Source organism: Balaenoptera acutorostrata, chromosome 9 (genome assembly GCF_949987535.1).
Source record: "Balaenoptera acutorostrata chromosome 9, mBalAcu1.1, whole genome shotgun sequence".
NCBI classification, from domain to species: domain Eukaryota; kingdom Metazoa; phylum Chordata; class Mammalia; order Artiodactyla; family Balaenopteridae; genus Balaenoptera; species Balaenoptera acutorostrata.
The window spans coordinates 112257142-112822598 of NC_080072.1; the positions used below are offsets into that span (position 1 = coordinate 112257142).

Consider the following 565457-nt stretch of genomic DNA (forward strand, 5'->3'; position numbering starts at 1 on the left):
ATTACATCCGAGAAAAACTGGGCCCAGCCTCATCCCAAGACTGTTGACTGACCAGGGATTCTAGTATAGTGTGGAAGCTTCTACAGAGGCACATGGAGCCATGGATTGGAGCTCCTGGCATCATTGAAATTGGCAAAAGATTGATGTCAGCGGAGGATCAGGAATTTATGGGGAATCTGCCAGAGAACAAGTCATGCCAGCACGCAGGAAGTGGAGAGATCAAGGAGCAGGGCTCAAGGAGCATCAGAGGAAGGAATTCTCCAACTGACGGGCAGCCTCGGAACCAGCTTGCAGTCAGCACTGTGCCAGGCACCGAGGAGGAGGACAGAAGAGTGACAAGCCAGCGTCCCTGTCCCCCGGGAGCTTAGCATCCATTTGGAAGGATGAGGCTGAGCGCTTGAGCAACACTTATTACTCTGTCAGCGGGGGCTGGGGAGAGACTGTGGTCCAGGCTCGAGCCTTCAGAAGGTGGAGACGGGTGAGAGCTGAGTGGAGGGCGTGAGGAATGAGCTAAACCTTCGGGGAAGGAGCAAAGGAGGCAGGATGGGGAACAGATGCTGCTGCCAGGGAACCTGCTGGTCTGGGAGCCCCGAGGGCAGAGCTGGCCTGCCTCACTCTCTGCTCTCCGTACCCTGGTGCCTGCCAGGCGGCGGCGTTCAGTGGGTGTGCGTGGGGATGGACCTACAGGTGGGGTGGTACGGTGACACGGGGACAGCAGAGACTGCTCTGGAGGACTGAGGAACCAGGTGGGCCAGGAAAGGTGAGGAGGAGGAGCGGCAGATAGGAGAGAGGGAGGGAGGGGGAGGCGAGAAACAGGCTGAAGAGAAGCATCCCTATCGGCTCAAGTGAAACCAAGGGGCAAAGGGGGGTGGGGACGAGGGGCCCAGGCAGTGAAAGGGGAGGGGCTGCGCTTCTGCTTTGGACCCACAGATGGAGGGCGGGGGTGGGGTGCAGCCACAGCTGGAGGGCTCGAGCGGGTCTATTTCTGGCACACATTCGGCCCCCAGCCCTCTCTTTCTCGGGCCCCTCCACACTTGGTTCTCAGCCCCCGCACAAAAGGGCCTTGTGCGGGAGCACTAGGACATGCCCAGGGCATCTTTATTCTGTGCCTCCCCTCCCCCAGAGCCTTGGCATGAGCATCGCTCTACCAGGTGCAGGAAACAGGACGGGGGGCTGGGGACCAGACAGGAGCCAGAGGTCAGGTGCAGATGCAGCCCCACCCTCCCGTCCCCAGGCTCCTCTGCCCCCAGCGGCTCAACCCTCACCCCCCGCCCCTTTGTCCCTGCCCCCCTCCTTCTTTCACTGCCCCCTCTATCATGAGCCCTCACTGCCCAATTTTCTCTCCTTCTCTTGCTCTCTGTTCCTCCCCTCGTTGGGTTTCAGAGTCGTATGGGGAGCCTGGAGACAGAACCGGATTTATTCTTGGAAAAAGCATCCATGGCAGAGGGTACCACAGCAACAAGTTGCCATGGTGCTTGGACACAAGGTAAATATGGTGTAAAGAACCAGTTGCTGGACCCAGAGTCAGGAGACCTGAGTCCCCTCCCTGCCTTGTCTCACCAACAGTGCGTCCTTAAGAAAGTTGTGCGACTTCCCTAAGCCTCGCTGGGAATTCCAGAAACGTCCAACCATGTAATCAGCAGCTGGCACTCACAAATGCGTACTGAGCACCTACTGTGAGCCAAACACCCCGCGAGGTGCAGGATGAGCAAGGCAGACACACCCTTGTTGTCACAGAACTTACAGCTAACAGCCGATAGGGTTGTTCAGAAGAATACAGAGAGCTAAAGGGTCAGTGCAGTGGCCAGTCCATAGCCGGAGAAGGAGGTGTACCAGAAGCCCCTGTGGGACGCAGCTGCTTTGGCGCCGGTTAAAATTAGAAGACGGTGCTGAACCTCTAACCTTGCTTGCAGCCCCGTGTCTGTGTCTAGGTGGTTAGAAAATAGGAAACAACGTGACAGGGTGAAGATTTATCTGCACAGGAGACAGGATTGCCGACCCAACCTGGGAAGAACCAGCTATAGGGAGATTCTGGCGTGTGTTCTGAGAAGGGTGTGTTCCCTGGGGTAGGGTGGGAGAAAGACGTAAACAATGATGGGCACCATTTTGGAAAGGAGGAGAATTCTTCCAGAGCCCCAACTTCTGAGGGCTTCGAAGCTAAGCTCCCTCCCCCCTCCTTTTCTAGGAAACCCACTTGGAAAAGCCCATGGCCTTGCGGGGTGTGGGGGAGTCGTGGCTGTCAGGGAAGCCCGGGGCAGGAGGGTTTGTGGGAGAGGCCAGTTGAGGCGCTGAGAAGATCCCATGGGAGACCCAGGACAATGAGCCCATAGAAGGAGGGCTGTGCAGAGAGAGGGCGGGGGGCAGGCTGCCATGACAGCTGCTCTCCTGGCCGCCTCCCAAGGTTAATTGAGGGGCACCAAGACGACCCTGCTCCATTCCAACAGGAGGGGGGCTGGTTTGAAAAGAGCATTTGCTGTGGGAGAAAGGGCCTTTCTCTGCCCGGGGCTGCTGTCCTCTGTGGAGGCTCTTTGAGGCATGAGCCCTGCAAAAAGGCGCGGGGCGCGGGGCCGGGTGGAGGGTCTGCGGCCTCAGCAGCAAACGGTCGTCCCTGGGGGACGAGAAGGGGGTCAATGGCTGATTCCACTGCCTTCAGTCCCCTGAGAGGTTGTTCTCTCTATGCAGAATTCCAGCGTGTGACTGACCCCCATGAACGACGGGTATTTACAGGGGGGCAGAAAGGGAGAGAAGGGAAGAAGCAGCTGGAAATCGGGCAGCACGTTTAGAGGGTGGGGTCAGGGGTTCACAGCCCAGGAAAATATGTGGTGGACCCGTCCCAGGTCCTTGCATAGGTTGAAGCCTTTGGCATGATAACGCCAAGGCTTTACCATGTGGCGTGTTTGTACCACTGGAACCCACCTCTCTCCACAAACACACACAGTGCACACACCTTTGCAGGGACTCACACATGAAAAATCACACACGTGATGCGGAACACGCCTGTGCCCACCTCCATAGGCAGGATCTCTTCTGACAGCCACGCGCGTGTCATGTCCACCTCTGTACACGCCTGCAGCGTGCATATCCTCCCGAGCTCTCACACGGCAGGTGGGGGCCTCAGCCTCCCGGCCCCGAGCGTGCCACGTGCACGGACCTCCTGCCTTCCCGGCCAGGACGCCCAGCAGGGCAGCCGGTCCTCTTGCCTAAGTCAGGCCCCAAGGAGCCTTGTCCAGTGACGTCCACCTTCCTCAGACTCGCCCTGAGCCCCGCGTCCAGGCGGCTCTGGGGCTTCGCCCCAATTCTTGTCTCCGGGGGCCCAGCTCCCCACCCCGACCTGTGCAGACGCTGGGGAGTGGCCACCAGCAGGTGGCGCCAGCAGGAGCCGCCTGTAACCCCGTCTGGAGGAAAAGCGGCGGTGCAGGTGCATAATCCCCTCTCTGTGTCGGCCGAGCCCCGTGAGTGGATCCGAGCACCAGGCCAAGGAGCGCCGCTGCCGAGGGGCCGGAGGGGAGCACGGGAGCAGGGGCTGCGGAGAAGAGGAGCCGAAGGTCAGGATGGGGAGGCGCAGGGCGGCAGCCGTGTGGACGTGTGCGCTCACGTCTGTGTGCGTGTGCCCTGCACCACTGCTGGGCTGCCTGTGCCCGTGGATGTGGAAGACGCAGGTGTGGACAGGCTTGAGGGTGCAGGTGCGTGTGTGTGCGCATGTGCACCTGCGTGAGCGGCTCGGGGCGGGGGCGGAGATGAAGCCCGGCTCGCGGGGCTCCTCCCCACGCCGCACCGCCAGCACCACACGCCGCAGTCGTTCACCCCCGTCCACACTCTCCACACCACACACTCCAGGGACACACGCTCTCACCGCCCACGCGGACAGGTGCTGTGGCATCACGTTCGGACCTGCCCGCCCACGCACTTTCACACATATATGTGGCCTTGCGCAGAACCACGGGGATGCAGATAGATGCCTCCAAGACGCTCGCCGGTGCCCAGCACCCGCGTCACGTGTGTGCACACTTGCACATTCCGTGCCGTATCCGTGAGCTCTCGGTGCCACCGCTCCCAGGAGAGACGGCTCTCCCAGCCACACAGCATCCCAATTTCTGAGCCACCAGAGCCCCTGGTCTGAGGAGTGTGAGAGCAGAGTCAGCACTGCGGACAGCGCCTCCGCCTGCAGGGGACCCCTGGGTCGTTCTGGGTGGGGGGACCCTGGGGCTCCCTGATCTGCACCCAGAACAGCGCTGGAGTCAGAGACGTTCAGGTCCCAATCCGTGGACTTTGGGGTCTTATAAACGGGGGCTGTTGTGAGGATCACATGAGCTGAAGACCACAAGGGCCCCAGCACCGTGCCTGGCAGGGTGGCAAGGACGGCAGCTCTGGGTTCCAGGCCATGACCCTCTAGCCCGGGAGCTGACTAGTCTGTGCAGAGAATATTGATTTGATTGGTAAGAGGGACTGAGAGCTGGTGATCTGCGTTTGAGCTCCAGCCTTGCCAAATTTTACCTCTGAAACCGGGCAGCTCGCTTACCCCGCTAAGTCTTGGGCTCTCCTTTTATTGACCCGAAGCAGCTAACACTAACCGAGCCTCCTACGCACCGGCCCTGTTCCCAGCACTTTACAAAGAGCAGATCACTGAATCCTCGTGACGCTAGGTGGGACGCTCTGCTACATCCCCATTCTACAGAAGAGGAAATGAAATCCCTTGCCTAAGATCCCACCAGCGGTAGGAGCTGAGGCAGGGCTGGGACCCAGGCAGCTGCCTCCAGAACGCGTGCTCGTAACCCTGATGCTGCACCATCTCCTCTTCAGTGTCCTGCGCACCAGTGACGTCATGGGCACAGTTTGTAGTTTGCCGACCACGAGGCCCGTCACAAACGTGAGGGCCGTTTGTTATGCCTCCCGGCCTGGCTCGTGCTCCGAGTAACTTCACGGGAGCGAGAACAGGGATGAGTGCCGGAAACAGGACGGGCTCGGTGCCACCTGGGCCTGGCACGTCACTCCAAGAAGAGAGGGGGCCACGCCCCAGCCGTGAGCATCCTTCACTGGGGCTACACTCGTCTCAGGCCATGATGGCCTGGCGCTCAAACGACTTTGTGGAGCATTAAGATCGTTCTCAAGTCTCCTGGGAAGTGCCTCTCAATTCTAACTGCGGTCTCCCCAGCTCCCTTCCTGTCAGCACCCTCAGCCACAGCCCTAGTGTAGACCGTGTCACCTGCGGTGGCGTATTTGGGAGTTGCTGTGATGGGACAGCCGCTGCTGTAGCCCAGAGCGTCCTAGGAGGGTCTCAGAGCAGAGCCAGGGTGAGCGTGCATCAGGCCCCCCTGCCGCCTCAAAAAGCAGGACGTGGAGACCAGGAACTCTGTTTGCAGCTCGCTTCGGGGAAAGGAGACCCCTGAACAGTCCTTGAACCCCAACCTGACTCATCCTGGAGAAGATTCTCTGATTCTCAGAAAAGAATTGCTCCACAGACGTGGGGAAAAGCCCCATCTTTTTGGAAGCTCCCTGCCCCCCGACCTCACTCGGCTCCACATAAGACAGACTAGTCACTGGCCGGGGACGGAGGGTCCCTTAAACCCCTCAGACCACCCCAACTCCTGCTTTTCCCAATGCTCCTTTCCAGAATCTTCCCCAGCCTGGTCCTTCCTGCCTTCCTCTCCTGGCTGATGACCCATCAGGACAGAGTCCTTTTCTTCTGCCCCTCAAGCTGGCAGCGTGAACCCAGGCGTTCACTAGGAATGGCTGTGAGCCTGATGCTATTAGCAGAGCCACGAAGGCGCACAAGCCTCCCAGCTGTCTTGTTCCCGCCCCTTTTCCATCTCCTATCGTGTCCCCCTCAACTCAGTCTGGATCCCCCTCCTGCGTAAGAAAGACACAGCATCTCACCCTCTAAATTCCAAAGAATGAGGGTCTTCAGGAGCACGCACTGAACTGGGGAGGCTGGAAACCCTGTGAAGGGGTTACCGTGAACCCCAGACATCCTGGCTCTAAAGGGTCGTCGTCCCGCCCCCTCTTTATTCGTGGCTTGGACCGTACCCCCCCAGCACCTTCCCTTCTCTTTCCACCTACCGCAGGCCCACACGGTGCCCATCACTCACATCCTCTCGCAACCGTCCTCGCCCTGAGCTGGAACAAGCTTTTCCTGATGTCCTCCTTCTCCTCTTCTCAGACCGTAGTGCTGTGCTTCTCCACAAACGGCTCCTGGTCCACCTGCGTCAGGAGCACCTGGAGCATCGGTGAAAATCTCAGGTCTGGGCCCAGCCCTCCTGAGAAGCAGGAAAGGCCTGAGGACTCGCCCTGCAGAGCCCCTTGTGGCTCAGGCCCACACTTTGAGGACCTGCTGCCCTAATGTGCAGGAACCAGCCTCCAAAGCCATCCTTACTCACAAGCCTTCACCCCAGACACTTGCATGTCTGTGCTGCACTGGAGAATCGCTGGTGCAGCCCCAGGCTGGGCTGGGACGGTGCACAGCTCCACCCCGACTGTCCGCGGTGACTCGACTGTCCCCGTGCCCCTGGCCTATGCCTCCTCATCTGTAAGATGGGGTGATGCTTGTTCTCTCACCTTAGAACTATGCTCTAAGGTTCAAACGAGAAAAGAAAAGTGAAACCTTGTGGAGAAGCTAGGAGCCTTGACTAAATCACATGTGTTCTTATCATTATGTAAGCGATGCATGGGAGGGGGCGACGGAGCATCTGTCAAGGGATCCCGTGCTCGTGCCCCGGCAGCAAGGCCAAAGCCAGGAAGCTTGGCCCCCAGTCCTCACGCTGAGCCCGTCCCAAGCCCAGCGAGGCAGGAAGGCTCGTTGGCAGGAGGGCTCGTGGCAGAGTCGCTCAGACCCCCTTGAATAAGCCTCCCTTCCCCGGCGCCCCGGCTGCCCCCAGGCCACCAGCCGGTGAGGCGCAGGGCCCGGCCTCTGCGTCTGCTCCTCCTCTCTAATCACCCTGGCGCTAGCCCTGCAACCAAGTTACCATTGATCCTTCACTCCTCCTGGGTCAACGCCATCGACCCGGAACAGGGGGGCGAACGCAAACTCCCCTCGAGGAAAGCAACGGCCCGAGGTCAAGCCCAGCGCAGACCTGCCCACCCACACTGTGCACGTGAGCACGTGGGCACACAAACGCACACGTGCACTCGGGCACACACAAACATGCACGTGCTCTCGGGCACATAGCACACACGCGCGCGCACGTGCCCAGGAAGGCACACGGGTGAGTATGTGCACGAAGGGCACCGGCCACACGTGGGTGTTCGCGTGGAGACACATAGTCTGATGCCATTCCTGGATACTCTCGTGCGTGTGTACACAAGTGTCCACAGACACGCGCGCACACGTGGGGGCACGCACCTTCGGAGGCACAGAAAGAGCGTCCCGGCCAAGCGGAGAGCGGACTTCTAGTCCTCCGCAGCCCCTCCCGCCCGCTCCCCGGCTGCACACTCAGGGCCCGAAGGCTTGATTCACACCCATGTGCTCCTGACACGCCTCGGGCGGAAGCCCACACCTCTGGGACGTGCCCTGTCCGCTAATCTCCGCGGGGGCTGGAGCAACGCCCAGCGACTTCCTCAGCCGGCAACGCCCACTGCAGCTCAGCCGGGCTCCTGCTGCACCGCCGTCCGAAGAGAAGCCTGGCGCGCGTCCGCACCGGGGCCCCGAACAGCGCGCGGTGAGGTGCCCAGCCATCCAGAAGCCAAAGCAACGGAAAGCCACCAGCGCGCTCCCGTCGGCTGCGGCGTGGGGACCAAGAGAGAACGTCAAGTGTAGAGCAGAGAGAAGGCAGAATGGGACCCCCGCTCGGTACGGCCCACGCTGAAGCCCAAGGCCTCAGGCTGCGCGGCCCCCTGCCCTCGAGGTCAAGTTCATCTGTTCAGCCTCACACACACACACCCAGGCCGCTGGCCTCACGCCAGGTCCCCCTCTGGGTCGAGTCACAGAAGCACAGAATGTCAGAAATAGAAAAGGCCCGGGTATTATCGGGGACCCCGCCCCATCCTCTCAATGCCCACCTTTCCTTGAGGACTTTCTGGATAAGTGACCGTCCGTTATGTAAACATGTTCATTGGACACTTGGGAAATGCAGACCCTTCATCCAGTCCCAGGATGAACAGCTCTCAAGTTCTCTCCAGATAGAGTCAGAACCTTCCTCCCGACAGCATGCACCACGTGGCATGAAGCAGAAGGAAAGCCATTGTGATCATAAATGGCCAGTTCTGCTACTGCGGCTACTTCCGGAAAGGGTCACTGTTTCACAGCGTTTCTGCTCACAGCTCCCAACAGGAGGCGCTGTGCAGAGGCGGACGACCGGGCCCCGGGCGGTCTGCCCCTCGGAAGACATGCAGGTGACTTTGACCTCCATCGTGCAAGAGGAGACGTTGGAAAAGTCCAAGATGCTTTCAGCCTTTGCAGGAAGCCTGACTTGGGTTCCGGCTCTCATTCTGTACACTGATCTTCCTAAGTGACAGTGGGGGTCCTCTGGGTTCACAGGATCGTAGCAGATGCCACGTCCAAGGTCTGAGACGAGCATGTGGGCTGCCGGGCACACCTGCACATGGACGCCCAGCCTCGGCCCAGCTGTAGACTCTGGCCCTCAGCCCAGGAAGCTGGGTCCCTGAAGTCACGTTCTCCACTTTGTTTGAACCTTCTCTGCATGACCCAGCACCCCTCACTCACGCAGAGCCTTCCCAGCCCCTCCCTCTAGGGCCTGAGGACCCTCAGCCACGCCCCTGCCCCCCCCCCAAGGCTGTAACTGCTACTCATCCCTCCGTCACTCCAGGCAAAACAAGAGAGGGTCCGTTTGGAGGAGAGAAGCCTGTGGGGGACCCCGGGGCGGCTCTGCCACCCCATGTCGCTCCCCCGCCCCACCATCTCTATGGAGAGGTTGGAAGCCGCCCCCCACCCCACTTGATGCTGTGATTCCAGGTGTGAGTCAGGCCCCGTCCTCGACACGCACCCACACAGGATCTGGACGCCGAGCAGGCGGAGGTGATGTGTCCGCAGCCTTGGCTGCTGGGGGCCTCCGGGTTGCCTGCCGGAGCTTCCGTGTTCATTCTTCACTTTCTGCATTTGGTAAACAGCAGCCTCTCCATCCGACTGTCTGATCCCCGGAGTCTACGGTCTGGGGCCAGTGGCAGCTCCAACCTCACCGGGCTCGGTCCCCCGGCAGCCACGGTGCATCAGTGGCCCGGATTCTGCACTGGTCTGGGAGGTTCTAGTCGTCCCAACAGTGAACCTGCCTCTCCCGCCCTCCAAGCGTGCAAGCCCCTGCGACCCTGTAGCACACCCCTCTCTGCCTGGAATCTCTAGAGGGGAGACGTCGTCCTTCTCTGGACCTGGACAAACAAGGTGGCGCTGGGTCAAGGGCAGTTTGGGAGTCAACTCAGTGTAGCAGGATCTTGATGAGCACAGACTGTTTACCCTGGCCCGGTGCCCACGCAGACAGGTACACATCGAGGGCAGGGGGAGCAGAGTCTCACCCACCCAGCCGGCGAAGCTCAAGGGAGAGAGGCGTGTGGAAGAAAGGGGGCCTTGGCAGGCGGGCAGACGGGCTCGGGCCTGGCTCCAGGGCTCACCGCTGTTGAGCGTTGGCACGCTGCCTACGCTCTGTCTAGGGCTCGGCTCCTTTGCTTTGCCCCTGCTGCCCCTCCTCTCCTTTGTCTCCATCATTCATCTGCCCAGACGCAGGGCGGTGTCCTCTCCCTGAGGTCCCCTGGATCTCCTCCATCAGTGCCTCTGTTCTACACTAACCTCTCCCATGACCTCTCTGCATGGTCCATACAAAGTGCTCAGTAGACTGAGGGCTTCCCTGATGGCTCAGTGGTTAAGAATCCACCTGTCAATGCAGGGGACACGGGTTCGAGCCCTGGTCCGGGAAGATCCCACATGCCGCAGAGCAACTAAGCCCATGCGCCACAACTACTGAGCCCACAAGTCTCAGCTACTGAAGCCCGTGCACCTAGAGCCCGTGCTCCGCAACAAGCGAAGCCACTGCAATGAGAAGCCCACGCATCACAACCAAGAGTAGACCCAGCTCACCACAACTAGAGAAAGCCCACACACAGCAACAAAGACCCAACGCAGCCAAAAATAAATACGTTTTAAAAATTTTTTAAAAAACCAAAGTGCTCAGTAGATTGAATCCATCTGATTCCCATTCCAATATTTCTTCTTTCACACACACACACACACACACACACACACACACACACACACACAGAGGAAGAAGCTATCTGTCTTAGGTCGGGTTCCCTAGACACAGAACCTGAGATGGGGATTCTTGTGAAGGGATTTATTGGGGTGGGAGCTCCCAGGAGGAAGCTAAGAGGCTAGGGAGGAAGCCAGGAAAGATGGGGTTTCGTGTGAAGTCGCGCTCTCCCCTGGAGTCCCCAAGCCCCCGCCTTGAGGAGAGGCCTTTGTAACCTGCAGGTCGCCCAGGCGGGGACACGACCTCCCCAGTGTTTCCCTGCAGGGCAGCTGCTGCAGGTACGGCAGCCAGATAAAGGGCCTGGGAGCAGCGCCGCCTGTGAGAGGAATGGAACAGCAAGTGCACTGCAGGATGCCTGGCGAGTAACACCTGGACCGACGGGGTCAGGTTCCGAGTCCAGCTGCCTTCCTCCCCCACCAGCTGAGCCAGAGTGGGTGGAGCAGATTCCGGCCAGGACGGCAAGATGGTCACAGCAAAGACCTGGCTGTGCTTGCAGGTATGTGGGGATTAATTAGGCACCATAAAGCTGCAGGCCGTGACTCTTCTCACCCGCCACAAGCAGGCCTGTTGTCTGGGTTGCAGTGAATTCTGAACAGTCTGGTGGGACCCGTGGGCCACCAAAGGGCACAGCAGGTGGAAGAGGCCTTACCTTCCAAGGCCACCTCATCTTAGCATCTTCCCAGGAGGCAAGGGGGTGTCTGGCACCCCCTCTTTCCGAGCAGCCTGTAAGCCGGGGAGGGACAGGAAAACTTAGTGCTGGGAAAGCAAGGGCAGCCTGCAAAGACACAGCAAGCAGGGGCTGTGTGGCCTGAGTCCGTCCTTAGTATTCCCTTAGCCCAGAAAGAGAAAGAGCAGAGCTGGCCAGAGCTGGCCTTTCCCAGAGAGAAGGCACAGCCCAGGAACCCGCGGGTGCCCTGGGCCCTTGGGCTTTGGCCAGGAGGGACAATGCCAGAGTGACCTGATGTCTGGGCTTCCCCTTCCAGGGGACTGACGTCAGAGCTGCTTGCTGCCTGCCTTAAGGAATCTCCGATCTTGGCTTGTTTGGTTTCTCACCTCTAAGCCAGGAATCTTGAGTCCCACATGCCCTACAACAGACTCCCAGGAGGCCAGAGTCACCAGAGCCGGAAGAGCAGCGCTCTGGGGGCCTCTGGTCCCTCTGGCCTCAGCCCCACTGCCTTCCCTTCTCCCACTTCCCCCTGCCTGAAAGAAGCAGGTGGTGATTCCTCTCGGAGCAAATTTGCCCCAAGGGCTACCTGCTCTGGCCGAGAAGAGACAGTGACAGCAGCAGGTCCCGGAGAATCCATCTGGAGACTGTGGATGCCGGAGCAGCGACGCCCGCACGTGCCCCTCCGGCCGCGGGTCCCCGGCAGGCGCCCGCTCTGCCTCCCAAGGATACACGGCGAACGGTGGCTCCCTGCTCCCGGGGCCACGTCGTACGGGCAACAACAAGGTCGGCTCTGGTCTACGGGGCGGCGCGGTGCCGAGCGTTGAACACAGGGTCGCACTTTACAATAGTTAGAGTCTTTCCCACGTGGTGAGAAACTGCTGGGCATTCAGGTGTAGCCAAGAAGATGGGACTCAGGCTCCAGGGGAGGTGGGGAGGTGGGTGACACAGGTGGGGCGAGGAGGGGCCTGGGGGACAGAGCAGGTGCACACGTACGGTCTGCCTGGGTCAGCGCGGCCTTGGCCGGTCTCCAGGCTAGAGCCTGCCCTCGCTCCCTCTTGTAACCCCCAAGCCCTCCGGCAAGCGTCACCCACTCACCTCTCCAACCTCTGGATGCCACTTCTGGTGGAAACGCTGCACTGGCTCCGCTCCGGAAATTCTTCCTTCTCACTTGAGCCCTTGTCTTAAGCAGCAGCCGGAGCTGGGAATGCAGAAGACTGGGGGGATTCTGAGGTCATGCAGAGGTCAAGCCGCCCATCCCGCTTCCTCCTGTCACGCTCCACAAACCACAGTAACTTAGAAGACAATGCTCAGCCGGGCCACAGAGCCCGCACTCCTAAATGCCTCCCCAGCCCCGCGGTGCCACTGCGTGGGGGACAAAGCCGGCCTGGCGTGGTCTTGAGGTCTGGGCCGCAACCCCCCGTGGAGGAAGCAACACCCAGAGCGGCCGGGGTCTCCTCCACTTCACCAGCGAGGACAGGGAAGCAGAGGTCAGAGCGTTTCTCCCTAAGGCCCCTGCCAGGAGCCCCCAGGTCAGGACAGGTCACCAGTGGGAGAGAAAGAAAGTCCGGGGCAGAGACCACACCTGCAGCACCTGGGCCCCAAACCATCCTCGCCCTTGGCGCATGGAAAGCCACCTCCTTCCCGCTTGTGCATGAAACAAGCAGGGCAGCGCTGGAGCCTCCCCGACAGCCAGCGGGTCCCGTTAGGAAGCCAGATGCACTTCCTGCCCTCAGGGTCCTCTTACCCTCACCTGAGCTAACAGAGCGAGAAGCCAAATCGCTGATGCAGTGGAAGACGTCAAATGGTGTTTCCTGTAGGTATCGTCTCCAGCCTAATGTTGTATTAGCATAGCTCTGCCTGGTGATCACCATAGTATTATATATTAATTACAGGAGAACGAGGCACACACCTGCTTCTCTCCACAGTCCAGGACAAGATGCCTAGAGCCTGAGCTCCACACCTGCCCTCCCGTATCTGTGCCTCCACCCCCCGTGGGGGCCGGCCGTGCGCTCAGCACCCCTTCCTGCAGGTGAAGACAGGGGGTCATCTTCCGTCCGTCTTCCAAGCTAACAATGTCCGAAGCCAGAGCTTGGAGCCCACACATCCCTGCCACCCACTGGCCTGTCTTTCATACCCTCACGTGGAAAAAGCTAGCAGGCAAACGAAGATCCGAAAGAGAAGAAAGAAAGTTCTGACGGTTTGCTGGGATCCAGAAGAAGGCAGGAGAGGCTGGAAACGTGCTTACCCGGGCCTGGGCCCCTCGTCCACGGCTGACTCGGCTCTGCTTTGTCAGGCACTCACTCGTTCCCTTAGCAAGTATCTGTTAAGCCTCTGCTCGGCAGGCACTGCTCCTACCCTGGAACTTCACTCCTGACGGAGGGACCATGTCAGGCTGTGGGGACGCAGCATGAGAGGTCTTGGTCCCTGACCCCTCGCGAGGACACTGACCGACAACGCAGGATACCGGGTGGCGTTGTGACCTCATGAGCAGAAGAGCCAGGGCGGGCAGTGCGGGAAGAGACAGGACACAGGAGCAGCTCCCAGCCCTCCAGGGACGGCTGACTCCCACCAAAGGGCCCCACACGCGGGAGGGACCCGCGCTTCTCGTCATGGGACTGCCACTTGCCAGCGGTGACGGACACAGCGACTCTGGGGCAACGAGAGCTGTCAGGACACAGAGGCAGTGCAGCTGCAGCAGCACAGGCGAGAAGAGGAGAGTAAGAGCTGAAATCTCTTAGCAGCAGGAAACCCATAACCGGATCTGAGGCCAGGAAAGGGACCTGCAAAGAAAAGTCTATTGATGGTGTATTTCCTTCTTGTCGCAGTAAATGGTGGGCCAAAGAGGCCTTGCTCTGTGTTAAAACCCTGCTGTCCTTTCAAAAGTGCACGCAGACACCCTGCATCGCAGCTGCCGTGTGTACGTGGGGGCGGGGGGGACGCACCCCTCCCACTCACAAGCACAGGGCCTGTGGTGTCTGAGGATTCACACTCCAGTGACGGGCAATCCTAGGACTTGTGCCTCGGGATAAACGCCACCCTTTCCTATTTTAAAGATATTTTTATTTATCATATAATTATTATACAGCAGCAAACGTGGCTCTTTTTTCCTTTGGTGAAGAGTTCTAATGAATTCCTACCCACATATAGGTCCGTATAACCACGATCCTGAGCAGGTCACATGACAGCGCCATCACCTCCCCCAAAACTCCCTCCACCACCCCTTAGTACGCAAGCCCTCACCCACCCCGCTGATCTGCTCCCCGTCACCACCGCGTGTGTCTAACAGACGGAAGCACGCGGTCCGTAGCCTTTCCCACCGGCTTTCCCAGCAGCGCGTCTGGGCGAGTCGCTGGCCTGTTTCCTGCACCAGCGGCTCATGCTGTCTGCTGAGTGTGTCCCCGGGGGATGGACCCGAGTTTGCGCCCCTGCCCTTTAGGCCCGCCTCATGAATCCTCCGTCCCTTCCTCACATCGCGGGCAGAGGAAGGAAGGGAAGACACCTTGCCCTTCCACGTCTCTCCCTGAGTGGGTGTGGGCTGGGTCCCCCACGGGTGCGCATGCCCTGTGACTGGGGGTGCACACAACCGAACTGTAACCCTGCCGAGCGGACAGTGTGGGGTGTCAGGAGGTGCTGGGTGCTTTGGAGCAGAACAGAGGAGGGCAAGGGGAGTCAGCGGTGTGGGCAGGGGGCGGGCTTAGGGACGGAGGAGGAGACATCTGGGCCAAGCCTTGAAGGAGAGAGTGGAGCCCCTTGATTCCTGAAGCTGAGCAGCCTGGCGAGGAGACCCTTCGAGGAGGGGGGGTCCCGCCGGAGCACAGCTCGTGACGCACGACGGCTCGGGGGAGGGGCAGGTACTGCAGGCCTGGGGCTCAGCCTCCCCCTGGGACCGTGACATCCCGGAAGATCCTGGGGAGCCAAGCATGGGAGGGCACCGAAGCCCACTGGAGCACGTACCCACGGAGCGGGCGGCCTCCCTAACCCGCCACAGCTACACCCAGTCCCCCAAGCAGCCCCAAACCAGAGACCCTCGGGTCCTGACCAAGAGTCTATTCTGCTCCCAGGAAAGTGGCATTCTGGTCACACTCTGCCCGCACATCAGCAGGGCGACGCCGGGGCCAGATGCAGCCCGAGTCCTGGGGGCTCAGGCCTCGCCAGGCTGAGGTCACAGGGCCGGAGTCCACAGGCCTCTGCGAGAGAGCCTGTTAAGCCCTCTGAGAGCCCAGCAGAAGGGCGCTAATCCTTGCCTTCGTCGCTGGCTAGCGCTCCAGATCTCATTAGCATTTATAGAAGTTGAATTAATCCTCCCTTGATAATCTGGTGGTTATTGATTTTTATTTTTAACCCTTGTTTGATGAAGACAAATAAAGTGCCTTCCACAGCGCAGATGTTCCCAGGGGTGCCAAGGAAGGGGAGAGACAGGACCCGGGCATTCAGACAGGACCAAAGAATCTCTTGTGGCTGAGTCAGCTGGTCCTGGGAGCAGGACAGGACATCAGAGTGGCCAGAGTCAATTCAACTGGACGGGGACAGAGGAGAGCCCCAGAGGGGACCTAGAGGCCCAAACCCCTAACTCCCCAGTTAGGACCACCTGCAGCTGGTGGGGGCAGTTCTGACTCAACCTTCATCGCAAGCAAGTTAAAAATAAGCGTCAATAACCAACAGCTGGCAGAGAGGAGGGGCCGTTTTGAGAAGCAGGCGAAGTGGGACGTCCCAAAGCCAGGCAACGAGGTGCAGTCCCTGACCCCACAGCAGGCTTGGCCCAGGACCCTTGGGGGGCTGTCCCTTGCCCACACCTCTCAGGACCCAGCCCAGAATGGAGCTGCTGCTTCTCCAGGCTGGAGCCGTGGTGGCCACCGCACCAGTGCCTTCACAGTCACGACGGTGCAGTGGCCAGGCCTGGTGCCGGATGACGAGGCTGCAGCCTGAGCTCGGGCTCCTCCCAGCGGAGGGAGCTGGACGCTTTGCAGGCCACGGGGCCTTGGTTAAGGTGTGTCACAGGTATAGCGGGAGGCAAGGGCCTGCAGGGGGCAGGTCTCAACAAGCCTCACCCATTCCTTCATGTTCTGTTTCCCTCAGAAGACAAGATCCACTGGGTATAGAAGATAAAACACTTGATTAGACATCTCATCTAAACCAGGGGCCAAGGATTCTGCAGGAATATACGGGGTCCTTGGAATATATATTAAATTCCCAACTCTTACCCACACAGAGCTTAAAAATCAAGCTGGGCTGTTACAGACACGGAGGAAGCAGAAGACAGACTCTCCTCCACGTCCACACAGACATCGGTGCACGGCTCAGACTCCGTTCTGCCAGGAGCAGGGGCAGGACGACGGGAGGGTGGAGGCTGCCGTCTTGCATCTTCTGCCCACGACGCCGTGTTCAGTCCTCACAGGTCTGCAGATGAGGAAACCGGAACTCAGATGAGCCACGTGACTTAGAACCCGGCTGGGGTTCTAAGCGTGTCTGTCACTGTCGGCCCAGGGCCCCGGCAGCTGCCCCTCCGCCCGGATGCAGAGCGGGGAGACTTCAGTCCAGCAAAGAGTCTGGACCAGGGGACTCACCAAGTCACCCGGAGCCTGGGCCCGTCCCGACCGTGCTCTTGGCTCCAGCGTCCCCGAGTGCATCGGAGGCCCCTAACTGGCCCGTTAGCACAGACTCCAGCCCCCTCCTCACCTGCCCCCCTCAGCCTTCAGCCCCAGGCCGGGCAAGCTCCAGGGAGGGCAGGGCCCGGGTCATCACCGGGCACAGAGACCTTTCTCCACGGAGAAATCGTCACCTCTCGCTCCTGGCGTGGAGACCAGCTGACTGGGAAGGCTGCATTAACCTCCAGTCAAAACCGCTCTGTAATACGAGCTGTGACAAAATTGTCACGTTAGATGGAGCTGAATAAAGTCAGCCGGGCGGCCGGCAGAGCACAATTTCACATCATTTTGACAGCCTGCATTAAGCAGCTGCAGGCGCCACCGGGAAATTACCTCCAAGCTCAGCCCAAATTACAGCCACTGCAGCACACGCAGCCTTCGCGGGGTGGGAGGCTGCCCGGGGGGGCTCTTCCTCTCCTGTCCTCCCACAGCCGGGAGGGGAAGAAAACGGCCTTTAGTGCAGTTCGGGGTGTTTAAAACGCAAAGTTCTACCGAGAAGGTGTCAAAGCTCTTACTGGCTTCATTCAAACGTCCATGAATCGGGCTGCGTCCATCCAGCAGACAGAAAGGGGCTCCAAGGAGCAAAATGAAGGACTTCTACAGGCAGGGCGGGGGGAGGAAGTTACCAGCAGCACGCCGGTAAGGCTGGCCGTGGCAAAGCCACCCTCCCTCAGGGGCCGGGTGGCAGGGGTCTGCCCGGCAGACCACCCCCCTAGTGCGGACCGGGTCATTCCACATGGACTGGTTCAAGAGTCCACTCCGGAGAGGCTGAAGCTGTGATTAAGTGAGGTATGAAGTCTCGGTTTGGTGACGGGGCTTAAGCACACGTGACTCCACTTTAGGCCTGCTGTCCTCTTTCTAACGGGGAGACCGGCTTCCTTCCATCTGACCAGGAGCCCCTGGGCTTGCACTTCTGTACGGTCTCCCAGGTGAGCCGTCCGGGAAACACACTGGATGAGGGAGGGAAGGGAGGTGGGAAGGAGAGAAGGAAAGAAGGGAGGGAGGGAGGGAGGGAGGGAGGGAGGGAGGGAAGGAAGGAAGGAAGGACGGAAGGAAGGCAGGCGAGAGGGAGGGAGGAAACCACCAACAGCCAGGAGCAACCAGGTACATTAATTATTCGAACAGCCTGTGCTTAAAGGTCCAGGGTGGCCTTCTGCAGAAGTAACCATCCTCACAGGCTTCGTGGCAAGTAAGGAAATCTGTACATTTAGCATTTTCCCAGTGGGGAGCTTGGATGGCCAGAGGCTTCCTGCCCCTGGAAGGGGGAGGTAGTGAGAACTAGGACCTCAGGGGTCCTGCGGACGCCCAGCCTTGCAGAGGCAGAGGAGGCCTGAGCTCTGCGGGTCTCCCCCTCCCAGCCCAGGTGTCCCAAGTACAGTTTGATGGAGCAGGCTGGGCTGGGGGAGATTGAGGGGGGAGGACGCAAAAGGGCGTGAGGCTCTGAATATTCACGACGCTAATTAAGCAACAGCTAATTGGAAAATGCTGGATTTTATTAAGACCTCACACTTATATCGCTGCAACATAATAACAGTCATCTAATGGGCACTTTGGGTTCCTTCCAGAGTTTCTTTCCTCTCTCCCTGGCTGTTAGTGTGCAGGAGAGAGCGTGGCAGTGAGCAGACCAGGCCGAGGGAGCCGGCTTTACAGCTTGGCTTGGGGCCCCGGAGCAGAACGTTAGACCGGAGGACCTGGGGGCACTGCCCACGTCATCAGGGGCGGGGCTGCAGAGAAGGCTGGTCTTCCCCCTCCCCTCTCCGGCGGTCCTGAGATGGGGGAGGCAGGGAGATACACGGAAGGAAGAGGGTGGGGGGAGGAGTACAGACCTAGTGTAATGCTTTGCACTCAGCAGACAGCTGGTGCTGATGGCCGGACAAAATGGCCTTGGGGTGGAGTCATGCTGGCACTCTCCCAAGAGCTGGGACCCGGCCACTTCCGTGCCCCCGGGAGGACGCTTCTCACAGCCTGTGCCAGCCTGAGGCACAGAAAACAGCTCGGAAGGAATTTGGGGCAAACTCCCGTCTACTGGTTTAATTTCCCTACCCTGCAGACAGAAAGAGACACCACTCGGAAGGAAACTGCGTAAACAGGGAGGAGTGCCCTGGAGCCTCTGGGTGGTGCGATGCTGGGGACAAGGTGCAGGCCCACCTGCTCTGCTTGAGACTTGCGGGGACGGGGACGGGGCAGCGTATGGAGCGGACCAGAGGGCGCGGTCCCGGAAGCCCCTTGCCGGTCGTTTATGAGGGCAGCACGGCTCAAACACGCTCCGAGGTCATATCCCACTTGACCATGGAAAGGGTGGAGAGGGAGGAGCAACAAATGTCTAGTTAGACAATCAAAACTGAACATCAGAATTAGGGGAAACGGCCACAAACACCCTGGTGAACGCTGCTGGATTAATCCTCCGCAGGACAGCCTTGGTCACCAGCGGCCGGCAGCCCCTTCCCTGGCACCGAAGACGCAGTGAGCCGCCCACGGACCCTGTGATGGGGAGCAGGGAGCGGAGCCGTTCCTGAGGCGATCCTGCCAGGGACCCCATCCACCACCCTGCCCAGCCAGCCCAGCCCACAGGCCCCTTGGTGACCCTCTTGGGGTGGGAGTTCTCCCCCAGGCAGGGGGGCAGGCCCGCTGAGGAGGAGGTGGCCCCCGGCCCCCCTCTCAGGCAAGGTGCTCCTGACCCAGGGACGGAAGTCAGGCAGGGCAATGAGCGTCTCAGGGAGGGGTCACTCTCTGGGGACTTGTTCACAGGAAAAGGAAGACCAGAGGCCTGAGCTCTGATAATAGCCCAGTGGTTTGCCTTTTTTAAAAACTGGTAAGAAAGGTATTTTTATTGACAAGAAAAAAATGTTTGTTCTGTTTAATCAAAAAAGGCAAGTTGGAGAGCAGCATTTTTTGTGCAGATTAAAAGCAAACAATATGTTCATTTAAGTTTTCTCCCATCGGTTTGCTACTAGGAAGCTCTTCCTTCCCCGTTTTGGGGGAGCGCATTACATCTGTCCTGGGAACCTAGATTCAGGCGCACTGTCATCTTTGGCCACGGCTCACCCACCCTCTAGCACCAAAATGAGCTTGCTGGCGAGGGTGTGGAGGAAGGGAGCCCTCGTGCACTGCTGGTGGGGATGTAAGCTGGTGCAGCCACTGGGGAGAACAGCGTGGAGGCGCCTCAGAAAACTGAAAATAAAACTGCCATCCGATCCAGCAATTCCGCTTCTGGGCAGAGAAAACAGAAACACTGATTTGAAAAAATATCTGCACTCCCATGTTCACTGCAGCACTATTTACAATAGCCAAGACATAGAAGCAATCTGAATGTCCATCTATGGATGAATGGATAAAGAAGATGTGGTACATATATAAATAAAGAGAAGTAAATCTTGCCATCTGCAGCAACATGGGTGGTCCTTGAGGTCATTATGCTCAGTGAAATAAGTCAGACAGAGAAAGACAAATACTGTATGATCTCACTTATATGCGGAATCTAAAAACCAAACAAAACAAGCTCATACCTACAGGGAACAGATTGGTGGCCACACAAGTCAGGGGAGGGGGAGGGGGTGTGTAATGGGTGAAGGGGGTCAAAAGGTACAAACTTCAGTTATAAAATAAATAAGTTATGGGGATGTACAGCATGGCAACTATAGTTACTAATACTATTTTACATATTTGAAAGTTGCTCAAAGAGTAAAGCTTTAAAGTTCTCATCACAAGAAAGAAGTTTTTTTGTAGCAATGCATGGTGACAGCTGTTAACTAGACTCATTTTGCAGTGTACACAAATATCAAATCGCTGTGTTGTACACCTGAAACTAATATAATGTTATAGGTCAATCATACCTGGATAAAATCACTTTAAAAAAGGAAAACAGGTGATGGCTAGATGCGTTGATGGATGGATGGGTGTAGGACAGCTGTGAACAGAGGTGATGGATGCGGATACACACAGCAAGGCAAAGCTCGGGCATTGACAGCACTGTGCTGTGTGACGGAAAAGGCGGGCCTGGCTCCAGTGAGAACTCGGGGTGTGCAGCCGGCAGCGGGGTGGGTGACGCTGGCCCAGAAATGAGGGGCCTTCCGTGCCTGTGAGCACAGGGCCAGAAAGATGGGCGGGGCAGAGGTCCCAGCAGCCTGGACCTCGCACGGAGGGAGGGACCAGCCCCGGCCCCCGGCCCCCGGCAGGGCCTGTGTGGGTCCAGCTCCAGGGGGCACCAGGTCCACGTCCACGCTGTCCTTCCTCCAGGCCACGACCCAAAGCCGGTGCCTCCACCCACCAGGCCGCCTCCGAGGACTCTGCGCGGAGAAAAGCCATTGTTTTCCAGACTTCCAGGTCTTCTCCCCTCTGTTCTCCACGTGACCGCGCTTCTCTGGGGGTCCAGGACCCCCATGGCCCAGCCTCCCCGCAGCCTCGCTCCCGGCCTGCCTGCCCAGACTCTGCTGTGGCCGTGAACCTGCTCCTGAGACACAGGAAGCCCTGCCCACGGGACAGCTCACTGTGGTCCCCGGGTGGCTAGGGCCTGTGAGTCAGCCATCCTTCCCGACGCGGTGAGGAGACCCCCAGGACAGGCTCCTGCCTCCTCTCCCCAACCCCCGCCCTCTCCCTGCGGCAGGCAGGTACCGCGCACGGTGTCCACACCGGGCTCCAACTTGGAACAGCTCACAGAAGATGCCGGGGGGTGGGTGGGAGCGCGCGAGGCCTCGGCTTGCCCGCTTCTCTACGCCCTCGCCATCGACACCGAAAGGCCCGGGCAGCCTCCTCCAGACCTTCCCGAGCCCCAGCCCTCCGGGGAGGAAAGCAGGGCGGGCAGCAGCCCCAGCTCATCTCCAGGAAGGGGCAGCCCACATCCCCCCTCCCCCCGCGCTGTCTTCCGTCTCCCCGGCCTCTCCCTCTGAGGCTTCAGGTGACAGGTTTGGCCGTTCCTCACCCCACCGTCTGGCCACCTCCCCGCCAGCCCCGGTTTCTGCTCCCTGAGTCACCCTGACCCCGGCTGCCACGGCCGGCAGCCTCCGTGCCCACAGCCGTCTCTCCCTGTGAGTGACAGCTCTGCTACATCACCCTGTGTGGCTCGGGCAGCGCTCCGCGTCCTCGAAGACCTTCTCCTGCCTGCAGCGCGCGCGTGGCTGCCCCCCGCCCTCTGCAGCTCCCTCCAGACGCCGCGGCCACCCTGTTCTCCCACCTCGGCCTCCCCAGCGCCGGGAGACAGTGTCCCCCCAGCCCCGATGCACCACGTGTACAACCTCGGCAAACTCCTGACCCTTTCTGAGGCTGTTCTCTCTGTGAAACAGCAATGACAGTGCATCTTCCTTAGCCAGCCTCACGAGACGACCGGGAGGTGAAATGAGATCCTGTGTGTGGGTTCGCTGAGCACCGTTAAAAGCGGCTCTTACTATTCTTATTCGTACAAGACAACACACCCCAAACCTGATCACCACCAGGCGGGGCCGGGGCAGTTTTAGTGCCTCGGGACTGTCACCTCCCACTTTCCCCATGACTTACCCCAGCAAGCTCACTCCACCCGGGTCTTAACACACGGGAAGACTATCAGGGCCCTACATGACTGTGATGCTTAATTTTGTGTCAACTTGACTGGGCACGGGATGCCCAGGTATTCGGACAACGTTATTTTGGGTGTGCCCATGAGACTTTCGGATGAGATGAACGTGTGAATCTGCAGACTGAGAAAAGCAGATTGCCCTCTCCCGTGTGGGTGGGCCTCACCCAATCAGCTGAGGGTCCGAGTAGAACAAAAGGGCTGACACTCCCGCGAGTCAGAGGCAGCTCCTCCTGCCTGACAGCCTTGAGCTGGGACAGCAGTCTCTTCCTGTCTTCGGACTCAAACTGAAACATCAGCTCTTCCTGGGTCTTGAAACTGCCGGCCTTCAGACTGGACCTCACACCGTCTTCTCTCCCGGGTCCAACTTGCTGACTGCAGCTCTTGGGACTTGTCAGCCTCCATAATTGCGTAAGCCAGTTCCTTATGATAAATATCTTCCTATACACGTGTCCTGTGTAGAGTGGCCCCTGTTAGGCAGTGTGTAGGAATGGAAATGCACTGGGGGATTTTTGGTTGTCGGAACGACTTGGGAGATGAGGTGCTATTAACAATTAGCGGGCTAAACACCACCTAACACCCACGCCCGTCTCACCCCAAATGCCGCAGCGCTCCTTTCAGAAACTCTGGATCGATGCCCGCCGGCCTCTCCAAGTTCGTGCCCTCTGCCAAAGCCACACTGGCCTCCTTTCTGCATCCCAGACACAGCCAGCTCCCTGCTGCCCAGGGGTTTTGCCCTCGGCCTGGAGCCGCCTCCCCACCCCCAGACGGTGGCGTGCCTGCTTCTTTCTCGTCCTTCAGGTACCACCACCCAATGCAAGGCGGTCCCTCCGCCCAGACACGCTCCAGTCCCCCATTCTACTCACCAGAGCCCTCAGAGGTGACCGTGGCTGTCGCGTCCCGCTTCACCACTGTCCGTCTACTCGCATGGGGACCGGATCATCCCGTCACTCAGCCCCACAGTCCCAGAACAGTGGGAGCTCAGTGAGTGTTGATTAGACCTAGGTTGCGCATTCATAGTGAGCCAGACGCTGTGCTGGGCACGGAAAGTGCAAAGTAGGGCAAGCCCTCTCCCCTGACGCGGCGGTCCTGGGGGAAGGCCCAGCTCCTACGTGTTCACCAAGGTGTTGGTACGACCAGGTCTTGGCCCCGGTCCACGGGAGTGCTGGCGCTACTTCACCTCTACCTGCTTGACCGCAGATACCCCTCTACTTCCTCCAGCTCCACCAGCCTTGCCCCCAGGCCCTCCAGAAGCTGACTCGCGCGGTGCCGACCACCCACCAGGGCCCGCTTGCCCCAGGGGCCCCCTCACACCTGCCAGTCCAGAGCTGCCCCTCGGAAAAGCCCCCGAGGGCCAGCTGTTGGCCCAGGAAGCAGCCTCGGCACAGGGTTCCCACAGCCCCTGCTCTGTCCAGACCTGATTTCTCTCAGTCCTCCTCCAACTCGGGTTTCCAGAACCCCGGCCTGCCTTGTGCATAAACCCGCTCAGGTCCAGACCAGCAGACCACCTGCCCAGGACCGGGTGCCGACTGACCTTTGACCTGGTCCTTGCTGGCCCCCTGCACTCGGGGTTGATGGAGTCCCATCGCGATGGCGCGTTGGCAAACCTCTTACCTGACAGCACCTCTAGAAGCCACGTTCCAGGGCTGTGCGCAGACAACAGCGGCGGAAACAGGACAGATGTTGTAAGAGTCCTCAGCACTGCCAGCGATGCTGACCAGATCCTCAGCCAGACGCCCCCCTCCCTGCCGCCCCCCTGCCTGTAGTTCAGCGCTGTCTCCGGAAGCTTTTTGTTAAAAATGTAAATGTTATTCTTAATATACAACCCGGGAGACGTGGAACAGCAGTATTACCAGGTTCTCATTGTATCATAAGAACAGATCAGACACGAGCTGGGAGCCAGAAAAGCAAAGCGCACCGGAAAGGAAGGGGGAGGACACGCCGAGACAGAGGCTTTTGTTTCAGAATTTCGCCTCGGGTCACACCTTGGAGCCAGTCTCCCGGGAAGGGAGCGCCCCAGGCAGGTGGGGATCACCAGGTGTCACCGTGGCACAGTCTGCTCTCCAGTGGCAGCAGCCCTGCATCCCCACCCCAGGGGTGCTGATCTGATCTCTGCCCTGTCCCTGCAGTGGGAACAATCACCTGTTTGCCTGAGGTTGGTTGATACAAGGTTGAAATTATTCTGGAAATGTAAGAGGAGAAAAGCAAAAGGGGAAATCAGGAAACACAGCCACTGCTTTCTCCCAGGGCACCTGTTTGTGCAGGTGGGAATGACCTTCTTAGAGACAGAGTTTCCAAGTGTCCTCAGGATTTGAGATTTCTGTTCATTCAAAATAACATCAAATCTATAAATGTCCCATTTTCCTTCAAACTGAATAAGTTACGATATAACAGCAGCGCACTCTAATAAATAACATAATTTGCAATATAGATTGTAGTCAAACTTTCTAATATTATGTCTTTTCATTGGATCTATAGATTTGTATCAAACATATCTAACATAGCTGTTGAAACCACCTGGCAGCTGGGAACTGAGGCCTCACCTGGGCCTCCAGCCGGAAGGAGCTCCTGGCTGAGTCCTGCGGGACAGCCCTGGGCACCTGGTCTAGGCAGGGCTGGCCCTCTGCCCACAGCCCAGCTGCCATCCCCACGCCTTGCTCTTCACCCCGGAACTGAGGGAGGGATTCTTCCCACAGGCATTTGAGTCCCCAATTTAACCGTGAGGATTCTTCGGCCTTCTCTCGGTCACTAGCCAGCTGTGTCGGGGACGTTTGTATCTGGGGCCAGTCTCCCCACTTCAGTGCTGTCTGATAGGACTTGGTGCAGTGGTGGACACGGTCAACATGGTGACCTCTTGCCAGCCACAGGTGGCCTTTCCTCAGGGTAACACAACTGGGGAACTGAGGCTTTAATTCTATTTAATCATAGTTCATTTTAAAAATAATTTTTACTGGAGTATAGTTGATTTACAACGTTGTATGATTTTCTGCTGTACAACAACGTGAATCCGTCATACAAATACATATATCCACTCCTCTTTTAGATTCTTTTCCCATATAGGTCATTACAGAGTATTGAGTAGAGCTCCCTGTGCAATACAGTAAGTTCTTAGTAGTTATCTATTGGGTTGGCCAAAAGGTTAGTTTGTTTTTTTCCGTAAGATGGCTCTAGTAGCGCTTTGCTGTCTTTAACTTCGTTCAAAACAATTTTGCTAGATTGTATTGTGACAGCTGTCATATCAGTGTGCATTTAAAAAAGACTTATCAAAATTAGTGAATTTTTGTGTAGCCATTTTAATATTGAACATGGAAGAAAAGCAACATTTTTGGCATATTATGCTTTATTATTTCAAGAAAGGTAAAAACGCAACTGAAACACACAAAAAAGATTTGTGCAGTGTATGCAGAAGGTACTGTGACTGATCAAACATGTCAAAAGTGGTTTGCAAAGTTTCGTGTTGGAGATTTCTTGCTGGACAACGCTCCGCGGTCGGGTAGACCAGTTGAAGTTTATAGCGATCAAATCGAGACAGTAATTGAGAACAATCAATGTTATACCATGCGGGAGATAGCCAACACACTCAAAATATCCAAATCAAGTGTTGAAAATCATTTGCACCAGCTTGGTTATGTGAATCGTTCTGATGTTTGGCTTCCACGTAAGTTAAGCAAAAAAAACCTTCTTGACCATATTTCCACATACGATTCTCTACTTAAACGTAACAAAAACGTTCTGTTTTCAAAACAAATTGTGACGGGCGATGAAAAGTGGATACTGTACAATAATGTGGAACGGAAGAGATCGTGGGGCAAGTGAAATGAACCACCACCAACCACACCAAAGGCCGGTCTTCATCCAGAGAAGGTGATGTTGTGTATATGGTGGGATTGGAAGGGAGTCCTCTATTATAAGCTCCTTACGGAAAACCAAACAATTAATTCCAACAAGCACTAACTTGTTGGAACAGTTAGACCAACTGAAAGCAACGCTCAACGAAAAGCGTCCGGAATTAGTTAACAGAATACACATAATCTTCCATCAGGATAACGCAAGACCACATGTTTCTTTGATGACCAGGCAAAAAGTGCTACAGCTTGGCTGGGAAGTTCTGATTCATCTGCCAGGATGAATATATTCACCAGACATTGCACCTTCGGATTTCCATTTATTTCAGTCTTTACAAAATTCTCTTAATGGAAAAAATTTCAATTCCCTGGAAGACTGTAAAAGGCACCTGGAACAGTTCTTTGCTCAAAAAGATAAAAAGTTTTGGGAAGATGGAATTATGAAGTTGCCTGGAAAATGGCAGAAGGTAGTGGAACAAAACAGTGAATGTGTTGTTCAATGAAGTTCTTGGTGAAAATGAAAAATGTGTCTTTTATTTTTACTTAAAAACCGAAGGCACTTTTTGGCCAGCCCAATATTTTATATACAGTAGTGTGTATATGTCAATCCCAATCTCCCAATTTATCCCTCCCCCGCATCATAGTTAGTTTAAATTTAAAGAGCCAGATGTGGCTTGTGGGCCCCGTATCAGTTGGTGACCACATGGCCCCCAGACACCACTGTCACCCTGGGGTTGTCTGGCTCCGATCAATGGCCAGCCCATCCTTCCCTGTCGGTTACAAGATCACTGACATTGGAACTTATGTTTCAACCCCTATTTAGTCCAAGAAGAGATGCCTTACTTTCATCATATTTGCAAAGCAGATTTATATCTTTAGCTTTTCATTATACCTTTAACCTGCTGGATGACCCGTGTCTCTTCAGTTTAGGGTATAAATTCCGCCGCTTCCCCAGGAGTTGCTCCCCCATGGGTGCCTGAGAAGCTGAGACAAACTGCCTGACAGGAAGGGAGAAAATAAAGTTATGTCATGAAGACCCTCAACATCAAGGAGTTTAGACACAATGCCCTAAGACGTGAAAAACTGTTGACAATTTCAGAGCCGAAAGGGACAAAGGGGGCAGGCATTTAAGGAAAACCTGGTAGATTTAAAGCCTAGCAGAGCTGAATTCGAGTCCTTGAACCAGCTATGAATAAGCGACTTAACCTTTCTGAGCCTCAATTTCTTTGTCTGTAAAAAGGGGATAATTCTCACCTGTATTTGTCAGGGCTCTCCAGAGAAACAGAACCAACAGGATGTGTATAGAGAGAAGTTTATTTTAGGGAATTGGCTCACATGATCATGTAGGCTGGAAGTTCCAACACCTGCAGGGTGGAGGCCCAGGGGAGCAATGTTGCAGCTCAAGTCCAAAGTCTGTCTGCTGCAGAATTCCTTTGCTCAGGGGACGTCAGGCTTTTGTTGCATTCGGGCCTTCAACTGATTGGACGAGGCCCACCCACATCATGCAGGACACTCTGCTTTATTCTAAGTCCACCGATTTAAATGTTAATCTCGTCCAAAAATACCCTCGTGGAACTATCAGACACACTGCAGAACCACGCCTGACTTGCATCTGCTCACCTTGGCCCAGCCAGGTGGACACACAAAGTTGCCCATCACTGCCCTGTAGTGAGGGTCACAGTCACTCATGTATTTGGCAGTGTTTTGTCAACGCTGGAAGAACGTCGTCATGGGGGAAAGAGTGTCCATGGTCTGGAGGCCGCCTGTGGAACTGAGTGAGAGGGTGAATGGGGTCCTCGCTGGTAGAAGGCAGGTCAGTGCAGAGACAGCTGGGATCTCGGGGCCCTAGATGCGTGTGGAGCGGGGGAGAAGTGAGCGTGGGTGGCGCCTTAGGACACGAGAGGACGCAGAAGACAGATCCCAGAGGTGGTCTGGTGGCTGGGTCCCGGGGGCCGCGGACACTAAAGCAAGGACTTCCGTTTACTCACAGGGGCAGGAAGCCCACCCCAGGCCAGCCTCCTCGCCTAAGCAAGTCACTGTGGCTGGCTCTGCACGTGCTGTGTTCACTGAAACCTCCTCCCTCAGCTTCCACGCAGCCCCTGCCTCGCTCTGCCTCCTCCCTCAGCGTCCACGCGGCCCCTGCCTCACTCTGCCTCCTCCCTCAGCGTCCACGCGGCCCCTGCCTCACTCTGCCTCCTCCCTCAGCGTCCACGCAGCCCCTGCCTCACTCCGCCTCCTCCCTCAGCTTCCACGCGGCCCCTGCCTCACTCTGCCTCCTCCCTCAGCTTCCACGCGGCCCCTGCCTCACTCTGCCTCCTCCCTCAGCGTCCACGCGGCCCCTGCCTCACTCTGCTCAGGTATCTGCTAAACATGAATAAGCGTCTGGGGAAACCTTCCCTGATCACTCTGCATGTAATCTCCGTGCCTGAGGCCCGACCTCGGTCTTTCTTTGTCAAGCAAGTGCCTGACAGGTTCTGACTGCAAGGCATCCACTGCTGGGCAGCAGGGCTAGGGGGCATCTCGCATAACCACGCGGCCGGACCCCCAGCCAGGCCCCTTTGCTTTAGAGACCCTGGTTGATTTCAGAGACTGACGGCTGGGGCCACTTGTTTTCTCTCTTTGCGCTTTAAATTCCTGCTCTTCTGTTTTAAAGTCACCAGTAAAGCCTGAGCCTGTGAAACCCCAGGCCCCCACCCTCGACCCCAGTGAAAGCAGAGCCCCAGGCCCTGCTCGCTCGCTCACCCCCCACCCCGCAGCCCTTCACAACTCGCTGCGTGGCCCCAGGTGTGCCGTGTAATTTCCAGGACGCGATGGTGGTTGCTGGGGGCATCTTGCAATCAACGAGAACAACAGGGCCTGTCCTGCCACAGCGCTGGTTACGGGTAGGCCGAGACCAGCGGGCAACAACCACACACGCAACAACCACACACGCGGCAACCACACGTGCAGCAACCACACGCACAGCAACCACACGCGCAACAACCACACGCGCGGCAACCACACGCGCGGCAACCACACGCGCAACAACCACACGCGCGGCAACCACACGCGCGGCAACCACACGCGCGGCAACCACACGCGCAACAACCACACGCGTGGCAACCACACGCGCGGCAACCACACGCGCAACAACCACACGCGCGGCAACCACACGCGCAACAACCACACGCGCGGCAACCACACGTGCAACAACCACACACGCAATAATCACACACAATAATCACACACAACAACCACCCACACACAACCACACACAACAACCACACATGCAACAACCATACACAACCACACACATAATCACACAACCACACACAATCACACAACCACACACTATGATCACACGCACAACCACCACACACACCCCATCTCTAACCACCCCCCCAGCCTTGCCCGCCCCCTGGTTTCCCTCGTCACTTCCAGGCAGTTTGTGTACCTGCTCCCTGTCTGGCTTGCCCACTAGCAGGACGGCTCCGAGAGGGGAGATCACGTCCTTCGTCTCCACCGTGTCTCTGATGCCCAGAGCCGCAGCCGGCATGTATCAGAGACACAGATAACTTGCTGAGTGAACAAGTTAGTGAACAGATGAGCCTGTGAGGAGGACGGGAGAGGCCAGAGCCGATGCTCCGGCCCATCTTTCCCCCCCTCCCCCGCCCAGGCTGCGGTGGACCCTCCCAGTGTCACTCGAGGCCCCGAGGCCCTGGGCGAGCCCGGGCTGCCCAGCACCGCGGGGCCTCCTGGCAGAGCAGACGTGGCCATTAGGAGCTTCGTCTCCAGGAGCGAAGCGGGAGCTGCTCTCACGTCTTGGCCTCCAGACGGCGGGTCCTGACCCAGAAGGAGTGGCAGGGACGCCCCCTGGTGCCCGGCTCCCTCGGAACTCCCTTCAGGGACAGTCATTGCCCTCCTTCTCCCAGCAGCCCCATCCCCACGACCCCATGGAAGGAAGGGGCCTGTGAGACGGGCTAGGGGGGCCTCCACCTCCCTCCTTTCTCCCGTCCGAAGGGAAGTAGCTGCCCACAGGAGTGATTTTAAAGAAAAAAAAACTTACTTCATGAGTAATATTTCCAGGTAAAAAGTGCCAGGCACGTAGGAGGAACTTATTATACATGTTTGACAGGAAAGAATAAGGAAACTTTGCCAGCCTCCAGGTGGGGTGGGGAGCTTGGTGACCACGCCGGACCACAGCCGAGAGCCACGGCCGGCTGTCAACGTGGCATCGCGTCGCCTCCCTCAGCGTGCTCCTTCCCGCCCACCTGTGAGGACAGAGATGCTGTCTGTACACGGGGACCTTAAACAGGAAACAGGTGCAGCGCCCCTGGGGCTGAGAAGGTGTAATTACAGCTTTTCCAGACCATTCGCCGCCGACAGCGTGATCTCTGGGCACTGGCTGGGAGGACTCTCTTCCAAAGTGGGGAGCCCGCCGCGGTGCCGGCCGAGGCAAGGCCACGGGACAGCCGTGGGGGGCAGGCCAGTCATCCCGCCCCTCTGGGCAGGACCGAGGTGGACCGTGGCCACCTCTAGACCCCTGCACGGTGCACACTCGCCGCGGAAACAGAGGACTCCACGGAGGCCCCTGGGGATCGAGGGCCTGGGCCAGAGTCAGAAGACCTGCTTCTGGTTTCAGTTCTGCCTCGACCTCGGCGTGTGCCCTGAGCCCGGGTTTTCATCTGTCTTCTGGAAGGGGGCGGCGACACGTCCTGAGGCTTGGGAGGATTTCACGAGGTGCTACATGCGAAGGCTGAGCACAGGGCCGGGCCAGTCCACGGCCCCCTCTGGCCCTGCCCAGAAGGCCCTGCCTCACTGAGCGACGTGCCTCTGTGACCTGGTGGAGGAGACTGGCCCCTGGATGTCCACCCCCAGCTCTGTCCCTGAGTCTCTGGCCGTGACTCTCACCCTTAATCCGTCACCTGATGAAAACAAGAGGCCTTGGGCAGAAGGAGCCCAGGAAACTGCGTCTGCTGTGGGCAGACGAAGTGCCTGTCCTCTGGAGGGAGCAGGACGGGGCGGGGCGGGCACGCACTGGGGGAGGAGGCCAGGGGTCTCCAGATTCTCTCCAGGTCTGCAGTTTGTTTGCTTGCTTGGTGAGTGGTCGAAGCAGGGGCTAAGGGGACACGGGGACACTGGTGGCAACGTCCCACGACACCACGCTTGCACTTAACATCTCCTCTTGTCCCAGAGCCCAGAAAATCCTGGTCGGATGTGACACCTCTACCAGGAAAGGCTTTGCGACAAGGCCGGTCTGCTGGCTGGAGGCCTGTGGCGGCATCATTAGTACCGTCCTGGGGTGACCAGCCATCTGGGGACCGAAGTGTTCCCAGGACGTGGGACCTGGGTGAGTGTGACAACCAAGACAGCCCTGAGCACCGCAGTGGGCGGGTCCCCATCCTCCCCGTGCCAGCGAGCCCCTCCCAGTCATTCCAAACCAGCCTTCCTGCTCGAAGCCCTCCAGCCCGTACCTCCCTCCGTCCCTGCTTGCAGGAGAGAGACAGGTGGGCAGGGCTGGGCCCGTCTGTGTCTTGGGCACTTTCAGGGCAGGACTAGTCCTTCTAGAAGCTGAGCTGGGTTAAGGACTGAAGGTGGACTCCAGAGGTGGGTGAGAAACCAGAGCCCTGAGCCATTTTATTAATGAAAAACCAGCCACTTTGTTTACAAAGCTGGGCCCAGCCCCTCAAAGTCTCCCCCTCGGGACTGCGGATTCCTACTTCCTGGCTGTACTTGAGAAGGCGGTGACATGCTGCTAACAGATCTGACGAAAACGTGTAATTTAGACACAGCAGCAAGGCGGTGGTCTCCCTGGGCCTGCGTCCCGGGGGTCTCCTCTGCCCCTTCACCAAAGGAGCTGAGGGCCAGGACCAGGGCTTAGCGGCCTGGGTCAGAACCTTGGGTCTCAGGATCTAAGATGTTTCCTACTTTCAGAGCATTTATGCCTTTCTAACTGCGATAGTCCTTACCTCACCTCATTTTTTTCCAGAAGAGTTTTATTTATTTATTTTTCCAGCTTTACTGAGATGTGATTGACACAGAACATCGTGTAAGTCAGCTCATCACTTTGTACACCTCGAACACGTCACCCCTTGACCCCGCGCAGCCTCCTGAGCTCCAGCCCCCTTGTGAGCTGCACCAGGTCCAGCCTGTCTGTTTGCCGCTCAACAGCAGTATCCAACAAGCCCGCCAGGCCCTGCGGCGGCCCGGGCAGGCGAGGAGAGAGTCACGGCCACATCCTGATGGGTAAAGCCACAGGCTCCAGTGGCCTGAGACGTGGCCCAGATGTCCCCGCCCCCAGGGGCCCCACTTTATTCATCTCAGCCGGGCCTGAAGCCAGAGGAAATACCTTTCAGGACAGACTGTACCTGCAGAGCTGTCGGCGAGAACTCTGTGGGTCTCTAAATGCTGCGCTCGTTCAGACAGATACCAAAATATAACAGAGGTGTCAGCTTTTAAAAACTGCATCTTCTATAGTTTTCTCAAGTTAAAGGAGCTTACAGCAACATCACGTCCTCTGGGTGACTGCCTGCAAAGACCACACGTGCACACACACACGTGCGCACACACACCAGTGCTAAGGATGGGTGGGCTGAGGTTCTTCCCACGGTCCTTCGGAGTTATCAGCACTGACGGAGAGACAGATGTCAGAGAGGCCGGTGCAAAGGACAACGACCCCCCCCCCCCAATCAATAGCTGTGACCTTCTTTGCATCATCGTGACAGAACAATTCTTATTCCAAACAGGAAGCGTAACTCTTGATGGCAAACCGGAGGACCTGGTCTGTGGGACTCGAGCCACAATCCCGAGCAACGTCCGTTACAATTCCTCTGTGCGGAGGCCACCGAGAAGCGTGCTCACGGGAACCTGACATGTGTCACTTTGTCACTTACTTTTTTAAAAAGCCTGGAAACACACAGGTATTAACACCTGTTTTAACAGATGTTTTAACAGGTATTAACACCTGTTTTACAGATGACGGGGTAGTGGCTTAGAGAGGATGTGGGGAGATTGGGGGTGTAGGCCCTGCGAAAAGGCTGAAGATGGAGGTTCCTTTCAAAAATACAAACCCTGCTTGAAGCTTCTACAGCTTCTCACGCACTGAGACCGAGTCCCGCGGCCGCGTGTGGCTGGCGAGGCCCCGCCCCAAGCCCACCCACGCCGCCCTCCGGTCACCCTGCCGCACCTGGCTGGCACCTCCTCGGGGCCACCCCCGCAAAGGTGACTGAGAATGAGGAAGAGGCGTCCACCCTGGGCGGCGCCGGCCGTGCAGGCCCTCAGCCCGGAGAACAGGCTGGACTCGGCTGCCATCCCTCCCACAACAATCCCCAGAACCGAACAGAGCAGCCCCCAAGCTCAAATATTCCTCACTGAGGCCCCCGGCCCCTAGTACTTGCTAAGTCATGACTGTATTTTTTACGTGTTTATTGGTTCATATTTGTCATCACCCTCTTGGCTCAATGAGAACAGGAACTGTACCTGACTGAGGTCCATGGTACATACTAGGTACTAAATAAATATGAATTACATAAATAATTGAATGAGTGGATGAAACAGCAAGGTATGCTCAGATTAACTAGGTCACCTATCGGATTCCAAGAGCATCTCCGATTAGGGTAAAAGACTCTCTGATGAGATGGATGGAACGGCCCCAACCAGACGATCTGGACCTCCCCCTTGCGCTCAGCGTCATATTCTGAATTTCCAGAATAGCTCTACTTGCTCACAATTATTTCCCCGGTGGGGACCACAGTCCCTGACACACGGTAGGTACTTAATACATTTTTGTTAAATGAACAAATGTTTCTGGCAAGTGTGGTTTCAAAGCAGTCACATTTCTGCGTTTAAGCCAGAGTCCTATTTCCTTGATCAAATATTAACAGAAAATCATACTTTCTGGAAATTATCAGAACGATCCCTAGAAAATTCAGGGTCTGAGCATTCAAACATCAGGATGTTAAATGAGTAGATCTTGCTGTCCTGGTCTCTTTACAAATAACAATAATACAATGCACACAGTAAATGCAAATAACCTCCAACCAAATCCAGTCTCCACCATTTTCCATCATATGCCCTTCGGAAAAGCATCTTCCCTGAGCCTCAGTTTACGTGCCTAAAATGCAGGTAATAAGGATGCCTTCCACCTAGGGGAGCTGTGAGGATTAGGCTAGGTTTCTCCCGGTACGTGTAAGCAGCTACTATTATAATTGCTTGAACAGAAGGCACCACTTCAGAAGGAAGCTGTATTTGGCTCTGAGAAAATATCGTAGAAAAGTTTTCCTGACATCATTCTATATACAGAAAAAAGTCAGGCAATTCCTTGAAATGTGCTGCCCTAATGAGAGTATTCCCTCCTGATGCCACTTCTCTGGCAATCAACAATCCAGTTTGAGGTGGATTCTGATTGAAATCAAAAAAAAAAAAAAAATTGGCAACAAGAATGTATATTGCAAAACAAAATGTGTTGCTTTTAAAGTGATTTTGGAGCCTCAGTAATTAGTCTAGCAAGTTCCAAAGATACATTCCGTAGCTGTCATTCAGTATTTGTTTCCTCTGGTTATCTGCCTTTCTGTTAAAGTAAATACATAAATAAAAATAAGCTGGGGAAACATGTGTTCTGAAGCTGCCTGGGACAGCAGGGCCCCGGCCCTGGTGGGCTCTGTTTTAGGAGGAGCCCCCTCGGATCCCACACTCTGTCTTCCTGGCAGGCTGCTCTTGGGTCACCTCTCAGCTCTGGTGACTCTGCTGAAACAAGACAGATGCTGCCTGTACAAAATAGCTTGAGCACATACCAGAGCCTGTCGCTTCCAGCACTTGGAAAATCTTGACATTCAAATATGCAAATATTTTATGGCAGGAAGCGAAAAAAAGGAGAGAGAAGGAGCTGGAAAGTCACATTTGAAATGAAACATACTCGAGATGTAAGCAAACTCGAGCTTACACTCTGGATTATAATTAAACTGGTGCTATTATCAGAGAAGACCTCGGAATCAGCCGCGATCCGCCCAGGGGGTCCCCTGCATCTGCGAAGCCACCCACTGGGCCCTCAGCCCCTCCGGGATGGCCGGCGCGGCACACGTGGGGCCGGTGCACCTCCTGCTCTGCCGGCCCCCAGCCCCGCTGGCTCAAAGGGCAGCCGGCAAGTGAGACCACTGTCTTCCCCCATTTTCAACAGCGTGATATGTACATTGATTTTAAAAAGCAGGATGTCTTCAAGGATGTGGATTAAAACTCTGTCACGCATCCAAGTCCTCATAAACTCTGAGTGCTCTTCTAGGAGCGGTGCCGATGCACACGGTGGATCTTACCCTCAAACGGTGGCGTGAAAAGAAAACCAAACCGGAAGTCCCAAACCAATCTGGTCACACCGTTAACAGCTGAGCTAATTCGATCAGTCTCGTGACTTTTTAGTCTCCGTCTCCTCAGGTGTGTTAGAGGAGCTCGTCTAGAAGATTCCAATGCTGCCTTCCCGATCTTGGGTTCTGCGAACAATGGTAGTGGGAATGTAACCGAGCAGGACCGTGTGGGGCCTTCCCGGGACAGGCCCTCGCCCGTATCCTCCGCTGGGCTCCTCTCTGAAGTAGCCAGATCGTAGTATCCGATGCACACGTCCTGAGCTGCTTTACAGATGCTAAAACCACCACCAAATGGAAGGTGTTAAGTACCTGATGACCGTGAGCACACAGTCCCCGGGCCTCCTGGAGCCTCAGGATTGATCATGTTAGCCCTGTGACCTCACCATCAACCAACCAGAGAACTGTGCACGAGCTGCTCGCAGGCCCTGCGACCCGCCCCCCTCACCTGGCCTCTAAAAATGCTCTGCTGAAAGCCTTTGGGAGTTTGGGGGGTTTTGGGGGCATGAGCCACCCGTCTCCTTGCTGAGTTCTGCAATGAACCTTTTTCTGCTCCAGACTCTGATGTGTCGGTATTGTTTGGCCTCATTCTGTGTTGGGCACATGAACTTGTGTCTGGTAACAGGAAGACTGGAACCAGACAGATTCTGGTCTGAATGATGGTCTCATGATTTCCTCATTTATGTGAAGTTGACATGTTGCTTAAGAGAATGGACCCTGGTTCTCATCTGTAAACAGGGATAACAGCTCCCATATCACAAGGTCACCATAAAGTTGAAATGTAACTTTGTAAGTAATGCATTTGCCATAGAGTAAATTCTGGGTTTGAGACAGGCTGGGCCCTGGGCCCTTTGCTGCAGGACCTGCACCTGGACAAACATCTCCTTGAGCAACAGATACAAAGAAACTATAAGGGACTAAAAATAACTGCAGGCCTGGCAGGGGGCCAAATTATCAACAAGAAGATACAAAAAGGTCACAAACCAACAGCCACTTCTGAGGTGCCCGGGGCAAGAGCAGGGTCCTGTGCACGATCCCTGCACACACATCACCAAGGGGGCGGGCAGACCACCTAAGCCCCACCTCCGGCCGGACCCCCTGGACCTGCCTCCACCCTCACCCCATTTAAGGGAGCAGCCCACCCTCCTTGGGGAGCAGCAAGGGCACCTGTTACTTGCCTACACTCCCTGTGCTGCAGGGGCCCCAGTAAAGCCTTGCCTGAATTTCTCCTCTGGCCTCTGATCAATTTCTATTGATTAATGAGTCCAAGGACCCAGGTCATTCACAGTTTCATTCCCTCTTTCTTAGAATTTCTTCTCCTTTGTCACAGAAGCCACAGAATTCAGCTAGATGAGAGAAGTGAGAGTTTGTGGCTGGGAACCTGCAAGGGTGACCCCATGGGTGCCGTGTTCCAGACACCCGAGGTAACTGTGAAGGTCTGGGCTCAGATCCAGTCATCCATGGGACTAGTCACTTAACTGAAAGACCAGTCTCGGCACTTTTTATATATAATTTGCCATCCTCTGATGCCAGATGCGCTTCCGGTGCCCCACCATCATCAGGTGGTGTGTATTTAGCGAACAGCAGTAATTTTTATTATCAATCTAGCAATAAGAGGTAAACTTTACCACCTGACTTCCCCTCCCCCATAAATCACATGAAGATATCCAGAAATGAGTTTCACTGTGGGTTTTTTTGAAGTGTTAAAATTTTTATTTTATATGCAAAGAGTTAGTATTGTTTCTGAGGAAGATATGCTTGATGACCCATTCAAGAAGTTCACACCTAGTCCAACCCAATGAAGCCGATGTCCTTCGCGTACCGGCAGAAACACTGGCGGTGTATATTGAGGCCGTATTTCCGGATCACACCGTGCCAGTTTGAGCGAGAACCCTGGCCGGATTTTCCCAGATGGCTCCAGTAGAGCTGCTGGTGACCCATGTTGCTTTCTCAGCTGCAATGAGGCAAAAGCTCACTGCGGTTTTTCCGTTTCTGTTTCTTTAATAAATTTATTTATTTATTTTTGGCTGCGTTGGGTCCTCATTGCTGCCCATGGGCTTTCTCTAGTTGCAGCGAGCGGGGGCTACTCTTCATTGTGGTGCACGGGCCTCTCATTGCGGTGTCTTCTCTTGTTGCGGATCACGGGCTCTAGGCGTGTGGGCTTCAGTAGTTGTGGCACACGGGCTCAGTAGTTGTGGCTCGCGGGCTCTAGAGTGCAGGCTCAGTAGTTGTGGCACATGGGCTTAGTTGCTCCACGGCATGTGGGATCTGCCCGGACCGGGGCTTGAACCCTTGCCCCCTGCATTGGCAGGCAGATTCTTAACCACTGTGCCACCAGGGAAGCCCCTCACTGTGTTTTAACTTTATCAGTAACACTTATTTGACAGATACTGAAATTCATTGATTTAATTAATTCACCTGATTCCTCTGGCATTTGCTCCATATTTTTTAATACTGAGACAAGCTATTTACCAGGCACTATGCTAAGCCCACAAAATAAATGAGAGGAACATTCTTCAGTTTGATTGGATAAAGGAAGGCTGATTTATCAACAGGCTCGGCTCCAGTAAAAGACATTATTGGGAAGGGCATGGTGAAAGAAACCCCATCATAGAGAAACACACTGTATCAATAATCTACTGCTGTTTAACAAACCACTCCGAGAAAGAAACAGTGGCTGAAAACAATAAACATTAATCGTTCCGCACGGTTTGTGGAACCCAGGAGGAAGCTGACAGCAGCTCTGCTGGATGGTCCCGGCTCAGGGTTTCTCTCCTGAGGCTGCAGGCAGGTGTCAGCCAGGGCTGCGTCACCTACAGGCTTGACTGGGGCTGGAGGACCCACCTCCCGGCGGCTCAGTCACACGCCGGGAAGTTCCCCTGGCTTTTGGCAGGAGCTCGTCCCTGGTAGGCCCCTCCACGGGGCTGCTGGGCTACCTCCTGACGAGGCAGCCGGCTTCCCACGGCTTCCCCCTTCTGTGCCTCTACAGCTTCCGACTGGACACCCAGGTGTGGACGGGGACCTCGAAGGGTGTGGGTCCCAGCAGGTGAGGGTCATCGGGGGCCATGCTGGAGACTGGCCACCACATGGATGATTGGAGAAAGAGAATGGACTTTAGGCCACGGAGGGGGGCAGGGGACAACAATTCTAGCCAAAGGCAAGGAGAGGAAGGAACAAAGGCATCCACTGGGATAGAGGTCAGAGAGCACACAGAAGCCACCGGTGTTCCTCCCCTGTTAGGATGGTGGGTGGTGGTCCGGCCACCAGGAGCCTAACCCCGCCGCAGGGAGTGAAGGCAAGACAGAGACCGGGGAGGGGTCAGAGGCAGTGGGAGGGCTGATGCCGCCTTGGGGGAGGGGTGGCTAGCAGAGAGAAGGGGTGCTGGCAGGGGGGAGCGCGTGAGCAATGCAGTCAAAGCTCTGGGACACAAAGGGGAGGCGGGCAGGCCTGGGGAGGGACACGCCATCCTCCTGGACGCTCAGCTGCCATGCTCTTCCCATCGAAGGAAACCATCCAACTGGTGCTTGAAGCCCACCCCCGGCTGGGGCTCCGGTCTTCCCTCGTTCCACAGTCCAAGCCTCACAAGTTTTCTTTCCTCATGTGGTCCTAGGACAATCCCAAGAAAGAAGCATTTATAAAGACCTCGAACTAGGAGTTTTCACCAGGATATCAGCCTCCATGAGGCCCATCAGCTTGGACGCTGAAACTGGGTCTGGCTGGGATTTTTTTCCCTTTAGCGATTTATGTGGTCGGTGTTGTAACCGAGAAATTACCATGAGTTACATTTAAAAGCTTTACCCTGTGAGGCTCCGGGTTTCCCACGAAGCAGATAAGTGTGTTTCCTGAGGCTCTGTGTCCTTGCCTGGAGCGCATCCCTCGGGAGTGCTTCCAGACCGCAGGCCGGGTCCGGAAGGCTGGGCACAGGACTAGCCAGGCGGCCTGCAGGCACTGAGTGGCCCTGTGGCCTCTGCCCAGAGTTATGCCCCTGGAGGCTGCACCCAAGCCCGCGAGCAGAGATGGCAGCGTCTCGGCTGCACCTTTGAGAGGCTGACAGCCACTAAGCTGGCCTCCCAAATGGAAGGAAGGCGAGGAAGGTGCGGGGAAACTGTCCAGCAGTGCTCCACTCTCTGTCTGGGCCACCGCACAGAGTGGCTGTGACCCCGGTCCCCAGCTCCATGGGGGCAGTGAGTCTGAACTCAGAGATCACGGGTTGTGATGACCCCACCTACCCTGGTGAGTAATAAAATCAGGGCCCATCTGCTCAGATGCTTTGTCCCTCGAGGGAGGACCAGGGGCAGGACAGGCCGACGGAGAGACGGAAGGGCCGCCAGGACCTTGTCGCCCACGAAATGACGCCATCTGACAGGAGAAGCCGGCAGAGGCCGACCTCAGACCCCCTGGGGGAGAGCTTCTCCACCAGCTCCCACGCCCTTCAGGGCTCGAGGTAGGTGAAGTAGGTGTTGGGATCCCTGCCAGGGTGCAGCAAATCCGGCCCAGATCACATTATGCAAACGGGACTGCCAGAGGAAGGGCTGGGACGCAGATCCCCAGATCCCGGGGGCAGAGAAAACAGCATCTTCCCGAGAACCTCGGCTCAGCGCAAGGACGTTCCCCGTCCCTGTCTTAGTCGCCTGGGAAAGCGCCGCACCCCACCCACACGGTCATGGCAGACTCCCCGGGAGGGGCTTAGCCTCTGGGTCCTTCCCCTCCAGTAACGCCCCACGGCGGAGCCCCGGCTCCGCTTCCTCCAAGAGGCTGCCGTGGTCAGGCCCGCAGGTGGGGACTTTGCAGGGCTCTGCTCTCAATCCAACTCCTATACGAGGCGCTCTGGTACTTACAGGAATTTCCCAAAGAACGACCCTTTGGGAAGGAGCGGGGATGCCTGGAGGGACCGGCACGTCCTTCCTCACCTGCTCACTGCCTCCCGGGCGTCCACCGCGTGTTGAGCAGCCCACAGGCCACACGGGGATCTTGGCTCCGGGAAAAGCAGAGCTGCTTCAGCATCTCCGGGCTCCAGCCCGTAAGGAACTTACCATTTCTCCATTCACAAAATGCAAAGCCCTTCAGAGTTCCTAGGTAAAGCAGAACCTACCAACCCCCAAGGTAAGCTTGTTGACTTGTAAGTAAGACCACACATACTGTGTGCACGGGCTATTTCCATACGGCGCTCAAAAGCAAAGTTTTACCAAGGGGTCAAGTCTGAACAAATGAAAACAGGTATTTTACATTTTTGAAAACCTGCCCAAAAGTTCATCACTAGCACTCAGCTCTCTTGAGTCACCCCGTGACCTCTTGCTCAATCCATCTCTCACAGGTGACAAGACAGCAGCAAGATGCTACAGCCAGAAGGTTACCCGTATCTGCGCCTCTGTCCTCTAAGTCTTTGAAAATAATTTAGGATCCAAGGGAGGGAGCGTTTCCTGAGGGAACAGCCAGGAACAGATTAACCAAATTATATCAGAGTGCAAACCCACTTACCTTAATGTACGCATGATATAAATGCTTGATGTCTCGTGTTACTTTTTTAAAGTTTGCTCTTTTTGTCCTGTGGATGGCTGCCCATATCAGGACGTCTGTCTTTAGACTTCTGATTCCTCAAAGACAAGTCTTTGTCTCAAATAACAATTGCTATTTTAAAACATGAAAAAGTACATGATTCTGAGTGGTTTTCACCAACATGGAGAACAGGACCCTCAGGAAGAAAGCAAGACTGTCCCCCTACTCACCATTCCTCCCCCCCCACCCCCTGCTCCTCAAGTTAAGAGAACCTTGAGGGGAGGCCCTTTGCTATTCGACAATGTCTCGAGCAGAAAGGTTGAGGGGAGTGGGTCCTGCTGCCCAGAGACCATTAAGCTGCTGATGGAACCCCTGGAGGTTAGGAGTGGGAGGATGTGACAATGGTGAAATGTTCCCCATAATCAGGAACAGACGGTTCGTAAAAGCAGACTAGAGAAGATATCTGTCAGGGACACATGATTAAGTGTTAGAAGAAGTACGATCCTGAAAGTGGGGTGGACAGAGAGCCAGAAGCCACGGAAGCCAAGTCACACTTGTCACCAAGGGCGAGGGGAGCAGCAACAGGTTTCACAGTCACGTTCCCGAGGAGCGGTGTGTCCTCCCCCTGTTAGTTCCAGGCACGTGGTCGGTGCTCATGAGACACTTGTGCACAACTGGACTGGAGGATTCACAAATAAAAGGGTCTAAAGCCAGAAACATTCACTCTTTGCACCCGTGTCAGACTGACTCGGGGTTCAGCCCGAGGTGTGCACGGCAGGCTGGCCCCCGTGCCCGGGTCTCACACCTTCCAGGTGGAGCTCACGCCCAGCTCTGCATTTCTCCTTGATTGCGCTGTTCCCTGGTATTTTTAGCTTGGCTTCTTAGCAGTTCCTCAGATGCTTCAAGATGCTCACGGGTACGTCTCGAGAACTACATAGTACAAAACTGGGGAGCTCTCCCAAGACCCGCCCACTGCATCTTTATTCCACAGTCCCACCTACGAAGGTCTCTGTCTTGTTCTCCTGCCAGTTTTCCTCTCTGACGGGCTTGGGTGCCAGAAGCCCAGGCTGGATCGACCCTGTAAATCAACCTGAACTTTGGCATGAAATAAAAGAGAAAGCTTTTAAAGATATTACTTTTCTGTCATTAGGCAAAGAGTCAGTTCTCCAATGGACTGACAACCTTCATTTGACTTTCAGGGGCTAAGCAGATGGCTTATGAGCAAGGAAGTTCTCATATGTCAACTTCAACAAGGGAAGCAAGGCCACAGGGAGATCAGATTTGCCTATTTGACACCCAGTGAAAAATACATAAGGGTACGTATAAGGTGGGACCCCCTTTCTCTCTTTACTGCAAAGGTTTAGGAAAGATGGCAGCAAAACCAATGAAAGTTAGATGGAAAGACTTCACTGATGTTAGGATGGTACATCCTGTCTTAGAGACTTAGAAGCGTCTGGATCATCTTCTGCATACCAAGCTTAAAAACACTTTCCCTTATAAGAAGTTTAGGAAGAGGAGAGATGACTTTAAAGCAATTACATCTAAAGGTGAGGGCAGGGTGAACTACAGGTGAGTTGGGGTAGGGGGAGAACCTTGAGGAAGCCCTTGGTCACCTCTGGATTTCAGGTTCCTCTTCTCGTAAAGGAGTCAAGGTGAAAATCGCGAAGACCTCTTCAGCCTCTAACACTGCGTCATTCTGGAGATCTCACCCAGCTTGAGAAGAATTTGATTCTAAATGGTGAGTCCTGGGGTTTATAAGTTTCCACCACTGGTAACTGCCAAGTCAGTTTCTCAGTCATTCGTAGTGGAGTCTTGGACGCCTCTGATGTCACAAAGAAGAGGGAATCGTGGCCAGGCAGAATCCAGCTCTCAGAAAACCCGCGCTGACAGGGGCTGCGGGGCCAGTAGTCTTCTAATTAAATGAAGACCTTTTCACTTGGCGGGGGTTAGTGAGGAGGATGGGGGCTGGGGAGACAGAGGCAAGAAACTAGGGGAGGAGAACCAAGACCTTCTTTTGAGAAAGCTGACCCCTTTGGGGACTTGGAGGGGAGGGGAGGGGACCAAGGAAGAGAAAAGATTATGTCAGAGGAGAACATGCAATATTTATTCCTGCTCCTGGACAAATCACAGGTGCCCTATCATGATACTCCTGCCCGGATCTTCACCGTGCATTTAGACACGGGGCAGGTGGCAGAGAGGGCGGACCCACTCAGCAGCAGTCACTCGGGCTAGAAGCGTGGCAGGGTCTTAAGACAGCTGTTCTCTGTTCAAGTCTCTGTGCCAAGTGCCTGTTCTGCGTTGCCCTCATCATCTGGAAAACCCATCTCTGTGTTCTTGGAGCAGATCCATCGGTCCTGGCTGAGTGGACAGCCTGGTCAGAGAGCACGGTGGTTGGCTTCTACACAGGCGTCTGCCCTTACTTACGAGGACTCCCGCTCTTTCCCTCTGTGAAATCATAGGCGTCCAACAGGCAAATGTGCCCCCCCTGTGGCCCCTTCTCCTTCCTCTGGTCAAGCCTTCTCTTGCTGAAGTTAAGGAAGAAGAACTGCTAAGCTCGTAAGCCATCTGGTTGGCCCCCGAGGTCACGTGATGGGCTAAGTACCTCGCGATGAGATGCCCCCTGTTGACGGAGGCTGCTGTCACCACACGCTCTTTGAGCATCTTCGTCATCTTGGACTAAGTTGCCACAGAAAAGACATCCCCGCCTCTCGCCACCTGGAACAGACATCTTGCTTCTGTCTGTTTTATTGGTTGCTGTCTTATTCCCTTCCTTGCTTCAAAAAAATCTTTCCTCCTTTGCCGGTGTCTTAATTCCCCTCTCCTTTGACTGTAATTTCGGCAGCTCTGCTATTTAGCTCCGTGGTGTCATAGCAGACAGTTGGTGGGGAAGGAACTGTGCTAAGTGACAGAGCGTCAAAACCCAGGACTGGCTCTGGGTGGTTAGAAAGCCTTCTTCAAAGCTCGCTGCCATTTCATAGCTGTGCAGGGACTTCCCTTTGGCGAGAGAAGAGAAAGCAGCCTTAATCCACTACCTTCCACTCCTACACGTCTAACACACCCCCCCCAGGCGGTGTCCAGTGGGCCTTTACTGCCCGCAGGACATGGCCGTGACCATATTCCTCCCCCGGTGGAAGGGGACATGGCAGCGGGGTCGGGGGTGCAGTATGGGGGGGGGGGGGTTGGTGTGGCCATCCTGCTACAGAGCCCAGAGGGCCCAGCACTGCACTTTGGAACTTGGAGAGGCTGCCTTCTCCTCTGTAACCTCAGCCTTCTGACCCATAGCTAAGTTCACAGAACCATCCAGAAACCACTGCCTTGGTCCACACACCAAAAAGACTCAGGATGTGGCAGGAAAAAAATGAGCCTGGAGTCAGTGTTCCAGCCCGACTCTGTCGCTGCTGACGGACCGTGGGCAAGATGCAAAGTGAGAGCCAAATGATGAGAAGTGTCGGCCTGCCAGTCTCACACACCTGTTAGAGGATTTTAAAGAGAAATATCACAGCTTATGCTGTGCAGGTCTGTGAGGAAGTTGGCCTGGGACTTTAAGACCCCTATGTTTTGACAGTTCACAATTCTAATTCTTTAATAAACTCATAAACCCTGAATCTGGGGTTATAATCATCAGCAATTAGAAAACCAGCCATTTATTGAACACCTACTGTGTGTATCACTCTGCTCTTTCCCTTGAAAGGCTTGAAATGCAGACGGGCTATATTTTTTTAAAAGTCACTGAAATACATGCTAGCGTATGCTGAGTGACAAACGACAGCATTGTGAAAGCAGAACGTCCCCCTGGGTCCTGAGGAGGAAGCAGTTACCCAGAATGCCCCAGTGACACGTCTGCCCAGCCCAGCCCCCTACACAACCTTCACCGGTTTCCCCCTCGGCCAGGAGAAGCCAAGCACAGTGGATTATTGGGCGGATGTTTTAAACTCCAGGTTTTTCGTCTCAAGGACACAGCGGGTGGTCCCAGGCCCTGCCGTCCATGACAGCATATCTCTGCCCAGCCCTGTGGTTTGGGAGCAGAGCTAACAGGAGGTGCCCGTGGTGGCCCCTGGAGAAGGGGCACTGCTGTGAGCTGTGTTCATCCTTCTCAGATGCGGAGCACCAGGCAACAGGAGACACGGCACTGTTTGGATCTAATCCGTCCCCCGGCCGGGACCCAAGTCTTTGCATTCCCCTGGGTTCGTAAACTGTCAAGAATTTTCCTCCGCGTTTCAGAGGTGAGGAAACTACAGCTCGGAGTGCAGAATGCCGTTCAGCCAGGTTTCAAATCCATGAGAGCAGTGCCTCGCTGACAGGACTGCTCGGTAAGGCCCAGTGTCCGGCGGACTCTGAGATGAAGCCTCCCTGGCCAGCCCTGCTGTCATCCCCCGCCCACTGCCGCCCAAGAGTGGGGCTGAGCCCAAGCACAGCAGGCACACTGAGCTGGGGCGGCGGCTTGCAGGGGGGAGACCTCTCCCTCGGGAGCCAGTTACTCTTTTGCTGCTGGGTTTATGTTTTTGGAATAAATCACTGGTGTAATAATAGAAGTGAAGGCGCTGGAGTGAAACATCGTGACAGAAGAGCTCCCACTGGCATCTTGATCAGTTGTGGGTTTCTTGCCCTGATGTCCTCCTGCCCAGCGGTAGAGGGATCCTGCCCAGCAAAGGGGGGCAAGCTCCCTTCTTCCCCTCCAGCCCCATCTCCCACCAGGGAGAGGTGGGCTCTCTCCCCGCCCCTAACCTGCCTTCTTGGGAGGAGGCCTTGGTGCCCACGAACCGTATTTGTTTCTGTTTGGGTTTCTAGAGTGGTCTAGGGGGACAGGGCGGTTCTGGGGCAGGAAGGCACTTGAGAGACCATCGTGTCCAATTTTCTCATTTTCCATGAGTTCAGGGTCAGTGACTTGCCCCGGGTCCACACCTGTATCTGACTTTCCTGCTGGGGGGAAATTTCCACCATGACACCCTCCCCTCGGTGAGGAGAGGAGAGATTTCCAGTGAGTTCCAGGCAGCTGGACACCCGCCTGGCGCTGTCCCTTTTGCGTTTTCCCTTCCCTCACGCCCTTCCCCTAGTTGACCCCCAGTGGTCCAGCCAAGCACCACCTTCTCCGGGAGCTTCCTGCTCCCCAGGTTGACTTGACTATCCCTCTTTTTTCTTTTTAAACTCCTTTTGCCTGTGTCCATTATGGCCAAACATGGGTCATCACGCTGCAGTGAAGCCATGGATTTACCTGGCGGCTTCCTCACTCACCTGAGCACTGCTCGAGGGCAGAGACCCAGTTGTAGCATGGTGCCCAGCACATAGCAAGGGTGCAAAAGACGTTTGCTGAGTGTGTGCAGAAGAGCTCACGTGGCCAGCAGGAGTCTGGTCTGCAGAGAGGTGGGCGCCCCTCCCCGGGCAGGAGCGAGGCTTGGAGAGCGCGTCTGGTGGGGACAGAGCAGCTGCACCCGGAGCAGCGCGTGGAGAGGAGGAGGAGGTGGGGGGCGCGCTCGGGATCAGCTGTGGGAGTGAGACGATGACGAGTCCAAGTGTAAGGAAGTGACGGCATCGCCGGGAAGGCCACGAGCCCCCCTGGAGGCAGGAGAGATCAAGGAGGTGGGAGGCACAGAGGCTGCAGCAGAGACCGGGGGACTTGCTCCGAGCGTTGGTTCCTGCAGAGTCAGGAGGCTTCTCCAGGCTGAAACCCCAGAGGGTCCAGCGCCCCCCGCGCTCCACTGCCGAGGCGGTCAGGCCAGGCGGACCTCAGGACTCCCGCGACACTTAGTGCCAGGCACGGGATGCCTGAAAGGGGTCGAGGTTACACGGGGTTGCCACTCCGCCCCCAGAGCTGTGCCGCCACGTCATGCTGGACGGGACAGCCTCTGCGGTGGCAGGAAGGCCCAGGCCTCTGATGACCTGAGCGTAGTCGTGCAGGAGCCGACGAGCAGGAGCTCCTAAACAAACCCATTCGTCTCGCCAGGTGTCAGCTGCCTCACCTGGACTCCCAAGTGTGTACCCTGAAGCTACCTGCCCCTCTGGCTCCCCACGGAGCGCCATCCTGGGCCCCAACCCTCTGTCCTGTCCCCTCCCCCCACCCCGCGGGGACAGACTCTGCATCTTAAATGCCTTGTGGTCACAGACTCAGCAAAGTTCTGCTTGTGGCAGAAATTCACAGGAGGACCAAGACCCAACATCCCACTAGAGGATGGACAGGGGAAATCCTTCTAGCATGGGGGACGTGTGCGGAGTGACGGCCTGGGACTGACAGCTGGAGGGACTGACAGCTGGAGGGGACAGAGACAAGCCAGCTTGTCTTCCTGCCCCTTCCTGCTGCTCCTGTGGAGGGCGGGCACTGGGATAGCCCCCCATTCAGGCCCCTCCCCTTCTTGGCACAGTGGCAGGAGCGGTTGGTTGACCCCTCGTCTGAGAAGCCACCTTCCCCCAGAAGAGCCCACCCAGCTCTGTAACCCCCCCTTTTCACTCTGCTCCTCCCGTGTTAGCAGCTCAGTCTACACACTGATGGTTGTTGGCCTGGCCTTCAATGGCAAGAGGCTGCAGCCCACACGTGCCAAGTGAGGAGGAAGTTTCCCAGGAACATTTTCTGCTGCTCTGAGGCCAGGGGAGGCCGGGGCGTGTGTGAGGAGCTGGACTTTGGGAGAAGCACTGGGCTTCTGGGGGCAGAGAACGATGCTTCAAGGGCATCAGGCCCCTCCCACCGGCAGGTGCAAGAACCAGGATCTTTGTGACTTGGCTCCCAATCTGATGGTTAAGTCGTCCTGATTGTAGAGCTCTTGTGTCTGTGGGGCTGTTCTGGATGCATTCTGCATCCAGAATTCAGACAGGCCCGAAGCCCAGACCTGCCAAGGAAAAATGGCCTTTGCTCTTCCCAAGGTCATAATAAACACTGGGAAACAGAAGGAAAGCTGTGTGTGAGTGGCTCACACTGGCTGAACAGGCCGGCTCATGGCAACGGTGCCCAGAACGGTCAGGCAGTCGGGGTGGTCAGGGCAGGAGGGGGCCCACGGACACCAGGATGGAGGCAGCATCTTGGCGGCAGCCCCAGCACAGCCCTGGCCCCCTCGGGTGGGTGTCCTCAGCTGTGATCTTACAGGGGCTCTGGGGCTGCCGGGTGGTCCGCTGGTCTGGGATCGCCCTGCAGGCTCTGGCCGGTGCCTCCTAGAGGTTAACATGGTGACATCCCTAACTTTGTACCTTTGCACCTCATGTCAACCATCCCGTGTTTGCATTCTGGCAGCCACTTGAAGTCCCATCCTTGTTCTTCTCACCGGTCAAGGATTCTTGCTTCTCCTTTGGGATAAAGAAAAGTTGGAGGGACTTCCCTGGTGGCACAGTGGATAAGACTCTGCGCTCCCAATGCAGGGGGCCTGGGTTCGATTCCTGGTCAGGGAACTAGATCCCACATGCATGCGGCAACTAAGAGTTCATGTGCCGCATCTAAGGAGCCTGCAAACCACAACTAAGGAGCCTGCAAGCCGCAACTAAGACCCGGTACAACCATAAATAAATAAATAAATATAAAAAGCTTATTAAAAGAAAAGAAAAGTTGGAAAAGAATTAGACTCTCTTTCAAGGCATATGTTTGGTGTCTCCCTGGCCTGAGATGGATTATTTGATGAACCCTCCAAGGTCTAGTATCTTGATTATTTATGAAAATGGTATCTTGATCATTCTACACTGAATGTTCACACTTTCCCAACTTCTAGTTTCTAAGACTCCGAACCCAAGACAGAAGGGGTACCATCTAGGTCTCCTCAGAAGCCAATCAGGCATTTTCAAGATACATGCACATTTGGTACCTTCCCAAAGGCAGTTGCCAATAATAAAACGGCCTCTTTCGTTAAATATTTATTGTGTTTTTTGGGGCAATTTGCATCATTGTGTCACCCAACTTACTGTTCCACTGTGACCACAGTGTACTGTAAACCTGGTCCCCTTGGTCAGGATTTCTTCCTTGTCTTTGGAGCAGAGGCGAGAAACTGATGAAAAGTTACCTTCTTCATTTAGGGCAGATGCTCAGTGCTGCCCTGCCCGCCTCTGCTGCTACAGTCTGGTCCCCACAATCCCTATGAGCAGGAATTCTATTCTCTTCTTACGGGTGAGGAAACAGCCTCAGAGAGGTGGGGTCACCTGAGTAGAGCTAGGGAGTCCAAACTGGGTTCATGGCCAGGTCCCTTAACTGGACAGCCTGCCAGCCTCTCCCATCAGGGCCGTCCCCAAGCCCCTCACTTTGCTGGTGTGGGCATATCACTGCTTCGCCTGTCCAGGGCCCTGGCAGTGTCCACCCTGGGCTCCGCCCCTAATTCTCAGAAAAGACCCCAACCTCCTCACATTACCACTGGAAAACTAAAGAAAAAAAAAAAACCCTTTGATTCAGAATCAGAAGCTCATCAGCTTAAGAAACGCTGCTTTTTAAAGTGCCTCTGAATCACTCACCTTTTCAGCAAGCCTCCCCCTCCAGCCTGCGAGCGGGGCAGGCGAGGCGGGGAACAGAGCAGCCACGAGGAAGCGGTGGCCCCGAGTCGGCGATGACGCCCAGGCGTTCTCCTCCGGGGATTAATCACCTCCGATTACGGCTGCTGACTGAGAGCGAGTCACTCACGGCGTCACCTCCTTTGTCTGACCCTCGCCTCCCTGCCATCCGGCTGCTTGTTTGTCCAAGATGCTGGAGCGTGCTGTGCTTGCTGGCAGCCCCGAAAGGAAGCCCGGCAGACAAGTGACTCAGGAATCAGGACCCACTAGCCTCCCCCTCACCATCTGCTCTCAACACCGTGCGCCTCTGGGGCAAGAAGAGGGGCCGTGAGATTGCTCCCCCAGAGCCCGCAGATGACTGACCCCTCTGCTCGCGGATCGGATGGTACCCTGTGCTTCTCCCCAGCAGTGGCAAATAAAGCCATCATTTCCCCATCACCCTCTGCGAGGATGCCAACAGCCCACCCGGCCTGGGGGCGTTCCAGGGCTCACCCGCAGCTCCCCTCACCTGCCTCTCCAGCCCCCCTACCACCTGCCAGCGAAGCCCGGGGCAGCTGGGCCCCTGCTGCCTTCCTGCTCCCTCGGAATCGCCGAGCTTCCTCGCTCTGGCCGCTGATGCAGGCGCATGGCGCCCAGAGGCACCGTGCCACCTGCCTGCCCAGGGGCACCCGCCCAGGGACCCCAGCCCGGGCTCTCTGCCCTGAGCCACAGGCATGGGCGCATCTCTGTAGCACAGTCTACAAGGACTCCCTGAGGTCGCTTCCTTTGACCGGCGCATAGCCAACAGTGACTCTACACAGTGTCCCCCAAGAAAATAGGGTACACTGTGACCCCTGCTCCTGGGAGACAGGGAAACCCAGCTCCAGGAGCCCATGCACCTGTCCCACCTCGGTGACGTGGTACCAAGTGTGGAGCAGTGACTCCGCGTGTCGTGGTCCGGCCCCGGCGAGATGACATGGAACACCCCGAACACCTTCTCGGGGCGCCTGAGCGCCAGAACCGGACGGAATGTGGCTGGACCCTGCTCTGCCTCTGCTTCGTTTGGTGGTAGGGGCTGCTCTAAGCGCTTTTCAAATGTCGTGCTGCCTCTTTTAACTCCTTTGGGGCGGGACTCGTCAGGATCCTCGGTGTGTGGCTGGGAGAGCAGAGACCGGGCCCCAAGCTCACAGGCTGGGGTCAGGCCGGGGCGCCCTGGTCCACGGCCCCTCGCTCCTCCGACGCCTAACTGCATCGACTTGGCAGATGGCTTACTTCTTTGTTGCTTCAATATTCTCCTCTCTAAACAGCAGTGGTGAGGGAACGTCCTCCCCCGGTGTGAGGGTTGATGGGACCCTGTGGAGAGGGTGTGTAAGACGCGGAGCTCAGGGCCTGGGCGCAGCAAACACGTGTGGTTTACACGGCTGACCTCGGGGCAGAGCTGCGAGGCAGAGGAGGGCGGGAAGGACGGAACGTTCAGGATGGTCAGGAGAGACACCCCACCCCCTATTCCCAGAGGTGCCCAGTGGGGCAGATGGGAGGTTTCAGGCCCTGTGGGGGTCCCCGGGTAGCATGCCGTCTGTCCCTACCCTGCCGCGCTCAGCCCTTCCTCTGCGCGCACCTCCCAAGTCTGTGGATCAACCAGGCCCTGAGATAATTCTGGTTCTGAAAGCAAAAGGCTCCGTAATTGCGGCTCTTACCTACTGGGGATCTTAGTCTTCTTTGAGAGTTGGATAAAAACTATAAACTCTTTCTCAGAAAACTCCACATACACAGAGATACACAAACGTGTTCTTAGAAATCAGGGGTGATCATCTGACCCCAAGATTTCGAGCTGCTTTTCCATGTAGTCAGGAAGGATCCCGGGGCCGTGGCAGCAAAGCTGGCCCAGGCTTTCCCCTCCCAACCTCATAAGCACCTCGGCTCTGCCGGCCATGCACTCCCCCCGAGAGCATCCCTGGACAGTGCCCCACCCCCACGCCCAGCCGCCAGTGCAGAAGCTGCAGCGGTGGTTGCGATGGCGCTGGTGACGGCAGTTGCTAAGGAGCCAGGAGGCTGGGTGGGGGAGGTGAGTGGGCAGCAGCCCAGCAGAGCTGCCCCTTATGCAGGTCTGAGCGCCTCGGGCCCTGGAAACGGTGCTCCCGGCTGGCTGCCATGGCAACTGGCAGGCTTGGGAAGCTATTCATCGGGGTCTGGACAGATTTCTCCAGCTCCCCCTGTTCTTTCTTCTCCCTAAGTGGCTGACTGCGGTGTGAACGGGTCTGCCGGATGCGGGCCAGGGGCACAGAGGGCAAAGGGCTGGTCACACACCCCACACGGCAGGCTCCCCGGGAGCCTGAGCGACCGGTGACGGGCCTGAGCCAGCTCCCAAGCAGAGGCCCAACCCCAGAAGCAGGATGCTCATCCCTCTTCCAGGGGCCCCGGCCCCCTCCTGCCGGGGACCGCTGGCTCCTGGCCCAAGGAGTCACCCTTGGCAGGAGGGAGACCTACCTGCTGTGCCCCAGGTGAGCCAGCGACCAGGTGGGATGGATCTCTTCCAGCAGGGCCACTCAGAAGATGCGGGGACCACGGAGGGTCAGGCTGACAGGAGGCGTCAAGAGATCGGGACTTGATGGCACTGGGTCTGATTTAAGCGAGACAAAGGGACAGATGAGGTCAGAGGTTAGTGAAGTACCGTGTCAGGCCACCAGTCACTGGTCTGGTTGTCGGGCCCCTTAACACCACCATCACCTGAAGCACCGTCCAGTCATCCCCACTGGGTGGTGATTAAATGGTATGCCTCTCGCAGCTTGCTCTTGGAGGCTGCCTTCCGAGTGAGCCATCGTCCTCCTTTTGAGACAAGAGAGCTGGCCTTAGGGAGGTCAAGCCACCTGCCCACGTCGTGCAGCCAGAAGGTAATAAAGCTGAGATTGGAACTGACGTCTGTCTGCCTGCAGATCCATCTCTTACCGATGTACCAGCAGGTGGCAGAGGGACCAAGGCTGCGAGGCTATGACCTGTTCCCCTCTGCAGACAAGGGCAGGCCCCCCCGAGCTGGTCTGGGGTTCAGGGCCCTCGCGGCCAAAGTGCCCCCTCGCTGTGCACTGGTGACGTGTGGCTTTATTTTTATTTTTTATTTTTTTTAACAGAAAGAAACAGGTCCTCTTTTATAATTTTTTTAAATTAATTGATTTATATATTTATTTTATTTTGGCTGTGTTGGGTCTTCGTTTCTGTGCAAGGGCTCTCTCCAGTTGCGGCATGCGGGGGCCGCTCTTCATCGCGGTGCGCGGGCCTCTCACTATCGTGGCCTCTCTTGTTGCGGAGCACAGGGTCCAGATGCGCAGGCTCAGTAGCTGTGGCTCACGGGCCCAGTTGCTCCGCGGCATGTGGGATCTTCCCAGACCAGGGCTCGAACCCGTGTCCCCTGCATTGACAGGCAGATTCTCAACCACTGTGCCACCAGGGAAGCCCTGATGTGTGGCTTTAGACCAACAGTTACATTTCTCCTGAACCCCGGGATCTGCTGTGCGATCACTTGGCATCATTGTCTTTAAGACACGTGTCCGAGAGTCTGTGACCAGGTCTCTGGTGCCTGGCGGTGACTCCAGGAAGCTCCACAGGAAGAAGACCCTGGACAGGAGTCACTGGACCCCCCGCTGCCAGAACAACTGGGGCACCTGGAGGATGTCACCTGGTCTCTGCTCTCAGAAGCTTGGAGGGCAAAGAGAGGACGCTGGGCTGGCTGGGATCATGAGAGGAAGGGAACTAGCAGTTAGAAGCACCTACTACGCTCCAGGGATTCTAGTACATTTATTGTTGAATCTTTTTTTTTTTCCTGCAGGTATGATTAAAGCTTTCCTGGGGTTCAGACAGGGCTGGGCCAGAACCACACCGGGAAGCAGGGCCTGCACACCAGGCCAGTTCCGGTCTTCAGGGCAGGGCTGGGAGCTCAGAGCGAGCTCTGTGGGCCAGGGTTCTGGCTGGGCTCCTCATAACAGAAGCAACCATGGAAGGGAAGGGTTGTCTGGTTGTCTTTAGTGCAGGAGGGACAATGTGGGGTGGGGAGGAACTTTGCTGAAGAAAAGTGGGGACTGAAGCTTTAAAGGACAGATGAAAAGGAAGTTGGGAGGGAGATAAGGGGGCCAAGAAGGCATCTAGAGTGAATAGAAGGAGAAAGAAAAAGACAGATGGTTCTGGGTGCAGGGAGATCCAGCTGTTTTCCAGGGCACCGTCTCCTGGTTACAGGGCACTACTTGTTGCCCCACATAGCAATCTTCAGAAACAGAGGGCCTGGAAGCAAGTGAGTGGACTTCATGTAGGCAGAGGTCTTCTCCAGGCCCTCAAAAGGGGAAATGAAGTCTTTCAGGTTTGGGAATTCATCCAGGCACTCGGGCTCGCGTGTGCAGCGCACATCAGGATGTTATAGCCAGGACAGCCACATAGGTGAGCTTGTTCCCTGCAAACCAAGGCCTCTTCCCCAGAAAACCTGAGAAGAGCCTCATCTTTTCAGGGGTCTCCTTCAGGTATGCAGGCTTCAGTTTCTCAAAGTCAGAGCTGTAGCAGATCCTGGCCATGTACAAGCGGACATCCATAACCTGGTTCTCCAATACGTCCACGCGAATCTTCTCTTGCTCTGTCTTGCCGCAGGTTGTGCTTGCGAAGGACGGCGTTGCTCTGGGTGAGCTCAGGAGCCGCGTCAATTGAGTTGGGCAGATTGGGGAAGTCCAGGCCCAGCTTGGATTTTTCTCTCAGCCACTGGCTTCTGTCACAGTCGGGAGCGTCCCCCATCGTGTACTTCTTCTCCTCATGGTTCGAACCTGTGTACTCTGGGAGCAGGCGGGCAGCGTGCACCAGCCCGCGGATGTCCCAGGAACCCAGGATCATGGGCGTGGTGCTGGTTTCTGTGCTCTGAGTGGAGGTACTTCACAGGAACTGGGCTGGAACTGTATTGCTGAATCTTCACTCGAACCCTTTAAGGTTGGTAGCGCTGCCCGTGTTATGGAGCGAGCTCAGAGAGGACGGCGGTGTGACCCAGGGCAGCAGGACCTCAGCCCGGATTTAACTGCCTCCAAGTCTGTCAGCTTTCCGTTCTATTCTCTGACCTCCCACAAGCAGGGACTGCTCCTCGGGCCTGTGGACGCCAGGGAGCCCCGATTCAGCCTCTTAGCTGGGAGCCTACGTAGCCTTCTTCCTCCTCAGGCCCCATCACCACACGGCAGATGGGCATCCTTCATCCTCCAGCTACTTTTATTTCTCTTTCCGTTCTTCTTACCCTCCTGGCTCCATCCAAGCAGGAGACCAGGAGGCACAGCCAACAAGCAGAAGCCAGAGCAAGGCTCTCACCCCATCCCCCTCTCCGACCACAGCAGAGGTGGAGACTGGGGTCCTCACCAAGCCTGAGTACAAAGGAGGGTCATCGGGGAAGCCTGGAGACGGGGTCTCTGCCCCAAGCTGCAGGCTGTGCATCTCCAAACTTTCCTCCGTATCTCTGCTTCCTTGGGAAGCCCTCACATCTGCAGGCCACGGCAGGATCTCAGGGTGTCCTCAGTATCCCTCTCTCGGGGATGGACGCCTTCTGTGCCAGAAGCTGACCAAGCTCAGCCTGTCTCTGGAGTCATGTCCCCTTTTGGAGTTATTTCTTAGGCAGCAGCTTGCAATCCTGGGAAGAGCTCAAGATTGGGGGTCAGAAGATCTTTGTGCCATTCCCACTTCTGCCACCAACAAGCTGGGTGATCCTGAGCGTCTGGGCCTCGGCTTCCTCTCCTGCAGTCTCTGGACTCGCTGGCCCGTCCTAACACTCTGCACTGTCCTCCGAGCTCTGCAGCTCCTCAGCGCCCCCCCAACCCAGCGATGCCTCCGCCCCCAGCAGCCAGGTGCCCCTGTCCTATGCAAACCTGCCAAAATGCAAAGCGTGCAAGGCATTTGGTTTGTTGGTGCTATGATTTCTTTTGAGGCAGGAAGTCGTATTTAAATTGTGCCCCAGTCAGCACAAAAGCCGGGAAGCTCGGGCCTTCTGCACAACGGATTATATAAAGCAGCTCAGCTCTCTTCCCTTTATTCCCCTCTTTGTCCCTGCTCTTTCCCAGTCACTCAGTCAAGTAACCTGTATTAAGTGGACGTGTCCGCGAGGCTGGGTGCAGACGTGTGATGCAAGCCGACAAGGGCTCTCGGGAGGACTTGTGGTTCCCCAAGAATACGGCACAGACCGCGGAAGGACAAAGAGTTCCTCAGTGCCTCTGCTGTTTCCCGCACCAACGGTATTTGTCAGTTTTACAGTGAGATCATGTTTCCTGTGCCCGCCTCCTGCCTTCTCATCCAGGCAGGAGATCAGGCTTCTCTCTTGCCGGGGCCTCGCCTCCGGCCTGGATGGGCTGACCTAGTTCCCGCGTCTCTGGCATCAGAGGCGAGGGTCTGAAGATGGTGATGTGCTGGCCGTGCCCGTCCAGGCAGATGACGGGACGCTGACGGAGCTGGCGTAGGCAGTGAGGTCGCCGGCCTCTCCGGAGGCCCCGGGCATCGGTGCTCCTCGCTGAGCCTCCCCGAGGGCAGGGGCTGCCCGTCTTCCCCGTGCGGTGCTGACGCCTCGGCACTCCATGCCTGCTTCTCCAGAGCTCTGTGCATGCACCCAATGCTTGCACTCCTGCTTCTTCATTTAATCTTCTCGGCAACGCGGCGACGCAGGATTATTACTGCTGCTTCCTCACAGATAAGGACCTGAGCTCAGAGAGGCTCATGAGCGCCCCAGGCCTCACGGCTGGACCGGCCGGGCCGAGCTGGGCTCACTGGACTCTCCCGGCACCAGCTGCGCCCCGGGGAATCTCCCAGGGGAATCCGAGGGGCCCCAGATCACTGCTCTCCTAAAACCGACACCACCTGCAGCCCCAGGGCAGGGGGCCCGGAGACCCCGAGCCCAAGCTCTCCCTGCACCTCCTCACACTGCACGGGAGACCAGGGCTCGGGGCACGAGAGCCGGGGGGTCAGCAGGGAAGGAGGTGTGATGAAAGGGTGCCGCAGGGCGTGGCTTCCCTCCCCACCTGAGGACCACACCGACGGAACCTCTTCGGTGGGACAGAGTGTTTGAAACAGAGTGGGTGTTGAAGGGTTTGTTAGATTTGTTTTTCTTTTCCAGACAGAAATAAAAGAAAGTTTAAGAAAACATTAGGACATTGGCCCCGGAGTCCCATGTAAAACCGAGGTAGGCGTCTCGGGGCGGAACCGTCCTCTTTGGGTGTCGGAGGCTGGCTGTGTGGGCAGGAGCGGGTGGCGGGAGCCTTCCCTGGAGAAAAGGAGGTCTGCTTGCACCACAGCTGCCCGAGGCCCCACGACCGGCCTCAAGGCGGGTCCATGTGGCCGGGTGCCCGTCAGCTGGGTGCCGGGGCTCATAAAGAAGGGGTGCACGGGGCCCACCCTGGGAGTTTAGCCCACAGTCAGGAGCTGTGGAGGAGGGATGTGGTCCACTCCGACTGCCCACGGGGTTCATAAAGGAGGGTCGGTCCAGCCACCTTGGGGCTGCACTGGCCACGTTGTCACTGAGAGACGAAGGCCAGGCAGCTCACGAGGAGGTGGTGAGGAATGGGAAAGGCGGAAAAGAAAGGGAGCAGAGGTGGGGGCCGGACCCCAAGGATGGGGGAAGACGGGCAGGTGCCATGAAGGTTGGGCAGAGAAAGGAGCCGGAAACCGGGGGGCTGGGGGACCGTGAGCCCCGCCCCGCCTCCCGCGCTTGTGGCCCCGCCGGGCCTGCTTCCCCCTCCTCCCCGCCCTCCCCCCGGGGGCCGGGGTGCAGCGTCTCAGGCCCTCCTCCCTGTCCTCCCCTCCCCTCCCTCCCCCCGGGGGTCGGGGTGCAGTGTCTCAGGCCCTCCTCCCTCAACGGCCACTCCCCACATCTTCCCGGAGCTCTCTGTTCATTCAGTGGCCGCGGCCGAGGGCTGGAATCCCAAGCCCAGCTGTTGGTCCAGCGCTGCAGGTGCTGGTGGAGCAACTCCCTGCCCAGAGCCACAGTTCCTCCGTTTCTGAACCTCCCACACGAGTTGTAAGGGGGGTGCAATAGGGCAGGTGTAAAAGGATTGTCAATCACCAAAGGGTCAGATGCTTGGAGCCTACGTGAATTTCTAGGACTGAGCTCCTCAAATCCTTTCCACGGGAACCTGTCCCCGAGGCGTGGGGCTTCGTGTCCCCTGACCTCGTGTCCTGCTGGTCCTCGCCGTGCAGCACAGGCCTCACGCTGGAGGAGGCACCGAGAGGGTAGGCGGCCTCGCCAGCACTTGCCAGGCAGTTAACGCAGGCCGGGGTCGGAGACAGGGACGCAGAATTACAGCGTGAGAAGTGTTATTCTTTATTCCTGAAGCAGATCCAGGCTGTTAGCACTGAGAATAATCTAGGTGGATTTTCAAGGAGCCGCTGAATATGTATGATGGAGAGAATCTGAACACGGGAGAAACAGCAGAGACGCGAGAAGAAACTGGATGGATGAAGGCCGAGGGGGGGAAGGCTGGGACTGTGGCACGGGTGGACGTGGCTGGACAGGGATGGGGGAGAGGCAGGAACAAGGAGGCTCAGGAGGAAGGAAGGGGGAGAGGAATGGAGGCCGAGGGAGGGGGCCAGGAGCCGGCGGAGCGGGCAGACGCAGCAGCACAGGGCAAGGCCTGGCCGCCACGCCCCACGGCTCCCGAGGGGAGCAGATGCCTCCAGGGAGCCTGCGGAGGGTCCTTGCTGACTCGGGCCCCGCGCAGCCCGGAGCAGCGGCCCAGTGCCTGCCCTGTGGGGCTCCGTCTCCTCCTCTCCACCCTCCTTCAGGCTCCGCCAGCCCCTCATGGGTCCCGGTGGAGCCAGAAGCCGCCACATCTCACCCGGGAGATGCGCTCTGGGGGTGAGTGTGTGCAATGTGTGTGTGGGTGTGCAAGCAGGCAGGAGGCCAGGGGAGAGGCAATGACTCGGGGGCGATGGGCCAGGGAGGGACTGATCTGCTGGCCGAGGGGAGGCTTCTCGCTGCCACCGATTTTCCTTTTACCCAAACCACCAGACTGCCACGGCCCCGCTCAGCAGGAAGTGCTGGGGTCCACCCCAGGCGCTGGGTCAGAAGAACCGTGGGGCTTCCCTGGCCTCATGCTCTCCTGATGCTACTCACGGTCACTTTCCTACCCCTGCTTCGGGACGAGGGCAGTATCTACATGGCGTTCCACCCACAGCCCGGCCCCTCCGCAGCCCAGCAAAGCCCTTGATGGGAAAGACGCTCAGAATGACCGGGGAAGGCGGGGTTCCCACCAGCCCCAGCCCCCTCCCCCGTCCAGGCCCCTCCCATGCTACCCCCCACCACCCACCTCAACCTCCCTCCCCAAGGGCGGCCTGAACACTGCAGGGACACCGATGCCCCTCGCTGCCCCCACACCCAAGGTCAAGGGCTCCCTCAGTGGCCCAGAGGGGAGAGCCAGGCCCTGGGAGGGAAGCGGTGGAGGAGGACAGCGGGGCAGGGGGGCACCCGCGGGAAAGACAGGTCCCAGGGAGCCAGATGGGCCTGGCGGGAACAGAAGTTAAGTGGGAAGAGACGAATAAACAGCAGACACCAAGCAACCAGCCAAGCATATGCTCCGCAAGCAGGCGCCACCAGCACCCAGTGGGCTGGGGAGGTGTGGCCCCACAGCAGGGGGACGGTGGATTTGCCGCGGCTGACTGTCGCCTGGCCGGAGCCGGGGGTCGAGTCCCCCTCCGTGGAGCCTCAGAACCACGGGGCAGCCTGTGCGGGCCGGGTGGGGAGGAACGCCCGGCCGCCTGCCCCAGGGATGGTCTCTGGTGCAAGAACCGAGCCCCAGACTTGGACGTCTGAATACTCAGGTGCTGGCTCCAGGACCCCAAAGCAGAGACCCAGGGGCCCCGAGCAGGATTCAGGAGATGAGCGGAGAAGCAGGCCTGGCCTACCCAGGAAGTCCTGGAGCCCCGCAGTGCCAGCTTCCAGACAGCAGCCCATGCAGGCCGGAGCCCTCACTCGGGTGATGTCATCCCTTTGGTCTGCGGGAGGGAAGGGGCGGAGCCAGGCTGGAGCTCTGCGGACTTCACAGGCTCCACCCCCAGACCAGCTCAGCTCCAGGACCTGTCTGTCTGCCCAGCTCCAACCAGGCCTCCAGGCCAGCCTGCCTTCCGGAAACTGCAGAGCCGGAGGCGGGAGAAGGGAGGAGGGTCCCCGCACACTCACCCCTGCAGAAGGCTTACCTGGGGCCCTCGTCCACCCCATCCCCGTCCACCTAGGGGAGCCCGGAGCTTCCAAGGCCCTGAGCCTGCTGGCAGGAGGCCCTTTTCCTGACATCCCAGCCTCAGCCTCCCTCTCCCCCCAGAAAGTCCAGAAATGTTCGTCTGCTCTGCAAAGTACCAGGTGTCCCAGTGGAATGTCTTCTCTAAATAGTGCTGCGGGAGGACTACCAGGGAGACAGGCCCTATCCTGGGCTCATTAGCGCTGAGCTAAAGGAATAAAAGCTCTGAGCTGACTCTGAGACTGTTCTGAGCCCCAGAGCCAGACAGCCCTCCTACAGAATGGCCCCATCACCTCTCACATGCTCCCGTGGACAAAAGCCAGCCAGAGGCCAGCTGCTGGCCTCCTTCCATAGCTGGCACTGGCCCCAGCGTGCTGCCCGCCCTCCTTGTGCTACCCCAGCCTGTACCAGCCACCGTGGCACAGCTCACTGAGGACTCGGGCTGGGCAACACCTGGCCTTCCCACGCCCGGCTCAGGGTGCTAGTGGGGGTTGCCTCGGGGCAGTGGAGCTGGGGTATCGCAGATTCAGGAACAGCCCATCCACACCACAGGGCCTCCCGTTCTGGCAGCTGCTTGGCACGGCTCCAGGGCCCAGGAGCAGAGAGGAGCTCTCCCAGGCACAAGCCCACAGGAGCCTGGGAACCAGGCCCACGTGAGCCCACACGCCCAGGGCGGATGCTGGACCCCATGCCAGCACTCCTGGCTCTTCCTAAGCCCTTGGCTCTGTAGCCAGGACGTGTTTGGGGCAGACGAGAGTGAAGATGAGGGTGAAACCAGCGGGAAGGAAGGGTGACTGGGAGTGAAATTTCTGCTTTGGTTCACTGAGCCCTGGACCAGGAACCCTGGCAAGACCAGCTCTGGGACCCACTCACACCGGGAAAATGCTGTCCTTACCTTTGCTGGCTCTCAGACTGGACATCACACACGGGACCAATGGCCCTAACAGCCCATGTGTCATGCGTGTTACACTTCCCAGGCTGCTTCCTTATATATCAGGGTTGGTTCCCATAACATTGCCATGATGGAGATAAAGCGATGGTATTTTCATTTACTCTATGGATGAGGGAAGTGAGGCCGGATTTGAGTATCTGTTCATTGATGGCCTCACAAGGCAAGTGAGGTTATGCAAGGATAAATGAGCCAAGGAACTTATTATGAGCCGGGCTGAGCAGACAGCCCAGGCTCCCAGCCTCCTTCCCCACATGACATTGCTGCCCATACTCAGCTCTGAGGGAAGAGGCGCGGCTGGGAAGATGTGTCCCCCCAGGGATGCTGCTTGAGGAAGGAGGGGGTGTGGGACGGGTGGATTGTCACCCTGTACGGGGCCTGGAACAGAGGGGCTCGGGGCGTGTGAGCACGCACTGCACTGCGCGTTTTCAAGGTGAGCTGGGAAAGGCACGGGAGCGTGCTGGGGGTCACCGTGCAGCGTGCACGTCGGCCCCCGAGCCATGACAAACGCGGGACGGGAAGATGCCCAGGCAAGGGAGGGATGTCTTCCTGCGGAGGTGTGAGCAGGGTCTGCGTGTGTTTGTCTGGGTGACGGTAAGAAGGAAGTTCTGCAGACAGGTTCACACATGTGTTCGTGATCGTGGTCTTTGTGTCGGGTGTGCACACGTGTACCTGTGTGTGGGTGAGCAAGTGTGTAAAGGAAACTAGCACACCTGGGCCAGGCGCTTCCTGGTGCTGCCGCTAAGATGCTGAGTCAGGCGCCTCTGCTCTCCTCTCCCAGGGCCCTCAGGGGGTCTTCCTCCCCGAACAAAAAGGTGAGTGAGCCTGGTCCCCCTGCAGCAGCACCTCCACTCGCTGCCCTCCACATCTGCAGTCTACAGAGGACCTGAGTGGTCAGTTAGAGACATTTAAATTCCAGGAGTGCCGAGGAGGCCCAGGAAGAGGGAGGAAAAGGCGGCATGGATTCTGAAGGAGGGCCTGGAGTTTGCAGATCTTATCACTCGGCACCTGGAGCCCCTGAGTCCTGGGGAAGCCACGCTGGCCCAGAAGGGCAAAGGCCAGGTGGTGCCAGGACCTGCCCCCTTCCACGCCCAGAGCCGCAGCCCGCAGGCCCTGGAGCAGAGGGGCTGCATCTCCTCCGCCCACCCCGTCCGCTCCCAGCAGGTGCCCCAGGCTGAGGACGCGGGGCCTCCCCCGTGCAGGGCGCCCAGCTGCCCAGGAAGCCAACCCTGTCGCCACGGAGAAGCCCACCCCCCTCCATCTCCAGGTGTCTGGGCTGCGCTGATCTGTGAGGCTGTTACCTCTGTCAGAGCAGGCGACCTCGGCCTCAGGCCCAAAGTGGGGGCTAAACCCTAATTCCAGCAGCAGGGCGGGGTGGGGGGGGGGGAAGGGGGTGTGACTGATGAAGGAGGCGGGCGTGCGGGGGGCCGGGTGGCCGGGAGCACAGCGTGGGTGGACCGGCTGCTGGAGACTCCTCCCCAGCGCTGGGGTCTGGGCCCAGGTCCCGGCCCCCCTGAGGTGTCGGCACGTGGAGGCTCTTCTCCCCGTCCCCTCAGTGGAGGACGCACCTGTAGGGACCACGGCGGAGGTTCTGGGCACATCCGTGCTGGGAGGAACCTCAGCTCTACTTCAGTGTCCAGCCCCCTCATTCCACAGATGAGAAAGCTGAGACCCCCAAAGCGGGGGGGCTTGGCCAAGGTCACAGAGCTTGTTAGGCCACACCAAGATGTTAATGTGTTAGGATTTTTGCAAATGGGTTTTCTATAGTTTGGTAGGACTTAGAAACGTTTCCATAGCCTGGGCTGTCTGGGCCCTAATCCGCACTGTGATTAAAATTCAGCCGCAACCTGTCGCCGGGGACGCAGTGACGGAGCCCTCAGCACAGGCCAGGCAGCGGCTTCCCGCTCTTCAAACAGGGCCTCTAAGCACAGGCCCTTGCGTCAGCTTCCCGGGCTTGTGAGCCCTTCCAGTCCGAGGCAGACTTCTGAGCGTCTGTGCTCTGGACATTTTTCTGGAGAGAAGCGTACAGCCTTAATTGATTTACAAAGAGATGCAGGATGTGAAAGGTTGAGAATTGTTGCCTGAAAGCATCAGGAATCCAGACTCCAGAGAAATCAGATCTTCACAACCAGTTGCTAAGCGCCTTTGCAGCATTTACAGACATAAAAGCATTGGGCTCCTGTTCCCTGGGTTTATGCATGTATGTTTTTCAATATGAAAGAGCTTCTAAGCTCTAGGATATAAGTTCCTCAAGGGTAAGTTTCTGGCCCACTTGTTCACTCTCTAAGCCATCCTTAGAGCCTGGGTCAGGGCCTGGGCAGATGAAAATGTGGTTAACGTATTGATCTAGGCACTTCTCTTCCATGCCCACCACTACCTGGTCTGCAGTGATGACAAGAATCACAGTCATACGGAGGCTGTGACTCAAGAATTGCAAGAATCATTTTATGATTCAATGCTGATTTTTCAGCACCCTTTTCATCTCCTGTGAAAGACTGGTCACCTTGGGGAGATCAAGGCAAACCCAGACCTCCTGACGCATCTTGGGAGGCATTCCACCACTGCCCAAGACCCTTTGGTGGGGTAGGGGGGTAGGTGCTCGTGCAGACAGGAGGGCAGAGCTTCCAGAAGCAGGGCAGCTGTGCCTGGCATGTCTCAGACCCTGGACCTGGGGAGCCTGAGTCCTCAGCTGCAAAGAGAGAGGAATTCTGAGTCCACCGAGGACCAGTGTGCCCAGCCTCAGGACACAGGCTGCAACCCCCGGCCTCTCCACCTTGCCTCTGACCCTACTTTCCTGTCCCACTTTGCAGCCTCTGCAGCTCAGCCACTAAGCCCCCCGGGGGTTAAGACACTGGGGGAGGGGGCCGGAGGGCAGCTCATCTGGGGGCCGGGCCGCCTTCCCAGGAGGGAGGACAAGGAGCTGGGGTCCCAGGCCCCCTGGACCGGCCCTCCTCTCCTTCCTCAGGCTTGCCTGGGGGCTGGACCCTCCCTTGGAGAGCGGAGCTCTGTGCACTGGCTGCACCGCTGCTGCTTCTGTCTGGGGCTAAAAATAGCCTCCTCTCTGCCCTTGTTCAGCTCAGGCTGGGAAAGAGGGGACACAGGTGGGCAACACTCAAGTGCTGCCGAACGGGCACAGACTAGGGGACACAGGGGACCCCCAGGGGGGACAGAGACCCCCGGGAGAGAAGGGGGACCCCCGGGGGGAACGGGAGACCCCCTGGGGGAGACAGGAGACTCAGGTCCTGCATCTTGACTCTGACGCCCCAGAAGCTCCCCCAGGGAAGGGATGGGGTTCCTCGGGGCGGTGCTTCTGAGGGGAAGGAAACGTGGAAAGACTCAGCCAGCTGACCTGGCCCTTGTGAGGTACGTGCCAGGTGCCTGCTTTCACTGTTTGAAGCACCACAGACATAAAAGGACCCTATGATGTAGGTGGTGGTATTATTATTCCCTTTGGCAGTTGAAGAAACAAAGGCCCAGAGACGCGAACTCGCCAAAGCCACAGAGCCATCAGGTGGAGGCCGCAGCCCGAATGCAGAGCCCACCCCAAGCACGGCGAGGCCCAGCTGGCCTGGGTACAACGGTCTGGGAAGAGGACACAGGGTCCCAGAGCTGCCCCGAGGAGACGGGCGTGTGGCCCCAGCACCACCCTCCAAAGGGCTTGTCGTAATCCTGGACACAGGACACGTCCCAAGGCCCAGAGCCACTTCCTCAGACTTGCTCCACATTTTCAGGTAAATCCTCTCTGGCCACCACATCCCCGTTTCCTGAAAAGGCCCAGGGACGTGATGTCCAGCTAAGTCCTGGTGAGGCTCAGAGGGACGAAGGGTCACCAGGGGTTCATGCTCCTGGGAGCAGGTGGGAGGGGCCGCTCAGGACCTGAGTTCTTTAAAGGCCTGGAATGAAGCTGACTTGGGCTTCACACACAGGGGTGGCGGTGGAGGGAGGACGGAGGGAAGGATGTGAGGGAAAGAGAGAGAGAAAAGGAAGGCGAGGAGGAGGGGGAAGAGGGGAGAGAAAGAATGACAGAGGCAGTGGGGTCTGGAGGACAGGCTGCCGTCCGGGCTGCTGTCGGCACCAGAGGAGCCTGGAGGAGTGCAGGAGGGCAGGGCTGGTCCTGCCCAGCTCAGGACAGTAGCTGTGCAGAGACACCCCTCGTGTCTGCAGGAGGCTGGGGAAGGCAGGGAGGGGCCGCGGTGGCCCAGGATCGCAGCGAGCCCTGTCTCCGCTAGGATGCCTCTGCTGGCCTCGCCTCGTGGAAGGCCACCACGCCACCGTGCCCCCCCGAAGCCACCGATGCAATTCCCGGAGCACGCTCACAGATCCTGCCTGGCCGAGAGGGCCTGGAGGGGGTGGGGGGGCCTGTCTGCCCGCTCCAGCCTCGGATGCTCCCGCCTGACCACCCTTTCCTGCGGGTGCCCCGCTGCGGGGGGGACCAGGAAATGCAGAGCAGTCGAAGAAGCTGAGCGCAGGGGGCCAGGGGCAGGGGACAGGGTGGGGACTTTGCCTGCCAAGCTCCCCAAAGCCCACAGGACCCCCCTTGGAGGGTAATTTTACCTCTGAGGACAGAGCGTGAGACCGAGGGTCTGTGCAAGGACTTGGAGGCAGGATTGTGTACGTGTGTGTGCGTGTGTGCATGTGTGCTCAGTCTGGAAAACTGGTGACTCACTGAAAAGGGGAGCTTTCTGACCCAAAGAGCTTATTTTCAGCTATTTTTATCTCCTCTTGTATCTTGGCCCTTTTTCCCCTTGTCTTTTTCAGAAGTGGAGGAATTTGGGGGCAGTGAAAGCTGTGTGTACGCATGTGAGGCAAAGTCTGGGCTGAGCGGGGACCCCTGGGGGTGCAGGGACGGTGCACACAGGGGTCCGCGGGTGCACAGTGGTCCCCTGCTCTGGTGCGTGCACGTGTGGGCGTACAAGCAAGGTCCCTGCCCTTCCCCCACCTGCAGGAACGCTCTGACGGGCCTGGGCTGTATCTCTGCGTTTTCCCGTTGGCCTCTGCCCCCTCCCAGGCCACAGCCCCTCACACCCGCCCAGGTGGGCGCCCTCACGTGAATATGTGGCAACAGACACAGTCCTGGGCCCCTGTCTCGGGAGTGGCCCTGGCCCCTGAATTTTCTCGATTCTCTGCCCGCCATCCTCACCCCAAAACACTGACATGTTCTCAGGAAGGCCCTTCTCTGCTCTGATTGTCACTAGGGAACAAGAACTGGGCTTCTCTGGAGACTCACCCAGCCCAGCCCACCCCCCTCCCTTGGCCCTGAGAGCCCCCTCCCCAGCCCAGCAGTGGTCCGGCTAGCTGGGGCCACCTTGTGCAGGGGTTTGGGGGCCTGGCCGCTGCTCAGAGAGGCGGCTCAGAAAGAGGGACAGGAGGAGGGAAGGTGGTCCCTGATTTCTCCGCCTCGGCACCTGCCCCTGCACAGGCCAGAGTGGCCTCCTCTCCCCCCGCTCCACAGGGACAGTGCAGGGCGCAGACTGCGTCCTTCGGGGATCTAGAAGGCCTGTGTGTCCCTTACCCAGGGTCTACGTTGACGTGACCATATATGAGCATGTGTCCTGGTGTCACAAGGCACACGTGCACACGTGCAGATTCTGCACAGTGTGTGACAGACACTCTCGGTGTCCCTGCGCATGGGCGTGGCCACCTCCGCTGGGGGGGCGTGCAGGTGTGTGCCCACTGCGTGCATGCGTGGGCAGACAAACAAGACACATGGCAGTGCCCTGCGCTGCTCCCTGGGGAGCGGAGGGAGACGAGGACGCTCTGGAAGGCCTTCACCGGAAGCCGCTCTGGCCTCTGCAGGGGCGGGATGGAGGGGGGGACAGATGGCCAGCCCCTCCGAGGGCCCATGCCCAGTGTCCATAACACACCAGGAGCTACAGAGCCTCTGGGCATCCTGAGCTCCACTACGTCCCGCTGAGCTGGGCTGTAGTTCACGTCCGGCTCAAAGGCCCCGGCCAACGGAGGGGCCCGAACCCAGCCCATGTGCCCGGAGGGGGCATGTGTCCGGTTTGTCCGCCCAGAGGCTCTGTAGCTCCTGGTGTCCAATGGACACTGGGCATCGGCCCTCGGAGGGTTTGACCATCTGTCCTCACACTCCATTCCCACTCCACAAGCATCTGGGGAGCGTGCACCCCTTCACTGCAACGGAGAGCAGAGCAGATCCCCGGACCATCACAGCCCTGTGCAATCACCCAACACCAAGGCTGTGTCCCAGCCTGCATCGCCCCGGGGTGGGGTGGGTTACTGCCCCTTCCTGCAGAGAAGAGGGCAGAGGGTCTGCCTGGGCCTGAGTGATGCGGAGACCTCCCTGGGAAGGTGTGGGCTTGGGGAGGGCAGACAGTGCCTGGGGGTGGCGGGGAGGAGCAGGCCGCATGGGGCGGGGGTGGGGAGAGGTGGGGTGGGAGGGGGAGGGGGAGGGGTGGGGTTGGTGGGGGTGGGGGTGGAGGCAGACCCCGCCAGCAGGCAGCCCAGTTTCAGATCCTGCCTTGACTCTGGCTTAGCAGCCTGGCCTCAAGAAGAGGTTTTGAATTATAATCCTCTCTTCTCACCCCACATGGAAGGGAAAATCTTTGGCTCTCTGGAAAGATCTGAATCCCTTCCAAGGGGTGCCTTCTAAGCATCTATAAAGTGGAGATCCTGATAGGGCTGCCCCACAGGGAGGTTCTGAAGATTCACTCAGGGGAAGGGTGAAAAACGCACTAACTTATCAGTCATTTTTTTTTAACAATTTTTTTTTTAATAGCTACTTTATTTATTTATTTTATTTTTTTGACTGTGTTGGGTCTTCGGTTCGTGCGAGGGCTTTCTCTAGTTGCGGCAAGTGGGGGCCACTCTTCATCGCGGTGCGGGGACCGCTCTTCATCGCGGTGCGCGGGCCTTTCACTATCGCGGCCCCTCCCGTTGCGGGGCACAGGCTCCAGACGCGCAGGCTCAGTAGCTGTGGCTCACGGGCCCAGTTGCCCCGCGGCACGTGGGATCTTCCCAGACCAGGGCTCGAACCCGCGTCCCCTGCATTAGCAGGCAGATTCTCAACCACTGCGCCACCAGGGAAGCCCCTTATCAGTCATTATTATCGGCCTGATCTGTGAGCGAAGACAGTGGTTCTCAATCGATGGTGTCCCAGAGGACATTTGCAGTGTCTGGACACATGTTGGTGGGTGAAAGCTGCCGGGCTGGGGGAACGGGCCTCTAGCTGACAGAGACCAGGGATGGTGCTGACGTCCTGCAGAGCACAGCGGAGCACGCGATCCGAGAGGCAAAGAGTGCAGAGGCTGGGAACCGGGGCAAGGAGCTTGCCTTCCTCCTGAAGGCGGTGCGCTGATGGCGAGCTGCGGCAGAGAACGGCACGAGGAAATCTAGGTTCTGGAGAGAAAAGTCCAGCAAAGCTGTGACATGACTACGGAGCTCAACTAGGGGCCCTGCAGACCTGCAGATCAGCAAGGTGCCATGAGAGGGGCCCAGGGTGGCAGGGAGACCAGGAGGGGGACCCGGAGAACTGGCCAGGGCCGGGGGTATGCTGAGGCTTCTAGCTTGGGGCACTGGGCAGGGAAAGACTCTGTCTGGCCTCCAGGAGTCGTAGTTGGGGCGAAAGCACCTCCAGCAACCTGGACGTCAGCCATGTCCCCTCCACTGCCCCCACCCTTCCCCCAGGACACAGGACCCCCTTCAGGAGACCTTTCCGCACGCCCTTGGGGCCCCGAGAGGTGGGCATCAGATTTCCTCCTCCTCTCCCTTGGATGGGTGAAGATAGAGGCCCCTCAGCAGACCAGCCGCAGACAGAAGAGGACACTCTGGCCCCGAGGCCAGCACCCTCTGCAGCTTCCCAGGGACCGGAGCTGCTGGGGGCAAAGGGGAGGATGTGGAGCCGGGTGGGCTTGACCAGCACTCAGACTGAGCCTCCTTTAGCCCCGGTTGCCCTGCCCCTTCACACGGGTTCTGAAGACAAGTTACAGGACATGGGGAGAAACCCCAGGCGGCCACGCCATCAGCAGGTGAACAGGTGGAGTCCTGACCTGATGCCAGAGCAGTTTAAGACATCGCCTCATGGGGAGGGCAGAGGACAACCAGAAGACAGAGAGGCCCCGGCGTGGTCCAAGGAGCACTGGGTAAGGACTAGACCAGAGCTCCAGCCCGCACTGTGCGGCCCGAAGCGGGTTCCCCACCTGTGCAGGTGACCTCCGACTGTCTAGGTTAAGGACGGCGGTAGCGCTTCTGCCTGGAGCGCTGGGTTGAGAAGGACTCTGAGGCTGTGGTTGATTTGTGACACCGGTGGGGAATGCCCGAGGGTGCCAGTCAATATATTGCTACTTCTCCACCATCCTGATTAAGAGCAACGGACAGGGGTCATTTGTCAGGGCCCTTCCTGCCCGCAAACTCTATCATTCTATGATTTCGATGTTAAATTTCCAGGCACTGGCTGGAAACACAGTAAGTCAGAGGAGGAAGGAATTGAGTGGGTTAGAACCCTCAGCGGGGGCTTTGGGAAAGTGGCGGCTCTCCAAGAAGCCGTGCGGGTGACTAGCGTGTTTTCTGTGCTGGAGGTGGGAGGACATTTATGGGCAAGAAAAGGGGGCTGAGCAGGGGCTGTTCCGGGTGCAGGAGGAGGAGGCCGGCATCACAGGAACACGTGGTCTCCGTCTGGGACAAACAGGATCACGTGTGTGAGGTCGGTGGTCCGTGAAAACCAGAGCCAACTCCGTGGGAAGCCAAGAGGCAGATGTCTCTGCGCACGTCGTCCCAGGGGTCCCAGGGGTCCTCGTCCGCGCCCCCAGGTGAGACCCGTCAGCAGCCTCCCCTTGAGAAGGGGACCCAGGTCAGGGCCGGGGGTGACTGGCTCAGGGAGAGCCTGGGGGTCAGCCAGGCTCGGGTTCCGATGTGCAGGCGTGACCTCTGCTCTGTGGCCCCTCCTCTTCAGAGCAGTGGAGATTCCCTGAGGTCCAGAAGGAGCGCAGGGACAGCTGTATCCCAGGAAGGAAGACCTGCCCGAGGAAGTGGACTGCCCGACGGATCCCAGCCAGGGACGCCCCTGTGGGCGCTGGCCACAGTGAGCGCCTCAGGCTTGGGTCAGGGCTCCTGGACGCTTTCCCCAGGCCCTACCTAACCAGTTGGATTATGTCCCCAAGCTGCAGATAAGGCAGGAGGGCCTGAAATTCCAGGGCCTCGGGGCTCAGCCTGTGAGGGTGAAACAGATCCTGCCCCCGGCTCCACCGCAGCCCGAAATGAAATTAGAGCTCACTTCAGAAATCCTGGCTCAGCTTGGCCCCCGCCCAGGGCCGCAGCTCCCTCCCCTGCACTGTCACCCGCCCCTCCGCCGCCAGCCCTGCTGGTTGCTGGGCACTTCTGTCCTTTCTCCCTCTTCTCTGCCTCTCCTGTTCCTGCCTCCCCTCCCAGGTCTCCCCAGCTTTTGCTCAATGGGACCCAGGAAGGTCTGCTGTGCTTCTCCTGCCGCCAGGTGCCCGGGCAGAGGGAAGGCTGGTGTCCTCTCCTCTGGGACTTGTCCGCATCCACCTGGGCCATCCGGGCCCAGCTCACCGCCTGCCTCCCTCCCTGCTGCCCACCCGGCTCTTTCTCAGCTGGTCCCGCTCATCTCAGGGCCCCTTGAGGTCCTTCCTCTAGCTCCCCCGTCTGGGCTCAGGGACGCCTGGGCCCCCATGAAACGTCCTTGCATTGAGGAAGGGGCAGAGGGTCGCGATGGGCTGGAGGCTCCCGCGGACCACCAGCTGCTCCGACTGCCACCCTAAGCTCTCCTTCTTGTCTACAACATGCTCCCTCCCAGGCCACTGGGCCCGCGTGGCCATCCTCACCGTCCGGAAGTTCATCCACAGCTCCCAGCCTGGTGTCACTCCCTCTCGTTCTGGGGAGTAGCCGGCAGGATGCTGCAATGGGTTGCCCCCCAAAACACACCTCTTTACTTTCCCTGCTTTTCCAGAGCTTCCAGCCCCAGCCCCCTGAACCTGAGGCATGAGAAAAAGCGCTTTCCTTCCAGCAAGTCGTAAAGGGCAGCAACGCTGGGCATCCCCAGGGGCCTCCGGCTGTCTCGCAGAAGCCTGTGGAAGCCCCTCGACTCTCCACGGACTCCCGAGCCCTGCTTTCTCCCGGGGCCCCAGGGCCTGCGTCCCTTGGCCAAGCCTCTCCCCACCAGTCTGTCTACAAAGTCACTCTGGGCCTTATCTGGGCTCCCTGACAGAACCATGTTGTGACAGGCAAATGGGCTCTGGTGTCAGAGACAGGAAGCCCAAAGCTGCATCTCCCTCTGCCTGGAGAGTGAGGTGATAAGAGAGCAGAGAGAGGGCGGCCCTGCAGCAGCCAGGGACCTGGGAGCCGGCCCTGACCCCACCTGCCGCTGGGGCTCGGGCGGATGCAGGAGTCACCGGGCGCTCTGGGCGCCCCGTCTTCCCATCAGCCCCGCCTGACGCGGGACCAACAGGAGGGAAAGGAAGGCATCCCTACGGGGCCTGTGAAGATGACCTAAACCCCCTTCCAGTGGGAATAAACGTCAAAGTGCTACTTCCTAAGGGGGCCACCACCTGGCGGGGCAGGTAGCAGGGGCTGCAGCAGGCAGGTCCTGCTGGGGGTGCAGCAGCCATCCCGGCCCATCAGGTCCTGTCATCTTTAGAACAGAGGGCCCGTTACATAAGCTCCAGCTGACTTGGGAGAAGCTGTGACTCAGAAAACTTTCCAAAGACAGTTGGTGGCCCTCCACCCCCTCTGAGTGGTGAGAACCCCCCACGGAGAGGGGGGCAGAGATTAGGGCTCCGAGGCCCTGACTCACCACACACACAAACACTCCCCAACACTCTTTCCCAAAACGGTTCCCGCCCACCCATCCGCCCTCCTACCCGGGCTGGTGACAAAAAGAACACCCCAGAGATCTTGCCAAGTTCTGGGCCAGGCTGAGCCCAGGGAACACGAAATTCCCCATGGAGTGGGAGGCCAGATCCCCACAGAAGCAAACAACGTCCCTTCAGGGGACAACAACGTCTGCAGCCCACCAAGATCACCCTGTGGTTTCGCAAATAGCTGGGGCTACTCTCCCTCAAAGAAGAACTCCCAGCTCTGTAATCATAAATATTAGCTTGTAAAGGGGTCTTAAAGACCACCCTTAGCCCGTCCGCAGCCTCCCCATTTCCAGGCACCTACCCATCCACGCACGTATCCACCTACTCCGTCACCAGATAGTTACTGAGCTCCTACCATGTGTCATGAAGAGTCCAGGCAATGGTGACCCAAAGACTAGTCTTTCCTCAAGGAGCTAATCGCCGCATTAGGTGAGAAAGGCAAGGAGGCAGCTGCAGGCCAGTGCGCGAAGCAGGAGGACAGGAGGAAGGCTCGTTCTAGAAGCAGCAGGAGTGGGGTGGGGTGGGAGGTTCATGGAGACTTACTGGGAGCAATGACACCTAAGCTGAGCTATGAGAAAAAGGACATTCCCCTTTATTCACTAAGGGGTCTGCTCAGCACACGGCGTGGCCAGAGCAGTGCCAGGCAGGCTCCGCAAAGACGAGCTAGGATGGTATCCACTGGTGGAGCTGGCCACCCGGCGAGGGTGTAAGACAAAGGCCCAGACCACCGGGATGTACTGTGAAGCATCACCCAGGAGAAGGGTCCATGAGTCCCCGGGTGGGTCCAGGAGAGGACGAGGCGATGGATATGCAGTTGGGAAGATCAGGAGAAGCTCCAGGGAAGCAGTGGAATTTGGGTTCACTGTGGGGATGGATGGAATTTAGAGGCACAGATGAAGTGGGGTGGGCACCCCAAGCAAACGGAATGACACCAGCAGACTTTAAGAGCCAGCGATGTCTGTTTGGGAGGAGGAGAATAGACCGGTGTGACTGCAGCACGAAAGAGGACGTGATGGCGGCTGCGGCTTGAACACAGACCGAGGCCTTACAGCGGGAGGTTCTGAAATTTAAGGCGAGGCCCAGAGAGGCTAAGCAGTTCTCTCAAGGTCACAGAGTGAGTAGAGAAGCAGCGTTCACCTCCAGCGCTCCTTCTGCTGGCCCTAGGCCGCGGATTCCCCTCCCAGGCTTGGGGCCCCTCCCTGTGGCCCACTCCCCTCTCCCCCGCCGCCAGAGGGGTCTCGCCCTCACGGCTGGTAGACCCCAGGCCGCCAGTGCAGGCTGCCCGGCTCCCAATCCTGCATTTTTAGATGAATACGGAAATGCTCTTAAAGAGGGTAGAAAAGTCATCTCACAGCCTGGGTTAGGGGCTCGCCCCGGCCCAGCCCAGACTGAAACACCTGGAATTTCCCTAGCTGGCCCCTCTCCTCTTCCTCATCCCACCCAGGTCGCTGACCCGTGGGTTTCAGGGCTATAACCCTTTCTGGTCTGTGCCCCGTCCACGTCAGTCCACAGAAGTCCCTCTGAACAGTGGACACAGAACAAACAGCTGGGGTTGGAAGCCAGCACGGCCTGCGTTAGGGCTGGGTCGGCGGGGAAGGAGCTGTGGCGGCAGGAGTGGCCGCCAGGTGGCGCCATGAGCCTGGCGCCCGGCCAGCCCGCTGGTGGCCGACACCTGCTGTCCGGGCGGCCGGGTGGCTGTCCCGAGGGGCCGCGGTGGGCGCTGCAGCGGGATCGGAGCGCGGGGGAGGCCCAGACCAGGGCTGCTCTCTGCCCCCTCCTCTCCTTTGTCAGCCGTTGGGGACCACGCGGTTGGATCCTGCTCAGGTGGGAGGGCCAGCGTCAGGGGTGGGGGGAGCTGGAGGAGGGGGATGTGTGTGTGTGTGTGTGTGTGTGTGTGTGTCTTTGGAGTTGTTTTGGGGTTTTTTTTTGGATGCATTGGGTCTTCGTTGCTGTGTGCGTGGGCTTTCTCTAGTTGCCGCGAGCGAGGGCTACTCTTCGTTGTGGTGCGCGGGCTTCTCATTGCGGTGGCTTCTCTTGTTGTGGAGCACGGGCTCTAGGCGTGTGCGCTTCAGTAGTTGTGGCGCGTGGGCTCAGTAGTTGTGGCTCACGGGCTCTAGAGCGCAGGATCAGTAGTTGTGGCGCAGAGGCTTAGTGGCTCCGCAGCATGTGGGATCTTCCCGGACCAGGGCTCGAGCCCGTGTTCCCTGCATTGGTGGGCGGATTCTTACCACTGCGCCACCAGGGAAGCCCCTGTCCTTGGAGTTTGAGAGTGGGGGTGGGACAAGGTCAAAGATGCTTTTTTCTTAGTCTAACAAGCTTCTTGGAAACAAAGCCAGTTCTTGGAGGGAAGCCAAACCCTGGATGTTTGCTGCTGCCCCAGAATCGGACATTTTAAGGGGCTTATCCATGAGATAACCATAAAAGGTAGTCAACTTCCGTTTGGATGCTTCTAAGAAGCTTCCTCTCTGTTTTTCATCCAAAACCCAACCTTCCCAAAGTCCACACAATCAAACACTTTTCCCACCTCAGTTCATTTCTGTGGTTAAATATGCATTTCTACAAATGTCATTTTCCACACACACACACACACACCCCAACAGCTTTCTGCAACACACAGCTCAGACACGCTTCTGCGCACATGGGTTCCTCCCCTCGCCAGCCCCCGTCCGCCCCACTCCACCTCCCCACGCTTCTCACACGGGGGCTCCACACAGAGTTCGTGCATATTATCTCATAGGCACTGCTCCACGCAGACAGGTAGATGCACGCCCCTGTGCACACACATGCACGCACACGCACACACACACACACACACACAGACACCGAGACAGCAGACACAGGGTGATGCAGAGACAATAACAACCCCAAGCAGGGTGAGGCCTGATCACCGTCTGACCTTGGGTGGGAAGTTTGTTTCCCTCTCAGCACAGGCTGGCTCTGAGCTCAGCTGGAGGAGGTAGACGTGGAGGCGGAGGAGGAGAAACAGGACAGTCTGTCCTCGGCAATGAGGAGAGGGAGCCCCGGCTTTGGAATCTTCTGTGAGGTCAGGGATGAGGGAGAAGCGCCCGGCTCCGCAGGAGCCAGGAAGGGTTGCCTTTGAACTTGGCCTTCGCAGGTCAACCAAGGGTCAGGGAGTTTGTTGATGTAAGAACAGAAGTTACAAGAGCGTGGGGCTGTGTGTGTTCAAAACAAGGGGGAACCTGCAGGAGAAGGGAAGGACCACACCACAGAGATGGGAGCAGCGGCTGGGACGGTGAAGACCAATGAGCCAGTGGGAGAAAAAAAAAAATCCCAGACGCGGGAGAGGGGATGGAAGCTGAGAGGCCGGGGGAAGACCAGCCTGGGACTGGGGCGATGGGAGTGCGGGAGCGGGGAGCCCAGGCGGCCGGTTGGCAGCTCAGCTGCTACTTAGGAGCACACAGACCCCTCAATCCTGATTAACAGGAATTAAGCGGCGTGTGGCTAATCCTCCCGCACTCCGTTAGCGCTCCCAGGCCTGCGGAGGGACCTGGCGGCCCTCCCCACCCGGACCCGGCCTCCCTGCATCCACCGACCAGGACGTCCAGCCGTGGGGGGAGGAGGACGTGGTGGCTGGAAAACTTTCTCCACCGACCTGCACAGAACACCCATCCTCTGTACGTGGGCCCTTTCCTTTTCCTTCTTCCGAAGTTCGTGTCCCTTGTTTCCCGTAGATCATCACAGGACGGGAGACCACGCGATCCGTCCCCGTGAAAGACTTAGGAAAACAAACCCAGAGAATTGGGAGAATTTAACCCAGGACTGCCTGCTCAGTGGACGACCCTGGGCATCCTTGCTCCCCGCCCGGCCCAGCCCGAGAAGACGGTGGCTGATTTGCTCCTGGAGGAAGGAAAAGAGGAGATGGGGTGGGGGGAGGTGGGGGAGTTGGGGGGAGGTAGGAGGAGGAGGGGGAGGAGGGGGAGGAGGGGGGAGGCGGGGGAGGTGAGGGAGGAGGGGGAGGGGGAGGGGGAGGGGGAGGGGAGGAAAGAAAAGAGCTGGAGAGACTTGAACTTGTGACAGTGGCTAGGTCAGAGCCAGCATGCCCTGAGCCCAGACCCAGTGCTTTGTGACTGAGGACCCTGGCCTCCTTCCGGGTAGCGTGGGAAGCAGACCCAAGGTGATGAGGATTTGTGTGGAAGAGAGTGCCCCCCCGGGGGGGACAGTCAGAGGGTGGGGAGCGGGTCAGGGAGGGGAGAGAAAGGGTGCCTTTCAGGCAAAGCCTCAGCCCCAGCCCATCCTTAGAGGAGCCTGGAGGGAAAGCCAGGGAGCTGGGCCTCATCCTAGCAGAAGAAGCCCCTCCCCACCTGCGACATTGACTCCCAGGCACTGGGCTCCCTGAGCAGGTGCAGGGTGCCCCGGGGGCCCCAGGCAGTGCCCCGAAGAGGGGTGGGCCAGCCACCCAAGGGAGGGGACAGAAGCTGGGAGAGCATAGAGCCGGCACCCTCTGCTACTCACAGAAAGGTCGCTGGTGTCAGACCCTCACCATTCCCATAAAAGGTAGCTGACTTAGATTTCTGAAATGTTTCTTCCCTTTAGGAGTTCACAGACCAGAAGAAAGACAGTTGCATGCTATATACACGTGTACATAAATAACGACATACTGTGATAGATGCTATTTCAGAGATACCCTCCAAGAGGCTTTGGAACATGGAGTAAGTGCTTAATTCTGCCCGGGGTGTGTCGGGAGTGTAAGGTGGGGCTCGATCCCCTGTTAGAAAGCCTTCCGTAATTCCCGTCTCCTGTGGGATGTGGTACAAAGCTCAGCCTGGCATCCAAGGACCTTTGCTGGAGACCCCTTCACCTGCTCCACTGATCTGGATGTTGAGCACTTCTTTCCTTTTAAGGAGCACCCCCTAAATGTTCCAACTCCATGCTCTAATTTTAAAAGTCTAATTTAAACATTAACTGTCCTCCCTATGCTCTAAGTGTCTTCCAACCCTAGTTTTTTATGTTATTAGTGTCTAGTAGTTTGGCTTTATTTTTCAAAATTCACAGAATAGGTTATTATTATTATTATATTATTATTATGTGTTTGTAGAGCCAGTGCTTACTTGCAGATGCCCACCTGCTTACCAAAGTTTTTGCTCATCTTTGCTTCTTTCATCCCATTGCTTCCTTCTGGATTGTGTCCTCCTTTTCTTTTTATGCTTTTCTTTTAGAGCATCCTTGAGTATCTCTTTCAACACCTAAACAACTGATCTGCTCTCACATTTTTTTACCCTAACTCTTGAGCCCTACTTTACCGGGAGATAGAATCCTGGACTGACTTCTCATTTCCCTCAGCTCTTTGGGGCAGTTATTTCCTTTTGTTTCAGCCTCTACTATTACTGCTGTTATTCCCTTGTACATAGACCATCTTTTCAACGTAACTAACTTTGGGATGTTTCTTCTAGTTTTGGGTTCTGATACTTCACCCTGTTATGTCTAGGGATGGTCCATGTGGCTGGGTGACTAAACAAAAAGGAGACATTTCTTTATCCTGGGCTATCATGTGGGATACCTCCTCAAACTAAGGATTCATGTCTTTCATCAATTCTGGAATTTCTGAGCCGTTATCTCTTCAGTTACTGCTTTTTCCTTGTTCTTATTTTATTCCTCTACAATTCTTATCCTCTATTGCACATCTTAACATCTTTTTCACATTTTCATGTCTTTACTTCTCTGTGCCTCAACCTGAGTAATTTCCTAAGATCTCTCACTTTGCTAATTTTCTTTCAGTCAACTGTCAATTCATCCACTGAGTTCTTTTTTTCCCTCCTAAATGTTTCATTCCTAGAAATGTGAGCAGGACCCCATGGGGGCCTTCCCGGGACAGGCCCTCCCCCATATCCTCTGCTTTGCTCCTCTCTGAAGTACCTAGATAATAGTGTTTGATGCACATTTCCTGAGTTGTTTTGTGGATGTAAAAAACCCCCTCTCCAACAAATGGAGGATGTTAACAACTTGAGGACCATGAGCACAGAGCCCCAGGCCTCCTGATGATGTGAACCCCTGTGACACCACCCAGCTACCTCACCGTCAGACAACCAGAGAATTGTGCACAAGCTGATCATATACCCTGCGTCACCTCCCCCTGCACCCCCCACCCCCCCCCCAACCCCAGCTTTTAAAAGTGCTTTGCCAAAACCCTTCAGGGAGCTTGGGGCTTTGTAGGGCATGAGCTGCCTTGTCTCCTTGCCTGGCCTTGCAATAAACCTTTCTCTGCTCCAAACTCTGACGTTTCAGTTTGTTTTGGCCTCACTGTACGTAATCGGGCACACGAACTTGCGTTAACAGAAACTCTCTGTGGCTCTTTTTCTTGTCTTCCTAGTCCTTCTGATGCCCTTTTATTCCTCCATGTTTTCTAGCCCTCTTATCTCTGTGTACTTTGTAGGGCAACTGATTTTGTTGTCTCTTTTGGATTATTTCATTATCTCAAGATTTGGGGGGTGAGTCTCCCGCTGGTCATGGGCTGCCTCTGAGGCGGTCTATCTTCTCCGGAGCTTGTAAATCATGCTTAGCATCCTTGCGGGGTTGTTTCTTCTGTGGGGCCTTTACGCCCTCAGGACACGTCAGGAAGAGTTGTTGGTTTGCTTCAGCTGGTTGCCCCGAGGTTTCCCCACTGTGAGAACAAGTTTTACATTAATTTGGGGGTTTGGGGATTCCCACACCCTGAGAGATGGTGTAAGTTCACATCCCACACCTGGAAATTTTAGTTTCTCACAGGAAACTGTTTTCTTTTTCTTACCCAGAGCCTAGGGCAGAAAATGATGGATGGAGGTTTTTCCTAGCCAAATTCCCCTGAGGGAGCCGGGATTTCCCTCCGAAGCCCTGCTTCACATGGGCCCTAAGGCCTGTCCCTTCCCGGTGGGGTGATGAACTGCTCCCCTGGTTCTGCACAGCCCCCTCCTCCAGTTAGCTTTGCCGTGGCTTCAGTTTGCAGACTTACTACTTTGGCTTTAAATTCCTTCCTTGTTTCTGTTGCTTATGGATTTCTTTATTTCAAACTCAATATGCATTTAAATTTTTCTGTCCCTATTTTATTGAGAATCTCCCTGTGTGATGCAACAGAGCAGTGGAGATCCACATTAGCTCATTCTGTGAGTTACTTGATGCCTAGGGCATGATTATTTTTCCCCCTCTCTCTCCTACCGGACTGTGGGCTCCTTGAAGAAGGAAACTGTGCCCATATTATTTCTGGTTCTTCGCTTGGTACCAGGCACAAACACAATACGCATGGCGTTTACCGGGTGGATAGTTAAATGATGGAAGGTGATTATCAAAGGTTATACAGCTCTCTCCACATCTGCAGGAAGAAGATTTCCTCAATCATTCCAAACACAAAGATATTCCTTTATTCTGAAAGATCTTTTACAGGAGATTCTGTAGCATATGTCATTATTATGACATCTATGTGCATGTGTTTCTCAACATTTTAATGCGGTCATCAAGCAAGCGCCGCGCAGCAGGCCCTCAGAAGACGTGACACAAGGCCAGCACTGACCCGTGGTCCTCCAGCTGGAGGCCGTGACTTGGAAAGCATGGCTATCACATGATCGTTTGCCGTGATTTCACTTATGGAGAGAACTATGTCTGTTTGGAGGAAAATGTTCACCAGGCCCGCTTGGGAGAGCAGCTAAGGCTTCAGGGAACTTGACAGGGAGAGGCTGCTGAGGCCTGAGGCTGGCAAGGGCAGCCTTTTCCTGGTTGAGGCCTAGGCAGGGGGGAGGGGAGGAGCGGAGGCCAGGAGGGTGAAAGCCACAAGCTTGCCCCATGGTGTCCTCGGGATGGCACGGTGCTCCCAAACCTGTGCATGTGTAGCAAAGATAGAAACGCAATGATGAGACATCCATAATCACAGCCTGATATTTAACCAAACTTTCCCAGATATTAATAACTAAAGTAAAAAAGGAAGGCAAAGATATTGACCTTTTAATTGGCACAATAAATAAATTTAACTGAATGTATATGCAGAAGTCTGTACCTAACTGAGGCAGGAGACAGACGGGCCCCAGGCTGAGCAGCTGTGGCCCCTGGGGTTTGGGAATGTTGGACAGAGACCCCAAGATGAACATAATAGCAGGAGCAGGGAGGAGCTCCTTCCCCTAACCCCAAACCCTGGAGGAGGGGCTGACCCCCGGAGGGACTCCAAGGCAGACAGGCCTCCTGCAGCAGAAGAGGACACCCTGGTCTCTCTCCGGTGCCTCCAGGAAGTAAACACTCCGTAGTACCATTTGTGTGAAGAGAAAATTAGCTCTCATTGGAGGGTTGGGATAAAAATATCTCCAGTCTGTAAACACATCGGTTGGGGCGTCCTGGAGGCACACGACTGGGGCACCACGGGCTGCAGGTACCTGTCTGCCCTGCGTCTTCTCACCCTCACAGGCGCTCCTGGCTTTGCTCCAGGACAACCGGGTCGCACACGTGTCCCCAGCCCCGGAGCAGAGATTAGGAAAAGTTTCTCACTTTTCTCCAGGTCAGTGGAAATGTTCTTGAGGCCAAGTGGAGAGAAAGAAAGAGCTGGTCTGTTTTATCTCTCAGCAGATGTCCTTCCGGAAGGCGACGGGCAGTGCTGTTTATCAGCGTCCCTGACCCTCGTCCCTGGCGTCTTGGCACTCAGCCAAGCCCTGTTTCTCTGCTTCCTCAGAGAAGGTGCTGAGGCTGACGCCCTGACAGGGAGCTTAGGGCTGTCAGCCCGGGAGAAGCAGCTCCTACGTCAGGCTTCCTCGTGGCCGTGTCACTGCCCGCCCCTGTTGGTGGTGACATAGCTGCCTGTACGCTGGGGAATAAAGAGGTCCTGGCTGGTGCTGACCCTGGGCAGAGGGGAGGGGCTCTTTCTTTCGCCCACAGCACGTATGATATCTTTACTTAAACACACACGCACACTGACGCACTCTAGCACACGACACCGAGCCTCCTTCGGGTGAAACGTGTAAGGCCTGCTCAGTCGCTTCTTACGAAAGTTCCTCTCTAGGAAGCCACTGTAAGCCCAAACTTTAGCATTAATATGACCTTTTTCGAGTGAACCCCTACAAAGGAGAGGAACGTGCAAATAAGTCAAAGTGCAGACTTTGCTTCTTAATCCAGCATAAGCAGCATGTCTGGTTGTTACCCCAGAAAAACTGGGTTCACCTCTTGGTGGGTGTGGAGCCAAAAGACACAACCAAGCCAAAGAGTGGGAGAAGGAAGGATTTATTACTTGCAGCAAGTGAGGAGAACACAGGGGATCTTTGCCGAAGCAGGGTCTCCCCGAAGAGCAAAACTGGGGAAGTTTTACCCTAAGGGTCACGTGCATCTTCATGAAGGGGCTTGAGCAGAGGCAAATAATTGGGGCAAAGGTCAACAGAGTCCACACTTGAGGGTCCACATCATTGCTCCGTCCTCCTCCTGGGTGGGGGCCTTAGTTCCTGCAGAGCTCAGAGACTGGATCACATGTTATATGTAGCCCTTGAAGAGGAAATGGGACTCTGTTCTACTTCTGAGCTGTTGTTTCTTGACTGCTTTTCCTGTGTTCCCACATTCCCTTACTTCCCTGAGAGCACGGATTACTGAGACCTGTTCAAGGGCAAGCACTGTGGCCAAGATTCGATCACAAAATGGCTTAGGCCAAAAATGCCTTCCCTTATGTCTAGAAAGCTATGCCTGGTTCTCTGTCTCCGGGGACCCCCTACCCTATTGCTAAAGGGGATGTCTGCTACTTGCGCACAAAAAAATTGTTGCCTGCCATTTCATTAAACAAAGAATGTCGCCTGCCATTCTGGTAAACAATGAATGCTGCCCACCAGCAAGCCATCAGAACTGCAGCCCACCCTGCTGTGAGCCCTGGGAGGAACTCAGGATGGAGGAAAAAAGGATACAGGCCCTAGATAGTTAAGGTGCACATCAAAGGACTGATTTCAATGAGCCCAGACTCTTGCATCCTCCCATACATAGAAAAGCACTGAAATCATTAATTTGAGATGTCTGGTTTTTTTGTGATTAGCAGTCATCTTTTGATGTTTGACTACATGTGATTTTTTTTCAGCAGAAACTTCTATACATCCTGGCTCTCCCCTACCTCTTTGGAGCAGTCCCTCAGAGCTATCTGCGAGGCTGTCTCCCCAGCTGCTGACCTCAGTAAGGTCCCGAATTAAACATAACTTTCAACTTCCAGGTTGTGTGTTTTTTTTTCAGTCCACATACTGTTTCCTTAGGTTATGGAGAGGTGTCCTCCTATTCACAAAAACCCGAAGGAAAGACACTGAAGAGAAAGAGAAGATGATAGACGAGACAAACGTGTGAGAACAGAGTTGGAAATATTGCAAGAAGTTGGGACTTGAAGAGAGGGGACCTGGAGGCACAGAACCTTGGATCAACCCAGCGGGGGCGCTTTACTGGGAGGCTCTGGGGTCAGTGACTTCCCTGTCGGTGGATCCCACTCTCTCCTGCCGGGAGGCTGACTTCAGGTCATCGCCCTGGCGTAGAATGCACAGCAAAGGAACAGAAGCACAGTCCTGTTACTTTTTCAGAAGTGAGTCACACTGAATCTGAGCAGGACCCTATGGGGCTAAAGGGCACAAAAGTCTTTCTGTGTCCCCCATTTCTTGTTTGCAGGAAATAGGCTTCATTCAGCCTCCAAGACCTTCCCAGAGTTCCAAAGGGCAGGTTCAAACAGTTGCTAATCAGGGAAGGGAGGGGCTGCAGAGACAAGGGAGGAGCAGTGGAGAAACCACAGTGCAGCCGTGAGGCAGGTCCTGGTGCCCCCTCAGGGGATGCACATCACAATGTCTTTGAGCTGTTTTGCAGATACTGAAACTCCCACCAGGTGGGAGAGGTTAACTGTATGCTGCCCACGAGCACGTAGACCCCAGACCAGTTGGAACCAGGTTGATGATGTTGACCCCTGATTACCTCACCACCAATTCTTCTGATTGCAGAACAACGTCCACCAGCTGGTCACACCCTCCTGCCTGAACCGTCACTATAAAACTCCTCACTACCCACTCCAGGGAGGGACACACAGTTTTGAGGGCATTAGCCCACTGTGGCCCCCTTTGCCTGGCAAAGCAATAAAGCCATTCTTTTCTGCTTCACCAAAACTCTGTGTCTGAGATTTAATTCAGTGTTGGGGTACAGAGGCTGGATTCGGCATCAACACCAAGAGAATAAACACACTTTGATGTAAAACTCCCTCTCTGCTTCTCATTCCTTCTGACCCATCTGCAGGCTTAAGTTTCTTTTCTTTATCAAGACTTTCCAGGAATGTTATACCATTTTGCCCAATCTGAACCAAAATAGTAGGAAAGGGAAGGGGTCCAGGCAACAAACATGTATTGAGCACCTGGTATGCTCCAAATCTTTCTCTCACATGATCTTCAAAATGACCATTTGAGGTGGGTATTGTTATCCCTGTTTTACAGACAAGGAATCCAAGGCTTAGAGAAGTTAAGCAACTTTCCCAAGTTTACAAAAACCAAGAATTTGAATCATTGTCCTTCAGACTCCAGAGCCCATGTCCCCCCATGTTGCTTCCAGCATCTCTCCAGTCTGTTTGGAGGTGAGTTTGTTTTTGAACCCAAGTTCGTGTGCTCGACGCACAGTGAGGCCAAACAAACCGCAACATTGAAGTTTGGAGCAGAGAAAGGTTTATTGCAGGGCCATGCGAGGAGAATGGGTGAGGGCGCATGCTCAAAACCCCCATAGTCCCAGGTGGTTTTTGGGGAACAGTTTTTAAAGGCCAAATTGGGGGTGAGGGCTTCAAGGTGTGTGACTTCCTTCTGTTTGGTTGGTGGGGACGTAACAGGGCAGTGCCCCAGGAATCTTGTGCTCAGCCTGAAATTACCATCCTCCACCTGGGTGGGGGCCCTGGTTCCTGCTGAAGAACTCAAAGACATATTGTTATGTAAATCCCTTAAGGAGGAAACAGGACCCCTCTTTATGGAAGCACTATGGTTTCTCAACTGCTCCTCTCTTGTCTCTGCAGCCCCTCTCTTCTCTAATTAGTAACCATTTGCATCTGCCCTTTGGAACTCAGGGAAGGTCTAGGAGGCTGAAGCCTTTTCCCTGCTGTGGACGAAGAATGTCTGCCTGCCATATCAGTAAACAAAGGATGTTTCGGCCATCAAGCCCTCAGGCACTGGAGCCGCCCCCAACTGTATACCCTGAAGGGACTCAGGAGGGTGAAAAACAGGATACTGGCCCTAGATAGTTAAGGAGCATATCAAAGGAATGATTTCAGTAAGTCCAGACTATTGCATCTTCCTATATGTAGAAAAGCACTTAATTCATTAATTTGAGATGTCTGGTTTTTCTTTAATTAACAGTAATCTCTTGCTGTTCTGACCACCTGGTTTTTGTTGCAAAAATTCCTATATATCCTGGCTCTTCCCTCACCTCTTTGGAGCAGTGTCTCAGAGCTATAGGAGAGACTGCCACCCAGGCTTAAGTCCTCAGCAAATCCGCCAAATGAAACCCAATTCTCAACTTTTAGGTTGTGCATTTTTTTTTCAGTCAACACTACAAATGAGAAACGGGGGACACAGAAAGGCTTTTGTACCTGGGGGTACCCCACAGGGTCCTGCTTGATTTCAAGTCTCGAAGGAAAATTCCACTCCTCGTTTGCTACTCGATTTGCACTTTGTGTTGGTTTGAAAAGCATTGCAAATGTTTTTGTTCAAGTTTAGCACAAATACATTTAGTTCCCTGAGCTCTTTTAAGACATGTATCTCTCCTTAGTAAGCCACCATTAGAAACAAGCATAGTTAGTTGGATAATGTGGTGAAAGAAGCACAGACTCCACAGCCTTGCTCACTGAATGCGTCCGGGGCTCTGCTGCCTTTCTGCACAGGGCCAGAGCTCTCCAGAGAACAGTGAAATCATAAGCAGGAGCAGATCACTTGACAGTCAAGTGCCTCCTACCATGTCACTAGTTAGGCTCCATTCCAGGATCCTGTCTCAGCCACTGGTCATGACATGTGTACTCCATCTGTGGAGGAAAATCAATGTTTTACAACGAAGCACCTGCGTTCAGTCTCATAGGAACCTCTGCTCCATATAGAATTTTCACGGAGCCTTTCTCTGTGATCTCGTTCTGAGTTTCAAATGATTCCCTAGCAGAAAAGACCCTTTAACAGACAGGACAATTTCATAATGCAAACACAGGAAATTCAGCAGGAGAAAAGAGGCACTGCTTCTGAAAACTGCTCTTTCCACAATCAGACACCACCTCGTATTTCCCAGGTCACCACAATGGCAAACATGCCTGAGCATATAACCAGGAGCTGAAGGGAATGGCAGAGCAGAGAGAGAGCAGAAGGAAAAGAAGTCAGTGAGCCTAAGTAGAATTCTACTGTTTTTAATTTCTCTATTGTGTTTAGTGATGGGACAGACCATCACCATAAAATAATTTTTACTTGTGACTTGGGAACATGGTAAACTAGAGCAGAAAGAATGTTTAGTAAAGGAAAGACAGTAGAAACACAAGAGGTGATGGAGTTATTTCAATATTTTTATTCTGTCTTTATGAGATGGAGGAATGTAATTAATTCACACTTACAAAAGTGTGAGCAGTTACAAAGACTTAGAAAGAAGATCATATAGTGATGGCAGTTGAAGCATATCCTTGTCAACAACTTCAATCTATTTCATGTTTCTTGGCATTCATAATTTAGTATAGTAAATTATATATGTGTATACATACTTATTTTTTTTAATTAATTAATTAATTAATTTTTGGCTGCATTGGGTCTTCATTGCTGTGCACAGGCTTTCTCTAGTTGTGTCCAGCGGGGACTACTCTTCATTGAAGTGCGCGGGCTTCTCACTGTAGTGGCTTCTCTTGTTGCAGATCATGGGCTCTAGAGCGACGGCTCAGTAGTTGTGGCGTACAGGCTTAGTTGCTCCGTGGCATGTGGGATCTTCCCGAGCCAGGGCTTGAACCTGTGTCCCCTGCATTGGCAGGTGGATTCTTAACCACTGTGCCACCAGGGAAGTCCCTGTATATACATACATATATACACACTTACAAAATTCTACTTTGTAAAAGCTAAAAATACTAAAATACTAAAAAAACAAAAAACAAAACAAAAAAATCCTAGGGTGACTGTATGAAAAATGAAGTCCCTAAGTTAAACATTAAAAAATATTAGTCATTGGAAAGAAACTCTGTCATATTTTACTAATAACTATACTGAGAATTCTGTTTTGACTCTGTTGCTTCCTGGAGCATTAAGGATGTACTTTCCACGTTGGATGTAAAACAAGCTATTTCAAGAATTTCCCACGGTGGGACTTCCCTGGTGGTCCAGTGGTTAAGACTCAGCGCTCTCAATGCAGGGGGCCTGGGTTCGATTCCTGGTCAGGGAACTAGATCCCACATGCCGCAACTAAAGATCCCATACGCCACAACAAAGATCCTGTGTGCTGTTACTAAGACCCCACGCCAAATAAATAAATAAATAAATAATAATAAAATAATTTCCCACAGTATTAAACGTATCAAGATCTCCTGCATCCTTGAGTCCAATTTCCAGTATGTTTAATCCTTCTCTTCATCTTGTGTGCTGGTCCTCATAAGATTCTGTTCCATTTTTCCTCCCTAACCTTAACATTTCCCAATATTCAGAAATCAGAGCAAAGAATTATCTTGCTTTTCTGCATAACAAACTATTTGGTATACCATCATGCTTTTGATCTAACACAGAAACGAAGGATTATGTTTATTTTAGAAATACATCACTTTTATGTACTGTATAATGCACGTCTTGCTTATGTTTTATACAGATTTCAGTGCTTTTCCCTGTCATCACATTTAGAATCTGGGCCCCAAAAGAGGCGCAGGCAATAATGCTTCCACGGTAACTGGGCTCCATCCTTATTTGTAAAATAAGAAGCACTTCATTTCTCAAATTTTAATGGAGCGTTCCTTCCCGGATCTGTAGTGACGGATTCATTTTATAGATGTGGAAATTAACCCCGCCCACTCTTGAACGCGTTCCTTCACCTCCTTCCACCAAATTCTTTGAAAGAGACCCCGGGGTCCCGGTCCAGAGCATCCCTGCCTCCATAGCAACCAGACTCGTCTCGGGCTTCCCGTGCACCATGGCGACGGCGCGCCGCCGTGGTCGCTATGGTGACCGGGGCGGGCGCAGGGCCGCGGGCAGGGCGCCTGCGCCGGGAGCGGGCCCTCGGCCCCTCAGCTGCTCTCGACATGGCGCTGAGGCGGCGGCCCGCGCTCGCCCTGCTGCTGCTCCTGCGGGGTGAGTCCGCGGGCCTCTGCCGGGCGCGGCCGGAGGGGCCCGGGCGGAGCGGGGGGCGGGCGCGGGGGCGCGGGGGCCCGGGGGTGGGCGGTGCGGGGGGGGTCCTGGGTTCAGGGAGGGGAATCCCGGGGATGCGGGGGTCCGGTCCATGTATGGGGTCAGGGATGCGGGGGTCCCGGGGTCCGGGAGGGGCGGGGAGCGGCCCCGAAGGTGCGGGGGGCGCAGAGGTGCGGGTCCCGGGTCGGGGTAGGGGGTGCGGGCCGGGGAAGAGGTGCGGGCGTCGGGGGTCCCGGAGGTACGGAGTCCCGGGCGTCTGGGGGTCTGGGTGCAGGGCGTCCCGGGGTGCGGGGTCCGGCCCGGGGCCCGTGGCCCTGCGCTCCATCACTCCGCGAACAAAGCCGACCCGTTCCCGGTCCCCTTTGTCCCGCCGGCGCCCAGCCCTGCAGCCCGCCCTGGAGTGGCCCGGGGGCCGCCCGGACGGAGCCTTGGTCTGTCCTTCCTCCCCCCAGCCCCCCCCCCCGCCCCAGTCCCTGGCTGGAGGCCTCGGGCAGCCGGACGGCGGGACCACACGCTGGGGGCCGTGGGCGCGCGCTGGACGCTCGAGACCGCGGTCCCACGTAGTCCTCAGAGCAGAGTCCAGAGAGAACACTGAGCCCGAAGTCTGCCCCCAGGACCAAGGGACACTCAGACCCGGGGTCCCGAGCGCCGCACCAGCCTCGCCTGGGGCATCAGCAGTTCCCCCCCGTTCTCGGGTCGGTCTGTGGTCTGCTTAGTTGCCATCGTCATCCCATGATGTTTGCCAGAGTATATACAGCGAAGCCCCAAGTGACTGTTTGGGGGTGGGGTGGGCGTACTAGGAAAACAAAGGCTCCTGTGTTGGAGGCTCACTGGGGGGTGGTCCTCAGGGGTGGCGTGAACAGTGAGGGTCCGGGCAGAAGCCGGGGAGCAGGGCTCTGTGATGAGGGCGAAGTTCAGGGAGTCGATGTTGTCCCTGTGCTGTGCTTGAAAGTGGTTTCCATAAACGTGTGGTTGGGAGAGATGAATGATCAAAGGCTAGCCAGGGGACAGGGGTGTCAGGAATGTCCCCTCCCGGCTTTGTTGGTCACACTGACACTGTCCTATTCACAGACTGGAACAACTCCCTATTGTTGAGAAGATCTGTTCACATGAGAGTTTGCAGTTTTTATTGCAGAAACATTTGGCAGTTTAGTTCAGGAATGAGTTTCAAGTTGGTGGTTTGTTAGTGAAACTAGTGGATGCTAAGGCCTTCACATCCCCTTAACTTCTTATTTAAAAAACATTTTTTTTAATATAATTTAAATTTTTTTTTTTTTTGGCCACACCGTGTGGCATACGAGATCTTAGTTCTCCCACTAGGGATGGAACCCTTCCCCCCTGCATTGGGAGCGGGGGTCTTGACCACTGGACCGCCAGGAAAGCCCCCATTAACTTCTTCCTTTGGTCTCCTGGAGGGGCTACTTGTGTGCCTTTCTTAATGTTAAGGACTGGGATTCACCTGTAGAACATAGGAGGAATAATCACAGTTTTGCAAAATGGCACTAATGACAAAGAATAGAGGTGGTAGGATGTATTAATACACTTTGAAGGGATGTAGCTATCATTTTTAGTAGGGAGCTCTTTTCTATTATTTGCTTATGCTCTAAATATACAGTAATATCTTGAAAACTATTCCTTCACAGGGCATCACAGCTGTGTCTCTTTTATTTTCATGATTACACTTTTCAATTGCTATTATTTTTGCGTGTTCTCATTTTAAAAAAATCTGGTTCCTGATATAATAAAAACATTCTTTATTAGCTACCCTTTGCCAGGTTCTGTTATAAAAATTTAATATGTATTCATTTAATATGGATAACTCTAAGAGGTTATTAGTATCATTTTGCCCATTTTGTGGACTAAGAAACAAGTACGGAGAGATTCAGTAACTTGCTCCGGGTGACATCCCATGTGTTTCAGATGCGGAAATCAACCATTTGTGTTAATCCATTTTTTTGGTTACTTGTATTATTCCGTTTGACATGGAGTTCTTGTTATGGATCATTTTAACCAGATTATTAAATGTTCAACGCTGCGTGGTTTGTAGATAAAGTATTCTTTTGTTGAATTGGTGACAGGTGCAACTCCTCTTTGCAAATGTTATATACCACATGTCTTTTTTGAATGATTATGTGGTAATTATCGTTGGGTTTCCAAATCTTTTGATGTCCTAGAGAAGTGCTTCATTTAGAGTTAAAACAGTTACAGTTTGTATTCTTGGGATAAGACAGTTTGTGTGTGAAAGTTTAGCAAAATCTGAAAATCATAATTTCCGGGAAATTTTTTGAAAAAAATTATAAATTTTCCATTTGCATATGTTTGGACCTCTGAAACATTTTTAAATGACCTATTTTGTGTTGTTTTCAGTCTTTTGAATTAATTATATCTGACTGATATAAGCGTTATCAGACATGCGTGTGCATGTGTGTGTTCAGAAAAACAAGGACCACCTGCCCAGAAGCATGCACTGCTTCAGATCAGCTGTTCATTCCTGAAAGGCCTGTTGAAGGCATTTGTTCTGAGTGCTTCAGGCTGGGGAGACTGAATGGGCAGCTATTAGAGATTCTTAATCACAAGTAATTGCAGCGTTACATACAGACAAAATGCTCACACACCCAACCCCAAGCTCTGGGAAACTAGCTCTTAAGGCAGCCTGGCTGGGTAGGCTTAAATCAATTCTTTTGAAAGAAACCAGATTTGTATTAATAGCCCACTTTTTGAGTTGGCCATATAATGTGACTGAAGAGGCTGTGGATTTAGTACAATCCAACCAGCAGCTGTTAGCGATGTAATATTAGCAAATTCCTTCTCCATAAATTCTTTGCATTTTTTCGCAAGCACAAGTGGAGTAAAACAAAGGAAAATTTGTGTGTGGATGAAGTTAGGGTGTATGGAGTCTGCTGAGTGATACCCTAGTCATGAAGCTGGATTCTCTTTAAGACAAGTTTATAATCAGGTGGTGAATGTGATGCTGTTAGGGCTGAAACAGATTTCAGATTTCCTGTGTTTACCCTCTGGATGCTCACAGTATATGCAGATAGCTTCAGTGGAGTCTAAAGGGTTCCTGAAAGAAAGTTTTGGTAAGCACATTCTTTTACACCTAGTTTAGTAAGGACAGTATCCACTGTGGTTCTCTATATGGAGATCTAAGGCCTTAATCAAGTTCTGCCATGTTCACGTTGTCTGCTTTGCCCAACTTAACCTCATCTCACAGTGATCTTTACTGTCTCTAAAGCATGGCTTGTAGTTTGTAGTTCTGTTCAGTACAACAGACATTTACTGAGTATCTGTAATATGTCCTTCATGCTAGGGGTGCAGAAAGGAATAAGGCATCCCAAGCCCTTGAAGAGCTAGGATTATTGCATGCCGAATTATGTTGCACTTTAGTTGTTGGGTGTAAATGCATTTTATCTTCTCAGTGTTATTAAAAATTCATTGGGAACAGAGGCTGAATTTAATTTCTTTTGTATCTTTTCAGGGGCTATAGTAAATATTGTCTTTGTCACTTGAAAGTCAGTTAACATTTCTTAAACACTTCCTATGCGTCCAAGCATCTTTTTATGTATCTTATCTCCAATGACCCCAGAAACTTTTGGAAATTCTTGGTTTTTACTACAGTAAAAACAGTTTTTGTGGAAGAACGAGAATGGTATTTCTTGACTTGGCTTACTTTAAACATCTTCTTTCTCTCATCTACTCTATGTAGTTTTATGAGGTTAAGAAGAAGAAAAAAACATGGGGAAATGCTTGTGAAGTCATTTAAGTAACACAGTCGTATACCATAGGATTCCAATTACACAAAACATCTTATCCTTAGAGGAAAAACATCTGGAAGATAGTGAACCAAAATGTTGATAGGTGCTGTCTTTGAGTAGCAGGTCTTATGGCTCATTTTTTTAAAAAAATTTATTATTTATTTATTTTGGCTGTGCTGTGCAGCGCTTAGTTCCCCGAACAGGGATCGAACCCGTGCCCCCCCGGCAGTGGAAGCGCAGAGTCCTAACCACTGGACCACCAGGTCTTATGGCTGATTGTTTTCTACTTTTCTCTTGTTTTTCTGGCTGATTCTTTTGGTTTTTTTCCCCCAAGTTTTCTTTGATAAGGATTTTTTTTAATATAATGAAAACAATTGCATTTTTGGGGGCCTCCTAGACAAAATAGTGGAATTTTAGAATTGACACTTAGTAAGGATTTTCTTTTAAAGTGGGAAAGCTTAGTTAAAAGGGATAGCCTGTGATTGTGGCGTTTTCTAGCTCCTGAATTAATGTCAGCTGCAGTGCAAGAAGGACGGGCAGCCTCGAAGTTGGGTTTGATCACGCGTCCTTTGTGGCTCATTTGAGAGATTTGCTGTTACTGGCTCTTGGGTGGCACAGCCAGGTGGGCACCCTCAGCAAGTGCTTAGCTGGCAAACTGAAAGAGAGCTGACGAGGATACCTGCCTCTTCCTTTTTTTTGAACAAACAAACGGAATCATCTGAGCAGCTGCTTTGGTCTGCCTTTTCGGCATCAGCCCGTGTTTACTGGACCCCTCGTTCGTGCCAGCCGGGCAGCTCCCGGGGGGACTCTTTTCTTTGTCTTGGGTGATACAAATACCAGGTCAAATTGACTTCCTTGGGAAACAGACTCTGAAAGATGTTTCCTGAAGTAAGCCGACAGCTGAAGTTCCCTTATCACTTCTTCCTGCCCACCAGGACTTCCTCGTGGGATGTCTTTCTCTAAGGAAAATATTTGACGTCTTTAGAATGAAGTGCAGCTGTCTGGAGAATTACAAGGAATGCAGCACATCCTAAGACAACTGCCTTTTCTTTCCTTTTTTCTTTTTTTTAAATTTGGTGCCTTGTTTTTCCTCTAAAGTGTCTCTACCAGGGTGCTGGAGCTCAATCAGCCAATCCATCATTATTAGGCAAAAATCTCCGTTTTCATGGCAGTAGAGCTTTCCACAGGCGGAACAGGGACAGCTAGGATAAGCGCTTCCCCAGACCAGAAACATCGCACAGTTTAGGCAGTTAATGAACAGAGTAGCACTTTGGGTAAATGTTTTACGTGTTTAGAAGCGAGAGCACTTACTTTGGGCTGGCCTGGTAGAGGAAAATTTCAAGAAGCAGCTGGACTTTTGACAATAATTTGGTTGACTTAGTGCAGATTTTTGGGGAATGGACGTGTTAGGGACCAGTGAAGTGGAGGAAATACTGTGAGCAAAGGCGTGGCATTGGGAATGCATATGTTGTATTTTGGGACCAATGAGTTATCATAATGATAACTAATAACAGCTGCCAGTTATTGAAAGTCTGCGCCAGGCACTGCGGAGAGCGCTACATTATGGGGGTCTTACCCATGTCAGCGGTCAGTCCCTATAGGGCTCACTTTGCAGGTGCTGAACCTGAGGCTCAGGCAGGTTAGTTACCTGGCCCAGGTCACAGCTGGTAAATTGAGGAGCCAGATAGATGGTCATGGAACTTATTATGTAGGTTCTAGAAATTCATGTGGCAGTTTGAAGCAGGAAGTGATCTGATCAAATGATTTTAGATGTGTTGGACTGATAATATATTCAAGATGGTGGGAGAGGGAAGGTCAGTTAGGAAGCTTCTAGAATAGTTCACAGTCACTCCCTTTAGGGTAGGTCTCTCGATGTTGAATTCATTTTTGTTTATATCTGAAAATATATTTATTTTCATCTTGTTCTTGAAGTATAGATTTACTGGGTATGTAATTTTAGGTTGACAGTTATTTTGACTTGGAGCCTGGGCTCCATTACACGGATGCTTCTGGTTTCCATTGTTCCTGTTGTGAAACCTGCAGTCACGTCATCAGCCTGTCTTTCTCCAGCTACTTTAAAGATCTTGTCTTCTCTTTGGCATTCTGAAATGTTACTATGTGTGTCTAGGGTGCATTTCTTTTTAATCTACTTGTTAGTTTGTTATACTTTGTGTATCTGTGACTTTATATCTTTCTGGAGAATTCTCAGGTAGTGTGAGTTCAAATACTGCCCAGCTTCTATTTTCGTAACTCTTTCCTTTTGGAACTCTGATTAGATATATTCAGTCTTCCATCTTCCAAGACTGTTAACCTTTCTGTTGTAATTTCATGGTCTTCTTTCTTTGTGCTGTTCTGGGTTATTTATTTAGTTTTGTTTTACAACTGTTTCTTTTGCCAGCCATGTCTAATCTGTTATTTAACCAATGTATGAAGTTTTTTTTTTTTTTTTAACCCATTATATTCATTTCTAAAAGTTTACTTGGTTCCTTTTATAATCTGGTTTCTTTTGCCTGCTCATTTTTCACTCCTTTTTTATTTTATTTATTTATTTTTTAAAAATTAATTTATTTTATTTATTTATTTTTGGCTGCATTGGATCTTCGTTGCTTCATGCAGGCTTTCTCTAGTTGTGGCAAGCGGGGGCTACTCTTCGTTGTGGTGCGCAGGCTTCTCCTTGCGGTGGCTTCTCTTGTGGAGCACGGGCTCTAGGCGCATGGGCTTCAGTAGTTGTGGCTCGCGGGCTTCAGTAGTTGTGGCTCACAGGCTCTAGAGCACAGGCTCAGTAGTTGTGGTGCACAGGCTTAGTTGTTCCGCGGCATGAGGGATCTTCCCGGACCAGGGCTCGGACCCATGTCCCCTGCATTGGCAGGTGGGTTCTCCACTGCGCCACCAGGGAAGCCCTTACTTTTTTATTTTTAAACATTTCACGCACAGCTGTTTTGTATTCTGCATGTGAGACTTCAAATATCTGAAGTTCTTGGGGGTCTGAATCTAATGTTTGTTGTTTCTTATGACTCTTACTTGCAGTGACTTGTTTTTCTTTACTTGTAAATGGCGTTTGGTTGATCGCAATCTGTGCGGATCTGGGGACGCTTTTTGTGAGAGACGATGGTCATCTGGGATGGCTTTCAGGGCCTGGCAGTGTTTGGAAATCTCAGGCTCAGCTCTGCCTTCCTGCTGGCCCATTGGCACAGTCTCCCTAATGACCCTCAGGGTCATGCCCCACCCATCCTATTATTTTCTGGGTTCAGACTACAGCTATTTCACTTGCTGCGTTAAAGATCGCCCACTTCCCAAGAGCCCAGAGGTGCAGTAAAAACTACAGTTTGCTTGCGTGGGCTTTCCAAAGTTGGAGTGCCGAGGCCTTTTGGAGAAGCTAAGCCACGGCTGGAGCTGGAAACAAGAACCTCGGCTGTACCTAACGTAGGCCCCCTTCTATATAACTTAAGGGTCACACACCTTCCTTTAAAAGTTTATATTCTGAAGGTAATGCTTTTGTTTTCATTTTTCAAGTATAAAACGAAATTAAAATATTGGCTCTGTTTTTTCGGAGCGCATATGCACCCACGAAGGTCTGATAGGGTTGAGGGAAGGGGTTGAATGAGTCTTGCTAAGCATCACTGCTGTCAGGATGGGGCTGTCCTGTTATAAAGACATATATATACCCAACTGCACAGCCGTCATCCCTGTCCTTGGGTGGGTTTATCTGAAGAGCAGTGAGCATTGATCATTTGAGACACAGCAACTTAAAATTTGGAGAATTACTGCTGTCCCACACTCGACAGGTGTCTGGGACAGCAGCTCCCCACTCTGCTGGTAACAGGACAGGTGAAGAATTCTCCAGATTTTCAGATTCAGATTCCTACAGGGTGAGGCGAGAGGGACCACCCATCCCAGGCTCCGCTGTCCGCTGCCTCTCAGATACTTTTCTGGGTGGAGGGGGGAGCACACGTGGGTGTCAGGAATTCTGGACCCACTTCCCAGCTTTGCACGTGATTCATTTTGGGACCTTGGGGAAATAATATTGGTTTTAATCCAAGTGGCTTGAAAGTAATTTAAGCAGCATTCCTCTTCCCCTACCACCAACACATTCACATTTCTTTCCCCTGTTAGATAACTCACAGTGTGAGTTTCAGATCCAAAGAAGTGGTTTTATGGGAATACAAGAGAATTTTTAACTGATTCGTTGAATTACTTTATTTGTTAATAAAAAGTGCATTTGAAGGTTTTGAAAGCCCAGTTATAGAAATGTCTTCCTCTTCTGAAAGTTTGGAAGTTTTTAGAGCCGGGTAACCTTGGTTTGAAGCCCTCTTCTACTCCAAGAGGTTAGGAAATTACATCTTTCAGAACCTCAGGTTTTGTGTTTGTTTTGTTTTTTTAATCTGCTACAACCGTACTTACTATATCTAGTGTTTTAAGAGTTCCTGTGTTTGTTTACCAGGAAGAAAAAAATAGACCACTATTTGGTTGGGTTGGTAATCTGTTGTTTGATATCTAGTGTCAGATATGGAGTTTTCACTCTGACCATATTTGGTCTCGCTTTTAAGTCCACTGCCGGTAGAGAACGTTAGCGGTGAATCTCTAGAGCAGTGGTTTAGTAAGAACAAATGTTTGTGTCTTTAATTCACCAGGCCCTGTTTCAGACCTTCATCTGTGGAGTAGTTTATGTCAGGAACACCGTGTAGATGATGGAAGTTATGGCCCTTTTTTCCAAATAGTACTTCCATGTACATATGTGGAAGTTTTATATACTACTTTGGGGGTTACAACCCCCAGAAGATCATTTATGACCTCAGGTTGAGAGGCCTTCTCAGGGGCCCAGGGGCCCTGGAGTGCGTGCCTCCTGAGGTAGATGCTGACTTCATGCAGAGCTCAGGACTGGTATACAAGCGTGTTATTTTATTATTCTGTTACTTCTTCTTTCCCTTAACTCCGTCCCAGCCTGACGCTTCTGTGAGGCTGTGTTATGGATGGTGAATGTCCGTGTGAAGCATCTGGTCATAATTTGCGTACATTTCCAGTTTAGCTCGCTCTGCGGGTAGGTCAGAGGGAAGACTTTGATTTAAATGGAAAACAAAGTATGCATGTGGCTTCAGAGGTACTTAATTCTGTGATTTCTGCAGTGCTCTGTCGCGTTAGCACAGCTCCAGCGGGTGTGCAGGGTGAAGCCCCAGGAAAAGCAGAGAAACCCTTGCTGGAGCTGCCTTTCCATCTCCCTCGGTGTGCGTGTCTGTCTGTCTGTCTCTACCCTAGGCAATGGTGATGAGAGAACAGACCTAAAGGACGTCTCGTGACGTTGGATGAGGGATCTGGCCCTTGCTGAAGCCAGAACAGATACCCTCCCGGCGGCCCCATGGCTGACCCTGCTCCCCTGTCCCCCACGTGTGGTTTCTGCTCCCCCGGGCATCCTCAGGCTGGTGACGTTCTCTGGGACGAGTTTGTTTTCGTGTTTTGTTCCCTCTTCCACTAACAGATCTGCTTTCTGTGCTGTCCTCGGCAGGTACGTTTTCTAGGTGCAGAGTAAATAAAACGTGTTAGGACTTTGGTGCTTCTGTCCTTGTGCGAGCAGCGCCTTTCAGCTCCCAGTTTTGAAGCTACTTCTCACAAAACTTGGAGGAAGACTCTTTAACTGGCGCTCAGAGGCTCCTGTTTGGAGGTCCTGTCTCGGCTCTCCTGCCCTGCCCCTCAGGGCTGGGTTGTGCAGTCCTGGGCTGCAGCAGGGGCGCTGCCTTCACGGGAGAATCGCCAGGTTTGGGCTTCGGGTGGCGGAGACGAGGCACTTTGGCGTCCACACCAGCCCTCTCCGTAGAGGAGTTGGGTTCTAGAGAAACGTAGCCTTTTCCTTTTCCTTTACAAGATAATGGCTATGTCATAAAGAGAAAATTGACCCTAAGAGTGTATTCACTTACTTCAGTTTTGTCGGGGAAATCACACGATTTGGAGCATGGTCTTGGGCTCTGTAGAAGTGTTCCATCACTGTCTCCTGACTCACCCTTGTGCGTTGCCATTTCTGTTTTATTGTCATCGCCCATCTACCCCCGTGCAGATCACCCTCTCTGTTCAGTTCCGCTCATTCCCCAGTATCCAGCTCAACACACTTCTCTGTAAAGGCTTTTTTAGGTCTCTGGCCTGTAGCGATCTCTTCCTTTCTGAATTCCTGTTCATCAGGAAGAACGTAAGCTAGACCAAGGTTTGAATCTCAGCTCCACTGTAGGACTTGTCCAAGTCAATCTCCTTATCTATAAAAGAGTAGAAAAACGTATAACTCTGTAGGATTGTTTTGCAAACCAGTGACTATATTATAGTGTTCCTATCACAGTTATCTATATGAGTGATAACAAAAATTACACTAATCGATATAGTAAAATTAAAATTAATTACATAAGTGCTTAGCAGAGGGCCTGGTATAGTAACAAGCTCTCAGTGCTGGGTTTTTGGGATTTACTGTCACTGCTAACTGTTGATGCTGCTGTTACTACTTTACTACAATTCATTGAATCCTCAGTTAATCAGAGGCAAATTGAAAATGAACCTCATCAAGCGTAGGCTTTTGGACTCCTCCATTACAAGGAGGCCCCTTCCAAGGCCCCAGGTTTCATCCTAGCAGTGTCCTCAGATTTGCAGAACTTAGGCGCCTTAGCTATAATCAGGTAAGACTGTGCTCTTCTTCCCCTCTGCTGCCTTCGTGGCCTTGCACTGGCCCAGCACAGGGAGGTGAGTGTCTGTTCTTAGTTGTGGTTTGGGAAAGGGGCAGGGGCTTCACTAGACATTTAGATGGGGGCTGACATGTATTTCTATTCAAACAAATTACAACCTGGACAGATGAGAAACCAAGGCCTAATTTGTGTGTTTCTTAATTGTTATTTTAAAATAATTTTGAGTCAGAAGACCTGGTTTCTCCTTTGGTCTCTGATACTTTCAAGTTTTGAGGCTGTAATTGTCTCCTAATATATCCAAGCCCCCTTCTCTTTATCTATAGATAAATACCCAGTTTACAGGACTCTTATGTGCATCAAGTGAGACTGTACGTGAAAGTGGTCCTGTACATTATAAAGTGCTGTGCGGATGTAAACAGTATCATTCTTGGCTTTAGTCCCCTTGGGTTCTAGAATTTCATTAGTCCTCTGTTTCTTTTTTTTTTTTTTTTAATTTTTATTGGAGTATAGTTGATTAACAATGTTGTGTTAGTTTCTGCTGTACAGCAAAGTGAATCAGTTATACATATACATATATCCGTTCTTTTTTAGATTCTTATATAGGCCATTGCAGAGTATTGAGTAGAGCTCCCTGTGCTATACAGCAGGTCCTTATGAGTTATCTATTTTATATATAGTCCTCTGGTTGTTTAGGTTACAAACCTAATTTAGAGAACTTTCTCATATTAAAGCTTCCCTGATGGCCTATTTTGATGGGATAGAAAGTTTTTACATTTATTTTTTCTGTGTAGGAAAGACATTTCATCTAACGTACAGATTGGTGTCCTGATTTTTTCTTAGAAAAACAAAAATCCAGTTTTAAGTTTCAAGAGTAAAGAAGAAGAAATTATCTGACATTCTTGGATTTAAAAAGTGGTTCAGTGATATTTGTAGAAAAGATTAGACCTCTTTTGCTTGGGGACATTTTTAGGCCTGCACTAGCAAACTTTGAATAATAAAAAGTTTCAGTGGAAATTCCAGCATATCTTTAAGTAGAGGAGCTGCCAATATAAATCAGTGTGTTTACATTAAAAATAAGCATCTTTTTAGATAAGTAGCTATGAAGAACGGATGAGTTCAGGACAAGAAAATGTCACGTGAGTATATAGGCCTCAGTATCCACAGGAATCCCGTGTCCTGGGACCAGGGTGCCACATGATGGTGGGTGCCCTCAGCTGCGAGCGTGTCCAGAGAAAGTAGGGGAGAGGATGAAGGAAAGCCCTCAGGAACTCAGCAAGTCACATGCCTCTGTTTAGACCCAAGGGGCGTGTAGTTTCCAAAAAGTGCTAAAACAGACCATGCATTAGGCGTGGAGTCTGGCCTCCCAGCTCTCCTGGGTTACGTTCATGCTCAGTTCAGGGCGTCAGCTGAAGAGTCGAGTCCTGCAATCCGCCTTGTTCCAGACCCGCGAGATAAGATGCGAAAAACCATTCCCTCTTCCTACGAGGGATGTTGGTGTTGGACTTCTGTGGAGGAGGGAACCGTCTTACAGGCCTGATTTCTCACTACCTGTCTGGTTACAGGAGACCTGGGTTTACCCTGGTTTACAGTTGGTCTCAGCAAGTCCTTCAATCCTCTTTGTTAGCTTTATACCCAAAGAAGTAGTATCTACCCCTCAACTCAACAGACATGTAGGTTATAGAGCTTTAGAGCTGAAAGAGACTGTGAGACAGGGTTTCTCAAGCTCGGCGCTGTTGACGTTTTGGGCCGGTTAATCCTTTGTTTTGGGGGCGCGGCCCTGTGTGTTGTGGATGTTTAGCAGCACCCCGGCCTCTCAGTGCCACTAGCAGCGCCCCCAGCTGTGACACCCAGAGACGACTCCAGGGGATTCTGGGTGACCCGGGTGGCAGGGTCTCTGCAGTGGAGACCCTCTGCTGTGACAGGCCCAGAGACGCGCAGTGCCCAGCTTGGGTCATGACTCCCGCCTGAGTGGGAGTGTGGAGCTACACCCACTTCCCAGTTTCCCCTACATTAACGCGGAGTGGAAATACCTCCTAAAAACTATCTGCAGTTGCTGCTCTGCATTTCAGGGCGTTTTTGCACGTTGGATGGAGTCCTGGCTGGTCACCTGCTCCCTACCTCGTGTGTGGGAAACAGGGTCCTTAGCGACACCTTCACCTTAGATTAGTGACATTCTCAACTCACACTGCTGGGGTCTCTTTCGGGCGTCAGTGACAAGCTCAGTGTCTGTTGCAGAGACACCTCCTGGCCTGCGCTGGCCTTGAGCGGGGAGCAGGCTGACTTGTGGTTGTGAGTCAGCTCTGCAGGTTTTTTTCTACTAGCGGAGAAGGAAGCATTGTTAGGAACGCAGAATCCAAACTACAAAGAATTAAAAACAATTTAAAACTGTATTTTACTTTAAATAATATTTGTTATATTTCTGACCAAAGAATGATTACTTCGGGTTTATGTTTTCTTGCTTTCTTTTTCTATTACAAGATGCCACTTTAAAAATCCCCCAAATCATGGACAGTCATTTTAAGGTGTGATCTTCAGGTTTTTAAATTTAAAACCTATTCTTAATTTTCCTCTTCCAGATCTGTGCCCTTCTTGGTGCTGTAAGATGGATACTGAGTTCATGCCATTATTAAGGGCTCTAGCCCTTGAGTTCTTGAATATTTCATGCTTTCGCAATTGCGAGCACGGTTCGTCTTTTCCGGTCATTTCCAGTACGTGACAAACCTGTCCACTTTGTAGGGTGCACGGGAAACATCCCCCTTGAGCTTCGCCACTTCATTCCCCAAACCTCAGGGTCCCCCACCCCCAGCCCCTGGGTCCAGTCCGTATTTATTGAGTGACTGCTGTATGCACAGGGCATCGCGATGAGGTGTGGCCAAGGCCGTGCCCCTACCCCCCCCCCCCCCGGGAGGAGACCGCGCTGGCCGCTCCTTCCTCGCCCTGTGGGCCTCTGCCTGCCTGCGAACACGCGGAGGCTGCAGTGTAGACTGCGGTGTAGACGGCTGTTGTCTAAGGAGAGAGCCAGAAAGTTCACCTTCAGAGAGGAAGGCTCAGCGCTTCCAAGCTAACAAAAGCTTCCGTTGGAAAGAGGTGTGTTAGTGAAGCGAGCTAGTTCTTACAAAAAGCACAATAACCGAAGCCAGATAAAACCCATTAGAAGGTTCACGTGAGATATTCGGAATTTGCAAAATTAGCTTTAATGAGCCGGGAAAGGTGCGAACTGTTTCTTCCAGGGCAAGATCTGCTTTTCCCGGGCATGTAAAGCCAGAACCAGTGGTCCCCGAGCCGAAAGGCTCCCAGGCCGCGTTCCCTGTGCAGTGGGTCAGTGTCACCTATCACCGGTGGGAAGCCTTCCGCTGCATCCATCACCCCAGGGCGCCGTCAGGGCCCTCAGCTGACGACTGGCTGTGAATTAGACCAACAGCACTGCCTTCTCTTGTGTTTTCAGGCCTGATTTTTATGGTCTTCTGAAGAGCCAGCGCCGGCCCCCTCCTCTGACCTCCTGCAGAGTCTGCTTGGGGCTGGGGGGCCGGTTACAGCAGCACGGGCCTGGCGGGCGCCGAGGCCGCTCCTGGTCTAGAGGTTCTTTTCCTCACCCCCGCCCTCTACAGGGTGGAGGGTCCGGTGCACGCGGTGAAACATGATGCAACCGGCCGGGTGAACTGTCCGCAAGCTTCTGCTTCCATTAGGAGAGGGCTTTGAGGTGACCCCCTGTCCCCCTTTTTAGTGCCTTTCTCTGGACCTTCCGTGGAATGACCACTTCTCTGATCCAGACGAGTTTCTGGGACTTAATTGCAAGACCCCGCGTTTCCGGAGGCATGGCTGCCCCCCCCCCCCCACCGCCCCTGCCCCAGCCCCACCAGGGCCCAGGGTCCACCCACACAGCCTTTCCTGATGGGAGGGGGGGCGCGACGCAGGGGAAGCACCGTGCTTTTCAGGCCCAGATGACGAGGAAAATCCCTCAGGAAGCTGCACGTTGAACGGGGTCGGGGGGGGCGGGTAGCAGGATGAAGAAACCTGTCATCAGGCTCCCGTGAGCTCTGAGACCACCTTGCGGGCCCGCTCTTCGCTGACGTGTCCCAGCTGGCGGTGAGCTGGTACTCCTCGGCGGCAGCATGCGTGGAACCGCACGCGGCAGGACCGCAGCCCGGGCGAGAGCGCACGTCTGGGGCCGCGCCGACCCTCTCCCCGCGGGGCCTCTCCGCGGGCCCGCCTCTCTGTTTGGGGGTGCGGTCATCACAGTGCTGCCTCGCCGGGCTGCCGGGAGGACCGTGAGAGCCCAGAGCCTGCAGGGGCCGGTGCTTGGCACGCAGGCGTGCTCCTGCGGACGTCGGTGCGCGTGCGTGTGTGCGAGACGGTGCACAGCCCTGTATCTGTGTGAACATCTGTAATTCATGTCATGTGCACACACACGCTGCATTCTTGTTTAGCGTATGGCTGTGGTTTGCCTTGGAACCTGCATGTCATTCCTGTTCCCGAGTGTACAGCTCCTTTTAAATTGCTTCCTGTGTTAAATGTTGCCACGTGAGAGGGCTGCTTGTCACGTACAAGCTATTTTCTGTTTTTAGAGACCTGCTGTCTTCCTTGGTTCTGAAACCGCCTTCGCCTTCGTGTGATAAGGAGGCTGGGGAGGAGGGAGGAGAGGCTGGACCCCGATCGCTGAGTTGCTTGGCTCAGGGAATACGCTGGGCCTGAGTTACAACAGTGGGAGATTGGGCATGTGGGAATCCTGTTAATTTATGGATCTACAGAAACGAAAAAGTGAAACACTTCTCTGCTGAGACAAATTATCTAAAAAGAAGACAGAGATTCCTGCTTTATTATTTATCTGGAATGAGAACAACACATTTTTTTCGAAGCTCCAGTTTGCTTTTTCCATTTCATTTTGCAAATTATTTATTTATTTTTGAGAAATGAAAATCAAATACATTTAAGGTGCATGTATATGTGCCACGTAATTTTTTTTAATTGGAGTATAGTTGTTTCACAGTGTTGTGTTAGTTTCAGGTGTACAGCACAGTGATTGTTATATTTTTTTTCAGATATTTTTCCCTTATAGGTTATTACAAAATATTGAGTATAATTCCCCATGCTATACAGTAGGACCTTGTTTATTTTATATAGTTTGCTTTTTTTAAAATTTTATTTATTTTTTTGGCTGCATTGGGTCTTCGTTGCTGCACGTGGTCTTTCTCTAGTTGCGGTGAGCAGGGGCTACTCTTTCGTTGCAGTGCGTGGGCTTCTCATTGTGGTGGCTTCTCTTTGTTGTGGAGCACAGGCTCTAGGCATGCGGGCTTCAGTAGTTACGGCACTTGGGCTCAGTATTTGTGGCTCATGGGCTCTAGAGTGCAGGCTCAGTAGTTGTGGCACACGGGCTTTTAGTTGCTCCACGGCGTGTGGGATCTTCCCAGACCAGGGCTCAAACCCGTGTCCCCTGCATTGGCAGGTGGATTCTTAACCACTGCGCCACCAGGGAAGTCCTTACAGTTTGCTTTTAACTTGTGATTTTTAACCATTTCTGCACTTCCCCATTCTTTGCTTTATTCCTTGGCACATTGTAGGGTCCCATTTTAAAGTTCAAAAACAGGGCCAAAAACTTAATTCTGGATGTGTGGGGAAGATTGTTACGTGGTCTGAGAAAAATTAGGAGCTCCTTCCTTTTGAAAACTATGATTTTACTCACCCATAGGATCATGCAGAAGGACAGAAATGAAGGTGCTTGAATTGTCACTGGTGTCTTTCTGTAGCTGAGTTAAACAATGGATGTGTGGGGTGCAGGCAGGCGTGCAGCCCCAGCGTAGGAAAGGTGTAGTGAGGACAAAGCGGCATCTTCAAGGAACCGTGTTAGTCCTGTATCCTTATGCCCTAAGCTCCTCAGAAAGGAAGAAGTTCGGGTACCTCTGTACCTGTGTCTAGTCTTGGGAGCGAGGGCTCTGGCTTAGAGCTGCTGCATCCTTATTCTGCAGGTCACCATGTCACAGGGCCACCCATCTGCACCTGTTTTTCAGTTTTGGAAACTTTTAGAAAACAGTTGAGATATAATTGACATGATAAACCACACATATGTAGTGTAGTTTGATAAGTTTGGCCTGTACATGAACTCCTGTGACTTCTGCCACAGTCAAGATTTTGGTCCTGTCCACCGCTACCAAGTTTCCTAGTGCCCCTTCCTCTCTGCCCACCATCCGCATCCCACCCCATCCTGCCCTGGCCCCAGGCAACCACTTACTATTTTCTGTCACTGCATGCTGGTTTGGATTCCACAGAACTTTGTGTAAATGGGATCATACCACAGGTACTCTTTCTCATCTGGCTTAGTTCACTCAGTATAATTATTTTGAGATTCATCCATGTTGCAGCAGCGTCAGAAATTCACTTCTTTTTACTGGTGAATGGAAATAACTGCAGCTTGTGCATCTATTCATTGTTTATGGTGGTTTGTGTTGTTTCCAGTTTTTAGCTATTACAAATAAAGTTGCTGTGAATATTTGTGTACAAGTATTTCTTTGAACATCATTCTTTTTGGTAGGTATCTGGGAATAGAATGGTATATAGATAAATAAAATGAATCAAATGATAGGTATGTGTTTAAATTTTAAAGAAACTGCCAAACTCACTTCCAAAGTGATTGTGCCATTTTACACTCCCACCTACAGTGGATGATAAATCCAGTTTTTCGCATCCTTGTTGCGAAAAGACTTGACCTAGTCAGTCTTTTTAGTTTTAACCATCCTAATAGGTGTGTAGTGGTGTCTCATTACTTTAACTTACATTTCAATAATGGCTAAAGATGGGGAGCATCTTTTCTTGTGTTTCCTTTCCATAATGCCTCTGTCTCAGTTACTCTACTCTGCCGCTTTGGGGTGAGAGCAGTAAGTAGATGAATGGGTGGAGCTGTGTTCCAGTGAAACTTTATTTATCCAAATAAACAAACAACAGCAAGAGAAAACAGGGAGCAAGATGTATATGGCCTTTGCATCGTAGTTTGCTGACTCCTGACATAGATGATCCTGATGTCTGCAAATAAAGATAGATTTACTTCTTTTCCAATCTGGATGCATTTTAAAATTCTTTTCATGCCTGACTGCACTGGCTAAACTGTCCAATACAATGTTGACTGGAAATGGTGAGAGCAGATATCCTTGTCCTGTTCCTGATCTTAGGGGGAAAGCAGTCTTTTATCATTAATTATAATCAATTTTAGCTGTAGATTTGTTGTGGATACTGTTTATCAAGATTAGGAAATTCTCTCAAGCTGGTTTGTTGATTTTTTTTTTTCTGTTATCTATCTCAGGAAGTTCTTTTCTATTCCAAAAATTTTTATCAGGAATGGTAGATAATGGTTAGATGGTTAATGGATAATGGTTAGATTTTGTCAGATTATTTTTGGATTTATTGAGAATGTCATATAGTTTTTCTTTTTTAGTTTGATAGTATGATGAATTATATTAATTGGTTTTCAAATGTTTAGGCAAGCATCTATGTTCATGAGATATATTGGTCTATTTTTTTTTCTTATAATGTGTCTAGTTTTGATATTGGGGTAATGCTGGCCTCATAGAATGAATAAGTTGGGAAATATTTCCTTTTCTTCACATTTCTGGAGCAGTTTGTTCAGAATTGGTATTATTTTTCCTTAAGATGTTTTGTAGAATTTACCAGTGAAGCCGTCTAGGCCTGGAGTTCGTTTTTTGTGGGGAGGTTTTTAACCTATAAATTATTCTTTTTAAAAAAAAAAATTAACTTATTTATTTTTGGCTGTGTTGGGTCTTCGTTGCTGCGCACGGGCTTTCTCTAGTTGCGGTGAGCGGGAGCTACTCTTCATTGTGGTGCGCGGGCTTCTTCCTGTGGTGGCTTCTCTTTGTTGTGGAGCACGGGCTCTAGGCGCACAGGCTTCAGTAGTTGCAGCAGGTGGGCTCAGTAGTTGTGGCTCGCGGGCTCTAGAGCACACGCTCAGTAGTTGTGGTGCGCAGGCTTAGTTGCTCCGCGGCATGTGGGATCTTCCCAGACCAGAGCTCGAACCCGTGTCTCCTGCATTGGCAGGTGGATTCTTAACCACTGCGCCACCAGGAAAGTCCCTAAGTTCCTTTTTTAAAAAAATAGACATATAGATATTCATCTCTTTATTAAAGAGTAAAGGAAAGTAAAAGTACTCATAAAGTAAAACTCTGAGTGAAAGTTACTCATTTTTTCAAGTAAGCTTTGGTGGTTTGCATCATTCAAGGAATTTATTTACTCCAGGTTGTCAGATTTATAAGCATAAACTTGCTCATAATGTTGTCTCAATGTCCTTTTAATATCTGTGCAGTTGTAGTCACCCCTCTCAATTCTGACGGTGTTACTCTGTGTCTTCTATTTTTCCTGACCAGTCTAGGTAGAAGCTTATTAATTTTGTGATCTTTCCAAAGAGACACCTTTTGGTTTTATTAGTTTTTCTCTATTTGTCTGTTTTCTCTCTTGTGACTTCTGCTTTGATCTCTGTTATTTACTTTATTCTGCTTATTTTGGATACATTTTGCTTCTCTCTTTCTGCTGTCATAATGTAGAAGCTGAGATCGTTGATTTGAGACCTTCTTTTCTAATATAGGCCTTTACTGGTATAAATTTCACTCTAATTACTGCTTTAGTGGCCTACCACAAATTCTTATGTCATGTTCTCATCTTCATTCAGTTTAAAATACTTTCTAATTTTCTTTTGATTTCTTCTTTGATCTATGGGTTACTGAAAATTATGTTATTCAGTCTACAAATATTAGGGATTTTTCAGATACTTTTCTGTAATTGATTTCTAGTTTAATTTTGTGGCTAGAGCACAGACTTTGTATGCCTTGAATTTTTAAAAATTTATTGTGATTTGTTTTATCTCCCAGAATATGATCTACTTTGGTAAATATTCCATGTGCACTTGAGAAGAATGTGTATTCTACTGTCTTTGGGTAAAATGTTCTATAAATGTCAACTAAGTCACATTGACAGTGCTTTTTAAAATCTTCTATATCCTTATTGATTTTCTTTCTACTTGTTCTGTTAATTACTGAGAAGTGTATTGAAATGTACCCAATAATAACTGGATTTATATATCATATATTTTGTAGCTTTGTTATTAGGTGCATACTTGTTTAACATTGTTATATCCTATTAACAAATTGAAGAATAAAATCATATGGTAATCTCAATATATGCAGAAAAAGCTTTTGACAACATTCAACATCCACTTATGATAAAAACTCTCAAAACAGTGGGTATAGAGGGAACATACCTCAACATAATAAAGGCCATATATGACAAGCCCACAACTAACATCATATTCAGTGGTGGAGAGCCAAAAGCATTTTCTCTAAGATCAAGAACAAGACAAGGATGCCGACTCTCACCACTTTTATTCAACATGGTATTGGAAATCCTAGCCACATCAGACAAGAAAAAGAAAAGGAATCCAAACTGGCAAGGAAGAAGTAAAACTGTCACTGTTTGCAGATGACATGATACTATACATAGAAAGTCCTCAAGATGCCACCAAAAAGCTACTAGAGCTCATCAATGAATTTGGTAAAGTTGCAGGATACAGAATTAATATAGACAAATCTGTTGCACTTTTGTATACGAACAGTAATCAATCAGAAAGAGAAAGTAAGAAAAAAATCCCATTTACAATCGCACCAGAAAAGAATAAACTACCTAGGAATAAATCTATGGAGGTAAATGACTAGTACTCAGAAAACTATAAGATACTGATTAAAGAAATTAAAGATGGGGCTTCCCTGGTGGCGCAGTGGTTGAGAATCTGCCTGCTAATGCAGGAAGCACGGGTTCGAGCCCTGGTCTGGGAAGATCCCACATGCCACGGAGCAACTAGGCCCGTGAGCCACAACTACTGAGCCTGCGCGTCTGGAGCCTGTGCTCCGCAACAAGAGAGGCCACAATAGTGAGAGGCCCGCGCACCACGATGAAGAGTGGCCCCCACTTGCCACAACTGGAGAAAGCCATAGCACAAAAACGAAGACCCAACATAGCAATCAATCAATCAATCAATAAAGAAATCTTAAAAAAAAAAAAAAAAAAGAAATTAAAGATGACACAAACAGATGGAAAGATATACCAACTTCATGGATTGGAAGAATTAATGTTGTTAAAATGACTATACTACCCAAGACAATCTCCAGATTCATTGCAATCCCTATCAAAATACCAGTGGCATTTTCCACAGAACTAGAACAAATAATCTTAAAACTTGTTTGGAAACACAAAAGATCCCAAAGAGCCAAAACAGTCTTGAGACAGAAGAACAAAGCTGGAGGTATCATGCTTCCTGATTTCAAACTATACTGCAAAGCTACAGTAATCAAGACAGTATGGTGCTGGCACAAAAACAGATGCACAGATCAGTGGATCAGAATAGAGAGCCCAGAAATGAACCCACATATATATGGGCAGTTAGTCTATGACAAAGGAGGCCAGAATATACCTCATCAATAAATGGTGTTGGGAAAACTGGACAGCTACACACAACAGAATCAAACTGGACTACTTTCTCACCATATACAAAAATAAACTCAAAATGGATTAAAGACTTAAATGTAAGACCTGAAACCATAAAACTTCTAGAAGAAAACATAGGCAGTACACTCTTTGACATCAGTCTTAGCAACATTTTTTTTTGATCTGTCTCTTCAGGCAAAGGAAACCAAAGCAAAAATAAACATATGGGACTACATCAAACTAAAAAGCTTTTACACAGCGAAACTTATCAACAAAGTGAAAAGGCCACCTAGTGGGTGGGAGGAGATATTTGCAAACGATATATCTGATAAAAGGTTACTATCCAAAATGTAGAAAGAACTCATACAACTCAACCTCAAAAAAAACCCAAACAACATGATTAAAAAATGGGCAGAGGAGCTGAACAGACATTTTCCCAAAGAAGACATACTAATGGTCAACATGAAAGGTGATCACCATCACTAGTCATCAGGGAAATGCAAACCAAAACCACAATGAGATGTCACCTCACAACCGTCAGAATGGCTGTTATCAAAAAGACAACAAATAACAATGTTGGTGAGGATGTGGAGAAAAGGGAGCCCTTATGCACTTTTGGTGGAATGTAAATTGGTGCAGCCACTGTGGAAAACAGTATGGAGATTCCTCAAAAAATTAAGAATGGAACTACCATGTGATCAGCAATTCCACTCCTGGATATTTATTTGAAGAAAACAATAATACTAATCAGAAAAGGTATATGCACTTCTGTGTCCATTGCAGCACTGTTTACAGTAGCGAAGACATAGAAGCAACCTAAATGCCCATCAATAGGTGAATGGGTAAAGAAGATGTGATATATATATATATATATATATATATATACACACACACATATATATACATACACACACACACACATACATACATACATACACACACATACATATATATATACACACATACACACACACACATACATACATACACACATTGTGGAATATTACTTGGCTATTAAAAAAAAGAATTAAATCTTACCATTGGCAACAACATGCATGGACCTAGAGAGTATTATGCTAAGTGAAATGATTCAAAGAAAGACAAACATTGCATGATTTCACTTATGTTTGAAATCTAAAACACAAAACAAATGAAGAAACATAACAGAGACAAGGTCATAGATACAGAAAACAAATAGGTGGTTGCCAGATGCAAGGGGGTGGGGGGGAGGAAAGAAATAGGTGTATGGGTATGAAATGTGAAGTGTAGGGAATGTAGTTAATAACTATGTAGTATCTTTGTATGGTGACGTATCGTAACTAGACTTATGGTGATCATTTTGAAATGTATAGAAATATCAAATCACTATGTTGTGTAACAGGAACTAACATAGTATTGTAGGTCAATTACACTTCAGTAAACAAACAAACTCATAGAAAAAGACATCAGATTTGTGGTTACCAGAGGTGGGGGCTAGGGGGAGGGGGAATTGGATGAAGGCAGACAAAAGGTACAGACTTCCAGTTATAAGATAAATAAGTCCTAGGCATGGAATGTACAACATGATAAGTGTAATTAACACTCGTATGCTATATATGAATGATGTCAAGAGAGTAAATCCTAAGAGCTCTCATCACATGAAAAAAAATTTTCCATTTCTTTAATTTTGTATCTGTATGAGGTAATAGATGTTTACTAAACTTACTGTGATAATCACTTCATGACATATGTAAATCAAATTATTATGCTATACACCTTAAACATACAGTGCTGTATGTCAGTAATATCTCAAGAAGACTGGAAGAAAAATAAAAATAAATAAATTGTAATTATGTCCTCTTGATAAATCGACCCCTTTAACATGAATGACATTTCTAAAAATCCCTGTTAATATTTTTTGCTCTAAAGTTTACTTTGATATTAATATAGGTACCCCACTTTTCTCTTGACTAGTGTTAGCATAGTATTAGGTGAGCCAAAAAGTGCCTTTGGTTTTTTTAAGTAAAAATAAAAGACACATTTTTCATTTTCACCAAGAACTTTATTGAACAGCATATTTACTGTTTTGTTCCACTGCCTTCTGCCAATTTTTTCAGGCAACTTCATAATTCCGTCTTCCCAAAACTTTTTATCTTTTTGAGCAAAGAACTGTTCCAGGTGTCTTTTCAATTCCAGGGAATTGAAATTTTTTCCACTAAGAGAATTTTGTAAAGACCGAAATAAATGGAAATCGGAAGGTATAATGTCTGGTGAATATGGCAGGTGAATCAGAACTTCGCAGCCAAGCTGTAACAGTTTTTGCCTGGTCATCAAAGAAACATGCGATCTTGCGTTATCCTGATGGAAGATTATGCGTTTTCTTTTGTCTAATTCTGGATGCTTTTTGTGGAGTGCTGCTTTCATTTGGTCTAACTGGGTGCAGTACTTGCTGGAATTAATGGTTTGGTTTTCCATAAGGAGCTCATAATAGAGGACTCCCTTTCCAATCCCACCATATACACAACATCACCTTCTTTGGATGAAGACCGGCCTTTGGTGTGGTTGGTGGTGGTTCATTTCACTTGCCCCATGATCTCTTCTGTCCCACATTATTGTATGGTATTCACTTTTCATTGCTCGTCACAATTTGTTTTAAAAACGGAACGTTTTTGTTCCATTTAAGTAGAGAATCGCATGCAGAAATATGGTCAAGAAGGTTTTTTTTGCTTAACTTATGTGGAAGCCAAACATCAAAGTGATTCACATAACCAAGCTGGTGCAAATGATTTTCAGTGCTTAATTTGGATACTTTGAGTATGTTGGCTGTCTCCTGTGTGGTTTGATGTTGGTTGTTCTCAATTATTCTCTCGATTTGATCGCTATCAACTTCAACTGGTCTACCCGACTGTGGAGCATTGTCCAGCGAGAAATCTCCAGCATGAGACTTAGCAAATCACTTTTGACATATTCGATCAGTCACAGAACCTTCTCCATATGCTGAACAAATCTTTTTGTGCGTTTCAGTTGCGTTTTTACCTTTCTTGAAATAATAAAGCATAATATGCTGAAAATGTTGCTTTTTTCTTCCATCTTCAGTGTTAAAATGGCTACACAAAAATTCACCAATTTTGATGTCTTTTTTTAAATGCATGCTGATATGACAGCTGTCACATACAATCTAACAAAATTGTTTTGAATGAAGTTAAAGACAACTAAGTGCTACTAGAGCCATCTTATGGAAAAAAATGAATGAAACTTTTGGCCCACCCAGTATATCCTCTTATTTCTAATCTTTTTGTATCTTTATATTTAAAGATGTCTTGCATTTTAAAGAACTCTGACAATCTCTGCCTTTTAATTGGGATGTTTAGACCATTTACATTTAATGTGATTATTCTTATAGTTAGGTTTACATCTATTATTTTGCTGTTTGTTTTCTACATGTCTCATCTGTTCTTTGTTCTTCTTTTCCTCTTTTCTCACTTCTTTCAGATAATTTATTATTTTATTTTATCTCCTCTGTTAGTTTCTTAGCTATTACTCATGAGCTTGACACATTTAAAGAGTAGTGGTTGGGTATTTTGTAGAATGTCCCTCAATTTGAGTTTTTTTGGTGTCTTCTCATGATTGGCCTTGGGTTATAGATTTTGAGGGGGTAGGTGGGAGAATTCCATAGAGGTGTAGTACCCTTCTTATCATCATATTACCATGACATTTCACTGATGATGTTGCCTTGATCTCTGGGTTTAGGTCGTGGCTTCTGGGTTTCTCCCCTGTGAAGTTACTGTTTTTCCTTTTTTGAACACTATTAGAGGTTCAGCCAGCCTACCTCAAGGGGAGGGCAGAGTATCAAATAATTTGTGGACATATGAGAAACCACCACAATAGCTAATAAATATTTGGTGGGATCAGATATTCTGAAGCTGTCCAAATATTCTGTTTCTCTTTAAAGTTTTTCAACTAAGTTTGTCAGTCATCAGTGGATCTTGCCTGAAGCAACTATTACTTTGTTGTTCTAAAGGTGGTTTTCTGTTTCCCTCATTCATTCTACATTATTAATTGGGATTCTTCCATAAAGAAAGTTCTCTGTCTCCCTTCCATTTGCTTATTCATTTGCTTATTCATATCTTATGGACTCATAGATATTTATTTTATTCTTTGTGTTATAACAGTCTGTCATTTATTTTTTGCTCAGATCTTCCAGCTTTAGCCTTTGGAAGCTCTTTCATTTGGGCTTCTGGTCCTTTGATATTTTTGTTTGTTTTAACACTTCCTCACTTTCTGGCACTACAAGATGCTCCAGGCTTATCTTGTATTTTCACTGCCCCAGCCTTTGAATTACCATTTTTCCAAGTACCCCTAGTTCCCTTTACTAGAGAATGGTATTTAGAAATTAGGATCCGGGCACTGAGTGTGCTCTTTGTTATGGAGGTGTCAATACTTCTAGGCTCTTGGTAGACAGGGCTAGGAGATGTATGTATTTATACTAACCCATGTATGCACACATGTCTGTACTTATTTCTCTATTTGTGTATATTTGAAATAAACATTGATTTGTACTAGTGTCTCTGACTGGTCCAGCACTACAGGGCTACTTCTAGCTTCCCTCTTTCATATTCATAACTTCTTTCTTTGACAGTGAGAAACGTGACTCTCATTATTGATGACATCTTTATAGTTCTTATTTACTCAACTCTGTTATACATGTAAAGTATTTTCAGAGTTGCTAACCCATGCTGCTATGAGAAGTAAATTTATCAGCTAGAGTGCAGTGTTTGTGCAAAATTCTTCTCTTGGTAGCCTTGTTATATCCAGTCAAAACGCTGTTTCCCAAAGTCATTTATGTCAACTCCTTTCTTCCCCATCTCCTTAAGTGAGGTTATTTTACTTGTAATACAGTTAGTTTCATTTCTCAGAGTACACATTCCATCCCGGTTCCCTGGACATTTTGTATGATACATATTTTTAAAATGTTCATGCAGTATAAAGTTCACTCTTTGTGGTGCAGAGTTCTGAAGGGTTTGGTGAATGCTTGGCCATGGATTCACCATCACAGTACTGCACCCTAATATGTCTATCAGGCAGCCCCTTGCCTCTTTTTAAAAATGAAGTTATTTATTAAAATAAGTTATTACATGGATCCTTACAGTGTATTTTGATATTAAAATAAACCATATAATGCTAAAGTCATTTCTTCAGAGCAGCTTTTGACATGAAATACTGTGCAGGTCAGCCAGAGCTGGAGTTCTTGTTAGGTTGAAATCAGCAGAGAAACAAGCGAAGACAACCATGGCTTTGCTCGCTTTTTGTCCCAGAGTGGTAGAGTCTTTGATGTGGCTTCCCAGGGAAGAATTTCAGAAAATCAGGCATCTCTGATTTTCCTGTCCATAGTGGAGCTGGTAAAGACCAGGTTAAAAAAATCAGACTGAAGCTGCCACGGCAGATGTTTGAGCAATCTCTAGTGCCGACTGTTGGTCTGTATTCCATTTCCTCTTCTATCTCCTTTCTTACACTTCTGCACTTTCTCCCTTTTCCTATGTTCGTTTTTTAATGCTATTTCTTTTCTTCTTCTTCTTTTTTTTTTTTTTTGCCGTGCTGCTTGTGGGATCTTAGTTCCCCGACCAGGGATCAAAACCATGCCCTTGGCAGTGAATGTGTGGAGTCCTAACCACTGGACTGCCAGGGATTCCCTTCCTGAATTCATTTATATGTGCATTTATTCAGTAAACTTTATGTATTTAGTCGTGACTGTGCCTGTGTCACTAAACTCTAGATTTTTCTCTCATATTTCCTTGTTTCTTTCTGTCTCCTTACAACTAGCTTTAATGTAAAATTAAAATATTTATTTTTTAGCGTTAGTTATATTTTTGAATATGTATGTTTAATTTGGTCTGAATTTAAAATATAAGTGGATTGAATGCTTCACTCTTTCTTGAGACAAGAAAAAGCAAATTAAATTGCTTTATAATGATTTGTTTAGTCTGTGTATGACTCAGAGGCCATCCCCCATGTTAGAGAAGAAATAGAATCTATTCTTTCACCTCAGGTGGGACGGCGCTAAAACCAGTGTGTATAGACCCCCTCCACCTCCCCACCCCAGCACCTCGGTCCCCACTGGAGTATTTCATAGCTTTTCCAACATGCTGACCCTAAAACCCACTTACTGTAGCTTGAATTTGTTTCCTCTTGTTGGTGAATCAGTGGAATAAAACAGGAACAGAAACAGCACCATCAGGGGACTTCCCTGGGGGTCCAGTGGTTAAGAATCTGCCTTGCAATGCAGGGGACATGGGTTCGATCCCTGGTAGGGGAACTAAGATCCCACATGCCACAGGGCAACTAAGCCTGCACGCCACAACTACTGAGCCCGTGCGCTCTAGAGCCCAAGTGCCAGAAGTAGAGAGCCTGCACGCCACAACTACTGAGCCCGTGCGCTCTAGAGCCCAAGTGCCACAAGTAGAGAGCCCACGTGCTGCAACTACTGGGCCTGCGCACTCTAGAGCCCAAGCGCCACAGCTAGAGAGAAGCCTGCATGCCACAAGGACGATCCCGCATGCGGCAGCTAAGACCCGACACGGCCAAAAGAAACAGCACCATCGGGAGCCCTGCCTCCGCTGTGGTCCTCGGCAGTGACACACCCCTCGGGCCTTTGACCCAAGCGGCAGGCAACCCCCAGCGCCTCTGGGATGGGCTGCGCAGACGCACTTGGAGGGTTTCTCTGCGGCTGCGAGCATTCGTCCTCTCACCTTTGGCATTCTCTGACCCCAGAATCTGTAACAGCAGAACGGGGCTCACGCTCAGGGCCAGGTTTGGGGGACTTATTTCCCGGGGAGGCGTTTTACAGAATGACGTGCTTGACACATGGTCTGCGACGGTCACACATACTTGTCAGACCCCAGTGCCTCTGAGGCTTTTGTACGTTGATCTGGGCTTTAGAGCCAGGGCTGGCGTATGGTTGGTCCGACTGGTCTGCGGTGCTGGGTTCATGTGACGATGGTGCCCGCCGTCCGCCAGGCCCACTGGAGCCCGTGCAGCTGGTACCCGTTTCAGCACAAGCCCAGCTCACGGGGAGAACAGGGCCCTGCAGCGGCTCTGTCCCTGCACAGATGCGCCTGGAGCTGCTACAGACACCGAGGACCACTGCACTGGCGCCGCAGGCGTGCTGCCTGTCTGGGTGCCCTTTCCCTTTCCCTTCCTCTGCCAGGCCCTCTGCCTCCACCCCACTCTGCTCGGCTGCACCCCCCTTCCTCTGCCCTTCTGGGCCGACTCCCCAAGCTCTGGTTTACTGAGTGGTTTGATGCCGACGGGCGTGTAGGACCCAGCCCTTCCCCCTTTCCCCCCCGGTTGTCCCCTTCGGCTTCCTTTAGTGACGGGGACTCCTCCCTCGGTAACCCTGGACGGTCTCCCTGGACCGTGCCTGAGATGAAAGAAGGAGGGGGGTCCCTCCAGAGCGTTAGCTCTTCAGACACTCTGTCCAGGTGACCGCTTGATGGACTTTTATCTGCTTTGACCTGGCCTGGTTAGTCGGACTCGTGGTCAGAAATCTTCCACGGCTTTGGCTTGGAGACAGAATTAAGTGAACTGACGTCAGTAGTGCCTCAGCTGACGTCCTGCTGCTGAGCCGACCCCTGAAGCAGGATGTGACCGTGCTGAGACTGTCTAGTGTCGCCACTGAGCATTCTTCATGGGGCACATGAGCAGTTTCCGATAAACTCGGGATTCAGAGCAAGACACGCCGTGGCCAGGGTATGAGTCAGGCTCTCCAGAGAAACAACAAACAGGATGTGTGTGTGAATAGAACACAGTAGAATTTATTTACCTTATGTATATATCTTCTGTACAGATAAAGAGATTGATTATAAAGAACTGGCTTGTGTGATTACGGAGGCTGGTGAGTTGACACTCTGCAGGGCAGGCTTGCCGGCTGGAGACCCAGGCGGTCTGAGGGTGCCGTCTGGTGGAGAAACACCCTCCAGCCTGGGGAGACTGGTCTTTTTGATTTGTTCATGCCCCTCAACTGATTGGATGAGGCCCCCCACATTACAGAGGGCAGTGCATTAAAAGTTCACAATTTAATGTTAATCGCATCCCAAAACACCCTCCAAGCTGACACTTGGACCATCACAGCCAGATTTATTTGGAATTCCATGATGTTTGGTTGGGTCTCTTTATACTTTAGTATGTATGTATGTATGTATGTATGTATTTATTTTTGGCTGCACTGGGTCTTCGTTGCTGTGCACGGGCTTTCTCTAGTTGTGGTGAGAGGGGGCTACTCTTTGTTGCAGTGCGTGGGCTTCTCATTGTGGTGGCTTCTCTTGTTGCGGAGCACGGGCTCTAGGCGCGCGGGCTTCAGTAGTTGTGGCATGCGGGCTCAGTAGTTGTGGCTCATGGGCTCTAGAGCGCAGGCTCAGTAGTTGTGGCGCACGGGCTTAGTTGGTCCGCGGCACGTGGGATCTTCCCGGACCAGGGATCAAACTTGTGTCCCCTGCATTGGCAGGCGGATTCTTAACCATTGCGCCACCAGGGAAGCCCTATACTTTAGTTTTAAGGGTCTCTTTGGATAACAATGTAGTTTAGCCAGAGTAACAGCGGGCCATCTTTAACCAGAGCTTCAGCTGCCTGTGTTCTCGTCAGAGCCCATACTTGATGGGTTTACTGTGGATTCTTTGCTGTGTGTCTGGAAAATCTCACGGACATGGACTTCTCCCCCTGCTCTTAAATTCCTCTAAAAATTGGTTAAGGAACCAGAACAGTGTTGAAAACATGCTGTGATGGGGTATTTTCTTCTCCAGGACGGGTTCTGCTAAGCAAGCACACAGAAGCTGTCTTGAGGGTGGCCGTGCAGCGTCCTCGCTGCAGCGCCTGCGCTGCCGTTTATATTTAGCCTGGAGCCCGGGGAGCGGCGAGGCCCGCAGCGGAGCCACCGTGCGCCCGCGCTGCTCCAGGCCTGGTCGAGAGCGGGGGACATGCTGGATGGAATGTCAGGGGCTAAATATAACTCTTTACAGAGCCAGACGCACATCTGACTTGGAGTGGGAACATTTTCTAAAAGAGCTGCTTTTCCCTCTCGGTTTACAGTAATGAAGAGAAACCCAAATCAGTCTGACTTCTTGTTGAGAGCTGTCTCTGCAGTTAAATGATCACAGGTGCTGTTGAAGGTAGAAGGAAGGCCCCCACCCTGTGCCCATCCAGGAGCCAGCAGGCCTGTCTTGCTGTATTCAGAGTGGTGTTGCTTCCACAGGAGGAAAAGACGGGTAGTTTCCACTTCACAGCCTTGACGTGTCTGGATGTGGGTTGAGAGGTCGACAGCGGCGTTTCGTTTTCCCTTGGTCTCACTCCGCGCCAGGACGCGAGCTCCAGTGTGGGCTCCTCGGAGAGCTGACCACAGCAAGGCAGGCTCTGCTGGGTCAGGGAGCCTGGGGCCGGGACTGCCTTACCTCCACAGCTGTTCCGGCTTATATGTACTTTTTTATGATAATATTTTCTGTTGTTATTAGCTCCTTTGCCTGAGGATTCACAAGCACTTTGTGGTTAGTAATTTCTTGAGAAAGTAAAGGGGAGCAGGCAGCATGCTGAAGCCCAGCCACAGGGCTGTGCCTCTGTGGACCCGGCGCTCGAGTTGGGGTGGCCCTGACTTCATGAAGGGCTCAGTGGGGTTGCCAGATGGGCCGCACATGAGAATCACGTGAGAGGCTTGGAGAGACACAGATCCGGGCCTTGCCTGAGCTGCTGAGTTAGAATCTGGGGCGTGTGCTCTCGGGCCGAGGAGGGGGTTGGGAAGCGGGCTTTTAGACGGGCCCCCTGAGGTGATCCCGCTACAGCCTGCCTGGCACCAGGCCCCCAGGCCCTGGCAGGATTTCTGAAAGGTCTCCCGCAACCGAAGTAAGAAACTGTACTTGTGGCTAAGAGCTGCTGGGATGGTTCCAGACCGGGAGAGAGACGGGCAGACGAGGGGCCAGGAGCCGCCGGACCCAGCATGGCCTCCTCCGCGTCTGCCTGCTCCCTGACCCCCCGGCTTCCTGGAGGGAAAGGGGGCTGCTGGAGATGCCGTCTGCCCGTGGTTCCCGAGGCTTTCTCAAGGCCGCTTCCCTTGCGCCTGGGCTGAGGGAGGTCCGGAAGAACAGTGGGATATGAGCCGGGCTTCCTCAGGCTCCGGCTCCTCCTCACACGCCCTTGTTGCTGTCTCTTCTGGTTCTGGGCATGTTTCTTCTTGTAAGAGACTGTGAGCTAGAGCAGGGAAGCAGGGACTGGGCGTCGGCACTCCTGGCTTCTGGTTTTCGCTCTCTGCTCACAGACGTGAACCAGCTGGGCTCGAGTGGTCCCCCTGCCCCGCGACGGGAGCTGGGGGGCTGGAGCCGACGCACAGGATGAGGCCCCCGCGGCACCCGGGCCTTCCCACCCCCTCCTGCTTGGTTCCTCTCTCTGTGTTAGGTCGTCCTGCAAGCTGGGCATCGGTCCTGTTCCGAGAAAAGGCCCCAGCGGTTCAGTTCTCCTTTTCAGCATCATCGTGGTTGAGCCACAGGCAGCGGCGGACCCGCACTCTCCCACCCAACTCCTTGTGCGCATCGAGGCCTCGTGTCCCCCGTCCGTCAGCTCCTCTCCCGGAGCCCTGCCGATGGTGAAGTTCGTTCTCCATCCGGCACCCCTGCCCCAGCCCACCCTGGTAGTCTCAGGAAGAGCATGTTTCCCTTGCAGACCACTGTCCAGAGGGGTGGGGTCCTTGACATCCTGGAGCCCAGTTGCTTAGCCAGATGATACTGGAACTTAGAAACGGACCCCGGTCCTCTGGCTCTTACTCTGCGTCTGCCGTGCCGGGCACCCCAGCCGAGGGGCAAAGGCTGGTGTCCAGGGCTGTGACTTATGCAGACGATGCTTCCGTGTGCCTGCCCTGCCGCCATCTCTCTGTTTCTTCCAGCTGAGCCCGCGCTGTAGGGCCCTTTGGGTCCTTTTTTGTGCATGACTCTGTCGTCTGTGTCTGAGTGCAGGCCTCCTGACCCGGGGGGCCTGTCTCTGAGTCCTCCAGGCGGGATTCCCATCTGGGGCCCTCCCTCACAGTAGTGCCTTGTCCCTCAGGCTTGGCAGACAGATACAGGAAGGGGCACTACTGGGTGGTCTGGAGACGAGCGGTGGAGATGGCTCAGGACATCTTTGACGAGCCAGGACAGCAGTCAGCCTTGGTCAGGTCTTCCTACTAGAAAACTTGTGCCAGACGCTGCTGTTCGTGGCCTGGGCGTGTCCCACATGTCACCTTCCTGAATCTTGGCTTTGCCTCTTCCTCCCCAAGTCTGCTGCTTGTACCACTGCTGGGCCCCGAGGAGAGCGGGTGGGTCCTCCGCTGCTTGCACCGCTGCTGGGCCCCGAGGAGAGCGGGTGGGTCCTCCGCTGCTTGCACTGCTGCTGGGCCCCGAGGAGAGCAGGTGGGTCCTCCGCTGCTTGCACCGCTGCTGGGCCCCGAGGAGAGCGGGTCGGTCCTCCGCTGCTTGTACCGCTGCTGGGCCCCGAGGAGAGCGGGTGGGTCCTCCGCTGCTTGTACCGCTGCTGGGCCCCGAGGAGAGCGGGTGGGTCCTCCGTGGCCTCTCTAGGAGCTTGGTGTGGTTGGCATCCATAGAGCAGAGGTGACCTGGCCCTGACGTGTCGTGGAATAGCCTTGCCTTTGGGCCATTTTAGTGTCATTTAGCATTGGGGAAATAAGTGGTTGGATTGTAGAGGAAGAGTTCTCAGACTTCTGTCATCTGCCACATTTCTTGTCACGTGGGCATCACATATAAAACGAACCGCGTGTTTTTCTTTTTTTGGCTGAGTTGGGTCTGTGTTGCCGTGCACGGGCTTCTCACCGCGGTGGCTTCTCCTGTTGCGGAGCATGGGCTCTAGGCCCGTGGGCTCAGTAGTTGTGGCTCACAGGCTCCAAAGCGCAGGCTCAGTAGTTGTGGCACGCGGGCTTAGTTGCTCCACACGGCATGTGGGATCTTCCCGGACCGGGGCTCGAACCCGTGTCCCCTGCACTGGCAGGCGGATTCCTAACCACTGCGCCACCAGGGGAGCCCCCTCAACCGCATTTTAATGAATTCTTTCATGGAGCCACGGGGAAAGAAGGAACTGTAGACAATACAGTGAAATGGGAAGAGTGTGGACTGAGTCTGAGGACGAGCTAGAGGACAAGCTGCATCCTCCGCTGAGGCCAGTCGCTTAGCTGCTGCTTCGTAACCTGGAAATGCCACTCACCCTCACCATCTTGAAGCGTGAGCTGAGGAAGGAGTCGGAATCATCTCACCTCTGTCCCCAGCCCTGGACTGTGCCACCTCTGATGGACGTGGTTTCAAGAATAAAGAACGCCATTGTAATAAGCCACTTCACAGCATGATGCCTCTGGAGATACAACTTAGTTTAATGTTTTTCAAACAAGTAGTCCCAGTGGAGAATAGAGTGACCACTGCTGCTCCTAGAATAACATGAAGAAGGGCACAGAGGACAACAACAGGGAGAGAGACCCACGAGGCTGGCCGTCCCGTCCCCGCATGCGTCCTCAGCTCCTGACCCCGCCCTCCCTGCCCCGGTGTGTGGCAGCGTGGCTCTTCGGTTGGTATGAGGTACCTCCACGCAGAAAGCACATATCAGTTCTCACAGTGAGCCAAGTGGTGGTATTTTTTGCTTGTAACAATAAAGTCAGAGCCTTTTGGGTGTTATTTACAAGAAAAGAATAAAGAAAGGAAAAAAAAGATTTCCCTCCCGGATTTAAACCTTGGCTCAGCACTGAGCTGGTATATTTTTGTAATTATCAGCTGGAGAACACACCAGCTTGAGGTCAGGTTTTCTCCTTAACATAGTTGGAAATGCCATTCTGTGTGGTGTCATTAATCCTTTGTCATCTCTGCTCACTTGCAGAGATGGGCCTCCCAGGAGTGGACCCCAGTGTCTGCATCCTCAGAACTGATCTGTACCCCAGCTGGGATTAAACACCATCGAGCCAGAAGACCAACAGCCTTTGCCAGCTATGAATTCAAGCATATATTGATGCTCAAAAGATTTAGAATTTCTGGATTTGGTGTAAAGTCAGGAATCATCACTTTGATGTTTTCATTTATTTTTTTTTCTTTTTCACTGCCTTTCAGTCCTCTCCTTTTCAGTTCCTCTTGCTCCCCTTCTTTCTTTCCTTTTTCTTTTTTAGCCTGTCTCTCCTTCTCATGTCTTAGACATTGTATTGAATTTTCTTGGAATTCTCATTCGTATTATTCCACTCATGGTATCCAGGGTTAATATATTTTCTGGCCTCAGGCCTAAAGCCATTAAGTATGAAACTTACTGTTCCTTGGGCCACTAGAAGAATGTTGGTTCCTATAAAGCAACTATAATAATAACAATGATAATAAATGACCCCTCTTCTAAATGTTTATTTATCATCAATTACTGGTGAAAGAAGGGTAAAGAATTTCTAATAATATTTTATAGTTGGAAGAAATGAGGGGTACAAAATCACACTGAAAGTCGATAGGAGTATTAAAAATAGGGCCCAGATTCTTGATAGTAGTTCATAGCTTCAACATATAGAAGAGCTGGGCTTTCCTGGTGGCGCAGTGGTTGAGAATCTGCCTGCCGATGAAGGGGACACGGGTTCGCGCCCTGGTCTGGGAAGATCCCACATGCCGCGGAGCAACTGGGCCCGTGAGCCACAACTACTGAGCCTGCGCGTCTGGAGCCTGTGCTCCGCAACAAGAGAGGCCACGATAGTGAGAGGCCCGCGCACCGCGATGAAGTGTGGCCCCCGCTTGCCGCAACTAGAGAAAGCCCTAGCACAGAAACGAAGACCCAAGATAGCAATCAATCAATCAATCAATAAATCTTTAAAAAAAACGTATAGAAGAGCTTTGAAAATGAAATTACAAGCCCAAGACTGATTGGATCAGTCCTCTGTCCTGGACTGGACCACCTATAGTTCTTCTGTGTTGGAAACACATTTGTCAGTCCTACTTGAAGCAGTGAATCCCGGGAAATCATGGAAACCAAACCTGCCAGTTTCCCAACTTACAGTGAGAGGTGCACTGTCAGAAGTGACACCAAAAGGGCAAAGATGGTGAGTTGGACAGTCCTGGGCTTGGATCCTGGTTCTCCGGCTAGCTTCATTGTGCTCTGCAGGCTTCTTTTGTGACATTTGTCATATTCTATTGAAATCGTGTCTCTCTTCCTCACAGTCAATAACATTTCCAGAAACTCTTGCATCTCAGGTATGGTGGTAGGGAATTGGAGATGCATAAGAATGGCTGAAATAAAAAAGAAAAAAAGCAGCAATTTTCACCTGCAGTGACATCAGGAAGAGGTAGAATAGGAAACTCCAAGCTCTTGTTCCCCGACAGAAACATTGGAGAAACAAACAGGAGCTGAACCAACTGTGTAGGAGATCTGGAAACAGTCGAAGGTTTATAGCAACCACGTAAATGCCTGATCAAGAAAAAAAGATCTTCAGAGTGGTAGGAAAGTTTCATGAGACATTTTCTCACCCTTGCCCCACCCTCTACCCAGCACAGCCTCCTCCCCTCCTCCCACCAAATTGGAGGGAGCAGAACAAACCCTATTTGCAGATTATTGTGTCCATCGTTCTCACCTGCCTGGGGATACCTGAAGGAACTAGACGAGGGGCTTGTCTTTGTCTCCATGACTCGGGATGTAGGTGGAAGGGCAGCAGGCACTGCTTGTAAGAGCTACAAGGGGATGACAAACCCACAACTGCCTGAAGAGATTCTGGTGGAGGCACACAATAGGCCCTCTGAGGCTCAGGAGAGAAACTGTGGTGAGACGGGGAAGGTAGGACAAAAGCAACCACGTCGCATCTCAAGGTGACCCCTACACTCCAAGCAAGCCTAGCTGAAAGGTGAAGGAGTACCTGCAGAGCCAGTTGGCAAAGACTTGGGAGAGGGGGCTCCTCCCTGCCTCCCTCTCTCTCTCCCTCCTGGTGTTTTTGTTTGTTTTAGCACTTGGCATTCAAGGGAATCTTAATCAGAACATTATTTGAAGATGAGGTAAAGGAACCTCCGTGATCATGCTTGAAAGGAAATAGTGTTTGAGAAAAAAGTTTGGAACTCAAAATAAATGGACTCCTACAGCCTTCAACAATAATAATTTTGAATACACACACACACACACACAGGGCAAACCCTGTGTAGGGAGGATCTGATTTCCAGAGAAACTGCTTTATAATAGTCAGATGCCCAGTTTTCAACAACAAAAAAAATCACAAAGCATACAAAGAAACAGGAAAACGTGGCTCATTCAAAAGAGCAAAATGAATGAACAGAAACTGTCCCAGAGGAGGCCCAGATATTGGACTTACTAGACAAAGACAAATTGTCTTAAATATGCTCAGACTAAGGGAAAACATTATATGAGCAACAAAGTATCAATAAAGAGAGAAGTTATAAAAAGGAATCAAAAAGAAATTTTGGAGCTGAAAAGTGTAGTAACTGAAATGAAAAATTTACTGGAGGGGATAAACAGCTTATTTGAGCAGGCAAAAGAATCAGTGAACTAGAAGATAAGAAAATTGAAATTATCATGTCTGGCAGCAGAGAGGAAAAATAATGGAGGAATGTGAACAGAGCCTGTATCAGTTTGCTAGGCTGCCATAAAAATATCACAGACTGAGTGGCTTAAACAACAGAAATTTATTTTCTTATAGTTCTGGAGGGTAGATGTTCAAGATCAAGATATTGGCAGAGTTGATTTCTTCTGAGGCTTCTCTTTGGCTTGCATATGGCCACCTTCTTGCTGTGCCCTCACATGGTCTTTCCTCTGCACACACATCATTCTATGTGTCCTAATCTCCTATTTTTATAAGAGCACTAGTCAGATTGGATTAGGGCCCCTAACAGCCTCATTTTAACTTATTACCTCTTTAAGGACCCTATCTCCACATATAGTCACATTCTGGGTTGCTGGGGGTGAAGCCTTCAATATATGAATTTGGGTGGCAGGGGGACACAATTCACAATTCATCCCATATGTTTTATGGGAGTCCCAGGAGAAGAGGGAGAGAGAGAGGCAGAAAGATTATCTGAAGAAATAATGGCTGAAAACTCCCCCAGTTTGACATATGGCATTTATCTACAAATCCAAGAAGCTCGGTGAACTCTAAGTAGGATAAACCCAAGAGGACCCACCCTGAGACACATTATAATCAAACAGTCAAAAGCTAAAGACAAAGAGAGAATCTTGAAAACAGCAAGGGAGAAGTGTCTCATTACATACAGGGGATACTCAACAAGATCTTTAGCTGATTTCTCATCAGAAATGTTGGATGCCAGAAGACAGTGCGATGAAAGATTTAATGTGTTGAAAGAAAAAAAAAAAACCAACAACAACACTGTAAACAGAAGATTTTATATCTGGCAACACTGACTTTCAAAAATGAGGGGAAAATTAAGACATTCCCAGAAGAACAAAAGCTGAGGGAGTCCATGACCACTAGCCCTGCTCTACAAAAAGTGCTAAAGGAAATCCTTCAAGTTGAAATGAAGCAACACTAGACAGTAACTTAAAGCTGTATGAAGATCTAAAGGTTTCCAGTAGAGGTAATTAATGGACAAATATAAATGCTAGTCTTATTATAATTTTGCTTTGTAACTGCACTTTTTATTTCTGTAGAATTTAAAAGATAAATCCGTTATTGATAAGGCACACAATGTATAAAGATGTAATTTGTGTCTTCAGTAACATAAAGGGAAGGACAGTAGAGTTTTTGTATACAATTAAAGTTAAATTGGTATCAATTCAAGTTATAATTTTAGGATGTTATGATAATCCTCATGATAACCACAAAGTTTGGTTATCATGAGTATACACTAAAGGATATGAGAAGGGAATCAAAATGTGCCAGTACAAAAAAAATCAACAAAATACAAAAGAAGGCAGTAATGGATGAAATGAGGGACAAAAGAATAATACACACAGAAGACAAGTAGCAAAATAGCAAAAGTAAGTCCTTTATCAGTTAATTAAATGAAAATGGATCAAACTGTCCAGTCAAAAGGCAGAGATTGGCAGAATGGATAAAATAATGTGATCCAACTTAATGCTATCTACAAGACACTCACTTTAGACCTAAACACAAATAGGTTGGTAAAGTGAAAGGATGGAAAAAGACATTCTATGCAAATAATAATCAAAAGAGAGCTGAGGTAGCTATACTCATATCAGACAAAATAGACTTTAAGTCAGAAAACTGTTACAGGAGACAAAGAATGACAATGTATATTGATTCACCAAGAAAACATAACAATTATAAACATGCATGAAATATCTAAGCCCCATAATATATGAAGCAAACATTGAGAGGATTGAAGCGAGAAACAGATTGTTTTACAATAATAATCGGACATTTCAGTGCCCTATTTTCAATAACAGATAGACAAAATAGAAGATCAATAAGGAATTATAGGACTTGAAGAACAATATGGACCAGTCAGACCTAACATATACAGAACACTACACCCCAAAACAGCAGAATACACATTTTCCACATGTGCAGATGGAACATTCTCTAGGATAGATCATATGTTAGGTCAAAACACAAGTCTTAATTAAAAAAAATTTTTAAGCATATAAAGTATCTTTTCTAATCACAGTGGAATGAAGTTAGAAGTAAATAACTGAAGGAAACTAGAATATTTACAGATATGTGGAAATCAACATGCTCCTAACCAGTGGGTCAAAGAAGTTAAAAAGGAAGTTAGAAAATACCTGGAGAAAATGAAAATGAAAACAAAACATACCAAAACTTAATGGGATTCAGCAAAAGCAGTACTAAGACATGTAAATTTCAAAATAAAAAAAAATCTCCAATCAATAACAATCTTACACCTTAAGGAACTGGACAAAGGAGAACAAACTAAACCCAAAACTAGCAGAAGGAAGGAATTAATAAAGATTAGAGTAGAGGTTAATGAAAAAGAGAAAAGAAAAACAGTAGGGAAAAATCAATGAAAACAAAAGTTGCTTTTTTGAAAAGAACAGCAAAGTTGACAAACATTTAACTAGATTCAGTAAGGAAAAAAGAAGACTTGAATTAGTAAAATCAGCAAAGAAAGTGGGGCTATAACTACTGATTTTATGGAAATAGGATTATAAGACAGTGCTATGAACAAATATATCAACAAGTTGGATAACCTAGATGAAATGGGCAAATTCCTAAAAACATAAAATCTAGCAAAATGTAGTCATTAAGAAGTAGAACATCTGAATAGAACTACAGTAATTAAAAACAGAAAAGCTTGGACCTGGTGGTTTCACTGATGGATTCTACCAAACATTTAAAGAATTAATACCAGTCCTTCTCAAACTCTTCCCAAAGATTGAAGAGAATACTTCCTAACTCATTCTATAAGGCCAGCATTACCCTGATACTAACACCAGGCAAAGCCACTACAAGAAAGCTATAGACCAATATTCCTTAACATTTATGCAAAATTCTTCCAAAACATAGTAGCGGATGGAATTCCACAACACACTAAAAGGATTATACACTGTGAATGAATGGGATTTGTTCCCAGAATGCAAGAATGGTTTAACATATGAAAATTACGGTAATACACCGCATTAATAGAATATAGGAAAAGAACCACATGATTATCTCAATTGGTGCAGAAAAATATTTGACAAATTCAACACCCTTTCATAATAAAAACACTCAATAAACTAGGAGTAGATGAGATCTCCTTCAACATAATAAAAGATATATGAAAAACCTTATAGCCAGTGTCATAATTAGTGGTGAAAGACTGAAAGGTTTTTCCCTAAGATCAGGAAGAAGAGTAGGATACCAGAGCTCACCACTTTTATTCTACATAACATTGGAATTTCTAGCCAGAGCAATTAGGCAACAAAAAGAAATTTAAAAGTTATCCAAATTGGAAAGGAAAACATAAAATTATCCCTATTCATGGATGATTTAATCTTATACATGGAAAACCCTAAAGTTTACACCAAAAACAAAACAAAAACAAACAAAAAACCTTGTTAGAGCTAATAACAGGAAAACAGAAAACAAAACCAACATACAAATATCAGTTGCATTTCTATACACTAACAAAGAACAATCAGAAAAGGAAATTAAAACAATCCCATTTACAGTAGTATCTAAATGAATAAAATACTTAGGAATAAATTTAATCAAGGAGGTAAAAGACATAGTACACTGAAATCTACAAAACACTGCTGAAAGAAATTAAAGGAGATACAAATAAATGGAAGATACTCCATGTTTATGGATTAGAAAACCTAATATTGTTAAAACTATGGAAAACCATCTACAGATTCAATACATTCTCTATCAAAATCCCAATGGTTTTTCTTCAGAAATAGAAAATCCCATCCTAAAGTTTTATATGGAATCTCAAGGGAACCCGAATAGCTGAAGTCATCTTGAAAAAAAAAAAAAAAAAACAAAGTTGGAGGACTCACACTTGCTGATTACAAAACTTACTATAAAGCTACAGTAATCAAAACAGTATGGTACTGGCATAAAGAGAGACGTATGGACCAATGGAACAGAACAGGGAGCCCTGAAATAAACTCTTGTGTATATAGTCAAATAATTTCTGATAAGGGTGCCAAGACCATTGAATGGAGAAGCACAGTCTTTTCAACAAATGATGTAAGAAAAACTGGATATACACATTCTAAATAATGAAGTTGGATCCTTGCCTTATAAAAAATTAAAATGGACCAAAGACCTAAACATATGATTTAAAACTATAAAATTCTTAGAAGAAAACAGTGGAAGATATTCATGACATTGGATTTGGCAATGATTTCTTGGATATGACATCAAAAGCACAGGCAGGCAACAAAAGAAAAAAATAGTTAAATTGGACTTCATTGAAGTTAAAAACTTTTGTACATCAAAGGATACTATCAAGAGAGTAAAAATACAACTTAGAGTGGGAGGAGGTATTTGCAAAGCACATATATAACAAGGGATTGATATCCAGAATATATCAAGAGCTCCTACAACTCAACAACATAAACCCCAAACAATCCAATTTAAAAAATGGCAAAAGGGCTTTCCTGGTGGCGCAGTGGTTGAGAATCTGCCTGCCAATGCAGGGGACACGGGTTCAAGCCCTGGTCTGGGAAGATCCCACATACCGCAGAGCAACTGGGTCCGTGAGCCACAATTGTTGAGCCTGCGCATCTGGAGCCTGTGCTCCGCAACAAGAGAGGCCGTGATAATGAGAGGCCCGCGCACCACGATGAAGAGTGGCCCCCACTTGTCGCAACTAGAGAAAGCCCTCGCACAGAAACGAAGACCAACACAGACATAAAAATAAATAAATAATAAATAAATTTTTTTAAAAATGGCAAAGGATTTGAATAAACATTTCTCCAAAGAAGATATGCAAATGGTCAATAAACACATGAAAAGATGTGTATTATTAGCCTTTATGGAAATGCAAATAAAAACCACAATGAGATACCACTTCACACCCATTAAGATGGATATTACTGAAAAAAAAAAAAAGAAAATTATGAATGTTGGTGAGGATGTGGAGAAATTAGAATCTGTCTGCATTGCTGATGGGATCATAAAATGGTGCAGCCACTGTGGAAAAGTTTGGGAGTTCTTCAAACAGTTACACATAGGATTGCAATATGATCCAGTAATTAAGCTTCTAGGTGCATACCGCAAATAGTTGAAAGCGGGGACTCAGATATTTGTACACCACTGTTCACAGCAGCATTATTCACAATGGCCAAAAGGTAGAAACAACCTAATGTCCATCAACAGATGAATGGATAAACAAGACATGGTATACAGTCAGCACTCTGTATCTATGGGTTCCATATCCATGGATTTAACAAATGCAGATCCAAAATATTTGAAAAAAGATTCCAGAAAGTTACAAAAAGCCACACTTGAATTTGCCTCGCCCTGGCAACTTTTTATATAGCATTGGCATTGTATTAGGCATTATAGGTAACCTAGAGATGATTTAAAGTACCTGAGAGGTTGCGTAGGTTATATGCAAACACTAGGCCCCTTCATGTGAAGGACTTGAGCATTCATGGATTTTGCTAGCCGAGGGGTGTCCTGGAACCAATCCACTGCAGATACTGAGGGATGATTGTATACGTACAGTGGCATATCATTCAGCCTTGAAAGGAATGGGACGCTGCTGCATGTTACATGGATGTACCTTGGAAACCTCATCCTGCATGAAAGAAGCGAGACATAAAAGGACAAATATTGTGTGATTCCACTTGTGAGGTCTGTCAAGTAGGCAAGTCCAGAGACAATGGCCTGGAAGTTGCCAGGGGCCAGGGTTCCAAAGAAGTGGGGAGCTGCTGTTTAATGGGGATGCAGTTTCTGTTTGGTACGATGAGCAAGTTGTGGAGACAGGTGGTGGTGCTGGCTGCACACATTGTGTATGTACCTAATGCCGCTGAGGTTTTACACGTAAGAGTGGTTAAAATGGTAAATTTTATGTTGTGTATGTTGTACCAGAATAAAAAACATTGTTAAATAGTGATGATGGTGAGACAGTGGGAAAAGTGGGAAACACAGTGAGCATACAAAGGGCGGAGCCCCACGTCTCACATTCAGTTGTAAGAATCTCCTGAGATAAAAATACCACATTTGATAAAAGGGGAATCTTGATGTCACCCTGACTCCTGTTTTCTCTGTTCACTAACCTTCAGCTGGGTAGGAACAGCAGACTTTCTACCTGCTGCTGCTGTTTTTTAGAGACTCCAAAAGCAAAACCTCAGACATTACTGTTCAGTGAAATGCACTGCAGATTATTCATGACCACACGAGTATTCCTTTTATATACTTTGGTCATGAATATGGTTACGCCAGTTGATTTTTTTTTTTTTTTTTTTTTTTGGCTGTGTTGGGTCTTCGTTTCTGTACGAGGGCTTTCTCTAGTTGTGGCGAGCGGGGGTCACTCTTCATCACGGTGTGCGGGCCTCTCACTATCGCGGCCTCTCTTGTTGCGGAGCACAGGCTCCAGACGCGCAGGCTCAGTAGCTGTGGCTCATGGGCCCAGCTGCTCCGCGGCATGTGGGATCTTCCCAGACCAGGGCTCGAACCCATGTCCCCTGCATTAGCAGGCAGATTCTCAACCACTGCGCCACCAGGGAAGCCCCAGTTGATTTTTTTTAATTTAAAAAAATATTTATTTATTTGGCTGTGTCAGGTCTTAGTTGCAGCACACGGGCTCTTTGTTGCGGTGCATGGGCTTCTCTCTAGTTGTGGCGCGTGAGGTGCGTGAGCTCAGTAGTCGTGGTGTGCAGGCTTAGTTGCCCTGCGGCATTCGGGATCTTAGCTCCCTGACCAGTGATCGAACCCGCATCCCCTGCATTGGAAGGCGGATTCTTAACCACTGGACCACCAGGGAAGTCCCATGCCAGTTGATTTTTTAACTGATGTACTCACTGAAAGAATTCAGGAGACCTTACGTAAAAATTTATATCTAAGTTTAAATAGTTGTTAAGTATATGATTTCTGGTGTATTGTGAATATCAATGCTTTAAAACTGTTACTTAAGTTTTTGCATACCCAACCGATTCCAAATGCCATACTGATTTCACTATCATCATTTTAGAAATAGAGAAGTGTTCTACGATTTAATGTTGAAATAATTATAGATTCATAGGAAGTTGCAAAGGTAGTACAGAGTGGTCCAGTGTACCCTGCTAAGTTTAAAAACCAAAATTTAGAAAGAAAACTTTCCTACAATGAATTTTTGGTCCAGCCCAACTCTGGAAAACAGTTATTAGTTTCTTTAAAAAACTGACCATGCCACAACATATGACAAGGGTTTGTGCTCTTGGGCATTTGTCCCAGAGAAAAGGAAACTTACGTTCATATGAAAGTCTGTGCGCAAATGTCACAGCAGTTTTATTCATCATAGCCCCAAACTGGAAACAACCCAGATGCCTTTCCATGGGTGAGTGGTTAAACAAAGTGTGGTGCATCCCCGGTGCGGGGCGCTGCTTGGCTGTAGAAAGAAGCAAACTGTCATTACACACAAGGTGGATGGATCCAAAGGGCTTTATTCTGAACGAAAAAGTCAGCCTCAAAAGGCCACCGACTGTGTATTTCCTGTTATATAGCATTCTCCAAATGACAGAATTATGGCCATGGGGGACAGATGAACAGTTGCCAGTGCTGAGGGATGGTGAGGGCCTGCAGGAGGGAGGTCTTCGGTGATGGAAGAGGTCTGTGTCTTGACTGCAGTGGTGGTTACAGGAATCTTCATGTGTGATAAATGATGTACAACCATCCACATACACTACACGCGCCAGTTTTCTGGTTTTGATATTGTGCTGTAATGATGTAACCATTGGGGGAGGCTGGGTCAAGGTCACATTAAGTGAACACAATATACTTGGAACTTACCACGCCTGCCTCCAGAGGACAGTCTTACATTTCTTTCGGAGGATTTGAATAGAAACAGACAACTACACGTCTTAGATTCCTTCTGAGTCCAAGATTTAATAATGGGTTCCTGGGCAAGATGAAAAAGAGAGTACCCACATTACAGCTCTGTGAGCAAACTGAATTCAACTAAATGATGTTCTGGAAAACTCAAGGAGATCCAATCTAGAACATAAAAAATGCACATTGATTTATTCGGTAAACACTCTTGGAGTCCCTGCTAAATACCATTCCACGCTAGATTTGAAGATATCAAGATGAGTGCGTATGATACTTGTTTCTTTGTACCGTTGATAGAATGTAAGCTCCATGAGGGCATAGATTTTTATCTTTTATTCATGTATCATCCCTCATGTTTAGGCCAGTATCTGGCTTATAAAAGGCAATAAATAAAAAATTGCTGAATGACTGGATTGTCCCAAAGAGCTTAGAGTCTGGCAGGCAAGCCAAGGTTGGCACGAAACTAAAGAGGCACAGCTGCATGTGATGGGTGCTGTACGGATTTCCCCCTTTTTTCTCCTTCCTTCCCAAAACCCTTTGCTCACTCTTACATAATGTAGCCTCAGTGTATTCCGGCAGCACCAGGTTGGCTTATGTCAGAACCTCGTGCCCAGGCACTGGCTTATATCCGGAGGAGTCGCCTACGATGTCTTCGAGCGTTCGGTCTGGGGCTTCCGATCCCCACGACACCGTTCTGATACACAAGTTACTTCTGTAGTTTAAAGTGGGACCCTGGGCTGTTGGAGGTGGGCAAAGTAAGGAGCGTAACCGTTTCTGCATTTAAGAACAGTTTGGGAGCAGAAGGGAACGCTGAGGAGAGACTCAGCGTGGGGCCTCGGCAGCACCAGGGCCCGGCTGCTGTGAGCCATCACTTCGTCTAGCTCTGCCCTCGCTCATGTGGTTGGGCAGGAGAGAGTCAGGCCTTGGGGTGCATTCACCTTGGCCACAATGCAGGGGGAGAAAAGAGGTGATCATCTCTATCATCTGGGGCTGTGTTACCTTAGCTTCTTTTAGGTTATAAGAAACAAGTGGTCTTGGTTTCCCTAAGAGGTTTATTGTGAAGAGTCGGCCCCCGTGAGAGTCTGACCTTTGTGGACACTAGAGTAACCTCAGTGTCCCCTGGCTCATCTGTCGCCAGCTCTGCGTCCTCAGGCTCTACTTCAGCTGTTTCTCTCGTGACTGTACACTCTCTAGTTTATTCTCTTATTTCTCTCAGCTTCATACTTCTCAAGAGAAAGCCTCAGATTGGGTTGTCCTGTCATTATCCAGTCAGGCAAAGCTCTCGTGACTTACCTCTAAGGCCCCTTAGATGGCCTTTGGGTCAGAAGCTGATCCCTGGTCATAGTCATTTGGGACCACAGTTTTGGTGTCTCATCACCTAAATTACAGTGATCGCACTGAAAGGACTGTCTGAGGTCACTTTCCTTAGAGGGAACCTGTGTGGCCTTGGTAGATACTCAGAGCGTCTCGTGTTCCTCTCTGTTAGTGGGTCCCTGGGGGCTTCTGGATGGAAGGAACAGTGGAAAGGGCTGCATTAGTGTGGGTGGGTTTCCCCAAAAGGAGTAGCACGTGGTTATAAAACAAAACAGAGCAGGTGCCACTTGTCCTGGATCTGCAATCTGAAGTAGAAGTGACTGTTGTAGCAACTAATGACAGTTCAGGTATATTATACTACTTTTTTTTTTTAATTTTAAATTTTATTTATTTATTTAGGCTCTTTTGGGTCTTTGTTGCTGCACGCGGGCTTTCTCTAGTTGCGGCGAGCGGGGGCTACTCTTCGTTGCGGTGCACAGGCTTCTCATTGCGGTGACTTCTCTTGTGGAGCACAGGCTGTAGAGCGCAGGCTCAGTAGTTGTGGCTCGTGGGCTCAGTAGTTGTGGCTTGCGGGCTCTACAGCGCAGGCTCAGCAGTTGTGGCGCACGGGCTTAGTTGCTCCGCGGCATGTGGGATCCTCCCAGACCAGGGCTTGAACCTGTGTCCCCTGCATTGGCAGGCGGATTCTCAACTGCTGCGCCACCAGGGAAGCCCCTATACTTCTGATTTTCATCCCTATTATTACATTCTTTAAGGCTTCTGCTGTAGTTAATGAAGTCTTACTAAATAAGACAGAAAGCATCAAAACATATGCTTGGAATGTATACATGTAGCCGAACCATTAAGTAAGATTTAAAAATAAAAGAATGGATTGTTGTGACCTGCAGCTCAGAGTACAAGTTTTCACATTTTCTTACCTGGTGTGGTAAGCTGAGGTCCAGGGACCTTAATGAGGGTTAATGTAGGAAGGCCTTCTCTGGGGATGGCATATTCTCCTAGAGGCCAAGTAGCTGAAGAATGACATTTTGTAGGTGGTCAATGTACCTAGTTGATCTTGTCTCCAAGAAAATCAGCTAAGACATTTTGAGACCATGATAACTGATTTCAACGTTGTTTAAACACGTGGATAGTCAGGTGCTAATTTTGAAAGAGATCACCATGCAAATAGCATATTTTGATTTCATCGATAGCTTCATTCAGCTAAGCTTCATGAAAATCACCATGTTGTTATTTTTCTTATTTTACCAAAGACTGGTGCAAACTTTTTAATGGATGGAAATCACAGGTTAGATAAACAGCTAATCCAGCAAGGTGGTCTCTCACCTGGTTGGTAACTGTACCCAGAATGTCCATGCCATCCTGCAGGGGAAGGTACCAGGCAGGAGGGAGGAATGACGAGAAGGCCCATGTGGGTCTGGGAGGTGATGAAAAGATTAACAGTGACTCTAAGCAAGAGAAAATTCTTAAAAAAAATTTTTTTTATTGAGGTAACATTGATTTATAACATTATATAAGCTTCGTGTGTACAACATTATACTTCTGTATCCACTACAGCAGCTTACCACCAAGAGTTTACTTTCCACGCATCACCATATTGACCCCCTTTCCCCATCCCCACCCCCTCTGGTAACCATTACTTTGTTCTCTGAATCTACATGTTTGTTATAGTTTGGTTTGGTTCATTTATTTTGTCATTTTGTTTTTTTATATTCCACGTATGAGTGAAATCATATGGTATTTGTCTTTCTTCACCTGATATTTCACTTAGCATAATAACCTCAGGGTTCATCCATGTTGTTGCAAATGGCAAGATTCCATCCTTTTTTATGGCTGAGTAATATTCCATTCCACACACACATATACATACACACACATGCCACATCTTTATCCATTTTTCCATTGATAGTCACTTAGGTTGCTTCCATATCTTGGCTACTATAAATAATGCTGCAGTGAACATAGGGGTGCATATATCTTTTATAATTAGTGTTTTAGTTTTCTTCCGATAAATACCCAGGAGTGGAATTGCTCAGTCATATGGTAGTTCTAGTGTTAGTTTTTTGAGGACCTCCATACTGTTTTCCACAGTGGCTGCACCAGTTTACATTATCCACGTGCACCGTGGTTTCCTTTTCTCCACATCCTTGCCAACACTTGTTATTTCTTGCCTTTTGGATAACAGCCATTCTGATAGATATAATGTGATATCTCATTGTGGTTTTGATTTGCGTTTCCCTTATAATTAGTGACGTTGAACATCTTTTCATGTCTGTTGGCCATCTGTGTGTCTTCTTTGGAAAAATGTATGTTCAGTTCGTCTGCCCATTTTTTAATTAGGTTATTTGGGGTTTTTTTTTTGTTGTTCTTTATATATTTTGAGCATTAATGCCTTATTGGATATATGATTTGCAAATATCTTCTCCTATTTGGTAGCTTGTGTTTTCATTTTGTTGTTTTCTCTGCTGTGCAAAAGGTTTTTAGTTTGATATGGTGCCATTTGTTTTGTTTTGCTTTTGTTTCCCTTGCTGAGGAGGCATATCTAGAAAGATATTGCTAAGACTGATGTCAAAGGAGTACTGCCTATGCTTTCTTTTAGTGTTTTATGGTTTCATGGCTTACATTCAATCTTTAATCCGTTTGGGGTTGATTTTTGTGTATGGCGTATGATAGTCATCTAGTTTCAATTTTTTTTTTTTTTGCATGTGGTTGTGCAGTTTTCCCAACACCATTTATTGAAGACTATCCTTTCTCCATTGTATGCTGTTTGCTCCTTTGTCATAAATTAATTGTCCATATATGTGTGGGTTTATTTCTGGACTTTCAATTCTGTTCCATTGAGCTATATCTGTTTTTCTGCCAATATCATGCTGTTTTGAGTTCTAAAGCTTTATAATATAGTTTGAAATCAGGGAGTGTGATATCTCCAGCTTTGTTCTTTTTTCCTCAGGATTGCTTTGGTTATTCAGGGTCTTTTGTGGTTGTATATAAATTTTAGAATTTTTTGTTCTATTTCTGTGAAAAATGCCCTTGGGATGTTGATAGGGATTGCATTGAATCTGTGGTTGCTTTAGGTAATATGGACATTTTAACAGTGTTAAGTCTTTCAGTCCATGAGCACAGAATGTCTTTCCTTTTCTTTGTGTCTTCTTCAGTTTCTTTGAACAATGTCTTATAGTTTTCTGTGTACAGGTCTTTCACCTCTTTGGTTAAATTTATTCTTAGGTTATTTTATTCTTTTTGTTGCAGTTGTAAATGGGATTGTTTTCTTAATTTCTCTTTCTGCTAGCTTGTTGTTAATGTTTAGAAATAGAACAGATTTCTGTATGTTGATTTTGTACCCTTCAACTTTACTGAATTCATTTATTATATCTAATAGTTTTTTGGTGGAGTCTTTAGGATTTTCTGTATATAAAATCATGTCATCTACAAATAGTGATAATTTCACTTCTTCCTTTCCAATTTGGATTTTTTTTTTTTTATAAATTTTTTTTCTTTTTAAAAATATTTATTTATTTTTTGGCTGTGTTGGGTCTTCGTTGCTGCACACGGGCTTTCTCTAGTTGCGGCGAGGGGGGCTACTCTTTGTTGTGGTGCGCGGGCTTCTCATCGCAGTGGCTTCTCTTGTTGCACAGCACAGGCCCTAGAGCATGTGGGCTCCAGCAGTTGTGGTGCGTGGGCTCAGTAGTTGTGACTCATGGGCTCTAGAGCGCAGGCTTGGCAGTTGTGGCGCACGGGCTTAGTTGCTCCGTGGCATGTGGATCTTCCTGGACCAGGGATCAAACCTGTGTCCCCTGCATTGGCAGGCAGATTCTTAACCACTGGGCCACCAGGGAAGTCCCCGGATGTTTTAATTTTCTTTTCATGGTTAATTGCTCTGGCTAGGACTTCCTGTGTTGAATAGGAGTGGTGAGAGTGGGCATCCTTACCTTGTTCCCGATTTTAAAGGAAAGCTTTTAGTTTTTCACTGTAGAGCAGTGGTCCCCAACCTTTTTGGCACCAGGGACCGGTTTCATGGAAGACAGTTTTTCCTCGGACTGGAGGGGGGGTGGTGGTTTAGGCGGTAATGTGAGCGACAGGGAGTGGAAGATGAAGCTTCGGTCGCTTGCCCACCGTTTACCTCCTGCTATGTGGCCTGGCTCCTAACAGGCCTACTGGTCCACGGCCCAGAGGCTAGGGACCCTTGCTGTAGAGTGTGATGTTAGCTGTGGGTTTGTCATTTGTGGCCTTTATTATGTTGAGCTTCCTTCTATACCCATTTTTTGAGAGTTTTGTCATAAATAGGTGTTGAATCTTGTGAAATGTTCTTTCTGCATCTACTGCGATGCTCATATGGTTTTTATCCTCCATTTTGTTAATGTGGTGTATCATGTTCATTGATTTGTGGATATTGAACCATCCTTGCATCCCTGGGATAAGTCTCACTTGTTCATGGTGTATGATCTTTTTAATGTATTGTTGTATTCAGTTTGCTAATATTTTGTTGAGAATTTTTGCATCTATGTTCATCAGCGATATTGGCCTGTAATTTTCTTTTTGTGTGTTATCTTTGTCTGGTTTTGGTATCAGGGTAATGTTGGCCTTGAAAAATGAGTTAGGAAGTGTTATCTCCTCTTCAATTTTTGGGGCTAGTTTGAGGACAGGTATCAAATCTTTGAATGTTTGGTAGGATTTACCAGTGAAGCTGACTGGTCCTGGACTTTTGTTTTGGGGGAGCTTTTGATTACTGTTTCAGTCTCCTTACTAGTGATCTATTTAGATTTTCTTTCTTCATGACTTAAGTCTTAGAAAGTTGTATGAGTCTAAGAATTTGTCCATTTCTTCTAGGTTGTCCAATCTGTTGTTGTGTAACTCTCTTACAATCCTTTTTAAAAAGTACATTCTTGGAGGAAGGTCTTGAAAGTTGTAGGGGCTTTGTTCGGGGACCAAGAAGGAAAGTGCACTCTGAGAATTCTCTTTCTCCTGGGTTCCTTCCAGTGAAGGTCAGACTGAGAGAAAGCAGTCACCCTGCTGTATCTAAGAGACTCTGTTTTGGAATATGACATTTTACATCCTCTGTGGTTAGTGATTGAAGCCTCCATGAAGGGAAAGTCTGATCTCAAGTGCGGGTTCTCTGCTCTTTTAGTGTTGCGTTGTCTCTGATTTCACTTTTCTTTTTTCCTTCAGGCTGCTTGATAGGGGCTGTGAATCTCAAATCCAGCAACCGAAACCCAGTGGTACAGGAATATGAAAGTAAGTACAAGGGAGGGTTTAGGCAAAGGGGCACCACTTGGTGGTCTGGCAGCCGGCGCAGGATAGACACACACCGGTGTGCCCTGCCCAAGAGGCTTGGGGGTGGCTGGCTCCCCAGCAGTCGTCTGATGTGCACGTGTGAGTGAAGCACTGCTTCAGGAGCCCACGGGCAACTCTGCAGGCTTTCTGTTGGCTGAAACCGGATTCCTGGCCTGGCTTTGCGTTTACACAACCAAGAATGTTCTTATGTACAAGCAGAGTATTAGGGGGAACGTGTACTCTCTTTAATAAAAGTCTTTGCTAATCATCTTTATTGTTTTTCTGGCTAAAACTAAAGTCTCTTGAAGCCTGGAGCTAGCTAGATTTTTAATCTACATGACAGACCTAAATATACATATAGCTTGCAGGGTCTGGGTATACAAGTGAACCTAGAATTGTTCCACATTCACTGACAGTTCTCTTTTCTCCTTTGCTCATTAGGTGTGGAACTATCTTGTATCATTACGGATTCACAGACAAATGACCCCAGGATTGAGTGGAAGAAAATCCAAGATGAACAAACCACATATGTGTTTTTTGACAACAAAATTCAGGGTATGATCCTGTGGTCCTCTCGTTTGTACAGAAGGCCCAGGCATGCACTTGTGGCCAAGACTTTGCTCTAACTGGACCTGCGTCTGTAGCCAGGATTGGCGTCCTGTCTTGTTTTACGTATGGAAAAGTCAACATGCAGAAGTAGTGAGAATAGTGTATGGAACGTCCCTGCACTTGTGACCCTGCTTCAGTAACTATCACTTCAGTTAGGATTTTAGTCCACACGCAGCCGTCGCTTTGAGGTATCTCAGTGAACATTCTCCGAGGCCACCTCCCTATCGTGACCCACGACTTTATTTATAAGTGACTTCACTAGCAGGACAGTATGGAACAGCAGGGGGACAGTGCCCACTGTACACACCTGGGTGCCGAGCGCACCGCGTGGGAGGGCAGGGTCGGGGCTGCAGGGAGGTGCTGGGCCAGGAGCACGCGGGGCAGAAAGACATGGAAGCACAGGGAGCTTCTCGGAGGGACCGCCGGCTCTCGGCCCAGCAGGGGAGGGTGGACACGAGGTGGATGGCGCTTGGAAGGCCTCAGGAGGGGTGTGATATGGTCCCACTGATGCTTTAGAGACGGGGGTGGTTGCTTTGCAGACAGGGGGCTGGTGGTGGGCACAGCTGAGAGCAGGGCCCAGTTCGGGATTCTTCTGCAGAGGCCAGGAGGGGGTCAGGGTAGTGTGGACGGGGCGAGGGGTCGCGATGGGGGGAGGGGACCACCCTGGGGGACAGCAGGCGGATGGAAGAGTCAGCGCAGCTGCAGAGGCGGGCGCCCCGAGCCCTCTGAGAACGTGACAGTGTGGGTTTCAGGGAAGGGGTGGAGGCTTTGCAGATCAACCTGAAGTCACGGCCTTTCTGCCTCAGGTCCTCCACATCATCAGGGGTCATGGGCTCTTAAAAACAGTTGTTTCCCCTCCAGTATCCTCCCACCTCTGATTTACGAAGAGATGGCAATGTTATTCTCAGGAAACAAATCGGTTTTCTCTGGCAGCTTCATCAGGCTGTTCTTGATAAGCCCTGACTGAGCGGGAATGTTCTTAAGCAACTTTGTTTCTTCCCAGAAACTGCCACACAAAATAGAGGCCTGGAGGGAGACCTTGCCTTAGGGCAGGGCTGTGCCAACAGCGCCTGATGGGTTTGCATTTACTTGTTTCCCACACGGTGGACGTTCTGACCCCTGCTGATGCCTGGATGACGAACCTTCCCACTAGAAAACGCCTTCGGAAATGTTCGTTCTCTTACCAAAAGCATTTTGCTGTTTCCATCACGTGTGGTAAATCCTTTCTAGACTTGTCACCAATTGGCAGGTTTAGTAAATTCGTTTCTAATTTTTGTGTCATTTTCTCTTCTAACTCTTTCCCTATTTGTCAGTGCCCGGGTTCTTTGTGCTTCTTTGAAAGAGTTACTGTGTCCTTTATACTTTAAAAATGTTTTAATTGAGACACAGTAATTCACATAGCATGAAACTCACTGTTTTGAAGCGTGTACTTGGTGGTTAGTACATTCAGCAAAGATGTGTGGCCGTCACTGTCAGATTGCAGCACATCCCCACCCCAAAAAGAAACTGTGTCCATCCCTTCTTCCCCGACCTGGCAGCCACTAATCCACTTTGTCTCTGTGGATTTGCCTGTTCTGGACGCTTCCTATAAATGCAATCATACAGTATTTGGTCCTGGCTTCTTTCACTTAGTGTATCGTTTTCAAGGTTCATCCATGTTGTAGCAAGTGTCTGTACTTTGTTCTTCTTTTTAAAAAAAAAAAAAAATTATTTATTTGGCTTTGTCAGGTCTGAGCTGCAGCACGCGGGACATTCATTGCGGCATGTGGGATCTTTAGTTGTGGCGCACGGGCTCTAGAGCGCGCAGGCTTAATTGCCCCACGGCATGTGGGATCTTAGTTCCCTGACCAGAGATTGAACCCGTGTCCCCTGCATTGGAAGGTGGATTCTTAACCACTGGACCACCAGGGAAGTCCCTGTTCTTCTTTATATCAATGAATAATATTGCATTATAGATATGCCACATTTTTAATGCATTTCATCAACTGCTCTACATTTGGGTTGTTTCCATTTTTTGGCTATTATCAATAATGTTCATAAACATTGTACAGGTTTTTGTGCAAACGTGATTTTTCACTTCTTGGGGATAATGAGCAGGAGTACAGTTGTGGGGTCATATGGTATCACATGTTTAGTTTTTTAAGAAACTGCCAAACTCTTTTCCACAGTGGCTGGACAATTTTACGTTCCCCTTGGCTGTGTGTTTCCCCACATCCTCAGTAACGCTTGCAATTATCCATTGTTTTGATTCCAGTCATCCTAGGGGGTGTGAAGTGGTATCTCATTGTGGTTCTGATTTGCATTTCCCTGACAGCTAATGATGTTGAGAATCTTTTCACGTGCTTATTGGCTCTTTGTGTATCTTTCTGGAGAAATGTCTATTCAAATCCTTTGTCCATTTTTAATTAGGTTGTTTATTTGTTGAATTGCAAATTTTCATACATTCTGTATACTAGTCCTTTGTCAGATATATGATTTTTCTCCCAGTCAGCAGATTGTCTTACTTGCTTCTGTCCTTTGAAGCACAAAAGTTTTTAATTTTTTATGAAAGACTCGTGAAGGCTGATATAACTTTGTGTGTGTGTGGGCTTGTGCTTTTGGTGACCTAAGAGATCACTGTCTAATCCAAGGTCACGGTTATTCATGTCTCTGTTTTTTCCTAAGGTTTCACAGTTTCAGCTTGTGCAGTAAGGTTTGTGTTGTGTGTGGTGTGAGGTAGGGGTCCACGTCATTCTCTTGCCTGTGGGTACCCAGCTGTCCCAGCACCGTTTGTGGAATGCTGCTTGTCTTTTAATGTTGTTTGACTTGTTTTCTCTTTTAATGGGGAACCCTTCCTGGGAATGATGAAAAAAAAAGGAGGCCCTTGCCTTAACAACAGAGACACACGGCCAAGTCCTCTTACAGCCCAGGCGCTCCCTCGGTGCTCGGCGTTCTCACAGGAACGGAGACGAGCCAGTTGCAGTTTTCCTGCCGAGGCACCAGAGATGGCCCCGGAACCTCCTCCTTCAAGCAGCAGAGCTGTCTGTAAAGAGCCCCTCAGTGCCCTGTCTTCTCCTATACAGGAGACCTGGCCGGCCGTGCAGAACTGCTGGGGAAAACCTCTCTGAAGATCTGGAACGTGACCCGGACGGACTCAGCCCTTTACCGCTGTGAGGTGGTTGCTCGGCACGACCGCAAGGAGATTGATGAGATCGTCATCGAGTTAACCGTGCAAGGTGCGGGTGCACGTGGGGTGGCGGCCCCTGCCCTCGGCTCACGCGCCTGCCTGTGGGGAGAAGACCGGCTTCCTTCCTTCCTTTGCTTCTACGGTCACGTCCCCGGGGGTGTGGCGCTTGGCGGGGCAGGGCGGGGAAGGGGGAGTGCAGGCTGCCTGCGTTGGGTTGGAGGTGAGAAGGGGAGCTTCTGCCTCTTCTGTCCACCTGCTGGAGGGGGTGGAGGCACTGGGAACGCTGGGGGGGGGTCACCTACGGGGGCAACCACAGGCGGCACGAGCCGCGGGGGAGCGGGCCTGCCCGTGATGCGGTGTCTGGAGCCCGGCTGGCTCTCTCGTTTTTGGAGCAGGTTCATCGTGGGCTGTGGTGAGAACAGGGCCCTGTTGCTGACCGTAACCCCCTGCCGTGCTTCTCCTGCAGTGAAGCCGGTGCCCCCAGTGTGCAGGGTGCCGAGGGCTGTGCCTGTGGGCAAGGCGGCCACGCTGACCTGCCAGGAGGGCGAGGGCTACCCCCGGCCGCACTACAGCTGGTACCGCAACGACGTGCCGCTGCCCACAGATTCCAGGGCCAACCCCCGGTTCCGAAACTCCTCTTTCCTCTTCAACCCTGACACGGGCACTCTGGTAAGGTCTCTCCGAAGAGGGGCGGGTGCGCACGTCTGTGTCGTGGGAAGAGCGGTTATTAAGAGACAGTAAACTTTACGAGACGGCAGCTTCGAACCCCACACGTCGGGGACCCTGCCCTCCCTTTACAGACAGAAAAGTTTTAAGGGGGCCAAGGAAAGGGGGCAGTGAGTGAGGAGGGTGTAGGTGGCCTGGCCGGTGCTGTCCTTGGGGCAGAGTCGGGAGGCAGCTGGGACTTGCTCCCCGGCCGCACGTCTGATGTTGAGGAACTGCTGGCTGCGTGCAGCACGGTCGTGGCGTCGTGGGCACGACTTTAAAAAGTCCTTCCAGAGACACACAGATGTTGGTGGACGACCCTGTGGTGGGGAGTGAGGAGGCAGCGGGCTGGAGTTGCGCGCAGCGAAGCCCGGCTGCGCCGGCTCTGGTGCCCCTGGCACGGAGGGGGCTCGCTGTGCACCGAGCCCTGTCGTCGGGTCCCCGTTCACTCCCAGTCCCCAAACAGGTGTTCAGCGCCATCCACAAGGAGGACTCGGGCCAGTACTACTGCATCGCGTCCAACGACGCGGGCTCAGCCCGCTGCGAGGAGCAGGACATGGAAGTGTGTGAGTGTCTCTGCCGAGCCTCGCCCTGCAGGCCGGCGGGTGGGTGGGACGGTCACGCTCGCTGGTGCCCCTCAGCTGTGACCCCTCTGCGCGGGCACACGGGCTCCAGCCGGGTCCGGTGGGAGGAGGCGAGGACGCACCAACGAGCAGCTGTAGGACTGACACGCGGGTCCTCTCCTCATCATGTAACTTTTAACGAAGCTTCATGAACTCCATTTCTTTGGTAACTGATAGAATTATCGAGACACAAGGTTCTCCAGAAATGTATCAAGTTTAACCGTTTTGCAGTTAAGCTGAAAGCCAGGGTTTAGCCCCAGTAATTCTACCCTGTTCGGGTGCTTCTTTCTCTGGGCGTGTTGGCTCTAGGGGGGGTTGAGGGCAGGACAGGGTTAGATTCCAGGGCCCACCCTCGCCTGTGGAGTCAGCCTCCAGGGGACTCTCCTGGCTGCTGTCAGGTTTGGGAAGCTGCTCTCGGCAGGAGGGAGATTCCTGGGCTTTGCCCCAGACCTCTGGACTCTACGGACAGAGCTTGGGAACTGACATTATGAAATCAAAATTTCAAATGGACTTATTTTTAAGTTAACAGTGCACCCACATTCAAGAACACTGTACTAGAGGGAGAATTTCAGCAGCTTCCGAGTTAGATGGCTTTGGTCGCTACACCCCGTGTAGTTTCTGTTGCATTTTTAGGGCCCCATACTGAAACGAGAGAACGCAGCTGAGGGTCTCCTGTGGGATGGCTGGTGGCCGCGAGGCCACGTTTGCACCTCCTATTTGCCCCTTTAAAAACAATCCGCAGCAAAGGGCAGCCCTAGAAATTTCGGAGTTTTTTCTTCCTTAGGACTCTGGCTCCTAGCTCTGTCTTTGTAGTGTAACCATGTCGTCCAGTAATAATGCCCCCAGAGGACTGTGATGCCCCCACAGGCAATGCCACGTGGCTTTGGTGCAGCGGGTGGGTGTCATGGCCTGTGGGCGGAGGTGCTCCGGGCCGGGGGGGGGCAGGGGCAGCAGGCCGCGTCTTCTGACCCCCCCTCTTCTCCAGATGACCTCAACGTCGGCGGGATTATTGGGGGAGTCCTGGTTGTCCTGACTGTACTGGCCCTGATCACAGTGGGCATCTGCTGTGCCTACAGGCGTGGTTACTTCGTCAACAAGCAGCAGAGCGGGGACAGGTGAGCCTGTCCTACACGAACGAGGTTCCAGTGGGCACGTCTGTGGTCCCCCGGGGTCACTCGGCTCCCCCTCCTCTGTTTCAGCTACAAGAACCCAGGGAAGCCGGATGGAGTTAACTACATCAGGACGGACGAGGAGGTAAGGCAGCCTAGAGGCTGCAGTGTCCCGAGCAGGGAAGATGATGACATTCCCGAGAACCAAGCAGGTCCGTAGAAGAGATTTCTGAGTCACGTCCGAAGCGCGAGCCCTCAGCCCTGCCCCTGGCTGTGCGCTCGCGGGGCACTCAGGCCTCGCGGCCTCTCCTCAGAGCACGCTGTGGGGAAGCGGTGTCAGGCTCCCTTCCCACCGCACGCTGGGCCCTGCGTGGCCGCGGGCCGCCCTCTAACCCGGCGTTGGCCTTGCAGGGTGACTTCAGACACAAGTCCTCGTTCGTGATCTAGACGGCAGCACGGCCGCATGCACACGTGGATACCTCCACGGGGGACCCTGCTGGGAGCAGCCCCGCGAGGGGAGCCAGACGGGGCTGGACATGCACACGAAAGCTTTTTGTTTTGGCCAAAGTTGACTGCTACTCCTTTCTTACTTTTTAACAAGCCACACGAATAAAAGAGTATTCCTCAAGATGGGCACAGTCACAAGGCCAAAAAGTGACCGGGTTCTCAAGGCCGACCCCATCGGGGTCTGGGTGGCCTCAGGGCAGGCGCCAAGGGCCCGGGAGGCGTGGTGATCTGCCCCGTGGCAGGTGGTGTTGGCATCGGTATCCAAGGGCTGGCAGAGGGGGTCAAGGCGTGAGCCTCAGCTGCAGTGACCTGGCTTCACGGTGGCCCGTGAGCCGGGGGCCAAGTGGTCAGGCCACTTCGTCCTGAGGCTTTGCTGTCACTGCCCTAGCGTCCATCTTGGGGAATCTTTTGGGTCAGCGTTTTATAACAACAGTCCAAATCAGGAAGGTAAATTGCTTGTTAGAAGGAGGGAATCTTCTTACCTGTGGGAACCCTGCTCATCCATGGAGGGTCCCAGTGTTGAAGAAAGACCTTCATCTTACGCTAAATCTGAAATGGTACTGATACAATGTTCTGCTTTTCTATGGGTGTTTATTTTATAAAATTTTACATTCTAAATTTTTGCTAAAGATGTATTTTGACTATTGAAAATTTCTATTTAAACTGTAAATAAGTTGTCATACAATGTTAAATAACCTCTTTTTTTAAAAGTTCAACTTAAGGCAGGAGCCCAAGCTGCTCCTGTTCAATTGGAAACACCACTGTTTCTTGTGCTTAGGAAACCTTTAAGAAAATTCCAGTTGAGTATTGTCTTGGTCTGTTGGCATCTCTCCAGAAGGGACACGAGGGGCTCTCGGGTTAGCGTCACACTGCCTCTTCCTCGGGCTACTCAGACCACCTCTGCCCCAGACCCAGACGCAGTGCGCAGACCGTGCTGGTTGGTACCCGGGGTCGGGCCGCACGCCTGCTCGGAGTGGTGTTGGCTCCTGGCTCCAGGCCAGCCCGCCCGCCCACCCACCCTCGTCCGATGCCCCGACGCTGACCGTGCGTGGATCAGCCCTACCTAAGGGTGCCATTCACCTACCACGTGGGTCAACCCAGGACGGCGGCAAGGGCGGGGTCCTCGGTGTGGCTCCCCAGCCTAGCTTCCCTGGGACAGAGGTTTTTGGCTGAAGATGGCTCAGGAAACAGCAGCCCTGCTGTCTGGCTTTTAAATTCATTTTACTTACTTGTGTAGTTCATACGACGGTCCAGGGCCAAAGGCAGTTTTGAAATCAAATCTGTTACCTACATTTATATTTTTTTAAAGACAACGAACCCCACTGTCCCTCTCTGCCATAAAGACAGCGCCGGTTCTGTCTCGCCTCACAGGAAGCTGTTCTGCAGGGCCGCAAGGCCAGCCTCTGAAGAACAGCAGGAAGGGCGGCCGGGCGACGGCCCGACTGACGATGGGCAAAGTGTGTGCCTGAGTCAAAGGCAACTTCCTGATCGTGCCCCACATGCTGCCTGCTTTGTGGGGGCGTCAGGAACAGCACCCTTTGTTCTTAGCCTCAGACACGCTGCTGTGTTAACTCAGTGTGAAGCCCTTGGGAGCAAGGAGCTTCTCAGAAGGATGCCTCCGACTGTGTTACAGGATGGTTTTTATGTAGAACAGAGTCGTCTTGGGATGAAGCTTTCAGTGTCTTCTTACTTGAATACTCGAGACTTCCGTTGCCCTTTCTTTTCTGAGTCGTGTGAACGCTCTGTCGTGGAGTATTTATTTGCAGCAGCAGAGGGCAGCACCTCGTCACGCTGGGGTGCCTGACTTCTTCCGTCTGGGTCTTGAGAGCGTAGACCTAAGACCATCCCTTCATCCTCAGCTCCTCTGGGTGGAGAAGGGTAGGGCCCTTCCGCCTGTGGGGGCAGCTCCAGCCTCCTCCTCGGCTGTCATAGTGATGGGGTAGTCTTCTTGCACCCTAAAACCTCCGCCCTGCTGCCACGTGACCTGGCTCTGACGGAGGAGAGAGGAGTGAGTGTGGGGTCTGGGAGGTTGCTGCGCGTCGCTGTAAAAACGCAGACAGAAAAGGAGCATCGAGTGATTTTAAGATGTAAACGTTGCTGGAGACGAGGCCACGTGGGCTGCCGGGGCCTTTGTGTGGCTGCAGCTGTACACAGTGCCACAGACCTGTGCTACTAACAAACACACCTGTGAGTTGGTATTTCTTAAACCTCATTTATAAAAGCTTCTAAAAAAAAAAAGCAGCTCAGCCTCTTCATTCCTCTCCTTCCTGGGGCGTGTCCGGCGCGGCCCTAGGTTTGAAGCGCTGGACGGAGGTGAGGGTGTTCGCTTAGGGGCAGCCCTGTGACTGACTCCGTGCACGCGTGTCAGCTCACACACGGGAGCTGGGGGGTCACGACATCCACCCTCTTATCCAACCGCCCCGTCACGTGCAGGACACGCAAGCAGCAACCCTGTGCTTTTACTTCTGTAGAACTGGGATTAAGACGTGAACCAAACAGATTTCTTTCTGGTCATTCTTGGACAAAACACACACATACAAGTGCTTTAAGGTTACCTGACGGCGCCGACAGAGGAACCTAAGGCCACTCTCCCACAGGAACAGCCCTTAGCGGACTGCGTGCGTATTAGCGCCGCTCTTGCTCCGGGTGGGGAACACACAGGGTTTTCTTAAGCAGAGACGTGTGGTCTGTGCTAAGATGTCTGCTGTGAGGAGACAGACAGAGGCAGGGACAGAGGACCTGGACGTTAAAGACAGATTGAGTCCTTTTTTCCTAACGGGGAAGATTTGGGTTCTTAAACACTTCATGTCAATTAAATGACTACCGATAAAAGTCCTGCGCTAAAAATTCTCAAAGGCTGTACTTTTATTCATTTGAAAAAGCTTTAAAAGTCTGCAATTTATAAATAAGAATAGAAAAAATATTACAATCAAGATTTTGACATCAGATACGGGAAACTATGTACTTAGTATAACGAACTGAAATCAGCTAACAGAAGCTTGACTTACAGAAGAGAAAGCTCAAGGATTGTGTTCTTTAACGACCAGAACAGCGCTTATGAGAAGGGACTGGATATTTTCAAAGCTTTTTTTTTAAATTCACAAATCTCTCGGTTTATTGCACACAATTAGCACATGACACAGGCTGGCTGAAGTGGGGAAAAGAGGGTCACAAACCACGGTGGGGAGAAGCCGGGGAAAGAGGCCCTTCTGCAAGAGCAGGACCTCCAGTCCAGCAAGGGTCCCTGGAGAAGCAGCGTGGGAAGCCGCCCTCTGACAGCCTCCTTCCCTCTGGAGTAAAGTTACAGTATTAAATGCCTAAGGCATTTCTCTAGTATTTTACACTTTTTAACCAGGTATTTCATAAGGAGAAATTGAAAAGGTTGACCAACCACACAGGTGAAAAGCTAGGCGGCGCTGGACTCACTAGGCGAGCCCTTTGCTCACGGTGGAAGCGTCTGGGGCCAGGAGCACAGTGGTCAGTTGGCTGTTTTCAGGGGGGCCTTGCGGCGTGACCTCCTGGGGGCTGTGCTGTCCTTTCCTCTGGCGGGAGATGTCACTTTCCACTGTGGAGGCTGCGGGGGCCTGGGGGGAATAGGCGTGTCACCTGGGGTGTCACCTGGGGTGGGACGGCCCCCCGCCCCCCAACGGGAACACGTCTGGGCGGGGGCTGGGGAACTTACGGCATGTCGGGCAGCGACAGACAAAGAAGGTTGTCCCCCTGGCCCGGGGCCTCCGACACGCCCAGACTTCCTGAGGTGCCGGCACGGCTCGTGGACCTGGCCGGGGGGGAGTGGCCTCTGACGGGAAAGGGTGTCCGGGGTGAGCTGATGTAGCTGAGTCCCGCTCCAAACGTGACATTCTGGATGGTCCCTGGGTGGCGGGAAGAGTCAGGGGAGGGTTAGTGAAGGCCTTCAGGGAGAGGAACTGAACGAGGTCAGATGCGGGTCCACTCAGGCCCACGCGGTGCCCGAGCCCGGCCTCCGTCATCGGGCCACCCTGCAGCACCAGACCGCTGGCCTGACCACCCTCCGAGAACCGGCGCCCACAGCCTTGGCTTCTCGCCGGCCACTTGTCGTGCCTGAGGCCCCACCGCAGCTCAGATCCCCCTGCAGAGTCCCCCGCTCTTCCTGTCACTGCTCCAGAGTCCCCTGAAGATGCTGCCCTGCTCCCTCCCTCCCTCTGGTCACTGCAGCCCTGCTGCTACCCCAGATGTCCCCTCGCCTGCCACCTCCCCTCCCACCTTGGTCAGACTCGGGCTCTGCGTCCCACAGGTTGTGTGAGCTACTGTGGGAACCTCGAGTTTCTTAATCTCTAAAGGGGAGACACATGCACCTCCCTCAGGAGAACTGCCAGGTTTGAATGAGATCACTTGTGTTAAGTCCTTAACACAGTACTTGGTACAAGGTAAGTGCTGAAAACACTGAACCATGACTGTCGTTTACTACCTGGGTCCCCCCATCCCCCGAGGCAAATCTGCGCCCAGATCCGCGCGTGCACCCCGGTGGCTCTGTGCTCAGGGGGCCTGGCCCCCACTGCCCCCGAGATGCCCCCACCTTGTAGCCGGCAGGCGTGCTGTCACTGCACGCACCAGGACGGCCGGGCTCTGGGCATCCCCTGCGCCGTGGCTGGCTAGCGTCTGTCGGTGCATCCGTGGTGCCGTGGGCCCAGGAGCCTCTCGCGCCCCCTGAACAGGCAGCAGCAGGGCATGTTTCCACCGCTGCTGTCCAGACCCTGGGCCCCCGGGGGCTCCGAGCCCCCTCCCCGCACAGCCTGGCGCGTCCAGGCGGCAGCACCTTCGCCACCGACTTACAGCGTTAAGAGGGACTTGCTACCCCCCACCTCCCCCCATTTTCAGTTAAAATCTGGCTCTGAAAATCCCTCATTTCCACTCGGCAGAAATGCCGTGTCCACACCGAGTGCAGCTGAGACCACTTCCCCATGGTCACTCCACCTGAGAAGTGGTGACAGAACCGGTATATAAACCAGAGAAGGCAGAACGTGGGCTTCTTAAGTTATCTGATAATTCTCAGAGGAGGGAGAGCTAGGAGGAAATCTTCCAGCATTTCTTTCTGGTTCAGTGTGAGGAGAGAGCCCCAGGAATTTTACATTCAAGAGACTTGAGAAAGTAGTCTCACTTCCAGTGCAAATCCAAGTGGCAGCAGCCGGGCCTCCTGTGAGGGGCTCGTGCAGTCAGGACAGAGCAGGGACTGGGGGACAAGCAGAGGACGGGAACTGCACTCCCTCCCACAGCGTCTGGCACCAAACCGCCAGGACAGGAGCACAGAACATACACCGCACTCTTCTGCTTGAAAAAGGGTGACTTTTTACATACATAACATTCGACCCGTTCGACATACAGGAGCCCAAATTACCCCTGCTCTTCATGACAAAAGCTGTCACGATTCAGGCGTCATCTGGGGAGGGGTGGGGTAGGAGTTCTGTTCATCCATTAATCTCCCTTAAAAGGACGACTTGGATGAAAATCATCTCTAACCGGTTAAGGATTCTAAGAGCTCACAGGTAACAGAGCCACCAGGCAAGGCGCACGAACACAGCATGTGCCCAGTAAGTGCTCGCTGACGGGGCAGACTGCGCGACGGCCCAATGCCCTGAGGCCTCAGCATCACGGGGAACGGCTCATTCCGCTCCTCCTGTAACAACGCCTACGACCAGCTCTGAGAGCGCAGTGGGGCCGGAGCAGGAGCACCCAAGTTCTTGCCCAGCTCGGCCACCCACCTGACCTCTTACCACGCCGACTCGCAGCCCTCAGCGTCCAGGCCCGGACAGCCCCCGGACATGGTGAAGAGCAAACAGTTACAAACCAAAGCCAGATGGGCGGTGAAGGACTTGCAAGTGTGGTGCCAGGGGCACCTCATCCACTCTGAGGGTCAAACGGGGCTTCTTCTGGAAGTGAAGGGGTGACGGCCAGGGGAGGGGCCCCAGGACGCGGATGACAGGAGAGCGGGGCTCCTGCACCCTTGGGAGGACTGCCCACCCTGGGATGCAGAGCCAGGGGCAGGTGGCGGGATATGGGCAGAGGCCCATGGGCCACGCCAGGCGGGGCCTTGCAAACATCCTACAGACTCTGGACAGGCAGAGTTTCTTCATACTGCAGTACTTTGCTCAAAATAATGGTTTTTATGGGTTTTGAGATAATAGGCTATATAAAACGAGTAATAGGAATAAACACACTTCTAACTCACCTCTGTTTTTAAATAGAAGGAAAGCACGGGACGTTAGAAAAACCTCCCGGTGGGAGAGAGAGGACACAGGCTGTCCTCACGGCCAGCAGGGGAGGCTTCAGCCCGCTCGGTCAGCCCGCAGTGACGCGCGGTGCCGCAAGCGCTGACGCCTGGCCCCTGAAGCGGGTGGCCTGAGGTGCTGGCCACCTGAGGAGTCACAGGTGTAAAAGCACCTGGAAGAGGGCGGCAGCCAGCTGTGCCCAGTCTGACCTGATGCCCCGCGACGCGGCTGAAGCAGCTCTGCTGCGACCCCCGCACACGCGGTACCTGCCGCAGAGCCAGGAGAGCGGCTCGTCCCCGCGAACCACTTACGGTCAGGGGTGCTGATCGCCCGCTTCGTTATGAGGTCAAGAGCTCCGCTGGACTCCTGCTCCAAGCCCTGCGAGGACACTGGGATGAAATGGGAGAGCGTTACCTCTCTGAAAACCCAAACAGACCCAGGGACAAAACATTCCAATGAGAAAAAACACTTGCAACTACACAATACACTTAATGTCCCAAATAAAGTGTTCTTTTAAAGAGGTAATTCAGAAAGATACAAATAAATGACAAACACAAGAAACAACGGCCTTTCTCACTGGGATTCAAACAAGTGGAAATGAAAATGAAAATGTTTGGTCTATAAAGCTCAGCAGAGAAAGTGGAAAATTATGAAACCAGTGTTTCTCTGTAGGACCTGGGCTCTCATGGGCCACGGCAGGGGTGTCACTGAGGGGAACTGGAGACGACAGTTTGACCATCAAAAGGTTAAAGACATTCAGGGGGGTTAATCCTAAAGCTCACACACATACAAGACTGTATGTTCCAGGATGTTCTTTGCGATGTGCTTTGTTTCAAAACGTTGAGAAAACCTACATTTCCAGGAATGGGCAGGTGAGGAACATGTCATGGCCGCCAAGGCACTGCAGAGGGGCGACAGGAAGCCCTCCCCGTGTTGCTGTGGTCGTGGGACTGTGTGCAGGACAGTTACGAAGCCACACAACCTCCACCACAACTGCATACACAAAACCACACACACACCTCACAGCTAGGGCTGGGTCTCCACGTCACCCCATTTTCCAGATCCTCCATCATAAACAGGATTGTTTTACTCCCTGTGACCCCAAGTCCCCAAAGTCCCTTGTTTAAAGACAACAAACAGAAATGCTTTGATGGGGAAGGAGAAGGGGGCCCGGGTCTCCGAGAGCCCTGGAGCCGCCCGGTGGACTCACCGCGCTCAGGGGGCTCGCCTGGGCTCTCGGGACACATGGTGAAGGGTGGCAGCCCCACTCTCCGGCCGCGATGCCGGCCGCTTGACTCCACGGCCTTCTTGACGGAATTCAGGATGGCGATGGTGCTCGGCGACATGGGCCTGTTGTCGCAAAGACACCAGTGAAGCAGAGGTGAGACGCGCCCTCACCCTCCCTCGGGCCCAATCTGCGCCAACACACGAACAATGCTCAGGGTGACCTGGGAGGTGCCTCTGGGGACGTGGTGACTCGGCCCTGCACACCTGGCTTTGGGCACCAGCCTCTTCAGTGGCCCGGTGTCCAGGGACAGAGGTGCAGGCATGTGGGCAGCGTGGGGCCTGGACGTGGACGGCTGGCTGGCGGCGGTGCCCACGGTGCCATTTTCTCGGCCGGCAGGAGCTGGCGATTCCAAACTTGGAACAACCTGTCGCAGAAGAGAAATTAAGACTATGTATCTTCCAACACTTAACGTCAAGAAATGTTTACACCCTCTGAGCAGTTCCGTGTCAGACCGGTGCCCCGGGCAGCTGCCTGGCACGGCACTCACAGGGCTGTCAGGGATTCTGGGAGAGCAGCGCACCCCGAGGGGGGCTGCGGGGGAGACCAGGTTCTCTGCCATCAAAGAGCAAGGACCCTCAGCAGGGTCCTCGCTCTCCGGGAACTTGCACGCTCCCCCCGCTGGGACTCAGTGACTTTCCAGATGGGCGGGGGCGACGGAGAGAAGGCCCTTGGCGATGTTGTCCGCGGGACACAGGAACACTGAGCCACCCTCAGGCCTCCAGCCACCCCAGGGCCTCGCTCGGACGATGGCGCTCACACGTGCATGCTGGGCCATGCCGGGGAGGCGGGCGGCAGGGAGCGGACTGGAGAGGGGCCGTCCACCCACCTGCCCGGCCCGCGCCCCCTCGGCGCTCGCGGCCGCCCCGTCCGCCTCGGCCCGCCGCGCCAGCTCCTGCTCCTGGGCCAGCTGCTCCTGGTACCGCTTCATGTCATACTCGAGCTCTGAGGCCAACTGCTTGTCAACCGCGAAGAAATCCTTGATTTCATCTCGGTAATCCTGCATCACCTCCTAAAACAGACCCAAGGCATCCGTGAGCATTCTCTTGAATAAGGGAATGAGCTCTCCCACATGACGTCATCAATAACAGGAACAGCACTGAGGACACGTGCTGAGAGCAGGCGGTTTCCACTACGTCGACCGACGAGTGAACCTGACGGTATTTCCCCAGAAAGTGCCGGCTGCACTGTACTGACCACACGGGCAGGGGCCTGAGCCCCTGGACGCTTCCCGCGTATCTGCCAGGTAACCCAGAATCCCACTGTCTTAGCCTAAAGCAGCCCGTCACAGGGCACAGAACTGCCCTGACAGCTAGATGGGGGTGGAGGTGTATCTGGGCAGCCTGGCTCGGCTCTGGGTCACCACCAGTGCAAAGGCTCTTGCGGTGCCACGAGGCAGCCCCTCAGGAATCCCAGCCAGAGGCTGGGGAGCGGGCAACACACAGTGTCCTGGCTGGAGCCGGCCACGGGGAGCTGCCCACACCGGCCTTCTCAGGGGATGCAGCTGCGGCTTGGAGCCACCTGCACGTCCTGACGGAGGCTGCGAGCACGTCAGGGCGCGGATGCTCTCAGGTCTTAAGGGCGGATGCTAGGACCCAGCCTCTCTGCCATGAGGAAGACACCATTTTCCCTAACATGTTGGAGGAAGAAAAGATCTACCGTGGCCCCAACCACTAGGGGATGAGACCCACCCAGTCCTCCAGCCGCCCCAGGGCTCCCAGGTGGAGGAGAGGACTGCGGGAGCTGCTCCGACGGGGTCCACATGAAGCCGTGCCACCCTCCTCGGTTAAAGCCGTGTGGCCGTGCTCGGTGTGTGCTCAGAAACGGGGACTTACTTTCCTCACGTGTTTAAGGAGTCTACCTAGGACCTAAGCTCTTTTTATTCCTCTCTGAGGTTTAGCAGGGCAAGAAAAACATGAGTGACCTGAAGTCCTCATTTTCTCCACAGTCAGCCTGTCTTTCCCACCTTCACTTCTGTATGATAAAGAGATATTTGAAAAATTATTATTCAATCTAATTCTTTCAGAGCCCTTTGTGGAAAAAAATGATTCTTAGCATTTTCTGAGGAAGAAAATAGCCTAGTGTAAACAAAAAGGAAAAAAATGCTGCATTTCTTTCTAATTGAAAGATTCTGCAGAGAGGCCTGAGGCCTCATTTATGTCCGCTCTGCATGTACGCGTGCCCCACTGCGCAGACCAGGGTCAGGACGCCCCGAAGCCACTGCTCTGGACAGCGTCTCCCGACTGGGAACCCAGAGACAGCGTTGGAGGCAAGAGTCCTGAATTAAACGATGAGCATTTCCACTTTATCCCACACGAGTAAACTAAGACGAGGGCTCTGCTTGTGGCCGCAGCTGAGAAGCTTCAAAACTGAATGTAATTGTCAGCAAGGACAGACTCAACTGCCCGAAAAAGGCAGGACCAGCTTCCGAGGAACCTGCGGAGTCAATCTGTCTTCCCCGCAGTCAAAGGCCGGTCTGGGGCACAGCTCCGAGCCCAGATGCACCCATGGTCAGGACTGCGGGACATCCTGAGTAACCAACGGGGGCGTGGCACCAACCACAAATCCCGAGGCCGTCTTTACCCTGAGATAGTGCATGAGTTCCCGCAGAGCTGGGATCTTATTCTTCTCTAGTACAGACTTCAGGGAGATGATAATTGGAATAATATTTTCTATGAAATTCCTCTTCTGAACCTGTGGTAACACAAACAAAGACTGTGTGAGATGCACAAAGTTCTGAAAGACAAAGACTTTCCCTCAGCCTAGTTCTGCCTGCGTGGCCGATCTCGTACACGACCTAAGTTTACTTTTTATTTTTGATATGATTCTGGGGATTGGAGAGGAACGCCACCTCAGCTGGGGAGACTGTAAAACCATTACCTCAAAATGCTCAGAGGGCTTTGTAAAGCAGGATGCAGACAAGTACTATTCTTATTTCTAAACAAGAAAAAGAAACTAGAAATACAGTTAACCCTTGAACAACCCCAGTCTGTAAGTTACAGAGATTTTCAACTGCGTGGGAAGAGGTGCCCCAGCCCCTGCACTGCTCAAGGGACAACTGAGTGAAGAACTTGACACAAGCTCCAAACCTCCCCACAACCCACCACGGACCTCTGGCTCCTCGCCGGACCCCTCCTTTCAACATCCTCCCTGGGACTGGGGACATCCGCGTCCCTGCAGGTGGGAGGGCGACACGGGAGGGGCCAGGCCTGGAGACGGTTTGCGTGTCCCCCTCTGTAACTCTGCACACATTTAGAATGTGCTGGGTAAATTTACACAGTGCCTTCGCAGTCTTCACCAAGAACAATCACTAACCACAAAGGTCTGCACTAAATCTCTTAGAATTAAAAATAACTCATTACAGTAGCCCACATATGCAAGACTATCATTCTGAATCTGAAAATTATTCTTTTCCTCATTTACAGTCACTAGTATATGTTCCTTACTTGTAATCCACTCATTTCTAAAAAGTCTTATCAGAGTTCTTGAAACAGGAGGGCAAAGACTAAAGGAATAAATAATTTAATAAAGATGAGTCTGAGCAGAGGCTAAGTATAGGGAAAGCCTTAAAAAATGGCTTAAATGCATTCACTCCACAAATATCATCCAACACCTTCTCCCTACCAGACACAAGGCTAAGCCCCAGGGCTACAGAAATGAGGCCAAGAACTCTTGCCTTCAAGTTACTTCTAGGCCAGGCTGTGCGTTACAGTGTGTGGCCAGGTGACGAGTGGCAGGTGTTAAGGGACTTTGGAAGGGGGATGCCTAAGAGGGAAGGAGCAGGGCGGGATGTGTATCAGGGAAGACCTTTGGGATGTGCAGGGATTAGGTGGCAGCAGGCGAGGACGGGGTGGGACAGGGCACCTTGGGCAGAAACGGCAGCGCGCAAAGGCACAGAGCAGGAGAGCACATCTCCACGGAGGCCGAGAGTCAGCAGGCTGGAGGGATGGGAGGAGGAGTGGAGGGAAGGGCACGCTGTGCACACAGGAGTTCTGTGTGCCTTGAAGAACTGGGATTTTATCCAGAAGGTGACAGGAAGCCACCAACCCACTTATTAAAGATATCATTGATGAGGTGTAACTTACATACCATAACATTTACCCATGTTAGGTGAACAGATGAACAAGTTTTGGCACAAGTATATGCTGAGTAACCAACACCGCATCTAGATAATCACCCACGATCCATGGCCCCAAAAGTCCCCTGCTCCCCCTCTGCCTCAGTCTATTTTAAGCAGGAGAATAAAATGATCAAATTTGCACTTAAGAAAGACTGCCCTGGTAGAAACCAGAAGATGGCGGAGTAGAAGGACGTGCTCTCACTCCCTCTTGTGAGAGCACCAGAATCACAACTGGCTGCTGGACAATCATCGACAGGAAGACACTGGAACTCACCAGGGAGGATACCCCACGTCCAAAGACAGAGGAGAAGCCACAGTGAGACGGTAGGAGGGGCACAATCAGAGTAAAATCAAATCCCATAACTGCTGGGTGGGTGACTCACAGACTGGAGAACACTTATACCACCAAATTCCACCCACTGGAGTGAAGCTTCTGAGCCCCACGTCAGGCTTCCCAACCTGGGGGTCCGGCAACGGGAGGAGGAATTCCTAGAGAATCAGACTTTGAAGACTAGGGGGAATTGATTGCAGGACTTCGACAGGACTGGGGGAAACAGAGACCCCACTCTTGGAGGGCACCCACAAAGTAGTGTGCGCATCGGGACCCAGGGGAAGGAGTAGTGACCCTGGCGGAGGCTGAACCAGACCTACCTGCTGGTGTTGGGGGGTCTCCTGCAGAGGCAGGGGGTGGCTCTGTTTCACCGTGGGGACAAGGACACTGGCAGCGGAGGTTCTGGGAAGTGCTCCTTGGCGTGAGCCCTCCCAGAGTCTGCCATTAACCCCATCAAAGAGCCCAGGTAGGCTCCAGTGTTGGGTTGCCTCAGGCAAAACAACCAACAGGGAGGGAACCCAGCCCCACCCATCAACAGTCAAGTGGATTAAAGTGTTAAGGAGCACTGTCCGCCACAGCAACAGTCAGCTCTACCCACCACCAGAGCCTCCCATCAAGCCTCTTAGATAGCCTCAACCACCAGAGGACAGACAGCAGAAGCAAGAAAAACTACAATCCTGCAGCCTGTGGACCAAAACCCACAGTTACAGAAAGATAGACAAGATGAAAAGGCAGAGGGCTATATACCAGATGAAGGAACAAGAAAAAACCCCAGAAAAACAACTAAATGAAGTGGAGATAGGCAACCTTCCAGAAAAAGAATTCAGAATAATGATAGTGAAGATGATCCAGGACCTTGGAATAAGAATGGAGGCAAAGATTGAGAAGATGCAAGAAATGATTAACAAAGAACTAGAAGAATTAAAGAACAAACAAACAGAGATGACCAATACAATAACTGAAATGAAAACTACACTAGAAGGAATCAATAGCAGAATAACTGAGGCAGAAGAACGGATAAGTGACCTGGAAGACAGAATGGTGGAATTCACTGCTGCAGAACAGACTAAAGAAAAAAGAATGAAAAGAAATGAAGACAGCCTAAGAGACCTCTGGGACAACATTAAACGCAACAACATTCGCATTATAGGGGTCCCAGAAGGAGAAGAGAGACAGAAAGGGCCAGAGAAAATATTTGAAGAGATTATAGTTGAAAACTTCCCTAACATGGGAAAGGAAATAGGCACCCAAGTCCAGGAAGCCCAGAGAGTCCCATACAGGATAAACCCAAGGAGAAACACGCCAAGACACATAGTAATCAAAATGGCAAAAATTAAAGACAAAGAAAAATTATTGAAAGCAGCAAGGGGAAAACGACAAATAACATACAAGGGAACTCCCATAAGGATAACAGCTGATTTCTCAGCAGAAACTCTACAAGCCAGAAGGGAGTGGCATGATATACTTAAAGTGCTGAAAGGGAAGAACCTACAACCAAGATTACTCTACCCGGCAAGGATCTCATTTAGATTTGATGGAGAAATCAAAAGCTTTACAGACAAGCAAAAGCTAAGAGAATTCAGCACCACCAAACCAGCTCTACAACAAATGCTAAAGGAACTTCTCTAAGTGGGAAACACAAGAGAAGAAAAGGACCTACAAAAACAAACCCAAAACAATTAAGAAAATGGTCATAGGAACATACATATCGATAATTACCTTAAACGTGAATGGATTAAATGCTCCAACCAAAAGACACAGGCTTGCTGAATGGATACAAAAACAAGACCCATATATATGCTGTCTACAAGAGACCCACTTTAGACCTAGGGACACATACAGACTGAAAGTGAGGGGATGGAAAAAGATATTCCATGCAAATGGAAATCAAAAGAAAGCTGGAGTAGCTATACTCATATCAGATAAAATAGACTTTAAAGTAAAGAAGGTTACAAGAGACAAAGAAGGACACTACATAATGATCAAGGGATCAATCCAAGAAGAAGATATAACAATTATAAATATATATGCACCCAACATAGGAGCACCTCAATACATAAGGCAACTGCTAACAGCCATAAAAGAGGAAATTAACAGTAACACAATAATAGTGGGGGACTTTAACACCTCACTTACACCAATGGACAGATCATCCAAAATGAAAATAAATAAGGAAACAGAAGCTTTAAATGACACAATAGACCAGATAGATTTAATTGATATTTATAGGACATTCCATCCCAAAACAGCAGATTACACGTTCTTCTCAAGTGCGCACGGAACATTCTCCAGGATAGATCACATCTTGGGTCACAAATCAAGCCTCAGTAAATTTAAGAAAATTGAAATCAGATCAAGCATCTTTTCTGACCACAATGCTATGAGATTAGAAATGAATTACAGGGAAAAAAACGTAAAAAAGACAAACACATGGAGGCTAAACAATACGTTACTAAATAACCAAGAGATCACTGAAGAAATCAAAGAGGAAATCAAAAAATACCTAGAGACAAATGACAATGAAAACACGACGACCCAAAACCTATGGGATGCAGCAAAAGCAGTTCTAAGAGGGAAGTTTATAGCTATACTAGCCTACCTAAAGAAACAAGAAAAATCTCAAGTAAACAATCTAACCTTACACCTAAAGAAACTAGAGAAAGAAGAACAAACAAAACTCAAAGTTAGCAGAAGGAAAGAAATCATAAAGATCAGAGCAGAAATAAATGAAATAGAAACAAAGAAAACAATAGCAAAGATCAATAAAACTAACAGCTGGTTCTTTGAGAAGATAAACAAAATTGATAAGCCATTAGCCAGACTCATCAAGAAAAAGAGGGAGAGGACTCAAATCAATAAAATCAGAAATGAAAAAGGAGAAGTTACAACAGGCACTGCAGAAATACAAAGCATCCTAAGAGACTACTACAAGCAACTTTATGCCAATAAAATGGACAACCTGGAAGAAATGGACAAATTCTTAGAAAGGTATAACCTTCCAAGACTGAACCAGGAAGAAACAGAAAATATGAACAGACCAATCACAAGCAATGAAATTGAAACTGTGATTAAAAATCTTCCAACAAACAAAAGTCCAGGACCAGATGGCTTCACAGGTGAATTCTACCAAACATTTAGTGAAGAGCTAACACCCATCCTTCTCAAACTCTTCCACAAAATTGCAGAGGAAGGAACACTCCCAAACTCATTCTATGAGGCCACCATCACCCTGATACCAAAACCAGACAAAGATACTACAAAGAAAGAAAACTACAGGCCAATATCACTGATGAATATAGATGCAAAAATCCTCAACAAAATACTAGCAAACAGAATCCAACAACACATTAAAAGGATCATACACCACGATCAAGTGGGATTTATCCCAGGGATGCAAGGATTCTTCAATATACGCAAATCAATCAATGTGATACACCATATTAACAAATTGAAGAAGAAAAACCATATGATAATCTCAATCGATGCAGAAAAAGCTTTTGACAAAATTCAACACCCATTTATGATAAAAACTCTCCAGAAAGTGGGCATAGAGGGAACCTACCTCAACATAATAAAGGCCATATATGACAAACCCACAGGAAACATCATTCTCAATGGTGAAAAACTGAAAGCATTTCCTCTAAGATCAGGAACAAGACAAGGATGTCCACTCTCACCACTGTTATTCAACATAGTTCTCGAAGTCCTAGCCATGGCAATCAGAGAAGAAAAAGAAATAAAAGGAATACAAATTGGAAAAGAAGAAGTAAAACTGTCACTGTTTGCGGATGACATGATATTATACATAGAGAATCCTAAAACTGCCACCAGAAAACTGCTAGAGCTAATTAATGAATATGGTAAAGTTGCAGGATACAAAATTAATGCACAGAAATCTCTTGCATTCCTATACACTAATGATGAAAAATCTGAAAGAGAATTTATGGAAACACTCCCATTTACCATTGCAACAAAAAGAATAAAATACCTAGGAATAAACCTACCTAGGGAGACAAAAGACCTGTATGCAGAAAACTATAAGACACTGATGAAAGAAATTAAAGATGATACCAACAGATGGAGAGATATACCATGTTCTTGGATTGGAAGAATCAACATTGTGAAAATGAGTATACTACCCAAAGCAATCTACAGATTCAATGCAATCCCTATCAAATTGCCAATGGCATTTTTTACGGAGCTAGAACAAATCATCTTAAAATTTGTATGGAGACACAAAAGACCCCGAATAGCCAAAGCAGTCTTGAGGCAAAAAAATGGAGCTGGAGGAATCAGACTCCCTGACTTCAGACTATACTACAAAGCTACAGTAATCAAGACAATATGGTACTGGCACAAAAACAGAAACATAGATCAATGGAACAAGATAGAAAGCCCAGAGATTAACCCACGCACCTATGGTCAACTAATCTATGACAAAGGAGGCAAAGATATACAATGGAGAAAAGACAGTCTCTTCAATAAGTGGTGCTGGGAAAACTGGACAGCTACATGTAAAAGAATGAAATTAGAATACTCCCTAACACCATACACAAAAATAAACTCAAAATGGATTAGAGACCTAAATATAAGACTGGACACTACAAAACTCTTAGAGGAAAACATAGGAAGAACACTCTTTGACATAAATCACAGCAAGATGTTTTTTGATCCACCTCCTAGAGTAATGGAAATAAAAACAAAAATAAACAAGTGGGACCTAATGAAACTTCAAAGCTTTTGCACAGCAAAGGAAACCATAAACAAGACGAAAAGACAACCCTCAGAATGGGAGAAAATATTTGCAAATGAATCAACGGACAAAGGATTAATCTCCAAAATATATAAACAGCTCATTCAGCTCAATATCAACAAAACAAACACCCCAATCCAAAAATGGGCAGAAGACCTAAATAGACATTTCTCCAAAGAAGACATACAGACGGCCACGAAGCACATGAAAAGATGCTCAACATCACTAATTATTAGAGAAATGCAAATCAAAACTACAATGAGGTATCTCCTCACTCCTGTTAGAATGGGCATCATCAGAAAATCTACAAACAACAAATGCTGGAGAGGGTGTGGAGAAAAGGGAACCCTCTTGCACTGTTGGTGGGAATGTAAATTGATACAGCCACTATGGAGAACAATATGGAGGTTCCTTAAAAAACTAAAAATAGAATTACCATATGACCCAACAATCCCACTACTGGGCATATACCCAGAGAAAACCGTAATTCAAAAAGACACATGCACCCGAATGTTCATTGCAGCACTATTTACAATAGCCAGGTCATGGAAGCAACCTAAATGCCCATCAACAGATGAATGGATAAAGAAGTTGTGGTACATATATACAATGGAATATTACTCAGCCATAAAAAGGAACGAAATTGAGCCATTTGTTGAGATGTGGATGGATCTAGAGACTGTCATACAGAGTGAAGTAAGTCAGAAAGAGAAAAACAAATATCGTATATTAACGCATGTATGTGGAACCTAGAAAAATGGTACAGATGAGCCAGTTTGCAGGGCAGAAGTTGAGACACAGATGTAGAGAACGGACATATGGACACCAAGGGGGGAAAACTGCGGTGGGGTGGGGATGGTTTTGTGCTGAATTACGCAGCAAGGCGGTGCACAGCCCAGAACAAAAAGAAACAAGAGATGGAAGTGGTACAGGTTAAATAAATGCGGAGCTAGTGGGAACGTGAGACAGATGGATTTGTGGGATGAATGGACAGGACCTGGGGACACATTGGATGTGACCAAAGTCCACTCCTTTGGGCTCAGAAGCCTTCAGGGCTCAGGTGGCAATGCAGGCTCGGTACCAGAACCTGGGCCTGGTGAGGACCACAGCTGTTGCTCAAATCCCAATCCTCGCACGCACTGGCCAAGCAGTGCTCTGTGCCTGGCCTGCCAGACTCGGGCTCCCTTTAGGGTAACTTGGCAGATAAAGGTGCCCTTCTCCACAACAGAGCCCCTGGGAACCACAATGAGAGAGACACGTAGGAGGAAGGAGAGACGAGCGATTCTGCCTGAGATGCCCGCAGCACAGCCAGGCCACAGGCTCGCAGGTCCAGGCTCGCGGGAGCCGCTGGAGCCACGGGCGCAGGTGGAGGACAGCCCCCCCAGGTGAGCGTGGAGGCCGCTGGGAAGAGTGAGGCGGGGCCTTGGCAGACAGCCGGGACTCGGGGCAGGGGGCGCACAGGCCCCTTTCGGGAGCAGCACACTCACCTGGGAGATGAGCTTCTTCTGCGCCTCCTGCATGACCACGTTGGCCAGGGCCAGGTCCTCCTCCTCCACGAGCTGGTCCTTGTCTGGTTTGGCCCTCATCGCCAGCAGCTTGATCTCCTTTGAGCTGAGCACCTCAAACGCGTCCGAGAGCAGCTCGCTGGCTTCCATGTCCAGGGGCAGGACGCCGTCGGCAAAGCACGCTGGAGGAAGCAGAGATGGGCTTCTGAGAGACGCTGCCGGGGGCGGGGCAAGGGGGGATGCGCAGCCGGTGGTCCGTCAGCCTGAACGGCACAGCTGACGGCCAAGGACATAAGGGCCCCCCGGCTGCAGGGCAGCTGGGTCCTTCACACACGTCTCATCCGCCACACCGGCCGGTCCTGCCTACCCAGGATGCTCAGGCAGATTTTGGAAGTGATGTTGAACCGCTGCTCGTCTGTGAAGTGCTCCAGGAGGAACTTGTAGATTTTCATCCGCTTCTCCTTGTTTGTCTTGCCCTTCAGTGAGAACAGCCGCTTCTCTCTAGGGCAGAACAGGACCCTCTGAGCACTGCCCGTGGGCGAGGCCGAGAGGAATTCACTTCCAGTGGCAGCTGGAGCCACCCGCACGCCCAGGAGGCAACGCTGCCCGTCTCCCCGCACCCTGCCCCAGCGGCGCTGACCTCTCCGACTGGGGGAACCTGTTGTACTTCTCATGCTTCTCGTAGCTGCTGAAGTGGAAGATGCACTCGATGAAGTGCTGGAAAAACATGGCAGGGTTCCTCTTCAGCAGGAGGTGGGCCAGGCAGAACTTCCCAGTGCTGCGGAGAAGGGGACAGGGGACCGTGTGCTACCGGGAGACAGCCTCTAAGTCACACCAAGACCCTGCAACAGAGGGGACCGTGGAGAGGGTGGGCGACAGCTGCACTCCCGTCACTCGGCTCCTCGGCCTGTCCTGCCCTGTGAACCCAGGTCTCACCACCAGCTCTCCTTGCAAAACTCACAGGCCGCTGTCACTGAGCTACACCTCACGTGCAGGACTCCCCTCCCCAGCCAAAACGGCTCCTTCAGGCGGACCCGCTGGCCACGACCACCCGGAGTGAACCTCACCCTCCCACCCCAACTTGAACTCTGAACCTTCTCGAGCACCGGGATTAAGCACAAGAGCAGGTTAGTTCGGGTCAGCAGGACAAGGACCCGCCACAGGCAGCAACTGCTCGACCCAGGCTGCACAGGGACACATAGGGCCCAGCGCCCACGACCCCAAAGCAGGCACACGCGGACAGGCGAGGGAACGCCCAGGCCTGGCCTCCGCTCGGGGGTCAACCCAAGGCAGTGGAGCCTGGCTCTGATCGGTCACACCTGCCAGACCAACCTGTTCAAGCTCAATGGAACTTCCACCCGACAGGAGCCCCGCCACTCTTGGGGGAGGAGCAGCAACAAGCACAGTCTGAGCACTTTGCTCTTGGCCTTGGGATGCGCGGGACCCCAGGAGAGTCCCTTCCCCCGATGCTCTCCTTCAGGCTAAGGGCGAAATCAGTCTGTTCACAGCACACACACCCACTACGAGCCAGAGGAGGCAGGTCAGAGATCTCGACAGCGAAGTGACCTGCTGCCAACAGCAACCCTCCGACTGTTCACCCTGACGCACCCGCAACCACAGCACCGCGAAAACTCTACCTACCGAAGGGAATTCCCTGGGGAGGAGGCCCGAGCGCCGTAAGCGCCCTCGGTCCACTCCACACAAACCTGCTCAGGCTCTTAAAGCAGGCTGGGGGCGGAGGCCACAGGATCAGAGGAGGGGCTTTCCTGACAAGGTTACTCTGCTAGACCAGCAGTGACCACGAATGGAGAAAACCGCTAAATAAACAAACACATCCCCAAGAAACAACCTGACTTCACCCGAGGTATCTGATGACAGTTAACCCTTCACGGGTTAACTTCAAGGGTTTTCACAGCTGCCAGACTTGGAAGTCATTCCTATGAATACATACAACCAGAGAGAATCCAGCGATGCTTCTGCAAGATGGGCTGCTTTAGGCTTCCATTTGATGTCAAATGCTCATCTACTCACTTTAGGTCAAGAACACGTACAGGTGGTGACTGATGGGCAAGCACACTGGTGAATAACCAGCTTAACTAACTGTACAAATAAATTCCACAGTTTAGGGACTTCCCTGGTAGCGCAGTGGTTAAGAATCCATCTGCCAATGCAGGGGACACGGGTTCAAGCCCTGGTCGGGGAAGATCCCACATGCCGTGGAGCAACTAAGCCCGTGTGCCACAACTACTGAGCCTGCACTCTAGAGCCCACGTGCCACAACTACTGAAGCCCATGTGCCTAGAGCCTGTGCTCCACAACAAGAGAAGCCACCGCAATGAGAAGCCTGCGCATGGCAACAAAGAGAAGCCCCTGCTCGCCACAACTAGAGAAAGCCAGCGGGCAGCAACGAAGACCCAACGCAGCCATTAGAAGAAAAAAAAAAAATCCACAGTTTAACATAAATTATGCAAAGGAGGATTTGGATGCTGGGGCTGAAATCAAGTCCAGGGGCTCGGCGTCACCAGAACAGGTGCACAGTCAGTGGTAAAACCCAGCACTAATCCTGCTGGCTGCATAATGACTGGGACCCACAGGACAAGATTCAGCCTTGACTGGATTAAGACTCACAGGTCCCCCACCAGCTTGACCAACTGGGCAAGAGGGACGGTTTTTTTAGTTTGTCAGCTGACAAGTTAAAAGAAACCAGCATCCTAATGATGCCTCTTAGGGCCGGCACCCTTTCTCACTCTCCTCACCCCACAGGACAGTTAACGGGGACCACACACAACAAACCACCAGGTCAGGGACACTGCAGATTTCACACGGCAGGAACTGTCTCATACGTAAAACAGAAGGAAGGCTAGCTAATCCCGAGTAATACTAAGAATCCAATTCTCGGTTTCAATCAGCCCAATGAGGCCACAAGAGAAGAGCCGTCTGGTCACTTTCTTTTTTAGATTTTTTTAAAAAAAATATTTATTTATTTATTTATTTGGCTGCGCTGGGTCTTAGTTGCAGCACGCGGGATCTTTTAGTTGTGGCATGCGAGCTCATAGTTTCGACATGCATGTGGGATCTGGTTCTCTGACCAGGGATCAAACCCGGGACCCCTGCATTGGGAGCTCGGAGTATTAACCACTGGACCACCAGGGAAGTCCCTCCTCTTTTAGATTTAGCAAGAATCATAAAAACCCCACTTCTTTCAGATGTCTTCCCAAGCAAATGCTACTCTAAAGCAGCTATCTGCTCAGCGAAGGCCGCTGTGGATGGACTCAGAGTCCTGATTTGGCCGTTCTCAGACCGGGATGGGGGCTCAGACCCATCCACACCAGGATCAATTCCCTGCATCCACACTGACTTTGACCCAAGCCCCCTCGCTCTCCGGCCCTCCTCGCTGTCACCCTGGGCTCGCTTCCCAGGTCCTTTCCCGCCTGCCATCTTCCCGTTGTATGCTTTGTGGTCCTGGTTCCACGACGTGTCGGCTGCTTCCCACTCTGTCCCTCCTCTTCATAAACAAGCAGGCTGTCCTCCAAGGACCCACAGTCCAGGCATGAGGACCACACTCCCCCCATACTTTCATTCATTCACGCACAAAATGTCCACTGAGTGTCTCCTCAGTTTCAGATACGAGGGATACAGCAGTAAACAAAACAACCCCTGCCTCTCGGGGAAGCCTGTGTTCTACCAGGTGCACAGATGTTATGGAAACCGTACAGAATGTGTTGCCAAAGGTGGTGTGAAGCAGAAGCTGGCTGGGGGAGGGCGTGCGGGATGGGAGAGGGCGGGCTGCTGCTGAGAAGCCACACCCTCCACCAGGCTCCCGCGGGGCTCGGCCTTTCCTCTGGACGCTCCTGCCACGTGCCTGTTTTGACCACTCGGTAAGTGCTTCCTGGTTTTCTCCATTCCAAACCCCAACGTCGCTGCTATGGTCTGAATCCCAGTTTGTATCCCCCCGAATTCTTATGTTGGAAACCGAGCCCCGAGGGGGTGGTATTAGGAGGAGGGCCTGTGGGAGGTGACTGGGTCACGAGGGCAGAGCTCTCACCAACGGGGTGAGCATCTTATAAACGAAGCCCGAGTCCCTCCTCCCCTTCCGCAGCGTGAGGACACGGTGCCGTGAGGACAGGGTGAGAGGTCTGCTCTCTGGAAGCGCCTCCCCTCACACTCTCCACCTCCAAACGGGGAGGGGCAGTTCCTGCTGTTTATCGGCTGCCCAGTCTGTGGGACTTGTTCCAACAGCCCAGAAGGCCTGGGACAATCTCTCAGAGCCCTTTCAGTGTCCACACAGCCTCCTGGTCCCCCGGCTTCATCGACTCAGGGACCGCCCCCCACCAGGACTGTGTGTCACGACACCGAAGCCCCCACTTCTGAGGTCGGACAACCCACCCTCACCTGCCAACCCATGCAGCTTTCTGACTCCTTCATCCCCTCACGTGTCCTGCACGGAGCCCTCTGGATCCTCAGTTCCTCCCTTTTCTCCCAAACCAAGCCATCTCTGCCTCACGTCCTTCTCTATCTCCATGCCCCATCACTGTGGTCACCATCTTGCCCTGGACCCCTCCGGCCCCTGCCTTCTTGCACGCCCAGAGCATCTGCCCGGCTCCCCTGAAACAGCCCACCTGCCACCTGGCCGTCACCCTGCCTGCTGTGCTACACGGGCACCACCTAGTGGATAGACGAGGAAACAGGTCATACAATTTTGTAGCCCTCATATTGGGGGTTTATAGGACCAATTAAAAATGCTGTGCAAGAAAACCATAATTCGAAAAGATACATGCACCCCAATGTTCATTGCAGCACTAGTCACAATAGCCAAGACATGGAAGCAACCTAAATGTCCATGGACAGAGCAATGGACGAAGAAGATGTGGTACATATATACAATGGAATATTACTCAGCCATGAAAAAGAATGAAATAACGCTATTTGCAGCAACATGGGTGGACCTAGAGATTGTCATACTGATTGAAGCAAGCCAGATAGAGAAAGACAAATATCATGATATCACTTACAGGTGGAACCAAAAAAAAAAAAGGGCACAAATGAATTTATTTACAAAACAGAAAGATTCACAGATGTAGAAAACAAACTTATGGTTACCAAGGGGGAAAACGAGGCGAGGAGTAAACTGGGAGATTGGGCTTGACATACACGTACTAATATATATAAAATAGATAACTATTAAGGATCTGTATAGCACAGGAACTCTACTCAATACTCTCTAATGACCTATAGGGGAAAAGAATCTAAAGAAGAGTGGATATATGTGTATGTATAACAGATTTGCTTTGCTGTACAGCAGAAACTAACACAACATTGTAAATCAACTATACTCCAATAAAAATTAATTAAAAAAAATGTCATGCATCTTTGTTCATGCCAGAATTGCCAGGAAATCCACCACCTGGACCAAAAATAAATTCACAGGGCTCTGCCGCTATAGTCTCTTGGGAAGATCTGTCTTACCAGATACATATGGAAAAATTAAGATGTTTAAAGTAAGCAGATAGGCCTGACCTTTGGCCTAAAAATAGAGGACAGATTAATTTAGTTTTTCAAAGCTTTTCAAATCATGCTCCACATTTTTACCATGGTTCAAACAAATCCAGAACGCAGGGATAAAATGGAAAGGTTTAAGGGGGAGGGAGAAAATGCTACCAGAAGTACTGGTTTTCTCACTACAGTGGAGATTTCTGCCTGTCCTTCTAGTTTCCTTCTGACTCATGCTCTCATCACCTGTGGCACAGGCCCTGCAAGTGGTCTACGGAGCGAACAAGGCCGTAACATACACGTGGAGGAGCTGATGCAAGTGGGGAAGACACCGACAGGCAGGTTAAACACCCACCCTCCCCTCCCGGGCGTGTCCTCCCCAAGCCCCCCAGCACTGGCGCTCCTGCCTGCCCCTGGGCCGCACGTGGCACACGGGCTGCAGGGCCAGCCTGGGGCAGACAGGGAAGGTGAGAGGGCACGGCATAGCTGCCCCATCCCTTTCCCAATTATACACAGAAAAAGAAAGCATAGCAGCCTTAGCTTTCCTCTCTGACTCTAGACGTGCTAATTAGGATGTTAACCTTCTACCAGTTTACTATGTAAAATGTTTCTCCTTGGAAAAATATACCTAAAGGAAACCGAACAGAAATCCTTCCACGGAACTAGAGTAAACCACTGGTGACCATATTTGGAACCAGAGGGACCCATTACTATATGCTATTTATAGTTAATGAATCTGTAAAGACCTCTTCCCAACTGTGGTAGCTTCTGCCATGCATTCAACATTCTATTTTCCAACTGCAGACTTGCTTTAAAAAGAATTACTCATATAATATAATCAAGGTTAGCAAATTCTGTGAGATCATTTCTAAACCCCTTGAAAATACATCTTTAATTATAGAAGGATAAGAATTAACAGTGGCAAGGCAGTCCCCCTGCCTTCCAATTCTTGGGAAATACCCATTTCCAAGGAACCTTGTAAACCATACCCTATGATTTCACACTGAGCAATTCTGTGTTAATCCCTAGAATTTCTTCCTTGCAGCTTCTGCACTCAGGAGAAAGTCTGAACTCTTCCTACACCGGCCTAGAAGCCAACACTTACTGGCTTCTGCTCTCGACAGCTGACCACGGCAGAGGCCCACACTGCTCTTCCCTCCTCCGTTTGGGAGAACAAAGTGTCAGCAAATGTGGTCAGGGCTGGGATTATTCGATGGTCAATCTGGACAAGGGCTTCTTTGTTTTTTGTTTTTAAACTTACGTGAAAACTAAAGCTTTGTTACACAGCTTAGTATTTTAAAAATCAGCTAATTTTCTGGCAACTGCCAAAAGCTCACTAAATCCTAAATAACGCAACTCTAAACCAGTTTTAAAGAAAAAGAGATCTTTTCCAGAAACTAGGCCAATCACTCGGCCGGCTGGCTGGCACGAGGAAAGACTCACCTGGCGATGTCTGGGTGCGGGTCCACCAGCGTGCTGACGAACCGGAAGAACAGGGAGCCCTTCCACTTCACGAAGTCCTCCTGCTTGAGAGAACGAAGGCTCACGCTTACAAGGGCCTCAGCACACAGCCCTCTGTCCCTGGGGCCGTGGGCGCTCACATGGGAGAGTGTGGGCAGGAGAGCCCGACCGTGACTCAGCGCCCCTGCCTGCGGGGAGGCGGCTGCACCCCGCACAAGACAGTGAGGGCATGGACACATCAGAACAGACACACAACACACTTAGAGATCAAACAGCATTTTCCCCTCACATCAGGCTACACATGCGCGCTCGAGCTCTGTCCACGCAGACGTGTCTCTGCGGGATCTCGGAGCATGTCTGCGAGGTCACCCGGGCAAGCGCGAGGGTCCTCGTTGTACAAACGATGAAGGTCCGTCTGGGAACACCGACCGTTCACAGAATCGGAACCAGACCTACTCGTCTATACGTGCTTTTCTCTACGTGCTGTTTACTTGTGAAAACAAACTTCACCCTGCACAAGGGGGTCTCTGAACAAACACCCAGAAGGAATATTAGGAAGTAACAATCTGTTTAAACGTCTGTCCAGAACGTCAGAAGAGTGGTATGTGAAACTGCACGTGAGCAAATACCTGTGCCTCTACTACAGTGCCGCCCGACCCCTACGCTGCTCAGACCCCCGAACAGGAGCGGCTGGCCCGGCGAGCCCTCATGCGCACCTGCAGGAGGTTAGTGAGCAAGAAGAGTGTCTGCTTGCGGATGAAGGGGTCCGAGTCCTTCAGACACACAGAGATGCTGGGGATGTACTTGTCCACCATGACCGTGTACCGGATGCAGAGGTCGCACAGGACGATGATGGCGTTGTTGCGGACGGCCACATCCCCGCACACCTCCAGCTCCCGCACCAGGGCCGGGATGCTATTCTTCGCCAGATCCTCGTGCTGCAGGCACAGCTTCCCTGCCGCCGAGAAAGACAGACACCCTGACTCGACTCTCATTCTCTGCCTCACATTTTCTCCAGCTGTATCCTGCTATGGATTTTATTTAATCAAAGTTAAAACATCACATCAACAATCACAAACAAAAAATCCAAGGCAGACAGGCCCATACTAAATATTAAGAAGTGCCAAATAACCCCGGGTTTCATGAGACAGACACTCCGAGATGTTCCTTCACTTCCTTTCAAAGTCAACATCTGAATTTTGGAGTTATCAACTTACCTGGAAAATGACCAATAAAATGTAACCGATGATACTTTTTACTTTTGATTATACACATAATTGATAGAAGCTAAAAAGTTTAATAATGAACTTGAAATCTGAGCTAGGTGAATACATAATCGTGTCATTTATTTCATTTCTTGTTCATAGTTAGGAGAAGGAAGGCTGTTGTTGAGTTTTATGTTTGTATGTGTTTTTTTTTTTGGCCTGGGGAACATTTTGCTCTTATTTACACTTCTGAGATTTTTGAAAAATAACCATTATTACCAAAAAATTCGTAACACGTGTTGAGCATACACAATCACAAAAAAAATTCAAATTTTTTTGTGAATACTGATAGAAGTCAGTCTTCTTAAGATAAACAACTGTGTGAGGTCATGCAAAGTATCAAACTATCTCTTTGTGTGTGTCTGTGTGTGTTAGTTTCTGCTTTATAACAAAGTGAATCAGCTATACGTATACATATGTCCCCATATCCCTTCCCTCTTGCGTCTCCCTCCCACCCTCCCTATCGCAACTCTCTAGGTCATCGCAAAGCACCAAGCTGATCTCCCTGTGCTATGCAGCTGCTTCCCACTAGCTATTTTACATTTGGTAGTGTATATATGTCCATACCACTCTCTCACTTCATCCCAGCTTACCCTTCCCCATCCCTGTGTCCTCAAGTCCATTCTCTACGCCTGTGTCTTTATCCCTGTCCTGCTCCTAGGTTCTTCAGAACCTTTTTTTTTTTTTTAGATTCCATATATATGTGCTAGCATATGCTATTTGTTTTTCTCTTGCTGACTTACTTCACTCTGTATGACAGACTCTAGGTCCATCCACCTCACTACAAATAACTCAATTTTGTTTCTTTTTATGGCTGAGTAATATTCCATTGTATGTATGTGTCACATCTTCTTTATCCATTCATCTGTCAATGGACACTTAAATTGCTTCCATGTCCTGGCTATTGTAAAGAGCTGCAATGAACATTCTGGTACATGACTCTTTTTGAATTATGGTTTTCTCAGGGTATATGCCCAGTAGTGGGATTGCTGGGTCGTATGGTAGTTCTATTTTTAGTTTTTTGAGGAACCTCCATACTGTTCTCCATAGTGGCTGTATCAATTTACATTCCCACCAACAGTGCAAGAGGGTTCCCTTTTCTCCACACCCTCTGCAGTATTTATTGTTTGTAGATTTTTTGATGATGGCCATTCTGACTGGTGTGAGGTGATACCTCATTGTAGTTTTGATTTGCATTTCTCTCATGATTAGTGATGTTGAGCATCCTTTCATGTGTTTGTTGGCAATCTGTATATCTTCTTTGGAGAAATGTCTGTTTAGGTCTTCTGCCCATTTTTGGATTGGGTTGTTTGTTTTTTTGATATTGAGCTGCATGAGCTGCTTGTAAAGTTTGGAGATTAATCCTTTGTCAGTTGCTTCATTTGCAAACATTTTCTCCCATTCTGAGGGTTGTCTTTTTGTCTTATTTATGGTTTCCTTTGCTGTGCAAAAGCTTTTAAGTTTCATTAGGTCCCATTTGTTTATTTTTGCTTTTATTTCCATTTCTCTAGAAGGTGGGTCAAAAAGAATCTTACTGTGATTTATGTCACAGAGAGTTCTGCCTATGCCCTCTATCTCTTTATAATGTGAACTGCAAACTTATTTCTTCATTCCCAGAACTCAGTGCAGTGTCTGGCATACAGCTCTTGAAGAACAGACTTCATGGTGCTACATTATGAGTATAAAACAATCACAGGTTTGATGGTAATAAATTAAACAGGGAGTGTCCTGCACAGCTGGGCGCTCCTACAGTTACCCCCCGAGCTTACAAGCTTATAAATCACAAAGCACAGGTGGAGAGGCTGCCCCGTGTCTCCTCACTCACCCAAGGTGATGACAGCATGTGCTCTGATCACGGAGGGCATGACAGAGCCCTGGAACTGGGAGATGGGCTGGGAGGATGTGGCCTCACTGCCGCCTGGGTCCGACGTGGTCACTACGGGAGGGAAGGGAAGGGAGGAGAGGTCTTGCTGCACTGCCACAGGGCAAACCCACCCCGAGGCAGCAGGCGCGGAAGGCACGCCAAGGGCCTTACAATGCTCCGCGCTGGCGGAAGCAGCCAGGATGGATTGCATCAGCAGGAAGGCTCTCTTGTCCACTCTGGCTGGGCAGAGCTGGGCGATGTCTCCTAAGGTGAAAATGTACTTCACCTGCCAAGAGAATGGGTTTTGCAGTAAGAATAAGGCAAAAGAAAACGAACTCTATCTAGGTTAAGGCCATGTCAGTGGAGTACTTTTTCTGTCCCCCAAATTAAATGGCTGGTTTTTTCCCCCACAACAACACACAGCCATTGTAAAAATCCAGTCACTGCTTCAACTAGGGTGACTGTATAGGTTTATCATCTATATCTAGATACTCCTGCAAGTCAAAGGGGTGCTGTGACAACAGAGTGGACCTCGGTGCTTCCAGGTAAGTGGGGACACGGAACAGCTGACTGACAATCCCACCACCCACAGACACCATCCTTGTTTTTCTGTATGACTTTCTTTTTATAGTCACACGGCTTCATGTTGGCTTTTCTCACACACTTGCCAACCACACTAGGTTGAAGTTTGTGATTCTAAATTTCAGTATCAGGCATCCTTTCATGTCAATATATACAATCAATATGTTTAATGACTACGTAAGTATGTTAAAAACTCTGAATGTCATCAAGGTTGACCGCACTATTACTATACATTTATGTTGACCTAATCCCTTCCTGTTTGCATCAGCTCTGATGGACACCTTTGTGCCCTGGGACAGTGTTCTGCCTCCTCAGAGGGGACGTGCGAGGTGAGAGGGCGTATAGCCTGTTGCACGCTTTAAACTCACTTCCACACTGTCCTCCTGCTTAGCTTACTAGTAAGACTCCTACCAGAACTTGTGAGAACGTGCTTCCTCAAGCCACCACTACTGTGTCTTTATTAAGGACCTTCAGCTTAACAGTTAAGTAATACTTATTTTTTTCAATCGCAAAAATACAAGGGTGATGTTAAATAAACAGCAAAATGTTGAATAAAGGCTTTTTAGAGTAAAAAAGCTAATAATAAGGATGTGTGTGTTTAAAGAGAACTGAACACACTGTATCTCAGTGGATTAGCGGCACATTTGAATTATATTTAAAGAAGAGTGAAGTGAACAATATATATAGGGCAAACTTCTCCATATATTTTGACCAAAGGGTAAATTTTGGTGACATATTTAACAGAAAAAAAAAAATCTTAGCGGGGAAAACTCACTGGTCATAGTAAGCATTTTTCTTAGATTGGGTCGGGAATCCCAGACAAATGAGTGGAGCAAGACCTTCCAGAGAAACCCCGGGTCGGGACCACTCTAAACATTGTGGCCTCTGACCCAAAACATCTGGGTTCTCGTTGATCAGGATATTTTTATTACCAAACTGGGTGTGTATTAATGCCCTGGCACAAAGGGTCTTCTCCTCCAACAAATCTAAACATGGCCATCAATCCCCAGGTCCAAGTGTGAGGGGGCAAAGAAGGAATTGAACACAGAAGGGAAGTGCTCTACTTATTTTCAAACAGACAAGGAAAATGACCAGTTTTGGCGAAATGATGGCCTAGTCTGAAGGGCATCAAAAAGCAGCTCATTTTTGCCCTTATGGGACAGTGTCAGATGCTGGAATCAGAATCACGTTTTGCTGACAGTCAGCTACTTGAACCAGAAAACGGGCCCCGCGTTCACTGGCTCAAAGGCACCTCTTCACGGCACAACTTCTAAAGCAGGGTGCATGCCACACAATCTCACTGCTCCCAGGGCAGCAGCTTCTCCGGCTTTCAAATATCTCATTTGTTTTAGACATGACCTGGGAGCTGTTCTATAGTCTGATATTCAAACAGCTTGCCAGACACATTAGACAATTTAAAAAAAAACATCAAACCAACAAGCCGACAGAACAAAGAGGATGCTCACTTTACTCTTTTCTCACCTATTACTTCTGAGCTCACAACACACACTGTGTTTTCCCTGTCGGATCAGGAATCTCACAGGACCCACCTGGGAGAAGGATTTACCATCATTTTCCCCCAGATGATAAGTATGGGAGAGAAAAATGAATAGGTCACCAGTAAAAAGTTCTTCTGAAACAAGAGTAAGCCCCAGGCTAGGAAAATCCCTTTCTTGCTAAGAGTACTGAAGACGCCCCTCACACCGCCGTCCACAGGCCCGGCCGATGCAAGGAGGGGAGGAGGACGCTAAGAGCGGCAGCTACTCACCGCCAGGTCTTCGTTCATCCTCCCGGTCCCGTCCTCCTTCAGAACGATGTCGGAGAGGCAGCGCACACAGGCAGAGAGCACGTCTTCGCACGCCTGCACCAGTAATCCCTGCGGCAAGGCAAAGGCCATCTCTGAAGGGCACCGCGCATCCATCACACTGCCCGCGACACCCAACTTGCTCACCAGAAACTCTACGGCCTTCAAATGCATAACCCGCAAGCCACGGAAACCCCAGCCATCTTGCTTTTGCACCTTTGCTCTTTCAGCAATCTGGCAATGCGAACGGGCTAAGTGGAATTCACAAAGAACACTTATGTATGCTCTTTGTAATATGCTATATTTACTACAAACATATATATTTATGTATTATCTTTCTTTCTATTGTTACATTTGCCCTATAAGAGGGAAAGACATCTATTTAGGAAGATCTACTGCCCTAATTTATAAGAGATCTGTAATAGCAGTGCTCCTCCAATAGAGAAAAACATTGCAATTCTTCTGGCATATGTAGATGGTGAATTAACTACTGTAATAAAGAGTATATTTCAAAAAGACAGAATAAAAAAGAACAGTTTTTACCCTTCTGAAATGTATTCATTAGAGACAAGTTTTCAGAGGCTCTTATTAGCTAAAGTGACCTCAAGGGGGTCCCACCTCCAGCCCACACATCTCACCACGCTTATGGGCCGAGGAGCTCGGTCACACCCTATAACCCGGAAGTCACTTTCCCTGGGAGGCCGTCCCTACACACCCAGGCTGAGCTGAGTGGCTCCGCCCCAGGACCGCCACGTTACCAGACACTCGCTTCCGTTTCAGGAATTATTCTAAGATGTTGGGATTACAGGTTAACGTGTAGGTCTCCCACACTATGCGGCAGGTGCCTTAGGAAGGGGCAGTCTGAACCACACCCCAGGGAGTGCCCAGCAGCAATACCACAAGACGGTACTCTAAGTTTGCCAAATTGCTGGCAAACCATCATCACGATCCAGACATTCGTAGCCTGACTCGGCCTAAAATGTGTCAAAGCTATTGTCTTTATTAACGTTTTACAAAATGAGTGCACTTAAGATGTTAACAGACTGCACAACCTGGAGCTTCTGAAATGCATGCGCTCTGTCCCAGCTTGGCTGAGTCCTTAGGCCCAGCACCCGGCTGCTAGTGAGAGGAAGACCTCAGAGTCTGGGCGGGGCCCGTGGTGCAGGCCTGGCTCCGCACTAACTGAGTGACATGCCGCAGACACTTGGGGGACGGCGCCCTCACATTCTGCCACAGAACCTCCATTTTTTCCTACAGCATTCGTTCCTCATCATCAGCCTTTTGTTTTGTTTTTACCTGTTTTCTGCTATTCAAATATGCTCCCTACTTAGGTAATGTTCCTTATTTAAAAGTTTTTCACACACTTTCTTGGATCAGAGATAAACAGAAAATCAAATAAAGCAAGTATCCCCTTCACCAAAAAGTGCCAAAAGGTTTATGCCAGGAAAACACCAGACACAGAAAGAGCTGGGCATTTTTAATTAACTAAATTTCAAACTGTTTTAAGTCCTAAGCAAAAAAGTTACAGTATATTGTCTTACTACAATGGTTAACTTATCAGGAAAGGACTTTTTAAAAGGAACCTATACAAGAAAATGAAGCTTAGGAAGGTGGCAGGTAGCTCAGATGAAGCAATAATGTTTTTATTCTGGGAGATTTAAATATATTTCAGCAATTATTTAAATTAATTTTTGACTTCTAAAATCATTATTAATAACCCCCAGTCCTAAAATTTTTCATTATGATTAGCACTGTCTAGGAGTATATTTCATGATAAAAACTGAATACATGGTAGTAAGATAATTTATCATTAGAGATACTTAAATGGATAGCTTTTGGGGAGTCAAAGTAACCCTCTGTGTCACACAGAACGCTGGTTTGGGGTTGTGATGATGAATCCATAGGGAATGTCAGCAGGAGGCTCTGGGAACTCTGGGGACAAGAGATACTACGGTGACAGGATGATGACTAATCAGAAATCTTCTGGTCTGGAGGGAAGCCGTGACTAGGAGGAAACCACTTACACATCCTTGGAGTGAGGGAGGAGGGTCTAACAAGCTATTGTGAGCACCGAGGTTACGATGATTAAAAGACAACCTTGTAGATTCGATCTTGGGAACAGGTGTCCGGCTGGTGTGCTTCCTAGAAGACACTGGTACCCAGAACCAAGGAGGTGACCTCCTAAAGGAGCTGTGTGTCTTCAGCAGCCAAGATCTTCTTGGGGAATGTCAACTGCTTGTCATGTAGGTGCTTCCTTGGAGAACTAACTGATGGGGACCACCCGCCCTTCCAGGTCTCCGCGGAGAACACGTCCCCAGCTTCAAGGCAGAGCATTACGTCTACGTACAGACAAATGACAGACACACCCAGGAGAGTCTGTAGCGTACCTGCTCCTCCGCTGGCGTCTCTGCAGATGCTCTACAGAGTCTTTGCAAAGTATCAACAGCTGGGCTGATCAACTTTGGTGACCAACAGAATCCATTCAGCTTACTTTTGATAACATCTAAAAAAGAGAGTCAATTCCCTTGAAGTTTAACTCTTAAAAATATATATAAAGTGAGAGGCAAAGCCTTTTCATGATTCTCCAGTAGACACGCACCTGTCACCTTGTTCCGGGTGCTCTGAGGAAGATGCTTTGCAATATGCCCGATAACACACAGGATGTGCCCTGAGGTGTCTGCATTGGGGTCCTGCTGCCTGTGGGAAGGGCAGGAGAATATCAGTGTAGAACCAAAGTAAAAATTGCTGCCAACAAAATACTTTTCTTCTGGATTATCAGTACTGGAGGAAGTAGGGTAGCATGGTTTAGGAGTCGAGTTGGGGAGCATTAAGGCACTTAATGTACTTGGACAATGAAAGCCTAAAAGTGATTCTTGTTTTCCTGTTTGTTTTTATGCCAGAATTTAAAGAAAAGATCTGGGTATATTAGCAGCTACGAAAGAGCCCACTTCCTTAAGACATGAGCTTTGTTTCCAAGACTCTCTCGTGTCTGGTGGCAGCTACATTACAAGCACGCGAACCTGCTTATCTTCTCCCAGGACTTTATGACGTGGGTGTAGTCCAGCGTGGGTGACGAGCCAGCAACCTTGGAGAGCAGCATCCAGGCCGGGGCAGCGTGCTCCTTGCCAGTGTGGGAGAGCACATTGCTTACAAAAGTGGAGGAGAACTTATCTTTCTTGGACCAGACATGAAAAGCCTTATTTAAATAGCGGCTGGAAAAAAGATGAGAAAGCAGAATTGTAACCGTAAATACACAAAACTGTTCAGACCTGCCCCTCGGTGAAGGGTATCAACTTCTGCTCCAGGATTCTGGCACATAAAACATGCAAACAGAGGTTCCTGGCTAGTGGCTCATCTGATAGCAAACTACGTATCTTTCTAATTATTATTACACTGAATAAGGTATATTTACCCCTCCCCTGCCCATAAAGTATTTATTTTTAAAGAAAATAATAAAATTTCATAATTCACTTGAGACCCTCTAAAATTTCTATGTAAACGTATGGGGTAAGTTACCAATAACAGGTACATCCAGAGTCTACAGGGTTTTAGTAACAAAAAAATGTAGACATTGTCCTTTTTTCAATGGAAGGATTGGAGAGAAATGACATCCTAGCATTTAAATATGGTGATATTAAATGAGCTCGACTTTGCTATGACCTGCCAATACCACTCAGAAATACATGTATCAAACTTTTCTAAAATAAAAAATGCTTCTGATGTGTTAAAGTGTTTGTGTGATGTCATTGCTATTTTTAAACCATTTCTTATTTTACTTTTTCCTATAGCACTGAATGACATCATATGACTCATGAGACAAATGCAGTATTATATATTTAAGTGGAGAGAAAAATACATTTCTTCCCCCAATTAATTTCTTCTACTGCTAGGCACACACACACACTCAGATTAGCAAGACTTTCTCATTAAATGAAAAAAAGAATTCTCAAAGCACGCAGAAGGCAACTATAAGAAAATAAACACATCTACACACAATAAGCATATGCATATAAATGAATGGTTTTATTAATAAATTAGCTTTTGGTTAAAAATCTATCTAGAGTTTTACTGCAAATGACTAACATAATTTATATCTGACTGCTATCCAAAAGCAAGATACATGAAATCAACAAATATTTAAAAGTTTACGTACAAGCATCACACAGAATATTAACTGAAGTTTACTGCAGGAAGCAAACAGAACGACAAAACGTCCTCTGAACTTCCAGCTTTGAGATCTCAAATCTGGCTCCTCTCTGACCACGCACACCCTCCACATGGGCTGAGCCGTCCCCAAAGCCTCCCAACTGGACCCTCCATTAGCCACACTGCCCATCACAAGCAGGGGATGCCGCACCACTCAGAATGCGGTTCAGCAAACACCACCTGGTTTCCTGAAAAGCACTGCCGACCTCTATCCTAATATCAAACCAAAGCAACCCCCCTCAGTGCCCATCTCAGTGCCCCCTGCTGGACAGAACTGACCACGCTCTCCCTTACACTCCAGTCGACTTGTTTGACCTTTTCACTAATTCCTTTTCTTCTAATCACACCAACGGCTGATTTTGAAGAGGTCTGTTCTTAGTCATCTTCTCTAACCTACAACCTAACTCTGGGCGATGTCCTCCATCACCAGGATCGTCGCAAGCTCACACTGAAAATGGGACTCCATCCCCAGCCCTCCCTCCACCCCCCATCCCGCCCCACCTCTGCTTTCCGGGCCTTGTTCAACAGCAACCCCACCCAGAAGCCCTTTCAGTTAGGATTCCTGGAGCGGCGGGCCTCTAAGCCTTTGCGTTGCTATTTCCTGCCTGGAGACCCTCACCATTAGGCCTGCCTGGTTACTCTCAACTCTTTCCACCTCTAGGGATGATTGAGGTCACACCACCATCAAAAGGAAGCTACCCTAAGCTGACAAAAGAAAAAAAGGTAAAAACCCATGCTGCTCCACGTGCTCCCTCCTGGCTGCCGTGACTCCCTTTCCACTGGCCTGTGGGCAAGCAGAGTGGAGGGCGCAGGGCGTCCTCAGCCCTCAGACCCGGTCCCCCCTCCCCAGCTTCCCACTGCTGGACAGCTCCTCTGCAGCCAGCTGCTTCCCCTGGACCTGGTCGCCACGCCTTGAGCTCGAGTCATTCACCGGTGGCCTGTGTCCTCAGACTCTGGTCACAGACACAGCCGATCCGTGATACCTCCTGTGCTATGAACTCCTGGAGCCCCTGCAGCACACACCACGCATGCGCCCGCGGCCCTGCACTGGCTGCGTCCTCCACCAGAGCACCTCCCGCCCCTTGTTAACCGCTAAGGTCCAAACTCGAAGCTCGCCTGCTCTGCGGAGTCTCCTGTCTCGAGCAGACCCTGGAATCCCAGTTACCTTCTGCTTATTAAAGAACTTGTGATCACAAGAGTTTATTTATACAACTCTGTTCCACTAGCCCAACTGTTCTCAATCCTTTTTTAAAGTTGATTCCCTTGTTCAGTGGCTCTCACACTTTTTCTGCTCAGGGCTCTTTTAAACTCTTTAAAAATTACTGACCACCTCGAAGACCATTTTTGTTCATGCGGGTTATACCTATCAATATTTGCCATACTAGAAGTAAAAACAGAAATTTAAAAATACTTATCTGTTAATTTGTCAGAAATAACAATAAGCTAATTACATGTTAACATAAATAATGCAATTCTTTCCCCCCCAAAACCTGGTATCTTTCTCAAAACAAAAAAAAACTTGGTAAGAACAGTGACGTTGCTTTGTACTTTTGTAAATCTCCTTATGGCCTGGCTTAAACAAAAGACGTGCATTCTTACATCTGATTCTCCATTCAATTTGTTTCAATATCATCACATGGCTTCTAGAAACTCTAGTACTGTCAAAGAGTAAAAGTGGCAATGGCACATGACATCTTAATATTACGATAAAGGCTGCCAACTAAAAACTGCCACTTGCCATCCGCCTCTACAAGGATAAGGTCACTGGCCATTGCAGTCCCTTGACCTTCTACACCTCCTGAGAGGAGTTCAGGGCCAAGACCAGGAATGAGGCCCACTGTGCTCTGGGAAAACTGGCAGAACAGGCCTTCAGATACGTAGGTATTTTCAGGAAGATTTTATGAGCCCAACTTCTTGCATCTTCTCATACCTAGAAAAGCACTAAAATCATTAACAGAGACATCCGCTCCTCATGACCAGCAGCAACCTTCTACCGAGATGTGTGCTTGATTGCCCGTACGCCCCTCACCAAAATCACGTATATACTGACCCCCCCCCCCCCAACCCGGCTACCTCTCTGGAGCAGTTCCTCAGAGCTACTGAGAGGCTGTCTCCCAAGCTATAGTCCTCAGTAAGCCCCAAATAAAACTGAACTCACAGCTGTTTACACTGTGGTTTTTTTTGTTGTTGACAGTTTTGGCGACCACAAAGGGATCCAGAGCAGGGGACTTCCCTGGTGGTCCAGTGGTTAAGACCTCGCCTTCCAATGCAGGGGGTACGGGTTCAATCCCTGGTGGGGGAGCTAAGATCCCACATGCCTTGAGGCCAAAAAACCAAAACATAAAATGGAAGCAATATTGTAACAAATTCAATAGACTTTAAAATTGGACCACATCAAAAAAAAAAAACCTTTGGAAAAAAAAAAACAAGGACCCAGAGCAGACTTCTCTCTGTCTGAACTCTACAAGAACCAGAGCCTGGTACCAGCAGAGGCCTCTTGCACCCGTCCACCTCCTCAGAGAGTCCAGACGAATTTGGGTGAGTCTCTCCTGGTTCTCAGATCTGCCATATTAGTTGATAACCTTGAGCTTTATTTCAAAGTATAAAACAGGTACCTGGCCCCCTTGCTCAGTTGAGACACTGGGCAGTCTGAGCTGAGTGTTTAGGTAGGAGACTGACCTGAAACCTTTCCCCAATTCGGCTGCCTGAACAGAAATTGTCAGGATAAAAGTGAAGATATTACGTGAGAGCGCTGCTCTGAAGAAAAGGGCCAAGAGTCCCCGCGGTCAGTCACGGCCTTCTCAGGCAACTGAGAAACTTACAGGAATGGAAGAGGCAAAGCCCTCACACTGCGCAGTGGTCCCAGAGGGAAACCCACTCATTAATTAGAACACTTGCTCATCCAGGGGTCACATGTAAGAACTGGCCATTCAGTGATCCGAGCAGCCATGATGGTCTTACACTGTAATACCTGATTCATGACTAAGTTTTAAAACGAAGCTATGAGATCTCTGGTTGTGTCTGCCTATATGTGCATTTTTTATATATATAAATTTTTTTATCTTTGGATGGTATTATCAAAATTAATTTGTAAATGAGCTCTACTTAATTGGCTTAAAGGAAATTAAGCACTTATATAAACTCTCAGAAATATAAAAGAAACTAACCCAAATGAATTTCAGGCTCATGTGAATTGGGAAATATTCAGTATTAACGCCTGGTGTTAAAGTCTGTTGGTTTAATAAATACAGACATGTCTTTAGAGCCAACAACATGAAGTTTAATACAGTGCAGCCAGGTTTAACAGAGGTCAAGTAAGATCTTATTATGTCTGTTGCAAATCTGTCAGCAAGAAAAATAACTTGGTATTCTGAAATTCTTTAAAGTAAATTAAATGTAAATGAAATAAGAACTTTTGAGTGAACTCTTGAGGACTAATTATGTTTTAAGAATGTCTACTTAAAAATAATCTCTCCAGATATTTGGTAACTTGAAATTTTAGAATTATAAAAGGAGCTCAGGGTAGAGATCAGGAATGACGCACTCTGTGCTCTGGGAAAACTGGCAGAACAGGCCTTCAGATAGGTAGGTATTTTCAGAAGATTTCATGAGCCCAACTTCTTGCATCTTCTCATAACTAGAAAAGCACTAAAATCCATTAACAGAGACATCCGCTCCTCGTGACCAGCAGCAACCTTCTACCGAGATGTGTGCTTGATTGCCCGTACACCCCTCACCAAAATCACGTATATACGGACCCGCCCCCCCCCCACCTCTTCAGAGCAGTTCCTCAGTTACAGAGAGGCTGTCTCTTGGACTACAGTCCTCAGTAAACCCCAAATAAGACTGAACTCACAGCTCTCTCTGTGTATGTGTGTTTTTAAGACGACAAGAGTCTAAGCTCCTGAATCCACCACACTTTGAGAACTGTTGCCCCTAATTCTACCCTCTCGTTCCTAACTTGGGCAAATACATTGTTTTCTAAATTGTGGTAATGTACATAACAAAACTTATCTTTTTAACCATTTTAAAGTACAGAGATCAGTGGCATTAAGCCCATTTGCACCGTTGTGCAACCACCCCCCTCCAGAGCTTTTTCTCACCCCACACTGAGACTCCGTACCGTACCCCTTAAGCAGTTCCTCCCCACCGCCCCTTTCTGCCTCCCAGAGTCTAACTATTCTAGGGACCTCACATAAGAGGAACCATCCAATATTTGTCCTTTCATGTCTGGCTTATTTCACTTAGCATGTTTTCAAGGTTCATCCATGTTATAGCATCTGTCAGAATTTTGTGACTTCTTAAGGCTGAGTAATATTTCATTGCGTGTATAGACCACATCTTATTTATCTCTTCACCAGTGCATGGACACCTGGATTGTTTCCACCTTTTAGCTGCTGTGGATCACGCTGCTGTGAACATGCTGTACTGGGCAAACAATGAGCATCACTTTACGGAGAAGAAAAAGGCTGAAAGCTCTAGTGCTTATATTATGTCCTCTTTTGTGTTTCTCTCTTCCTGTTCTCTGTGTTTCCTTTTATTTCTGGAGCTCTCTCCTCCTACTTTATAAAGTGTATCCTTTCACATATTGTTCTTTTTCAGAAACTTTATCCCTTTCGATCATCCTCGATATTTTCTACATACTGGTTTTCTGACTTCAAATATGCACAGGTGTTTCCCCCATCTTAAAATGAAAACAGAGAGCCTATGAAGGAAGCTATGACACATCTTAATTGCAGGTAAGTTAAAGACCTAACAATAAAGGGGAAAGAAAAAAATCAAACTTCTAGGAGATTATATGGGAAAATACGTATATGATTCTGAGGTAGGAAAAGATTTCTTTAAAAATACATTAACTATAAAGAAAACCACTGACAAACTGAACTCATCAAAAGACATCATTAAGAGAGTAAAGAGGCAAATCATGGGATGGGAGAGATATCTGTAATACATATAACAATGCTTGTACATAAGTATATAATGAACACTTCTGCCTGAACAAGCAAAAGAGTGACAGCCTAATTAAAAAAAAAAAAAAAAGGGCCCGAGACCTGGGCAGGTAATTCACAATGTGAATATCTAAATGCTACTCCACCTATGAAAAGAGGCTCAACTGCATTAGTCAACATGGCAGTGCAAATTAAAACCACCAAGAAATACCAGTATTGGTCCAAAATGGACCAAAAAGGCTAAAAAGGAAGACTGACAACACGAAACACAGGCCAAGATATGGAGCAACTGGAACTCTCATTAAGTGCTGCAAGGAAATGTAACTTGGTCCCACCACTCTGGAAAGCTGTCTGGCAGTAACCATGAAAGACGAATAAAAGCATACTCAACAGCACTGCTCCTAGGTGTACATCCAAGAGAAATGTGTGCCAAAGATACGCATGGGAATATTCACAACAGCATTATACCTCGTAATAAAAAACTGGAAACGACCCATAATCTATCAACAGTTGACTGGATAAATAAACTGTAGCTTATTCACAAATGTCATACACACACACACAGAGCAATGAACGTGAATGAGCTATAGCTGCACACAGTAACTTGAATGAAATCTTGTATTCCTTTGAGTAAAAGGAGTCAGACACACAAAGAATACATACCACATAATTCCACTTACATGAAGATGAAGAGTAGAGAAAACTCACACATGGTGTTAAAATCACAGTGGTTGTTCCCTTTGAGGAGGGAAGGAGAGCGACGGGAAGGAAGAGTTTTCTCAGGCCGAGCAATGTTCTATTTCTGGACCTGGGTGGTGGTTACATGGCTATATTTTCTTTTTGATATTTATTGATCTTACAGTTTGTACGTTTTTCTATACATGTTATATTTTAACATAAAAGTTAAAAAAAAGAAATAAACCTCCCTACAGTTTCTCATGAGCTAGTATACACTGGGTGTGCACAGTAAGATATCCCTAAGAAAAGCAAAAAAAGTAGTTGATTCTACTGCTGGCTAAATTCCTCTCCCTTCCAGGAATTTCAGCAAAGCATATAGTTGGTACTGAGAAAATATTTAATGAGTGAATGCATTTTCAGTCAGATTTTTAACAACAAAAGGGACCTTAAGAGATCATGTAGTGTAACCGACTCTTCTTACAAATGAGAAAACTAAGGCCCACAGAGATGGGGTGATTTGCCAGGGCCACAGACGGTACACTAAATCTATTATTATCTATCAGTATCTTTTTTTTTTTTTAATTTTTATTTTATATTGGAGCATGGTTAACAATTATTAGTATCGATTATGATACTACATCTATTATTCTTTCTATTGTATGGTAATTCCTCCGTAAGTACATGGAAACAAGCAGGGAGGTGTTTCTTGTATGATAAAGAAAAAAAGGAAAGGAAAAGACAGTCAAGGGAGCACAAACACAAACCAGCCGCAAGATTACTGCAGTAGAGATTAAAATTGATCAGTGCAGGTGCTAACTCTTCACTGCATTGCTCACTGCACAGTGAACACCCAGCAAATGTTATCAACTGGAAAAAATGCTGCAGTGTGATTAAGTCAACCAACCCGATACGATGTCAGAAAAAGTCTAACTTGTCATACCCAGGAAGTCATCTACCATAGTAACTAGTACTGTGGAAAGTTAACGTTAATATAGCAAATCCATTAATGCTTTCTACTACATATTAAGACATCAATTCGAAGCTGGAAAACACTCAGAGAAAAGCAAAGGAAGGCTTCACAAAAACCGTCACCACAAAAATGCTAAGAGATTTGAACTAGGTCAAGGGAAAAAGATCAAGATTAAGTCTTCGTATATTAAGCAATGTGGAGAGCTGATTTTCCGAGATCGACACAGGAACTGGTAACGAAAGCCCTTCCTAAGGACAACCAGTTGCACGCGAACGTACCCCAGCTCCTGGCACTCTGTGCTCAGCAGTGTCAGCAGCGTCCAGGCGAGCACCTGGCTGTTGTCCCCGCAGTGGAACTGACCATGATGCCTGATGTTCTGCAGCAGGAGCTGGTCCAGACACTCCAGGGCCTTGTCCTGCACGGTGCTCTCACCGTCCATCACGGCCGGGACAACGCCCCCCAGCCAGGCCTTCTGCACCTGGACACACTGAGGCTGTGCCTGAGGAGTTGAAAGTCAGGAAGTCATAAAGACGCCTACGCTATCACAGGTCTGAACACAAATCGGGGAAGCTGTGATCGATGTTTTAGGATATGTTACAAGTAGTTGCTCACATAATTACAAATAAAACATACAGTGGGAAAAAAACCAACATTCCAAATATATGTGAAAACCAAATTCAAGCTCCAGTAACTGTAAATCAGTGCATACTGAAATTTTAAATTTATTTATTTATTTATTTTTGGCTGCATTGGGTCTTCGTTGCTGCACACGGGCTTCTCACTGCTGTGGCTTCCCTTGTTGCGAAGCATGGGCTCTAGAGCACAGGTCCAGTAGTTGTGACACACGGGCCTAGCTGCTCCGTGGCATGTGGGATCTTCCCGGACCAGGGATTGAACCTGTGTACCCTGCATCGGCAGGTAGATTCTTAACCACTGCGCCACCAGGGAAATCCCATACTGGAATTTTAGACTTACACAGTGATTATCTTATTATTGGTAGTGAAGCAGCACTTTTTCGTAATTCACGATCGAGAGCAAATAATAAATTTTTATCCTAAGGAGTAATTAGAATAGATGCTAACAGAGAAAGTCAAAACATGCATTGCTTAATGCCTTCTATCATGAAATAAAGAAAAAAACTCACTTTTAAAATTCTTCAAAAACTAATTATTTGGCAAAAGTAAATTATATATAGGATTAGTGGATCTGCTCTTTTGGCAATATCACCTATATAGGTTTTAATGGACAAAAATTAATCTAGGCCTCTTGCCTAACCAAATTAATTTTAAAATTCACATTTCTATATGAGATTTAACCTGAAGTCAAGAGAATGCTAACCATTAGCATTCTCTAGCATTAGTCATATTATATTTAATATGAAATGCAATCTACCAGAGGTAATGGACAGATTCCTTTCTCTTACACTGTAGAGTCCTACAGCGGACTTAGGAGAGTTTCTAACAGGTACTTCATCAAGCTGAATTATTTGTAACGTAAAATACCACCCATCAGACACACGGTGGCTGCGTCTCACCGTAAGAAGCTCGGTGAGAGACTGCAAGGCCTGCTTGCGGACAGACACAGCAAGGTCCCGACACCGGTCCTGCAGGATGGACAGCTCTTCTTTCATACCCGAGATGTCACAGTGCTTCAAAATGCTCACTAAGACCTAGAAGGTCATGTGTAACATGAAGGGGTGACTTAGGCATAATGTCAATACAAAAAGCAAAACTGCAGACAAAACACTGCCTTTTAAGTTTGTGATTCTTTCATTTTTGAGATCATAGATCCATCCCCCTTCCCAGTAACATCCCACCTTTTAGAATCTGATGAAATTTAACACCTTTCTGGAGAAAACTTGACATACATTTTATACAAACTAGTACTCTGAAACAATTTCAGGGGTTTCATGAACCCTATCAAAATCCATCCATGGTCCCCAGGTTAAGAATCCTTATTCTAAAAAATGAAATTAAGGATATAAAATTGTGATTCCTAAAAAGCCAGTAACCCAGTAGGAACACTTAAGAACAGATGATCCTTCAGTTCATCTATGTAATTTACATTTAACAGGAACAAGGTGAACTAACATTAGGAGAAAAGTGAGTAATGAATATGGCCAAAGGGTTTTTAAAATAGTCTCTTGCATCTTCAAGTTGTTAGTGCTTAAAAAGAGTACATGAAAAGAATGTCCAGAAAAACTCACACCTGGAGTGCAGACTTCCTGACGTTGGTCTTCTCGTCTCCGACCCTGCTCCTCAACATCATCATGAGACCTCTTCCTGTTGAGGAAACATCACAGTCATTACAGCCTGAGAACACCACACAATCCTGAGAACATGCTGTAATCCAAGACTGACTCATTAGCTGGTTTTAAATCATAAGAAATCAGAGCATGAAATGACATAGAAAAAGAAGAAAATTCAAATAATTAGCTATTCACAATAATGCAAAAGGCAGAGTAGTAAAATTTTAAAAGGGCATAAATTCTGGAAAATTTAGTTTTAAACCCAGGCTCCTAAGTCTAAAATTCTGAATGAATTATTTAGATCTCTATTCTGTTTACTACAAATGGTAAGATCTAAACCATCGGGTTTTTTAAAGACTAAGTAAAACAATACATAACAGTAGCTTTAAAACCTTTCCATTAATGGTCCCTTTACACTATTAGAAATTACTGAAGACTCCTAAGAGCTTTTTTTAACGTGGATTATATCTTTTAATATGAATTAGAAATTTAAACTGAGAATTGTAAAAAAATTTAATAATTCATTTTAAAATAGCAAGGCACGTCACTTATAAATGGTATATCTTTTAACTAAAAAATAACTATTGTCCAAAACAAAAAAAATTTAGTGAAAAGAATGCCACTGATTTACATTTTTGCAAACTCTTTAATGTCTGGCTTAATAAAAGACAACTGATGGATTCTCATCTCTGCTTCTATCTGCTTCTGCCTGTCTGGGACCTCTGCAATACTTCAAGTTACACTTGTGAGAAAATCAGAGTGTAGAAGGTAAATGACATCTAGATATTATTATGAAAACTGTATTCACTTCAAGGACCCACTGAAGGAGGCTTAGGGACCCCAAACCACACTTAAGAACTGCTGAGGTACAAGAAAGAACATTAAAAAATGAAACAGAATACAGAAAGCAATAAAGAAAATCAATGAAATCAAAGTAGGTTCCTTGAAAAATATCAACAAAATTAACAACATTTTCCTAGACTAAGAAAATAAGAGAGAAGAGTCAAATTGCTAAAATCAGGAATGAACGAGGGAACATTACTACTGACTTTACAGAAATAAGAAGGTTACACTACGAACACTACAAACAATTTTATGCTAACAAAGTAAGTAACCTAGATGAAATTTCTACAAAGATAAGAATTAGGGAAACTGACTCAAGAAGAAACAAAGACACACTTCCCCCCATACACAAAGGGCCAGGACCAGACAGCTTTACTGGAAAAGTCTGCCAAATGTTAACAAAATCGCCAATTAACAAAAATTAATACCAATGCTTCATAAACTCTTTCAAAAAACAGAATCTCTTCTGTTTCACTTTCCACCTCCCTCTGTGAAGCCAGTATTATCCTGAGAGCAAAACCAGACAAAACAGCTCAAGAGTACAACAGACCCAAATCCCTCCTGAATATAGACATAAAAGCCTCAGCAAAATATTAGCAAATTAAACCTAGCAAGATACAAAAAGGATTATACGCCATGCTTGGGATTTTTCTTTTTTTTTTTTTTTTAGAAAGTTTTTTTAAAAAATTAATTCATTTATTTATTTTTGGCTGTGTTGGGTCTTCGTTTCTGTGCAAGGGCTTTCTCTAGTTGAGGCAAGCGGGGGCCACTCTTCATTGCGGTGCGCGGGCCTCTCACTATCCACGGCTTCTCTTGTTGCGGAGCACGGGCTCCAGATGCGCAGGCTCAGTAGCTGTGGCTCACGGGCTTAGTTGCTCCGCGGTATGTGGGATCTTCCCAGACCAGGGCTCGAACCCGTGTCCCCTGCATTGGCAGGCAGATTCTCAACCACTGCGCCACCAGGGAAGCCCCATGCTTGGGATTTATCCCAGGACATGGGAAAATCACTCACTGTGATATATACCACCATAGAACAAAGGACAAAGGCCACGTGATCATCTCCATAGATGCAGAAAAAGTATTTGCAAAATCCTACACCTATTCACGATAAAAACACTCAACAAACTCAGAACAGAAGGAAACTCCTGCACACCGATAAAGGCCATCCTGAAAAAACTCACAGCTAACCACTCAATGGTGAAAGACGAAAAGCTTTCCCTCTAAGAACAGAAGAAAGGCAAGGACCTCTGCTTTCCCCACTTCTTTTCAACACCACTAGAGGTCCTAGCCGGGGAAAATAGGAAAGAAAAAGAAATAAAGGCATTCAGGCTGGATAAAACAAATAACTCTATTCACAGATGGCATGATCTGATATGTAGAAAATCCTAAGGAATCTCACACACACACACACACACACACACACACACACACACACAAAACCTTTTAAGGCTAGTAACAAATTTAACAGTGTCACAGGACACAAGATCAATCATCAAAAATCAGTTGTAAAACCTAGCAATAAACAATTCAAAAATGAAATTAAGAAAGCAATTTCATTTACAATAGTATCAGAATTCAGATTGCCTCTCATTTCTAATGTAGTTTTTCCCCTACTACATTATGCTAAGTCATAGTATAAGTGAAGGAGAAGCCCAGAAAAGGAAAGTGACTTTCTCAAGACCATACAGCTAGACAGAAACAGAATCTGAGAGTAGCTCCAGGTCTATCTACTACCTAGCCCAGGTGTGTTTCTTCCCTCCTGAATCACACTGACACTTTACCATCCCAGATTATTCTGGCTTCAATAAGTCACTGAAAGAGAACAGGCATCATTTGTGTTCAGAATCCTGTGCTGGGATCCATGGGAGAGAGCACCCTATAACCACGCCACACGATGTGTACGACCCATTAAAGAACGGTTCATACTGCTGGTGAAGAGAAATTATCTAAATTCTGAACTTTTTCAATGGAAGCTTGGGCTCACATTTCCCTACCATGTATTAAAAATGGATTCTGGAAAAAAAAAAAAAAAAATGGATTCTGGGATGGCTTAATCAGAGTCAAGATGCCAGGTGGAAAAAGTAATAAGGAATAAAAAACAGACACAAGGGTGAGTACCATAGTATTGTTTATCTTTTCCCCTCTTCCGTGATGACTTTTCTCCAAACACAAATTTAATTTCTATTGCACCTTTCCTAGTAACTGGTCCTTTCTGGCCAGCAAACCCAAGTGTTCAGAACAACGGACTTCACTAAGGAAATAAAATATTTGCTAACATTCTCTTAAGTGTGACAGAAATACTGGGTTTCAGTACACGACAAGTGAAATGTAGCTTATTCTTTATCTTAAAATGAAATACAGTATAGTGCAAAGACATTAATTAAAGATATAAAATAAAAATTAATCTACTTTTAAGGGAAAAAAGAGTTCCAATTCTTGAGGGTGAATTAGTTAGAAAAAAATTCCAAGGTTTTGAGGCTCTACTTACAGTTGTCTGAAATCCAACAGTTATTACTCATCTGATAGGGATAAAATCTGACGTACCCCTATATCCAGCTGTTTCACCACTGTTGTCTATATTGATCACCTCTGAGCCTCCAGAAGGGTTAAATGTCTGCCTCTGATAGGAAAAAGCTTAAAAATAAATTTTAAAAAGGCCCAGTCAGTACAGTAAAAACTTGTTATACCTTTAAGTAATATAAGCATGGCATATTCCACGTTTAAGTTACTACACACCATTACTGAAATGAATTTCAATTTCTTTGATGAAGAAAAAAAGTGCAGTATTAAAACAGGTAATATGGAGATAGAAAAAAACATGCAAATAGTCAGCAAGCCCTTTAATTAAAAGGACAATTATTCAATATCTGATAATATATTGACCCATTTCATTACCTGATGAATTTTTCAGTGAAGTGTCATGGTGGCTCTCTATTCCTGAAACTGCAGGAGCTAAAAGTAAGCCGGTAGATAAGAGAGAAAAGTCTTAGTATCAAAAACCATACATAAATATTTACAGAGGAATCAAAACCCAGATAATTAGGCCTGAAGACAAGACAGAGTCTAAATGCTGACAGTTCAGTGTTCTCCTTGGCTGTGCATTAAACTGGTCATCAGACCCGATACAGCCAATACCAACGACGCAAAGGAATAGTGAGAGCGGCCAACAACCTCAGCCTGAGGTCAAGAACACGTGAACTGCTTAAAAAGGCTCGTCCAAGAAGTCATTCGACAGTAAAACCTACTGAAAGGGTCTCCGAGGGTCCCAGTCTATCACAGCACACCTATCATCCCTGCCGCCGCAGCTTCTGGACCAGCAGGAGCCAGACCCGGTCTCGTGGTGCTCGGCACACTCACCGTTAGCCAGAAGTTCCAGGACGCTCTCTGACGCGGCTGTAGCAGAGGACTCCAGGCAGTGCGCAAAACTGGACAGTGCCTTGCTGCGCACAGTCGGGGCCTTGTCTACACAGCGGGCAAACATGATTTCCTGCACCAAGAACTTATGCTTCAGGAACTTCTGATGCTCCGGGGGCAGCATGCCGTCCACCTCTCGTTCAGGCAGTTCCAGCAGAGCCAAGGCAACATCAAGAGTGAACACCCGGTACGGGATCTGGTAAAGCAAAACCACACGCATCTCCGTCAGAGACAAAGAAAACTAATCTTCAGAAACAGATCTTCAGATCTGGCCGTCACTAGAAGGTTGCAGAGCCAGGAGCCACGATTTCAGGCAGATGTAGCTCCTACCTTGGCATTTCGTGAATATCCATAAAGCCAGGCCACGAAAGAAGCATATTCCGCACAAGGAAGCTTGCTGAGCAGCTGGACCAGGGACTGAGCTGCACAGGTCCGGTACTCGGATTTATCGACCACCTGAAACACAGACCCTGAGAAGCTGCCCAGCCAGTACCCACAGCAGGACGACGGAGACGCATGTGGTAGTGCGATCGATGATCGCTGAGTGCGCCTGGCTCCGCGACAGTGCCGAGCGTTTACATGTTACAGAAATGACTAACCAGTTCTAGGTCTCAGACCCCTTGGGAAACTAGCCTATAAGAAACCTGTAAGCCCACTCCTCAGAGCCTAATTTCAGAGAATTTACGGACCCCTAGGGTCCATAGAGTTCAGGTAAAGAATCATCTGTCCAAACTGTTATAAAAATTTATGAGACAATAGTAGAAATGCAAACACTGACCGGATACTGGACAATATTAAGGAATTACTGTGAATTTTTTAGGTGTGTTAATATTTTGTGGTTATGTTTTTAACGAGTTCCTATCCTTTAGAGAGAGACATGAAATATTTATGTCTGAAAGGATATGATGAAATCTGCTTCAGAAGAAAAATCCAGTGTGCATATGTGCTGGAGGAGTTACAGCTTATACAAAATCACTGAAGACAGTGTTCGTCACACTACTCTATTTCTATTTGAAGTTTTCCAAAATAAAAAGTTGTTTTCCCCCGAAAACCACACTAGAGGGGAACACCTAGTGAATATACTAAATAAAACAACGTTCAGTAATGATGTAGACTCATTTCCAAGAACACACGCGCACGTTTACCTTCATGTGTGTTTATACACCCTCATTAAAGCAAACAGTACCTTGACACAGATGTGCTGGAGTAAGACACGAAGGACTGGAAACATACTTTCTTTTAGCTCATCCACAAGTGAGCTACAAAAGGAAAGAAACACAGCCACGGTTTGTAATACACCTATAGTGACAATAAAGTAGCAATTTTCCTTGAATCTGTTCTCAAAAACAGAAAAATTTCTACCTTTTTGAAAGCCTAACTGTTAAAAACCACCCACCCCTGTACTGCAGGCACTGCGAGTGCCTGGAGCCTGAAGATGAAGTGTCGCAGCAGAGCACCCACCACCACGGCCCGGGCGCTCTCCCAGCTGCTGCGAGCAGCCAGCCAGCCAGCGAGGGGCAGGGGTGCCGTCCTCACAGGGCCCTTGGACTGCCTACGACGTTTCAGATTAAGGCTGAAATACATCCTTTTGCGGTAGAGGATAGATGGAGACACAGTGCCACCCGGTGGTAGCCCAGTGAAATGCATTTCTAACAGTACCTCTCCAAACTGTAACCCCAATAGAAATTATTATAATGCCCAGATTGGGTCCTGAGGAGTGGGGTTCCAAGCAGTGTTTTCCAGAACTTGAGGTGCAGCAAAATGGTGGTAGAAGCTTGTTTAAAAATTCAGACTTAGGGCTCATCTTTGTGACCTCTATTCACGAAATCTCAGATGAAGCGCAGAAATAAGCGACCCGGCGTGGAATCTGAGGAGCTGAATAAAATGGTGGCCTGAGCAGAGACTCTTAAGCAAGTAACGTTGAAGTCAACATGGAGAAGAAATGAGACAAAGCAGGGAATGAGACAACACTTAAGGGCCTATTGAAACAGTTCAGCCGTGTGGACGAAAGGCTCTTGGTGCTCCAGCCAGGCATCAGGGCCGTGCCTCTGAGGTGGGAGAGCCAACTTCAGAACACTGGTCCACAAGAGACCTCCCAGCTCCACGTAATACCAAACGGCAAAAATCTCCCAGAGATCTCCATCTCAACATCAAGACCCAGCTTCACTCAACGACCAGCAAGCTACAGTGCTGGACATCCTATGCCAAACAACTAGCTAGACAGGAACACAACCCCATCCATTGGCAGAGAGGCTGCCTAAAATCATAATAAGGCCACAGACACCACAAAATACACCACCAGACGTGGACGTGCCCACCAGAAAGACAAGATCTAGCCTCATCCACCAGAACTCAGGCACTAGTTCCCTCCACCAGGAAGCCTACACAACCCACTGAACCAACCTTAGCCGCTGGGGACAGATACCAAAAACAACGGGAACTACGAACCTGCAGCCTGTGAAAAGGAGACCCCAAACACAGTAAGATAGGCAAAATGAGACGACAGAAAAACACACAGCAGATGAAGGAGCAGGCTCAAAACACACTGGACTTAACAAATGAAGAGGAAATAGGTAGTCTACCTGAAAAAGAATTCAGAATAATGATAGTAAGGATGATCCAAAATCTTGGAAATAGAATAGACAAAATGCAAGAAACATTTAACAAGGATGTAGAAGAACTAAAGAGGAACCAAGCAATGATGAAAAACACAATAAATGAAATTAAAAATACTCTAGATGGGATCAATAGTAGAATAACTGAGGCAGAAGAAAGGATAAGTGACCTGGAAGATAAAATGGTGGAAATAACTACTACAGAGCAGGATAAAGAAAAAAGAATGAAAAGAACTGAGGACAGTCTCAGGGACCTCTGGGACAACATTAAACCTGCCAACATTCGAATTATAGGGGTACCAGAAGAAGAAGAGAAAAAGAAAGGGACTGAGAAAATTTTTGAAGAGATTATAGTTGAAAACTTCCCAAATATGGGAAAGGAAATAGTTAATCAAGTCCTGGAAGCACAGAGAGTCCCATACAGGATAAACCCAAGGAGGAACACGCCAAGACACATATTAATCAAACTGTCAAAAATTAAATATAAGGAAAACATATTAAAGGCAGCAAGGGAAAAAAAACAAATAACACACAAGGGAATCCCCATAAGGTTAACATCTGATCTCTCAGCAGAAACTCTGCAAGCCAGAAGGGAGTGGCAGGATATACTTAAAGTCATGAAGGAGAAAAACCTACAACCAAGATTACTCTACCCAGCAAGGATCTCATTCAGATTCGATGGAGAAATTAAAACCTTTACAGACAAGCAAAAGCTGAGAGAGTTCAGCACCACCAAACCAGCTTTACAACAAATGCTAAAGGAACTTCTCTAGGCAAGAAACACAAGAGAAGGAAAACACCTACAATAACAAACCCAATACATTTAAGAAAATGGGAATAGGAACATACATATCGATAATTACCTTGAATGTAAATGGATTAAATGCTCCCACCAAAAGACACAGGCTGGCTGAATGGATACAAAAACAAGACCCATACATATGCTGTCTACAAGAGACCCACTTCAGACCTAGGGACACATACAGACTGAAAGTGAGGGGATGGAAAAAGATATTCCATGCAAATGGAAATCAAAAGAAAGCTGGAGTAGCAATTCTCATATCAGACAAAATAGACTTTAAAATAAAGACTATTACAAGAGACAAAGAAGGACACTATATAATGATCAAGGGATCGATCCAAGAGGAAGGTATAACAATTGTAAATATTTATGCACCCAACATAGGAGCACCTCAATACATAAGGCAAATACTAACAGCCACGAAAGGGGAAATTGACAGCAACACAATCATAGTAGGGGACTTTAACACCCCACTTTCACCAATGGACAGATCATCCAAAATGAAAATAAATAAGGAAACACAAGCTTTAAATGATACATTAAACAATATGGACTTAATTGATATTTATAGGACATTCCACCCAAAAACAACAGAATACACATTTTTCTCAAGTGCTCATGGAACATTCTCCAGGATAGATCATATCTTGGGTCACAAATCAAGCCTTGGTAAATTTAAGAAAATTGAAATCGTATCAAGTATCTTTTCCGACCACAACGCTATGAGACTAGATATCAATTACAGGAAAAGATCTGTAAAAAATACAAACACATGGAGGCTACACAATACATTACTTAATAACGAAGTGATTACTGAAGAAATCAAAGGGGAAATCAAAAAATACCTAGAAACAAATGACAATGGAGACACGACGACCCAAAACCTATGGGACACAGCAAAAGCAGTGCTAAGAGGGAAGTTTATAGCAATACAAGCCTACCTCAAGAAACAGGCAACATCTCGAATAAACAACCTAACCTTGCACCTAAAGCAATTAGAGAAAGAAGAACAAAAAAACCCCAAAGCCAGCAGAAGGAAAGAAATTATAAAGATCAGGTCAGAAATAAATGAAAAAGAAATGAAGGAAACAATAGCAAAAATCAATGAAACTAAAAGCTGGTTCTTTGAGAAGATAAACAAAATTGATAAACCATTAGCCAGACTCATCAAGAGAAAAAGGGAGAAGACTCAGATCAATAGAATTAGAAATGAAAAAGGAGAAGTAACCACTGACACTGCAGAAATACAAAAGATCATGAGAGATTACTACAAGCAACTCTATGCCAATAAAATGGACAACCTGGAAGAAATGGACAGATTCTTAGAAATGCACAAACTGCCGAGACTGAACCAGGAAGAAATAGAAAATATGAACAGACCAATCACAAGCACTGAAATTGAAACTGTGATTAAAAACCTTCCAACAAACAAAAGCCCAGGACCAGATGGCTTCACAGGCGAATTCTATCAAACATTTAGAGAAGAGCTAACACCTATCCTTCTCAAACTCTTCCAAAATATTGCAGAGGGAGGAACACTCCCAAACTCATTCTACGAGGCCACCATCACCCTGATACCAAAACCAGACAAAGATGTCACAAAGAAAGAAAACTACAGGCCAATATCACTGATGAACATAGATGCAAAAATCCTCAACAAAATACTAGCAAACAGAATCCAACAGCACATTAAAAGGATCATACACCATGATCAAGTGGGGTTTATCCCAGGAATGCAAGGATTCTTCAATATACGCAAATCAATCAATGTGATACACCATATTAACAAATTGAAGGAGAAAAACCATATGATCATCTCAATAGATGCAGAGAAAGCTTTTGACAAAATTCAACACCCATTTATGATAAAAGCCCTGCAGAAAGTAGGCATAGAGGGAACTTTCCTCAACATAATAAAGGCCATATATGACAAACCCACAGCCAACATTGTCCTCAATGGTGAAAAACTGAAACCATTTCCACTAAGATCAGGAACAAGACAAGGTTGCCCACTCTCACCACTATTATTCAACATAGTTCTGGAAGTCCTAGCCACAGCAATCAGAGAAGACAAAGAAATAAAAGGAATCCAAATCGGAAAAGAAGAAGTAAAGCTGTCACTATTTGCAGATGACATGATACTATACATAGAGAATCCTAAAGATGCTACCAGAAAACTCCTAGAGCTAATCAATGAATTTGGTAAAGTAGCAGGATACAAAATTAATGCACAGAAATCTCTTGCATTTCTATACACTAATGACGAAAAATCTGAAAGTGAAATTAAGAAAACACTCCCATTTACCATTGCAACAAAAAGAATAAAATATCTAGGAATAAACCTACCTAAGGAGACAAAAGACCTGTATGCAGAAAATTATAAGACACTGATGAAAGAAATTAAAGATGATACAAATAGATGGAGAGATATACCATGTTCCTGGATTGGAAGAATCAACATTGTGAAAATGTCTCTACTACCCAAAGCAATCTACAGATTCAATGCAATCCCTATCAAACTACCACTGGCATTTTTCACAGAACTAGAACAAAAAATTTCACAATTTGTATGGAAACACAAAAGACCCCGAATAGCCAAAGCAATCTTGAGAACGAAAAATGGAGCTGGGGGAATCAGGCTCCCTGACTTCAGACTATATTACAAAGCTTCAGTAATCAAGACAGTTTGGTATTGGCACAAAAACAGAAATATAGATCAATGGAACAGGATAGAAAGCCCAGAGATAAACCCACACACATATGGTCAACTTATCTTTGATAAAGGAGGCAAGCATATACAGTGGAGAAAAGACAGCCTCTTCAATAAGTGGTGCTGGGAAAATTGGACAGGAACCTGTAAAAGTATGAAATTAGAACACTCCCTGACACCATGCACAAAAATAAACTCAAAATGGATTAAAGACCTAAGTGTAAGGGCAGACACTATCAAACTCTTAGAGGAAAACATAGGCAGAACACTCTATGACATACATCACAGCAAGATTCTTTCTGACCCAGCTCCCAGAGAAATGGAAATAAGAACACAAATAAACAAATGGGACCTAATGAAACTGAAAAGCTTTTGCACAGCAAAGGAAACCATAAACAAGACCAAAAGACAACCCTCAGAATGGGAGAAAATATTTGCAAATGAAGCAACTGACAAAGGATTAATCTCCAAGATTTACAAGCAGCTCATGCAGCTCAATAACAAAAAAACAAACAACCCAATCCAAAAATGGGCAGAAGATCTAAATAGACATTTCTCCAAAGAAGATATACAGATGGCCTACAGACACATGAAAGAATGCTCAACATCATTAATCATTAGAGAAATGCAAATCAAAACTACAATGAGATATCATCTCACACCGGTCAGAATGGCCATCATCAAAAAATCTAGAAACAATAAATGCTGGAGAGGGTGTGGAGGAAAGGGAACACTCTTGCACTGTTGGTGGGAATGTAAATTGATACAGCCACTATGGAGAACAGTATGGAGGTTCCTTAAAAAACTACAAATAGAACTACCATACGACCCAGCAATCCCACTACTGGGCATATACCCTGAGAAAACCATAGGTCAAAAAGAGTCATATACCAAAATGTTCATTGCAGCTCTATTTACAATAGCCAGGACATGGAAGCAACCTAAATGTCCATCGACAGATGAATGGATAAAGAAGATGTGGCACATATATACAATGGAATATTACTCAGCCATAAAAAGAAATGAAATGGAGGTATTTGTAATGAGGTGGATGGAGTTAGAGTCTGTCATACAGAGTGAAGTAAGTCAGAAAGAGAAAAACAAATACAGTATGCTAACACATATATATGGAATCTAAGGGAAAAAAAAAAAAAAGGCCATGAAGAACCTAGTGGCAAGACGGGAATAAAGACACAGACCTACTAGAGAATGGACTTGAGGATATGGGGAGGGGGTGGGGTGAGATGTGACAGGGTAAGAGAGTGTCATGGGCATATATACACTACCAAATGTAAAATAGATAGCTAGTGGGAAGCAGCCGCATAGCACAGGGAGATCAGCTCGGTGCTTTGTGACCACCTAGAGGGGTGGGATGGGGAGGGTGGGAGGGAGGGAGATGCAAGAGGGAAGAGAAATGGGAACATATTGTATATGTATAACAGATTCACTTTGTTATAAAGCAGATGCTAACACACTATTGTAAGGCAATTATACTTCAATAAAGATGTTTGAAAAAAAAAAAAAATTTAAACACTATAATGCCCAGATTGGACCCATTTTCAGTGTTAAGTTTCCTTGTACCATTATAGGAATATTACTGCAATCGGTGACATCATGAACTCATGGAAGAACTAAAATGAGTGTTTCTACTTAAAACATCTTAGTTACTTAATGTTTAAAAAAGTCCGTAACGAGACACTCGCTCAAGGATCAGACAGCAGCCTGCACCTGGATTCCAGCATCCACACCCCATGGCTGCACCCACAGCATGCACCGCGGCTGCTTCCAGGTATGTACACACTCTCACATACACACCTTCCCCTTCGTCCCACCACCTCCATGCTGCTGCCGAGTAGCCAGTAACAGAAAGAAAAGCTGAGGACACAGCAAACATGTCTTCCCCAGTAAAGGCCAGACACAGGACTTCACAGGTGAAGCTAAGAGACTCTTGAGGGGAGAATTAGTCTATCAATTATTGCTAAGGAAGTTAAAAAAAAAAAAAAAAAGTGGCAAGGAACAAAAAGAAGGAGACTAAGAGGAGAGAGAAAAAGCAAAGGCGGAGGCAGACTTGGAGCGGCTAATACTAAGGCCGCTGCCAGAACTCAGAGCTGACTTCACGGGCTTGTCCACAAACTGCAGACCCCTCATCCCCGCAACACCCCAGACCACACAAACCAGATGAGCTACCAAGTGCTTTACTTTGAACCCTGAACCACAAACAGCCCAGACACTTGTTAGTTGCTAAAGGTGTCAGAAATCCTGGTTAGTACAGGCTCCAGAAGACTGGGAGAGCGACAGACAGTAAAGATCCGAGCTGTGTTTCACCTGACAAACTGGACTGCCTGGTTTTTACCACTGATGGCCGGAGAAGTGATGGCAAGGGGGGCGTGATGGGAGCCTTTGCCCACTTCTAACATTAATATTACATAGAGCATTCGATGGAAAACACATCTGATAACCTGGAAGAGAAAAGAAAATTCAATTTAAGGCATGACAGAGAATCCCAGGGCCTTGGAGACCGTGATGCAGACCACAGTGAACCACTTCAAGGACCTGAAGTTAACTGAGGCTGATACAGGTTTTGGTTCAACACTAAGGATGCACTTCCCGGCCGATGACCAGGTATCAATACATGCGCAACGCAGCAGTGTGAAAGTGCTGCCTACGGATAATGATAGGAACTCCAGCTGGCTTCTCTGCTCGCCCTCTCACACTCCAGCCCAGAAATTAGGGACTATAGAGAATTAGTTGTAACTTACGAAGGGCAAAGGATGCTACTGATTACCCCTTACAGAAAAGAGGAAAGTGATGATTCTTTACACCTGTATTACACCTGAAGCTTACAGAGCACCTTCCAATATACCATCACACATCATTTACTCAGCTACTTAATTCATTCATCCAGTAGATAAAACAATTTACTGGAAACCAAATATGTGGCAGGTATTGCATTAAGCACGTCCATGTGTTACTAGATCTGACCACACTTTCTCTGAAACCTCTCAACTCCACGAGGTCGGCAAGGCTTTTCCATTTTGTTCTTAATACTTTTACTATTATCTCTACTTTATACATAATAAAAGACTCCCAAGCTGAGTTGTCCGAAGTCAAGTAATTAAAGGTCAGGCCACAACCAATGTCGCCCAACATCAGGGCAACACTTTCACAATGAAAAACACCATGTCCTTAGAGACACTGTTGCCTGAAAGGATAATTTCCCAACCTCCTTATCTTCTAAAATGTTAAAAAGGGCACAGGAATTAAGTTTTACTGTGAATGCTATCACATCCATATTTCAAACAGAGAAGTGACAAAGACATAATAAATTAACGAAACATGGGACGCTTTCTAAACAGCAGGCATTGTGCAGAGGCATTCTTCCCTGTAATCCTCCTGAGAAATCCACGAGGAAGGGAAGCCTTTCACCCTCTTTGTCCAGATGAGGAAACTGAGGCCTCACAGGAGGACACACAGGCAGTGAGGGGGGAGGCCCAAGTCTGGACAAAGTGCAGAGCCCCGAGTGCCCAGGGCCTTCTCATTCACACATCGTTCCCCTGGAAACTAGGTGTATCGTAGGCACCAAAGGCACAAGACCTTGGTCCGTCACGTTTTTTGCAAACTCCTGTTTCATTAACAACATCCAGGTTTAGTAACACCCTACTGCTTAAAAAGCTGTTAACTCCAGTGTCTAGAGCTGCGGGGCTTCGAAGGTCACTGGGGGCAAATCTATATATGAATGCTAACCAGGAGCGTGTTTGCACAATCATCCACTAAAACACAAACACTAACAGAAATACAGGGGCACACAGGAACTGCTGAGGGAAACTGGGAAGTCTGTGACTGTCTACTCTTCTCAGAAGAGTTTGGTAAATACTTCTGTAAAACTAATGCTCAGTAGCTTATCTTTTCCTCTACCCAGGTCACACTGGAACCATTCTTTATGCCTTAACCCAACAAGAACTCCCTGTGGCCACCAGGTCCTTGGATATAAGCCTGGAATGAACAGTGGGCACCACGTAGTGACGGGGATGATTTTCATTATACAAACGTCCTCAAGTCATGACAATGACCTAGTGAGTTCACACGGCATCACATCGAATGCTTCCAGCGTTTTCCATCCCACGACCCACATGCTTTCACTTCAACCAGTAACTCAGTGGGGTCCTGTCTCCTTTACCTTATCTCCTTCTCTGTGAATTGGGGAGCACAGCAAATACAATCCATGATAGGCCAGTTCTGGTATGTATTTTGCTTGGTTAAGGTTTCTAAAAAAAAAAAAAAAAAAAAAAAAAGCAAAAGATTAGTTAATGGATGTGATTTCACTTGGAATAGCTCCTAACCCTATAAGCTATATTTAAATGAATAAATTCTACCTGTGTGCCAATTAGGGTAAAATGGCAGTAAGGCTTCTGATGGAGCAAAACTCATTGTACCATAATTAAACGTTAGCACTGGAAGATTTAATGGCTCACCTGGCTTGTGTAACATGAAATTCATGTAGAACTGGTTCGAAATTAGTCAATGCAACGAAGACCTGGAAAACAGAGACCAAGAAAAGGCCTGGTTTTTCCCACTCTTTAAGTATTAGCCCTTGTCCTCGCTCTTTGAACTTGCCCAAGGTTCCTGGAATTCTCACTTACCTCTACACAATTCTGTATACACTGTGGCTTTTCTTTCAGGGAAAACTTGGGCAGAAGCCTTAAAAAATTCTTCAAGACGTGAAAGATGGCATTTCGAATTTGACAAAGGTCTCGGGAAGAAAAAAAAATATTCTCTTCATCCTCTTCTTCAATCACTTCATCCATCTAGATTATGAAGAAATGTACAGCTGACTGTGTAGTACTGCCTAATAGTTTGTCCCATGGTTTCCATGTACCCAGTCAAGGGCAGTGAAACTCCAGGTGGGCGCTGGGTCGCTGACCAGGCACCTCGACTGCTCGGGGTCTCCACCGCTGCAGCCGCTAGCCGCTGGACCAGATGGAAGCTACCACAGTTTCCAGTTCCATACTTTCACGTCAGTGAGATCTCTTGGGTTTCTTAGAAGTTCTGGTGTCAATGAACCTCTACCACCCTACCCAGTCACACAAAAATTAGGAATTAACGTTATTCTATTATGTTCTATGGGCGAGAGTCCTCAGGATACTTCGACCACCGTCTCTAATGACAATAAGATAATGTGGCAAACACACTTGTTGGCCTGTGGTGAGCACACCTGGGAACAAGGTGGGAGAGAGATGATGGGGAGGCTGGGAAGATGGTGAGGGGAACGTATGCTCAGCGGTACACGAGGCGACCGCAAGTCCTACGGGAAGGATGGCGGACAGCACGCTAGGGCTTTGGTATAATCGTGACCCCTGAAACTCTACCTTAATATAAATTCTTAAATAAATCAGATATGCTTCATGACTCCACTCCCTCTTACCTCCATCTCCTCTTTCCTGGGGGGCCTTCCTCTCTTCCTACTCTCCCTTGGGTTGGCCTGAGAATTCTTCGGTTGTTCTTTCTTTCTTTTCTGATTCAAGCTGGATTCCTGAGGCCAGCTCTTCTTTAGAATCTGAATACATTTGTCAAACATCACTGGGTGGAAAACTTGGTTGGCTATACTGCCTATTCGTAAAGAATAAAGAGTAAGCAGGGTAGGTTTAAATTGTCTTGAAATAAGTCTGTAACAACAACGAAAAATTAAAAAGCAAAACCAGACTTTTCCTTAACTTTGAATAACAGTGAACCTTTAGCAAAAAAGTTCCATTCAACTTCAGCCCTAGGCAGTGAGCAACAGGCCTCATCATAAATAAATAATGAGATTTCCACAGCTGGCCGTAGCAGAGTAACTGGTTTTACACTTTTCTTCCTGCCATAAACAACTATACAACTGGATAGAAATTTATAAAGTGACCATCTAAGACCCAGAGCAAGAGGTAGCCTAGCCACACAACCCCTGAGAAAAGGGAAACCAGTGAGATAAACCCTAAAATTGACCCGATTCTGTGTCTGGAGGCAATGTCTGGACAACAGCAGAAAAACGGTGACCCCAAGCACATTCTGATGGACTTACTACGTCAGGAATACAAGGATCAGTGTCAGGAAGGCCGGGTAGCTGGAATGCACGGAGCAGAGCACTGGAAACGAGGAAGCCACATGGAGACAGTGCTGAGAGGTCTGCACAGGGTTGACCTTAGCTAGGACGCGTGGGGCGAAATCCATGACGGTGGGCAAAGAAAACCTCCAAGCAGGTGGGAGATGGACAGTTTTCGGAACGCACACAGGGGAGAGATACGTCGGAGCCCCAGCCAGCCACAGTGACCTGGAACATTCACGACACACTCGGAGAGAAACACACCTTAACAGCAGGGCTAAACTAACTCCAGAGTAAAGGCTACTTTACAGCTGCCCCAACAAAGCTTTCAAACAAGCCTCAAAAAGACCAAGTTAATGCACCAATAGCTGCCTATCAAAACATACTTAAAGGAAAACAACAAAATCAAGACACTCAAAAACTTCACATTCAAAATGTCCAGCATCCAATAAAAATGTACTGGGCATCCAGAGAGAGGAAAACGTGCCCTGTGGTGAGAAGGGAATCGTCACTAGAAACAGTCCAAGAAATGACAGAGCAAGCAGAGAAGAACCTTAGGGCAGATATTATAAATAAGCTCAAGAATTAAACAGTAGCAAACAAAGCAAGAAATGAAAATATTTTAAAGAATCAAATGGAACTTCTGGATCTGAAAAAGAAAACTTCACTGGATGATCTCAACAGTTGATGAGATGCTACAGGAACAAAGGCAGGTGAACTTTAAGAAACAGAAGCACAGAAACAAAAAAAAGTTAATAAAGGCCCTGGGACCCATGGGAGGATATCAAGCAATCTAACATACGAGTAATTGGAATCCCATAAAAAAGAGAGGGAAGAAAATACCTGAAGGAATAATAACTGGAAAATTTCCAAATTTGTTAAAAACTACAAATTCACAGACCCAAGAAGCTCAATGAACCAAACTATGATAAACACCAAGGAAATCACACCAAAGGGTAGATAATCTAATCAAATCGGAACTAATAATAATCTAATCAAATCAAAACAAACTAATAGAGAAAATCTTCAAGGTAACCACGCCAAAAAAAAGACACAAACCTACAGAACAGCAATGATAAGAGTCACGCAGACTTCTCATCAGGAGTGAAGTAAACCAGAAGACAATGCAATAACACCCAAAAAGCACTGAAAGAAAAAAATCTGTCAACCTATAATTCTATACTCAGCAAAAACATTCTTGAAGGTGAAAGATACTTTCATGGAATCAAAATCCAAGACGGTGGACGGCTAACAGATGCACAGCATGAGAAGAGTCAAAGAGAGTTCTTCAGGCCAAAAGAAAATTACATGCGATGAAATCTTTTAAAAAGAAAAGACATTTATTTTTTCATTTTCTAAAAAAATTATTTAAAAGATAATTCAGAGAAAAATGTTATGAATAAATTGTGTGGTTTACGACACACAGAAATTCAACGTATAACTACAACAGCACAAACAGGAAGGGAGAAAGGAAAGCACACTGTCTTAAGGTTTAACATTATCTATAAATAAGTAGAATATTATTGGAAGATAGACTATTTAAGTACTTATTGTACACCCAAAGCAAGCACTTAAAACATACACACACAAGTAAGTATAGACAGACAGGAAAGGAATAAGGAAAATTATGTCTATTCACAGATGACATGATCTTATATATACAAAATCCTATTGGAACCAGTAAATGAGTTCCGCAAGGTTTCAGGGTACAAGATCAATAACAAAAATCAGCCAAGGGACTTCCCCGGTGCTCCAGTGAGTAAGATGCCATGCTCCCAATGTAGGGGGCCTGGGTTCAATCCCTGGTCGGGGAACTAGATCCCACATGCATGCCACAACTAAGAGTTCGCATGCCACAACTAAGAAGTCCACATGCCGCAACTAAAGACCCTGCATGCCCCAACAAAGATCCCACGTGCCACTACGAAGACCCAGTGCAGCCAAAATAAATGAATATTAAAAAAAATAAAAACCACAGCCAAGACATGGAAACAACCTAAGTGTCCATCGACAGATAAATGGATAAAGAAGATGTTGTATATATACACAATGGAATACTACTCAGCCATAAAAAAGAATGAAATGAGGCCATTTGCAGCAACACAGATGGACCTAAAGATTATCATACTAAGCAAAGTAAGTCAGAAAGAGAAAGACAAATATCATATGATATTACTTATAGGTGGAATCTAAGAGATGGCACAAATGTACATACCTATGAAACAGAAACAGACTCACAGACATAGAGAACAAACTTGTGGTTGCCGAGGAGGAGGGGGTGGGGGAGGGATGGATTGGGAGTTTGGGGTTAGGAAATGCAAACTATTATATACAGGATGGATAAACAACGAGGTCCTAGTGTACAGCACAGGGAACTATATTCAATATCCTGTGATAAACCATAATGGAAAAGAAAATAAAAAAGAACAGGTGTGTGTGTGTGTGTGTGTGTGTATGTATATATATAAAACGAAATAACTTTACAGTACAGAAGAAATTAACACAAAATTGGAAATCAACTATACTTCAATAAAAAAGATAAACTGTACTTCTATACACCACCAGTAAACAATTCGAAAATTAAATTAAGAAAACAAGTTCATCTACTATAGCACAGAAAAGAATAAAATACTTAGGAATAAATTTAACCAAGGACGTGCAAGAGTTGTACCCTGAAAACTACAAAACATCATCAAAACCAATGAAAGCTCTAAATAAATGGAAAGACGTCCATGTTCACGTTGGAAGACTGAACACTGCTAAGACAGTAACACTCCCCACACTGATCTACAGAGTGAATGCAACCCCTGTCAAAACCCCAGCTGCCTTTTTGGAAAGAAGTTGACGCGCAAATCCTAAAATTCATATGGAAATGCAAGGGATCTTGAAAAAGAACAAACCGTGATCAAATATTAAGTATCAACAGTACCCCAACCATAATCCAGAAACATTTAAACACAGAAGGTAACTGGCAGAAGTACGACTTGCTGGAAAGCTGCAAGTGGCCCTACGAGTAACAGCCAGCCCTCAGCTCTGGGCTGAATCTCAACCTTAATCAGAAGGCGCTGCGCCCAGCAAGGAAGAGAAGAGTGAAACTGGGTTTCCAAGGCCACCACTTTGCTAAGAGCCCAGTTACACCTGAGATATCGCTCAGCAAGTGAGTTCTTTGGGAGCTTATTTCATTATTTCAAGTCATGATGGGAGCATTAGCAGTAAAACAAATCAGTGTTCCAGGCTTTACATATCTCTTCACTAATTCCCAAGTCATATGGAATAGGCCCTTAACGTCTGCTATGAACGCGCTGACACGAGCAACGACGAGCTGCAAGCCGGCTGACCCTGATTTTCTCTTCCACGTGAACTCAAGGTCCCACAGCTGCAGCTCCCTCTGCGCCCCACCCTCTCCTGCCCTGGGCTGGGGTGAGTGGGGAGGAGGGACTCCTTCATGGCTCCCACCCGAAGCAAGTGGGGGAGTATCACAGACAGACCCCTCCCCCGGGCTTCCTTCCTCAGCCCTACTAGCTGTGCTCCGGCCTCTACTGGATGAGAACGGTCCCAACTACTGTCCACAGCCACGCGGGGGAGACAACACTTCCCCCTCCCCCCCAGCACTTTTCTCAGCCTGGACAGGGTGTCAGAAGGCAGGGCGGTATCAGGATGGTAGGCTGGGTGGGGTGGGTGGGAGCGGAGCTCTGAAACACCCCCTCCAGCCTTACCCCTCTCGGACTGTTTGTATTAGGTTACAAACCCAGCATAACAACATCAGAAAACACATTTACAGGAAAACAGGAGAGCTTTCTGGAACACCTGTAACATGACATGTGCTTCACAGATTTCCTCTCACCTAGCCTCCGAGTGAGGAGACAAAGTACAAAACAATGTAGACAAATTAAAAACTAAAAGCCTTGTCCTATCACACCAAACACACATACTGTACCTGGTACTTCCAACAGCAGAAAATAAAGCCCAGCAGCATGAAGGCCAAATTCCCGCTGCTGGGCACTGACGTTTTTCTTAAGGACCATCTGAACGAAGTGATGGAACAAGGCCATCAGCGCGTTGTGGGAAATGCTGTTCTCCATGAAGAAGGTCCAAATGCTCTGGGGGAGGGGCGAACCATAAGAGCCAATAATTAGAGAAATGGGAAAATCTCCTATTACCTGATTTTTCTGAGTACTTTTAGTGCCTTATAAAAAAAAGGAACAGACCATTCTGGCTCCTAATTGTAAATGTTTGTCATCTTCACAGAGACTAAAACAAAATTTAAAAGTGTATTATTCAAAATTACAAGGGGAATTCCCTGGCGGTCCAGGGCTGAGGACTCCACGCTTTCACTGCTGAGTGCCTGGGTTTGATCCCTGGTTGGGGAACTAAGATCCCACAAGCTGCATGGCGTGACCAAAACAAAACAAAACAAATTACAAAGATAAATAACTATACAAGAAACTTAATTAACCTTTCAAAATAACTTTGGCTAAGAAGCACATATATTTGGGTAACCTTTCAAAATAACTTTGGGTAAGAAGCACATATATTTCTGAAATTACTATACCTAAAAACTACACCAAGACTATGGGGACACCCTACATCAGTAATTATGCAAACAAGTTACTCTCCATCTATGTCAAATGTACCCCAATTCATTTATCACTCAAATTACTAACTGAAGAAATCAGAGCAATTTATTTAAATTGAAATGTTCTATGGGCAATGGGAGCAGGAGAGGAAATACCGGAAAGTGTCTCCCTCAAGAGATTTCAGAAATAGCCTAGGTAAGACAGGAAATAAACCCTAGAGCATAAACCACAATCTTATTAATTTTATCACGGTTCTATGCTTTCTCCTATTAAACATGTGAACAGGAAATAGGTTATTTGTATAAACCAAACATAGCAGGAACTAAATATGGTTTATTCTGGGCTACTTTAAAAAAACATAAGCTCACAAAAGTTCAAGAAATCAGACCTTGTATATCCTGCTTCCCTGAAAAGACAGGGAAAACTCTCCTCTTTCCTTCACCACGAAGCTTCTGGAAGAAATCAGTTACATCCTCATTCCTAAGGCCACCTCAGCTCCACTCCACTCGCCTCTAACTGTGACCCTGGGGGACCCAATCACCTCTGCAGCATTTCATACCTGATAAAAGCTAAGTTCACAAAACTCTATTAACTCCATCTGAAAAAAAGTCCCTAGTTGTTAGCCCTCCTCCCCAGTTTCCACAACCGTAACTCCAGACCACGCCGTAACACACATTAAAAAAAACAGATGAGCAATACACAGTTGAACAGTTGGCTGTTGAACAACACAGGGCAAGTCGAAAGTCCTCGTGGAATTCAGAGCCGGCCCTCTGCAGACACAGTTCCTCCACATCCATGGTTCTGCATCCACAGACTCAAACAACTGGAATCGTGGAGTCCTGTAGTTACTACCGGAAAACTCTGCATGTAAGTGGACCTGTGCAGTTCAAACCCGTGTTGTTCAAGGGTCAGCTGTACTGTCCCCAGGGACCTCTCTGCGTATAGCGTTTCCCACTTCAGTCCATCTTCCGTCAAGAACATCCGTCTGAAACAGATCTCTTCAAGTTCCTTAGTCTACGGCTCACTAGCACCTCTTCCTCCGAGAGCTGGATGTGAGGATGAGTGGGTTAATCTACGTATGATGCTTAGACCTGAACCTTGTATACCACAAACACCTCAGCCTCGAACCCCACTGTGGACCCCACTTACAGCTCAGTCCTGGGTGCCCCGCCCTGCCCCCATCCCCTCGGCACTCGCTGCACATCCGCACCGTGATGATCCCTCCGTAGGCTGCCCTAGGACCCGCATTACTGCAGTCAACATTCTATCCATTTGTGAAGACTTGCCTCCAGCTAGCTATTTTCTTTCTGGGACCTTCCCAATCTCACCATGCTCCCTTTTCCATACCCCTATGAGATGGCATCTAACCTGTCCTAGAGCAGTTTCTACAATGCAGACTTCGGTGGCCTGGTGCTTCTCCACGCCTGCGGATGTGGTCGCTGGACATGCCTGGCCAGTGCAATGCCAGTGGGCACCCCAAGAGCCAGTGCTTAATTCTCCCCTCTCCCCCAGGTAGGGGGAGGCTCTGTATCTTACCCATCATGTTATCTGCCGAGGTACTTTATGCGGTACTCAGCATTACGCTTAATGAATGTTTAACAGGATGATTTAATTTTTGAACAGCTACATGAAACCTCTAACTGAAATATTTTTGGTAATTTAGATCTTTCAGAGATGTTAATATCTAAGTATTCTTTGTTCTGCTTTTGAGTCCCTCAGTTTTTGAAAAGCAGTTAATGATCTAAATAGTAATAGGTAGAACTCAGTATTTAAAGGAACTCTTTTTTCCATTTTTAATTCAACTCATCACTTTTCAGTTTAATATCCAATTTTCCTAAAGTTAAGGCATGCCCGAATTGTTACTGCATTGTCCTTGGCCATCTTTTCCTATTTCGCTTATCTGGTTTCCCTCCTTGCCTTGGCCTTTATTCTTTTCCTTTAATTTGCTGTTGTAAACAGTGGTCATGTCTTGAAAAAGAATCACAAATTAATACCTTGAACCTCTGGGAGGAAAGCTATGAGGCTACCCCAATAAATGAACCACATTCTTTATGCCACTCTTTATCATACTCCTTCTGAACTATACACTAAAAAGACTAAGCTTTAGATGATAATAGGGATTTTTATCTTCCACTTCTGACAACTAAATGGCTAGCTTGATTTTTTGTTTGTTTGTTTTTACCTCTGTAGCTCCAAGCTCTCCAGCAGCAAAAGTTAAAAGACTGTCATAGAGATTTGTGAATGCGCTCAGTCCGGTCTGCACGATCTCTGCTTCTATGGTGGGATCCAGAGGCTCAGTTTCCGTGAATTCCAGTTCCCATACTGTGGCCACCCATTCTAGTGGGAAAATGCAATGAAGTCAACAAATGTTCTATAATAAGGAAAGCCAATAAGCTTTAGACTCTGAGTACATTCATGAAGAGAAAAGTTTACTAGTCACAACTCACATTTAACTATACCATACAGGTGAGGCAGAATTAGAAGGAAGCAGAAAAGATTAAAAAATCTTTTTTTAATCATTAACTGACAGCTGGCTATTAGGTTGGTCATCACCTAAAAATATCAAGAAGGAAAACACTTTTTAGATGTAACAGTTTTGGGGACGATCCAGCCTTCCCGTATGTTCAATCTGGAGAAGAGGAGGTTAATAAAAGGTTGCCTCAGCTGTCCCTTTGTGAAAATCTTATAATCAAGTTAATAAACCCAAATAAAGTGTACAGCACAAAGGGACAGCTGAGGCAAATGAGTATTTAACATGCTTTAATTATTCTTTCACCCTTCCCTAACTGATCTCCTAACAAATACAATCAGCTTCCTAAAAATGTTCTTGCATCTTTTCTTGCCTTTTTCTTTCATACATTCTCCCACTTACTTTATATGCATATTTTTAAATGCACACCCATATTTCTGACCTCGTTTCTGAATCGAAACTACGAAGTCCCAGTGATAAAATATCTGGAATCAGGAAACCAATATATTCAACAAATGACAGCTATTACCCCGTCTACAATGGATAGGTGTTAAAGCAGTAGTAGACACGTACAACAGTAGAGAGCAGCTGGAGACTATTCCAGGGGGAGGCAGGGGGCGGAGGGGGGAAGGAAGACATCCTTCAGCTGCTCCAACACGTGCGGGTTACCGGGGAAAGAGACACCGAGAAGGGCATCCCAGGCAGAGACAACCCCATAACAAAGCACAGAAGGAAACAAAGTATCACCTGTTTAGAAACCAACACCACCGTCACGGCACTGAGCTCAGCTGTGAAGGGTGAGTTATCTATCAGCACTTACTCAGCAGGTGGTGTAATGCCGCGGGACCCTAGGGGCCTTCCCAGACCAGCCCCTCCCCCCACGTGCTCGGCCTGCCTCTGTCTGCAGAACAATTCGAGTCAAAGGATAAATTTAATGAGAAAAGTGAGAAAATGCAGAGAGAAAAACAGTCAAGCAGAGCAAAATAATAATAAATTAGCCAATCAACAAAGTCAAGGACCTTTAGCTCCTCCTCAAGGACTACAGATACTAGCCTGAGCCATGTCCTTTGAGCTGTTTTGCAGACACTGAAACCACCCCGCCCTCCACGGGTGGGAGAAGTTAACTGCTGCCCACAAGCGCGGTAGACTGGTTGGAACCAGGCTGATACTGCTGACCCCTGACTACCTCACCACCAACCAATCAGAAGAATGTTCACCAGCTGATCACACACCCCTCAACTCTCCTCCCTCACCCTGTCTTTAAACTCTTCCCCTGAAAGCCTTTGGGGAGTTGGGGTCTTTTAAGCACAAGCTGCCTGGACGCCTTGTCAGTTCCTGCAATGAAGGCTGCACTTTGCTTCACCACAACCGGGGGTCAGTAGACTGGCCTTGCCGCGCACGGGCAAGTGGACCCAAGTTTGTTTTGTTAACAGCAGGTGCAGGTGTTAAATCAATCTTCACGAACGCCCGCGAAGTAATCTTAGAACCCCCATGTGACACAAGCGACCGAGGCCCGCGAGGCTCGGGTGCTCAGCGGCGGACCAAGCCACCGGCCCCAGGTCCGACTCCAGAGCTCAGCTCTGGGAAAAGAGCACCCGCAGGGACAGGTGAAGCCTCTCGCCGCAAACAGAGGCTGTGGTAACTCTTAGGAAGCCGGGGGAACCACTGAAGGGTCAGAGACCCGGCGGGTCACGCTGGCCTTTTCAAGGTGGTTCCGGAAGGGGTGTGGGGCCGGGTCGGGATGGAAGTGCTGGCACCAGAGGGGCAGGAGGTGCCCCAAGCGCCGAGGCGGGCCACAGCGAGGGCGCGGGTTGGACCGCAGCCTCGGGAAGCGGCGGACGAGGCTGGGACGAGGGGCCGCCGCCACCAGAGGCTGGAGGTGGGGGAGGGGGGCACCTCCTGCCCTTCAGGGAGGATGGGCGCCCGGGGACGCCAGCCGCACCCCTGGGCCTCAAGTTCAGGAGGTCGGCCCGGCCCAACAAACAGACGCGCTGCCGAAGCCTCGGCACCAGCGGGGCTGTCCGCGCAGACCCGGAGGCAAGGCCGAGAAGCAGGAGCACAGAGCGGAAGGAGCCCGCGGAGGAGCGCCAACGCCGCTGCCCGGCGCGGCCCCTCCCCAGCACCCCCGGCAGCCCCCAGGCCCCGGCCGCGTCCTCACCTGGACTGAGGTCCAGCGGGCACCAGGGATGCAAGGCGCTCGCCAGGTCCCGCCAAGCCGCCATGACCGCTGCTCGCCTCAACTTTCAAAGCTGCTCCGGCGCGCGCGCCGAGAAGGCCCAGCGGGCTCAGGGGGACACGGGGTTCGCACCAACCAATTACCGCGCCCCGCCGGCCCGTCCGCTGGCCAATCAGCAGGGCCTTCCGCCGCATGCGCAAAGGGTGAGGCGGGTCCAAACCCACCCACGCAGTCGAGGTGGGGGGTGGTTTTCAGCTTTTCTCGGAACTGGGGGTCAAGAAGAGAGCTAAATCTAATGTCCTTCCCACCCCGTCTCCCTAAATGGGGACACTCTGAAGAGAATCTGAGGCAGGATTTTTTTTGTTGTAATTGTCACCTCTGCCCCCGTCAAGCGGCATTTCGCGTCCGTGTCAAAGGGCCGCGTTTACCCATCAGACAGCATCGAAGGTGTACACATTCGAGTGTGGGTGACGGCCTACCGTTTACCGAACTAAATAAAGGAAAAGTAAAACAGGGCATTCAGAAAGGACATCTTTAGTTCTGAATTTTACGGGACATCTGGCCGGAGCTCCAGAAGGAAGCCCTGGTCGCCATGTCAACTGTGGGAAAGCCAGGCGGCCCTCTCCCGGCGCGCATGCGCAGCACGCGCTCCGCCGGAGGCTCGGCGGCCGAGCAGGAGGGGCGGGGGCGTGCGCATGCGCGCGGCGAGTCCGGCGCGTCCGGCTGAGCAGCGGAAGCGGCGGGTGCTGCTCCCGGGCCGGGCGGCTGGCTGGCTGGTCGGCGCTGCAAGCACCGGCGGGCGGGTGCCTCGCGCCTGCTCTGCGCTGCCCCCGGAACCGCGCCGGCCCGGCGAGCGCGGGCGTCGGCGCCGCGTCCAGCCCTCCGGCCTTCCCAGGCCCGGCCGGCCCGGCGGGGACATGAGCTTCTTCGGCTTCGGGCAGAGTGTGGATGTGGACATCCTGCTGAACGATGCGGACAGCAGGAAGAGGGCCGAGCACAAGACGGAGGATGGGAAGAAGGATAAGTACTTCCTCTTCTACGACGGGGAGACGGTGTCCGGGAAGGTGAGCCTGGCGCTCAAGAACCCCAACAAGCGGCTGGAGCACCAGGGCATCAAGGTCGAGTTCATCGGGCAGATTGGTGAGTGCGGGATCCACCCCACCCGGCCCCGCCCCTTGCCCCGTGCCCCGGCCCCCGACCCTGCCCTCCACCCCCAACCCTGACCCCGACCCCTGACCCCTGACCTCGCCTTTGACCCCCCCCACTCCCGCTCACTAATCCCTGGTCCCTGACACGACCCCCGACCTTTGACTTTGATCCTGCTCCCTAACCCTTGCCTCCTAACCCCCGCCCCCATTACTTGGACTCCGTATCCCCTTTCCCCCGCCCCAGGCCGCGCGGCCTTGTTGCCCACCGGGGGTCCGGGCTCCTTGTTCCTGCCCGGCCTTCGGTGCTGCTGGGCCCGCCCGCAGGTCGTGGCCACCGAGTCCTGCGGCCAGTCCACCCCTTTCTAGTACCTGTGTCCCCCCCGCCTCTCACATCCCACCTTCACCGGGAGCTGTTTGAGAAAGCAGCCCCGCGGGCTCCAGCGTCAGCCCTCTGTCCAACCAGCTGGCGTAAGACTTCTTGATTAGAACCTAGCCTTTGGCAGACTCATTTTCTTAAAGAAATGATGCTTCTGAGACCCAAATTAAGTGGTCACAATTTCTCAAGGCTCTAACACTCTTCTAACATGAGTGTTAGCAATTACAACTAGACAATAAAAGGCAGTAGCAGTACCGAAGATCTGAGAGCTGCCAGTCAGCACGGGGTTGTTTCCAGTTCTCTTTGGACACTGTGTTTATTAAAACTCGCAGGTGCTTCTGAAATAAATTGCCATTGTCATTCGTTCAGGAGTAGATTCACAGTAAATACCCATGTGGCCTGAAAAGACCTCTGGCGGAGAATTCATACCCCATACCAGGCGCTGCACATCTGGCCCTGGGGCGGTGGATTTCCTGCGAAAGCTCGTTGAATGCTCACTGTCATTCCCTGAGAGCCCCGCGCAGAACCTTGCTCCCCTTTTACAGAGGCAGGAAGCGCTGGAGCCCTGGGGAAGGCCGTGTGGCCTGCCTCTGCAGCCCAGCGCTCAGCCTGGAGTATTGGCTGCTGCTGTTTGAGGAAAGGGAATCAGGTTGAAGGCTGGCTGATCCTATAGGAACCTGTTTGTTGTGACTTTAAACCCAGAATACGAGTGGCCTGAAAGGGAGCTGAAGAGTGAGTTTCAGACCCTCTGCTCTCTTGCTACCGGCTTGGATAGGGTTTTTCAGCAGCAGTGCTGTCGACATTGTGGGCCTGATCATTCTTTGTTGTGGGTGAGTGTTTAACAGCCTCCTTGGCCTCTACCCGCCAGATACCAGAACCACAGAAATGTCTTATGTCCGTGGAAGGTAAACTCACTCCTAGCAAAGAGCCACTGGGTAGACAGGATGAACCCACAGCGTTCTGTGCTAGGCGTAAGATGTAAGAAGTGGAGAAGTCCTTGCCTCCTTAGAATTACTGTTTTCACGTCGTAGCTTTAAGGTTATTGCTGGATTCTTTGGCTCTGCAATGCGAGTGCAGACAGGCACGTCTAGCCAGTGTCTGTACCTTCATTCCAGGGGGTGACACCTCGCCAATACATGAAAGGTAACCAGAGCGTCCCCTGCCCCCCTGTGCCCCAGCAGTTGTGAAATGAGCTGTTCAGGGGGACGCTGGCAAGGCCTCCCTGCAGTCTGAATGAAAGGGAGTTGAGGAGGCGCCGTCCCTGCCTGGCTTCTTGTCTGTCTCCTGGCATCCCAGGACAGCAGCCCTGCTCAGATTTCTCAGGACCTTTTGTTGCTTCCATTGATAACTCTTCCTGGGCCCCTGAGCACTCTGGGCTGAGTCCACCCTTGGCTTTGGGGAAGCTGTACCCCTCTCTGGGCCTCAGCTTTCTCACCTGTAAGGCAAGGATAATAACAGAAGCACCTTGTTGAGATGTCTAGGGACCAGGCTTTGGGCAGAGTGTGGTGTATTTGTGTCCTGTACCTGAGAGGCTCTATGAACTGACCTCAGGGCACTGGAGCGAGGCTGGTGAGTAAGTTCCCCGTGGTTGTGGTCGTGTGGTTTTCTCCTTCATTGCTTTCTTGATGCTGCATGAAGTGGGTGGAACTTCGGTCGGGTTCTAAGGTCTGGCTGTACGGATGACGCACAGGATGGTCCTACTGCTGGACGGGGGTGAGAACGGCGATGTCATTGTGCTCTGGACACCTTCCTCATTGGTTTCACTCAGAACTTTTCTTCTTACAAACCATAGTCTCTTGGATTTGGTTCTTTTTTCCTTCTTTCTTTCCTTCCTTCCCTGCTTCCTGGGAAGAGTTGGACAGCTTGAAAATGAAGTGGTTTATGTAATTAACCTTCCTATCCTTATGATTAATTTCTTTTGCCTGCAGATGAAAGCATATGTGTCTTGCCTGTGCCTCCTGTAGAAAGACAGCCCAGTGCGTGATTGAGGGTCAAGCAGAGGGTTACTTAGCTTAGATAAGGCTCCGTTTATAAGATACAGACTTCGCAAGGGTCTCGTGAGGACTAGAGATCATCAACGTACGTGAAGTGCAGAGTTTGGCACTCATCGCAAATACTCATAATCCCTGTTAAGCTGGATCCATCCAGAAGTTTCCAGGGGCTGGACCTTTAAAACGTCAGCCCTGATTCCTCTGCCGACCACCCACGGGACCGTTCACGCCAGGCCCGCCTCCCTGCACCTCCTGCCCGGTGTGTTCTCCCAGCAGGCGCGCTCGCCCGAGGGAAAACCTGTGGAAGGGTCTCCCTAGAGTCCAGGCAGAGACAGCTGTCTGGTGATCTTTGCATCGGTCCTCTTCAGACCCCATGCCTCACAGCGGCCCAGCCCTTGCTCGGAAAAGCTCCTGTCTCGGTCTTGGTTTGGGAGGTGGGCAGGAAGGGGGGCCCTTCTGTCTGCTGGCCCTTCTCACACTCTCAGCTACTCTGGCAGCCTCATCTGCACCCATCACTGCAGTGTCCTCTTAGAGACCATTTTTTAGGTGGAATCGTTGGGGGAACACTTGTGGAGGGTGTCAGGCCACCTTGGAGACTGATGGGGTTAAATAAACCAAAGGTAATTAGACAGTCACACTTGGCGAGGAGGGAGGACCTGAATACCCCTGCACTCCAAAGCCAGAGAGAGAACTTCTGGATTTTTTTTTTTTCTTTTAAATAATGCCACTGGGTGAATCTAAACTCCCAATCCTTTGTCCTTACCTGAACTCTCCTCTGAGTTCCATGCTTGGGTTTCTAACCGTCTTCTAGAGTCTCCCGCTGGATACCCCTCAGGTCCCTCAAAAACACATCCAAACCAGAAACCTTTTTCTCTTCCTGCTCCAGCCCCAGCCCTGCTGCTTCTCCTGTTTTCTCCACTCTGGCCTGTCACCTGGGTCCATTCAGCCTCAGAAATCCGGGAGTCCTCGAGACCCCTCCCTCCCCCTCCTACGCATCCAACTGGCGTCTCAGTTTGGGTCCTCTCCAGCGGCTCTGTAGGGTATCTCGAGTCTGTGCTTCCTCTCCGCTCTCGATGCTGCTAACTTTGATGCTTCTGTGTGTAGCGGCCTGACTGGCCTGCCTGCCTTTGTTTGCCTTTTCTTTCAGTTCATCTTTTGTAAGAGTGAACTTTCTAAACGTCAGTGCTGACATGGTCAGTCACCTCCTTAAAATTCTCCTTGTTGACTCCCTGCTGGTTGAAGGGGAGAAGTCATCCAGCTCTTTCCCGAGCTGCCTCGGCCTTTCTCCGGCCGAGTCTCTGCGACCCTTTACTCCTTCCACGTGTGCTTTCCTCAGAGTATCATGTTCCTTCTAGAGGGGTCTTGGTCTCTTCCCTTTGTATATGAACATCTTTCTGCAAGGAATGGCCTACCACCCAAGCTCTCACTCATTCGTAAAGCCCAGCAGGCATGACACCCGTCAGAAAGCCTTCCCTGACCTCCCCTGGCCGACGGAAGCCTTTCTTCCACCGTTATTCTAGAGGCCTTGTGATTTCTCCCTTAACATAAGGAGATGAGAGTTGTCAGGCCCCCATTCAGTTCTGCACCGACAGCTCAGGTGTTGCCTCTGATTCATCCACCTGTTGTGTGCATTTTTCTGTCCTCCTCCTCAAGTTTTTGAGCCACTTTGGGATTCTTCCTGCGTCTACTGTGCACTTCCCAGCGGCTTGGTCTGTGCTCCAACAATGCCAGCGAATGTGTGCTGAGGGCACCCCCGTGTCACTAGATGGCCCATGTTTTTAGAAGAACACAGTGTGGCACGTAAGGAGTATCAAGGGAAGTTCTGTAATTAGAAGATGGAGAGACCATTTTTTAGGTGGAATCGTTGGGGGAACACTTGTGGAGGGTGTCAGGCCACCTTGGAGACTGATGGGGTTAAATAAACCAAAGGTAATTAGACAGTCACACTTGGCGAGGAGGGAGGACCTGAATACCCCTGCACTCCAAAGCCAGAGAGAGAACTTCTGGATTTTTTTTTTTTCTTTTAAATAATGCCACTGGGTGAATCTAAACCCATCAGCCCCAGTCGAGCCTGTGCTGTTAAGATTCTGGAGGCTTTCTGTATTTTAATTCATTAAGCCGTGAGTGCCAAGTGAGAGGCACACTGATTCTCACCCGCTAATAGTCTGCTGCAGGGCTTGGAGCAGAGCGGCGGCTGGCTGTGCACGGGCAGCCCGGAGACGGCACTGCTCCCGCAGGTTTACCAGGCCCAGGAGGTCCAAGTGGCCGTGGCGAGCGTGAATCGTGACCAGGTTGCCCATCAGCAGACAGCAGCTGGGAAAGTCAGGGTGAAGAGCGGGCTGTTTGAAAGAGCTCTTTCTGCCCTGGTTGGCTTAGGGTTCTTCCAAGGCCGGCGGGAAGCCTGGCCCAGCAGCGAGTCTCCGGGCGCCTTTCACGGGATGACCCCGTGGGGCAGAGCTGGCTCAATTTCCTTCCACAGTGGCAAATTCACTCCTCAGCCATTGGTGGCAAGTTTCATGGTGAAAACATCCTGACTACAGAAGTCATTTCCTCCTGGTGGACTGAGTCGGGGAAGTTACCTTAAGAAAGAACTGGTCAGTTCCTCCTTCTGGCTTGAAATGGCTGGTCCCTGTGGGCTTTGGAGGCTGGGGAGAACTCGGGGTGACTTGGGAAGAAAGAGGCAGTTGACAGTCTCTTTAGGGCAGACCTCCTGCTAGAACAGTCTTGGGTTTTCTGTTTTAATTTATGCGAGAGGAAACCAAACTTTCTGGCACATAGTGAAGTACGGCTGCTATTTCTGCCCCTTTGCCCCACAGTGTTTCCAGAAGCCTTGCAAATGGCTTATAAAGTGTACGCTAAAAAGCCCAATCAAGCCCCACTCGGACTACGCAGTGGCCACTCTTTCATGATGTTTGGGGGGAGGCGGGGAAGCCCTGGGAGGACGTGCCGCCAGGCAGGAAGGCCCTGTCCCCCCGGGGGTCCCAGCCCAGCCAGGCTTCTCTGCTGGGACCCCTGGTGCCGGCGCTCTCTTCTCTGTGAACACTGTGGATCCTTCTCTGGTTTGTTTCTCATGTTGCCTCTGAGGCTGTGTGAGCACATTTGTGTGTTTTTCCATCCTTCTCTTCCCATCTTTCTCTTGACTCCGGGATTTCCCACTTAAAGTTCACAGACGTTGGGGCTTTGTTCCGCCTGCTTCTGTCCCCTGAAACTATGGCAGAATCCAGTGCTTGGGAACAGAGGCACCACTTTCCCCAGTTAAGGGGTCAGTGCCCATCAACAGAGACTCCGGTAGCAAAGAACCAGCAAGAGTTAGTGGACGGGCCCTTGTCACAGGCTGGCCACTGGCTCTGTTCCTGCCTGGTCACTGAACTTCCTTACCTTGGTTGGGGGCACAGTTGTTGGATTTCAAAATGAGGGATGGCTGTTCACCTTTCCCCAGCACCCCCTGCCCGGAAGGTTTGAAGTGCCCTCCCCCTTTGGCGGCTTTGTGGGTCATCACTCCCTACCCAGAGCGCTGCCTGCTGCTGATTCCACTTGGTGTTTGGAAGAGAAGGTGGATTGTTTGTAACGTCAGGTGGATCCAAGCGTAACTGTGTAGGAGATCAGCACAAAGTGTGCTCACAGGGTGCACTGGGTGTGCGTACAGAAGCAGCACACTGGCTGGGGACTGACCGCACCGCTGCTTCCTTCTCGAGCTGGACACACCTTAGGACAGAGCCCACTGTGCTTTCCGATGCCTCGCTGCCTGGGGAGAACAGGCTGCGGGGGTGGTGGTGTCAGGGCCAGCGGCCAGGGCAGCAAGGCCGAAAGCACCCCTGGAACCACGTTCCCTTCCCGAGCGTCCCCAGGGCAGGCCTGGACACTGTGTCGGCTCTGGGGGGCAAGAGCTCTGGTTTCTTGAGCCCAAGAAGGCTTTGATCCTGGGGGGCTCAGACCTTTGCTGTCTGGGGTCTGCCCTAGCCCAGGCTGCTCTGGCTGTCCCTGAGAGAGCTGGCGCGCTGCGCTCCAGAGAGGCGGGCCAGGCCTGGCGGGCGGCTGTCCCAGGCACGCCTCCCTGTGGTCCTGTCTCTCCCCAGGCAGCCGACGGCAGAAGCGACAAGAGTACACTGCCTGCTGCCTGTCCTGCTGCAGGGTGCCCACGGGTGGTCCCTTGACTGTAACGTGGCCACGTAGAGTCGCAGTCGGTATTAAGTGTCCCTGCTGCACAGCCGGGGACTGGGGGTGCCAGGAAGCTGGGGACGTAGGCCTTATCTCTAACGACCATGCCTGGAGCAAAAGTTAACACATAGCAGAGGACAAACAGGCATATATAATCTAGGACAAATAGGTGGCCTGACTCATAATAAACAGCAGAACTGTTTCCAGAGGAGGATGGGTGAAGAGCAGTGCTCCTCAGCCTGTGGTCCCTGGACCAGCAGGAAGCATCTCTGGGGGTCTGTTAACAATGTCCATTCTCAGGCCCCACCCCAGACCCCCAGAATCAAAAACACTAGGGGTGGGGCCCAGCCGTCTGTGTGTTAACACAGCCCCCGGTGATTCTGATGTTCACAGAAGTCTGGGGACCCTGAGCTTAGACGTGGGGCGTCATTACAGCCCCTCTGTCCCGTCGGCCCTGTGGGCTCCTCTCTGAAGGGTAGAGGCAGCTGATACTTCCGGAGCATCTGCCGTCTCTGAAGTGCCGCTCCAGGTCCTCTACCTGCTTCGCCTCGTCCCGTGCTCACAACACCTGCAGTGTGTTATGTCGCTGCCCCCATTTCGCCAGGTCCAGAAGTAGACGCAGTCCAGCGGGAGACCTGGGACCCTAGGCCAGTCACCGACCCCGCTGTGCCTCAGCTTCCTTGGCAGTTAAATGGGTGATAGGGCCGTCCTAGCTGTCTCACAAGGTGGTTATGAGGATGATGTGACTGAAGAACTGCGAATATGCTTTCCAAAGTTAGTAGTTTTAAGTATGTTTAAGGAGCTGTGGCATTTTGATCGTGGCCCCCTGGTGTGTCCCCCACGGGTGCTGCCCGGTGCCCTGGAGCAGGAGCGTGTCGGGTTCTGGGCTGCAGCGCAGGGGCAGGGCAGGAAGCGAGGGAGCCATAGGCCAGACTGGGGGCTCTGTGTGTTGGCGGGAGGCTCCTGCAGCTGGGAGCCCCCTCGCCGGGCCGCGTAGCTCAGGGTCTGGTAGAGGTGGCCGACGCTCTCCCTGCAGAACTCTACTACGACCGCGGGAACCACCACGAGTTCGTGTCCCTGGTGAAGGACCTGGCCCGGCCCGGAGAGGTCACCCAGTCGCAGGCGTTCGACTTTGAGTTCACGCACGTGGAGAAGCCCTATGAGTCCTACACTGGGCAGAACGTGAAGCTGCGGTAAGTGGCGCCCCCAGGGTGCCCCGTGTGGACGGGCCCTGATGCCGTCCCGTTTCTGAGGCTCTGTGTGGCCGTAGGGAAGGTGTGCTGCGGGGGGGGTGCGGTGTGCAGTGGGCCTCCCTCCAGGAGGAGTGCTCCTGGCTTGTCTGTCCGTTTCTGGAATGTCAGTATCCCCACCGTGGCCCCTTTCGAGCCACTGACCCAGCGCCCCTGGGTGCAGAGTTGAGAGGTATGCACCTGCCCCTCGACAGCACGCTGCTGCACAGACACCAGATGTCACCCCCCCTGCCCCAGGAGCAGAGAGGACCGTGACACCCCAGAATAGCTAGGATATTACCTTTGTTCTTAATATAATTCATTTGATTGCAAGTGTCTATCATTTAATTTTAAATGTTGTGATTAACAGCTGATTCTGAAAGTTCCCGAAAGTTGGACGCTCGGCTTTCACACACCCCTGGCTGGGCCTCAGGCCACTGATCCTCATCCAGCTCTGCATGAGACTGCGGCGGGGTCCTGAGCTCTGTCACTTGAGAAGCGGGTCATAGATTTGGATTCTAATCCTAGACCCGTCCTCTCCATATTTTGGAACAATGAGGGAATAAAACGTAACACAGTAGGACAAGTTTTAAAACATTAATACACACCTTTTAAGTATATGGGATTGTTTTCCTTGTTCCAGTCTTGGATGCTCTGCGGGTGGGGACTGATTCCAGGGCCTCCGGGGTATGTGATGTCACTCTGGCTGCCTGGCTCCAGGTCTTGGGTGTCACCTGAGGCCTGCACGTGGCATGGTGTGGGCTACTGCAAGCTCTCCTCTCTCCCGTCAGAAAAGGGGCTGCAGGCTCTCCTTTCCAGCCTGTGCAGAGAGGTCTAAGCACTGGTGCTGCCCCGCTTCAGCAGCGTTGCGTGACTGCGCTCAGAAGGCAGCAACGGCGAGGAGTATCTAGTCATCACTTAAGCTGGGCTGGGGGCTTATTGGTATTTAATTGGATGTTTTGCAGTGGACTTCTCATAAATGTTCTTATGTCAGAAAGAAAGGTGTTGAAAACAGCATGGCGGTTCTTCAAAATAGAATTACCATATGATTCATCAATTCCACTTCTGTGTATAAATCCCAAAGAAGTGAAAGCAAGGACTCAGACAGATTTATGTGTACTCACATTTGTAGCAGCATTATTCACAATAGCCAAAAAGTGGATACAACCCAAGTGTCTATGAGTAGATGAGTGGATGAACAACATGTGTATCCACACAGTGGAATAGTATTCAGCCTTGAAAAGGGGGGAGATCCGACACCTGCTACGGCATGGATGAGCCTTGAGAACGTTGTTCCCAGTGACATAAGCCAGATACAAAGAGACAAATACTGATTCCACGTTTTTAAGCAGTTAGATAGTCAAAATCATAGAAGTAGAAAGTAGAATGGTGGTTGCCAGGGGCTGGGGAAGGGGGCTGGGGAGGTAGTGGTTGATGGGGCAGAGTTTCAGTTGGGGAAGGTGAACACGTGGAGATGGACAGTGGTGACCGTTGCCCAGCACCGTGAGTGCACTTAATGCCACTGAACTGTGCACGTAAAAATGGTTAAAGCAGTACATTGTGTTACATATATTGGAGGAGAGGAAAAAACTTTTCCCTCCACCATGTTAGGTTCATTGGCAGGGGCTCTGCAAATCGGATGGACGGAAGACGGATTGGCCAGAGGCAAGCAAGCAGGTGTATTCCCGTGTGCATTTCGCCCACCTGAGCTCTGCCCGGTGACTGAGGGGCAGTTGAACTTGGGCTTATGCAGCATCTTAACAGAGAAGTGAGGAGGCAGAGAAGGGGCCCTGCACTTCCAGGGGCTCGAGTTGTGGGAAGCACGGGGAGAGGCTTGCTTTGGTGAGGAACGCTCTGCGGGCAGCACCGCCAGCAGCTCCCAGGCCGTGCAGCCTCTCCTGGTGGAGAGGGCCCCGGAGTCTGTCTCGTGTGCACTGTTTCTCTGTTGCTTTCAGCTCAATAGAATTCTCGTGCCAGAGTGGCATGTTCTGGGGTGCATGCTCAGCACCCTGTATTTTGTATTTTATCACAATGAAAGAAAAGTGTTACTGTCTAAATTACACAAAGACTTTTGGATTCATGCTGAGAAAGGGGGTAAAATCGGGAACATTAGTTAATGGAAGATGTACATTCCAGATTAAGGGCTTGTGTCTTATTACAGGCAGAGGGGAAACATGAAAAGATTATTTTGGACTCCTTTTCCTTTGTTTTTAGGCAGGGCGATGGTTCTGTTAGAAGATTGAAGTCACTATGTCGTATTTGATGGGTGGGTGGAGTGTTGGTCCTGAGTTTTCCTTTAGTGGACACCATGGGAACAGGCAGAAAACAAGGAATTTAATAGACGCCAGCAGAACTGACCATTGAGTGGAGATGCAGACATAGGGCCATCAGGAGGAGGAGATGACCTGTAGATGAGACGATTCATCCAGTTCCAGGGAGGAGTCTGAAGCACTGGCAGAACAGACAATTGGAAATGCAAGCCTGTCGCTCAGTATAGAGAAATGCACTGTCAGAAATCACCCGCTCGGAGCTGGTAACTGATAGGTTTTTCCAGGAGGGGAGCTCTGGGAGAGGAGAGCCCGGGACCTACTGGGACTCTTGGGGACCCTACTGGGCCTCTTGGGGACGGAGGAGGAGCGGGGTGATGCGTGAAGGAGGAGGGAGTGTTTTACGCTCTAATGCAGAGCTGATGCCAAAAAAAAAAGCCCCTGGACTTGGCAGCTGGGAGGCCTGTGCTGCCTTTGGGAGGGCAGCTCCTGTTGGGTGGTAGAGACGGAAGCCGGGGCGAGGCATAGGGGCTGGGGACGAAGCTGCAGGGTTAGAACAGGACCCCCGGACAGCTGTCTCTGAGGAAAGGTAGAGTGTGGGCCTGGGGAGTGTCCTGGGGATTGATGGCTTTGGGACTTTTTATAAACTCAGGAAGACGCTTTAGCTGGAGAGAGATTGGATGTGTTGAGAAAGTTGGGAAGTTGAAGCATCAAGATGCCAGACAGTAGTTCTCTACCAAGAGTCCTGTGTTAGAATCATGGTGGGGGGGTGGAGGGGGCTTTAAAAAATATAGATGCCCGTGTCCCTCTCCAGAGCAGTCACGTGGCAGACGCGCCCCGGGGTGAGTCCCTTGGGCCTCCAGAGTGCTGGCGCGGGAGAGGCGCTCGAGCCGCTGGAAGCTTCGTGGAGCCTTCCCTTCTACACCGCTGCCAGGCCCCTCTCCCCAGGGCGTGGGGGCTTGAGGGCCTGAGCCTCAGGGCCGGCTGGGGCCACGTCTGGGGCTGCGTGGAGGGAGCAGGCGGCAGGGGAGGGCAGCCGGGGGGTGGTGAGGCCGCAGAGGAGGGCCACCAAGGTCTCCACCAAGGCCTCCCGTCCCAGCTTTGTTAGAGGGCCGCACAGGGTTAAGTCCAGGGGACGAGGGGTGCGGCGGGCGCCACACTGAAGGGCTGGCTGGCGGTCAGGCGTGGCTCACTGCCCTTCAGCGCTGTGTTTCTCCCTCTTTCTGATGTGTCCCAGGACCCTAGGCTCAGCCGGAGACCATCCTAGTTCAGACCTGGGGCTCTCCCACCTCTGTTGCTTTAGTTCTAAGGCCTGCTCCTCCTGAAGGTGCCCCTCTCTCCCCACAGCACTTGATTCCTGCCTCTGAATGGACACTTTGCATGTGTTCTAATTGTTCTGTTGATTTGCCCGTCTCCCCCAGGGGACGATGAGTCCCTGCGAGACTCCACCTTATCCGTCCTAGGCCCGGCAGTAAACGTGCGCAATGCATCACTGACCTGATTCTCCATTATCTTATTCCTGTTGTTTAACTGTGAGGGACTTGAAAAATGCTCATTGGTCAAGTATTGTTAAATAGCGTGCAAACATAAGAGCATACGATCCCTGTGTCCACAGAGCCGGGAGTTAGCTGAAGAAATAGAAGCTGTGCACAGTGCCTGGCAGGTGGCAGCAAGGCTGCTCTTGAGGTGCAGAGAGAGGCGTCACCTCTTACCTCGGAGCTCAGGCTCAGAGGAGGGTTGGGGCAAGGCCTTTGATCGCCCTGGAATTGTAATTGCAGGATTTTGTGTCTGAGTGCCTTTTCCTGGGAAGGGGGTGCCCGGCGGTGAACGCTCAGGGCAGTCGGAGGCCCCTGGGGGTGACCTCTACCAGGGGTCCTCTGCGGGGTGGGCCCCGGAGGCTGGGAGCGGCCCTTCACCGCACGCCTGCGTCCCTCAGGTATTTCCTTCGCGCCACCATCAGCCGCCGCCTCAATGACGTCGTCAAGGAGATGGACATCGTGGTCCACACGCTGAGCACGTACCCGGAGCTGAACTCCTCCATCAAGATGGAGGTTGGGATCGAGGACTGTCTGCACATCGAGTTTGAGTACAACAAATCCAAGTGAGTGTCGGGCCCGGCTGGCTGGTGGTGACCTGCGGGGGCGGCCACAGAAATAACGCGGTGGATGTGCGCGCAGGCCGGCCGAGGTTGCGGGTCAGGAAAGAGCTGCATCTAACTGCAGCTGAACTGTACTAACTTAAGAGGGCAAACTTCAGTTAAACATCCTATGAGGTCTTTCAAAGTCAAGCGAAACTAACTTTAAAGTATTTGTTTTGGATTCCAGGTACATCTGTTTCCTTCTACTGATGAGATTAACCTCAGAATACCATTCTATTATCATTTGTATCCTGTATACAGTGTGTCTTTAGAAACCGAAGTGAGGAAAGCCAAGTTGACTGCTTCCTCCTTAAATTAAAATGAATTGTAACAAAGAATATCTGATGCCTTTTTATAAAGGTCTTTAAATAATTTTATTTTAACTGGCTACATATGTTTTAAACTGTGCCTGCTATTACAACATCCAAATACGTAAGTGCTTGTAAATCATAAAACTTACTGACAGTTCAAAAATGTACTGCAAGCAGCTTTCTTTTTAAAATGATACATTCCTGAAAATGTTCAAAAATCAAATATGCAAAAGTAAACGTGTATTCTCTTCACAGAGAACTAACCCTTCCCGCCGCGAGTCTCTAATGAGGGTTCTCCCCGTGGGGAGGCCTCACCTCAGACCCGCTGGCCTCCAGAGGCTCGGGGGGTGGAGGCCTGAGCGGCGGCTCTCCTGTGAAGGGCTGGGAACACACGTGCTTCCCAGGACGGGGAGGGAAGGCCGTTTCCCGCCGCCGCCTGGCCTGGTGCTGAGCGTGGCCCCGATGGGCCCCTACAGGACAGGCAGGGCGAGTCTGGAGCAGGCCCCTGCCCTTCCTCCTCATGGTCTTGGGGCTCTCGGGCCCTCCTGGGACAGAGCCCCCCAAAGTGCCTGCCCGCCAGCGCCCCAGCCTCCTAGTGAAGGGGGTGCCACCTCGAAGGCGCTCAAGCGCCGCAGCCAGCAGTGCAGTCAAGACCAAGGTGAGCGTGAGACAGGCGTGTCACAGACAGGCGGGCTGGACCGGGTGCTGCCCTTGCAGAGCAGGCTGCCCTGTGAGTGCCAGGCCGTCCGACCAGACAGGAAGAGCCCGGAGCTTAGGACAGCGTCCCGTTCTGCCACTAAGGACTTGCAGACAGGAAGAGCCCGGAGCTTAGGACAGCGTCCCGTTCTGCCACTAAGGACTTGCAGACAGGAAGAGCCCGGAGCTTAGGACAGCGGCCCGTTCTGCCACTAAGGACTTGCAGACAGGAAGAGCCCGGAGCTTAGGACAGCGTCCCGTTCTGCCACTAAGGACTTGCAGACAGGAAGAGCCCGGAGCTTAGGACAGCGTCCCGTTCTGCCACTAAGGACTTGCAGACAGGAAGAGCCCGGAGCTTAGGACAGCGTCCCGTTCTGCTACTAAGGACTTGGGCTCAGGTTAGCAGGTACTAAGACTTCGGTAGCTGGGGTTTCTCATCTGAAAAATGAGGGGTTTGGTCAGGTCAGTGGAAAGGTGCCGTGAAGGAGGAGCGGGGCCCGGGCGCCACGTGTGGCTCCTTTGTGTTTCTTGTGTGTAAGATTTCATTTAGAACAAAGGAGCGTTCGCCCTTTAAACGTTTGAACGCCCAGAGAATCTGTGCTCTGAGCATTCCTTCTAACGCGCTGCAAGCAGCAGAGTTCTGCTCTCCTCGGTCCTTGTGCGTCCGCCATCTCCCCAGGCAGGCTGGAGGCAGAAAGGTGGCGTGGAGTGGTGGGGAGACCCCAGGCCTGCAGGTTGGGAACCTGGGTCCACACCCGTGTCTGCCCCTCCTCGGATCCCACCACGTCATCTGTCTTCTTTGCACTCCCTAGGGCTCCTGCCCTGTGATCTGGGAGCTCGAATCCTCAGGTCCCCTGTCCTGAGCTTCAGGTTGAAGGTTTGCTTTCTGTGGCCACACCTGGTACAGAGCAGCCCTGCTGCCGGCTGGCCCCGGGGGGAAGGCCCAGTTCCTGGAAGCGGGAGGAAGAGCGGGACCCGGTCCCCGCACTTGCGGGTCAGCCTCTCACACCAGAGCCTCTAAAACACATGCACTCATTAAAGCGCTGAGCAGAGGGTGACGGAACCGCGCTCTGAGGTGCAGGCGGGACAGCAGAGGAAGTGACGCAGGTTCAAGTGTAGAAGGTCGTTGGGACTCGCCCTGCGGGGCAGCGCCCTCTCCTGGAACCAGGAGGCCTGTCACGTGCGGGGGCCGCACCTCTCGCCTTCCTCTCCGCAGGTACCACTTGAAAGATGTCATTGTGGGGAAGATCTACTTCCTGCTGGTGAGGATCAAGATCAAGCACATGGAGATAGACATCATCAAGCGGGAAACGACAGGCACGGGCCCCAACGTGTACCACGAGAACGACACCATTGCCAAGTACGAGATCATGGACGGTGCGCCCGTGAGAGGTGAGCTCCGGCCCCATGGCTTTGGCCCGGCCCCAGTGTTGGAGGGGCTTCAGGGATCATCCTGTCAAAGTTAGGTGGCCTGGGAGCCTGTAATTTCTTAATCTCTAACTGTGCACTGTGGGTCCCGAGAAGGAGGAAAAGGAGGTCGGGGGTGTGGAGCTCAGGCCCCGCTCACCTTCACCCAGAAGACGTCCATGTGGACCTCGTTTATAGACTGAGCTTGTACTGGAGTTTAAATCTCAAGAGTTATGTCTGTTAAAAAAACAAAAGACGTTTGAAAAGCACCAGTTTAGCAGATACAGTTTGAATGCTCTGTTTACACTTTCCTATCGACATTCTGAATTTCTTTGCTGCTGGGGGGCAAGAGATGAAAGCAGAATCCTCATTTCTGTTACTTAGTTCCAGCTCAGGTAAAACGAGTCGTGCTCTGAATTCATTCGCCAAGTACAGACACCCTGACCGACACTTCCCAGTGCTGCACACGGTGCCGGCGTGACCTCCAGGACGAGTGGAGCTGAGAGCTGGGTGGGAAGTTGTGTGATTATTGGGAGGAGCAGTCATGTACGTTCTTCGTTGGCTCTGCAGCAGCTGATGATGAAGTGTTTTCACGTAGCAGTGCTTGGTGCTGCTGAGGTTTCATTCAGTTTTTTCCCAGTCTGCTCCCCGTGGAAGGAGGGGTGTCATAGCTTTCTCAGGCCCTCGGGCGTCACGAGCGGGGTCCTCGGGGCAGGGCTGAGCCATCCTGCCTGCTGGTTCCGTGTTTCCCAGGCCGAGCAGCTGGGCTGAGCTCACCCTCCCTGTGGCACTGACAGGACACCGAGAGAAGCACAGAACAGTGCGAAGTGAAACAGGGTTCGTGTTTGGCTTTAGGCCGCACTGTAGGTTTGGACTTTCTCAGCAGAATTCTGCCCTGATTTTGTTCCACTTATCTTAGGAGAGGCACAGTGTTAGAGCTGGAAGGGATCTAAAATATTATGTAGCCTGATATCATAATTTTCCCCATGAGAAAATGAAAGTCCACGGAAAGCACCAGACTTACTCAGAGTCATACCTCGGGTCAGTGGAGAGAACTGGGTCCAGAGAGAAGCTTTTCTGTTTTCCAGACCACCACACCCTGCCAACTCGTCTTAGAGGGGAGGGGTACGGGGTGGGGGCTATGCTAATTGGGATGGAGGGACCTGACGGTGGCATCAGAATTGCTGGGTGACATGGTGGGTTAGCTGGGGTTTGACAGTGGCTCTTAAACTCAACAACTGTACACATTGAATGAGTCAGAAGATGCTTACCTAGCATTCTTGTGCTGTTCACACTCACCGGGCAGCGGCAGGCGCCTCCCCGAAGGCAGAAGCGTTGGCTTGGGTGTCCAACGCCCCCCCGCCGCAGGCGGCCCCTCCACCGCGGTGTAAGGTGGGGCCCCCTGCCCCCGCCCTGACTCCCTCCCGGCCCTTGCAGGAGAGTCCATCCCCATCCGCCTCTTCCTGGCGGGCTACGAGCTCACGCCCACCATGCGGGACATCAACAAGAAGTTCTCTGTGCGCTACTACCTCAACCTGGTGCTGATTGACGAGGAGGAGCGGCGCTACTTCAAGCAGCAGGTGAGCCAGCCGCCCCCAGGGCCCCGGCCGCCCAGACAGAATCTGAGGGCATCGTTCCCGCCAAGGTCAAGCAGACGGGACGGGGATGGGGGGCGAGCTGCTTAGTCTCTGTGCCACTTAGTTTACCCGGAGCCCCACAGCAAGGACAGGGGTTCCCAGCTGACACCCAGAGTCTGCTTTCTCGGGCCCAGCCCCTGCAGCTGCTCTGCCCTCCCGGCCACACCGTCAGCAGGCACCCGGGGCCCAGAGGTGTGGACGGCTGCTGTCATTGGTGACATATGAGCGGAGGCTTTTGCCTAAGATTCCCGGGAGAAGGCAGAGCCTCTGGGACCCTCCCCAGGCCTCCCTCTCATGTGTCGCCTAACCACCACCACCACCCCCCCCCGCCCATCCTGCAGGAGGTGGTGCTGTGGCGGAAGGGCGACATCGTTCGGAAGAGCATGTCCCACCAGGCAGCCATCGCCTCGCAGCGCTTCGAGGGCACGGCCCCCCTGGGGGAGGCGCGGACCCCCGGCCAGCTGTCCGACGGCAGCAGCAGACAGTAGGCCTGGGGCCAGGAAGCTGCTGGGCTCGCACCCCGGCTCCAGGCCCCCGGGCACCAGCGGCCGGAGCAGCAAGATGCTCAGCTGACCCGCTACTCGCAACCTGAAAACAAATCATGTTCTTGATGTAAATTCTTTTTCCTGAAGAACCTAAGGGGTTGGGGTTGGGAGGGAGTGTCTCTGGGATGCTGTGGCTGATGGGAGCATAGGGAGAGGGGGCGTCCCGGGGAGAGCCGTCTGCGGGGCTGCCTGGGCCGCAGGAGCACAGCGCGGCCCGGGCTCCGAGCCTCCCGGGACAGGAGCTGGGAGGGGGGGGCGTCCCACGGGTGGTCCTGTCTCACACTCCCCTCCCCCGTCCCTTAGCGAGTGGCAGGGGGTGTGGCGCCCGCCCCACTGTAACTGGTGGTGAGGGTTCAAGCCCAGGAAGCCGCCTCCTTGGGAGCCTCGGATGTGGTGCTTTGGAGCCTCCACAGGCCACCCTCCTTCTGGCCCTTCTCTCACCGCTGGGACCGGGCACCTCCCCGGGACTCTGGTCAGTCACGTCCTGGATGGAACGGGAGCTTGTGGTAGGGCCTTTGGCTGATGTCCCTGGACACAGAGACATCTGTGTCACCGGTGGATGGCAAGCAGGTGGACCTCGGCGGCTGTGCGTGGTGCGGGCAGCCCTGAGGGCCGGAGGTCCTTGGCCCCGGCCTCTGAACGAGGACATCTTTCCCCCGAGAAGAGGTCCGGGAAGGGCCCGTTCTCCCTGCCTCCCCGGGAGTGGAGCCTCTTGGCTCCCGGCTGCCCATCTCACTCCTGGGAACCGGGGCTTGGTCTCAAGACATGTAGAAGCTTTGTGCTCACCCTGCGAGCTGGGGGGAAGGGGAGGGCCTCCTGAGCCGCCATCCTCCCCACCAGCCGGCTGCCCAGAGCTTAGGACCATTGGTGGTGTGTGTGTGTGGATGCTCTGGTCATGCTAGAGAGGGTCTCCCGCTGTCGCACTGCACCGTGCCTGTCCTGTTAAGGGTGTGGAGGTCCTTCCTGTCTCCTGTTGGCCTCTCTTCCCTTCTGGAAAGACCAAGCAGACCCCCATGGCCAGCAGGTACAATAGTTGGTGGTCTGAGTTCTCTGTCGTTTGGGAAGCAGAGGGGTTGGTTCTTGTGTCATCTTTCAGTTAGTGTGGAAAACGGGGACCCGTCTTTTCCTCAGAAATTGGTGCAGCGGTAGGCCTCGGACTGGGCAGGGCTCACGGATCAGAGCTGAGATGGGAGGGAAAGGCGTTCGGGGTGACGCTCGAGGTGGGCTGGGGGCAGCAGAACCGAGCAAGGGAAGCTGGTTCCCCCAGGCTGGACCCCGGGTTCAGGTGTGAAGGACAGTCCCCGTGGGGACAGGACCACCTGTGCAGCTGCCCCTGGATTATCAGGGCCGGGGGCCTAAGCGTGGGAGAGGCAGCTCCTGTGTCCCTCGCCTTCTCCGGAGCGTGAGCTGGGGCTCTGGCGCCTCCCACGACAGCTGGCCCCTTAACTACTAGGTACCCGCCGATCCCTCTGCCTTCCAGCCGACCACAGATTCACTTCCCAACCTTCCCGACCCCTGAAGCCTGTCTCCTGAGAGAACTAGAGGTAGAATTTGCTTCTGTCCTCTCGGGAGCTTCTGTTCTTTCCCCTGCCCCATTCTCTGCCTCTTTGTGCGTCGGGGAAGGGGAGGCCCATCCCTGGGACCCTGGCAGAGCATAGGGACTGAGCCAAGCAGTGTGGCCTGGGGCTGAGCAGCTGCGGTGTTTACAAGTTTCTCAACGTGTGTCTTTTCAATGGCTGTTTTAAACAAAGCAGTCTGTTTCAGCCGTCTCCCTGATTAAAGCAAGCCCCTGGGCTCCGAGGCATCATGCCCACGGTCCACCAGACTCTGTGGTCTCTTCTTACTGCCCCGCCGCACACAAGGGGAGACGCCCCGCCCTGACCCACGACACCTGCCCTCCTGGTGTCTGTGGCCCCTGGTGAACAATGACACCCACTTTATTAATGCCTGTTTTAGACAAGCACGTGGCTGAGGAAGGAATTCTGGTTTTACTCCAGTCTGGCAACCTGTCCTGAAACTGCTGGTTTTACCCACTCTGGGACCAGACACTTCAGGGGTGGGCAAGGAAGGCTGGTGTAGAGACAATCCATGTTAGTGGGTGTCACCAGACTGGGCCCTGCATCTGGCCGAGAGGATGTAAAAACGTGCAGTGGAGTATTCTACCTCCGATGCTGATTTAAAAGAAATGCCTCCAACTCAGACATTCATGTTTTATTAAAAAGGACCCAAACCCGACGTCTACACACAACCCCGGGTGAACACAACCAGCATGTTCCCCACGCCGCCTTTTGTCTTGTGGAAGCTTGACTTTGGGGCAACATCTTGCCCACTTCAGCAGCCGTGTCTCCGTTAACTCGGTTCCTTTTCCTCCAGGCTCAAAATAAAATCAAACTCCTCTGCCGAAAAGGGCAAGAAGAAGAGGAAGAATTAGGTCTGTGTCTCCTCCTGAACAGGGCAGTCATGGCAGGCATTTCTCAAGTCGCAAGGCAGGTAGTCGTTCACTCGGAACCCTCAGGGGCGTTTCGACAGGTGCCGAGCACGGCTGCCCTGGGCAGCTCAGGGGGGCTCCTCCCTCGTGGGAGTTACAGGTGGGGAGACAGACTCAGACCTTGACCGCCGTGCTCGGGGCTCACCAGCTAGTACGTGTGGATTCACCGTCCCTCTGGCGTGTGATCAAAAGGCAAGGGCCGTTCTTACCTCGGCTCAGGGGCTGGACCGAGAGTCTCTGGCGGGTGAAGAGAGCCATGTTTTGTAAGGGCCCGCCAGTGGCTCTGTGCGCTTGGTGGTGGGTCTTGAGCTCAGCCAGTGGGATGAAACGCTTCATCATCCGAACAAACTGCACGTCCACCTGCATGGCAACAGTGTGTGGGACAGAAAGCCATGTCCACTGGACTCTGCCTGCTGTGTTTTAGCTGCTTGCAGGGGGTCCTAGGGCCTGGCTGCCAGTGTTTGTCCTTCTCTCCAAAAGCAGGGTAACCTCACCGGACTGACAGCGGGGCTCTGTGCCCCGATCTAAAGATACCCCAGACCTTCTTCCTCCCTCTCTGTCCATCCTTTCTCTTTTGTGAAATAGGAAGAATAGTAGTATCTTTACCATGGACCATTTGGGGTTGTCTTCTTTGCTGGATGGATCATAATGGGGATTGTTTTTCTCAAACTGTGTGTGGTCTGGGTATGCCTCCTTCACAATCTGAAATTAAAGCCGAGTCTCCAATCATTTGTCTGTCCAGTCAGCTCCATGGCCAGGCTTTAGTCCAAGTCCAACTATCATTTCCTACTCTACGTATTCTTACCCCATCTGTCTCACTGGTGAGCCACTGAGGGCTCAGGTATCTGGAAGTAATACACAGTCTAAGGCAAGCAGAGGAAATCAACCCTATTCTGACAAAAATCTTAAAAGTATGTCCTAAACCAAACATTAAAGGTTATTACTGGTGCCACTGTTTCTCCACCTGCAGTTAATTCTATCCTGGTAACTCCTGGCCTGGAAGAGCTACCATCAGGCCTGTTTTTGAGTGAAAGACCAAGGTGCAGAAATGGAGAGAGGTGTCTGCCAGCGGGGCCGGAAATGAAGGCCTGCCTTGTTGCAGTCCTGTCACATGTTCCCGAGACAGCAGGGATAGGGAGGAGGGTTACCTACCTAAGCTGTTTCCCTAACCTGCAATGAAAGGAGATGGACTCAGACCTAAGCCTGTACAACCGACCTTCATAAGCCCCACAATGCCTGGCTCTCTGCAGTTGCTGTGGTAGAAGAAGGCTTCTTCCTCCAGCTTCATGGCTCTCAGGAAGTTCCGGGCCTGTTCCAGCAGAGAAGAAACAAGAACTATCCTCCCACCGGCCAGAAAACACTAGCCCCCGGAAATCAAGTCTGCTTTTATTAGATGAGATTTTGTTTCTTGCAGCTTCCCCCCACCCACCGCCTGTTCAATTCAATTCTTGCCTTTTACCCAGAGTTGTATCAGGACATTGGCTGGAACACAGGCCATTTGAAAACTGCATGCAGTCAAAGCAATCAAGGCATTTGTTAATATATTTTCAGGTTTGGGTTCTGGGAAAAAACAACCTTGGCCAAGAGATTTTGCTACTGAATAAGTCAGAAGGAAGCAGGCTTTTATCCCCCACCCTGGGTCTCGAGGGCCTGTCTAACCCGCTTACCTGGTAGTTGCGAACACCATCCCAGCATGCTGTCTGCTTGGGCTGTGCTTTGAGATCCTCAATGCTGAACTAAGCAAGAAATAGGTCATTCAGTAAACAATCCTGGGCCAATCGGTAAGAATATATGGAAGCGGACAAGTTCCTTCCCCTATAGGGTGTTGCCAGCTGGCGTGGCATATGAGCTTACTGGGAAGCTCTTCACAGAGCCACTCAAACTGCGCAAGTAGAAGTTAGCTTTGTGTTACCTTGTTAGCCTTGCTAATTAAGAGGATTAGCTGAGTGGATAATTAATCGGGTAATTGCTGATTATCTGTATTTCATTTATTAAAATATTATATATCCCTTCTATAGTATCTCTAATTTTATTTTCTCCAGGATACTATGAAATTTGATTTACATTCGCCTCCTGTGTACCAACTGTTGGCAGGGAGATACCTAGGAGCATGGCAGGTGGCGAGAGAAAGGCAACCTAAGACTGAATGTTGCCTAGTTCGGGGGTTGGAAAACTATAGCCTTCAGGCCAAATCTAGCCCATGCCTGATTTTGCAGATAGTTTTATTGGAACTCAGCCACACTACTTGTCTATAGCCACTTTCTTGTGATGCCAGCAGAACTGCAACAGCACCACCTGGCCCTTTAGAGAAAATGTTTGCCAACCCCTGCCCTAAGTAGAAGATTCACAAAACAGATAGTGGATGGCAATAAATCCTGTTGATTCTATTCTTTATCACCTTTTCCCTACCCTTCGAAGGTAAGAAGTGGGTGATGGGACCCTGTGGTGTCCCCCATGCACTTTGGAGACAGGTGCGGGACCTCACCTTCACATCTACACCTTTCTCCAGTCGGCTTTCTGGCTCTGACTTCATCAGCCAGTAGCTGCTTAGATTCTTCCCACAGTCTTTAGAGGCTGAAGTCTCCTGGAAGCTGGAGTTCTCCACCTTAGCTGATGTGTCCCCTGGGTTCTCAGTTTTGGTACGTTTTCCTTCTGGCCCCTTCTTGTCTGCAATAGGAGAAGAAAAAAGAAGAGAACTTTCTTGCTTGCTGAGATAAAGTTCTGTTGCAGGAAAAGCACATGCTTTGGAGTCAGAGCTGGACTCATATTCTGGAGCTGTCAGTTACTAACAGTGGCAGCTTCATTGTTGAACTTGTTCCTCATCTATAAAAATGGGACCAGAATGCCTACCTTACAGGACATCCTCTGGGTTACCCATTCAGTGGGATAAGGATACCTCCCGTGGCATCCATTAAGTAAGTAGTCAGTGAATGTTTTCTTTTCCTCAACCTCTCCTCTGCCTTTGCTGGGGCTGTTCTCTCCAACGAGGAAACCAGGCACCTACTCCACGGACTTGCTTTGATGATTAAATAAGATAATACAAACAATGGGCTGAGGCAGTGTCTGGCGTTACCATAAATGCTCAATAATATTAGCTATTATGTCACCTCGACTTCTTCCTTCTTGTTCAGTATGCTCTGTGGCCTGCCTCCTTTCTACTCCTTGAAGGTGCCAAGAGAAGCTGGATAAAACAGCCACTCTGGACTTTGCAGACATGGTCAAGACTGGACTTTATCCTACAGAGTGAGTGAAATGTGCCTGGAGCAGAGTGGGTGCCCAGTAACTAACAGCCGTTAAATTCTTACCCTACGCCCTATGTGTTACCACCCTCACTGTAACTCAGTCTACACAATCTATGAGGTGTTCTGTCCATCTGTAAGATGTGTCCCAGATCACACATCAGGGCCTGCCACGCTGGTCTATCTGAATCCACTTAACGACCATCCTACGCAGCCTCTGAACCAAGTCCAAGCTCCTACGTACGTATGCCATCATGATGGACGTCTAACACGTGGAACCTTCCGAGGGTCCTGGGGTCCCCCTGGACTTGATCAGCACACTGTAAACACCGTGTGTGCTGTTAAGTAACAATGTGTTGTGGGCAACTCGGAACCCTTCCCAGTCTCGAAGAAGCACTTTCTCTGCCGTTCGTTGCTTTGCTGCTGCTCCTCTTCCATTTAGAATGCCATTCATCCTTGTGAACACAACGCGGATATCCCGCGTTCCTACCCATTCTTTACGGCTAGACTCAAATCCCCTCCCTCTCAAGGCGTCCCCCCAACCCCTCCCTGCTCTCACAGCCCCAGTGACACTTTCCTTTCCTCGTCTGGCTCCCCGGGGAGCGGGAACTGTAAGTGACCGGCCTCAGCGCCTACCAGCCCGTATCCCAGCTACTTTTCGTGCTTTCCAAACAGCTACCGCTCGGACAAGCAAGCAGCAGAGGGGCCCTGGGCATGAGCCTGGTGGGAGGCTCGGGACACCGGACCTCAAAACGACCCACTCGGGCCTTTCCCCACGCGCAGGGGCGGAAGGTGAGCGGCGCTGAGCAGCCGGGCGCGGCTCACCTGGCCTCACGACCCCCGCCGGCCTCTTCCGGGCTCGCGGCATGGCGTCCCCGCGCGCCGAGGAGCGAGGGTTCCGCCGTCGCCCAGGGCGCCCGCGGAATCCTCCCGCGTTACCCACGCCCGTATGTCCGCCTAGCACAGACCGCCGCTGAGCGCCCCCGGTGGTCTTCTCTCTCAATCACCGCTACCCGTGCGGGTCCGCAGGCCTTCGAAGCGATACCCCCACCCCACCTCCCCGCGCGCGCCGCAGGGCGCTGCACAGCGTCCCCGCGGCGCTTTCTAGTCTTGGCACGCGCCCCGGGGGCCTCTGGGAGTTGTAGTCCCGGCTCCTCGCGCAGGCGCCCCGAGTCCGCACGCGGGGCCACGGCGCGCACTACAGCTCCCAGCGTGCGGTGCGGCGCGGCCCTTGTGGCCGGCCGGCCGGGGTCACCGCCCCTCAGACCTCTGCCCGAGCAGAAAAGAGTGGAGCAGGCGGCGGCTATGCTGTGGGGCCGGTGCTGGCGTGTCGGGGCGCGGCTGCGCGGGTTGCGCGGCGGGCTCCAGGCCCCCGCCGAAAGCGGCCGGCGGGGCGTGGTCTCCTGCATCGACCGTAAGGCTCGCCTGGGGGTAGGGGTCCGTCCACCTGGCCGGCCCGGCCGCCCTCCTGGCCGGCCTGGCCGCCCTCATTCACCGCGTCGGCCCGTCCGGGCGCCCCGGGCCTAGTGGTCTCCTCGGCTTAGACGTGGCGCGGCCCCGGGAGCGGGCGACCCTCGGTGGCTCAGCCCGGTCCCGGTGGCCGATGCTGGTCCGTCCTTGTACAGACCGCCCATACCGTGCTTTGCGTTATGAACCTGGCGGTACGTTTTGTGAGGCCGCCCCTGCGACCTTTCCTCTCACAATTCGGAGCTACGTCGTTACCCATCTGCTTTCGGATAACGACGGGCTCCGCCGCGGAAGCTCGTGACTTTGTTTTTTTAAATCACAACCATCGGTTTTAAAGGCAGTTAAGAATGTGAAAAGCCCGGGACTGGTTGTGATTGGTGAACAAAATCTCCGGTGATACAAGGTTTGCTCCCATATATAAATTATAGAACAACACCTATAACTACAAAACACTTCAACTGTTGAAATTTCTGCAGAAAAATAACCTGTTGCAAATGGGAAACTACCAGAGCTTACAGATCTGAATGTCTCCTGGTACCAGGCAAATAATTTCGATGCCAGTAACGGAGTGGGGGGGACCTAGGCCGCCTAGGGGGTAACCAGACACTGTGACGTGGTCGGGCGCCTAACCACTTTTTCCTTTTGAAGTCTTTCTTTCTTAAAATTTTTAATAAATGACACTTTTGAAAACGGCAGAGTAGCTTCTGAGGGCCTTAGCTCGACATCCAGAGCTGTAAAGGACGCCAAGGTATAGGACAGTTTTCTTCTCAATGTCCTGAAACACCTTCACAGGGTGCCACCCTATCCTAGCACTTAGAATTCGGTAAGCAAGGTCACCTTTGTTGATTGGCAACAAATTGGTTAAATATAAGTATTTCCGGTGGCTAGTGGTGTAACTTCAACCAGTGTTGAAGGTGCTTTTTAATCCTCTTTTAATTAGTAAAATGAAAGGAAACTGTCCTTTTAGTGTATCATTCTACATATTAGAATATCAAGTTAATGGAAGTGATCAACAAATGTTTCTCATTGATTCATGGCATATTTTAATTTGAAAAGTAATTTTTAAGAGCGTCATGATTTTCATTATATCTGATATATCATTTTACACATGAGGAAACTTGCTCAGTGTCTAGTGCAGCCCCCTGGTTTTACAACGGGGCACCTGAGGCTGAGGGAGGAGTCTGGAGGCCTGACTTCCTGAAAATTGTATAATTAATAGTTGCAGACCCAGCTCTTGAATGCCTGGTTCCTTGTCCAGCGCTCCCTCATTGTGATTTGCTGCAGCTTCCCAAGCATTCCTTGAGCACCAGGATTCTCAGAACTGTTGAGTCTCTAGCTAGGTTTGGCCTTTGGATGCATTCAAAGATTCTTTTTTTTTTTTTAAATAAATTTATTTATTTATTTATTTATTTTTGGCTGCATTGGGTCTTCGGTGCTGCATGAGGGCTTTCTTTAGTTGCAACGAGCGGGACTACTCTTCGTTGTGCGCAGGCTTCTCATTGCGGTGACTTCTCATTGTGGAGCACAGGCTCTAGGCACGCGGGCTTCAGTAGTTGTGGCACAGCGGTCTCAGTAGTTGTGGCTCGCAGGCTCAGTAGTTGTGGCTCGCGGGCTCTAGAGCCCAGGCTCAGTAGTTGTAGCGCACAGGCTTAGTTGCTCCGCTGCATGTGGGATCTTCCTGGACCAAGGCTCGAACCCGTGTCCCCTGCATTGACAGGCAGATTCTTAACCACTGCACCACCAGGGAAGTTCCTGGGTTTCGTCTTGTTTTGTTTTTCAGTGCATGTTTTCTGAGAACTTAGGTATTTTTACTCAGTAACCATGCTTTCTTGTGTATAATTTGCTTTTTAACTTGCCTTTTCCAGTTTTTTTCTCCAAGCAGTGTTCTCCTTTTGTTAGCATTCCATTATCTAGAATTGATTATTATCTATCTTAAATAAATATGTAATTATGTTGTATTTATACAGGTGCACCTCAGAGATACTGCAGGTTTGGTTCCATACCACTGTAATGAAGCAGATACTGCAATAACGACTTTGTTGTTTTCCCAGTACTTGTAAAAGTTACGTTTACACTGCACTGTAGTCTATTAAGTGTGCAGTAGCATTGTGTCTAAGAAAACAATGTCCATACCTTAATTTAAAAATACTTCATGGCTAAAAAAGGCTAACCATCATTTGACAACACAGGGTTGCTACAGACCTTCAGTTTGTAAAAAACACAGATTCTGCAGAGAGAAATGAAGGGCAGTGAAACAAGGTGTACCTGTACATCTGATTTGTGTACACCCATTCCCTCTTATTTACTTTGTATGCAATTCAGATCTACTTCTTAAACCTTTTATACCCTGAACTACTTGTTTTATTCTGTCAAATACTAATAATATTATCTGTAGACACGTATTGAGCTCTTGCTGGGACAGAAGTTTTGTAGCCCGTGTACAGTCAGATGTTTGCTTTCTCACCACTTATGTCATCCTTCGGGTGACTGGACCATTTTCATCTTTGACACCCCAGCACTGCTCCATGGTAGACACTCAGTCAGTATTCTTTTGTGAATGGAAAATGACCCGACTCCCAGGCAAGGAACCATGAATTGTTTATCCCTGACCACGTTTCCGAGAGCAGCACCCAGCGTAGTTTTCTGCTTTGGACTTCGCAAGGTCGCGTCGTCTTTAATCCTCACAACTCTTCACGTCTGAGTTTCCCATTTTGGTGAGGGTCCTGCCACAGACAGACAGCTTTGTCCTGCTTCACGCAGCAGCCGGTCCTGAGGCCCAGGCCTACCCCAGAGACGCGTGCTGCCGCCTGCCCTTGTTCTCCGTGGGAGGGGCCGCGCAGGACAGTCGGGCACTGAAGGAAGTCGCGGTCGGGGTGCCTCCACGCCTCTGGTGCTCTTACCGTCACCCCAGGACCAAAAGGCTGAAACCTTAGAAAGCAGTGCAGGGCCCGGCACTTCCTCTTCCCCTGACGTTTCCTCAGCCACCACTGCGCCTCCAGCTGCAGCAGACACATGTGAGGCAGGCGGTCCCTTCAAAACGGCAGTCCTAAGAAAACAAAAGAAAGATAATGTGAGCAGCGTAAGTCTGTCACCCTGTGCAGGTTGCTGACCCTTCTGCATGGTGGCTCCCAGGATTCATGGTCCGTCTTTTTCTAGATTCTCTACACGGTCCCCAAAAGGTTGTGGTTTTTCACAGGAGCTTTGCTTAGGTTCTTCCCTTTTAGCTTCTGGCCTGCCTCTAGCTGAAAGTCTTATCACCTTGCAAAACGGGAAAAATATTTCAGACCCACATGACCAGGTGGGTGGCCTGACACTCTGCTTTCCAGTTGAGTCCTATCTCGTTCTGCACAGTGTTTGAAAAACAACATAGAAAATAAATAGTGTTCGTGTCATTCGGGGAACTGGCTATTTAAAGAAAAGTTGTAAAGTAATGACACTGTGAATTGAGTGGTCACTATTTCATGTAGGCTGATGCAGATATCTTTCTCCTAAAGAGTATCACCTCCGATGAAATACTGGAATAGTATAGTCTTTTACAAAATGCTTAAGGTTCTAGAGAAACTTGTCCTGATGAAGCTCCACTACCTGTCTGTTGGTATCGCTCAGTCAGTTCATTTCCTTAGCTTTTAAGTAGCTTAGACCTGGAAGTGAAGGAGTTACCCAAAGTCACGGCATTAACAGTTAGGAAAGAAAATATTCTAAAAATTCTGAATCCATTAGGTGAAGACAGATTTAGGAAGGCCTTAGCCATGTTTTCAACACTGGAAGACTCATTATCATTGTTATCAGTGACTGTCAAATGCACAGCTTTGTTACAGGATCTTTTCCTTAATTTGAAAGGTAAGCCAAAGTACCGTATCTTCCTTTCCTGACTGATCTTTTAAAATGAATATGTTGTAGCTGGTAGACAAATACGCACAGATTCCAATACAGAGAACGCAGGACATCCTGAAGGAAAAAAATGTTCATCAAAATTTGAGGGTCAGTGTGTGTTTATTATTCCTTTAATGTGGATTCATGAGGAGGAAGAGATAAAGATGAGTATTGAGAGAATAAGTAACAAGGTAAATGAAGTCAGCCAGTCTATTTGGGAGTAAAGAAGGAGGGAAGCAGGTGATGCTCTATCAAGACGCTGATTAACGGTGGGTGCTAGAGGCGGTGTGCCGTGTGGGAACGCTCTCGTAGGTCCACTGCCGGCCCGGGCTTCGTGGTGCTTCTTGCTTGCAGTACGCTTCCCTGACCCCTGTCCTGGCTCCGAGTAAATGCCGCCTCGCCCACAGCTTCTACGGGACTAAACGAAGAGCAGAAAGAGTTCCAGAAAGTGGCCTTCGACTTTGCTGCCCGGGAGATGGCGCCAAACATGGCGGAGTGGGACCAGAAGGTGCGGGTTTTCCTTGTGCTGGATGTTCCCACAGATACCTCACTCAGTGACCCTTATCTCCTCCTTATGACCCAGATTGTTCAGTATTTATTCTCCACTTAAAACTCTCACAGCGAATGCAAGTTCCAGGAGTGGTGTGATTCCTTTCCTGGAAAGCATCTTCCGCATCCTGTAGATATCATTTTTTTAATTGCACAAAGATTTGGGTACTCTTAAACCAAGGCAATTCTATTGATAATAAAAAGAAACTTTCATGCCAGAAACCAGTCCTTACAGAATGCATTTTAACTGGTTCCACTATATAGATGACAAAAGGCATGTTGAGTTAAGAGACCCCCTACTCTCTCCCGAGTGCAAGCGTCTTGACCCTGCCTTGTGCCCTCTAAAGAAAAGGCCGTCTGTGAATCACTTGCCGATGACCCTGCCCTCTGTGTGCGCAGGAGCTGTTCCCCGTGGACGTGATGCGGAAGGCAGCCCAGCTGGGCTTCGGGGGGATTTACGTACGAACAGACGTAGGAGGGTCTGGACTGTCACGGCTCGACACCTCTGTCATCTTTGAAGCCTTGGCCACAGGCTGCACCAGCACCACAGCCTACATAAGCATCCACAAGTGAGTGGCCAAGGTGGGGAAGCACAGTGACGTGCTCATGTGGGTTGACTGGGAAATTTTATATCAGCAGGGAGAAGGTTTCTCTTCTCAGGTTGGCTGTCCTTGAAGGACTAGACAGTTAAAAGTTCACACTTAGCTCTGCTGCTCCCTGTTGGACTTGAATCTGTCATCTCGTATGTTGCTTAGAGAATGCTGGCCTTCTCCCAAATTCCAGATTGACCTGGTACCAAACAGGCTTCTCCAGTGGAGTGGTTGGGGCCTGTTCCCTTTTCCTCAACCCAAAGATGAAGCGTCCACTAATTTGGGAAAGGACATAGGACTCCTTGATTTTTAGGGAGCTCAGTTAACCTAACTAGAAATAGTATGAACAGCATCCAGGTGAGAAATACCTTGGCCCTGGGTACGTCTGGGTAGTACGTGTTCCAGGAATATGTGTTAATCCAGGCCTTTGCTTTAAAGATGAATCTTCTCAATTGTGACTTTTCCCTTCCCACTCTGTTCTGCTTCACTCTACTTTGCTGCCTTTGTTCTCTTTCCCCATTCCCCTCCCCCCTCAAATTTCCTTTTCTTTTTTTCTTTCCGTCTTTATCTCTGTCAATGTCTCTTCTTGGTGTACCTGTCAGCATGTGTGCCTGGATGATTGATACCTTTGGAAGTGAGGAACAGAGGCACAGGTTTTGCCCTCCACTCTGTACCATGGAGAAGTTTGCTTCCTACTGCCTCACTGAACCAGGTGGGTTTGCCGTGCTGCCGATGAGGTGCAGCGGGAGGTGTGACTCATGGGAAATCACGGGGTGTGCCTTCTCAGCCCCCGGCACATGTAGCCGTTGTTGACCAAGGGTACCTGATGGCCGTGACCTGATGACACAAGGCGAAGAGCTCTCTAGGGCAGAATCTTTCCAGGCTGCAGACCAGAACCTCCTTGTAGGAGGGTCCCCGCAAGCTAGTGTGATGGGAGATGGAAAAGGGTCTGATTGCCGTATGCAGTTTTCACGAGTATAGAGAGCTTCTCAGCCGTGTGGATTTTAAAGTATCAAACGCTGAGGTGTTTTTTATGAGGGAAGATTTCTCAGGTGGAGCCTTGCTGGGGCTCCCTTACCTTCCCAAGCTCTCCGCCACCTCTCCGCTTCCCTCCCGTCCCTGCCACAGGCAGTGGGAGTGATGCCGCCTCCCTCTTGACCTCCGCCAAGCGACGAGGAGATCATTACGTGCTCAGTGGCTCCAAGGTACAAGCATGCCGTCCTCGGTCCTCCCCGGGCCGCTCGGAGGCTGTCCGCCTCCTGCCTCCACAGCCTGGACCCCGGGTCTGCGAGTGAACATTCCTGGGGGTGGTACGTGTGGGAGGGAACCTCACACCGACTTGCCCGTGTTCACCGTCACTGTTTCCCTTCTGGTCTCAGGCCACTTCGTTCCGTTCACTAGTGTCTCCTTTTTACAGCCTCGGTGCAGGCTCTTTGTAACCCTCCTTAGTTTCTCTGTGCCGCCATCTCTCTCACTGTCCCATTGTCGGGGGACCGCAGTGTTTTCCCCTCTCCAACCCCGCAGGCCTTCATCAGTGGTGGAGGCGAAGCAGACATCTATGTGGTCATGTGCCGAACAGGAGGACCAGGCCCCAAAGGCATCTCGTGCATAGTTGTTGAGAAGGGGACCCCTGGCCTCAGCTTTGGCAAGAAGGAGAGAAAGGTGAGTGCGGTCGGACAGGGAGAGTCAGGTTGTGACCCTCTTGCTTCTGCCCGACTAGCCTCTGCTCTGTTTCGGGAAATGGGTTCCACACTGGCTCACTGGCCTTGGAGGCTGTTGCTTCAGTTAGGGTTTCGACAGTGTATCAGGTGGGATAGGGCATTGTTAGAGTGCGCTGGGCCGCTGGTGAAGTGGCAGCATTTGCCAGTAAGTTCATCAGTGGGAGGGATTTCTCCGTCATCTCTTCTGCAGCCACTTTTGGCCTGTATTTCTTATCTACCTTCTTATCTTGATGCCCTCTTGTTCCCCCAGGAGGAAATGCTTACAGGAGACTAGAGGTCTCAGGAATGAAAAGCATATGGGCCACTTTTCTTCTCCAAATAAAAATACAGTAAAACTCACTGGAAGCGATTGTGGGTCTTTCAGTAATGTAAGAGGAAGAGTGTTTCCATAGGCTTTGGGAAGACGTTTTTAGGATTAAGAAGTAGTCAGGCCATGAACAGTAGACCTGTGGTTATGTAACTGTCACTGGTAATGAGGGTGGGATCTAGTCAGGTGGGCCAGGCCAGGTGCCTGGCCTCCGCCTGCAGCAGGTACTGTTAGAGTTGGGGCTTTTGGAGAGAAGTCAGTAATGAGATGGCCCCTAATCTACCTCTCCTCTCCTGGCTCCCCGGATCCCCGTTCGTCCCTTCATGACCTTCCTGATCCTTTGCAGCTGCTAGGAGCTCAGAGGTTCAGTGCCCCTTCTCTCGTACAGCAAAGCAGGGCCTGCTAGACACCGACTGTGCAAAGCCTTACACTCACTCCTGGGGGTACAAGAATCACCACAGCTTGTCTGGGATTATAAGACATCGTCTTACCTTTATAAGCTATGTAAGCTGTGTACACGTGGTGTATGAGATAGGTAGCTATAAGACTTCTTAATCCTAGGAATGTCTCTTTGGGGTTATAAGACAGACTGACATGGAGCCTGACACATAATTTTACAGGACCAAGTTATACTGATTCTGGTGTTTGTGCTTATGAAGATAGTGATGATTATTTCAACACATCAATATTTCTGGTATCGGTTGATAGCATACCAAAGCTGACAAGGTTAGGGCCTGGAGAAAAACTGTAAATAAATTCCATAAACAAAGCGTCTCTTTCCCTTTACTTTCTGTCTCCTCTCGCTTTTAAGCATATATATTGTATCTCTCTTGTTTTCTTCTTAATTATTCATCTTGCTTTACCTGTCCTATAATGTGTGGGGAATTTGGAAGGGTGTCTCATTCATTGAGCAGCTGGCAGGGGTCCACTGTGCCGAGTGGTGGGACAGAGCAGGGGCCGCACGGATGCGCCCGACCTGTAGAATCGGCCCGGAGGGCGGGCGCAGGAACAAACGCGGTGCCTTCCGTCAGCGCTCAGGGCAAGGGGGGAAGGCAGGCGGGAGGCTGCGGCGTGGACGGAGGAGAGCTTCTCGGGGTGGGGACAGACGACTCTGAAGATGAGGTGTCCTTTGAGATGAGGTCTGCAGCGTCACCGGGGCCGGCCATGAGGGTTCTGGGCAGAGACAGCAGTGGGACGGAGGGCCCGAGGTGGGGACGGGATGAGCCTCTTTGAAGGATCCAGAGCCTCTCCGTGTGGCCGGGGGGTCGTGAGCAAAGGGAGCGGCGTGGGATGAAGTTGGAGAGGCAGGCAGGGCTGCGCAGGCCGGGTGCAGGGTCACCCACTGGTCGCCATGGCTGATTTGGCTGCCGTGGTGGCCTGAGCAGCCGGTCTTTCTCTCCGGCCCCATGGCCGTCTTCCCTGCAAGCACATGCTTCGACTTGGCGTACTGAGCACATTTTGTAGCTGAGAGCTTTAAACAACCAGTTTTGCATTGGCTTTATGGGAAAGTGGTGTGAGGAATTGCTTTATCTTGGATTTAATTGTTAAAAGGTCTCGTACAGAAGAATGCGTTTTCCCGTAGGAGGGGTGGCGGTGGGAAGGCAGTCTGTGGAAGGAAAGACAGACGGACGGGACAGGGCTCCCCTGGTCCTGGGCGGGCGGGGAGGAGGGTCTTCTTTCTGGCCGCAGCTTCCCAGGGGCTCTCGGGGGTGAGGAGCGGGGTTCTCTGCCCAGGGGAGAAGGGAGGTGTTTTCACAGGAAGGGGCTAGGAGGTAGCAGCTGTTTGTATGTGGTTCTCGTTGATTGGCTGTTGTTAAGGTCTGCCCGTCTGCCCCGTTCCAGGTGTGTATGTTCTGGATGGGAGGTAAGTTCCAGGGAGACCACACAGGCCAGTGTGGGAAGGTTTCAGACTTGGGGGCCTGAAAGGCAACGAGGTCAGTGCTGGCTCAGGCTACTGGCAGGGCCTCAGGAAGTTGCAGTGAAGCTTGACTTTGACGGAGGTTGGGGATGGGGAGTGTTCCCGGGCAGGGAGCAGGAGAAGCAAAAGTATGGTTTAAAAAGCCCAGCCGCACAGTTCGCGGAACAGTTTGAGTGGAATTGAGGGTACGGGGTGGGTGATGGACAGAAGAGAAGGACTGAGCCCATGTTGGAAGAAAAACCTTGAGTAAAAGGCTGTGGACGGAGCGCCTCTTCCCACGGCAGGGAGCCCTGAACGAGGGCAGTGGGGCTCTCAGCTGTCGGGGACCCGGGGGCTTTGTCTGGTCTTGTGCTCTTCAGGAGCTGCCTCACTGAGCCTCAGCTCCCTGGGAAAAGCAGCCACCAAGAAGCCCCTCATGTGCAGTGTTTGCCAGTTTCTGGGGTGGAAATACTCTCCCCGGACCGATTTCTGGCTTCCGGGGTGATGTCACCGGGATGGCGTCGCCCGGGTGACGTCACCGGCAGCCAAGCTGGGAGAAGGTGTATGTGACTGGCTCCCACGCGCCAGTGCCCGCGCCTCGCCGGGTCTGTGCAGCCGATGGCCAGCGTGGTGGACGTTACGGCACCACGTGCAAAAGCGCTGAGTTCTTCAGAGGACGAGCGTGGCTCTTGCTCGTTATTATCCTTGTGCTGTCCTTGTAAAAGGACACATACCCCGAGTCATCCTTCCACTGTCAATGTCTTTTATAAAAGGATGTACTCCTGGAGGTGCCACAGAGGAGGAGCGTTCTGCCCGATCCCGAAGGAGCCGTGAGAGCCGTGTGGGGACAGGTGGTTCTGGTGGAGCGGGCACTAGGAAGTCGATGCTCTTAATGTGCTGAAAGAGGAAAATCGGAGTCGACGGATCTTTGTGTGACCTTTCTGTTTTTCCTCACTGACGTTCTCGAGGGACTAAGTCCAGGGATAGGAGAGCCTGGTGGAGGGGACGCTGCCCTGAGCGGTCAACTCCCGGGCAGCCACACAGCCCCTGATTTTTGCCAGGTGGGGTGGAACTCACAGCCGACCCGAGCGGTGATCTTTGAAGACTGTGCTGTCCCCGTGGCCAACAGGATCGGGGACGAGGGCCAGGGCTTCCTCATTGCCATGAGAGGACTGAACGGGGGGAGGATCAATGTCGGTGAGGACCCCAGGGGGCCGGAGCGGCGGGCGGGCAGCGCGGTCCCCTGGCTCACTTGACGTGTTGGTACCGTCCTTCCTAGCGTCCTGCTCTCTGGGCGCTGCGTATGCTTCGGTCATCCTCACCCGAGACCACCTCAAGGTCCGGAAGCAGTTTGGAGAGCCCCTGGCCAGTAACCAGGTAACTTCCCCGGTGTCCCAGCATTTGCTCTTGTCTCTAGAACATTCTCTACAGCTGTGGGGCCCTGATGTCTCTTGTGGGTTCTGCCCCCATTTCAGCCAGAACTTGTGCTCTATTTCTGTCAATAATTGTTTAATAATTTTTGCTTATAGTCGTGAAAAGATTCGTGATACATTGACTGGCAAGAAAAAGCACGACATTTTAGAGGAGTATGCTTCTGCTTTGTTTACAGAATACATGAATATGTATAAGTTTTTTTAATTAATTAATTTGTTTGTCTTTGGCTGCTTTGGTTCTTCATTGCTGTGCACAGCTTTCTCTAGTTGCGGAGAGCAGGGGCTTCTCTTGTTGTGGAGCATGGGCTCTAGGTGCATGGGCTTTGGTAGTTGTGGCACATGGGCTCAGTAGTTGTGGCTTGCAGGCTCTAGAGCACAGGCTCAGTAGTTGTGGCGCATGGGGTTAGTTGCTCCGCAGCATGTGGGATCTTCCCGGACCAGGGCTCGAACCCGTGTCCTCTGCATTGGCAGGCGGATTCTTAACCACTGCGCCACCAGGGAAGCCCTAAATTTCTTTTAAAAGATTTTTTTTTTTGATGTGGACCATTTTTTTTTTCTTAAGTCTTTATTGAATTGTTACAATATTGCTTCTGTTTTATGTTTTGGTTTTTTGGCAGCGAGGCAGGTGGGATCTTAGCTCCCTGACTGGGGATTGAACCCACACCCCCTGAATTGAAAGGTGAAGTCTTAACCACTGAACTGCCAGGGAAGTCCCTGTATAAATATTAATAAAACATTTTCAGGGATACGTCTGAAAAATGCAAAAAGTAATTATTTCAGGGGGATGTGATTAGATGATTTATCTCTTTTTTCCTTTGCTTGTGTTCCAGTTTTTCTTTCTTTTTTCTTTATTGAGGTAATGCTGGTTTATAACATTATATGTTTCATGTGTACATTATAATTTGACTTCTGTATGCACTACAGTGAGCTCACCAGTGAAAGTCTGATTTCCATCCATCACCATACCGTTGATCTCCTTTACCCATTTCACCCTCCCCTCACCCCCTTCTTCTCTGGTAACCACCAGTCTGTTCTCTATATCTATGTGGTTTTGTTTTGTTTTGTGCATTCATTTATTGTGTGTTTTTTAGACTCTTCGTATGAGTGAAATCATATGGTATTTGTCTTTCTCTGTCTGAGTTATTTCACTTAACATAATATCCTCTAGGTCCATCCATGTTGTCACAAATGGCAAGATTCCATTCTTTTTTATGGCTGAGTAGTATTCCATTGTATACGTATACTCCGTCTTCTTTGTCCATTTATCTATTGATGGGCACTTAGGTTGCTTCCACATCTTGGCTGTTGTAAATAGTGCTGCAGTGAACATAGGGGTGCATGTATCTTTTTGAATTAGTGTTTTCATATTCTTTGGAAAAATACTGTAAATGGAACAGCTGGATTATAAGGTAGTTCTGTTCCGCTCTTAGCCTAATGGGGTTCCTTTGTAGGTTATTGCCCTTTTTTTCTGACTGCCTTTAAAATTCTTTCTTTGTCATTGACTTTGGACAGTTTTAATATTATGTGTCTTGGAGATCTTTTTGTGTTGAGATAATTAGGTGTTCTCTTAGTTTCATGGACTTGTGTATCCAGTTCCTTCCCCAGGTTTGGGACGTTCTCAGCTTTTACTTCTTTTTTTTTTTTTTTTTAATTTATTTATTTTATTTTTGGCTGCGTTGGGTCTTTGTTGCTGCCCGCGGGCTTTTCTCTAGTTGCGGTGTGCGGGGGCTACTCTTCCTTGCGGTGCGCAGGCTTCTCATTGCGGAGGCTTCTCTTGTTGCGGAGCACAGGCTCTAGGTGCACGGGCTTCAGTAGCTGTGGCTCATGGGCCCTAGAGCGCAGGCTCAGTAGTTGTGGCGCACAGGCTTAGTTGCTCTGCGGCATGTGAGATCTTCCCGGACCAGGGCTTGAACCCGTGTCCCCAGCATTCGCAGGCGGATTCTTAACCACTGTGCCACCAGGGAAGCCCTCAGCCCTTACTTCTGTAAACAAGCTCTGTGCTCCCTTCCCCTGTCTTTTCCTTCTGGGATGCCCACTGTCCTTCTGTTGCTCTTCCTGATGGAGTGGGATAGCTCTCGTAGGATATCGTTTTTTTAATCTTAGTTCTCTCTCCTCTCCTACCTGAATCATTTCCAGATTTCCGTCTTGGAGCTCACTAATTCTCTCTTCCTTGTGGTCGGCTCTCTCCCCATAGCTTTCTAATGCATTTTCCATCTCATTTATTGAGTTCTTCAGCTCCAGAATTTTGGTTTCATTCTTTCTTAAGAGTTTCAGTCTCTTTGGTAAAATAGTCCTTCTGTTCATTAGTTTTATTCCTGAGCTCATTGAACTGCCCACCTGACTTTTCTCGTAGCTCATCCAGTTTCCTCATGCAGCTATTTTGAATTCTCCATCAGTTAGGTCCCAGTATTCCATGACTTTAAGTCTGGTTTCTGGAGAACTGTCGTCTTTCTGCGGTCCCATGTGTTACCGTGCTTCTGCATGGTGCTTGGTCAGTTGTTCCTCTGCTGGCCCATTTGAAGCAGCCAGTACCTTCTTGGGTAGAGCTTTGTTACTTGGTTCTAACTTTCCTTTGGTTTCCAGCAGGTGGCGCTGTAGTGTGAGCTTTGGTTTCTCTCGCCTCTGCCGCCGCTGCCAGAGGCGCTGGGCTGGGCGTGCTGGTGCTTGCTGTGCCCGGGGCTGTGCCTGTGGCTGATGTCGCCTCAAGGGGCACCGGATGGCGGGCACCTCTGCCACATCCGGGGTTGCCTGGGTCACGGGCGCTGCCACCACAGCAGGCGGGGGGGGCGGGGCTGGAGCTGGGGTCGCAGGCGCCCCGCTGTGTCTGGCTTGTTGGGTTCGGGGCGCTGCTGTGGCCTGTGCTGCTGCTGCCGGGGCAGGGGTCTCGGGCACCACGTCCACTGCTTCCCGGCCCTGCCCGCGCTGGGTCCCAGCCCACCCGCCGTGAGGTGTGCAGGGGCGCGGGGCCCCAGGGCGTGCCGGGCAGAGCTGTGGGCGTTTTAGTGGTTGTGGGAGGAAGGGACAGAGGGAGCGTCTTCCTAAGGAGGCGAGATGCTGACGTGCAGGGAGTGCAGTGGACTTAGGACTTAACGAGGCACGTTCCTTGTGGAGCCTGGGGCCCCTTAGAAGCGGCCCGCGGTTAGAGGTGGCTCTCCGAGCCTGTCTGCGTCTGGTTCTCTTCCCTCCTCTCACTGCAGTACCTGCAGTTCAAACTGGCGGATATGGTGGCCAGGCTGGTGGCCTCGCGGCTGATGATCCGCCACGCAGCCGTGGCTCTGCAGGAGGGGCGTGAGGACGCGGTGGCTCTGTGCTCCATGGCCAAGCTCTTCGCCACAGACGAATGCTTTGCGGTGAGTGGGATGCTCTGCCTCTCCTGGGTGACCGGCACGTGGCGGGCCGGCCGGCCGCTCCTGGCACGCGGCGTGAGGCGTCAGTTACTCGGGGGAGGCCCACGCGGGCGCTCTCGGCCGGCGCTTCACCCGCTCCACGCCGCTGCACGTCATGTTTTGCCTCTGCCGTTTGGCTGTGCGCTGGGTGAGATGCTGCCTTTGGAAGAAGGGTCAGACCACAGCACTGTGCCGTGCTTAAATGTCAGGGGCAGAGCCATTTCCACGGTGAGGCTGCATCTGCCGCTTGCCAGAACTCCAGCTGGTGTGGGGCGGGCAGCCTCTCCTTGCAGACAGCAGGCGAGAAGGGCAGAGGCCTCTGAGTCCCTCGTGGGTGGGGACGGGCTCGCTCAGGAGGCAGACTTCCCTCGTTGTCCCCGTGCACACAGAACCGGAGCCCCTCTGGCCCGGCTGACACCTTCACCTTCCTCGCGTTGGCTCAGGGCAGGCGGCCAGATCAGGGCTGGGGCGGAGAGAGGAGCCCCTGTTCCAGAGCCTTCCCAGAATCCGAGGTATCTAATCCCTGTGTCCCTGCAGATCTGCAACCAGGCCCTGCAGATGCACGGGGGCTACGGCTACCTGAAGGACTGCGCAGTCCAGCAGTACATGCGGGACTCCAGGGTCCACCAGATCCTCGAAGGTAAACGTGGCCAAGGTGGTTCTCTCCCTTTCGGAGCCGTCTGTCCCCGTGCTGCCTGTCTTCCTCCTCCTTGCTCCTGGCCCCCTCTGGAGGGGCCTGCTGTGCCCTCCTGGCCTGGCCTGGGGGCCAGGAGGCCCTGCTCTGTCCCCGCGGAAGTCACCAAGTCACCCCCTTCCTGCCCTTTGCCTTTGTCATTTATAGAGACAGCACAAACTAAGGTAACATCTGAGAAAGCATTTTGAAAATTGCAGCAGTGGCTGTTCTTCACTGTTGTAAAATACCTGGTCCTCAGGGATCCCAGGACTTCTCCACAGTAACTTACGGGGCAGATGTGAGCTAGTTTGGTCTCCAGCCTCTACACACTGATCACGATCACCAGTGTTGCTGATGGAGCTTTCAGTAAATTAATTGTCACACACGGGCATCTTCTTGCTGATCACAGGCCCACGGGCAGGAGATGGCTAAGCTGCTGGCGTCGGGCTCTGCATGGCCTTCTCCACTCCACGCTGGTGTGGAAGTCTTGAAATTACATGACTGTTGTTCAGCCAGTAGGTAGCTGAGGTTGTTACGCTGTAGCCAAGGCAGCAGATGAGGCAAAGGCTTGGGGAAGTGACTTTGAGTGAAGGAATGTGAAGGAAGCACGGGCCTCCCTGTGGCTTCTGAAGCATGCTTCTCGGACCCGACCAGCGTCAGGACCACTGGGAGGGTTTATGAGCGCAGAGCTTCTGACTCCATGGGTCGTGGGTGGGCCTGGGAATCTGCGTCTCTAACGAGGCTTCAGTGAGGTTGTTCCTGCCTGTCTAATCACAGACAGGTTGATCCTGCCTGTCACATTGAGAGCCACCATGGGGTGTCACGTCCAAGTCACAGGCTTCAGTGTCTGCTTTCTGCTGCAGACCTTGTCCCTAAAGCGTGTTTATGAGCACGGTTGCTAGTGCGCAGGCCAAACCCCGCCGCCTCATTCCTTCTGTGACTCCAGTCGTACGTAGCTGTTGCTTTCCAGCCTTGGTGAGTGCAGGAGACTTCCCTTCATTCTGACTCTGTCTTTCAACCCTGTTAGAATAACTGAGAAAAGCCAGATATGCTTATTTCAGGCCACACCATCATCCGCTTGTAGGAAAATGGGCGCACTGGTCTTTGTCACTTGTTTCACCCCAGACTTTGTTATTGGATAGATAGGAAATTTCAGCTTTGATTTTATTCGAGATGTATGATTACTCATTCCTCATGGTGGTTAATGTTTCTTTTTGCATTAAAAAGAGTGGAAAAATGAAGCAAGCAACTGACCCCCCCTTCTTCCAGGGAAAATGTTTTTGTTCTTTTAAAATTCAGTTTTCTGATTACTGATGATGTTGGTATATTTATTGTTGAAGACTTACAAAATATAGGAAAAGTTAAAAAAGAAAAAAGATCATGTTTTGACATCAGAACTAATACTTTGGGCTCCTTTTATATTTAAGACCAAAAATATCTTCTTTTGGACCTTTTTCTGTGCTTGTATAGATACATTTTTTAAGTTAATTTTTGTTGGAGGATAGTTGCTTTACAATGTTGTGTTAGTTTCTGCTGTACAGCAAAGTGCATCAGCTGTACGTATACATATATCCCCTCTTTTTTGGATTTCCTTCCCATTTAGGTCACCACAGAGCATTGAGTAGAGTTCCCTGTGCTATACAGCGGGTTCTCATTAGATATCTGTTTTATACATAGTGTGTATATGTCAGTCCCAATCTCCCAATTCATCTCACCCCGCATAGATACATTTTTTAAAAATAGAATTATACTACATATACTGTTGTATGTTCTGCTGTTTTATTTTGTTTGTTTTTTACCTAATAAAATCACTTTTACTATCAGGAGAGGTTAGGTTTTTTTGTTTTTTTGTTTTTAACATCTTTATTGGAGTATAATTGCTTTACAGTGGTGTGTTAGTTTCTGCTGTATAACAAAGTGAATCAGCTATACGTTTACATATATCCCCATATCTCCTCCCTCTTGCATCTCCCTCCCACCCTTCCTATCCCACCCCTCTAGGTGGTCACAAAGCACCGAGCTGATCTCCCTGTGCAACGTGGCTGCTTCCCACTAGCTATCTATTTTACATTTGGTAGTGTATATATGTCCATGCCACTCAGAAGAGGTTTTTTTAAAAGTAAATTTTTTCCTCACTTCCTGACATCTTTCAAGATAAAAAGCGACGTTGCCCTTTACATCCCTAGTCAGAGCTTCGCTGACTCTCAGGCCCGGCAGCTCCTAAGCCGCTGCGTCCTCTCGCTCTTGCAGGCAGCAACGAGGTGATGCGGATACTGATCTCAAGAAGCCTGCTGCAGGAGTAGCCCCTGGACTGAGGCTCCGATGGGAGGATCAGCGTCGAGTGGTTCCGTGTGGACGGCGCTGTCACAGTGAGTCCAGGACGCGCTGGCGGGGCGGTGCTTGTCCAGGGCACCGTCACAGCGTCAGCTGGAGGGCGGCAGCTGGAGGGCGGCACCTGGAGGGCGGCAGGAGCTGCCCTGGCTGGAACGTTACAAGAAGTCGTGCCGCCTTGTTTTCCTGACGCAGAGGGTGACTGGTGAACACTGACCACCAAACCACTGTCCTTTCCTGGATCCACAGAGTCTTGATTTGTCTGCCTTTTGCTGGTTCACCAGATCCCTCTTCTGGGAATCTGGGTACTTCTGTTGAGGGTTTTTCCTGACTGTAAAGCAAAGGAGTGGGAAAGGAGAAATGGAGAGAAAGTGTCTTCCTGTCTTTTTCTGTTCTTTGTGCCTCAGCTAAAGATGCAGAAGGTTTCTGTGGGCTGCTCTTCCTTTGCTGCAACTCCTCCTCTGAATGTAAATCATGATGAAATGAGTGTTTGGAAATCCTTCTGAGCTGTGATTTAGGGCGTATCTGCACTTCTGGACTATCTGAATATCAAGGGCTGAGATTATTTGGAACTGTGAATACTTGTTTTAGAAGCATGTGGTCTGGGATTGGTATTCAAAGTTCCTGTAACATTTCCTTATAAGTGCTTTGAGTATATTTGTTTTCTGAGTTTTTGCTTTTTTGCTCCTCTTTTTAAATGTTTTTAATCACTACACTAATAAATAAAATCTACCCCTCTCTGTACCATTTTCAGGTCTACTGGCTTTTATTTTATCTTTCTAAATAAGCCTTCACGACTATTTTTTATTTTTTTTATTTTTTTTTTATTTTTTTTTTATTTTTTTTTTCACGACTATTTTTTAAATTTTTATTACATTTAATTAAACATTTAACTGGACTTTGGGATAATAAACAAAAATCTCTCCTTGACCAAGCTGACTTTTTAAAAATAGGTTCCTTAAATTATTAATAGCCTTGTAAAGCAAGTAGTGTTTATGATTTATGAAAGTAGATTTAAAGTAATACCCAAAGATGTAGACTTTTTAGAGAACCCTGCTATAAACGATCATTGCATTATTTCATCTCATCTCTATAAAAGAAATATCCAAGGTGTTTTTTTAACTATAAGTCAGTGTTTAGAGAGACCAACATATGCGCCCTTAGCTACGACAGGTGTTTTCTGTTTTGACCTCGAAGTCTAAGGCACTGTACTGGGTAGTGCAGGGGGACAGGCTGTGGGTCTACCGTGAAGTTGAAGTTAAATTTCTGCCTTCAGAAGCCTAACTTCACAGCTGCAGTGCAAGATAATGATGGGTCTACGGAAGACAGAATGATGCAGCACAAGTGTTATAGGAAGGAATTCATGGAGAAAGTAGGAAGTCAAATTAAGCCTTTATGATGATGTGTGGTATTTAAAGATAACCAAGAAAGTCAGCTTCAGACAGGAAAGGACCAGGAGCAGGAAAAGTGCAGGCCGTGAGTGGGAGCTGTTTACACTTTGCTTCAGCGGGGCGGTCCCGGGATGGAAAGATTTAAATTGCATCTGGATGCAGCGTTACGAAGGCCGAGGTGTGGGTTTCATTTTGCGAGCAGTGGAGAGCCACGGAAGGCTTTTAATGAGGAAGATGTGATGAGATTAATCCACTGAGAGCAACATTCTGGGATGCCTGTGGGGGAGGAATTTGAGTGGGAAAAGATGGAGCATGAGGCCGGCCAGTCAGTAGGTCCTTGAAGCCGGCGAGGTGAGGCTGCTTGAGCCTGAACTTGCCAGGTAGCAGGAGGGTGGGTGGGTGTGGTGCCGCCTTGGGGCCTGGACGGCCTCCCGGTCCTCCGGATGCTTCCAGCACCCAGTTCTGACCCAAGGCCGGAGCAGGCACGCTGTCGGTACCCTTGAGAGCTCAGTGAGCCGCTGGGATTACGCACACACGTGCTTTCGCCTTTGGTCATTTATTAGAGCTCAGCTTCCCAGCAGCCTGAATTCGGGCCCTGTGGCAAGAACACAGTGAACTTGGAGCTCATCTCTGTCATCGACCATGCAGCTGGTCCATAAACGAAACCAGCAGAAGCAGAGCAGACAGGTCCTGCGGAAATCCACTGCCAGGGGCCCTGGTGGGCACAGGACGCGCACAGGTGACCAGATGCAGCCCAACGTGGCTGGATCTGACGGGCTGGAAGGCTGCTCGGGGTGTGGCATCGAGGACCAGGCCTGCACAGAGCGCCGGGCCGGGGGTTGGGGCTGGGGGAAGGGGGGTGGCTTGAGCCGGGGACACGGTGCCTCAGTTACAACTGCATCTCCAAGGGATCTGAACTCTTCCAGGACTCCTCAGACTGCCTCTGCTCTGACCCTGCCACGGGGGAGGAGAAATTAACCACTCCAGTATATGGATGTTTAAACAGAGTAGGGTTTCGGTCACCTGTTAAAAATGTCTCTATCCCTTATAGATTTGAGAAATTAGAAGTACTGTCTCTGCTCACAGTTATTTTAAAAACAGTAGGACTTCTCCAAAACACTTTCCTGTAAACTATCTCCTAGTTTTCACAGGGGGGTCCTTGCACGAACAGACACCCAAGAGGTTACACCCAAGAGATGTTTGTTGTGTTAATTTATTGGAATTGAATTGCAGGGCAGCCCTGCCGAAAACTGGTGCTGCCGCTCCCTCGCTCCCTCGCTCCCTCGAGCCTGGGCTCTGGGGTCAGACTCCCCTGCCCTTTGATTGCCAGCTTTGCCACCAACTGCGACTTAAAGCAAAATCACTTAAATTCTGCCTGTTTCCTCCTGTAAACTGGAGAGAATAAAAGTTCCTCTCTCATAGGATAGCTGGTGAATCAAGTGAGAGAATCCACACAAAGGGCTCGGAATAGAGTGCAATAAGCACTCGCATCCCACAGACGAGCACAGTGAACTGCAGGGAGGTTAAGTGTCTTGCTCAACTTACACATCTCTTCTGTCGGACTTGACAATATTTAAATCATGACTCGTTGTAGTCAATTAGTGCTGATTACCAGCTGTTCCCCGTCTGCCTCTTCCAGGTAAACGGCAGGATTGTATCTCCCTTTGCCAACATTACAGAAACACATAAGCACAAGAACAAGTCACTAAGCTTTCTCCCAGGATCTTAGAAGGGCCCAGAAGTCTCAGCTTCATCAGCTCCACAGTAAATGTCCTGTGGTCCATCCTCTGCTTTATCTGAACATTTCCATATATATTCTTTTTTTTTTTAAATAAATTTATTTATTTATTTATTTATTTTTGGCTGTGTTGGGTCTTCGTTTCTGCGCGAGGGCTTTCTCCAGTTGCGGCAAGCGGGGGCCACTCTTCATCGCGGTGCGCGGGCCTCTCACTATCATGGCCTCTCTTGTTGCGGAGCACAGGCTCCAGACGCGCAGGCTCAGTAGTTGTGGCTCACGGGCCCAGTTGCTCCGCGGCATGTGGGATCTTCCCGGACCAGGGCTCGAACCCATGTCCCCTGCATTGGCAGGCAGATTCTCAGCCACTGCGCAACCAGGGAAGCCCTTCTGCAGGCTCTCGCTGCTCCCTGCACTCAGCGTCATCTTTCTAGGCTTCCTGTGCTCCTCATTACTTCTCGGCTGCAGACCCTTGTTTCTTGCCATTTGCTGAACAGGCATCTTCGCTTAGATGTACGTTCCTTTGGCTTCTCAAACTCATCATGTCCAAAACCAAAGTCATTAGCTCCCTAAATAAACCACATCGTGTATTCCGCACATCAGTCTGCAGCCTCCCAGCCTCCCAGCCTGGAGCCATTGCCGCCGTCCTCGTCCTTTCCTCACACTTTGCTTTCGCCAGGCCCCTGATGTGCTGCCCTACTCAGCTGCTCTTCTTTTAAAATCCACGCTGTCACGGTCTTAGAGTCATCTTTGCCTCTTGCTGCACTACGGTTAGACCCTCGTACCTGACCTTCCTGTTTCAGAGAGCCCACCTGTATCTCCTTTGCCGATCCCTCCCACATAGGGCCACCGGAGTTGTCTTCCCGAGGAAGAATCCCATCCTGGCTGTCCCGCACTTACAGCCCCTGTCGCTTTCCCGTGGCTGTTGTCATGGGAACAGCTCCGCCCTCCTGCAAGCCTCCTCCACGGCAGTCTTTGTTCCCATCACCCCTCTGTGTAACTTGTGTAACTCTCAGGGGCTGGGCTTGTGTTTTAACCGTGGTGACCCCTTCTCCAGGGAAATATTTAGTCATTCAGGAGGTGCTCAATAAATGATTGTAGAGCATATAGACCTTGTCATTAGACTATAAGCTTAAAATGTGAATTCTGTGTTCTATATAATATTAATGTTTTTAATACTTGCGGATTTTAATTTTTATAGTCTCCTAGTAAAATTTCATTTGAAAAATTGTGTTCTAACTCAGATAATCTAAGGGGCAAATGGTGTATCGTTCTCTGGTCCTGCATGGCTCGAGCAGTCTTCTGTAGGGGAAGGGGGCGGAAGCAGTATGGCGGGTAGCAGAAGAGAGATGGGTGTACGTTCAGGTCATCTCTAGAATCAGGCACATGCCCGCTGCCCCTGGAGCCCCGCCTCCCCTTGGTCATCACGTCTTTCACAGTGTCCATTGTCCTCTGCTTCCCTTTTCCTGACCGTTCCCTACAGGCCTTTTCACTCTTTTTCTTTCCCTCCGCCCCCTGCAGTGGCCCAGGCCCAGATCTGGTGTCAGGATTCTTCTCGCACACCTCAGGGCAGAGCTGCTTTCAGTATGCTCCCTTTTGTGAACTCGTGGTCAGCTTGTAACCTTCTGAGAGACTGAGTTAGTCCTTCTCCTAGAACTTGCCCTTTTCTTTGCTTTTCCAAGGCTTCTCTTCCCCTCCTTCCTCATCAGGACCCAATGACGCTTTCCCTCTTTCTTCGGCAGGTGTTTTTGGATGACAAGTATATAGGAGTCCTGGATCATGCCAGCCAAGAGCTGACTATTCCCAGGAATAATGCACATAATCCACTGTTAATGGACTAATAGTTCTAGCCCCTGCCTAGGCCCTGGGCTCGGCTGTAAGCGTGGCCTGGCCCTGTGAAGGTCTGTTTTCTCCCCCGCTGACCTTCGGATTGCTCCTTGCCTTGGGGCCCAGCAGGGATGAGCTATGTGCCCCTCTAAGGGTGAGCAGGTGTCCATACTCTGGGTGAGCAGAACTTTTCCATGTTAGATATTTGCTGCTCAAAAACTCTGGGTTGGTCAGCAGCCTCAAAAGAGTCTCTGGTAAAATGTTCAAGTGACTCTATTTCTCAAAAGGCCCAGCACGCGAGGGGGTGGGTGAGTAAGAGGAGGAGGCGCTGAAGGGTTTGCCTGACCCAGAGCCAGAGGTCTGGGGGGACCCTGAGGCCCGCGGTCTGTTGGCCACCCTGCTTACTAGCTCGTCCTAGTCTCGGGGAGACCTCACTGGTCTCCAAAAGAGGGCCTAAGTGGCCCCCACCTGGCCAGTGTGCCTTGGGCAGGGTTACAAGGACTACCTGACACTGAGAATCCTGGTGGAGAGCCAAGGCCGACTTGCCTGTGGGCCCAGCATCAATCGGGAGAGGAAGGGTGGGCCCAGGACGGAGACGCCTGAGAATCTGAGCACCAAATTCTAGTTGCTCTTACCGCGGCCGAGGGTCGCTGCGGCCAGGCTCATGGTGTCATGGTGTGGAAGAGAACGGGCTGTTTCGACCAGTGAGACACCCATGCCTAGAAGCTTTGACGGAGCCTTGCTTCGAGGGGAAAGGATGATCACGTCCTTTTTCAAGGCTCCCCCGAGGGTGTTCTCTAAGCACCAAGCCAGCGCACGGCCCTGCCTCTTCCGGGAGCGTTTTGAAGGAGGCTGTAGAAATGCCCATGGAGAATAAGGGGGTCAGAGTGCCTCCCTGGGAACTTTGATCTTCTTTCTCTGGAGCCCATGCTTGACCTCCCCTGGCCTTCCCCAGCCTCCCCTGGGCTGCCCTGACCTCCCCCAGCCTCCCCTGACCTCCCCCAGCCTCCCCAGGCTTCCCCGGGGCTGCCCCGGCTCACACGCCTTCTTTCTTTTTCTCTGCGTGCTTTGACCTGCCTCAGAGTTCAAGTTAGCTGAACCACTGTGCTGGCCAGAACGGTAGGAGGTGCAGTCACTGTGGGAACCCACGCTGAGAGGTGCACGCGGGCACTGGAGGAGGAGCGATCTATGCAGGGCCCTGCAGAAACCTCCGTCCTCTTTCAGGGGCACGCTGCCCACAGCCCGGGCACATCCCTGCATCCTCCCTGCCTCGTGCTCCCTTTCTTCCCGCTTCTGCAGGTTTAGTTGGGGACATCTATCCGGACAGTTCTCCACTGAGGAAATTTAAAATCTACAGCCTGGAGATGCAGGGTAAATTCATACAAAGGTGGGTGCCAGACCATTGACTCAAGGTGTCCGATCAAAGGCGGGGAGCAGCGGAGGCCATCCAGACGAACCCCCTTTGTTTTCTCATAAGAGACAGCGGCCCAGAACACTGAAGGAAATGGCCCCAAGTTTCCTAGTTGTTCGGGGCAGCGTGGTCACCGTCCCCCGTCCCCAGCCCCGGTCTACCGTCTCAGTACTGCATCGTGGACCCCGAACGGGCTGTGCAAGGGGTCGCCGGGCTTGGCAGGGAGGAGACGACCCTCAGAGGTCATGACTGACACATTGTCGAGAAGGGCATGACCTGTCCACTGGGTTGACTCTCCCCTCCTTAGGGACCTTCCCAACATCTGGAAACAGACCTTCTTCCAGCCTCAGGGCCCTGCCTTCTTCCTTGCTCTCCTGAGAGTCGGAAGTCACCCCAAAGACACCTTCATGAACATGAAGGTTAGTGATGTTTCTCCCTGGCCTGTGTCCCCCACCCAACCTTCCGTCCCGTGAGAGCCCTTGAGGAAAAGCCCTGGTGTGCGTGAGCCCTGCCTGGTGCGAGGGAATCCAGGCTCCTGGCGACCTCCACCGCCCCGCAGCCATCTGGGAGGCGCCGCCCCTTCCCCGGTGTTGACTGGGGTTGGGGAGCGGAGCCAAACAAACGTGACCAAGGTGCCTGCCACGTGTTCTGGTGGGGACGGAGGTAGGACCCGCTGCACGAGGAAAGTAGTGAGCGTGATGCAGTAGCTTCCAGACATAGTGTGAGACCAGATGCTGAGGCCCATAGCCGCCCAGGGACTCACCATCCTGCCCGTGGTGGGGATGCTGTAGGAGATCCCAGGGCACACTTACAGCCACGCTTGAAGTTCTGCAACTCGATTATGTCTCGGGCCCAGCACGTTGTAAGGAACACCTGATGGACCCCTGTAAGGTCACCTACCTAGATGGCTTAATCCTTTTTACTAGTGTTTACAGAAAAGACACAAGATTTCTATTTATCCTTGACAAGTCAAGTTCTAAATTACTTTACCCTTTTTTTAAAATTTGCCTTTAAAAAGATGGCAGAGGTAAGGGTTCCTGAGAAGACCAGATAGGACATTTGCATCTCAAAGGTACAGGCAAGTTCCTCCCAGGATGACTTTGTTTCCCTTTTGTTTATTTATTTATATTTTAATTTTTTTAATTTTTAAAATTTATTTATTTATTTATTTTTGGCTGCGTTGGGTCTTCGTTGCTGTGAGCAGGCTTTCTCTAGTTGCGGGGAGCAGGGACTATTCTTCATTGAGGTGTGCGGGCTTCGCATTGCGGTGGCTTCTCTTGTTGCGGAGCACAGGCTCTAGGTGCGTGGGCTTCAGTAGTTGTGGCTCATGGGCTCAGTAGTTGTGGCTCATGGGCTCAGTAGTTGTGCCTCGCGGGCTCTAGAGCTCAGGCTCAGTAGCTGTGGCACACGGGCTTAGTTGCTCCGCGGCATGTGGGATCTTCCCGGACCAGGGCTCGAACCTGTGTCCCCTGCATTGGCAGGTGGATTCCGCCAGCAGGGAAGTCCCTCCCTTTTGTTTAACACTTACAAGCCTCGTAAGATAAATAGGGAGGTTTGGGGAGCGGTAAAAGGATTGGTGGGTTTTGGATTATTTTTGCAGCCACACCTCTGGTCCTGTAAAGACTACATTTGTAAAACAAGGACAGTTTTGCTTTCTTTTTCAAAGAATTGGGTGGTTACCTCAATGATATTGAAGGACTGACATACCCATTCACCCATGTTGGAAAGTTTTACTTTTCCTCGTTTAATTTAAGGGAGCAGGCCTCTTCCAAAATTCCTATCAGGCTCTTAATATCAGCTATGGTCAGTTTAGTCAGACCAGTGGCCTCGTATTTGGGCAATCTACTTATAAACATTTTTGAGGATCTTCCCTAGGTTTAAGAAATTTGTACCTTATATTTAGACACTATATAACCCTTTTTACTTAATAATCGCTGGCTGGATATCTTTGGCCAAGCCCGGAACCTCAATATTCTGCATTCCAGGGTCTACTAAGGCTTCTATTTTAGCTTCAGATTTTATCTGTTCCTTTTTGCTTTTTGTTAGAACCATTTGGTGATGAGGGTGGTTCCCTTGCCCCTCGAGAAACAGAGTGGCCCCTAACTTGGTTAATAAATCTCTTCCCATTAAAGGGATGGGACAGTCAGGCACAAACAGAAAGGAATGTAAAAACAGCTGGCCATTGATCTTGCAAAAAAGGGGTTCCAGGAAAGTGTGCCCCTGTCTCTTCCCTGACAACCCCATTCATTACATATTTCTTATGATTGCTAAGGTTTCCAACCCTTTGGGTTAAGACCAGAAGTTTACACCAGTGTCTATAAAAAAATTTTATCAAGTGGCCCACCACATCAATGACCACCTGAGGCTTGACATTAGTTATGTAGATGGTATCTCTAGGTAGAGCCACTTTCGGCCTTGGGCCCCTTCAGTCTTCTGATTGCAAAACCATCAATGGCTGAGGGGCCCCGTCGCTCTCTGGCATCTGGGCCATTCCCTCTTCCGATGCCCTGGTTGTTTGCAAAGGGCACGTTGATCACAATCCTCCCTCCGGTGCCCCTTTTGTCCACACAGGGCACACTGGCCTTGTGTGGGGACCCGTGGGCCTTGTGGCCTGCCAGGGCCAGACTGGCCCAGAAGAGTTGGTTTCCCCTTTGGTGGTCTCTGAGCGGACAAAACCATTGCAATCGTTTGGGCCTTCTGCATATTTCTCTGGGTGCGTTCAGCCTTTTTGGCCATATCCCTATTCCTGAAAACCAAATAAGCCAATTGGAACAAATCATTCATTGGAGTCTGAGGACCAGCAGTTGCTTTCTGAATTTCGCACCTGATGGCTGGGGCAGACTGGGCTATGAAATGCATAGCCAAAGGGCCTGTGCGTCTGGGGAGGAGGGATCCATGTTCATTTGGGATCCGTGGCCCTGTAGGGTGGGTCAATTAAAATGTCCTCTGTGTCCTTCCTAGAGTTATCCCTCCAAGCTACACATGCCTGAAATTCCTTTTGGGTTCCATTGCCTAGATACAAGGCCATGAAAATTTGAACATAGGGTACTTCACTCCATTTTAAATTTCCTAACTCTTATTGTGGCCAAACCTGATTATATAACCTACTAAGTTTTTCCTTTTAATTCCTGTTGTCCAAATCTTTCCCAATCCTGGTGTATATGGCCCAGAGAGGTATTGGTTGGGATTGATGAAGCCTGACCCATTTCAGACAAGCCTAAGGTGATGTCTTTTTTTTAAATTTATTTATGGCTGTGTTGGGTCTTCGTTTCTGTGCGAGGGCTTTCTCTAGTTGTGGCAAGCGGGGGCCACTCTTCATCGCGGTGCGCGGGCCTCTCACTATCGTGGCCTCTCTTGTTGCGGAGCACAGGCTCCAGACGCGCAGGCTCAGTAATTGTGGCTCACGGGCCCAGCTGCTCTGTGGCACGTGGGATCTTCCCAGACCAGGGCTCGAACCCGTGTCCCCTGCATCGGCAGGCAGATTCTCAACCACTGCACCACCAGGGAAGCCCTAAGGTGATGTCTTTAACTCCCGAGCTATCCGAAATTCCACTCTTCAGTCAAAATCCACTGCGCAATTTGGTCAAGATTTGCACTTAGGATTTTAGATGCTATCCGTTCCAAGGTAGTCTCCCAACCAGGTGTTACTGCCCAAAAAGTTCTTTCAAAGAAACGGCACAGAAGACGTCCCCAGTGGTGTTGACAATGAGCGGGAGCTGGTCTAGCTACAAGCTGGGAATAAAGGGTCAGCACCTGTAAGGGTCAGAGGGAGGAGAGTAAGAGCAATAAAAAGTACACCTTGGTGGTCACACAGGTCTTCAGGGGTTAACAGAAGAACGAAAGAAAGAAACGAAAGAAAGAAAGAAAGGGAAAAAGGAAGAAAGAGAGCAGGAATGAACAAGAATGCAAGAATGTAGGAGAAAAACCTCAGAGTCAAGCAGAGTATAGAGATTAACAATTCTCTCCTGTATCTGTTGTTGGATGTACATAAGCATACGGGGTTGACCTGCTGGTCAAAAATGAGCAGACATAGGCAGAGCAGGCCTCTTTAGGACCAAGACCTAACCCTCAACATTTTCTTACCTTATCACTGTCCCTTCGTGGTTGCCAGCTGAAACTGTGCACCTCAAATTGGGACTTGAACCCACGTGCCAGGACTCAAACTCAGCCAAAACCCTGATTGGGACGTGAACCCACATGGCTGGGACTCGAACCCGGCCAAAACCTGTGGTCTTCCAACTGAGATCACACACCTGGTCTCACGACTTAAGGAAGCTCAGCTTCTTGATGTCTCATTGCAGAAAGAATTCAGTGAGAGACAAAGCGATAGGTAAGAAGTGGATTTATTTAGAGAGAAACACACTCCACAGACAGAGTGTGGGCCATCTCAGAAGGTGAGAAAGGCACCAAGGTATGAGGTTGTCAGTTTTTATAGGAATGGGCAATTTCATAGGCTAATGAATGGGAGGAGTAGTCCAGCTATTTTAGGAAGGGGCGGGGATTTCCAGGAATTAGGCCACCGCCCACTTTTTGATCCTTAGGGTCGGTCTTGGAACTGTCATGGCACCTGTGGGTGTGTCATTTAGCTTGCTGATGTGTCGCAGTGAGTGTATACTGAGGCTCAAGGTCTAGTGGAAGTCAACTTGTCTGCCATCTTGGACCCATTTGGTTTTAATCAGTTTATGTTGTGTCCTCGGGCTATGTCATTCTTTCGAAGGTTGTGCCCTGCCCCCTTCCCTCCTGTCTCACTAGGAGCCCCACGGGGTCCTGCTTGGTGTCACTACCTTGTTGTCTTGTACAGCACCTGACACACAACAGGCAACGAGAAAGCAACAAATAGGACTCAATGTAACCACGAGGAGACACTTAATTTACTTAAATCTTAATTTTGATAAATCTTAATTTAAATCTTTAATTTACTTAAATCTCAGATTTAAGTAAAGCTGCAATTTTAGCTGGGTGAGGGGCTAGGGTTAGAACTCTGGTCTCTGGATTCCCGGGAAGGACCCTTTCTTCTCTGCAAACCTTCTCTCCTTGGGTCCCAGCTCTCTGCCCACCTTTTGATGTGTTTCCCCTCTGTCACCTGTAGGCTTGTTCAGTTTTCTGCTTATTCTAGCCACTGTTCTATTTTTAAAGGGAACTTTGTTTCTCCCTTTTTAACCAGCCCAACGTCTCTCAGAGCTGCTTGCGGGGTTTGTTCCTGTAGCAGGTACATTAAGGACCTTTGTAACATCAGAAGCAAAATTTGTCACCCAAAATGTGTCTCTTTGGCATGAGGAGTAATTTAGGCCGATTATTTCTAAGAAACAGAAGACTCAGGAAGTCTTTCTTTTTACCTCCCCCTTTGCTGCCTAAAGAATTTGGATAAAGGGTCTGTTCCTGGAATAGAGATGTCTGCACAGAATCTGGGCTCAGGGGACCTGGGGATGTGTCCACTCTGTCCCATTGATTGTTTTCCACACGTGTGCTTTTCAGACTCCACGTGAAGTGCCTTCCTCCCCTTCAGAGTCCCAAACCTCTACCCCCAACATCCTCCTTTGTCTTTAGCTGAAGATGGTATTTAGGGTGAGGGTTTTGGCCATTTTGGTGAGTTACTTTTTTCCTGGGTTTCTCCCACGTGTACATGTTATTAAATTTTTGTTTGATTTTCTCCTCTTCATCTGTCTCCTGTCTGTTTAATTCTTAGACCAGCCAGAAGCTCCCAGAAAGGCAGAGGACAGTTCCTTCCTCCCCAGTAATTTTACTGAAACGTTTCAGAACAATGTTGCAGGATCTTAAAATCCCGTATTCTAAAGCAACGCAAGCACTGCAGATGGTATATCCCGAATCTAGTTGGCGTCATAGCCAACTAAGGAAAGTTATGGTATGAATATCTGGTAGTCCTAGTGGGCTAATGTAATTTAAGTTGGAGGGTGAATAATTTTGGTATATCCATCTTTCTCTGGCTCCCTTTTATGGCTAGACATTCTCCAAGTCTAGCCCATTCCCCATTCTTCGGAGCTGGAAGAATGTTTTTGGTGGTCTCCCTTAAAAGTCTCCACGCAGAGCAGCAAGGATGCAAGAGTCCCGGGATTAAAATACAGTCACTCTGTGTCACAGCTGACTTTACCAGGCTCGATATCATTCTTTCTCAAAAGCCATTTTAAGATGCAAGAAAATGCTAGTTTCTGCAACAACTAAAATAATGCTTCTCTGCTGTGGTGAAGTTTGAAATCTTAAAGATTGCTGCTCAAATGTATGAATGACTTAGGTCTGATTTTCCACCGACAGAATTTAGATCAGAGAATTTATTCTCTACAAGGTTTAAGATTCAGCAGAAGGGAGAGATTGTTGTTTATCATTCTAGGCTTTGTCTACACTCTCTGGAGCTGCAGAATTCAGCTGGTTGTCCTCCAATGTGCAGATAATAAAATACAATCAATGCTCGACTTCTGCCCTGGGCCAGTGAGACACCCAGTGGGGAGGGTGTCGCAAAGGACCACTCTGGGAATAATGCAGTCAATCTGCAGTGAATTCCCCTCCACGAGCACTTGGGGACACTTTTTGCACATTCTTCTAAAGGAGCAACTAAAGTTTACTTATCTGTACTTTTTTGCATAGGCTTCTCCTACCCACATTCTTCTTGTAACAATTTGAGTTAAAATAATCGGTTGCCTTGAAGCTTGCTACTTCTGACTGCAAAGGCAAAAGAACATTTCATCAAAACGAATGAAATAATGTTTCAATATGCATTCAGTGGCACTCATAAAAATTCACCTTTTTATTTATTTCAAAAGCAAATAATGATTAGACTAGTAAATATGAGGGGGTTTACGGGAGTCTATTTTGATGGAAATCAACAATATGAAATTATTGGGAAAAATTGCAAAGTAAAAGCTATAGCTAAAACCATGACGTATAAGAACAAGGTGACAGGACATGAGTTGCATCTCAAAGGACTGTCCATCCAGGACGGGCAGGGGAGAGCATCAGTGTGACACTGCACTCAGAGACTGTATCTCAGAACGGTTTCTAAATCAGATCTTTTGCTGAACATAATTTTGGAATTTTAGGACCTGGCATTTCAGGTGAGTGATAGTCGTCAAGGTGAATAATCAATAAACCATCTATAATAAGGAATGGAAGAGAGTTTTTACTTGAGCCAAGCTGAGGACCAGCCCAGGAGTACAGTCTCCATCCAGAAGGAAAGCAATTGGAGAAGCATGGTTTTCAGCACAGTTTTATACCTTTTCAGGACAAAGAATACACACCAAACACAACAGGCATACGTTCTTACAAGGTTTCAACAGAGATGAGCACATCCACGGCGCGTCAGCACGATCCTGGCATCTGGGAAAAGAACCTTATCTTTGAAGGAGTGCTAGCGTTGGCATCATAGGAAGGGAGGCTTATACAGTTAGTTACATGAGCTGTTTACCAAGAGTGATAATTGGAGCTGCAAGAAGTAAGCATGCTTGTTAAGTAAGGATTGTTTGAGGTCTGAAATGGTTGCATAGTCACAAGGGGAGACCTTGAGACCATAAGTTTGCAGCGGGCAGGTGCTGTTCTGAATATGGTGGGTCCAGCTTGGGTCTTGTACCAGCTGGGTCCCTGGATCTGGTGCAGCTCAAAGAAAGTTCCAGTTCTCAGTGGGGGCAGGGATGGGTCTGAGACCAGGTCCTTAATGGACATGATGAAAACAATAATTCACAAGCCGGACTTCATTAAAATTAAAAATTTCTGCTCTGCGAAAGACAATATCAAGAGAATGAGAAAATAAGCCATAGACTGGGAGAAAGTATTTGCAAAAGACGTATCTCATAATAAGACTCTTATCCAAAATATACAGAGATCTCTTAAACTCAAAAATAAGAAAACAAACAACTCAATTAAAAAATAGGCCAAAGACATTAACAGACACCTCCCTGAAGAAGATGTACAGATGGCAGATAAGCATATGAAACAATTCTCCACATCATATGTCATCAGGGGGTGCAATTTAAGACAACAATGAAATACCACTACACACCTCCTAGAATGGCCCAAATCCAGAACACTGACAACACAAAATGCTGGTGAGGAGGTGGAGCAGCGGGAACTCTCATCACTGCTGGTGGAACGCAGGATGGTGCAGCCACTCTGGAAGACAGGTTGGTGGTTTCTAACAAAGCTAAACATATTCTCACCATATGATCCAGAAATCATGCTCCTTGGTGTTTACCCACAGGAGCTGAAAATGTGTTTCCACACAAGCCTTTGACAAAATCCATCACCATTCATGATAAAAAAAAATCTCAGCAAATTAGGACTATAAGGGAACTACTTCAACTTGATAAACAACACACACAAACCCCACCTACATCTAACATCATACTTAGTGGTAAAAGACTGTTTTCTACCTAAGACTGGAAACAGGTAAGGATGTGGGTTCTCACCATTCTTATTCAACATAGTACTAGGAACTCCAGCTACCACAATAAGAGAAGAAAAAGAAATAAAGACATTGGAAGGATTAGAAAGAAAAAAAAATTGTATTTGCAGATAACATGACTTCTTCTTTAGAAAGTCCCATGGGATTGGATTTTCAAAACTTTTAGAATTAATAAGTGAGTTTACCAAGGTCACAGAATACAAGATCTACACAAGAAACTCAACTGCATTTCTATATGCTAACAATGAATTTGCTGAAACTGAACTTGAAAATACTATACCATTTAAAATAGCTCAAAAGTGGCTAAGCCTGTGCGCCACAACTACTGAGCCTGTGCTCTAGAGCCTGCGAGCCACAACTACTGAGCCCGCGTGCCACAACTACTGAAGACCGTGTGCCTAGAGCCCGTGATCCGCAACGGGAGAGGCCGCCACAGTGGGAGGCCCGTGCACTGCAATGAGGAGCAGCTCCGCTCGCCACAGCTAGAGAGGGCCCGTGCGCAGCAATGAAGACCCAACACAGTCAAAAATAAATACATAAATTTATTAAAATAGCTCAAAAGAAAATGAAATACTGAGGTATAAAACTAACCAAAAAAAAAAAACTAACAAAATATGCATAGGCACTGTGTGTTGAAAAAAATCACAGAATTCTGATTAAAAAAATGAAAGAAGACCTAAATAAATGGAGAAACTTAGCATGTTCATGGATTTGAAGACTCAAGAGTAAAGATGCCAAATCTTCCCAACGGATCTATAGGTCTAACGCAACTCCCATCAAAATTTTAGCATGGCTTTTGGTAGAAATAAGCAAGCTTTTTCTAAATTTTATATGGAAAGGCACAGGCCCAAGAATAGTTTTAACAATCTGTTTTTTTAAAAATATTTATTTATTTATTTGGCTGTACCGGATCTTAATTGGGGCATGCAGGATTTTTGATTTTCATTGCGGCATGCTAACTCTTAGTTGTGGCATGTGGAATCTAGTTTTCTGACCAGGGATTGAACCTGGGCCCCCTGCATTGGGAGCCCGGAGTCTTAGCCACTGGACCACCAGGGAAGTTGCAGTTTTAACAATCTTGATAAAGAAGAATACAGTTTTGTGGCTGTAAAACCAAATTTCTAAAACAAGGTATATTCAAAGAGATGAAATATTATGCTTCTGTGTAAGAAGTAGAAAGTCACAGGAGTCCATTGCTTCCAAACTAAGAATGAGAGAAAGGGGATATTCTACAAAATTCTCAGGGAGCTGAGGTCTCAAGGACGAAAATGTACCTGTAATGAGTGAGACAAGAGAGAAAACACACACACACACACACACACACACACACACACACACACACACACACACACACACCATTCTCTGAAAACTGTAGTCTTGATTTCAACCTGTTACCACAAGCTTTGTTCTTTCAAATGGGAGAGGAAAAGCAAAGGCTTCGAAAAGAAAAGGTCAGAGGATTTTCTGATTTTCCGATCTCTGAAAAGAGACTTGCATCACAGGGACTTCAAATCCAGCCGTTCCAAACTGGGCTCAGCACCCTTTTCTATATTCAAACCCAGATCACTCCCTGTGTTTCTGTTCTCGGCGAATGTCACCGCTCTCTACCCAACTCACACAAGCCTGAAGCGCGGCGGCCATCCACCTCCTCTGTGCGTCGCCCTAACCCTCATCCAAGCAATTACCAACAGCTACCAATTTTACCTCAACATTTTCTTAAACCCCTCCCTCTCCTCGCCAGAGAACGACTCGGGCCCTTATCCTGGGGTCACCAGCTCCACTGGGATGACCTGTTTCTCACCTGACCTCCACCTTGTACCAGGGAATCCCGATAAAACTAATACCTGACTTAACTTTCTGCCTGAAATCTCGGCAAAGAGGCTGAGTTGCTAGTTAGCACGGCCTCCGCCGCGCGCTCCCTGACCAGCCTCCTCCGGAGCTGACCTCTGCCCCCGCATCTCTGCTCCTTTGTAAACGAAGCATTCCAAACTGTGGACCTCGCACACACGACGTAGCTACTTTGAGGCTATTCCCACGGGTAGGAATTCCTACTCTTCCTTCCTACTCTTCCTTCCTCTGGTAATTCTCACTCACTTCCCGACGCAGTTTGGGAAAACGACTCCTCCAGGGTAGCCCATGTCCCTCGCCCTTGCATCCCTGGCACCGCGCGGCACCTTTATTTCGCGTTTCTCATCTTATTGAAGTATTTCATTGTGCACCGGGAGCCAGAGGGGTTCTCACTAAAGTAGCTGAACCGGCGGAATCAAAACTTCCCGGCTCTCCCGCACACGTAGGCTAAGTCGCCCTTGGGTCCTACTTCTCCCCGCCTCTCTGTCCCGATTGGTCGGTGAAACACAGTTTCGGAAATTCAAGGTCAGGGCGATAACCCGACACCCTCCTGCCTTCCTTCCGCCGCTGAAAGGCATTTGCGCCCAGAGGCGATTCGACACTCTCGGTCCGATGCGGGGCTGCTGTTCCCGCCGCCCAGAGCCCGACTCTCCGCCTCCGTCCCCTGCGTCCCGGGCGGCGCGCGCCTGAGACCGTCCCCGCGTCCCCGCAGCGCGCACCTGAGCCGGCCCGCGTCCCCGCGTCCCCGCGCGGCGTCTGGGCAGCGGAGAGGCGGCGGGAGCAGCGCGGGACGTCGGCTCCTCGGCCTAGCGGTGATGGGCTCCCCGCAGCGTTCCAGGTGAAGGTCCCCCAGCCCCCAGCCCACCTGCCCTTCCAGGCGCGGGCTCGCTCACGCCTCATCCCGGTTCCCCATCGCCCCGAGGGCAGCTTACCTGGGAGCCTCCTAGACCCCCTCCGCGTTCTGTCAGTCGTCATCCACAGGCATTTATTGCGTCGAGCCCTGGGAACGTTACGTGGGGCAAGGGCCACCTTGCACTGGGACACCCTCCTGGGCCCTCAGATCTGCCCAAGGCTCTCCTCATCACCCCCCCCCCCAAGCCTTCTCTCCTCCAGTGCTGTTCCTGCCCCCCCTGCTGGGGGTCTGTCCGTCACCTCCGATGGAAGAAAGTCAGGGTGTGGGTGCTGAGAAGGCGCTCCTCCTGCCGGTCACCGAGTCCTTCCCGAACCTGGTGGATGTAACGCTCCCGCCTGGCACTGAGCCCCGTTCCCCCTCCCCCACCTTTCCCAGGACCCTTCCCCACTCCCCAGCCCTGCCCTGTCCCTGGCTGTAGGCTTTTAGGACGGAAAGTCCGTCCCCAGCTCTCTGTCCAGAATGAGGTGGGCAGTGGGACCGCCCCGGTGGCCCAGGACCCTGGGTGGACCCGGGTGGAGCGCAGAGACCCGCCCGAGTCGTGAGCCGCCTCCGGGCTCCTGCCTTTCCCTTGCCTCCGACCTGCCATCTGGTCCCTCCAGCATCCCTCGCACCTTCCATGGGTCACTGCTATTTCTTTCTCTTTTCAGCCCCTGTCTCTCCTGGAGAAGAGTCCTGTGCATCTTTTTCCTGCCATTTATTTCATCAGGTTTTGCTCCTCGGGTGAAACACAGAGATAACTTTGTATTTGAAAACGACCAGCTGAAGCCAGACCAGCGCAGGTGTGCCCGAGCGGGGAGGGAGGTGGCCCCTTCTCCTTTCTGGGAGGAAGTAACATCAGCGCTCGGCCACTGCCATGCCTTCCCTTTCCGCTAGGGCTCCCACAGCCTCCCTCTCCCCCACCCCTCTCTCCCTCTTGCCCCTCCACAGCTTTAACTGGTCGCACCTGACCCCGCTCAAGCTGAAGGACCGCTCGGTGGGGCTTCAGACTGAAGAGAGAGCAGGAAGGAACCCGTACTTCACGCTGGAGGGTCATGAGTTCCTCATCTTCGGGGGCTCCATCCACTACTTCCGGGTGCCCAGGGTCTACTGGAGGGACCGGCTGCTCAAGCTGAGAGCCTGCGGCTTCAACACCGTCACCACGTGAGCATGGCCCCAGGGGGCTTGAGCCTCTGGCGTGGGGAGTGCAGTGCACGCCTTTCACTTACCTCGCGTGCTTAGTTTGCTGTGGTCCGTCCTTGGATGGGGTGACGCAGGGCTTTGCTCAGGAGCCTCTCCAACGGGAGAGTCATTGTGCCCCTTAAGAGAACTCAGTTTTACGACAGATGCTCAAAGTATATTTACAGTTAAATACATGGTGTTTTATATATATATATATATATATATATATATATATATTTATTTATTTTTTGGCTGCTTTGGGTGTTTGTTGCTGCACGTGGGCTTTCTCTAGTTGCAGCGGGCGGGGGCTACTCTTCGTTGGGGTGCGTGGGCTTCTCATTGCAGTGGCTCCTCTTGTTGCAGAGCACGGGCTCTAGGCGTGCAGGCTTCAGTAGTTGTGGCACGTGGGCTCAGTAGTTGTGGCTCACGGGCTCTAGAGCACAGGCTCAGTAGTCGTGGTGCACGAGTTTAGTTGCTTCGCGGCATGTGGGATCTTCCCGGACCAGGGCTCGAGCCCGTGTCCCCTGCACTGGCAGGCGGATTCTTAACCACTGCGCCACCAGGGAAGCCCCTACACGGTGTTTTAAAAACAATTTTTATTTATGTCTATGGAGATGAGCACATAGAGGAATAATCCTAGAATAAGAAAGAAACACGTAAGGAAACACCAGCATCAGGAAGGTGAGGGTTAGTGTTGAAAGGGCAGGAATATTGCAGCTTAGTGACTGAGGGGTCGGGTTTTAGCGGCAGACAGACCTGGTCTTCACGCCCAGCTGTGCCTCCAGCCTTCACCTCCCAGGGTCCTGTAAAGCCTTATAACTTTGTGTTGATGATTCAATGAGAGAAAACCTCTATCTTATTTATAACAAAAATGCCTGTCGCCATGCCTGACACATACATGTACTCAATGATGGTGACAAAAAGAAATACAAGCCCAGCTTGGTCAATTGGAAGAATTTTAACGTGAACTTAACCTGATATTTAACTTGACTGTGTCTAGGGACAAGAGGTGCCGTGTACATAGGGTGTACCGACGACTAGGGACAAGAGGCGCCGTGTACTTAGGGTGTACCGACGACTAGGGACCAGAGGCGCTGTGTACTTAGGGTGTACCGACGACTAGGGACCACAGGCTCTGTGTTATTAGGGTGTACCGATGACTAGGGAGCAGAGGCGCCGTGTACTTAGGGTGTACCGACGACTAGGGAGCAGAGGCGCCGTGTACTTAGGGTGTACCGACGACTAGGGACCAGAGGCGCCTTGTGCTTAGGGTGTGCCGACGACGAGGGACCAGAGGCGCCGTGTGCTTAGGTTGTACTGACCAGTAGGGACCAGAGGCGCCATGTAGTTAGGGTATACCGATGACTAGGGAACAGAGGCGCCGTGTGCTTAGGGTGTACCGACAACTAAGGACGAGAGGCGCCATGTAGTTAGGGTGTACCGACGACTAGGGACCCGAGGCACCGTGTGCTTAGGGTGTATCGATGACTAGGGACCAGAGGCGCCGTGTAGTTAGGGTGTACCGACGACTAGGGACCACAGGCGCCGTGTACTTAGGGTGTACCGACCACTAGGGAACAGAGGCGCCGTGTACATAGGGTGTACCGATGACTAGGGACCACAGGCGCCATGTGCTTAGGGTGTACCGATGCATAGGGACCAGAGGCGCCGTGTAGTTAGGGTGTACCGACGACTAGGGATAGGAGGCGCGTGTAGTTAAGGTGTACCGACGACTAGGGACAAGAGGAGCCGTGTGCTTAGGGTGTACCCATGACTAAGGACCAGAGGCGCCGTGTGCTTAGGGTGTAGCGACGATTAGGGACCAGAGGCGCCGTGTACTTAGGGTGTACCGACGACTAGGGACCAGAGGCGCCATGTGCTTAGGTTGTACTGACGATTAGGGACCAGAGGTGCCATGTAGTTAGGGTGTACCGACGACTAGGGACCAGAGGCGCCATGTGCTTACGTTGTACCGACGACTAGGGACCAGAGGCGCCGTGTACTTAGGGTGTACCGACGACTAGGGAGCAGAGGCGCCGTGTGCTTACGGTGTACCGACGACTAGGGACAGGAGGCACGTGTAGTTAGGGTGTACCGATGACTAGAGACCAGAGACGCCGTGTGCTTATGGTGTACCGGCGACTAGGGACAGGAGGCGCGTGTAGTTAGGGTGTACCGATGACTAGGGACCAGAGGCGCCGTGTGCTTAGGGTGTACTGACGCATAGGGACCAGAAGCGCCGTGTAGTTAGGGTGTACCGACGACTAGGGATAGGAGGTGCGTGTAGTTAGGGTGTACCGACGACTAGGGACCAGAGGCGACGTGTTCTTAGGGTATTCCGACGCATAGGGACCAGAGGCGCGTGTACGTAGGGTGTACTGACGAGTAGGGAGAAGAGGCGCCGTGTACTCAGGTGTACCGACAACTAGGGACCAGAGGCGCCGTGTGCTTAAGGTGTACCGATGACGAGGGAGAAGAGGCGCCGTGTGCTTAGCGTGTACCGATGCATAGGGACCAGAGGCGCCGTGTAGTTCGGGTGTACCGACGAGTAGGGACCAGAGGTGCCATGGGCTTAGGGTGTACCGACCACTAGGGACAAGAGGCGCCGTGTGCTTAGGTTGTACCGACAACTAAGGACGAGAGGCGCCGTGTAGTTAGGGTGTACCGACAACTAGGGACCCGAGGCACCGTGTGCTTAGGGTGTATCGACGACTAGGGACCAGATGCGCCGTGTAGTTAGGGTGTGCCGACGACTAGGGACCACAGGCGCCGTGTACTTAGGGTGTACCGACGACTAGGGACAAGAGGCACCGTGTGCTTAGGCTGTACCGATGACTAGGGACCAGAGGCGCCGTGTAATTAGGGTGTACCGACGTCTAGGGATGAGAGGCGCTGTGTACTTAGGGTGTACTGATGACTAGGTACGAGACGCGCCGTGTACTTAGGGTGTACCGACGACTAGGGACCAGAGGCGCCGTGTGCTTAGGGTGTATCGATGACTAGGGACCAGAGGCGCCGTGTAGTTAGGGTGTACCGACGACTAGGGACCACAGGCGCCGTGTACTTAGGGTGTACCGACCACTAGGGAACAGAGGCGCCGTGTACATAGGGTGTACCGACGACTAGGGACCAGAGGCGCCATGTGCTTAGGGTGTACCGACGCATAGGGACCAGAGGCGCCGTGTAGTTAGGGTGTACCGACGACTAGGGATAGGAGGCGCGTGTAGTTAAGGTGTACCGACGACTAGGGACAAGAGGCGCCGTGAAGTTAGGGTGTACCGATGACTAGGGACCAGAGGCGCCGTGTAGTTAGGGTGTACCGACGACTAGGGACAAGAGGCGCCGTGTGCTTAGGGTGTACCGACGACTAGGGACCAGAGGCGCCGTGTGCTTAGGGTGTCCCGACGACTAGGGAGCAGAGGCGCCGTGTTCTTAGGGTGTACCGACGACTAGGGACCAGAGGCGCCATTTGCTTAGGGTGTACCGACGACTAGGGACCAGAGGCGCCGTGTGCTTAGGGTGTGCCGACAACTAGGGACCATAGGCGCCGTGTGCTTAGGGTGTATCGACGCCTAGGGACGAGAGGCGCCGTGTGCTTAGGGTGTACCGAAGACTAGGGACCAGCGGCGCCGTATGCTTAGGGTGTACCGACAACTAGGGACCAGAGGCGCCGTGTACGTAGGGTGTACCGACGACTAGGCAGAAGAAGCGCCGTGTGCTTAGGGTGTTCCGACGACTAGGGAGAAGAGGCGCCGTGTACTTAGGGTGTACCGACAACTAGGGACCAGAGACGCCGTGTGCTTAGGTTGTACCGAACACTAGGGACCAGAGGCGCCATGTAGTTATGGTGTACCGACGAGTAGGGACCCGAGGCTCTGTGTGCTTAGGGTGTACCGACGACTGGGGAGAAGAGGTGCCGTGTGCTTAGGGTGTACCGGCGACTAGGGACAGGAGGCGCGTGTAGTTAGGGTGTACCGACGACTAGGGACCAGAGGCGCCGTGTGCTTAGGGTGTACCGATGACTAGGGACCAGAGGCGCCGTGTACTTAGGGTGTACCGATGACTAGGGAGAAGAGGCGCCGTGTGCGCAGGTTGTACCGAACACTAGGGACCAGAGGCGCCGTGCAGTTAGGGTGTACCGACGAGTAGGGGCCCGAGGCTCCGTGTGCTTAGTGTGTACCGACGACTAGGGACAAGAGGAGCTGTGTGCTTAGGTTGTACCGACAACTAAGGACAAGAGGTGCCGTGTAGTTAGGGTGTACCGACGACTAGGGACCCGAGGCACCGTGTGCTTAGGGTGTATCGACGACTAGGGACCAGAGGCGCCGTGTAGTTAGGGTGTACCGACGACTAGGGACCCGAGGCACCGTGTGCTTAGGTTGTACCGACAACTAAGGACGAGAGGCGCCGTGTAGTTAGGGTGTACCGACGACTAGGGACCCGAGGCACCGTGTGCTTAGGGTGTATCGACGACTAGGGACCAGAGGCGCTGTGTAGTTAGGGTGTACCAATGACTAGGGACCACAGGCGCCGTGTACTTAGGGTGTACCGACCACTAGGGAACAGAGGCGCCGTGTACATAGGGTGTACCGACGACTAGGGACCAGAGGCGCCATGTGCTTAGGGTGTACCGACGCATAGGGACCAGAGGCGCCGTGTAGTTAGGGTGTACCGACGACTAGGGACCAGAGGCGCCATGTGCTTAGGGTGTACCGACGCATAGGGACCAGAGGCGCCGTGTAGTTAGGGTGTACCGACGACTAGGGATAGGAGGCGCGTGTGGTTAAGGTGTACCGACGACTAGGGACAAGAGGCGCCGTGTAGTTAGGGTGTACCAACGACTAGGGACCAGAGGCGCCGTGTACATAGGGTGTACCGACGACTAGGGACCAGAGGCGCCATGTGCTTAGGGTGTACCGACGCATAGGGACCAGAGGCACCGTGTAGTTAGGGTGTACCAACGACTAGGGATAGGAGGCGCGTGTAGTTAAGGTGAACCGACGACTAGGGACAAGAGGCGCCGTGTAGTTAGGGTGTACCAACGACTAGGGACCAGAGGCGCCGTGTACTTAGGGTGTACCGACGACTAGGGAGAAGAGGCGCCGTGTGCTTAGGGTGTACCGACGACTAGGGACAAGAGGCGCCGTGTGCTTAGGGTGTACCAACGACTACGGACAAGAGGCGCCGTGTGCTTAGGGTGTCTTGACGACTAGGGAGAAGAGGCGCCGTGTGCTTAGGGTGTACCGACGACTAGGGACAAGAGGCGCCGTGTGCTTAGGGTGTACCGACGACTACGGACAAGAGGCGCCGTGTGCTTAGGGTGTACCGACGACTAGGGTCCAGAGGCGCCGTGTACTTAGGGTGTCTTGACGACTAGGGAGAAGAGGCGCCGTGTGCTTAGGGTGTACCGACGACTAGGGAGAAGAGGCACCGTGTGCTTAGGGTGTACCGACGACTAGGGACAAGAGGCGCCGTGTGCTTAGGGTGTACCGACGACTAGGGAGAAGAGGCGCCATGTGCTTAGGGTGTAGCGACGATTAGTGACCAGAGGCGCCGTGTACTTATGGTGTACGGACGTCTAGGGATGAGAGGCGCTGTGTACTTAGGGTGTACTGATGACTAGGTACGAGACGCGCCATGTACTTAGGGTGTACCGACGACTACGGACCAGAGGCGCCGTGTGCTTAGGGTGTACCGATGACTAGGGAGCAGAGGCGCCGTGTTCTTAGGGTGTACCGACGACTACGGACCAGAGGCGCCATTTGCTTAGGGTGTACCGACGACTAGGGACCAGAGGCGCCGTGTGCTTAGGTTGTACCGAAGACTAAGGACCAGAGGCGCCATGTGCTTAGGGTGTACCGACGACTAGGGTCCAGAGGCGCCGTGTACTTAGGGTGTACCGACGAGTATGAACCAGAGGCGCCGTTTGCTTAGGGTGTACCGACTACTAGGTACCAGAGGCACCGTGTGCTTAGTGTGTACCGGTGACTAGGGACAGGAGGCGCGTGTAGTTAGGGTGTACCGACGACTATGGACCAGGGGCGCCGTGTGCTTAGGGTGTACCTATGACTAGGGACCAGAAGCGACGTGTACTTCGGGTGTACCGACGACTAGGTGGAAGAGGCGCCATGTCCTTAGGGTGTACCGATGACTAGGGACTAGAGGCGCCGTGAACTTAGGGTGTACCGACGACTAGGGAGAAGAGGCGCCGTATACTTAGGGAGTACCGACGACTAGGGAGAAGAGGCGCCGTGTACTTAGGGTGTATCGGCGACTAGTGACCAGAGGCGCTGTGTGCTTAGGTTGTACCGAACACTAGGGACCAGATGCGCCGTGTAGTTAGGGTGTAACGACGAGTAGGGACCCGAGGCTCCGTGTGCTTAGGGTGTACCGATGAGTAGGGACCAGAGGTGCCATGTGCTTAGGGTGTACCGACGACTAGGGACAAGAGGCGCCGTGTGCTTAGGTTGTACCGACAACTAAGGACGAGAGGCGCCGTGTAGTTAGGGTGTACCGACGACTAGGGACCCGAGGCACCGTGTGCTTAGGGTGTATCGACGACTAGGGACCAGAGGCGCCGTGTAGTTAGGGTGTACCGACGACTAGGGACCACAGGCGCCGAGTACTTAGGGTGTACCGACCACTAGGGAACAGAGGCGCCGTGTACATAGGGTGTACCGACGACTAGGGACCACAGGCGCCATGTGCTTAGGGTGTACCGATGCATAGGGACCAGAGGCGCCGTGTAGTTAGGGTGTACTGACGACTAGGGATAGGAGGCGCATGTAGTTAAGGTGTACCGACGACTAGGGACAAGAGGAGCCGTGTGCTTAGGGTGTACCCACGACTAAGGACCAGAGGCGCCGTGTGCTTAGGGTGTAGCGACGATTAGGGACCAGAGGCGCCGTGTACTTAGGGTGTACCGACGACTAGGGACCAGAGGCGCCATGTGCTTAGGTTGTACTGACGATTAGGGACCAGAGGTGCCATGTAGTTAGGGTGTACCGACGACTAGGGACCAGAGGCGCCATGTGCTTACGTTGTACCGACGACTAGGGACCAGAGGCGCCATGTACTTAGGGTGTACTGACGACAAGGGAGCAGAGGCGCCGTGTGCTTACGGTGTACCGACGCATAGGGACCAGAGGCGCCGTGTGCTTAGGTTGTACCGACGACTAGGTACCAGAGGCGCCGTGTAGTTAGGGTGTACCGACGACTAGGGACTCGAGGCTCCGTGTGCTTAGGATGTACCGATGACTAGGGACCAGCGGCGCCGTGTGCTTAGGGTGTACCGACAACTAGGGACCAGAGGCGCCGTGTACGAAGGGTGTACCGACGACTAGGGAGAAGAAGCGCCGTGTGCTTAGGGTGTATCGACGACTAGGGACAAGAGGTGCCTTGTGCTTAGGGTGTACCGACGACTAGGGAGAAGAGGCGCCGTGCGCTTAGGGTGTACCGACGACTATAGACCAGGGGTGCCGTGTGCTTAGGGTGTACCGACGCATAGGGACCAGAGGCGCCGTGTAGTTAGGGTGTACTGACGACTAGGGACAGGAGGCGCGTGTAGTTAGGGTGTACCGATGACTAGAGACCAGAGACGCCGTGTGCTTATGGTGTACCGGCGACTAGGGACAGGAGGTGCGTGTAGTTAGGGTGTACCGACGACTAGGGACCAGAGGCGCCGTGTGCTTAGGGTGTACCGATGACTAGGGACCAGAGGCGCCGTGTACATAGGGTGTACCGACGACTAGGGAGACGAGGCACCATATCCTTAGGGTGTACCGACGACTAGGGAGAAGAGGCACCGTGTGCTTAGGGTGTACTGGCGACTAGGGACAGGAGGCGCGTGTAGTTAGGGTGTACCGACGACTAGGGACCAGAGGCGCCGTGTACTTAGGGTGTACCGATGACTAGGGAAAAGAGGCGCCGTGTACTTAGGGTGTACTGACGACTAGGGACAAGAGGCGCCGTGTGCGTAGGTTGTACCGAACACTAGGGACCAGAGGCGCCGTGTAGTTAGGGTGTACCGACGAGTAGGGACCCGAGGCTCCGTGTGCTTAGGGTGTACCGACGACTAGGGACAAGAGGAGCCGTGTGCTTAGGTTGTACCGACAACTAAGGACGAGAGGTGCCGTGTAGTTAGGGTGTACCGACGACTAGGGACCAGAGGCGCCGTGTAGTTAGGGTGTACCGACGACTAGGGAACACAGGCGCCGTGTACTTAGGGTGTACCTACCACTAGGGACCAGAGGCGCCGTGTACATAGGGTGTACCAACGACTAGGGACCACAGGCGCCATGTGCTTAGCGTGTACTGACGCATAGGGACCAGAGGCGCTGTGTAGTTAGGGTGTACCGACGACTAGGGATAGGAGGTGCGTGTAGTTAGGGTGTACCGACGACTAGGGACCAGAGGCGATGTGTTCTTAGTGTGTTCCGACGCATAGGGACCAGAGGCGCGTGTACTTAGGGTGTACTGACGAGTAGGGAGAAGAGGCGCCGTGTACTCAGGTGTACCGACGACTAGGGACCAGAGGCGCCGTGTGCTTAAGGTGTACCGACGACTAGGGAGAAGAGGCGCCATGTGCTTAGGGTGTACGGATGCATAGGGACCAGAGGCGCCGTGTCGTTCGGGTGTACCGACAAGTAGGGACCAGAGGTGCCATGGGCTTAGGGTGTACCGACGACTAGGGACAAGAGGCGCCGTGTGCTTAGGTTGTACCGACAACTAAGGACGAGAGGCGCCGTGTAGTTACGGTGTACCGACAACTAGGGACCCGAGGCACCGTGTGCTTTGGGTGTATCAACGACTAGGGACCAGATGCGCCGTGTAGTTAGGGTGTACCGACGAGTAGGGACCCGAGACTCCGTGTGCTTAGGGTGTACCGACGAGTAGGGACCAGAGGTGCCATGGGCTTAGGGTGTACCGACGACTAGGGACAAGAGGCGCCGTGTGCTTAGGTTGTACCGACAACTAAGGACGAGAGGCGCCGTGTAGTTAGGGTGTACCGACAACTAGGGACCCGAGGCACCGTGTGCTTAGGGTGTATCGACGACTAGGGACCAGATGCGCCGTGTAGTTAGGGTGTGCCGACGACTAGGGACCACAGGCGCCGTGTACTTAGGGTGTACCGACGACTAGGGACAAGAGGCACCGTGTGCTTAGGCTGTACCGATGACTAGGGACCAGAGGCGCCGTGTAATTAGGGTGTACCGACGTCTAGGGATGAGAGGCGCTGTGTACTTAGGGTGTACTGATGACTAGGTACGAGACGCGCCGTGTACTTAGGGTGTACCGACGACTAGGGACCAGAGGCGCCGTGTGCTTAGGGTGTATCGATGACTAGGGACCAGAGGCGCCGTGTAGTTAGGGTGTACCGACGACTAGGGACCACAGGCGCCGTGTACTTAGGGTGTACCGACCACTAGGGAACAGAGGCGCCGTGTACATAGGGTGTACCGACGACTAGGGACCAGAGGCGCCATGTGCTTAGGGTGTACCGACGCATAGGGACCAGAGGCGCCGTGTAGTTAGGGTGTACCGACGACTAGGGATAGGAGGCGCGTGTAGTTAAGGTGTACCGACGACTAGGGACAAGAGGCGCCGTGAAGTTAGGGTGTACCGATGACTAGGGACCAGAGGCGCCGTGTAGTTAGGGTGTACCGACGACTAGGGACAAGAGGCGCCGTGTGCTTAGGGTGTACCGACGACTAGGGACCAGAGGCGCCGTGTGCTTAGGGTGTCCCGACGACTAGGGAGCAGAGGCGCCGTGTTCTTAGGGTGTACCGACGACTAGGGACCAGAGGCGCCATTTGCTTAGGGTGTACCGACGACTAGGGACCAGAGGCGCCGTGTGCTTAGGGTGTGCCGACAACTAGGGACCATAGGCGCCGTGTGCTTAGGGTGTATCGACGCCTAGGGACGAGAGGCGCCGTGTGCTTAGGGTGTACCGAAGACTAGGGACCAGCGGCGCCGTATGCTTAGGGTGTACCGACAACTAGGGACCAGAGGCGCCGTGTACGTAGGGTGTACCGACGACTAGGCAGAAGAAGCGCCGTGTGCTTAGGGTGTTCCGACGACTAGGGAGAAGAGGCGCCGTGTACTTAGGGTGTACCGACAACTAGGGACCAGAGACGCCGTGTGCTTAGGTTGTACCGAACACTAGGGACCAGAGGCGCCATGTAGTTATGGTGTACCGACGAGTAGGGACCCGAGGCTCTGTGTGCTTAGGGTGTACCGACGACTGGGGAGAAGAGGTGCCGTGTGCTTAGGGTGTACCGGCGACTAGGGACAGGAGGCGCGTGTAGTTAGGGTGTACCGACGACTAGGGACCAGAGGCGCCGTGTGCTTAGGGTGTACCGATGACTAGGGACCAGAGGCGCCGTGTACTTAGGGTGTACCGATGACTAGGGAGAAGAGGCGCCGTGTGCGCAGGTTGTACCGAACACTAGGGACCAGAGGCGCCGTGCAGTTAGGGTGTACCGACGAGTAGGGGCCCGAGGCTCCGTGTGCTTAGTGTGTACCGACGACTAGGGACAAGAGGAGCTGTGTGCTTAGGTTGTACCGACAACTAAGGACAAGAGGTGCCGTGTAGTTAGGGTGTACCGACGACTAGGGACCCGAGGCACCGTGTGCTTAGGGTGTATCGACGACTAGGGACCAGAGGCGCCGTGTAGTTAGGGTGTACCGACGACTAGGGACCCGAGGCACCGTGTGCTTAGGTTGTACCGACAACTAAGGACGAGAGGCGCCGTGTAGTTAGGGTGTACCGACGACTAGGGACCCGAGGCACCGTGTGCTTAGGGTGTATCGACGACTAGGGACCAGAGGCGCCGTGTAGTTAGGGTGTACCGACGACTAGGGACCCGAGGCACCGTGTGCTTAGGTTGTACCGACAACTAAGGACGAGAGGCGCCGTGTAGTTAGGGTGTACCGACGACTAGGGACCCGAGGCACCGTGTGCTTAGGGTGTATCGACGACTAGGGACCAGAGGCGCTGTGTAGTTAGGGTGTACCAATGACTAGGGACCACAGGCGCCGTGTACTTAGGGTGTACCGACCACTAGGGAACAGAGGCGCCGTGTACATAGGGTGTACCGACGACTAGGGACCAGAGGCGCCATGTGCTTAGGGTGTACCGACGCATAGGGACCAGAGGCGCCGTGTAGTTAGGGTGTACCGACGACTAGGGACCAGAGGCGCCATGTGCTTAGGGTGTACCGACGCATAGGGACCAGAGGCGCCGTGTAGTTAGGGTGTACCGACGACTAGGGATAGGAGGCGCGTGTGGTTAAGGTGTACCGACGACTAGGGACAAGAGGCGCCGTGTAGTTAGGGTGTACCAACGACTAGGGACCAGAGGCGCCGTGTACATAGGGTGTACCGACGACTAGGGACCAGAGGCGCCATGTGCTTAGGGTGTACCGACGCATAGGGACCAGAGGCACCGTGTAGTTAGGGTGTACCAACGACTAGGGATAGGAGGCGCGTGTAGTTAAGGTGAACCGACGACTAGGGACAAGAGGCGCCGTGTAGTTAGGGTGTACCAACGACTAGGGACCAGAGGCGCCGTGTACTTAGGGTGTACCGACGACTAGGGAGAAGAGGCGCCGTGTGCTTAGGGTGTACCGACGACTAGGGACAAGAGGCGCCGTGTGCTTAGGGTGTACCAACGACTACGGACAAGAGGCGCCGTGTGCTTAGGGTGTCTTGACGACTAGGGAGAAGAGGCGCCGTGTGCTTAGGGTGTACCGACGACTAGGGACAAGAGGCGCCGTGTGCTTAGGGTGTACCGACGACTACGGACAAGAGGCGCCGTGTGCTTAGGGTGTACCGACGACTAGGGTCCAGAGGCGCCGTGTACTTAGGGTGTCTTGACGACTAGGGAGAAGAGGCGCCGTGTGCTTAGGGTGTACCGACGACTAGGGAGAAGAGGCACCGTGTGCTTAGGGTGTACCGACGACTAGGGACAAGAGGCGCCGTGTGCTTAGGGTGTACCGACGACTAGGGAGAAGAGGCGCCATGTGCTTAGGGTGTAGCGACGATTAGTGACCAGAGGCGCCGTGTACTTATGGTGTACGGACGTCTAGGGATGAGAGGCGCTGTGTACTTAGGGTGTACTGATGACTAGGTACGAGACGCGCCATGTACTTAGGGTGTACCGACGACTACGGACCAGAGGCGCCGTGTGCTTAGGGTGTACCGATGACTAGGGAGCAGAGGCGCCGTGTTCTTAGGGTGTACCGACGACTACGGACCAGAGGCGCCATTTGCTTAGGGTGTACCGACGACTAGGGACCAGAGGCGCCGTGTGCTTAGGTTGTACCGAAGACTAAGGACCAGAGGCGCCATGTGCTTAGGGTGTACCGACGACTAGGGTCCAGAGGCGCCGTGTACTTAGGGTGTACCGACGAGTATGAACCAGAGGCGCCGTTTGCTTAGGGTGTACCGACTACTAGGTACCAGAGGCACCGTGTGCTTAGTGTGTACCGGTGACTAGGGACAGGAGGCGCGTGTAGTTAGGGTGTACCGACGACTATGGACCAGGGGCGCCGTGTGCTTAGGGTGTACCTATGACTAGGGACCAGAAGCGACGTGTACTTCGGGTGTACCAACGACTAGGTGGAAGAGGCGCCATGTCCTTAGGGTGTACCGATGACTAGGGACTAGAGGCGCCGTGAACTTAGGGTGTACCGACGACTAGGGAGAAGAGGCGCCGTATACTTAGGGAGTACCGACGACTAGGGAGAAGAGGCGCCGTGTACTTAGGGTGTATCGGCGACTAGTGACCAGAGGCGCTGTGTGCTTAGGTTGTACCGAACACTAGGGACCAGATGCGCCGTGTAGTTAGGGTGTAACGACGAGTAGGGACCCGAGGCTCCGTGTGCTTAGGGTGTACCGATGAGTAGGGACCAGAGGTGCCATGTGCTTAGGGTGTACCGACGACTAGGGACAAGAGGCGCCGTGTGCTTAGGTTGTACCGACAACTAAGGACGAGAGGCGCCGTGTAGTTAGGGTGTACCGACGACTAGGGACCCGAGGCACCGTGTGCTTAGGGTGTATCGACGACTAGGGACCAGAGGCGCCGTGTAGTTAGGGTGTACCGACGACTAGGGACCACAGGCGCCGAGTACTTAGGGTGTACCGACCACTAGGGAACAGAGGCGCCGTGTACATAGGGTGTACCGACGACTAGGGACCACAGGCGCCATGTGCTTAGGGTGTACCGATGCATAGGGACCAGAGGCGCCGTGTAGTTAGGGTGTACTGACGACTAGGGATAGGAGGCGCATGTAGTTAAGGTGTACCGACGACTAGGGACAAGAGGAGCCGTGTGCTTAGGGTGTACCCACGACTAAGGACCAGAGGCGCCGTGTGCTTAGGGTGTAGCGACGATTAGGGACCAGAGGCGCCGTGTACTTAGGGTGTACCGACGACTAGGGACCAGAGGCGCCATGTGCTTAGGTTGTACTGACGATTAGGGACCAGAGGTGCCATGTAGTTAGGGTGTACCGACGACTAGGGACCAGAGGCGCCATGTGCTTACGTTGTACCGACGACTAGGGACCAGAGGCGCCATGTACTTAGGGTGTACTGACGACAAGGGAGCAGAGGCGCCGTGTGCTTACGGTGTACCGACGCATAGGGACCAGAGGCGCCGTGTGCTTAGGTTGTACCGACGACTAGGTACCAGAGGCGCCGTGTAGTTAGGGTGTACCGACGACTAGGGACTCGAGGCTCCGTGTGCTTAGGATGTACCGATGACTAGGGACCAGCGGCGCCGTGTGCTTAGGGTGTACCGACAACTAGGGACCAGAGGCGCCGTGTACGAAGGGTGTACCGACGACTAGGGAGAAGAAGCGCCGTGTGCTTAGGGTGTATCGACGACTAGGGACAAGAGGTGCCTTGTGCTTAGGGTGTACCGACGACTAGGGAGAAGAGGCGCCGTGCGCTTAGGGTGTACCGACGACTATAGACCAGGGGTGCCGTGTGCTTAGGGTGTACCGACGCATAGGGACCAGAGGCGCCGTGTAGTTAGGGTGTACTGACGACTAGGGACAGGAGGCGCGTGTAGTTAGGGTGTACCGATGACTAGAGACCAGAGACGCCGTGTGCTTATGGTGTACCGGCGACTAGGGACAGGAGGTGCGTGTAGTTCGGGTGTACCGACGACTAGGGACCAGAGGCGCCGTGTGCTTAGGGTGTACCGATGACTAGGGACCAGAGGCGCCGTGTACATAGGGTGTACCGACGACTAGGGAGACGAGGCACCATATCCTTAGGGTGTACCGACGACTAGGGAGAAGAGGCACCGTGTGCCTAGGGTGTACTGGCGACTAGGGACAGGAGGCGCGTGTAGTTAGGGTGTACCGACGACTAGGGACCAGAGGCGCCGTGTACTTAGGGTGTACCGATGACTAGGGAAAAGAGGCGCCGTGTACTTAGGGTGTACTGACGACTAGGGACAAGAGGCGCCGTGTGCGTAGGTTGTACCGAACACTAGGGACCAGAGGCGCCGTGTAGTTAGGGTGTACCGACGAGTAGGGACCCGAGGCTCCGTGTGCTTAGGGTGTACCGACGACTAGGGACAAGAGGAGCCGTGTGCTTAGGTTGTACCGACAACTAAGGACGAGAGGTGCCGTGTAGTTAGGGTGTACCGACGACTAGGGACCAGAGGCGCCGTGTAGTTAGGGTGTACCGACGACTAGGGAACACAGGCGCCGTGTACTTAGGGTGTACCTACCACTAGGGACCAGAGGCGCCGTGTACATAGGGTGTACCAACGACTAGGGACCACAGGCGCCATGTGCTTAGCGTGTACTGACGCATAGGGACCAGAGGCGCTGTGTAGTTAGGGTGTACCGACGACTAGGGATAGGAGGTGCGTGTAGTTAGGGTGTACCGACGACTAGGGACCAGAGGCGATGTGTTCTTAGTGTGTTCCGACGCATAGGGACCAGAGGCGCGTGTACTTAGGGTGTACTGACGAGTAGGGAGAAGAGGCGCCGTGTACTCAGGTGTACCGACGACTAGGGACCAGAGGCGCCGTGTGCTTAAGGTGTACCGACGACTAGGGAGAAGAGGCGCCATGTGCTTAGGGTGTACGGATGCATAGGGACCAGAGGCGCCGTGTCGTTCGGGTGTACCGACAAGTAGGGACCAGAGGTGCCATGGGCTTAGGGTGTACCGACGACTAGGGACAAGAGGCGCCGTGTGCTTAGGTTGTACCGACAACTAAGGACGAGAGGCGCCGTGTAGTTACGGTGTACCGACAACTAGGGACCCGAGGCACCGTGTGCTTTGGGTGTATCAACGACTAGGGACCAGATGCGCCGTGTAGTTAGGGTGTACCGACGAGTAGGGACCCGAGACTCCGTGTGCTTAGGGTGTACCGATGAGTAGGGACCAGAGGTGCCATGTGCTTAGGGTGTACCGACGACTAGGGACAAGAGGCGCCGTGTGCTTAGGTTGTACCGACAACTAAGGACGAGAGGCGCCGTGTAGTTAGGGTGTACCGACGACTAGGGATAGGAGGCGCGTGTAGTTAAGGTGTACCGACGACTAGGGACCAGAGGCGCCGTGTTGTTAGGGTGTACCGACGACTAGGGACCAGAGGCGCCATGTAGTTAGGGTGTACCGACGAGTAGGGAGAAGAGGCACCGTGTGCTTAGGCTGTACCGACGACTAGGGACAAGAGGCGCCGTGTGCTTAGGGTGTACCGACGTCTAGGGATGAGAGGCGTTGTGTACTTAGGGTGTACTGATGACTAGGTACGAGACGCGCCGTGTACTTAGGGTGTACCGACGACTAGGGACCAGAGGCGCCGTGTGCTTAGGGTGTATCGATGACTAGGGACCAGAGGCGCCGTGTAGTTAGGGTGTACCGACGACTAGGGACCACAGGCGCCGTGTACTTAGGGTGTACCGACCACTAGGGAACAGAGGCGCCGTGTACATAGGGTGTACCGACGACTAGGGACCAGAGGCGCCATGTGCTTAGGGTGTACCGACGCATAGGGACCAGAGGCGCCGTGTAGTTAGGGTGTACCGACGACTAGGGATAGGAGGCGCGTGTAGTTAAGGTGTACCGACGAGTAGGGACAAGAGGCGCCGTGAAGTTAGGGTGTACCGATGACTAGGGACCAGAGGCGCCGTGTAGTTAGGGTGTACCGACGACTAGGGAGAAGAGGCGCCGTGTGCTTAGGGTGTACCGACGACTAGGGACAAGAGGCGCCGTGTGCTTAGGGTGTACCGACGACTAGGGACCAGAGGCGCCGTGTGCTTAGGGTGTCCCGACGACTAAGGAGCAGAGGCGCCGTGTTCTTAGGGTGTACCGATGACTAGGGACCAGAGGCGCCATTTGCTTAGGGTGTACCGACGACTAGGGACCAGAGGCGCCGTGTGCTTAGGTTGTACCGAAGACTAAGTACCAGAGGCGCCGTGTGCTTAGGGTGTGGCGACGACAGGGACCAGAGGCGCCGTGTGCTTAGGGTGTACCGACGTCTAGGGACCAGCGGCGCCGTGTGCTTAGGGTGTGCCGATGACAAGGGACCAGAGGTGCCGTGTGCTTAGGGTGTGCCGACGAATAGGGACAGGAGACGACGTGTGCTTAGGGTGTGCCGATGACTAGGGACCATAGGCGTCGTGTGCTTAGGGTGTACCCACAAGTAGGGACCAGATGCGCCGTGTGCTTAGGGTGTACCGACGACTAGGGACCAGAGGCGCCGTGTGCTTAGGGTTTACCGACGACTAGGGCCAGGAGGCGCCGTGTAGTTAGGGTGTACCGACGACTAGGGAGAAGAGGCGCCGTGTGCTTAGGGTGTGCCGACAACTAGGGACCATAGGCGCCGTGTGCTTAGGGTGTATCGACGCCTAGGGACGAGAGGCGCCGTGTGCTTAGGGTGTACCGAAGACTAGGGACCAGCGGCGCCATATGCTTAGGGTGTACCGACAACTAGGGACCAGAGGCGCCGTGTACGTAGGGTGTACCGACGACTAGGCAGAAGAAGCGCTGTGTGCTTAGGGTGTTCCGACGACTAGGGAGAAGAGGCGCCGTGTACTTAGGGTGTACCGACAACTAGGGACCAGAGACGCCGTGTGCTTAGGTTGTACCAAACACTAGGGACCAGAGGCGCCGTGTAGTTATGGTGTACCGACGAGTAGGGACCCGAGGCTCCGTGTGCTTAGGGTGTACCAACGACTGGGGAGAAGAGGTGCCGTGTGCTTAGGGTGTACCGGCGACTAGGGACAGGAGGCGCGTGTAGTTAGGGTGTACCGACGACTAGGGACCAGAGGCACCGTGTGCTTAGGGTGTACCGATGACTAGGGACCAGAGGCGCCGTGTACTTAGGGTGTACCGATGACTAGGGAGAAGAGGCGCCGTGTACTTAGGGTGTACAGACGACTAGGGACAAGAGGCGCCGTGTGCGTAGGTTGTACCGAACACTAGGGACCAGAGGCGCCGTGTAGTTAGGGTGTACCGACGAGTAGGGACCCGAGGCTCCGTGTGCTTAGGGTGTACCGACGACTAGGGACAAGAGGAGCCGTGTGCTTAGGTTGTACCGACAACTAAGGACGAGAGGTGCCGTGTAGTTAGGGTGTACTGACGACTAGGGACCAGAGGCGCCGTGTAGTTAGGGTGTACCGACGACTAGGGAACACAGGCGCCGTGTACTTAGGGTGTACCTACCACTAGGGACCAGAGGCGCCGTGTACATAGGGTGTACCAACGACTAGGGACCACAGGCGCCATGTGCTTAGGGTGTACTGACGCATAGGGACCAGAGGCGCTGTGTAGTTAGGGTGTACCGACGACTAGGGATAGGAGGTGCGTGTAGTTAGGGTGTACCGACGACTAGGGACCAGAGGCGATGTGTTCTTAGGGTGTTCCGACGCATAGGAACCAGAGGCGCGTGTACTTAGGGTGTACTGACGAGTAGGGAGAAGAGGCGCCGTGTAATCAGGTGTACCGACGACTAGGGACCAGAGGCGCCGTGTGCTTAAGGTGTACCGACGACTAGGGAGAAGAGGCGCCGTGTGCTTAGGGTGTACGGATGCATAGGGACCAGAGGCGCCGTGTCGTTCGGGTGTACCGACGTGTAGGGACCAGAGGTGCCATGGTCTTAGGGTGTACCGACGACTAGGGACAAGAGGCGCCGTGTGCTTAGGTTGTACCGACAACTAAGGACGAGAGGCGCCGTGTAGTTAGGGTGTACCGACAACTAGGGACCCGAGGCACCGTGTGCTTTGGGTGTATCGACGACTAGGGACCAGAGGCGCCGTGTAGTTAGGGTGTGCCGACGACTAGGGAACACAGGCGCCGTGTACTTAGGGTGTACCGACCACTAGGGACCAGATGCGCCGTGTAGTTAGGGTGTACCGACGAGTAGGGACCCGAGACTCCGTGTGCTTAGGGTGTACCGATGAGTACGGACCAGAGGTGCCATGTGCTTAGGGTGTACCGACGACTAAGGACAAGAGGCGCCGTGTGCTTAGGTTGTACCGACAACTAAGGATGAGAGGCGCCGTGTAGTTAGGGTGTACCGACGACTAGGGACCCGAGGCACCGTGTGCTTAGGGTGTATCGACGACTAGGGACCAGAGGCGCCATGTAGTTAGGGTGTACCGACGACTAGGGACCACAGGAGCCGAGTACTTAGGGTGTACCGACCACTAGGGAACAGAGGCGCCGTGTACATAGGGTGTACCGACGACGAGGGAACACAGGCGCCATGTGCTTAGGGTGTACCGATGCATAGGGACCCAAGGCGCCGTGTAGTTAGGGTGTACCGACGACTAGGGATAGGAGGCGCGTGTAGTTAAGGTGTACCGACGACTAGGGACAGGAGGCGCCGTGTAGTTAGGGTGTACCGACGACTAGGGACCAGAGGCGCCATTTGCTTAGGTTGTACTGACGATTAGGGACCAGAGGTGCCATGTAGTTAGGGTGTACCGATGACTAGGGACCAGAGGCGCCATGTGCTTACGTTGTACCAACGACTAGGGACCAGAGGCGCCGTGTAGTTAGAGTGTACCGACGACTAGGGAGCAGAGGCGCCGTGTGCTTAGGGTGTACCGACGCATAGGGACCAGAGGCGCCGTGTGCTTAGGTTGTACCGACGACTAGGTACCAGAGGCGCCGTGTAGTTAGGGTGTACCGACGACTAGGGACTCGAGGCTCCGTGTGCTTAGGATGTACCGATGACTAGGGACCAGCGGCGCCGTGTGCTTAGGGTGTACCGACAACTAGGGACCAGAGGCGCCGTGTACGAAGGGTGTACCGACGACTAGGGAGAAGAAGCGCCGTGTGCTTAGGGTGTATCGACGACTAGGGACAAGAGGTGCCTTGTGCTTAGGGTGTACCGACGACTAGGGAGAAGAGGCGCCGTGCACTTAGGGTGTACCGACGACTATAGACCAGGGGTGCCGTGTGCTTAGGGTGTACCGACGCATAGGGACCAGAGGCGCCGTGTAGTTAGGGTGTACCGACGACTAGGGACAGGAGGCGCGTGTAGTTAGGGTGTACCGATGACTAGAGACCAGAGACGCCGTGTGCTTATGGTGTACCGGCGACTAGGGACAGGAGGCGCGTGTAGTTAGGGTGTACCGACGACTAGGGACCAGAGGCGCCGTGTGCTTAGGGTGTACTGACGCATAGGGACCAGAAGCGCCGTGTAGTTAGGGTGTACCGACGACTAGGGATAGGAGGTGCGTGTAGTTAGGGTGTACCGACGACTAGGGACCAGAGGCGACGTGTTCTTAGGGTATTCCGACGCATAGGGACCAGAGGCGCGTGTAGTTAGGGTGTACTGACGAGTAGGGAGAAGAGGCGCCGTGTACTCAGGTGTACCGACAACTAGGGACCAGAGGCGCCGTGTGCTTAAGGTGTACCGACGACGAGGGAGAAGAGGCGCCGTGTGCTTAGCGTGTACCGATGAATAGGGACCAGAGGCGCCGTGTAGTTCGGGTGTACCGACGAGTAGGGACCAGAGGTGCCATGGGCTTAGGGTGTACCGACCACTAGGGACAAGAGGCGCCGTGTGCTTAGGTTGTACCGACAACTAAGGACGAGAGGCGCCGTGTAGTTAGGGTGTACCGACAACTAGGGACCCGAGGCACCGTGTGCTTAGGGTGTATCGACGACTAGGGACCAGATGCGCCGTGTAGTTAGGGTGTGCCGACGACTAGGGACCACAGGCGCCGTGTACTTATTGTGTACCGACCACTAGGGAGCAGAGGCGCCGTGTACATAGGGTGTACCGACGACTAGGGACCACAGGCGCCATGTGCTTAAGGTGTACCGACGCATAGGGACCAGAGGCGCCGTGTAGTTAGGGTGTACCGATGACTACGGATAGGAGGCGCGTGTAGTTAAGGTGTACCGGCGACTAGGGACCAGAGGCGCCGTGTTGTTAGGGTGTACCGACGACTAGGGACCAGAGGCGCCATGTAGTTAGGGTGTACCGACGAGTAGGGAGAAGAGGCACCGTGTGCTTAGGCTGTACCAACGACTAGGGACAAGAGGCGCCGTGTGCTTAGGGTGTACTGACGCATAGGTACCAGAGGCGCCGTGTAGTTAGGGTGTACCGACGACTAGGGATAGGAGGTGCGTGTAGTTAGGGTGTACCGACGACTAGGGACCAGAGGCGATGTGTTCTTAGGGTGTACTGACGAGTAGGGAGAAGAGGCGCCGTGTGCTTAGGGTGTACGGATGCATAGGGACCAGAGGCGCCGTGTTGTTCGGGTGTACCGACGAGTAGGGACCAGAGGTGCCATGGGCTTAGGGTGTACCGACGACTAGGGACAAGAGGCGCCGTGTGCTTAGGTTGTACCGACAACTAAGGACGAGAGGCGCCGTGTAGTTAGGGTGTACCGACAACTAGGGACCCGAGGCACCGTGTTCTTTGGGTGTATCGACGACTAGGGACCAGAGGCGCCATGTAGTTAGGCTGTGCCGACGACTAGGGACCACAGGCGCCATGTGCTTAGGGTGTACCGACGACTAGGGACCAGAGGCGCCGTGTAGTTAGGGTGCACCGACGACTAGGGAGAAGAGGCGCCGTGTGCTTAGGGTGTACCGACGACTAGGGAGAAGAGGCGCCATGTGCTTAGGGTGTAGCGACGATTAGGGACCAGAGGCGCCGTGTACTTAGGGTGTACCGACGTCTACGGACCACAGGCGCCGTGTACTTAGGGTGTACCGACCACTAGGGAACAGAGGCGCCGTGTACATAGGGTGTACCGATGACTAGGGACCAGAGGCGCCATGTGCTTAGGGTGTACCGACGCATAGGGACCAGAGGCGCCGTGTAGTTAGGGTGTACCGACGACTAGGGATAGGAGGCGCGTGTAGTTAAGGTGTACCGACGACTAGGGACAAGAGGCGCCGTGAAGTTAGGGTGTACCGAAGACTAGGGACCAGAGGCGCCATGTAGTTAGGGTGTACCGACGACTAGGGAGAAGAGGCGCCGTGTGCTTAGGGTATATCGACGACTAGGGACAAGAGGCGCCGTGTGCTTAGGGTGTGGCGACGACTACGGACCAGAGGCGCCGTGTGCTTAGGGTGTACCGACGACTAGGGACCAGAGGCGCCGTGTGCTTAGGGTGTGCCGATGACTAGGGACCAGAGGTGCCGTGTGCTTAGGGTGTTTCGACGACTAGGGAGAAGAGGCGCCATGTCCTTAGGGTGCACCGACGACTAGGGAGAAGAGGCACCGTGTGCTTAGGGTGTACTGGCGACTAGGGACCAGAGGCGCCGTGTATGTAGGGTGTACCGACGGCTAGGCAGAAGAAGCGCCGTGTGATTAGGGTGTTCCGACGACTAGGGAGAAGAGGCGCCGTGTACTTAGGGTGTACCGACAACTAGGGACCACAGACGCCGTGTTCTTAGGTTGTACCGAACACTAGGGACCAGAGGCGCCGTGTAGTTATGGTGTACCGACGAGTAGGGACCCGAGGCTCCGTGTGCTTAGGGTGTACCAACGACTGAGGAGAAGAGGTGCCGTGTGCTTAGGGTGTATCGGCGACTAGGGACAGGAGGCGCGTGTAGTTAGGGTGTACCGACGACTAGGGACCAGAGTCGCCGTGTGCTTAGGGTGTACCGATGACTAGGGACCAGAGGCGCCGTGTACTTAGGGTGTACTGACGACTAGGGAGAAGAGGCGCCGCGTGCGCAGGTTGTACCGAACACTAGGGACCAGAGGCGCCGTGCAGTTAGGGTGTACCGACGACTAGGGACCCGAGGCTCCGTGTGCTTAGTGTGTACCGACGACTAAGGACGAGAGGCGCCGTGTAGTTAGGGTGTACCGACGACTAGGGACCCGAAGCACCGTGTGCTTAGGGTGTATCGATGACTAGGGACCAGAGGCGCCGTGTAGTTAGGGTGTACCGACGACTAGGGACCACAGGCGCCATGTAGTTAGGGTGTACCGACGACTAGGGATGAGAGGCGCTGTGTACTTAGGGTGTACTGATGACTATGTACGAGACGCGCCGTGTACTTAGGGTGTACCGACGACTAGGGACCAGAGGCGCCGTGTGCTTAGGGTGTATCGACGACTAGGGACCAGAGGCGCCGTGTAGTTAGGGTGTACCGACGACTAGGGACCACAGGCGCCGTGTACTTAGGGTGTACCGACCACTAGGGAACAGAGGCGCTGTGTACATAGGGTGTACCGACGACTAGGGACCAGAGGCGCCATGTGCTTAGGGTGTACCGACGCAAAGGGATCAGAGGCGCTGTGTAGTTAGGGTGTACCGACGACTAGGGATAGGAGGCGCGTGTAGTTAAGGTGTACCGACGACTAGGGACAAGAGGCGCCGTGAAGTTAGGGTGTACCGAAGACTAGGGACCAGAGGCGCCATGTAGTTAGGGTGTACCGACGACTAGGGAGAAGAGGCGCCGTGTGCTTAGGGTGTACCGACGACTAGGGACAAGAGGCGCCGTGTGCTTAGGGTGTACCGACGACTAGGGACCAGAGGCGCCGTGTGCTTAGGGTGTACCGACGACTAGGGAGCAGAGGCGCCGTGTTCTTAGGGTGTACTGACGACTAGGGACCAGAGGCGCCATTGGCTTAGGGTGTACCGACGACTAGGGACCAGAGGCGCCGTGTGCTTAGCTTGTACCGAAGACTAAGGACCAGAGGCGCCGTGTGCTTAGGGTGTGGCGACGACTAGGGACCAGAGGCGCCGTGTGCTTAGGGTGTACCGACAACTACGGACCAGAGGCGCCGTGTGCTTAGGGTGTGCCGATGACTAGGGACCAGAGGTGCCGTGTGCTTAGGGTGTGCCGACGACTAGGGACAAGAGGAGCCGTGTGCTTAGGGTGTGCCGATGACTAGGGACCATAGGCGTCGTGTGCTTAGGGTGTACCCACGAGTAGGGACCAGATGCGCCATGTGCTTAGGGTGTACCGACGACTAGGGACCAGAGGCGCCGTGTGCTTAGGGTGTGCCGACAACTAGGGACCATAGGCGCCGTGTGCTTAGGGTTTATCGACGCCTAGGGACGAGAGGCGCCGTGTGCTTAGGGTGTACCGAAGACTAGGGACCAGCGGCGCCGTATGCTTAGGGTGTACCGACAACTAGGGACCAGAGGCGCCGTGTACGTAGGGTGTACCGACGACTAGGCAGAAGAAGCGCCGTGTGCTTAGGGTGTTCCAACGACTAGGGAGAAGAGGCGCCGTGTACTTAGGGTGTACCGACAACTAGGGACCAGAGACGCCGTGTGCTTAGGTTGTACCAAACACTAGGGACCAGAGGCGCCGTGTAGTTATGGTGTACCAACGAGTAGGGACCCGAGGCTCCATGTGCTTAGGGTGTACCGACGACTGGGGAGAAGAGGTGCCGTGTGCTTAGGGTGTACCGGCGACTAGGGACAGGAGGCGCGTGTAGTTAGGGTGTACCGACGACTAGGGACCAGAGGCGCCGTGTGCTTAGGGTGTACCGATGACTAGGGACCAGAGGCGCCGTGTACTTAGGGTGTACCGACGACTAGGGACAAGAGGAGCCGTGTGCTTTGGTTGTACCGACAACTAAGGACGAGAGGTGCCGTGTAGTTAGGGTGTACCGACGACTAGGGACCCGAGGCACCGTGTGCTTAGGGTGTATCGACGACTAGGGACCAGAGGCGCCGTGTAGTTAGGGTGTACCGACGACTAGGGAACACAGGCGCCGTGTACTTAGGGTGTACCGACCACTAGGGACCAGAGGCGCCGTCTACATAGGGTGTACCAACGACTAGGGACCACAGGCGCCATGTGCTTAGGGTGTACTCACGCATAGGGACCAGAGGCGCCGTGTAGTTAGGGTGTACCGACGACTAGGGATAGGAGGTGCATGTAGTTAGGGTGTACCGACGACTAGGGACCAGAGGCGACGTGTTCTTAGGGTGTTCCGACGCATAGGGACCAGAGGCGCGTGTACGTAGGGTGTACTGACGAGTAGGGAGAAGAGGCGCCGTGTACTCAGGTGTACCGACGACTAGGGACCAGAGGCGCCGTGTGCTTAAGGTGTACCGACGACTAGGGAGAAGAGGCGCCGTGTGCTTAGGGTGTACCGATGCATAGGGACCAGAGGCGCCGTGTTGTTCGGGTGTACCGACGAGTAGGGACCAGAGGTGCCATGGGCTTAGGGTGTACCGACGACTAGGGACAAGAGGCGCCGTGTGCTTAGGTTGTACCGACAACTAAGGACGAGAGGCGCCGTGTAGTTAGGGTGTACCGACAACTAGGGACCCGAGGCACCGTGTGCTTAGGGTGTATCGACGACTAGGGACCAGAGGCACCGTGTAGTTAGGGTGTGCCGACGACTAGGGACCACAGGCGCCGTGTACTTAGGGTGTACCGACCACTAGGGATAGGAGGCGCGTGTAGTTAGGGTGTATCGACGACTAGGGACCAGAGGCACCGTGTAGTTAGGGTGTACCGACGACTAGGGACCAGAGGCGCCGTGTTGTTAGGGTGTACCGACGACTAGGGACCAGAGGCGCCGTGTAGTTAGGGTGTGCCGACGACTAGGGACCACAGGCGCCGTGTACTTATTGTGTACCGACCACTAGGGAGCAGAGGCGCCGTGTACATAGGGTGTACCGACGACTAGGGACCACAGGCGCCATGTGCTTAAGGTGTACCGACGCATAGGGACCAGAGGCGCCGTGTAGTTAGGGTGTACCGATGACTACGGATAGGAGGCGCGTGTAGTTAAGGTGTACCGGCGACTAGGGACCAGAGGCGCCGTGTTGTTAGGGTGTACCGACGACTAGGGACCAGAGGCGCCATGTAGTTAGGGTGTACCGACGAGTAGGGAGAAGAGGCACCGTGTGCTTAGGCTGTACCAACGACTAGGGACAAGAGGCGCCGTGTGCTTAGGGTGTACTGACGCATAGGTACCAGAGGCGCCGTGTAGTTAGGGTGTACCGACGACTAGGGATAGGAGGTGCGTGTAGTTAGGGTGTACCGACGACTAGGGACCAGAGGCGATGTGTTCTTAGGGTGTACTGACGAGTAGGGAGAAGAGGCGCCGTGTGCTTAGGGTGTACGGATGCATAGGGACCAGAGGCGCCGTGTCGTTCGGGTGTACCGACGAGTAGGGACCAGAGGTGCCATGGGCTTAGGGTGTACCGACGACTAGGGACAAGAGGCGCCGTGTGCTTAGGTTGTACCGACAACTAAGGACGAGAGGCGCCGTGTAGTTAGGGTGTACCGACAACTAGGGACCCGAGGCACCGTGTTCTTTGGGTGTATCGACGACTAGGGACCAGAGGCGCCGTGTAGTTAGGCTGTGCCGACGACTAGGGACCACAGGCGCCATGTGCTTAGGGTGTACCGACGACTAGGGACCAGAGGCGCCGTGTAGTTAGGGTGCACCGACGACTAGGGAGAAGAGGTGCCGTGTGCTTAGGGTGTACCGACGACTAGGGACAAGAGGCGCCATGTGCTTAGGGTGTACCGACGACTACGGACAAGAGGCGCCGTGTGCTTAGGGTGTACCGACGACTAGGGACCAGAGGCGCCGTGTCCTTAGGGTGTCTTGACGACTAGGGAGAAGAGGCGCCGTGTGCTTAGGGTGTACCGACGACTAGGGAGAAGAGGCGCCATGTGCTTAGGGTGTAGCGACGATTAGGGACCAGAGGCGCCGTGTACTTAGGGTGTACCGACGTCTACGGACCACAGGCGCCGTGTACTTAGGGTGTACCGACCACTAGGGAACAGAGGCGCCGTGTACATAGGGTGTACCGACGACTAGGGACCAGAGGCGCCATGTGCTTAGGGTGTACCGACGCATAGGGACCAGAGGCGCCGTGTAGTTAGGGTGTACCGACGACTAGGGATAGGAGGCGCGTGTAGTTAAGGTGTACCGACGACTAGGGACAAGAGGCGCCGTGAAGTTAGGGTGTACCGAAGACTAGGGACCAGAGGCGCCATGTAGTTAGGGTGTACCGACGACTAGGGAGAAGAGGCGCCGTGTGCTTAGGGTATATCGACGACTAGGGACAAGAGGCGCCGTGTGCTTAGGGTGTACCGACGACTAGGGACCAGAGGCGCCGTGTGCTTAGGTTGTACCGAAGACTAAGGACCAGAGGCGCCGTGTGCTTAGGGTGTGGCGACGACTAGGGACCAGAGGCGCCGTGTGCTTAGGGTGTACCGACGACTAGGGACCAGAGGCGCTGTGTGCTTAGGGTGTGCCGATGACTAGGGACCAGAGGTGCCGTGTGCTTAGGGTGTTTCGACGACTAGGGAGAAGAGGCGCCATGTCCTTAGGGTGTACCGACGACTAGGGAGAAGAGGCGCCGTGTGCTTAGGGTGTACTGGCGACTAGGGACCAGAGGCGCCGTGTATGTAGGGTGTACCGACGGCTAGGCAGAAGAAGCGCCGTGTGCTTAGGGTGTTCCGACGACTAGGGAGAAGAGGCGCCGTGTACTTAGGGTGTACCGACAACTAGGGACCACAGACGCCGTGTTCTTAGGTTGTACCGAACACTAGGGACCAGAGGCGCCGTGTAGTTATGGTGTACCGACGAGTAGGGACCCGAGGCTCCGTGTGCTTAGGGTGTACCAACGACTGAGGAGAAGAGGTGCCGTGTGCTTAGGGTGTATCGGCGACTAGGGACAGGAGGCGCGTGTAGTTAGGGTGTACCGACGACTAGGGACCAGAGGCGCCGTGTGCTTAGGGTGTACCGATGACTAGGGACCAGAGGCGCCGTGTACTTAGGGTGTACTGACGACTAGGGAGAAGAGGCGCCGTGTGCGCAGGTTGTACCGAACACTAGGGACCAGAGGCGCCGTGCAGTTAGGGTGTACTGACGACTAGGGACCCGAGGCTCCGTGTGCTTAGTGTGTACCGACGACTAAGGACGAGAGGCGCCGTGTAGTTAGGGTGTACCGACGACTAGGGACCCGAAGCACCGTGTGCTTAGGGTGTATCGATGACTAGGGACCAGAGGCGCCGTGTAGTTAGGGTGTACCGACGACTAGGGACCACAGGCGCCGTGTAGTTAGGGTGTACCGACGACTAGGGATGAGAGGCGCTGTGTACTTAGGGTGTACTGATGATTATGTACGAGACGCGCCGTGTACTTAGGGTGTACCGACGACTAGGGACCAGAGGCGCCGTGTGCTTAGGGTGTATCGACGACTAGGGACCAGAGGCGCCGTGTAGTTAGGGTGTACCGACGACTAGGGACCACAGGCGCCGTGTACTTAGGGTGTACCGACCACTAGGGAACAGAGGCGCCGTGTACATAGGGTGTACCGACGACTAGGGACCAGAGGCGCCATGTGCTTAGGGTGTACCGACGCAAAGGGATCAGAGGCACTGTGTAGTTAGGGTGTACCGACAACTAGGGATAGGAGGCGCGTGTAGTTAAGGTGTACCGACGACTAGGGACAAGAGGCGCCGTGAAGTTAGGGTGTACCGAAGACTAGGGACCAGAGGCGCCATGTAGATAGGGTGTACCGATGACTAGGGAGAAGAGGCGCCGTGTGCTTAGGGTGTACCGACGACTAGGGACAAGAGGCGCCGTGTGCTTAGGGTGTACCGACGACTAGGGACCAGAGGCGCCATTGGCTTAGGGTGTACCGACGACTAGGGACCAGAGGCGCCGTGTGCTTAGCTTGTACCGAAGACTAAGGACCAGAGGCGCCGTGTGCTTAGGGTGTGGCGACGACTAGGGACCAGAGGCGCCGTGTGCTTAGGGTGTACCGACGACTACGGACCAGAGGCGCCGTGTGCTTAGGGTGTGCCGATGACTAGGGACCAGAGGTGCCGTGTGCTTAGGGTGTGCCGACGACTAGGGACAAGAGGAGCCGTGTGCTTAGGGTGTGCCGATGACTAGGGACCAGAGGTGCCGTGTGCTTAGGGTGTGCCGACGACTAGGGACAAGAGGAGCCGTGTGCTTAGGGTGTGCCGACAACTAGGGACCAGAGGCGCCGTGTGCTTAGGGTGTATCGACACCTAGGGACGAGAGGCGCCGTGTGCTTAGGGTGTACCGAAGACTAGGGACCAGCGGCGCCGTATGCTTAGGGTGTACCGACAACTAGGGACCAGAGGCGCCGTGTACGTAGGGTGTACCGACGACTAGGCAGAAGAAGCGCCGTGTGCTTAGGGTGTTCCAACAACTAGGGAGAAGAGGCGCCGTGTACTTAGGGTGTACCGACAACTAGGGACCAGAGACGCCGTGTGCTTAGGTTGTACCGAACACTAGGGACCAGAGGCGCCGTGTAGTTATGGTGTACCAACGAGTAGGGACCCGAGGCTCCGTGTGCTTAGGGTGTACCGACGACTGGGGAGAAGAGGTGCCGTGTGCTTAGGGTGTACCGGCGACTAGGGACAGGAGGCGCGTGTAGTTAGGGTGTACCGACGACTAGGGACCAGAGGCGCCGTGTGCTTAGGGTGTACCGATGACTAGGGACCAGAGGCGCCGTGTACTTAGGGTGTACCGACGACTAGGGACAAGAGGAGCCGTGTGCTTTGGTTGTACCGACAACTAAGGACGAGAGGTGCCGTGTAGTTAGGGTGTACCGACGACTAGGGACCCGAGGCACCGTGTGCTTAGGGTGTATCGACGACTAGGGACCAGAGGCACCGTGTAGTTAGGGTGTACCGACGACTAGGGAACACAGGCGCCGTGTACTTAGGGTGTACCGACCACTAGGGACCAGAGGCGCCGTCTACATAGGGTGTACCAACGACTAGGGACCACAGGCGCCATGTGCTTAGGGTGTACTCACGCATAGGGACCAGAGGCGCCGTGTAGTTAGGGTGTACCGACGACTAGGGATAGGAGGTGCATGTAGTTAGGGTGTACCGACGACTAGGGACCAGAGGCGACGTGTTCTTAGGGTGTTCCGACGCATAGGGACCAGAGGCGCGTGTACTTAGGGTGTACTGACGAGTAGGGAGAAGAGGCGCCGTGTACTCAGGTGTACCGACGACTAGGGACCAGAGGCGCCGTGTGCTTAAGGTGTACCGACGACTAGGGAGAAGAGGCGCCGTGTGCTTAGGGTGTACCGATGCATAGGGACCAGAGGCGCCGTGTTGTTCGGGTGTACCGACGAGTAGGGACCAGAGGTGCCATGGGCTTAGGGTGTACCGACGACTAGGGACAAGAGGCGCCGTGTGCTTAGGTTGTACCGACAACTAAGGACGAGAGGCGCCGTGTAGTTAGGGTGTACCGACAACTAGGGACCCGAGGCACCATGTGCTTAGGGTGTATCGATGACTAGGGACCAGAGGCACCGTGTAGTTAGGGTGTGCCGACGACTAGGGACCACAGGCGCCGTGTACTTAGGGTGTACCGACCACTAGGGAACAGAGGCGCCGTGTACATAGGGTGTACCGACGACTAGGGACCAGAGGCGCCATGTGCTTAGGGTGTACCGACGCAAAGGGATCAGAGGCACTGTGTAGTTAGGGTGTACCGACAACTAGGGATAGGAGGCGCGTGTAGTTAAGGTGTACCGACGACTAGGGACAAGAGGCGCCGTGAAGTTAGGGTGTACCGAAGACTAGGGACCAGAGGCGCCATGTAGTTAGGGTGTACCGACGACTAGGGAGAAGAGGCGCCGTGTGCTTAGGGTGTACCGACGACTAGGGACAAGAGGCGCCGTGTGCTTAGGGTGTACCGACGACTAGGGACCAGAGGCGCCATTGGCTTAGGGTGTACCGACGACTAGGGACCAGAGGCGCCGTGTGCTTAGCTTGTACCGAAGACTAAGGACCAGAGGCGCCGTGTGCTTAGGGTGTGGCGACGACTAGGGACCAGAGGCGCCGTGTGCTTAGGGTGTACCGACGACTACGGACCAGAGGCGCCGTGTGCTTAGGGTGTGCCGATGACTAGGGACCAGAGGTGCCGTGTGCTTAGGGTGTGCCGACGACTAGGGACAAGAGGAGCCGTGTGCTTAGGGTGTGCCGATGACTAGGGACCAGAGGTGCCGTGTGCTTAGGGTGTGCCGACGACTAGGGACAAGAGGAGCCGTGTGCTTAGGGTGTGCCGACAACTAGGGACCAGAGGCGCCGTGTGCTTAGGGTGTATCGACACCTAGGGACGAGAGGCGCCGTGTGCTTAGGGTGTACCGAAGACTAGGGACCAGCGGCGCCGTATGCTTAGGGTGTACCGACAACTAGGGACCAGAGGCGCCGTGTACGTAGGGTGTACCGACGACTAGGCAGAAGAAGCGCCGTGTGCTTAGGGTGTTCCAACAACTAGGGAGAAGAGGCGCCGTGTACTTAGGGTGTACCGACAACTAGGGACCAGAGACGCCGTGTGCTTAGGTTGTACCGAACACTAGGGACCAGAGGCGCCGTGTAGTTATGGTGTACCAACGAGTAGGGACCCGAGGCTCCGTGTGCTTAGGGTGTACCGACGACTGGGGAGAAGAGGTGCCGTGTGCTTAGGGTGTACCGGCGACTAGGGACAGGAGGCGCGTGTAGTTAGGGTGTACCGACGACTAGGGACCAGAGGCGCCGTGTGCTTAGGGTGTACCGATGACTAGGGACCAGAGGCGCCGTGTACTTAGGGTGTACCGACGACAAGGGACAAGAGGAGCCGTGTGCTTTGGTTGTACCGACAACTAAGGACGAGAGGTGCCGTGTAGTTAGGGTGTACCGACGACTAGGGACCCGAGGCACCGTGTGCTTAGGGTGTATCGACGACTAGGGACCAGAGGCACCGTGTAGTTAGGGTGTACCGACGACTAGGGAACACAGGCGCCGTGTACTTAGGGTGTACCGACCACTAGGGACCAGAGGCGCCGTCTACATAGGGTGTACCAACGACTAGGGACCACAGGCGCCATGTGCTTAGGGTGTACTCACGCATAGGGACCAGAGGCGCCGTGTAGTTAGGGTGTACCGACGACTAGGGATAGGAGGTGCATGTAGTTAGGGTGTACCGACGACTAGGGACCAGAGGCGACGTGTTCTTAGGGTGTTCCGACGCATAGGGACCAGAGGCGCGTGTACTTAGGGTGTACTGACGAGTAGGGAGAAGAGGCGCCGTGTACTCAGGTGTACCGACGACTAGGGACCAGAGGCGCCGTGTGCTTAAGGTGTACCGACGACTAGGGAGAAGAGGCGCCGTGTGCTTAGGGTGTACCGATGCATAGGGACCAGAGGCGCCGTGTTGTTCGGGTGTACCGACGAGTAGGGACCAGAGGTGCCATGGGCTTAGGGTGTACCGACGACTAGGGACAAGAGGCGCCGTGTGCTTAGGTTGTACCGACAACTAAGGACGAGAGGCGCCGTGTAGTTAGGGTGTACCGACAACTAGGGACCCGAGGCACCATGTGCTTAGGGTGTATCGATGACTAGGGACCAGAGGCACCGTGTAGTTAGGGTGTGCCGACGACTAGGGACCACAGGCGCCGTGTACTTAGGGTGTACCGACCACTAGGGAACAGAGGCGCCGTGTACATAGGGTGTACCGACGACTAGGGACCAGAGGCGCCATGTGCTTAGGGTGTACCGACGCAAAGGGATCAGAGGCACTGTGTAGTTAGGGTGTACCGACAACTAGGGATAGGAGGCGCGTGTAGTTAAGGTGTACCGACGACTAGGGACAAGAGGCGCCGTGAAGTTAGGGTGTACCGAAGACTAGGGACCAGAGGCGCCATGTAGTTAGGGTGTACCGACGACTAGGGAGAAGAGGCGCCGTGTGCTTAGGGTGTACCGACGACTAGGGACAAGAGGCGCCGTGTGCTTAGGGTGTACCGACGACTAGGGACCAGAGGCGCCATTGGCTTAGGGTGTACCGACGACTAGGGACCAGAGGCGCCGTGTGCTTAGCTTGTACCGAAGACTAAGGACCAGTGGCGCCGTGTGCTTAGGGTGTGGCGACGACTAGGGACCAGAGGCGCCGTGTGCTTAGGGTGTACCGACGACTACGGACCAGAGGCGCCGTGTGCTTAGGGTGTGCCGATGACTAGGGACCAGAGGTGCCGTGTGCTTAGGGTGTGCCGACGACTAGGGACAAGAGGAGCCGTGTGCTTAGGGTGTGCCGATGACTAGGGACCATAGGCGTCGTGTGCTTAGGGTGTACCCACGAGTAGGGACCAGATGCGCCATGTGCTTAGGGTGTACCGACGACTAGGGACCAGAGGCGCCGTGTGCTTAGGGTGTGCCGACAACTAGGGACCAGAGGCGCCGTGTGCTTAGGGTGTATCGACACCTAGGGACGAGAGGCGCCGTGTGCTTAGGGTGTACCGAAGACTAGGGACCAGCGGCGCCGTATGCTTAGGGTGTACCGACAACTAGGGACCAGAGGCGCCGTGTACGTAGGGTGTACCGACGACTAGGCAGAAGAAGCGCCGTGTGCTTAGGGTGTTCCAACAACTAGGGAGAAGAGGCGCCGTGTACTTAGGGTGTACCGACAACTAGGGACCAGAGACGCCGTGTGCTTAGGTTGTACCGAACACTAGGGACCAGAGGCGCCGTGTAGTTATGGTGTACCAACGAGTAGGGACCCGAGGCTCCGTGTGCTTAGGGTGTACCGACGACTGGGGAGAAGAGGTGCCGTGTGCTTAGGGTGTACCGGCGACTAGGGACAGGAGGCGCGTGTAGTTAGGGTGTACCGACGACTAGGGACCAGAGGCGCCGTGTGCTTAGGGTGTACCGATGACTAGGGACCAGAGGCGCCGTGTACTTAGGGTGTACCGACGACTAGGGACAAGAGGAGCCGTGTGCTTTGGTTGTACCGACAACTAAGGACGAGAGGTGCCGTGTAGTTAGGGTGTACCGACGACTAGGGACCCGAGGCACCGTGTGCTTAGGGTGTATCGACGACTAGGGACCAGAGGCACCGTGTAGTTAGGGTGTACCGACGACTAGGGAACACAGGCGCCGTGTACTTAGGGTGTACCGACCACTAGGGACCAGAGGCGCCGTCTACATAGGGTGTACCAACGACTAGGGACCACAGGCGCCATGTGCTTAGGGTGTACTCACGCATAGGGACCAGAGGCGCCGTGTAGTTAGGGTGTACCGACGACTAGGGATAGGAGGTGCGTGTAGTTAGGGTGTACCGACGACTAGGGACCAGAGGCGACGTGTTCTTAGGGTGTTCCGACGCATAGGGACCAGAGGCGCGTGTACTTAGGGTGTACTGACGAGTAGGGAGAAGAGGCGCCGTGTACTCAGGTGTACCGACGACTAGGGACCAGAGGCGCCGTGTGCTTAAGGTGTACCGACGACTAGGGAGAAGAGGCGCCGTGTGCTTAGGGTGTACCGATGCATAGGGACCAGAGGCGCCGTGTTGTTCGGGTGTACCGACGTGTAGGGACCAGAGGTGCCATGGGCTTAGGGTGTACCGACGACTAGGGACAAGAGGCGCCGTGTGCTTAGGTTGTACCGACAACTAAGGACGAGAGGCGCCGTGTAGTTAGGGTGTACCGACAACTAGGGACCCGAAGCACCATGTGCTTAGGGTGTATCGATGACTAGGGACCAGAGGCACCGTGTAGTTAGGGTGTGCCGACGACTAGGGACCACAGGCGCCGTGTACTTAGGGTGTAACGACCACTAGGGATAGGAGGCGCGTGTAGTTAAGGTGTACCAACGACTAGGGACCAGAGGCGCCGTGTTGTTAGGGTGTACCGACGACTAGGGACCAGAGGCGCCGTGTAGTTAGGGTGTACCGACGACTAGGGACAAGAGGCGCCGTGTGCTTAGGGTGTACCGACGACTAGGGAGAAGAGGCGCCATGTGCTTAGGGTGTAGCGACGATTAGGGACTAGAGGCGCCGTGTACTTAGGGTGTACCGACGTCTAGGGATGAGAGGCGCTGTGTACTTAGGGTGTACTGATGACTAGGTACGAGACGCGCCGTGTACTTAGGGTGTACCGACGACTAGGGACCAGAGGCTCCGTGTGCTTAGGGTGTACCGATGACTAGGGAGCAGAGGCGCCGTGTTCTTAGGGTGTACCGACGACTAGGGACCAGAGGCGCCATTTGCTTAGGGTGTAGCGACGATTAGGGACCAGAGGCGCCGTGTACTTAGGGTGTACCGACGACTAGGGACCAGGGGCGCCGTGTACTTAGGGTGTATCGACGACTAGGGAGAAGAGGCGCCGTGTGCTTAGGGTGTGCCGACAACTAGGGACCATAGGCGCCGTGTGCTTAGGTTGTATCGACACCTAGGGACGAGAGGCGCCGTGTGCTTAGGGTGTACCGAAGACTAGGGACCAGTGGCGCCGTATGCTTAGGGTGTACCGACAACTAGGGACCAGAGGCGCCGTGTACGTAGGGTGTACCGACGACTAGGCAGAAGAAGCGCCGTGTGCTTAGGGTGTTCCGACGACTAGGGAGAAGAGGCGCCGTGTACTTAGGGTGTACCGACAACTAGGGACCAGAGACGCCGTGTGCTTAGGTTGTACCGAACACTAGGGACCAGAGGCGCCGTGTAGTTATGGTGTACCGACGAGTAGGGACCCGAGGCTCCGTGTGCTTAGGGTGTACCGACGACTGGGGAGAAGAGGTGCCGTGTGCTTAGGGTGTACCGGCGACTAGGGACAGGAGGCGCGTGTAGTTAGGGTGTACCGACGACTAGGGACCAGAGGCGCCGTGTGCTTAGGGTGTACCGATGACTAGGGACCAGAGGCGCCGTGTACTTAGGGTGTACCGACGACTAGGGAGAAGAGGCGCCGTGTGCGCAGGTTGTACCGAACACTAGGGACCAGAGGCGCCGTGCAGTTAGGGTGTACCGACGAGTAGGGACCCGAGGCTCCGTGTGCTTAGTGTGTACCGACGACTAGGGACAAGAGGAGCTGTGTGCTTAGGTTGTACCGACAACTAAGGACAAGATGTGCCGTGTAGTTAGGGTGTACCGACGACTAGGGACCCGAGGCACCGTGTGCTTAGGGTGTATCGACGACTAGGGACCAGAGGCGCCGTGTAGTTAGGGTGTACCAACGACTAGGGACCCGAGGCACCGTGTGCTTAGGTTGTACCGACAACTAAGGACGAGAGGCGCCGTGTAGTTAGGGTGTACCGACGACTAGGGACCTGAGGCACCGTGTGCTTAGGGTGTTTCGACGACTAGGGACCAGAGGCGCCGTGTAGTTAGGGTGTACCGACGACTAGGGACCACAGGTGCCGTGTACTTAGGGTGTACCGACCACTAGGGAACAGAGGTGCCGTGTACATAGGGTGTACCGACGACTAGGGACCTGAGGCGCCATGTGCTTAGGGTGTACCGACGCATAGGGACCAGAGGCGCCGTGTAGTTAGGGTGTACCGACGACTAGGGATAGGAGGCGCGTGTAGTTAAGGTGTACCGACGACTAGGGACAAGAGGCGCCGTGTAGTTAGGGTGTACCGACGACTAGGGAGAAGCGGCGCCGTGTGCTTAGGGTGTACCGACGACTAGGGACAAGAGGCGCCGTGTGCTTAGTGTGTACCGACGACTACGGACAAGAGGTGCTGTGTGCTTAGGGTGTCTTGACGACTAGGGAGAAGAGGCGCCGTGTGCTTAGGGTGTACCGACGACTAGGGACAAGAGGCGCCGTGTTCTTAGGGTGTACCAACGACTACGGACAAGAGGCGCCGTGTGCTTAGGGTGTACCGACGACTAGGGTCCAGAGGCGCCGTGTACTTAGGGTGTCTTGACGACTAGGGAGAAGAGGCGCCGTGTGCTTAGGGTGTACCGACGACTAGGGAGAAGAGGCACCGTGTGCTTAGGGTGTACCGACGACTAGGGACAAGAGGCGCCGTGTGCTTAGGGTGTACCGACGACTAGGGAGAAGAGGCGCCATGTGCTTAGGGTGTAGCGACGATTAGTGACCAGAGGCGCCGTGTACTTATGGTGTACGGACGTCTAGGGATGAGAGGCGCTGTGTACTTAGGGTGTACTGATGACTAGGTACGATACGCGCCGTGTACTTAGGGTGTACCGACGACTAGGGACCAGAGGCTCCGTGTGTTTAGGGTGTACCGATGACTAGGGAGCAGAGGCGCCGTGTTCTTAGGGTGTACCGACGACTAGGGACCAGAGGCGCCATTTGCTTAGGGTGTACCGTCGACTAGGGACCAGAGGCGCCGTGTGCTTAGGTTGTACCGAAGACTAAGGACCAGAGGCGCCGTGTGCTTAGGGTGTGGCGACGACTAGGGACCAGAGGCGCCGTGTGCTTAGGGTGTACCGACGACTAGGGACCAGAGGCGCCGTGTGCTTAGGGTGTGCCGACGACTAGGGACCAGAGGCGCCGTGTGCTTAGGGTGTGCCGACGAATAGGGACAGGAGACGACGTGTGCTTAGGGTGTGCCGATGACTAGGGACCATAGACGTCGTGTGCTTAGGCTGTACCCACGAGTAGGGACCAGATGCGCCGTGTGCTTAGGTTGTATCGACGCCTAGGGACGAGAGGCGCCGTGTGCTTAGGGTGTACCGAAGACTAGGGACCAGTGGCGCCGTATGCTTAGGGTGTACCGACAACTAGGGACCAGAGGCGCCGTGTACGTAGGGTGTACTGACGACAAGGCAGAAGAAGCGCCGTGTGCTTAGGGTGTTCCGACGACTAGGGAGAAGAGGCGCCGTGTACTTAGGGTGTACCGACAACTAGGGACCAGAGACGCCGTGTGCTTAGGTTGTACTGAACACTAGGGACCAGAGGCGCCGTGTAGTTATGGTGTACCGACGAGTAGGGACCCGAGGCTCCGTGTGCTTAGGGTGTACCGACGACTGGGGAGAAGAGGTGCCGTGTGCTTAGGGTGTACCGGCGACTAGGGACAGGAGGCGCGTGTAGTTAGGGTGTACCGACGACTAGGGACCAGAGGCGCCGTGTGCTTAGGGTGTACCGATGACTAGGGACCAGAGGCGCCGTGTACTTAGGGTGTACCGACGACTAGGGAGAAGAGGCGCCGTGTGCGCAGGTTGTACCGAACACTAGGGACCAGAGGCGCCGTGCAGTTAGGGTGTACCGACGAGTAGGGACCCGAGGCTCCGTGTGCTTAGTGTGTACCGACGACTAGGGACAAGAGGAGCTGTGTGCTTAGGTTGTACCGACAACTAAGGACAAGAGGTGCCGTGTAGTTAGGGTGTACCGACGACTAGGGACCCGAGGCACCGTGTGCTTAGGGTGTACCGACAACTAAGGACGAGAGGTGCCGTGTAGTTAGGGTGTACCGACGACTAGGGACCTGAGGCACCGTGTGCTTAGGGTGTTTCGACGACTAGGGAGCAGAGGCGCCGTGTAGTTAGGGTGTACCGACGACTAGGGACCACAGGCGCCGTGTACTTAGGGTGTACCGACCACTAGGGAACAGAGGTGCCGTGTACATAGGGTGTACCGACGACTAGGGACCAGAGGCGCCATGTGCTTAGGGTGTACCGACGCATAGGGACCAGAGGCGCCGTGTAGTTAGGGTGTACCGACGACTAGGGATAGGAGGCGCGTGTAGTTAAGGTGTACCGACGACTAGGGACAAGAGGCGCCGTGAAGTTAGGGTGTACCGATGACTAGGGACCAGAGGCACCGTGTAGTTAGGGTGTACCGACGACTAGGGAGAAGCGGCGCCGTGTGCTTAGGGTGTACCGACGACTAGGGACAAGAGGCGCCGTGTGCTTAGTGTGTACCGACGACTACGGACAAGAGGCGCTGTGTGCTTAGGGTGTCTTGACGACTAGGGAGAAGAGGCGCCGTGTGCTTAGGGTGTACCGACGACTAGGGACAAGAGGCGCCGTGTTCTTAGGGTGTACCAACGACTACGGACAAGAGGCGCCGTGTGCTTAGGGTGTACCGACGACTAGGGTCCAGAGGCGCCGTGTACTTAGGGTGTCTTGACGACTAGGGAGAAGAGGCGCCGTGTGCTTAGGGTGTACCGACGACTAGGGAGAAGAGGCACCGTGTGCTTAGGGTGTACCGACGACTAGGGACAAGAGGCGCCGTGTGCTTAGGGTGTACCAACGACTAGGGAGAAGAGGCGCCATGTGCTTAGGGTGTAGCGACGATTAGTGACCAGAGGCGCCGTGTACTTATGGTGTACGGACGTCTAGGGATGAGAGGCGCTGTGTACTTAGGGTGTACTGATGACTAGGTACGATACGCGCCGTGTACTTAGGGTGTACCGACGACTAGGGACCAGAGGCTCCGTGTGTTTAGGGTGTACCGATGACTAGGGAGCAGAGGCGCCGTGTTCTTAGGGTGTACCGACGACTAGGGACCAGAGGCGCCATTTGCTTAGGGTGTAGCGACGACTAGGGACCAGAGGCGATGTGTTCTTAGGGTGTACTGACGAGTAGGGAGAAGAGGCGCCGTGTGCTTAGGGTGTACGGATGCATAGGGACCAGAGGCGCCGTGTCGTTCGGGTGTACCGACGAGTAGGGACCAGAGGTGCCATGGGCTTAGGGTGTACCGACGACTAGGGACAAGAGGCGCCGTGTGCTTAGGTTGTACCGACAACTAAGGACGAGAGGCGCCGTGTAGTTAGGGTGTACCGACAACTAGGGACCCGAGGCACCGTGTTCTTTGGGTGTATCGACGACTAGGGACCAGAGGCGCCGTGTAGTTAGGCTGTGCTGACGACTAGGGACCACAGGCGCCATGTGCTTAGGGTGTACCGACGACTACGGACCAGAGGCGCCGTGTAGTTAGGGTGCACCGACGACTAGGGAGAAGAGGTGCCGTGTGCTTAGGGTGTACCGACGACTAGGGACAAGAGGCGCCATGTGCTTAGGGTGTACCGACGACTACGGACAAGAGGCGCCGTGTGCTTAGGGTGTACCGACGACTAGGGACCAGAGGCGCCGTGTCCTTAGGGTGTCTTGACGACTAGGGAGAAGAGGCGCCGTGTGCTTAGGGTGTACCGACGACTAGGGAGAAGAGGCGCCATGTGCTTAGGGTGTAGCGACGATTAGGGACCAGAGGCGCCGTGTACTTAGGGTGTACCGACGTCTACGGACCACAGGCGCCGTGTACTTAGGGTGTACCGACCACTAGGGAACAGAGGCGCCGTGTACATAGGGTGTACCGACGACTAGGGACCAGAGGCGCCATGTGCTTAGGGTGTACCGACGCATAGGGACCAGAGGCGCCGTGTAGTTAGGGTGTACCGACGACTAGGGATAGGAGGCGCGTGTAGTTAAGGTGTACCGACGACTAGGGACAAGAGGCGCCGTGAAGTTAGGGTGTACCGAAGACTAGGGACCAGAGGCGCCATGTAGTTAGGGTGTACCGACGACTAGGGAGAAGAGGCGCCGTGTGCTTAGGGTATATCGACGACTAGGGACAAGAGGCGCCGTGTGCTTAGGGTGTACCGACGACTAGGGACCAGAGGCGCCGTGTGCTTAGGTTGTACCGAAGACTAAGGACCAGAGGCGCCGTGTGCTTAGGGTGTGGCGACGACTAGGGACCAGAGGCGCCGTGTGCTTAGGGTGTACCGACGACTAGGGACCAGAGGCGCTGTGTGCTTAGGGTGTGCCGATGACTAGGGACCAGAGGTGCCGTGTGCTTAGGGTGTTTCGACGACTAGGGAGAAGAGGCGCCATGTCCTTAGGGTGTACCGACGACTAGGGAGAAGAGGCGCCGTGTGCTTAGGGTGTACTGGCGACTAGGGACCAGAGGCGCCGTGTATGTAGGGTGTACCGACGGCTAGGCAGAAGAAGCGCCGTGTGCTTAGGGTGTTCCGACGACTAGGGAGAAGAGGCGCCGTGTACTTAGGGTGTACCGACAACTAGGGACCACAGACGCCGTGTTCTTAGGTTGTACCGAACACTAGGGACCAGAGGCGCCGTGTAGTTATGGTGTACCGACGAGTAGGGACCCGAGGCTCCGTGTGCTTAGGGTGTACCAACGACTGAGGAGAAGAGGTGCCGTGTGCTTAGGGTGTATCGGCGACTAGGGACAGGAGGCGCGTGTAGTTAGGGTGTACCGACGACTAGGGACCAGAGGCGCCGTGTGCTTAGGGTGTACCGATGACTAGGGACCAGAGGCGCCGTGTACTTAGGGTGTACTGACGACTAGGGAGAAGAGGCGCCGTGTGCGCAGGTTGTACCGAACACTAGGGACCAGAGGCGCCGTGCAGTTAGGGTGTACTGACGACTAGGGACCCGAGGCTCCGTGTGCTTAGTGTGTACCGACGACTAAGGACGAGAGGCGCCGTGTAGTTAGGGTGTACCGACGACTAGGGACCCGAAGCACCGTGTGCTTAGGGTGTATCGATGACTAGGGACCAGAGGCGCCGTGTAGTTAGGGTGTACCGACGACTAGGGACCACAGGCGCCGTGTAGTTAGGGTGTACCGACGACTAGGGATGAGAGGCGCTGTGTACTTAGGGTGTACTGATGACTATGTACGAGACGCGCCGTGTACTTAGGGTGTACCGACGACTAGGGACCAGAGGCGCCGTGTGCTTAGGGTGTATCGACGACTAGGGACCAGAGGCGCCGTGTAGTTAGGGTGTACCGACGACTAGGGACCACAGGCGCCGTGTACTTAGGGTGTACCGACCACTAGGGAACAGAGGCGCCGTGTACATAGGGTGTACCGACGACTAGGGACCAGAGGCGCCATGTGCTTAGGGTGTACCGACGCAAAGGGATCAGAGGCACTGTGTAGTTAGGGTGTACCGACAACTAGGGATAGGAGGCGCGTGTAGTTAAGGTGTACCGACGACTAGGGACAAGAGGCGCCGTGAAGTTAGGGTGTACCGAAGACTAGGGACCAGAGGCGCCATGTAGTTAGGGTGTACCGACGACTAGGGAGAAGAGGCGCCGTGTGCTTAGGGTGTACCGACGACTAGGGACAAGAGGCGCCGTGTGCTTAGGGTGTACCGACGACTAGGGACCAGAGGCGCCATTGGCTTAGGGTGTACCGACGACTAGGGACCAGAGGCGCCGTGTGCTTAGCTTGTACCGAAGACTAAGGACCAGAGGCGCCGTGTGCTTAGGGTGTGGCGACGACTAGGGACCAGAGGCGCCGTGTGCTTAGGGTGTACCGACGACTACGGACCAGAGGCGCCGTGTGCTTAGGGTGTGCCGATGACTAGGGACCAGAGGTGCCGTGTGCTTAGGGTGTGCCGACGACTAGGGACAAGAGGAGCCGTGTGCTTAGGGTGTGCCGATGACTAGGGACCATAGGCGTCGTGTGCTTAGGGTGTACCCACGAGTAGGGACCAGATGCGCCATGTGCTTAGGGTGTACCGACGACTAGGGACCAGAGGTGCCGTGTGCTTAGGGTGTGCCGACAACTAGGGACCAGAGGCGCCGTGTGCTTAGGGTGTATCGACACCTAGGGACGAGAGGCGCCGTGTGCTTAGGGTGTACCGAAGACTAGGGACCAGCGGCGCCGTATGCTTAGGGTGTACCGACAACTAGGGACCAGAGGCGCCGTGTACGTAGGGTGTACCGACGACTAGGCAGAAGAAGCGCCGTGTGCTTAGGGTGTTCCAACAACTAGGGAGAAGAGGCGCCGTGTACTTAGGGTGTACCGACAACTAGGGACCAGAGACGCCGTGTGCTTAGGTTGTACCGAACACTAGGGACCAGAGGCGCCGTGTAGTTATGGTGTACCAACGAGTAGGGACCCGAGGCTCCGTGTGCTTAGGGTGTACCGACGACTGGGGAGAAGAGGTGCCGTGTGCTTAGGGTGTACCGGCGACTAGGGACAGGAGGCGCGTGTAGTTAGGGTGTACCGACGACTAGGGACCAGAGGCGCCGTGTGCTTAGGGTGTACCGATGACTAGGGACCAGAGGCGCCGTGTACTTAGGGTGTACCGACGACTAGGGACAAGAGGAGCCGTGTGCTTTGGTTGTACCGACAACTAAGGACGAGAGGTGCCGTGTAGTTAGGGTGTACCGACGACTAGGGACCCGAGGCACCGTGTGCTTAGGGTGTATCGACGACTAGGGACCAGAGGCACCGTGTAGTTAGGGTGTACCGACGACTAGGGAACACAGGCGCCGTGTACTTAGGGTGTACCGACCACTAGGGACCAGAGGCGCCGTCTACATAGGGTGTACCAACGACTAGGGACCACAGGCGCCATGTGCTTAGGGTGTACTCACGCATAGGGACCAGAGGCGCCGTGTAGTTAGGGTGTACCGACGACTAGGGATAGGAGGTGCATGTAGTTAGGGTGTACCGACGACTAGGGACCAGAGGCGACGTGTTCTTAGGGTGTTCCGACGCATAGGGACCAGAGGCGCGTGTACTTAGGGTGTACTGACGAGTAGGGAGAAGAGGCGCCGTGTACTCAGGTGTACCGACGACTAGGGACCAGAGGCGCCGTGTGCTTAAGGTGTACCGACGACTAGGGAGAAGAGGCGCCGTGTGCTTAGGGTGTACCGATGCATAGGGACCAGAGGCGCCGTGTTGTTCGGGTGTACCGACGAGTAGGGACCAGAGGTGCCATGGGCTTAGGGTGTACCGACGACTAGGGACAAGAGGCGCCGTGTGCTTAGGTTGTACCGACAACTAAGGACGAGAGGCGCCGTGTAGTTAGGGTGTACCGACAACTAGGGACCCGAGGCACCATGTGCTTAGGGTGTATCGATGACTAGGGACCAGAGGCACCGTGTAGTTAGGGTGTGCCGACGACTAGGGACCACAGGCGCCGTGTACTTAGGGTGTACCGACCACTAGGGAACAGAGGCGCCGTGTACATAGGGTGTACCGACGACTAGGGACCAGAGGCGCCATGTGCTTAGGGTGTACCGACGCAAAGGGATCAGAGGCACTGTGTAGTTAGGGTGTACCGACAACTAGGGATAGGAGGCGCGTGTAGTTAAGGTGTACCGACGACTAGGGACAAGAGGCGCCGTGAAGTTAGGGTGTACCGAAGACTAGGGACCAGAGGCGCCATGTAGTTAGGGTGTACCGACGACTAGGGAGAAGAGGCGCCGTGTGCTTAGGGTGTACCGACGACTAGGGACAAGAGGCGCCGTGTGCTTAGGGTGTACCGACGACTAGGGACCAGAGGCGCCATTGGCTTAGGGTGTACCGACGACTAGGGACCAGAGGCGCCGTGTGCTTAGCTTGTACCGAAGACTAAGGACCAGAGGCGCCGTGTGCTTAGGGTGTGGCGACGACTAGGGACCAGAGGCGCCGTGTGCTTAGGGTGTACCGACGACTACGGACCAGAGGCGCCGTGTGCTTAGGGTGTGCCGATGACTAGGGACCAGAGGTGCCGTGTGCTTAGGGTGTGCCGACGACTAGGGACAAGAGGAGCCGTGTGCTTAGGGTGTGCCGATGACTAGGGACCATAGGCGTCGTGTGCTTAGGGTGTACCCACGAGTAGGGACCAGATGCGCCATGTGCTTAGGGTGTACCGACGACTAGGGACCAGAGGCGCCGTGTGCTTAGGGTGTGCCGACAACTAGGGACCAGAGGCGCCGTGTGCTTAGGGTGTATCGACACCTAGGGACGAGAGGCGCCGTGTGCTTAGGGTGTACCGAAGACTAGGGACCAGCGGCGCCGTATGCTTAGGGTGTACCGACAACTAGGGACCAGAGGCGCCGTGTACGTAGGGTGTACCGACGACTAGGCAGAAGAAGCGCCGTGTGCTTAGGGTGTTCCAACAACTAGGGAGAAGAGGCGCCGTGTACTTAGGGTGTACCGACAACTAGGGACCAGAGACGCCGTGTGCTTAGGTTGTACCGAACACTAGGGACCAGAGGCGCCGTGTAGTTATGGTGTACCAACGAGTAGGGACCCGAGGCTCCGTGTGCTTAGGGTGTACCGACGACTGGGGAGAAGAGGTGCCGTGTGCTTAGGGTGTACCGGCGACTAGGGACAGGAGGCGCGTGTAGTTAGGGTGTACCGACGACTAGGGACCAGAGGCGCCGTGTGCTTAGGGTGTACCGATGACTAGGGACCAGAGGCGCCGTGTACTTAGGGTGTACCGACGACTAGGGACAAGAGGAGCCGTGTGCTTTGGTTGTACCGACAACTAAGGACGAGAGGTGCCGTGTAGTTAGGGTGTACCGACGACTAGGGACCCGAGGCACCGTGTGCTTAGGGTGTATCGACGACTAGGGACCAGAGGCACCGTGTAGTTAGGGTGTACCGACGACTAGGGAACACAGGCGCCGTGTACTTAGGGTGTACCGACCACTAGGGACCAGAGGCGCCGTCTACATAGGGTGTACCAACGACTAGGGACCACAGGCGCCATGTGCTTAGGGTGTACTCACGCATAGGGACCAGAGGCGCCGTGTAGTTAGGGTGTACCGACGACTAGGGATAGGAGGTGCATGTAGTTAGGGTGTACCGACGACTAGGGACCAGAGGCGACGTGTTCTTAGGGTGTTCCGACGCATAGGGACCAGAGGCGCGTGTACTTAGGGTGTACTGACGAGTAGGGAGAAGAGGCGCCGTGTACTCAGGTGTACCGACGACTAGGGACCAGAGGCGCCGTGTGCTTAAGGTGTACCGACGACTAGGGAGAAGAGGCGCCGTGTGCTTAGGGTGTACCGATGCATAGGGACCAGAGGCGCCGTGTTGTTCGGGTGTACCGACGAGTAGGGACCAGAGGTGCCATGGGCTTAGGGTGTACCGACGACTAGGGACAAGAGGCGCCGTGTACTTAGGTTGTACCGACAACTAAGGACGAGAGGCGCCGTGTAGTTAGGGTGTACCGACAACTAGGGACCCGAGGCACCATGTGCTTAGGGTGTATCGATGACTAGGGACCAGAGGCACCGTGTAGTTAGGGTGTGCCGACGACTAGGGACCACAGGCGCCGTGTACTTAGGGTGTACCGACCACTAGGGAACAGAGGCGCCGTGTACATAGGGTGTACCGACGACTAGGGACCAGAGGCGCCATGTGCTTAGGGTGTACCGACGCAAAGGGTTCAGAGGCACTGTGTAGTTAGGGTGTACCGACAACTAGGGATAGGAGGCGCGTGTAGTTAAGGTGTACCGACGACTAGGGACAAGAGGCGCCGTGAAGTTAGGGTGTACCGAAGACTAGGGACCAGAGGCGCCATGTAGTTAGGGTGTACCGACGACTAGGGAGAAGAGGCGCCGTGTGCTTAGGGTGTACCGACGACTAGGGACAAGAGGCGCCGTGTGCTTAGGGTGTACCGACGACTAGGGACCAGAGGCGCCATTGGCTTAGGGTGTACCGACGACTAGGGACCAGAGGCGCCGTGTGCTTAGCTTGTACCGAAGACTAAGGACCAGAGGCGCCGTGTGCTTAGGGTGTGGCGACGACTAGGGACCAGAGGCGCCGTGTGCTTAGGGTGTACCGACGACTACGGACCAGAGGCGCCGTGTGCTTAGGGTGTGCCGATGACTAGGGACCAGAGGTGCCGTGTGCTTAGGGTGTGCCGACGACTAGGGACAAGAGGAGCCGTGTGCTTAGGGTGTGCCGATGACTAGGGACCATAGGCGTCGTGTGCTTAGGGTGTACCCACGAGTAGGGACCAGATGCGCCATGTGCTTAGGGTGTACCGACGACTAGGGACCAGAGGCGCCGTGTGCTTAGGGTGTGCCGACAACTAGGGACCATAGGCGCCGTGTGCTTAGGGTGTATCGACACCTAGGGACGAGAGGCGCCGTGTGCTTAGGGTGTACCGAAGACTAGGGACCAGCGGCGCCGTATGCTTAGGGTGTACCGACAACTAGGGACCAGAGGCGCCGTGTACGTAGGGTGTACCGACGACTAGGCAGAAGAAGCGCCGTGTGCTTAGGGTGTTCCAACAACTAGGGAGAAGAGGCGCCGTGTACTTAGGGTGTACCGACAACTAGGGACCAGAGACGCCGTGTGCTTAGGTTGTACCGAACACTAGGGACCAGAGGCGCCGTGTAGTTATGGTGTACCAACGAGTAGGGACCCGAGGCTCCGTGTGCTTAGGGTGTACCGACGACTGGGGAGAAGAGGTGCCGTGTGCTTAGGGTGTACCGGCGACTAGGGACAGGAGGCGCGTGTAGTTAGGGTGTACCGACGACTAGGGACCAGAGGCGCCGTGTGCTTAGGGTGTACCGATGACTAGGGACCAGAGGCGCCGTGTACTTAGGGTGTACCGACGACTAGGGACAAGAGGAGCCGTGTGCTTTGGTTGTACCGACAACTAAGGACGAGAGGTGCCGTGTAGTTAGGGTGTACCGACGACTAGGGACCCGAGGCACCGTGTGCTTAGGGTGTATCGACGACTAGGGACCAGAGGCACCGTGTAGTTAGGGTGTACCGACGACTAGGGAACACAGGCGCCGTGTACTTAGGGTGTACCGACCACTAGGGACCAGAGGCGCCGTCTACATAGGGTGTACCAACGACTAGGGACCACAGGCGCCATGTGCTTAGGGTGTACTCACGCATAGGGACCAGAGGCGCCGTGTAGTTAGGGTGTACCGACGACTAGGGATAGGAGGTGCATGTAGTTAGGGTGTACCGACGACTAGGGACCAGAGGCGACGTGTTCTTAGGGTGTTCCGACGCATAGGGACCAGAGGCGCGTGTACTTAGGGTGTACTGACGAGTAGGGAGAAGAGGCGCCGTGTACTCAGGTGTACCGACGACTAGGGACCAGAGGCGCCGTGTGCTTAAGGTGTACCGACGACTAGGGAGAAGAGGCGCCGTGTGCTTAGGGTGTACCGATGCATAGGGACCAGAGGCGCCGTGTTGTTCGGGTGTACCGACGTGTAGGGACCAGAGGTGCCATGGGCTTAGGGTGTACCGACGACTAGGGACAAGAGGCGCCGTGTGCTTAGGTTGTACCGACAACTAAGGACGAGAGGCGCCGTGTAGTTACGGTGTACCGACAACTAGGGACCCGAGGCACCATGTGCTTAGGGTGTATCGATGACTAGGGACCAGAGGCACCGTGTAGTTAGGGTGTGCCGACGACTAGGGACCACAGGCGCCGTGTACTTAGGGTGTAACGACCACTAGGGATAGGAGGCGCGTGTAGTTAAGGTGTACCGACGACTAGGGACCAGAGGCGCCGTGTTGTTAGGGTGTACCGACGACTAGGGACCAGAGGCGCCGTGTAGTTAGGGTGTACCGACGACTAGGGACAAGAGGCGCCGTGTGCTTAGGGTGTACCGACGACTAGGGAGAAGAGGCGCCATGTGCTTAGGGTGTAGCGACGATTAGGGACCAGAGGCGCCGTGTACTTAGGGTGTACCGACGTCTAGGGATGAGAGGCGCTGTGTACTTAGGGTGTACTGATGACTAGGTACGAGACGCGCCGTGTACTTAGGGTGTACCGACGACTAGGGACCAGAGGCTCCGTGTGCTTAGGGTGTACCGATGACTAGGGAGCAGAGGCGCCGTGTTCTTAGGGTGTACCGACGACTAGGGACCAGAGGCGCCATTTGCTTAGGGTGTAGCGACGATTAGGGACCAGAGGCGCCGTGTACTTAGGGTGTACCGACGACTAGGGACCAGGGGCGCCGTGTACTTAGGGTGTATCGACGACTAGGGAGAAGAGGCGCCGTGTGCTTAGGGTGTGCCGACAACTAGGGACCATAGGCGCCGTGTGCTTAGGTTGTATCGACACCTAGGGACGAGAGGCGCCGTGTGCTTAGGGTGTACCGAAGACTAGGGACCAGTGGCGCCGTATGCTTAGGGTGTACCGACAACTAGGGACCAGAGGCGCCGTGTACGTAGGGTGTACCGACGACTAGGCAGAAGAAGCGCCGTGTGCTTAGGGTGTTCCGACGACTAGGGAGAAGAGGCGCCGTGTACTTAGGGTGTACCGACAACTAGGGACCAGAGACGCCGTGTGCTTAGGTTGTACTGAACACTAGGGACCAGAGGCACCGTGTAGTTATGGTGTACCGACGAGTAGGGACCCGAGGCTCCGTGTGCTTAGGGTGTACCGACGACTGGGGAGAAGAGGTGCCGTGTGCTTAGGGTGTACCGGCGACTAGGGACAGGAGGCGCGTGTAGTTAGGGTGTACCGACGACTAGGGACCAGAGGCGCCGTGTGCTTAGGGTGTACCGATGACTAGGGACCAGAGGCGCCGTGTACTTAGGGTGTACCGACGACTAGGGAGAAGAGGCGCCGTGTGCGCAGGTTGTACCGAACACTAGGGACCAGAGGCGCCGTGCAGTTAGGGTGTACCGACGAGTAGGGACCCGAGGCTCCGTGTGCTTAGTGTGTACCGACGACTAGGGACAAGAGGAGCTGTGTGCTTAGGTTGTACCGACAACTAAGGACAAGAGGTGCCGTGTAGTTAGGGTGTACCGACGACTAGGGACCCGAGGCACCGTGTGCTTAGGGTGTATCGACGACTAGGGACCAGAGGCGCCGTGTAGTTAGGGTGTACCAACGACTAGGGACCCGAGGCACCGTGTGCTTAGGTTGTACCGACAACTAAGGACGAGAGGCGCCGTGTAGTTAGGGTGTACCGACGACTAGGGACCTGAGGCACCGTGTGCTTAGGGTGTTTCGACGACTAGGGACCAGAGGCGCCGTGTAGTTAGGGTGTACCGACGACTAGGGACCACAGGCGCCGTGTACTTAGGGTGTACCGACCACTAGGGAACAGAGGTGCCGTGTACATAGGGTGTACCGACGACTAGGGACCAGAGGCGCCATGTGCTTAGGGTGTACCGACGCATAGGGACCAGAGGCGCCGTGTAGTTAGGGTGTACCGACGACTAGGGATAGGAGGCGCGTGTAGTTAAGGTGTACCGACGACTAGGGACAAGAGGCGCCGTGAAGTTAGGGTGTACCGATGACTAGGGACCAGAGGCACCGTGTAGTTAGGGTGTACCGACGACTAGGGAGAAGCGGCGCCGTGTGCTTAGGGTGTACCGACGACTAGGGACAAGAGGCGCCGTGTGCTTAGTGTGTACCGACGACTACGGACAAGAGGCGCTGTGTGCTTAGGGTGTCTTGACGACTAGGGAGAAGAGGCGCCGTGTGCTTAGGGTGTACCGACGACTAGGGACAAGAGGCGCCGTGTTCTTAGGGTGTACCAACGACTACGGACAAGAGGCGCCGTGTGCTTAGGGTGTACCGACGACTAGGGTCCAGAGGCGCCGTGTACTTAGGGTGTCTTGACGACTAGGGAGAAGAGGCGCCGTGTGCTTAGGGTGTACCGACGACTAGGGAGAAGAGGCACCGTGTGCTTAGGGTGTACCGACGACTAGGGACAAGAGGCGCCGTGTGCTTAGGGTGTACCGACGACTAGGGAGAAGAGGCGCCATGTGCTTAGGGTGTAGCGACGATTAGTGACCAGAGGCGCCGTGTACTTATGGTGTACGGACGTCTAGGGATGAGAGGCGCTGTGTACTTAGGGTGTACTGATGACTAGGTACGATACGCGCCGTGTACTTAGGGTGTACCGACGACTAGGGACCAGAGGCTCCGTGTGTTTAGGGTGTACCGATGACTAGGGAGCAGAGGCGCCGTGTTCTTAGGGTGTACCGACGACTAGGGACCAGAGGCGCCATTTGCTTAGGGTGTACCGTCGACTAGGGACCAGAGGCGCCGTGTGCTTAGGTTGTACCGAAGACTAAGGACCAGAGGCGCCGTGTGCTTAGGGTGTGGCGACGACTAGGGACCAGAGGCGCCGTGTGCTTAGGGTGTACCGACGACTAGGGACCAGAGGCGCCGTGTGCTTAGGGTGTGCCGACGACTAGGGACCAGAGGCGCCGTGTGCTTAGGGTGTGCCGACGAATAGGGACAGGAGACGACGTGTGCTTAGGGTGTGCCGATGACTAGGGACCATAGGCGTCGTGTGCTTAGGCTGTACCCACGAGTAGGGACCAGATGCGCCGTGTGCTTAGGTTGTATCGACGCCTAGGGACGAGAGGCGCCGTGTGCTTAGGGTGTACCGAAGACTAGGGACCAGTGGCGCCGTATGCTTAGGGTGTACCGACAACTAGGGACCAGAGGCGCCGTGTACGTAGGGTGTACTGACGACAAGGCAGAAGAAGCGCCGTGTGCTTAGGGTGTTCCGACGACTAGGGAGAAGAGGCGCCGTGTACTTAGGGTGTACCGACAACTAGGGACCAGAGACGCCGTGTGCTTAGGTTGTACTGAACACTAGGGACCAGAGGCGCCGTGTAGTTATGGTGTACCGACGAGTAGGGACCCGAGGCTCCGTGTGCTTAGGGTGTACCGACGACTGGGGAGAAGAGGTGCCGTGTGCTTAGGGTGTACCGGCGACTAGGGACAGGAGGCGCGTGTAGTTAGGGTGTACCGACGACTAGGGACCAGAGGCGCCGTGTGCTTAGGGTGTACCGATGACTAGGGACCAGAGGCGCCGTGTACTTAGGGTGTACCGACGACTAGGGAGAAGAGGCGCCGTGTGCGCAGGTTGTACCGAACACTAGGGACCAGAGGCGCCGTGCAGTTAGGGTGTACCGACGAGTAGGGACCCGAGGCTCCGTGTGCTTAGTGTGTACCGACGACTAGGGACAAGAGGAGCTGTGTGCTTAGGTTGTACCGACAACTAAGGACAAGAGGTGCCGTGTAGTTAGGGTGTACCGACGACTAGGGACCCGAGGCACCGTGTGCTTAGGGTGTATCGACGACTAGGGACCAGAGGCGCCGTGTAGTTAGGGTGTACCAACGACTAGGGACCCGAGGCACCGTGTGCTTAGGTTGTACCGACAACTAAGGACGAGAGGCGCCGTGTAGTTAGGGTGTACCGACGACTAGGGACCTGAGGCACCGTGTGCTTAGGGTGTTTCGACGACTAGGGACCAGAGGCGCCGTGTAGTTAGGGTGTACCGACGACTAGGGACCACAGGCGCCGTGTACTTAGGGTGTACCGACCACTAGGGAACAGAGGTGCCGTGTACATAGGGTGTACCGACGACTAGGGACCAGAGGCGCCATGTGCTTAGGGTGTACTGACGCATAGGGACCAGAGGCGCCGTGTAGTTAGGGTGTACCGACGACTAGGGATAGGAGGCGCGTGTAGTTAAGGTGTACCGACGACTAGGGACAAGAGGCGCCGTGAAGTTAGGGTGTACCGATGACTAGGGACCAGAGGCACCGTGTAGTTAGGGTGTACCGACGACTAGGGAGAAGCGGCGCCGTGTGCTTAGGGTGTACCGACGACTAGGGACAAGAGGCGCCGTGTGCTTAGTGTGTACCGACGACTACGGACAAGAGGCGCTGTGTGCTTAGGGTGTCTTGACGACTAGGGAGAAGAGGCGCCGTGTGCTTAGAGTGTACCGACGACTAGGGACAAGAGGCGCCGTGTTCTTAGGGTGTACCAACGACTACGGACAAGAGGCGCCGTGTGCTTAGGGTGTACCGACGACTAGGGTCCAGAGGCGCCGTGTACTTAGGGTGTCTTGACGACTAGGGAGAAGAGGCGCCGTGTGCTTAGGGTGTACCGACGACTAGGGAGAAGAGGCACCGTGTGCTTAGGGTGTACCGACGACTAGGGACAAGAGGCGCCGTGTGCTTAGGGTGTACCGACGACTAGGGAGAAGAGGCGCCATGTGCTTAGGGTGTAGCGACGATTAGTGACCAGAGGCGCCGTGTACTTATGGTGTACGGACGTCTAGGGATGAGAGGCGCTGTGTACTTAGGGTGTACTGATGACTAGGTACGATACGCGCCGTGTACTTAGGGTGTACCGACGACTAGGGACCAGAGGCTCCGTGTGTTTAGGGTGTACCGATGACTAGGGAGCAGAGGCGCCGTGTTCTTAGGGTGTACCGACGACTAGGGACCAGAGGCGCCATTTGCTTAGGGTGTACCGTCGACTAGGGACCAGAGGCGCCGTGTGCTTAGGTTGTACCGAAGACTAAGGACCAGAGGCGCCGTGTGCTTAGGGTGTGGCGACGACTAGGGACCAGAGGCGCCGTGTGCTTAGGGTGTACCGACGACTAGGGACCAGAGGCGCCGTGTGCTTAGGGTGTGCCGACGACTAGGGACCAGAGGCGCCGTGTGCTTAGGGTGTGCCGACGAATAGGGACAGGAGACGACGTGTGCTTAGGGTGTGCCGATGACTAGGGACCATAGGCGTCGTGTGCTTAGGCTGTACCCACGAGTAGGGACCAGATGCGCCGTGTGCTTAGGTTGTATCGACGCCTAGGGACGAGAGGCGCCGTGTGCTTAGGGTGTACCGAAGACTAGGGACCAGTGGCGCCGTATGCTTAGGGTGTACCGACAACTAGGGACCAGAGGCGCCGTGTACGTAGGGTGTACTGACGACTAGGCAGAAGAAGCGCCGTGTGCTTAGGGTGTTCCGACGACTAGGGAGAAGAGGCGCCGTGTACTTAGGGTGTACCGACAACTAGGGACCAGAGACGCCGTGTGCTTAGGTTGTACTGAACACTAGGGACCAGAGGCGCCGTGTAGTTATGGTGTACCGACGAGTAGGGACCCGAGGCTCCGTGTGCTTAGGGTGTACCGACGACTGGGGAGAAGAGGTGCCGTGTGCTTAGGGTGTACCGGCGACTAGGGACAGGAGGCGCGTGTAGTTAGGGTGTACCGACGACTAGGGACCAGAGGCGCCGTGTGCTTAGGGTGTACCGATGACTAGGGACCAGAGGCGCCGTGTACTTAGGGTGTACCGACGACTAGGGAGAAGAGGCGCCGTGTGCGCAGGTTGTACCGAACACTAGGGACCAGAGGCGCCGTGCAGTTAGGGTGTACCGACGAGTAGGGACCCGAGGCTCCGTGTGCTTAGTGTGTACCGACGACTAGGGACAAGAGGAGCTGTGTGCTTAGGTTGTACCGACAACTAAGGACAAGAGGTGCCGTGTAGTTAGGGTGTACCGACGACTAGGGCCCCGAGGCACCGTGTGCTTAGGGTGTATCGACGACTAGGGACCAGAGGCGCCATGTAGTTAGGGTGTACCAACGACTAGGGACCCGAGGCACCGTGTGCTTAGGTTGTACCGACAACTAAGGACGAGAGGCGCCGTGTAGTTAGGGTGTACCGACGACTAGGGACCTGAGGCACCGTGTGCTTAGGGTGTTTCGACGACTAGGGAGCAGAGGCGCCGTGTAGTTAGGGTGTACCGATGACTAGGGACCACAGGCGCCGTGTACTTAGGGTGTACCGACCACTAGGGAACAGAGGTGCCGTGTACATAGGGTGTACCGACGACTAGGGACCAGAGGCGCCATGTGCTTAGGGTGTACCGACGCATAGGGACCAGAGGCGCCGTGTAGTTAGGGTGTACCGACGACTAGGGATAGGAGGCGCGTGTAGTTAAGGTGTACCGACGACTAGGGACAAGAGGCGCCGTGAAGTTAGGGTGTACCGATGACTAGGGACCAGAGGCACCGTGTAGTTAGGGTGTACCGACGACTAGGGAAAAGCGGCGCCGTGTGCTTAGGGTGTACCGACGACTAGGGACAAGAGGCGCCGTGTGCTTAGTGTGTACCGACGACTACGGACAAGAGGCGCTGTGTGCTTAGGGTGTCTTGACGACTAGGGAGAAGAGGCGCCGTGTGCTTAGGGTGTACCGACGACTAGGGACAAGAGGCGCCGTGTTCTTAGGGTGTACCAACGACTACGGACAAGAGGCGCCGTGTGCTTAGGGTGTACCGACGACTAGGGTCCAGAGGCGCCGTGTACTTAGGGTGTCTTGACGACTAGGGAGAAGAGGCGCCATGTGCTTAGGGTGTACCGACGACTAGGGAGAAGAGGCACCGTGTGCTTAGGGTGTACCGACGACTAGGGACAAGAGGCGCCGTGTGCTTAGGGTGTACCGACGACTAGGGAGAAGAGGCGCCATGTGCTTAGGGTGTAGCGACGATTAGTGACCAGAGGCGCCGTGTACTTATGGTGTACGGACGTCTAGGGATGAGAGGCGCTGTGTACTTAGGGTGTACTGATGACTAGGTACGATACGCGCCGTGTACTTAGGGTGTACCGACGACTAGGGACCAGAGGCTCCGTGTGTTTAGGGTGTACCGATGACTAGGGAGCAGAGGCGCCGTGTGCTTAGGTTGTACCGAAGACTAAGGACCAGAGGCGCCGTGTGCTTAGGGTGTGGCGACGACTAGGGACCAGAGGCGCCGTGTGCTTAGGGTGTACCGACGACTAGGGACCAGAGGCGCCGTGTGCTTAGGGTGTGCCGACGACTAGGGACCAGAGGCGCCGTGTGCTTAGGGTGTGCCGACGAATAGGGACAGGAGACGACGTGTGCTTAGGGTGTGCCGATGACTAGGGACCATAGGCGTCGTGTGCTTAGGCTGTACCCACGAGTAGGGACCAGATGCGCCGTGTGCTTAGGGTGTACTGACGACTAGGGACCCGAGGCTCCGTGTGCTTAGGGTGTACCGACGACTGGGGAGAAGAGGTGCCGTGTGCTTAGGGTGTACCGACGTCTAGGGACAGGAGGCGCCGTGTAGTTAGGGTGTACCGACGACTAGGGAGAAGAGGCGCCGTGTGCTTACGGTGTACCGACGACTAGGGACCAGGGGCGCCGTGTACTTAGGGTGTATCGACGACTAGGGAGAAGAGGCGCCGTGTGCTTAGGGTGTGCCGACAACTAGGGACCATAGGCGCCGTGTGCTTAGGGTGTATCGACGCCTAGGGATGAGAGGCGCCGTGTGCTTAGGGTGTACCGAAGACTAGGGACCAACGGCGCCGTATGCTTAGGGTGTACCGACAACTAGGGACCAGAGGCGCCATGTACGTAGGGTGTACCGACGACTAGGCAGAAGAAGCGCCGTGTGCTTAGGGTGTTCCAACGACTAGGGAGAAGAGGCGCCGTGTACTTAGGGTGTACCGACAACTAGGGACCAGAGACGCCTTGTGCTTAGGTTGTACCGAACACTAGGGACCAGAGGCGCCGTGTAGTTATGGTGTACCGACGAGTAGGGACCCGAGGCTCCGTGTGCTTAGGGTGTACCGACGACTGGGGAGAAGAGGTGCCGTGTGCTTAGGGTGTACCGGCGACTAGGGACAGGAGGCGCGTGTAGTTAGGGTGTACCGATGACTAGGGACCAGAGGCGCCGTGTGCTTAGGGTGTATCGATGACTAGGGACCAGAGGCGCCGTGTACTTAGGGTGTACCGACGACTAGGGACAAGAGGAGCCGTGTGCTTTGGTTGTACCGACAACTAAGGACGAGAGGTGCCGTGTAGTTAGGGTGTACCGACGACTAGGGACCCGAGGCACCGTGTGCTTAGGGTGTATCGACGACTAGGGACGAGAGGCGCCGTGTACATAGGGTGTACCAATGACTAGGGACCACAGGCGCCATGTGCTTAGGGTGTACTGACGCATAGGGACCAGAGGCGCCGTGTAGTTAGGGTGTACCGACGACTAGGGATAGGAGGTGCGTGTAGTTAGGGTGTACCGACGACTAGGGACCAGAGGCGACGTGTTCTTAGGGTGTTCCGACGCATAGGGACCAGAGGCGCGTGTACTTAGGGTGTACTGACGAGTAGGGAGAAGAGGCGCCGTGTACTCAGGTGTACCGACGACTAGGGACCAGAGGCGCCGTGTGCTTAAGGTGTACCGACGACTAGGGAGAAGAGGCGCCGTGTGCTTAGGGTGTACCGATGCATAGGGACCAGAGGCGCCGTGTAGTTCAGGTGTACCGACGAGTAGGGACCAGAGGTGCCATGGGCTTAGGGTGTACTGACGACTAGGGACAAGAGGCACTGTGTGCTTAGGTTGTACCGACAACTAAGGACGAGAGGCGCCGTGTAGTTAGGGTGTACCAACAACTAGGGACCCGAGGCACCGTGTGCTTAGGGTGTATCGACGACTAGGGACCAGAGGCGCCGTGTAGTTAGGGTGTGCCGACGACTAGGGACCACAGGCACCGTGTACTTAGGGTGTACCGACCACTAGGGAACAGAGGCGCCGTGTACATAGGGTGTACCGACGACTAGGGACCACAGGCGCCATGTGCTTAGGGTGTACCGACGCATAGGGACCAGAGGCGCCGTGTAGTTAGGGTGTACCGACGACTAGGGATAGGAGGCGCGTGTAGTTAAGGTGTACCGACGACTAGGGACCAGAGGCGCCGTGTTGTTAGGGTGTACCGACGACTAGGGACCAGAGGCGCCGTGTAGTTAGGGTGCACCAACGACTAGGGAGAAGAGGCGCCGTGTGCTTAGGGTGTACCGACGACTAGGGACAAGAGGCGCCGTGTGCTTAGGGTGTACCGACGACTACGGACAAGAGGCGCCGTGTTCTTAGGGTGTACCGACGACTAGGGACCAGAGGCGCCGTGTCCTTAGGGTGTCTTGACGACTAGGGAGAAGAGGCGCCGTGTGCTTAGGGTGTACCGACGACTAGGGAGAAGAGGCACCATGTGCTTAGGGTGTACCGACGACTAGGGAGAAGAGGCGCCATGTGCTTAGGGTGTAGCGACGATTAGGGACCAGAGGCGCCGTGTACTTAGGGTGTACCGACGTCTAGGGATGAGAGGCGCTGTGTACTTAGGGTGTACTGATGACTAGGTACGAGACGCGCCGTGTACTTAGGGTGTACCGACGACTAGGGACCAGAGGCGCCGTGTGCTTAGGGTGTACTGACGACTAGGGAGCAGAGGCGCCGTGTTCTTAGGGTGTACCGACGACTAGGGACCAGAGGCGCCATTTGCTTAGGGTGTACCGACGACTAGGGACCAGAGGCGCCGTGTGCTTAGGTTGTACCGAAGACTAAGGACCAGAGGCGCCGTGTGCTTAGGGTTTGGCGACGACTAGGGACCAGAGGCGCCGTGTGCTTAGGGTGTACCGACGACTAGGGACCAGAGGCGCCGTGTGCTTAGGGTGTGCCGATGACTAGGGACCAGAGGTGCCGTGTGCTTAGGGTGTGCCGACGAATAGGGACAGGAGACGACGTGTGCTTAGGGTGTGCCGATGACTAGGGTCCATAGGCGTCGTGTGCTTAGGGTGTGCCCACGAGTAGGGACCAGATGCGCCGTGTGCTTAGGGTGTACCGACGACTAGGGACCAGAGGCGCCGTGTGCTTAGGGTTTACCGACGTCTAGGGACTGGAGGCGCCGTGTAGTTAGGGTGTACCGACAACTAGGGACCAGAGGTGCCGTGTACGTAGGGTGTACCTACGACTAGGCAGAAGAAGCGCCGTGTGCTTAGGGTGTTCCAACGACTAGGGAGAAGAGGCGCCGTGTACTTAGGGTGTACCGACAACTAGGGACCAGAGACGCCTTGTGCTTAGGTTGTACCGAACACTAGGGACCAGAGGCGCCGTGTAGTTATGGTGTACCGACGAGTAGGGACCCGAGGCTCCGTGTGCTTAGGGTGTACCGACGACTGGGGAGAAGAGGTGCCGTGTGCTTAGGGTGTACCGGCGACTAGGGACAGGAGGCGCGTGTAGTTAGGGTGTACCGACGACTAGGGACCAGAGGCGCCGTGTGCTTAGGGTGTACCGATGACTAGGGACCAGAGGCGCCGTGTACTTAGGGTGTACCGACGACTAGGGAGAAGAGGCGCCGTGTGCGCAGGTTGTACCGAACACTAGGGACCAGAGGCGCCGTGCAGTTAGGGTGTACCGACGAGTAGGGACCCGAGGCTCCGTGTGCTTAGTGTGTACCGACGACTAGGGACAAGAGGAGCTGTGTGCTTAGGTTGTACCGACAACTAAGGACAAGAGGTGCCATGTAGTTAGGGTGTACCGACGACTAGGGACCCGAGGCACCATGTGCTTAGGGTGTATCGACGACTAGGGACCAGAGGCGCCGTGTAGTTAGGGTGTACCGACGACTAGGGACCCGAGGCACCGTGTGCTTAGGTTGTACCGACAACTAAGGACGAGAGGCGCCGTGTAGTTAGGGTGTACCGACGACTAGGGACCCGAGTCACCGTGTGCTTAGGGTGTATCGACGAGTAGGGACCACAGGCGCCGTGTACTTAGGGTGTACCAACCACTAGGGAACAGAGGCGCCGTGTACATAGGGTGTACCGACGACTAGGGACCAGAGGCGCCATGTGCTTAGGGTGTACCGACGCATAGGGACCAGAGGCGCCGTGTAGTTAGGGTGTACCGACGACTAGGGATAGGAGGCGCGTGTAGTTAAGGTGTACCGACGACTAGGGACAAGAGGTGCCGTGAAGTTAGGGTGTACCGATGACTAGGGACCAGAGGCGCCGTGTAGTTAGGGTGTACCGACGACTAGGGAGAAGAGGCACCGTGTGCTTAGGGTGTACCGACGACTAGGGACAAGAGGCGCCGTGTGCTTAGGGTGTACCGACGACTACGGACAAGAGGCGCCGTGTGCTTAGGTTGTCTTGACGACTAGGGAGAAGAGGCGCCGTGTGCTTAGGGTGTACCGACGACTAGGGACAAGAGGCGCCGTGTGCTTAGGGTGTACCAACGACTACGGACAAGAGGCGCCGTGTGCTTAGGGTGTACCGACGACTAGGGTCCAGAGGCGCCGTGTACTTAGGGTGTCTTGACGACTAGGGAGAAGAGGCGCCGTGTGCTTAGGGTGTACCGACGACTAGGAAGAAGAGGCACCGTGTGCTTAGGGTGTACCGACGACTAGGGACAAGAGGCGCCGTGTGCTTAGGGTGTGCCGACGACTAGGGAGAAGAGGCACCGTGTGCTTAGGGTGTACCGACGACTAGGGACCAGAGGCGCCGTGTGCTTAGGGTGTGCCGACGAATAGGGACAGGAGACGACGTGTGCTTAGGGTGTGCCGATGACTAGGGACCATAGGCGTCGTGTGCTTAGGCTGTACCCACGACTAGGGACCAGATGCGCCCTGTGCTTAGGGTGTACCGATGACTAGGGACCAGAGGCGCCGTGTGCTTAGGGTTTACCGACGACTAGGGACAGGAGGCGCCGTGTAGTTAGGGTGTACCGATGACTAGGGAGAAGAGGCGCTGTGTGCTTACGGTGTACCGATGACTAGGGACCAGAGGCGCCGTGTACTTAGGGTGTACCGACGACTAGGGAGAAGAGGCGCTGTGTGCTTACGGTGTACCGATGACTAGGGACCAGAGGCGCCGTGTACTTAGGGTGTATCGACGACTAGGGAGAAGAGGCACCGTGTGCTTAGGGTGTGCCGACAACTAGGGACCATAGGCGCCGTGTGCTTAGGGTGTATCGACGCCTAGGGACCAGAGGCGCCGTGTGCTTAGGGTGTACCGAAGACTAGGGACCAGCGGCGCCGTATGCTTAGGGTGTACCGACAACTAGGGACCAGAGGTGCCGTGTACGTAGGGTGTACCGACGAGTAGGCAGAAGAAGCGCCGTGTGCTTAGGGTGTTCCGACGACTAGGGACCAGAGGCGCCATGTAGTTAGGGTGTACCGACGACTAGGGAACAGAGGCGCCGTATGCTTTGGGTGTACCAATGACTAGGGACCAGAGGCGTCATGTGTTTAGGTTGTACCGACGACTAGGGAAGAGAGGCGCCATGTAGTTAGGGTGTACCGACGACTAGGGACCAGAGGCTCCGTGTACTTAGGGTGTACTGACGTCTATGGACCAGAGGCGCCGTGTACTTAGGGTGTACCGACGACTAGGGACTAGAGGCGCCATGTGCTTAGGTTGTACCGATGACTAGTGACCAGAGGCACCGTGTAGTTAGCGTGTGCCGACGACTAGGGACCCGAGGCGCTGTGTGCTTAGGGTGTACTGACTACTAGGGACCAGAGGCACCGTGTAGTTAGGGTGTACTAACGACTAGGGATCAGAGGCACCGTGTAGTTAGGGTGTACCGACGACTAGGGACCAGAGGCGCCATGTAGTTAGGGTGTACCGACCACTAGGGAGCAGAGGCGCCGTGTGCTTAGGGTGTGCCGACGACTAGGGACAAGAGGTGCCGTGTGCTTAGGGTGTACCGACGACTAGGGATCAGAGGCACCGTGTGCTTAGGGAGTACCGACGACTAGGGACCAGAGGCGCCGTGTGCTTAAGGTGTACCGACGACTAGGGACAAGAGGCGCCATGTACTTAACGTGTACCGACGACTAGGGACCAGAGGCGCCGTGTACTTAGGGTGTACCGACGACTAGGGACAAGAGGCGCCGTGTACTTAGGGTGCACTGACGACTAGGCATTTTCTCAGCGTTTTGAAAACATCGCTTGATCCTGACAATTATCCTGGAGTTCCTCGTGTAGTCGCTGCCCTGAGGGCTCTGCTAGGTGGTCCAGGGCCAGCGTCGCCTCGAGGCCTGACCACGCCACGGGAATGAGGCGGCCCGAAGTCACACGGAGCAGAGGCTCCTGCCTGCGCACACACGGCAGGTTGAGTAAAAACCATGCCCCAAGCAAAAGCCATATTTGAATGAGGAAAGTGGCAGTCCCTTCATAAGGGACCTATTTCCAGAAAAGTCTTGAAACTGAAAAAAGTGAGAGTCCATAATGGTGGGGTGAAGGTGAGCCCAGACGGAAAACGCTGGAAGCGGCTGGTAAAAGGATGTGCGGGAGCTCTAGGAACAGGGCTCCCGAAGGTGGGGGATGGCCAGGAAGCCTTCCGTGTAGCGACCGTTCCATTGCCAGGACCAGTGTTGCAAATTTGAACGCATCGGGCCCTGCACAGGGAGCCACCAGACCTCCTCCCTCCCGACATATGTGCAGTATTTACACACTGCCAGGCCTGTGCTAAACCCTGGGAAGGAGGTACCCCGCCCCCCACAGCGATCCCACGGGGCGAGGGGCGTCACTGTCTTTGGTAGGTGAGGGCACTCAGGCACTTGCCCAGCTGTGCTGGGGGGTCAGGCAGGCCCCAGGCCCGGCTGCCTTTCAAAACTGGGCTCGGCTTGGGCGTCGGGGTTACATCCACAGCACTTTGCAGCCCTTCCTGTAAGGTCTTGTTGTCAAGTCCAAGTGCCCTTTGCAGGGTATTTCATCATTTTATGATGCAGAATATATTTTTCTGGTTTTATTCTTTTTTTTAAAAAGTAACAACAACGTAAATTTATTTCCTATATTGTCTTCTTAAATGTCGTTACACTCGACATAAAAACTTCTAATTGTTGGGATATGCAGAAACTGAATGAGTTATTATAGGTTACTTAGGTCAGTGGTCCCTAAATACCTACTAAACTTTTTCTGTTTCTTGATGAGATGTTTGTCACCAGCAATTAGAAAGCTCTGTTGCTTTTATGGTCAAGGTGTTGGGTTTTGTTAGTTAACGTCAGGAAAAAGTCAAGGCAGTCCTGAGAAGCTGGAACTTACAATATAGAAAGAAAAAGAGCAGAAACATGTTAGCAAACGCCATGGGGCACATAATACAGTTTTACATCTGTAACTGTATTCATTATGTTCATTCCAAAAGATTTACGTTCCCTTGCCTTTCCGGGTTAACCCTCCATTGGTCTTTATGGATGGTACTTATAATGTATTGAATTTTGAAAGAAGTAGGGACCGTGGGGTGTCCTCACACCACTGACCAGTCACAGGACCAGAGAGATGCAAACCCAGAGCAGAAGCCCTTTGCGCCTGAGTGTCCCCACTGCCCCCATGTGGCAAAGCTAAGCATCACACTCACTGAAGGGGAGAGGATGCTTCCAGGGCCCGTCCCTTAGTGCAGAGCTGACCCTGAACAGTGGCTTGGACGTTGAGAGCAGTAAATTGATAATTGGCTCATCTAATATGCAAATAATTTAATCATAAATAATTGTTGAGTTTTATTGAGGCCTTTCTGCATCTGTTGAAGGGATGATACGGTTTTTCTTCACTCTTCTGTTAAAGTGGTAAATTACATTGAAAATTTTTCTGATATTGAGTCCATCTACGGCTCTGGGATGAATTTGGCTTGGTTGTGAAACATGCACCTGTGGGTACCCACATACAGATTGCTGGACTGGATTTGCTAGTGGTTTTTTTTTCATATTTTTTTGATGTGGACCATTTTTTAAAGTCTTTATTGAATTTTTTACAATATTGCTTTTGTTTTATGTTTTGGTTTTTTGGCCCTGAGGCATGTGGAATCTTAGCTCCCCAACCAGGGATCAAGATTCGCTAGTGTTTTATCTCAAATACGTATATTTATGACGATAACTAAACTTGACTTAAAATTTTATTTCTTTTTTTAAAAAAAATATTTATTTATTTATTTATTTTTGGCTGTGTTGGGTCTTCGTTTCTGTGCGAGGGCTCTCTCCAGTTGCAGCAAGCGGGGGCCACTCTTCATTGCGGTGCGCAGGCCTCTCACTGTCACGGCCTCTCTTGTTGTGGAGCACAGGCTCCAGACGTGCAGGCTCAGTAGTTGTGGCTCGCGGGCCTACTTGCTCTGCGGCATGTGGGATCTTCCCAGACCAGGGCTCAAACCTGTGTCCCCTGCATTGGCAGGCGGATTCTCAACCACTGCACCACCAGGGAAGCTCAATTTTATTTATGAGTGTCTTGTTCAGTTTTGAAATCAGTCTTATAATAAACCCATTAACTGATTTTATCCTCTTTTTCTATTGCCTGAAAATATTTTGCAAAAAAATTATCTTTACCCTGAATATTTCTTAAAATTCACTTATAAAACTCTGCGACTGCTATCTTTTGTGATTGTGAGGTGAAGATTCTGGGGACAACACAACTCTCTTGAACAGTTATCGTTTAATTCATGCTTCTGTTTCTTCTAGAATATATCATATTTTTATTCTATAGCTCTTTTTTCATTTCCTTTCTTCTTTTGGATTGACCGGGACTTAAATTCTTTCTTTCTTGGAAGTTATACATCATATTGTGTGTTTGGGACTTTTTTCTTTTTTCTTACTCAATCTTGTCTGAACTTTTAGTCTTTTCAAAGAACTAGCTTGTAGATTTATTCATCTTCCCTATATCTTTTTCTGTTTTCTATTATATACTTTCTGAGTTATATATAATTTTCTTTTCTCTATTTGATTTTGTGCTGTCTCTCCCCTCTCCCCCTTCTCCTTGTCTCCTGAGTTGAAAATTTAGCTCATTTTCTTTCCAGGATTTTATGTTTTCTAATATATCTATTCAGGGACATAAATGTACCTCTAAGTATTGCTTTGGTTATATTTCCCACAAATTTTGCTATATAGTAGCAAAGTTGTTTGGTTTCAAACATTTCAGCTCTTTGGGAATATGCTTTCTGCTTTATTTCTTTTAGCTTTTACTATTCTTAAAGTGAAAATTTCTAACTTAGTTGCATTTGCCTTGGGATCGTGGACTATTCGATGTAGATTTTGGAATTTGTTGAGATTTACTTTGTATTTAACAACTGTTCCCTGAGTTTTTAAAGAAGTACGTGTTCGACATTGTTGGCCACTGCTTTCTCTGTGTATTTATTGGATCCATCCTTTCAATTGTGTTGTTCAAATCTATATCCTTACAATTTTTTTTGGCTGTTAGTATCTTTGTTTCTTAGAGAACTATTTTAACTCTTCCCACTATGACTGTGGATGGATCCATTTCCTCTGTGATTCAGTAAACTTTTACTTTACTTGAAGCTGTGTGTTAAGAGCATAGAAGGTCATCATATCTTCTTGATGGATTATTCCTTTTATTTGATGCCTCTCTTAACATTTATTTGTGGGGTTTTTTTGCCTTAACATCCATTTTGCATGCTATTGAATAGCGCTAGAATAATTTTTCCTCATCCATATCTTTTCCAATCTTTTTGTTTTCAACTTGTTTTTCAGCAATTTTCTTTAAAGTAAGTCACTTGTAAGCATCATTTAGCAAAATTTTTTCACTCTATTCTCTCAGTGTAGAGCTATAAACTTTGCCAGGCATATTTAGTCTTGTGCAAACCAACTTTTTATTCCTCCTCATAACAAAAGATCTTGAAATACAGTCAGTTCAGCCATAAGGCAACGTATGCACTCTTAAAAATCTGCACTCTGCAAAACTGTGTAACAAGAACTATAGGGCTTATGAGAAACATGAGGTTAGGGGCACAAACCTCAAAACCTTTGTTGGTGACACACAAAAAAGATACTCACCTAATAAACATAGCACGTAATAAAAATTTTACATGTTTCTTTGGCCCTACAGACTAAGCCCTAGGGGGAGGTCCTGGCAGGGTCCTTCTTGCTAAGGTCTATAAGTGGTACCTTCTTTTATTTTATCTCCATTAGCCTCATAGAAACTCCTCCTCTATCCTTATTTTGATGAATTTTTAGCAATAATTCATTGGGTATATAGAGACATTTGTGGTTTTTTCCTTTTCTTTATATTTTTAATAGATACTACAAAGAATAGGGTGGTGAGTGGGATAATTTATGCATAAATTCAAGGGATCTAGACTCATAGGATTATTGGCAGCTGAGAACACAAGTGGGTAAGAGAGAAAGGGACTATTGAAAATAACCACTGTTCATGTGACAAGGTCTACGTGCCAGTGGAAGCTTCAAGTTATTCCAAAAGAGAGCTCTCCCAGGGATTGACATGGGTTTGGGACTGACCTAGCAATTCGGAGGAAAGAAATACAAGCATCTTATTGTAGCTCCCACTTTTCTACCACAGCTACGTTCCGTGGAACCTGCACGAGCCGGAAAGAGGCAGATTCGACTTCTCTGGGAACCTGGACCTGGAGTAGGCGCTCCTGCGGCTGCGACCGGCCCGGGGCAGGGGGTGCGGGGGCTCCTGGGGTGGCTGGGGTCGCCAGGGGCACCTGGGCTCTGCCGTGAGAACAGAGGGAGCCTGGGGTCTGCAGCCTGTTCTCAGGACCCCAACGCTCTCCAGCCGTGACCCCCTTACTCCCGGGGGCCCGGGCCTGCCCGCCCTGAGCCCAGACCTGTTCGCGGCAGCCCAGAGGGGCCCCATCCCCCAGGTGGGCCCTGCCCTGCAGGGTGGTCCTGCCACCGCCGGGGTGGGGGGCCGGCAGGGTCAGGCTCCCCGTCGGGACCCCTGTGCCCCGTCGGAGGCCCGTTGTCCTCGTGCCCCCAGAGGTGCCGTGCAGATGTCCTAGGCTGGGGGCCACTGCTGTGACCCGGCTGCGCATTCCCTGCTGTGCTGGGGGGTCGCATCCCGCCCTCAGCGCCCCCAGCCCCCCGGGGGAGGGGAGGGCAGGCGAGGGGAGGTGGCGGCAGCTCTGCCCTGCTGTGGGGCTGGGCCGTCCCCCCTCGGCTCCGAGGCCTGAGAGTTGGTGACACTGACCCCCCAGGGCTTTCGTCCTGTTGGCCACGGAGGTGGGGCTGTGGGTGATCCTGCGTCCGGGCCCCTACATCTGCAGTGAGATGGACCTCGGGGGCCTGCCCAGGTGAGCGGGGCCGGGGCCTCAGCTGTGTCCAGAGTGGAGCACCGCTGACGCTGTCGTCCAGTCTAAGGAGAACAGGGCCTGTCCTGTGTCTCCCCGCGCACGCGTTGTCCCAGGGAGCGCGGGTGGTGGTGGAGCGCTGAGGGCCGGTGCCGCTCCAGCCCCTGAATCCCTGGTTCACCGATGAGATGTGGGTCTCGGTCGTGCAGCCAGGAGTGCGTGGTGGAGGGGAGGTGTCAGCTGCTTGTGCTTCTTTCCGGGAGGGAGCTTTGCCTGCCTCTGTTTCCTGTGGTGGGAAGAAGGGAAGGGAGGCTTAGACAGTGGGAGGGAGAACTTCTGGGCTTGTTCAGACCACTCCTGGTTTTTCTCGTATTTTGTTGACAGAAGCTGTGTTCTCCACGGCACTGAGGCCCTCAGCTCTCTCCCTCCCCCTCCATTTTCTTTGCCTGGTCCTGCCCCTGTGATGCTGGCCCTCAGTCAGATGACCAAGGTTCAGGGGGAGAATCCAAGGATGCTCTTCTGTTATCTCTAGAGCTGACGGGACTCCCCGTTGGTCCACACTCTGACCCCAAGTGGACGGTCTACTTCCTGATCAGGAGAGGCTTTGCTTTCCTCCAGGATGGGCTTGTCTCCAGCCCAGCTCAGGAGACACCTGACCTGGGAGAAGCAGCGAGTCTGGCTGTCAGCTTCTCTCTGTCCAGGTCTTTTAGAGGAAAAGTAACTCTGTCCCTAAGCCTATGCTGTGCTCAAAAGAAAGTTTTTAATGAGCTGAAAAAGAATGCAGGAGAGCATGCAACGAGAGCTTACACCACCTCTCCTTAGGATGCGGGCGGGCAAGCCTCACGGGGCTGATGGTACCTCCTGGCAGTGGAGGTGGAATCTCTCCCACATCTCACAAGTCCGTGAGACTGGTCCAGAAAGCTGGCATCCTTTCAGGGCCTTGAGTACCCAAGGTCATGGATGTGAGGGCAGAGACGTAAAACCTCCGAAGGGAGCCCCGATCATCCTGCCCCTCCTCGCGCCTTCCCTCCCGCCTCACCCGCTGAGCCTCGCCCCCTCTCCCCACTTCTCCCCCAGCCGGTTACTGCAAGACCCCGCGTCGCAGCTGAGGACCACCAACCACAGCTTTGTGGAGGCTATTAGCAAGTACTTCAATCGCCTGATTGCCAGAGTGGTTCCGCTGCAGGTAAAGACTGACGACCGTTTCCTGCTTTGCTACCTTTGCTTTAGGACAGCAGCTGTCCTGGCTCACTGTGAGCAGAATTCCCGCACGAGAACAGAGGCTGACAGGCCTGCAGTGTGAATTCTAGACCCGCATCTTAGCGCAGCCTTTTCTAGGGCTTCTAGAAAGAGGCCGAAGGAGAGGCTGTGAGGGAAAACATGCTCACTCTCCTGGTTCCAGCTCAGGAGCCGGTGCCCGTCGTCCGTCGTGCGCTGTAGGGAAGGAAGGTGCGCCTCCCTGTGGAGCTGCTGTCGCCCTGCAGGGGCGGGGTGGGGAAGCAGATGCCACTGTGCCTGCGGGGTGCGCACAGGCTTCCGGGAGCAGAGAGTGGACGCAGAGTGGACGGACGTTCCCAGATTAAGTTAAACATTGAACACGTGACTGGGGGCACCGTCGATGGCTTAGTGGCAGACCGGGCGGTTTGAGGAGTGGGTACAAGTGAGAAGCGGAGGCCGTGAGTGCGGACAGGACGCTCAGCAGCGGGGCCTGCCGCTGGAGGCGGCCGCGAGGACCCAGCGCTCCACCCTCTCCCTCTCTCTGGGGTGGGGGTTCCGGGTAGTTTCCATGGTGATGGGAGTCAGTGGGTCTGGCAGGGAAGGATGAAAGCACAGGAGGAGAGGGCCCAGCACGGACAGCCGCGTTCCTGAGCTGGGACGGGAGGCGGGGGGGGGCTCTGCACGGTGGTGGCGTCCCCCTGCGACGCGGAGCGAGGAGGTGGGAAGGTGGAAGCAGGTGAGTTTGCAGGTTCGGGATCTCACAGTGGAGGGGCCACTCAGTATGAGAAATCAAGGGGAAACCTTGCAGCGGCTGATGCATGAAGACCAGGGAGGTGGGGCTGCTGGCAGTAGCCGGAGGGCCTGGAGGTGACAGTGGTTGCCGCATGGGGAGGAGGGCGGTCACAGCAACGCCCAGGCCCCTGGCTTCCCTGGGAGGCTGACCCTGCCCGTCTGCCTGTCTCGTCCCCAGTACCGCAAGGGAGGGCCCGTCATCGCGGTGCAGGTGGAGAATGAGTACGGCTCCTTCTACAAGGACAAGGCTTACATGCCCTACCTTCACCAGGTGAGACCGGCTCTGCTCCGTGGTCACCTCCCTCACAGCCTACACGTGAGTCCCTGCTACACAGTGACCGTGCTGGACCCTGGGGGAGGCGGGACCAGGTGGGACCCAGTTCAGTGTCCCTGTGAGGCCACAACACGGTCAGAGTGACCAGGAAGGGCTCAAATGGCATTGTTATGAGGTGAAACAGGAGGGTAAAAGGTTGTTCCTTTCTGTCCCGTCTGTGGGACGCACGGTTGTCGTGAAAGCTGGGGTGGTGAGTCCTCACCCGTAGTAATAAATAGTGCTTCCTGGGCCGAGTGGCAGCGCCCCCTTCTCTGACCTGTGGTGTGAATACTCTTTCGTCTGCTGCCTTTGCTCGTCCGTGGGTGGGGTGGCACGTCTCAGGCCAGGGGATACCTGCCGTCCTGCCTGGTGTCCTTTCTGGGGGGTCAGGCCCCTCCCAGCCCCCAGCGTCCCACGTTCAGGAAGCTGATGAGTTCTGGTTTAAACCGGACCCACCCAGGTTGCCAAGTGGGGGCAGCGGTCCCATGTGCTCTGCCCACAGAGACCCCTGGGCGGGGGCACTGGGGAGGGGAGAGAGAGGGGCAGGGCTGGCTCCGCACCGTCCTGGCTCCCGCCCTGCAGCCGTGGTTCTGCAGCCCACGTGGTGTGTGAGAAGCTTCCCTCCCCAGCATGGCTCGGGGACGTCACTTCAGACCTCTCAGGTCCATCTCATTCAGCGTTACTTTAATTATTCGATTTTTAAAACGTGCCCCTCGACTCCCTCCAAGCCCAGGTCTGGCTCAGTGAGCACGTAAGACACACAGACGGGGTCCTTGGCTCCCCGCCATCGTCTGCTCCCTGGTCCCTCAGTGAACACGACTTTCAGATGAGACCCCTGCTTCCCCCGCCTCCCCGAGGCCGGTGGGCCTCCTTGTTTCCTTGAGTGTCTGGACGGGACCCGGGTTTGTGACTGTGGTCTTTCTCAGGGGCTGCAGCCTCGGCCTCCCCTTCCCAAGTCTCCCCTCTCTGTCCCTCTGGTTTATCGTCTGTGTGTCTATGGATCTCTCACTTTCTCTCTCCCCTCCCCCACCCCGTTAACTATCTATCTATCAATCTATTATCTATCATCTATTATCTATCATCTATCGATCTATCATCTATCGATCTTCATCCATCTATCACATCTATCTATCATCTATAGATATCATCTATCCATCATCTATTATCATCTATCTATTGATCTGTTATCTATCATCTATTATCTATCTATCATCTAACGATCTGTCTAGCATCTATTATCATCTATCTATCGATCTATTATCTATCATCTATCTGTTATCTATCTATCATTTATTGATCTATCTATCTGTCTATCTATCATCTATATCTATCTATCTATCTATCTATCTATCTATCTATCTATCTATCTATCTATCATCTGTTTATCTACATGTCTCTCTCTCCCCCCTGGTTGTAGACCCTCCCCCGGGTTCCCTTGTGAACTCACCTTTGTGCTTTTCCTTTGGGGCCCATGGCCAAGGGGTGTCAGAGTCTATACGCAGCTGTGTGGTCACCCCCGGGAAAGACACCAGGCTGGTCGGAGACCACAGTCCCCCACTTTGCTGAGCTGCACCTGGGCAGACTCTTGATTTGTGCCTTCCTGTCTAGTTCCCATTATGCCCGTCTGAGCCCAGGTGTATGTATTTCCTAATTTCCTTGTACTTCCTTCTTCCCAGGGGAGCAAGGAGGTGGGCTCATCTTGTCCAGTTCTCTCAACAGGCCCTGCTGCGGAGAGGGATTGTGGAGCTGCTCTTGACCCCAGATAATGCAGATGCAGTAGCGAGAGGCCACATAAAAGGAGGTATGAATTTAGACTTATTTTAAGGGAGAACTGAGGCTCTGAGCTGGACTTCTGAATCTTGAAGGAGCCGCAGAAAGACCAAGTGTATCCCTGATACCTCTCTTTCCCGTGTGCACTGAAGTGGACCCCAGAGGCTTGATGTCACGATGACGAGGACCCAAGGTCAAAGGTAGTGGCACCTGGCCAGCTTGCTCCCTGGTCCTCACTCCTGAGATCTTCCAACAGAGCCTCTGTCCTCAGGGCACCTTTCCATCTTTCCCAATTTTTCTGTGGCTAAGAGTCTGGGCTGGTGCCAGGCATGGCTTAGAGTCAGGTCTTCTCCACCAGCACCAGGAGCCTCGTGGAGAAGCAGAAGATGGTGCTGTGTCAGGAGGCCAGCCTGGGCAGAGCCCAGCCCTGGATCCCACAGCCTGAGGCTCACTGTGGACGCTGCTCGTGTCCTGGGAGTAAAGTAGCCGAACAGTTCAGGACAGAATCATGAGGTCACGACAGTGAAGGAAGTGGCCAAGGTGGCAGCACCCCCGGGAGTCCAGGGGACATCTGTCATGTCCTCTCCTCCTCCTTGGTGACATGTCCCCACATTACCGTCATGTGGTGGAGAGTATGCTGACCTTGGGACCAGGAAACCTGCGTGCAATTCCCAGGTTTAATCAAGTTGTGTGACCTTGAACTGTTCCACTTTTCTGCAAAAAACTTGGCTACTTTGAACTGCCCTCCTTCCCTCACGTTGTCTTTGAAGTGCCCAGCGATGTGAGGGCAAGTGTGGCAGCCCTTTGTACCCCGTACAGAGGGATGCAGCGGGGTCCTGGCACCCTTCCCTCTGCGGCTGGCCCCTCCCCCATGACGGGGACCGAGGGGCCTCAGCAGCACCCCTCTCTCTGCAGTGCTGGCCACCATCAACATAAAGACATTTAACGAGGACTCGTTGAAGCATCTTTATAAGGTGCAGGTAAGGAGGAGACCGCCCGGCCTGGGCAGTGGTGGTCAAGAGAACAGGGGCCGGCCCTGGGGCCTCAGTGGTTTCAAAGCAGTTGGGAGCTCATGCCGATTGTCACGGGGAGTGGGTATCACCTGTTAGGGGAGTGCCTCTTGGGGACACCCCGAGGAAAGGGGGTGGGAAGTGAACGGGCTGGGAAGTGGCCGGGTTGCTAGGGCAACCTGTTCACAGGTTCTGCAGATCATGGGGACGCGGGGCCATTGACCATGAAGTCTCCCCCAAATGTTCGTTGAGTAGCTCTGCTCCGTGGGTGACCCCGTGAGAGTCATGGAGATGGATGGACACGATTACCAGGATGGCATCCTCTCTCCCAGCACAGCGGGGACCCAGGTCTCCGGACCAACTCTGCTTCATACACACGTGTGTTCCCTTGTGCCTCCGATGCTGTCCAAGCCCCTGGTGCCCTCGAGGCCTGCTGTGCCTGGGATGCCCTTTCCAGGCCCAACCCCCCTCTTCTCCTCCCCACAGCACCCTCCCCTCAGCCTTCCCCCCTCCTCCACAGTTTTAATCAAAGAATGAATGATTCTTATTTCCTTTGCTCACCAATTTCTGCCCAGGTTCTTGTCGAGTAAAAAGAAGGGGCTCTGCCAGGGGTGGCACCATGGCTATCTCTAGTTTTTAGTGTCTCCTTTATTGTTTCTTTTTTCTCGTTCCTTTACTGTTTGGTAAAATTCACTGTTGAAACCATCTGGACCTGAAGTTTTCTTTTTTAGAAGGTTTTTGATTAGGAATTTAATTTTTCTAATAGATATTGCACAATTCAGGTTATTGCTTCTTAAGTGAGTTTTGGTGGTTTGTGTCCTTCAGGGGTTTATTCTATCGTTTTTCACCTAAGTTTTGAATTCATGGCCATAGAGTTGTTTGTAATGATCCATTAATATCCTTTGAATGTCTTTGTTGTAAGTAATGATGACCCTTCTTTCATTCCTGATATTGGCAATTTTGTGTATTTTTTTTTAAATCTTGGTCAGTATGACTAGAAGCTTATCACTTTTATTGATCTTTTCAGAGAACCAGATTTTGACTTTTTTTCCTCTATTATTTTTCTGTTTTCTATTATTTCATTGATTTCTGCTCTGATCTTTAATATTTTCTACCTTCTGATTCCTTAATGGATTGAATTAACTCTACTTTTACTAGTTTTTCTTTTTCCTGGTAGAAGCTTAGGTTACTGATTTGAGACTTTCTTCTTTTCTAATATAAGCATTTAGTGCTATGAATTTTCCTGTATGTGCTGGCTTTGCTGCATCCCACCAATTTTGAAATGCTGCATTTTTATTTTCAAATGATATTTTAAAAAATGTTCAAAACATTAAACTTCCCTTGAGATGTCTTCTTTATTCCATGTATAAGTTAGAAGCATGTTGGTTAATTTCTCAGTCTTTGGAGATTTTCTAGATATCATTCTGTTATTGATTTCTATTTCAATACTGTGAAAATCCAAAAATATGCTTGGTTTGACCTCTCTTCTTTTACATCTGTTAAGGTTTGTTTTATGGCTTATAATATGGTCATCCTTGGTAAATGTTCTATGTACATTTTGGAAGAATGTGTATTTTGCATTTGTTTGTACATTTCCATTAGGTCAGGTTGTTTGGTGATGTTGTTCAGGTAATCTCTATCCTTACTAATTATCTGCCTGCTTATTCTATCGATTGTTAAGGGAAGAGTGTTGACATCTCTAAATAAAATAGTGGATTTGTTTATTTGTGTTGTGTGCTGGTCTCAGCCAATCGATAACTAGTGCAGTAGCAGGACAGGCCCCTGTGGTTCTTATTATGATCACAAGATGCCCTCAGCAATAGCCATCAGGTTATTATTTCCTTTACTGTACTCTTTGGTTTATTTTTCTGTTTTTTCTAATTTATTGAATTAGATTTCAGTTATCCAAGAAATTTCTAGTTTCTTGGATAATTAGCCCCCTAAATTTTATGTTTCTTTTTGTTCCTATGTTTTAAGGTACATATGGTGTATTTTTGAGCTTGTAGGGGAAGAGGAGGAGCCACTGCTGTGGATGGTAGCAAAGGTGTAGTGGGTGAGGGGATGCAGGGAGTAAGCGCTGAGTTGGGAAAAGTGGAAAGCGAGAGTTCCTCAAATACTCATTTGTTGTATTCAGTTTTTCTGATTTTTCTTCTTCCTTTTGTCAGACTTAGTATTTGATTTGGTTTGTTCCTAGAGCAATAAGCCCATTTTGATCATGGAATACTGGGTCGGCTGGTTCGACACGTGGGGAAATGAACACATGGTGAGAAATGCGGAAGGTGAGTGCTCTGCAGTGTTTGACCCAGTGGAGCGGTCCTGAGTCAGAGGTCGTTCACACATTTCTCTGCTCATCAGTCAGCTCTCTGACCTGCACCTACTATGGCCAGGGACATGGCCAGGCCTGAGGGTGCACTTGGGTGTACAAGTTACCTGACTCCCACACCCTGGGAGCTTGTCAGCTGGTGGATGGACAGGTAGTTAAGAAGTAAACAATCAGTGTAGAGTTCCCCACCCAACGAGTGCTTTGAAGCAAAAAAGCAGGTGCAATGACAGAAGAGGCAGGGACAGACCAGCCGTGGGGGTCCCGGGAAGGGTCTCTGAAGAAGGGCATGCATTTGCTGAAAATCCTAATCATCTCTGGAAAATGCACAGGCCACTGCTCTGGAGATGTCTGCTGAGGGGCAGAAATTATCAGGAGATGAGAGAGGTCGTAGCTCCTGCGGCCAAAGCGACGAGGATTTCAGCCCCAGCTCTGCAGCCCCAGTGGGGGTGACCCCCCTGCTGAGCCTCCATGGCCCACCCCTCCCCAGTAGGGCTGTTGTCAGGATTAAGTGTGGCGATCCACTTAAACCGCCCAGAATGGTGCCTGGCAGAGGTTGTCAACAAAAGTATTTTTCTACTAACGATATTTTGCTATGGCTGTTATAAAAGCAAGCTCACTTGTACCGGAAATAAAGAAAACCACTGAAAGGTAGTGGGTAACTGAGAAAAGTCTGCTTTGGGCTGAAAAATAAAAAAACAAAACAAAACAAAAATATCTCCGGACTGTCACCAGTAAACGACGGTTTTCTGACCACATGTATATCAGGCACTGTGCATGTTTCTTACATATATGCCACCATCAATAAGTCTCTCATCCATCCTTGATGTAGTAGGAATAGGACCTTCATTTAACAGATACGGGAGCAGAGGCTCTGAGAGAGAAAACAGGCTGAACAAGATCAGACGGAATGTAAGGAGCACAGCCAGCATTGAATCCCACATCTAACTAACCTTTAACCAGCCCATGCCTGTTACGGCCAGTGCAAAGGTGACCTTGAGACAAAGATGAGTGCCTCTGTGGCTAGAGACTGTGGACTATTGCAGTGGTTCTAAGTCAGTGGCCCCAGAGATACTACCCTACAAGGTAGTCATAAGGGTATACTAATTATTTCTACAATTTCAAAAAATCTAATGAACATTAGATATTTAAGTGACATAAGAGGTTCTCAGGCTGTTATTTAATAGATGTAGTTTGGAGTCAAATCATGTACATACTCTGGGAGAAATGATTTTTGAAAAGGCTCTTGGTATTGATAAGACTTGGTTTCCTAGGGCAGTTCTGGTCAGTTCTACCTATTGTCTGGTGAGAATCTTCATGGAGGTTGAAGGACAAAACAGTTGAGTTTACTGTGGGGCAGGGTTGAGGAGGAGAAGATTTCACAGAGACTCCTGTCTTCTCTGAAGTGTTAATGTTCTCTATTTCTCATCTCCCTCCTCTGCAGAGATTAAAAGCAGTGTGTCTGAATTTATCAGATTGGGGATCTCCTTCAACGTGTACATGTTCCACGGGGGAACCAACTTCGGTTTCATGAACGGGGCCACGCATATTGACAGGCACAGAGGCGTTGTCACGAGCTATGGCAGGTGTTTGCTGGGAGGGTCCCCTCCGAGCGCGGGGGCCCTGTGGCTTTACCGGGGAGGCCCACAAACACGTCCTGGCATTATGGGGCTCTTGACCCATAATCTACGCTGAGCGTTGAGTGTTCTCTTATCTCTTTATCTTCCTTCTGAGATGCTCACAATGCCGTCAGCAGGCTGTCCTTGCCGTGGATGGGGCTGCCTGTGAACTCCAGCTCTGCTCCGCTCACCCGTACCCTGAGCCCTTGACCTAGACCTCCCCAGGTAGAATCCAGTGGTGGTTGCCGTGTGGGCACCGGAGGCCCCGGTGGGCAGTCAGGTTGAGGGGAGACGAGAGTGTCCACTATGAAGGGAAGCAGAAGGATGAGCCCAGGGTCGTGGCAGTCTCGGACCCCCAGGAAGGGCTGTGGGGAATGTTCCCAGGGTGGCCTTACTCCCCTGCACCCCAGCCTGGTCCAGCAGCGGGAAGGCGTCTCCCGTCCCCCTCCGGTGGCCCTGGCCCAGCTCGTGGTGGGGTGTCCCCTGCCCAGCGACGGCGGCTGGTGTCTTGCAGACTACGACGCGCTGCTGACAGAGGCTGGGGACTACACAGACAAGTACTTCAAGCTCCAAGAACTCTTTAAATACATCCTCGGTACTCAGCTGCCAATTTATTGGAGGGGTGGCCCTCCTCAGGAAGCGGGAGGGGAGGAAAGGGAAGGGTTCCCTGTGAGCAGAAGCTTAAAGGCGCTCGTAAGGGCAGGGGCAACCTTCAGTTCAAATCCTGGCTTTCCCACTTACAAGCCCTTTAAGCTGTAGTGTCTTCTCTAGACATGAGGACAATGGTCCTTGTCTCATATAATGATTGTGAAGTTGAAGTTACTATTTATAAAGCTCTCAGCATGATGTGTGACATGATACCCTCATATACAACAGCAAAAGTCATCCTATTGAATTGTATTTATTGAAATTAAGTTAACAAACCACCTACTATGTGCTAGGAAGTCCGACAGCACCGGCATCACCAAAGGGCATCAGGCCCCTGTGGGGTCTGTAGCCATCAGCCCTCTGTGCCCACAAAGTGGCTTCAACTTAGTCCCACCAGAGTTTCATCACTGTTGGAGAAGCGCTGGCCTAGGACCCGCCTCTTTGGTTGGCCCCGGGACACAAGAGCTCCTGGAGAGGATGGGGAGGCTTGGAGAAGGAAGGGGACGTTCCAGGAGCTTCTTGCCCATTTTCTTTGCAGTTACCCCTCTGCCCCTCTTACCGGAGCCCATTCCCAAGACTGTGTACCCCTCCGTGGACCCATCCCTTTACTTGCCACTGTGGGATGCCCTGCAGTACTTGAATCGGGTGAGTGACACCCGGGCTCTGTGGGAGCGGGGTGGCCCCTGGAGACATGGGGGGGTGGGGGGGACAGGCCGAGGCCACAGAGCAGAGATCCCTTCAGGGGTTTTTAGTGGGAAGCGTGAATGTAACCCTCTGCATCTTGTCCACATTTAGAACTAGGGGGCGAGAGCCAGGAGCTCCTTCTGGGCGGATCGAGAAGGGGTTTGAACTTGAAGAACAAGAAGGGGTGGGGAGAAGCAGGACATGAGAGGCTCCTGGCTCCCAGCTCCCATGACCCCCCATCCTGAGTTGGGTTACGCGGTCCCCACGGAAAGGGCTGCCAAGCCAGGAACCGTGAAACGCGGTTTCCGCCTCCTCTTCACCATCAACTAGGCCGAATCGCTGAACCCCTGTGGGTCCCTGCTCTCCCTTTAGGACTAGACTCTGTGTCCCTGCAGAAGAAAAGGTGAACATTGTTTGGAAGATGTCATCTTGAGTTCACATTGTTGTGCCTCCACTGACCCTCCTTCCAATAAGAAGTCGTGCCTGGCACGTTGCAGATGTGAAATAAATACTTGCTCAGTGCGCCCTCTTTGCTGGCCCACAATTGCGCTAGGACGCGGCTGTTTACTCTGTTGATTCAGGATTAGAGCAGTGGCCCCCCTGCCCTCTCGCCACCCACACCATCCCAAGTCTTCTGGTCAGTGGAGACTAGGGCACAGGCGTCGTCACACAGCATCTGTTTCAGTTCCTCATCCAAAGGGCTTTTGGGGACCGTTAGGAGGGCCAACAAAACATGCCCAGGGTCTTAGGAAGAAGGCCCCCGTTCTTACCCCTGGCTCCCCGTCCGTCTCTCAGCCAGTCATCTCTAACATTCCACTCAACATGGAGAACCTGCCCATCAACAACGGCAACGGCCAGTCCTATGGGCTTGTGCTTTACGAGACGACCATCTGCTCCGGGGGCCGGCTCCACGCTGACGCGCGGGACATGGCTCAGGTGGGGTAGGGCCATCTGGTTGCAAGCAGGACACCAGCCCAACTCCGCCGCGGGGGCGAGCGGTCAGTTGCTGGTCCACTTCGCTATTTGATAGCATTTTTAAGCACCTCTGTGTATGAGGCTTGACTGGGATGTAAAGCTGGACGAAAGAGACCCGATTTACTTACCATGACTTAAGTCTATAGGGGCCTCCGGGTCGGGCCAGCTTCTGGCTGCCTGTGGGCACTGAGGCTGGTGGCTTCCTTCGTAGCCACCTCCCCTAATCCAGGCCTCCCTGCCCCCTTCTGCCCCTTGGACCTACCCATCTGACACCGGCTCTTCTTTTGCAGGTGTTTTTGAATGAGACAAGTTTAGGAATTCTGGCTGATGGTTTTCAGAACATAGACATTCCTAAAATCACGGTATGTAATTCAGAAATCTAGATGCTGCCCTAGACAACGGACTCAAGTGCAAACACGGCCTGTTACTGAGATAGACCCGTCCTGTCCCCACCTCTGCCCCGGGCGTCGTGCCTGCCTCAGGGTCCCGGCAGGAAGCGTTAGGGCCGGGAGTGTACATGCCTCTCCCAGGCCTTGGTGCATCCAGGGCTACAGCATCCGCTTCGGTGTGGATGGAATTCCCCCGCCAAGCGCCTGGCCGGGCTCTGACCACAGGCACAGCTGAGTCCCTCAGCCTCTCCGAAGGCAGACCAGGCGGGACAGAGTTTGGAGCAGGAACCCACGGGGTCCTTCTGGTGGGGGGCCCCGGGGCGCTGGGGCCTCCTCTTTTCCCATTCACTTGTCTGCCGTCTGGGACTCCGAGAAGAGTGGGTTCCAGAGTAAAAGCCCTACGTGGCCTTGTGGTCCCCATGAACTGGTCTGTCCCAAGCAGGAATGTCAACTTCTAAGGATCCTGGTAGAGAATCAAGGACGCATCAGTTTTTCATGGAAAATTCAAAATCAGCAGAAAGGTGGGCTCTGGGCCTAAGAAACAGGCCATGACCTCTCTTCATGGTGACTTGGACCTGAAGATTGGGGGTGGAGTTGGGAGGAAAGACTGGGTCCCCAGGCAGTGGCAGGGCCCCTGAGTCCTGGGACCAATGGTGCACGTGCCCGCTCCCTTGTCCTGCCATGACCTGCTCCCCGGGGCGGAGGGTGCTGGCTGTTGGAGCAGGACCTGGTCCCCTTGTGGGAAATTAGGGGAAGTTCTGAACCTGGGAGGGGAGGTTTCTTGTTGGTATGGAGACCTTCGGTTGTGCAGGTCAGACCAGTCTGTTCCCTCCTGGACGAGCCCTGGTCACAGGGGGGTCCAGGCTACAAGTCTGCATCCAGACGATGGAGAATGTCCTGTCCATCTTCTCTCTCCTCCCTCCCCCTTGCAGGATTAATCGGACCTGTTACTCTGAATAACATTCCCCTGCAGAGTTTCACCATCTATTCTCTAGAATTAAAAATGAGCTTCTTCGAGAGGTATGCTCCTTCTAACCCTAACCCTAACCCTCCTAACCCTAACCCTAACCCTCCTAACCCTAACCCTCCTAACCCTAACCCTAACCCTAACCCTAACACTCACCCTCCTAACCCTAGCCTTGGAGGGCAGGGAGCTTGAGGTCTCCAACTCTCCACTTTGCAGATGAGGGGCCAAGATTCAGGGCCCCGGAGTGATGGACTCAGGATTATAGAGGCTCCTGATTCCAGCCTAGTGCTTCTGGCCTAGCACATCCCCTGCTGCAGAATCCTCGTCCCTGCGTGGGAAACCTGGGGTCAGTGTGGGGACTGCAGCTGGGAAAGGGCTTTCCTCTCCCTCAAGGCGTGGCCTTCTTGCAGGCTCCGCTCTGTCTCCTGGAAGCCTGTCCTAACTTACTCCCTGGGCCCTGCCTTCTACCTGGGCACCTTGAAGGCGGGCTCTTCTCCCCAGGACACCTTCCTGACGCTCCCGGTGAGTGGGCGCCCTCCCCTGCTCTGGGGTCCCCACCACCTGTTCTCTTGGGAGGAGTCTGGGAGCAAGGCCATCGTGTTCCTGGCAGGAACACTCCCCTTTCTGCCTTTCTTTCTCTTCCTCACTTTTAACTAAAGTTTACAACATTTCTCAGTCCTCCTAACTTATTGTTTAAAAAAATAATACATCAAAGCACAATGGAAAAATTCGAATACTAACAAGGTGTAGAGAGCAAAGGGCTGTCTTTCCAACCCTCTCCCACCTCCAATTCCTCTCTACTTCTCAGAATTAAGCATGACCAAGAGTTTGCATGGTTCCATGTGTCCCTTTGCCTAAACACGTGCACAATCACTTTTTTTAAAATTAATTAATTAATTAATTAATTAATCTATGGCTGTGTTGGGTCTTCGTTTCTGTGCAAGGGCTTTCTCCAGCTGTGGCAAGTGGGGGCCACTCTTCATCGCAGTGCGCGGGCCTCTCACTATCGCAGCCTCTCTTGTTGCGGAGCACAGGCTCCAGACGCGCAGGCTCAGTAGTTGTGGCGCAGAGGCTTAGTTGCTCCGCAGCATGTGGGATCTTCCCAGACCAGGGCTCGAACCCGTGTCCCCTGCATTGGCGGGCAGATTCTCAACCACTGCGCCACCAGGGAAGCCCCACAATCACTTTTTACACTAATGGGATGGTTCCATAAATTGTATTCTCCAATTTCCTGTTTTAGGGGAGGGTATTATTTTTTACCTAGTATAGCTTCTGTTTGTAAACACACATGGATCACGTAAAGGCACAAAATATGAACGTACAGATCAATAAATTGTCACGAGGCAAACACCATAAAATTACTGTTGGGATAAAAAATGAAATACTGTCAGCACCCCTCCCAGTCTTTGCCTCCCCTAACAGGTCCCAGCGCAGAGTGCAGATTAGTTACTGAGGTTCCCGACACCCAGTCTTCCCAGATGACATCTAAACGTGTGAGAGTGTAGATTAGTTACTGAGGTTCCCGACACCCAGTCTTCCCAGGTGACATCTAAACGTGTGAGAGTGTAGATTAGTTACTGAGGTTCCCGACACCCAGTCTTCCCAGGTGACATCTAAACGTGTGAGGCTCTGAAAGTTCTGCTCGGCTTCTCAGCCTCCTCCTCCTGGATAAGCAGGTGCCTCTAGTGGGAACACTGCTTCCATGCCTTCGCCTAGGTCTTGGTCCTGTAATTCTTCATTGGATTGCAAGCAGGTTAAAAAAATGTGCAGCTTTTATGGTTGTTGTCAGCAGCAGTGTTCACCTCTATTGCCTAGTACTTGTTTCTGGAAGCAGAAGAGCTGCTTTTTAGAAACAGACGGCACCATCTGTCACAGGTCAGGAGCCGCAGTGCCTCAGCATCTTGTCTGCCATCCGTCGACCAGGTGGCAGGTGGGACTGGTAGGACGTGTCCCCTTCTGAACGCACCTCCACGCTCAGTGCCTCCGAGCATGTTAGCCGTGCCCTCACGGCCCAAAGCCTTAGGCTTTACCTTGCCAGAGGGAATCTGTTCCTGTGCCTCAAGCTCCCTTCCCTTCCAGGGCTGGGATTATGGATTTGTGTTCATCAATGGGCATAACCTTGGGCGATATTGGAACATTGGGCCTCAGGAGACCCTTTACCTTCCTGGTGCCTGGCTCCAGCCAGGGGACAATGAGGTGCGTGGCCCTCACCCCCATCTTTACGGCTCATAAGCGCTCCGATCTGACTTCATTCCCAAAATACGTATCGCAGTGTCTTTCTGATTCTGTATTGGGCTCACCCTTTCTTACTGGCAACCCGTCTGTTCTTCCTAGATCATCGTGTTTGAGAAGAAGAAGCGTGGGCCATACATCCACACCACAGACAACCCCAGGTGGTAGGACTGGGTTCTGACACCCTTCTTGGCTTGTTGGAGTTCATCCACAGGCAGTTTTTCAGGAGGAAGGTTTACATCAAGAATATCAAATACACACTCTGTGTGTTACATATGAACTATGTCAAGAGAGTAAATCCTGAGTTCTCATCACAAAGAAAAAACCTTTTTTTCTATTTCTTTAATTTTGTACTATACTAGGTGATGGAGGTTCACTAAACTCATTTTGGTCATTATTTCATGACATATGTAAGTGAAATCATTATGGTGCACACCTTAAATGTATACAGTGCTGTTGTCAATCATATCTCAATAAAACTGGAAGGAATAAAAGATGTAAGGGACAAGGGCCCATGTCCCTCCAGAACCCCAGTGCCTGAATGAAGGCAGAATTAAGTCTTGTCCACCAGTGTGTCCCCAGCACCCAGCACAGAGCACGAGCTCAATGAGGCATCCTGAACAATTTAACCACCTGTCCGCCTGGCGTAGAAGGACGTGACAGCATTTCAGGGGAGGGACACGGGTGAGGGTCAAATGGTCTCGTATGTTCTGAGAATCACAAATAACCTGTTACAAGGTTCACGTCAGGACAACTTTTCCCCTCAAAGCACGTCACTGTCACCCTGTTCCTTCCTCAGCAGTTTCAAGAAACTAAACCATTCACAGTTTGTACATCCTATGTTGCTACTATTATCTGTAAAGTGTGGTATTAAAGCTTTAATGGCACCAAAATGGAGGAGAAACATTTAAATTCATTACTCATCTATCACGCTGTTGAACTTCAAGAAAACTTTCTGGGCTTCCCTGGTGGTGCAGTGGTTAAAAATCTGCCTGCCAATGCAGGGGACTCGGGTTCGAGCCCTGGTCCAGGAAGATCCCACATGCCGCGCAGCAACTAAGCCCACGTGCACAACTACTGAAGCCCGCATGCCTAGAGCCCGTGCTCCGCAACAAGAGAAGCCACCGCAGCGAGAAGCCTGCGCACCGCAATGAAGAGTAGCCCCACTCACCGCAACTAGAGAAAGCCCTCATGCAGCAATGAAGACCCAACACAGCCATAAATAAATAAATAAATTTATATAAAAAAAAGAAAACTGTTTCTGTATGTACAGATATCTGAGATACCAAATATAGATATTTCATAATATCACTCACTGGTGTGTAGCAAAATATAAACTCAGGAAAAAGGTTTTCAGTAACATGTCTTGTAGAAGAAACCTGGCACCTGAGAGTCATAATGTGGGCAGGTTTTAGAATCCTTCAGCAGCTGAATGACTGAGAATAGCAAGGTAAGAACTGTTTTGAGAAAATTCTAATTTAGACTCCGTAAACTCAGCTATAAGAAATTGTCTTAAAGGACCATGAGAAGCCGTCCCTTTGCAGTTTGTTCAGTGAGAAGAAAATGTGCCTGCTTTTTGTTTAACACTTGCATCTATTTTTCATATGTTTATTCTGTCTGGATCGAAGACGATTCCTCATGGATGTAGCTGCACATCACCTTGGAACTCCTCCTCATGAAATTTCAAGGTAGTAAGAATTCCCAAAGAAAATCTTTTCTCCCAAGACTCACAGCTAGAATGAAATTAAGCAATTAATTCCAGTTTATAAAAAGCATGTTGTTTAATGATAGGAACGGTATACATCAAACAGTTCAACAATGAAAAAAACTGCGGTAAAACAATCTTTTAAAATATACCTTAATTATTATCAATATCTTAAAATTTATATATTATATAAATATATAATGTGTATGTATTTTATGTTTAAAAATTATCTATTTTATATACATTTAGCTTATCTATTTCATATATCTTTTCTTGGTTCAAAGAGGATATCATAGTCTTCCTACCCTTATAAAGCTAGTGTACTCTCTTAATATTCTTATTAGCTGTCAGTGTATTTCCCCATGTGCCTAAGTATTTGAAAGTTCTTAATAATTGTTTTAGTAGCTTATATTGAGTTTTCATAATAATCGTTAATCATTGCTTTATTTTACTTCAACTTAATACAATTTTATTTTATTTATTTTAATTAATTTTATTTTTGGCTGCATTGGGTCTTCATTGCTGCACGTGAGCTTACTCTAGTTGTGGAGAGCGGGGGCTACTCTTTGTTGTGGTGCGCGGGCTTCTCATTGCAGTGGCTTCTCTTGCTGTGGAGCATGGGCTCTAGGCGTGTGGGCTTCAGTAGTTGTGGCACACGGGCTCAGTAGTTGTGGTGCACGGGTTAGTTGCTCCGCGGCATGTGGGATCTTCCCAGACCAGGGCTCGAACCCGTGTCCCCTGCATTGGCAGGCGGATTCTTAACCACTGTGCCACCAGGGAAACCCCAATACAATTTTAATGTTTCACTTTACGTCACATCTCAGATGCATACATTCAGATATTAACAACAAATTCAAATGACAAGGCTAGTTCTCATTTCTGATAGTGTCACGCTGTTTATATTTGAAATCTGTCTGTCGCCGAGAAAGCATGATGTCTTGAGTGACCCTGTCTGCTCCCCCCAGAGCCCGCCCTTCACAGGCCACTAACCCATTCGTGGCACCCACTCAGGATGTAGCTCCAGAAATTCCCCACGGTCTCTCCTGCTTCAGTGATTTTCACTCTCTTTCATCACGATCGTGTCAGTGTACCATGCTGTGGTTTCTCCCACCTGAAATGGAAATGAAAACAGGGCAGTACCCTCGACTCAGGGTCATGAGCCACCAGCTACATTCCCATTTATTTACTCCTTTTTCCAGCAAATATCCATGAACGAGACTCATCTGTATCCACCGAGATTCCTCCGCCTCCTCTAACCCGTTCCAGTCTCCCCAACCCCCCACCTGCCTGCATCACAGTCACCAAAGTCTTATGTGGTGTCTCCACCTGCACGTCTCCTTGATGGCTCAACCCCCGCCCCCCCCCCCTCCCAGCCTGAGCTGGGCTTCTGGGACTCCCCGACAGGCTGACCCTTCCAGCCTCCTCACTTCAGGCTGTAACAGGGAAGAGCAAAATAGGACTCCATGTTGCATCTGTTTCTTTGACGTTAACCTTTGCTTTCCGGTGCTTTTGTTATTATAATCATACATAATGGCCTGCCTCAGGGAACCCTGCCCTGCTGCCTGAATGTTAAACTAAAGGGCCTCTGTTCAGCTCACAGGGAGACAATCTGACCCTGCCCACCTGTGAATGGCTGCGGAAAAGAAGAAATTAACACATCCCCTCCCGGAGGCTGGCCAAGCCAGGCAAAACCAATGGCCTTTTTACTTTACTTCCTCACCGCCTCCCCCTCTCTGTTCTAGAAAAGAAACTGGCATCCCAACGTGATGGAGTCATTCTTGAGTCCTCTTGATTTCTCTCACGCCACAAACGGTCCAGGAATACAGACTCCTCTCCACGCCAGCTGCCACTTGTCTGAGCCGCAGCTGGCATGCGACCCCTGTGGTAGCCCCACCCCCACCCCCCGCCTGGTCTCCTTTTTTCCACTGCTGCCTGCTCCTGGCACCTGAGTGACCTTTTAAAGCATAAGGGATGCCACACCCAGAGCCTGCGCTGGTTCCGTCTCATTGAGTCAAAGCTCTGCCCCCGAAGGCCTGCCTGATCTGGCCCTGGTTCCTCTGCCTCCCCCCACCCCCTGCAGTCCTGGAATGCCGGGCGTCACCCCTGCCGGAGGCCTTCGCACTCGAGGTCCTCTCTGCTTGGCTGCGCCTTCCTTGGCACCTGCAGGCAGGTAACGCTCCTCGTTCAGATCTTTGCTCAGCGATGCCTTCTCTGTGAGACCTGCTCTGCGCACCCCTCCTCCCCAGTCTTCCTTCCTTTGTCCGCTTCCTTTATGCTCTGGATTTACCACCTTTGAGACAGGCTGGGCCCTGGGCCCTTTGCTGCAGGACCTGCACCTGGACAAACATCTCTAACAACAGATACAAAGAAACTATAAGGGACTAAAAATAAGTGCAGGGCTGTGCAGGGGGGCAAATTATCAACCACAAGATACAAAAAGGCCACAAACCCAACTGCCACTTCTGAGGTGCCCGGAGCAAAAGCAGAGTCCAGTGTGTGATCCCTGCACACACAGCGCCAAGGGGACGGGCAGACCACCTAAGCCCCCCCTCAGGCCAGACCCCCTGGACCTGCCCCACCCTCACCCCATTTAAGGGAGCAGCCCGCCCCCCTCCGGGAGCAGCAAGGGCACCTGTTACTTGTTCTCGCTCCCTGTGCTGCAGAAGGAGTCCCTGTGCAAGCCTTGCCTGAACTCCTCGTGTGGCCTCATCAATTTCTGTTGATTAAAGAGTCTGGGGTCAGTATCACCTTTGAACACTTTATGATTTACTAATTCATTTGTTGATTTTTGTTATCCTTCGTCCTCAGCTGGAACAGAAGTTTCAGAGGGAGGGGATCTTTGTCTGTTTTGTGCACTGATACCTCCCAAGCACCTGAAACAGTGTTCAGCACACAGTGGACGGTAAACGTTGTCGAGTCCTTCTTAATGAACGAAACGCTGTTGAATCAGATATTGGCTTTTCAGCCTTCCAAAGGCTGAGCTGAAAAGTGGCATTTTGGCGGCTCCAAGGCCAGCACTGAAGGCAGTACATCCCTCGCAAACACACAGGCCCCTTCCAGCCCCAGCGACATGCCTTTGGGGTGAGAGGCCTTGACTACCCATCTGAACTTGGATCTGTTTTCCTTTTTCTTTTTCCAAGGACAAGGACTTTCTACTTTCTTTTCATCCAGGGTTGAAATTGCACTCATTTAGGCTCAGGGATCCCCCCTGTTCTTAGTTTCTTGGCTCAAGACTCCTCGGCAACTTGAGTAAAGGAGCTGGAGGGGGTGAGGGCCCAGGGCCCACAGGACTGTTCTGACACAGAAGCCATATCCTGCATCTTGTTCTAGTGACTTTAAGGGAGATGTCGTCAAGCGTTTTCCTACAAATCGGATACACTATATTTAAGGCATTAACACAGTGCACTCAAAAATAAGATATGCCAATGAATGAATATCTGATCTATAAACCTGTTTGTTACCTTTAAAAATAAAAAGTAAAACAGCCGATGCTGTGAGTTTGACTTAGTTTGACGCGACTATTTGGGTTATTTTTCTGGAGAGTCGCCACGTGCTGACTCCAAGTGAGCAGCTCTTCCTCTCCCGGCTCCTTGTTCACACCTGCTTCCCACCGGCAATGTGGGCTACGGGAATTCTCAGGGCGGGTCTGCGAACTCTGGGTCTGTTGGAGTTCTGACTCAGAGTGGTGGCCTGAGGACATCAACGGGACTTCATTTTTTTAAGAAAACATTTTTTTTCTATTTTCTGAACTCCTGGCATCAGAAAGGCAGCCTGTGCGGGTTACGATCGCCCTGTGTCAGGTACGATCTTCCCACGCACCCAGCCAGACCACTTTGTTGACAGCCCCGTTAGACAGTTCACTGAACTGTAGCCGCCATGCCCGGTGATTTGAGTATTTCACGGTCTGCTTGGGGTCAAGATCAATCAAGCATTTTGCAAAGGACTATCCTGAAGGTGTATCTTGCTACAATTTAAAAAACCCAGTTTTGTCTCCTCGGCAAATACATCTGGATTAGAGCTACCTCTGCAGCACCGTCCTGCTATCACGAAGTCCATGTTTTTAAACCGTGAGTAGGGTGTGTCTACAGGTCTGCACTTCCCAGCAGGTTAAGGGGTAACGATATTTTCTTTAGCACTGAGTTATTTACATTTATCTCCCATAAGTAAAAACAAAGGACACAGGGCTGGGCTAAGGATTTCAGGGTTTTTATAGCCCATGTTAACAAGTTTAAGCTCATATCTGAAAAAAAGAGGAGATGCTGGTACTGTTTAAATAACTTAAGGATGCCCTGGTGTTTAATGCATTGTGCTGTTCACTGCTCAGCAATGTCACCAGGAACCAGGGCCGACTGGGTGGGGTGGGGGGGCGTGGGGGGCGTGGCTGGGTGCGCCTCCGTAGGTGGAAAGGGGACTAACCTTTGACACCTTCCCCATATGTCTCATGGGCCACCTTTTATCCCAATTACACCAAAATACCTTCATCATAGTCTTAACAACTATCAGGCAGTTATGGATTAAAACGTGGATAGAAGGTACTGACTTTGGAGCGTTGGCTAAGGGGGAGAGACTGCTCTCTGAATCCCCAGGGGCGGCTCTGGCCCTGCTGTCAGCCCCAAGCGAGCCCCTGCCACTGCACTAGGCCTTTCCCCGCTTTGTTCATTTGTGTTTGTCTCTCTTGGGTTTAACTTTTGCTACCTGACTAAATATTTGCTTAATGCTACAAAAAGAACCCTTCACACTAAACTCGCCTTGTTTTCTTCCAGAAGTACAATCTCATTGTATTCCTAGCAGCTTTACAAGTCTAAAGCTGTGTACAAGCGCAGGATATGGTTTGAAAACATGCAGCGGGGTGTGTGTGTGTGTGTGTGTGTGTGTGTGTGTGTGTGTGTGTATTTTCTAGAAACTCTGATGCTGTGAAGAAACATCAGTCTCCCTAGAAAATGTTTCAGATTTTCTTTCAGTAAAATCTGAATTCTGTTCTTGGGATTAGGTGGGTTTGTGATTGCTAGAAAGCATAAATTTTGCCCACATATTACACAGCCTCCTTTGTGACATAATTCTGTGCTAGAATAAGAATTTTATTCATCCTCGGGGAGGGGTATGGCTGGAAACGGCAAGGGCCACCGTCGGCCACTCTCCGGGGCGCCCTCGGGCTGCAAGCAATGAGCACTGCAGGGCGGGGCGAGCGGCGGCCTGTTGCCCCGGCGACCCGCGCGCGGCCCCGCCCCCGCGCCGCGCTTCCGCGCAGAGTCAGGGCTGGAAAGCAAACGGGTCCCGGTGCCGCGGACGCGCGATGCCCAAGTGGAACGTCCGGCGGAGGCCCGGCCGCATGCTCGCACTGCTGCTGCTGGTGATCTTGAGCTTCCTGGTGCTCCGCAGGTGAGCAGACGCCCCGTCCTGCACACCTGCTTTCTCGCCTCCCCTCGCGCCGGGGGAGCCGGCCCGGGAGCGCGCGCACAGCTGCCCGCGGAGCCCGAGTCCCCACGGGGACGGCCCTCTGGTCCCGTCTGATCTGGAGCGCCGGCGCTCGGTCCCTCTGCGCCCCCAGCGCCCTGGGTGACGCCAGGCGCTGCGCTCCCGGTCCCCGGGCGTCTGTACCCAGGGCTCCCCATCCTTTTCCGCGGGAGGTCCGCAGAACTGGCCTTCAGACGCCTCTCCGACAGTCCCAGCTCTGTGCGCCCCTAGGCCTCCTGCTGAGCCCCAGATGCTCAGCGCTTCTCCCAGGTCCCCACATTTCCTGCCAAGCCTGCTGCGAGGCTTCTCTGTTTGGCAGAGGCCAGAGCTCCAAGGGCTCCCAGCTACGGTCCCTCTGGCCGGCCCAGTGCGGTCACGAGGTCGCTGCCCACGGGTCCTCCAAGCTTCTCGCTTTGGGTGTAGTTGCCCCGTTCTCGGATTGATGTGTCTTCTCTCTCCACTCGCCCTCCAGTCACCAGGTCACCCCTTCCCACTCTCCCCCCTCCGTTACAAAGAGTTATCTGGGAGTGCGTTTAGTGATAGAATGATTTACCCACTGCCTGTGTGGGTGCCCGAGCCTAGAATTTTCCTAAACTGTGTCTGTTTACCGGATGCTACAGCTGTGACCCTATTTTTCAGGTCGATGCCTGGCACTTTACATATTCACAACCTCCAGTGTTGCTGGGAAGGCAGGCCAGCAGCGTCAAGGGCTTTGGCAGGGAAGTTAGTATGGAAGCTGAAGGCTGAGCCCGTGGACCTGCTGCAGGCACGCCACCCTCAGCTTTATCTTCTGCTTCTTTCTGCCCCCCTCGTCGCTTCTCTGGACTTCCTCTGGGAGACAGGGACGTTTGGGAGGGAGAGAACTCTTTCCATTTACGCCTTTCCAAGACTTAGGCGTCACCTTTGTTTTGGAGATAAGGAGGGTGTCACAGGGTTGTTGGGAGAAGGAAATGGTGCTCTTCTCCCTCTGGGCTCAGAAAACTTAGGAGGCATCTTGTTTGCCCAGTTGTTCCCAAGACTTTTGCATCCTGTCTATGATCCCAGCCTTTCCTCTTTGAGGACTGGCCCTGGCTCTTGTAGACACAAGGCTGATGCGCACCCCAGAGGGGTTCTCAGAGGAGACGCAGCAGGAGCCTCTGGCATACAGCCAGGTATCCAGGAGCCCACAGCCCCAGGGAGAAAGGCCTGAGGTGTGCAGGAGCGCGTGCTTTGTTGTTGGAGGTCAGGGACGTAGCAGCCCATGCAGGGAACCCAGACAGGTCACCATGAAGGGTGGCTCCGAGGGGCTTGCGGTGGCCCAGGTGGTACACCCTGATGGTCCGCAGGAGGAGGTGCGGGAAGGAGGCTGGTACTTGTCGGTGTCCGGAGGGACAGAAGGTGCAGAAGCTTGGGCTCTCGCGGGTGAGCGAACGTGTCCCCCCACCTGGCGGAGTGGCCGCAGGAAGGGTAGGTTGGGGGGGCTTGTGGGGCCGCCCAGGAACAGCAGCAGCGGGTGAATGGCTGCGACTCACGCCCTGGGAGAGTTTTGGCATGTTGAGGAAAGACGTGGCTTTTCCTGCTGTGCTGTCTTTCTCAGCAGGTAAGATAGAGGCCAGAGAAGCTCTGAATGAGTTCAGGGCCAGCGCCTAGGGTCCTCTGGAATACTTGTCTTCTGGGCATCGTTTGGACTGTGTCACCCTCACGGATGACTTTCGCCCAATGCCTGCTGTCCAGCTTGGGCTGGACACCGAGGACTAGGTCTGGAGGCCAGAGCCAGCACTTTCTTTGTTGCTCCCTCTTCCTGCCTTACGCTAAGGTGACCGGGTCATTAACCGAGTGGGGTGGCGGGGGGCAGCAGCTCCCAGCTGTTGCAGGGAATGTGGGTGTGGCCAGTGGGATAGCGGTCACACAGGGACCGGCTGCTCAGCCAGCGGCTTTGCCCCTGAGCTGTCAGGATCAGAAGGCAGGTGTTTGGGTGGGGGAGGGGCTGCTGGGTTTGGGCTTTTGTTTTTCTCGTGAACTTTACCTTGGGCTGGTTCATGGTCAATCACAGCTGTTTGATTACGTCATATCCAAGAAACAGGAGGACCAAGATGACTTTTGAGGACGATTTCAACCTTCGGTTTTTTAGTTTGAACAATGGTCTTAAAAAAAATTTACCTTGACTGCAGTATAGTCGTCAGGCAATAAACTGCATGTTTAGCAGGTGCAGTCTGCTGGGGTCTTTGTGTGTGTGTGTGTGTGTGTGTGTGTTTTCCACATCTGAAATATTTTTTTCTTCTTCTTTTTAAAAATTTTATTTTATTATTTTTTTATACAGCAGGTTCTTATTAGTTATCTATTTTATACATATTAGTGTGTACATGTCATGCTGGGTTTTGACGTACGTACCCACCCACCTGTGGAACTATCAGCTGCAGAAATGTGCATGTGCCTCTTGCATCTCTCTGCTCCTGCCTCCCCACGAACGCTGATGTGTTGCTTTCGGCCACGGGATATTAGTTGGCATTTTCTGGAGGTTATCGAAGTGTAATCCTCTGTCTTGGTTGGCCTCCCCCTCTAGCATGTTACTTGGGATCCAGGAACCTCGACTCTGAGCCTGTCATTCTCCACTAGCACAAGAATGCCTGCTGGGCATGGTTCCCACTCAGGACTTTTCCTCTCAGCATCAGCGCGTCACTAAGCGAGGATCCAGGAGCTCTGCGTCTCTCCAACCCTAGACGTTAGCTGGCAGAGTCAGCAGAGGGGAAACCCGCCAGGTGGGCGCCGGCACCCCGCCTCCCACCTCCTTTGGAAGGCCTGTCTCTTAGCTGCTGCTGCCCTGCCTTGTCTGGGTTCCAGACCCCCGTTCCTCCCGTGCCTCTCAGGCTCCTCGGTGAGGGCAGGTCACTTAGCCAAGGAACCAGGTCACTTTCTTTGGTCCAAATCATGGCTGGTCCCGTCCTCCGGGGGCATGTGCACAAGGTCCCTTCCTGGGCATCTGTGAAGTCACTGATTTTATGAGCTTTGCCTGTTCTGGGCGCTGCTCTGCGTGGGGTCTGAGTCATCACCCTTGGAACACTCCAGCTCTTTGAGCGCCGTCCCTCTTGTGTTCTGGCAGTGAAGCTTGCAGCCTCTGGAAGTGTCACCCCTGACAGGCGTGGGGAAACGGGGAGAGGCAGGTATCTGAGCCCCTGTGCCGGAGGAGAGGGTGGGCGTTGAGAGTCGGAAGGGGACCCAGTGTCTCAGTGAACACACGGGCAGTGGAGGTGTATTTGTGATCAAGGGACTGGGGTGCCCAGGAGACCGGCGCTAAGAGTTCCAGAGCCTCGGTCCCCCAAGCATCAGGACATGGGCCAAGGAGTCCTCTCCCCCTTGGGGCGAGGAAGGAGCCACCAGTGAAGTAAAAGCACTTCATCTTCGATGATGTGACCCTGACTCCCATCGTATCGCCTGGAATGCTCTTCTGATGAAGAGGCAGGAGATGCCGGGGCTGAGAGAGACCAGCTCAGAACGCGTGGGGCCTGCGGAGGACCCTGGGGCCCAGGCCCTGCCCTGGCACCCAGCAGCGGGGTGTTTGCAGCCCCCTCTCCACTCGGTTTTACCTTTTGCTTAAATCGATTGCTCTGGATGCTAAAGGCCATTGAGAGGTAGTCCCCTTATGTGGTGCCTCCCCTGGGACGGAAGGGCCGGGGATCCTTAGAGGCTCACGGGAACAAAGCAGACGTTTCTCAACAGGGCTCCGTGGACGGAGACCCTTGGTGGGTGCCCCATGCTCCCACCCTCACCCTCCAAGGGACGGTTGGCGGGGCTGTGCCTTTCAAGAGCACGTTGCGTTGTTCTTGCAAAGGCTATTTTGTGGGTAGGTAATCTAGGAAGAGGATGAAATCTTCAAATACTATAAAGGGGAAGATAAGGCCCCCCAGTTCTGGCCCCTGGGCACCCGTCTCCCTACCCAGAGGCTTCCCTGATCACAGTTTCTCTCCAGAGTGTTCTGTGCACATAGAGACAGCTGTAGACATTACCCTGTTGGTTCATTGGGCTCATGAGTTATTTAAACTGCCCCCTTCTGAAGGGCATCCATGGCTGCAAACCAAGTCGCAGTGAATATCTGTTGGAGATATTTCTGTACATAGAATTGCTGACCGTATGAGATACTCATTTTAAATCTTGATCGACATTTATAATAAGTAAGTAAATAGCACATTCTATTTCTGTTGGATCAGCCTGAGCTCTGTAGGCTCAGGAGCAAATTCCGTTTAATCTGTGTGGGTAGAGTCTTTGTGTCCTGTAAGAACTAGCCCAGCTCTCGTCTGTCTCGGTAGGTTAAGTCCCATGTGTTGGATTTTAAAAACCATTTATTTACAATACGTCGTGCCCTGTTTAATGAAATCCTTTTATTCTGATTCCGTGAGTGTCTCTGAGATCAGAGTCTTGTCATCAGGGGCGCCCGGGGGTTAGCTAACAGAGCTTTCCACTCTTGACACTTTTTCTATTTATGATGCTGTCAATGGAAATTTTCCCCTAAGTGAGAGCACAGTGTCACGTGACATCCAATCACTTTTTGTTGTTGGTATGTGGTTGATTTCGAATGAGGAGTTTTTGTTGCTGCACGACTGGGTCTCAGGGTTTCCTCTAGTAAATGCTTGTTCACATACAAACTCCTGCGGGCTTTAGAAGATGCTGCCTGGCTTGGTCTGCTGGAGCCCGGGTGCATGACCCATTCCTGACTTAGCAGAGCCTTCTCGGAGGGAAGGGCAGAGGTTCCAGGCTTACAGTGGCGTCACAGGCTGCAGGGTGCTGCACGATGGCCAGGCATCTCTGCAGAATGAGCGACTCGCTTTTGGATGGAAGGCCCCAGCCCTTTGGAAATATTAAGGCCTCTCCCAGCAAATCAGGATCCAGAGCCTTGGGCCCAGGCCAAGGAGCACATGCAGGAAGCCAGGGCAGACCTGGGGACAGTGCTTCATTTCCTGGGGGCTGAAGCTCGTGGGGCTCCAGGGTTGGTGCAAGAGGCACTCTTCTGCGTTGGGGGCGTTAGGGGCACTGGCCGGGGCCGGAGAGTGGGCGGGCCCCTCCTTGGGCCCCCAAACCTCCCAGCTGAGGGAGGCGTGCACAGGGCTGAAGACTGGTGAGACCTAAATACCCCCGAGGGGGCGGTTCACGGGGTCCAGCCGAGGAAGCTGGACCTCATGGGGGCCTGTAGCCACGTCAGAATCTTGAAAGTGATGAGGAGAAATTTGTATTTTAGACCCAGGTGAGGAGATTTCTATGTGTGATGATGTCTTCTGGGCAGCTTAACATGTCTGTCTGGGTGATGGTCTCCGTCATGGCCACGTGGATGGGCGGAGTGTTTTCTTGGTCAGCATCTTTAGTATGAAGCCCTGGACCCAGATTCGGTTGAACATTTACTTAGGGCAGCCCGAGGGGGGTCACAGTGCACATTATGTACGGAGCCAAACTACTGATGCCCGGGACCGGTGAGGACTCACGTTCTGGGGATGGAAGGACTGTTTCTGCAGGTTCCTACCTCGAGTACCAGCTTGTCCACACCCTTGTTAGCCTGAAATTGTGTGAGCCTGGCCTGGTCGCCGCTGAGGGCCACTCGTCCCGGGAGTTGACGATGCTATCTCTGCCGTGTCTGGTTGCGGGGACGCCGGCCTGTCTGGATCGGGACACGTGCGTACGTAGGACGGAAGAAAAGGAGGTGGCTGTGACCCAGTGTGAGGCCTGCTGGTCCCACCGTGGCCTCAGTTGTGGTCAGTGTGTGCAGCGCTCACAGGGATGCCCTCTGGCTCAGCTGGGACGTTTCAGACCGGGCCTCATCAGCCTCATTCAAGGAGGTGGCGGGATCTGGCCCTTCTACCTCCCACTGCCCTGGGAGACCCTCTCCGAAAGCGGAGGATCACTTCCTGGGCTCACCTCACAGGAAGGAGGTGGTAAGCTTGTCACCTGCGCATCTGTCTGTTTTCACCCAGATGCGTCCACTCGGCACTTGTGGCCATGTCCAGTGTCATGCAGCCTGGGCCCCGTCCTCAGGCTCTGCGCAGTGATGGGGTAAGGTGCGGGCAAGGTCCTTCCTCGCCCCCGCCCCGCCCCCGTCCCCACCTGACGACCTCCCTCCCCACGGGGAGCCAGGGCCCCATCTCTGCTTCACGTTTCCCTGACAACCTGCTGCTCTGTCCCTAGAAGGGGTGGCGGCGACAGGGTGGTGGGGGCCCCGCCGGGGGTCCTGACACGCTGCCTCCTCCCAGGAGCCCCTCCGGAGCCACGTCAGTTGGGGCCAAGGCCAGCTGTCCAGGTCATTCTAGGACCAAAAGGCTGCTCATCCTACAATGAATCGAAGACACACAGGCGACAGGAATTAGAAGGAAGTGTAAATATGAGCTCCAGCTGGAAAGAAGGCAGGGGCCCCTGGTCTTATCAGAAAAGTTCACCAGGAATGAACGGCTCACGGGAAAAGCAGCAGGAAGTAGGGGTCCCCGGGGCTAGGTGGGCTCCGTGCTAACAGGCCTCATCAGAAGGAAGGGCCTCACCTGATCCAGCTGCGCAGCTCATGGTGGTTTTATTGTGACTAGTTAGCTACTCAGGAAGCTGGAGGTTGTTACTAGTGTTAGGGGCACCAGTACTGATGGTCATTATCTGTGTTAATAACCATTTACGTTGTTGTTTACGAAGCTCTAACGGGTATTACCTCGTTTTCTCACAGTGAATTCTTTGGAGAAACCCAACACTTGTCATCCTCATTTTCTCAGTGAATTCATCCCTTTTATTAATGTATCAAGAACTTGCCTAGTTACCTACAAGAAAATCCTCAGAAGCAGTTGAGTTCTCCAGAATTTGGAATTTGATGACAGCTCTAGCTTTTGTGGCTTGCAGTGTTAATTTCATGCCTCTTAATAAGCACTGAGAGGGAAAAATTTTTTTAATCTAGAAAATGATAGGGTATAAAAAAACTGGCAAAGGGAAGCTCCATCCAGGAGGAGACTGTATATACATGTATATCAAAGGAGAAGATGCAGGTTACTGCTTCTCAGACCCCTGGGGTCAGGTTAAAATGCAGACTCTGATTCAGTAGGTCTCAGGTAAGGCCTGAGTGTCCGCATTTCTTTTTTTTTTTTAATGTTTCCTCTTTTTAATTTATTTTATTATTTATTTATTTATTTTCGGCTGTGTTGGGTCTTCGTTTCTGTGCGAGGGCCTTCTCTAGTTGTGGCGAGCGGGGGTCACTCTTCATCACGGTGCGCGGACCTCTCACTATCGCGGCTTCTCTTGTTGCGGAGCACAGGCTCCAGACGTGCAGGCTAAGTAGTTGTGGCTCACGGGCCCAGTTGCTCCGCGGCATGTGGGATCTTCCCGGACCAGGGCTCGAACCTGTGTCCCCTGGATTAGGCAGGCAGACTCTCAACCACTGCGCCACCAGGGAATACCCTAGTGTCCGCATTTCTAACCAGCTCCAGGTGCAGGTACCGAACCAGGAGGCAGAGGCGCCTAATGGCTAGTCGTCCACTGGGGGACAGACCACGAGTGTGTGTCACCAGCAGGGACTGTGTTGGAATGAGGGGGTCCCAGAGAGCCCCCTCCCCGCCTACACCTTTGCACCTGCCGGGTGTGGGGAGGGAGGCTCTCACAGCTTCTGGGGAGACACAGAAGTTAGGTCAGTGACTTGGTGAATGGGAGCTTGTTCCTTTGAAGTTCTGGCCGGTGATTAGGGATGGCTTCCTGGTGGAGTGGTTGTGTGTGTGCGTGTGTGCTCAGCGCCTGACGGTCAGCGTGCCCCTATTGTGAAGAAGAGAATGTGCATGCAGCTCTTCCCATTCTCGCGGCTGGGCCAGGCCGGGGGCGGTCAGGTGAGGCTGAAGGGCAGGAAGCCTGCGGACCGTGAAAGCATGAAGGCAGAGTGCGTTCTTTGGGGAAGATACGGTCAAAACCCAGGGAGACCACACTCCGCTGTGCGTGAGCTGCGGGTGCCTCAGACACAGCTGGCATAGTCAGGGGCTTGTGCAGAGGAAGGTGCAGGCTGGAGAGCCAGGCGAGGGGCGGACACGGGGCCCCAAGGTCTCCCTTTGCCGTCCAGGGCCTCGTCCTCCAGGGCTGGGTCGGCAGCTTCCTGCAAAGGCCCGGGTGGTAAACGTCTCCAGCTTTGCAGACCCTGCTGTCTGTCGCAGTGACTTCGCTGAGCCCCAAAGCAGCAGACAATACAGACACATGGCGGGTTATCCATGAAACTACTTATGGACGTTGAAACGTCAAGTTCATACAATTGTTTTATGTCCCGAAGTTCTCTTCTTTTGATCTTGTTTCAACTGTTTAAAACGTGAAAACCATTCTCAGCTTGCAGGCTGCACACAGGCACGAGGCCACGGCTGGAGTTTGCGGACCCCTGGCTTCTGACCGCATCCCAGTGGACAGAGCTTTCACCGTGAAATTTACAAATTGGAGTAAGATGGCTTGGCACAAAGTCCAGCACATTAAATATAACCAGAAGCTGAATTAAACAGGAAAGAAGGGAAAGCTTGGGATTATTTCATATCAGGGGCATTAAAAAAAATCCACTGAAGTTATTCTAATTGCAAAGTGTGTTAAAATAAATTTATTTCAAGTAGCGAAATGATGCTTTTTTTTTTTCGCTTGTGAGAAACATCTTTTATAACAGGTCTTGTTAAGCCCCTCGCTATATGCCTCACAGAAGAACGTGCTGGACACAGCTGGTGAGGAACATCATGTCGCAGGCCCTTCTACTGCATTTCCCTGGTGTCTGATCCTCATGCAGACCTTGTGAGCAGTCAGGACAGGTGATGGCCCCGTGTTACAGGGGAAGATCATGCCCTTGGAGCCAGGGTCCCTAACCCATGGGGACGGCGCTACCGAGGGGAGGGCCAGGGCTCCCGTCCAGACCCTCCTCTCAAAGATCCTGCTTTTGTTTTCACTTCCCCACGTCTGTGGTCCTTTGGGAGAACTGTATTCTGAATTGTCATTTTAAGTGACTTGGAAGGTGGAACTTTTTGGAGAAAGAAACCAGTGCTAGGTTGCCAGGTTATTTATCCACAGACCATTCCTGCAATGCTGCAGCAGAGCTGGCGTCCGCAGCTGCGGCTGAGGGTGTCGGGTGCTGGGGCTGAGAAGGAGAGTAGGTGGAAACAGTTTCCTCTGTCCAGGACTGGCTCTAGACAAATTCCCAAGTGGCCAGTGATGTCTGTGGCACCTTCCGCCCTCTTGGCATCGTGCTGTCCTGTGTCTGGCCACCCGGGGCCCCCGGCCCTCCTGAAAAACTCAACCCCGGCCAGCGGCTCTCAGCCTTGCCCTGAGGATCTTTCTAGGACCAGTGCCTGTGCCCACCTCCAGAGGGAGTTCATCGGTCTGCGGTGCAGACTGGGCTTCACTTGTTTTTAAGAGTTTACCGGGGACTCAGGTACGCCGCCAGCTTTGAGAACCATCGTGGCTGCACGCAAACCCCCCTACCTCTGGTGTAGCTGAGTCTAGCTGGGTGTCAGGGAGGCCACAGTGGAGACTGCACGTGCTCTGGCCGCTCCCACATCTGCATCCGCTTGGGCCCCACGCTGGTACATTGCACTGGTCAGCGTGCTTGTCCTCCGTCTCCGTGACCACAGCTGCCTGAGGCCAGCCCATTGCTCCTGTCTGGAGCTACGCTTCTCAGCTTCTCAACCTGTTACTTGGTGAAATACAAGAAAAACAATTTGCTAGAAAAAGAAAATGGAGAGAAAAAATATACAAAATACTGCCCCAGCCTTTTTTTCTTTAGTTTTTGGCCGCACCCCGCGGCATGGGGGATCTTAGTTCTCCAACCAGGGATTGAACCCGCACCTCCTGCAGTGGAAGGCAGAGTCTTAACCATTGGACCGCTGGGGAAGTGCCCCCCTGAGCCTTTAAAAAAAAATGTTCTTTTTAATTAAAAAAACTTTATTGGAGTATAGTTGATTTACAATGTTGTGTTAGTTTCAGGTGTACAGCAAAGTGAATCAATTATACATATACATATATCCACTCTTTGTTTTTGATTCTTTTCTCATATAGGCCATTACAGAGGATTGAGTAGAGTTCCCTGTGCTATACAGCAGGTTCTCACTAGTTATCTATTTTATATACAGTAGTGTGTATATGTCCATCCCAATCTTCCAGTTTATCCCTCCCCCCGTTATCCCCTGGTAACCATAAGTTTGTTTTCTACATCCGTGACTTTACTTCTGCTTTGTAAATAAGTTCATTTGTACCCTTTTTTTAAGATTCTGCATATAAGCAATATCATATGATATTTGTCTTTCTGTGTCTGACTTACTTCACTCAGTATGATAATCTCTAGGTCCATCCATGTTGCTGTAAGTGGCATTATTTCATTCCTTTTTACGACTAAGTAGTATTCCATTTATGTATGTACCACATCTTCTTTATCCATTCATCTGTCGGACATTTAGGTTGCTTCCATGTCCTGGCTATTGTAAATAGGGCTATGATGAACATTGGGGTGCATGTACCTTTTTGAATTATGGTTTTCTCCAGGTATATGCCCAGGAGTGGGATTGCTGGGTCGTATGGTAGTTCTATTTTCAGTTTTTTAAGGAACCTCCATCCTGTTCTCCATAGTGGCTGTACCTGCCCCAGCCCTTGATGATTAGCTTCTGCAGACGTGCAGTCGCTCTCGTCACTGGGGAGGCATCTCAGTTTCTGTCCTGACCTCAGCGAGGACCAGGCGGTGACACCACCCTGGCCTGCACAGCTGAGGAGCACGGACTGGGGTGGGCCGTGCACACTCCCTCTCCCATGGACGGTCAGAGCTGAAGCCCTTGGCGTGTGGGCAGAGGAGAAGCCGGTGCTGGTGGCGGAGGTGGGGAGAGAGCCGGAGGAGGATGGCGCGCCCGCATGGTGCACGTGGCTGGCGAGGCTCGAGTGGTCCCTTTGAAGATTGTGCCTCAGCCCATGTCTGGTTCTCCCATGTCTCTTTCAATCAGCGTGTGGTTTTAGCTTTTGTTTCAACATGAATGGAAAGAACAGAAGCGATGCAGGGACCTTTTAATTTTAATTAATTAATTAATTAATTTTGGGGGCTGCGTTGGGTCTTTGTTGCTGCGCGCGGGCTTTCTCTAGTTGCGGCGAGCGAGAGCTACTCTTCGTTGAGGAGCGCGGGCTCCTCACTGCGGTGACTTCTCTTGTTGCGGAGCACGGGCTCTGGGCGCATGGGCTTCAGTAGTTGTGGGTCACGGGCTCTAGAGCGCAGGCTCAGTAGTTGTGGCGCACGGGCTTAGCTGCTCCGCGCCATGTGGGATCTTACTGGACCAGGGATCGAACCCGAGTCCCCTGCACTGGCAGGCGGATTCTTAACCACTGCGCCACCAGGGACGTCCAGGACCTTTTTAAAGCAGAGGAAGAGGTACCAACTGAAATTTGCTTTTGCCTCAACTCACTTTTGGTTTTCTGTCTCCAGCTTTCCTAAATTTCTCTGCTTCTCTCTGGGCTGTCAGGAGACGGGGTGGAGAAGACAGGGAGAGGTTCTCGGAGCCCCGAATCACGGGGGTCATGTGAGGGCCTCCCCCTGGCCAACCCACAAGACACCAAGAGGCGCTTTTTGGGGGCTCACACCTCCTGGCAGCCCTCCCGGGTGGGGGGCCCCCTGTCCTGCTCGGGTGCTCCTCGGCCAGCACTCCTTCTCCAGGTGTAACAATTAAGACCTGGAAATTCGGTCAATGAGCAGACACCGTTTCTAACCGGTACCTCTTTCCAGGTATCTGCACCTCCAGCCCGGTGGCTGTGACCGTGAGGTGGCTCGGAGGTACTGTGTCAGATAGCTGCTGCTTTGACGTGTGTCAGATAGCCTAGCCGCGCTGGCCATTGTAGGAACCCGCATCTGCCCCCGAGTCCCCCCAGCCCCGGCGCCTGAAGGCAGCTGCTCGGCCCCAGAAACCTCCTCCCTGTGCTGTGTGTGCCCTGACTTCCCTCCTGTGAGCACGGCCTCCATGTTGAAGGCCGAGTCTGTAGTGTTCCTGGCGGGCCGCATGGCTGGGGGTATGGGTGGCGCTGAGTCGGGCTGGCGCTGAGTCTGCGCGGCGCTGAGTCTGCGCGGCGCTGAGTCTGCGCTGCCCGGCACAGGCCCGCTCAGGAAGGGATGCCGGGGGCTGGAGGAGGAGGTGGGGAAGCCTGGCTCCGAGGCGCCCACTCAAGGCCCAGGCTGGCAAGGATGGGCACTGAGGCCGCCTGTGCTCCCTGCAGGGTGAACTGGCCCAGGCTGACCCCCTTGTGGCTGAGGCATCGGCGCTTGGGGCTGCAGGCCAAAGGGCAGAACTTCATGCTGGAGGACTCGGCCTTCTGGATCTTCGGGGGCTCTGTGCACTACTTCCGGGTGCCCCGGGAGTACTGGAGGGACCGGCTGCTGAAGATGAAGGCCTGCGGCCTGAACACCCTGACCACGTGAGTGCACCCCGACACCCTGGCCGCCACGACTCGTCACCAAGTGGGGCTCCTGGGCCTGCGTCCAGGCCTCTCCATCATGTCGGGAGGGTGAGCGCCGCTTGGTCCTCCCCCTGAGCAGCCTGGAGGAGCAGCTGCGGGCTGAGCTGTGTGAGGGAAGAGTCGCAGGAGCCCAGCCTCTGAACGGGGGCAGCCTCTCCGCCGCACACCGCCAGGGGGCCGAGGAGGGGGGGACTGGACGCAGGCTGGGGGCAGAGGAGCGACCCTGTCTGAAGGAATCCAGTGAGGGAGGCTGGTGTACACGCCGCAGGTGGTTAAGTAATCACAAATAGTCTTTTAACCAGTCCTCCGCCTCACGTCTGTACAGTAGGTGCGCGTAGACCTCTCCAGCGTAGCCGACGCGGTTTGCAACCTTCCTTTCTGGAATCATCTTCAGAGCTTTGGCTTCCCTCCTAGAACAAGCACAGGGTCAGCACGTGGTGGTCACTCAGTGCAGCGCTGACATGTGAATCAGTTAAAAGCGTGCTCAGTGGGGAAAAATCTTGGATCATTTTGTGGATTTATTTTTCAGAATTTCCAACGGATATTTGGATCCAAGTCTGTGAAATAAAGTGGGTGATCAGGCTGGGTTTTATTAAAATTTCAGGCAAAAATGTGTGATTACAAGTCAAGGACATGGATTTTCTTGGTGATGTATGAACTGCTTTGAAGACAGCTCTAAATACGGGGGTGTTCTGAGCTATGACAGCGTAGTTGAGCAAAGTATGTGATTTTCCAGTAAGATTACCTAATGGGATCCATTTATTTGCATGTGTAAGTTCTGATCTGGGGGTACGTGCTCATGTTATAGGGCTCCTGAAGCTTGCAGGAATATTGCAGGGGGAGCATTTTGCCTTTCGAGAGCAGGATAATCTACATAATCTCTTTAGTCTGAATCGGGAGCCGGCAAGCCCCTCCTTCACCTGGGCACCCTTTGCAGTCAGAGAGGCTCCCCCAGAAGCCGGGGGTTGGGGTCCAGGAGAGGGGCAGCCGGAATTAGTGTTAGCACGCGTGACTCTACATCAGGCCCTTTAATGAACTTACTTCATTTCCTTATCCTTTCTTCAGAGTAAGAACCTCTGTCCTGTTCCAAGGTTTGGAATTCTGGAGGCTTCATTAAAAATAAGACTGATGATTAGGGTTTCTTCTTACCCTACTTTTGTTACCGACCAGGGTTCTTGGACTCTTTAAGCAATAGAATTTGATAGGAGGCCAGATGAGGAGTTCAGGCGAGGCTTGACTGGGACTCGTTCTACAGCACAGGCAGCGAGAACAAGTAACAGGTGCCCTTGCTGCTCCCCGAGGGGGGCAGGCTGCTCCCTTAAATGGGGTGAGGGTGGAGGCAGGTCCAGGGGTCCGGCCGGAGGGGGGGCTTAGGTGGTCTGCCCGCCCCCTTGGTGATGTGTGTGCAGGGATCCTGCACAGGACCCTGCTTTTGCCCCCAACACCCCAGAAATGGCAGTTGGGTTTGTGGCCTTTTTGTATCTTGTGGTTGATAATTTGCCCCCTGCGCAGGCCTGCAGTTATTTTTAGTCCCTCATAGTTTCTTTGTATCTGTTGTTGGAGGAGACATTTGTCCAGGTGCAGGTCCTGCAGCAAAGGGCCCAGGTCCCAGCCTGTCCCACATTTCACTGATTTTCCTATAAAGTTACTTCTTTTTCTTTGATGAAGAGAGAGGATGACGGGGAGGGCTGGGGGAAGAGGAAGTCACCCAGATCTCCTGGGCCTTCTCTCCCTCCTTCCAGGGAGAGGACTTGCCCTGGCTTCTCCGAGGTCCCAGGTCTCTTCAGTTTGTTCTCGGTTCCAGCCCTGACACCACTAAGACAATGTACCAAAGAAATACATCTTCAACCATCGTGAGGGGTTTTAGGGACGAAGGTGCTCATTTGGGAGACAAGGTGGGATAAGTGGAGAACTCATGCCTGTAATTATCATTTCTACCACAGCTACGTTCCGTGGAACCTGCACGAGCCGGAAAGAGGCAGCTTCGACTTCTCTGGGAACCTGGACCTGGAGTAGGTGCTCCTGCGGCTGCGACCGGCCCGGGGCAGGGGGTGCGGGGGCTCCTGGGGTGGCTGGGGTCCCCAGGGGCACCTGGGCTCTGCCGTGAGAACAGAGAGAGCCTGGGGTCTGCAGCCTGTTCTCAGGACCCCAACGCTCTCCAGTCGTGACCCCCTTACTCCCGGGGGCCCGGGCCTGCCCGCCCTGAGCCCAGACCTGTTCGCGGCAGCCCAGAGGGGCCCCATCCCCCAGGTGGGCCCTGCCCTGCAGGGTGGTCCTGCCACCGCCGGGGTGGGGGGCCGGCAGGGTCAGGCTCCCCGTCGGGACCCCTGTGCCCCGTCTGAGGCCCGTTGTCCTCGTGCCCCCAGAGGGGCTGTGCAGATGTCCTAGGCTGGGGGCCACTGCTGTGACCCGGCTGGGCATTCCCTGCTGTGCTGGGGGGTCGCATCCCGCCCTCAGCGCCCCCAGCCCCCCGGGGGAGGGGAGGGTGGGCGAGGGGAGGGGGGGCAGCTCTGCCCTGCGGTGGTGCTGGGCCGTCCCCCCTCGGCTCCGAGGCCTGAGAGTTGGTGACACTGACCCCCCCAGGGCCTTCGTCCTGTTGGCCGCGGAGGTGGGGCTGTGGGTGATCCTGCGTCCGGGCCCCTACATCTGCAGTGAGATGGACCTCGGGGGCCTGCCCAGGTGAGCGGGGCCGGGGCCTCAGCTGTGTCCGGAGTGGAGCACCGCTGACGCTGTCGTCCAGTCTAAGGAGAACAGGGCCTGTCCTGTCTCCCCGCGCACGCGTTGTCCCAGGGAGCGCGGGTGGTGGTGGAGCGCTGAGGGCCGGTGCCGCTCCAACCCCCGAATCCCTGGTTCACCGATGAGATGTGGGTCTCAGTCGTGCAGCCAGGAGTGCGTGGCGGAGGGGAGGCGTCAGCTGCTTGTGCTTCTTTCCGGGAGGGAGCGGGGCCGGGGGCCTCAGCTATGGCCGGAGTGGTCCTGTGCGCTTGTGCAAAATGCAGAGCACCAGCGTAGGTTTGATTTTGCTGTTAACCTGTATTTTTCATTCTGTGCTGAAGTTCCTTTTCAGAATGAGTGGCACCCAAAGGGCGTCAGTGTAAGTGATGTCAAAGTTACTGTCGTCTTCAAATTCCACGTGGCTTCTCTGCGCAGGCGCGGGGCTGGCCCTCCTCACGTCCTCGGGCCTCTGCTGCGGGGCTGGCCCTCTGTCAGGTCACGTCTGCTCCGGATGGGCCTCACTTTCTGAAAAATGGGAGGAGTCAAACCCGTCCTTCTGTTTCTTAGGGATGTTACCAAGCATTTTTTAAAAGTGCGAGCATTTTGACAAAGTAGAAGAGAAACAAATTGTTTTAGTTCTGGCTTTCATCTTCAGATCTCAGGCCCTGATGAATTACCTTGGGGTGTGGTCTCCAGGGGATCAGTAGCGGGTGTGTGGTCAGGTCAGGAGCCGGGTGGGATCAGCTGCCACCACGGCCAGCCCTCGTCCTAGTGGTTACTACCACTGGTGTCCAGCAGAAGGGTTTTCTGTTGACAGGCACGGGGTCCTGTCCTCCCAGTCTCCGGCCCTTGGCTTCCCCTCCCCCAGCCCCACTGCCCCGGAGGGAAAGACGTGGTTTGCCTCCTCCGGCCCGCCTCGCTCTCATCTCCAGGGCGACCTGGGCCCTCCCTGGGCTAGGCCGGCCCCCTCCACTGCCTCGCCACCCAGGATCCCTTCTCTGTGGCCGGGCCATTCTGCTCGGCAGCGAGGGGCCCCCCACAAGGCTCACACAGCCACAGCGGCCTCGCCGCCCTGCGGATTAGAAACCCGTGTGTCAGCGATGTCCCCGGGCTCAGGCCCGGGACGAGGACGGATTAAGTCTGAGCTGAGAAGCAGCTCAGACCTCCCTTGCCCCACCCCTGTCCACTCAGGTCCGGTTGCGTGGGGGATGGGCTCGTGGGTGGGCACCCTGGGAGGCCGAGCTGGGTGCGCTGGAAGCAGGCAGAATCCCAGCGGGGACGGGAAACCTGAGCTGTCCACGTGGGATGGATGTGAGGTGTCAGACCAGAGGACACCGCGCTCTCCTTGTCCACGGGTACCTGACACAAACTTACAGTTTTCCGAGCCTGTTCACTTCTTGCAGATCAGGACGAGAGAAGCATCAGGCCTTTTGTAAGAAAGTATAAATGTTTCTCAGAATTTGGAATGAGAAGGGAGAAGACCTTGGCTGCAGTGCTGGAAGTCACGCTCTGTGTTTAGCTGGCGAGTGTGATCGCTACAGACAGGTTGCAGGAGCCCCTCCCCTGAGCTGAGCTCTGAATCCTGACGAGGCCGATGCAGTGGGGGGTTAGCTGGACCAGGCGGGGAGACCAGGGCTAGCTTCTCAGCTGCCGGTTCAGGCTTCTTTTTCTGGGCGACACTGGGAGGTGGCACCTGTGTCCTCTGGTCCCAGAGATTCCTGACCCCTTTGTCTTCATCCCGTTGTGATGAGATTGTAGTGTAAATGCTTGAAAAATGGGCCTTGGGTTCAATGAAAAGCTTTTCTCCCTCTGACTGGCAGCCAGACCTATAGCCATGAATCGGAACTAGAATGGCCACTGGTGCTGGTGTCCTCGGGTGGGAAGCAGGCCCAGATCCATGCCCACATCTGCCCCGAGTCCTGGCTGAGTGGACGTGGGGGGAGACTGGTCTCCACACTCATTCCTGGGCTCTCTGAAGCTGGTTCCTTTCACCCATCACCCTGCCCAGAGCAAACCCCCAGACAGTAAAACTAATCATCCCTCCCCTTTTCATTCCAGCTGGTTACTCCAAGACCCCGACATGAGGCTGAGAACAACGTACAAGGGCTTCACCGAAGCAGTGGACCTTTATTTTGACCACCTGATGGCCAGGGTGGTACCACTCCAGGTAAAAGCCAGCAGACCCTTCCTTGCTCTCTCCGTCCTCCCGCTGGTGGTAAAGAGTCCAGGTGAAGCTCTCAGACCAGGGCTCGCAGCCCTTTGCACACGGGACACCTGCCCCCCACCGCCTGGGACGTGCATTTGGAGGGCCTTGAATGGTGGTCTTTGCAGAGGTCTGTCTGGTGCAGTGTTGCCTTAGGTGGGATGCAGACGTTGCTGGCGCAGTGCCGGGGCTGCAGCACTTGATGCCTTGGTAACTGGAACACCCACCCGTCTGCGTCCCAGCAGCACAGTGGTCCAGCTCTGCTAGAGGGGAGCTTGTGTGGATAGACCCTTGCCTGTGAGACGGCAGGACTTCTTGTCATTATAGTTATCACTGATGACTTTCCAAAGTGCATCCTTCTGCTACCAAAAAGGTGCTGCACGGTACATGATTATTATTCAAAACATATGTCTTAAAATGCATTTTGGGGGGAAAGTGTCTTAACTTGGCATCTAATAATTGGAAGCAATGAAAAAGCAGGAATGGGAATAATTAACTCAATTGCTTCTGTAAGTGTGACACTGAGAAATTTGTACATCAGTAAAATATTAGTTCATCAATAAAAATTGTTTTTGAGTCAGTGGTTTGGGATATTCACAGCACACATAGATCAAAGGAACTGTTGGTCATTTGTAGGGTAGGCAGATAAAACTCAGGATACCCAGTTAAATGTGAACTTCAGATAAGCAAGGAATAATTTTTTTTAATTAACGTATATCCTAAATATTGCATGGGACATACTTATATTTAAAAATTCATCGCTTATTTAAAAATTATTCATTGTAAATTCAAGTAGTATAACTGGGTGTCTTGTATTTTTATTTACTAAATCTGGCAGCCCCAATCATGAAAGAAGCAAGAAGCTAGGAAAAGTATTAGCCTAGACTTTTACAAGGAAGATGGGATTACCGAGGTGATGCAGTGAGTTGTAGTAGGTTGGGGGGTGGGCGTGGGCGTGGAGGCTGTGTCAGGAATATGGCCCAGAAGCATTCTTAAGCATGGAAAGGGCATCCCCAATCCATTAAAAAAATTTTCTTTCTGGGTATAACATAATTATTTTATTTTTTTATTACAGTTAAATATACATAACATAAAATTTACCATTTTAAGCATTTTTAAGTGTCCAGTTCAGTGGCATTAAGTGCATTCACATTGTTGGGCAGCTGTCACCACCGTCATCTCCAGAACTGAAACTGTCCCCATTAACACATTATTGACTGGGGGATTTTTGCAGAAACTAACGCCTGTGGCCATAATATGTCTCCTGTCAAGAATGTGTTAAACACGAACTTCCATTCTCCCTTCTCCGTAGCCCCAGCACCCACCATTCTACTTTCTGTCTCTGTGAATTTGACTCCTCTAGGGACCTCATCTAAGTAGAATCATACAGTACTTGTCCTTGGGTGACTGGCTTATTTCACTGAGTGCAATGTCTTCAAGGTTTATCCATGTTGTGGCATAGGTCAGAATTTCTTTCCTTTTTAAGGCTGAGTGAGATTCCATTGCACGTGTATACTGTTTTGCTTTATCCGTTCATTAATCAGTGGCCGCTTAGGTGTTTTTGCTCATTGTGAATAAAGCTGCTCTAAGCGGGGTGTATGGATATCTGTTTCAGTCTGTTTTCACTTCCTTTGGATATATACCCAGAAGTGGTATTGCTGGATTACACGGTGATTCTGTGTTTAAGTTTTTGAGGAACAGCTATATGTTTTCCACAGTGCACCATCTTACATCCTCAGGGGCAATGCACAAAATTCCAGTTTCTTGACATCCTGGGCAACAGTTGTTTTTTTCTGTTTATTTTATAAAAGCCATCCTAATGGGTGTCAGGTGGTATCTCATTGTGGTTTTGATTTGTATTTCCTGATAATTAGTGATGTGGAGTATTTTTTCATGTGCTTACTGGCCATTTATATATCTTCTTTGGAGAATTATCTATTCAAATTCTTTGCCCATTTTTTATTGGGCTGTTTGTTTTTGTTGTTGTAGGAGTTCTTTATATCTTCAGTATCTGTCAGTATCTTGCCAGATGTATGATTTGCAAATATTTTCTTCCATTCTGAGGGCTGCCCTTTCACCCTTGTTGATTGTGTCCTTTCATGCACAGAACTTTTTAATGTTAAGTCCAGCGTATCTTGTTTTCCCTTTTGTTGCCTGTGCTTTTGGTTCCACCTCCCAGAAATCACTGCCAAATCCAGTGTCATGAAACTTCTCCCCTGTGTTTTCTTCTAAGAGTTTCAAGGTGTTAGCTCTTACATTTAGGTTTATGATGTCCTTTGAGTTAAGTTTTGTACATGGTGTAAAGTAAGGGCCCAGGTTCGTTTTCTGCACGTGAATATCCAGTTTTCTCACCACCATTTGTTGAAAAGATGACTGTCCTTTCCCCATTGAATGGTCTTGTCATCCTTGTAGAAAATCCTTTGGCCATACGTGTGAGAGTTTATTTCTGGGCCCTCTATTCTATTCCATTGGTCTGTATGTTTGTCTTTTTTTAAATAAATTTATTTATTTATTTATATTTTTGGCTGCGTTGGGTCTTTGTTGCTGCGCGTGGGCTTTCTCTAGTTGCGGTGAGCGGGGGCTACTCTTAGTTGCAGTGCATGGGCTTCTCATTGCGGTGGCTTCTCTTGTTGCAGAGCACAGGCTCTAGGTGCACGGGCTTCAGTAGTTGTGGCACTTGGGCTCAGTAGTTGTGGCTCATGGGCTCTAGAGCGCAGGCTCAGTAGTTGTGGCGCATGGGCTTAGTTGTTCCGTGGCATGTGGGATCTTCCTGGACCAGGGCTTGAACCTGTGTCCCCTGCATTGACAGGCGGATTCTTAAGAACTGCACCACCAGGGAAGTCCTGTATGTTTGTCTTGAGACCAGTACGACACTGTTTAGATTACCATAGCTGTGTAGTAAGTTTTGAAATCAGCGAGTGTGAGACCTCTAACTTTGTTCTTTTTTTCTCCAACATTGCTTTGGGTATTCAGAGCCTCTTGAGATTCCATGTGGATTTTAGGATGGCTTTTTCTGTTTCTTCAAAAACATTGGAGTTTTGACAGGGATTACATTGAATTTGTAGATCACTTTGGGTAGTATTGACATCTTAACAATATTAAGTCTTGCAGTCTATGGACCCAGGATATCTTTCCATTTATTGGCATCTTCTTTAATTTCTTTTGGCAACATTTTGTAGTTTTCAGTGTATAAGTATTTTGCCTCCTTGATTACATTTATTCCTAAATACTTAAATCTGTCTGATGCTATCATAAGTAGCATTCATTGGTAGTGTATAGAAACAACTGATTTTTTTGTGTGCATTGATTTTGTATCCTGCAGGTTTGCTGAATTTGTTTATTAGAACTAACAGGTTTTTTTTAATCCATTCTGAAAATCTGTTTTTGGTTGGGGAGTTTAATCCATTTACATTTAAAGTAATTACTGATAGGGAAGCACTTACTTTTCTTGTTTGTTTTCTGTGTGCCTTATAGCTTTTTTTCCTCCCTCATCTCCTCCATTACTTCCTTCCTTTGTATTTAGTTGATTTTTTAATGGCAAGTTTTGATTCCCTTTTTTTTGCCTTTTGTGTATAGTCTACAGATATTTTGGTTGTGGTTACCATGGGGATTATATACACTGTCCTGAAGTTAAGACATTCTATTTTATATTTATACCAACTTACCTTCAATCACATACAGAAACTCTACTTTTTTACAGCTCTGCCCTCTTTATATTATTGCTGTTACAAATTATATTTTTATATATCATGTACCAATTAATATAGATTCATAATTATTTTTATGCACTTGTTTTAAATCCTGTAAAAAATAAAAAGTGGAGTTATAAGCTAAAATTATAATAATAGTGGATTTATATTTTTTCACATATTTACTTTTACCAGAGAACTTTATATTTTCATTTGGCTTTGAGTTCTCATCTAGCATCCTTTCATTTCAACTTGAGGAACTCTGTGTAGCATTTCTTGTAAGGCAAGTCTAGTGGTAATGAATTCCCTCAGCTTTTATTTGTCTGAGAATGTCTTAGTTTCTCTTTTACTTTTGAAGGACAGTTTTGCTGGATATAGAACTCTAAGGTGATAGTTTTTTTCGTTCAGCTCTTTGAATATAGTATCCCACTTCCTCTGTCCTACAAGATTTCTGATGAGATATCTACTGATAGTCTTATTAGGGATGGTTAGCAGACATTTGGTCCTGTCCAAAATGTTCATAAGACATTTGGTCCACACTAACAGGGCTCTGATGTTTGGTTCTGTCCAAAACCATTTGGCATGGAGCAAATATGCTCATGGACATTTTGGATAGAACCAGATTTCAAGGACCTTTTGGCATGAACCAAATATCTTATGGACTGAATGTCTTATGGACATTTTGGACAGGACCAAATGTCCTGCAAGGTTGGGGATCCTTTGTTCATGTCTTGTTGCTTTTCTCTTGCTCCTTTTAAGAATCTCTCTTTGTCTTCTGACAGTTTGATAATGTGTACTGATGTGGGTCTCTGGTTTAATGCTACTTGGAATTCACTGAAGCTTCTTAGATTTGTATATCCATGTCTCCTCCATTATGTCTTCAAATAATCTCTCTGCCCCTTTCTTCTCCTTTTGGGGTTCCCATAATGAGTATATTTACTGATTTGCATAAGTCTTTCAGGCTCTGTTCACTTTTCTTCATTCTTTTTTCTTTTTGCCCATCAGACTCAGTAATTCAAAATGACCTGTCATCAAGTTTGCACACTCTTCTGCCTGTTCGAATCTGCTGTTGAACTCCTATGGTGAATTTTTCTATTTAGATAATGTACTTTTCAGCTCCAGAATTTCTGTATAGTTCTTTTTAAAAATCATTTCTGTCTCTTTATTGATATTCTCACTTTGTCCGTAAGTCTGTTTCCTGATTTCTGTCCATGTTTTTCTTTAGCTCTTTGAGCATATTTATGACAGTTGTTTTAAAGTCTTTGTCTACTAAGTTAAGCACATGTGTTTCTTTAGAGACTGTTTCTAGAGATTTATTTTGTTCCTTTGAGTGAGCTACGTTTTCCTGTTTCTTTGTATGCCTTGTGTTTTTTTTGGGCGAAAATTGGGCATTTATAAAAACAGTGCTCTCTCCCAGTGTTTGCTGTCTTCTGGGGACACCTTTACTATTTAGTGGGCTCCTGAGCCTTGAGATCAGCCTGGGATGCAGGCTTAAGATCTTCTCAGATGTTTTCTTGGCATGTGTCCTGTCTGGCCTGTGTGTGTGCTTTTGTTTCTTTCTTTCTTTCTTTTTTTTAAAAAATTTCTCCCAGCTGCTTTTACATCTTGATTTCTCAAAGAGTGTCTCCCTGGCTTCTTCTTGTGACTTTAGATGTTCTATCGTATTCCTCTGCCTGTAATCCCTTGCCCCCAGGCATCCATGGGTTTGTAGTCCCCCTGAAATGTTTACATGCTGTGACCCATCACTGCCTTCTGCAGCTTCCAGCCTGAGGTCCAAACTATGCCAACATTTTCTGTCTGATCTCCAAGTCAGATGAGACAGAAACTAGTCCCCTGGGGAGCCTACAGACAGCCCAGAACATTGCAAACAAGTTCCATCTTGCTCCTTCTGTCCTCAGGGAGGGAACTGGAAATTGGATGCGTCCTTTTGACTGCACCATGCTACGCCAGGGAGGGGGTGGGACAAAGGTGATCGAAACCATGGAATCTCTTACTGTTTTGAACATGTCTTTTTCTTGATTGGGTATTCACTCATTTGCTTAAACATTTGACTGGTTTCCAGAGTTCCTATAAAGTTATTTCAGTCAGTGTGCAGTTGTTTGTTTGATGTTTCCATAGGGGGAACAAGGGCCTGGCACTTCCTACTCCCTGTCTTACTGACACCACTCAATTATATACCAAACCTTTTGAGACTTGCACTTTCTAATGGGTTGTTTTGCTATAATTGGCAGTAAGTGTGGTGACATTAGCTAGTACGGTTCCCACTGCACACTCAGCTTCTGATTGTTCTCTTTTCCCAGTACAAGCACGGAGGACCCATCATTGCTGTGCAGGTGGAGAATGAGTATGGTTCCTACAACAAAGACCCTGCCTACATGCCTTACGTCAAGAAGGTAAGAGTCAACTTGGGTCACCTCTTCGTGGGGTGTTCTGGGCTCTGGTGTGATGTGAGGGTCTGACGTCACCCAGCACCATTTATTAACTGGTGAATCCTTTCTCCGGACCTTTATTCCAACAGGGTCCTCACTTATTTGCCCTCTGTTGGCTGAGTTTAGTGGGGATCGCAGTACACATGGGGCTGAGAGTAATGGAACTACCTTGATTGAGGGCGATGGTTGGAGGCCTTCTTGGAAGGGTGGGTTGCTGCTCTCACTCCAGCACCCAAAGCAGCTGCCCCACTGTCGGCTGCACATTGGCTTCATCTGGGGAATCGTTTAAGCTCACTGTGCCCATGCCATATGCCATCCCATTAACTAAGGGTCTTGGGGGTGGAGCTCAGACATCTGATTCCAGCGTGTGGGTGGCTGGGAGCCCCTGACCGAGTGTGTGGCAGAGCAGGGAAGGGCAGGCCCAGGGCGACACTTTTAGAAGGACAGGCTTCTGCTCAGAGGTGGTTCCTGTCACTTGGTGGATGAGACCTGGAATAAATGCATTCATTTTTCTAAACCCCCACTTCCTCTTCTGTGCAGTTGGGCTAACAAGAGGATTTGCCTCTCCACAGTGTGCGTGTAGGGAGGTTGCAGACGCAGTGCTGTTCCAGCATCCAGTGAGCAGTCAGTAAACAGGACTGTGATGTTATCAGCAACACCGGTGTTTTGTACTTGGAAGGGTCGGCCCCCGTGTGAGGCGAGGAAGCTTTAAGTGGCCTCAGTGACTCCACTAATTTAATTAGAGCTGCTCCGGCCCCTGATGTCCTGGGTAGCATCCCTTCTGCTGTCACAGGCAGAGTTGTGTCCATCTGGAATTCCTTTAGTCCCTGCAGATGGCTTGTAGGTTCTTAGCCACTCTCCCCTGCCCCCTGACCCCCCGCAGAAGCCCCCTGTGTAGGGTCAAGACTGTCTCTGGGGAGGGTGGTGTTCCTGAAGCTGGATGGGGAGAGATCAGTCCTGACGGTCAGGCCCAGTCACACCCTGGCCTCCTCCTTGGGGTTGGCTGGAAGGAGCCCGGCCAGGGCTCAGGCCAGGAGGGCATCTACTGCCCCAGCACAGCCCCCGAGACTCTCCTGGGCTGGGCTTCCCCAGCAGGTGCTCACTGAATCTCTGGGCTGCAGAGAAGGAAGCTGCCCCGCTGGGGACGGGGGCAGCCCCGCAGAGACCTCCCCTGCCCAGTCGTGACCCTGGTGTCTGGGAAGGGGTGCATGTGAGACGGGTGGACAAAGGGACGCCTGTGTGGTCCCAGATGGACGGCCTGTCAGAGCCACTCAGCAGAAGACTGCAGGGCTCCGGATGGAGGGGCCGGGACCCCCAGGGCAGCCCACCCCTCCCTGCAGCCACGCGCCCAGGGAGACGGGAGGGGCGCCTTGGAGGGTGCGGATCACAGGATGAAACTGCAGCGGGAATGCGCGTGGTGCTGGGGCCAACTGGTGTCTTTCCCCTGGGAGCGGCGGCCGCGGCTCAGGAGTGATCACCATCCTCACTGAAGCCCCTGGGAGGATGTGCTCCTGAGTCGTGTGCCGCTTCTTCGCGGCCCTGCAGATGTGGGACTGTCTGCGTAGGATGGCCACAGGCAGGTCACTTTGCCCTCTGAGCCTTAGGGTCACCACGTGCACAGCAGGGGCGGGAGCGTCCTTGTCTCGGCCCTGTGGGGAAGCAGTGAGGTGGTCGACACAGCCCAGCTCTGCCTGGCGGGTGGCGGGTGCTCGGGGGCAGCGACTGTCCCTCGCGGTGCAGGCGGTCAGTCTGTGCCCCTAGGAGATGGACATTGTCCAGCGTGTTCCCCCCACCCCCAATGCCGTGCACAGGGGGGCCTGAGCAGGGTCTGCCGAGCATCGGTGACGGGCTGGCTGCTTCGATCCTGCGCTTGCCTCCCCCGACTGAAGTCCTGAGAACGAAGGCCTCTCTGCTGCATCCTCACGGCCTCCGGGCGGACGGGAGCCTTAGTCACTGCTCACTGCCTCACCTCTTTCCAAAGGAGTTTGGTTGAAATAAGCAGTCTTGTCGTAATACCTGAGGAAGAAGTGTTGGGAAGGTGCCCTTGCTGGGGTTTCTGGTCCGCAGGCCCCAGGCCCCGTGCGGAGCCCGACGGGGATGGACCGGCTTAGGTGCGCACCTGCCCGCCAGCTCTGGACGCTGCAGCCCTTGTCTCTGAGGCTCCTCGCCCTGCAGTGAAATGTCAGGTGTGAGGCTGACCAGGACGGTCTGTGCAAGGCGCTCGCAGGGGCGCCCACATGATGGAGATTGCTCCTGAGCCGCGGCCGCCGGTCGGCCCCAGCACCACGCGCATTCCCGCTGCGGTTTCATCCTGTGATTTGCACCCTCCAAGGCGCCCCTCCCGTCTCCCCGGGTGCGTGGCTGCAGTGAGGCCCAACGCAGGGAGGGGTGGGCTGCCCTGGGGGTCCCGGCCCTTCCGTCCGGAGCCCTGCAGTCTTCTGCCTGGCGGCCTTGCCGAGTGGCTCTGACAGGCCATCCATCCGGGACCAGCAGCCAGCGGCCCGGCACCCCTCAGGCCTGACAGCCTGCCGTGCGGCGGGAATTCAGTGTGTGACGTGGCAGGGGGTTGAGGAACAACAGGTTGACTCATGTCACTCCCCCACAGGCCTTGGAGGACCGGGGAATCGTGGAGCTGCTCTTGACCTCAGACAACAAGGACGGCCTGAGCAAGGGGATTGTGGACGGAGGTACCTGCCTGGCGGCTATGCGCAGGGATGGGGACAGGGGACGGGACGGTGGCCTGGCCTGCCTGTGCTCGCCGGATGGCCTTAGCCACAAAGGAGTCTCTGACTCCTGTTCTCCTGTGTGCGCGGGGCTGGGCCCCAAAGCTCAGGGCCTCGGGGCTGGAGGGGCCGCGAGAGGTGGGCTTGCGTGGCCGAGTTGCTGAGCACCAGGGACGCTCCGGGCCCTGCAGGACACGGGGCAGCGGACACGGTCCTACAAAGAGGGCCGGGCAGACCAAGTGCCGGGTGTCCCGTGGGGACAGCTCACTCAAGTCCTGCCCGGGGCTGCGCGGCCCACAGCGCCGGCCGGTCATCTGGGCGGCGGTGTCCGGGGGTGAGCACGTGGCCCTCGTCCCGCGTCCCCGTGCCCTCGCTCCACCTCTCTCCCTGTTACTGTGGACGCCCCACCTGGCACCGCTTCCGGGCCAGACGCTCCCACCTGGAGCAAAACCCTTTCTCCTGCCCTGCCCACGTCACCCGATTTCCCTGCCCTGGGTCCTTCCCGCCCGCACACGCCTGTGTAGCTGTTTCCTCCTGAGAAGCCCCCCGACCCGTTCCCCGCAGAGCCGTCTCTCTCTGCCCCCGCTTTTAACCACGCTTCCTGCGTCCACGCTCACTGGCTCCCCGGCCCCTTTCCTGCTGTCTTAGGTCCTGTGATCATCTCTCCGCGGACACCACCCTTTTCAAGGTCGCAGTGACCTCCACCTGACACATTTAAGTTGTCGTGCTCGTCACCTCTGACCCGTCCGATGGGGCCTTTGGTCTGTTTTCTTCTCACTGGCCGTCAGGGCCACCGTTTCTCCGACCTTGACCTCGGGCAGCTCGGTCCTGTTCTCCTCCCGACAAGTTTCCCGTCGTGTCCACGCAGTGGCGCTGTGTCCCCGTGGCGGCTTCCAAGGCTCCCCGCGGTCCGCCTATCGGGGTCGGGTCAGGGCCTGGGAGGGGCTGTGGGGCTTCGAGTCCTGCGGGCAGGACCCTCTGGAGGCGGGAGCATGTTTTAGCCGCCGGCGTCCGCAGAGGGGGCCTCCTGGGCTGCTGGTCCCCACGCCCCGTCCCCCGCAGGCCCTGCCTCTCTCCCCGACCCGGCCCCTGCCCCACGCCTGCCGCCTGGATTGACTTTGTTCAATTAGTTAAAAATGTGATTACAGGAAGGCTTTCACAAGGTGTGAAAGTAAAACCTTAGAGATGCTTCTGAAGAAACACCGCGTAGCCTCCGCCTCCCCTGCCCAGGAGTGACCATTTTGAGCTGTTTAGCGTTCCGTCCTGGCTCTTCCTCCATGACTGTAAATCCCACGCAGAGAGCTCTGTACTTAGGGACGTAAAACTCTTGTTCTGGTTGAGGGCTCAGGTCTCTCCTGCCACCCTCGCCCCACGGCTTTCCTGGGGCGGCCCCGCCCTCACGCCCCTCGCCCTCCCCGGCCCTCATGGACGCGATGCTCGGGGCCTACGTTTCGACACGTAAACGCGGCCGGGCGGTGCGTCCGGTGTTCTGGACGGTGTTTGTGGTCGACTCGCTTCCAGTGTAATTATCTCATTGGTTTTCCTTTCCTTTTAAGTTCTTTTCTGTCCCTCCTTCTCCCTGTCTCTCCCTTCAACAAACACTTTACCAACAGCTTCCTAACCCCCATCATGGTGTTTTCAGGCGCCTCTGTGTGTCGGATTCCAATCCAGTCCGATGGCACCGGCGCCCCACTGTCCCCAGCCTGATGGCAGCCCGGGTCCCCTGGACTCCCACGTCCTGGGACGTTGAAGCCGTCGTCCTGTCGTTTTCTTCGATCCGCTGTCGCTGCCAGAGGACGAGCGCATCCTGTTGTGGGATTCAGCTTCAGGGTGTCTCTGTGGGACCCGCCCCTTTGCGGATCTGACTGGGACAGTGTGATCCTTGTGGTGGCCTCTCCCTGCTGCGCTGTCCTGTCTCTTCTCTGGTTTGGTTGTTTGTGGGTCCGACGTGCGTGTTGCCCCTCTGAGCTGCGTAGCTCTTGAGCATTTTTCTGTCTTCGCCGTTTCCTTCTACGTTCTGGGTGACCGCCTCGACTTTCTTCTCCCAATCCCTCAGTTTCCTGCATCTCGTTCTTCTTGGATACATTTCTTTTCTCGCAGCGTGCTTGCTAACAGCTGTGACCAGTGCCCCCCGCTGTGGGGAACCAGGAGTGGGGTTTGGAGGGCTGTCTTTGGCGGGATTGACTCCGGAGGGGAGCCCTTTGGGCTGTCATGGCGGGTATCTGGGGGCAGGAAGGGGCAGGAACCGCCTCCTGAGCTGTCCTCTTCCCGCAGGCCCTGGTGCCTGGGGCCGCCACGCTTGGCTTTCCTGGGGGGCTGGCCACGGGGCGGTGGGGAGGCTGGAGGGGGGCGTGAGGCAGGGTCCGCGGGAGGCCTTGGGCTGGGGTGGGTGGTCACCTCCGCTCTCGCAGGCTGGTTACAGACCCCCAGACCCTTTTCAAGCTCCCGAGCTTTCCCTGAACCGTGGCCTCTGCTATATCTCCCGCCCCGTTCTTTCTCCCTGTGGCCCCACCTCCTCCTCCTTCACCTGTGCTCGCCGGCCTGTCGGGGGCTGATGGGAGCAGGTACACTGGGCTCCGAGGTTTCTGCCGGTTTGGTTCAGACCCGCCTGCTGTCTTCAGGGGTCTCCACTTTAGGTGAGGAGGGTCCGGATGTGGGGTCTTACCCACATCGGGTGGGCCTGCTTCCCAGCGCTGTGACCTTGAGGCAAGTTGTTTGGCCTCCCAGAGCCCCAGCTGTCGTTTATTTGTCTCTAATCACTGGTGATCGGGGCTCGGGTCCGACAGGAGGGCGTCAGGGTGGCTGGGCGGCCAGGCTGGTTCGGTGACCATCCCGCCTTCCCGGGCGCAGCAGAGCTCAGGCCCGGCCATGCGAGACCCTCCGTCCGGGGGCAGGAGGCGGACAAGGAGCCTCAGAGCCAGCTTCTGCTCCGGGGTTGGCCACGTCCATGGCCGTGGGCAAAACATAGCACATCTTTCTTGGGCGTACCTTCCCCTGGTGGAAAGCCATGGAAAATATTGCTGGGGTGGGACAGAAAACTAGCTTTCATCTGAGATGTAAAAGGGGAATCTTCACTTAGATCGTCACCCAGTGCCGGAGGCTGGAGGTGCAAAGTAAAGATCAGACTCTGGGCTCCCGCAAGGAGTAATGAACAGAAGTGCACTCTGGTTGTAAAAATTCCATAAATCGAGCACAGATGCTTAGCAAGTGGATCTCTGTGAGGTCTGTGCTGAGTGGTGGAATTTCCAAGATGAACCGGCTAAGTCTCCTGGTGTCAGAGGAACTAAACTCTGGTTGGAGGTGGAAGGTGGTGTCAAGATTAGTTTATTTGCAGGTGAGTTGAGAACGGTCAGGGGAATTCTGAGTCCTCCTGGCTTTTGGGTGATAGCTGTTTTCTCTTCTCCTTTCCACCTGCAGCGCTGGCCACCATCAACTTACAGTCACAAAACGAGCTGCAGTTTTTAACCACCTTTCTGCTGAGTGTCCAGGTAAGTCAGGAGGTGAGCTGAGCTGAGCCATGGTGTCAGGAGCTTAGCTGGGCTGGAGGGCCTCTGGGCCCAGCCTTGCAGCTCTCGGCCCCCATTGCCCCTGCACGGCCCACGCTGCACCCGTGTGGCCTGCCCCTGGCGAGGGAAGCAGTGTGACGGTTGCTCTGAGGGGTCGCTGTGTCAGCTGGTGCTGGGAGGTGGTTTCCAGCCTCCTGAGAAGGGGCCCTTTCTGAAGCTCTAGGCGGGTGTGCTCACAGAGGCCTCTTGACTAGAGTTCTGTGGACTCAATTTGGCCCCAGACGGGCTCAGTCTGGGCCCTGGGGATCGAGGGGAGAGACACGTCCCTGCCCTGTGTCTGACCGTCACTGGTCAGGCTGCTCTGGGCCCAGAAAGACTGCTGTCATCTGCCAGGCGGGGGCCTGGTCCGCCCAGGCCAGAGGGGAGCGGAGCGTCCGGATGTTTCTCAGCATCCATGGGGCTGATGGGAACTTGCAGTGAAGTCCTGTTTTGTCGATTTCTCCTCTCCCCTAAGGGGAGAGGAGGTCCAGCTGAGGCGGCCCATTGGCAGCATGGAGGCCGCCTTCGCCCTGTGTTATGTATGGGGCCTGGGTGCCGCCCTGAGGCCTGCACCTGGCGGGGCTGTTGGAGGGTTCGCTCCCCCCACCCCGACAATAGACACCGGCAGGGGTGCTGGGGCGCCTCCCGTTCCAGCTACTCCTTTTTTCGAGCAGAGGTGGTGTCCAGAGGCTCGGCCACAGGAGGCCCGCAGGGCAGTGTGACGCCGCCAGGGCTGAGGGCCACCATGTGCTGCTGTTTAGAGGGACGGGCAGGGGGTGCCCAGGAGGAAGCAGGATGGGGGGCCCGGCGGGCTACTCAGCAGATTGGGGGCGGCAGCGTGCAGGTGGGTAGAGGCCCAGCCCCCTCCCTCCTTCCCGTGCCCCGTACCGCGCTTGCTGGGCGTGGGTCCGTGACCACAGGCTCTCTGCCCTCGGGGAGTTTGTGACCCACTTGGAAGAGACGCGTTAGGTACGTAGTTGCCCAGGATCTGAGTAGGGCCGTCCGGGACAAGGACGGCGCTGTGACCCCCAGCTTCTCTTCCCTCTTCTGTGAAGTGGGGATCGTGCTGGCACCTACTCGTAGGGCCGTATGCGGGTCAAAGGGGTGATGCTTGGAGAGCCCCCAGGAGAGCCATGCTCCCCACGGGCGCCCGCAGAGTCGTCCGTGGAGAGGTGGCCTCAGGCCGGCCGGCCTGTCCACGGCGCCCGTGGCCACCGGCCTCTCGCCCGCTGCTCAGCCACGTGTTTTCCTCCAAGAAGTGGCCGTGGACTTGTCCCTCTTCAGATCAGAGGCCCCTGCAGATGGTCACTGGTGGCCCTGCCCCGCTTCACTCAGGGTGTCCGGCTGCGCCTTGCCGGCCCGGCCCGTGTCCGGTGACGGGAGCCTGGACGCGGGTGTCTCTGGGCGCTTCCCAGGGCCAGGCAGCGTGTGCTGAGGGCTCCAGGTGCCTCATCTCATGTGACTGTCCCAGTAGCCACGTCACGGGCCGCCGTGTGGCCGTTTTACAGTCGAGGACACAGACTCCAGGACGGGGTCCCCCGGCAGTGGCAGGTCAGGGCATGTAGCACAGTTGGTGCCGAGCCAGCCCTGAGCCACGGTGACCTGGGCCATTTGGTGGACGGCTCAGCCCAGCCCTCAGGTGGGCCCCTCCCGGCACTGGAGGCTGCTGACCTGTGTGACTTAGTGACCCAAATGTGGTACGAGTGTTCCCTCGGGAGGTAGGCAGCCCTAAGAAATCCAAGCCCCGGGCCTTGCTAGAGAATTGTCGTGACTTATGTGGCTTCTCCCATGGCGTGGCTGGGCCCTTCTGCTCAACAGGCCCTGAGCCTGCCGCCCCCTGGGCGGGGCAGCGATGGTCTGTGTGCACTGGGCCCGGACGCCAGGCCGACAGTCGCGGGCTGCTCGGCGCGGGAGGAGGGTTCTGTGGCGCGGAAGCTGCGGGGCCGCCGTCGGGCCAGCACCTCCCCCGCTGCTTCTGTGCACGTGGGCAGAGCGGAGCTGGGCCCGGGCCTGGCCGCTGCGTCCTGGGGGCAGTCCTGTGCAGCCTCAGGGCGCCGAAGCAGTGTTAGACCTTCGAGCGTCCTGGCCGAGGCGGCGGGGGCAGGGCGGGGCCGGGCTGCAGAGCCTGCACTGTGGAAGCTGGAGCGCCCTCATGTTTTGGTCCAGTTTTGCGTACTTCTGTTGAAACCAAGGTAGACCTGGGAGAGGGGCCGCTCCACAGCCCCCTGACTCCTCCGGCCAGAGGGACGCAGCATCTGAGGGTCTGTGTCCCTGGTGTGGCTCTCAGAGATGGGTTTCCCCGGTAGAAAGTCCTCCTGCCCTGAAGAGGACACACGGGGCTAGATCAGCAAGCCGCTGTCAGGACTGCAGGTCAGGTGCTGCGTTCTTGCGAAGGCTCACCTCGGGCAGGTCCCCGGGTTCCCCGCCAGTGCCACATGAAGCACCGAAACCCCATTAAGGCCCCGGGCCTGCTGTGCCCACTTTGGTAGCTCCATCCACCCCCGTGCCACGTGGCGGCCGCACGTGGAGGACCAGCCGGTGCGGGTCCCCTGGGGGTGCCCCTGTGCTCTGCTGGCAGCGGCCCCGAAGGCCAGGTGTGCAGCCAGGGAAGGGTGGGGAGGACGGAGGTGCTGGCTAACTTCTCACTTTGTGGTGCGCAGGGCGTCCAGCCCAGGATGGTGATGGAGTGCTGGACGGGCTGGTTTGACTCGTGGGGCGGCCCCCACAGCATCCTGGATTCCTCAGGTGGGTGCTTGTGGGACCCCCGTCCAGCTTGTGTGCTGGCCTCAGAAGCAGGAATAAGTTCCAGATAAGCTGCTAATCGATGTGAATTAGCTGAGGGTGTGGGGCTCCGGGAGTCTCTGCGTGTACAGTCAGCCCTGGGCGTCCAGAGCTGTTTGTCTTGACAGGTGACACGAGCGGTCAGACACGGCTTTGGGGTGTCTCTGTAATTGCTCTGGAGTAATGCATGCCAATCGCAAACGTCTAGCCAATACAGGACGTGTATAAAGGAGAAATAAAAACCCCGGAGCCCAGAGCAGACATTTCGATGTGTGTAGTACAGGCACCCTCTGTCTCTCTGTCTGCCGCCCCGGGTGCACGTGCAGGTAGAGGTGTGGGCAGGTGTGGGCAGGTGAGGGCAGGTGTGGGCAGGTGAGGGCAGGTGTGGGCAGGTGAGGGCAGGTGAGGGCAGGTGAGGGCAGATGTGGGCAGGTGAGGGCAGGTGAGGGTGCGTCTGCTCATCCACCTGCCTGTTCCAGTGGCCCAGCTGCCTACACTGTGCGGTGTGGATTCCACCCCTGTTCTGGAGAATGCAGAGAACCCCCTTGGGCCGGTGGCGTACCCACGATCTCTTATTGATGAGGACCTGGGTGATTCCAGGGTCTGTGCTTACGGACCCCGTGCAGCGGGCGACCCTGCGCGTCAGTTTGGCTCACCTGGCGTGTCTCCCTGCGATAAGTTCCCGGCAGTAGCCCTTCTTCCTTCATGCGGGTTTGATCTGTGTTAACTGAACTGCCCTCCAGGAAGGGGACAATCCTCCCTCCACTGTTAAACGAGATGCCCATTCCCCACAGATTCATCAACACCAAGTGTTAAATAATGTCAGCGTTTGCTGTCTGATAGGTCCTTGTTTAGGTCTCATTTCTTTGACCAGTGCTGGGGTTTTAAACTCTATAGAGATACGTATTAACCATTCATATTCCTTCTCCGCCGTTACTGTCTGTGTCACGGGCTCATTTTCCAGTCCAGGTGGGGCGGGGAGGTGGTCAGAACCGTGTCTCTAATTGGGTCTCGCCAGCTGAGCGTCGCCGGCAGGCGGGTGGGCCTGAGCTGCAGCCCATGTGAGGTGCGGACTCACCTGGGACTTGAAAGCAGCTGGAAGCCGGGCTCTGGGGCCGGGCTCCCGTCCCCCACCATGGACTGCGGTTGGGTTTAGGGAGACCTAAGGACGGAGCTGTGAGGGGGACCCTGAGGGGGGCCGGGCTCACGGCGCCCCAGGCCCCAGCTCCGTGCGCCCTTCTCCTCCCACAGAGGTTCTGGAAACCGTGTCCGCCGTCGTCGACTCCGGCTCATCCATCAACCTGTACGTGTTCCACGGTGGCACCAACTTCGGCTTCATCAGTGGAGCCGTGCACCTCCAGGACTACAAGTCCGATGTCACCAGCTACGGCAAGTGCCCCTGACGCGGCGCCCCACACCCGTGCCTGGGCTCTCGCGGGGCGTCCCTCGGGGACAGCGGCTGGCACCTCTAAGGTGAAGGCAAGGTTTTGTCCGGACGGTCACTTTTAAGCTGCCAGGGCCGTAGGAGACAAGCCAGCTGACGTGCCTGGGCCTTTGGATGCCAGCTGGGGAGGGGAGGGGGGCCCAGGCCGGGAGGGGAGGCCCTCGGGTGGGGGTAGCCCCTCCCCTCCTCAGGGCCCTGGGATGAGGTGACCCTGGCCCCTTGCCTGGAATGCAGGGTCTGGGCAGTTTGGGGGCATTCGGTCGCGTCTAGTGCGTATGGTATTTTGACTGACAGCTCACATCAAGTGTTCTGCCTCCCACGTTGCTGGGGCGAGGACCCCGCTGCCCCGCCAGCGCCCGCTGTCTCCGTTTGCCTCCACACTTCCGTCCTGGGGGCTGAGGCCCGTGACACGGCTAATGTCTTGCAGACTATGACGCGGTGCTGACGGAGGCCGGGGATTACACGGCCAAGTACACGGGGCTCCGGGAGTTCTTCGGCTCCGTCTCAGGTACCTGCACGCGCAGGCGCAGGCCCAGCTGGGCGCCGGCTGGCTGTTGCTCTGCGACCCCAGGAGACTTGCTTCCTCTCCCCCCAACCCCTCATCCCCCGCCTCAGCCCCAGGTGATGCGTGTGCAGGAACGAGGACAGGCAAGTCTGAGCGACTGTTCTCATCCGAGTTGGGGTCTTGCCGGCTTCACCTCCTCCTAGGTGTCAGGGTTCCTGAGGATGTGAGCAAGCCCCTGCCGACCTGCCTCCTGGCCTTGCCTTCCTGGCGGGGTCTCAGCGGGCCGGGAGGGGCAGGAGCTGGGGCGGCGGAGGCTGGAGGTGCAGCGACTGTTGGGGTCCCTTTGGGACGGCCCTGCCGTCTGCTTGTGTTGCAGGGGCCCCTCTTCCTGCCCCACCTGACCTTCTTCCCAAGACGGCGTATGAGCCAGTGATGCCAGCTTTGTACCTGTCCCTGTGGGACGCCCTGCCCTACCTGGAGGAGGTGCGTGCCGCTGGCGGACGGGCTGGCCCGGAGGAGGCGAAACCCAGGTCTCCACCGCCTTGGGCTCCACTCCCCAACCTCAGAGCTCAGAGGAAAGAGGACAAATGCATGTGGAGAAACAGGAGGGATGGAGGGACGAAAGGAACCAGAGGAGGAGCTGGGAGCACAGCGGGGAGGAGGCAGAGAGGAGGGAGGAGGCCGGGCGCATCCCCCGGCGCCAGCTCAGGGCTGCCGTGGTGCAGAGATGACACTGGTCACAAAGCGCCGAGGCCACCGTGCATAGCCTGCCTTCTGTCCTTACCACATGCCCTCCGTCCCTGTCCCCGAGAGCCTTGCAGACTCTGACGAGAAACCAAAATCAGGATTGTGGAGCTTGATAGTGTAATAGAAGTCAAATAGAAAAAACGTTCCGCCCCCGCCCCTTCCCCTCGCGTGCTGACCCCCGTGGGGGCTGCCGGCTCCCCGCGCCCCCAGAAGGCGGGGCCGCCTCTCTGTGCTGAGCCTCTGCCTCCCGTCTCGTGTCTGTGCAGCCGGTCACCTCGGAGAAGCCGCTCAACATGGAGAACCTCCCGATAAACGGGGGGAACGGGCAGTCTTTTGGGTACACGCTGTACGAGACCACCATCACCTCTTCTGGCATCCTCAGTGCCTGTGTGCGGGACCGGGGACAGGTAGGGGCGACCCTCTGAACTGCCGTGACCCACCGCACACCAGACCCCTCCCCTGAGGCTCTCACGGGCAGCACCCGTGTGTGGAGGTGGCCCATCCCCGCCGGCCGTGCTGCCCGCTGGAACCTGGGGCCTTCGTTTCGCCCCGGCCTCTGAGCGCTCGGCAGGGACCCCCACGCCTCCCCCCTGCTGACGCGGGTGGGTCTTGTCTGCTCCTTTGGCAGGTGTTTGTGAACACGGTCTCCATAGGGTTCCTGGACTATAAGAGGAAGAAGATTGTCATCCCCTTGGTCCAGGTTTGTCCCGGGGGTTGGGAGGCTGGTGCCGGGCACCTCCTGGGCAGGTGCGGCGGGAGGCCTGGAGGGAGGCCTGGACGAGGGGGCTGCTCGGCCACAGAGCTGGGGGTGGGCGTGGCCTTCTGATGAGCAGGGACCCCCATCCCGTCCTCAGAGTTTAGGGAGACCTGGGGCTCCACAGAGAAACCCCAAGGGGCAGCTGTGACCCGGTGGTCGGAATCAGGCTTCGTCAGCGCCCTCTGTGCTCCCAGCAGGGGTTCACGGTGCTGAGGATCTTGGTGGAGAATTGCGGGCGAGTCAACTACGGGACTAATATCGACGACCAGCGCAAAGGTGGGTCACAGCACACGCGTGGCTGTCCCTTCCCCACAGCAGCACCTGCAGGTCATGGAGGCTGATGTCATAGGCGGGGCCACGGGGGCCCATCGGGGGGAGGTGGGGTCCTGTAGGCCCCTGGAGGGAGGTCGGTCCTGGAGGCCCCTTAGAGGGAGGTGGGTCCTGGAGGCCCCTTAGAGGGAGGTGGGTCCTGGAGGCCCCTGGAGGGAGGTGGCATAGGACCCGTGCCTTCTTGGTTCTTCACACTGAGTTTCTGTTTCGATCCACCTTGGAAACCTCTCGGTGACCTCATTGGTGGTGGGGAGGAGGGCACAGGATGTACACGAACAACATACATGCTCTTGGGGGCCCTCCCCCCGGGAACATCCCACTGGGCTCCCTGAACCTCCTCTGCTTGAACTTGCCTCTTTCTTATCTATCAAAATGTGGGTGGTTTTATGTAAGTTATGAAATAGGACCTCGGACAATAAATCCTACCCTGGAGGAAGCCTGGTGGCCTCCTAGCTCTCGTGGCCGTTTGCTTCTGTCACCTCGGGGAAGAGCTGTGGCCCAGCCCCGGGGACTTCCTGGCTCCTGGGAATGTGCCCCTCCAGAAGGGCCTCAGTGTGCTTCCCCTCCCCTCCGCTCCCCTCCCCTGAAAGCCCCCCGGGTTCCTCCCTAGGTCTCAGCTTCTTCCCTGAGGAGCTCGCGGTGCTGGCCACCCTTGCGTCCTCTGTTCTCCTGGGGGCAGAGGGGATGGCAGCCTGGCCCTGGTCGCAGGCCCTGCCTGGGGGGTGCAGTCCTGTCCTCTGGAAGGGTTCAGGGTTCACAAGTCGCAGACCTCCTCTCCAGAGCCGTGTGCACCCCCTACAGCTGCACCTGCAGTTCAGGAGGGTCTGCAGCCCTCTGAACACCCCCAGCCTGTCCAGGTTGCCAGTCTGGCGACTCAGCAGCTCTGTGACCGAGAGGACGCAGGACACGCAGTGGGCCCCACCCCGAGGTGCTGGGAAGTCACTGTTCAAGTGTGTGCAGTGCCTTAGCCTTGGGTGTCCCGGTCATGGTGCTGTGTGTTCACAATTTAAATACTTGAAAAAAAACCTTTAACGCTGGCTTGTGTAGAAGATTTCTGGCCGAGTTACTAGGTCTGTTTCGTCTGGGACTCCACCGAACAGGCCTCGAAGCTGGGCTGGAGCCGCTGTGACCTCTTGATCACACGTGTCCTTTTGGCCTCCTTTCATGGTGTTGGAATTCTCAGCCCCCAGAAGGGAGCGCCCCCCTCCCAAGGGCCAGAGGCTGACACTGCCCTCGGGCGCCTCCTTCCCTGCACGCTCTAGGGCCTGGCAGGCGCTGTCACTTGCTCTCATGGCTTTGGGGCTGCAGGGAAAGGTTTTATGCATGCAAAGAGCCCCCTAGGGGTGCTGGCCCTTCAGCAGGAGTCCTTTGTTGAACTTTGCAGAAATGTTCCGTGTATGTGCCCAGCCAGTGGGTCAGCTGTCCCCCCACCGTCGGCCTCGCTCAGTGTCTCTGCCTCGTCCCCCCAGGTTTAATCGGAAATATCTATCTGAATGATTCTCCCCTGAAAAAGTTCAAAATCTACAGCCTGGATATGAAGAAGAGCTTCTTTCAGAGGTGGGTCCTGCCCTGCGCAGCGTGGGAGCAGCTGGACGGCCTGCAGGAGAGCCAGGAGGCCCGAGGCTGCCCCAGCCTTGGTGCCGCCCCGCAGCCCTCCCCCACAGACTGAGAACCGGAGCCCGAGTGCCCCCCCGCCCCTCCCCCTCCCCCGGCTGCCACTGCTGTGCTGGTTCCCAGGGCGGGGAGGACCTGAGAAGGCGCCCCCCGCCCCTCGTCTTCTGTCCTGCCCATAGGTTCCACGCAGACCAGTGGAACCCTCTCCCTGACGTGCCCGTGTTCCCTGCTTTCTTCCTGGGGCCGCTGTTGGTCTCCCTCTCCCCCTGTGACACCTTTGTGAAGCTGGAGGTTTGTAGCCCCGCCTGCCAGGTGCTCTGGGCTCCGCTCCTTGGGCCCCAGCCTGGTGCTTGGCCTCGTGGAGCCCCCATACCACGTGTGCCCGGAGGGTCTCCGTCGTGGCCTCCGTGGGTGCGGGAGGGAGTCAGAGCAGAGGAACCACCTGGTGGGCTTCTCAGGTCCGGGCTCCGGTGGTCCAGTCTGAGCCCGGGTGCCCTGCCGGGGCTCAGCACGAGAGGGAACGGGATCCGGAGCTCCCCGCCCGTTACCGAGCGGCTGTTGGAATGAGTCTTGTCCCTGGGAAGCTGAGAGGAGAGCTCACGGCCTGTGTGCACCTCTGCCTCCCGAGTGACTCTATGTTCGGTGGTTTATGTAGTCAACTAACACCTCCCCTCCTCTGCTTAAAGGGCTGGGAGAAGGGGGTTGTATTCATCAACGGCCAAAACCTTGGGCGCTACTGGAACATCGGGCCCCAGGAGACCCTCTACCTCCCAGGTGCCTGGTTGGACCAAGGCCTCAACCAGGTGGGAGCACTTTTCCTGGGACCCCTTCTCGTCCCTGCCCTCCCTGTATCATGGTGTTTCTCCGGGGGCCCTTGGTGGGCAGGGGAGGACGGAAGTTCTGGCCAGCCCCTTCCGAGTGGGCCCCTGCTCCGGCTCCGAGACAGACTGGCCGTCTCCCCAGGTCATTGTCTTCGAGGAGAAGATGGCGGGTCCGGTGGTACAGTTCACGGAAACGCCCTACCTGGGCCGGCACCAGTACATGAACTGAGCGGCCCCCAGGCCTCCCGGCGGGGCGGCAGCAGGCCCTCCCTACTGACCGCGGGCCGGCCTGCTGCTGCCCCCTCTGTCCCTCCCCTCGGGAGCCAGGCCTTGGCCCTGCCCACGGCTGCAGTTCAGACCCTCCCCTGCAGAACCGGAGAAGCGAGTTGGGGGCGAGGGAGGGCCCCTCCCTGAAGAGCTTCCCGGCTCTGTGGCTGGTGCCCTCCGACTTCGCTGCTCCCGCGGGCGGGATGGAGGGTCTGGCTGGGACTGTCCCCCGTGGGGTGAGTGGGGCACAGCTCCTGGACACTCTGCCCCTCTGAGTGTCCCTGTGGGCCCTGTTCCTGAGCTGGGGGCGCGCCACCACTTGTGCAGGGTGGGGGCACCTGGGCCAGCCTTCTCCGCCATCCAGGGAGGAAGTCGGTCCGGTGGAGGGACCCCGGCCCCCTGCCACCCCACTCGGATCGCCTCTGACGGTCAGGAACGCTGGGCCTTACCTCCCAAGACAGCGTGTTTCCCTCTCATTCCGCGAGGGGCGGCGTCAGCCCGGGAGGAGAGGCAGCTGCTCCGGAGGGTCCAGGAGGCCGCGGGCAGAAGGTGTGGCCGCAGGGGCCTGGGCAGGAGTGTTGGGGTCCCGGGGCCCCCGCCCTGGGCCAGGCGGCGGGGGAGGGGCAGCCTTCCTTCCAGTTGTCCGTCCAGACCCCGGACAAGCCCCCCCGGGATGAGCCCCGGATTTGGGCTCAGGTTCGCTGCCTTGAGTTGCGGTAAAGCCACAGAGTTGCATCCGATCCTCCTTGGTGGTGTTTGTCTTATCCCGCGTGTGCTGGGCACACGGCTGGCCCGGCCGTCGCCGTTCCGGTGTGGTGGGCGGGGTGGGGCCGTGCTGGGTGGCCAGGAGTGGCATGTGCACTGGCCCCGGCGCTGAGTGCGTCTCCCCGGCGACGTCTGGATCCTCCTGCCACAAACGGACGGTCTCCAATCGTAGTCCAAGGGGACGAGCTGATCCCTCCGGGAGTGGGGGGACCGGGTGGGGAACTGCAGGCTGAGAGCCTCCCAGCGGTGCCCTCCTCCCCAGGGCGGGAGCCCGTGCGTGGCTTAGGAGGGGTCTGCACGGGGGCAGTGGTGCGCAGCCCCTGGGCCCAAGAGCGGAGCCGGGTCAAGGGCAGACGGTCACAGGGGGCTGGGCCCGAGGGTCCGGCTGGGGGCAGAGAAGTGGAGCTTACTGAAGCGAGCCTGGTGGACCACGGCTGGGGGGCCCCGTCCCTGATCTCGTCCAAACTCACCAGCTCTTCCTGTGCCGCCTCGAACGGGGAGCCCGGGGCTGAGCGGTGGGAGCGGGCTCTGTGGACGGGGCCAGCCTGGGCGCCGAGCCACCCTGCCTGGCTTATGCCGCGTCCCACGAAGCGCGTGGGGGGCTTCCGCTGGGGAGTGTGCACGGAGCTGGGGTTTGAAAGACGCTTACGGTGACGCTGTCTGTGTGATGAAGAGTCCCCTGGCGTGGCTTTTCCGCACCCACCTGCTCGCAGACGCCTGGCCCTTCCTGGGTGAGGTCCCTGGGCCAACCTGCCTGCCCAGTGACCCCAGCTTCCTGTCCAAGCACCTTGGCAGGGAGTGCCCTCCTCATCACCCCGGCCTCTAAGTGCTGGGCGTCTCAGGCTGCTCCCAGGCTGCCTCTGCCCTCTGCCTTCCCTCGGTGCGGAGGCCTCGCCCACGGGCCTTGGCAGCAGTCTCCACACTCGTTCTCTCCCACGTGCATCCCCGTCGGGGCTCCAGCACCGCCGTCCACTCACCTCCCCTGTGAGTGTAACAAGCACATGACCCCAAACTTACTGTCACATTGTCCCCTGCAGTCTGCCCGGAGCAGTGGACACGGTTCTGTTCTGTCTTGGTTACTCGTGGCTATACTTGTACCTCACGTCCAGCCCATCAGCAAACCCCTGACCCGCGTCCAGAGCCCGCCCGCTGCCCTCTCGTCAGGGCTGCACCTCGTCCGACTCACCGTTGTCTCGGGCCGCCTGCCCGTGTCCTGTTTGTGGGCAACACAGGAAGCGAGCGAGTCTTCTAAAAGGCCGGCTAGACTGGGTCCGTCCTCTGCTCCAAGCCCTCCGACAGCCTCTCTTTCACTCCCTAGCTGCAAGCTTCGCCCTGGTTCCAGAGCAGAGTGTCCGGGCCCCCTGCTCCCATGTGTGACCCACCCCCCGCCCCCAGTCAGCTGCCCTCAGTGGCCTGTTAGCCAAGCGCTCTCCCGCCGGGGGAGCTTCTCTTTCCTGGAGCCAGTCCTCTGCATGTCTGCTCGGAGGCCACCTGGCCAGGGAGGCCTCTCTGACGGCCCAGGTGGGGTGCCAGCACCTCCCCAGCCGCACTCTGCCCCGCTGGCCGCGTCCGTCGCCTTGGAGTGATGACGGCTGTCCGGGGCACCCTGGCTCAGTGCGTCTGTGCCCTCTCCGGAGAAGGCAGCCCCGGGCAGGCAGAGCTTTGGCTTCCGGGGCCCTGTGCTGTGCGGGGAACAAGGCGTGCCCCCCGCCCCAGGCGCCTGATAGTACAGGCTGGACGGTTAAAGGAATGAGGAAAAACAAGGCAGGGCTGAGGAGGATTAGGACTGTTAAAAACCAGAGTTGACTTTTAATTTCAAAACAAATTAAATACAGTTAAATTAAAACAGACCCGATAGTGCAGCTTGGGGGCCCCACCCTCCCCGTCTCTGTCCTCCGGACGCCGGCCCCCACCTCGCTCCTGTACAGGGGCGAGCAGGGAACAGGCTGCGTTTGGAAAACAAACTGTAGCCATGGGCCCAATTCTGCTTCATAGCAAACTCATTCCCAATGAAGGTGAAAGCTGCGGTCCATCAGGGTTATAATGATAAATAAATACACATGCAGCTAAGAGAGGATATTAGGTGAAAACAACAGAACTAGCATCTGCCAAAAAAAAAGAGAGGAACCCATGTTGTCGTTCATTATCAATTTCCTGAAAACGAGCCCTGGGTTTCGGGCCAAGGTGGCCCAAGCCCAGCCAAGCTGACCCCGCGTTTGGGGCTGGTCCCGGCACATGAGGCAGTGGAGTACCCTGCATGAGTTCACTTGCTCGACGGTGCCCGCCCTCGCCCACCTTCCCCTCCCCACCACCCACTTGGTTCCCAGGCAACCATGGGTGTGGGATGTCCTGCAGGTGGCTCAGGGCCCTCAGGGACGTGAGCCCTCCCTCGAAGTTTTCGTGACTATGGTGAGGAGTTAAATCCACTTCAAAACAGGCAGCCGATACTCCTCCGTGAATGTTAGGTCGCTGGGCTGCGGCCCACCGCCCACCCATCCACGCACCCAGGAGTGGGCTCTCCAAGGCCCGCAGGCCCATCCGGTGAGTCTAAGCGGAGTAGGGGCTATTAGCGGTTAAAAGTAAACACCTGTTCAGCGGGCTCGGGCCCTTCCTCTGCCTCCACGGGGGAGGAAAATTGTGCTTCCAACGCTCAGGAGTGTGAGTGGAGACCGGCAGAGGGCCGGCCTCGTTGGGAAGCCAGGGAGACGGGCACCTCTCCTCCTGGCTGAGGGCCGCGCACGGTTCCTTCTCTGGGGCGGAGGGGCGGCTGGACATGAGGCCGGCTTGCTCTTCGGGCCCCCAGTTTAGGGAGAAGGGAGGTTTTACTTCTCACTTGGTGTGTAAATCGCATGATTTCCAAAGCAGTGTGTGCTCAGGTATCCTGCCCTCAGGGTCCAGATCATCTCTGCCTGCTTCTGTAAATCCCTCTGCTAATCCAGAGTCCCCCAGCCAGGGGCAGGGAGGAGCCCTGGGACCGCCCGGGCCCCTCCTCTCTCTTCCTGGCCCACCTGCTCCCTTGAGCCCCTGAGGCCTGTGGTTCTCACGGCTCTGGGTTGGGGGCCCCTGCCTCCCCAGTCCCAGCCCAGGCGAGGGGCCCGGAGCCCAGTGGGCGTTGGGGAGGTGCCGTGTGGTCTATACCCTGTGCTGGGTCGAGGGCCCACCTCCTTCCTTGCTCTGGGACGAGAGCCAGGGAAGGCGCTCTGCTCCCTCCACGAGGTTGAGGTACGGGGAGGGCAGCCCGCGGGCAGCCTGACTCCCCGCACACAGGGCTGGCCACCTGCTGGGAGCACAGACAGCCTTACGCTCCGGAGCAGGAGCCAGAGGAAAGCCGGCCGGAGGGGCTGCATCTCGGAGCAGCTCGTTCCTGATGCCGGACGTGGGGGCTGCTTGCTGTCTTCCGCAGTCCCTGGCCAGGTGTCCTGTGTGGTCGTGGGGCCTCGAGGGGGAGCCGGGGAGCCCTCTGCTGGACTGCCGGGGTCTTTCGCCCCCTCCCAGCCTGGCATCACTCCCAGGCTGGGGCCCATGGTGTCTGCCCCGGCCGGCCCTGCCAGGGCAGACGGAACAGAACAACAGGTCTGGGGTTTCTGTGCTTTAGGGTCTCCGTCCTTTGTCCTGGCATCAGGCTGGTCTCTCTGAAGGCCCCAGAGTAGAAAGGAGGGTGACGGCGATTCCACAGGAGTCCGCCTTGTTGGGACCACCCGCGTGGGGAGCACAGGTGGCCAGGAGCAGGTCTGAGAAGGGGGCTCCTGTGAGGGGGAGAAGAATGGGGGAGGCGTGAGGGAGCCGCTGGATCCTGGGCCCCCGAAGCGTCACCCAGGGGCTCCACAGAGCCCACCCCCAGGTCCCCACTGAGAGGCCGGGAGTGGGAGAGGCAGGGAGTGATGCTGTGTCCCGACACAGTCTCAGTGGCAGCGACCGAGGTGATTTTCTAAGTTCAGGGGACAAGATAAGCAGACCCCCTGTGGTCCCCTGTGGGCAGGGCCATTGCCCAGGTGATACAGAAGCTGCAGCCTGACTCCAAGGCCAGAGGACAGAGGTGTGTCCCACTGTCTGAGCTCCCACCTCTGATGAGATCACAGAGAAGCTCATAGAAAATTCCTGGCTTTGCCAATCACCTGGCACAATTCACTTCAGCTTTACTCAACCTCATTCCTTTGCCTCTAAAACATAAATGGAGCCTGTGACTTACTGCAATACAGGGTTTTAACCAAATAAAGGGACTTCCCGGGTGGTCCAGTGGTTAGGACTCTGCGCTTCCACTGCAGGGGGCATAGGTTTGATCCCTGGTTGGGGAACTAAGATCCTGCATGCTGCGTGGCTCGGCCCAAAAAAATCAAACAAATAAAAATAGCAACACTTAGGCAGGACCTATTATGTGCCAGACTGTTCTGGTGCCTCAACAACCCATTTTGCAGACGAAGAAACTGAGGCCTAGAGAAAGAAAGGTCAAACCGAGGAAAGTGGTAGCTTGGGTGTCAGGCCAGGCTCCTCGGTCCATGCTTTCACCAGGACGGAAGAGGAACCTGCAGGAGACAGAGCCTGGGCGGGTCCACACAGCAGCGCCTCATAAGGGGACCAGCTGGTGGCCAGGGTAACAGTGGTGATGACAGGGAGCTGTCACCAGGCGGTGCCTGGAAGGTGAGGCCTTCCAAGCAGCTGGTGGTAGAACCACCCAGCCACGGGGGGAGACTGGCTCCTGTCGACTTCAGCTATGCCTCCTCCACTCCACGGGGCATTTGCTCTGACCTTCACGATTAAAGACTAAGAGGAAAAGCCTTGGCAGGTTTACTCTGCATCCAAGCTTGGGTGGCCCGCCTGGTGCGTCACCTGCCTGCATCCCCCTACCTGTGTCCTGGGGCTCAGATCTCCACCATGGGGTCAGTGAAGCCTTTTTTCCCCTCGTTCACCAGCACCGGCTTCTCAGTCCGTGTGTGCCAGACCAGGATCTGTGTGTTCAGAGACATAAGACCACATGGGGTGGGTCTCTGACCTCGCCCTCCCACCCCTGCCCCCTCCCCTTCTGCCCTTGTTCCAGCAAGATTTTCTCCATTGTTCTTTATTTCTACCTACTCCCTCATTCTTACTTTTTGTACATAGGCTGCATTCAAAATATCTGTTGGAAACAGAAAGTCTACAGCTACAGAAAAGAGACAAACAGGTCTCAAGATTTCCTCTTGCTTCTCATCCTCCCCTGCATTTCTTGATGGGTCCAGAGGGAGAGAGTTCTGGGACCTTCAGCTCAGCTAAGTGACAGCCCGGGCCCTGGCTGGAGAAGTCCAAACTAGAAGCAGCATGTGTGTGTGTGTGTGTGTGTGTACGTGTGCATGCATGTGCGTGCATGAACACATGTATATGTGTGCCTGTGTGTTGTGCATATGCACGCCCATGTACATTCCATCCATGCATGCATGTGTGCACATGCATATGTATATGTGTGCCTGTCTGTGCATGTGTGTGCACATGGAGGTGTGTCTGGCAGGAGGGTCGTGGAGCCCAGCTGCTTCGAGATGAGGGAGGGATTCAGTCCTGGGCTCTGTCTCGCCGGTCGCCCCTCCCTGCTCCCCCACCTGCCGTCAGCGTGGCTCCTGAAGGGCGATAAACTGCCATCTTGGGAGGCTGGTTCTCCTTCGCAGGCTGTTTGGGGCCCTATTTCCTTCTCCCTGATCTAGAGGGAGGGCTTTGTGGGCTGGAGAAAGCTTGCATCACAGCTGTCAGCTCTGCTGAGGGTCTTACCTTGGTGCAGTTGGCTGCCTTGGGCTCCAGGTCACTGAGGGTAACAAGTTCTCGCAGGAGGCTGCTTTCCTGGTAGCCTCCCTTCACGCCGCGAAGCTTGAAGTAGGCCTGGCTTCGCTGCAGAATGAGCCGCAGGTTGACCGCAAAGCCCGCCATGTCTATGGCAAACGGCCGGTGGGGGTCGAACACAGTCTTCCAGCCGACCACCTTCCCGGCCCCATTGACCCTCGGGGCCTCGTACCGAAGGCCGCCGACGAAGGCTACGGGCCACACGGACACCCTCCTGGTGCTGCGCATCTACAGAGGGAGAAGAGTCAGGGCGCCTGGGCAGGAATGGGAGTCGGGGCACCTGGGCTGCTCGGGGCGGGCATCCGCAGAGGAGCATGCCTGGGCTGTGGGCAAGGCCACCCCTCCAACCAGCTGATACTCCCCTTGTCATGTGACCTGCCCTCTTTGTCCTTTGCTGCAAAACTTCTGTCTCCCCAGTTTAGAGTCTGAAATGACTCCTTCCCTTCTCCCACTGTCCTGACTCCCGGACCCGGAGAACACTCAGAGAGTCGACAGGGAACCCCTTTTCCCTCTCCCCCCGCTGGAAGCCCTCGTGCAGACGTGCCCGGAGGCCAGGGCTACGGTCAGTCTGGCAGCCCGACGCCGACCTCCTCCCCCTTCGCCAGCGGGGGCTGAAGGCCGCGCCAGGTTCCCCACCCTCCCTGGGGCCCCATACTTCCACGGAGCGCACCTCCTCGAAGAGCTCCAGGCTGTAGGTGTTGTCGTCGTCCGCGAAGTACACGACGCCGGGCTGGCTGGAGTTGCGCGGGAAGGTCTCACGCAGCCAGCGCAGGGCCAGGTTGCGCTGCATGGTGCCCCGCGGGATGCGCGGGTCGCGCGCGTCCCCGCGCAGCTTGTAGTTGCGCGGCGTCTCCACGTGCAGGTGCGTGTAGTTGAGGCCGGTGTCGCGCAGGAGGCGCGCGGTCAGCGGTGTGCGGCGCGGCGCGTCTTCCACCACCAGCCAGTGCAGGTTGGGCACGTGCAGCAGTGTGTTGGCCAAGCGCGTCAGCTCAGCCTTCTGTACCGGGCGGCTGTAGGTGGGCGTCACCACGTGGATGGTGGGCAGCGTGTCGGACCAGGGTGGGGGCCGCGTGTACACGTACTCGGTGCGCACCACCTCCACGATGTCGCGGTCGGACATGCAGTACTCCCTGGGGTCCGCGCCGGGTGGCACCTCGCGCCGGGGGTCGCTGCCGTCATCTGCGGGTTGGAGAGGGGGTGTGGGCAGCTCCGCTGCAGGGACCTCGTCCCCCCGCCCCGTGCAGCTCTCCTCTGCTCCACCCGCGGGACCGGCAGCGCATCGCTGCCTGGGGCCCTGTGGGCTGAAGCTGGCGGTCAAGGCCGCTTGCCTGACACCCTCCCCTGCGTCCTGCTAGTTCTGACTCCCGAGGTGACACAGAAATGACCTCTCCCTCCTTCTCGCATCTGACAGCTCTGTAGCTATTTGAGGGCAGCTGGCCAAATTCCAAGATTGCCTCCGCGGTTCCCAACTGTGTTGGGTTTTATATGGCAAAGTGTCCTGTCCTCACCACCCTATGCCCTTCCCATCTGGCCAGAGCTGACTGCACTGCCCCGCACAGGCTGGGGCTGCAGAGCCCCGGGCACTGCCTCCCATGCCCGAGGGCAGTGTTAGTGCTGTCGTGGCTACAGCGCACTGTGGACCCGGGAGTCTGCGGTTACCTCGCCCCGATTTTTCACAAACCCTGGAGTCAAGCGGGGCTTACGTAATCCAGCTTCTGAATCTTGGTGCGGTATTTGATACTTAACTACTGCATTTTGTTCTAGGGTGTTGCCCATAGCTGGCAAGATAATTTTGAATCCTGTGCCTGTCGTTTCTGACTTTATTCCCACATTTGGGCAAAGGGGCAGGGTGGAGACCCATCTCAGCTCTTCTGGGATTTGGTGTCTGTCTCCTAATCTGCACTTTCTGGTCATGCTCTTTCAGCCACCTGGAACCCTACCTATCCCCACACCCAGCAGCCGTGTGTGCCCATGTGTCCCCAAGTACCCCAGGGGAGGCGTGTGTGAAACCTGGCAGAGGCCTGGCCTCTGTGACACACTCACAGGGACAAGCGCCCCTCTCTCCGGAAGGCACCCTGTGCCCGCTGGGGCGGCTCTAATGACCAAGCATCCTGGACATTCTCCCCATGGGCAAAGCCAGCAGTCCTCTCATGAGGGGAAATCAGCCTGTGGGTATTCTTTTTTTTCTTTTTAAATGGTGTTGATTCATGTCTTTTTTTAAAAAATTTTATTTATTTAGGCTACGTTGGGTCTTTGTTGCTGCGCACGGGCTTTTTCTAATTGCGGCGAGTGGGGGCTACCCTTCATTGTGGTGCGCAGGCTTCTCATTGTGGTGGCTTCTCTTGTTGCAGAGTGTGGGCTCTAGCGTGCTCGGGCTTCACTAGTTGTGGCATGCGGGCTTCAGTAATTGTGGCATGCAGGCTCAGTAGTTGTAGTGCACGGGCTTAGTTGCTCCGCGGCATGTGGGATCTTCCCGGACCAGGGCTCGAACCCGTGTCCCCTGCATTAGCAGGCGGATTCGTAACCACTGCGCCACCAGGGAAGCCCCCACGGGTATGCTTTTTCTTAAAGAGTCCCTTCTCTCTGAGGTGTGTCTTCCTGTTTGAAGGACTGTGGGCCCCTCACTGCTCTCATACCATCTCAGCAGGAGGTGGCAAGCGTCAGAGGACAGACCTAGGGATCTGAGGGCCTGGGCTCAGACCCTGCGCCACTCTGTACTAACCATACGGCCATGAGCAGGGTGCTTGGCTTCTGGTGCCTCAGTTTTAGAAACTGCAAAATGGAGCCAATACCCGCATCTCCTTTATCGAGTTACACGTGGGTTAAAGGGCTCTGAACTCTGCCCCGAGGCTCACCATCTCTGGTAAGCGGCCCTGTTCCTCATGGCTTCTTGCAACTATGGAGAGGATGGCGTGAGTGGTTACCTGCAGGGGGCGAAGTGGGGTCCAGCCAGCTGCCGCCCCCTCCCTCCTTCCCACGTTTCTTGTTAGCCCGTGGTGTGGGTGCTGGCATGGGGTCGGACGCTGGGTGCTGAGGCGGGGACACGTGTGCTCCCGGCTCCCAGGGAGCTCCCAAAGGCCAACAAGACACCCACGACGAGACACACAGTGGTAGTGGGAGCCTGTGCCCGGGCCGTGGGTGCAGGGTGGGGAGACTAGCGCAGATGCAGGCAGCCAAGGGAACTTTCAGGAGGAGTTTTGGGTCAGATGGTGAAAGACAACAAGCTTGAGGAGAGCAGCTTCTGACCAGGGTATAAGTAAAGATGAGTTTATCCTGCCGTGAGTAAAGTTTTGGAAACCAAGGCCCGGGAAGGACACTGAGAGCCACTCCCCCTCCCTATCCCTTTCTGCCGCTCAAATCACCCCCTGCCAGCAGGTCTGTGCCCTGGTATGTTCTCCGGCAGGGCTGGGTCAGGGCTTCTGCTGCCTTTGGGTCCTAAGGCCTCCCTAACTTCCTTTGCTGCTGCCTTCGTTCTGTCTGTCGTGGCTGCTCTGGGGAGAGCGGATGCCAGTTCCCGTCCTCAGGCAGGAAGGGCAGTGCTGGGCGAAGCAGCCTGGCGTCTCTGACCCCAGAGCCCTGCCAAGAATGGAAGCCTCGTGGTATTATGTCCCTTTACATGTGGTAAATGTAGTGATGTGTTGTTGGGTGACAACTCTAAAATGATAAGCGCCAGGGACTTCGCTGGTGGTACAGGGGTTAGGACTCGGCACTTTCACCGCCAGGCCCCGGGTTCAACCCCTGGTAGGGGAACTAAGATCCCACAGGCCCAGCAGCATGGCCAAAAAAAAAAAAAAAAAAGTAAGCACCAAGGAGAGGTGCTGGATTGGGAGGAAAGGACACACGTCAGGAGGCCAGCTCCAGGTGCCCCAACAGGCAGTGGGCATTTAGCCATCTTCAGCCTGGCCCTTCCTCACAGAAGCCTCAGGACCCGCCGGGGCTGAGCAGGCCCCGACGTGTAACTGTGGAGCGGCCCAGCTTCAGACTGTGGCTCTTGGCCCTGCCTGCACCCAAATCACCGATTCCCAGCATCCCCCCACCCACACCGGCCCTGTCAGCTTTCTCCCTGGGATGGGCCTGGGCACCTCTGTGTTTCATCAGGCTCCCCGGGCTCCCATGGGAGAAGGGCTCGAACAGAGAGGGGAGTGTGGGGCTAGAGACTGGCAGTGAGGGGCAGGCCCGGGGGGAGGGGCACGTGGACAGGTTTGGGGCACAGGGGGCCCTGGTGTGAGAGGGAAAAGCTCTGGGCTGGGAGCCAGGAGAAGCCAGTTCTAACCTGGCTTCGGGGGACTTGCCTCTGTCCAGCCTATTTTCAGCAGGTGGCACTGGATCAGGGCTTCCTGACCAGGAACAGAGGAGCGAACGCCACACTCGCCCTGAAAGGTTTTAAACAAGGCAGGCCAGGAATCCTGGCCACCCACCCGAGCCCTCCCGGGGTGCACGTCCTGGGAGCAGGTGCAGAGTTGGCCCGTGAGTCTGTGCCTGTGTGTGTGGCGTCATCAGAGCCCCAAACGGGCCGAGACCCCCCCGAGGGTACGGTCATCAGCCTGGCTCGGCCTCGGTTCCCCAGCTACCGAGCGGGTGAGAGTCAGGACTCCAGAAGCCCTGGCTGTGGTCAGCCCATCGGCAAAGCCCGGCAGGTGGGGCCGGGCGGGGGCTCACCCTTGTGTGCGGCGAGCAGGGGCGCGATGGTGCTCTGGTGCCACACGGTGACCAGCAGCGTCCAAGGCAGCACGATGAGGACAATCGCGAGGATGTCCCGTCTCTTCGGCATCTCCAAGGCTGGCTGGGCCCACAGCTCCTCGTTACCTGCGCGGCGGCAGCGGACGGCGGCGAGCACAGGGGAGAAAAGAACAGGAATGGGCCGGGTGGGCCGGGCACGGGGCAGCGGGAAGCTGAATGCTGGCCGGCAGGCCTGACCACGCTCACAACCCACCCATTGCCGAAGCAGGTCTGCGGAGTCCGGCCCTACCGGAGTCTGGTGGGGGTTGCCTTCTGGGGTGGGTCAGGAACCCTGCGGGGTGGACACCTGCAAGAGAGAGCAGAGGTGGCGGCCAGAGACCTGGGCAGAACGGGCCCCCGCAGGGCCGGCTGGCACGGCATCGTGTTTTCAGGGTGGAGCCTGGCTTCTGCCAGCCCGTGGGGTGCGGCCAGCCTCTGTCTTCACAGGTGGCGGTGGGTGCTGCCCACTCAGGGTTCAGACACACCTGCCTGGGTTTAACCCCAACTCACTTCTGTGCCTCAGTTTTCTCATCTATGAAATGGGCGCCATCAGCACCTACTTCCCAAGGCTTCTGGGAATTAAATGCGTTAACACCCGTGGAGCCCGCGGGCCGGCACCAGATGGACACAGCAAGCACTCGGAACGAGTTAGCAGCTGTGATGGTCACAGGCTTGTGCCCAGATGGTTATTTCACAGCCTGGATTAAGGAGTCGGTGCTGGGGTGGACCCGGGCAGGATCTATTCTCGTGAAGCCCCCGCGGAGGTAGGGCAGAGGCCGGGCGCTGCAGCTGGGCGTCAGCCAGGAGAGGTGCTTCCGGTGGGGCTGCCACGTCCCGGGGAGACGGCACTCAAATGGCAGCAGCAGGGGCTCCAGGAGAGGTGCCCTGTGGGGACAGTTCCCCTCCGGCCCGGCTGCCCACGTGCCAGGAGACAGGCGCTCAGCCTCCGGACCGCCATGGAAACTGTCACATCCCAACGTTCACCTTCCTCCTCACTTCTGAGCTGAGTGCCGTGCAAGATGCAGCTGGGGTCCACAGGGGGAGGCGTGAGGGAGGACAGCCATGGGCGGCCCTGGCCTGTCCCGGTGTGTGGGCCGCCCCAGTGCCCAGTGCCGGCACACCGAGCCCCGAGGCCGCTCGCTGCCCACCCAGCCCCAGGCAGACGCGCATCCATCTCCCGTGGAGCCGAGAGCCAGGGCCGAGAAGGATCTGGGCTCCCGTTTCGGAGGCAGCGCGTCCTCCTCCTTGCCTGGGCCTCTCTCTGCCAGCAGTCCTCATGCCTGGTGCGAGAACCGTGTTGTCTTCCAGCGACGGGCACTGCGGTCTCCCGGGGTGGCCCCGCTGCCCCTGCCACCCCTGGCTCCTCAGCCTCCTTGGAGGCAGATGGTGCACAGCCCGTCCCCCTGCCAGCGGGGTTAAACGGTGCAGGCACAGAGCAGGGAATGATCCTGGGGTGCGAGCTGTCTCCTCCACGCTCCTTGTCGTGGCCCGAGCAGGTGGGAGCCCAGAGTCCCACCCAGGATGCCTGTCTGGGTCTCCTGTGCTGCGTGAGCTCGTGCTACATCCCCGCCCAGCCCCTGCCCTGCTCCAAGGCCACAGGCAGGGCTGCGAAGGGCTGAGTTGGGGCCTCGGTTTGGCGGGGCTGTCTCAGGCCACGTGACGGGGGTCAGAGGCGCTTCCAGCAGGGCTGGCAGGGAGGTCTCCTCTGGTCCTGTGATCGCCCTGGAGCTTTTCCAGGCATCCTGGTCTTGGGGAGGCTCTGGTTCCGGGGGGGAGCCGTGGGGAGCTGGCCTGCCCTGGCACTCAGGTAGCTGCGCTCGGGCAGCCTCCAGCCTCCGGCACCTGCCCCTCCCTCGGCCGCCCGGGATGCAGTTTGAGCAAAGAACAGCTGGTGGGGAGCATCTGTGGGGCCAGAGACGCACTTGACACTCCACGTTCAGTCTTCCCAACGCCTGGGCCGCAGGCGCTGACCTTGACCCCTTCCACCTGGAGTTTGCAGAGGCCGTGAGGGTCAGCATCTTGTCCAAGTCACCGTCGGCATGCAGTGGAGCCAGGCCTGAATCCAGGCCCTTTGGGTCTGAGCTGCATCAGGAGCTCGGGAAGGAGGGTCAGGCCCCAGAGCCCCTTCTGGGAGGCCCCCCTGCAGGTCCCAGCACCTCCCTGGGGGGAGCAGGAGCAGGAGGGGGACTAGGAGGGGAAGAGGGGCAATGGAAGCTGGGGCCCTGGAGGGAGGCTCTGATCCCATCCGGTCTATCTGGTCAAAGCATCTATGAAAGGAAGGGGGTGGGGTGGGCAGAAAAGCTCTAAAAATAAACTTAGCCATAAACCCAGTTGTGCATTACTTACTCTGGAAGCCATTACGGCTTGAAAACCCCATAACTTTAATGCAGGCTATTATAAGCATAGCAGCAAAATCATGGAGCTAATTACCAGGCGGTTATTAAGCAGAGCACGGAGAGCCCCCAGCTTTGGAGAGCACCAGCTGGCCAGCAGGGGGCGGGTCTGAGGGAAATGGGGCCTGGGGTTGGGGGCCTGGGGTGGCAGCAGGGGAAGCTACCGAGACCCAGAGGCGTCTGAGATGGGGCTGCAAGGATGACCACTGGCCATGGCCCACTTTTCCTGCCTGGCCCTGGAGGGGTGGTGGGCAGCCTGCCTGTGGTCCAGGCTCAAGCAGCCGCAGACCCAGGGCTGCCCTGGGCCCTTGGTGGGCATGGGCAGAGGAGTCAGTGCAAAGATGGAGGAGGGGCTCAGCTGCACCCAGAGCCAGGAGGAGGTGTGTGGCAGGGAGACTGTGGTGCTTGAAGCAAGGTCCTGCCGACGAGGGCGAGGGGGGGCCCGGTGTCCGCTGAGGCCAGGACTCCCCACCAGCCACTGCAGTTGGTGTCCGTGACTGGCCCCCGCCGCCCAGCCCCTCAGCAGGTGCGGATCGGGGGCCTTGGCTGGGCGCAGACAAGGCTGTGTTGAGGGGCGTGTGAGCCCAATGGGACGGCAGAGGGGACGTGAGGGGGCGGGACGGTGCTCTGGCTGCTCCCCCGGGGCCCCTGCTTGTCCTCGGCCTCCACCCTCCTCTGCACACACAGGGCTGGACTGGCAGGTTCCAGTGAAGTTTCAGTTCTGCCATTTTAGCGCCTTGAGGTTAAGACAGGGCTCTGCTGAGAAAACGGGCTTGGGTGGCATTCAAGGCCAAAGTCAAAGCAAGAGGCCAGCATAACAGCTTTCCAGGGAGCCCGGGCACGATTCATGGGCCAAGCAGCCCTGGAGATTGGCCACGTCTGAGGAGACCTAGTTATAGGAATTTGCCTATGGGTTTTAGGGTGTCATGGGCTGTGAGAACCAGGGGGTGTCTGGGACCCAGATGGGGGGCCCCGATGTGCCCAAGGCTGGGCTGCAGCCGGGCAGGCTGGACAGGAGAGGCTGGTTTAATTCCATTCAGCAAATACTGGTTCAGCATCGGTGGTGGGCAAGGCCCTGCTGGATTCCCTGGACCACACGGCAGCAGGGAAAGGGGCTTCACGCGGCTCCGTCCCATCCCTCGGGGAGGTGCTGCGGAGATGGCGTGTGCATGTGTGTGGCGGAGGTCAGTTTCCCACAGACCACCCCAGCCCTCGTCTCTGGAGCAGGGTAGGAGCCGTGGTGCCCATAAGCCCGGGACGGTGGCGGGTCACAGGAGGCCGCGGGATGAAGAATCCTTCGAGGTGATGCGGACACTGCACGTGTCCCACCAACTGCACGATCAGTGGCCCTGTCCCCGACCACACGCTCTTCACTGGCCAGCGTGGCACTGCCCGCTTGGGAAGCGGGGCTGGGGCCCGTCCTGGGAGCTCGCCACCCTCTGGGAGTCACCCCGCTGGGCACACCGCCTTTGGCCTCAGCGCCGACTTCTCTGAAGTGAGCCGAGACCTTGGGACACTCGGTGAGCAACCTGCCCTGCATCCTTTAGAATTGTTATGATGTTTCCCACCAGTCTTCACCTCATTTGGAGAACTTTTTCCCTAGACTCGCCTCATGGAATCTTCTGAGAGCATTCAACTTAGTTTTCCTAGAAACGACACATTTCTTTCTTTCCAGCTCATGTTTCTTGGTTTGTGTCATGTTCTGTGATGAGGAGAACACGCAGGACTGTTGCAAACAGGCTGGGAACCAACATCACGGACGCCTGGCTCACTGACCGCCCGAGGGGACCCCCGGCCCCCTGAGGACATCGGTCCAGGTCGCTGGGGGAGAGGTGGTGAGGAGAGCGCCGCCGTGCCCGGGAGGAAAGACACGGGCTCGACACCGGGAGCCTGAGTCCCGCTGGGGCCGAGCAGATGTCAGGGCCCGGGGGGCGCGGGGTGGTGGTGTGAGAGGACAGGCGGGGGTGCCAGGGGCTGCAGGAAGCGGGGCACGGGGCGGGGTTAACAGCAGACAGCAGGCCGGTGCGGTTAGGGCTCCAGTTCTACCCTCCAGCCCCAGACGGTGCCTGGGAGGGAGGCTGGACGCTGTCCCCGAGACCTGCAGGGGCCCTAATGGGATCAAGGGATTAGTATTGATCTTGCGGCCGCTGCTCAGGACAAGCCAGATGCCAGAGCTAATCAGCTCCTGTCCAGTCAATCCACACTCCATTAAGCGGCCCCAGGCCTCTCCTCCCTGGCCACTGCACCCACACCGGCTCCACGGGGGAGGGGGCAGGACACGGGGGCCTCTCCACCCACCATCTCTGTCCTCTTCCTGCTCCTGTCCCCACCACCCGCAGGGGACTGGACACAGAGGGGTCCACAGCTCCTTCCACCCACGAGGAGGGCGTGACGCCCAGGAGGGCTCAGGGTTGGCCCTGCAGCTCACAGCGCTGCCCTGCGCAGGTGGGGCTCGTTTCTTCATAAAGCCGGTCCTTTATCTCCACAGCAGCCTGGGAGGCAGGCAAGGAGGTTTCATCCCCACTGTACGCGTGCGGAAGCCGAGGCTTGGCAGGGCCCAGGGTCCTGGAGTCAGCGGAGCTGCTCACATCCAGATGCCCCATGCACAGCGCTCCCTGCCTGCAGGCCGGGCCCCTAGGGCCACCCCCAGGAAGGGGCTTCCCAGCGGGCTTTCACGGTGGGGGCTGAGCAGGAGGGGTGGCCGGGCCCCGGGGGTCCTGCATCCTGGACCCCAGACCTCGTGCCATCTCGTTCCCTTCTCGCCAGGAGACCAGGCCCCGGCTGGGGCGGAAGGACGTCAGCCCAGCTCAGCCTGGTGTAAACCACACGAAACAGCTTTGGGTTTCTTCTGCCCGTGAGTCAGGAAACGGTTCATCGGTCGTCTGTTTGAGGTGGGTCCCTCGTTTTCTTTCTTGGTTTTTCAGATATAGCCTTGGGATCAGGTTTGGATTCTTAGTAAAGAGTGAAAATGGGGGTCTGGTCTGCGTGGTCCCCCCTGCGTCACTGCAGGAATTTGAACGGAACAAGCTATCAGCCCCAGCGGGTTTACTGGAGTTCCTAAATCAGTGGCGTGGTCGTTGGGCAGAAGGGTGTCCACTTGTCCCACAGCCTCCTTGAAGGAGGGCTTCGTCCAGGGGGGTTTCCTGCTGCTGCTCTGGGTGGGGCCCGGGGCACGCGGGGGACCCGCGGCTCGGCTCAAGGTGGACACAGACCGGATGGAGAGCTGGGCGGTCGGACAGTGGCCGGCTGGGCCGAACGCCCCCCCGTGAAGAGCCACCACGCGGAGGGTCTTGGGGTGGCCGTGCAGGGCTGGGCGGGGAGGGCAGCCAGCAGGGAGGTGCTGACGGGAGCCCTGGGCAGGCGGGCAGAGAGTGGCGTGGCTGCGGTCCTCCCCTGCGTGATGGGGGGGCCGTGAGGGCGGGCCCGGCTCTGCCATCTGTGGACTAGGGAGCGGCCCCTGCATGGAGTCCAGCTTCTGGCCCTCGGCTTGGCCTGGGGTTGGGGGGAGGCTTGGTCTTGGCAGGAGCCGCCTCCCCGACCCCCTCTTCCCCCTTCTCCCCTGTATCTCCATCCCTGCCCCCTTCTGGCAGCCGCGCCAGCTTTTAAGAGAACGCCACTGTCCCCAAGACGAGTGCCCCTGCGTTCTCCCGCAGCCGACCTGTGGTCATGTGCTTACAGCTCTAACCACCCAGCTCTCCTCCATCTCCACCTTCCGTGGGTCAGGAGCCCAGCCGACGTGTGGGGTCCCCCGCGCAGGGGCTCCTGGAGGGTCGAACGGGGTGCACTTGCTTCCACGCTCGGGGTGGGGGGGCGGCAGAGGCCACTGCCCCAAAGTCACAGGACCGTGGGCGGCACTGCCCTTAGCTCCCTGCCCCGTGTCCTCGGCCAACACGGCCACCCACGCCCTGGGACCAGCAGGGAGGGCGCCCGGGGCAAGTCTGCCGCCGGGACGCGTCCTCCAGGACACTATGAGACTGCAGGAGGGAAAGCCCATCACCTGACCACGTTCTCCTGGTCACAGGCGTCTCCACTCTGAAGGCGTGGACAGCGGGCGTCAGAGGTCACGGGGACACCTTAGGGCCTGTCCAGCACAGCAGGGAGGTCAGGTCACTTCCCGACCTCAGCTCCCGTCTGGCCCCGCAGCCGGCACACCGGAGGGGCTCCCCGTGGCCTCCCCCTCCCCCTGCCCGCTCTGGCCTCAGTCCCCTCCTCCAGCCTGGAGCTGTTCTGTGTCTGGAATGTTCCACGGATGCCTTGAACACAGCAGAGACCCCACCGTCGTCTTTCTTCCCAGAGCAGCTGCGTCTTCCTCCTCGTCTTGGCGACCAGCACAGAAATCCCGGGCTGTTCCCACGGCTCCCTGCATCCGCCGGGCCGGGCCCGGATGCCAGGCCGGGCCTGCTCTTTCCTCCACGGCCTCCCATCGAGATCTGTCTGCACAGTCCACCCCACTGCCTGGCCCGCCCCCCTGACCTGCTCTCCCCAAGACCTCCTGAGTCCCCCTCCCTGGCATCCGAGGCGCTCGGCTCTGCAGCCTCACCCACCACTAACTGCATCCTCTCTGCTTCCCTTCCGCCTCCTGCCACCACCGTCCCTGACCCCACGTCCAGCCCGGCGCCTTCCCTCCCTGCAGTGCTCGTGAGAGCTCTGGAAGCTGGCAGACCTGCCTTGGTCCATCGGACGGTAACTCCCCTCCCACCCCGAGGTCTGGGCCAGCCCCGTGGGTACAGGTCTCAGGCCGAGCCCAGAGACCCAAAAAGCCAGCCAGCCCGGCCCTCACGGCCAGCATCCCCTCATGTCCTTCCTCCCTGCGGCCTCTGACCCCCGCTGCCCCCTTTGCCAGGCCTCTGCCATGGCCCAGCGTGGGGGCCTGTGTGTCCCTGGGCCCGCTGGCTGCCACGGGACCCTTGCCCTGTGGAGCCCCAAGTACCAGCTTCGTCACTGTGCCCCCACCCCCGCCCGCTTGACACCATCTGACTGGCCCGACGGCAGCGGCCGCGGCACCTGCTCTCCCTCCTCCTGGATGTGGAATTTGTAGTTTCACCCAGGAGTGCAGCTGGGGCCGAGTCCATTCTGCGAGCTCCACGGGGCCACCCTCTCCGGGTGACTTCACAGGGCTGCCCGTTCACGTCTTCACACACGTGTGCATGCGTGTGTGCTTGTGCCAGCACCCTATCTGAATGAGTGCACATGTATCTGTGGGCCCACGCATGGGTCTCCGTTCAGCGGAAGACGAGCTCTCGAGCAGACCAAGGTCGGCTTCTCTGTGCCCGCGGCACGACCCCGGAGAGCAGAGGACTCCACTCGCGGCTCCGAGGACCGTCTCCCTGCGCCCTCCGCCTGCCCCCCGCCCCCCTGGCCACAGGCTGAGAGAACCGGCAGGCAGGTCACCCTGGCACAGGCCGAGGTCCCGCCGGGACACGGTCCTGCCCGGTTCCAATACGGTCGCAGCAAATGCCCTTGATTGAACACGCCAACCTTTCCCGCCAGCGCCCAGCTCGCTGCATCACCCAGCATCCTGTGAGGTGTGGGGCAGCTCGGGACACAGTGACACCCACCGGATCAGGCCAGCGCCTGCGGGGGCAGGAGCCGAGGGCTCCGCAGATTCTGATACGAGATGGACAGCGGGGCTGGGGGGCCGGACAAGCAAAGCCAACAGCTTCTAGTGGACCAGGGCAGCAAGAGCCACCGGGCGGCCGGGCGGGCCTCCCCTCCTGCCAGGCTGCCCAGCATGGGCGGGAGCGGTGTGCCCCTGCCGAGGCTGAGGACACCAGAGCTCGGAAGACTGTGGGACCCTTGCACCCTGGGCTCCGGGAGCTGGGGTGGTGCAACCGGGTCTCCTTGACCCCCCTCCACTGGGGAGCCCCAGGGAGGCTGAGAAGGGCCCAGGGCTGCACTGCCTGGCGGGTATGGAGTGCCGGCTGCGAGGACGGTCCACAGCGTGGAGCCTGGCACAGGTCCTGGTGACCCTGGCTGGCCAGTGAGCAGGGCGTGTGGTCTCAGCAAGGCCAGGGGACCAGAACTAAGCTGGCTGGGTAACCTGGAGGTTCTGGCCCTGGAACTGAGGGTCTGACGCCCGGCTGGGCCAGGATGGCTGCGCAGGGCCGTGGGCGAGGCTGGGATTCGGATGCCCTGGAGGGGTGTGAGCGGCCAAAGGCAGTCTGTCCCCACTGCACTGTCCCCTGCTCTCGGGCTGTGCAGCCTCCGTTTCCTCTGGTGCTGACGGCGTGCGGTTTGGGGTGGGGTGCTGAGCGGGGGAGACCACCTGGAGCTCTGCGCCCTCGGCCTTATCCCTCCCCCTTCGCCAGCTTTTCCAGGCCTGAGCGTTCAGTGCCCACACAGCGAATGGCCAGCCCGCATCCTGCGTGAGCTTGTCGGTTTTCGTGTCTGTCCGCAGCCCCCAAGCCATGGACTCCCCTGGATCCACCGCAGGCCCGGGCCGGACACGGGGCAGGGGCTGCACCAGTGCCCCTGTGACTGAGTCCCTTCTCTGTGACTCTTACCAGGCCACTTTGGGATCAAATGAGGGGTCCGTGGAAAACACGATCATGGCGCTTGGCGCACAGAGAGCACCACGGTTGCTGGGCGACGCCAACTGTAATGGAAATCATAGCGGCAGGCACGTTGCTTGAATCCAGCCGAGTCCAAGTGTCTGGAAGAGAAGGGGAAGCCAGGGCACCTCAGCTCCCCTCCTGGGTCAGCACTGACCGGCCCCTGGGCAGTTCTTCTAGCAGATTCCTCCCTCCCAAGGACAAGGCTGTGCCGAGGAGGGTGGTCCACAGGGCGTGGGCTCCGTGGCAGTGTGATGAACGGGATGTCCGGGCTCCTGGCCGCGGGCTGCCTGCCGTGGGCTCACGCAGCTCCCTGGGCGGGCACCGCTTTTGCTGTTCCTCTTTTACAGATTCGGAAACTGAGCTGGGCCTGCCCTGGTGTTGGGACACCTTCCTGTCCCCCCCATTCGTCCTGTGTCCCTGCCCAGCCTCCAAGATCCGCACCCAGGGCAGGACTGGGGATTTCGGAAGGTCAGGGGTCCCCCGTCTCTCCTCCTGTCTCCAGAGCTGTCAGAGCTGCGGTTCTCCTCCTTCGGGCTGAGCTTGGGGGTGGGGGCCATCGACCCCGGGCTGCTCGTTTCCTGCCCTTTCCCCCTGGAAGCAGGTGAGGGCTCCCGGAAAGCTGCTCTCACCACCTCTGCTTCCTGTGTTACTCCTGCCGGGTCCCTCGTCCCCTCCCCTGTGTGTCAGCGGCTCCCACTGCCTGATGAGAGACAGTTCAGGGAAAGTGTTGCAGGAGGTGCAGGGGGTCCAGCCCAAGAAGGCCTGTGAGCCCGAGTGGGCAGCACGTGCTCCCCCCGAGAGGCATGACGGATGGAGGGTCCCTAAACTCAGCCCCCAGACGGTAGATCCCGCCGACACTGTCTGTCTGTTTTACAGGCCGTGCATTATACAGCCGGCAGCAGGGCAGCACGACGGCTGAGACGGGGCTGAGCATCGCGGAGCTGCGTGCAGAGGGGCTGGCCCTGCGCACAGGGGCTCCTGGGTCAGCAGGGCTCCCGGCCCAGGGACAGGCTCTGCGAGGAAAGGTCCCGGGTGGGGGGGTCTGGAGGGAGAAGGGCAGGCGATGCTGTCCCTACACCGGCCCCACCTGGTGCCTCTGCCTGGCATGCTTTTCCTTGGCCGAGCTCCTGCCCCACCTCTCGGCTGGCCAGGCGCACTCTCCCGGGGACTGTCATGAGGGCTGGGCACTGGGGACACGCGGTTGGCACTGGACAGGCGGGGAGAGCAGGGCTCCGTCCTCCCTGCTCCTCACGGCACCTGGTACTCAGAGCACAGAGGCGTCTGCGGCCTCCCGGAGGGAAGGGCATGGGGAGGCACCACTGTTGACCACTTCTGCCCCATGGGCTGGCATCAAGCGACCCGCCAGCCTGATGACCAGGCAGACAGAACACATCCACACGGTGCGATCCAGCCCGAGCGAGGACAAAGCCCTGACCCCCGCTCCGAGGTGATGACCCCGGAGGACGCCGCACTCAGGGAGGGGCAGGCGCAGCAGGGCCAAGCCCATGTGACCCACTTACAGAGGCGGGTAAGTGGTCAGACTCATAGGCACAGAAAGCAGAGGGGTGGCTGTCAGGGCTGGCGGCAGGGGGTTTAAAGGGTACAGAGTTTCCAGTTTGCAAGACGAAAAAGTTCCGGAGATGGATGGCGGTACGACACCACGAACGTACTTAATGCCAGTAAGCACTTAAAGGCGGTTAAGATGGTACATTTTAATTTTACTTTACGTGTTTTTCTTTTTTTAACTACAAAAACGAACCTGTCATCCAGAAGTTCTGGTTAGATGGGTCAGCAATGACACATCCAGACACTGGGGGGGCATAAGAGGGCTTTCCTTGCAGCGGGGCTGGGTGGGCACCTGCGTGTGGTCCCAGCGCGTGACCCTCCTGCTGGCTGTCACTTGGGAGCGTTACCATGAGGATATACGCACAGGGCACACCTGGGGGACGCAACCCCAGGGGTTCCAGATGAGCTGCTAAGAGTGAGCAAGACGTGGCCAGAGGATGGAATGCGCACACACACAGACACACACACGTGCACTCACACATATGCATGCATGCACACACTCAAACACACAGGCACGCACACGCAAGGCAGCCTGCTGGGTCTCCAGTCTTGGGTGTGGGGAGGGGTGGAGGCTGGAATGCTGGCTCTCAGAGGGAGATTTACAGGAGGGAGGGAAAGTTAATATCGGCAGGTGATGAGTTAGGTGAGTAATGCTTCGGCTTTAGTTCAGAAGCTTTCTGAGGGAAAACGGAAAGAAAAGAACCTGCTCAGAGGCAGTACGGCAACCCAGGCAGAGCCGCCCGGGAGCAGAGCGGGCCCGGGGCCCAACGGGCAGTCCCGCCGTGAGCCGGCCCGTCCTGCTCTGTGCTGTGCAGGGAAGGCTTCCCCGGAGGCCTGGTGTGGCCACTCCACTGGCCACACCTTCCAGTAGCTGGGCCTCCAGGGATGCAGCCTGACACCCCGAGTCCACTCTGACCTCCAAGGGCATCGGGTCAGTGACAGGGGAGGGGGCTGAGGACGAGCCTGGATTTCCTCAGGCTGCAGAGGCCACCCGGGGGACCCCAATCAGCTAATGGGGACCCAGGGCTTCGGGTCTGGGCTGAGTGGAGCTGCGAGCCCCCAGAACCGGTCTCGAGCCAGCGAGGGCCCCGATGGCTCACCCAGCCTGAGGATTTCCAGGCTGACCTCACCCCTCTGGTCAGAGTGTGCACGCACATACCATGCAGGCTGATGATTCACTGGCTTAATTAAGGTCTCGTGTGTATTTTTAATGCGTTGCCTGTGGCCTGAACCAGCTGACCTTCCCTGGGGCCCTGTCAGGATAGTTTAGCTGGGTCCTCCTGGGCCAGCTATCATGGGAGGAGAGGAGAGCGAAGGCCTGTGCCGGCTGGTGGGGGAACGGAGCCCGGCTCTCAGTGTGGGCCTCCTACCCCGAGCCCGGGGGGCTGCTCCTGTGGCCCCGCTGCCTGTCTCTGTCCTGCAAGAGCACAGGGGACCCGAGAGAGGGAGGGGTGGGCGTTGGGAGACTCAGGTCACAGGCTGGGACCAGGCACCAAAGTGCTGTGTGACCTGAAACAGGAGTGGACCCTCCCTGGGCACCGGCTTCCTTAACTGTAGAAAGAAGGAAGCACCTACTGCCACAGAACCCTAATCACAGCCCAGACCGTCTGCTGGCCTCACCGCTAGCCCATGGCTACGGATGCGAATTCCTGCTCCCGGGTCCATTCCCTCTTCCCTCTGCCTTCTCGGCCGGTGGGCTCCCCACCCCTGCCTCCTGCTCCTGGGGCGTCCGTCATGCAGAGCTTACCAAGGGAAGCGGTATAATCGCGGCGGGAAGTGTTCACATGCTTGCTGCTCCTTTCATTTCAGATGAGGAGACAGAGGCTCCTGAGAGTCTGTCACGCACAGGGCGGCCGACACAGCTGGGCCTGGCACCGGGCTCAGCCAGCTGACCGCTAATCCCGTCTGGCCCAGGGCCCCTCTCGCTCCGCTGGCCCAGGGCTCCTTCCCTCAGGTCCAGGGCCGAGAGCCCAGGCAGAGCCCTCACGTCCCCACCGAGATGCTGGCGGAGGCCGGAACCTCATTTTCTCCTTTTACTCTGAACACACGGGGGCTGAGGAAATGCTCTTTGGTGGGAGGTGCGTCTGCTTCCCTGTGGATCCGGCAGTGTTTTCTGCCCCACCTCATTTTCTGTCCCTGCAGCGTGGTGCAGGGCTTATTAACCGGCCACGTCCCCATCACAGCAGAGGAAACTGAGACTCGGGGTGGCTGGGAGACAGAAGCAAGGCCACACGCTGGGCCCCTCGGCACGCCTGGCACAAAGTAGGCTGTTCCCTAAGTGTCTGTTAGGTGAAATGTTAACTAAATGAGTAATAAAAAAAATTGCTAAGCAAAGCACTATTCACGTTCTAAGTGAGTAACGTGATTAACTGTAATCCTCATTCCTGCCTCACAAACATCCTGTTATCCCTGCTTAGAGACAAGACATGTGGGGCACAGAGAGGTTAAGCGATGGCCCAAGCCACACAGCTGTGCGTGGCAGAGCCGGGACGTGAGTCCAGCAGCCCACGCTCTCAGCGCCTCACTAAACCAGCTGTGTAGAGCCCAAAACAGCACTTGCCAGGAGAACTTGGGGACGCTGGGCACGTCCTACGTGCATCCGTGCCATCCAATATGGTGGCCACAGGCCATGTGTGCCACTGCGCTCTTGAACTGTGGCCGGTGTGGCTGCGGGATGCCCACCAGGGAGGGAGAGCAGCCCGCCCCATGTCCAGTGTTGGGCTCTAAGGCTTCTGAGCGCTGGTTAAATGAACAGCCCAGAGTCCGCAGCCTAAAGAGACTCACGGCCTCAGAGGACAGATTGTTCAACTACTTCACGCAGAAGGAAGCAAGACGGAGAGGAGTGAGGGGGAGGAGACCGCATGTGCCCAGGCTTGCACGGGGGTCAGCAAGGACCCGCAGACCGGGCCCCCTCCTAATACCCACAGCCCTGCCCCCCTCTGGTCTCTGCTCCCCCTGCTTCCCTCCCCCCTCCTCACGAAGCAATAATAACGGCTCACGTCTTCTACCTGCAGGGCAGGAGAAACCCTGCTCACGGCTCTAACACTGCGGGCAAGGCTCATCCCCAATCCAGCCAACTCCTGGAGGTCCAGACTGAGACTCCCCACTTTTGGGTTTATCGGTGGCAAAGCCCTAATCCCTGCCAGGCGCTTGGCTGGAAGGCCGCTATCCTGCTGTCAGCTGGTGTGCTCAGAGAGTACAGATTCATTTTAATATTGGCTGGAGCTAAACCTCATTAGAAAAGTAAATTTGCTGTAGCTGCGGGAAAAAAAAAAAGCAACCCACACAGTCCTTCCTCCTAAAGCTAAACAGAAAACCTGATTTGATTTTGGATTGTTTGATGCTTTATGTCCCCAGCACTGGCCCAGAGCCTAGAACACAGTAGGTGCTCAGTGAATGTGTGTGGAAGGGGGCTTTTGAGCAACTTCCGCCCACCTTGCCAGCTTCTAGCACCGATACCAAGAGGCCACTGGCCTGGGGTTCTCGTCAGTTGTGTGGATTTTTTGGGACAACCACTGTCTGAGACATGTAGTAACCACACTGACCACCGATTAGACACGGGACCCATGTTGCTGCCGCTTGGCAAGGGGACACCAAGCATGTCTCGATGCAGAGGCACGGCAGGGGCTGGACAAGGCCCAGAGTCTGGGAGTCTGAGGGGAGAGCCGGCAACAAGGCCAATGTGACCGGCCCCAGAGTGGGCCAGAGAATTGCTACTCCAAATTCTAGAGCCATCCAGATCCCAGAAGAAGGTGGGGAGGTGAGCGAAATGCAGACGTTACAGTAACATCCATCGAGCACTTCACCTACAAACAGCCTGGTGGGAGGGGCTCCTGGATTTATGGGCCTTCGGGAAACCAGGGCTTAGAGGGCTCCGCTTTTCCCGAAGTCCACCCAGCTGGTCACAGAGGGGCTGAGGCTGCCCCGGCCTGGCCAAGCCTGTGCCCTGCACGGCACTACCTCCCCGCCCCCCACCCCACGCTCTCAGCAGGGTCCCCAAAGGCCTTCTGGCCTGGAGGCCTGGAGGTGCAGGAAGGAGGTTTTCCTTTTCCTTCTCCCCAGGTGCTGGATCCCCCAGAGTCCACTGTACCCCGGGGCCGGGAGGGGTGTGGGGCAGGCACCAAGGGATGGGTCTCCCTGAGAGTCCCAGATCTCACAGCCTGCCCCCCTTCTGCCTGAGGACCTCCCTCTGAACCCCACGTTCATCCGAGCCTCGGGAAGAGCCCTCCTCAGTAGGCCGGCCCCCTGCTCCACGGAGGGCCTCCTGCCCTGGCTGATGGCTGCCGCCGGGGGCATCCTGGAAGGAGGCCCGAGGCTGGCCCACCTGTGCCACTGGGCCCCGTCGTCGGTGCCTCTGTGTCTTTGTCTGCTCTCTCTCGCGCTTCCCTGCCGGCCTCAGACTCTCAGATTCTCTCTCTTCCCGAGCCCTGCCTCTCTTCCCCTTCAGTTCTCAGCTGAGGGGAGCGCTCAGGCACCTCCACTCCAGCTCAGCCCCCTCCTCCAGCCAAAGCTGAACCAACACGCTCCCTGATCCCAGAGCCTGGCTCGGGGCAGCTCACCCTCCCATACCCGCCACGCTTGCAACGCTCCTGCCCTGCCTCATACGCTGTGCTCACGACCAGAGAGGTACAGCCGCTTGGGGCCCCTCACCCCTCGCCCTTCAAAACTACGGTGGGAAAATGCAGGTCCGTCCAGAGGCCCGATGCCGGGGACAGGGTGGGCCCCACCGGCATCTTCCTCTGGAGGCCCCGGTCTCTGCCTGTCCCCATGCTTCAGGTGGATGGTCAGTGCCTGCTGGTCCAGAAACCTCTGTGCACGTATTCAACCCAGCACCCGTGAGCCTCCAACAGGCGTGAACAAGGAGGGATTCCCCAGCATCTGCGGGTCAGGTACAGAAGTGTGCACAGCAAGCCACTCGGCGCCGGTGCTGAATGGGGCACAAATCCATCAACCCTCCCTGTTCCATAACCTGGGCAAGACTTCCCGCTCCCACCCAAAGGGGCAGAGGGGAGTGCATGCAGCTCCAGAACCTTTGGGGGTGACGGGCATGAACTGGGCACAATGGATAGTCTCTTTGAAGGTCTCATGGGGAAGGGTCTTTGTTCCAAACAAAGGAAGAGGGGGACTTGATGTCTGGCCCAGTAAGGGCAGTAGCAGTCACCAGCTAAGCAGGTTTGGGAGGAAATGTCTCAATCTCTGTGGTGAGGCAGGGAGATGCGAGGGACAGAAGGCAAATCTCAGAGGACCCTGGAGCCCCCGTACTGTGAAGCCACCCGCCCCACGACGCCAGTAAGTTAGGCAGCTGTGCCCCGTTTCCACACAACACACCGGAGGCGCCACAGGCTCTGTACTGGGACATCCGCGCCCAGTCCTTTGAACTGGTACATGTCGCACAGCCCAAGCTCCCGCTGGGTACCCCACCCAGACCGGTACCCACGCGGGAAGAGCTGTCCCCACCAGCCTGGGGCGACCGACCGTCCGCAAGGCCGGCTTCAGCGTCCAGCGCAGAGAGCTCTCCGGAGCCCCTGAGACCCAGTTTCTACAAGAATCCAGGCAAACGGTGCCCAGCTGAGACTAGGCCTGGCCAGGGGAGGACGGGGCAGGGGGGCCGGTTAGGGCCTTGTTTACGCATCTGTGTCTGGGTGGGTGCGGTCTCTCCGACCTCAGCTGCTGGGTCCCAGGCTGTCCCCGGGCACCTACTCCAGTCCCTCCTGCCTCACCTCTCTGTTCCTTCTCGGAAGTTGCGGGCTCTGGCTTGGGAGGGACCAGGACCCCAGGCCGGAGCCCGGGGGCGGAGGGCGGGTGGTGAACTTGGTCATGCCTCCCCCGCCCCCTGCACTGAACGTCCTAAGGACGCTGGGTCCCCTCGCCACCGCTCAGCCCCTCAGCCTCCCGGCAGAGCTTCAGAGACTTAACTTGCCAGTGGCTGGAGCCTCAGAGCTTGGGGACGACGCTGGGTAGCCGCTGCGGCGGGTGCTGGCCCCCGACTCCCGGCCACCGGGAACCACCTGCTGAGGTGGGGAGGGAGGAACCAGCGAGCTAGGAGCCCGGCCGGTTGTTGGAAGCTGCCGAGAACCAGCTTCCCCTTCCCGCCGGCCCGAGGAGGGCAGGCATTGCCCAGGTTTGGTTTCGCAGCCCCTCGGCGGCTGCAGCGCCTTCCGCCCCGGCCGGGTCCCCAGCTGGCTCCCCAGCCGCCCCACTGCACGCACAGCCACACACGCGCGCGCGCACACACACACACACACACACACACGGGCGCGCGCATACGCGCCCGGGAGGACATGGCGCGGGGACCGATGCGGAGGCATAAAGGGGCTCTGTGCGCGGCAGCGGGGGCACTGACCTGCGGCGACGAGTCCGGATCGTCCCCGGCGCGCTCCATCGCGGTGGCGGCCCCTACGCGCCGGCCCCGGCGCCCCCAGGCTGTTGGCCCGGGCCGCGCGCGCCTCCAGCCCCGGGGGCTCTCGGGTTGCGGGCCCCCGGGGGCCCCTTCATCGCTGCGGGGTCCGCGCCGCCCGCCCGCCCGCCGCCCCGGCCCAGCCCGGCCCGGCCCTTCTGCGCTCGGCGAGGCGGCGGCCGAGCCCGGGAGTGCGCGGGGGGCGCGGGGCGGGGAGCCGGGCGGGGAGGCCGGGGGCGCAGAGAAGAGCGGGGCGGGCAGGCCCGGGCGCAGGGCGGAGGCGCGGGCACCGGGGCGCGCGGCCGGAGCCCAGCCGACCGGGCCGGCGCGGAGTCCCCTCGGCGGCGGCGGATGCGCCCGGGCGGCAGCGTCTGTGACAGCGCCGCCAGCCCCGCCTCCGCCCCGCGCCCGCCCCGCCCCCGCTGCCCGCCCTGCCTCCGCTGCCCGCCCCGCCCCCGCCCCGCCCCCGCCCCGAGCGAGAGCAAGCAGCCGGCGGGACCCGCACGGCGGACGGTCGGTACCACCCTCGCGGGCTGAGGCGGGGCGCGAGGAGGGAAGGACCCCGGAGTGGTACCACCCTCGCGCCCTCCCCGGCCGAGGCGGCCCCGGCCCCTGGCGCTGGAGCTGGGCTGCGGGCGGGGCGACACCGCCAGGCCTCGCTCTCGGGAGTTAAAGCCCTCCAACCCCCACCCCGCCTCCATCCAGGCCGTTCCTGGCGCCCGGCTTGGCAGCCTTTCTCAAAGGGTGATTGTTTCCGGGCTGGGCAGTTGGGGGGCGGTTCTCTGGGACCAGGAGGCAGAGCGGGAGAGTGGGGAGGGTGCGGCTCCCCCTTGGCTTCAGGCACCCGGAGAGGGAGATGGCTGGTGGGGGTGGGTGGTACCTGCCCGGATACAGGGGTGCCTGTGGGGTGGAGTTGGGGAGGTCCTTGGCTGTCGGGGCACTGCTGCCTTGTCGAAGGCACGCCAAGCTGCTGTGGGTCAGCCTCTCCACCTCCCCCCATCAAAGGACCCTGGACTTTCCAAAGACAAGGCAGCAGGCCATGTGGGGGATTGGAGAGAGGAGCAGAGGGCGAGCAGGTATCCGGACATGTCAAGGGCTCCTTGGGCCAAGAAGCCCCTGCATGTTCCTTGCCTGCGTGTGCCGGGTGGGCTAGGGGTATGAGTCCTATGCGTGCGCATGAGGATGTATGGGGTACAGCTGTAGCCCTCCGTGGAGATACTTCCAAATGCTCTTTTGTCAAGTTGCCGGAGACTTAGAGGCCATCCTTGTATATGTCTTAAGGGTTTGCACTCCCAGCAGTCCTTCTCCTGGACATCTGTAGTCAGGGCCACCCTGGTCCTCCTCGCAGCCCCAGGAAAGCCAGCTCCAGTAGGTGGGGTTCTGGCCCCAGGGGGACCGGAAAGATGTCAGTGCTTTTTAGTTGCTCAGAGACCTCCTTCCCTCACTCAGTGACTGACTCTCGACCCTCTGTCAGGTGTTTCTGGATCAAAGTGGTACCACTGGGCAGTGTGTCTCTGTGTGCTGGGGGACCCCTTCCCCTGTCACCTTCTCTGGCCTGGTCAGTACGGAGCTAGGCCCTGCTTCTTGTGCTGAGTATGTGAGGCAGGTGGGGATCGGGTAGAAGCAGGGGTAGGGGCTTTGGTCAAGATCTTGAAGTGAGGAAAGGGTCCCACCGAGCATACTGTCTCAGGGACATTTGAAAATATAGTTAATTACTGCCTCTAGGGACAACTGTCCCTCCCTCCACTCCCTCTTCCATCCTTGTGTTTAATGGCCCTCTATGCCATCAGGGAAGTTCTGCCAAATCTAACCTGAGTACCTCCTGCTGCAGTGCAGGATCCTTTCTTCATTCTTGTAATGAGGCAGGAATTACAGCAAGTCCTCTCTGCTTTTTCCTTCCCCTGTTGGGATAATCCTTGCTCCTTGAGACTCTGCTGAGAGGCCCTCTCCTGATTCAGTGCTCTCCTTGCCTCCTCGTGGACAGTGGGGGTGGGGGGAAGAGGACCACGCAGAAGAGCCCGGGGGGGGGGCTGGCCTTCACTTTGCTTGGATACCCACTGCCTCCCTCCCCATTGAGTCATGTGGTACAAAGGGCAGGGCAGAAACCACCCGGAGACCTTTAGTTCTCTCCTCATCTTACAGACAGGGAAGAGAGAGTGTGGAGAGTGGGTGTGAGGACAGGACGGGGTCACCCCATCCCTCCATCAGTTCCCCCAGGATGAGGCACGGCCCCCAGCCGCTGAGCTTGGGAGGAGGCCGTGTGGAGGCCTGGCTTTCAGGCCGATTCTGAAGGCCCTGCCTGAGTGACCCCCTCCCTGGCCGCCAGTCTCTTCAGGAGCAGTCAGCTGAGAGGTTGGACTAACTCTTCTGGTCCTGACTGCCGCGGCCAGGCCAGCGGGCCCTCTCTGCAGCTGTTCCCGCCTGCCCTCCCTTTGTCTAGCAGGAGGGGAGCCAGATGGGACTGGGGCGGGGTGGGGGTGACAGGATGTACCCTCACCGTTGTTGGAAGAACAACAGTGACAGTAAACCCTTTTCCAGGGACCTGTCTTGCAGTGTAGCCCCAGGTTCTGTTTATGGAATTTTTAAATTTTAATTTTTAGAGCCAACGTAACACAATAAAGTAGGATTAAAATTAGAATGATAAGTTTCGGTGAGGAGAGGACAGCTGCCGTTAGTTTCGGTGGGAAGTTTTGGCAACACCCCAAGTGCGTGGACACACACAGATGCGCACACAGCTATGTGGACACAAAACACGCACACAGAGGGAGATACACACGCAGACACACGCACCTACGCCCTCTGATACCCCGCGGGCACATGCGCATGCTTGGACCCCCCCCCCCCCCCCGCACACAGGCAGACCCACGTGTACACACCCACCAGCCGCCACAAAGTAGTCGCTGAACGCCTGCCTTCCTGCCCGTTCCCTGTCTTCTTGTTGGCCTGTCAGGTCTGTGGAAATCTCTCCCTTCCACATCTGGATTTAGAGTCCTGGCTCCAGACATCTGGAGCAGCCCCTGGGTCTCCAGAGTGACTGATCGTCCCCTCCGACCTCTTCCCTTGCCGGGACTGAGCCCCTCTTCTCAGAGGCCCCCAGAGCCTAGCGCTAAAGTGTTTAGTATGCAAAGCCGGGTCTGTCCTCAGGGACAAGCCTTTATGTGTTTATTGTGTAGTTAAGCCGGACGGGAGCCCTGCCCCGCTCTGGTCCTGGCCCAGCTCCTACATTCTGCCTCCCACAAGGGTCCCGTAAAGCCATCATCTGCAATGCAAAACCCGTAAAACATCTGGGAGGGTCTGTGGGTTTTCTCCAAATCACCTGTGCCCTAATTTAGTATGAATAACAATTAGTTTGCTCTTATCAGCTAATTGTCCCCCTTGTGGGCTCCTTCTGCCTTGGCCCTCTTTCTGTAGGAGCTCGGTTTGCTCCTGATTTCTAAAGATGCTTCCTTTGCCGACAGCCCTTTCTGCTCCCCTGCCCCCCTTCCCCTCCCCCACTGCCAGAGGTGCAGGAAAGCAGCTGAGCCGCTCCCTGCCCGGCGGCTGGGATCCAGCGCCCCCCCTTAGCTGTCTCATTGCTGGGACCCCCATTTCTAGGAGTCACCCCCCCACCCCGGAATCTACAGCAGTGGTTTTGCTGATGTGAGTGTGAAGGTCCAGGGAGAGCCCTCACCGCGTGCTGTAGGTGCACAGGCCTCCCTCTTGGAGCGTGGGGGGAGGAGGGGAAGCACAGCTGCCCCCTACCCAACCAGGGAGGCGGGGCGAGCTCCCCAGGCCCAGCCGTGCCTTGCGGCGTCTGGCGGGCACACGTGAAATGCCCCGCGGTGGCTCTGACTGGCTGTGCACCTGTTGTTTTGGGTGGTTGAGCTCAGGGCCCAGAGGGAAAGGGAAGGAGGCCTTTTAACTCTTCTCCTTCACTGGGTTCTGGTCAGAGCTCTGGACCCTGAACATTCTTGTTTCCCATGACAAATTGGAAATCATCCTTTGGTCACCAGGAAGCTCAGCCGCCCTCCCCTCTCCCTCCCCTCCTGGCCATCGGGCTGGCATTCTTCCCGAGCTGAAGCAAACTTCTGCGTCCACAGGAAGAGACCGTCCATGGCTTCAGACTGCTTCAGTGATGGAATTTTCGTCTTGCTTTGTTTTCCCGAGGCGGAGGGAGGTGTGAGAGGCGGTGGGAGGGCCCTGGACTTGGAGGGGCGTGTACCTGAGGTGAACGTGGGAAGAGAAAGCAACCCAGGTTGGCCCTTGACCTGCCCACTGCTCCCTGACTGCTCGCCAGAGCCCATTATCCCCAGTCCCTCTGGAGCCCCTTACGATCCGGGCCGGGGTCAGTTGCAGAGCAAGGCCTAGGTCCCCCAGATCGCCCAGCTCTGGCCCTGTGCTCTCTTCCTGCAGCCTCTCCAGATTCCCAGGCCCCAGGAGGTGGCCCTCCTTCCTCAAGTCCTGTCACACTTCTTCCGGTCTAACCCGGAGGCTCTTCTTGATGTGTGCATGCCTTCGTGTGCTCAGCTGACGATACGCGCCCGTCATGAGCTCCTGTGGTTCGCCAGGCACTGTTCTGGGCACCAGGATGTAGCAGGAAATACAGACGTTGGCAGAGTTAACTTTGATTAGGCCCTTTGTGTGTGCCAGGTACTGTTGGAGTCTTCACGGGCAGTAACTAATTCCATGACGTAAGGTATTGTTTGTGAGGTGCCGCCTATGCTCAGGCTCTGTGATAAACTTTATCCTGTAGGTCGGGAATCTGGGGCGACTATTCAGGTGATTTAATCAAGGTTGTGTGTGCAGTAAGTGACAACGTTGTCATGTGATGCCGGCAGGCTCGTTCCAGGACTCAGGCTGCCATCACCCGGATCGGCAGGTGGAGAGCTGGGGAGAACCCTCGGAGGGGCTCTTCGCTGCAGAGGGCCAGGGAGGCCCCCGTGGGAGGTCGTGGTCCAGCCGGGACCCGCAGCTGCGTGTGGAGCTGGAGGCTGGGGCAGGAGTGGGGATGGCAGCCGGCCAAGCTGGGGGGAGGGGGCTCCCTGCGTTTGAGAAACAAAACGGAGCAAGTGCCGGGGCGTGGAGAGCAGGGGCAGCGCGGTGGGAGCCGGGGTCTGAGGACGCGTGTGTGTGCCTGACCCCCGCACTCCTGTCTTCCAGGCGGGAGCTATTCAGGAACATGATGGGTGTGGTCCTGACCCCCCTGCCCGGCCCCCCATCGGCCAGGCGGGGCTGGAGGTGCACAGCCCAGACCTTCGGGTCAGCAGAGCTTCTGCCGAAGTGACTGCCGTCCCTGGCCCACGCTCACCCTCTGCTCTGGGGTTTGGAGCAGCTGAAGGAGCAGCCGCGTCTTCCCTGTGGGAACCCCTCCGTTCCTTCAGCCGCCTGCTAGCAGCTCTGATCGGTGCTGACAGGCGGGAAGCGAAAGCCCAGCGCCTGCGTTCAGCCCGGTGGCCCCCTCCCTCAAGCCTGAGGTTTCTGTGTTTCAGCCTCACCGTCTCCTCCTCCCCACGTGAATGCCCTGGACTCTCGGAAGGAAGGAAGAGAAATACGGAGGGATGGGTTGTCTGTGTGTGTGTGTGTGACAGGGGCAGACTGAGACCTGGGCAAGGGCTGCTGCTGACAGCACACACAGGAGCCGAGGAGCGGCAGCCGTGGGCAGAGGCCTCCACGTTCTCTTGGTCGTTACCCGAGATGCTGGGTGTGATGACGTTCTGGGTGGGAGAGGAGGAAGAGGAGACTAAAACAGTCGCACGTAAGTTTCAGACTTAGAGGAGTGATTTCTTTACCAGGCATACTCTGAAAGAGAAGTTTTGCATTAAAAGGTTTGACAAATCTTTTTGTGCTCAGTGTATCGGAAGCAGGTCTCTCTCCTCCCTCTCAGGATTCCTCAGGTCTGTGAATTCCTCTCTCCCTCCCTCCCTCCCTCTCTCTTTTTCTTCCTCCCTCCCTCCCTCCCTCCCTCCCTTCTTTCCTTCCTTCCCTCCTCTTTCTCTCCCTGGAGCCGAGAGAATGGCGCACACAGGGCAAGGGGTGCTCAGAGTTTGCTGGCCTGACGCTCTTCGTCACCCTGCACGTGGCCTGATCTAGTTTTGGCGAGTAGGAAAGAGAACTCACACTTGGGGCTTCCTGAAGCCTCGCTGGTCTTGGGAAGCTGAAGGGTCTGGGCTTGATGAGGCAGTCGAGTGTGTCAGGATTTCTGGGAAGCAAGAAGGAGGAAGCATGGGCGGATGCACGGAAAGGGTGTGCACGTCGAGGATCAAGATTTTCCTCGGTGTTGGGAAGAAGTGAGGGGCCGAGGCTACTGGAAGCCTGGACACAGGCCAGCATCAGGCTCTTCCGTGAGAGCCCAGGGCCGGCAGCCCTGAGCCTCCTGCCCAGACACGGAGCCCCCAGGCCAGGTGGCTGCACCCGGGCCTTCACCTAGGGCTGCTCCTGTCTGTGTACACTCGGGGTCTCTGCAGGGGAGTGGGTGACCTGTCTTCAAGCAGCCTGTGATGGATGAAGGGCAGGAGTCAGGGAGTCCTCTTATGGGGCCCTCGGGGTCAGGGCACACGTCTGGCAGTCCTAATTCTCCAGCCCCGCTTTCTGCAGATGGATGATCATTTCGGACTTTCTGATGTCTCATTCCTCATTCAGCAGGGCAAGCACCCTAAATCCCCAGCAATGTAGGGTTTGCAGCCTCCCATGTACATATGAGCGCTTCAGCACCAAGGCCAGCGCCACTCACACCACGTATGTTGTCGCATCTGGACACCAGCAGTATCGAGACTCGGGAAGCCCCTTGGGCTTGGCAGGAGGGCCGCATGTCGTGGGGGCCAGGCTCACATCCACAGATGGCCCGTTTCCAGGCCCCGTAGCTGTGTTTCTTTGAAAAGGACAGGACCTTCCTTAAAGTGACAGCCAGACGAGGCATTGAGTAGGACAAAATATTTGGGGGAGGACCAGAGATGGTTGGGGGGCCCATGTTCCAGGTGAGGGGACGAGGGGAGCTCAGGAGGCCCATCAGCCGGTTCAGCCGTTGGTTGTGGTGTGAGGAGGCGGTGTGAAGGGTCTGAGCCGCCTGCGGTGAGCAGGGCGCGTGTCATGGGCCACGGTGGTGTTTGCCGTGAGTGGGTGGGAGGATAGTAGTGGCTCTTTCTGCCGACTGGGTAACATCTCAGATCCTTGAACTCCCGGGATTATTTTAGCCACTCAAAGATCAGTGGCTCTATGTGTTCTCTTCTTTCCGTTCTTCCTTTTAAAAAAATCACCCTCATTTGTTCATTCGTTCAGCGGCCGTTTATGGAGCACCTGCTGGTCTCTGGGCAGCTTGGTGACTTACCCTCTATGAGCTTGCAGTCCAACATGGAAGGGGGCAACTAAAGACACACGACATGTGGGACAGAGACGCTGCCGTGAAACTGGTGACGTGTTCTTGGTGCAGTGGAGATGGGATGTGGTCCTGGCTCAGGGCTCTCCACATCAGGTTCCAGTACTGCCTGCATGCTGGTGCCCACCTGGCGGAACCTGGAGGGGGCTTTCCATGGCTCAGCTGCAAGGGCCAGAAAAGAGGTCCCCGGCGGGCCATCAGGTTGCTGGAAACCCACCTTGAGAAGTGGCTTTTGCCTATCGATGTGACAGTCCGCCTGGACGCCTGTGGTCACCCGCACACCACCTGGCAGAACTCCACGGCCGCTACACGGGAAGGCCCAGCAGATCCCCAATTTGAAACCACCTTAAAGCTCCTGGCATTTTTCGAGGGGCACTGGGATGCCCACATTCCAGATTAAGGGCTCAGGGGAAGGATGAGCGGACTTGGGAACACCACCAGAGATGCTGGGACGACCCGTCCTAATGACCTTTCTCCTTGTTCCCTAGTGAACCGCTATCATCTTGTGAATTTCAGCAGACTCGCTTGCGGTAGACTGGGCTTAAGAAGCCTTCAGCAATGGAAAGTGGACATGTTAACGTCACACCTGGGCCCACAGAGGTGCACGGAGGAAAGAAAGCTGCCCGGGCTGCGTCGCATGACCACTGGTCCCCCTGCAGCAGGCCCAGGGAGCCAGGACACGACGGCGGTCGGGGCCTCCTGAGGCTGAAGGCCGCGACCCTATTCATTCATCGCAGTGGTGAGCAGTGAATCTTTCTGCCTCTGTGGAAGATCCCACAATTAAACAGGCAGAGAAGTGTATTTCATAAAATATGTATATTGTTTGCTTCATGCAAAAGCATTTTAATCTCTCTTAGCTCGTAGCCAAGATGAGCAACGGGGGGATCCGTCTTTCACTGCACATGGAAAAGGCTCTGGCAGCAGCGTCTTCCAGGGTGACCGCTTGTCCCGTGGTCGGCACCACCACTAGCGTCGCCACCATCTCCACTGTCCATTTGGTCAGTGGTGTACAATTTCACATTCGGCAGGAGAACAGACTGTGTCTCGCTCGTTAAATCAGCCCTTTCACCTGGTACAGTGTTCAGTACGTGCTAGCTGCCAAATGAATATCAGATGTTGTAAATGTTTATTAAAAATGAATGAATGAACAAATGAGGTTTCACCTGTGTTAGGGTGTTTGTTTGTTCCTAAGTAAACCCCAGGAGATAGTCTCACCAGCCCCAGTCGTACATAAGGAACCGGAGGCCCAGGTGGGTACGTTGTCCTGACCTGGCCCTGTCTTGTGGTCTGACCTCCCAGGGATGAGTGTCCTGCTCTGGCCAGGTGTTCTTCCCTGGGCAGAATCTGGGCCCCGGCCTCCCTGCCCTTGCCTCCCTCCTGGCCCCGGCTGGGTGCCCCGCTGAGGGCTGAGACAGCCCTCACCCCACTGGCTCCCGCGTCCTATCAGACTAACCTCACCACGTGGGTAATGGCTCCTGCCAGCCCAGAGCCTGGGGAGCGGACTCTTCATTATCAGGTGGAGCTGGCACGCAAGGACAGTTGGACTAAATTGACTGTATTTTGCAAATCACCCAGCTTCTAATTCTATCTGGGAGATGGACTAATTTGAACAAGATTCAGCTTCGAAATGGAGAATCCCAGCCCTTGACCAGGAAAGGAGGAAAGGGTCTTTGTGAAATCAGGTGGAAGGAGGTTTGTGGGCTTGTGATGGGCACAGCGGCTTCCCCAGAAAAGGGCCCTGTGTGCAGAGGAGCTAAGGTATGGTCGGGACAGGCCCCCACCACTCTCCGCTGCCCTGCTTTCTCCTTCTACCTGGACTTTGTGATGGTGTCGCAAAGCCAGCTCGGGGGGTCCTGGGCTTGTGTGCTGCCCCCTGGCCCCTGGACAGAACCAAGGCAGTGGGCAGAGGTGGGATGAAACCCCTCCTACCTCAGAGTGAGTGGGACCCACAGGCCATCCGTCCAGCCCTGCAGTATACCTCACCCCTCAGGCAGCACCCCTGAGAGCGGCCTTTCCTGCTTCTGTTCTAGCCCAATGCCAGAGGCCCGTTGGCCTTTGACACAGCCCGTTCCAGCTCAGTCTTCTCCCTGAACTAAGAAGTTCTTTCTACTGAAACCGAAAAGTGCCTCCTTTTAACTCTACGGGCTGTGTCCTCGAGGGCGGGGCCTCTCAGGCCCCAGGGTTCTTACTTAGGAATCTCCCGATTCCGACTGCAGTCTGATGAGAATGTAGGTGCTGACTGGGTAGGCCCGAGATCCTGCATTTCTAAAAAGCTCTGAGGTGATTCTGCTGCCCCGGGTCCCTGAGGTTCACCTTGAGTAGCGAAGGCTTGTGGGCTCAGGACAGGGCAAGAGTTTGGAGGCAGTGATAACATCCATCTTTCGATTTCTTTTCACCAACATAAACTCCTACATTCCACTAAATTCATAGCAAACAAGTTTTATAAATTCGTAGATTGTTGAGTCTGGAGGAGACCCCCTTCTAAAGAAATCTTGCTTAAATTTTTTCATCTTGCAAATGAGGAAACTGAGGCCCAAGAGGGTCGAGAGGTTTGCCTAAAGTCACAAGGCTGGCAGAGCCAGGAAGGCTGGGCTGAGCCGGGGCCTTTTCTCCTCGGCTGTACTGCCTTCAGGTGTCGGAGGTCCGAGGAGTGGGTGAGAGAAGGCACGGGATGTGGTCCCCCAGCCTCTGTGTGTGGGCTCCCCTCACTGATGGGCCACAGGATTCGGAATGGTGGGGCTTAGTTGGTCCTGCCGGGGAGAAAGGGATGGAGACGGGTGAGTGAGAGGAAGGAGGAGGGCTCAGGAGAAGGTGGGAAGAGCTGTGCAGGGTGAAAGCAGGAAGAGGGTGAGGTGACCAGGAAGAGGTGCTAACGGTGGACGGAGCGACGAGGGGACCGGATCCCTTAACACGTGTTGGAGAAAGTGGTCCGGTGCTTCCGGTCCCGCAGCACATCCGGCCCCGCGTGGTCCTCACCTCTGAGCAGCGTTTCCTGGTTACTTACCTGCTTCCCCACCTGCATGCAGTGAGCATCTTGACAGTGGGACCACAATGGGTCCACCATTACTTTCCAAACCTAACTCAGGGCCTGGCATACAGCAGGTACTTAATACATATTTTTCGAATGCTTGAATACCTGAATAAATAACTAGAAGTAGAGGTCAAAATCTAGGACCGTACAGCCTAATAAGGAAAATTTGATTACTGTCGACATAAGAAAAATATCTTGATAGGAAAGTGTGGTGAAAATGTGGCAATTAGACCTAGGGTCACCAAGAGGACTCACGGGTTTTGGACACACAGGATGAGGGAGGTTGAAGACTTGACGATAACGCCTAGGTTTGCGGATTGAAGATTTAGGGGAAGATGGGGAGAGTAAGATTTCTCAGGAGAAACCAAGGGTTCTCTTTTGGGCGTTAAGTTTGAGATGAATGCTAGATATTTTGGGGAAGGTCTGAGGAAGCTGTTGGGTGCGGCCGGTCTCCCTGGGTCCGGAGATGCTCTGGGGGCTGCAGGGGTGGCCCGGTTCCCTGCCCAGCCCTGCGGCGGAGAGCTCGCGGCCCCAGGCCACGGGGTAGGGGCAGGGCGCCTCCCTCGCGGAGCTGTGCTGGGGGCTGACAGCGCACCCCCAGGGCTCACGGGAGTTTGCCGTGGCTCAAGGGACCTCAACGGCTCGAAAGGCCCCGCGAGGCAAGTACGGGGCAGCATCGGAAAACAGAAACACACCCGAGGGTGACAACGACCAAAACACCCAGAGCAGGCGGCTCTACCAGAGGACACGGGGAAACTTCTGGAACTGAAAGTCATGTGTTCCGAGTCGTAAGATTCAGTGGCTGGAGGGAAGAGGAAGGTGGCACCTCCTGAGAAGTGAATTAGTGCCTCCGAAGGTCAGTGGAAGAAATATCTCAAATACGGAGCAAAAATAATGATCTGGGAACTGTGAGGAGAAAGGAAATAAGACACTTGGAGGACAGATTCCGGAGGCTTCACGTGTAAACAGGAGAAGCTCCAGAAGGAGAGAGAGGGACAGATGGGGACACAACACATAAAGAAAGAACACAGGGACATTTTCTTGGTTTGTCAAAAACCTTGAGTCTGGAGATTGGAAAAGCTGGCTGAGTCCTAGATGGCACTGGCGGAAATCCACCCCCTGCCCCCCTACCCTGGCAATGCTGGGGGATGGGAAGCTCGTCTCACCCCCCTGCGTCCAGTCCCCTCAGAGCTGGAGAGAGGAGTGTCTTTACCCCAGCACGTTGACGCCCTGTACGCTGACCCGGGAAGAGCTTGGGCGTCTCCGGTCTGATGGGTCCCATGGTCAGGGTGAGGGTGATGGGAAAGCCAGCGGCTTTAGACCGCACCCAGCCGTGGAGGCAAGACCCAGGCCTGGGGGTACTGGACATCAGCCCATGTACCCACAGAGCGGGTAAGGGACCAAATCCCAGATGCTCGTGGAGGCGGGTGGCCGAGGAGCCCGCGTCTGGGCCCGGAGGGTGTACTCCAGATGCTGCGGGCTCTCCCTCGAGGCCGCGCTCCCACCGCAGGGGCCAGGGGCCGGCGTCTCGAGGCCGCACTCCCACCACAGGGGCCGGGGGCCGGCGTCTCTAGGCTGCGGGCGAGGCTTGGTGATGTGGAGCCGTGCTCCATCCCGCGCGCCCGGTGGGATCGGGGCACCAGGGCAGAGACACCTCAGCATCACTTGGCGTCTCCCCGGGACTAAGGGACCAGGCAGAGCTCTTTGGAAGAAAATGTGTGGAAGCCACAACGAATTCACCCGACAGAACAGGAAGTGCCGGAGCTCTGCACAACCCGGAGCCCTGTGACCGCTAACCAGCCGGGACCCCCATGTTCTGCAGCCCTGCCTGAGCCGGCGTGGGTGGGCCTGGAGCTGCGCGCTGCGGGAGAGGGTCTGAGGTCCCAGCGCCTGGGGATGGGCCGTCAGGGGTTCGGACGCGGTCTCCCCTGCTGGAGGACCCGGTCCTGCTCCCCTCTGAGCTGAGAGCCGGCCCCCCGGCCCCCGGGCAGCCGCTGCGGGACGTGGGCCGTTGGGCCCATCCCTGTCCTGCCCTCGGGAACTCGTGCTCGGGAGAAGCAGCCTTGTTAGCTGCCGTGCGCAGCACCTCGTACAGTGCAGAAGTCAGTCCACACATCACCCCTTTTTCCCGGGGATGATCCGTCCTGGCCGCTGGCACAACCAGGCGGGGCAGGGCTGACCGTGAGCCCTCTTAGGGTCACTGGGGGCCGAGGCCCTTCCGTAGGCGGAGAGGATGAGAATCTGGGCGCTGCCTGGCCTAGTCCTCTGCACCCCCGAGTCTGCACCCTTGTCCCAGTCTTATGTATGAAGCCTGGGGCCCCTATTCTTTGGCTTTGGGCCTGCATCGCGTACCTTGGACGTGGGAACGGGGTGGAAGTGGCAGCAAACCCCTCAGAGGTGGACCTAAGGGGTCTCGTCCGCCTCGGCCACGGCTGCGAGGTGCGTTGCTGCCCCTCAGCCTCGACCCCAGAGTCACCGCGTGTGGAGTGGACCCCCAGCGCCTGCCCACCTGCAGCTGATCTGTGAGGACAAATGGCTGCGGTGTTAACCACGGCGGATTTTCGGGCCCGTCTCTGCTCTGCAGGATGAGTACGGCAGCGGCTAACGGATGCTCTTAGAGAAGGTGTGTCCCCGAGTTCTTCATCCACTTCTGTGAGCAGAAGAGTCCCTGAGGCTGTTGTGAAGACAGACTCTCAGGACCCCAGGGGAGTCTGATCGACTAACTCGGGAGGGGCCCAGGAATCTTCATTTTAGCATCTTCGTGCTTCGTTCTGCAGGACCACATGCCTGCCTGCTACACACCGACTGGGGACAGGTTCCCAACCAAGGGCTTTGCCTCTCAGAGTCCAGGTGTTTCCCCTGCAGCCCGGGTTCCACAGGGCAGTGTGTGTGTGTGTGCACGTGTGTTTGTGTGCATGTGTGTCGCAGGGGCACGTGTGCGTGGTGGGGGACGTGTATGGGGTGCAGCTTGGGCCCCCCTCTGCGCGCTGTGCCTGGTGTGGTTCTAATCGGGCAAATTGTTCCAGGAACCTGGTTAATGCTGTGCTCTGTGCTGCTCGCAGCTGCAGCTTCTTGAAGGCACCGCCCCTCCCGAACACACACACACGCGCACACACACGCACATGGGAGATGGCACTTTTCTCTCTGCAAAGATCAAATTGGCCTCCTTGTTGCTAGCTCAAAGCAGCTGTTTATTTGTTGTTTTCATGTTTTCAACTGTTGTGATGAGGTCTGCTTCCTTCTCCTCTAACTGAATTACGAGTCATTCAGCTCCACACAGGCTGCAGAGGAGCTGGATCCTCCCGTCGGGCGGGCCTCGGACTCCTTCTCCGTGCTGCAGCCCGACTAGGCCAGCGCAGCCGCGTGCTTGGGCGCCGAGGGAAGGGTCAGGGCACAGGGCTTCTCCGCTGGGTCTGCCGTCCTTCGGCGTCTCACCTCCCTGGGAGGGCAGCTCGGACCGAAGGCTGAGAGGAGCGTGCGGTCCCCGCACCCATCCTCACGCCCACATGGTGTGAGAGTCAGGAGTGTGGGATCCACGTCTGCTCGGCCTCGGGTTCTGGGTCCGCTGGCCACGTTGTCTTGGAGCTTCTCTGGAGCGTCCATTAGCCAGACGTTCCCTCCGTTTTCCCACTGCTGAGCCCTGGCCTCCACCCCTGCCGTTTGGTCCGATCTCCACGTAGACACACCCAGACCCTCTCCACTGCCCCGCTGGGTCCAGAGGAACCGTTTGTACCTTCGTAAGTGAGCGGGTCGCTGCGTGACCCTAGTCATCGTTTCCCCTCTCGGAGCCTGTCGCTCTTTAACCCTGGAACGGGGTGGCTGGGCTAGATGAGCCACGTCTAAGATTTCTGCTAGCTCTAAATGTCTTTGATTGGCATGTACGGCTGTGTCTAAACTTAGTGACTTCTTAGTAATTCTGCAGTGAGATGGTTTGGCGTTGTCAGTTTAGCAGCGTGGTGATAAAGGTCCTTGATCCTCAGGTATATTAGGAATGGCGACCGGCTTGATAATATTCAAAGGGAGTGGGGCTTCCCTGGTGGCGCAGTGGTTGAGAATCTGCCTGCCAATGCAGGGGACACGGGTTCGAGCCCTGGTCTGGGAAGATCCCACTTGCCACGGAGCAGCTAAGCCCGTGCGCCACAATTACTGAGCCTGCGCGTCTGGAGCCTGTGCTCCGCAACAAGAGAGGCCGCGATAGTGAGAGGCCCGCGCACCGCAGTGAAGAGTGGCCCCCGCTTGCTGCAACTAGAGGAAGCCCTCGCACAGAAACGAAGACCCAACACAGCCATAAATAAATTTAAAAAAAAAATTAAAAAAAAATATTCAAAGGGAGCTGGGTAGACTCCGAACCAACATCTCTAAGATCCGAAGTTGACTCGGCATCAAGTACACTGGGGGTGGTGAGGTCAAGAGACCGGGTGGAGCAAGGCAGCCCAGGGCGGGTGTTAGCAGCAGAGAAGCTGGGCAGATGGATCCCGGAGGCCGGAGGCTGTGGGCAGTGGAGGTGGGCTAAGAAAATGAGAAAACTGGATATCATGATATCAGTTCTTCCCATATTAACTCACAGGTTTAATTTTTCTGCAAACTCTGATTTTTCAGGGGGAGGGGAAGAAGGCACAATATTTTTTAAGTTCATTTGAAAAAATATACAGGTGAAAATAGCTAAGAATTATGACAGAGAAGTTGACTGATGGGGGGTTTGTTTTACCAGCTATTAGAACAAACCATAAATCACTACTAACGAGGACAGTGCAATAGTTAAGGAACAGGAGAGAGATTTACAGCCCAGGATCCCCGGGATGAGGGGCCTCAATGTGGGAGGGCGTGGGTGATGGAATAAATACTGCCGGGAAATATACGCAGTTTAGAACCTCACTTTATACCATACATCAAAAATGACATATGTTAATGGGAAAAAATCAAACCATATTGACATGAGAAGAAAATTTAAGTCAATGCTTACCTCTAAGTGAAAAAAGATATTCTAGGCATAAAAGTGCTTATGGAATAAATAACTATGCATTTGATTATATTAAGAAATCCTATATATCAAAAGGATTCTACAATGAAAAGACAAAACAATGGAAAACTTACAGCTTTCAAAACCAAAGAATGAATTATGCTGACACTGGTTAAAAAAAATTACTAAAACCCCAATAGGAAAATAGGCAAATATTATAAATGGGCAGTTTGAAATGCCAATGACTAAGAAGGTGTTGTATCAAAAATGTTAATTCTTCTTAGAAATCAAATGCAAATGAACAACAATGAGATACTATTTTCACTTACCAGATGAGCAAAGATTTTAAAAGTATACTTTTGTTGTGCTTCCGTGAGTTGAGGACGTCCTGATACCCGTGCTGTTTGCTGGCGGGGGATCACTGGTAATATCTTTACCTAAACGGTACGGACACACGTGTTTAGAAGCCTCTATATATGTACAAATGGTCTGATTAAATAATTCTCCTTTGTGTTTGAGAGTCACACACAGAGGTTCATCACGGTGCTGTTTGTAATCACAGCCCAAGTGTTCATTCATTCTTTAAGCCGTTGATTCAGTAAATATCAAGGTTATGTTCTAAATCTGGATCAGATGTTGGGGACAGGCTGGTGAGTAGAAAGCACATGGTTTCTACATTTTGTGGAACTTACCATTTAGTGGGAGGCAAGCAACAAATGAGTTAACAAACAGCTAAGAATTGCTCAGCAATTATGGTAGAATTATGGTGACTCCTTACAATAAAATTTCACGTGACCGTAAATGTGATGTGCGTGTAGAATGGCTCCATCCATCTGTCCATCCAACAAGCAGGGGTTGAAGACCTAATGTACACTGGGGACTCTGCTAGACTTGAAGGACACAGTCGTCAAAACGGGCACAGTCCTGCCCTCAGGGTCCCACACAACCAGGAGGTTCTACGACTGTTGATGGGGACCCTGTAGAAGAGGTACAGGACCAAGGTGGCTGCTGGGAGAGGCCATTCCCTGAGAGGTGAGTGGTCAGGGAAATCTTCCTGGAAGAAATGCCATCCCAGCTGGGACACCCCAGATGATAAGGAACGGGAAGAGAACCGTGTCACCATCAGACCCCAGGGAGGGTTAAGATAATGCAGGACACAGGACGTACGTGTAACATGATACCAAGGGCATAAAGATCTGTGAGCCGGACCAGGGGGAAGTCTGCTGAAATGTTACAGAGCTGGTGGGGCCTCCCCTGCCCTCTCCTCTCTGTGGAGTCCAGCCCAGGCCTGACCACTGCCCTCTTTCCCCAGGTGTCCCCTGGGAACCGCTGGCCATTGGCTGCAGTGGCACCCAGCCCAAGAGGTGGTCCTCTGCGCTCCAAAGCCTCCTGTCGTTAGGAAAGTGCCCAGAGCAGCGGGGGAAGAAGAGACCTCCCTCCCCACCGCGGAGAGAAGGTGGGGAATCTATTTCTCAAGAGGAGCTGTGCTCAGGCGGCCTCGATGTTTCCGTGTTGTTTGTGAAAGAAAAGCATCTCTTGGAATACAGAGCAGGAAGGTCCACATGCGGTGTGAGATGGGCTGAAGGCCAGGAGCGGGGTAGGGGGGGCCTGGCGGGGAGGTGCGGGACACGCGTGTTGTGCCTTCCCTGTGCCCCTGCAGCCCCAGACCCGCTTCTGATGGGGCAACTCTCCTCCCCGCCCAAGCCACTCCCCGGACCTGACATGCCACGGCTGCCTGTTTCCAGGAACGACCCCAGCTCTGCAGCCGCGTGTTCCAGGTGTCCTGAAGCTTGGCCCTTCTGACCTGTCCTCCATCTGGAATACCCTCCCCTTTCCCCAGCTGTGCCGAGAAAGCCAACTCGTGTTGTAGGATCCTGTGAGAAACCTCACTTCTCTGTGTTTGTGTGGTCTTTCCTGATCACCCCAATTCAAACAGGCATTTTCCTCTAGACTGTCTGGCATTCGCTGTCAGAAACACTCATTTGACATTTATCACATTCTGCCTTTTATTGCCAGTTATTTGTTACTGTTTGAACTCTGCCCCTGCCTCCCGGTGTGCAATGCTTTTCTCTCTACTTAGGAGGTGACCCGTCCCTCTTCCGTCCACTGAACCTCCCAGGCCCAGCTCACAAGCCCCCCGCCTGGGCTTCCCCTCTGGCTTTTTGTGAATCACAGTCTATTTTTATTCACCAGAATGAATCCCCCGCAAGGCTAGCAACTATATCTGACTTATCTGAGTGTTTCCAGAGGTTCCCAGCTCAGCGATGGTGTGATGAATGCCGAGTCAGCACTGGGAGTTTTTGAGGACCGTTTGATGTGTCCTAGGTTATAGGTTGGCTGCATCGTGCTTTTTTTTCCCTATTGCATAGAAAGTACTGTGCACGTAACAGGTGCTTAACGAACAGGAAACACTATTAGTTGTGATGTCTGTGTTGATAACACCATTACCAACATTATTGTTCAATGTCGTGGCAGAGGCTGTCAGGAAGAGGCAGGTGCTTGGTCCATTTCTCATCCTGGCCAGGGGAACCCTGTCTGGAGTCGCCCCTGTTCACAGGGAAGATGCCAAGGCAGCTGGATTCCAGCACAGCTCTGGCCTGCGTCTGGGGGCTGGTGCTCCGGCCGGCGTCCAGCTGTCTCACCAGACAGGGTGCTTTTATGAAGCGCCCTAACCCTAACCTCCAGCGGGGCTGTCTCGCCCTGTGAGGGCCGCAGGTGCAGGAGCAGAGCCTGGGTCTGCTTCCTGTCTGCCCGCCAGCCCGGGTGCACGTTCAACTAGGGACCATGGAGGTGGGATTCCAGGAGCCACCAAAGTGCGCGAACAAGTCTAGGGGGCGTAGAGCCCCTCTTTACCTTTCTGACTTGACTGTTGAGACAGGTCTGAGCTCTGGGCCTGGCACAAGCCTGGCGGTTTGCGTGGTGCTTTCTAAGCCGGTGCCCCCCCCCGCCCCGTCTCCCGTGAGCGCCTTGGCGCAGGGAGCCGGCTGGACCCACAGCCGTTCCACTGAACAGCTCAGCGAGGAGAAGGAAGAACCAAACAAACCAAACCCCCTGAACTCCAGCTCAGCAGAGCCGTGCTGCTGACTGCCTGTATTTGTCCTGACAGTTCTGTTCCTTGTCTTTCTCCCTGAGTAAAGCTGTTCTTTTGATCCCAAAATTCTCAGAGAGAAGCGGGGCACAGAGATAATTATTTTTTCAAGTTGCTGAGGCGTCACAGCCATAGCGAGTCACGCCTCCATACGAGGGCAGATTCTTCAGGAGAAGGTCCCCAGGCTGTCTCCCGGGCCGTCGGCTGTGAGCCTAGTTGTGGGCAGAGGTGAGATGGCACAGGTGCCTGCAGGGCGGTCCTGGCCCCTGCCTGCTGCTCGGACCCCAGCCTGCCCGGGCTCTCGGGAAAGCCCTCACGTGATGCGTTTGGGTCCTGCTGTCCTGGCAGAAAGCCTTGTTGGGTGACAGTTGTACAAGGACCTAGGGGTGGATCCAGGGCCCCTCGGAGAAGGGAGAGAACAGGCAGCAGCTGTCACCGGGTGACGGGAGAGCAGAGGAGGGAGACAGATGGAGATGCGTGTGACTCCACAAGAAGCGAGCCGGCTGGGGGCGGGTGGAATGGGAATCGGGTTTCTCAGCCCACACAGTTTCTTCTACCAAACCCACCATCCTGGAGAGAGAAATGGGTGACATAATGTCCGTTGTGTGTCAGGGAAGATTCTGGAAAGCGTGGTGGAGTATGGAACCCGTTCGTTCTTGGGCTTGCCAGCCTGAGCCCTGAGCCAGGATTGTGGGAGGAGCTTGACCCCAGCGGGGACTTGGCTGGGGAGGCCTGTCTCTGGCTGGGCCGAGCTCTGCAGCCTCTACCGCAGTTCTGAGGCCATGCTAACTCTTCTGGATCCCTTTGGCCGGACCCCCTTCTTTATTCCTGGCCCCCCTTCCACGCGGGTTCAAGGGTCACACAGCTCTGGGTGAGATCATGGGCTGCCCCACTTCCTGGAAAGCTCATTTGACCTCCTGGAGCATCTGTTTTCCTGAGGGTCCAATCAGGTAACGTGGGCAAAGCCCCCGAAGTCCCTTTCCCCCAGGGGTCATCCTGCTCGGAGGGGTGCAGTGTCCTCTGGGCCCTGCTGCCCATTGGTGGGCCTGGTTCCCTGGTTCCGGGGAAGCCAATGTGGCACTGGGGGGACATTTCTACCTGGCACATTCTGAACCACTTCTGTGATTCCAGAAAGCACAAAAAACAGAACCCGGCCCTTGGTGACTGGGGCAGGCCGGGCCCTGTACTGTGAGCCCGCGTGGTGGGCCATGGAGGGCCAGCATCACACAGCCGGGTGGGGAGGACTTCCCGTGCATGTGGGTTGGGAGGTCCAGACTCTGCAGCCCCGGAAGGTAAAGTCTCGACCGTGAGCCAGCCCTCTGGGTACCAGTGGCTTCTCAAATCATCCAGAGATAAGGAAGCGGGTCTAATCTCTCGCTGCACTTACCCCGAGGCTTTTGCTGCTCTTTCTGCAGCATCAAAGCCACGTTAGTGAGCCCAAAGCCCCTTTGTAAATGGTCTGACTCTAGGATCTGTTCCCTGGGGGACCGTCTGTTTGGGGGCTTGTGGTGGATGGGAGGACTGGAAGCTTCTGGAAAATGCCCGTGGGCTGGGTGTGTTCCAGCCTCTGTGTTCCCATCTGAGAACGAGTGGAAAGTTGCCCAGTTTTCTGGGCGGGTCCTAACACCCATGGCCTTTCTGTCCCACGTCCTCACAAACCTGGCTGAGCCTTAAGCTGCCACGCAGTGGACATGTGGAGGAAAGCTTCACTCCCCGTGACCCAGAGATGAGGGACCACCTCCCTCATCTCCCACCAGCACTCCCCACCCAGCTCCATGGTTTGCTGCAGGGACCCCTCCTGCTTCCCCCGGGTGGTGGATAGAGGGCTGATGACACATTTAATGAGTTTAAGGAAAGGATGAGAAAGAAAGAGATAAAATGCCCTTCACAAGCGGATTCCCATCCAGGCCTCAAGGACAGAAGACCCAAGGCCTGCGGGCAGGGGAGGAAGCTGCCCACGCTGAGGACAGGGGCCAGCTCTGCTCCCGTCCCTGTCCCCGGGCGGCCCGCAGGCCTGCTCCCATCCCCGTCCCCGTCCTCGTCCCCGGGCGGCCCGCAGGCCTACTGCCCGTCTTCCCGCAGGCCCGCCGCCCGTCTTCCCGCCCGGCCTACCACCCGTCTTCCCGCCCGGCCTACCGCCCGTCTTCCCGCCCGGCCTACCGCCCCTACACGGAGAGTCAGGGAGGAAGAACGGCTCATCCGTCGCCATCTGCCTTACAAGGGTCGTTTCTGTCTTAGAGCATCCCCTGATGGCCTCTGCCACGTCCTCCGCGGGTGGGACCCCCAGCAGTGCTCTGGTGGGCGGTGCTGCCCCTCGCTGGGGGCTTGAGGAGGGTGGAGCTCCCCTTCTCTCTGTCTCTGGGTTGGGGGTGGCGCCCGGGGACGTCTCTGTTCTCTGAGTTCCCGCAGAGGGCTCGTCCCCCCCTGCAGTTTCATGCTCTGAGGGTACCACGGGCAGCAAGGAGGGGCCCCCCGTCCCACTAAGGGCAAAGGCCAGCTCTTCCTCTTCTAAGCTCCAGGCTGGCTGTATGTTCAGCTCATCGTATTCAACACAAAACTCATCACCTTCTAACTTTCCTGTAGTTTCTGGCATCTTCATTCTCCCTGTCACACCCCAAACCCCAGAGTCACCAGTGACCACGCAGCCCCTTGCCCACCTCCATCCAGTCTTTGTGTCCAGCTGGTGCGTCCTTCTCACCTCCTGCCACATCCTTCCCTCCAGGCCCAGCCCTGACTCAGGCCCTCTGGCCGCACCTCCGCGGGGCAGCGATCCCCTCCTGGGCTCCCTGCAGACGCGGGCAGATTGATCATCCGGAGGCTCTCCTTTGATTACAGCACTTTTATAGACACATAAAAAAGAAGCAGTTAGGCAGTCAGTCATGGTAAATGTTAACCACCTTTACAGATTTTTTAGTGCAGCCCATCAAAATTGCCACCAGCCCTGAAGGCCCCACATTTCCAGGTCCAAGGGAGCACCTGCCAGGGCAGGAGGCAGCAGGCACCTGGGGACACGGGCGCAGAGCCGGCTCTGAGGGCTGTGTCCTCTCCCAGGTCTGACCTCACACGCCAGGGCCGGCGCTGACCCACCCCAGGCCCGCCCCTCCTGGGTCCGCCCAGAGCCCGCGCTGGCCTCCGGCTTGTTTCACTCAAGAGGGGTGAGCAGTCGCTCCCTCTGGACCCTGTGAGCTTCCTCCGTGAGAGGCCATACATCACAGCGGTTAAAAATGTGGGTCACGGGGTGTCAATCTCTCAGCTGCTGGATGGGGGAAGCCTGGGGTGTCCTCGGGAAGCGCTGGGGTGGGCGGAGCAGACAGGCGTCAGCAGCAGATATTAACCGACCAGCAGGGGAGCAAATACACCCACTCCATGATGGGGCTGGATGGAAATGGAGCCAGGATTTGCTGGGGTTGGGCTACGAGGGGTTGTTTTCTGTTAAAACCCAGTTGATGTTGCTGCCACACATGGTGATAATGAAAGAGCCAGCACTTCTGAAGGAATGAAGGCACTGGGAAATAAAAACTGTTTGGTGGGTTCTGGAGTCAGACTCCCTGAGTTTAGAACCCAGCTCTAACCCTTACTGGCTGTGTGACCTTGGCCCTGACACTTACCCTCTCTGGGCCTGTTTCTTCATTTGTAAAATGGGTATAAAACAGGGTTGTTGTTTTGAATGAGCGACTCAGGACCTGAAAAGCGCTTTGGCACAGCGAGTGCAGCCATGGGGAGGGGTGCAGGGGGATGGTATTGAGGGCAGAGGTGCCGCAGTGCATGGTCTGGGTAGGAATGCTGACCAGCTCACCCTCTGGCTGGCCTTGTTCTAAACTTGCCTCCTGCACTTTGCTTGCGTGGGTCTGCTGCTCCAGGCAGGGTCTGCTGGGTGTCGTCCTGACGCCCCATCTGGGCCTGCGCCCCGGGTACGCCCCTGCTCCCACCCATGGGAGGGCTGTCGAGTTTGGTTATCTAGCATCTCCACCCCAGTGAAGCCTTCCTCTGGCCGACTCAGCTCGCCGAGGCCTCTGTGTCCTCTGGTCCCAGGGACTCACTCTTGGAACTGTCCCCTCGGCGTCGGGTGTGGCTCCTAGAGCTGCGTGTGTCAACGCGGCTGGAACTTGTTTTCCCGGCTGGTTTGTCCATGTGCTGTTGGAACGTGGACTCTATGCAAATTCCTCCTTGACCCTGCGGTGTGCAGTGTGACCCTACGCACGCCAGGAATTCTGTCTGATGGATGCTAGTTCACTGCCAAGACCGCGTGCTTGCCGCCCGGTGGCCGGGGGACTATGGGGCGGGGGACACGCGGGTCCCCCTGCTGCATGACCACAGGCCTGAGGTTGGCTCTGCCGCCTTCTCTCACTGCTGTCCCCCAGAGCCACCTGCGCAAGGGTCAGAACCAGCATGGCCCAGCAGGCTCCTCTGCCCCTCGCTGCCCCACGTGGAGCTGGAGGAGGGCTCCCGGACGGGTCCACGAGGCGGGAAAGTGGACGGTGAGCTCAGGCAGGGATGGCAGCCCCCTCGGCTGTGCAGGGCCTGGCACTGCAGACGCACACGTGTCTCCAGTGTGGACTCGGCCTCTGGGCTTCCGAAGCCGGCGGCAGCCCGATCTGGAGAGCCCTCACCTTGGAGGGCCATTGGGAAGAGGCTGGCCCCGCCGTGTGCGTCAGCCCGCAGGACGCAGGCTTTCTGTGCCATTAAATAATTAACTTGGTGCTACACAGAGAAAAGGCTTTGGTGTTAGTAAAAGGCGTCAATTCATTGCTTTCACTTTAGCCATGTTCTGCGTCTCCAGGAGGAGACGAGAGAGAGGGAATGCGGGTTTTGAAGCCGAGCGAGAGACACATCCTCATAAAAGGCGACAACTGCCTTCTTCCCGTCAAGCGGGGCAGCGCAGTCACGGGAGCGCGGGCCGTGGCAGCCACCGCCGGCTCCAGGCTCTGGCTCTCTCCCACGGGCTCCTGGTGAGCTGGGCGGGGGGTGTGGGGACCAGCTCCTTGCTGAAGGGTGACGGCCTCTGATGGGCTGGCCCAGCTCTGAACAAGGCTGCGGCAGTCACGGGTTGCTTTGTGATCTGCTACTGGAAGAGCCCGAGTCATCACAGGCCTGCCTGCCAGTCCTTGAAAACAACGCTGCTGTTTCCAGGAAGTGGCTGCCAAGGCTGGGGCCGCACCTGGTGGTCCGCGATGGCGCCGAATCATGAGGTGACGAGATGGAGGAGGTTTGCACTTTCACGGCCCAGTGCCTGCCTCAGTGTGCTGTCATCGCTGGTCTGTGTCAGCCTCCCCAGATGTCCATCCTCAAGGGCGGACACCATCCTTGTCTTCCTGGCCCTGCTCCAGCGGTGCTCAGGGCCTCCCGCCCCTTGGGCTGGTCCACAGACTAGGACGTGGAGGGGCATCCCGGGCCTGCTTTAATGAGGGAAGACGGACTGTAAAGAAATAAGAAAGGAAAATGGACAGTATTCTGATGGTTTTGAGGACAAGAAGAGCAGTAAAGGAGCAGGGTGGAAATGCCAGGGCAGGGCAGGCACGGGGTAGCTGCGTGTTGAGAAGGGCGGTCAGGGTTCTTGCATTCAGGCAGAGGCTCAAGGAGTGGGAGATGCCGTGTGTCCGAGAGCGCAGGGCTTCCCCGGCAGAGGCCCTAAGAGGAGCACAGACCTGGCGTGACTGAGGCATCCCAAGGAGGCGCATGAGGCTGGGACTGAGCTCGAGGGAGGGTGGTGGATGCAGCCATCAAAGAGGTAACGGGACCGGACCGCGCAGGCCTTGTCAGTGCCTTAGCTTATCTTTGACAGGAAGTTATGGGGCAGTTTGGAGCCTCCGAGCCCTGGTATGGAGACAGTAATGGCCCCAAAGACAGGGCCCTGAGAATATGTGCAGGTGATTAAATTAAGGCTCTTGACCTGGGGATAACCCTGGATTATCTGGGTGGGCCCAGCGTCATCATGAGGATCTTTATATGAGGGTCAGAGAGAGGGGCCCACGGGGTGGGGGAAGCTGAGTCACAGTCAGAGAGGCTGGGAGGTGCTTGGCTGGTGGTTCTGAGGATGGAGGAGGGGCCGCCAGCCAAGGGGTGAGGTGCTCCAGCAGCCGGCCCACCCTGGGCTCTGACCTCCTGCGCTGTCAGGTAATGAGGGATGACTTGTCGCGCAGCAGCAGCAAACAAGCCCAGGTGTCAGGCGTGCTGCTCTGTGACTCGCCGGCGGCCCCGGATGACTCAGAGCCAAGTCACTGGGAAGAGCAGAGCCAGCGGTGGGGAAGCCGGGTCTCCTCCCCGCAGTAGCGGTAACGGAGGGAGCAGGGAGCGAGCTCGCCAGGTGGGTTCCAGAGACCGGCCTGGAAGGAGGTTCTTACGCAGACCTGCCAGGCGTGGAAGCAGAGGAGCCTGCCCGGTGGAGGGTCCCACCCGGGCCGGTCATTTGTGGGGCTGCGTCTCCTGGACCAGCCCTGGCGACCGAAGAGAAGGGGACCCCAGGACTGGGCGGGAATCAGCTGCTGGAGCTAAGACGCGGGTGGGCGGCCGTGATGGGGCCGGCAGTGCAGACTTCAGAGGGAGGGGCGGCTCCTCGGCTCCCGGCACTGTGGAGGGCCCAGAGGAGAGCGTAGGAGAAGAACCAGGGCCGCAGCGTGCTGCTTCTCCAGGTCACAGAGAGGACCGTCCCCTCCGAGAGCTGCCTCCCCGGCCCCACTGGCCTGGGCCTCCAATCCACCTCCACACCTTCTTCAGCGTGGGCGGCCCACTCTTTCCCTCCACCCGGCGCTGAGTTTCATCCTCTAAGCGGGGTTTTACATCTTCCTCTTTCCAGAAACTTTCCAAGACTGGTCAAGGGAGAATCAACAGCTTCTCTGGCCCCACTGTCTGGGAATCCTGACCTTGCAGTATTCTTTTCCCAGCGTGCTTTTGATATGAAATATGCTGCGATCAACTTACTTTGGTCCATTGTGGGCTAATTCCCCATGCCATACTCAGTTTTTGGGTTTTTTTTTCAAATGAGTGGCCTTTACAAGGTCTTTAGCAAAGGCTTTGAATCCAGGAGATTCCTAGAAATCATATCCCTCTCTCCCTCTTTCCATCCCTCCATCCCCGCATCCCTCCCTCCCTCCCTCCACCCCTCCCTCCATCCCTCCATCCCTCCCTCTACCCATCTATCATCCCTCCATCCCTTCATCTATTCCTCCCTCCCTCCCTCCATCCAGTTTCACTGAGCCCCTACCGTATGCCAAGATCTGTTCTCAGCACCGGGGACATGGCCGTGAACAGTGCAGGTTTAGTTGTTGTCAAGGGGACTGCATTCCAGTGATACAGTGATATGAACCAACACTTAATTAAGTCTTTTGGATGTTGGTTACCTCAGAAACGGAAAATGTCAGGGCTGGAAGGTACCTTATAGATCATCTAGTAAAACCTTCTCATTTTACAAACGAGGAATCTGAGGCCAGAAAAGGAATGCGGGGGCCAGAGGTCCCTCAGCTGGTCAGCGGCCAGAGCGTTCGCTTGGCATAGTGAGGTCCACCTGCCCACGGTCCCAGGCTTGCTTGGTGTCTGAGTGGCTGGTTTTCAAGGCTGAGGAGAGCACACCATGGTCCCAGGCAGAACAGGGAACATGGCGACGTTTCAGGCGACTGGACTCTGGGGTGAGCGGCAACACTTGTAGAGCGGAAACACCTCATGCCTGTGGGACGTGTGGTAACGTCTCCAGAGGGTGGGGGGGTTCCTCTAGAGCATCCTGGGACGACTTCCTGATGGGGCGGAGGAGACAGGTAAATGCCGTTGGCCCTGCAGGCCTTCACCTGGATCGGATTTGAACCCCAAGTCTGGGCCCCCAGGTAGGGTAAACGATCCCCCAGGCCCCCTGCCCACCTGGCCGGGCTGGACTCCTGCCACTGGAACCGCAGCTCAGGGCCTTGCCCCCCGAGTCTCCCTGGGAAGCTGTGGAATCTGGCTGGCGTGCCCACCACCTAAACATCACCCCTACCCGGTTCTCCTTGGTTCCTCCCAACCTTGCGTAGAGAACAGTGTTGAGTGGCGTACAGGGTGGGCTTGAAAGTGATTCGGGGGTGTCTATGTGGGACTTGGAGAAAATGGTCATCACATTCTTTCTGTATTACTAAGGGTGATGGGAAGTTCTAAAACATGCAATTTAAAGAAAGATATTAAGTAATACATTTGTAGAAGAGTTCTAGAGATCCATAAAACTTTTTAAATGAGCAAGTTGAGCTGGCTTTCACAAGCATAACTTTTTTATGTGTATCAGTTTTGATGCTTAAAAAAGCTACAAGGCCATTTCTGCCTCAGATGTAGTGATAATTTATTCAAATTCCTGATGGACCATTGACTAGAAACTTTGTTCACACAAGTAGGTGATAAAAGTTTTAAAACCATTTTTTTTTTTTTACATCTGCTCAGAAATTTACAATAGTTGAAATTCTTTAAAGGCTCAGACAGTCCTTCCTTCTCCTTCAGGACCAGGGGAATGTTGGTGTTTCCTGCCGTAGTTTGACCTGATTCCTTGCTGGCCTTTTTTCATCTCAAGCCAAATAATGAAATAATGGCTGCGTGTCCCGTGAGAACAGCGAGTTCAGACTCCATGGGAGGCCGTCCGCCACCGGCTGTGTGGACGTGGCCGCGTGGCCCTCTGTCCGCAGCTGCACCTGCTGGAAGCCCTGCTGAGCCCCCCCCCCCCGACCCTGATGCACCTGCTGCAGACGTGCCCTTGGGTGACGGGGACACAGAGCCTCCGTGGGCCCCTTGCCGACAAGGAGCTGCTAGAGCAGCAACCCCCCCCCCCCCAGCCACAGGCAATGCGTCCTGTGCCGGTGGCCCGCCCCTGAGAAGCCCCCCGGGCCGACCCGGCCCTCTGTCCTCGGCGCTGGTGCTCCTGGCCACCCGGGAGCTCTGCTCGGCAACCTCCCCACCGAACCCTGCAGCGCCCCGTCTGCCTCCCTCCGAGCAGGCGGCGTTCTCTCCTCCTTTACTGGGAAGGCTGAGGTTGCTCAGGGGAGACCCCCGTTTCCCCTCTCTTGTACCTCAAATTCTGCCTCCCTTGCCTCCCTCTCTTCTCGTCTCCCGTTCACTCCGTCTGTGCTGCATTCTTGGTTGGTTGCTGTGCAGGCCATGGAGAAGCCAGGTCTTTCCCGCTGGGGGTGGTGGCCTGGCGCGGGGGGTGAAGACCCAGACTGGCCGCCTCTCCAGCATCCTCCCCACGTCCCCCTCCTCGTGTGTGTCCTCTGACAGCCCCCCATGTCCCGTCTCTGCAGAGCCTCTGCCCACGCTCGCCCCCGGCTGCGGCTCCCTCCCCCTCGGCCAGGTTCAGGTTCCTCTGGCCCGGCCTCCCTCCGGCCCCTCCGCCCATCAGCCTTCAGCGACACGCCTGCTGGATCCTGCACACAAGCTTCCTCCAGGAATGCAGATCAAGGCTGTTTCCTCAGCCTCCCCTCGGGGCCTCCCTGCAGGATCAGCCTTCATGCCCGCAGCTCCCCTGCTGTCCTGGCGGCACTGCATCCTCCTGCCCCCTCCTGCCCCCCAGGGTCCCTTTAACCTCTGGAGAGATCAGCCCAGGGACGGGAGGTGGCTGAGGGCAGGACTGAGCCCGAGCGGAGGGGGCAGGGGCCACCGTGCACCCGGCTCCGCGGGCTTCTGCTTGGTCGCCTTTAGTCTTTGGCTTTCATCTCCTGGCATGACAGATAGAAGCATCCTCAGCAGCAGAAACGTGCTTTGTGTTTGCTTAAGAAACAGCAGGGAACGGGCCGGTGACCGGATCCCCTTTTCCAGATCGGCTCTGTGGATGGAACGCCAGCGTCTGGAGGGGCTGTCCGGCCAGGCTCCCGGCGGGGAAGCTGCACACGCCGCAGGCACTCGCAGCCCCGGCACCTCCGGGGGTAGGTCGTCCACCACACCATCAGGACCAGCACAGCCCCTTCCTCTGCTGCCCTGAGTCAGTGGGAGCCCCTGTCTCCGCCCTCCGCACCTTCTCTCCGACATCTCAGCTGTTCCAGCGGCTTGAGCTTCTCTCCGCAGTTGGAGTCTAGATACATAGTGCTGTAGGCTTTGTCCTACTGAGGTTTCCCCCGGAGGCCAGGCCTGAGGGAAGGGCTTGGAAGCTGTTTGTTTGGACAGTGACGCCAGAACCGGGGTGAGGGGCTGGGGGAGGGAGACCGGCAAGGAGGTGCACTGCTGAGCCAGCCGTCTCCTGGGAACGCTGGGCTCCGTCCTCCCGGCCTGTGTGGAGGACGAGCGTCACCATCCCCTGAGGGGTAGGGGAGGGCCCTAATGTGCCCACCTCCCAGGGTGGCATGTGCAGAGGGCAGGCTGGCCCCAGCCCCCGGTCCTCAGTGAGGTCGAGGTCCTGGGAGGCCTGCCTCCGAGATGAGATGCACCTTCCCTGGGAAAAAGTGATGGTGGGGGGGCGGGCAGCAGGAGCCCAGGAGGGACGGGACCGCAGGTGTGGGTGCTGTGCTCAGTGCGGGGGCAGAGCTGCGTGTGCGCAGGGAGGGGTGGCCGGGCCTCGGAGAGATGTCAGGTGAAGCCACGGCACCTGGATCCACGGGGGTCAGGGGCTGTCGCGCCAGACGCGGCCCTCAGAGAGCGTGAAGGACCACGGGAGGGGCAGAGTGTGCAGCGTCTGCACGGCGGGCGGCACTGCCGAGCAGCCTCTGCCCAGTTTCACTGCAGAACGTGGGCTGTGGTCCTCAGCGAGCCCTTTGCTGCCTAAGCTCCCGAGTTAAACATCCCTCTAGTGACCACTTCCCTCAACTCCTGGGCTCCAGACCCCACCTGATGACGGGTTACTGGCCAGGGCACAGCACACTCACAAGACGCTGCCATCAGCTAGACCTGCAGTGCGGAAGGGAGCGGGGCTCCCCACACTTGCACACACGGTCACCACGGGTTCTGCTCCTGTGAACGGCCGGGCCGACCTCCCTCTGGGTGCTCCTGGTGGCCAGTGCAGGTGCGAGAGGGCGACCGTGCGGGGTTGAGCCGGTGAGCGGAGGGCAAACGTTGTACCTGATTATACAGTCTGAGCAAACTTCTAAAAGGCCGCTTCTCGGAAGATGTATTTGTCCAGTAGCACATTTAAGGTCGATAAGGATTTCGTAGAGTTTATCCAGGGGAGTGAAACATTAGTGATCTTTCTGTTGGTTGAGACGTTGATTTTCTTTCTCTCCTACTGACATAAAGAACTCCCTTATTTGGGGAGGGGCTGATCTCGTCAGAGGACTCCTGTGTCCAGAGAAGGAAAAGCAGAGACGCGACCTCAGAAATCCGCCAGTGCGTGTTAATGGGGCTAGTGTCCGGCGCGTGTGGGGATGCTCCTCCTGTACCAGCCCTGGGGGGGTGGCCCACTGTGGACTCTGCCCAGAAACACCAGCGTGGTGATGGGCGTTCCTGCCCCCAGCGCCAGCCCCTCCCTGCGCAGGCCTGCCGTCCTCGAGTTCTTAGCGTGGCCCCGTCTACATTAGCAGAATCATCAGGGCCTTCCACAGGTGGGCTGGGCGCCGCAGACCACTGTCCTCTCCCCGAGGGGCTTGGTGAGAGCAGCCCCCTCCGCTTGTCACCTGCTCTCGTCAGTGACGTGGAGTAAATTGGGAAAGTCGTTAACTTCTCTGACCCTTGCCTGTCACCTGTACAATGGGGAAGGGGCAGAGCCACTGGGCGGGAGGCATGTGGGTTACAGGTGCAGCTGGTAGGGCGAGCTCAGTCATTACCTGATGTGGTTGGTTCCGTTTGCCCCCAGATCTCACTCCTGTGCAGCTGGTGCCGCAACTTCCCACGGGGGCTTCCACTGGGTGTCAACCACCCCAGGGCTCGCCGCTGGCACATGCGCAGATGCCCAGGGCGTCAGCCTCCAAACCTGCAGCCTGGCCTAGAAAAGCGCCCAGAGGACAATGCAGGTGGGTTTTCTAACCTACAGGAATCAAACTGCTGTGGGGGAAGGAGGACCAGGCATGTGTAGTAAACTTCCCGAAGCAAGAGCCTAAGTCGGTCAGCTCTGCGTGATTGCAAACCTGCTCTGGGCTTCCAAGGCTCTTAGTTCTAATATAGTTTCCTTTAAAAATGTTGCACCAGCCAAGCTTGTGATGGCACAGATGACATCGTGTAGAAAAACCTGAACGTCACTGAATCAGGGGAGTTGGATTCCGAATGGGAAGAAGTTTTAAGAACATCTTAGCCAATTTATCAAACTGATAGTTTTCTTCTTGCATGGGTAAAAGAGTAATACATAATAAAAAAATTGCCAAAATAAGCCTAAACAGCTCTTTGAACAAATAGAAAATAAAAATTATGTCATAAGAATGCATTGCACCTAGTTTAATTGGCAGTCTTTTCTTTCCTTTTTTTTTTTGACTGCTTGGCTCGCGGGATCTTAGTTCCCCAACCAGGGATTGAACCCTGGCCCTCGGCAGTGAGAGCACTGAGTCCTAACCACTGGACCGCCATGGAATTCCCTTCTTTCTTAATAAATAGTACATAAAATAAAAAATACAATGCAATTGTTAGTGTCTTAGATTCGGTGAGATACAGTATTAGGAGAGTGGCCAATATCTGTGGTTCCTTTAAGTAATTTCCACAGGACATGGTCCAGTGAGTGTGTTTTCCCTCTCCTGGTTGAGTTTGGGTTGGTTTGCCCATGTTTTCTTCGTGACGGCTAATTTTTGTGCCAACTGTGGTGTCTGTTGCTCAGTCAGATGCTAGTGCAGATGCCAGGGAGGTGTTTTGTAGATGTGATTAACATTTACAATCAGTGGACAGCAAAGAAGTAAAGAGAGTGTCTTCCACAATGTGGGGAGGGGCTGATCCAATCGGCTGGGGGCCTTAAGACCAGAAGAAGAAAGGGTTCCGCTTCCGGACGGCAGCACCAGCTCTTCCCTGAATTTCCATCCTGCCCTGAGGATTTGGGACTTATCAGCTCCTGCAATCCCGAGAGATGAGAAGAAATCTCTCTCCTCTTGGTTCTGCGTCCGTGGAGAACCCTGACACACGTAATCTTTTAACACGTGTTGGTTCGAGTTGAACAGTGTGACCACGTAAAGCAAAGAAGAGCCTTAGAGGTCAGTGTAGAGAGACGATTTCTGCACCAGTGGCTCTTGCTGCAAACCCCGCGCCCCACCTCGTGCCCGTAGTGTGGCTCAGCCCCGAGTCACCCCCTCTCTCTGCGTTCTGCCCGGGCTTCAGGCTACGGGTGCCCTCCCCGCTCAGGGCCGGCACTGAGCCGCCCCAGGTCTGCTGGGAGTGCCCCAGGAGGCCGCGTCCCTGTCCCGTGGGGCAGGTGGGGCGGCGCTGACACCATCCTCCCGGCGGCCGGCATGGAGTGGCTGCCCTGGGGCGCCCAGCATCACCAGAGCCACCTGCTCTGGGCCCGGCTGCACGTGGGCAGAAGTGAACGGCTATGTTAATAGTTTCCCGGAATAATCCATCATCCCTCAACAATGCGTTTCTGACAGTTAATTAGAATCCACACAGCAGAATAACGAACACCGTGTTTAGAATGACAACCACTGCTAAACATCAGGGCAGCCGGTCTGTAGTCTCTGGTCCCAGACGCCTCCCGAGCTCACCTGCCAGACCCTGTTCAGCACGTCTTCAGCCAGTGATCCCGCCAAGTGGGTTCAGACGGCTTCACCACATGGAGGGCCCGACCTCCCTGGTCATGGGCAGGGGTCCAGGCATGGACGGAAGGGAAACCGCCGGGCTGAAGGCAGCAAAGCCTTGCCTTTCCTGGAGCCGCAGTGATGGGGGGACAGGAGATGGGGAAGCTTGAGTTAGAGGGACCTCAGGGGAAGAGGATGCAAACATCCCCCCACGTCCCACGGCCGTGCTTTCCCGTCTGTCCACCTGGGTCGGGACCCTGCGGCTGGCCGGGGAGGTGCCTGGCCTCCTGCAAGGGCGCCCAGCTGCTCAGCAAGTCGAGAGCCTTCCTCTCCGGCTGCCCCTCGGTCTCAGCCCCACCTGCTGCACCTGCTGGAGAAGCGTCCCTGGCTCACCTGGTGGTGCTGACTTCTGTTCTGCCGTCACCTTGTGGGGGGCCGGTCCCACCCCAGAGACCAAGAGGGCTGTGACCGGGCTGGGGCCTGCGAAGAGCCAGCGTCATTCGATAACCTTCGGTCTGCGCCCCTCCCCCAGGGAAGTGTCCTGCTGTACTCTCTGGGGGCACACCCACGTTCCCTGGGCGCCCCGTGCAGGGCCCTCGGTGGTTCCCAGGGATTAGAACCCACAGCCGGGCTCTAGTCTGGGACCAGGTCCGCACGCTTAGGCTGTCTGAGATTCAGTTCCCTCCTTTGTGTAACGGGCATAAAACTGTCTGTCTCTTAAATTCTAAAAGGACTGAACGCTGTAATACTGTAAAGTGCTCAACGAGTACGAGAGGGAGCTACCACGACCCCTCATTCTCGGTCTCCCAAAAGGCAGGAGCTGCGTCCTTGGGGGAGAGGGCACCTCCCGGCCCTGCCTTGCTGGGGGGGTGGGCACATTTCTAGACCCTTCTGACCCAACGGAAGCCTTTGCTGGTCTAGGGACGGGACGTGTCAGAACCACTGTAGGAGTAGTTTAGAGACGACCGGAGTTCACTTTATCTTGGCCATTCAGCCCTGGGCTGTGTGCTGTGGGCTGTGGGGTGGACGTTATCGCCCGCAGGCCTGGAGGCCCGGTGTGCAGTGTGTGGATCCCGTGGTTCGGAACTCCTGCCGTGGCCGCCTTGGAGCTTCTGGTCTGGCGTCGGAGCTGGAGGGATGAGGGCCTTTGGCTCTGACCGCCAGGGAGGGCGGGTCCAGTGAGGTGGAGACGGGACTGCTGGCTGGTCCAACACCCTGTTCTCACCCCCCTCCTCGCTCACACCGCCGGAGGCTGAGGACGCTCCTTTGCCTGGTTCTTCCACGTACGCACGGCCGGTCTGGGACGACAGTGGTGCTGGGTGGCTTTCGGGCAGAGCTGCAGCCCAGAACCTCCTAGAGCCAGTGGCCTTTCACCCCCTGTGTCACTGCGTCCCTTCTGAAGCCCACAGCCGGCTGTGGAACGTGACCCCAGTGTTCACGACAGACGCTGTCAATCACGAGTCACACTGGGCAGAGCCGAGGAACATCAAAGAGCCTGTGAAGATCCCATTGCACGAGGCCTGGGGCCCGTGGGGGCCTGCGTCTCTCCTGTCCCACCGAGAGCTGCACCCAGGAGCTTGGTCTTCTGCTTTTAACAGCAGTGGGTGGGCGGCCCATACCTTAGTGCTCCTGGCCAGCTGGGTCTCAAGTGGTCTGTGCTGACCACACCCCCACCCCCTGGGGCTGCGTTCAGGCCCCTCCCCAATGCTCCAGATCAGCCGACCTGGGAGGCCTGCCCATGGGGGAGCTTCGCTCCCTGCCCCCCGCCTTGCCAGGTAGGAGGGAGACGCAACCCAATGACGCAGGTGGAAATGCCTCGTTACAGCTCCATGAATCAATCAGGTGCCTTGCGGGAAGTTCACAGTATCTCGGATGCAAATCCCCACAAGACAATAAATATAGATTCCTTGGTCGTAATCACAGCTGCATCTTCATCTGCCGGCAGTGATTAAAGTGTAAGCAAACTGCCATTTAATTTCATTCCAGGCCATTTCCACATTGTGTTGTGTAAAGACGTCTGGACACAGAAGCACTCCCTGCAGCCCAGGCTGGGTGTGAGGGACTCTGGCCTGGAAGGCACAGCTTGGGCAGGGGTCCCGCCCCTCATCTTGGACTGTCTCTGCGGGGGGCGTCCCTGTCCTGCATTTGGAAGCCCCCTCCATCCTCCCATCTGCTTGCAGCAGATGCCTGCCCTGCAGCTCAGAGAGGCTGAGACCCTCCAGGCCCACTGACCAAGTGCCAAAAGAGAGCTGTTTCCAGAGAGGCTCCGCCCGCACCTTCCCTGGGGGCGAACGCACTCGGGCCCCAAACGGCTGCCCCACCTCTGCAGCGAGGTCGGCCTGGCTGCACTGCAGGCCTTACCTGAGCCGGAGGGCAGAGGGCAGAGACCTCTTGGTCACTCAGGGGTGTGTGAGGCCTGGGCTGGCAGAGGTGAAGAGGTGGCCGTGGAGGAGGCCGAAGTCCCAGGTGAGCCAAGGACTTGGTCCAGCCGGGCCGGCAGGGCTGCCTGGGAGCTTCGCTGCAGCCCCTGTGACCGACAGCTGACCCACTTGCTCCGGTGGGTCTTCGAAGGCTGGGGCGCCCGTCTGTCTGCGCGGGGCTCTCAGGAACTGGGGCGGGGCTGTGTAGGCTGATTCACATGATGAGTAGAGACCCCTAGGAATGCCTTTCCACCTTGTCAGCATCCGGAGAGAGAGAGGTGGGAACAGAGTCTCTAGGGTGAGAAGGGACGGTGGCTCGGGTCCCAGGGCTTGGGGGTGGGGCTGGGACTCGTAGGAGCTTCTGCCGGTTCCCCTGTAGAAGGAGGAGACGGCTTTAGCTCATGCAGGTCCTGACAAATCTGGGATCCCATTGTTTTAAGAGTGCACCTTGGAGGTTCCAAAACAGAGCAGGGGAAGCGGGTGCTGAGTAGACCAGGAAACACGTGTGTGTCTTTGTGTGCTTGTGTGTGTGCGTGCGTGCACATCTGTAAATGTATGTGCACGCACGCACACACCTGGGGGTGAGCTCTCAGCTCTCTGTCTGCGGGACGGACAGAGCAGGGGAGGAGAGGGTGGCGGCTACGGTCTGGGAGGCCTGGAACAGCCTTTCAGGAATTGCTGCCTGCAGCGCAGGCCTGGAGGGAGGGCCGGGGGACTCTGAGAGCATTACTTACGGGGCTGCAGAGGGCCCCTCTCAGGGCCAGCATCCAAGGCCTGGAAGCGCTCAGCACACGCAGGCTGACCTGAGGGAGGACAGGGAGGGCCCTGGACGCAGGGCAGCGGGAGGCACGGCCGTGAGGAGCTGCCTGGCCACATCGGCGGTCAGCTGAGGTCAGCCTGGCAGGGAAGGCAGAGCCCACGGGCTGCGTTTCCTCCGAGCCTGAGAGTTCCTCCAGGCGCTGTGTCCTCCCTCCCGTGACTGGCTGGGCCCAGCACACGGGCGCTGGTCAGTGGATGGCGTCCCAACCCCGGGGCCGACAGAGAGCAGCTGGAACGTGGCCTGTCGGACCCTGTTCCTCCTCGTCTTGGAGACCGGCCTGCCCTGTCCTGTGCCCCAGGGTCCCTCCCACTCGCCGCCCCGCCGCGGATTTGCCTCCTGTGTCCTCCAGTCTCCTCACGGCTCTCCGGCCCTTCTCTCCGGTTCCAGCTCCACCGGGTCCCGCCTGCCCCCGGCAGCAGCTCCAGCCGCCCCCCAGCTCTCACTGTTCATGAGTCTCTCCCCATCGCTCTGAACCCCCCGATGACGACACGCTGCCCAGGGGTAAAGCTCAGCTCTACCCTGGGCCTTCCTGATCCCAAGCTATGACTCCTCCAGTCACCCCTCTGCCCACAGCCCTGGCCTCCAGCCCCGTGAAACTCCGGTCCTGCCCCCAGGCTGCTTCGCGCTCTGTCTTCTGTGGACGTTGCGTCTCCGGTTCCCTTTTGCGTGACCCTCCTCCCCGCTCGCCGTGGGGCCAGCTCCTCACCCTCAGAGCTCGGCTTGGGCACCTATGCTGTGTCCCCCAGGGGTTCCCGACGCCCCGCCCGTGTCCAGCCCGCACGGCTCCCAGCTGACCTCCACGGCTCCCCCATCTCTTCGTGGCCTGTGGGCGCTCTGAGGAGGGACCCCAGTGGTCCCGGTGCTGCGCACACTGCCCGGCCCAGATCGGTCCTTAAAAGTGTCCTGTATTTCCTTCATTCTGAGGACCGTCCACAGCGCAAGTTGCACTGCCTGTGTGCATCGTAGGAGGAAAAGGAACGTGGGCCCTGTTATTTTTGCCTGAGTGTGCATTTACCGAAGCCACTGCATTTCTGCTTCAGGGAGGACCTTCCTTCCTTCCACTCTGAGGGAAACCTTCCCAGGAGCCTCACGGCAGCCACCGCGGTCCTCGGCTCGCGCCTGAGTGCACGGACCTCTGAGGACTCCAGGATCACGGGTGTGATGGCGAGAATATTGGAAAAGGCCGCGATTTCTTCTGCTTTCGCTATTCGATTAAACTCAGTTTTAATTTTTTCCCTATATTGACTTATAATTGCTGGAAGGAATGTAGCCCATCTCGAGAATGAGTCCGACGCTGCTCTGCCCTGAGTAATGCTCCCCTGGGATGTGCGCTGTGGTCCCCCTTCCCGGCAGCCCCAGGTGCCCGTCATCACATGGCAGTAACTGAAAGGCCACCTCCAGACGCACGACCGGCTGTCCCTCCGATGCTCGGTCCTGGGCGTGGCCTTTCTGAAGACAGTTTTGGTGAAAATTATAGATTCGCCTTAAAGAGGAAACTCCGCTTACTGCGATGCCAGCAGATCGAAGCTGACTAGTTCACCACCTGGAGCCCCACGGGTGGAGGGATGCTGCGTTTGCTCCGCCCTCCTCCGCCCGCAGCAGAGACGGCTGTGCACAGATTTACTTCTCTACCTGCTGTCCGTCCGCACGTTTCTCCCGCCCTCGCGGCGGCATTTCAGTGAGACTCAGTGTGACGTCACCTAGGAGCAGAGAGACACGGTGCCTTTATAAAGTGACTCCGCCCCTTTACTAAAGTCTGGCTGTGTCTCAGACACCTGAATGGCTCTTTAATTGTCTGCAAGGTCGTTCTTACCCTCTTGGGTCTTACCCCGGGCGGGGGCTCCCTCCTGCACCCCGGCTCCTGTTCTGCTGTGTTTTGTTCCAGGGGTTTCTGGAAGGGCCGGCGTCCCCACCCTGGACTCAGAGGATGATCGTCCCGTCTAAGGAAAGGCGCCCGTTGTCTCTGCCGCAGACGCCCTGCAGGAGGCGGGGTCCTCAGCCTCACGCCCCTCCACCAGGTCACTCCCACCAGGGGTCGGAGGAGTTCAGGCTCTCGGGCTCTGTTGTGTTTCTCCCCCGTTGACTCACATGCTCTCTCACTCCCGGGAGCCTTTGTACAGGCTGGAGGGGTCCTTAGAAGATGCTGCCGCTGAAGGGCTCGGGGGTTGAGGCCCCTCTCTCGTGCACCTGGGGGGCTTCCCTGTGGAGTGAGGGTCCCGGGTCACCTGCTGCAACCTCTCCTCCCGCCAGGACTGTGGTGCAGCACCCCCATCCTTCTAGGGACCCTCCCTCCTCTTTCTCTTCTTTGGCCTCTGTCTCTTTTCCAAACATCCTGGGCGTGGGTGAGGCCTCAGCGAGGGGTGACTTCAGGGACAGAAGACTTATTCAGGCTTGGAAAACCCAACCCAGCCCACTGCTTCAGCAACACTCAAATCCTGGGTTTTGGATGGTCGCCCCACCCCGTCCCTGGCCTTCGTGCTGTCACAGCATTCTTGCTGCGAGAGAGCACAGGTGATGATTATTCAATAATAATCCACGTTTGAACAGTTATTTTCAAATTGCAAAGCACTTTTACTCAGGGTATTTCAATTTCTCCTCACATTGACTCTCCGACTCACTGTCATTCCCCTTTTACAGATACAGACAAGGTGAGCTGGGGTTACTCATTCATTGATGTGTGTTTCATCCATCAGGAAGTACTCACTGGGTGCATAGTATGTACATACCCCTGAGTTAAACTCTGTGTAAAATATCACAGAGTAAGGAAAATATAAAATATGGAAATAAGGTAACACGAGAAGTGTAGAGGTAAAAACTGCTGTGGGATCACACATGAAAGGAAACTGTATTACCTGTAGGAGGTGGTCTGCTGTGGTTGGTACGCAGGGGCGATGAGGTTAGAAAGTTCTCCTGGGAACTAAGAGGGTGAACTTTTAGAAATGCCAGGCAGGAAAACTGTCCTTCATATTACAGCGGCCGGGGTGAGGGTCATGGTCCTCCCTGGCAGAATGGGAGGGAGGGCCCGGGAGGGAGGTGAGCCTGGCCCGAGGCCTGGGTGGTCAGCAGGTGGCAGAGGCGGCTCTGAACCCCGGGTCCTCGCTGGCTCCCTGACAGCTGACTGCTGCGCTCTTGGTAAACGCCTCCGTTTCAGGCACGGAAGGGGAGAGGGAGTGAGAAGACCCAGGGAGCTGTGGCCAGCTTGCCTCGCCTGGGTCTCTTCCCTGGCCTGTCCGGCGTGCAGGGTCTGGGCTGCAGAGGAACGGTGATCCCCCGGGGCCTCCGGACTCGGGAGGCTGCTCTGTCCCGGGTGCGACAGCTCTGCCGAGCGTTCTCTGGCCAGAATGAGTTTCCCAGAGGGCGCAGAGAGAGCCTTTCCCCTGCTCCTGGCCCGGGATGTGGGCCACGAAGTCCAGCAGGGCCTGGTCCTCCTGGCGCAGGTCCCGTGAGCAGGAGGTGACAGCGGTCTGTGATGGTGACCACCCTCTCGGCCGGGGGCGGAGGGAGGGAGCCCTGGCCCTGCGGGGAGCTGGGCTTCTGTTGTCACGTGGGTGAGGTCCGAGCCCTCGAGGCCAGAGCTGTGACTCCCACCTCCCCCTCTAACTGCGTCTCTGTCCCTCCATCGATGGTAGTTCACAGGTCAGTGACTGTAACGCGTGGATGCGGGAGGCCGAGGCTGGGGAGGGTGCTGAGGGTCCCGCTTCATTCCCCAGACATCTCTGGGCACAACTGAGGCGAGGACGTGCCAGGGGGGAGGTAACGATGGCGGTCAACGGTCTTTGTTTTCCAGGAGCTTCTCACCCAAGGAGAGAAATAACTCAGCTTTGGCAGCGTTGGGGGCTGGGGGCTGGGGGAGTGCTTCTGGGCTCTGGGACCTGGGGCCAAACGGCCCCCTTCAACTCACCTCTGTTCACTTTAATTCAGCCACCTGTGCTGAGCACCCATTTCTGGGGAAGCACGTGGGTGAGGGGCTAGGGCGGTGGTGGGAGAGCAGAGTCTGGAGCCCACCGTCCGCTCTCTCCTCCATGTGTCTGTCTGTCTGTCTCTTCCTCTCTGAACAGACACCTGTGCGGCTCCCACCACACGCCAGGCCCTGCGCTTGGAAACTGGGGAAGAAGGAGAAGCTGGAAGAACCTCACCCTCGTCCTTGTGGACTCTCCCCACGTGGGCGGGAGCGTCGAGCACTGACCAGATGGGCACCGAGTGTGCCACGAGGGGGTGTGGGTGGCCCGAGGGTCGGTCTCGCTGGCGGGCTGCCGCCTGGGCCTGTGCCACGGCACCGGGGCAGCTGAAGCCCCTTGGCGCTTTGCTGTTGGTACGTGTACGTGACATGAGCTACATAATATTATACACACACATGAATATGTATTATATCTTACATATACTATATATTATAGAATAGACATTACATTATGCACACATATATGTGTATTTTAAATTGCAACCCGTAGGGTATGGTTCCTGCAATAAAAAGGAGTCTGTTTAAAACTAAACAGCAACAGAAAATGTTAATTCACTCAAAGATTTTACATGTTAAAAGAGGACAGACAACATGGGAGAATATTTGTATGATCTTTGGGTGGGTAAGGCCTTTCAGAAGCACGAAGGAAAAGGCTGATGCTTCTGATCACATAACATTTTAAAGCTTTAGAAACCGTGGGCAAAACCGAGCAACAGGTGAGAAGTCTCACAGGTGGCAGGTTGCTGACGTCACCTGGCCTGCAAGGGCGGTGCAGCTGGACCACAGGCCAGGGTGCTGCTCGGCTTGCAGACCAGCTGGCAAAGAGCTGCTTCCCTGGGCTCCGAGTGACCTCCCCCCTGTCACCAGCTCCCCTAGGACCCGCCTCCCCTGCCCCCGCCACAGGAAAATGCAGATTTGTGTCTGAAGGGTGCTGCCCAAGGCCACAGCCAATGTTCATCCTAATTGGTTGATGCTTGTGCTACACGGTTGTCAAAATGTTTTGCATTTCACCCCGGCTTTAACATGTCACTGAATGCTTATTTTGTGCTAGGCACGGGCTTATCTGTGTCGGACTCACTAACTTACACGATCCTCACAGCGCCTCCAGGAGGACGGGGACGTTATCACTATGCCAGGTAAGGATGCAGACACAGAGAGAGGTCCGCTCTTGCCCAGGGTTATACAGGTTGGAAGAGGTGGAGCCGGGACTCATAACCACTGGGCGTCACTGCCTTTTCAGATCAGCAAGAACAAGGACAAAACCCAATAGAAAAATGGGCAAAGTGTTAGAACAGGAGATTCTCATGTGCAGCATACATGAGACACTGATGCACAATAAACCTACAGAAAGATCTCCATCTCCAGTAAAAATCCAATAAGTGCAAAGAGCAACAATAATGAGACATTTTTCATGATCATATTGGACAGAATTTAAATCATATTCTCTTCCATGATGGTTTATCACAGGATATTGAATATAGTTCCCTGTGCTATACAGTAGGACCTCGTTGTTTATCCATCCTGTATATAACAGTTTGCATCTGCTTACCCTAAACTCCCAATCCATCCCTCCCCCACTGCCCTCCTCCTCTGCAACCACAGGTCTGTTCTCTATGTCTGTGAGTCTGTTTCTGCTTTGTAGGTATGTTCATTTGTGTCATATTTTAGGTTCCACTTATAAGTGATATCATATGTTATTTGTCTTTCTCTTTATGACTTACTTCGCTTAGTATGATAATCCCTGGGTCCATCCATGTTGCTGCAAATGGCATTATTTCGTTCTTTTCTATGGCTGAGTAATATTCCATTGTATATATGTACCACATCTTCTTTGTCCATTCATCCAGCTGTCGATGGACATTTAGGTTGCTTCCATGTCTTGGCTATTGTAAATAGTGCTGCTATGAACACTGGGGTGCATGTAGCTTTTAGAATTATAGTTTTGTCTGGGTGTATGCCCAGGAGTGGTATGGTAGTTCTATTTTCAGTTTTTTGAGGAACTTCCATACTGTTTTCCATAGTGGCTGCACCAATTTACATTGCCACCAGCAAGACACTGTAACTCTTAAAAATGGTGATTCAAGTGAAATCCTTGAATGACATTTTGCGTGAAACAAGATGGTAGAACAGCTTGTATAGAATGATGCCATTTGTAGAAAACTATATGCACACGTCTATCAAAGGGCTGCTCTGGAAGGACGGTCACCGCAGAGTCAATGGTTGGCATCTCCAGGCCGGGGAGGTTTTTCCTCTCCTTTTTGGGGGCAATTTTCACGGTGTTTGAATTTTTATACTCGAAAGGTGTCATCCAAACGTCCAGTCCTCCGCCTGCTCAGCTGCCTCACCTGTTCCTTCCCCGACAGCCACAAGCAAGGGCTTTGCTCAGGTTTCCTCTACTCCTTCTGGATCCTGGAGCTCCCCCGGGCACCCTCTTCTTGGGAACCGTGAGTAACAATCTCCCTTTGGGGACAGTCGCCTCCTGATCTGCTGGCCTCACTGTGCCTGATTAGAACTAATCTTGGGTACTTTTCAAACAAGGGTCCATCAGCCCCAAGTAACGCAGGCGCTTAAAATCCCCAGCTTATTCTGAATTATTCCTAGTGGGCTCAAGCCCTCGGAAGATCTACACCGTCACTTTGCTGATGGATTAACGACTCCAGCAGAGGCGCCCCTGGAGGGCGAGTGCACTTAGGATCCACTCCGTCAGAACACTGCCTGGGGGCTGGCTTAGTCCTGACCTTTACACTCCCACAGCATCGGCTCCGGACGTCTAGATAAGGATGCATTTCAGCGCTGAGTATTTGGACATTTGCAGGAGCACTCATTCATTCAATGGCCCTGAGAGAAGGTGGGAATCATGTCTGTCCGAGATGTGTCAACAGTTAAGGCAGCGCTTTTCCGAATCTTTTCTCAGAGGTCTCTGGCTGGAGGTGTTAAGCCACCTGACACCCTCGCGGATCACAGCAAGATGCACCTGCAAGTGAGGATGTGGACGAGCACGGCTCTCTCTCTCACATCCTTCCTGCTAGAAGACGGTGTGAAAGCTCTCAGGCCAGTTCACGCCAGGGAGACGTTGTGCTGGAGGCACTCAGGCTGTTACAGGAGGTTGTCAGCCAATCTCTTAAGCTCCTGGGAGCCTCCAAGGGCAGAGCAGGATCATTCCTCCTGGATTCGAACACAACACCAATTCACTTATGGAAGAGAGTTCTTCTAGAACCGAGGCTCAGAGCTCCTCCACGCTGGGGTGTGGTCCCAGCGGCTCTTGGTCAGGGACCCTGAGTGCCCTGCGGGGCTGTTCCGTTTTGCATTCTGCTTCCTGCCCGGGCAGGAGGGGAGGCTGGGGGGCTGGTGAGAGAAGCTGCAGGGGGAGACCTGGTGGGTGCCACATCCACCGACAGAACTTCTACAGACCCCGGTCTCCTGCTCTGTGGGGAGGAAGCCACATTTCAGCGGCGTCCTGGTGGTGGGTGAAGTGCGGTGGTTATAGGGGAGGGCTGAGAGCCCAGCAGACAGAGCGCCTCCCCACACCCCGTGCTGGCAGGACCCTGGGCCGAGTGTGCTTCAGCTGCTCACACGTCCCGGGGCCCGTGAGGCCCACGGTCCTCCCGGCGGTGACCTCTTCGCTCCTTACGGTGACGGTGTAGGGTTGTGATTACATCCGTGGACGCGGAGCCCGAGGCTGGGGGTGAACGTCTTGCCTGAAGTAACGGACAGTGAGGGTCAGGTGTGGACTTGAGCCTGTGTCTGACACGGACGCCTGGCCCGTAGCCCATGCTGCAGGCGGACCGTGTGGCCCGATTCACCGCGTCTGCTCTGGAGGGGAGCTGAGGCCAGCACCCCCGAGGCAGCCGGTCCTCACACGGTCTCCTCCCCGGAGGCAGGCGTCACTGGCCCTCCCTGCGGAGCCCCTGGAGGAGGCGCCGAGGCCGGGCGACCCCGTCGCAGGTGCTCAGGCAGGTCGCAGGGCTGCAGCGACTGGGTGGAGGTGGAACGCTGGTTTCGGATCTGGATGCTCCTCCAGTGGGGCAGGCGGTGTGCTGGGCTGGAGTCCTGCTGGCCCCGCGGCCCTCGGGCTGCCATCCTCCCAGGGACCCGTCCACACTCACAGAAGCTCCTGCGAGGCCCCGGGCCCTCTCTGGAGCCCCCTGCTTCTCCGTGAGTACAGGGACCCTTCGCCTGGGCTCCAGGTGGGGTCTGAGCAGCAGGCATGTGGGGGGAGGGCGTGGGGGGGAGGGGGCCACGAGGGCAGACGGTACAGGCCTCCCTTGGAGTCATATGCGTTCTGATTTCACCTGCCTCCCTGACGCTCAGATTCTCCTTCTCCAAGGCGGAGGAAATCACTCCAATCGCAGAGGATTGTTGCAAAATTTAAATAAGATTAAATATGTAAAAGCCCTTAATGTGCTTAGCTCATGGTCAGCTCTCAGAGATGCTACTTAGGCACTGCCCCCCCCTGCTCCCTCCCCTCCCCCTCCCTTCCCCTCCCCCTTCTCCCTCCCTCTCCTTTCCCCTTCCCCTTCCTCCCCCTTCCCCTCCCTCCCCCTCCCCTCCTTCCCCCCCCTCCTTTCCCCCTCCCTCCCCTCCCCTCCCTTCCCCCTCTCCCTCCCTTCCCCCTCCCCTCCCCTCCCTCTCCCTTCCCTTTCCCCCTCCTCCCCCTCCCTCTCCCTTCCCCCTCCCCTCGCCCCTCCTTCCTTCTTTTCTTCCATCTTCTCTATCTTCCTCCCCTGACTCCACTTGTCAAGGCTCAGCCTCCAGAACCAGGTGCTGCTGGCGGGTTAGGACACGAAGAGGAAAGCTGACCTCTCGGGCTGCACAGATGCCCCATGGCCTTGCCCTCAGCTCCCTGGCCCTGGAGGCAGGACCGGCCCCACGGCACTGTCACCCTAACGACACGAGAGAGGGAAAGAGCGGGGTGGAGGGTGAAGGAAAACGAGGGCTGGTGGCCTCTCTTCCTCCTCTGGAGAAAAATGAAATTTCTGGGACTGTAAAGCTATGCTTCCCCCACAAAAGAGAAGACAATTAAAACTTACTTCTGCTGTGATGTAGTAAAGACAGGAGTAACCGTCAACATCAGGAAATGGCTCTGCCGTTTTTCATGTCTGAAGCCAGAGGTCCCCTCTGCAGCCGGCTCACTCATCCCAGCATTAATTTTCTATTAAGAATAAAACTAATGAGTTTAGCCAGTTTCTGGTGCCCATAAAGTCGTGCTTTTCATTGCCAATTTAAAAGCCTGCTGGAGACACCAGCTCCTGGAGCGGCACCAGAGCCAGGCCTGGCAGGTGCCCCCCGCCAGGGCCCAGGGCTGACCCCCACCTGTCCTGCCCTGGGGCCCCGGAGGCCTGCTTCCTCTCCCTCCTGCCCCACCAGCCCCGCATCTTATCCACCTTCCAGCCCGAAGCTCCCGCTCCCGGGATCGTCCCTGATTAACCCTGAGCATTTCGACCGTGACCTCGGCCTCCCAACACCTGGGCAGAGTGTGTGAGCGGCGGGGCTCCTCCTGGGGTGTGGGCTCAGGAAGGCTTTCTGAGGATGTGCCCGGTAAGCATCGAGGCGGGGGCCAAAGGGTGGGCAGGAGCTCTGGGGGTGAGGCGGGGCTGTGGAAGGCAGGGGGCCGCGAGCTGGCCTTGACTCGCTCTAAGAGCCCCAGGACGAGCCAGGGAGACGGGTGGGGGGCAGGCCGGAACTGGGGACCCCTCTGTGTCTCTCCTCACAGCGCATCATCCCTTCAGGCTGGAGGCCAGCAAATCGTGGCCCTCTGGCCACATCCCGCCCGCTGCCTGTTTTGTGTTTTCTGCTTCACCCGTGGCCACCCATGGCGGCTTCTGTGCTGCCCCACCCAGGGGCTGTGCCAGGGCCGGCGGCCACTTGGTCCCTCTGCAGAAGGGGCCTGACCTTGCCCCGAGCGCTTTCCGCTGCTGGCAGTAAACCTTCCTGCTGCTGGACCTCAAACAAAACCTCCCCGTCCTCCGCTCTGGCGCCTTGAGTATACGTAGTAATGTTAGGCGTTAAGCACTAATACGACGATAGGATGCAAACGCGGGGCCACGGCAGTCAGAGCACCTACGCTGGGATCTGGTTCCAACTGGTCACTGACGCTGTGTAATAATAATAACGAGCTAGTGAGTGTAGTAAATGCAGTAACAGCATCTATTAACTCAGCAATTGTCACTTGAAAGGCTGGACTTCAAAAATATTTTATTCCACTTAAATTCTCATAAAAAGTCCTGGACACAGGTCCTTTTTGTCCCCATTTTACAGAGTCTTTAAACGAAGACTCATAGAATATAAGTGATGAGCTTGAACCAGTTAAGAATTATGTTCAGCTTCAGCAAAACCAGCTCCTTAAACAAACTGCAGGGCGTCCCTCCTCCCGTGACAGAGACCAGGAGGCCAGCACGCCTGGGCGACGGGACAGCCTCGCTCACACTCAGGCTCTGCTTCTCACACAATCTTCTGTCCCAGGATGATGGGGAGGGAACTGGGCAGGACTGTCGTCTCCCTACAAGCTTCACACTAATCTGCTGCTGGCATCTCAGGGGTCAGAACTCAGTCCCCCGGCCGTAACCACTGCCCGGGGCTGGGCATGGTGTCCACTGCACGCTGTCACTCTGAGCCCAGCAGGGACACGCCGCTCACCACGCAGACGCGCAGAAGGGCCGTTGGAGACGACTGACAGGCCAGCTGTCTCTGCCACTCCGCCCCCACTCCCCCCGACAGGACACACGCCCGACTCCCACGGCAGCCCCCAAATCCCACCCGGTCACTGCTGCCAGGCCTCTCAATGCTGTGTGACTGGCAAGGCCTCACCCCCGTCCCAGGTCGGCTCCCAAGGGCTTGAGACCCATGAACAGAAAGCTCTTCACTCCAGCCCACCTGAGACTCCAGCATGCAGAAAAGCTAACATAACCACCAGGGAAAATGATCCACCCTCCATCCAGGAAAGGGGAAGAGGAACCGATGACCCGTCCATGGCGATGGTCAGCCCCGCCGGGCAGGGATGGGGGAGCCGCTCCTCGGCCTTACGGGGAGCTCCCTGGACACGTCCCCTGTGTCTCTAGCTCCAGCCCCGGAGGGTCCTTGCCTCCTTGGTGGGGCTGGGGAACCGGGCTTTCCAGCCTCAGGCTGCTGCAGGGCGAACTCTGCAGAGACACGGTTCCCTCAAACCCGATCGGATGCTGGTCTGTTTGCTCCTGAGCGTCTCAGTGAGCAAATCACCGCAGCCACAGTTCTTCACGTCTGGACGTAGCTTTTAAGCGGAATATTTGTGTCTTACTCACTAGCCCCTGAAGCTCGACACGCCCCCTTAGCTCGTAAATTAATGGTGACTGTGGTGATAACACCCTTATCTGATCTCTGTGGGGCGCAGACTCCTGCTGTCCGCCAGGACTCAATAAAAGGGCCTGATAAATGCTGGGGTCACGGTTTTCTCTTCCACCAGAGCTCCGGCTCACAGCCCCCATTTATAACTCTCCGTTTGGCGGACGGCGGCTTGCTGGGTCTCAGCTTTGGAAGAACTCTCCTCCAGCCACCGCATGGGGCGTGGGGGGGGGGACGCGGCACCCCTCCCCTTCTGCACACACAGCCAGCTCTGCTTGGGCCCAGCTCGCTCCTGCAGCATTTTGTTGACAGTGACAAGAGTGGGACATTCTCTCTACTTCCACCTTTTCCCAGGGCTGTGGCTCAGGAGGCCTGTAGCCGCGCTTCCCAGGGAGCAGCGCGCGGGCTGGAGTGGGTACTGTGCCAGCCGCACAGCCCAAGGCTTCCCCAGGTGCCGCCCGGTTCCCAGGGCAGAGCTCTGCCGCCTCCAGCTCTGCCGGTGCAGCCCCACCTCTGACCGCCGGTCCTCCTTAGCAACGGCCTCTGGCTCTTATTAGGCTCTTACTAGGGCCTGGCCACAGGCAGCTTAAACACGTGACGGTCTACGGATGGTGCGGACGCTCTCTCTGAGGTCAGGAAATGGGGTCGGCCGCTGCCGCCCAGCACAGGGGCCACCCTCCGTGTCACCAGCTGCGGTCACTCTACCTGACAAAGAGGGGCCACCATTCTCCTGCCTCGCGGGGCTGCTTGAGATGATGAGGTGTGGTGTGAAGGTATTTTTTACCATACGTTGTCCTAGGAACATGCGACGTCATCCTGGGGATGCCCTAGGAACATCTGACGTTACCATTAAAGTGTTTACACCTCTGAGAAGCTGATTTGCATCTAAGAGGAACTTTCAAAGTCAGACCCAAAGGAGTGATGCTATTGGGAAATTTCAGGCATCAGGCCGACCAGTGTTACAAGGTCACAGGACACTGGTGACAGCCTCCAGCCCCTTCCCTGCCATCCTTCACCATCTCCTTCCTACGTTCCTCCCCGACCCCAAACCCTTTCCTCAGCTCCGTCCCTCCCCCGCCCTGACCCTGAGCAGGAGCTGGCCTGGTGAGGGAGGATGTTCCAAGCACAGCATCATTTGAGATGAGCCAGGAGGTCAGGAGGGGACCGGCAGCCCGTGTCTCAGGGACCAGGAGGGCTTCTCACGGAAGTTGGCACCAAACTGGAGAAGCCCCGTGGCCCCCACAGGACAGACAGTGCAGGGTGGCTGAGCTCTGGCTGGCTGCCGAGCAGCAGGGGGGACCCGGACATGCACATGAGGACATTTGGGGACGTCTGTGGTGGGCTTGGAAGGCCGTGGTTCTGGATGTGGGAGAGGAGGAGGCTGGGAGTCATGGGGGCTGCAGGGGGGGCAGGGCACGGCCCCCAGCAGGCTCTGCTGTCCTGGGCAATCCCAGGGGCTGGGGGGCTTGCTTTCCACACATCTGGCACGGCGTTCCCCACAGCGCCCGCATTTCAGGGGTTGAGGGTAGGACACGGGCTGGAATCCAGACCTCTGATATCCCCTGGCAGTCACTGCCCAGAGCATCCTGACGTCTGGGGACTGCATTCCTGATCAGTCAACAATTCATCCTCCTCTATTGCCAAAGTAATTCAGCTAAAACCAGATCTGAGCCAGGTCGTTCCCCTGCATAGAAGCCTTCAGTAGCTTCCCATCACCTAGAGACAAAACTGCTGTTCTGAAAGGGGCTGTGGGGTCACTGTGCCAGGTCTGTGACTCGTGCCTCCCTGGGAGGGACGCCCCAGGCCACGTGTTTCTCACCTCCGTGCCCTCTTCTGCCTGGGCCCTCGCAGCCTCTTCTGGTCAGCGCCCAGCCGCCCCTCAGGCCTGGCTCAGGTAGGCCTCCCGGGAGCCTTCCCAGCCCCTCCCCCAGCCGCTGACCTTGTGGATCCTGCCCTCTGCCCTGCACGGGCTGGTGTGCATCTGTGCCCATCAGTGCCAGGTCCCTGACTGCGGCTCTGGACTAGGCGGCTTGTTGTTCACGGGGTTGGAGGAGGGAGTGACGGGACGGCCCTTCTCTCTAGCCTTTGGTCTGGGAGCTGTGTCAGTGGGTGCAGAGGAGCGTTCGGGGTGGGGACGCGTCAGGATGCTTGTCCCTACCTGCCCTCTGGGGGATTCTTCCAGGTCGGCAGCTCTGGGGCCCCAGGCGGTCAGGACGGTGCTGAGCCTGGGCTGCACTTGGCAGGGGTTGTGAGCAGCCAGAGCTCAGCCCCTTGGCCTCAGATCCGAGCTCCGCTTTGGCCGCGTGTCCAGCTGGTGTGTGCGGACTTGGGAAGGTCACTAGGCTTTCCTGGGCCTCAGGATCTCCGTCCCTAAAACTAGCAAGGAGGCCCCACGTTCCTTCCATGTCTCCCGGGCCTGATGTTCTGGGGCTCCGAGCTCCTTTTGCTGGAGAATCGCCTAAGAGCAGGGGCTCGTGGAGAGAAAAGGGGGCAGGGGAGAGATGCCTCCGCCCCCCTAGCTTGGGGACCACAGCTGCGAGTCACAGCCGGGCCTCCCGCAAGGCTCGGACAGAGGCTGAAACCGCCATTTCTTTGCTTTCCCTGTAAAGAGCATTTATCTGGGGGGCAGAACGAGGGAGTCAGGCCACACAGGTCAGAGCCCTGTGCCCCCCGCCTCTTCCCTCTGCCCCCCGCCACGCCGCAGCCAAGCATCAGGGTCAAGGGCCTGAGCCTTCCCAGGGGCCTTCACCACAGGGTCCGGATGCCCTCGGGCCTTTTACAGCAGTGGGAATTCTGGAATCTCCTGTAATATTTCACAAGAGTGTAATAAAAAGTGTGCTTAGACCCACCTGAAAGCTGCGAAGGCAACTGAAACGTCAGAGTCTTTGGCTTTGGCGTGAATTACAGCAGCTAGGCAAGTGTACCCAGGCCCATCACCTCTGACGGGTTCTTGTAACATGCACTGACTTGTTGAAAAAAAGGGAGACGAAGCAGCAAAGAGAGTCCAGCACACCCTTCTTCGCCACGTACGGCAGCCACGATAAAAAGAAAGCTCTCCTTGGGCTGGTAAGTGGGGGGTGGCTGGGCCTCCCTCTTGCAGGGGCTGGCGCTCCTGGCGGGGGGCCCTCGGGTGAGGATGAGGAGGGAGGGGTCCAGACTGTCCAGGCCCTGTGTTCTCCAGCCACTTGTCCCTCCCGCTCCTGCCCCTGCAGACTCTTGGGGAGCCGGGATGGGGTACGACGGGGGCCCTGGCTGGAGCCCCTTCCTCAGCCTCCGAGGGGAGGGATCTCTGGGCGCGAGGGCACGCCCTGGGCTCGGCGGCCCCTCAGCTGGTCAGGGATGCCGGCCGACGGGGCTGCGCGGGGCCAGTCTGCAGCGAGTGGGGAAGCCTGGAGCCTGCTTGCCAGCTGGGAAGTGACCGGGGCGGCATTGTCCTCTGCAGCTGGGAAGTGACCGGGGCGGCATCGTCCTCTGCAGGAGGACGGGGGGAGCCTCCACCGAGCCAGTACTGGCCGCGCGGGGAAGTGGGCATTTCACATTGAGGCCAGTAGCCAACGCCTGGTGTTTGGCCCTGCTTTCAGACATGGCAGCGGAGGCTTGGGGTGGGCGTCAAGCCCCTGGCCCTCAGTCCTGTTATTCCTAAGGGAAGGAGCTGGGGTGGGAGCTGGGGACCCACTGGTGGGGCAGTGCCCCTCCTGCCCTGTTCCCCCCACCCTGCCCCCAACCCGTGGCTGAATCTCACGTCGGCCTGAGAGCTCAGTGGAGGCGGCTTTGGGTCACGTGTAACTTCAGGAGATTCACCCAGGTAGCCTTCCCTCCTGTCCCGTGTCACAGCTGGATGGACCATCCTCCAAAGGACCACACTGTGTGGGAGCTGGGCCACGCTGCTCCCCTCTCCCCTCCACCACACGGGACCGCAGGCCCGGGGCGGCACCCCTGTTCTGTGTGCAGCTTGGTTGTGTCTTGCTCAGCCCTGGGGAGTGACTGCTGGGGGGTCTGAGTACACAGAGCTGGGGGGCGGCCTGAGTACACAGACCTGGGGGGTCTGAGTACACAGGGCTGGGGGGTCTGAGTACACAGAGCTGGCGGGTGGCCTGCATACACAGGGCTGGGGGGTCTGAGTACACAGAGCTGGGGGACGGCCTGAGTACACAGAGCTGGGGGGCGGCCTGCGTACACAGGGCTGGGGGGCGGCCTGAGTACACAGAGCTGGGGGGCGGCACGCGTACACAGGGCTGGGGGGCGGCCTGAGTACACAGAGCTGGGGGGCGGCACGCGTACACAGGGCTGGGGGGCGGCCTGAGTACACAGGGCTGGGGGGCGGCCTGAGTACACAGAGCTGGGGGGCGGCCCGCGTACACAGGGCTGGGGGTGGGGTCTGAGTACACAGGGCTGGGGGGCGGCCCACGTACACAGGGCTGGGGGTGGGGTCTGAGTACACAGGGCTGGGGGGCGGCGTGAGTACACAGGGCTGGGGGGCGGCACGCGTACACAGGGCTGGGGGGCGGCCTGAGTACACAGGGCTGGGGGGCGGCCTGAGTACACAGAGCTGGGGGGCGGCCCGCGTACACAGGGCTGGGGGTGGGGTCTGAGTACACAGGGCTGGGGGGCGGCCCACGTACACAGGGCTGGGGGTGGGGTCTGAGTACACAGGGCTGGGGGGCGGCCTGAGTACACAGGGCTGGGGGGCGGCCTGCGTACACAGGGCTGGGGGGGTCTGAGTACACAGGGCTGGGGGCAGCCTGCGTACACAGGGCTGGGGAGAGGCGTGAGTACACAGAGCCTGGGGTGAGGAGGCAGAGGGGATCTGGGGGCTCCATCTCCCTTGCGGATTCAGCTTTGGAGCCGGTGCTGGCTGTTGTCTGGGCCCCGCAGGGGCCGCTCCTCCTGCTGAGGTGGGATCCACCCCCCCAGCACCTACTGGGCTCTGTGCAGAGGCTCCAGGACTGGAACAGGAGCCGGGGGGGGGCGGGTGCCCCCATCCCGCGGGGCTTCTTGCTGAGGTAATAAGCAGTTGGTAGCTCCTCGGCCACCGCGGAGGTGGCTAACACATTCCCGTGATTGCAGCGGCTTCCTATTCCCCCGGAGCCCGAGGTCTCCCAGCCTCAGTGCTCAGGGAATCACAAGCACAGTTTCCACGTCTGTTCACGGGAGAAGGAGGCCGGGGGCGCCCAGTATGGACCTGCAACACACAATCCAACACGTACATCTGTGCCGTGGTGAAGTGCAACCGAGCAAGGGCTCCCCTGCAGGACAGGAGCTGCGGGCTGCGGTAATGGGCTGGCAAGTGTCTGCCTGCCTTGGAACCTGGCTCCCGGGGAGGGGCCACTGCTCCCCGTAATATGCTTGGTGAGACTGAAGACACACTGTGCTTATCAAGTGGCCGTGGCTGGGAGGGAAGAGTGGCAGCCGGGGCGAGGCGGGGGAGCCGGCGGGGGGTGGGCAGAGCTTCTCCAGGGGGGCACAGAGAGGGTCCTGGAGCCAAGACCCCTGGCTGTGTCAGCACGGCTCTGACCAGCCGCTGGGTGGTCTCAGGTGGCTTTCGGACACGCTGGGCCTCAGCTTCCTCGCCTGTAAATTGTGGGTTTTGGACTAGCTCGTTTCTAAAGATTTCACCAGTCCTGACATCCTGGTTCCTAGAAGCCTTTGGGAAGAAGAGACCTTGATCGTTATTTCATCATATTTGGTCTTCGCTCTTCCTTGGTTGGGAGATTAGAGGTGTTTAGTGGAGCCGAGAGGCTGGTGGGGAGTCAGTTAAATTGGCCCCTGTGACCCCGGGGACCCGGGAGACGTGCATTCCCGTCTCTGACTGTGGACCTGTCCTCTCAAGAGAGAAGTGCAAGGGACCTCTAAGGGACGGTGCTGGTGACAAAGGGGCAGGAGGGGCGGGAACTGTCCAGCGGGGGAAGCTCCTGAAACCCGGGAGGCCTCGTTCGTCCCAGAGAACCTGGTCCTTACAACGTAGGAGTTGTGCCAGGTGCCGGGAGGGAGGCCCTGCAACCCTGACCTCAACCCGACCCCGAGGAGCTTGTACCCGGGGACGGGGGTGGGCACCAGCACTGCAACTTCCGCTGCTCCGCTGTCAGGGAAAGACGACCAACAGTGAGGGGTTCAGAGGACAGGGGAGGACGAGAGCTGTGAGCGCTCGCCCAGAGCGGCTGCGGACTGAAGTGGGCTCGAGTCGCGCGTGGGCACAATTCAGCAGCACGTTGGTGGAATTTCACGCGGAAGGGATGGCACCAGCGAAAAGAGGTTTGCAAGCTTTGTAAGGGGTGCGGTGGGGGAGTGGTGAGGAGGAAACACAGACAGGAGGAACAGAAGGAGCATACTGGAGAAGAGGAGGAGGGCGGGAGGGGACGGAAAGGGGCAGACGCAGAGAAACCTGAGGACAAGCCAGCGTGAGGCCCACGTGTTGGCTGGATCCGCTCCAAGCTGTGGGCCTGGAATCCAGTCTGGGAGGAGAGAGCTGAGTGCAGGGGGCACGGGAGGAACAGGAGGAGGGACAGGCAAGGGGGCGCCCTAACGGAGACACCCCTGCCCCCAACCACGGGTCCAAGGTCCAGGAGCCGGAGCTGCAGGGGAAGGGCGGCAGCTGCCCTGCCATTCCCTCCTCCCTGACCGCCTCCCACTTGTTGGGTCGCTTATCCCTCGGCGGAAGCTCCGTGGCCCACGGCGCCAAGACGAACGTTGCACAAGCGGCATTCTTGCTGCGCTGGGGTGTCAGCCGCCTCTAGGAGTGTCCACGCTTCAGGGTAAACGAGGGGTACCTCCCCACCACGCGAGCCTGTGGTTAGACTACCCCCTCCCTCCTTCCCTCTGTGGGGACCCCCTTGGAGCCCACAGGTTCCAAGAAGTCTTTATCACCTAAGCTCCCAAGCCAGCATCATCTTTACTCAAAGCTTAACTACTGAATTTTCCACTCAATAGATTGGAATTGACTTGTTTTTTCATTCCTTAACCCCTTTAAACAGGCCTACACCTGCACGGCTGCCTTCCTGCCGGTCTAAGCGGGTCCAAGAGGAGGGCTTTGTGCTAAATGAGATTTTGTTAATATCCCCACCAGCAGAACACACTGGGTTATTTCTGTGCCTGAGCTTCCTTTCCCCACAATGCTCTCCTTATTCCCCTCCCACCTAGAAATCGAGGCAGGCAGTGCGGTGGGAGATAGGCTTTTAGAAAGATATTCTTCAGTGAAGACAAAGGCCTCTCACAGCAGTTATGGCTATTGGAATTGTTTCCTTTTGTAATTTATTGCTGGGGCTTCACATGGGAGTTCAGCCCACGCTTTCAAGTGTTCAGTATCAAATAACAGTTGGGGCCAGGCTCCCTCCCGAGGAAATGCAAGAACAATAACCTTTCACAGAGAGGGAGATTTAGGTTGTATTCCGTAAGAACTTCCCAGGTGTCAAGCATTGACTTCCGTGGGTGCATTTTATTGGGGAGGGGGTCCTGGGTGGTCCTAAGTGGAGAGGGATGGTTGATCTAAAATAGATCGAGAAGAGTATAGGCTGAAAGTTCTGGTCACCTGGCCTAAATCTGAGATTTTGTGACATCGCCAATCTCTCGCTGAACTCACGGTACCCCGCCCCCCCCCCCCCCCCCCACCCTGTGCTGCCCTGGGGACCTGAGCTATTTTCTTCTCTCTGAAAGAGAAGGAAACATCCATTATGAAAATCAATTGCTATAATTTGAACCTGCATGCATTTAAAAACTAAATTAAGCGGGTTCATAAAATCTAAGCTCCTGGTATAACAAGCTTGGTTCTGGAAGTGTCTGCTCAGACCAGGAGTGGACATGGGGGATGCACAGCTGTCGGGGGAATTGCTGCTGTCCTCTGCCCTTTCCATCCAGGTGGGTTGATGGCGCTGGCCCAGGGCTCCTGCAGTGCGGGCAGGGGACGCACTGTGCTCCTAAGAGGGGCCTCCCGCACCCTTGCAGGTCATGGCAGGCTCCTCAGGCCTGGGCCTGGGTGGAGGGGCCACACCTGCAGCAGCGCCAGCAGTGGGTTCCCAGCCCTGCTGCCCCCTCCCCGCCTGGCCTCCTCCCCATGGACTGGGAACCACGCCCATTACAGTTACAGGCTTCCATCTTCTTCCTTCTGCCTGTGTAGGTAGAAAAAAAGGATTCTTAAAAATGGAAGAACCCCCCTTGACTTCTCTGAGAGATGGATGGAGTTGAGGGGCTGGAAGCATCAGTACATGTTTTCAGTGATAGATTCTGAAGTCATTTTGGAAACATTTGAGGAGGCCAACAGAGCAGAGCTGAGGGAAGACAGCCCGCACCTGAGAGGGTAGCTGTCCTTCCAGCGTTCAGGGAAACCCAGGAACAGGCAAACCCAAAGTGACGGGAGAAGAGGTGGAGAGCCGCAATGCTGTCTCTCTAATTGGAGGAAACGAGACGCAGCTCCAAGAAGCTGACAGCGCTGGTGGCTAGGAGCCCGGCCTGCAGCCCAGACAAGCGGGGAGACGAGGGATTCCAGGCAGGCTGGGAAGGAGGGCTGATTCCTGTAAATAGGAATTTGGTTAACTTACTCCAAAGGGCAGAAGCTGAAAACTGGTATGATTCGTATCTAAAAGTACTTATATGTTTATGTTCTTTTAAATAATTCTTTAAACTATAAATCTAGTGTCAGTGTAGTTTTCTGTAATTGTATTTAATTAACTGCCTAACTTCAGTTTTGGAATAAATAACAAAAATCCACAATAGGATTCTTCAGCATTCTGCTTACTTGTTAGGAAATGTGCTTTTATAAGGCAAGTGTGTCCTCTAGAAGAGCTTGCTGGGGCTCTGGGGTGCTTGAGCCAGGCCATCAGGTCTGCCGAGGCCTGGCATTCATGTCGTGACGTCTCCATTCAGATGTGAACACCAGGCAGCTGACGTTTAGCTGGTTCTGTGCCCACTGCAGCCCGCGGAGGGGGAGGGGATGGGGGGGTGGGCTCCCACACAAGCCCGGCACCCTTCCTTCCAGCTTGGGGACCATGTGGTCGTGTGTTTCATGGAAGCTGACCTCACCCAGGGGGCAAGTGGATGAGGGTCACGTTTCCCTGGTAAGGCCTTGGCTCACCTCCTTGGGGTAAGTAGGGCTCTGGGACATGATCTTGGCCGATGAGATAACAGGGAAGGGAGGTGAGAGGCTCTGAGGAGGGTTCTTCAAAGCGAGACATGAGGCAGAGGGCATATCCCTTTTTCCTCTGGATGTATCATTCCCAGCTGTGATGCCGGAACAGTGGCAGCCTCTCTGTGACCATGGACACCTACCTAGCATGAGGACAGAACCCCAACATAATGAGGGTGGAAGAATGAAAAGACATAAAGAACCTAGGTTCTTGATGACATTGCTGAGTCATTCAATTAAAAAACCCTGGAATTTCCCTCCCTATGACAGTGTGTTTTGTGGGATAATAAATTGTCTTATTGGGGTTGGCTTGTGAGTTGGGTTACTTGGACCCATAGGTAGCCATGCATGTATTTCTTAAACCAACAATCTTATGAAGTAGGTATTACTATTACATTCATTTTGCAGGTGAAGAAATTGATGCTCAGAATGGTTAAGTAACTTGCCCAAAGCCACACAGCACGGGAGTGCAGAGGTGTGCTCAGGCCACTGCAGAGCCATTGCTTCTTTGACACTGACGGCTACTCTACACTCACCTGAGTCCTCTGGAAGGCCAGCCAGCCAGGTTGGAACCTGCGGGGTGGGTCCTCTCACGCAGCAGCCAGGCTCGGCCCTGCACCCCGTCCTCTTCCTCCAGGCAGAAGGTAACTGCAGCAGTGAGAGCAGCTTTGATGGCAAAGGGTGACAATCTCTATCTCTCATTTCATCACGCTATCAGCAGTCAGGCTCTGAAAAATCACTCCCACACTGACTCATCCGCCCGAGATGCGGCTGACAGCAGAGGCACCATCTCCAGCTGCAGGCTGCCCGCAGGCAGTGCGTCTCCAGAGGGCCTGTGCGGTTTTATCCTGCTCTTTGAGACTCAGCCAAACTCCTGCCCCCTCGCTGGTGAGTCTGCCCCTTTGCCCGGGTTTGGCGGAGGTGTGAGCGGATGACGTGGTCCTGCCTGTTCCCCTGGCCTCTAGCTGGCCTGGGCTCCCCTAAGGGGACCACATGGTCACACTGGTGTTTGATCCCAGCAGCAGTCAGGACACAGCTGCTTTATGGGTCACTTTGTCAAGATGGTCCACCCGCCCCTGTCCCTTCCCTGCAGCCAGGAGGACACGGCTACGGAGAGTGCCAGGGGCATTGCGGGGGCAGCTCCCAGGATTTGGGACTAGGGCCAAGGGGAGGAGTCGCAGGAAAGACGGGAACAGAAGGTGGAGAGGACGGCAGACGGAGGGGGTGTCTGACCTCAGGGACTGGGAAAGGCGGGCTCGGGGGCGGGGATTAACGAAGACCGCGTGTTCCCCTGGTGTCAACAGCCCCCCCAAAACGACAGGAGCCGCCGAACCGTCCTCCCCTCCTGCTGACATGAGTCACCGCAGCACGATTGTCGTGCTTTCCTCCCGTGGCTGAGGGTGAGCTCTGATGGCCACTCGGGCACAGCTGTGGTGACTCTGGAACCAAAGCTGAGTTCCTCTGCTGGACCCCTGAGCCTGTGTTTCCGTGGCCATGTTACTTTGTACGGGAAACAAGGTGGTCAACTGCCCCACGAGGAAACGTAGATTCCAGTCATTTAACCCCGTGAAAGTCATCACAAGCTACTTAAGAATGTTTTAAGAAGAGAAACGAGGAAGGATGCGCGGAACAGCCCAGCAGACGGCCTGGGTCCTGGTTCTCATGGGCCTGGGTGGGCAGAGGCCAAGCAGAGAGCGGGCGCCAGCGTGTGGCGAACTTGTCGAGGTGGATTTGGGGCTCCTCTGCCTTTGCTCCCCATGCCCGGGGGCAGAGACTCGCCCCTGTGGTGCTGTCTGGCTTTACCTCGTGTTCCAGGGCCCACCAGAAGCTAGCCGCGTCCGCCCTCTGCCTTCGGCTGCAAGGCAGCTAGTTACCCGGCAGGGGCCACAGCTCCGAGTGCCAGCCCCCAGGGCAGGCAGGGTGGCCGGGGACCCCTGGCACTCAGAGCTGCGTGGGTCGCCTCCTCTGCAGCTGAGCACTCTGGTGAGGCCCTGCCTGGGCTGCCTGAGACCAGGCACGTGGGGTCCTGGCTGGCGTGCTTCCGCTCACCTTCCAAGCAGACGAGTGCAGGCAGAGGTGGGGGAGGGGCGGGGCGGCCTCCAGCGGAGCTGGGCTCAGCCCTGGTGCTCAAAGCCCCCTGTACTCCATGCCAGGAGCAGGTGTTTTCCAGTCTCCCTGCGGAGCTGGGGGCCTCTGGAGAGCTCCGCACCCACAGGGGCCTGGCACTGGCCAGCTGAGGCTGGGCCCCTGGCTGGTCACCACTCTATCATTGCAGCCCCCGACTGTCCCTGGGTCATGGTGTCAAGTTCACAGCTGTCTCTCAGCTGCCCACAGACCGTCTGTATTTCACCCAGGAGCCAGGAGGGGAAAACAGCAGGTCCACCTGGACGTCACCTCCTGCCCTGACCAGTGGGCAGGAGTGAGCCCCGCCTGCTCACGGAAGCCCTGGAGCCACTGCTCTGTCCCTTCCCAAGCGTCATGGATGTGTGCGCCTTTGCGACAGTGTGCACGCCTGAGTGTGCCCCGGGGACACTGCCTATGCATGTGTGTGCCCGTGTGCCCACTTCTGCGCACACATGTCTACTCATTCAGCAAGTGTTTACTGAAGACCTACTACGTGCCCGGCACTGCTGGGCCCCAGGGGACAGACCAGCTCTTACAGCCTTTCCTGTCTAGTGGCGGAGACATGTGAATCAGGATGACAAGCTGTGTAAACTTCAGGTGTGAGATGTGCTCCTGAAGGTTCTCAGGTTCGTGCACGTGCGCTCGAGGGGTGTCTGTGCGCCTGGGGGGGGGGTTCACGTCGCTGGTGCCCCGTGTGCACCTGTGTCTGCCGAGGCAGCACCGGCCAGCGCCGCGTCCTTAGGAGATGGGACACTAGTGGAAAGAGTGCATCTGGGGGTCTGGTGGCGGGGCGGCATCAGAGGACGCCCAGAAAAGTCATCAACAGGCCACAGGGGACAGAGCCTCCACTGGGCTCTGGGTCATCTCAGAGGGCACAGAGCAGGCGTGTGGCCTGGCGGGGTGGCCTGGGCCTGGGAGGCACCCGCCACACGTCACGGCCGTCACCTCCTCCTCCAGCTGTTTGTAAAACCAAGATCGCAGGTTCACAGTCCCTGGGGCCCCACTGAGCCTGATGTTCCGTGAGTCTCGACATGACCCCTGCCCTGAGGGAGTGTGTCCTATGAACGGGGTTCCAGAGATGCCCAAATACACAACCGCACGCACAATTACACATACGCACACACATGCATGTACACACAAGCTCACACATGTGGACATGGCAGTGTGGAAGTTGGGACAAGAGGCTCCCAAACAAGTTAAAGCGGTCAGAGGAGGCCTCTTGCGGGACTTAAACGAACCATCAGGGGCTCATCAAGGTGGGGAAGGGAGGGGGGCCAGGGGTGGAGAGAGTGGGAGTGAAAGGCGGCTTCAGGTGCCAGAATGTAGGACCACAGAATGAGGGGCTTGAAGCACAGACGTTTACTCTCTCGAGTCCTGGAGGCTGGAATCTGAGGTCCAGGTGTCAGCGGGGATGGTCCCTCCTGGGACCTCGCTGGGGTGCAGACGCTGCCCTGTCGTGCCCTCACCTGGCCTCTCCTCTGTGTGTCTGTCTGTGTCCAGTCGCCTCTTGGCAGGAGGACATTAGTCATGTGGGGTTAGGGCCCACCCTAGTGACCTCATTTACCCTAATTACCTCGTTACGGAACCTGTCTCTGAATGCAGTCATGTCCTGAAATGCTGGGGGTCCGGACTTTAGCATATGAGGTTGGGGAACACAATTCAGCCCATGACAAGACGGGCGGCAGGAATTTCTCCCAGCAAGACAGGACTCAGGCAGATTGGCTGACATGGGTATCGGGAGTGTCTTCCCACCTAGGGGTGTAGGGCAGCGTGGGGGGAACGAGGGGGTCTGCTTCTCGGGACCTGGGTCTAGGACCAGAATCTCAGTGTCTCCACCAAGCGAGGCTGACTCAGTGCCTGGCAGGGAGCAGGGCGGCTGCAGGGAAGCTGGTGAGGTTAGCGCTCTGAGCAAACGTACAGGGAGCGACAAGAACCACGCGGGTGCTTTGCTGGGGGCGGCGGGCGCTGGGGTGTGCTCGGAGCCTGGCTCAGCCGGTGGGCCGTGTTTTCCTCATTCCTATGTGGTGGGGCTGAGACAGGAGCGAATGCGGTGCGAGTGGGGCCGCGGCTCCAGGCTGGGGAGCCAGTGCTCTTGTAACGCAGTCGTGGGTCCCCGAGAGCGCGGGGGACCCTCTCGTTCCAGCGCCGAGGGCGTGCGCTCTGATGCCGCGTGGGCTGCGCTGGCATTGACTTTAGAGATGTCTGCAAGACACGCTTGTTTTCCAGCCGTCGGAGCGCTTGCCTTCCCGAGAGAGCAGAGGGAAGTTGTGCCGAGAGGACCCCGTGTGAGGGGCCGGGCTGGGGGCAGACTCTGACGGGCCGTTCCGCGGTCCTGGCTGCGCTCCTGCAGGGACAGATCCCGATGGGGGATCTGGGGCGGGTGGAGAGGAGAGTCCCCTGCTGTCCCGGTGTCGTGGGCTGGCCTTCCCACAGATGACACATCCCGGGCAGGACGAGGCCCCCAGTGTCAGCCAGGCACCGTCTGCTCTGGAGGGCAGGGCGCGACCCCCGCACAGCGCGCCTGACCAGCCCGTGCTCCGTGTGACCCGGGAGCCAGGGCCCTCCTGTCTCTCACTCCTGGCAGGCGCCTCCTTAGTCTCGTCCAGAGTGGGGCTACTGCGTTCCCTCTGGAAACAGGAAAGGCGCGAGTTCCCAGTAGAGCGAGGCTTGGATGACGGCTGCTTCCAGCACCCTCCGTCCAGGCCGGGCTGCCCAAGCCTGTCTCCTCCCCTTCCCTCTCGGCCTCCGCCCAGTCCGCAGGCCTTGGGGCACATTCATCCCCGTGGGGCCTCCCGTCTAAGTGGCCAGGCCGGGTAGGGGCTGGGGGCTCAGCCACGGCGGGTGGGGAGGGAGCTGTGGGAGCACAGACGGGAGGCCTTTCCCGTGGAGGCAGCCCCAGGAGCAGAGACGAGAGGCTTGGGCCGGGCAGGTGCGGGCAGGTCACCTCCCCAGGGCTGCGTGGTGGTTAGAAGGGCAGGTGTTAAAGCCAAGCAGAGCCTCGTGGGGTCCTGGCTGCTGACGGAAGCCTGCTCTGGTCTGAGCCTCACTCCCTCCGCGTCTGCGAAGGGGGAGTGCTGTCAGCCCCTGCTCTGGGCGTCGTGAGCATTGACTGGAGGATGTGTGTTCAGGCTTAGGGCTGCCGCGGAGTACACGTGGGGAAGCGGGGGCCTCCCTCGGGGAACCAGGGGTGCTGGGCGTCTCCCCGCCCGGGAGCCCTCCTCCCTCCCCCGGTCTCTGTTCTCCGCGTGCTGGGTCCTCTCTGTGCAGCAGCCCGTGGCCCCATCGCGTCCCTTGGCTCCTGCTGGCGCTGGGGGGCTGGGCCCCCTGTGGCGGTTGTATTTCCCCTCCCCGCCCCTGGTGCTGACCCACGGCCTCCCTGGTTCCATCCTGAAGCCCAAGACCAGCTCCCAGGGCTCCTTCCGGACCTGGACGCCCACCCCTCCCTGCTGCCTGCCCCACCAGGACTCGCCTCAAAGGGAACAGCTTTGGGGAAAAGTGAAGCTGCTTTAAATATAAATGGCGGGGGCACAGGAGGACCTTATTAAAATATGGAGATTAACAAGGTCTCATTTCCCTAAATTATTAACAATGTACTTGTTCTTCAGAAAAGTACCCATGAAAAATTAAAACACGTGAAAATGGTTGTTCATGTAAAACTGCTCAATCTGTGAATAATGTTTTATTCAGAGCATTTAATGAATGGGGGACTTTGGACACCTGCTGTCCCCCGCCCCCCCTCCCTGGGCACCTTCATCCTGGAGGGAGAGGCAGGAGGATGGGCCAGGGCCTAACGGCAGGACCCCTGGACCTGCGTTCCCAGGAGCCGTGGGCCAGAGTCCTGAGGCCCACGTGGAGCCAGGGAAGCCGCTGCTGGAGGGAAGAGGGGACGCGTGGTGAGGAGGTGGGAACCCCGGTGGGTCCTCTGCTGTCCGTGCAGCCGCGTGCTCTACTCACCCAACGGCAGCCCCTCTCGACCTCCCCTTCGCCAGGAGGGGACGTCTTTAGACCCGGAGGGCAGGGCCTGGGCCCCCTGACCAGGTGGGGTTGGGCAGACGGGACGGGCCGGGCAGTGTGCTGGGGGGAACCCTGGCCGGGTGCCCAGCTGCACAGGCGGCCGGGCTGCTTTCTGCTGACTGTTCCCTTTCCTGCTCCTGGGCCTGAACCCGGCCGAGGTGGGAGCTGAACACGCATCTGCTGAATGGACCAATAAAGGAGTAAATAAATGAACAGGGAAGGGGCCCATGCCTTCCTGGGGACCCCGGGGGGGTCTCAGCCTGCCCACCTCCCGGGGCCTGGCTGTGACTCTGGGACCCGCAGGCCTGGAAAAACAAGCACGTGAGTCCTGGCCCCCCAGGAGTTACAGACACGGGCTCCACGCCCACTGGCGCTGCAGTGTCTGCCGGGCCCCGTGCAGGGGCCGCGCTGAGCATGGGGCCTGGCGCCGAGGACTCTGGGCCGAGCGGTTTTCTGTACAGCAGCGTCTTCCCGAGCCCGTGTCCCTTCTTTCAAAACAGCCCGGAAATGAGCTGAGGGCTGGCCACGACAGTCAGGCTGGGGGAACGCGGACGTGGCTCAGAGAGGGGCAGGCCCGTTAGGGCCACTCAGTTTGTGCCGCTGAGTGGGAGCCGGGGGGGCAGCGGGGGCAGCAGGATTGGGGCCGGACAGAGGGTGCCAGGCGTCTGTTTTAATGGTCATGGGTGGGGCTGTGATTGTGAAGGAGGAAGATGGGGACAGGGAGGGACTCCCTGATGGGCGTGCCGTCCTCGGGAAGGATGCCCAGTGAGGGTCCTGCAGACTCACCCCGAAGCACAGCACTTTACAGTTGGCAGAAACAATGAAGCCCGGGGATCACTTGTGCATTCAGTCACTTGTGCATTCAGCAGCACTCGTCACAGACGAGCTCCTGTGTTGGTGGGGACAGACACAGTGAAGGTGAACCAGAGTGGAGTCGGGCTGGGGGCCCAGGAGCTTTGCCAGAAAGACCCCCGACCTCACGTGCTGACCACGTGAGGTTACGTTTGACCCTTGCATTCGTCCTGAGACCGGTGGGGGGGGGTCATTGGTGACCAGCGGAGGCAACTCAGGCCTCGTTCCCACAGATGGTCCCTCCCACCGTCTTCCTCTCCTCCTTCCGCAGAGAAACACCAAGCCCCCAGTCTGCGCCCTCGGGCTCCTGGCTGGTCCCACACGGGTCTGCAGGCTGGGGCCAAACCCCCGGAGACAGTGGGGCCCCCTGCCTGGATGCGAGAAGAATCCAGAGGTGTTTGCCCCTCCCTTTGCTTGCTGCCCTGGGACCCAGGCTGCCAGCCCTCTTACCTGAGTGGAAATGTGGTTCTGAGAAACAGACTCATAGGAGGCCCGGCCCCCGAGGGGTCATCCGTGTGTCAGGGCAGGAAGCTTGATGCTGAGGCCGGGGTCCTGGTCCTGGTCCTGATCCACCTGCGGTCGGGGTGCTGCCCCTTCGGCCCCAGTATTCGATGGGGGATGTTCTCTTTCAAAGAAGAGTGAGGCTGAGTAATTGTCCTGGGAGGAAAGGGTAGAACTCGACAACCAGGGAGCTAAGAGGCCGCTCATCAGAAGTAGGTCCTGGAGGGTGAAGGGCCAGGGAACAGGGAGACCTGGCCAGGCCCTCGTGGGGACCAGCTCAGCCACCCCTGCTCCTCCAGGCCAGAGGAGGCCTTGGGCGAGACAGGAGAACTCACCGGGAGGGAGTGTGTGCGTGTGTGTGCGTGTGTCTGCATGTGTGCATGTGTCTGCGTGTGTGCGTGGGCGTGTGCACACGTGGATGTGTGAGTGGGCCGTACGTGGTGAGGGGCGAAGACCCAGGATTACAAGGACCTGAGAGAAGGCCAGCTCATACCCTCCACTCTGTAGGTGTCGAGGCCTGTATTGTCACTTTCCCATCTTCCACTGAGCGAACCTCAGTTTCCTTCAGCTTTTCTATTATCAGAAATACTTATGGTCCTAAACCCAGGCTTTCCCTGGTGTGGATCTGGTGTCACTCCACGAGTCAGGCCAGATTTCGAGGGCTGAGACCCCTCCCCTCCCCCTTTGAAAAACGTTGGCGTGTCAGCACATTAACGAATATTTGTGTGCGTGTGTGTGTAAGGGTGTTTGGCCGGGGTGGGTGTGAGGAGGGGGTAAGGATGGATTCTGCTCTGGAGGAACTCAGTCTGGTTCCAGAGGTCAGACACCTGCACAGGGCGTTATCGTTCAAGACAGGGCTGGAAGGCCAGTGGGCCACTCGCATCGTCGTCTTAACCTCCCGTGGGAGGGGCCCCCGAGCTGTGGGCTCTCGGGGGCTAAGAGTTACACGTGCCCAGAGACGTTCCTGTGTCCCCATCCCGGGGGCCACAGCTGGGCTCTCACCTGGGGGCTCCTGGATGGCAGCTCTGGCCGGCTGCAGACACCTGGGCCCCCAGCCCGGCAGCTGTGTGGCCTGTGCCTGCCTTTTCCTGACCCCTCCAGGGCCCTCCCCGCACAGGATGCCCCCCCGACCCGCAGCAAACACCCAGGGCTGTGGCTTGTAAGCCGCAGGGCGGGCAGCTCCCTGGCCATGCCCCTGCCCGCTGGGGGTCCCCAGGCTCCCCACCCCGCCCAGCCCTCTGAGGAGCCCCCTGACTTGGGCTCTTTTATGCTTCTTCTGGGCACTTGGTGGTTCTCTGTCAGTACTTCCAGCCAGCGGCGGGGTGGGAGGCGCCTCTTGGTCGCCCAGAGCCAGGTGCCCGCCGCGGCACCCGTACAGCCCGGCTCCCGGCCGGCGATGCCCAGCCCGCGCTTGGACACTCGAGCGACAGGTTTCTCGCACCGTCCTGGGGAAGCAGATTCCAATTTCAGTGTGAGAACAGGCCTCCTCTCGGTGAGTCACTCTCCGTCTTCCCGAATCTTCCAACGTTGGCTCCCGTTCTGCCTCCTGGAGTCTCCCGGAAGAAAAGCCTGCTCCCTCCGGGCCCAGGGCAGGAGCTGTGTCTCAGGCTGCCTCCTGCCCCCCCACTGGACTCGGGCATCACGCAGGGCCCACGCCCATCTGTTCCGGGCCCCTCTCTGCCCGGAGCCTCCCCTCGCCCTGCAGGTGGGTGGCAGCTGGCCCCACGCCTCTCCGTCCTCCCGGGAGGAGCTGGCGGGTGTCAGGGCGACGTCCGCAGGGGGCTGAGCCGGGCCCCGAGCCTCTGCACGAAGGTCTCAGCTCACCTGCCCTCCGGAGGACTGACGGACAGACAGGCGTCTAGGGAGAAGCGAGCGTCTCTGGAAGCAGCTCGTGGAGAAGGAGGTGTGCCAGGAGCCCGAGCCCAGCGTGGGGCGCCTCCCGCTGTGCTTCTGGCACCGCACCTTTGGCGGCGGGAAGGAGGCGGCCCTGGCCCTGCCGTCACAGCTGCCTCCCTTCCGAGGAGCCTGGCGCCCACAGGCGGGGAAGGGGCTCAAGGTCACGCAGGAGGGCGGGATGGCCCCGTCCCTTCCCTTTGGGACGAGGTCCAGGCTGCCTCGGCACACGCAGCGTGGGAAGAAGGGAGCCTGTGGGCCGCGTGCGCGGGATCCTGGCGGGGAGGGAGCCCTGGATGGGATGCTGCTGCTAGAATCTTCCTCATCTTCCCACACAAGCCTCCACTGCTGCTCTGAGCGGCCGGCCAGCCCCCTGCGCCCCCTCTTCGTTCCCACCCCGCCCCTCCCCCTAAACCAGAGAAGCAAGGACTGCACAGGCTGGGTGCGTGTTCGTGTCAGTGGGAACATCACAGCAACTCGAGGGCAGCAGAAGTTGTTGTCGAGGGGCTCTGGGAAGCAGCCCCGCCTGCCCGCCCTGCCCCGCGGGGGTCGGGGTGAGCCTGGAAGGCGGAGGCCCTGCTGCACCCAGGCCCACGGTGGGTGCCCCGACCAGGGGAAACTGAGAGCGTTGGAACCAACAAGATGAGCGATGTCCTGCTTCTGAGTTGTGTGCTCTTGGGAAACGTCCCTGCTCTCTGAGGCCAAAGGCTGGGAAGGTAGTGACCCTCGGAGATAAGATCCACAAGCTCAGTTTGCATCTCTGTCGGCTGCTGGACCCGTAGGTGGTATCGGCTCCAACACTGGCCTCAGAGTTTGAGGGGGTGACCGTGCCCCATGTTTGCTAGTGAGCAGAGCCCGTCTGCGGGGTCCGGAGGCCTGGGGTTGTGACTGCTGCAGCCAGAAAGACACAGGACCGGCCCCTGTCGTGGGAGGCTGGACGGGGCACAGGCCCCGGGTCAAATCCAGAGCCCACCGCTTTCTGAGTGGAGCGAGTTTGGGAACAGACCTCCACCTCTCTGTGCCTGGTTCCTTGTTCTGAATGTGAGGAATAGTAGGACCTACCTCACCAAGCTGTCGTGAGGCTTGAATGAGAGAATCCAAGGACAGGTGCCCGCACGTGTCTGACAAGTGTCAGTTGGGACAACTAACTTGGAGGACACGCGAGCCGTCGTGTGTGAGAAGCACCCATTGATGAGTCACTGTCGTAGCAGAAGCGCTTCCGTTGTTGAACCTGGGAAAACCCTCTGGGCCTTCAGTTCTCATCTGTAAGGTGGAACCCATGTCTCCCGTACCTCCTCTGTGTCTCGGGCTCATGTAAATTAATATACGCCCCCAAATTTGCACCTGCTTCTGAGAAACGTAATCCCAGAAACACAAGAATTACCTCAAATATACACCTGACCCCCACAAAATTAACAGTGAGTCTCTGAAGCCTGTTTTTCTTTTTAAATATTTTACTTTTATCTGACTGCGCTGGGTCTCATTGCGGCACGCGGGATCTTCGTTGCCGCACGCGGGATCTTCTGAAACCTGTTCTCATGCTGCTTCCACGGAGACCTCCTGCTGGTGAGGGCGCCTCCCCACCTAAAGGAACCAAGGTAATTAGAGCGAGGAGGGAGAGGCTGCAGGGGCAACACAGCCGCAGGGAGGATGCCCTGGGCCTCTGTGCTCTGGGGGTGCCTGGGCACTGAGCCTCCCCCCAGGAATCTCTCTCCAGACGGCCCGGGTGGGGCCTGTCAGCCACCTGTGACCCCTACGGAGCTCCCCGGGGGCCCCCCTGGGTTCTGCAGCACCGGGTGTAGCGTCCACAGGGCTGTTTGTCAAAGTGTGGTCCCCGGGCCGGCAGCATCAGCCCTGCCTGGTCACTTGTTAAAAGGCATTTTTCTTGCCCTATTCTACGCCTACCGAGGAAGAAACTCCTGCGGAGGGACCAGCAAGCCCCACGGAGTCTGATGCATGCTGACCTTGAGAACTTTTTGGTCTATACCAAGACATGATCACGGAAATCTTCTGAGTTGTAAAATGGGACACACCAGCATCTGTTCTCCAGTGTACAAGGGGCTGGACAAACATGAACTCAAATCCTGATTTAGCTTTTTGCAATTTGTGTGATTTGGGGAAGTTGGTTCCTCTGTTTTGTCATCTCTAAAATGGATAAATAACACCCCTCCTGAGGGTTATTGTAAGGATGAGCTGGGACACAGGTGAGCTGCTTGGCACAGGTGGGTTCTCCTTCAACGGAAGACAGAGGAGGAAGCCACCCCCCCAACGCCCACCTTTCTGTCCACTTTCCCCAGAACTTGATTCGTGCTGTGGACGGCATGTTTGTCTGTCCAGGTTCATACCCCAGTGTGATGGCGTTAGGGCTGGGGCCCTGGGGAGGGGATTAGTGCCTCCCAGGGGAAAAGGCCCGTCCTGGCTTCCCCAGGCGCGGTGCTGGCCTGGCCCGTGTCGGCGGGGCCGGGGGGTGCTCAGGGCATTGCCTGTCTTCCGTCCTCTGGGGAGAAGCCCCTCCAGGTCCCTTGGCCCCTGCAGGCCAGGGCGGGCTGGGGGCAGCACGAAGCTCAGCACCTGCCCTGAGAGGAGCCAGAGGGCTGCGGCCAGAGGAGCCCGGGGTGTTTTTATTGCTGCTCCAGGCGCCACATTGGTTGCAAAACGCCTAGTGGACCGAAGACCTGAGAACCTGCCGCAGGCAGAGCTGCCTGGGCATCATCGGTTCCCTCCTCCTGCCGCTGCTGCCGTAAGCAGCAACCAGTGCACTAGACAGACACGTGCTCCATTATTCAGTGTCCACAGCGGCTGGGCCAGGGGTCTGGACGTGGGCTGAAGCCACGAGCTCTGCCCGGAGCTGGCGAGCCTGCCCGAGCCTGGTTGGTGGGGGGCCCTGGGCTGGAGGCCCCGCACGTGCAGCTTGGGCGTGGCTGGGCAGGTCTTGTCCCACCCTCACTTCCCCTGCTTCACTTTGGGACCGGGGCCACCCCAGCTCTCACTGCCTTTAAGCTGAGGTGGCGGGACCCATCCCCCACACATCCGCCTTGGGCAGGGCGTTCCCATGCGGAGATATTCAGTGGCAAGGCGGCAGAACCGGACCGGGACAAGGAGCACAGACTTTTTCGTTCCAGCCCTGGGGCTGAGCCCCCACGTGCTACCTCTGCTTGTGTTGCGGGAACAATGTGTCGTTCTGCATAAAAAGTTGGAATCTGGACCCGGTTGAGAAGCTTGTGGGCCCGGAGATGCAGCACGTGGACCCGCCTCCCTGGAGGGGGTGCGGAGACCACCCACCCAGGCACAAATCTCCAGGGAGGGGTGCTGGGTTTCCAGTGAGGAAGGGACGACAGGGAGGAGGGACCCCTATGTGGCTGGGAAGAGGGGCTGGTACCCCGGGGGCCCTGGATCACACTGCCCGGGCACCTCGACTGTCTGGTGACACCCGCCTCTGTATGGGGACCGGAGCTCGGACGGGCCAGAAGTCGGCCCGAGCCCCATAGCCATCCCTGGCAGAGCTCCCCCTCTCCCAGCCCTGCCCCTCGTCACTACGCCCAGGGTGGAGGGAAGGGAGGTGACCCTGCTCCCCCCTGCGGGCCCTAGTGGGGGACCCGGGGGCAGAGCAGGCTGCCACACGGCTGCCCGCCAGGCTCAGAAGCAAGGGTGGGAGCTGGGCTTGGAGGGAGGGGCACTGGACCCAACACTGCCGTGACGACCGACCCCACAGCCTCAGAGGCTCAGGGGACCCTCACTGGTACCCGGGCCGTGTCCCCACGGTACGGCTCAGCCACCATGCCACGTCGGGCCAGGCGGGCTGCCATCCCCACAGCAGGCTCCACGTTCACCACTGTTTATTCTGGTCCTTTTCCCAAGCTGGCTCTGATGAGCCTTGAAGCAAAGATCTGAGGCCGGGTGGGAACAGGGAGCAGGCAGGTTCTCTCCCGGATCCGTCCTGGGAAATGAATGTCATCCTTCCCAGTCCTGCCCCACGTCAGACTCCGCCAGCCTCCATCCAAATCAGAGGCCCCATCTTGGGGATATCAATGCATGGCTAGTCTCTCTCTGATTAAACAGATGAGAAAGACCAGCCTGTCATTTAAGGCCCGGAGTCCTTTTCTCCTCTGGGTGGTGGGGCGGGGTGTCATTTTCCCCTTTGGAACCGGCAGGTGCTGCCTCCAGACCGGCTTAAATCAGGCTGGAGGCTGTGGGGACCGGAGCTGGGAGAGGATGGGACATTTTTCTTCCTAGGAAGACAGTAATTGCAAAATTGTCACCAGTGGTGACATGTGGTGAGCAATTAATTCTGGGGGCCTCCCTCCTGTCACCACGCATGGCTCCTGCCCCGAGCAGCCCCTCTTGCTTAGAAGACTTGCAACTTGGCTTTCCGAAGACAAGCTAGGTTGTGGTACACCCTGTCCCCTGGGGCAGCGAGGCTCTTGCCCCTGAGGGATGAGCACACCAAGGGCCTGATGTTGGTGACATTGCCCTGAGCAGCGAGAAGGGGGACGCAGAGCGGATGCAGCGAGGGCAGCGCGGGCCCGGGGCTCACACGTGCCGACACCCTCTGGGGCAAGCACTACTCTCATTCCCCTTTTCCTGGGGAAACTGAGGCACAGAGAGTTAATCAGCTGGCCCAAGGACAGACAGCCCAGGGGGCAGAGCAGGATCCAGTCCAGCCCGCCTTAACCTACAGGGCTCCCTCCACCAAAGAGCAGGTGGGAAGGAGCACGTCAGCGTCGGGCTGGCCGGTGCAAGCCAGGGTCATCGTCACGACTTGTGCATCCTTAGGTGAGCTGCTTATTTCTTTTCTTAAGCCTCAGTTTTCTCATCTGTGAAACAGGGACAGTGGGACCCGCTTCAAAGGGTTGTCACGAAGGCAGGACACTGAGCTGCCTCCTGACTCCCAGCCTGTCCGCTCCCAGGGCCCATGCGTGAGTATTTTCCCAGTGCCTGTGGGTAACTGCCCTGCACTAAATTGTTGTCTAGATCTGTCTGGTTTCTAAGGCTCAAGGACAAAATTTAGAACTGAATACCCTAGAGATTTGGAACCTGAATTTATTGTTTCATTTTCTGCAACCCTGCCGGTGCTCCTGCACTCGGGGCCTCCAGGGCTGACGGTTCAGAGGCCGAGTTCCCCTGCACGGGGCGTGGGGGAGGGCAGTCTGGGGGGGTGCCCAGGGCAGCGGGGGTGGTGGGCGCGGTGCTGTGTCCTCTGCACCCGCCAGAGAGGAGGTAGTCCGGACAGGCTGGAAAACGCTTTATGTGCTGGGCTGGAAGAAGATCTACTTCCCTCATTATGATTTTTTTTCGAGCTCATAGTAAAGTAAGTTAAAAGCCTGGAACAAAGTGCTGGAAGGGGGGCCACGGGAGCAGAGAGGGGAAACGGGGTGGGCGGACCTCGGGTGCCTCTGTGGTAGCTCCACTTCTGCGGCCTCCGTGCCTCCATTTCCCCAGCTCAGAGCCCGGTGCCTAGTGCTCAGTGAAATCTAGAATCTCAACCAAGGTTTTAGGGCAAAGTGAACCCCTTTGGCCCCCATGTGGAGGAGAGCCTGCCTCTGAGGGAGGCGGGCCCTCCCAGGTCCCACCTCTGCTGGGGACACGCTGGCCTCGGGGACACGCTGGCCTCCGGGCCAGGCCTCCTGCTCACACCCACGACCCACACGGGGCGATAGTGCTGCTACAGACCCACTGCCGCCTCTCACGCCCGCCTCCCGGGGCTGCCGGCTTGGGGACGTCCATGCTGAGGGACGGCCGGGGACAGCCCGCTGAGAAAGCACTGGATGCCCGTCCCTCCGGTGCCGCCGCCAGCACCTGTCACAGCAGAGCAGCCCGCTGCCCCGGGATGGGGAGGAGACCCCTCCAGGGCCCCCGGGACGCGACCTGGGGCTGCAGAGAAGGAGAAGAGCTGTCGCCTGACTGGCCTCCAGGACCTGTGTCTTCTCCCGGCCGGCAGGACCCCATCTCTCAACGGTGGGGACACAGGGACTGGGGGCTTCTGTCGAGCTTTCGGGTTAGTTAGGAGGATTGAGGTGAGAAGGAGGTGGGAGATTCAGGCCGGTGGGATGTGCTTCTGTGGGTTTGCAGAACTTCCCCACCTGCCCACACGCATTTCCACCTGGGTCGGGGGGCAGGGCGTGGGGTAGGCAGCAAACGGTCGAGAAGTTCGGCTCAGCCCCTACCTCTTCCTTTCACAGGCTGTGTGATTCAGAGCAAGTGACTTAACCTCTCTGGGCCTTATTTCCTCAGCTGAGAAATGGGACAGTGGCGGCCCTCACATCCGTGGGGCGTGTGCTGAGCCGGCCCTGCACCTGCAGCTCACGCACCTCATTGACTCCCCACAAGCCTGTGAGGAGACTATCCAGTCCGGGTGCTCTGGCTCTGCTGGGGGGCTCCATGTGGGGTCCGCCCTGACCAAGCCCCTCCTCGTGGGTGACCCCGATGGCTGCTGTACCCCCTCTACCTGGTGCTCAAGGCCTCCTGACTGAAGACCGCCCCCCCTCCTGGACCTGCCGCCCACTCTTCTCCCGGGGTCCCTCCACTCGCCTCCGCCCTGGGGAAGGACAGCCGTGTGGTGCTGACCATCAGGCTTTGGAATCCACCTGGGCTCCAGGCTGAGCTCGCCCACCTCCCAGGTGTAAACACTGGATTGAGACAATATTTGTCTTTTTGTGACTGGCTTATTTCACTTAGTGTAATGTCCTCAATATTCATCCACATTGTAGTATGTGTCAGAATTTCCTTCTTTCTTAGGGCTGAGTAATAACACATTTTATACACACACACACACACACACACACACACACACATAGTTTTCTTCATTCATCTGTTGATGGACACTTGGGTTGATTCCATATCTCGGCAACTGAGAAAGCTGCTGCAATCAACATGGGAGTACAGATATCTCTTTGAGATACAGATGTCCTTTCCTTTGAAAATATATCCAGAAGTGGGATATATCACTGGATCATATGGTTGTTCTATTTTAAAATTTTAAATGAATTTCCATGCTGTTTTCTATAATTGGCTTTACCAATTTACATTCCCACCAACAGTGCACGAGGCTTCCCTTTTCTCCACATCCTCACTAACACTTGCTATTTCTTGTCTTTTTGATAATAGCCATTCTGACTGGTATGAGGTGATATCTTCTTGTGGTTTTGATTTGCATTTCCCTGATGATTAGCGATGGTGAGCATCTTTTCATGTGCCTCTTGGCCCTTCGTATATCTTCTTTGGAAAATGGTCTATTCAGGTTCTTTACTCATTTATTAGTTAGGTTACTTAATATCGAGTTATTTTTGTTCCTTATATATTTTGGATATTAACCCCTTGTCAGATGTATGGTTTGGAAATATTTCCTCCCATTCTGTAGGTTGTCTCTTCATGCTGTTGAATATTTCTTTTGCCGCACAGAAGCTTTTTAGTTTGATACAATCCCGTTTGTCCATTTTTGCTTTTGTTGCCAGTGCTTTTAGGGTCAGATCCAAAAAATCATTGCCCAGACCAATGTCAAGAAGCTTTTCACCTATGTTGTCTTCTAGTAGTTTTACAGTTTCAGGTCTTACATTTATGTCTTTAACTCATTTTGAGTTGATTTTTGTATATGGAATGGTATAAGGATCCAATTTCATTCTTCTGTACGTGGATAACTTGTTTTCTCAACACCATTTATTGAAGAGACTGTCCTTTCCCCACTGTGTGTTCTTGGCACCTTATAGAAGCTCTAATGACCATAAATGTATAGATTTATCTCTGGGTTCTCTTTGTTACGTGGCTCTGTCTTTGTGCCAGTATCATGCTGTTTTGATTACTATAGCTTTGTAGTATATTTTGGAATCAGGACGTGTGATGTCTCCAGTTTTGCTCTTTTAGCTCAAGATTGTTTTGCCTGTGCATAATCTTTTGTGGTTTTATATAAACTTGAGGACTGTTTCTTCCTATTTCTGTGAAAAATGCCACTGGAATTTTAAAAGGGATTGCATTGAATGTGTAGATCACTTTGGGTAGTATGATCATTTTAACAATATTAGCTCCTCCAATCCATGAACATGGCGTATCTTTCTATTTATTTGTGTCTTCAAATTCTTTCATCAGCGTTTTAAAGTGTTCAGTGTATAGATCTTTTACTTCTTTCATTAAATTTATTCCTAAGTATTCTTTATGCTATTATAAATGGGATTGTTTTTTAATTTCTTTTTCCTATAGCTCATTGCGAGTGAAACACAATGGATTTCTGTATGTTGATTCCATATCCTGTAATTTTACTAAATTTGTTTATCAGTACTAAAAGTTTTTGGTGGTGTCTTTAGGGTTTTCTATATATAAGATCATCTGATCTGCAAACAGAGACAATTTTACTCCTTCCTTTCCAACCTGGATGCCTTTTATTTCTTTTTATTGCCCAGCTGGTCTGGCTAGGACTTACAGTACTATGTTGAATAAAAGTGCTGAGAGTGGGAATCCTTGTCTTATTCCTGATCTTAGAGGAACAATGAATCTGATGTGAGCTGTGGGCTTGTCATATACGTCCTTTACTATGTTGAGGTACATTCCTTCTACACCTAATTTGTTGTCAGGTTTTGTCATAAAAGGCATTGAATTTTGTCAGATGCTTTTCCTGCATCTCTTGAGACGATCATACGATTTTTCCCCCCTCATTCTGTTAACGTGGTGTGTCAGATTTATTGATTTAAAGATATGGAACCATTCTTGCCTCCCTGGAGTAAATTTTACTTGATCACTGGTGTATGAGCCTTTTAATGTGCTGATGAATTCAGTTCGCTAGTATTTTGTTGAGAATTTTTGCATCTGTGTTCATTAGAGATTTTGGCCTGGAATTTTCTTTTCTTATAGTGTCCTCGTCTGGCTTTGGTATGAGGGTAATGTTGGCCTCATAAAATGAGTTTGGAAGTGTTCCCTCCTCTTCAATTTTTTCGGATGAATTTGAGAATGAATCGTGCCAATTTTTTAAAAATGTTTTCTAGAATTCACTAGTAAAGCCACTAGGTCCTGGACTTTTCTTTGTTGGGAGGTTTTTGATTACTTATTCAATCTCCTTACTCACTGTTGGTCTGTTCAGATTTTTTTACTTCTTCTTGGTTCAGACTTGGTAGGTTGTATGTTTCTAGGAATGTGTCTGTATCTTTCAGTTTATCCAACTTGTTGGCCTATAAAAGTTCATGGTCTCTTAGGAGCCTTTGGGCTTCAGTCGAAATGCCTCCTCTTTCATTTATAACATTATTGATTCGAGTCCTCACTTAGCCCGTGTGTTTCAATGCAATGCCTATTATCTATGCTTTACTATCTGTGCTTCCAGAACTACCTGTTCTGGAAAACCGTCTGTTACCTATGCTTTACTATCTGTGCTTCCAGAATTACCTGTTCTGGAAAACCGTCTATTACCTATGCTTTACCATCTGTGCTTCCAGAATTTAGGGTCACTCTGCAGCGGAAGCTTCTGTCCCTTGAAATTGGAGCCCCCAGGTCTCCAGTCCTTAGTCCTCAACTCCGAGTCTAAGATGAATGGAGCAACAAAGTGGTGAAAGGAGCTTGTCTTTATCTGCCTCTGGGGCTGCTGCAGCGCCTCTGCTCACCAGCTCTTGGGGGTCCAGCACAGCCTATCTTTTAGCTAGAAAAGCGGTACCAATTATGTATTTATCCTCATCCTGATCCTCTGTGGGTGCTGACTGCTTGGAAGGTTTCAGCGTGGATACAGAAGCCAGAGGCCTAGGGCCCGCAGCTCCTGGAGGGCAGGAGGGGGCAAACCCCGGGGACCCCGAGCCCAGGAGAGCCATGTGGGAGACAGCTGGGTGTCTTCCCAGTAGCACAGCTGAGAGAGGGGTCTCTTCTGTCCAACTCGTGTGCAGCCCGGCAGCCTCTGCCTCCCAGGGAGCTGGGTCTCTGGGCCGATTCAGCAGGACCAGGCAGTGGGAGAAGGGGTGTGGATTTTGGAGTCAGAAAAACCTGAGTTCCAACTCCAGCCGCATCATTTTCTGGTCTGAGACTCTGGATGCGTGACCTAACACGTGTCCTCATCGGTCAGGGGGGCCGTTGACACCTTGTACCCTGGGTTTCTGGGTGTGGCAGCTCTCAGGAGGTGCTGCCTGTGCCCCCTCCCTCCCCTTCCCATCTCCCCTCCCCCCTCCCCCCTCTATCCCCCTTCCCTCAGGCCCTGGTATCTTTTCTGGCCTCTCACCCTCCCCAGCCTCCCAGGTAAAGGTCGGCTTCACATCCTGTATCTGTATCTGTGCCTGTTTGCTGTTTCTCTCTCCTGTGAAATCCTTCAAGGTTACGTCCAGCTGACAGCTCGGCTGCCCCACTGCTGGGCAGTGTCTCCATAGCAACGGTTCCTGCTGCTCCTTGCCTCCTTCTTCCCCAGGCTAGAAGCCCGGCCCCAGGATCCAGCCACCTGAGCTGTGCTGGCCTCGAGGGGACAGGCCAGCCCCCCCTTCACCATGGCTGTCATGAGACCTGTGTGGTCTTCTAACTCAGAGTGGTCCAGAAAAGGAACCAAATGACTTGGATTTCTCCCCAAAATGCCATCAGAAATGATTATATTAGCCTTCCTCTGAGAACTGGCGAGGTTAGAAGAGGAATGACCGGCTCCATTGCAGCCGGGTGGAGGGAGGTGGTGCTGTCCACGTGGGGCTGCGAGGGGGACCTGCTGCCCGTCTTCTCAGGAGACGGGGAGATGCCGCAGGAGCAGGGGTGACGATCAACAAGAGAGGCAGGCGTCTCTGTCCTGGGCCAAATTCAAGCCAGTTTTAAATAACGCCGCTGCTTTCGGAGGCCCGGAGGTCCCCAGGGGGATTCATCATGGATGAGCGCCTCCCTCCCCGGAGAGAGCCTGCTGGGGCCTGTACTCACGTCACACGGGGTGGGGGGCGAGGGCCTCTCAGGGCGAGGGGCTTGAAGACGCTGGCCCAGGGCCTCTCCTCCCCACCCTCCCAGGCCTGGGGGCCCCCTTGCCTCGGCCTCAGCCTCACCTGCCCCTGTGGAGCAGATTCTGCTGCTCTTGGGGCCTCAGGGTTACCCTCTTGCCCTCATCCCCGCCCCCCTGCACCTCCCAGGGCTGGTCCCACAGCCTCCGACTGCCCCCCTGGCACCTGCCTCCCCACCCCACTTGTGCCAGCAGCCCTGCCGGAGCCAGGTCCCCTCCTGCAAGCCCTCCGCGCCTCCACTGCTCTCGGGCGGGTCCAGCCCCTTGGCTGCTGTGCAGACCCCTCCCCTCCCAGCCCTCCCCTGGGAGATGGGCATTGTCTGCTCGGGCCCCTCCTCCCGCCCCTCCCTCCGCCCCTCGGTACCCATTACTGCCTCCTTAGTGCCCAGCGCAGTGCTGGCCTGCGAGGGCTGCACAGGGTCTGATGGGCTCCTGGGCAAAGGAAGGAATGAGAACAGGGTGAAGGAGGGAGGGAGGGCGAGGGGGAGCTCCAGACTGGGGGAGGCGACTCCCGTCTCCACCTCTCAGCTCCTCTGGGCCCACTCCCACCAGGGCCGTGGCAGGAGCCCCCTGGGTGCAGGAGCCCGCACTGTCCTCATGCCTCTCAGGACATCGCCACGTGGGGCAGGAAGTCGGGGGGCACCTGCTGGCCCCTGTGTGGTTGGGGCTGAGGTGCCCGTGCCCTGGACATGGCTGGGGCTAGCTGGGTGGTCAGGGAGATGAGGCTCTCAGGGGCATCCTCTCCAGGGAGTCTGGCCTGACTCGGGCTGGCCCTCGCTGCCACATGGGAGGGGGCTGGGGCTCGGGTCCTGAGGCTCTGGCTGCACTTTTCGGTCCTACGGGACCACCGCAGGGTCTCACGTGTCAGCGGCTTGGTCGAGTGCCAGGGCCCCGGTGCTGGCCCTGCCTGTGGTGAGGTGCCTTCTGTCTTCTGTCTTGCGGTCTCCAGGGATGCGAGGGGTGACGCTGAGAGCAGGGCCGGGGAGGTTCCTGGTTACCACGAAGAGGATGCAGGCCAGGCTGGAGAGCGCAGTGGGTGCAGCAGGGCCAGCCTCCAGTGAGCAACCTGCCCCAGGTCTGTGGTCAGGTCAGTAGGGGCCGAGGGGCACCGGGAACCACCGTGTACCTGGCGGAATCCCTGGCCAGCAGGGCTGGAGCCCTCCGTGTCCCGGCGGGGGCGGGGCTGTACTCATCACGTCCCTCCCTCTTGTCTGTGAATCCCAGGAGGGTCAGGCTGGGTGCGGCTGGAGAGCTGGGGTGCCCGGGGCCCCCGTCAGGCCCCTGACTCTACCTCTCCTAGAAGGGGGGCCCTGGGCCCAAGTGTCTCTTCAGTGTCTGGCGGATGTGACGAGATCCTGGGGGACGGTGGTGAGTTGATGCTGTGCCCTGGGGATGCTCCAAAGGGGACACAGAGAAGAACACGCCCCCAGGACCCGTGTGGCGTCGGACGCTGGCATCACGGCAGGCGGGCAGAGCCGAGTCCGTACAGACACAGGAGTGTTGACCAAGTGACCACATGCATGTGCTTGGAAGGTACAGATGAGGATGCAAGAAAGAAATGGGGGCCCCAGGTGACAGCCCCGGGGAGGCACTGAAAGCCAGCACTGGAACCGTGTGAGATCTCACTGCAGTGACTGCGTGTGCTCGTGTGTGTGTGTGTGTGTGTGTGTGTATGGGCCTGCATGTATGCACCCGTGTGTCCCTGTGCCTGTGCGCCCACGCGTGCAAGGATCTGGGCTCTGGGCTCTGACCACACGGGGATGGGAGAGCTGACCTTGAGCCTCAGAGGCGAAGCCTGCCTCCCCCGGGGAGCTCTGCCCATGGTCTGGGGGGAAGAATCTCCCAGGCGTCACTGGTACCTCAGCCTCTGCCGTGCCTGGGTTCGGAGATGGGAAGGACAGGGTCCCCAAGCTGAGCAATGAACATGAACTCGATCCCAGGTCTGGCGTGCCAGGAAGAAGCTAACAGAGAACTTAGGTGATGTAGGGTCCCATGGAGAGAAAAGCCCTTGCTGATTATGAGATCACAATAAAAATGTCACACATGTCCCAGGCATCCTTTCCTGAGCTGGACCCCGCAGCCCAAGAAACTGGGGTACTTGAACCCCAGGGTTGAGGGTCACACAACACTGTGAAAGTCTACAGAAATTATTAGAGAAAGAGGCATAAAACCATGAGGAGGAACAGGAAATCACTATAAAAAAACACAAGGGTTTGAAAAACTAACGTCTCAAAATTAACATAGATTGTGTTAAAATTAAAAACGAATAGGCAAGGCGAGCAGCTGAACTCGCAGTGAAGAAAATGCATGGACGACAGGTGAGGACACCCCCAGTGGCCGGCGCCCGAGATGGGATGACAAACGTCACGGAGAAGAGGACCTGGAGGACAGAATTAGAAAGCCCCGTGTCGGCTCCAGGAGAGAGTGGGGAGGATGGGGCCGCGTTCAGTGAGGCTCGGCTGAGAAATCGACAAAGCCAGTGAAAGATAGGAACCTGCAGATTGAGGACATACAGGCAGAAAACATAGTACATTATGGGCTGAGTCCATCTATCCATTTGGCAATTTTTTGAGTTCCTTCCGGGCACTGGCCGTCCCGCGTGCGTGGACATTGGGTCCAGGGGCAACGCTGGGAGAGGTGTCTCCCGTGAAGGGCCGGCGGTGGGGCTCAGCTCAGGGCCAGGTTCCTCTGTCCCCCACTCTCCTAGAGAGGCCTGGAGGACAGGGCCAGCCTGGGGACAAGGAGGCACCGTGCTGACCAGCACCTGCTCCCACGGGCCATCCCTCCCTCCTCCCGAGGCCTCCTGTCTCAGGCAGATCCCTGGCTCTGAGCTGGAGACAGGCCAGCCCAGGGCTCAGGATCACTTCCCCGCGCTTTGTGGGACCCCGCCTGCTCTTGAGGGTCGGGGCCTCCTCTGGACTTTGAGGCTCTGACCCTGGGCCCCGCTCCCCGAGGGCAGCCCCCCGGCAACACCCGCTTATACCCAAGCACTGATCAGAGGAGGCCTGCACGCGGGGACGCCCGGGTAAACGTGCATCTCAGGCCGCAGCGCGCTGGGTGAGTGTGTGTATCCTCAACACTGCAGGGCTTGGTGGTTCTCACTTTCCTTCTAGCCTGGCAGCCCCTGTGAACGGTCACGAAGGGCAGAGTCAGGGCAGAGTCCGGTGGGGTGTCCAGTCCCAGCACCAAGCTCTGTGGGCAGAGTCCTCCCCGGCCAGGGTGCTGGCCTGTGGAGTGTTCCTTCCTACCGTCCAGCCTCTGCTCTGGGCTCGGGTCCCCCTGGGGTTCTTCTGCGGGAGGCTCAGAGCAGGGAGGACCCGCGTGCCAGCCTGGGCTCTTGACCTGGAGCTCTGTGCCTGCCACCAGCACCCCACCCCCACCCCTCGTCTGCAGAAACTTCCTTCCAGCCTCCACAGTCCGTGCTTCCTCTCAGAGAGGCAGGCAAAGCCCAGGGAGAGGCTATCGCTGCAAAGTTTCTCTTTGCAAAGAGCAGAGATTCCATCCATCAGTCCCGGTGAAGGCTCTGACGAGTGGTCATGGCTCCCATGTCTGCCAGCCACCCATTTTTCAAGATGAGGAAGAGGGAACCTTTGCAGGTGAGATAAGGGAAGCCTCCCTAAGCAGCCGCATTCGTCCATCACCCGTGCGGCCAGGACAGGACAGCATCCGTCGCGGAGCCGTGGGCCCCCAGGCAGGGCGGCAACCTCCACGAGACCTAGTGGCCCGTGAATCACTCAGCTGGGGACAGGCAGATGCTAGGAGCGGGGGGGAGGGAAAAGCAGCAGATCCCGAGGGGCTGGAAGGAGAGCGCGGAGGCCTCAGGGACGGGCCCCAGCATCAGAGGGGCAGTGGGACGGGGCCCCGGGGGCTGGGCCAGGCAGGACCCGGGCGGGATTTGTATTTAATTGTCCCGTGCACTGGCCTCCGCCCCGTGTACCAGCTCATGGAATCCTCACAAAAACTCTAAAAGGGATTTGCTTTAGGGTCACAAGACAGCTTATTGTCCAAACCGAGACTCTTCTGAAGTGAGTGGAGGTCTGACCACTAGGGACCCCTCGGTGGCCCTGTGCCAGCTGACTCGTGGGGTCACCACGGGAGCCTGGGCTCGGAGATGTGGGGGCATTGGCCCAGGCTCAGCGACCCCTCACGCCAGGAAAGAGCACAGGTGGGCGGTGGCCACCTGGAGGGGCTTGGGCGTGAGGGTCCCGCTTCCCACACCCCTGAGCCCCTCGTTCGCTGCAGGCCAGCCCAAGCTGGGGTTGCGGGGTGGCCTCGTGGGATATGGACCAGCCTGTCTCTGCCGTCATTGACAGCCCTCGGGTCTGGCCGGCACTGTCCTGCACGTCCTTTGAGGGTCAGCTTGCTCGTCTGACGTCTTTCTCCTTCAAGCCCGTGGCCTCTTCCCTCCTGGAATGCGGCTTCCTGAGTGACAGGACAGTTCCTCCTGCTGGGCCCTCCCCACTCCCGACACGGTACCTGTGTGCATACGTGTGTGTGGACACACCCATGGCTGTCTCCCAGCAGCTCTACTGCAGACAGACTGTGTTTTCCTGACCTGCTTTGCTGCGGACAAAGGAGGGGAGAAGGACAAAGCATTTCCTTTCACCCCTTCCTTCCCTAGACACTGTTTACTGAAAACCTACTAAGTCTCAGACACCGTTATAGGCGTTGAGGATGCAGTAGTTTAAAAAAATTTCAAAAACCCCATAACCCCAAATCTGACATTTTACTGGGTAACACGGCCAATAACCAAATAACAAAAAAATATTTAAAATATTAGGAGTTGATCGATGCTCTGAAGACGCCCAAATCCGGGTTAAGCGGGGAACCGGCTCAGGACCACAAGGTGTCCCCAGGACACGGGCTGGAGAGAGAGGGACCCCGTCCAAGGCTGAGGGTGGCCTGACCAGGCGCAGAACGTCAGGCGCTTGCGGACGCTTGTGTATCTGTGCTCGTGACACAGAGCAAAGCGCTCAGCTGCTGCTGAGCTGCCTGAGGGGTGGGAAATGGTACAAACGCTCAGAGAAAACGAGTTTCGGGAAGAGCAGTGGGGGGCCCCCCGCGGGCCCTGGGCGATCCTGGGAGCCGGCCAAGAAGGACACGCCCTCTCAGGGTCCTGGGGGCTTGTTCCTCCAACCCGACCCTCTCCGCCCGGCGCGCAGACCCTTCCCGAGCGTCCTTGCTCCGCGGCCCCCTCTCAGAGGCAGCCCCAGGCCCCGCCCTCCAGCCTCTGAGTTCAGAGTCCGCGTCTGACCCTCACCTTGAGTTTCTTACCCTCACATCCTGGGGGTCTGGGGAGGACAGCAAGCCGCGCCCCCCCTGGAGTGAACAACCTGCGCCCTGCTCCCTGAGGGGACCCTGTGTGTTAGCAGCTGGGCCCACCCTCCGCCCCTGCCCACTGGGTGAAGAAGGACCACACCATTAGGACAGCTCTGCCCACAACACGGAGGGGCCTGACCCCACGGGGTGTCCAGAGGGTGGGGGGGGCCAGCAGGGTGCCCGGCACACAGAAACGCTGTCACAGCTTAGCTGCTGTTGGGACTTCTTTTGTTGAGTCCACGGCAAGTGTCTGAAGCTGTGGTGAGTGTTTTTCCAAAGTCTGCCTGATTCAATCCTCACAAATATTACCTACTCTTCCACTTTGTAAACAAGAAAGCTGGAGCTCAGAGAAGTTGGGTGAACGTCGTGGGTCACACAGCAATTACGAGGAGGAGCTGGGACTCCGTGCCAGGTCTGCGGGACCTGGGCTGGCCTGAGGGGGGGGGGCCGGACCTGCGTCTCCTCTTCCTGGGAGCTGGGGAGGGGCAGGCGGAGTGAAGCACATCCTGCAGTGAATTTCGGGATCGTGCTTTGCAGCCAACAGCAGTCAGAGAACAGTTGGATGCGATGGAGCAGTTTGTGTTGGAATCTATTACGGTCCCGACATAAATTAATTATAACCCTTCTGCTGGAGCAAGCTTCATGTATAATTAACATTGGCTGGAGGGAGGAGGGGGAGGGGCTGGAGGAGCTGCCATCTGCACGAGGGGCCCAGCGAGGGGTGGAAGTAACCCTCTCTGCTGGGGTCAGGTCGCAGGACCCTGATGCCAGCTGCTGGAGCCCCCGGGGAGTGCCGACCACCAGGATGTGAGGAGTAAGAAACTCAAGGTGAGGGACAGATGCGGACTCTGAACTCAGGGGCTGGAGGGCGGGGCCTGGGGCTGCCTCTGAGAGGGGGCCGCGGAGCAAGGATTCTCGGGAAGGGTCTGCGCACCCGCCGTGAACGTGCGTGTGTGTGAGCATTACATGTATGTGTATACATGTGAGTGTCTGCGTGTGAGCATGTGTGCGTGTGTGAACGTGCGCATGTGTGAGCATTGCATGTATGTGTACACATGTGAGTGTCTGTGTGTGTGAGCATGTGTGCCTGTGTGTGGACGTGCGCGTGTGTGAGCATTGCATGTATGTGTGTACATGTGAGTGTCTGCGTGTGTGCACGCAGGAGGGAGCACTGTGAAGAGGCTGGGGGCGTCGGGTGGTGAGGAGGTGCCGAAGGACCCCTGGGCTTGGAGCTGGGGGCCGGGGTGGGGGAGGAGCAAGGCCTGCTCACGGGGCCCAGGAGCCGAATCCCCGTCCGTGCCCCGTCCACTGACCGCTCTGCGGAACGAAGCAGAAGCCGGCGCCGCACCAGGCCCTGCTGGAGGGATGTCGGCCTCCTCCCCGCCCTCTCCCGTCTCCCCTCGCTCCCCACCCCAGGGCTGCTCTGGTGCCCACGCACCAGGGTCGGGGGCCTGTGGGTGTAGCAACCATCAGGCTGGGCGTCCGCATCGCCCCACGCGAGGCCCGGGAGCCTGGAAGCCGGCTGACGAGGGCTTGGAGGGCTGGGATCTGCAGGAGGAGCTGTGAGCTCAGAACCGAGAGATGACCCACTTCCTTCGCAGCCTCCTCCCCATGCCCTCCGCTTCCACCGCCCGGAGCCTAGGCCACTCTGGCTACATTCCTCTCCAGCTGCGAGACCCCCTCTTCCTAAACATGACCTTTCCAGAAATGCAGAAACTCAGGCCCCGGGATTGTCCGATGGTCCCCAAGCAAACTGTCCAGATGTGCAGAGCTGCCCCGATGCTGTCAAAACCCGCATCACATAAAGACACGGGGAAACTGTGGTGTCTGACCCCAGGTGGAGCGAAGTCTGAGGAGAGCAGTCAGTAAGAGCGGCGCTGGACCGGCCTCGGCTCTGGTCCCTCGGCGTCCTGCCCCTCGCCTGCCGTGTCCCAGCCTCCGGGCTGTAGGCAGACAGGCTTTCCTGCCCGATCTTCCTAACTCCTGTCTCCTTCCAGCTCTTGGCTGCTCTGCTCTCACCACCACGGCCACCTGAGGTTATTTGTCCTGAACACAAGGACCTGTTCTGCTTCGTTCTGCACCTGACGGCTGGGCGGAGCGTGGGGTCAGGCACACGGTGGACGCCAGACAAGTGTTTATGGAGCGAATGAGGGCACGTGGGCGCTCATAGGGTCATTTTCCAGGGAGGACGAGCCACCCCCAGGCTGAGCCTGGCCAGGGGTGTCCACCGGGCTCTGAGCCTCACACACGGGAGCCTGGGCTCAGGTCCCCTCCAGGAGGTCCGGGCGCGGCTTGTTCTGGTCTCTGCAGCCCCGCCGACCTCACAGTCCTCTTCTTCCCAGAGAGCCACCCTCGGGGTCGCTAGTTTCTCTTTTAAATTCTCAAACACGCACATCGACGACCGTGCCCAGACTTGAAGCCCACACATGGACATGGCTGCTCTGGCAGAGGTCCAGCAGCGGCCGCAGGAAGATTCCTCGTGATTTGAGTGAGCATATCAGATGCAGAGGACAAAGAAAACGGGGCGCCGGGCTAAGCCTATAATGCACCCCGCATCCTCCGCATGCTGTCAGGAGGACTTAGGAACGGGGTGGGTTCGCAGCCAAGTTCTCCAGCCAAAAGCTGGGATGACAGGGCCCGGTGTGCAGACAGCCAAGCAAGGGAGACTCAGGCCTGCGGGGCCTCGAGGAAACCGTGAGTCACACCGGAGCCTTCTCATCAGCTGCCTGGCTGGTTCGCAGAGTGTTCAGTGAGCTTCCTGTTAGTGGACCTATTGTTCTGTTGTTGTGAAACTAATGAGCTTTTAGTTTTTCCACCAATCGTACTTGGGAATGAACAGCTACACATTCGGTCGGAGGCTGGTGGAGGAACCCTGAGCATCTCCAGGTCCTGCTCCCCGCTAGGCAGCTGGAGTGGGGGAGGCCTGGGGAGGGGAGGGGAGGGGAGAGGAGGGGCTGGGATGGATGGGGCAGCCAGAGAAAGAAGAGGAAGAGAAGGGGGAATGGAGGGATAGAAAGGGGGACAGAGGGAAGTGCCCAGACAGAAAACCAGAGGCTCTGGCATCCAGCCACGTTCGTGATGGCGCTGACACCACATGGCCCCTGACAGTCGAGAGGCCCATGGGGCTGTTCCCAGGTGACTCCCGGGAGGAAACCGGGACCCCGACAGGACGTGGGACCGTTACACATGATGCTCGACTCAGCAGAAGGAGGCCACCTGCAGGATTCGAAGGGGCCGCACGCAGAGAAGGATGAGATTTAACACTAATCACCCTCCTACTACAGGCCAGGCACTTTACAAACATAATCTCATTTTATCCTCACAATAATCGCTTCGGGATGGAGATTATCTTTCCTGTTGTACAGATGAGCAAAGGGAGGCGGCAGCCAGTCCCTGAGAACACAGGACGGCTGGGAAGGGTGAGTTCTTCCCTTGGGAACACAGCCTCCTCCGAGGATCCCCAAGCCCCTACCCTCGGAGCTGCTGCCGGGACGGGGTGGGGCACCTGCTTAGGGACGAGGGCTTCTTAGAAGGATTCAAGCACCGGCAGGGGTGCCCTTGCCTGGAGCAAGTGGTAAGATGTTCACACTTCAGAGGAGGGAGACCAGGTGACCTTACCCTCGATGCCAGGATGTGTTTTCCCCAGACTCTGTTACCACGTGAGCTGGGTCTAGAGGGCGGGTCTCCTGACTTTCTGCTTCACTGGGTGCTTTCACGAAAGTAAAGAAGGGCAAACGGTGAGAGGCTCGCATGGAAAACACAGGAGTAAAACACAGGGAGACACTTGCCACGTAGACAGGGCGTCGTCACTGGTGGGGCTGTGTCTGCACCCCTCCCTGATGGGGAAATGTTTTGAATATTTTTTTTTTTAAAAATTAATTAATTTATTTATTTTTGGCTGTGTTGGGTCTTCGTTTCTGTGCGAGGGCTTTCTCTAGTTACGGCGAGTGGGGGCCACTCTTTATCGCGGTGCGCGGGCCTCTCACTGTCGCGGCCTCTCTTGTTGCGGAGCACAGGCTCCAGACACGCAGGCTCAGTAGTTGTGGCTCATGGGTCCAGTTGCTCCGCAGCATGTGGGATCTTCCCAGACCAGGGCTCGAACCCGTGTCCCCTGCATTGGCAGGCAGATTCTCAACAACTGCGCCACCAGGGAAGCCTGAATGTTTTTTTATAAAATTGATTTTGTTAATCTTCCTGGCCTAGGAAATTCCACCTTTAGATATTCATGTCTTTGGACTGTAAACTTTTGGGCCTAAACGCAGATGCCTCCAGGAGAAACAGTGTGCGCAGTGTAACGCGGAGGACGTGGTGTGCTGGCTCCTTTCCCAGCGTGGCCTGGAGGCAGACCTGGGCTGCGGGGGGCAGGGGGGCGCCGGGAGCCCCCCCAGAGGTACGCTGCCCATTTCTCAGCATCGTCCTCCTAAGACCAAGCGGTAAGAAGACACTTCTGCTGCCCTGACCCTGACTAAAGGGTGTCCTCCCCAGTCAGGGGCCTGCGGCTCTGACGAGACCCGAGGGGCGACGGCAGAGGGTCTCAGAGAAATGTCGGTGGGAAGGAAGGGCTGGGGGCTGTGACTGTTTGTCCCCACGAGGAGGAGGCTGGGGGGCACCTCGTGCCCCTCCTGTAAGCGTCTGGAGGGTTGTTCTGGAGAGAGGGTGGTACAGAGACCCCACTAAGACTGCGGGGCAGGGATCGAATCAGACCCTCCACAGAACATCCCTCCTCAGGGCGAGGCGACTGCAGGAGGCCTGCCCTTCGGGGACAAGGTGGACGCAGGGAGGTCCCGGCTGTGTCGGCTCCTTCGCGAGAGCTCTGGTCTGAATGCACCTGCGGCTCCTGAGGGCTGGTGGCCTGGGAGGGACGCGGTCCAGGAAGGCCTCCTCTCTGTCCACTCCCCACCCCCAAACCTCCAGCCTCGGGGGGCCCTAGACCGTCCTTCTCCCCCCGGAGCAGAGGGGACAGGGAAGGGGGCCGACGCCACGCCCACCCCTCCCAGCCTCACTTCCTCTGCCGTTTGGGGTCACTTGATACTAAAAATAAGCAAGTACAAGTCTAACCTTCCGGCCAATGGCAGTTTAGCTGCCCTGCAATAAAACAAATCCGCGAACCTGCAACACATATTTACATCTCATTAGCAGAAGCCAAATGCAACAACGGCATTAACATTAAGAAATTAGGCCCAATTATCCCATCGGCAGCAGTTGGGGAAGTTGTCAAGGGCTGCTTTACTCACTGGTTTGCACGGAAGTTGAGCGGCTCCTCAACTGTGTGCTGCTGTCTTCCACCCCCTCCTCCTCTCGCTTTAAGACATCATCTGCGGGTTCATTCGTCTGCGGTGCAGCGGCCTGGAGCCGGCGGGGCGGGCCCAGCTCCTCCCTGGGCTCTGTGTCCAGTGCGGGGCTGAGGAAGGCGGGCACCTTCTCGGCCGCTGTGTCCCCACAGGGGCCCTGGGTCCCTTAGATGTGGAACGTGGCACGGCTCCGTTGGGTGTCTGCGGGAAGCCGCGTGGCAGCGCTCGGGACGGGGACGCGGGAAGCGAGGCTGGTGCTGCTGGCGGGGACCCGACGGGAGCAGCCCCGGCCGCGTCACTGGGAGGGCCGGTCCTCACCCAGCTGGCCGGCCGCGTGGGACCTTCCGTGCTTTGTAGGGGTGTTGACGTGACGGGGCCAGCAGGGCCGGCCTGTGAGGGGAGGGTGAAGGTCAGTGTGACAGGTTGGGGCCGATGGCCACGGGAAAGCAGAGGCACAGGCTGGAGGGGGTCTCAGGTGGGCTCCTCAGAACCTGGGCCCACGGGGTGGGGAGGGTTGACGCCCGGGTTTCCACCTGGGGGAATGTGTGCAAGAAGGAGGAGTTGGTGTCCGGTGGGGAGGAGTCTAGTCCTGGCCGGGTGGGTTTGGGCGCCTGTAGGTCATCTAAGCGGAGACCCTCCCCCCGTCCACGTTCTCCCCGCGTCCAGGTTGACCCAGCGCTGCCAGAAGAGGGGCCGGGCCGGGGGCGTCACTGGACTCTGGCCACATGGGAGCGGCCTCGAGCCCACCTGTCCTCGCCCTGTCCCCACTCTTGTCCTCGTAGTTGCACTTTGATCCCCGGAGGCTGTTGGCAATTTTTTTTTTTTTTGCCCCCGGAATTTGGACCAAGAGAGACACAGAGGCCTTCCCGGGCAGCCCCCCGGGGCATCCGACCCCACTGCCAGGAGGTCGGGTGGAGGAGGGAAGAAGGACATGACAGCCTTCTCGGGCCCCCCAGTAGCTAAGAGCCCTACATTTGTAATCGGTTTGTTTCTGTTTCTGCTCTCAACTTGGAACCCAAGTAAGACGGCCGGGGCAGGGCCAGGGAGAAGAACCATGTCCACCAGGTGAGGCGTCAGGGGCGGAAGCTCAGGAGGGTCTCAGGAGGCACTCTGGCCTGACCATCTCTATATGGGTTTATTTTCCACTGGCTTTTAAGTATATTTACATTTTTGGCAACTAGGCAAAATACAGAGGTTTAAATTGTTAAGATACTGGAAAATGAACATAAAAGGCACAAATATCTTTGATAAGCTCCTTTTCTGTTGCCTTTGGCGTTTTGGTTTATAGCTTTCCAAAATGTAGGCATTTCCAGAATGCTTAAAGATACCTTTTAAAGAATATATCAAATACAAATACAAACAGAAAGGTGTACGAATCTTAAGTTTACAGTTCCACCATCTGAGCACACCTAGTAATGAGCCCCCAGATCAAGAAACAGACCGTCACTGGCACCTGTTTCACCCCTATGTTGTTACTGATGTGAGTGGGTCCAGAGCTGACCACTGAATTCCTGGTCGAACAAGCAACTCTGTGTCCTTTTTTCCTTTCCTTTCTCCAGTCCCTTTGGATTAATCTGATATTTTTTAATTTCATTTTTTCTATTACCTTGCTCTGTATACCTTCTTTTATGATTTTTCTGTTACTGCAGATAGTTCAACATGCATCTTTGACTTCTCACCGTCTAATAAAATGGTATTTTTACCACTTCTCTGAATGTTTCAACTCCATTTACCCCTGCTGCCTTTTGCTTTCATGGTGATTATTATCCATCTTAATTCTGCATGTATTTGAAACTCCACAAGCCTTTACTACTATTGTGTCTACAGCTGATATTCATTTTTACCGGCCCATGTATTTTCACTTTCTGGTTATTTTCATTTATTCATGCAATTCTGTGTTTCTATCTAAGACCTTTCCTTTCAGACTGATTAATTTAATTTAGTATTTATTGTAGTTAAGTTTGCTGGCACTACTTTGCTCATATATATATTTTTTAATCCAAAGGTTTATTTTTAAAAATTATCTTCATTTTTACAGGGTTCACCTATTTTCTTTTAATGCTTTAAAAATAACATTCCGTTATCTTTGGGTTTCAATCCTTTCTCTTGAGAAGTGAGCTCTTATTATTGTTTCTTTAAAGGTGATTTTTTTAGTCCTAGGTTGTTTTTCAGATCTTCCTCCCTCCCTCCCTCTGTCTGTTTCCATCTCCCCCCCTCTCCTCCCCCATCTCTTAGCATTGTGACCATAATGCATCTACCAGCATATTTTCGGGTTTCTGTCCTGCGTGAGGTTTGCTGAGCTTCATGAGTCTGTGTGCGGCTGTGCTTGATCAGTTTTAGTCATCATTTCCTTGACCCTTTCATCACCCTGTCCCCATGCTGCTACGATCGCACTCATCTCAAGCCTCCTGGGCAGTCCTGCACGACTCCATCCCTGGGTGTAATCTCCGCGACTTTGACTTCACTTACAGTTCACCAACCTTGTGTTTGGCTCCATCCAATATGATTTCAAATCTGTCAATTAAATATTAATAATCAGTCAATACTTAATAACTGAATAATACTCAGATAGTGCATTTTCACTTATTTATAGGTTCCAGTTATACATGTCAAAATGTCCATCTTTTCACCTACACTGTCAATCTTTCTACTATTCATAGAACTATTAATCAGAGTTGAAAAAGTTTTTGCTGCTAAGTCTAATATCTGAATCATTGGTCCACTTTTCCTCTTAATTAGAGACTTTATTTTTCTTTAACTTCTTTCCTGCCTAGTAATATTTTGCTTTATTCTGTGTCACATATTGTGTGTAAAGAGCTTTAACGACTCTAGGTGACATTTTATCCCTCAAGTTGGAGTTTCACTTTCCTCTGTTGGGCAGAAGGGGGAAGGGCTTATGGCTTCAGTCATGAAATGGGCTGGACTTGGGCTGGATTGTAGCTCTGATAAGACCCAGCTCAAGGCTGGAGCACAGAGACCTCTGCTGGGAGGTGGCCAACATCTGTGGGGGGACTTTCTCGGGGCTCTTGCCAAAGCCTGGGCTGCACGCAGGTGGCGAGACCAGTGAAGTCAAGCAGGCTGTGGGTTTGAGGACGAGGGTTATTCAGAGGTCAAGGAGCCCTGGGTGGTGGTGTCTCAGGCGAGCCAGAGCACCTAGGGAAACACGGGGAGGCCACGGCTTCAGAGGGGGGACACGCCCCAGAGTAAAGGCTGCTCCTCCCCAGTGTAACAACGCCTCAAATTAGTTAAACACTTTGAAAATAACTTTGGATTTTTAGGTTGAGTTCTGCCAGTCAGAGGGGCTGGTATTTCCACAGGGTCACATCACAGCACATAGAACCCAGACTGTGGTTAAGGCAGCTCACCTGCAGTCGAGTTAATTGTTAGAGCAAACACCCACAAGTCCTCAGAGGAACATAACAGAATCCAGAAATCCTACAGTGAGTGATCACAATGGCTTGTGTACAATAAAATGTTTCTAGAGAAAAAAGTAACAGGAAAACCAGGTCCATTGGCAAGAGGTAAAATCAGTGAATAAAATCCTTTTGGGATGGCCTAGATGCTGGGTTTAGTAGACAAAACATTCGAAGCAGTTATTGTAAACATGTTAAAGAACTTTACAAAATTAATTTTAATGGGTGAACAGACAGGGATTGTCCGCAAAGGAGTAGAAATTATAAGCAGGAGTCAAAAAGACATTCAGCACAAAAAATAGAATTACTTAAATGAAAAAATTCACTGAATTGGGCTAAACAACAGAATGGAAGTGGAAGATCAAAAGAAGTAATGAATTAGGAGACAGTTCAGTGAACACGATGCAATCTGCAGAAGAGAGAAGAGGAAATGGAAAAAAAAGAGCAAAGTGCCACTAACCAGTGAGACAATATTGCACCATGTAGTGATGTAATTGGATGCTAGAAAAAGCAGACCATAAGAATGTGGTTACAACAATTCTTTGAGGAAACAATGGCCAAATATGCCCTAAATTTGAAAAACAGACCTAAGAAGTTTAGCAGTCCCTTGGAACGATACATACAAAGAAAACCACACTTAGGCAAACTCCTGAAGATCAAGAATGGAGATCAAATCCTGAAAGCAGTTTGAGCACATGGACCCACCACATACCGAGGACCATGACGTCAGGACAGAAACGTCCCATCAGAAGAGTGGAGGCCAGAGATAACGGAGCTACAGCATAAAGGACTGAAAGGAGAAACAGAGCGACGTCAACCCAGAATTCTACATCCAGTGAAAAATCCCTCAAACGTGGCTGCAAAAATAAAGGCATTTTCCCACAAACAAAAGTTGTGAGGGTGTGTTGCCTGCAGACTGCCTTGGAAGAAATACTAAAGGATGTTCTCCAGGCTTCAGGGAAATTATACAAGATAAAAATCGGGATCTACAGGAAGACGTGAGGAGCAGTGGATGCTAAGTGTGTGGGTCGATGCAGAAACCATCCGCTTTCTTCCATCAATTTTCTTAACAGACACATGACTTATGCAAAACGAAGACATCACCTGGGGATTTAACACGTGGAAGGAAAAGGTGGAACAGCAGTAGCACAAAGGATGGAGTCAGGAAATGAAGTGATACCTTTTTAAAGGCCTCACACGTGTGAAGCATGAGGCTGGATGTGAAGGGAAGTGGTATAATATTAATTCCAACCAGACCGTGATAAGGATGGATAATATAATCCCCAGAGTAACCATTCACAAGACAGTAGTGAAGAGGTCTAGTTTAAAAACCGCTGAAAAAATGTTCAATGGACCCCAAATAAGGCAGAAATAGTGCAGCATCAGAGGAGCAAACCCCGAAAGAACCAACAAAAAACCGGCATCCAGAGGGCAGATTTAGACCCGGCTGTCCATGTTCATTCAGTGTCAATGGACTAACAGAAAGTAGAGAATGCCAGTCTGGATGGCAGTCTGGTTACCACCTTGCGCCAGTGGGAGGACGGGAATGTTAACTGTAAACAACAGGCAGAAGCAACAGGAAGGGACGGGCCGGCTCAGCCTCTGGTTTGCCCGTGTTCATGGCTCAGCCCTGGACAGCGGGCAGCCAGAGCCGCCCTACGGGCTTCCAGAGCCCCTGACTCCGGCCTGGGGCCCCAGGGAGACACACAACCTCCAAACGTCCCGAGGGGGAGGCTGGCCAAGTTTTGCAGGCAGGCCCCCTCCCTCGGGCGGGCCTGTGCTTCCCGAGAACAGCAAGGTTTCTTAGGCGACTCCACCCTGACTCTTGGAAGCGTTGGGCTCTGAGCCGTCTCCGCGGTCGGTCTCCACCGCTGGCCCCCCAAGTGTCCACGTGTGCGTCTGAGCATCTCAGACACCCAGCCTGCCGCTCGGGGCCTGCACAGCGGCCGAGGGCTTTGCTGGTTATTCTTTCTTCCCATCCGTCCGAGCCCAGAATCAGCAGATTTGCCCACTGGGAAAACCAGCTTGTGATCCTCAGCTCGCCTGGCCACGTTCTCTTCTCCCTGGAATTTTAGTGCCTGTAGAAATGCGATATCTGTAATTTATCCTGTTCTTTTTTCTACTTACCCCGCTTATCCCACTTTCCGCAGAAGTGCTCTCCTGCTGGGACACACTGCCTCTACGGGCTGAACGGGGGAGTGTGTGGTGCTTCCTCCAAACAGCCCTTTGGGGTGGACCTCAGGGTTGATGGTCGCGGGGGATGGGTGGGCGTGGGTGAAGTGGACATCTATCAGCTCGATGCCATAGAATCCTTCCAGAAGCTTCCAGGGCAGGCGTGGGTTGGGAAGAGGTTCTAATTTCTAAAGTTCATGTTCTGTCCACAGCGCGTGCCACCTGCCTCTTGGACGAGCTCCTCGAAGAGATTTAGACGCCTGGAGAGACAAGGTTCTTTCTGGCTGGAGGAGCACAGCCAGCTTGGGGTTTTGAGTTAAGGACTTGGGGTCAGTCCGCAGCTCTGCGTTTACTGAGACGTAGTTTGGGAAAAGGTGTGTAAGCTCAGTGACCTCGGTTTCTCCGAGTGAAATGGAGAAAACAGAATGAAGCATCTTTTGGGGTTGTGGGAGGATCCAACACAACAGAGTTTGGGAAGGTGTTTGGAAAGTGCAGCCCTGGGTGAGGGGACTCCTGTCCTCCTTAAAGCACAGATACCCCCTGGTGCTCTGGCCAAGTGCACAGAAGACTTAGTCCAGGAGTAGGACGGCATCGATCTTTTTTATCCTAAATCAGTGATCAGTTTCCGTGTTGATTTGTCTCAGCATCCAGCATTCAGAGGCTAGGGCTTTCAGATTTAAAACCTTCAAGAAAGCAGGCAGGGGCTAGAGGCCCTCAGGCTGGGGCAGAGGCAGTGTTTCGGGTCAGGGTCATTTGAGGATCGTCTGCCCACCTGGAGCATCTGCCTGACTGCAGTTCCCTGAGGGGCAGCACGGCGGGGTGGCCCTGCAGCCTGAGCTCGAGTGGCTGAAACGAGCCCTTTCCGCAGAGATTCAGCAGCCCAGTTATTTGTCACTGAAATAAAGTGTCCAATTTCTCCTGCAGCTTTAAGAAGCTGTTTTCAACTGAGTCTCCAGCTGGATTTATTTTTGAAGAGATTGTTCTGCAGCTCATGGCGGGCATGTGCTGAAAGGCAGCGGGCCGTTACCCCTCTGGTCGCCGCCAGGGAGGCAAAACAGTGGCTTTGGGGGGCGAGCAGGTCCCACCGGCCAGGCCGGGCTCCAATCCGCCCCAAAGGCGCCGACCTGGCTTGTCTGGCTCCTCCCCGGCTATCAGTCGTGTGTGGCTTCCGGCCACCGCCCGCCGTGGCCCCTGCGGCCCGGGCCTTGGGACCAAGGGTGCAGTGAGGCTCTGGGCCTCTGCTCTGGGGGGGGGGGGTGCCCGTCACACCGGCTCAGTCCAGAGTGTCCCCTTGCCCAGGGCTGTCCTCGCTCCTCGAGGTGGTGAGGGCTGAGCGGCCCGCAGCAGAGGACGGAGCTCGCGCCCCCTCCCGGCCTCACGCGGCCAGTTAGGGGCCAGTGGTCAACACCGTAGACCCCGCGGCAACGAGGTCTCACAGCCACCAAGTGAGGCTGCTGTGGAGACACGAGCACAGTCAGGTCCACGGAGCGTGCAGTGTGGCTGCGGAGCCCGTGACCGTCTCCCCGCGTGGCCTCGGTGGCGCTTGGTGGCGCTCGGAGCAGGGAGTCAGAGGATGTGAAGCCCCCTTCCCACCAGTGGGGGGCTTGCGGCTCAGGCCTTGGCCCCGGTCCCTTGGGGGGACACGCCGTGCCGTGGGCGCTGTTCTCTGCGGCAGGGGCTGCTTTCTGCGTCCCGGCTCAGGACTCGCCACCTCCCCAACCAAGAGTCCCCACGCCGCTCCCCTCCCGGGACCCAGAAGTCGGAGGGTCCGGGGTGGGACGAGTTTTTCGCCAGCTCTTCCTCCTGCTCACCCGCTCTCCTCCGTGGCCCCCTGCCCTGTTCACATGCAGAGACTGGCTTCTTTGATTCTTGTTCTTGTTTGACTATGCAGTGGAGATGTAACTCAGCAGGCCGCACTGATTAGGCACCCATCCCGTGAGGTCGCTGCGCCGTGCGTAGGGGCTGCAGCCGTGGACCCCAAGCAAAGCAACAGCAGTGGCGGGGGGGACGGGGCCGGAGCCTTGCTGAGGGCACAGAGCACCGAGGCCCGATCCGGCGGACGCTCTCCCTGGCCTCGAGCCCTCAGAGCCCCGCCTCCAGACCAGATCGAGGTGCCTGCAGGTGGATCGCTGGGCAGCAGGACTCCCGTGGGGACACCCGCCTGCATCGCCCCGACCCCACGGCCACAGCGGGGTCGTCTGGGCGGCTTTTCCACTCCCGAGCCTGTCACTGGCCCGGCCACGCCACCTCCCAGGGATGTGACCTTGACACCTTGTAAACTAGTCAAGCTCCCTGGGCCTTGGTTTCGCCCCCTGTCGTGGATGGAAGGTTGCTCTGGGGATTAAGTGAAGTGGTGCCGTGGGTGCTGGCCCGGCCCGGCCTCCGTGCATGGTTACTGCTAGCTCAGCCCGGCCAGCGTCCTGGGAGGTGGGCAGGGCGGGCCTCACCTTTTCCTTGTCACAGGAAAGTGGGTGGAGACCCGAGAATAAAGAGCCGTGGCCGGGTGAGCACCGGCTGAGGTTCCACCCAAATCTGTTCCATCACCAGGGGAGAAATGGATCGTGCTCTGTGCCTAGAACAGCACACGTTCCGCCTACTGAGAAGGAGAGTGAAATGCTCGGAGCTATTGCTTTGGAGCAACTTCCAAGGCTGCTGGGAACAGCATCGGGGCGCCCTTGCCAAGCTCCACCCACACTCCAGTGCACCCGGGCAGGTGGGGGGCGGGGTGTGCAGGGCTCAGGCCGGACCTCCCCCAGGGCCCGGCACAGAGGACGGGGTGCGGGGGTAGCAGGGGGCCGCCAGCCCTGCTGGGAAGGAGGGGAGCAATCTTGAGGACAACCAATTACACTTAATTCAATCTATGGAAATATTTGATTACATCAATCGATGTAATTTATTATGCAAAGTTGCCCTTTCTGACAAATGGAAGCGGCTCGGGTAAGTGGGGCTGTGGCTTCGTGGGCAAACAGAGCCAGCTGGGAGCCCGGGCGCCGTGCTCAGGCACGGAGCCGGGGAGGATGCCCGAGGGGTGCCAGACTTTCCAGAACTGTCTCTGGCCTCCCCTCTCCTGGTAGAGTTGCCAGTGGAAGGAGTGGAGCTGTGAAAGTAATGGGACAGCTCCACCTAAGCAGAGGTTTTGGACGCGGCATTTCTGGATGGTTCCATGGATAACGCCATCCAAGATCACACCCTCAGATCAAGGCTTGGGGCTCTCAGCCCCTCGAAGCACCCCACGCCCCCTCCTCTGGGATCCTGCAGTGGGACCAGGCCCGACTCCCAGACAAGGGACAGCCCCGAGGTAGCTCCGTGTGCTGGGCAGAGGGAGGAAAGCAGATCCCGGGAAAGGAGCCGGTCACCCTCGCTGGAAACAGGACGGGGGCTGTCTTGAGAAGCTGGGGACGAGCTGCACGCCTGGACTCAATTGTCTTCCTTTGTCTGCAGGGGCTGACTTGTTCCTCGGCTTATCGTCTGATGGTTATTTAATCTGCATCTGTAGTAGATCTGCATCACTTCCCTTCCATCCTTCATGCCGATGGTCTTGCTTTTTTTCTCTCGTCTCTGAAGCCCTGACCTACATTTCTCAGCACAGAAGCCAGCTGCGCGGCCAGCGCTTACGCGGGGATCAGTGATGGCCAGCGTGGTCTGGGGGCCTCGTCCTGCTGGCGGTTCTCCTAGCCTGAGTTTTCCCTGCTCCTGGTGGGCTGGGAGCCTGGGAACCTTCCCCGGAGCCCCTGGTCCCCGGGATGGTGGTCTCAGCCTGGGGTGGGTCTGCAGGGGGCACATGGTGGGGCGTCAGTGGGTGACTCGGTGGTCAGTCTGAGTGACCTCACACCACATGCTGTGTCTGTCAGGCTGCACTTTGGACAGATGGAGACCACTATCCCGAGTGGGAAAAGGGCCTGATGGGTTCTTGTGCGGTTACAGGCAAACGGGGAATCTACTTAAGATCAGGGCTGTCTCCGAAAATCCAGGCCACACCACTGCTGTTCTTAGGCCGTCTCTTGGTGCAGAGCAGGAAGGGAGAGCAGGTGCTGTGGTCGAGGTCCGGGACTGGTTCAGCTTCACACGCTGGGTAATGTTTGCAAACCTCGGCCTTTCTGGACCTGCTTAGTTGTCACGGGAGGCTCAGGCCTCGGAGCGTTTCTATGACGATCAGATGAGCCCCTCGCCATCTGAACTTGTGGACTAGAAAGCGTGGCCGAAAAGAGAAGCCTTCATCTGTTTTAGAATCTGCACTCTCGGAACTTTCTATCTCCAGCTCGAGAAGGGCAGGCCCAGGTCGCCCTGTCCCTCTGGACGGCAGCTCTCACCGGGGGAACCTGGGCCGCAAACGCGTCTGGGTGGAGGGACACCGTCCGTCAGGGGCTCCCGGTGCTGACAAGGCGGCGTCTCCATTCAGCCGCCTGGCACGTGTTCGCAGCCCCTGCGTCCGCATCCGGTGAGCCCGCGGTCCTGCACCCAGCCGGGAGGATGGCCGGTGGGTTCGGGAAACGCGGCTCTCCACCGAGTCTGAGGGGCGTTGCCTGGGTCTAGACCCTGGTCTCCACCGCCTGCACCCGCCCGGGTCGCGTGGACGCTGCCTGTTCTCAGCGCCGGCCCCATCCTCCTCCCGGGAAATCCTGTGCGGCCAGGAGGCCGCTGCCCAGTCAGAGGCGAGGGGACAGTGAACCTGGAACCGCCCCTGCCCACGGCAGGGACAGCACCGTGTGCCAGACCCGCAGGCTGTTCTCTTGGGGTCGATTATCTCGTGCACAGAAAATCGTGAGGGTCTCACGGGAACCCTCCCCATTGAGCATAAACGACGGGGTGGGATATATTTCAGGTCTGGTGGGGTTGCTGCTAGGAATGGGGGGGTGGATTTGATAGCCCGACAATTAATTTCGATACTGAATTTGTCTCAGGCTTTTCCTTGGGAAAGTGGTAACAGGTCAGGTTACCTAAGGGTTGGTACAGCAGAAGGAAGCAACAAAGACAGAGGCTTAAAAACGGCCTCAAAGTGTACTGACGCCTCCTTATCCCCGCACCGGGAACATGCTCTGTTAATGTTAATTGTGTGTGTGGACAAACAACTAAATGATTGAATGAATAAATGTGTTATGAGCTTGAACCCTACAATAGAGAGACCTTTGCACCCTGGAAAGTTACAGGCCCCACCGTGACACGGGATTTAGGACTGGAACTTCTCATGAGTGATGCTCTACGTAAGTTACTGAGGCCATGCCTACCGTCGCATAAATAGGAAGGCTGAGTGACTTGCCCAAGGCCACATGCTACTTGGTGAAGAATCAGGACTCACCCCAGGTGTCCTGCCGCCCCCCGGTGCTCCTTCCCGTGATCAGCCTTTAAAGGTCTCCCGGATCACAGCCCACATGTCTAGTCTTGCGGGGGCACAGGCTGGAGACCAACACATCACAGACTCAGGGTCTGGTCTCTCCTGGCTAAGGTGCTGTCACCGTCCCATGAAAGATACTCCTCCTCTTGTCACTCCTGGCCCCCGAGGAAGTCAAATCATCCTTGCAGAGAGAGGTCCTTTGTGATGGGCTTTTCTATTTTTCACAGGAGCCCTTTCCCTGCCCCTGTGTCTTTATTTCTACTTCTGTAATATGGATTTATGACCTTCTATAGCCTTTGAGCAGGAAAAATGAGGGTCACTGCTGCCAGGTGCCCTCAGGACCCTGCATGCAAGGGCAGGAACACCCTGATCTGTGGTACAACACATCCCACTGGGTGGGGCTTAATAAATTGTGCACTAAACGGGTCTGTCCAGGAGACAGAATCTGTCTTACTCAGGACATTGGGCAACCAAAAGTTATTGCCCACGCTGACACTTTTTCTCCTAGAGGTATCCTGACTCCTGTTTTCCTTCAGCCATCATTGCCAAATAAGAAACATTTACTTAGATAACGGGGTCCAAAATTAAAAGTAAAAATGTGCAGGTAAGATTCTTTTTTTAAAATGATTTTTAAAAAATTAATTTATTAATTTATTATTTATTTTTGGTTGCATTGGGTCTTTGTTGCTGCGTGTGGGCTTTCTCTAGTTGTGGCGAGCAGGGGCTACTCTTCGTTGCGGTGCGCGGGCTCCTCATTGCGGTGGCTTCGCTTGTTGCAGAGCACGGGCTCTAGGCATGCGGACTTCAGTAGTTGTGGCTCGCGGGCTCAGTAGTTGTGTCTCACGGGCTCTAGAGCGCAGGGTCAGTAGTTGTGGCGCACGGGCTTAGTTGCTCCGCAGCATGTGGGATCTTCCCGGACCAGGGCTTGAACCCGTGTCCCCTGCATTGGCAGGTGGATTCTTAACCACTGCGCCACCAGGGAAGTCCTACAGGTGAGATTCTAATTCCTCTTTTCCTACTGTCCTCTGAGCTCCTAGGGCTGGGATGAGGCTCTGGGTTACTGGTCCAGGGGTCCAGGGCCTTGCTCATCTGTGGACCGGTTACAGCCTTGGGAAGGGTTGGGCCAAGCATCCGCTTCTGTAAAGCTCAGGTTCAGCGTGGGGAGTCCAGGCAGACAGGCTAGAATTGACGTGTGCTTCAGAGGGCCTTGTCCTACACAGTTGGCCTCGTGTCCACTTTTAAAGCCTTTTTGGAAGAATTCAGAGTTCCCAGGATATCCTGTTCCACAATTTAATAACCTCTCTTCTCTGAAAGCTGGCATGTCTGTCTATCAATCCATCTATCTATCTATCATGACCCAAATCTCCCTAAAGCTGACTTTGCTGTGCAACTCTGGGAACCGTGCTTAACCTCTCTGTGCTCACGGTGGGTTTCAAAGCCATGGCTTTGCTCTTTATATACCATGTCTATCTGTCTGTTGTGCTGCAGCCAGCAGGGTCTACTAATATAGAGGACAGATTTCCTGCAGCCCATGGCAGAGGCAACACGGGCAGCTGAGCACCTTGTACAATCTAACACAGTGGGGTTGGCCTTTCCTTGCGGGGGGCTGGGCAGGGGGCTGCCCAGGGCTGCCAGGAGCAGGGCTGCAGTTTGCCCGTCAAATGTCCATCACAGCACACGGAGTCTCCAGCCCTGGGTCCTTGCCCTGCATGCCAGCTCTTGCCTGCAAGCGCCGGCCGTGTTCACATGCCCTCCAGGCCCAGGCCTGGGAGTGGTGCCCATGCGCCTGTCCTTGTGCTTTGGTTGCCAGTGGGACCCCCAGTGGAGAGAATGGACCCTAGGTGAGACAGAGGAGGAGACAGGCCGGGGTACTGAGCTCCTCCCTCTCCCTTCCTGGGTTGGCTGGCTGCCTCCCTAATGGTTCCTATTAGGTGGCTCTCTCTCCAGTGCCAAATGAGAAACACCCAAATACTCGCCAATAGTAGAACAAATTGTAATATAGTCACACAATGGAATAGTGTGCAGCAATGAGGAGAAACTGCTGCTACACCCAGCAGCACAGATGCTCATCACAAACAAAATGCTGAGCCAAAAAGCCAGACACGGGGTGTGTTTACTGCTCTACTTCCAGACGAAGGCAGCCAGCGTGAATCTGGCATCAGAAACCAGGGCAGTGTTACCTTTGAGGGGGATGTGAGCAGTGCCGAGAACAGGACGGTGAGTCCGCTTTGCAGAACTCAGGAGACCATCTCAGATGTGAGTACTTTTATGTAGATATGTTTTTCATTAATTTAAAAGTTTATGTAAAAATCTATATCTCTGTGAAACTTCTTTAATTGTATGTCATATCATGGATAAGGTTTCTAGCAGAATACACAAATGCTTCCGCTGATGATTTTTTCCACGCACAACTGCACTTATTCATTTAAAATTGGATTCTTCTTCATCCTCTGACTCTGCTGCTCATTGTAGACTGGCAAACGTTACCACCTTAAAAACCAGCCCAAACAAGTCTATTAGGGTTCTACTGTCAACCCCCATCGGAATTGAAGCCTGCCTCAGTCAGGTATCCATTAAGAAAGGTTTTAGATGAAAACTTCAAGGTGTTAATTGATCCCTCAGGGGCATTGATGTTCCTTTCCTTTTGTAGTTTCTTTGAAGCTTTGATTGGTTTCACCAAAGAGGCATCCACTGATGTCAGCTGAGTGCGGATCTAATTGTTTGAACACATAAAAGATCTTAGCATACATGCCCCAAATGAGATTCACCTGCATTTCCTGGACTTCACAAAGTTTCCTTCTCTATAAGATTTATAAATTTCCTTCACTCTGTGGAATATTTGCTCACGTCTATTTTGGAGATGCCAGTGCATCAGACAACAGAAGTTCCCAGTGACCTTGGCCGTGGGGGCCAGCACAGCCTGGGTGAGGAGCCCAGGGCCTCGGGTTGGAGGTGGAGAGTTCGCTCCAGGGCTGACGCCGCATGTGGGCAGCGTCAGACATGAAGTGGGCCCCATAGCTGGGTACCTGTCACGGGTGATTTCCCAAGGCCCTGTGACTAGGAAGACTAAAAGGCGGTTAATTCTATATTCCCCTCAGAAGTGGTAAGTAAGGTACACATAGTCAATGGTCACAAACACCTGCCCTTTTATCAGCCAAGTCTTTGCCAGGTGCTCTTAGTCTCCCAAGGCAAAAGAAATAAAAGCAAAAATAAACAAATGGAACCTAATCAAACTTACATGCTTTTGCACAGCAAAGGAAACCGTCAAAAAAGGAAAAGACAACCCACAGAATGGGAGAAAATCTTTGCAAATGATGTGACTGGCAAGGGGTTAATCTCCAAAATATACAAACAGCTCATGCAGCTCAATATTAAAAAAACAAACAACTCAATCAAAAAATGGACAGAAGACCTAAATAGACATTTTTTCCCGAGGAAGACATACAGATGGCCAACAGGCGCATGAAAAGATGCTAAACATCACAAATATTAGGAAAATGCAAATCAAAATTACAATGAGGTATCACCTCACACCAGTCAGAATGGCCATCATCAAAAAATCTACAAACAATAGATGCTGGAGAGGGTGTGGAGAAAAGGGAACCCTCCTGCCCTGTTGGTGGGAATGTAAATTGATGCAGCCACTGTGGAGAACAGTAAGGAAGTTCCTCAGAAAGCTAAAAATAGAGCTACCATATGACCCAGAAATCCTGCTCCTGGAACTGACACGTTCTGAGTGCGGGCATGTCTTTTCACTTACAGTGTCTCAGCCGGCACTGTTTGAGGGCTGGGTCCTGCATTTATCACATTCATTTAAGACCTGCTCAGGACTCCTCGTGTCAAGAAGCCAGGAACAGGGGCGCCTTCCTGGCAGGGGTAACGGAGCCTCGTTACAGGAAACACAGGCTACAAGATAAGGGTGGAGAGCACATATGACATTGAGGTGACCATCTGGGGGGGGGGTCTCTTGACATACCCCTGATGGTCTCGGCAGCAAGTGGACAAACACACTGGCCGTGGACGAAGGAGGACACGTGATTAGAGGCTGAGGTCCCTTGGGACTGCGGTCTGGGAGGCCCCCTTGCAGGGGCAGCTCTCCGATGGACTCTTCACCCCACAGAGCAGAGTCTCCATGGTGTTTGTTAGCCGATCCCAGGGGTCACCCATCGTGGACACTTGGACACTCGAGCAGAGGAAGACGCTGAGTCCCCGTCTCTGGAAGGGATCTCGGCCCCGTTACCTGCCGTGACTAGGGGATTGGGGCGGTGTCACCTCGCTGTCGATGGCCCAGGACTGGCTGGCTGTCTCCTCATCCTCCCAGGGCGGGGAACAGTGGACAGCGCCCATGTCCCCTGTCTCACCCCTTCATTCACCAATAGGCTTTTCTGGAGCTCCTGCCTGGACCCAGGGACACAGGGGTGAGGAGCAAACCGTGCCCTGACCTCTAGGTGTTTGCCCTCCGGACAGGCAGCGGCCGGGTAGACTCGGTTCAGGGAGAGAGAGCAGGGAGGTGCCCGGGCCGCACGCAGGCGGACGGGGGACCAGTCTGGTTGAGGTGCCGTCCCCCGTAGCACACTCGAAGGGGACCTGCACCCCCGAGGTCATGGTAGCATTATTCACAGCCGCCAGAGGGGAAAACAACCTAGGTGTCAACTGATGAATGAATAAAGATGTGAGATACTTCTACATATACGTACATATATATCTACTTCTGCTATTTTTCTCATGGTTATTGGAATGGTGATTTTTGATGACATATGCAGAAAGTCAGAGGAATTCACCGCTCCCCAAGTGCAAGAATCACGGAGGCATAGACTTGAACGGTTGAAATTTAGGCTTGAAGCAACAGAGATACCAAAAGTCAGCACCTGCCTATCATCTTATATGAAACCTGGATGTCTTTGAGCCTTCGGACCTTTTAAAAGTCTCTTGAGCATTTGAAAAGGAGTAAACATTGACTTAAAAAAAAAATGTATATATGTGTACCTATATACACACACTTATATACAATGGACTATTAAGAAGGGCATCTTGCCATTTGCTACAACATGGGTGAACTTGGAAGACATTGTGTCAAGTGAAATAAGTGAGAAACAGAAGGACAAATACTACGTGATCCCAGCCAGATCAGGCTCTAAAACAGAAGCAGAGAGAACGGCGGCTGCAGGGGCTGGTGGGAGAGGGAATTAGGGAGGTGTTGGTTAAATAGTATAAAGTTCCAACTTACATGAAAAGAATAAGTCCTAGAGATGCCCTGTTCAGCTGAATGCCTGTAGTCAACAATGCTGCACTGCAAACTTAAAAACTGCGAAAACTTTTAGCAGTGCTTGTTGATTCTATAGCATTGTACACGGCGGCAGTCTCATGAGTGTATACTTATCTTAAAGCTCATCAAGATGTATATACATTCAATACGTACAACTTTTCAAAATGTCAGCCATACCTCAATAAAAAAAGAACCCAAAAACAAAAAAGAAGAAAGCTGTGGATTCTTTCTTCAAAATCCAAAACAACAGTCCTAAATCTAGTTTAACTCAAATCCTTCTCTCTGATATTTTGTTTTTCCTTCCAGCTTCTCTCCCAGAACCTCTAGAAATGATGCTGGACTGTCAGTCACCTGCTTGCACAGCAGCTCAGAGGTTCTTTGAATTGTTAATACACGGGCTCCAGCTTTAGCCCGTCACCCTTTCTGTGCCTGTCCTGGTCCTGGCCCTCGTCCTCGTCCTGGCCCTCGTCCTGGTGACTCACTGGCATGTCTGTGGTCTGTGCCCAGGGCTGCCTCTGAGAGTGGCCGCTGTGAGAGGTAAAATCAGAGAAGCTCAAAATGAGGGGCAGAGTCAAGGGGCTGTTTTAAAAACTTCTTTAGAAATAATTTCAAATTTAGAGTTGCAATAGGAAAAAAACACACCTATATCCTCTACTCAGATTCATCTATTTTAACGAGTTTTTCCCATTTGCTGCCTCTCTAGATAGATACATATTTTCCTTCTAACTGACCATTTATTTGATAGTAAATCACATACATCCTGACCTATTTTCCTGTTAACTCACCATTTATTTGATAGTAAATGACATACATCCTGACCTTTTATCAGGAATATATTTCAGTGTGTATTTCTAAGGAAAAAAGTATTTTCTTTTATACTGACAGTACTATCAACTTCAGTAAACTGATTATTAATACAAACTTAAATCTAATTTACCAGCTGTGTTTCAATTTTGTCAATTTATAATGCCTTTTATGTCACTGTTTTTCTCCCAGTGAAGGATTGGTCACATATTGTATTGTGATACTGTATCTCTTTGTTTCCTTTAATCTGTAAAAGTTCTCCAGACTTTTTCTTTGTCTATTATGATTTTGAAATTTTTGAAGAATACAGTCGATCGGCCATTTTTATAAACACTCTACCACCTGGAAATCCTTATTCTGGAGGTTATGTTTGCTCAGACTCTGAAGGGTGATTTTACATGCGGTATTCTTGTAGCCTTGGAGCTTCTCAGAGCTGGAATCAGCCAGAATGTCAATGTCAGGAACAGGAGGCATGTAAGGGAACTTTCAGAACAGAAAGCCGCCTTCCTGGAAGGGTGAGTGGGGAGACGGCAGGACTCTGGAGGTGGGCTGTGGCGGGCTCTTGTTCAAAGGAAACTTACAAAGGCAGGAGCTGGGGACTCTGCTGGCTCATCACGCGGGTGGGAAAATGTCCTGGGTGGTGGCTGAGCCGTTGGAATTAGCCGGGATGTCGATGAAGAAAAAGAAAGAATACAGTGGTGAATTTTTAAAATTATGAAGTTCTAAGTACTGCAACTCTATTATATGCCTGCCTAACACAGGGAGGTAAATGGAAATCTACCTATCTATCTATCTTTCTTTCTATCTATCTATCTATCTATCTATCTCCCTATCTATCTATCCATCCATCCATCACCTATTGTTATTTTTGAGAATTATTGAAAAACCAATAGGGATTTTTGTGAAAACCCAGGAAGTAAACAGTAAATCTATATATCTATATCAAATCTCTCTCTGTCATCCATCTATTCACCATTGACTAAAAAAATGCATTTAAAAAATCTCAAGGGTCCAACAGGTATTTTTGTGAAAAGCTAGGAAGCAGAATGAACCCTCAGGAAGCCCTTCACCACAGGTGTGCGTCCACACAGAATGAGGGCATTGCTGGATGTAACTTCAGTGCTGTCTTAGGGCCTGGATTATGCCAGAGAGCTCTCATCTGTTATTCAAATTGGGATGGTTTAACATGAGCTGCTTTGGGCAGGGAGTGGGAGAAGGAAATTGCTCTGAATAAAGGTGGGAGAAGGATTTGAAAAGTCAGGCTGGTGGGAGCCAGCTGAGGCGGGTAGTGGCCCCCCAGGGTGGGCTCTGCTTGCATGGGGGATGGGAGTGAGGTTTGAGGTCGTCAGGAGCAGGCATTGGGATTCCGGAACGGAGACAGTTACAGAGAGGTCACTCTTCATGAAATATTTGCCGTGGGGTGGACCGACTCTTCCTCCCCATTAACTTTTATCATAAATGAAGGACCCATCTCTCCCTAATGCTTTTCTGTGAAGGAGGATTCTTTGGGGGAGCTCGAGAGATGTTGGGCTCTACGTCGGGGTTGGTGCAAGAGAGGCTGGAGTAAGGAGGAAATCCTGAGAGCGCCAGAAATAGCAAAAATTCCAGGGAAAGTCCAGACTTCCCAGGCTGTGAAATCGATAAGGCCAAAATCAGGATTTCTACGGGTCAAAACTGAACCCAGCAAATACCCAGCCGCGTGTGGAGTGACTGTATTCGAGATGCCGAAGGCCCAGGGGAGTCTGCAGGGGTAGAAGACGCCGGGGTTGGTGGGGAGTCTGTCTGGTTGCAAGGGGAGGGGCTGTTTGTCTCCCAAAGGGCCTTTGCGGCTGTCAGGCAGCCCTGGAACTTGGGTCTGGACTCCGGGACACACATTATCAGTGCTGGTGATCTGGGCAGCAATGAGCTTCAGATGAAATACCCTCTGTCTTGTGAGAATCTTTGTGCTGAGACTGAGCACAAGCTCAGTGTACTGTGACATTTTCTTCTATTTTTCACCTTTTCTGTGCTGTGGAGCCCTCTTCTGTGTATTTACTGTCCCCAGAAGGATCTATTTTCCTGTTCACTGTAGAGAGATGGGAAGCTGGTGGGACAACCCCAGACCCGGCTCCAGCACACACTGACTCTTGCTGTATTATTGTATACACTTATTTATTTATTTATTTAGGCTGCGTCGGGTCTTAGTCGTGGCACACGAGATCTTCGTTGAGGCATGCGAACTCTTAGTTGTGGCATGTGGGATCTAGTTCCCTGACCAGGGATCGAACCCAAGCCCCCTGCGTGGGGAGCGCGGAGTCTTACCCACTGGACATTTACACAAGTGTTTGCCTTTTAAAAGGAGAACAGAAATGCAATAGGACTGATTAAGCAGATATTAAGTACAGTTCATAGTAAATATTTTTAAAAAACCATGTTTAGAACAATGCTATGTTTTCTTCCTCTTTCTTTTCAACAGTATATGTTTACTCTTTTTTGTTTTTCCAGTACTTTTCTGAACTGCTTGCAGCCTTTAGAACATTTTCTTTTCCTTTGTGAAGCGGTCAGCCGGAATACAGTCAAACATGAATTCATCTGGACCCGCGGGTCTGCAGCTACCAAGGTGCCCATCCAGTGTGAGGACCTCAAGCTAAACATCCTTTGAACAAAGGAAACAGGCCTGGATTCTCAGGCTTTTACTTACCAGCGAGGGCAGGGTTTGCACCTGCAGGGATTAGTCACCTGCTCTCAGCAAATGTCCATCCCTTTGGACCTACAGGCTTGTTCTCATCCGCTAGGCCCTCCACACCCTAAACGGATCACACAGCCTGTCCATCTCTGTAGCGTCCAATCGAAACACGCTAAGGCACTGGACGCCATCAAAAGTTAAATCTCCTTTCTTGGGGAAATGATTTCAAAGCACGTGGTAAAACTCAGGAAAATCAAATTTGGATTCAAAACAAATGACAGTTCTGGGAAAGAAATTGAGAAAGTTCTAGTTAATTTGGGCGCCCTTTTCTGATGACGTTATTTTGAGTAAGAAAGCAGTCTTATAATCAAAAAATTAGCCGTTGGTCAGTTTGTGAATCTTTGTTGAAACCCACACATAACATCCAACAACTTGGGTGAAATCTGTTCATCTTTTTCTTGGTTCCTTAGGGCTCCTATGAAGATCACCAGTTGTAGAGAAAGATCGTAAACATTTTTGTTTTACTGTAACCCATTTCTCCCTTCTCATCCCCAGTGTGTTTCCAAATCAGACAAGGACATTGTTCGGTCACACATGGATGATGTGAGTTGACAGCCGGCCAACACCCCCGACCAGTGTCAGACACCAGGCGGCCTCTGTCTGGGGAGGAGGAGCCCCTGTTTCTGTCCAGTCAGAAGCCTCAGGAAGTGCGTGTGCAGGGGGGACAAGAAACGGAAAGGTGACCCCCGGATGGGGGAGAGAACAGCGCCCCGAAGCCAAAGCCGCACCGGGACGCTCAGCGGGGAAGCGCTTCACGTTTTCCTTGTGAGAAGTTCACAGACTGAGTTGAATTTGCCCCAGTTCACATTTGCAATGTCTGCAGAGTGTGCAGGTACACGAGTCAAGTCTAGTTTGTGTTTGGATGGGTGTCAACAATTTGAAAAATATCTTCTTTGGTTTCATTAAAATCTTCATAGAAATCAAGATGACTTGGAACTCTTTTTTTTCCAAATCAAAGGACCTAAGAGTTTGAGGGCCACTCTTTTGCTGAGTGATTCACGCACGTCGCCTGATATTCTGTCCAAAGGGTGCATTGTGGTGACATCTCCCAGAAACAGCCCACATGGTAAGGACCAGCATATCACTCATCCAGATTCCCCTTTTGTTCTCCCACAGGGCGTTTTAGGTGCAACTTTTAAATGAAGAGAGGTAACCGTACTCAGCCTCTGAGAGCAATCAAGAGAACAACACAGGAGAAAGAGCATGCAAATTCCTTCACGCCTCGGGTCCAGGCTATACCACCGCCACTGCTCACCGCTGAGCTTCGGTATCTTTCTGGGAGATGAAAACTTTTACTTGATGTGGAAGCCCTTGCTGGTCTCAGCCTGGACTTGTGTGCCTCTCGTCCCCTCCCCATGCCCAGTCCCCAATCACGCTATCTTCTTCTGTGTATTGTGTGGGGCAACTCTGCTTTGGTGACCTGCCCCCCGAATCTAGCTGTGTGTCTGTTCATCTTTCATTAGAGCGACACCGTATTTGAGCCTCCTTTTGCGGTGCCGTCTGGGTCATACGGGTGTTGGTGTCATAATTGTTTTCATTTTCATTATCTGAACTCCTAGGATTGTGGTCACGGTAGTCACCATGTTCAAAATTAAATTGGCGCGTTCTTCACCCAAAGTGTGACCGTCAGTCCCCAGGCCACTTCAGGGAGGGTGTCGCCCTCACACACAACTGCATGTGCGGGTCCCGTGTCTCGGGGCGGGGGGGTAGCCATGCCTGTGATGACACGTGAGCTGCGATCTCATTCCAGCATCTCTGGGAAGTGACAGTGACTGCCAGACAGCTAATCTGCACCAAATCCACTTCACACGGAAAACCGTTGCTTCTAGCCCTATTTTGGGGTCTGCTGTATGAGTTTTGTATCTCTTCCCTAAACTTTTGTATCCATCTCCCCCAGACCAGGACTTCACATGCAGAAGAAGTGTTTCCCAGGAGGCAGAATTTTCAGTGTTAAAACCAGGAAAGCCCTGGACCACCAGGATGGCTGGTCACCTGAGCAGATCCCCTACCTGCCAGGCCTCACCTGTCTCCTGTCCCTCCTGCGCCTGGCTCTCCAGCAGCTCCACACCCTCAGAGGAAAGTCCAGACACCCGACAGGGGCCTGCAACTACTTCTGGGTGCTGGTCAGCAGAGAGTGTCCAGTTTGGATGACAAGAGGCAACAAGGCAAGCATGCTGTCATTGAAATGTCTCTGCCCTCCGGCGTTTTTATTTATTTTATTTTACTTTATTTCACGGGAGTTGCTTCCTGCCGTGCTGCCACTGAGAGAGAGAAAGACTGAGGGTAGTTTTCTTGTTTGCTTTCAATCACAAGAAGCCGGCAGGCTCTCTGGTCCAGACAAACTGACAGAGCCCAGAGTCAGCCTGACATGGTGCAGTGGGCCCAGGATTTCCCTGCTCTGCCCTCGAAGTTGTGTGACCCTGAGCAGTCATTCAATGCCGCTGGTTCTCATTTCAAATCTTATAGCAAAAGACACGTAACCTGATTAAAAAGCTGGTAAAAGACTTGAGTAGACATTTCTCCAAAGAAGACACACAAATGGCCAATAAGCACATGAAAAGATGTCCAGTGTCACTAATCACCAGGGAAATGCAAATCAAAACCACAAGAAGCTATCCCTCACACCTGTCAGAATGCCCGTCATCAAAGACAACAAATAGCAAGCGTTGGCGAGAATGTGGAGGAAAGGGAAACTTGTGTACTGTTGGTGGGAATGTAAGTTGGTGCAGCCATTGTGGGAAACAGGATGCAGGTTCCTCAGAAAATTGAAAATAGAACTGCCATATGATCCAGCAATTCCGCTTCTGGGTATTTATCTAAAAGAATTGAAATTAGAATCTCAAATAGATATTTGCACTCTCATGTTTATTGCAGCATTATTCACAGTAGCCAAGATGTGGAAACAACCTAAGTGTCCACTGATGGATGAATGGATAAAGAAGATGTGGTGTATGTACACAGTGGAACATTAGTGAGCCTGAAAAAGGAAGGAAGTCCTGTCATTTGCTGTAACATAGATGAACCTGCAGGATATTATGCTAAGTGAAATAAGCCAGTAACAGAAAGACAGACACCGCCTGATTCTGCTTGTCTGAGGCACTCAGAGCACTCAAGTCATGGAGACAGAGCAGAATGGTGTCTGCCAGGAACTGGGGGCAGGGAACTACCCAGGCAACAGGCCTGAGGTGTCAGTTATGCAGGATGAATACGATCTACAAGACAGTGCTTACGGTCAACAGTATTACACGGCGCATTGCCGAGTGCGTGAAGAGGGAAGATCTCACGGTAAGTGTTCTTACTGCGATAAAATAAATACCCAAATAAACTGGGAGGCTCTGCCATCCTTCTGCTGAGCTTTGCTGGGTGCTGTTACGTGCTGAGCACTTGCTGGGTGCATGGGTGAGCTGTCCACCGTGAGCCAAATGGACAGGCCCCCGGCCCTTCTGAGGACACTTCATGCCTTGGCCTCAGGGGTGGGGGAGGGATTGGCAGCTGTGCCCCCAGGAGCCTTGGCGGCATCGGGGGCCCTGGTCTCTGGTGCCCGTGACCGTGACTGGCTGACTTTCCCGCTCTCTCCTCTGCCCACGGATGCTGAGGTCTTGGCTTTGGTACCCCCGCGTGACCCCCCCGAGGCTGAGAGCTGGGCCAGCCGTCTGCACACCCACTCTGGAGAGTTACGCAGCCTCCTCAAGGCCTGTCTGTAAAACGGGGTCACAGTGGAGCTGTGACGGGACATAATGGGTGGTGCCCATACGGCGTAAGGGCTCAGTGAGTGTCAGCATCTGTTCTCGTTACGGGGGGCGCCTCCACGCTCCGGGCACGTCTCAGAAGCCCCGACGTCACTTGTCCTTCGCGCTCCTCCGTCACCTTCTGCAGCGTGACCTCTGCTGTCCTTCCTTCCTTGAAGGTTTTTCTGGTTTTGAGCCAAACCCCACTGGTCGATATCTTAGTTGCTTCCCTCCTGCCTCTTCCAGAAATCGCGTGGAGCTGCCGACCCCTTCCATGCAGAGAAGCTCAAGGTTCTCTGAGGTGCTGACAGCCCCGGCCTCACCCCCACGGCTCAGTCCTGGACGCTGCAGACGCCATTTGCACATTGAAGTGTCACCTGTCACCTTTCCTGGGGGTTTACTTTTCCTTTCAGCCTCATCTTCAGACCAGAAGACTAAGGTCTGTGTCTCTCTTACGGACTTCAAATTTATTACTGCTTCTGCTTTTCTGAAACGCTTTCTGATTTCCTGTCTTATCTGAGCCCCACGTACACACCTACAGAACCTTCGGGCTGTGCGGGGTTGTGGGGCCTCCCATGGCCCCCGCAGACAGGTGGTTGGAAGGAGGGGTTTACGCCCGGGTCCCTGGATTCCGCAGAGGGTCTTGTCCGCACCAGGCAGCTCTGAGTCACCCTCACTTGGGCTATTTGGCTGTTTCCCACCTGGGCTGGCTAGCGGTGCCGCCCGATTCTGTAGTGGGACTTGGTGCCCTCAGCTGACGTGAGTGTCGTGGCCACGGTTGATCCCCGACGGCTGCCCTCTGGGGGGCCCCTTCTGCCTGCCGGGACACACATGGGGGGCGCCTGGCTGAAGGCGGCCCTGTGCCCCCCGCTCCTGACCAGCCTGGCACAGCGTCTCTGCCTCACAACACGCAGGCACCCCTGCGGCTGTGCAGCCCCCGGGAGGATCACGTCAGGCGGGTCTGCCCTTCCTGAGACGGCAGCGAGGGGGCCCTGGCCGGACCTCCGTGCCCTCGGCTCCCCCCTCAGCCTCCTCTCTGCCAGGCGGACGAACTCGTGGTCACCAGGGAACCAGCAGAGCAGCCCCGAGTCACGAGCGGGTGAGAGACGCAGAGGAGAGGAGACTGTCAACAAACAGTCCGGCGTCTCCGAGGCTCTGGCAGGGCCCCGGGTCACGAGCAGGGCCCAGGCAGGGCGGGGCCCTGGGGCGGGAGCAGGGCCCGGGCAGGGCAGGGCTCCGCGCCCCCCAGGCCTCCCGAGACCAGAGGGAGGGTCATCCCTGAGCTGCCGGCAGCAAAGCCTGCAAACCCCAGAACCCCCTAGATTGGGTTTTAGAGATGTTCATTTCATTATTTGTAAGACTGACTTTGATCTTCTCTCTCGTGCTTCTTTTCCCTTGTTTTCTTTATTTTCCATTTTATTATTGACTTTCTCCACCGTGATTCTAGTGGATTTGCTTTTTCATGCTCTGTTTTGGGTCAGCGGTCACAGGTCTGGGGGACTTTCTGACTCTGCCTCTCTGGCAGAGGCTAGGCTGTGGTCTCAGGGCCTGGTATCAATACTACTACTACTACTACTGCTACTACTACTATTATTATTATTAGAAAATGAGCGGTTCTAATAATGTGCTTCTTTTTTAAAAGTTGACCTTAGGGTTCACTCTTGGTGTTGCATGTTCTGTGGGTTTGGACAAAAGCATAATGACAGGTACCCATCATTTCAGTATCACCCAGAGCAGTTTTGCTGCCCTGAAAATCCTCCACTCCACTCACTCATCCCTCCCTCTCCCGATGCCTGGCAACCACCCATCTTCCTACCGTCTCCACAGCTTTGCCTTTTCCGGAAGGTCGCGGAGCTGGGATCGCAGTGCGAAGCCCTTGCCTCACCCGGAGCAGAGCCCCCTGGCCGAGCTGCGCGCCTGGCTGCGGCCGCCCTGTGACTGACCCGTGACTCCTCCCTACGATGTGCTGATTACTTAGATGGAGGCTTCGTGCTCCGGCCTTTAGAGGAAGCTTCAGAGGCAAAATTACTTACCGTTCGACCTTTCTTGGGTCTGGACTCTGAATGTAAGAAATACATTTGCATAAGCCTGTGAGGCTAAGAGGGAGGGCGGTCCCCGAAGCGGCAGGTCGGGTGCGGGCGGGAGGAGCCGGGACCCGCGGCGGAGCGCGTAGCCTCTCACGGGGCACAGCTGGGCTGGGATGAACGGGGTCCCCTCTGGGTGAGAGCACTCTGCGTGCCCCGCTCACAGCCTCCCGGACCCCCGCTTGGCCCCCTCCCACCCCGTCCCCCAGGCGTTTCCCTGCTGACACAGGGCCTTCCTGACCCCCCAGCCTATGGCCCTCTCTGCCCCCCTTGGATTTCTCAGCCCTGCCCACCCCATCCCATGGACTCCTGTGTGTCTCAGCTGTCACCACCGCCAACCTGCTGCACTTGGTGCCTTGCTGTGTGGCCCTGACGGAGGCCTTGTCCCGCTCCGGCTACGGGTGTGCTCTGAGGCCAGCAGATGGACCCGGGCAGCCTCAGGCACCTCCTCTGCCAGAGGAGAAACGACAGGAGTTTATGGATCATAATTATCACCCGAACAGTAATGTTCACACAGGCCTTTCAAAGTTACAGGAAGTTTGCACCCTCATCACCTCATCGAGTCTCATAACTAACATCTGAGTCCACGTTATGGAAACTGAAGTTCAGAGCAGTCACTACGGGATCCGTGCAAAGTCACAGAAGGGGAGGAACGGTGGGTCTTCCTGCTTCGAGGTCCCAACTCCACTGCGAGATGGAACAAGAGAGGGACCCTTAGGCTGGACAAGTTTCCAAACCCAGACGGTCTCCCCTTCCCTCCTTCAACCGGCGTGGGGACAGGGGGCTGACCCTGTGTGTCAGGCTGTGGGTGTCATCGTGTTCCAGCCACACGTCACAGATGGGGGGCTTCGCGACAGCCCAGGCTCAGGACCCTGCCAGGGACCCCTCGGTGGAGTCCTCAGGCTCGCAGGCTAATCCTGGGAGCCGAGACCCTCTCCAGGACGGTGGGCGGGAGGTGGGGGTCCGGGGCTCCCATCCCCTGGGGCCCAGCTGTCTCCTGAGGGACCACGGCCGTCCTCAGCTGTCTGGGTGGCGCGTGTGATGTGCGATCCACGGCTTCCTTCTCCCTGGTCTGGAGCTTCTGGGGCGGAGCTGAGCTCTCCTCCTCCCTGTGGGCTGCCTTGCAGCTGCCCCTGGGCTCCTCCCATCGTCAGAAAGCCTCTCCTCGTGTGTCCTGGGGGAAAAATAGAGCAGCCCGGGTATCCACATGCACACCACAGCCCATGGGCCCCGGGGAGGCCCTTCCCATGGGGATACACCCCGAGGACTGGGAGGCCCTCAGGTGGCCTCAGGGCACAGCCCTGGCAGCCACGCCCTTCGTGCAGCCCAAGCCCTGCCCCCAGCCACCCCCAGATACTTGCCTCCCCCTCATCAGCCCTCTCCCTGCCCGCTCCCCTCAGGCACAGGGACCTCAGCTGCCTGGAGGCTCTGCAGGCCCTCCGGGCTCCCCCCGCCCGTTCTGAATACAGACCTCCAAGCCTGGCTGCTCTGTGTGGACCTTTGCTGTGGCGCGTTTACCCTCAGCCCGCGTGTGGCTTGTCTCCGTCACAGCATCTAGGCTTGGGGACAGGGTCCGCCCGCCCCACTGCCCCCGTAGGTGGTGTCCTGGGTGGTGCTGAGCATCGGTTTATAAACCAGTCTTAGTGTATTCTCTTCTTTAAGCTTCTCCCCAAACCCCTCATCTGCATCCCTTGAGCTCAGGGACCACGACCGACCGTCACAACTTCTCCCCCAATTCCCGGTGCAGGTTCTGGTACCTAAGAGCTGTTCCGTGATTATTTCCTGAAAGAATCCCAGAGGGACTGTCCTCATTATGGAAGCAGAGAACTGAGGCCCATTGAGTTTAAACGACCATTGTGAGGTTAGCAAATGCTAAAGACGAGACACAAATCCAGGTTTTCTGATTCCACATTTTGCAGCACAGGAGACTACAGTGAGAGCTGCAGCCGTTCTGGGGCTGGGGTGAAGTTTCTGGGCTCCCTGTCACTAGGCTCCCAGCTCCCGCCTCTCCTGTCTAGCTGGAACCCTGCTCGGACTTGGGCGCTAACCCCAAACCAGAGCTTCCCCACAGGTTGGCCGTGGCGTCTTGTTGGCCTAATGGGTCCACACTGGGCGGAGATGTGGATCCTTCTCCTCCATGGTGCGGCCTGCCCCCCCAGGCTGGTCACCTGCAGGCGGCCAGTAGCTGCCCCATCAATGGACCCTAGTGACCCTCAGCAGTCCTACCGCACTCCGTGTGCACGTGCGTGAAGGGGGTGGTCCCCCCGCCCACTCCCTGCCAACACACAGCACGCCAGACACACACACTCACACACACTTACACACACACACATGCACACAGGCACACAGGCACACAGGCACAGGCACCTGCCGTGCTGGGGAGCTCCTGTCCGCGGACCACCTTTCCCAGGGAGGCCGTGGACAGATCTCTGGGTTTGCTCCTTCGGGGCCCAGGCTGTGGGGCACTCTCTGTAACTCCCTTCCCTTCTGTTACCCAGAGTCACTGCGTGAGGTGCCTTCTCGTACCCGAATCACCAAACCTCACAGTGGGCAGAGAACTGGGCTTTGGAGCGAGACTGCCTTGGGCTCAGACTCCAGCTCTGTCCTGTGCCGGCTGAGTGCCCCGGGCGGGTCGCTGACTTGGTCCCTCTACTCACGGCCTCCTCCTGTCAAGTGAAGACGGGCTTGGATGGGAGCATGTGGGACTTTGCTGTCATCTTAAAGCCCATCTCGATGCATCAAAGGACAAAATCAGACACAAAGCAACAAGAATGCAGTGCCTTCTACCAAATATTCCTGCAAAACAAAATGAGAACCTAATCAAGCCTCTATATCTAAGCATCTGGGTTACATTTAAGTTCAATAGTCCACTTAGCTAAGTATAAAAAGTGGAAATTCTACAGGAATAAATAACCCAGTTTCTTCAGCAAAATAAATGACCTGGGAAGAGGGATGAGGGGAAACGTGACAGATTTAAGGGAAACAACTGCTGTGCAAACCACGTGTGTATCTTGACTTAAACGTGCCAACAGGAAGATGCCTTCTTTGGAGAAAATCACGGAATTTGAACATAAGCCAAGTATTAGTTGATATTATAGAATTGTTAGAAATCTTGTTAGATAGAATTGTAGCATTGCAGCTATGGGCTAAACATGTTTATTACTACAAACGCATACTGAGGTCCTTCCAGGTAAAATTATCATAAGGCCTGTGGTTTGCTTTAAAATCTCTGAGGTGGCGGGGAGTGAGGGGGTGTGAAATAAGATGAACACGAGTAGATAATTTGAAGCTGAGGATGGGTACCTAAGACTTACAGTGACTATTGTTTAGTATCCTTTCTACTTTCCTGCATGTTTGAAAATCTCTATAATGAAATCAGCATAAACGCCAGCAAAACTCCCCTTGGCCTGTGCCCTGGGGAGGGACCCCTTTTCCAGACCCCGGAGTCAGAGGGTGCTGGCTTCACACGGTCACCACCCCTGCCCCACAGGAGCTGCCGTCCGGACCTCTGGCGACTCCTATCCAGGCGTGGCGTCTCAGCCGTGTGCTGCACACGCGTGACCTCTGGCCAGTGACCTCACCTCTCTGAGCCTCGGAACCGGGATTGGTGGTGTCAGCCTCCCAGTCTGAGCCCTTACTCTTTCCTCCCCTCCCCACGCTGGCTTCTCCTGGTTCAGCTGAGCCTCCAGCTGGGACGGCCAAGCCCTCGGGAACCTCACAATGCCTGGAGACACCTCAGGGCCCAGCCGCCGCCCCCGTCCCTGCGTCTGTGTGAATCAGAGCTTCAAGATGTTACACTAAAATGCATCTTTCACTGTCAAGAAGCAGTTCCACATAAATCCATGTGTTCTTGGCTGTGCAAGTTTGGTATCTTGGCCCAGAAATGGGAAATCTGAGCCAACTCGATACCTCCGTTCAAGAATGTGCGGATTTTGCTGCCGAGGGTGTCTCGCCAGCTATCTGCAGCCGCGTTGGCCCGCTGAGGACTCAGAGGCCACCACCGGTGTGGGCTCGAGTGATGGGCACACGGTGGGGGTGAGGGCTGGCCCGTTGTCAGCCTCTGTCCCAGCAGAGCGACAGGCGACGGCCCAGGCCAGGCGGCGTGGAGCTGGGGCAACGGCAGGTATTCGATTTATACTTGAAGAAATGGGGAGATTTTGGAGAGTCATGGAGTCAGATTTTCATCTGTAAAATGACCAGAACTGAACTCCTGTCTTTAATTAGTGACAATTAAGTCATCACAAAATTAACAGAATTAACATCGCTTCTGGATCGAGTGATGTTCTGTAATGAACTTGCCCTTGAGCGCCGTGTCAAGACCCCAGACACCAGCAGAGTACCCGACGGGCCAGTCACAGCGGCTGGCCGCTCCTTGGAGCGGTCCCCGCCCGACACCCGGGTTGGAAGACGCAGGACTCCTGTGTCCCCCGGCAGACAGTCGCTTGGTCGATCTGGACCCTGCTTGGAAGTTGCCTCGTCCTCTTTCCTGCGGCTGCAAGGGGCGGTTAGTTTGTGTTTCCAGCTGCTCCTGACAGCTGGGAAGTCCCACCCATCCTCCAGGGCCTGAGACAGGCCAGCCGCGATGCCCTCTCCTCCCCTCTGGCCCCTCCCCTCTACCAGGTCCTGGTTGGGCCTCAGCTTGGCAGGATCTGCCTCTCCCCCCACCCGCCCCCTATCTCCGTGCTGCACGAGGTCTTCTTGGGGTCAGGAAGACCCCTTCTCAGCCGCCTGTACCCACAGCCTGCTGTTCTGTCCTCCAGGGCCAGGGAACGGCTGGTCACCCCGCCCGCCCAGACCACCCATCATCCTTCTCATGTATATGTGCCCTCACCCTGGTCTGTTTCTGCGGCCTGTGTCCCCTCACTGAGGGCCCCCCAACCCTCCCACCGGGGGGCACCTTCCTCCATCTGAACTGTCTGGAGCCTGGCCGTGGGCCTGTGTAAAAAGCCAGCACCCACTCCTGCTTTAACATCATCACCAATTAAGTAAAACTCCTTGGTATCCTCAGAGGAGAAATTTTATTATAAATTCTTAAGAACATATTTAGAAGTATCAGCATGATCATTATAATGCATTATTCAGTTAGTTAAATGTGCTTTAAAAAAAACCATGAAATATATCTTCATTGTAACAGCATCTGTTGTTTTTTGCAAACGATTAGCTGTCACTGAATCATCAATTTTTTATTTTATTGTGTGTCTCAGGCTATTTGTTATAATTAACAACCACGCATGGAGCTAAGCAAACTAGCCTCCTTCTGTAGAAACAGGGCTTTCGGTCCTGCTCTGTGTAATAATCCCATATGGGCTGGAAGAGCAGCCCCCAGGAGGGATGAGTCTCAGGGTGCACGCAGGGATGTGGGGGTCCCAACCTCAACCCCAGCCCGGCAGGAACGCTTCACCCACCAGGACCACCGGGGCCTCGCAGGGCGAGTCCAGCCTGAGCCCCCCTCCTGCCCGGAGCAGCTCTGACCCCCAGAGGACGGGGTGCAGAGGGGGCCCTGGCGGCCTGCCGTCCCGCTGCTGCCGGCTCAGGTCCCCGGGGGACGCAGGGCCACGGTGATGGGTCCCTGGACTCTGGGCCGGGAGGGAGGCTGGGGTGGGAGACCAGGGCTGGGAGGAGGCGGGGAGTCCTCCCTGAGGCCTGATCTCCATGACAGAACTCCTCTCCCAACCCATGTCTCCGCCTCTTGTTTGTAGAAAAGCTTTAGTCTCCTAGGCTTTCCCCACGTTCCAAAGAGCAAATTTAAACAGAGAGGTGAGAAAATGTGAAAACAAAGGTAAACAGTCAAGCAAGACAAAATAATAATAGTTTAGCCATTAAACAAAGTCAAGCACCTTTACTTCCTCCTCAAGGGCTACAGATAATATTCTGAGCCATGTCCTTGAATTGTCTTGCAGACACTAAAACCCCCTCCAGGTGGAAGAAGTTAACTGCATGCTGACCACCGCAGACCCCAGACCGGTTGGCACCAGAAAACTGATACTTGAGATTCTCGAAACATCACCTTGTTACCTCACCACCACCCAATCAGAAGAAGGTCCACAAGCTGGCCACGCACCCCACGACCCTCTCCCTCACACTGTCTTTAAAAACCTTTGCCTGAAAGCCACTGGGGAGTTTGGGTGTTATGAGCACGAGCTGTCCATTCTCCTTGCCTGGCCCCATGTTGGACGCCCTGCAGTAAATGCTGCATTTTCCTTCCATAACCTGGGGTCAGTAGATCAGCTTTACTGTGTGTGGGTGGGGGGACGCGAGTTTGGTTTGGTAATGAGGAGGGGGTGGTGCTGAGAGGCAGTAGGGGAGAAGGGTGGGCTTGGGGAGCAGAGTGGGGGGTAATGTTCACTGAGAGCTGCTGTGTGGGGGAACAGTCCAATGGCTTCAGCACCATTTTTTTAAAATTAATTTTTATTGGAGTATGGTTGATTTACAATGTTGTGTTAGTTTCAGGTGTACAGCAAAGTGATTCAGTTATACATATACATATAGCCACTGTTTTTTATTTAATTAATTAATTAATTAATTTTTTATTTTTTATTCTTGGCTGTGTTGGGTCTTCGTTTCTGTGCGAGGGCTTTCTCTAGTTGCGGCGAGTGGGGGCCACTCTTCATCGCGGTACGCAGGCCTCTCACCATCGCGGCCCCTCTTGTTGCGGAGCACAGGCTCCAGAAACGCAGGCTCAGTAGTTGTGGCTCAAGGGCCCAGTTGCTCCGCGGCATGTGGGATCTTCCCAGACCAAGGCTTGAACCTGTGTCCCCTGCATTGGCAGGCAGATTCTCAACCACTGCACCACCAGGGAAGCCCTATCCACTGTTTTTAGATTCTTTTCCCATATAGGTCATTACAGGTGTTGCGTAGAGTTCCCTCTGCTATACAGTAGGTTCTTATTAGTTATCTATTTTATAAATCCAGTGCCATTTGTTGAAAAGACTTTCCTTCTTTCATTGAATTCCTTTTGCCCCTTGATCAAAACCAACTGGACATATTAAGGGGATTCATTTCTGGGCTCCCTTTTCTGTTCCTTCAATCTGTGTGTTGTTTCTCCACCAGCACCAGGCAATCTTGATGACTATAGTTATCTAGTACGTTCTGAACTATGGGAAAGTGATTCTTCTACTGTCTTCTTCTTTTTCAAAATTGTTTTTGCTTTTCTAGCTAAATTTCAGAACGATGTTGCTTGTATCTATAGAAAAAAATCTTGAGCTTCCCTGGTGGTGCAGTGGTTGAGAATCTGCCTGCTAATGCAGGGGACACGGGTTCGAGCCCTGGTCTGGGAAGATCCCACATGCCGCGGAGAAACTAGGCCCGTGAGCCACAACTACTGAGCCTGCGCGTCTGGAGCCTGTGCTCTGCAACAAGAGAGGCCACGATAGTGAGAGGCACGCGCACCGCGGTGAAGAGTGGCGCCTGCTTGCCGCAACTAGAGAAAGCCCTTGCCCAGAAACGAAGAGCCAACACAGCCAAAAATAAATAAATAAATAAAAATAAAAAATTAAAAAAAAATCTTGCTGGGATTTTGATAAGAATTGCCTTAAACCTGCCTACCAGTTTGGGAGAGAATTGACCTATTTACTATGATGAATCTTCTACCCTTCTAACTCGTGAACATGGTGTGTACCTCCATTTATTTAGATCGCCTCTTATTTCTTTGATGAGGATTTTGTATTTTTCAGCATACAAGTCCTGTATATGTTTTGTTAGATTTACAGATGAGTATTTCACATTATTTTGAGTGATTACAAATGGCACTGTAATTTTAATTCTGGTGTCCATGTGTTCATTGTTAGCATATAGACATGACTGAGTTTTGTAGGTTTATCTTGTATGTTACAATGTTGTTTTACTCACTTATTAGTACTAGACTTTTTTTTTTGTACATCCCTAGAAAATTTCTACATAGGCATCATGTAATCTGCAAATGGGGCACTTTATGTATATATTTATTTATTATTTTGATCATTTATGTATTTATTTCTAATCTGCATGCCTTTCATTTCCTTTTATTGCCTTATGATGCAGACTAAAACTTCTAGCATTATGTTGAAAAAGAATTGCAGGAATGGACATTCTTTTACCACATAAAAGAGGAAAAGCATTTATTCTTTATTCATTAAATATAATGCTGTAGATTTTCTGTAGATAATCTTTATTACATTGAGAAATTTGCCTTCTATCCATAGTTTTCAGAGAATTCACTTTTTTGGTAGTGTCTTTTATGTATAAAGGTTTTCAATTGTGATGAAGCTCATCTTTTCTGTGTTTTCTTTTGTTGTACGTGGTTTAGATGCCACGTTCAAGAAACCATGGCTTCATCTAACGTGACAAAACTTTACTATGTTTTCTTCTGAGAGATTATTTTAGTTTTAACTCTTATGCTCAGTTGTTTTGTCTATTTTGTGGTAATTTTTGCATGTGGTGTGAGGTAAGGGTCTAAATTCAGTCTCTCATGTATGGAAATCTAACTCTACCAGCAGCTTTTGTTGAAAAAAATGTTCTTTGTCCATTGAATTGTCTTGCAATTCTTGTTGAAAATCAATTGTCCATAAATGTATGGGCTTCTCTGGGGACTCTCAGTTCTATTCCATTGATTAATACCTTAAGGCCAATACCACACAATATTGATTACCATTGTTGGTAATAAGTTTTGAAAATGTGATGTGTGAGTCCTCTAACTTTGTTATTCTTTTTCAAGATTCTTTTGGCTATTCTGGGTACCTTGATTTTCCATATGAATTTTAGGATCATCTTTTCTATTTCTCCATCTTCCCAGAAGCCAAAGTCCTCAGCACCACACAATCTAAAGTGACCAAATTTGACAGTGGGTTACCAGGACTGGCCCTCAAAGTCAAATTCTAAAATGAGATTTTAGGAACCACAGTGCTGTCAGTGAGTGGGGTCGGATAATCCCTCGTATCCACTGGCATAAAATTTCTAAGGCTTTTGTATTGGGATGAGGTGAAGTTAGAAGTTGAGTTGAGATATGAATAGTGATGGTCCCTGATTCACATGTGTGCAGCAATAAATAGGAAAATATGGTCTTGGGATAGAAGCAGCCTAAGTGTCCATTGACAGATGAATGGAGAAAGATGTGGTACATATATACAATGGAATATTACTCAGCCATAAAAAAGAATGAAATAATGCCATATGCAGCAAAGTGGATGCAACTAGAGAATATCATACTGAGTGAAGTAAGTTAGAAAGAGAAAGACAAATACCATACGATATCACTTATATGTAGAATCTAAAACATGGCACAAATGAACTTATCTACGAAATAGAAACAGACAGGCATAAAGAACAGATTTATGGTTACTGAAAGGGAAAGGCGGGGGGGAGATGAATTAGGAGTTTGGGATTAACATATACACACTACTATACATAAAGCAGATTAACGGCAATGTCCTACTGTATAGCACAGGGAACTATATTCAATATCCTGTGATAAACCATAATGGAAAAGAATTTGAAAAAGAATATATGTATGTTTCTATAACTGACTCACTTTGCTGTACATCTGAAAGTAGCACAGCATTGTAAATCAATTATACTTTAATAATAAAAAAGACACAAAAAAGGAAAAAAGAAGATTCACATGCACACAAAATGTGGTCTTGGCTGACATTTACTGTGGCATTTGAGGCCTTGCAGAAAGAGCGTTAACAGGCACACAGCATCTAAGTGCCTGTGAAGATAAAGCTGTTTTTCTTCAGTGCTTATCTCCTAAGCCAGGATGTATATTTCTTTCTAGGAGAGGCAGTCTCCTAACTGCCGAATGAGTTGCAGGATCTGGCTGGTCTGTACAGTGGGGAGTTGGACGATTGTGGAAGGTGTCTGAGAGGACCCTGGGGGCTTGGATACGGCAACAAGAGCAGCAGGGGAGGCGGAGGTGCTGCTGCATCCTGGAGCAGGGCTCGGGGGGCTCCTGAATTCAAATACATCAGGTACGACGTGGGCACCCAGCACCTTCATTCCCCCGGCCCAGGAGATCCCTCTCCTTCTCTGCTGTAAACAGCATCTCACAGACCGAGGGGACCTGAGTGCACGGAGCTCACCCAGGATATGGAGGAGGGACCGCCGGATTCCTTCGCTTCCCCGCCGTGCAGCCCTGTGGTTTCGTAGCTTTGCTGAGGCTCCCAGCACACAACGGCCGTGGCCGTCTGATGCCAGCCTGCCCGTGACCCCAGCACCACATTACCCCCCCACACACAGCTGTGCCCCCCCCCCCCCGCCCTGGCCAAGTGCGTCCTAGACACTGCCCCTGTTTTCAGACTTCGTGGAGGATGAAACTTAAGGGGAAAAAAACCAAAGTTTTAATTTAAACAAGATATATTTAAGTTAGATAATAAACAGTGCTCCGAAATAAGGGCTGACCAAGTCCCTGGGGAAGGGCATCGGGCAGCTTGTGAGGTTTCCTCATCTGGAGAACATCCACGGAAGGCGAGAGGACTTTCTCCTTATGAGAAGGACTTTCTCCTGAGCCAGGAGGAGGGACAGACGACCGCCCGCTGCCCATGTCTGGGCCACGGGCCACGGGCCACGGGCCACGGATCCGCAGCCACAGAAGCAGATGAACAGGCTGTGTGGATAACTGAGCAGCTCCCAAACATTAAGGTTCATCTTCGGTGAGAAAGGCCTGCAGGCTGCCCACCCAGAAGGACATCCCTGGGGTTCAGACTGGTGAGGAAAACGCAGGTTGACAATTGTTCCGCCCGAGGGGACCCCTCCCCTGTGGCTGTTGGCGGGGAGAAGGGCCAGTCGGCTCCCCTGGGGGCCTCATCCTGTCCTGACATCGTGGTCCCAGTGCCGTGGGGTGGCGGGCCCCTCACCCCACCCATCCTCCCCTCCTGCTGCCTCATCGGCCCTTAGGAGCTGAGCCTCGGGCTGGGAGCTCGTGAATGACTTTTCCAGGGGTTTTGCGGACACCGTTGGCTCTCTCGCAGGTTCTCTGAGGCTTGGGGACAGGGAGACCCCTCAGAGTTGTCCTGTGTCTGCACCTTGGGGCCCCGTCACCCGGCTTCCCGGGCAGGTCTTGCTCCCGTCCCTGCTGGGGGAGGGCCTACAGGTCGTGCCCTCAAAAGAAGAGGGGACTGGGGTCAAAGTAAAGTCTGTTCTGGCTGCAGTGCGTTCGTGGGAGCGGCCTTGACCAGGAGGAGGACAGCTGGAGGAGGCTCTGTGGGCAGAGTCTGGTCGCTCGGCAGGAACAAGCCGCGGACCTACGCTTCTGTGGAACCTACGCTTCTTCCCAGAGAGGCTCGGTCAACTGCTGGTCACATGGTTCACTGAAGCAACTCCAGGAGAGGGTGGGAGATGACTTGGAGGAGCTACTGGAGATGACATTCGTGAACTAAAGGGACAGGAGTTACCCCGAGGGTCTGTAAGACTTACTGTCATCCCGACATCCCGTGCCTGTATGATTTGTATCTGAGATGACACGAGGAGATGCACACTTTGGTGTCCCGGGTTCAGGCCTGCTTCAAACAACGAGCATGTGAACGAGGAAAAGTTGGTGCTATTAAATAAGCCCCGGTGTCAGCAGTACACCTGTCTGTAGAACATGGCTCATTGACTCACTTTCTAGAGACAATGACTGTCCCCTGATCTCACCCAGGGTTTTCACGCCCCGCTCTGCGGTAGAATCACATGTGAACGTTTTTGTTGACCACCCATACTGGTCATCAGCCCCGGAGTGACTGAGTCAACATCTCCCTGGCTGGGACCAAGGACCTAATTCTACAAACTCTACAGAAGGTCCCCCTGCACCGAGATCGGGAGCCGCCTCTGCCACCCCGAGACCCCTAGGGCCTCTGCCCTGATGGCCCTGCTGTGGTCCCCGTCCCTGCCCCTGATCCCCCCACCGTCCTCGACTGTCCTGGAGCTAATCCACACCAAAGCCCGGCACACAGAGGGGCTTAGGAAGGAGCAGGGGTCAGCGTACTGGACACAGACTGCTGAGGACAGCAGGGCGGCGGGCAGACCCGACGTGCAGGCTGAGTTCTGCTCCAGGACCCTGTGCTTTTGCTTAACTGCATCTGGAAGAAATGCAGGTGCCGTTTCATAGCAGGTTCGACCTGAACTTGAATTTGCAAATTTAGCCTCTGTTATTCACATTCATGGACAAAGGATGGCCTCTCTTCTGAGAAGGAAACCCTCTCCCGGGTCACAGTTTCTCCAAGGCTGGGAGGTGGAGTGGAGTTTGGGGGCTGGGTGGAGGAAAATGTTTTATTTTTGGCTTAAGGCTCACGGAGCAGAAAGCCAGTTTTCCCCCAGGCCAGTGATGGTGGAGAGGGTGAGGAGTTAACGGGGAAGCTGAGGAAACAGCCCGATGCGCGGTTCCGGCGGGTTTTGAGCCCCGGGGGAAGGCCTCGTAGGAAACGCCCTGGAAGCGGGTGGACAGAGGCTGCCTGCGGGTCAAGTGATTCCAGCGTGGGCTCTAGTTAGAGACCCTGGAAGCTCTGACTCCGAGAAGGGGTTGCATGTGGTTTTCCCTTTTGTCTAAATGGGGAACTAAATTCCCATGTTCACAGTTCAGAAGCTGAGAAGTAATCTTACTGACCGGAGAATTCTGTCCTTCTTTTCCGTGCATGAGAAGGGATGCCATGCCACCCCATATGTTCTTCATATTTGTCGTAGAGAGCGTGTGCCTCACACCCCGAAGGCTGCCGTTAGAGCCACACCCGGGCCTTGCTCCCACTCCGCCTGTGCGGGTCTCTGCGCCCTGCCCCCGGGGGGACCCCAGAGCTCCAACCTCATGGCGCAGAGCTGAGCAGATTTCCGTGCCCAGCCCCGGGGGAGGCTGCTGGTAGGTGACCAAGCAGGCTTTGAGCCCAGGGCGGAGAGCCCTAAGCCCATGCCTCTGGCCACCACGCGGTGCGTCTCTGTGCCCCGGCTACACCCCTGCCCCCTCCTGACCCAGGGCAGAGCGATGGCCGTCGTGACTCTGGGCCGCACCGTCACCTGCCCTGGAGACCTAGAGGGTTTTGCCCCGGTGTCTGGTCACTGCCAGGGTTGAGGCTGGCCTGGGAGGGCTGGCAGTGCCCAGGCCAGGGACCCTGCTCCTCCCTGGACACACTTGGGTGGGGGTCTACAGAGCAGACAAGAGCCCCTCCCTGGGGTGGGCAGGCTGGACGGGGCCTCCCGGGGACCCAAGGTGGGGAGGCCACGGCTCCCACGGCTCCAGCACACACACTCTTCCCTCCACGGTGGGCCGTTTAGAGCCACGCAGGGTGCTGTCTGGAGGCCAAGTCTGATCCTGGCGTCTCTCTGTCTTGCTGGCTTGTCCGTCAGGCTCACGGGTGCCCTCTCTGCCCTGGGCTTTGTGAGGAGTCATCTTCCTTACGTGACTTTTCCCTAAACTCCCACCATCCAGGTAACTTTTTACGCCCAGGCCTAGCCATGCCTCTGTCAGCACTAAAGGACCCTAGGTTGCATCCCACACTTGATGGGTGGGGAATCTGAGGCCATGGAGGGCAGGAGTGCCCACCTTCCTGGGCACCCAGGAGCCTTCAGTTGCCTCATGGGGACAGTCACTGGGTTGCCCCAAGCCCGGAAGCTGCTCCCCACTCTCAGGGAATCACGCCCACCCCCCCCTCCCTGACGGCGCCCCCTCCCCGTATCATCTCCCTGCAGGGCCCCCTCAGCCCGAGGATCTCTGCTCTTCCTGCCGAGTTGCAGCCTGTGGGTTGTGTCCTGTAGGGACCCCGGCTCTACCTGGAGCAGAGGGGGCCCTGAGGCTGGAGCAGGGGCTCGGGCCCTGGGGTCATGTCTGAAATGGGAGGAGGGCCCCACTGATCTCCTTCAATCCCCCCTATTTTATGGGAAAGGCCTGAACCACCGGGAAGTGGGTAGAGGGGAGATACCCCAATTTACTTTGGGGACGGCCCTGATATTCCCCCTCTAGTTACCCGCTGGGCAGCTGACTTGCTTTTGAGTCTCAACCTGGAGAAAGGCCTGAACTGAACAGAATTTGCGGGAGGCTCACTTGGCGTTTGTGAGGACAGCATAAGCCTGGAGAGCCCTGTGCCACGTGAGGGACGGTCGGCAGAGAGGGGGTACTGTGCGTTATCACTGATGTGTGGGATCTAAAGGAAACAGCCAACCTTAGAGTAATAGAGAGCGGAATGTGGTGACCAGGGGGAGCTGGCTGGGGGATGTCGGTCAGAGGTTACAAACTTCCGTCACCAGATAAATCAGTTCTGAGGACCTAATGTACAGCCTGGTGATTACAGTTAATAAATACTGTATTGCATACTTGAAATTTACTGACAGTATATTTTAAGTGTTTTCACCAGACAGACAAAACAACAAAGAGTTCACTATGTGAGGTGATGGCTGTGATTGTGGTGATCACTCACAATGTGTGTGTCCATCAAATCATCACCTTGTACACTTTAAATACATGTAATTTTATACGCCAAAAAAATGAAGGATATTCAGAAATGACAATTCCTGGAACTGCAAAAGGACTGCAGTGTTTATAGTTCATCTGAAAGATGAAAGGATAAGCGGGAATGAGATGCGTGTGCATTTGTGTGCACGAGAGAGCATGTGAGTGCTTGTGTATGTGAGCATGTGTGTGTACGTGTATGCGTGTGTGTGCGCACGTGTGTACATGTGAGTGTGTATATGTGTGCATGTCTGTGAGTGTGCTTAAGAGTGTTGTGTGTCCATATGTGAGCATGTGTGTACATGTATACATGTATGTGCACGTGTGTGTCTCTGTGTTAGTGTGCACGTGTGTGTGTGTGTGTGAGCTGCAGGAGCGGGGTGGGGCAGGCCAGGTCAGAACCTGTGGACACCAACCTTTTGTTCTCTGCACCGGGAACCCTGGGTTGGGACACCTTCACCACTGTCAGAAGTTGGCGTCACCCTGTGCTCTGTGCCTGGGTGCTGTGTGTCCCTTCCGGAGCCTTAGGTCAGAGCACAGGGGCAGGACTTAGAGGTAAGGGGGGGCAGGAGCCTGGTCTGGGCCAACAGTCATTCAACAAACGCTGCGGGAGGGTCTGGGGGTCCGGGGACACAGGCTGACCCAGGCCAGCCCCTGCACTCGGGAGGCGCCCCGCCAGGCGGGGAAGCACAGCGAGTAGTGGCGGTCACGCACGCTGCTGCCCAGAACTGGGCACCAACAGGGGACGACTCTAGCTTGGGGGGACAGGACGGCAGTCACGGAAGGACACGTGGGCTTGGTCCACGTGGCTGAGAAGAGGCCTTGCCAGAGATTAGTATTGATATTTCAGGTTTTTTAAGCCATTGTAATGGTTTGTGGTGCTGACACATTGCTGTTTAATTTACTTCCAAATGACAAAGTTGAGCACTTTTTTGTACGCTCTTTGCTGGGTGTGATGTCCACCAAGGACAGGGACACAGGGGGTGGGAGTCAGTGGGCACCCTGGCTGCAGCTTGGGGAACCGGGAGGCTGCAGGTAAAGCCAACACTGTCAGAGGCCAAGAGCCTTGCGGAGGATTTTCAATCCAGGCCTCAGGGAAGGCAGGGTCCCCAGAGGCGGCCCCACTGAGGGCGCAGGCGATCGCCAGGTGGGCCAGGCAGCCGGGCCACCGAGGGACGTGACCACAGCTGAGGGCGCAGGGCCAGGGTGTCACGTGTCCAGAGGCCACACTTCAGGGAGGAGCGGTCAGCAGCTGCCAGGGCCTCGGCCCCGGGCAGCCCAGGGACGGGCACTAAGAAAGGCCCCTTCAGCCTCGTGCCTCGGGGAGGAGGAGCGCAGGGTGACGGCGGGGAAGGTGAGGGGCTTCCCCGACAAGCCCGGGAACCCGACGACTTCAGGGTAAATTTCCCCCAGTGATTGCATTTTATCTCAGACCATTAAGACGATATCGTTACACTTTTCATGTCAGTGAGATCACTGCCCGATTTACATTGTTCTGAGCGTCTCTGCTGGAGCTGAGAGATGTCAGGTGTGTAGATGGTGTTTTGAAAGGGACGACACAGAGCCGTCTGCCAAAGTCAGGCCGTCCTCCTCCCGCCCCCTCCTCCCCAGGAGGGCCTTCTTGGGGGGGCAGATGTGTGCCCCCGTCCCAGACCCCTCAGGCACTGACACCCCCCTTGCCCCTGTGTGAGGAAGGGGCGTTCGTTTCCCCAGCAAACCATCCGACAAAGCAGAGGCCGCGGTCAGGGCTGAGCCCGGAGCTCGATCCCAGGGCGCCACTGCAGCGTGGCTCTGGGGAGGGGGGGAGAGCCCACCTTTGGAATCAGTGCAGATGGATCTGCGTTCAAATCCTGCCTCTGTCACTTTCCGTGTGATGCTGGACAGGGCAATGTAAAGTCTCTGAAGTCCCCAGAGCACTGGGGTGGGGTGGGGTGGGTCAAGTGATACCATGGAGGTGACAGTGCTTTACAAACAGAAGAGCACAGGACAAGTGTCAGCCTCTAAGAGTCAGTGTGTTCGGCTGCCCGTCCTGCTCTTGGTGGGTTTTGTGTCGTGGTTCCCACCCCGCACGGTGCACTGTGGTCCCCGCCCTGCTCCCCGGGGGGCAGCGGGCAGCACAGCCTCCAGCCTCAGCGTTGGCGTCACCCAGAGTCACAGCTCTGCCTGCAGCCCGGGGATGAGGTCGGCCCGGCTCAGCCCGCGAGGGAAGGGCTGGAGGGAGCGCTCGCCCGAGCTCCCCCGCTGGGTCGCGAGGCTTAGCCTGGGCTGCTGTGCAGCCAGAGCTCTGGCTCTGCCCAGTCCTGAGCGCCCACCTTCATGGGGGCAGGTCCCTCTCGCACCCTAAACCCCACCTCCGTCTGTTTCCAGAGAATTCTACAGGTTATGAACAGGCGGACACGCAGCCACACAGGGGCGATTTGTGGCAGCGAGATGGGTCGACAGAGCCCAAGGGTTCTGAGCAACGTCCGGCACACGGGGGCGGAGGCTGCATCAGTCTGCGGAGTGGACCCCTCCCCTGCCCGCTGAAGCGTCTCCAAAGTCCCCAGCGCCTGGGCTCTTGGGGAGGCACAACGGAAATACTGGAAATATTGGAAATATTGCTGCTGATTTGACAGTTTGGTTCGTGCTCTTCCTGAGGGAAAGTCTTGATCACCCAAGACTGGCAGCCCCACCCTTCCCCGGGCCCCTTTGAAGGGAAGTATTGAGTACACTGGGTACCTGCCGCAGAGAACTGATTTCCTTTGGTCCAGATAAGATTAATCATTTATGTAATTTTGGCCTCTATTGATTTGCCTAATCGGTATATTTAGTATAAATGGAATCATACAATGTGGACCTTTATGTCTGCTTCTTCCATTTAGCATAATATTTTTGAGGTTAAACCATGTTTTGGCATGTATTGATACTTTAATCCATTTTATTGCCAAATAGTATTCCAATGACTGATGGTATGGGGTTTTTTTTTGTATTTTCTAAAGACATTTTTAGGTTTTGAGTAGGCTTACGTTTATATAAAAGTTGCAAAGATCTTACTGAGACTTTCTACGTACCACACACACAGTTTCTCCCTTTATCGACATCTTAGGTAAGTATGGTGCATTTCTTACAAGGAGTGGACAGATACTGATGTAACAATGTTGTCATGCACATCTCACACCTAAGGAGTGGAGAGTTACAGCCTCCTTGAGAGCAGAATAACATAAATTATTTGGAATGTAACATAAATTAATTTAACATAAATTATTTGGAATTCTTATCCATGTGAGATTTGTCTCTTTCTGTGTGTGTCTGTATGCCTCAGGCAACCTGAGGGCCAAATCCAAAGCTGAACCCCAGGAGCTGTGCGAACAAAGAAGAGAAAGGGAAATCTCTCCCAGCAGCCTCAGGAGCAGTGCATTAAATCTCCACAATCAACTTGATGTACCCTTCATCTGTGGAATACCTGAATAGGCAACAAATCATCCCCAAATTGAGGTGGGGGACTTTGGGAGCAACTGTAGACTTGGGGTTTGCTTTCTGCATCTAATTTGTTTCTGGTTTTATGTTTATCTTAGTTTAGTATTTAGAGCTTATTGTCATTGGTAGATTTGTTTATTGATTTGGTTGCTCTCTTCCTTTTATATATATATATATATTTTTTTTTTCCTTTTTCTCTTTTTGTGAGTGTGTATGTGTATGCTTCTTTGTGTGATTTTGTCTGTATAGCTTTGTTTTTACCATTTGTCTTAGGGTTCTGTCAGTTTTTTTTTTTTAGTATAGTTTTTAGGCTTGTTATCACTGGTGGATTTGTTTATTTGTTTGGTTGCTCCTTTCTTTGTTTCTTTTTTTAATTACTTTTTTATTCTTTTATTTTTAATAATATTTAAATTTTTAAAATTTTTATAACTTTATTTTATTTTATTTATTTTCTTTCTTTCTTTTTTTTTCTCCTTTTTCTTCTGAGCCATGTGGCTGACACGGTCTTGGTGCCCCAGCCAAGTGTCAGGCCTGAGCCTCTTAGGTGGGAGATCCAAGTTCAGGACATTAGTCCACCAGAGACCTCCCAGACCCATGTAACCCAAAACCTATGGGATGCAGCAAAAGCAGTTCTCACAGGGAAGTTTATAGCAATACAACCCTACCTCAGGAAACAAGAAACATCTCAAATAAACAACCTAAACTTACACCTAAAGTAATTAGAGAAAGGAGAACAAAAAAACCCCAAAGTTAGCAGAAGGAACGAAATCATAATGATCAGATTAGAAATAAATGAAAAAGAAATGAAGGAGACGATAACAAAGATCAATAAAACTAAAAGCTTGTTCTTTGAGAAGATAAACAAAATGGATAAACCATTAGCCAGACTCATCAAGAGAAAAAGGGAGGAGACTCATATCAATAGAACTAGAAATGAAAAAGGAGAAGTAACAACAGACACTGCAGAAATACAAAGGATTATGAGAGATTACTACAAGCAATTATATGCCAATAAAATGGACAACCTGGAAAAAAATGGACAAATTCTTAGAAAAACACAACCTTCCAAGACTGAACCAGGAAGAAATAGAAAATATAAATAGACCAATCACAAGCACTGAAATTAAAACTGTGATTAAAAATCTTCCAACAAACAAAAGTCCAGGACCAGATGGCTTCACAGGTGAATTCTATCAAACATTTACAGAAGAGCTAACACCTATACTGCTTAAACTCTTCCAAAATATAGCAGAGGGAGGAACACTCCCAAAATCATTTTATGAGGCCACCATCACCCTGATACCAAAACCAGACAAAGATGTCACAAAGAAAGAAAACTACAGGGCAATATCAATGATGAACATAGATGCAAAATCCTCAACAAAATACTAGCAAACAGAATCCAACAGCACAATAAAAGGCTCATACACCATGATCAAGTGGGGTTTATCCCAGGAATGCAAGGATTCTTCAGTATACACAAATCAATCAATGTGATACACCATATTGACAAATTGAAGGATAAAAACCATATGATCATCTCAATAGTTGCAGAAAAAGCTTTCAATAAAATTCAACACCCATTTACGATAAAAACCCTCCAGAAAGTAAGCATAGAGGGAACTTACCTCAACATAATAAAGGCCATATATGACAAACCCACAGCCAACATCGTTCTCAATGGTGAAAAACTGAAACCATTTCCACTAAGATCAGGAACAAGACAAAGTTGCCCACTCTCACTGCTATTATTCAACATAGTTTTGGAAGTTTTAACCACAGCAATCAGAGAAGAAAAAGAAATAAAAGGAATCCAAATCGGAAAAGAAGAAGTGAAACTGTCACTGTTTGCAGATGACATGATAGTATACATAGAGAATCCTAATGATGCTACCAGAAAACTACTAGGACTAATCAATGAATTTGGTAAAGTAGCAGGATACCAAATTAATGCACAGAAATCTCTTGCATTCCTATACACTAATGATGAAAAATCTGAAAGAGAAATTAAGGAAACACTCCCATTTACCATTACAACAAAAAGAATAAAATACCTAGGAATAAACCTACCTAAGGAGACAAAAGACCTGTATGCAGAAAACTATAAGACACGGATGAAAGAAAATAAAGATGATACAAACAGATGGAGAGATATACCATGTTCTTGGATTGGAAGAATCAACATTGTGAAAATGACTATATTACCCAAAGCAATCTACAGATTCAATGCAATCCCTATCAAACTACCAATGGCATTTTTCACAGAACTAGAACAAAAAATTTCACAATTTGTATAGTATGGAAACACAAAAGACCCTGAATAGCCAAAGCAATCTTGAGAAAGAAAAATGGAGCTGGAGGAATCAGGCTCCCTGACTTCAGACTATACTACAAACCTACAGTAATCAAGACAGTATGGTACTGGCACAAAAACAGAAATGTAGATCAATGGAACAGGATAGAAAGCCCAGAGATAAACCCACACACATATGGTCACCTTATCTTTGATAAAGGAGGCAAGAATATACAATGGAGAAAAGATAGCCTCTTCAATAAGTGGTGCTGGGAAAACTGGACAGCTACATGTAAAAGAATGAAATTAGAACACTTCCTAACACCATACACAAAAATAAACTCAAAATGGATTAGAGACCTAAATGTAAGGCCAGACACTAAAAAACTCATAGAGGAAAACATAGGCAGAACACTCTATGACATAAATCACAGCAAGATCCTTTTTGACCCACCTCCTAGAGAAATGGAAATAAAAACAAAAATAAACAAATGGGACCTAATGAAACTTCAAAGCTTTTGCACGGCAAAGGAAACCATAAACAAGACGAAAAGACAACCCTCAGAATGGGAGAAAATGTTTGCAAACGAAGCAACTGACAAAGGATTAATCTCCAAAATATACAAGCAGCTCATGTAACTCAATATCAAAAGAATAAAACAACCCAATCCAAAAATGGGCAGAAGAACTAAACAGACATTTCTCCAAAGAAGATATACAGATTGCCAACAAACACATTCAAGGATGCTCAACATCACTAATCATTAGAGAAAGCAAATCAAAACTACAATGAGGTATCACCTCACACCGGTCAGAATGGCCATCATCAAAAAATCTACAAAGAATAAATGCTGGAGAGGGTGTGGAGTAAAGGGAACCCTCTTGCACTTTTGGTGGGAATGTAAATTGGTACAGCCACTATGGAGAACAGTATGGAAGTTCCTTAAAAAACTAGAAATAGAACTACCTTATGACCCAGCAATCCCAGTACTGGGCATATACCCAGAGAAAACCATCATTCAAAAAGATACATGCACCCCAATGTTCATTGCAGTTCTATTTACAATAGCCAGGACATGGAAGCAACCTAAATGTCCATCAACAGAGGAAGGGATAAAGAAGATGTGGCGCATATATACAATGGAATATTACTCAGCCATAAAAAGAAATGAAATGGAGGTATTTGTAATGAGGTGGATGGAGTTAGAGTCTGTCATACAGAGTGAAGTAAGTCAGAAAGAGAAAAACAAATACCGTATGCTAACACATATATATGGAATCTAAAAAAAAAAAAAAAGGTTCTGAAGAACCTAGAGGCAGGACAGGAATAAAGACACAGACATAGAGAATCAACTTGAGGACATGGGGAGGGGGAAGGGTAAGCTGGGACAAAGTGAGAGTGTGGCGTTGACATATATACACTACCAAATGTAAAATAGATAGCTAGTGGGAAGCAGCTGCATATCACAGGGAGATCAGCTCAGTGCTTTTTGTCCAACTAGAGGGGTGGGATAGGGAGGGTGGGAGGGAGACACAAGAGGGGGGATATATGGGGATATATGTATACGTATAGTTGATTCACTTTGTTATACAGCAGAAGTTGATACACCATTGTAAAGCAATTATACTCCAATAAAGATGTTAAAAAAATTTGCATGCATTGAAGTGCTATAAAAGTCCCATGGGTTTTGACACATGCATAGTATTATGGCTCTACCTTTTCAGTATTGTACAAATAGTTTCACTGCCCCAAAATGTCCCCAGTGATTTACCTATTCATGGACTCATGGGTGTTTATTCTCTACTTCGGACTATAATCCAATACTGCTTCATTTATTCTGTTACGTAAATGAGTCTAGCTTTGACCATCAGGGGCTCCCTCTGTTGGCCCTACTGTCCATTTCATATGCTGTGTGCATGTGTGTGTGCTGCGCGTCAACCACTTCTTTAAGGTGCCTGGTTCCTTTTACTGGAGAGTGGTATTAGAAACCAACATTTGGGTGCTAGTTGTGCTCATTGCTACTGGGGTGTCATTTCTTCTAGACCCTCTTAATGATCAAGAAATGTACACACAGCCATGTACACACACACACACACACACACACACATCCATATGCATCTATAGTAAGCTAAAGATAACTTCACACCAATGTCTTCGACTCTGATCCGTACCAAACCTACCCTCCTAGCCGTCTCCTCATGCTGGTCTGTGTCCTCTCCCTCAGTCAGTGAGAAACCTGCTCCCACCACCCACCATCCATTTCCATTTACACCATTGTTCAGTTTCAGTGTGTGGACGTGGGGTGTTCACACCACCACATGTGCTGTGAGGTGTGACTTCATACCCTTGGAGAAAACAGCTTTACCAGCTGGGGTACAGTACCTATGTACTCCAGTTTTATAGACCCCACCCATTTCCAAAGTTATTTCAATTGGCAGCTCCCACCTCCCAATTTCCTTCTTTTAGGTTATTTCAGGCATTTGTAATAAAGCTAAATTCTTTTGCCGCAGTCTGCAAACCCTGTGACTGCTCAGCCTCCTAATGATATTTAAAATCTGCACACATTAAGGTGCTATAATGTTCTATGGCTTTTGACAAATGTATAATGTTATATATCCACCATTTTCAGTATCAGCGCAATTTCACTGTCCCAAAGATCCCCAATTCTTCATGTATTCAACCCTTTCCCTCCATGAATCTCTGGCAACCATTGATCTGTTCAGTGACTTTACTCTGTAGTTTTGCCTTTTCCAGACTGGCATATAGTTGGAATAACATGGTACGAAGTCTTTTCCTACTAGTTTCTTTCACTTAGTAATATGCATTTAAGATTCATCCACATGTTTGCATGCCATGATAGCTCATTTCTATTCATCACTGAATACTATTCCACTGTACAAATGTATCACAGTTTTTAAAATTCATTCACCTTTTTAAGGGCCTTATGGTTGCTTTCATTTTTTGACAATTGTGAATAAATCTTGTATAGACATTTGTGTGCAGGTTTTTGTGTGGACATAAGTTTTCAGATTAGTTGGCTAAATTCCTAACAGCATGGTTTCTAGAACTTATGGTAAGACTGCTGAGCTTTGTAAGAAACTCAAACTGTGTTCCAAAGTAGCTGAACTATTTTACATTCTTGTCAGCAGTGAATGAGAGTCCCTGTTGCTCCACATTCTTGCCAACATTTGATATTTCAGATTTTTTAAAGCCATTTATAATAGTTTGTAGTGCTATCACATTAGTGATATCACGTAATTTGCAAGTCCCTAATGACAAATGATGTTGAGCATCTCTTTGTATACTTTGTGTCATATGTATGTTTTCTTTGGTGAGGTGTCTGTTTAGATATTTTGCTCATTTAAAAATTGTGTTGTTTGCTTTCTTATATTGTTTTAAGTTTTAAGATTCTTTGCATAGTTTTGGATACAAGTCTTTTATGAGATATGTATTCTGCAAATAGCTTCTCCTAGTGTGGGGCTTGTCTTCTTGTTCTCTGGACAGTATCTTTCATGGGGTAAACTTTTTAATTTCAATAAGGCTCCAGTCTGTCAATTTTTTTCTTTCATGGATCATGTTTTTGGTGTCATATCTGATCCTTCATTACCAAATCCAAGGTCATGTAGATTTTCACATAATTTTCTTCAAGAAGTTTTATAGTTTTGCATTTTACATTGAGTTCTACGATACGTTTTGAGTTAATTTTTGGGTAAGACATAAGATCTGTGTCTAGATTTATTCTTTTAATTAAAAAAATTTTTGTGGTTTACCGTTAAATACCAATGCGTAACATAAATTGACCATTTAGCCATTTCTAAGTGCACAGTTCAGTAGGTGCATTCTTTTGCCCATGTGTATCCAATTCTTCTGGTACCATTTGTTGAAACCCTTGTCTTTTCTCCAGTGAATTGCCTTGTGCCTTTGTCAAAAATCAGGATAATAAGCGTTCTTAATCAGCATTCTGACCTCCAAACTCCATCACAGCATGAGCTTCCAGAGGAACCGACCCTGTGACACCGAACTTTATATAGAATTGTTGCCAGGATTAAGAGATATAAAATATACAGTATTTTGCATGATTGCTGGACAGTGTATTTCCTCACTCTCTTTCCTTACAACATCACAAGCTAAATCTTTTTGGGGATACTCCCCCACGTACTCTGTGTCTTCTACCTGAAACATGGCTCCCATGATGAACACACATCAAAAAATGCTTCCTGGGCTTCCCTGGTGGCGCAGTGGTTGAGAATCTGCCTGCCAATGCAGGGGACATGGGTTCGAGCCCTGGTCTGGGAAGATCCCACATGCCGCGGAGCAGCTGGGCCCATGAGCCACAATTACTGAGCCTGCGCGTCTGGAGCCTGTGCTCCGCAACAAGAGAGGCCGCGATAGTGAGAGGCCCGCGCACCGCGATGAAGAGTGGCCCCCGCTTGCCACAATTGGAGGAAGCCCTCGCACAGAAACGAAGACCCAACACAGCCA

General features: G+C 53.5%; 10 protein-coding genes and 1 pseudogene across 22 annotated transcripts; 6 read left to right on the forward strand and 5 right to left on the reverse strand.

Moving 5' to 3' along the window:
- Window positions 1–37006: 37006 nt before the first annotated feature.
- Window positions 37007–37162, reverse strand: LOC114238093 (40S ribosomal protein S29-like). Its single transcript, XM_057553884.1, has one exon. The coding sequence runs from the start codon at window positions 37160–37162 to the stop codon at window positions 37007–37009; it is 156 nt and encodes a 51-aa protein (XP_057409867.1).
- Window positions 37163–53375: 16213 nt separating this feature from the next.
- On the reverse strand, window positions 53376–54010 carry LOC103019959 (glutathione S-transferase Mu 1-like; annotated as a pseudogene).
- Window positions 54011–86267: 32257 nt separating this feature from the next.
- Window positions 86268–144162, forward strand: JAM3 (junctional adhesion molecule 3). Its single transcript, XM_057552518.1, has 9 exons — window positions 86268–86384; window positions 137216–137281; window positions 137762–137875; window positions 140992–141144; window positions 141562–141764; window positions 142267–142366; window positions 143409–143538; window positions 143623–143677; window positions 143944–144162. Exons 1-9 carry the CDS (start codon window positions 86336–86338, stop codon window positions 143977–143979), a joined length of 906 nt encoding a protein of 301 aa, XP_057408501.1. The 5' UTR covers window positions 86268–86335; the 3' UTR covers window positions 143980–144162.
- Window positions 144163–146877: 2715 nt separating this feature from the next.
- Window positions 146878–213620, reverse strand: NCAPD3 (non-SMC condensin II complex subunit D3). Of its 4 annotated transcripts, none has more exons than XM_007183326.2 (34): window positions 213461–213620; window positions 211015–211169; window positions 208193–208355; window positions 203602–203786; window positions 202820–202984; window positions 202652–202713; window positions 202357–202444; window positions 200505–200638; window positions 193239–193311; window positions 192383–192508; window positions 191996–192248; window positions 191534–191590; window positions 191183–191272; window positions 187756–187829; window positions 187082–187216; window positions 185826–186046; window positions 177765–177956; window positions 177344–177441; window positions 177132–177247; window positions 174709–174816; window positions 172530–172644; window positions 172320–172430; window positions 169946–170184; window positions 169212–169291; window positions 162919–163056; window positions 162646–162779; window positions 162261–162460; window positions 154153–154263; window positions 152399–152581; window positions 151776–151936; window positions 151495–151634; window positions 150596–150673; window positions 147722–147911; window positions 146878–147623 (listed from the first exon to the last, which is right to left on the reverse strand). In XM_007183326.2, the coding sequence occupies exons 1-34, from the start codon at window positions 213522–213524 to the stop codon at window positions 147518–147520; spliced, it is 4545 nt and encodes a 1514-aa protein (XP_007183388.2). In that variant the 5' UTR covers window positions 213525–213620; the 3' UTR covers window positions 146878–147517. The 4 variants fall into 4 exon arrangements, with proteins under 4 accessions (XP_007183388.2, XP_057408499.1, XP_057408500.1 ...); XM_057552516.1 differs by having other exon boundaries at window positions 162646–162806; XM_057552517.1 differs by having other exon boundaries at window positions 169212–169294.
- A 567-nt stretch (window positions 213621–214187) lies between these two features.
- VPS26B (VPS26 retromer complex component B) lies at window positions 214188–233203 on the forward strand. The gene is made up of 6 exons (XM_057552211.1): window positions 214188–214618; window positions 222188–222344; window positions 226584–226748; window positions 229008–229183; window positions 230636–230778; window positions 231177–233203. The coding sequence occupies exons 1-6, from the start codon at window positions 214396–214398 to the stop codon at window positions 231321–231323; spliced, it is 1011 nt and encodes a 336-aa protein (XP_057408194.1). The 5' UTR covers window positions 214188–214395; the 3' UTR covers window positions 231324–233203.
- Window positions 233204–233576: 373 nt separating this feature from the next.
- THYN1 (thymocyte nuclear protein 1) lies at window positions 233577–238215 on the reverse strand. Of its 3 annotated transcripts, XM_007183323.2 has the most exons (7): window positions 237933–238213; window positions 236354–236535; window positions 235536–235604; window positions 235085–235177; window positions 234475–234570; window positions 234078–234228; window positions 233577–233776 (listed from the first exon to the last, which is right to left on the reverse strand). In XM_007183323.2, exons 1-7 carry the CDS (start codon window positions 237973–237975, stop codon window positions 233730–233732), a joined length of 681 nt encoding a protein of 226 aa, XP_007183385.1. In that variant the 5' UTR covers window positions 237976–238213; the 3' UTR covers window positions 233577–233729. The 3 variants fall into 3 exon arrangements, with proteins under 3 accessions (XP_007183385.1, XP_007183386.1, XP_007183387.1); XM_007183324.2 differs by lacking the exon at window positions 235085–235177 and having other exon boundaries at window positions 237933–238215; XM_007183325.2 differs by lacking the exon at window positions 234475–234570 and having other exon boundaries at window positions 237933–238215.
- A 129-nt stretch (window positions 238216–238344) lies between these two features.
- ACAD8 (acyl-CoA dehydrogenase family member 8) lies at window positions 238345–255451 on the forward strand. Of its 3 annotated transcripts, XM_057552208.1 has the most exons (11): window positions 238347–238521; window positions 242855–242955; window positions 243396–243565; window positions 244189–244298; window positions 244715–244791; window positions 245111–245248; window positions 248573–248708; window positions 248791–248888; window positions 252142–252294; window positions 252868–252970; window positions 255254–255451. In XM_057552208.1, exons 1-11 carry the CDS (start codon window positions 238413–238415, stop codon window positions 255304–255306), a joined length of 1248 nt encoding a protein of 415 aa, XP_057408191.1. In that variant the 5' UTR covers window positions 238347–238412; the 3' UTR covers window positions 255307–255451. The 3 variants fall into 3 exon arrangements, with proteins under 3 accessions (XP_057408193.1, XP_057408192.1, XP_057408191.1); XM_057552209.1 differs by lacking the exon at window positions 252142–252294 and having other exon boundaries at window positions 238346–238521; XM_057552210.1 differs by lacking the exons at window positions 248573–248708; window positions 248791–248888 and having other exon boundaries at window positions 238345–238521.
- Window positions 255452–257367: 1916 nt separating this feature from the next.
- GLB1L3 (galactosidase beta 1 like 3) lies at window positions 257368–355366 on the forward strand. The gene is made up of 25 exons (XM_057553314.1): window positions 257368–257563; window positions 261587–261674; window positions 262006–262117; window positions 272531–272969; window positions 273070–273191; window positions 273328–273407; window positions 273517–273648; window positions 273797–274009; window positions 338746–338814; window positions 339386–339481; window positions 340556–340664; window positions 341667–341759; window positions 343521–343602; window positions 344487–344551; window positions 346776–346860; window positions 348346–348483; window positions 349035–349115; window positions 349707–349813; window positions 350648–350788; window positions 351118–351189; window positions 351659–351737; window positions 352149–352236; window positions 352594–352705; window positions 354263–354379; window positions 354518–355366. The coding sequence occupies exons 1-25, from the start codon at window positions 257368–257370 to the stop codon at window positions 354581–354583; spliced, it is 2982 nt and encodes a 993-aa protein (XP_057409297.1). The 3' UTR covers window positions 354584–355366.
- A 6090-nt stretch (window positions 355367–361456) lies between these two features.
- Window positions 361457–400668, forward strand: GLB1L2 (galactosidase beta 1 like 2). Its single transcript, XM_007185158.3, has 19 exons — window positions 361457–361499; window positions 373755–373952; window positions 375938–376006; window positions 376578–376673; window positions 378768–378876; window positions 384902–384994; window positions 387636–387717; window positions 391171–391241; window positions 393959–394043; window positions 395331–395468; window positions 395951–396031; window positions 396405–396511; window positions 397042–397182; window positions 397404–397475; window positions 397730–397808; window positions 399332–399419; window positions 399656–399767; window positions 400163–400279; window positions 400440–400668. The coding sequence occupies exons 2-19, from the start codon at window positions 373831–373833 to the stop codon at window positions 400524–400526; spliced, it is 1749 nt and encodes a 582-aa protein (XP_007185220.2). The 5' UTR covers window positions 361457–361499; window positions 373755–373830; the 3' UTR covers window positions 400527–400668.
- A 2455-nt stretch (window positions 400669–403123) lies between these two features.
- On the reverse strand, window positions 403124–428892 carry B3GAT1 (beta-1,3-glucuronyltransferase 1). 4 transcript variants are annotated; one of them, XM_057553768.1, is made up of 8 exons: window positions 428707–428891; window positions 420747–420895; window positions 412065–412157; window positions 411791–411937; window positions 407802–408310; window positions 407063–407359; window positions 406175–406275; window positions 403124–405075 (listed from the first exon to the last, which is right to left on the reverse strand). In XM_057553768.1, exons 3-7 carry the CDS (start codon window positions 412066–412068, stop codon window positions 406189–406191), a joined length of 1044 nt encoding a protein of 347 aa, XP_057409751.1. In that variant the 5' UTR covers window positions 412069–412157; window positions 420747–420895; window positions 428707–428891; the 3' UTR covers window positions 403124–405075; window positions 406175–406188. The 4 variants fall into 4 exon arrangements, with proteins under 4 accessions (XP_057409751.1, XP_057409753.1, XP_057409752.1 ...); XM_057553770.1 differs by lacking the exon at window positions 412065–412157 and having other exon boundaries at window positions 428707–428892; XM_057553769.1 differs by lacking the exon at window positions 420747–420895.
- Window positions 428893–429321: 429 nt separating this feature from the next.
- On the forward strand, window positions 429322–437213 carry LOC103005376 (uncharacterized). 3 transcript variants are annotated; one of them, XR_451265.2, is made up of 4 exons: window positions 433425–433618; window positions 433900–434494; window positions 436015–436850; window positions 436969–437213. XR_451265.2 is itself a non-coding variant. In XM_057553388.1 (4 exons), the coding sequence occupies exons 1-3, from the start codon at window positions 433568–433570 to the stop codon at window positions 436812–436814; spliced, it is 861 nt and encodes a 286-aa protein (XP_057409371.1). In that variant the 5' UTR covers window positions 433425–433567; the 3' UTR covers window positions 436815–436850; window positions 436969–437213. The 3 variants fall into 3 exon arrangements, 1 of the variants encoding a protein (XP_057409371.1); XM_057553388.1 differs by having other exon boundaries at window positions 436600–436850; XR_009009299.1 differs by lacking the exons at window positions 433425–433618; window positions 433900–434494 and adding an exon at window positions 429322–429504 and having other exon boundaries at window positions 436600–436850.
- The last annotated feature ends 128244 nt before the right edge of the window (window positions 437214–565457 follow it).

Bases quoted from the DNA above. Each gene is read 5' to 3' on its own strand.
- LOC114238093 (XM_057553884.1), bottom strand. From the start codon at position 37,162: ATGGGTCACCAGCAGCTCTACTGGAGCCATCTGGGAAAATCCGGCCAG.
- JAM3 (XM_057552518.1), top strand. From the start codon at position 86,336: ATGGCGCTGAGGCGGCGGCCCGCGCTCGCCCTGCTGCTGCTCCTGCGG. The intron at 137,282-137,761 runs GTAAGTACAAGG...TTTGCTCATTAG, and splicing joins AGTGGTACAGGAATATGAAA to GTGTGGAACTATCTTGTATC. The intron at 141,765-142,266 runs GTAAGGTCTCTC...GTCCCCAAACAG, and splicing joins ACCCTGACACGGGCACTCTG to GTGTTCAGCGCCATCCACAA.
- NCAPD3 (XM_057552514.1), bottom strand. From the start codon at position 213,524: ATGGCGGCTTGGCGGGACCTGGCGAGCGCCTTGCATCCCTGGTGCCCG. The intron at 191,273-191,533 runs GTAATGAAATGG...TTTATTTTTAAG, and splicing joins TTCACTGAAAAATTCATCAG to CTTTTTCCTATCAGAGGCAG. The intron at 154,264-162,260 runs GTGAGTGTGCTG...GTGTTACCACAG, and splicing joins AGAAGAAGCTCATCTCCCAG to GTTCAGAAGAGGAATTTCAT.
- VPS26B (XM_057552211.1), top strand. From the start codon at position 214,396: ATGAGCTTCTTCGGCTTCGGGCAGAGTGTGGATGTGGACATCCTGCTG. The intron at 214,619-222,187 runs GTGAGTGCGGGA...CTCTCCCTGCAG, and splicing joins CGAGTTCATCGGGCAGATTG to AACTCTACTACGACCGCGGG. The intron at 222,345-226,583 runs GTAAGTGGCGCC...TGCGTCCCTCAG, and splicing joins GGGCAGAACGTGAAGCTGCG to GTATTTCCTTCGCGCCACCA.
- THYN1 (XM_007183323.2), bottom strand. From the start codon at position 237,975: ATGCCGCGAGCCCGGAAGAGGCCGGCGGGGGTCGTGAGGCCAG. The intron at 235,605-236,353 runs GTGAGGTCCCGC...TTTCTTGCTTAG, and splicing joins AGAAAGGTGTAGATGTGAAG to TTCAGCATTGAGGATCTCAA. The intron at 235,178-235,535 runs GTAAGCGGGTTA...CTGCTGGAACAG, and splicing joins ATGGTGTTCGCAACTACCAG to GCCCGGAACTTCCTGAGAGC.
- ACAD8 (XM_057552208.1), top strand. From the start codon at position 238,413: ATGCTGTGGGGCCGGTGCTGGCGTGTCGGGGCGCGGCTGCGCGGGTTG. The intron at 243,566-244,188 runs GTGAGTGGCCAA...TGTACCTGTCAG, and splicing joins GCCTACATAAGCATCCACAA to CATGTGTGCCTGGATGATTG. The intron at 248,709-248,790 runs GTGAGGACCCCA...CGTCCTTCCTAG, and splicing joins CGGGGGGAGGATCAATGTCG to CGTCCTGCTCTCTGGGCGCT.
- GLB1L3 (XM_057553314.1), top strand. From the start codon at position 257,368: ATGCAGCTGGTCCATAAACGAAACCAGCAGAAGCAGAGCAGACAGGTC. The intron at 272,970-273,069 runs GTGGGGCAAGGG...TCTCTCCTCCAG, and splicing joins TCGAGCCCTGGGAACGTTAC to TGCTGTTCCTGCCCCCCCTG. The intron at 349,814-350,647 runs GTGAGTGACACC...TCCGTCTCTCAG, and splicing joins CCCTGCAGTACTTGAATCGG to CCAGTCATCTCTAACATTCC.
- GLB1L2 (XM_007185158.3), top strand. From the start codon at position 373,831: ATGCTGGAGGACTCGGCCTTCTGGATCTTCGGGGGCTCTGTGCACTAC. The intron at 395,469-395,950 runs GCAAGTGCCCCT...AATGTCTTGCAG, and splicing joins GTCCGATGTCACCAGCTACG to ACTATGACGCGGTGCTGACG. The intron at 397,476-397,729 runs GTTTGTCCCGGG...TGCTCCCAGCAG, and splicing joins TTGTCATCCCCTTGGTCCAG to GGGTTCACGGTGCTGAGGAT.
- B3GAT1 (XM_057553769.1), bottom strand. The intron at 408,311-411,790 runs GTGAGCCCCCGC...TCCAACCCGCAG, and splicing joins CCTGCTCGCCGCACACAAGG to ATGACGGCAGCGACCCCCGG. The intron at 407,360-407,801 runs GTGCGCTCCGTG...CTCCCTCTGTAG, and splicing joins GCCTGGAGCTCTTCGAGGAG to ATGCGCAGCACCAGGAGGGT.
- LOC103005376 (XM_057553388.1), top strand. From the start codon at position 433,568: ATGCCGGCAGGCTCGTTCCAGGACTCAGGCTGCCATCACCCGGATCGG. The intron at 433,619-433,899 runs GTGGAGAGCTGG...CCTGTCTTCCAG, and splicing joins GCCATCACCCGGATCGGCAG to GCGGGAGCTATTCAGGAACA. The intron at 434,495-436,599 runs GTAAGTTTCAGA...CTTGTTCCCTAG, and splicing joins GGAGACTAAAACAGTCGCAC to TGAACCGCTATCATCTTGTG.